The sequence below is a fragment of the Sylvia atricapilla genome, chromosome 15 (genome assembly GCF_009819655.1).
Source record: "Sylvia atricapilla isolate bSylAtr1 chromosome 15, bSylAtr1.pri, whole genome shotgun sequence".
In the NCBI taxonomy this organism is placed as follows: domain Eukaryota; kingdom Metazoa; phylum Chordata; class Aves; order Passeriformes; family Sylviidae; genus Sylvia; species Sylvia atricapilla.
Window position 1 is genome coordinate 15,508,995 of NC_089154.1, and position 543,780 is coordinate 16,052,774.

At 44.7% G+C, this 543,780-nt stretch overlaps 19 protein-coding genes and 1 long non-coding RNA gene across 58 annotated transcripts; 9 read left to right on the forward strand and 11 right to left on the reverse strand.

Annotated features, from left to right (window-relative positions):
* Positions 1-58,861: 58,861 nt before the first annotated feature.
* RPS15A (ribosomal protein S15a) lies at positions 58,862-63,420 on the reverse strand. Of its 2 annotated transcripts, XM_066330334.1 has the most exons (5): positions 63,328-63,413; positions 62,132-62,269; positions 61,588-61,667; positions 60,097-60,182; positions 59,035-59,170 (listed from the first exon to the last, which is right to left on the reverse strand). In XM_066330334.1, exons 2-5 carry the CDS (start codon positions 62,262-62,264, stop codon positions 59,077-59,079), a joined length of 393 nt encoding a protein of 130 aa, XP_066186431.1. In that variant the 5' UTR covers positions 62,265-62,269; positions 63,328-63,413; the 3' UTR covers positions 59,035-59,076. The 2 variants fall into 2 exon arrangements, with proteins under 2 accessions (XP_066186430.1, XP_066186431.1); XM_066330333.1 differs by lacking the exon at positions 60,097-60,182 and having other exon boundaries at positions 58,862-59,170; positions 63,328-63,420.
* A 559-nt stretch (positions 63,421-63,979) lies between these two features.
* ARL6IP1 (ADP ribosylation factor like GTPase 6 interacting protein 1) lies at positions 63,980-70,079 on the reverse strand. 3 transcript variants are annotated; one of them, XM_066330331.1, is made up of 6 exons: positions 69,998-70,079; positions 68,291-68,424; positions 66,985-67,101; positions 65,994-66,111; positions 65,261-65,345; positions 63,980-65,038 (listed from the first exon to the last, which is right to left on the reverse strand). In XM_066330331.1, exons 1-6 carry the CDS (start codon positions 70,031-70,033, stop codon positions 64,920-64,922), a joined length of 609 nt encoding a protein of 202 aa, XP_066186428.1. In that variant the 5' UTR covers positions 70,034-70,079; the 3' UTR covers positions 63,980-64,919. The 3 variants fall into 3 exon arrangements, with proteins under 3 accessions (XP_066186428.1, XP_066186427.1, XP_066186429.1); XM_066330330.1 differs by having other exon boundaries at positions 66,982-67,101; XM_066330332.1 differs by lacking the exon at positions 66,985-67,101.
* A 4,198-nt stretch (positions 70,080-74,277) lies between these two features.
* Positions 74,278-133,425, reverse strand: SMG1 (SMG1 nonsense mediated mRNA decay associated PI3K related kinase). Its single transcript, XM_066330335.1, has 63 exons — positions 133,325-133,425; positions 124,446-124,609; positions 121,360-121,515; positions 118,383-118,519; positions 117,276-117,334; positions 116,361-116,574; positions 115,473-115,598; positions 115,306-115,378; positions 114,520-114,617; positions 112,915-113,088; positions 111,758-111,982; positions 111,547-111,648; positions 110,859-111,128; positions 110,192-110,322; positions 109,346-109,507; positions 108,771-108,889; positions 108,270-108,357; positions 108,087-108,188; positions 107,430-107,570; positions 106,941-107,140; positions 106,497-106,693; positions 105,675-105,842; positions 104,734-104,888; positions 104,119-104,264; positions 103,258-103,459; positions 102,201-102,310; positions 101,650-101,797; positions 101,131-101,290; positions 100,441-100,561; positions 99,560-99,808; positions 99,010-99,294; positions 97,954-98,098; positions 97,524-97,662; positions 97,019-97,249; positions 96,750-96,927; positions 95,963-96,124; positions 95,466-95,683; positions 95,135-95,289; positions 94,014-94,236; positions 92,833-93,079; positions 92,029-92,258; positions 91,229-91,477; positions 90,710-90,848; positions 90,513-90,622; positions 89,731-89,949; positions 89,111-89,301; positions 88,334-88,506; positions 87,681-87,960; positions 86,730-87,002; positions 85,725-85,959; positions 84,052-84,278; positions 83,256-83,406; positions 82,974-83,163; positions 82,276-82,745; positions 81,119-81,256; positions 80,114-80,266; positions 79,604-79,783; positions 79,173-79,400; positions 78,562-78,773; positions 78,252-78,358; positions 77,744-77,923; positions 77,493-77,599; positions 74,278-76,835 (listed from the first exon to the last, which is right to left on the reverse strand). The coding sequence occupies exons 1-63, from the start codon at positions 133,411-133,413 to the stop codon at positions 76,758-76,760; spliced, it is 10,989 nt and encodes a 3,662-aa protein (XP_066186432.1). The 5' UTR covers positions 133,414-133,425; the 3' UTR covers positions 74,278-76,757.
* Positions 133,426-163,784: 30,359 nt separating this feature from the next.
* CLEC19A (C-type lectin domain containing 19A) lies at positions 163,785-172,248 on the reverse strand. The gene is made up of 5 exons (XM_066329606.1): positions 172,158-172,248; positions 166,538-166,703; positions 165,984-166,077; positions 165,044-165,176; positions 163,785-164,308 (listed from the first exon to the last, which is right to left on the reverse strand). Exons 1-5 carry the CDS (start codon positions 172,246-172,248, stop codon positions 164,229-164,231), a joined length of 564 nt encoding a protein of 187 aa, XP_066185703.1. The 3' UTR covers positions 163,785-164,228.
* A 7,755-nt stretch (positions 172,249-180,003) lies between these two features.
* GNPTG (N-acetylglucosamine-1-phosphate transferase subunit gamma) lies at positions 180,004-188,213 on the reverse strand. Its single transcript, XM_066330338.1, is given in 12 exon segments — positions 180,004-180,554; positions 181,684-181,765; positions 183,162-183,290; positions 183,550-183,632; positions 184,161-184,275; positions 185,073-185,166; positions 186,200-186,283; positions 186,422-186,476; positions 187,184-187,251; positions 187,488-187,542; positions 187,621-187,853; positions 187,855-188,213. Coding segments are annotated over 12 exon segments (1,467 nt in total). The 5' UTR covers positions 188,199-188,213; the 3' UTR covers positions 180,004-180,429.
* A 2,947-nt stretch (positions 188,214-191,160) lies between these two features.
* Positions 191,161-191,693, forward strand: LOC136368228 (uncharacterized). The gene is made up of 2 exons (XR_010744808.1): positions 191,161-191,458; positions 191,537-191,693. It is a non-coding gene; the product is annotated as an uncharacterized lncRNA (long non-coding RNA).
* Positions 191,694-193,505: 1,812 nt separating this feature from the next.
* On the reverse strand, positions 193,506-202,786 carry UBE2I (ubiquitin conjugating enzyme E2 I). 2 transcript variants are annotated; one of them, XM_066330345.1, is made up of 7 exons: positions 202,691-202,786; positions 198,724-198,802; positions 198,404-198,487; positions 196,701-196,773; positions 194,962-195,071; positions 194,701-194,780; positions 193,506-194,165 (listed from the first exon to the last, which is right to left on the reverse strand). In XM_066330345.1, the coding sequence occupies exons 2-7, from the start codon at positions 198,787-198,789 to the stop codon at positions 194,102-194,104; spliced, it is 477 nt and encodes a 158-aa protein (XP_066186442.1). In that variant the 5' UTR covers positions 198,790-198,802; positions 202,691-202,786; the 3' UTR covers positions 193,506-194,101. The 2 variants fall into 2 exon arrangements, with proteins under 2 accessions (XP_066186442.1, XP_066186441.1); XM_066330344.1 differs by lacking the exon at positions 202,691-202,786 and adding an exon at positions 202,359-202,675.
* A 1,986-nt stretch (positions 202,787-204,772) lies between these two features.
* KCTD5 (potassium channel tetramerization domain containing 5) lies at positions 204,773-232,930 on the reverse strand. Of its 5 annotated transcripts, none has more exons than XM_066330339.1 (8): positions 232,652-232,930; positions 226,756-226,864; positions 225,563-225,654; positions 224,893-224,988; positions 221,750-221,866; positions 217,884-218,009; positions 215,307-215,365; positions 204,773-210,802 (listed from the first exon to the last, which is right to left on the reverse strand). In XM_066330339.1, the coding sequence occupies exons 1-7, from the start codon at positions 232,883-232,885 to the stop codon at positions 215,321-215,323; spliced, it is 819 nt and encodes a 272-aa protein (XP_066186436.1). In that variant the 5' UTR covers positions 232,886-232,930; the 3' UTR covers positions 204,773-210,802; positions 215,307-215,320. The 5 variants fall into 5 exon arrangements, with proteins under 5 accessions (XP_066186436.1, XP_066186437.1, XP_066186439.1 ...); XM_066330340.1 differs by having other exon boundaries at positions 204,773-210,824; XM_066330342.1 differs by lacking the exon at positions 221,750-221,866.
* Positions 232,931-233,556: 626 nt separating this feature from the next.
* PDPK1 (3-phosphoinositide dependent protein kinase 1) lies at positions 233,557-262,634 on the reverse strand. Of its 3 annotated transcripts, none has more exons than XM_066330349.1 (14): positions 262,446-262,634; positions 253,028-253,297; positions 250,520-250,562; positions 250,194-250,331; positions 248,860-249,004; positions 246,476-246,573; positions 245,622-245,697; positions 244,063-244,131; positions 243,469-243,565; positions 241,985-242,158; positions 241,364-241,581; positions 240,494-240,551; positions 239,425-239,577; positions 233,557-238,822 (listed from the first exon to the last, which is right to left on the reverse strand). In XM_066330349.1, exons 2-14 carry the CDS (start codon positions 253,280-253,282, stop codon positions 238,715-238,717), a joined length of 1,632 nt encoding a protein of 543 aa, XP_066186446.1. In that variant the 5' UTR covers positions 253,283-253,297; positions 262,446-262,634; the 3' UTR covers positions 233,557-238,714. The 3 variants fall into 3 exon arrangements, with proteins under 3 accessions (XP_066186446.1, XP_066186443.1, XP_066186444.1); XM_066330346.1 differs by lacking the exon at positions 262,446-262,634 and adding an exon at positions 262,183-262,396; XM_066330347.1 differs by lacking the exon at positions 262,446-262,634 and adding an exon at positions 262,249-262,394.
* A 2,379-nt stretch (positions 262,635-265,013) lies between these two features.
* Positions 265,014-270,340, reverse strand: LOC136368231 (uncharacterized). Of its 3 annotated transcripts, none has more exons than XM_066330350.1 (4): positions 270,099-270,340; positions 267,312-268,306; positions 267,019-267,191; positions 265,014-265,667 (listed from the first exon to the last, which is right to left on the reverse strand). In XM_066330350.1, the coding sequence occupies exons 2-4, from the start codon at positions 267,694-267,696 to the stop codon at positions 265,290-265,292; spliced, it is 936 nt and encodes a 311-aa protein (XP_066186447.1). In that variant the 5' UTR covers positions 267,697-268,306; positions 270,099-270,340; the 3' UTR covers positions 265,014-265,289. The 3 variants fall into 3 exon arrangements, with proteins under 3 accessions (XP_066186447.1, XP_066186448.1, XP_066186449.1); XM_066330351.1 differs by lacking the exon at positions 270,099-270,340 and adding an exon at positions 269,292-269,463; XM_066330352.1 differs by lacking the exon at positions 270,099-270,340 and having other exon boundaries at positions 267,312-268,928.
* Positions 270,341-270,358: 18 nt separating this feature from the next.
* On the forward strand, positions 270,359-279,418 carry RNPS1 (RNA binding protein with serine rich domain 1). Its single transcript, XM_066330353.1, has 7 exons — positions 270,359-270,450; positions 273,549-273,704; positions 274,445-274,636; positions 275,753-275,855; positions 276,388-276,541; positions 277,000-277,141; positions 278,342-279,418. The coding sequence occupies exons 1-7, from the start codon at positions 270,359-270,361 to the stop codon at positions 278,445-278,447; spliced, it is 945 nt and encodes a 314-aa protein (XP_066186450.1). The 3' UTR covers positions 278,448-279,418.
* A 425-nt stretch (positions 279,419-279,843) lies between these two features.
* Positions 279,844-298,406, forward strand: TELO2 (telomere maintenance 2). The gene is given in 22 exon segments (XM_066330359.1): positions 279,844-280,148; positions 280,518-280,795; positions 281,344-281,412; positions 281,654-281,801; positions 282,170-282,201; positions 282,204-282,271; positions 283,004-283,038; positions 283,040-283,070; positions 283,898-284,039; positions 285,035-285,171; positions 285,893-285,981; positions 287,063-287,173; positions 287,779-287,864; positions 288,059-288,156; positions 289,081-289,197; positions 290,139-290,210; positions 290,725-290,895; positions 291,623-291,714; positions 292,530-292,629; positions 293,122-293,186; positions 293,837-293,952; positions 296,905-298,406. Coding segments are annotated over 22 exon segments (2,466 nt in total). The 3' UTR covers positions 297,009-298,406.
* A 186-nt stretch (positions 298,407-298,592) lies between these two features.
* Positions 298,593-352,974, reverse strand: IFT140 (intraflagellar transport 140). Its single transcript, XM_066330358.1, is given in 42 exon segments — positions 298,593-298,651; positions 298,654-298,708; positions 298,710-298,760; positions 298,762-298,815; positions 299,373-299,402; positions 299,404-299,513; position 299,569; positions 300,150-300,182; positions 300,184-300,303; positions 300,306-300,320; positions 300,400-300,453; positions 300,455-300,613; positions 300,774-300,785; positions 300,787-300,981; positions 301,562-301,744; positions 301,967-302,095; positions 302,269-302,412; positions 302,501-302,633; positions 303,693-303,788; positions 304,279-304,469; positions 306,668-306,845; positions 331,241-331,437; positions 333,621-333,752; positions 335,451-335,548; positions 335,551-335,597; positions 336,477-336,565; positions 336,567-336,605; positions 337,032-337,149; positions 338,056-338,183; positions 338,574-338,624; positions 338,626-338,666; positions 339,779-339,851; positions 340,228-340,431; positions 343,355-343,408; positions 343,410-343,504; positions 344,621-344,727; positions 345,863-345,954; positions 347,053-347,228; positions 349,538-349,680; positions 350,366-350,487; positions 351,473-351,694; positions 352,804-352,974. Coding segments are annotated over 42 exon segments (4,350 nt in total). The 5' UTR covers positions 352,951-352,974; the 3' UTR covers positions 298,593-298,619.
* On the forward strand, positions 313,340-331,095 carry TMEM204 (transmembrane protein 204). The gene is made up of 3 exons (XM_066330357.1): positions 313,340-314,422; positions 320,316-320,471; positions 328,855-331,095. The coding sequence occupies exons 1-3, from the start codon at positions 314,143-314,145 to the stop codon at positions 329,097-329,099; spliced, it is 681 nt and encodes a 226-aa protein (XP_066186454.1). The 5' UTR covers positions 313,340-314,142; the 3' UTR covers positions 329,100-331,095.
* Positions 352,975-360,095: 7,121 nt separating the features above from the next.
* CRAMP1 (cramped chromatin regulator homolog 1) lies at positions 360,096-401,272 on the forward strand. The gene is made up of 21 exons (XM_066330361.1): positions 360,096-360,390; positions 362,695-363,044; positions 371,025-371,218; positions 372,657-372,810; positions 374,686-374,769; positions 377,197-377,245; positions 381,673-381,758; positions 382,446-382,569; positions 383,629-383,710; positions 384,756-386,015; positions 388,183-388,357; positions 390,097-390,275; positions 390,962-391,036; positions 392,238-392,319; positions 393,023-393,127; positions 393,776-393,954; positions 394,476-394,544; positions 395,840-396,074; positions 396,397-396,561; positions 397,201-397,346; positions 399,646-401,272. The coding sequence occupies exons 2-21, from the start codon at positions 362,696-362,698 to the stop codon at positions 399,808-399,810; spliced, it is 3,957 nt and encodes a 1,318-aa protein (XP_066186458.1). The 5' UTR covers positions 360,096-360,390; position 362,695; the 3' UTR covers positions 399,811-401,272.
* Positions 401,273-407,000: 5,728 nt separating this feature from the next.
* JPT2 (Jupiter microtubule associated homolog 2) lies at positions 407,001-417,904 on the forward strand. Its single transcript, XM_066330362.1, has 5 exons — positions 407,001-407,100; positions 412,233-412,381; positions 412,838-412,980; positions 414,761-414,806; positions 415,544-417,904. The coding sequence occupies exons 1-5, from the start codon at positions 407,057-407,059 to the stop codon at positions 415,726-415,728; spliced, it is 567 nt and encodes a 188-aa protein (XP_066186459.1). The 5' UTR covers positions 407,001-407,056; the 3' UTR covers positions 415,729-417,904.
* A 7,102-nt stretch (positions 417,905-425,006) lies between these two features.
* Positions 425,007-487,263, forward strand: MAPK8IP3 (mitogen-activated protein kinase 8 interacting protein 3). 21 transcript variants are annotated; one of them, XM_066330365.1, is made up of 33 exons: positions 425,007-425,418; positions 438,247-438,367; positions 439,128-439,198; positions 439,931-440,022; positions 441,776-441,799; positions 445,739-445,883; positions 451,095-451,344; positions 454,110-454,212; positions 454,967-455,085; positions 459,380-459,391; positions 461,019-461,036; positions 463,320-463,377; positions 464,335-464,487; positions 465,816-465,897; positions 467,647-467,798; positions 468,400-468,456; positions 468,907-469,077; positions 471,016-471,142; positions 471,960-472,055; positions 473,182-473,343; positions 474,276-474,441; positions 474,884-475,069; positions 475,666-475,849; positions 476,646-476,765; positions 477,031-477,111; positions 477,781-477,848; positions 478,932-479,080; positions 479,942-480,113; positions 480,214-480,327; positions 481,558-481,596; positions 483,139-483,318; positions 483,576-483,719; positions 484,673-487,263. In XM_066330365.1, the coding sequence occupies exons 1-33, from the start codon at positions 425,101-425,103 to the stop codon at positions 484,792-484,794; spliced, it is 4,056 nt and encodes a 1,351-aa protein (XP_066186462.1). In that variant the 5' UTR covers positions 425,007-425,100; the 3' UTR covers positions 484,795-487,263. The 21 variants fall into 21 exon arrangements, with proteins under 21 accessions (XP_066186462.1, XP_066186463.1, XP_066186473.1 ...); XM_066330366.1 differs by having other exon boundaries at positions 467,668-467,798; XM_066330376.1 differs by having other exon boundaries at positions 445,739-445,790; positions 467,668-467,798.
* A 1,281-nt stretch (positions 487,264-488,544) lies between these two features.
* Positions 488,545-491,427, reverse strand: MRPS34 (mitochondrial ribosomal protein S34). Its single transcript, XM_066330391.1, has 3 exons — positions 490,205-491,427; positions 490,061-490,103; positions 488,545-489,214 (listed from the first exon to the last, which is right to left on the reverse strand). The coding sequence occupies exons 1-3, from the start codon at positions 490,829-490,831 to the stop codon at positions 488,937-488,939; spliced, it is 948 nt and encodes a 315-aa protein (XP_066186488.1). The 5' UTR covers positions 490,832-491,427; the 3' UTR covers positions 488,545-488,936.
* A 730-nt stretch (positions 491,428-492,157) lies between these two features.
* GLYR1 (glyoxylate reductase 1 homolog) lies at positions 492,158-517,446 on the forward strand. 4 transcript variants are annotated; one of them, XM_066330388.1, is made up of 16 exons: positions 492,181-492,343; positions 494,391-494,427; positions 495,363-495,442; positions 502,651-502,789; positions 503,352-503,594; positions 506,619-506,705; positions 507,582-507,638; positions 508,659-508,709; positions 508,850-508,923; positions 510,676-510,775; positions 511,975-512,085; positions 512,379-512,480; positions 513,559-513,721; positions 514,142-514,321; positions 514,790-514,914; positions 515,249-517,446. In XM_066330388.1, exons 1-16 carry the CDS (start codon positions 492,306-492,308, stop codon positions 515,321-515,323), a joined length of 1,662 nt encoding a protein of 553 aa, XP_066186485.1. In that variant the 5' UTR covers positions 492,181-492,305; the 3' UTR covers positions 515,324-517,446. The 4 variants fall into 4 exon arrangements, with proteins under 4 accessions (XP_066186487.1, XP_066186485.1, XP_066186486.1 ...); XM_066330387.1 differs by lacking the exon at positions 492,181-492,343 and adding an exon at positions 492,604-492,802; XM_066330390.1 differs by lacking the exon at positions 503,352-503,594 and having other exon boundaries at positions 492,158-492,343.
* Positions 517,447-519,671: 2,225 nt separating this feature from the next.
* Positions 519,672-536,946, forward strand: ROGDI (rogdi atypical leucine zipper). 4 transcript variants are annotated; one of them, XR_010744810.1, is made up of 12 exons: positions 519,672-519,728; positions 522,794-522,865; positions 524,527-524,609; positions 525,905-525,959; positions 526,429-526,509; positions 528,792-528,887; positions 530,200-530,298; positions 530,784-530,897; positions 531,639-531,688; positions 532,196-532,322; positions 532,812-533,565; positions 536,816-536,946. XR_010744810.1 is itself a non-coding variant. In XM_066330392.1 (11 exons), the coding sequence occupies exons 1-11, from the start codon at positions 519,687-519,689 to the stop codon at positions 532,872-532,874; spliced, it is 882 nt and encodes a 293-aa protein (XP_066186489.1). In that variant the 5' UTR covers positions 519,672-519,686; the 3' UTR covers positions 532,875-533,670. The 4 variants fall into 4 exon arrangements, 2 of the variants coding, with proteins under 2 accessions (XP_066186489.1, XP_066186490.1); XR_010744809.1 differs by lacking the exon at positions 536,816-536,946 and adding an exon at positions 534,657-536,808; XM_066330392.1 differs by lacking the exon at positions 536,816-536,946 and having other exon boundaries at positions 532,812-533,670.
* Positions 536,947-543,780: the final 6,834 nt, after the last annotated feature.

Sequence of the window (543,780 nt, forward strand, 5' to 3'; positions counted from 1 at the left end):
GGACAGGCAGGTGAAACCACATCCCTTCCCCTCCCTGCTGGGGCAGGGCTTCTCTGCCACCGAGGGTCTGCACCAAAATCGGTGTGGTGGCGCTGGCCACGGGACAGGGACACGTCCTTGGAGAGAGGCTGGGGAAAAACAGGGGCACTGCTGGCCTGGGGATGGCAGGGGAATGCAGGGGCCATGGCCAGGGACACTGCAGGACACTGCCCTCCAGCCCAGGGACACTGCAGGACACTGCAGGGACACTGCAGGGACACTGCAGGGACACTGCCCTCCTGCCCTCCAGCCCAGGGACACTGCAGGACACTGCAGGGACACTGCAGGGACACTGCCCTCCAGCCCAGGGACACTGCAGGGACACTGCAGGACACTGCAGGGACACTGCCCTCCAGGCCAGGGACACTGCAGGACACTGCAGGGACACTGCCCTCCAGGCCAGGGACACTGCAGGGACACTGCAGGACACTGCCCTCCAGCCCAGGGACACTGCAGGACACTGCAGGGACACTGCAGGACACTGCCCTCCAGCCCAGGGACACTGCAGGGACACTGCAGGACACTGCAGGGACACTGCCCTCCAGGCCAGGGACACTGCAGGACACTGCAGGGACACTGCCCTCCAGGCCAGGGACACTGCAGGGACACTGCAGGACACTGCCCTCCAGCCCAGGGACATTGCAGGGACACTGCAGGGACACTGCCCTCCTGCCCTGGGGACTGCAGGGACACTGCAGGGACACTGCAGGGACACTGCCCTCCTGCCCTCCAGGCCAGGGACACTGCAGGGACACTGCAGGGACACTGCAGGGACACTGCCCTCCAGGCCAGGGACACTGCAGGGACACTGCAGGGGCACTGCCCTCCAGGCCAGGGACACTGCAGGGACACTGCAGGGACACTGCCCTCCTGCCCTCCAGGCCAGGGACACTGCAGGGACACTGCAGGACACTGCAGGGACACTGCCCTCCTGCCTTCCCACGGGGAAGCATCAGTCCAGTTCAAACCACAGGACATCAGCTGAGTGGCCGAGCCAAGAACCTGAGATATTGATCCAGGAGCCCCTGGAGTGGGCTGGGGTCAGAACCAAGGGACTTCGGTGCAGTAACATCCTGAAGTGAGGGAAGGGAACAGGAAGAAGCACACCAGTGAAGCAGGAGGTGCCTCAGACTCTATCTGCTGTGACAGCCCAAGCTGTGAGGGAGCCCTGGGGTTGTCTGGGGCACACACACAGCCCCAGGGGAAGCCTTTTCCTTCCCCCAGGAGCCACCCAGCCCTCTGGAGGGGGAGGCAGGTGTTACCTGGAGCTGCCCATGGGGTCTCCATGCTCCCCAAAGCCAGGGACAGGGCTGGGGCTGTCCAGAGGCACAGCAGCCAAGTGCTCCAGTGCTGCAGGGAGAGCGGAGTGCAGCCCGTGTGTCTGCAAAGCAAAGCAAAACATGACTGATTGCTGATGGGGGATTAATGGTGCCCTGCCTCTTAAACCCCACAGCACGGCACGGCTGCACCCCGACACTGCTCTGCTGCAGCTGCCAGGGCACAACAGCACCTCTGGGGAGGAACTCTGGGCATCTCCTTGTGGCCTCGAGTGTCCTGGTTTAGGGCAGTAACACCCAGCACAAACAGGGCAGACAGCTGGGGGTACAAGCACCATAAAGTCACCCCAGGACTTGGCGCTGCTCCTCGGCTCCTCTGCCCTCGGGGTGATCTTCCAGAGGAGTTTCAGCATCCCCTGGCCCTGGGACAGGATTTGCCATGTCCCGCTGCACGCCCAGCCCCAGAAGGACCAGGAGCCGTGGGTCACTCACCCTGGCTGCAGCTGGCTGCTTCGGGCTCCTCTGAGCTGCCTCCAGGGGACCTGCAGCTGCAGTGATGCTCAGACCCCGTCTGAGGCAGCTCAGACTTCCCCTGGGGGAGATTTAGGTGCTGCAAATCCCCAAGGATTCAAGGCTCTGTTTTGAAGCAGCCCTGCCTGGTTTAGGTAATACTCTGGACAGCTTTTGCTGTCCCAGAATTTGGGGGCAGCCACCCCTTTGGTGGCAGCAGCTGGATTCACACAGGCACAGCACTTGAGCAGCTGAGGCTGATGGTTTGGCAGCTCAGCTGGGGCTAACTTATTCTTCTCTAATGATGTTTCTTGGAGTGCAAGGGGCTTTCACACCAGTAATTCAAACAATTATTAACTATGTACTACTTTGGTAAAAAGGGTTTCAAAGGGTCAGGTTTTTTTCCTTCCTGAGTCTGTTCTTCACTCTTACTGCAGGGTTTCACCTCAAAGACCTCTTGCAGAGCTGTTAAACGTTCATCCACATCAAAATTCAACCCTGAGCGCAGAGGATCTGGAAAGGTATCTCTAGGCCAAATCCCCCCTGGGACTGTCTTCTGATCAGCCTTTTTTTTAGGAGTTTAATGAGTCAAAATCTACCTGGAAATAGCACGGAGTGGTGCCTGGAAGGGGAGAGCAGCACGGCTGAGCCCCAGAGCAGAGCCACACCGTGCAGCTCTGACTGCTGGGGCTGAGGCTGCTGGGCACAGGACCAGCAATGACAGCTGGAAAGGTGTGACACAGCACAGGCAGCTCCCTGGAACACTGGTGAGGAGCACTGAAACATTCCCAAGCTGGCCAAATCAAGAAATTATCACAAGGAGCTTCTGGCCTCACATGGCACTACTGAGACTGGGTTAGGAAAAAAGCACAAGAGCCAGAGTCAATTCAAATATTAAGGTAAGAGCCTTTGAGAATAATAGAGAAAAAATGATACAGAAAGGGAACAAAACTAAATGCAGTCTGGAGTTGAGAGGACAAAGACACAAGGGGAAGAACACCAATTACCTGATGAGAAGGCAAACACGGATGGAGCCCCTGCTCTGTGCCAGGCTGCAGGTCTGTGTCACCACGTGTCACTGCACAAATGCTCCAAGTGCCTTCATACACACTCACCACTGCATGAGGACAGAGACTGGAGCAGCAGCAAAACCACTCACCATTCATTAGTGTTAATTCTCTACTTCGAAACACACAGATAACCCACAAAATAACCAGAAAAGGAATAAATATAGTAAAGGCTTTATGCACTCAGTCACATGGGATGAACACTAAATAAGCAGAGAAGAGTCTTGGCAGATTCACCAAATATTAAAGAAATTAAGGCAAATTATGGCCAAGAGAAATCTTACAGAGCCAGCCATTAGTGGGTTGGCCTGCAGAGAATGGCACAGGAGAGGGCACAGTCACTGGGACGAGCTGTTTGCAATGAACTCTGCCACCTGTGACAGTGAAGTGCCTCTCAGACTCTCAGCACTGTGTTTACTGTGAGGCATCACAGCAAGAACCTTTTGTACCAGTCTGGACTGGCAGCTTTTTCCTGTTCCCTTCATGTGTAACACAAGTTTCCTTTCAAGGGAAAGAGAAAGGACTTCTGGAAACTGAATATCCCAGCAAAGGGAACAAAAAACCCAAAAATCTTCAAACTGTAGGGGAAACAACCGGGGGAGATGAAAATAATTTCCAGAACAAACAGAAGTTTGTTATGGGAAGAAGGAAAAGGGCCTGAAGGTGGTGTGATGTGGGTCCCCAGGACTCCAGCCACGCTGACCCTGTGTTACACACACAAATAAAGAGAGCAGCCCAGGGCAGATTGCTGCACGCAGGGTTCACAGAGGGGACACACTGCTATTTACTACCCAGCACATTGGAATGGCAGTGACACACACCCCTCAGAGGTGATCATTGTTACTGGCTGCTTAAGGGATGATTTGAGAAATGATCTGTAAATTTAATTTTTAATTAAGCCAGAAGCCCTAAGGGCCTTCTGAGTTCGAGCATTAAGGGGGGAAAAGGGAGAAATCAATCCTTGGTGATGGAGAGGTCTAGTAGAATCTAATAGGCCTGGGTAATATATCAAGAAGCTTTTAAGATCAGTCACAGAGCTCAACAGAGGAAAGCCTAAAACCCAATTTCAGATAAAAAACTGTGCTGTAAAGTGGAATGGATGGTCACCATTGTTCAAACCTCTGAAAAGCTACTGTCTTGAGCCCTGACACACGTATTACTCAGGAAACAGATAACTGATTCACAGCAGATGCAGAACTTCTCAGGGAAGCCCTCAAGCTTCTCCCCAGTACCTTGGAAGAGCAGCCACGGCCAGATGACCTTGGAATGGCTCTAAAGCTCCAGCACGGGCTAGAGCAACCATTAATGATCAGCCACAGAACACCCTGCTCAGGAGGTCAGTGTGTGCAGAGGCAAGCCTAGCTCCCCTGGCCAGCCCAGGTCCTGGCAGGTGCATGGCAGCAGCTGTGGCCGGAGGGGACACGGCTCTCAGTGCCCTGAGCTCCACAGAGCAGCTGTGGAATCCCAAAGGGAACATTTCCCAGCCCAGCTCTCGACCCCAGGCTCACAGCACAATTGTGAAATCCCAAAGGGGAGATTTCCCAGCCCAGCTCCTGACTCCAGGCTCGCAGCACCAGCTGAGGTGCACCCCAGGGTGCTGTAGGCAAGGAGCAGTGTTGTGAGAAGGCCACTCCTGTCATCTTTGGGATATTGTCATGACTGGGATGTCCCCAGTGACTGGAGAAAAACAAATGTCACACCTGTTTGCAAAAAAGGCCAAAGAAGTGGTCTGGGGAGCAGTCAGCTTGGTCTTGGTTGGTGAGAAGGCTACAGGCTCCTCTTGGAACTCTGAGAGGCTTGGATCAGTCAGAATGGACTGAACAATGGTACATTATTATGGTAAATTATGGTAAATTAACAATGGTAATGGTAAATGGCAAATTAATGGTAAATTGTGCCTCATCAGACCCGACTGCCTGCTCTGGGAGAACATCTGGGGCTGCAGAAAAAGGGGGAGCTGTGATCATTTCCCCCTGACCATCACTCACCCTGACTTGACAGAGCTTCCATCATTCACCCTGCCTCCCACAGTACTTTGGACACCACTCCCACAGTCATGACACCATTTCTTGTGTCTCAGTCTGCAGAGGTGGAGGAGACAACTGGCTGGGGAAGGAGATGGAGGGTTGGGTTGTAGAGGGTAGGAGTTTAGAACCTGGGCTCTGCAGGGCTCTGCACCTCGATCTGTCCTCTTTGGGATCCTCTCAGAGACCTGCAGGAGCTGAGACCCTCCTGGCAGCTTTAAAATATGGGGTGAGGAGCTGACCCAGGGCAGGGCTGGGCTCAGAGGGAGTCCTGGGCTGTGGGAAACACCACAATCTTCCCTTCAGCTCCCATCCAAGCCCAGAGGCAGATTTTCAAGAGGGAAGCTGGGCAGAGGAAACGAGCAAGAAATGAGATGAATGGTCTTGTTTTCACAAAGCTTCTCTTCTGAGAAACAAGTCATTCATCAAAGGGCTGTAATCCTACCAACTGTCATAACACTTGGTCTAATTACATCTGGAGAACAATGAGCTGATGTTCAGGAAGAAATTGTCTGCAGCAAGGTTGGTAGAAAAGCTCTGCCACGCATGATCTTAGATCACAGGTCCAAATGGGAGAACAAGCACCTCCAAGAAAGGGTTGGTGATAGTTGTATAATGCAAACTCCTAGTATTTGACAGTCAAAAAAATTGGTTGGTTAATTTTCTGTATTTTCATAAAATCCCATTCCTGGTGCATTAATCTACATCTCTGAAGTGGGTTTTCAGATTACATTTTTTTGGGGGGGAGTTGGAAAATCCATCTTTTGGAAGACCACAAAGCACATTCAAGAACTGTTAAACATGCTAAAAATTGAAATTGCTGAAAGTGGCTGGGCTGAGAGTCCCCACTGCAGCTTCCTGCAGAGGTGCTGACGTCAGGGTGGCTCCCAGCAGTGCAAACACTGCTCAGTCCTGCCTTGGGGAAATGCCCTCCAAGCCCCACAGCCCAGAGCCCACTGGAGATGACCCATCCCTTCTGTGGTGGCCTCAGCAGGCCCTTTGGGAGCAGCAGGAACAGCAGCCATCCCCACAGATGGGTTTATCCAGGGAGGAGCTCACTCTGCTGCTGGAGCTCCTGGTTTTACAGCAGGGTTCCAGCACCGAGGTGCACACTGATTTCATTAACAGAGCAGAAGGTGGAGGCAGGAGAGGGAGATCATCTCAGCAGCAGCACAGCCAGGGAAACAGCCATCACCTGGAGCCTTGGCACAGGGCCTGGGGACCCTCTGCAGAGCAAGAGAACGCTGGCATCCTGCACAGAGGTGCAGAGTGAGGAGTAAGTAGACTAAATCAAAATACACAGTAACACAAAGCAATACATACACTAAATATGAGCACTGGGACCAAAGAAGATGGATTTTCATAGACAGCATCTAAAAGGTGATTGAATACACAGAGTTCTCCCCATGGTTGGGAGCATTACTTGATATCATATTGAAGGAAATCTAATTTTCCATCAGTGTCCTGAATATATACATTACATACTATCTTTTTGCTGCAGGCAGAGTAGCAAGGAAGGGATCAAATGGGAATAAGCATAAAGAGAAGTCTATTAATCACTCATGAGGAAGGATTTCCAGAGCACCAGTGCATCCCTTGCCTTCTGAATTTTACCCACAGAGGAACTTGGGCCTGGGGCTGTAGAAGCCACGATTGCTGTGGGTCTTTCATTGGACATTGAGGCAGGTGGAATGGCCACATCAGGGTGTCAAGGCACCCCAGGTCACTGCCATGGAGCTGCAGGCTGAGGCTGTGGGGTGGCCCCTTGTGACACAGGAGGACACAAAGGCACAGAGACCTCCCAGGCTGGCACTGAGCCCTGCCCTGCAGTGAGACTTTTCTACTTTTAATCATCAGGAAGAAAAGCAGCATGTCCAACCTGCTGTTCAGTTACCTTTCTATTTCAAAACAATTTCCATTCTTTTACCACTGCCTCTCCCAGTCTGCACCTTGCACATCATCCTGTCATCTCTACTGTGCCTTTGGGGTCTTTTTTGTTTTCACCCTGAATTTTGAGCTGGCAGTCTGGGGGGCATGTTCCTAGAAGGTGTGAGACATCAGGGCTGCATTTTACTCTAAAGCACCAAGGTGGGGTTTTTTTTGTTATTTTGTTTGTTTGTGGGGTTTTTGTTTTGTCTTTTTGCCCTCCAACTTTTCTATGCAGCGGCACTTGATACGTGACAGTGCACAGGCTGCTGAGGAGACTCTGACCTGGGACAAATCTCCAGGCTGTATTTTGGGTTTGGAGCCATAAACACAGCAGCTCAGCACTGCTCTGTGCCCCAAACAAACCCCTGTGTTCTCAGTGGCAGTGCAATCTGATCCAGCCACTGCCCTTGGTATTAATACACAGCTGAGGTGCACTTTGTCAATGGAAACGAGTCACTGTCCTCTTTAGGAAAATCCAAAACTGTTTTAACCACTGCCCAAAGAAATTTGCAGTTCATTTATTCACAAAGAATCAAAACTCCTTTTCCCTTGTTCTTAGAAGGTTTTTTAAACTGCCAAAATCTGTTTGGGAGCAGGGCAGAAGTATCTCACAACAACAACAACAACAACAACAACAACAAAAGCAGGACACAAAAATCTCAATAAAATTCATTTGGACCTATTTGCAAGACAGGATCTAACTGTCAGATATTTTTTGAGAACCCACTTAGGAAAGCAGTAAATACATAACCCAAGTTTAACAAAAATAAAATAGAGTGGTAGTGTTCCCCACACATCACCCTACTCAAGAGTGCTTTAAGTTTAGTTGTGAAATTCCCTAAATGAACTGAGTAACAGTGAGTTAATGCCCAGTGTATGGGCTGGAGGAGAGGCAGCAGAGTGCCCCTGGAAAGTGTTGGCAACAATTGCTCCTGCAGGTCTGAGCTGACCGGTGCTCAGCTCCAGGTGATGTCTGCTTTTCCATTGCCCTGAGCAGCTTTGCCTGTGCCAGTTTTGGGGTGAGATGTCTCTTTTCCATTGCCCTGAGCAGTTTTGCCTGTGCCAGTTTTGGGGTGAGATGTCTCTTTTCCATTGCCCTGAGCAGCTTTGCCTGTGCCAGTTTTGGGGTGAGATGTCTCTTTTCCATTGCCCTGAGCAGCTTTGCCTGTGCCAGTTTTGGGGTGAGATGTCTCTTTTCCATTGCCCTGAGCAGCTTTGCCTGTGCCAGTTTTGGGGTGAGATGTCTCTTTTCCATTGCCCTGAGCAGTTTTGCCTGTGCCAGTTTCTCCCATGGCTCTGCCCAGGACAGAGCTGAGCCTGGAGCAGTTCTGGATTCAGGTGCCTGCAGATCTCAGGTGTCCCCAAAGCAGGTAAAGTCAGCCCCTGGCTGTAAGGAAGGAAGGGCTCACCCAAACTGTGTGTGAGGAATGTCCTTCCCAAGGGCACTTTGGGACAAGCCCCAGAGGAGTTTTGTCCCAGGCCAGCAGGGCTGCCTCCAGAAGAGGGCAAACTGCAGGGACAGGTGGCCAAAGTGGCCTGAGCCACCTCCTCTGAGCTCAGTGCCCAAAGCCAGGCCAGGGGGGAGCAGGAGGCTGCACCTCCCCTGCCAAGTGCCCTGCCTGCAGCTGGGACCCCCAGAGCTGTGCCACCCTCTGCCCTGTGCTGCCTCCATCGTCCTCTGCCACCTCCTGCTTTAATCAGCAGACAGCAGCTAATTGGGAGCAATCAGCAGGAAAACCCTTCCGTGGGTTTTGGGCAGTGCTTCCCATTGTCTCACGCTGTCCTGCTCCAGAAATTGTGTTAAACTGCTTCTTCCAGCTGCTACAAAACGGGGTGGACACTGTGCCTATGAACTGCAACTGCCTCAGAAACATGTCCATGGAAGACATCAATATCTTTTAAAATAAATACTTTTTTTTACTATTGACATTTTTTTAATGTTTTTAATCTCTAGGACTAGCTAACTCCCTTCCTCCCTCCTTCAACACATATTAGCTTTTCCCTGCCAGACCTTCAGCTGGAATAAATCTGGCCTGGTCCACTGAATGGTGTGAACACGTGTGCTCAGCTGAACAGGCCACTCACATGCTTAATGCCTGGAGATGAATTTTGGCTTGAAAGCTTTGGCTCCTGTAGGCCTCCAGTTGCCACTCAAATGAGGACATGGCCAAGTCCAGCCTGTGCAGCAGCACATTCCCCAGAGAAGCAGGAAATATCCATTTGAAGCAGGAAATATCCATTTTCCCAGGCACTTGTTTAATTGCCTGATATCGTGGAACACAAATATCCCTGAATAACACCATTCCTTCTAACACACAACAGTGATGTTTGAGTAACTGGAGCATAAATATAGTTCACCTCAGGCAAGAGATAAATTACATTAATAAAGTGTGGTAGTGTTCTTTAATTAGTTTGATTAGGCATGACAGAAGATGGTATTGTTCAGAAAAGCTTCGTTTCCTGCAGTAAGGAATTGTCACTGTAGATCCCAATCTCTGGGGTTTAGGTGTTTTTTGTGCCTTTTTTTCCCCCAGAGCAAACATTAGCAGAGGTTGATGCTGCTGCAGCTGTCATTTGGTGTCCATAACCCATTTCCCTCATACCTGGAGTCAGTTGTGCCCCTCTCCAAATGGATCCAGCAGATTTTCACACTCTGGGGGGTTCCACAGCTGCACCCTTCATCCCCTCAGCCTCTTCCAGACTCCTGGGGGGACAGACAGACTGTAACTGGCCTCTTTTACAAGTCCATTTGTACACAAAGAGAGAGAGAAATTGAAAAAATAGTTTTGCTGTTCATCAAGGTAACTGAGAACCTCCCAAAGCCCCTGCCAAGGCATGACACCCATTCTCGGTGAGACACAAAGTTCAGACCTGGCTTCCACCAGCTCTGCTGGATGTTGGTTATTTATTTACCCAGTTTGCTGTGCCATTTGGTTGAATAGGACCTGCTCTGATGCTCGTGTTTTACAAATGCTGGAAACTGAAGTGTCAGGTCTGGAGGCTCTCTTTAACAGTGGCTTTACGGTGCCAGACCTGGCTGCAGAAGGTTTGCTCAGGCTCTGAGCCCTTTTCTCTTTGCTCATGCTGTACCATGCCCTCCACTGTAACCTGAGCCTCAGAAAACTATGTGCAGGTTCCTAATTCACTCATTCACATGAGTCAGTTCCAAACCATGTCTTTATGTACCCGAATATTGCTGTGCGATCTGCCCAATCAGAAATCACTGCAAATTCTTCCTTTGATTTTTCTGTAAGAAAAACCATACTCTTTCTAAAGACAGCAGCTGATTTTCTATTGACATCCAGGAAGGCAAGACTGTGACTGAAAGTTAACCATGATTAGTGACACAGACCAGCCTGTGTCCCCAGACAGGAGAGTGTGTCCTGCAGAACAGGGCACCTCGCTGTCACCAGAGCCCAGAGCTGCACGTCAGCACTGCCAGGGTGGATAAAGTGCTCTTTCTTGCCCATTGATCACACAAATCCAACCTGTAGCCTTGTTTTCTCTGCATGACAGTTACAGGAGACAGAGCTGATTGAATATTTCTGTAGAGATCAAGGAGCTCTCAGAGCAATGCTGTGACTGCTCACCAAATCCCTCCCCAGGGCTCAGCTGCCCGCTCAGAGCCCAGCTGTGCCTGCTGCAGATGTGCTTTGACAGCAGGGCACACCGGGGCTGTGGGTTTAGGGCAGAGATGTGGTCACAGACTCCTGTCGCTGAGACCAGCGAGGGCTGTTTGCCATGAAGGACACTCGGGATTCTCACACCTTTGCTGAGGCACACACAGAGGAGTGTTCAGCCCTCTGCCCGCTGCCTCCCAGTACAGTGCTGCCCAAGGCTCCACTGACGCCCATGGTGTCAGGGCTCCGTGTGCTGTCTGCTCATCACACAGCACCCAAACTCTGCCAAACAACTCTGGTGGTGCTGAACTGGAGTTACATTTCCAGTGCAGCCTGTTCCCTACAGGAATGGCTCATTGCAGGTCCTTTCATGGCAGGACAAGGGGCAGAAAGGTTTATTGGAGGCTCTTGGTTGTGTTTGGGCTTGCTCTGCTCAGAGATTACAGCCTTGATGCTGCTCTCAGCTGAACAGTTGGGGATTAACTCGTGTGAAACCATTCCATCTGAGATCAGAGCAGGCACCAGCAGAGCCGAGCAGTTAGAGCCCAGTACAGGATGGAAACCTCCTCCTCTCTGCTGCTCTCCCAGAGGCTGTGCTGTAGATCCTTTGGGAGAAGCACAACTCAACACCCTGTTCCCACTGATGCCAGCTCTGCCCCTGCTCTGCTCCAGAGGCTGCAGCTCCAAGGGCCCCAGAGCACAGCCCGAGCTCAAAGGCTTCCCAGGGTGGTCACAGCTTCTGCAGAGTGCTCTGGTCTCTGCCCTCAGCCTCTCCAGGCGCTCAGCCCACCACAAACCTGCAGTCTGCAGCTCCAGTGCAACACCCTGACCTCCTCTCACCTCACTGGGGAACCTCTCAAGTGCTCCCTGACACGGGCTATTAGATGCATTTGAAAGAAAACTCCCCTGAGAAAATCCACCTTTGAAAAAGTTCTTCTTTTGGAAAATTGGGGAGCTCCCAATGGAAACAGGAGCAGCAGGAGGAAAGCAGATTTCATTTTGCTAGGAGTGTTAAATGAGCTTTGGATTCCAAGCTAAGTTATACATTTTCATAAGTCAAAACACGATCTAAATTATTTCTTTTTATGCTAAAAAGATTATTGTTTTCCTGCCAAAATATCGCTTTTTGATTATTTTTTTCTAAGATGACACTTTTAGGTACAGACAGAACTAACAGCCCTCTAAACTCTATTTTCAAAAAATCCTTTCATTGGATTTCTTTTAAGTCATCAATACTTATTCCTTGCATTGAAAGAATAAGCAATAAAGGCACTTTGTGTCTCTCCCTTGCTACCCTTTAATACAATCTGTCCACCAATCCAATTGTTCCATCTTGAAGTGTTTCCATCCCCAAAACAAAATTGCATTTTACCACTGGGATATTCTCTACCCAAATCCAGAACAGCTTGTCACTAAGTATTAATCCATAAAAACCTGAAAAAAGGTCTTATTAATTCACAAAAATCAATATTTCAGTGCACTTTTTGGTGCCAGTTCATTACATTTGAGCCTAGATTTATCTGCTGCTCGATGGAAAACTGTCCAAAACGTATCTGTTTACCCATAATGAGATGATCTTATTGCTAAACCTCATTCCACCAAAAAAAAACAAGCTTTGTCACAGAACCCTGGTTCAGGGAAAAAGAAAAAGTGGTTTTAGTGTGGATGCAATCCTGATGCAGAGGCTCTTTTCTCTAGCAGAGGATAACACAGGTGTCCTCTGGTTTTCCTGCTCTTCTGCCCCTTGGCCAGGACATTTTTTATAAAAGACCCAGCTCTGTTCTTGTCCCAGTGACAGCTGACCATGAAGGCTGTCTGTCAGTTCAAAAACCCAAAAAGAGGTGTGCCATCAGAACATGATGCCTAATTCCAGCAGTCCCATCACATCCCTTTGGATGCTGAATCCTCTACAGGCTGCTTCTCCTAAATTAGTCTGACTTCTTCAGAAACACAAGGGAAAAAAGAACAACAACCAAAAAAACCCAAAAAACCAACAAACAACAAATCCCACCTTCTAAATCCTATAGCTCCTCAGGTGGTGTTTATACCAGAGATCCAAATGCAACAGCTATTGAATACTGATAAGAATTTTCCCCTGGTTTCAGCATATAAACAAGCTGAGATCCTAAAAGCAAATGAAGCTTGAAATTCCCAGAAATAGAACTCCACTATTACCAAAAAAAAGTGCACATAGATGTGTGTATATGCATATATATGTGTGTATGCATGATAAATTATTGTATTTCATTTGCCAATAATGGGGAAATCTATATATTTTAGTTTATGTATATAAGATTTTTCATTGCTGACTACTGAAGCCTGATCATTTTTCACGTGGTGACATCAGGCTCTCAGATGTTCCTTCCCTTTCTCTTTAGTTCCCAGAAAGAAAGTGGCTCATGAATCCTGAAGGTTAAATACAAATAACTCGCATCTCCCCTCCCAACAGACATGTGGTTAATTGCTGTCTGTTTTCTGTTAATTGCTGAACACCAGTGCCCTGGCACACCTACCACAGCCTCCCGAGGATAAACACACCCAGCACATCCCTAATTGTTTGTGTGCTCTTCACAGCACTTTTTCTCCCAAAAGCACGAGGGTAAAATGCACAGATCCTGTCCCCTGATGTCTCCTCTTTGCTCAGCCCATGGGTTGTTCTGCCTGGTCACTCCTTGTTCCACCCAGGCAGAGAAGAGCCAGGAAAGGTTTCCAACAGCCCCAGTAAATTAATCCATCAGCCCTCCAAAACAAGATTCCTCCTCGACCCTTTCCCATACACAAGCTTCTGGATCAGCTGGGGAAATCTGCTCCCAGTGAAAATGCTGAGCTGACACACCCTCCACCCCCAGAGTATGACAGAATTATACCAGACACATCCAGCTCTGGAAAACCCACGGGATGGAGGAGGAAAAAATCACTCACCACAGAGTGGTGTGGGGAGATGGATTCCACCATTGATCAAACAATTCTTTCCAGTTTAAGTGCCTTGGAAAGAGGGAATTTTCTGGCGAGAAAAGGGCTCCTTCTCCTCCACTCTGCTGGTGCCTGCAGCTCTTGCAGGACACCTGGGCCCTTCCCAGCCCGGGCCTGGGTTACCTGAGAGGTCTCTCACTGTTGCCAAGGAAATAAAAAATGGATTATCTTTTCACTTATCCAGGTACAAACAGGTATGGCTTACCCACACTTCTATATCCACACTTACCCATTCACAGATGGATTATCCAGGCTCCCAGAGGACTCTAGTGAGTCTCTGTGAGACTGGGGCTGGCCAGGGGAGAAGGCAGATGTGTGCTCTGGAGCCAGAAGCTGGGTGTGCAGGTTTTCCCTGTGCCTGCAGCACCCAGCCCCAGCCCTGGCAGTGAATGGGACCAGGAGGTGAGATGCACTGTCAAAGCAGCTCTGGGAAAGAGAGGCACAGATGAGAGACAGCACATTTCTCCCATCAGATGGGTGGATTCAGACAGGAAATTACCCAATATTTGCTGGGGTGATACACCACCTGCCTGGCGTTTCTCCTGAGCTCCCATACTGGGTTCTCATTCCCTTCCTCACTGTTAATCCTCCCAGGCACCTTTTTTCCTCCCTTTCTCAGGACAGGAACTGGGATCTGCTAGAGAGCAAGTGCTTCTTTACACTGAATTTCATTTCCTCTCTGTAAAACAGACCAGCAAGAACCAGATTTTCCAGTCTATTCTTGGCCATAACTTGTTCCTGACAACCAGGCTAAAAAACCTGGGAGGCAGCAAAAAACCTGGAATGCAGGTTCTAGCCAAAGGGTTGTGTGTATTGATATATTGGGTTTTAATAGAGAATTTTGATTAGAATATGTCCCTGTCCCCTGGGAAAGAACAAGGAGGTCTCTGTTTCTTTTGAGATAGAGGCAAATTCAGAGATGGAAGAGAATCCCTGTTTTGTACTAGAAAAGCATTCTTAAAATGATACCCCAAACATGTGGAAACCCATAAACACTTTGGGAAACTGTTCTAGGGGTGGGACTGCACAGAATCTGTAAAATTCTGGGCAGTTGCAGGTTTGTGACATGGAAAGCCACCAGACCTTTTCCTGTGGCACATTCTCCATAACCCCGGAGAGGCTCCTCTCCCAAAATGATGCAGGATCGTGTTTAAATGGTGGTGACTGACTGAAAATCACAGTTTTCTCTCTGTGCTGAGTGGGAAAGTGAACAGTTTGGGGTAGGGGGAAGGTGTTTGAATGTCTCGTTTTTTCTTCTCTCTCTTTCCTTAGTGTATATTAATAAAATCTATCTGTTTTTACTTTTAAGTTGTGCTTGTTTCTCCTTTTTCTCCCAAAATCCTGTCTCCCAGTTGGTAAAGAGCATTTGGAGAATGTGAAACCACCACATAAATGGTGCATTGGCTGGGAAATCCAAACCAAAACCACAACAGCTACTTTAGCAGAAAAGACTGAAAAAATTAATCTGTATAACCAGGCTGGATGATAATTAAATTAAATCAGCACCTTTACAGAATATTGAAGCATTAAAGGCAACTCTCCAAAGACATGTAAATGAAGAGGATTTAGGCCCCTGAATGGTTCTCAGAAGTCAGGTGAACGTGCCAGATTAATTTTTTTTCTCCTCAGGCTTTCAAAGAGAATTTTATTTCAATTTCATGTCACTGAAATCATCAGAGTCACTGGAACCTTAAATAGCTCCCTACTTGTTATAGGGAAAGCAACAAAATTACAGCTGGAGAAATTAGAGAACCTTTAGAGTGATCCATGGAAATGTTACCAAATAATGGGGTAAAAATGAAAGGAAAATGTCAGAGCATAAGGTGCAAATCTTGTATTTGCAGAACAGTGACACACTGAAAATTGGAGTGGCCAAAAGATGAGGGAGGAGAGCGTTGTCCCAGCAAGTGAAGAAACTTTTACACCCAAATGAAATTCTGTGTTCATTAACTGCTCTCTCACCCAGCAGCCAATTCTTGAGAGAAATGAGAGAGGAGGAAGGAAATGGGAGAGGAGGAAGGGGAGGAAAGAATGTAAGGAACCTCAGAGAGTCAATAGTCAAGAGCACATTTAACAGGTATGGAAAGGCTGGAGCCTTCCTCCTCCATGGAAGCTCTCTGCAGACCTGACCTCCTCCCAAATCTCCAGAGTCCCAAATCTCCAGAGTCCCAAATCTCCAGAGTCCCAAATCTCCAGAGTCCCAAATCTCCAGAGTCCTGCCGTGAGCCTCCTCCTCTCCTGACTGCCCCTTTCCATTCCTGGCACCCATCACTCCTGACACATCTTTAAAATCCAAACAAAACACAGCAAATAGTTATTATTAATTTCCCAAAGAATACAGGGCTATTTTTTCCCATTGATTCCTGGCAGATTCTTTCCTGAAATTTGCCAGATTTGTAGGAAAACAAATACATATAAATTAGCAATATACAACATGACATGAATGAGAACATTCACTCTCTCTAATCATTCCCACAAGCATTTTGTCATTTTTTCTGTCAGTTCTGTTGATAGGAAAGGAAACTGCTTTGCAATTTTAATCTCTTTTCCCTGAGCACTTTTTGTTCTTAAAGTTCACTGATATAAAGTGATCGAATTGGAAACGGGGGAGCTGCTGAGAAATGTGGAAGAGGGTTTTTTTGTTTCTGCCTGTTCCAGAGTGAACAAACATCCACTGGCACTTTTCAGGCACCTCACAACTGCCCCCATCTCCTCACCTCCTTAAAACACGCAGACATATTCTCTTTGAACCTCTCCAAGAAGGAAAAGGGTGGGTTCTTCCTCTTGGTTAGTCCAAAAATTTGAAGAAAGCCACTGGCTGACCTTGGTGTCAGGCCCAGAACTGCACAACTGTATTTCCACATTTTCTAAACCAGACCAGACCAAAGGCATCTGCACATTGCCAGCACCTTCCTTTTCTGGCTCCAGTCAAGTGGGAGCAGGGGCAGAGGAGGAACAAATGTTGAGCTCAAGAGCTGGTGGAGAGCCATGGCCACACCATCCTCCTGCCAGCCCTGAGGGGCTGCTGCCCACACCTGGATTTCTGTATATCTCGAGATAATCTAGATTACAGATATGCACAGCGTATCTAGAGACACTAAAATTGTGGTGAGTTTATGACCCAGCTGATGTTTATGATATGCTGCAATAACAGGACTATTGCATTGCACAGAAGGGAACAAGAATGGCTGGGAAAACACCAAATTATAAATGATGCCACTGTTTGTTTGACATGAACTGAGTAAGGTGTCACAGAAAGGAAGGGGTGGGGAACTGCACCTTGTGCCCCAGAAGTCAGAACAGCTCCAAGCAGCTGCAGCAGATGTTGAATGGGGCAGCAAATGAACAGTGAAGCACTGACAGCTTTTGGTTAACTGGGCCCCAAATCCTGGAGTGGTCTTTCAGAGGGAGGTGTAGGACCACGAGTCTGGGTCTGTGAGATACAGAATTACCTGTTCAGAAGGGGATATTCCCACCTAACACACCCAAAACACACTTTATAAACCAGAAAGACAACGAGCTCTTGTGAAAGTAGGTGTTCAGCCATTCCTCCAGCAGAGGCATCTAATAAAAATCTGCTCTCCTATCAGTTTAGATCACATTTCTTGGCTAGGACCCATTTTCTATGAATATAAATTATGGGTTTGTGCCTATTGCTTTATCTTTTTCATGCCTCTCAGACCCAGCTATTATCCATCTTGCCAATAGTTATTTATTACTTTGTGATTATGGGCAAAGTAAGTAATGACCTATTAAATCACAAACCCACACTTATTATCACCAAACCCAAACTCCAATTGCTAGAAAAGGATTGCTTAATTTCATATGCACTTAAGAGTTTACTTTCTTTGCAGCCAAGAAAATAGATGGCCCTTGCAAACCTTTTTCCCAGGAAAGTGGCAGTTGCAGTAAGTACTCCATAGCTCATGTTTAAACTATAAAACAGAGGGATTGCTCTTGATACATATTCCAGGAGCAGACCTATACCCAGGGCAGCAGAAAACAATAGCAAAGATATTTCAGGGTTTATATTACAGTGTGCTCTGACAAAGTGCTGGCACTTGTCAGCGTTTTCTCCCTTGGAGCAGCTGCACTTGGATTGTGCAGACAGACCCGAGGCAGGGGGCTCACACCCTTCCTCCAAAATCCCAAATTCTCCTCCCACAGCAGGGAGGGACCCCAGAATGGAAACCAGACCCAGCCCAGGGGCACGTTCTGCCCCTTGGAACAGGAGAAACAGTGACACAAAAAAAGCACCAACCTCAGCATCACCTTTCCAAGGAGATGCTCCTTTCACCCAGAGCCAAGTGTCAGCCTGCACCATCGCTTGTGCACTGATGTTCTTGTGATCCTTGGTGAATTATTAGTGCTGGCTCTGAAAAGGACACGAAATTATATCGTGGCAGATACAAGCCCAACCAAAACAAACAAACAAACAAACAAACAAACCCACAAAAAAAAAACAAAAAACCAAAAAAACAAAAACCCAAAAAACCAACCCAACCCAACCAATAAAAATAATTTAAAAAAACCCACAAAAAACCCCAAACAACCAAACAAAACCACACCAAAAAACAGCAAGAAAGAAAAATAACAGATATTCACATCAAGTGTCAACCAACTGTATGTGTTCTACATCAGAAACTATATTTAAGTAGTAATCAAATAATTACCCAGAAGAATTAGTTAGCCAGAGGTTAAAAAAATCGTAATTGGAAAGAGTTCAAAATCAAGGCCAAATTTAAAAAAAAAAAGGGTCATTAAATTTGTCGTGCTTACACGAAAACTTTTGTGATAAGTAACTGTGAATCCCTTGCCAAGACCTGACTGGCTGCCAAAGGCTGTGTTTGGAAAGGTTACAAACAAACCTTTGGCTCAGGTCTCTATCCAGAAACCTGTGAATTGTGAAAAACTCTTTGCAATGTTCAGAGACTTTCTTTCCCCACTCCCAAACAGCAACCCATGATGAAAATAAGTATTTATTAAGCAAAAAAGGGAAAGCCCAGTGCAGTAGGTAAACCCATCATATAATATCCACATGTAATATCTGGTGCCTGAGGTGTGATTCAAACTCTCCCACAGTTTCTCCTCCAGACTTTTCCATCCTCAAACCTTTGCATCCTAACAGCACAAGCCATTGCCTGGCTGCATTTAGGGAGATACAAAGCACACTTGGGCATAATAAATCACACCCTGGTGCACTGGAGAACCTTTCATTATTTTATGGCCCCTTTCTAACAGAAATTTCTCCCTCAGAAAAAAGAAAAACATTAATATTTCAGAGCCTTTGGGCCCTTACATTTATCTTCCCTTCCCTCCACCAGAGTGGTTTGTCTGTTTTGGGTTTCTCTTGCCTCTGAAAATCCAGCTCTAGGGAGAAATCAGTGGGAGGTTTCTTTTGTTTGAGACCCCAGCCTCCAGACCTGTGCAGCCTGAGACAAAAAGCAGCAGAATATTATTCCTGGACATTTTTGATCTGCTTCTGCAGCTGCAGCAGCATGAGATTGAAAGCAATTTCTTACGCTCACCATAAAGGCTGACTCCTGAGCTGATGTGAGCAGACAGAGCTGTGCTTTGACTCTGGACCAGGTGTCAGATGGGAATGTGGAAGCCAGGTCCCTGTGTGCAGCACTGCAGACAGAGGGGTGCACAATAGATCACTTATTTCTCTTCTCAGAACAGCCCCCGGAGACTGTCAGTGTAATGGCTTTTTCAGAAGTGGTCAGCTGTACAATGGAACACGGAGATCCAGAAAGTCTCCAAGGTGTCAGCAGAAAACAATGACGAGGCTCCTCAGCCCAGGAAAGCACATTAAACATGTTAACTGCAGCATGTGCAAAGTCCTGCTGGCTTCTTGCTGAAGAGCCCAAAGGGTCTGAGATTCCAGGAAACTACTCGCTGTTCTTACTGATGTGAAATTGGGGTGCTTTGGGCTCTGTCTGTCTGAGATCTAATGGAAAGATTAAGTGTCCTTTTTTTTTATCAAAGCCAAATGCTTGTTTTCCTTCTCACTGTTCTGGGCACTTTCAGAAGGGAAGAGCAGGAAGAAATGTGTTCTGAGGGTTCCCAAAACCCTGCAGCTGAGAGAAAAGTGCAAGGGAATTGTTACTGGGTTTATTTATTTGTTTGTCTTGAGCTGCTGCCCAGAATGTCACATGCCACAACAGGATGCAGGATCTCTGCAGAGAATAACTCACAGTCCAAATAAAGCCCAGCCAAATGCCTCACTGGATGCTCCCACTTTGCCAGTGTGACAACTTTGATAACTTCTGAGATGTTATCAGCCCCTGTGCCACAGCCAAGGCAGGAAAAACTGATCCTTCTCCCTCTCCAGAGTTTCACATTTCCAGATTTTCCCCTTTGATATTTATAGGTTCAACAATTCCAAAGTGAAAAGGAAAGGAAGTGTTGGTTTAAATGAATGGGGCCCAGTAACAAGAGAGGTGATGTTTCATTCACCTTTTATCGTCCTCTGAGATTTAAGCTTTTTGGGAAAGGACAAAATGGGGAAAGATTTGGAAAAATCAGCACTAATGAGGGGCTTCACTTTGTTTGATCTACAAAAAAAGAAAGCCAATGGGACAACGTGTTAGTCTTCCTATACATTAAACATCACTGTTAAAGGATGATGAATTCTGGGTTGTATTCTGCCCTAGTGGCTGAGGAATCAGTAAGAAAGGGTAAGAAATAAAAAGGGCTTTATTAGCAGCTAAGGTTCTTTTTGGGTAGTAAGAAAAATATTTCCTTAATGTAGTAGGGGATGGAGATTTGCTGCCTTTGGATGTGTCAAACTCCCCTCCCTGCAGCTGTGGAGAGCAGTTACATTGTGCTGTGCCATGGGAGCTGAGTGGGCTGACTTGATCCTTCCTCGGGGCAGCACCTCGAGCCAGAAAGTCTCTGGAGGCTCCTTCCAGCCTTTCCCTCATCTTCCTCTGCGATACCCTGGTGCAGCATCCAGAGGGAACATTAATTCTGCCTTCCTGTGGCCACGCTTACAGTGCTAAATATCTGACCAGGGAATTGAGAGGGAAATATCTTCGTGCCAAATGAGAGGGTGGATGACAAAGACAGCCCTTGGGCCTGGAAAGGAGGGAACAATCCCACAAATGCTCCCAGCAAATCCAGCTGTAACAGCCCACCGTGTGAGCAGAGGCAGCCCAGGGGGACAGGATTTCAGGGGGAATTAGTACTGCCACGGAGAAAGGCACAGCATCTGCTCTGTGAAACGAAATCATCTCCAATGGGGTCACGGTTTCCACAGCCAGACCTCGCTGGTTGCACAGATTCCTGTTTCCAGCGCTGGGGAAACGCCGGCTGAGAGGCAGACTGGGTGTTTCTAGCGCTGGGTCTCCCTGTGCTGTCAGTAAAACCAAAGCCTTCCAAGGGAGGAGAGCCAGCCCAGGCAGCAGAGCAGCTCTGCAGCAAACAGAGGGGTTTGCCTCTCCTCAGGCAGCAGGACTTTCACTCCCCTGTCCCTGCAGGGTGTCACACCTGGTGTCCCGTGTGTCCCTCACAGCACCCCGCTCACCCAAGGGGCTGCTGACACTCAGAAAAGGAGAGTGCCTGTCCCTGCTCCTCTGCTTGGTGGCTGAGGGGCTGTCACTGCTCCCTCTTGTCCCTGAGCTCTCCTCCTGCCCAGCCCCTGTGGGCTGTCCTGGCTCTGACAAAACACAGGCAGGGAGCAATCCCTCCCTCGTGTCCCTCCATCCCTCCCTCATCCCACGCAGAACACTCAGGGCCCTCCCAAACTAATTGCATCTTCTCTCAAAGCTTTGGGATGAAAGAAACACCAATTAGCCATCTTAGCCTGAGTGCAGGGAGAGCTGGATGGAGCCTGTGCCTCCAACGTGACTGGTGTGCTCGGATGTTCCCAGGCTTGGGGACACCAACAGCTCCATTTCCAGACAGCCATGGGGCCGTGTACCTCGGGGATAAACACCTGAGGATGTGTCTGAACGTCAGAGGCCACCTCAAAACTCAGCACTCAGGTGCAGAATCATGGCCAAGCCTCAGCAATCCAAGCACCAAGCTGGATGTGGAGGGGTTTGAGCTGGAGGGAGCTGCTGACAGGGCACAGGGCATGATCTGTGTGGAGAGGTGCTAACCACGGCAGAGATTCAGCTTTGAAACACTAACCAAACAGTTCAACACCTCAATGGAGCAGCAGAATGCAATTCCCCCCGAAGGTGCTCTATTCCCATCCAGAACGATGCCTGGGCCGTGTTTACAGGGAAGCTGCATTTGTCCTGAAAGCACACGCTTCAAGATGCTGAGAAAACGTCAATTGTGTGTCAGATGCCAAGTCCCAGGGTGGGTGATTTGGGCCCAAGCCATCACCAGGCATAGGATCCATCAGAGCCACAGGGGAGCTCCCATGGCAGGGGGAAGGACCATCCCTGCTCCTTTTCCCTCATCCCTGCTCCTTCTCCCTCATCCCGGCTCCTTTTCCCTCATCCCGGCTCCTTTTCCCTCATCCCGGCTCCTTCTCCCTCATCCCGGCTCCTTCTCCCTCATCCCGGCTCCTTCTCCCTCATCCCGGCTCCTTCTCCCTCATCCCGCCTCCTTCTCCCTCATCCCGGCTCCTTCTCCCTCATCCCGGCTCCTTCTCCCTCATCCCGGCTCCAGCCCAGCCCCTCAGAGCTGAGCCTCCTTTGGCTGTCACACACAGAACCCTTCTGCACCACGGATTTGTGCCCAGTATCCCCAGCTGGGGAGTCCCACAAACACATGACAATGCAGTGGCAGTAGGATGCCCAGGAGTGCTTCAGCCAGGATTACACAAACCACAGCAAAAGAGAAACACGTCCCCTTGCCAGGAAACCACAGAGCATCAACAAAGCAGGTTAGTTCCAGCCAGTGCGGGGAAAAAGGTGTCTCAGTTTGGCCCCATGGGCAGTGACCTGGTTATTGACCACATCACTCTTCATTCCCGGAGATCCCATGTACAAACACATCGTCTCAACCCCTTCAGGGCTCTGCTCACCTCTCACTTCCCAGGCCACTCCTCCAGGTTTCAGACTGACCACACACCTCCTCACTGCAGGGACAGTGCTGCTGTCACAGGTCCACCCAGCCTCACCTTCACTCCTGTTCACACCGATGGGGCCACTCTGGAGAGCCACTTTGGCCACAAAGAGAAAGGAGCTGCATGCAAATTGTTCCTGCAATTCCTTTTCTTCTAATCCCAGTCTGACTGCTCTGGCCCCCTTTGGACCGTTCCCAGGTCCCTAAGTCTGCTCAGACTGTACTCTGGTTTTATACCCTGGTTTTATACCCTCCACCTCCACAATCTCTCCCCCAGCTCCCCTCTCCTCCTCTGCTGCAGCTCAAACAGCACAAGTGACACGCAGCCCACCCAAGGGCTTTGCTGCTTTGGGAACCCTCCCCACCAGAGCTGCAGAGGCAAGGTGGGCACACACAGTGAGGGAAAGTGCAGGAAAATGACAGGAATGTTCAATGTGTGTGAAAAGGAAAACACCCAGACTGAGCACTTGTGCCTTGAGGAGGTGGTGGCTGTGTCTGAGGGTGGGTCACTTGTTCCAGAGGGGTCTCTGTAAGATACCACATGGCAATCCTCACAGCCGAATTTCCAGCAGTGCCCATCACCTGCCACTGATTTAGCAGCTTCAGGAAGAGTCAGTCACAGCCAGTGAACACCTGACTTGCAGAGAGGCTTTCCATCAGTTGTTCTGCAGACTGTGATTTGGATGCACAGCCTTTTGAAGGCTCAGAGAGCTGAAATCTGCACTGTCAGACAGGTGCCATTAGCCCCATCTGTTCCTGCAACTCATTTACTGCTTTGTGTCATTTCTAGTGCAAAACTGAGCTTGAGGGGAATAAAGAAAAGGTTGTTTCAGAAACTCGTTGTTAGGAAATAGGATTTGCTCTTCCCATAGTCCTGAGGGATGGGACAGGGAAATGGAAGATCCCAGTGCATCAGAGCTCGGGCAGTGAGCAGCTTGGACAGTCCTTTCCTCACTGCCAGGACTGTGTCAGACATGAACTGCACAGAGCACAGAGCTGTCCCCAAACCCTGACACACACAGTGCTGCCACTGCCCAGGGACAGCCTCTGCAGGGGCCAGCTCACTGCACTCTGTCCCCACAGCAGCAGCCTCAGCCCCTCCTGGCCTCTGTCTCTGGCAGCAGCACTGAGCCACCACCTGTAATTCAGTGCTGGAAGCCGGGCCAAAAACACTGAATTAACAGCAAACTCATGCTTTGTGAATTTGGGTTGAGTTCAGCAAGCACTTCATCAAAGGAGGAGAAGCACTGAAAGCCTGCTGGCCTTACTTTATGTTTTCAAGATTCATTACTGTTATTGCATTGCACAGAGATTTTGTTCTTTTCTTTTTTTGCAGCGAAAAAGTAAAAGGCTTAGATAATTTGAAAATAAAATTACTTATTCATTTTTAAGCTGAATAAAACATCTGGGTTGGAATTGGGTTTTCTTTTACCTGCATTTCCCCCAGAATGAATATTTAAATGTTGTGCTTGTAAGAGGCCAGAGCATGGTTATAGCACCACTGTCTCTCAAAGAACCTCGGGCTGATGTTCAGGGTTTGAAGCCAGGAACCAAAATCTTGCTTTACATTTACAACTGGATGAACAAAAGGCTGTTTGTGTGTGACAGAAAATGACCTGCTACTGTGAGGAGCAAAAGGGGAAATACAGATCCATGTACCGCTTCAATCCACAAATATCTCCATTTTTTTGAGACAAAAAACCAAAAACAAACTCCCATTTTTGGGGGAATCAAATAATCCCAACAGATCCTTTCATCAACCTGCAAGGAATGGATCCTACCACATCATCTTACTGGTGTTAGAAAAAATGGGCTGTATTTCCATTATGACCAAATCCATTCCCAGTGAGTGTTACAGCTGCCACAGGGAGGTTTTTATTCTCCTGCACCAAAGCACTAGGAGTTTGATTTGAATTGTTTTGATTTAGCCTGACTTGGATACAGGTGCCCACACCATTTTGAGATGGTGGAATGATGCAATGTTATCAAGATGAACGGGATGACATTAGTCATCTCTATGATACACAGTATTTTTGGAGGAATAGTGTGTAAAAAGACAAGAAATTCCTTCCCTGCAGGTGCCTGAGGACACAGAGGGGTGGGGATGGGGCAGAGTGCAGGACAGGGTGGGTGTGAGTGTGGGAGTGCAAAGCACAGAGACACCTCACAGCGTCACTGTGACACCACACAGGTAATTCTGGGTGGCCCAGGGCTGAGAGAGGATCCCACACCTTCCCAGCAGTGATCCACAGCAATGGGAGTGTTACAAGGGACTGGAATTATCACTGATTTCTCCACCTCGCAGGATTTCCCCTGTAAATCCTCCACCACACACCATCTCAACAAAAATGACCTTATTTTCAGAAAAAGCCCCCAGCTGTAAGGACTACACGTGACAATCCAGCACAGCCCAGTGTAGATTTTCAGACCATTAACTCCCCAGGTAACAAAACTGCACCCACATTTCTGATCCATCTGTCCCCTCCTCGCTGGGTCTCTGTGAGCAGGAGGGGCCCCACACACACTGCTCCTGTTCTGAGCAGGCAAACACAGACCCCAGCAGGACCCAGGGGGCTGCACTCAGCTTTCCCCTGGCGGGGCACAAAGCCCCAGCTCTGTGCTCACAGAAACGCTGCACTCAGGGCACTGTCCCTGCCCCTGGCAGGACGGAGGGCACAGCTCAGAGCAGCCCACTGCTGAGCAGGAAAGCTCAGCACTTGGCCAGCAGCAGTGATTTACAGCAGCACAAAAGCTCTGCAGAGCAACTTGAAGCAAGGCTCCATCAGTTACCAGACAGCAGATAGGAGTAATCAATTTTGTTTAGTCTGGACTGAAGTTCTGGAGCTTTCCCGGGGTTCAAAAGGATCACAAAGGTGTTTGAGCATCATATCGAAGAGAAGATGGTCAAAAAACCACCACAGGAAAAGAATCCCTCAGCTTGCCCTTCTGCTTGGCTCTTCAGCATGTATAAACAAAATTTAAACAAATAGTGGTTGAGATAAATGAGGATTGAGTTAAGAGTTTTGTGTTTCTCCTGGAGCTGCTTTCTGCCGTGCTTCCTGCCACTAACTGCTCCTGAAACAGCTCATGGGAACAGCAAGATTATTCAGGGAAAAATCTCTTTATACAGGAGCCTGTGTCAGACTGTAGGAAAAGTCAGGATTTGAATAAGAGGGGGCTTTGGGCAACTGGACTTCAGATGTGCTGAGCCATGTCCTTGCTTTGGCTCTGCTCGGTGTGTCAGGTGCATATTGCCTCATTTTATCTCCAGCAGGTGAGCCAGAAACCACGGGAAGAATAAAAGAAACAATGAAAAGGAGACTGAAGAAAACAATGAGTGATGATGAGGGCTTTGAACAGGAAGAGGTTTGTTGTGCTTTTTGGAATAAAATACTTCCACAGAAAGGTTTAACAAAACTCACCTGTGCTGTAATACCCTGCTAGATTAAAGGCTTAAGCACATTTGCAAAGTGAAAATGAATCCTGTGTTTAATCATTCTGTTATAAAATTCATTAATATTGCAACAGCTTTGAATTACACAATTACACAAATATTTTGCATTCTATGATTTGATTCAGTAATCTCATTCATTTTAGATTTTATTAGCTATTTGCTTCAATTTGTTTAGTGAGATGCTCATTTGGTTTGCCTCAGAATGGGAAAAGGCTGATTTCTTCAGCCTGATGGGAAGCTCAGAACCAGCCCTCATATCTCAGGGCTGCTCTGGAGACTAAGCCTCTTCTCCCTGGGGCATTGTTCCTCCCAGACAGGGAGGTAAATTCATCTCCTACCTTTTCCTAATTTCCTTAAAGTAGAGAAAACGTACTGAATAAACTGAGAAAAATGTACTGAATAAACCACTGGGTTTTTTGCTTGTGGAGCCCCTCCCAGCTCCTGAAGGTCATTGCTGCTCCTTTCCCCACTGCTGTCACACAGGTGACAATTCCTGCCCTCTCCTTGGGCATTTTCCCTCCTTTAACGATTCCTCCTCCCCTCCCGAGCCCGGCACCGATGAGGAGAGGGGACTGACAGGGATTTGCTGTGAGGGAACACAAAACAGCACAGGACTGACCTAATCTTGGGCTGTTCTGCTGCTCTGTGCAGGGTGAAGGAGGAGGATGCCCCAGAGCCAGAGATTTCTTCCAAGCCTCAGGGGGCTTTTGATTAACTGTGCAAATTTAAAGACCATTTAAGTCTCCCCCAATGCACAGGGATTAAACAATTTAGCTGGTGGTTTTAGGTTAACAGAAAAAGTGAACACAAAATGCCAAAATGAAGTCCCCGTAGGCAGCCCTCCACAAACACAAGTACTCCTCCTGAGAACCTGGTCTGGACATTTAACAATGAATTATGTGGAAAATACCCCGTTTTAAGCGTATTTGCCAAAGCAGTGGTTCAATTCCCCTGTCTACTGCCGAGGCACCTCCAGTTTAGTGATGACTTAAACATTTGGAGCCGAAGATCACTGGGTATAATCCCTCTTGGCCTTACTGAATCTGTGAACAGATAAGGCAAAGCCTGGGAAGTGATCCCTGCAGCAGGTCAGCCTACACAGACATGCACACACCCTCTCTTCCTCTGTCCTAAAGGTTCAGAGTATTTGCTTAGCTGGAGGTAGGATTAAAGAAGGATTTAAGTCCCCCAAAGCCTTTCCCTAAATGTGAACTTGCGATAAGAGTTTGAGTTGAATCATCAAAAGCAGTGAAAGTTGGGGCTGAGAACAACGCCAAAATCAGTGCTGCAGATTCACATGAGTAGTGATTCACATGATGAGCACTTTCTAGGGGTTAAAAAATGGACACAGCAGGATTATTGCAGCCAGCCTTGGGCTTTGAAGGCCCACACAGACACATTGCCAAGGCAGAGGGTTTCGTTCCAGCTTGAAAGGCAGAGGGAGGAAAATAAGAAAATAACAGGTGTGATGTTCCAGTGCATTGAGAAATGAAAATCTGCTTTCCATATTCATCACAGAAGAATAAACCTGGAGTCACAACATGATATACCCACACACAATTAATAAGATCTGCAATATATACAAGAGTTTAAACCAAACTTTCAAGCCCCTGTAGGGATTTTTAAGTCATACCACTGGTGCATTTCCTAAAACAGTTGGGGTACATACCTCACACACCCCCACAGGGGCACAGGTGTCCATCAGAGTGTGAACTCCCCGTGAACTGCTCCGAGCTGTGCTGGGAGGGCTGCCCCTGCTCTGTGTGCTGCCAGCACCCCCAGCCCCGGGCTGAGCTGCAGAGAGCCTGCAGCTCCCCTCAGCCCTGCTGGGAGCTCCTGCAGCACCTGTGTCACCTGCAGCACCTGCAGCACCTGTGTCACCTGTATCATCTGTATCACCTGTATTACTTGTATCACCTTCCACACCTGCATCACCTGCAGCACCTGTGTCACCTGCAGCACCTGTGTCACCTGTATCACCTGCATCACCTGCAGCACCTGTATTACTTGTATCACCTTCCACACCTGCATCACCTGCAGCACCTGCAGCACCTGTGTCACCTGTATCACCTGTATCACCTGCATCACCTGCATCACCTGCATCACCTGCAGCACATGTATCACCTGCAGCACATGTATCACCTGCATCACCTGTATCAACTGTATCAACTGTATCAACTGTATCAACTGTATTACCTGTATCACCTTCCACACCTGCATCACCTGTATCACCTGTGTCACCTGTGTCACCTGCAGCACCTGTGTCACCTGCATCACCTGTATCACCTGCATCACCTGTGTCACCTGTGTCACCTGCAGCACCTGTATCACCTTCCACACCTGCATCACCTGTATCACCTGGTGCAGACCAACTCCAGGGTGGCACAGGCCACCCCAGGGAGCTGCCCCATTGTCTGTCCCCCAGGGCACCCTGCAGCACCACCGCCAGCAAAGGGGCCCAGGAGATCCCCTCCAGAGGGGAGCTCAGCTCTCACAGGAGGCTTGGGAAGGCAGCAGCTCTCCAGGATGTCTCAGTGGTTAGCAGGGGAAGGTTAAAGCACCGTGGAACTTTTCACCTCTCTTTTTCCTCATCAAGGTGATGTCCAAACCTGCTCCCAGCACAGGTTTATGGTGCTCCAAAGATGTGGTTCAGACACCAGCAAAGGGCTCAACAGTTTCCTCATCCCTGAGAAGGCCTGAGCTACCTTTGGGGGCAGTTTTGTCTGTCCCCAGGAAGGTGGCTTACCTGAGCAGCTTGGCAGTCCACAAGAGCTTCTCTCAGGTTCAGAGTGAGGCATTGATGGGAATAAAAAGCCACCAGCTCCAGATTTTCCCTGCTGCTGCCAGTCTGTGCTGGTGGCCTCCAAACTCAGACCAGCACAGCCAGGATGGGGACACCTCTGTTATTTAAATCCCCCCTGACCTCGGGAGGAAGCTCACTTCTCCTTGGCTCTCAGAACTGCAAGGTGGATCAGGTGTGCTGCTTCCAGAGTCACCCCTGGGAGCAAGCCCTGGCCCCTCAAAGAACAGTAATTTATAAGGATGTAAATGTGCAGCATTTATCTGGAGCACTGGCCAACACAAACAATTGCTCCAAGGTCACTCAGACAAGAATTCATAACACTTCACCTCTTCTCACTGGGTGTCAATAAAGAATGGCTACCACTGCCTCTGCTGGCCAGTTTTAAATGGTTCAGTTCTACAGTGTTTGTACATAGAGAATTTCACTTATAAATTACACTGAGGTCAGTAAATGTCTATTTCTTGTAGTTAAATTCCATTGTTTCACTTGCAAACACAAAGTCAATTCAGGGCAGGGAACATCTCCATATTGTGTATATTGTATGGTGTGTATTGGAACCCAAATCCCTGCTTCAAGGGAGGGGAAAAGACCCCAAAGCATCCATGGCTCAGGAGCAGCATCTCTGCCAGTGATGCAGGGCCTTAGGACGGGTTCTGCACAGGAATGGTGCCTGTGGCTGAACGAGGACCAGGCCTTTCCTTTTAGTCACTGAAACAAAGCTGCAAAGTGGATGATGGATTAAAGCCTGCAAGTTTGGTGTCACTGCCTCCCAGCACACACCCACAGGGCGTTTCCTCTGTCCAACCCCTCTCCTGTCCTGCTGCCACAGCCTGGGGAGCTCCCAAAGCATGACCATGCGAGTGAGGAGTGCCATTCCTGCACCTTCACCTGGGAGAAGGGTGTGGGGACACTCAATGGCTGTCCACAGCCCTGCAGGACACCTTTGAGCTGCAGAGAGCTCACAGAGAGCCAATCCCTCCCTCACCTCAGCCAGTCTGAGATGGCATCATCCAGCATTCTCAGTCTGGTAAAGACAGAGCCAGGCGTGCACAGCCAGGACAGGAGTGTGCAACAGAGGCAGGGGGCTGACACTGACAGGCATTTCAACTGCAAAACCAAGACTGAATTAAAATTAAAGCTCTGTTTCTAAATTTTTAATTGTTGTGTGATGCCGGGCAATCATTTTTTAACCACCGGCACTTTCGGCTTTATGTGGCCAAAGTAGAGGCAAATCTGGGGTGGATCCAAACCTTTCCTGGGCTTTATGATGTGCAATCCCTTTTTGGGAATTCAAGCATTTAACCTTGAAGAACAGTGTTGTTTTGCTGCTGTGTTTTCTGATTGTTAGTCTCAAGGCGTCTCGGTGGCATCTTTATAAATCTGCTGTAGCTGGTAAATATTTCTTGTGGTCCAGAGCTGAAGACTGAAAAACCCAGATCCCTTTGAGCTGTCAGGCAATTAATGTAATCCAAAGGAAATGAAAGGTTTGTACGTGCAACTGGGGCTGCTTCTAAAAACACAGGGCTCCTGACTCATGCTTTTAAGGGGAACAAGGAAAAACATCCATAAAATAAAGCATAGACAGGGTGCTGGAAAGGATCTCGAGACTCTGAGTGCCATTTCAGTGCAGATTATGTGACAAGTATTATTGTGAGAGAAAACACTATAAATGTGTTTCCTGAGATCGTTTCAAACAACAGCCATATTATAGTTACACAGGGCTGCATCAGCCCACGTCATCAGTTTGCAGCTTTTCCTCCTCTGGGTCTCCCTGGCTCCTTAAGTACAGCCCTGGAAAGGGGGATTTGTGTTCAGAGATGCAGTGCCAGTGCTGATGGCTGTCGGCAGCCAAAAGACAAGGAGACAGGGAGTTCAGCTGCTGAGACACAAAGGTGCTGAGGCACAGGACCAACACACCTGGTCTGTGAGCCAGGGTGTGGAACAGGCTCCCGTGGGCACAGAGAGGCTCCTGCAATCTGGGGACACGGATTCCAGCCCTCACACGAGTGGGGATGCACTCAACAACCCCCCAGCAGCTCCCAAGGCCTTCACCCCAGAGCCCAGAGCCTGGACAAGGTTCCTTGGCACAGTCCTGCCCCAAGCACTGGATGAGCAGACCTCGGGGCATCTCTGCAAGCCCAGAGCCTCAGCATCCCCATTTCCATCTCCTGGGTAGCTCAGCTTGTCTCTAACCCTTCTTCCTTCCTCTGGAGTCAGAGAGTGTACTGCCTGGATTAATACGGCAGGATCAGGCCGTTTATGGTACTGCAAATATGGAATAATTAAAGCAAACTAAATGAATAATTCCAGCAGATGGAAATTAACTCAGCCACAGAGGCAGATAAAAGCATCTGCTGTTATTTGAAGTGTCCGTGGAGCTGCACCTTTAAACACTATGGCAACCAATGCCATTACTGAGTTCTTTTTTAGATCTCATTTAAAATGTAGGAAAATTGATGCTTTGTCCACTCTGAGTTATCTTTTTTGGTTTTTTAATATAAAAAAAAATAATTTGGGTGTGGTCCTGTTTTTAGGAGCTAAACCCCTTTTTCTTTTAGCAGCTCTCCTCCTCCTCCTGCATACAGCTTTACCTTCTCTAGCTCCCTGCAGGTTGAGCATTTAACCAGCCCCAAACATTCCTCCTCAAGAGCCCCTTATGGGTCTGTTTTCTACCCTCCACCACGCCCCAGTCCCAGAGGCTGCCCCTCCACTCGGGGCTAGAAGCAGCCAGAACACTTCCATCCTGGCTGAGACCCTCCCAGCAGCTGTTTGCAGCTGGCTGCAGTGCCCTGGTGCCAGCAGCAGGTCAGCTCATTCCCTGCCCGTGGCCCCATCCTCTTTCTTTATTTCCCTTCCCATCCTTCCCTCTGCTCGCTGCTGCAGCATCCCACAACAGCCCTGGGGAAAGGATCTCCCCCCAAAGGGACTTGGTGCCCTGACTGCTCACTGCAAAGCTCCTCATCAGCCCCACCCCATCGTGCCACTTCACATCCCTAAACAATAGGGATAAATCAAGGAAATGAAAATATGCATCCTGAAGGCCTAATGCAAGCCATTTCATCCATTTCAAGAATCACCAGCTGTGATTTACCTTAGAGCCTTGCTTCTGCCTTGAGGGGGCCTCTGAAGTACCCTGTGACTAATGCCCCTATTTTTAGGTTTGTAGCAGAAGCCAAGGAGAAATTAAAGAAATAAAATGGAAAAAATAATGAGAGCTCATTTCAGCTTATAATGGTATTTTCTCAGGTGACTAAACATTCATTTGACTTTTGGTGGTGTTGAATTTGTTCTCCATTAGGGCAAATATGATTTGGAGGCTAGCTTGACCTCTGAAGTGTAGAACTTTCCTTTATCTTTATTGCCAGCTCCAGTTATTTATCAGGTCAGTGTGTGTGCCCAGATTCCAGGAAAACAGCAGAGAAATGAAATTAGCACTGAGGACAAACACAGTCAGGGAAGCTGGCTGTTGACTCAGATGAGCAATTTCTTTCAGACTGTCACTAGCCTCAAAACAAGATGAGATGCCTGTCAGAGTCCAGGATCTGTCATCTGAAGATTCATTTCACTGAATGATGGGAATAAGAAAAAGCTTTTTTTTTTTTGCCTTTTTTTTTTTTTTTTTTTTTTTAAAGGAAGTAGTCTAATCTGGAAGAATTTACAATAAGTTTTCATATATAATCGCTCCCTTTTGCAGGATCCTACAGCATTCAACTTCCATAAGTCTTCAGAAAAATGTAACAAACCCTAGGATACGTATTTTTAGGATTGCTGTGAAAAACACATTTATTAATAAATTTCCTGTAGAAGAAACAAACGTTCTTCTGGAAAGGCAAAGTCAAGTCATATTCTGAGGGTGGACACCTTATTCTGTCTGTCTGTGAAAGAGAGAGAAGGAGGGACCTGTTTGAGATTCTCTGTGATAAATGACAGACTTTTCTGATTCACATCCAAATGTTTCTTGATCTCCCACTTTGGGTGTTGGCTGCAGCAAGGTTTAAATGTGCCAGAGGTGTTCCCTGAGCCCTGCTGCAGTCCAGCACAAGCCTGAGCCCATCCACAGGGGACAGGAGATTTTCTAAACTAGAACATTGCTAACTTCTTCAGCAAAAAGTCCTCCAGGACAGAGACCTGCCTGAGTCTGTTTTGTGAGAGTTTGTGTTGGGAAGGGAGAGACTAAAGTGGGCTGGGGAGCTGTCACTAATCCTGCCCCTGTCCCCTGAGAGGCACTAAGCCAGATCCACAGGGCTGAGAAGCTCTGTGACACAAGTGAAAATGGTTTCCAGTTGCAAGGAGAAGAAAAAAAAAGAGCAGAGCCCAATCCTGGCTCTGCCAATGGGAAGTGCTCCATTTAGCAAATTCAATTCTTAGAAATGCAAAATGCCAACTATAATGCTCCCTGTTGAATAAACTGGCTACGTTTACCCAGCCTACAGCAAAGTGACTGTTTTTTCCCCAGGAATACCTCTTATAAAATTGAGGATTTGGGGTGGTTATTTTTTCACAGCTCACAACAGGAATTTCTGCACTAGTGAAAGGTGCCAAAAGCAGCTGCAGACAGTCAAATCCAATTTATTCCTCAGCATGAGCAGAGGAGCAGCAATGCAAGCCTCTGCAAACATGCTTTGAAAATGTCCTTGGAAGAGCATCTCCAGAGGGGACCAGGGAGTCACAGGTCCCAGCTCCATAAAGATCTGCCTCTCGCAGGGTTTTGCCCACTGCAGTGCCAAATGCAGCCTTTGCAGGGCACAGAGGTGCTCACCAGAGAGCAGGGGGAGGTTACAGCAGAATTCACCAAAAGGGGGATAAAGAGATAAATATAGTGTTTTTCAGGCTCTGCCCAAATCTGCGTGGGGAGTTCTCCTCAAGTCAGGCACTGCTTGGATCCGAGGTGACACCTGGGCAGGGGACAAGTTCTTCCTCCCTCCCTGCCACCCTCACCTCAGGACAGGGAGGGAAATGAGAGGGACTTGGAGTGGGAAAGGTAAAAAGCCAATCACCTTCATTAACTGAAAATAACCTGTGCAAGGGCTGATTTCTGGAATGATGTTCTTCTCTCAGTGCACGTTACTCACCTGCTCTCAGGGCTCAGGGCTTCACTAGATGTGGTGTTTCCCCCAATGGCTTTTTGAGAAGATACTTTCCTATCAAATTTCCAGCCCCTCTCCATTCTCTGTGAGGCCCAGGTGAGTCTGTTCCGGCACCAGGAGCAGTGAAGGCAGGATGGCACTGGTGACACTGGTGTGTCCCTGAGCAGCAGACACACCCCGATGTGCTGTGTGACAGGTGACACACAGGCCTCTTGGGCAAAGGGCTGCTCCCAGGAGCATTTGGAATTAATTTGGAATTAATGCTGACAGAATGAGGGGAATCACCCTGACTGCTGCACCAATATGTGACACCTCTCTGTTTGAGTTTCCCGGTTAGATAAATGAGAAATTAATTTCCTCGAAAACACCCTCTTTGGGATGACAAGAATGACCACAAGGGCTGGTTCAGCCTCTTGCAGAGAGCAGGAAAGGAGAAGCAAAGGGTAAGACACCTGCTCCAAGGGCAGACTCCAAAAGATCAAGACCTCAGCAAATCCTGCAACTGCAGTATTCACTTTTTTAATCCCTTTCACAGAACTGAGGATTCCTCCCATCAGGAATTACTTTCCATGAAAACAGTAATTTCTTGGGTTTTTTAAAAAAGTGAGTCCGTGAAGGCAGCTGTCCTGCTTTGGGTAGGATTTCAGCTCTTGAGAGCTGCTCCTTCCACTTATTTAACAATGCAGATTACAGTCACAGTGCCATGTCTTCATTCCACCAGTCAAAGGATTTTGCCTCCCACAATGAATTAGAAAACGCACATTAGGAAAAAGCTGGCAGACAGATTATTGTGATTATCTTAACAGCAGGTATTTAAAGCTCATTGTCACTAAAGCTTCTTGCCAAAGCCCGAATTCTTTGCCACGGTGGTAAGGTCTGTGCTGTTGCCTTGACAGACACCATCTCCACTGCTGATGCCTGTGGTTTGGAGCCAGGGAGCACAGCCCAGCGTGGGCTGGGGCAGGGCACGGTGACAGGGCTGTGCACGGCAAGGAGACGTGACCTGCCATCTGCTCTCCTCCACTTTATGGCCTTTAAATTGCACTGTAATAATTTCCTGGCTGTCATCCTGGAAGGAGACACAGTTCAGTCAGCCAGCAAGGCGGAGCTGAGCAGAGCTTTCAGGCATTAAAGAGGAGAGTCATTCAAGCATCAGGTGCTGGAAAGATTCTTTCATCTTCTACGTGGCTAAAACGAGAGGAAAGGAATCATTTTCTGGCCTCCAGCTTTCTCCTCAACATCTGTTCCCCTTGTGCCATGTGAGGTGTTTCTGAAGAGGACACTCGGTGGACAGGGACTGGCCTGGACCCAGCTCGGGAAAAGCACAATGACAGAGGGAAATTAAAGAGAAAACAGTGGCCAAAGACTGAACACAGACAGACCTGATTATGATTTCTGCCTTTCTTATTATTTTTCCTTATTGGACAGATTAACAGCAATTATGAACACTCAAATGGTAAAGGTCAAAGTTTTAAAAAGAGGCAAGAATAACAAATTAGCCAACCTCCAGGGAAACACAGGATTATTAACAGTACAGACAAAGCAAACACTGGGGTAGAGCTTTAGGAAACAGAGGATGCTGGCACGAGAGTCAAATCATTCGGTGTTCCTTTAATTTTTTATTTCCCCCTCCTCTCTTTGAGGGCAAACTGTCAGGTGTCAGGGGGAGAGAGTACTTCGGGTTGCTTACCAGAGGGAAGAAAGGCTCCACAACGTCCAGCAGTGGCCAGCACAGCTCCCTGCAGGGCCATCAGCTGCTCCCACGTGTGTCTGTCCCTCAGGAGCCTTGTCCTGGAGCAGTCCAGCACAACACAGCACAGCACAGCACAGCACAGCACAGCACAGCACAGCACAGCAGTGACAGTTTTTGTGTCCTGGAGCAGCACAGCACAGCACAGCACAGCACAGCACAGCACAGCAGTGACAGTTTTTGTGTCCTGGAGCAGTCCAGCACAGCACAGCACAGCACAGCACAGCACAGCACAGCACAGCACAGCACAGCAGTGACAGTTTTTGTGTCCTGGAGCAGTCCAGCACAGCACAGCACAGCACAGCACAGCACAGCACAGCAGTGACAGTTTTTGTGTCCTGGTGCAGTCCAGCACAGCACAGCACAGCACAGCACAGCACAGCACAGCACAGCAGTGACAGTCTTTGTGTCCTGGTGCAGTCCAGCACAGCACAGCACAGCACAGCACAGCACAGCAGTGACAGTCTTTGTGTCCTGGTGCAGTCCAGCACAGCACAGCACAGCACAGCACAGCACAGCACAGCACAGCACAGCACAGCACAGCACAGCACAGCAGTGTGTCCTCAGCCTCACCCCCGGGGGCTGCAGCACCTCACAGCAGCTCTGGGCTGTGCTGGGGCAGCCAGGAGACACCAGAGTTAGGTTTTAGAGGGAGCAAAGGCAGGTTTTAGAGGGAGCTGTGGGGCTGCTGCTGTGCAGTGAGGAGCTGGGGCTGCACAGCTGCCATCCCCCAGAGCATCCCTCTGCTGCAGGTCCCCGGCCAGGCAGCCCCGTGGCAGATGTTGGCAGCTGGTTCTCTCTGCTGACTGAGGCTTTCCTTCCAGGCAAATGAGGAGGAATGCACAGGGAGAGCTCCCAGGTTATTGCAGCTGGGATAACTCTTTACCTTTCCTTGCCAGAAATGTCAACACAAACAGGGTGAGCTGTGAACTCAGGAGAGCTGCTGGTATTTGCCAGCTGGCTCCATCAAACTTCACGGGAGATGTGACAGCAGACATGCCACACTGCCTCCCATCAGCCACTCCTGCCAGCATCAGCACAAGCAAAAATTAATGTCTGCAAAAATTCATGTATTTACCTATTTGTTCTTCCTTTTTGGGAATCTGCCCAAAGAAACTAAGAGAAAATCTCCCTTTTCCCAAGCTCCAGATTAAAGGAGATCAGAAGCACTAAGGAATCCAATACGAGAGGGGTTCAGACACTCCAACACAGGAATCCCTTGTCTTGTGTCTGACACACATTAAAAATGAGGTGAAGGGGAGTATCCTGTGAGAGATGCAAGTTAATCTTTTCTGTAAGGTGCAGGGGTGGTTGAGAGAGGGTGGTCTACAGCAGAGAAACCACGGCAGCCCTTTCTGCAGTGTCCCCAGAACTCTGGCAAGCTCAAGGGCATCAGGCCATGCCCCAGGGGATGTGCTGCTTTGTTCCATCATCTGAGGTCCTTGGCAGGACAGCCCAGTGTGCTCCCATTTAATGACCATCTTGGGATAGAACCTATTGTTTGAGATAATCCATTATTCCTGCATTCATTAATTTAGACACTTGAGCAGTAAAGGAAATTGGCAGCAGGATGTAGGAAGATATGTTTGTGCTTGTATTTACAGAACATGTTCTGGTGCATTTTTCTCTCCCCAATAAATCACACAAACTGCTGCTGTGTCTCATGTACTCCAATATATTAAATGCAATAGTCTCTTTTATATTCCTCAGCACAGAGGAGGATCTCACATTGGCTATGGAGATTGCTCCTAATGTCATTGACAGTCAGCAGCCCAAAATCCCCGAAGTGCTGAATGTCACTGGCAATACCATGGAACACGGGCAGATGAACATGATGTCAAGTCTGTGGCTGCTGCAGAAGCTGGAAGAAAAGCCCTGAGTGGAGAACAGAAGCGTGTGCAGGATGGTGACTGTGCTGCAGAGGGATTCCTGGAGCTGCTCCCATGATAACTGTTAAAGCACAGGTCCCCATTTCCCAGTGATGCTAGAACCATGATCCACAGAGCTGTGTGAGAGGGCAGGTGACAGCAGCTGTCAGTCAGAGCCGCCAAAAACAGCCTTTACACCTCCAGCAAACTCCCACAAAGTGAGGCCTTACAAATAGAGCTGCAGCTGAGTCCCTTTCCAGGGAGCCTGGGTGACACAGGTCCAGTGACAGCTGGGCTCCCTGCTCCTGAACACAGGGTTCTCAGCACCGTGTGAGCCCTGCCTCTGGCAGTGACACAGACCAGTGACACAGACCTGACCCAGTGCCTTTTGGTTCCTAGATTTGAGCTCGGATGTGTCTGTTTGGCTTCCCTGAGGGAAGAGGTTTGTTTTCCCCCGTGTCACCAAGGTCTCCTCACCTTCTAATGTGAGAGTGCCAGGGTGGTGCTGAGCATCTTCCCACGAGAGGTGACAACAGGACACACAGGGAACACAGCCAGAGGGGCTTTCACCCTGTGAAGTGATGCTACCAGACAGCTCAACTGCGAGCCTGAATAACACCCAAAACTTGGATCAGTGTCCTCTGCTTACACCAATCAACTTTTTTTGAGACCTCTAGTGTCAGAATAAAATAGAGCTGGCATGGTAATGTACTTATCTAAAATGTGTCCTTCTATTTAACTTAACTTCCCAAAACACTCAACTAGAATACTCTGTCAAAGGAAAAGCAAAGTTAGGATTTCCAAAGAGGCTTTTCAGTTGTTTTAATCATCTACTCAAGTTCTAAGTTCCTATTGTATAAATAACATGTATTTTAATCGTGTCACATAAATTAACTCCACATACAAATGTGAAATCAAATACTTCAATTAAGGTTTGTGTGGTAGAAACATCCTCATCTAAATGAGCTCAGAGGAAAGCACTCTCAAGGCTTGAAAATCATTTCCATTCTTTATCTGAGCACAGAAAGAGCAGATTGGAGCTGAGGGAGGTTGGAGATGTGCTGCTCCAGCAGTTCAGGGTGTCCCCAGTGCAGGAGCCCTGAGCCTCCTGGTTCCCCTCAGCTCCTCTCCCTGTGCTCCTGCCCATGGCTGAGGCCAGCCTTCCCCAGAGCCCCGTCTCCTGTTTGCTGGAATTGTCTATCAGGCTGTCCCTCCCACCACTGAGGGAGCCCAAAGCCCAGCAGAGGACAGAACCCCTCTGAGAGACCCTAAATTTCATTAATCCCTTTGGGGGTTTGCCCAAAGCCCTGCAGAAGACAGAACCCCTCTGAGAGACTCTAAATTTCATTAATCCCTTTGGGGGTTTGCCCAAAGCCCAGCAGAGGACAGAACCCCTCTGAGAGACCCTTAATTTCATTAATCCCTTTGGGGTCTGCCCAAAGCCCTGCAGAAGACAGAACCCCTCTGAGAGACGCTGAATTTTAATAATCACTTTGGGGTCTGCCCAGAGCCCTGCAGAAGACAAAAACTCCTCTGAGAGACCCTTAATTTCAGTAATCCCTTTGGGGTCTGCCCAGAGCCCTGCAGAGGACAAGAACCCCTCTGACAGACCCTTAATTTCATTAATCATTTTGGGGGTTTGCCCAAAGCCCTGCAGAGGACAAGAACCCCTCTGAGAGACCCAAAATTTCAATAATCCCTTTGGGGTCTGCCCTGCTCCCTGAGGTGTGTGCTGTCTCCCCTGGGACACCCTGCACCTTTCCCCACAGGTGCTGCCCCATCCACAGCCAGCTCCCCTCCCTGCCCTGCCACACGTGTCAGAACACATCACCACTCACCACTTGGGCATTAATAACACACCGTTTAGCCCTTGTCCCAGCAAAAACCCCACACTGGCTTCAGCCCTGAAGGCACATTGCAAAAGCTTTATCACAATCGCCTCAATATTCCCAGCCCAGTGAGAAACCCAGTGTTCTTCCAAAAAGCCAGCACAGGATTTTCTTGGAAGAAAAAGCATGGATGACATCAGTAGCCCAAGAACTTCCACAGATTTAAAACAAACAAAAAAACCCCACCTCAGATTTCAGAACAGTTCTGACTCTCAAAACATTTGCCTTAGAATGGAGATTTTGGTAACTACTTACAAGCAGAACAAACTTCAATTGTCACACAATCAGCACAGCCAATTGAATTAGAGAAGCATATTTATGCACCTAACAAGTTTGAATCTGCAGGAAAACCTGCTGGGAGCCATTTGAAAAGACTAATGAGACTTCTCGCATCACCAGGCGGGTGTACTCTCCTCTAAAGGTTTATGAGCATGTCATTTAGCTTCACTACAGCTTTTGCAAAATCATTAATGAACTTGTGAAAACAATTAGAGAGATAAAAGGCCAAGAAATTTATGTGTTAGCTTGAAACATGTGATAATTCAGAGTAGGCGAGGCAGAGGAGAATGCACTGCTTTGAAGGCATCAGACACAAGATCCTGCGCTTTATGCCTTTTGAAATTATCATTCCTGGTTTTGCTCCTGATAATCTTTGAGTGGAAAAATATCTATTTGGAACTTGATCTTGGAGACTCTGTTGCTTATTAAAACAAGAGGGACAGCAGAACAATCTCGTTAGGGCGAACAGAAAGACATGAATGTCAGGCCGTATAAAACACACCTCATTAATATCTGCATGGAGAGAATGGCAGGGGCATGAATGCTCTAAAGACTGCAGCTGCCTTTGATCTTTTGGAGCTACCTTTGAATAAGTCCCAGCCAGCTACAGACTGCAGAAGAAAAGCAAATGTTCAAAGGGAGAAAGGACCCAGAATCACAGACCCAGTGCCACAGCAGTCTTTCCTTACTCTGGGCAGGCGTGGATTATTCTGGCAAATGAGCCCACCAAACACCGTGACCAGTGAACACACAGAGCACTTTCCCCTGTAAAGGCTTTTTCTCTGCGGTGCCAAGTCACAGGAACAGGGACAGACACGGAGAGAACCGCGTTCTGCCTTTGAGTACCACATTCTCCCTTTGAGCAGCTCCAGCTCCACAAACATCCTTCAGGGATGTCTGTGCATGTCAGAGCTCTGGGCACCAGCACCTCCAGGGCTCCCACTCCTGAGCCAGGGCTGGGGATGGACAGCCCAGGGTTCTGTCACCAGGGCAGCCCAAGGTTCTGTCACCAGGGCAGCCCAGGGTTCTGTCCCCAGCACAGCCCAAACTGCTGTCACCAGCTCAGCCCAGGGTTCTGTCCCCAGCACACCCCAGGGTTCTGTCACCAGCCCAGCCCAGGGTTCTGTCCCCAGGGCAGCCCAGGGTTCTGTCACCAACACAGCCCAGGGTTCTGTCCCCAGAGCAGCCCAAACTACTGTCACCAGCCCAGCCCAGGGTCCTGTCACCAGCCCAGCCCAGGGTCCTGTCACCACTGAGCCCAAGGTTCTGTCACCAGAGCAGCCCAAACTATTGTCACCAGGGCAGCACAGGGTTCTGTCACCAGGGCAGCACAGGGTTCTATCCCCAGGGCAGCACAGGGTTCTATCCCCAGGGCAGCACAGGGTTCTATCCCCAGGGCAGCACAGGGTTCTGTCCCCAGGGCAGCACAGGGTTCTGTCCCCAGGGCAGCACAGGGTTCTGTCACCAGCAAGCCCAAGGTGCTGTCACCAGCTCAGCCCAGGGTTCTGTCCCCAGGGCAGCCCAGGGTTCTGTCACCAGAGCAGCACAGGACTGAGCTGCAGAGGGGTGTCCAACCTCCCTGCAGTTGTCAAATTGCTCCCCGGAGGTTTCCAGCTCTTGGCAGCCCTGGGACAGGACCTGCTCTTCAGCTCAGTGCCCGTGCTCAGCCTGAGAGCATAAACCTCTCATCTGTATCCATTACTCAGGAATAGCCAATTAATTTTAGAGAGATGCTCTGGCAACAAACAAAAAAGTAATGAGCAGCTTCCTGAAGTGACAAGCAAGATGTAACTTTTCTCCTCTGTATAAAGACTGTTGTATTCTCAGCCCTGTGCAGCTGAGCCTGTGCCTTGGCATTCACCATCACTCCTGCAAGTGGTTTCTCCTCTTCACTAGCTCCTCTCAGACATACAACTGCTAATTCAGAAAATAGAGACTGCAAGCTCCACTTCTTCCCCTTTCTCTTGGGAACACCACAAGTTTGGCCAGCAATGTGGCAAAAATATACCTAAATACAGGTCAAAACCCAACGTCGATTCTGGATGATTTAGAGGTTAAGTTTGAACATAAACTCCAGTAGAAACTTGCTGTCTCTGGGAAAGTCTGGAAATTGAATCCCTTTTCCTCTGCCCATTAATGACCTGGAAGCAGCAGCAAATGGGATCAGAGCAGTCTGTCCCATCACAGCCTCAGGGCTTAGGTAATGTCTGAAAAGCGTTTGGAGCACAGGAAGGGAACATTTCCAGTGTGGTTTCATTGCTTAGGTGACTATGTCACTTGCAGAAATAGAGCTTGGCTGCCTCTCTTATGCCATCATTCCTGAGGGGCTGAACCTACGTGCTGGGCTCTCTTTTCCAGTAGCTATGGACAATTCCAGTTTGGGTCCAGAGTCCCAAAGCTCCAGACAAGGACACTGAATCCTGGCTGGGAGACAAGTCACCTTGGAGCAAAACACAAGTACAAATGGCTCACAGTCAACACAGAGTGATAGGAAAAAAGTAGGACATTTCAGCACCCCTACACTCACACAAACTGGACTGCACTGTGCATTGGTCCACGGCCCAGAAAAACTATTGGAAATCCTGGCAATGACTCCAGTGATTTTAAATCATTTTGGTGGTGAGTGAGAAATCCCAGCTAGAGCCTTCAGCCTCCAGCATCCACCTCTAGGAAGAGCTGCATTATGTCTCCTGCTGCCACAATCAGCCCCTTGCACAGACCATCCTGTGCACACCAGCTGCACTGCAGTCCCTGCTGCCACTCCGGGAATCTGCCTGCTCCAAAGCTTGCCCCAGTGTCTCAGAATGTGGCCCTGCCTCTGTGTCTGGCAGGGAAATTTGCATTGAAAGGTTCTCCACACGAGTCATTTCTTCCTCCCTCCACATGCTCCAGTCTTCTAATTGCCTTGTTTGGATTCTCCTCTCATCCCTCAAATCTTCCTATGGGAATAAAATACACAGGAGATGACGACTTTCAACTCATTTTGGTGTCGTGTCTGATAGCTGAGGTAGGAAGGTTATTGATACTGTTATTAATTCTTTCGTTTCAATTTTCCCTGTACGTTTCTGCCCCCAGCAAACCCTCGGTATAAAATGATTTCCTGAACTGTTTCCAGGCTGCTCCTGATGGTGCTCCCAGAGTGATCTGGAGACAGATAATACAGCTGTCATTTCTCAAGGCTCCACTGCCATGCTCTGATCAAACCCAAATCGTGGTTTTGATGGTGCCAGACTTTACAGGCCTATTAAGCTGTCTCTGCCAAGAGATGGTTTTCCCTTTACAAGTTCTGGGCTGACACAGGGTTTCCAGACTCTCCACAACATTTAACATCCCATCTCCACTCAGTTGTCTGCCATTTTTAATTTTTTTTTTAATCTGACTGCCGTTATAGCAGCAGACTCTCAAATGAGAAAATCAGCACAGCCACAAGGAGCAATCACTTCATTTGTCCTCAAGCAGGGTGTCAAGGACAAATATTTGCATTTAAACAGGAAAATACACGATGTGGTGAAAGAAAAAATACCCTGCATTCTGGTTTGGATTTCTGTACCTTTTTTTTGCCTGCTGAAGGATCTCACATTCCCTCCTAAAGCTCACAAGTCCCTCCTAAATCTGAGAAATCAGAAGCGATGCATATGGCAAGAGCTGCACTGAAATCTCAGCAGCTTTGGTGAGACTCAGACACTGCAGAGAGCAGAGATGTGGAACAGGTGGGAAGAACAAGACCTACATTTCATTCCAGCTCTGTTTGATGACTTCAGACATGCACTATTCTGATCTGCAGACTGGGTCCTGCAGGAGGCACCCAGCCTTCTTCAGCGCCCCTGGGTTTGTTCATGTGGGTTACACTGCACAGACACATTAATTTAACCTTTACATCAACATCTGGGCATAGAACCCATCTTTGGGAGTTTCCAAGAGGCTCACCAGTTCTTGCTGTAAGATGCCAAATAAAAGAGGGTTTACAGCAAAGGAAAACTATTCATCAAAACCCCTGGAGCACAGCTCAGCCTGCCCACAGCAGATGTTTGCTTTGAACCACATTTTGTAGCTCTCCTCTGGAAGTGCCTAGAAACCCTCACACCCCCAAACCAGACCTTCCCTGGTGGGTGTCAGACACAACTCCCCCTCCACACCTTTCCCTTCACAGGCAGCAAAACCCCAGCCAAAGGAGGGAGAGCAGCCCCTGTCTGCTCACCTTGCTGGAACCTCCCCAAGCCTGAGAACATTTTCTAGCTGAGAATTTCCTGATGTTGACAAACACCAGTTCAGGTGAAGAGCTGAAGAGCTGCAAGATCAGAGCTGCCTTCAGTGGGACTTACAACCAAGAGACTGCTCCAGCTAGATAACCAACTGAGCCACAGTCACACCTGCTCCTAAACCACTGACCTCCCAGGAACTGCTTTAGGGTGGCAAGAACATCGAGTCAAGAAGCAGTAATTTCCCAGCATGAAGAGTTGAGGTCATATCTGCCTATTCTTCTTTAGATTTTCCAGTGCAGGAGTGAGCTGTGTCTTTTTATGCATTGCCTGTGCCTTTCCAGCACACTGTAAGTTGTTTTCCAACGAGCTGGAACATCTTGCTTGATGCCATCTCTGTTCAAATTGTTATTTCCCTCCAGCCGGGTCAGGGCTTTCTGGCTCTGACACAATCAGAAAAACACACCCATTTGCCATGATTTATATATTGCAAAGGCTCAGATGCAGAGCTCTGGCATCCACCCTTCTTCCAACCAGTTGCTTCCCGTTCCTCCCCAGCTCTGTCCACAAGGGACATTCCCTTTCCTCTCTCAGCTTCAGGAGAGCAGAGCCAGCCATGGTCCCTGGACGTGGTGACAAGTGTCCTTTTCCCTCCGGCCCACGGGACAATGTGGCAGAGGCAGCCCAGGTCCTGCACCGAGGAGCAGCAACACGTGCCCCAGGTACCCTGCACAAATGTCACACAGCAGCGTGTGACACAGCCACCAGCGTGTGACACAGCCACCAGTGTGTGACACAGCCACCAGTGTGTGACACAGGCACCAGCGTGTGACACAGGCACCAGCGTGTGACACAGCCACCAGCGTGTGACACAGCCACCAGTGTGTGACACAGCCAGCAGTGTGTGACACAGACACCAGAGTGTGACACAGACACCAGCGTGTGACACAGCCAGCAGCGTATGACACAGGCACCAGCGTGTGACACAGCCACCAGCGTGTGACACAGACACCAGCGTGTGACACAGCCAGCAGCGTGTGACACAGACACCAGTGTGTGACACAGACACCAGTGTGTGACACAGACACCAGCGTGTGACACAGCCAGCAGTGTGTGACACAGCCACCAGCGTGTGACACAGCCAGCACCGTGTGACACAGCCAGCAGTGTGTGACACAGCCGGGGCTGCTGCCAGATGTTCTCACCTCTCACGACCAGCTCTTGGCCAATTTGCAGCTCTTTGCTTTAAGGGTGTCTCTGGCTCGATAACAGTTGTCCCCATCCTGCAGCGTTTCCCGAACAGCCGTGCCGGGCTTTTACCTCCGAAGGCAATTCCCAGGGTGGCCACAGTTTCCACTCCGTTACTCCTCCTCCAGGTGTCCACCTGCCCGGCAGGCACAGAGCAGATGTGCGGCAGCTCACTGCACCATTTGTTAGATCAAGGTCAGAGAAAGCAGTGATCAGCCTGTCAGGGATGAACAGAGCGGTGTAATTACGGGTGTGCTCTCACAGGAAGCATTTGCCATTCCAGCCCTTCGTGGCACTCTCCCAAAAATAGATGAGGACCCCGAGAGCATCACCAAACATATCCTCACATCACCAAACATATCCTCACATCACCTCTGCTGGGTGAAGCCAAACCCATTTTCAGAGAGGAGCATGAGTGGGGTGTGTCACCAGAAATCCCCGGCACACAGAGTCTGCCAGCCCCTCTGATGTCACAGAGCCCTGGCTGGAAGGTGAGGCTCCCACCACAGCCAGGCAACTCAGTTCTGTGTGCACATTCTACCTGAAATGTCACAGGGCTTTTTTAGGTTTTGTGTTGGTGTGCCTGATTTATCAGCAGAAAAGCAGAGCAGAGGAGATTCCTGCCTTATTCCCCCTGCTGGCCTGCCTTCAGGTGACTCAGTGACTGCAGAATGCAAAAGCCATCCCGTGTTCCCCAGCCATTCTCCTGACAGAGACTGGTTCTTGCTTTACACTGCTTGCATCAAAGGTGGCAAAAATATCAACTGCATACGGAAAAGATGTTTCTATCGCTCAAGTTGCACCAAGGGAGCTTTGGTTGGACATTAGGAAAAATCTCTTCACTGAAAGAATTGTCAAGCTCTGGAAGAGGACGGCCACAAAAATGCTGGAGTCACCATCCCTGGAGTTATTAAAAGATGTGTGGGAGATATGATTTAGTGGTGTCTTGACAGTGACTGTTCATGGTTGGGCTCAATTCTCTTAAAGATTCTGTCCAGCCTAAAAGATTCTATTACTCTAAAATTCTGTCCCAGAAAACTGCAGGAAAACTTCTCTGCCCTTCAGCTGCAGAGACCTGTGAGGAGACAGTGGAGCCACCACCCCTCCAGTGATGTAGCCTTCATCTGCTCTGCAATTCCCACTGTCCAGCCCAGGCACAGGAGAGCAAAACGTCAGCCAGAAATGGAAAGTCTTGGGAAAAGGATAGCAGCACAACTACATCCAACACCCCAAATAATCCTGCAGGGATTGTGCAGCCCGGACAGGGGTCAGCCCCCAGGAGCAGCAAGGCTCTGAAGGGTCCACACAGAAGAGCAAGGCACAGGTTATCCACAATTTGGTCTCCTCTCCCCCTGGCTTGGCTGAGGTGCTCAAAAACCGTGGGAATGGAGAAATTGGGATTCGGGTCTTGAAAGTCAAAGGACAGCTATAAGGCAGAGAAGTGCTTCAGCCAGTATTCAGGAGCTGGATTGTGTTCCCACCCTTAAACCACAGAGCAAAGAGCTCCACAAACGCGCTGCCTGGACATCCTGCTGCTGGCCAGACATTACTTGGTGGCCACTGCCACCTGGTGGCATTGTCACCTTCACAGGGCCCCGAGGGCTCCTCACCCTGTCACTCAGCCGTGCACAGCACAGCCTAAAACACAGCAGCTCCCTGGGCTGAGGTGGCACAGAAGCCAGAAGAGACCAGACTCTGCGGTTTTCCTCAGCTGCAACGCCCTTGCAAAAAACCTGTGCCTAATCCCAGGCCACTTTATCCCGGCCAGGACCTCGGTGCCTGGCCCGAGATTTCTGCCAGTACAACAGGTCAGAGCAGGTTCTGCTGCATTCAAAGCACACCTGTAACTAAGATTTTTTACACGTGGTCCAGCTGCCCGTTAAAAAAGGGAAATCTAACATTTACAAGAAGAATAAGGCCAGGAGAGACATGAAGATTTCAGTCCATGGCTGAGAAAATGCAACACCTGTAGTGCCAAGGAAGTTTTTGAGGGTGTATTGGGGGGTCTCTCCTGCAGATGAGGTGGGGTTGGCATTGTCCCAGCTGTCCTGCTGCCTCAGAAGCTGTTCCCACAGGATCACTGGACACGTGTTTGGTGGGAGCTGATGCAGAGCTCTGTTCTCATGGTCTGCACACAGCCCTTTGGGCAGGAGTCACCACGGGTTAACCCAGGCAGCACAACAGCAGGAGACATTTCCTCCAGGGGAACACAGAACCTTTTCCAATCTTCCCCTGCACAACCCAATACACAGCAAAGGTTTGGTAAAAACGTGGGTGAGACGTGCAAGTCGTGTCCTTGCAGATGTAACACCCACTGCCAGATGCCCAGCAGAAGACAGTGTGCCCATGTCCTGTGTCTCCCCGGTTCTGTGGGGCACACAGAGAGCAGACAGCCCTGTGCTTACAGCTTCCATCTGCCCAAGGCCAGCCCCTGAGGACATGGAAGCAGAAACCTCCCTCTGGGTGCTGTGTGACCACTGTCCCCAGTGTCCCCAGTGACTTTACTGCTGTGCCCCGAAGTCTGCTCCCTCTGGAACGTGTGTCAGTGGCAGCCCTGCCAGGGAGAGGAATGTCAGCGCCCAGAACCCAGACTGCCATTAACACACCGCCGCACTCGGAGCACAGACTGATGTCCTAAGCAGCCGCAGCCAATCTGAAGAACAATGGGCAATTTCCCTCCGTCTCCTGCTCTCTTATGGCTCACACTACCTGTCAGAAGTAGCCGCTCAGGAGCCCACAGCACGGCACAGGGGAGGGGAAACCCAAAATACACCACAAAACATCCCCTCAAATTCTGCCCATCAAAGGGGATTTAATCTCCAGCTGCCTAACATTTAAGAAATATCAAGTACAATGGCCAGAATAGGCTGCGGAATGCTGGGGTTTGCCATTACGCTCGCTACTGAGGGAAACATTTTTGATGGGGTGACCTTTGCATGGAGCTGTGTTCAGACTGAAATGCATTCTGCAGACCAGGGAGAAAAGCTGCTCCTTCTGACAGCTGAACTCAATACATAAGAACTATTTAAGAGAAGCTGCTTTACAAACGGTGGGTGGCAGATGACAATTAGGTATTTTTTCTTCTATTATGGTACTGGGAGGGTATGGGAAATTATCACCATTAGTCACAGTGTGTTTGATACAACAACAAAGAAGGACCAGGCTCTCTCTGTCTCCTCTCCCATGTTCTATTTTCCCTGTGTATCTGCACATGGCCTTTATTCCTCCCTGCATGCACACACACATTCCTCAGTCTGTTCCCAATTTTGTCTCCCTTCGCTTTAATTCAACCCTAAGTGTGTTAAATATTTAAATATGCTAAATGCAAATCTTACCAGCTTCCTGAGCTGTTGGGAGCATTCTGGTTGGTCCTTGAAGATCAGAATACAAAAGTTGAATCCAAGCAAGACGGGGATTAAAGGAGGAGGAGGGGGAAAAGAGTGGTGCAGGAAAGAGAAGGGGCACAGCACAGATCCTCCAGCAGGAGCTGGGACGGGGGAATGGGGGAACTAGGACAGGAGGAATGGGGGAGCTGGGACAGAATGGGGGAACTGGGATAAAGGGAATGGGGGAACTGGGAATGAGGGAATGGGAGAACTGGGAATGAAGAAATGGGGGAGTTGGGACAGGGGGAATGGGGGAACTGGGAATGAAGGAATGGGGGAAGTGGGAATGAAGGAATAGGGGAGTTGGGAATGAGGGAATGGGAGAGCTGGGAATGAGGGAATGGGGGAGTTGGGAATGAAGGAATGGGGGAACTGGGACAGGGGGAATGGGGGAGTTGGGAATGAGGGAATGGGGGAGCTGGGACAGGGGGAATACAGGAGTTCCAGCTGGGCAGGGCTGGGGGGTCCTGCTGCAGCCCCCTAAACCTCAGGAGGGCCAGGAGCTGTGCTGGGCCATCAGCCCAGCCTCCTCAGGAGCAGTGAGGTCCTCCAGACTTTCCTGGCCCATCTGAGGCTGGAGAGGGCACCAGGAGAGCAGCCTGGAAAGGGCAAAGATCCCAAATCCCTGGGAGAGGGGCCCAGTGAGCCCTCAGCCACAGGCAGACATGGCCTGGGAGGGAACAGCAAACCCAGGGGCTTCTTGGCCACAGGAAGGCCATTTCCAAGGTTTTGGGAGGACCATCCCATGTGGGGATGCCCAAAGCATCACCTCCCTCTGCAGAGAGCTGCTCACAGCTCTCCTCTGCCCCAGCAGCTGAGCCTGGAAGCACCAGTAAAGCCCAGCTGATTTCAGAACACCAGTAAAGCCCAGCTGGGTTCAGAACACCAGTAAAGCCCAGCTGGGTTCAGAATACCAGTAAAGGCCATCTGGGTTCAGAATACCAATAAAGCCCAGCTGGGTTCAAAACACCAGTAAAGGCCAGCTGGGTTCAGAGCACCAGTAAAGCCCAGCTGGGTTCAAAACACCAGTAAAGCCCAGCTGGGTTCAAAACACCAGTAAAGCCCAGCTGGGTTCAGAGCACCAGTAAAGCCCAGCTGGGTTCAGAGCACCAGTAAAGCCCAGCTGGGTTCAGAACACCAGTAAAGCCCAGCTGGGTTCAAAACACCAGTAAAGCCCAGCTGGGTTCAGAGCACCAGTAAAGCCCAGCTGGGTTCAGAGCACCAGTAAAGCCCAGCTGGGTTCAGAACACCAGTAAAGCCCAGCTGAGCCTGGAAGCACCAGTAAAGCCCAGCTGAGCCTGGAAGCACCAGTAAAGCCCAGCTGAGCCTGGAAGCACCAGTAAAGCCCAGCTGAGTCTTCCCATCCCTTCCCAATGACCCCACAGCAAGGGCCCTGCTCTGAGCTGCAGTCCTCCCCAGGAAAAGCTGCAGCACTCCCTTGGTGTGCTCCCTGTTTGTACCAGGACTCCATGACTTCACTGTGTGCTGGGCTGAATGAACAGTTCCTGAGCCCCAGACAATGTCCTGGGCTGAGAATGTGGCACCTTTTTGCTAAGAAAAGGACTAATTTCACCAGGCTATCTGCAATAAAGGGATTTTTTCCCCCAACTTGGCACAGAGCACATCACTGATGGGACAGGGGCCACGAGGGCTGCAGCCCCGTGTTCAGCATGGGCTGGAGGGTGCCGTGGGAGACACACACAGAGATATTTATTGAGCACATTCCCATCAGGCAAGAGAGTACACAAAAGGGCAAGAAAAACTAATAAAAAAATCCTATCAAGAAGTTATTTGGCCATAAATGAACATCAGGGTGGCAACATCAGATAGAATGGTTCTCAAATACTTTCCTTTCCCCTGAAGGTCAGGCAGCCCTTTAATAAAATTGGAGGATGGCAGCTGTAAAGTTGACTCCTGCCTCTGTTCTTTGCCTGCAGAGAGAATATATATGCATGAGTCTGTTCTTCAGATAGCTGAGGCTACAGATAGCTCAAAAGATTTTCAAAAAAGGATAAAAAACCTCCTTTGTCATACAGCAGCTCCCAAACCATGGTTTTGGTTGGGAATAGGCACAGTCGTATGAAAAGCTACACAGAGCACACAAAAGGCAACAAACAAAAGTGTGTGAATTCAGGACACGGCTGAATCATTTTAATATCAGCTGAAGCTTTGAAAATGTGATTAGCATATAGTTAGGAGACACTTCTCCTTTGCATCTAAAAATACCACGGCAGCTCTGGAAGCGAGCAGCCACCAGCAGAGCAGGAGTTGCATAAGCCTCCCTCAGCCATTGTCTGCAGGGAGCAAAAGGGCCCCAGGTGCTTCCTTGGTGTTGTGGAAATAGCAGCTAGTTAATCCAGCAGTTTGATTTTTATGACACTTAGCATAACAAACACATCAAGGTCAGCCTGAAATAGTCCAAAGGCATGCATATTCACACCAGACACTGACATCCTTGGATAAAAGGCTGTGCATTTCCTGCAGCACTTCAAAAAGTGATACCTATTTTTAAACGAAGGAGGAAAACAGCATAAAGAGCCCCGTTTTGTGGCTCTGATTTGCATAAGTCCGTGCTCCCACATTGCAGGGACAATGGGCAGCCATGGGCTGCTCCTAAATCAGTGCAGCTGGCAGCACTGCCTCCCGGAGCCAGCACAGCCTGCTGGGGCTGCAGCTGGGCCACCAGAGCCTTCCCTTACGCTGCTGGGCTGGAGAACCCTTTCCTTCCCCTGCTGGGCCACCAGAGCCTTCCCTTCCCCTGCTGGGCTGGGGAATCCTTCCCTTCCATGGCTGGGCTGGGAACCCTTCCCTTCTCCTGCTGGGGCTGAGGAGCCCTTCCCTTCCACTGCTGGGCTGGGGAATCCTTCCACTGCTGGGGCTGGGAACCCTCCCCTTCCACTGCTGGGGCTGGAGCTGGGCCAGCAGAACCCTTCCCTTCCCCTTCTGGGGCTGGGGAACCCTTCCCTTCCATGGCTGGGCTGGGGAACTCTTCCCTTCTCCTGCTGGAAGTGGGGAATCCTTCCCCTGCTGGGGCTGGGAACCCTTCCCTTCCCCTGCTGGGCTGGAGCTGGGCCAGCAGAGCCCTTCCCTCCCATGGCCAGGTCGGGGCTGGCACAGCCCTGGAGCACAGCACAGGGTCCTGGCACAGCCCTGGAGCACAGGGGATCTGCTGGGGACGGCCAGCCAGGCTGGGGCTGACAGTCACCATCAGCCCTCGTCCTTCCCACAGGCCATGAGCTGCTTTATCCCTCACGCTGGGTCTAAAGGCAAGGAGCTGAGTGTGCCAGACTGCAGGGAAGCTGGAATGTCCATCTGTCCCCAGGCTGGGCAGGGGCCCTGTGCTCTCCCCAGCTGAGCTCTGGCAGTGCCCCAGCCCTCTCCTCACAGCCCTGTGCTTCCCAGATACTCCTGGGTGTTGGTCTGGGCACACTGCTGCTTTTACTTAAGGCACTTCTACGCTTTTCATTGTGGTTTTAATTTTCCTTCCATCGACATTCACTCCCACGACCATGTTCTCTGCCTCCTTCCAGTTTCTGTCCTTTATTTTTACTGCTGGAGTCAGAGATGATTATCTCTAAGAAAGAGATTTCAGCTGTTACATTGATAGTAAGTGCTGTTTTTCCTGCTCTGTCTGATTTTCCATGCAAAATGCCTTTCGTGTAGCTTTAACTGTTGTGAATTGTTTGCCACGTCTCCAGGTTTCCCTTTCCCTGCTGTGGAAGGTGCCAGCACTCCTGAAAGGAGGGGACTGCAGCCCCCAGGGGGGAGGACCACAGAAACCCCCCGGATGCTGCTCTGGGGGGCTGTGGCCTCCCCAGGTGGTTTCCTGGTGTCCCCAACACCTCTGGTTGTGTGTCCCAGGCAGGGGACCTTCCTGTGCCAGGGCACAGCTCCTGGCAGCCAGCAAGGGGACCGCAGGCTCCCGGGGTGCTGGTGTCCCAACTGTGACACCTGCATCCTGGACAGCACCTTCTCCAGCCTGAGATGGAGCTCCTCCAGCCCCTGGGAAACGCCCAGGCTGCAGGGAAGCACTGCTGAGGCCCAGGACTAAAGGCACTGGGGCCACCCAAAGTCACTCTGAGCTGGACCTGGCCAAGAGCGTCCTCCTAGAACATCACTTTCTCCAGCCCAGGAGGTTTATGGAGGGGCCACAGGAATCTCTGACTAAGCACCTTCAGGCAGAGCTGCCCTCCCCAGCCCTGCAGCAGCCTGTGTTGGCCTTGCCCACACTTTCCCAGCACCACTGCTGGGTGCTCATGCCCCAGGGCACCGTCCTCAGCCCCTTTGGGAGGTCAGAGCAGCCTCACTGCTGCGACACACCGGCACACAGCTGCTCACACCTTCTCCTGCACTGGCACACACAGCTGGGAGCAGGCAGCCCTGCAGGACAGCAGTGTCCCCACATTGTCCCCAGCAGCCACAAAGGTTTCTCCCCTGCTCACACTGCCCGTGTCTGACCTCGGCCAGGCCAGCGCTGCAATCCCAGCACGGGATCCTTTCCTCCCTGCCATTGTCAGCCCCCTGTGCTCACTCTGCCTGCTCCTCTCTCACTCTGCCTCCCACACACCAAAAGCCACCAGGGCTGTGCCATTCCAGACCCTCACCACATCCCTCGAGCTTGGGAAATGATCTGTGTCAGGGCAAAGCAACGGAGTTAGCACTGCTGAAATTTGCTGCTGCCTCAGCGTTTTTATTGTCAATCAAAGCAGCATTTTTTATTTTTTGTAATAGTTTTTCCCCCCTTTGGCATTTTCATTAAAAGACCAACAGGAAAAAAAATCCTCAACAGTCCCAGAGTGGAAGTTATAAGCAGCCTGACACCTGGTAATGAGATATTTCAAGCTCTGGTCTGGCACTTTTATGGTATTTGTGAACCAAGCACTCAATCAAGTGGCTTAGAACAGAAAGTTTGTTACTCCCAGGTTTTTCATCTTACCTCTCAGCAGTGGAGGGATACAGTACAATAAGGCAGGCAAATACCTAGCAAGTAAACACTTTAACCACAGTATAATTATTCCCCTCAACAAAAAGTCTTGTGAGACGGGTCTTGAGCATTCACGGCCCACCTGAGAACACCTTGGCTTCTTACTTGAAATGCCTTTTTTTAAGGAAGAGGATTCTAGCAGTCCCTTTGTCCTCCCTTCCGCAGGCAGCTGTGCACTCCACCCCACACCTTCGCTCGGAGCTGAAGCAGGACAGCAGAGGTCCAACACTGGAATGTGTACATATGGAATGTGTCCCTATCCACACGTTCTTACATTAAAATGTGTGCAGAAGAGATGAGGAATTGCCGTTTCAAAGCATCGACGCCAAGATGATGCCCACTGATCCACCCAGGTGCCAGATTTGTCCAGAAGCTCCCGCAGGGGCCCTTCTCCCAGCGCAGGGTGGCAGGGTGTGCCCAGCACAGACCGGGCAGAGCCTCCCTCAATCCCTGCTCCGGGATCCTGGGGAGGGCAGCCGCAGCCGGAGATGGACTGAGCCGGGCTCTGCTCTTGGCACGGCTGCAGCCCCCGGGGCACTGCCAAAGCCAGCGAGGAGCAGGGGCACGGCTGGGGCCAGGGACAGGCAGCACGGCCCAGTACAAACCAGTACAAACCAGTATAAACCAGTACAGCCCAGTACAAACCAGTACAGCCCAGCACAGCCCAGTACAAACCAGTATAAACCAGTACAGCCCAGTACAGCACAGCCCAGTACAAACCAGTACAGCACAGCCCAGCACAGCCCAATACAACCCAGCACAGCCCAGTACAGCCCAGCACAGCCCAGTGCAAACCAGTATAAACCAGTACAGCCCAGTACAGCCCAGCACAGCCCAGCACAGCCCAGTACAAACCAGTATAAACCAGTACAGCCCAGTACAGCCCAGCACAGCCCAGTACAAACCAGTATAAACCAGTACAGCCCAGTACAAACCAGCCCAGCACAGCCCAGTACAGCCCAGTACAAACCAGTACAGCCCAGTACAAACCAGTACAGCACAGCCCAGCACAGCCCAGTACAGCCCAGTACAAACCAGTACAGCCCAGTACAACCCAGCCCAGCACTGCCCAGTACAGCCCAGTACAAACCAGTACAGCCCAGTACAACCCAGCCCAGCACAGCCCAGTACAGCACAGTACAGCACAGTACAGCCCAGCACAAGCCAGCACAGCCCAGTACAACCCAGCACAGCCCAGCCCAGCACACCCCAGGCACAGCTGCAGCTAAGGCTCCTGGCTGTGGTCACCTGGCAGCAGGTCACCAGCAGCCCTGGGGAGGCTGCCCAGGAGCTGTGCCCTTGCAGGGAGCTCTGTGCCCTGGCAGGGAGCTCTGTGCCCTTGCAGGGAGCTCTGTGCCCTGGCAGGGAGCTCTGTGCCCTTGCAGGGAGCTCTGTGCCCTGGCAGGGAGCTCTGTGCCCTGGCAGGGAGCTCTGTGCCCTGGCAGGGAGCTCTGTGCCCTTGCAGGGAGCTCTGCAGCGCCCAGAGCAGAGCAGAGGCAGCCCGGGCAGGGCCCTGGGGTGGGAGAAGAGCGGGCTGGGGGCTCAGGCTGCTGGCTGTGTCCCGTGTGACACGAGGCAGGGCAGGTTTGCCCAGGGCACAGCCGTGCTGGCCCCTCGCTCCCGGCAGTGACAGCCCCAGCCCCGATGGCAGAGACAGCCCCAGAGACAGCCCCAGAGACAGCCCCAGAGACAGCCCCAGAGACAGCCCCAGCAGCTGCATCCTGCCCACAACAGCCCTGGGGATTTCTGTGTATGCACACACACACACACACACACACAAGGAACCCTTCTCATTTCAAGCTGCGCTATTATGCTAACTACAGAGAAATAAATATGCCACACTGTAGCTAATAAGTGTCATTCACATCAGTATTTATTCCAAACATGTTTCCCCCATCACGTCTGCTCTGCGTGGAACTGCTCATCACTAAAGAGGAGACCTTTATTTCTAGTGATTTAAGCAGACAGGAGAGAGTTAGCAATTAAAGCACACTTTTGTAAAGTTTAATTCTCTTTATTCCAGCTACCAGGGAGCGTTATGTGCTATCTCTCTATTTCTGCAGCCACCAGCTACCAGCAGTTTATAGTTCAGCAGTTTGCAGGATGTGTTCTCTGGCCTGGGAAAGAGGCTGACTCTGATGGGCTCAGGCCCATCCTGCTCCACAGGACAGGGTCTGTCCCAGGATTTGGGCTCAGAATCATTTCTGATCACCTCAGACACCTTCCTGCCCTGAGCCCTCAGCCCCAGCCAGTGGCTGTGTGGTGGTGGCTGCAGGTGGCTGCTGTCCCAGGAGCTGTCCCAGCACTGCCACAGCAGGAGCTGCCAGCAGCCCAGGGCAGAGCCAGGCACCTGCAGCTCCTCCCTTCAGGGACTATTCCTCTGCTCATCAAAGGCTGGCCAGGACTGAATGTCATTCAGGAAAAGTATTTCAGAGCTAAAAACAGTCTCCTTATTTCTGCTTCCCTCCCAGAGCAAGCACCTGCCTGCAGATGGGTCTGGTGGTCCTGTGACACACATCTCCTCTTTCACCTGATGTGACACACACTGCACAGGGCTTCACATAAAACCCCAACTCCCGCTGCCTGGGACATGAAACTGGAAACAGAGTCAGGAATCAGCACCAGTGATGGAAAACAGGCGAGGCTTTGCCTTCTGCCCGAGAGGGGCAGGTCCATGAGCCCATCCTGGACAGAACACAGGTCCAGCACAAACAGCAAGGTGTGCAGTCAGCTCCAGCACCCACAGCCTGCCTCAGGCGGGGAAAAAGGGTCTCACTGAGGATAGCAGATGCTTAACTGAGGGGGTAATGCTGCTGCCCTAAGGAAGGGACCCCAAGGACTAAACGAGGGCCAGAACTAATCACCAGCCCACACAGACGTGGATCCTCACGTGTGGAGGATCCTGTTCTGGACATGTTACTGCAATGAGGAGACAAGCATCCATGGAAATGGCTGAGGTGTAGACAGAAAAGGAAAAAATAACCCTTAATTTCCCCCCCTTTTTTCATTCTTTTGGTTAAAGTCCTGATTTGTAAAGACACTGAAGACCTAAAGTTGTCACTGATGTTCCTGGACTTTGCTTTTTACACTGGCATGAGCAGAGCAGTGGACCAAACACAAACTGAGCTCCATCCATGGAGCCAGTGAGACTAAAACACTGCCCAAAGGTGGGCTTCAGCAGCAGCTTTTCTTTAACCTCATCCATCACCTACTTTTCCCCTTCTCCCAGATATCCTTGCCTCTTCCTGCTTACAGCCTGGTGCAGCTGAAGGCAGAGTTAACTTGCACCAGTGGAAGACAAGAAGAATGGCTGTGCCATGTTTCTTCCCCACAAATGTCAGGGCCAATCCCACTCCGATCTGCCTGGGGAGGTGAACAGGGAGGAGAGTTGCACATACACATTTCTATCCAGGATCACATACCAAGTGTTTCTGTGCTTTTGCCTTTTCATATTTTCTTATATAAAGGCAAGAGAGACATCTAGAGATGGGATTGCAAGGTCCTGGAAAAAAGTTTTCTGGAGAATGTGTTCACAGAGTGGGAACAATAACTCAAGTTGATTAAATACAAAAAAAATCAACCCCTAGTTGTAAATTATAAAGAGGAAATAGCAGTGGATTACAGAGTAGCAGGAATGCTTTCCATTTCCATGGCACTCACACAGAATTACCCCTAATCTGTTAAAAAAAGCAGCCTGAAAGTTGGGGGTGGGTCACACACCCCACTGGAGCACCTTGTCCAAAAGCAGACAATGTCACAGAAATGCATACACAATAATTAAGTGCAGCACCAGCAGATAAAAGCCTAAATAAAATGTAACTGAATAGACTAGGAACTTGAATCCTGCCCCAACACAAATGCACCAACAGCACCACTGCTCCATCTCTGCTCCCAGCTCCATCACTGCTCCCAGCTCCATCACTGCTCCCATCTCTGCCCCCAGCTCCATCTCTGCCCCCATCACTGCCTGCTCACATGGGCTGTGCTGAGGATCAGAATTACAGCCCAGTGCTGCATCGATACAAGAGCAGCACCTGTGCAGATAAAACATCAGAGGCATGAACAAGAACAGAGGCCACCAGCCTCTGGAACCCATCGAGTTCACTAGAACAGTTCTCCAGACTAAACTGTGGCTAAATCCATCGAGGTATTTACTGAGAGACCAATACTGACATTAATTGGCAGTAAGACACAGCCTTGTCTTGAGCCTAAATTAGCTAAACAGCATTAGACAAGCAGATGAGGAGGAAAAGGTGCATTTCCAGTGAAGCCACAGTCACCCACCAGACTCCTTAGCCTGCTGCAGTATTTTGCAGATCCACACTTATTTTCCCCTCCAGCATTACCTTAACTAGGCTCGAAGCATCACAGACAGAAGCAGCTCTCACGGTGGAGCAGGGCACAGGAAGGACGCTCCTCTCCTCGCACGGCTCTCGCTCCATCTCCAGCGATCGCAGGAGGGATGCTGCCCTCTCTTGACACCTCTCAGGCCCCAGTAAAGATGTGTCTGGGCCCGCAGCCGGCGGTGTTTGAACATCCTTCATCCTCTCCTCAGGCAGCGGCACAGGGAGCAATGGCTCACCCAAAACAGCGATCTGAGCCCAGAGGTGGGACTGGGCTGTGCCTCGCAGGGGAGTCACCAACCCTCTGCCAGCTACTCAGTTTCCTCACTGCCACCACTGACTGAAGTTCTGCCCCACTCTACCCCCGGGGCTGGATGCCGATGGCGAGAGCCGCCCGTGAGCACTGAGCAGCAGGAAGGGGCCGCAGGGCACAGCCCCAGCACGGCTCTGGGACATCCACAGGGCTGCTGTGCAGGCACACGGGTGCCAGCACTTCCACTTCTGTCCGGGACCAGGACACCCAGGACAGCACCAGGGCAGAACCCAGGGGCTCCCTCAGGGTACGCCCACCCTGCCAGTTTAACCCCCAAAAGGTCTGCCCCACAGGGGACTCCTCCATCACGGATGTTCTCTCTGCCCCACAACCTTATTCCCTCACTCTGAAACCCTGAAGAAATCCCAGAACAGTTGTTTCTTTGTGCCAAAACACAAAGCAGCTGCACGGCAACTACTCTGCCCAAAATTCTGGTGGTTTGAAAGATTTTCAAAGCAGAAATTTGAAGGAAAAGAATTATTATTCACCTCCCAACCTCAGTTACTCCTTCCACTGTATGATGTGGAACAAGTTTGTGATGTGAAGTCAAACTCTGACCATCTTAATTATTCCAGAACCCCACATCCCACAGCTTTTTTAAGCATAAACAGTGAACACCCTCTGGCAAGGCATCCTCTGTTACTGAGCCCAAAGGTGTAACTCTCAAATGGCACACAGTAACTGTGGAGACACAAGCACCTGTGAGGGGAGCCCACGCAGGACAGCTGGGATTAGCAGTAATTCAGCATCAGAGCTCCTCTGCTGAGCACCTCCTGCACAGTGACCCCAAATGTCACTTTTACAAGTACATTACATTATTAACAGGAACAGAATTGTGACCAGGGATGGTGTGGAACCCAAACATCATTTGAAGTGAAGCTGGAACTTGAGCACCATTGAAGAGCTGTTACAAGCACTATCACAGGCTCTGTTCGAAGTCATTAAAATACCAACTGGAAACACCAGAGTCCATTTGAACAATTTATTAGTATCCTCTTTTTTTACAAGTTTTAGAAAAAGAATCCCAGGATTTTGCCTCCTGTGTGTTTTCGTCTCGCCTCCTCGTGGTCCATGATGCCAGCTGAGGTTGTCAGTACAATGTACCTGCCAAGAGAGAGCAAATGGTCACCTCATCTCCCTGCTCCAGGCTGCTGCAGAGCTGACAGCACCACCTCAGCCGTGTTACAACAGTAACTGTTCCTGTGAGAATGCCCCAGTGCAATGAGACCTCACAAAGGCAGCTCCTCTCAGGAGCACAGCTCTGCAGCTCACAGGACACTGACAGACTGCTCTCAATTACCTGCCTCTGCCTTTGCACATTCCCACTGGGAAATCCCTGTCCAGCTGCTAGCATCCTCTGATGTTAGAAATCCTCTAGACCTGATGCTAGAGATCCTCTGCCAGCAGCACCCTGTAAACACTCCTAAAGCTCCCAGTGGGACACAGAGCAGTGAACAGGCAGGAGTTACTGCTGGAGAACAGAAACAGCACAGAACTGTAAATCCTGCCTGTCACAGGACAGACTGGCCAAGGCCATGGAGACTCTTCCAGCTCTGCCATCCTGCACTGGGATTTACAGCTTTTGATTCCAAATGCTTTGTGAAGAAAAGATACACTGGACAACAGTAAGATTTCCTGTGTTGTGGAGATTTGTTCAACAGAGGCCAGAAGTCTCTCATCACTTCATATCTGATTAATGTCCTTATTAATCTGGACAAGTACAGTCTACTTCCATTGACCTGTTAACTTACCTAACTCCTTCTCCATTTAAAACTGGCCATTCATAAAAACTGAACAGGTATGAGACAAGTCCTGTTTTCCATTAATTTTACCAAAGCCAAGCAGGAACAGATCCTTGCTTAGCACTGCACCTTTTAAAATTGGTTTAAAAGGGAATTTATATGGAGGATGGCTTTTTAGACTGGAATTCAACTCCAGGCTGATCAGAGGAAAGGTGCCAGGTGAGTCAAACTCAGGCAGTGTGTAACATTTTTACACACAACACACATTTGATCCTTCCTCATACTCACCCAAACTGACGGGAAGGCAGCAGGTTGTTCTGCCACTTTTCCAAATCCTTCAGCTGCACATCAAATCTGGGGCTGATTACACCACACTGCAAAAGAGGATTCCATTACAAACTGAAGAACTTTATGGATTTATGTGTGATCCCAGCTCCCAGCCCAAAGGACTTCACCAAGTGCTGTCACACACACTCAGTCACCTGCAGCACGAGTGGTGCTTCCCCCACCCAGCAACTCCACACCTTCCTCAGCCTTTCCTCCTCCTCCTCCTCACCTCAGCACCCTGAACTGCTTCTGGAGCTACACCCCCCAAGTAACACCCACTCCTGGGGGAGCACAAAAGCATGCTGTAACATCAGCAGAATTCCTGGGATTGCTCAGGGATATTCTGCCTCTAACCACCATACACAGTCAGCAAAAAAAATGTAGATTTTAACCAGGAAGAAATTACCATGCTCAGAAGTTACTGGAATTTTCAAGGGAATTGTGTTAGTGACCAACCAGCACACCACCAGTGACCTCACTGGCTCCAATTATTAACAACCATCCAACACCAAACCAGAAGCACACCTTCCTGCACTGTGCACACTTCTCTGAACTCAGCAACTGTTCCCTCACTGCAATGACTGAGAGAAACATTATATCCATTAGCCTGGAAGAGCCATGACAAAAACATCCTGGAAGAGTTCAAGGAACACTACCCTCAAAGCTGACCTACATCACTGTTATTACAGACACATAACACTGTAATTACTGCAGTAATTTGGGGGAGTCAGGACTATCTGCCTTACACACTCGTGCAATTTTCAGATGGCATATTTATTCATCAGGATGACAGCCCCCAACATATTCTGACCGAGTAGTTTTTCTGTTTCTTTACTGAAGAGCTGAACTGTAAACAGTGACACACAGCAAGTCACCACAGAATTGCACAGCTCAGCAGTCTGAGACATAAGCATTTAAAAATTTCCAAAACACACACCAATGCCTCGTATGCCCCAGGAACTTGACCAGTGCCAATTAATGTAACATTCAACTTTCCCTCACTGCAAGTGAAGCCCACCTGGCAGAGAAAGGAGAAAGGTTTGGCTTCTCCACATCTGCAGGTATCAAACATCAACTAGAAACCAACTCAGCTCCTACCTCTTAGGACAAGTTTGCCAAATAGCTTAAATATCAAAGAAACTGAGAAAGCACCAGGCAGCCAGAAAGCCTTTGAAGATAAATACACAGCACTTGCAAGCAGACTTCCCTGAAAGAGCATCTTACATACTGAGTTCAAAAGAAATGTAATTAGTGACCCATATCACTTTGAATCCAGACAAATTAACCACCCTTTCAACTGATAACATCCGTGCTACTCTTATGTACACAGATTCAAATCCCACCTTCTTTACAAGCAGTTCTTTTAGAAATGGAGCTGACTAACACAAAATTAAGAAAAATTCTGATTTAGAGACCTCTTTAGAGAACTGCAATTAGGAGGACAAATCCTACCTTGTTGAGTCTGCCTGTGAGGTTGACAACAATCTTTCCAGCTCTGTGGTCATCAATTATCTCGAATTCACCGATGTAACCTGCAGGAGCCCAGCAGAGACACTGAGACAGAGACAGTGACACGTGTAACACTCAGCTACAACAACAAAACGGATTAACTATGGGGCACCAAACTACTTCCAGCACCTTGATTCACTTCTTTTACCAGTTGTTTCTTTGTGCCAACACACAAAGCAGCTGCACGGCAACTACTCTGCCCAAAATTCTGGTGTTTTGAAACACTTTCAACGTAGAAATTTGAAGGAAAAGAATTATTATTCACCTCCCAACCTCAGCTACTCCTTCCACTGTATGATGTGGAACAAGTTTGTGATGTGAAGTCAAACTCTGACCATCTTAATTATTCCAGAACCCCACATCCCACAGCTTTTTTAAGCATAAACAGGAACCCCCTCTGGCAAGGCATCCTCTATTACTGAGCCCAAAGGTGAGACTGCAGGGGCAGCACCCTCAGCCCCCCGTGGGGAGCAGGGCCGGGACTCACCGTGCTTCATCATGACGGTGAGGAAGCGGACGATCACCTTGGAGCACGGCCGGATGAGCACCTGGCGCTTCCCACGCTTCTCTGCGTTGTTGATGCTTTTGAGAGCATCGGCCAGAACGTTCATCCGCACCATGGTGCCTGCGGGGGGACAGCGTTACTGCGGGGCTCCTCGGCACACCAACGCCGCAGCGCTTCTTTCAGGGCTACGTTTAGATCCAAGAGACCCAACCCTGACAGGAGGCCGCGTTAAGCCTTAAAAAGCGCTCTCGAGCTAAATAAGCGAACCCAGCCGCACGCTCAGCTGTGATCAAGAGGAGTCACCGCGACCATAACACGTCAGGGAATCTGACACAGTCAAATTTGGCTTTTTCAAAGCACACACACGGTTTCAAAACCACCATCCAGACACCATGTCAGCCATATGACACTTTTCTCAGGTAAATCAGTTAAAACCCATTTAAAACCCAAGTGCACAGTACCAATCCTGTGCACTGATTAGATCTTACGTGGTATTATGTTAACAGATGCCCAGACACAACAGTTCGGGAAGAAAACTCGGCAGCAGCTGTCCGATGTTCGCGAAAGGACGTGGGAGCAGCCCGAGCACGGCAGGGATGACTGGGCACTGCCCCCGCTCTGACACAGCCCGGACGCTGCCAGCACGGTCCCCAAAGGTGTCCCTGCCCCGGGCACTGGGACACATCCCGGGGCACACGAGGACTTTGGCCACTGAGACACCAACACGGCGCGAGCCAACTCCCGCCCCCGGTGAGAGCGGCCAGTCCCCGCGCCGGGGCCGCCTCCTCTCCGGGCCGCGCCCGCGCCCGCTCCCCGCGCTCCGCTACCTCCTCCCGGCCTCGCCGCACGATCAGCACGCCCTACAGTGCACCAGCTCCGCGGCCGCCCCGCGACCTGCCCGGCCCAGCTCCCCACAGCTCCGGCCGGGGCCCGGCCGCCGCCCCGGCTTCCCGCCGCGCATCGCTGCGGAGCGCGGGGCCACGGGCGGGAGGAGCCGCCCCCCAGCCCGCATTCCGGGGGCTCCGGACGGCGCCAGGGCAGGTGCCGGCGGCTCAAACCGGGCCAGGCGGGTAGGGCGGTGCCCGCTGCCCCTGGCGGCGCGGGCGGGGCGGGTGCGGGGCGCGGATGGCGCCGGGACGGGACGGATACGGCGCGACCGCGGTTCCGGCCTCACTCACCGAGAGCGCGATGGCGGAAAAGGAAGAAGCCGGGGCGCGCGGGGTGATGGGAGGGCCGTCGGCCGGGGGAGATATCGCGAGACTTCGCGTCTCAAGCCTGGCCCTCCTCATTGGCCGAGGCCGCGCGCCGCACTTCCGGAGCGACGCCGCCGCCCGGCTGCCATAGGAACGGGGACGCTTCGCGTGCGTAGGGCGGGGCGCGAGGGTCAAAAAGCTGCGCTCCGCCGGGCAGAGCGCGCCGCTGCTCGGCTGAGCCCGGGCCAGGACCGCGGAGCCGCGGGACGGGGACACGGAGCTGAGGCATGGGGACACGGAGCCGCGGCACGGGGACACGGAGCGGCGCTGGGCACAGCTGTGCCTGTATGGGCTGTGTCTGTACTCAGTTCGAACGCCAAAGGGGCACAGGGCAGTCGGTGCTGTGACCGCAGACGTGCAGCACCTAACCCGGGGTCAGTGCATTCCCCTACTCCCAGAACACAGCTTGGGGACACTGCGCAGTGTCACCGCTGGGATTCACACACCCACGATCTCCCCCACCGACCGGCTGTGCCACTTCAGCACGGCTCTTCCTCAAGCCTTCCCAGATCCCCTGCTTAACTGAAGAATGCATTTACACCCTCTTCGGTACACTGACAAGGAACAAGTCTTCAAGTAGTTTCTCTTTAGTCTGTATTTACCTATTCAACAGTTACAACAGACACTGAAGAGAGTTCATTTTAAAACAGTAAACTTTTAAAACATAAACACAGGTTTTAGCTTTTAAAAGAAAAAAAGTTCAGTTTTAAAAAAGGAGGGAGAGGTCATAGAAAAGCACAAACAATTCAGGCTTATTTACAGAATCAAACTCGGCATATTCAGAGTGATTTTGTATACAGACAAACATCCATAAAACCAAACGTGCTACAAGGCTCCATGACAAGAGCAGTTTCCAGAACAATCAGCTGTTAAGGTTACACACACCTTCACTCATTTTCTACAGTCTCAGTGCAATGAGTTTACACTACAGCTAAGTAACTCAGCTACAAATTTATATATTCCAGACCCCTACTCAACACATTCTCAGGTACACGCAGTCAGAAGCAAACAAATTCAGTGAGACAATGGAACCACCTTGTGCCCCATTTTAGATGTGCACCCTCGGCCATTCTCACTCAGCTAATTGTCCTCCTGCCACAAGGATCAGTAGTAACAAGCCTCCAAGAAGCATCAGCCTTCAGAACTGCCTCTCACACTTGCTGCAGCCACAATTAATGATTAGCAAAACTAACAGAGTTACAGAAGCACTATCAGGCATTTCAGCTCTGCTCTGGGGGGAGTTCTGCAGGGTCTCTTAGTCAGATGAAGACACTTAACAAGCCCCACACATCAAAGGAGAGGACCCCTCAGACAGGATCAGCTGCAGAACCCTACTCAGCACAGCAAGAGACAAACCCACAGCAGTTGCTGGAGTGACTTTTTCACTTCATCAGGGAGCCAATTAAAAAAAAAAAAAAAGTCAGTGAGCAGTACAACTTCTATTGTCTTAATTACACATTAATTCTCAAAACTGTTCCCAGGAAAACCTTTTACTAGAGTGAATAGCAGTTAATTCTTCATTCATTTTTCTTTTCCTTGTGCTTGAGAAGTTTGTTGATCTCCCTTTTCGCCATTCCAATGTACTTTGTGATGATCCCATGCTGGTTTAGTCCAGGAAACAGTAACAAGAAGCTTACTAGACAGGAGAAGGAGGAAAAAAAGAATTAATACTCTCTTAACAAGCTTCTGTCACTCTGCAATTCTTTGCTTCCCTTAAGCCCCACTGCTTGAAAAGAGAAAAGCAATAACCCTGCAATAAAAACACCCCACCACACTTAATCAAAAATTACTTCTACTGGTCTCAATCCATTTCAGACAGCTAACAAGAGATCTTTGTGTTTTGCATGCCCACACTTACCAATAAGATAGGTCAGAAAGAGATTGTGAACTTGCTGTCCAATCCAGGCAACCACAGCAAGAGTGAAGAGCATGGTCATGAAGTACTAGAAGAGAAAAGGGAAGAGCTAGCACAGACCTGTTGGGGATTCTCCCTTCCCTTCAGTATTTGGCAATACTTCGACATTTAAAATTGATGTGAAGTTTTCTGGCTCTTCCAAGAGTACTACTTATGCCCAGGCTGTGAAAATTGAGATTACAGGATGTGCAATTGTTTATTCTTGCTTATTTTCACACCATCAGCTGGACAGGGTGCATGTTCTTTTCTGCCAGCTATCCCTCAGTGCCAGGCTGTGCCATCCTCAGCGCTGCTCCCAGAGCAGGTTTTGGGACAGTGCCTCAGTAGCTCAAGCACCAGCTGACACACTCCTAAAGATCCAGTTCTTTGGGCAGTTTGTGCACACTGGAAACAGTCTGTTTACAAAAATTTAACTATCCAGAGAAAGCCAGTCTCCCTTTATCTTATCATCAAGGGCGTGCTCCTAAACTGCACAGAACTGCAAGTTTTTAAGTCTTGGATCTTACCACTCTGGGTCTGAATAAATGTGTGACCAGTAACAAGTCACAGCCAGAAGTGCCTGTTGTTTGTCTGGAATACCAGCTCACTCAGGCATGTGACTTGCTAAAATACTTCAGACAAAGCTAAATCAGACAAAATCTTAAAACAACAGAGATTAATTCCTAGAGCTCAATACCATTTTAGGCTTTTCCTCCTTCAGAGTGAAGAGGCGCTTCCACCAGCCAACAACACGGCGACGAGACTTCACCAGATTTCTGCAAATCTCATGGAACCTTTGCTGCTGTTCCGTGGTCCTTTCATTAAAGGGAGGGGGAAAAGCCAGAAACAAGAATTCAAGATTTAATTTAAAATTTAAAAAAATCTCCCATGGCATTTTCCCAGCAGTACAAATGCACCCACAGCACTTATCCTGGCCTTTGCTTTGCTTAGTTCGATACTTGATTGAGCACTGCAGTGGAAGTGGTATATAATTTTCCTGCATGCTGACTCTGTAATGTTCCTGTAAATTGACTCCTAAAGAGCAACCACATTCAAGCCAAAGACTACTGCCCCTCACCTGATACCACTGTGATACACACAAATAATGCAGAACTACATAACAACATTTATACATTAGTCATCCTAAAGCAGATACATTAAAATTCACCTTTAATTGAAAATTCTGTTCAAATTAGGTTCCTCTTCAAGTTACTGCTTTTATACAAGCCTTGCCTTTTTTCAAATTTGTTTCAATCACAATCAAATTCATACCCTCTGCATTAGTCTCTCTTTTATCACATTTACTACTGCCTCTTTCCAAACACACAATCAATACTCTTCCACATAATTTTACTTCTTAATATCTATTATCCATTAATTACTAAAAGCTAGTCTAGCAGAACTATCATGCTTAATGGAGAGTAAAGAATGTGCCTACTTCTTAAAAAAAAAATCTGTTTTTTTCAGAGGAAAAGGAACAATAAAGGTACATTGTAGTAGTTATCGTCCAGAAAAAGAAAAAATAACATGCTGCTACTGTCCTCACTTCATGTATTACAGAGATTGCTGGTTTCTCACTACAATGGCTCTACAAAGTAACCATTTGATATCTGCAAATCAGATACCCATTTTGATAAAGATGATAACTGCACTCAAGAAACAGTTTCAATTGAAGCTTTCCTCACCACTTATTAGAGCCAAAGATTCGAGGAGCAAGAGCAGGAACCAGGTAATCAGCCAAACAGAGGAACATAACAAAACAGGAGACACCTGAGAGAACTGATGGGTCCAAATAGTAGATCATCCTGCAGAAAGAGGAGAAATGATTTCTGAGTGCTCAGACTGTTAAATACTGGACATGTTTGGTCACTTCTTCAGACTGGCTCAGCGCTTCCAACAGTAAACCTAATCTCTTGCCTAACCTAAAAAAAAATTAAAAAAATGCCTTTTTCTCTTAATATACCAGACAAGAATATGCTACAAGCAAATAAGGTACAAAGTTCAGTAGAAGTAAAAATTCATCATTGTTACTCTCTCAGAAATTGACACACAGTGAACTTAACACTGAAGGATGAAAATGAGTGAGTGAACATATGAAATAACCAGCTCTAATTTTGTTGCTCAAGTGAGGGAACTCAGATCCACTAGAGGCTGTCATTTGCTCTGTCTCTCCTGGGAGAGCCAGCCAAACCTGTTCTGGACAAGAGGCCACCAATCTCCACTCAAAGCAGTGCTGCATTTTCCCTGTTCAGTCTGCCATCACTCAAACACAGCAGAAGGGCAACTGATAAGAACCAGCTGATCTCCTAAGTGTCTGACACAACTGGCAGACTGCACAGCTGGCACCAACAGCTGTCTGTGCAAGGCAGTCAGGTCATCTTTACTACCATGTCACATACAGGCACATCCCAGTGCCTCCAGCACCTCTAATCAACAGGCAACACCCTCCCACCTTGCTGACTGGAAGTTACCTGCAGTCTTCCCTTTTCCCCTTTCTCAAAAGACATGACAGAGAATATAAAAAAAACCCAGTTTTGCAAAAAACCTGAAATTATCCTAAACACCACAGCAAAGAGGCAGAAGAGGATATTTTGCCCTATGGAAGCAAGCTTTCCATAAGGATCCTGCTGGTGGTGTGGAGGGGAGGGAAGCCAAAGGAGATCAGGAGGTCTGACTAAGAAGCAGGGTACAAAGAATGAGGGCAGAACATGAATGCAGCACTGAAGAACATTCAGCTGAGCACAGTAAAAACACCACCAATTGCTGCTGGCAAGCAGCTTTTGCAAAAACCACACCAAGCAGGATGTGACTCGTGTCACTTCCTATTTTCACTGCTTTTGGTTTTAATTTCCAAACAAGTTCACACGTTTTAAGAAACAACCTGGAGTTAAAGCCTTTCTATTAGACTTCTCCAGACGTCCTACTGGTTTTCTTAATAGGCTTGGTAGCATGAAGATGCAGTGATGCTGCAGGCTCCCCCCAGAAGGTACTCACAGGAAAGAAAAGGAAACAACACTCATCAGTGCCAGAGGAAACCAGGCTCGCTCCCAGCGAAGAACTTTATCTGTCATCAAAATCACTTCTCCCCATCCTTGCAACTGCTCTTCCAAGCTTGAGGTTTCAGCAGCCTACACAAAAAGAGAGGAAAACTCCTTTACTAACCAGAGTATCAAAATAATTCCCATACTGAAGCAGCTAAAAAAAACCCCAGTATGATAATTAAAGATCCCAGGCACAAATCTTTATGAGTAATTAAATTAGTAATAATAATGTCAGTTCTGTACTAAGACATTGTAGTAGTGATGGGATGATGATGATTAAACAGTCAAGATCCCAGCAGCACGTATAGGCCAAACAACACCTCCTCCCAGATTCTGCCAAGATGTTTGCCCCTAATCTCCCATTTACCACACCCCATCCCCCCAGATTAGCAGACAGGTTTTAAAGCCTAGCCAAAGCCTCTCAAGTTTTCAGTGTCAAAGACTAGAAAACTGTAATATGAGAACTATTTAAAAATACATGTATTTTCCAGGACAACTGTACCACATTAAACTGAAGTTTTCTAGCTGCTGTCCAAGGCCAGTTTATGAGGAAGATGGATAAAGACTCAGAATCCACAGTAAGGTTATCCAACTGGTCACACTTGGAACAGTTTTCCCACAAGTTTTCCCACAAGCTGCCCAAGACAGCCTTTTAAACTGAACTTCCTATGTGATTCCTACATTCCTCCCTACACCCCTCCTGCAAGGAGGACCTGTGCTGCCATCAGCTTGTTAAAGCTGTTAAACCCGAGGTGTGTCACATTTCACAGAGCTTAACAGCCTCCTCTCAGTGAGAGAGGGTATCTCAGAGATAACTAAACTCAGGTAGCCGTGAACAGAGCCGACTGCAGCCCGAGCAGTAAGCGGTGAAAGCCATGAAGACACGCACGTCTGCAGTGCAGAGGTAACAGAACAGGTTTCACTCTCAGCTAGGTGCTACACTCAGTTCCAGTGAGAACTCCGACGCCAACTAGAATAACAAGGGCACAGCTCCCTGGACTTTCTACAAACTCTGGAGCCTCCCCCCAAGCTCCGAGCCCCTGGAGCTGTTCCCTGTGCCCCGCCTGGGTGTGCGGCACCGCAGCGCCCAAACGCTGCCAGCCTCTGCCCCCTCACAGCGTTTTACAGCAACTGTTCCCATGGCCCACGGCAGCCGCTTACCAATTCAGGCATAATTCCATATGTACCCTGGCGTTTGTTTAACCATTAGCCTATCTTGGCCCGTTCAGTTAAGATGATCACCCAACGCCTGCCGCTCTCCCGTATCGCGGCGGGACTCGGTCCCGCAGCGGGAGGCTGCCCACGCACAGTCAGACACACGGACACTCCGACACGGACAGACAAACAGACACAGCCGGGGTAACCCCCGCAGGTGAGGCAACGCCAGGGGCTAGTGCGGGCTGCGGCCCGCGAGCAGCAGCGCAGCCGCCGCACCGGGCCCGGGCCTGCAGCCGCAGCGGCCGCCCCACGCGCGGCCCCGCGCCCGGCCCACAGCGAACCCCGCAGCCACACCGCGTCACCGCGCGGGGCCGAGCGGCCGCCGCCAGCCGCACCACGCTGCGGGCAGGGCGGAGCAGAGCGGAGCGGAGCAGAGCGGAGCACAGCGGGCCCCGCTCCGCTCCGCCCGCAGCAGGCCCCAGCGGCCCCCGGCCGCCCTCACCAGCTGGTAGACGCTGTTGTTGTCACCCTCCGCCATCTTGCGCCGCTCCCGCACCGCCGGCCACGCCCTCCCGCACCATGCCGCGCCGCCCCGTTTTATAGCCTCCGCGGGCCGCCTGGAGGCTGTGATTGGGCAGCCCCGGCGCCCCGCCGGCCGCCAATTGGCTGCTGGGATTCGAACCGCGAGGGGCGTGGCCGCGCCGCCCGCCCGCGCCGCAGTGCGGCTGAGGCGGCGCCGGGAGCGGCGGCCGCTGTGGGGAAGGGGCGGGAGCCCACAAACACCTCACCGGGGAGCTGCCTTGGAGGAGATATCTGAGTGTAACCTGTGACCGAACAGCGCTCCGTCAGCTGCGCCATGGCACTGGGTGACACTCATCGAATCCTTCCCTGAAACACCTCCGGGGACGGTGACTCCACCACCTCCCTATGCCGCCCCTTCCAATATCCAATCACACTGAGAGGAAATTCTTCCTCATGTCCGACCTAAACCTGCCGAGGCTCAGCCTCAATCTCTGTCCCCTTGTCGTGTCACTTCTTTCCCGGGAGCAGCCCAGGGGCTCCAGCCTGCTCCTGCCCAGCTCGCTGAGGTGACCCCGAGCCGCTTTTCTCCGGATAAACACCGTCAGCCCCTCAGGTGCTGCTCCTCACACCCGTGCCCTGATCCAGCCCTGCTCCTCACACCCGTGCCCCAGCTCCAGCCCTCAGGGTGCTGCTCCTCACACCCCTGCCCTGCCCCAGTGCCCTGCCCCGGCCTCCAGCCCGTTCTGAACCGAGGGGCCCTGAACAGGACACAACACCCTCAGCCCTCAGGTACTGCTCTTCCTCACACCCGTGCCCCAGCTCCAGCCCTGCTCCGGGCCGCTTCAGCCCATTCTGAACCGAGGGGCTCTGCACAGGACACACCCCAGCCCTCAGGTACTGCTCCTCACACCCGTGCCCTGCCCCAGCTCCAGCCCTGCTCCGGGCCTCCAGCCCGTTCTGAACCGAGGGGCCCTGAACAGGACACAACACCCCTGCCCTCAGGTGCTGCTCCTCACACCCGTGCCCTGATCCAGCCCTGCTCCGGGCCTCTTCAGCCCCTTCTGAACCGCAGGGCCCTGAAAAGGACACAACACCCTCAGCCCTCAGGTGCTGCTCCTCACACCCCTGCCCCAGCTCCAGCCCTGCCCCGGGCCTCCAGCCCGTTCTGAACCGAGGGGCTCTGCACAGGACACAACACCGTCAGCCCTCAGGTGCTGCTCCTCACACCCGTGCCCCAGCTCCAGCCCGTTCTGAACCTAGGGGCCCTGCCCGGGACACGGCCCCCGCCCTGCGGCCTCACCGTGCCCGGCACCGGGCAAATTCTGCAAATGGTGACATTAAAGCCCAGCAAGGCGCTTTATTTCCTTCAGAACTTGTGGCAGCAGGGGAATAAACACAGGAGAAAGGCACCGGGATATAAATATTGTTTCTGACTCAGCTTTCTAAACGCTTCAGGCACGTGTGTTAATGAGCATCATCACTGTGCCCAGGATGCAACACAAGGCTGTAATGAGAGCAAAAACAACATCTCGGGCACCAAAACTGCTCTGGCACCAGCCTCATGGAGACAAAAAAGAGGACTAAGGAAGACACTGTAAAGGCAAGTCTACGTCCATCCTGAATGCTTTGGTCTTTCACAGGGTGCTTCTCACTCACCTTAGAACGTATGTAAAGAACAGATTCTATACTGAATAACTTTGAAATTCACACTCCTCTAAAAGCTAACAGTATTTTTGTGTGACATTTTGTAAATGGTGGAGTTCACTCTCAAAATCTGTAATTTTACCACAGCAAAGCTCACACAAAAGGTGACTTCATAAGGAAGTGATGATGCCAGCAATTATTTTATCAGTGTTTTAAAAGAGTAGAGCCATACAGAAGCATGACCTCATAGCAACCTTCCAGTGTCTGAAGGGAGCCTGCAAGGAGAGGGATTCTTCATCAGGAACTGGAGTGACAGGAAAAGGAGTAATGGGAACTAATTGAAAGAGGGGAAATTTGGGTTTGATATTAGGAGGGAATTCTTTACCGGGAGTGGTGAGAACAGGTTTGCCCACGGAGATTCAGCCCTGGGAGATGTCCCTGCCCACGGCAGGGCCTTGGGACTAGAAGGTGTGTAAGGTCCATTCCAACCCCTCACTGTGTGATGCATTTCAGTTCCTACGGCTGTTTGCAGTGCCCTGCACCAACAGCTCTGGCTACGAGATACCATCAGCCAGTTCCTGCTTTCACCCATTTATGTGACTCACCACAAAAACCCCAACACTTACCAATGGAAAATGGGGCACTGCCATCACCTCCAGCCCATCGCAGTCACATATTCCAGCCAGTCCTTCAAACACCGGGTCCCCAGTCAGGTGCCCCTCTCTCCACCCCAGAGGCCTGCAGAGGTGCCTTTCCCTCCTGTTAAGTGCTGCTCTGTAACTCAGAGGGACAGGACAGTGTGGCCTCAGGGGCAGAAGTGGCCCATGGGCACTGCAGAACACAGCACAGCACAGTGCCCTGCCACCTGCCCTCCCTGGGCAGCCAGGCCTGGAGAGGCACCACATCCAGCTGGAAAATGGGTGCCTACACTCACCCAGTCTCTATAAATTCCCTGATAAAACCTCAGCCGTGCTGTAGAAAGCAGAGGATCAGCAGTAGCTCAGCACCTCCTGTTCCTTACCTGAGCTACACCCAAGTGTTCTGTTTGCCTGGACGCTGCAATGGGATCAATCCCTCCTGCACCAAGGTTCTCTCTTAGCAGATGCACAGAAAATTAAATCCTCAAGCGGCTTCAAAGCACCTTTAAAAGGGGCAGTGTGATTGCCCTGTGCACTTAGAACAGGCACACAAAGTTTACATGCCAAGCCTCCACCCTTCCAGCAAACCTCACACACATTTATTATGCTATTAATAAAAACCCAGCCTGATGAATGGCACAATTGCTCTGATCAGCTATGCATTTATGTACACAGCAGTAGCTGTAGCTAATATCCATAACTTCTGTGAAATTCTTTACCTAAGATGTTAACAGCATACTCCCAATTTCTCCACTACAGAAAAAAACACGTTTTATAATCTGGGACCACATTAACAAACATACAGGTGGCATCTCAAACTTTCTTCCTAGTCAAATTCTTTAATGCATAAATTGTGTCTGCTAATTTTAAAAAAGCTTGACAAAGAAAAAAAAAAAAAAGGAAAAAAGAAAGCAAAGAAAGCTTTGAAGTACTTGGGTGTACTAAAACAGAATGGCTAATGTACCAGGCACAGAAGATATTGATGAATAATTGAAGTAAATTAACCTTAAAGACTACAGCACTTAGAAAAAGAGCTTCAACTCGAGTCTTTTAAGACATTTGAAAAATTAAGACACAATATTACTATTTAAAGAGAATAATCCTTAAGGGCAAAACTAATTTTTGCAAAGCAAAACCAGAGCATGAAGACCCTACAAAATACACAACTAATTTCTGTTAACTGTATAGATCTGCTGCATTTTGTTTGTTGTATTGACAGTGCCATTATCCTACCAAAATAATCTAGAACACTATTAATGACTCCAGTTTAACACATCCCAGCAAACCATTTGGCAGAGCCCCATTCATATCCTGGCTTTACAAAAGGGGAGAAGGAAGAGAGGCAAACAAACTTGATTTTCAAAGAGCATCTCAACCATGAGCCTATAGAATTGTGAGGGGGTAACAAAACTGCTGAATAAATGTGGAATTTGGCTTTGAGAAATTACTTTATAGCATGGTCCCTTGGTGAACATTTACTGCAGGTAAGCAGCAGACAAAAAATTACCATCACTGAACTGTTTGACTTCAGCCAGTTTGTATTTAGAGAGGTGATTCCAGACTTGCATTATTCTGGGTGTGCCCCACTGCAGAGAAAATAAACAGCAGTTTTACCAAAAATAAAGGAAGTACCCTTTTGTTTTTGTAAGAAGCACCTTTTAGAAAATGTAACTAAGTCTTATTTACTATGCAGGATGTGTGAGCAGAATCTGAATTTTAGATTTCCTCAAGACTGTACCAACCTCCCATACTGTCACCATTTCCAAAAAAATGCATCAGCACCCAAGTCAGCAGTGACAGTCCCAACTCCTGCACATCTGAGCTGGCTGCTTTGCATTCGTTATGCAAATTTAAATCTCTGGAGAATCCTGCTCTAATTTGGGGTTTGGGTTGTATGTGTTTGTCTGTCAGGCACCTTATTCTACCCTGTAATCTTCACAACCACACCGTGTTTGCATAGAAGGAAACTGAAAACCCATTCTTTTTTTATTTTTTAAAACTTTATTAAATTATGCAGTAAGAACCCATCTCCACACAAGTGTTTCATTTCTGGATGGCAGAGGTATAATACATGAGCCACAGGTGAGTGCATTACCCCCTCCCTTCCCCCAGCTTCCAAGGAACAAAACAGCAGGTACAACACACTCCTGTCACTTCTCCAACACATTGTTCATAAGCTTTAACTGGAGAAAAATGAAAAGGACCAACAGTGTCAAGTGTCCTGTTCTGCACACGGATGCTCTTCACTGCAACATTCCAGCAGCTTTTCCCGCGATGTGGTGCCAGAGGGTCAGGAGCAGTGGCAGTGGAATGCGTTTGCACGGGGACTGTTAGATGCAAAGCCTGTGACTTCCCTAGAGGTAATCAGGCAATCAGAGTGCAAGGAAGGCCATACGACTGTTCAAAACTCTTACACTTCAAAGTGCATGTCCACAAAAAATTGGCAACAGAGGAGAAAGTGAATTCTAAGCCCTAGTGCGGAGGCAGAGCAGTCAGCATAGTGCAAATACTGAAAGGAACAGAGGTTTGCCAGCGGTATCCAAAAATCACCAGCCAAGCTTCCTACTCAGATGGATTGCTGCAAACCCTTTCAATTAAATTAATTTTACGCCAGTAGCGGGCTTGGCTCGATCTTTTAATTCTTGGAGTTTGACAGAAAAATGCTGTATTGGAAGTGTGGTTTTACTCTGAAAAGTGACTAAAATGGCATTAAGGATCTTCCTGTATTTTTCAGCAACTGTGCATCATGAATTCACCAAGTTTACATAAGAGAAACCTTTTATACAGAGCTACCATGAATTTATCAGGGCTCCGAATGCCAGGGTGCATTTCTGCTTTAGCTGTCAGCACCTTTACAATCCTGCAGTTGTAGCTGAATTCTGTGGGGTTTGTTTCCCCACAAAGAAAAGGAAGTTGCCTTTTCCTAAAGCTGTCCTACTTAAAAAATGAAGCAAGAAGTCTTTTAGACAACCAGCAGAAAAGCAGGACCTTGATCTAAGGAAGATGATGCCATTTTTAGAGAGACTTTTCTGACCATAATCACACTTTGAGAACTGATTTAAAAAAACCTTGGTGGAAGATTCCCTATGGATGCATTACTGAACAACCATCTATAGAAGAAATATGGCAAAGGAAAACTACTTTGCAGAAATCTTTACAGATCTAGTTGAACAAAAAATTTGAGAGTCCTTCATTTCTTGGATTATATGTATACCTCTGTGAAGTGAAGCACTAGAATTTACAAGTGTGAAATAAAAGGATTAGGAAAATGAAGTAAAAAGCATATCACTCTACCTCCACCAGAACATCACTTTATTGTTTACCTGTCATCAACAATGTAAAACTCTACTAGATACTCTATCCTGGTTTTTAAAAAGGTAAAGATTACATTGGATTAGCTACGTAGTAGTACGAAAGAAACTACAGCAATCACAGTAGAATGAGATTGGAGGGACAATTTGAATTACAAAAAAGTGTACACTGCAAGCAGAGGGAAGTGCACATTAAATCAAATGCCTGTAGGAATCATTACTTTTAAATGCACAGTGACAATTTTGAGAAACTGTACATAATAGAATCACAAAAATGACTTTAAAATAACCAAAATTACATTTTGTGTTTGACCATCCAACTCATAAGTAATCATTGATGTTCTATATTTTCAGTGCTTTTGGAAAAATTGTTTACCAAACAGAATTTAAGTTGTTAATTTGACTAAACTGTGAAGTAGGATCGAAATAAAAAGAGTATTGGAAGTACGCCTAACCTACAAGAATAAGCCAAGAGGGGTGTATGCAAGGAGAGGCTGGGAGGGAGGAGTGAAAGGAAAGAGGAAAGGGAGAAGAGAACAAAGGCTTCTTCTTCTATCTCAGAAGTTCTTCCAATGCAGCGTGTATCTGATGTACAGCTCTTTGTTTTCAGTCCATTTCTGAATTGTGTAGCCTTTTCCCATACTAACTGGTCAACTCAACCAGCACTGCTGCCACGTAACAAGAGGAACAAGGATCTGAATGCATCAAATCTGCCCTTGCTGTGATTTCTTCACGGCCCCATTTTTCTGTTTTTCTTTGAACAGGGTTCGGTGTTTCCTGAATTGTTCACAGGGTCAGGTGGAATTGAGTTCCAAATCACTCTGCGGTTTGTAGCATCCTGATTTCTCTCTGCAGCTGACCCCCAGCCACGTTTGCAGTTCTTGCGGAGCAGAAAGACAAACCGTGTTGCTCAAGCGGTGGCTCTCACCCTTGGCCGTGGGGGTTGCAGACCATTGTGTGTAGCGTATCCCTGAGTGCAGCTATCCTGCAGGATCACTCCCCAGTGCACCGAGATTTCCCAGGTTTCCTCAGAGTAAGCCCCAGTTTGCATCACCACGGGCTGTGGTGCGGCTGCGGATGCCTGAGGCCGAGTTGATTCTGGTGGATGTCTGACCTCGCTGAACCAGACCCAGCTGCTTCTCCCTACTCATACCCAGGCAGTCCAACCTTCATACAGCTGAGCCAAGTTATCTAGATTAGTTGCTTCCTTAATCACAAAGTCAACCTATTAAAAAGGTCAAAGAAGGAATTAAAAATAAGCTGGAATTTTAAAAATGTCTAAGTGATCTTAGAATTTACTGTTGAATGTCACCTGCAAGTATCTCACTGAAAAAAACCTAAAGTAACTGTAGACTTACTTTGTGCAGTCCACAAAAGCAGCAGGAAGCTGTACTGCCAAAAAAAGATCACATCTCATTCACAGCCCCTATCTTGAAAGTAGCCACACCATTCTCAAATAGATGTGGACAACTGTGTCCCCTGACTCGTTGCCCGGAGACAGAAGTGGTTGTGTTATGTCAGTGAACAGACAAGTTCTGTCCCTTGGGCAGCTGTACAGACCTCGTGTTCTCTCTGGCTATCAGCAGCTGGGGAAGAAATGTTAGCTTACTGACAGACAAAAGGCAGTTTTATCTAATTCATGGTTTTACATCAACTTGCCATACGAAAAACAAAAGTATATGACAAAGAAACAAATAAACAAGAAGAATGCAGCAATACAAGGCAGCAGCAACCTTCATTTGCACTACAATAGCTCCCACCCCAGAGGAACCCCCAATTCCCAACAGGATTTCAGCCCTGAAGGCACACTTCAGCATACACACCTGCTAATTAGCATGTACTGAGAGCAAGGAGCAGTGCTGGAACCTTATTTTCAACTCACCTGTTCAGCCACAGACATTCTCCTGTTGGGATCCACATCTCGGCCCTCTAACTTGGCTTTGACCCGCTTCCACACGCTAACTGCGTAGGAATTCCTCTCCTGCACAGCTACAGGAACAAAAGAAAGCAATGCAACTTGGAGTTCCTGCACAGAAACCCACTGAGGGTTTGAGGTTTTTTGCTGTCAGTGGTAATTGCTGTGGTAACAGTGGGAACCAACTAATTGTTGGTTTTCTTAAGGTTTGTATTTACCTTTTCCTGTTTTAGGGTCCCTGGCTGTCTTTTTGGGACTACAAGCAACACTTTTGCCAGTTCCTGGGACTGTGTTCGGAGGAGTATCTGCTGATGTTGCAAGATTTTTCTGAATTAGCTTTCTTGCATTCTGTGACATAACCTCTGGCTGAGTTTTCTGCCCTGTATTGCTCCGTACAGCTGTAGGGAAAGTTTAAAAGTGCTTAAAGTCTTCAAAATAATAGCATATCATAGAGGCAAGAAAAAAGCACAATTAAATGCACATCAAATAGATCAGTTTTCCAGAACAAATGCATTTTAAATTTGCATTTTAAATTCTGCACCAGTTTTTAATTTTTCCATTTTCTAAATGGAAAGTAGTTTTGTGTAAACAAGTAGTTTTATTCCACTGCCAAGAATTTATTTATATGAAGCAAACTGTCTGCATTTCAAAGTTCAGTAAGAGCTATGATGCTCTTTCTAATTTCAATTCCTGGTTGTTCCATGTTTGTACTTTAGTAAGTATTACCTGCAGCAAAGGTTGGCTGATATGTAGCAGCTGAAGTTGGGCTGGAGCATTCATTTGCTGTATCCGTGACTAAGGGTGATGCAAACCCCACCAGATTATTGTAGACACTGGGAAAAATAATGGAGTTGATAAATACTCGTGCAACTACTTGACTTACTGAAAACCCCAAAATTAAATTAATTCAAATTCTGCAAGAAGATTTCTGAGTTCTAAGAAAATCATCAAGTATGTGCCCCATGATGCGTTCCTGCTACATGAAAGCAGACATGCAAAATGCCTTTTCTCACCTGAGACAAGGTAACTCTCTTACCTTTGGCTCTGTGTTTTAAGCTCTTTCAAGGTGGGAGTTATTTCCTGCAGCATTTCAACATGTTCCTGACTGCGGACTTGACCCATAACCTGAACTAATGTAAACAGAACTGTCTGAATATTATCTTGCCACGATTTATATTCACCCAGGAACTGCCTAACACTGTTCTCATAGGGAACATCTTCACCATCTGCCAAAGCTGCTTCTTCATCCTGTAACCAAGACGTGCAAAAAGGTTAACTGCTATATTTTGGCTAAGAGAATAAAGTGGAGCCATTTCCTAGCCATTTCAGCCCTTCTGTTTGTCATTTCATTACAAATAACTGTAATTGTCACTAGTTATATGCAAAGAAATAAATTTTTAAAATTATAATTTTTTTTACAGATTAAGAACCAAAAGTATTTATAAACACAGTGTTTCAACTGCCAAGAGAGAGAAAAGGTTCAGTTCAACCAAAGCCTGCTAGGGCTAATGCTAGAAAGTTTTGTGAATTCTTGAACATGCACTTTATGTCTTGAACTCCATATGCACAAAAAGCTACAACAGTCATTTTTCTTAAACTGCACTGACATGGGTTGGAGGAATAAGTTTAACAATATTTCAGGCATACCTTTGCCATAGCTTTCAGTAGATGTTTGACATCTCCAAGCTGTCTGTTATGTCCCGTGAGCACAGTTTTAATACTATCCACCAGATTCTGAATTGTTTCACAAACTGTTTCTATTTGTTGTTCTCTTTCTGTTTGTACTGTTCTCTGTGTAGATATCTCCTGGCTCAACTGCTTGTGAGCTGAGTGAAGCCATTCAGAGCTGCCAATGGGATGTTCGAGACCAGTGCCCTAAAAATAACAGAAACATTTCTTTATCTGTACCCAGAGATAAAATTCCCATGAGTGTAGATGGCAGTGCCAAGTATTCATTCAGCTGACATCCTAAACTCTGCAGCCACACTCCACCTGAGGGTACACACAACACAGAATGGAAGACAACACTGAGAAGTCCTGATTGTGAAACGTTTGATGTTGCTTTGCTCTGTGCTTACCACTCTCTGCAGCAGGCGAAGCTCCAGGTCAGACACTGAGCTGTTGAACTGGGATGCAAAGGAGCACATCTGCTGACAGCGTTTGAGCAGCTCAAACAATGCAGCATCAAGGTTCAGGGCCTCTGCTGTCCTTGTACGTAAACTTTCAAAATGGATGATATTACTGCAAAGGAAAGTGACCTGAAAATCAAAGCAAAAGTAAGAAAAATTATTCCACTTCAACTGCCTAATTAGACAAACAGTGCTTTTTTCATGTGCTTTGAAGTGAGGATTTTAAATGCACAGATACTGCTCTGGTACAGTAGCAGTGTCATCTCAGGGTCATCCAACCCTGCAGCAATTCTCACAAACATTACTTCTACTGCTTTCAAGGGGGATTCCCACAAGTATTTGGTTTTCCATGTTTGCTCTTTAGATGCAGAGCAGAGAAGTATCTTCTACACAAACTGAGTAGGAAATGAGGAGTGAACACGCTCATGGAGTCAAAAGCACTGTACTTATCTGTAGTACCTGACTTGCTCTTTGACTTTCTTTCAGTACAAGGTTTCTTCTTTCAGCAATAGTGGCATCAAAATCCTGCAAGACTGGGGCCAGGGCAGGATTAGCACCTCCTGCCCACTTTAAACGCTGCTCAATACTTGCTTCAAGTGCTGCTAGTTTCTCCTGCAAGGGGAAGAAAAAACCCATCTAAATAATTCACAGTGATATACACCACTCTATGCCTGACTTTAAATTATTTAGCCATATATAACATACAGTCACTTTCTTATGTCCATATGTGTAAAATACTGAGGCATTCATGACTGACAGATGTTAATTTATGCTGCTTAAAGTTTATTTCCAGTACACACCACAACTGGATTTGATTGTTATAGAAAGTCTACCTGCCTAGATTTTAACTCACAAAAAAAAAAGGCAAAAGTAATCAGATTTCTAGACTAAGAATTATATAATATCATAGGAGTCCCTCCATTATTTTGCAAATAATTCACTAAATTTTTATAAACAGTACCTTCACAACTAAAAAAGGAAATTAAAATTCAGGAAGCTAAGTAATATTTAATAAACAATTAAACATTCTATATCACTGGCACCAAAGAAATCTAAAATACTGAGCAAAGCCACAGCCCACAAACCTTAACACACAGAAGAATTAATTTGCCCATTTCTACAAAGGGAACTTCTGATATTTAGCTACCAAAAACAATAGTAAAGATGATCTAAGGCAGGCAAAGAAAGAGCATTACTAGCCTTCAGAAAGAAAGGTACTGTCACAGATTTGTATTTTTCTTCAAAGATTACTGCTATTGCAAAGAACATTTTGGAAGAGACAGCAACATCAAACAATGTAGCAGTACCCATCAGACAGACTGCAAGAGATCAGTGACAATATCCCCACCTCTGTGTAAGAAAGCAAAAGCCAGATGAGGGAATTTGGAGGTGGCAGAAGGTTTTACAGCCTGTGCCAGTCACATTTTGATGTGCTGCTCAACAGCCCTCCCACAACTGTCATACCTGGACCGTGGCAATGGAAGCTTCAATCTGACTGAGTGTGTGAAGTTTCTTCTTCATGCTGGCTAAAATTGCTGATCGAGGTGGAGGAGTGACAGAAATTGCCTGGGGGCGACTGATGAGGAGGTCTTCATGCTGCCACTTTAAGAAAGTAACAACAACACTTCATTATCAGTATTGCTCAGCACAAAATGCTTTGCATCACAAACAGCAATTCCAGGGCTCTGGTAGCCTTTATTAGTAAGGGCACTTCAAAGGGCTGTGTGTCAGACAGCACCAGCACAGCTCAAGGTTCTACATCATCCAAGAGCATTGTTAAATTATACAAGTAGTTGCAAATTATGTTTTGCTGGCTGGGATGTTTATACCATTAATCAGTCCACTAACTTATTAGAAGCAATTTACACACCTTTTTTTTTTTTTTTTTTTGACCTAAGGGAAAAGCCATCAATATTTAGAAACAATTCACTTGTGATACATTAAAACCAAGACAATTTTGCTTTCCAGTCTATGAAATGATTTATTAACTGACCTGGAGAAAGCCTTGCTCCTTAACCTACAAACCACTATAAAATAAAGATCACTGACACAACTGGATACCTGTGTAAAGGTACACAATGGCATTTACCTAAAGCCTCACAAGAGCATTTGTGAGGACTGATACTGCTGCTATTTCTATTTTTAATGAAGCTAAGAGTAGGGCAAAGAGACAGACAATACATAAAAAATTTGAAGGAAAGGTCCCAAATGACATTCAGCAGCTCATACCCTCTGTTCTAAGCCTTCCCCTTAGAAGAAGGCTTAGAAAGTACCTTAAAGTCATAATCTGCTTGAGAAAAAGGGGGAGAATGGGACAGCATTGCTGGTAAGAAAGCCAGTAAATGACCTATCTTCTAAAAAACAACTTCATGGCTATTGAAAAAATTAAATTTATTGATTTAAAAAATTTACACACTGCAGAATTTGCTTCTTGTAAAGCAGCTAGCCTTCAAAAAAAGCTAGCAATAACACTGTTCCTTATATATTTGCAGCATAATTAAAACCAAAAGACCTTATGAAGTCCATTAAAATCCCTCAGACCTTATTCAACAAAGCATGATGTTTGCTGTGCTCAGACACTAAGTCAGGCCCAGTTTTCCCAGCCCAGGCTGGGCTCTCACCTGGAACATGGCAATGTGCAGCTGCACTCTCTGCAGGCTGGTCTTGCACGAGGAGATGCTGGTCTCCAGCCTGCGCACCAGGTCGTGCTTCTTCCAGGCTGTGTCGTAGGAACTGGCCAGGACTGTGGCCCTGTTCATCACCAGCTGAGAGAACTTGCCCACCTGGATGTTGTGCTCCACGGCCTTCTTGCACAGGTCATCCACAGAAACTTTGCTTTCTGCCCCGAAGTCTTTAGCCTCTACCTGAGCGATGATATCGACACCCAGAGCGCTGATGAAGCTGCACAAGGTCAGGCCCAAAGCTTGATTGGGAAGGCCAATCAAAAGCTGCCTCACAAAGTCTGCTGTAAAGGCCTTAATTGGCTTGGCCATTTGATCTTCACTAAAACAAGAGTTCCTGTAAAGGGCTTTCACATTGACAATTTGAACAGGTCCATTTACTGCATTCTGGTCTTCAAGTGAACTGATTCCTTTTAAAGGGAGAGAAATAGCATTTTTGTTATAAACAAAACATTTGATGCATCCAGATGAATAATACTCAACTTACAAACACAGCAAAAGCACAGGAATTCATTTTTAGTTTCTGCTTCCTTACCACATATCAAGGCTAAGTTACAGCAAAGGGACCATTTTACGTTCTTCTGAACAGGATGAGAAGTGGAAAAAGGCATACTGAACATTTGAAAACATTTATTTACCTGAGAGTGTCTTAGAAAAGGTACCACAGAGCCTGAAAAATTCTTTAATTGTTTGCAATCTCTTCAAAAAGAAAATTTCCTCCAGAACTTGCCGATTATTGTCATCATCAAAGAAGTTAACTTGGGTGCTGCGGGCTTCCCGAATTATGTCAATCTTACGCCAAGCAAGAGGGATCTCCATCTTGTTTAGCTGAGCAAAGTAAAGGAAATTAATTAGTTTGGGTTTTTTTAAGGTTTCCTAGTTCTGACTCAAACAGTACTCCAAAAAGAACAAATCCATACCTTTTCAATCAATAAACCAAATGCAGTTTCCACTTGAGCAAACATTCCATCAAAAGCTACCAAAAGCATCTGACCAGCTGACATTTTGGGAGTTTCATCAACTGAACCATTTCTTGGTTGAATCAGTTCACCATACTGAGCATGAAGTACTCTTAAAAGGAAAAAAAGAAAGAAAATTTACACGGTTTCACTTAGTCCACAATAAACAGGATTTTCTTAAACTGATTCCACAGATTCACTGTACCACTGATGGAGCCTCCCCAACTGCACCTTTGAATTGTTTTGTTGTGCAGAAGTACCTACCCAGAAATGTACTGCCCCACGTTACAAATCTTTCTGTTTGCTCAGTGTTTTGTCTCATTTTGCTTTTTAATCTAGTCACTGACTCATTAAGCAAAAGCTGCTCATCAAACCTCCTGATGAGGAGTGCCATGGTTACAAGCTCTCCCTTTCACAGGTTCCTCCCACAAACTAATGAACTCGTTGCTATTTTTAGCATCCTTTACCTTCAAATACAAAATCACAAGGATGTGTTTTGGAAGAAGTTGACTACCAGAAGTCAGCCTCAAGCAGATGTAAATGGAAATTGCCACAGCTCCATATTTCTGTGTATGCATGTGGATAAACACACAAACATGCAGAGAGGAAACTTCAGCACACACTTTAGACCCTGCACTCTGTTTAAGGCTTTCTTGGGCAAGAAAACCCTGTATATCAAATAAAAATAATTTTAGAAAGCTAATGTTCTTCAGTCTTCACTCTCTCACACCTAAAGTAAAAAAAAAAGGTGATTTACCTTGCAACATCAATGTAATGAGTGTGTGTCTCCTCCTCTATTCCCATAGCAGCATTTCGTAAGTAGGCTTGAAGGGATTCAACCAACGTCTGCAAGGGGACTCCATCAGTTGTCTGCTCTATCAGATTATCCAATTCATGGAGCATACTTTCTAAGGTATACTCTCCCTTCATTAAGCACCTAAGTGCTTCAGGGAAAATGATCTGTCGGAAGTTGGAGTTCAATTCCTGTTGGGAAGTAAGATGAAAAAGTAAGACATTTTCCCTCTCAAAAAATACACATCCAACATCTTTTGTCATTTTAATACTACACCACCATGCAGCAGACATTATCTAAAATAGAACATGATGGTGGACAGCCAAGAGTCAAAAGTCTGCTCTTTGATTAACTCTGGAGAAATCAGGAATACATTAAACCCTGTACAAAGCCAAAGGTTGGAATCTGCAGCAATGCAGCAACATCATCTCCACAGCAGCAATACCTGACAGCCATCCTCAGCAGAGGCTGGGGGGCAAAGCTCATAATTTGTGAAGTGGTTTCAGCAGTGTCAGCTTTTCTTTTCCATTACATAACTATAGGGAAATTAAATTATTTACTGAATTTATGATTTGCTGAGCTGATTGGACTACACAAAGTAGCCAAAACTTGCCAGGCAGTGATAGTTTTGCCACAGAAATCAATGTAGGGAAGGAAAACAGTACCTTAAGTAGCACAGAGCAGAATGCAGCAGAGGGCTAAAGGCAGCTACAGAAAGAACCAGTGTGCTCTGTCTCCAAAAGGAGATGGAACATGGAAAAACTGGTTATCTGGACTGCCCAGTGAGAAGGGAGCTCAGTGAGTACATCTTATCTGAGAGCTCACAGGAAGGACAACAATGTGTGGGTGAAAGATCTCCACTGCACTGCAGTCAAACTGCTGCCATGCACATTTCTGAAACAATTCTGCAACGTTACTATTTCAAAGAGGAAAAAAATGAAGTGAAGAATATCCAAATGCACTTATGCAGGTTGATAGGAAATACCTCTCAAACAAAATACAATTGAACCAAACACCTCAAAAATCTGTTTATCCTGCCAAAGTCTATAAAGCACATCAGTCTTCAGCAGATATTTCACTCTGACTGCCCTTCATGGGTTTTTTGTTTATTAATGTGGAAACGTTTCTGAACCACAAAATTATAAATGCATTTTTCTCCTTCCAGTATTGGAGACAGGGGCCTGTACAACATGTTCTCTGAGTTTATTTGAAACTATTTGATTCAGATGAAAATAGGTAAAGTTTAGCAGGAGCAGAAAACAGAAAGATCACAGTCTGAACAGTTTGGAAGTTGTTCTGCACTGCCAGCAACAGAACAGAAAAATGAAAAGGAGTCATGAAGCTGGTGTGTCTGTAAAGCTGATACCAACCTCCTCCTCATGGTTACTTACTTGGCAGCAGCTTTTACAATTTGTCATGTATAGATCAAAATGGTTTCTTTCCATTTCTTTCCATTCAACCAATAAAAATATAAATATAAAATGACAACAGCAAATGCCTGTTCAGCTCAATTAGATACAGCAATCAGGAGAAAGACTTATGAAAATCTCAGCAGCATCATAAACATTTAATATGTTATTAAGAGTGACTTTGCTGAAGCCTTCAAGGATGGGGGCCAAGTAACACAGAAGAGTCACCTGAAGTGAGATATACACTCCATTGGCTAAGTGAACAGCCTCTGATGCTTCCATGGGGTTGGGAATGTCCAGGTCCTGGGGTACAAGGTGACACTGCTTCAGCAGCTGCACCAGGCACGTGACGTTCCCACTCATGCTGCAGAGCTCCTCCAGGAACCAGGCTCCATCTCTGGAGGTCAAATCAACCAGCTGCTCTCCAGCACTGGACGCTGCCCCCTCCATCATCAGGTTCCGCCTGCAGGGTTGAGAGGCTCAGACACGGCGCCGGCGGCGCTATGGACACCCACGGCCCCAGATCCCCTCAGCCCACAGCGCCCCACGGCCCCTCAGCCCCAGAGCCCCACAGCGCCCCACGGCCCCAGAGCTCCCACAGCTCCAGAGCCCTCACGGCCCCAGAGCCCCAGTGCCCCTCAGCCCCACAGTGCCCCACGGCCCCTCAGCCCCAGAGGCCCATGGCCCCTCAGCCCCAGAGGCCCACGTCCCCTCAGCCCCATGTCCCCTCAGCCCCCACAGCTCCAGAGCCCCCACGGCCCCAGAGCCCCTCAGCCCCACAGCGCCCCACGGTCCCTCAGCCCCAGAGGCCCATGGCCCCAGCCTCACAGACCCACGGCCCCAGAGCTCCTCAGCCCCCACAGCCCCTCAGCAGCCCCACGGCCCCTTGGCCCCTCAGCCCCATGGACACCCAGAGCCCCTCAGCCCCCTCGACACCCAGAGCCACCCGGCCCCCCGGACACCCAGAGCCCCCCGGCCCCATGGACACCCAGAGCCCCCCGGCCCCATGGACACCCAGAGCCCCTCAGCCCCCCGGACACCCAGAGCCCCACAGCCCCATGGACACCCAGAGCCCCCCGGCCCCACGGCCCCTCAAGCCCCAGAGCCCCATGGACACCCAGAGCCCCCCGGCCCCATGGCCCCCTCAGCCCCACGGCCCCCTCAGCCCCACGGCCCCCTCAGCCCCACGGCCCCCTCAGCCCCATGGCCCCCAGCCCCAGCAGAGGGCCTGACCTGGTGAGCGTGCAGAGCGCGGAGATGATGACGCTGGCCAGGCTCAGCGAGCCCTCCTCGCCGTTCTCGTGCAGGAAGACCTTGATGCAGCGCTCGATCTCCTTGAGCTGCTCCTCGCACACGGGCACGCTGCCGGCCTCCTGCTTGAGGCGCTCCACCTGCCGGATCAGGCGGCTGTTGATGTCGGCGGCGTAGCGCTGCAGCGTCATCTCCGTGGCCGTGACAAACTGGCAGGTGCTGGGCGCCGGCTGCGGGGCGTACTGCACCTCGTACCTGCGGGGACAGGTGTGACTCAGCCTCCCCCGCTGCTGACACACGGCACTCTGCTGGGGAAAACCGCTCCTGTGTCACTGACCCCTTCGCTCTACCACCACAGGTTGATGACTACTCAGAAAATGCTTTTACAAGGTCCTAAATGCACCATGTTCTACACCTAGGAAGGTGGGAGGACACAAGACACCAAGGACAACTGTGCTCGAAGCAAAGAATGAATAGAAGATAAAAAGGGAGATTTCAGAGGAAATGATCAAGTATAATCTACATCTTTTAGGACAAGTCATAATAATGTTGAAATAGCCTGATCTTAGAAGAAAAAAAGAACCAGAAACTGCTTGAAAATCTACTAGATTAAAAAAAACCCCAATCTTTCCTTCTTGATTTTTAAATACTATTACCAAAATATCACTATGAGGCCACAAAGGTGAATCCTCCATTTGCTCATTACAGGACAATGTTACCTGATTTTCATGTTAAAGTACACAGATTTAACTCTGGAATGGTATTTTTAAAGCAATTTTTAATATTTACTCCTAATTCCTGGAATAATAACTCAATCTTGGTTTACTTTACAACTAAGACAGGTCCTTGAAAAAGTATTTATTTTAATGATAAAATTAGGGTAGTAGATTGAAAATTATGTTCTATGAACACGTACTTATTCTGTCAACTTACTTCCTAAAGATATCCTGACAACGCTCTACTGTCATGTTACAGATGAGTTCTTCCATCCAGGTCTTCCACTGCTCTATCCGGTGCTTCTGGAACACAGCTTTGGGATACTGCAGAGCTACTGTTGCATAGTTGTGCAATTGTTCCAGGCAGCCACGTAACACAGACCTTCTCTGCTGCAGAAGGGCCCCAACCTCTCCCTCCAGCTGCTCACACTGACTGATGAGATGTGCCTGGCCTGCATTCTGCAGAAAGGCTGTTGCTGGGACATAACTTGGAGGACCTTTTAAGAAAGAAGATTAAAAATAAAGATGTGTCTTATACTGCACAAATACTGAGCATTAACACCTTTTCAAATTTTTTTTTTTTTTACTTGTGATAAAGGAAGCATAGAGAACTCATACTGAGAATTTTGACAGGTTAAGAGAATCTCATGCCCAGGTAGGATAAGATGGGCAAATTCCTTCAGACAGCTTAGCACTGAAACCTCCAAGTGCTCTAAATAACTCTTTGAAGAAACCCCTTTTTTTTAATTTATTACATACAGATTAATGCCTTTAAGTTAGAGGATACTCATAATGCCTCCTGATAATAAACTCAAGTTATTTTCAAACCATTAAAACCATCAAACCACCCCCAGAAATACTGTTTTGTACCTAGGTCCATTTGTGTGCTAATTTCTTGGAGCAGACTTGCAAGTTGTGTTGCCTCTAAATTACTGAAGGCAGTTTGGTAATGGGTTATCCACTGCTCAAACTCATTCAGCTTCACCTGGATGGCCTCCTGGACAGCTCTTTGTTGGGACTGCAACTGTGTGTGCTCAGAATACCTGAATCATTGAAGCCACAGAATCAAGTAAGTACTACAAGAAAGAAAATGCTTCACACTACAGAATACAGAACAGTATTGAACAATACAACTGTTAACCAGGAAATGAATGTGTTCTCACCAAGTACATACAACTATGTTGCATTATTAATTAATTCTGTTTGCCTACAGAATAATTAATGCCTGTGCCTACTCAGGCAATTCTGAAATACTTGATTAATTTCAAATAGCATTCAAAAATAACTTAAAGAATTAGAAACTTATAAGAAAAGATTTTTGCACTATTTATATGCACTATCAATAGCTCCCTTATGTGGGTTATTATGATGGGACACCACATTCAGAACATTCCCTCTCTTGCCTCGAGGGTCAAGTGGGGAACTTGGACTAGCACAGGTTATATTGATGGAGCATGAGGTGTAGGACATAAATAAGATTATTTAGTAGGAAAAGGTTTCAGTAGTTCTTCTGTACAAGGAGTGACCTGCTTACTGCAAGAACAGCTTTTACTCAGCTATTCACTCACAGATTTCTAACATTTAACCCATAAGTACATTGCTAAAACACCTTCTGTGTTTCTGACACAATTCCTGGCTCCTCTGTACCTGTGCTGAAGTGTGTGGGAGGGATGATCCACTCCTTCTGCACCTTCCAGAAATTCTATCTCTTCTAGCAGTTTTCCTTGCAACTTTTCTACATCTGTTAATTGCTCCTGCAGGTTCAGGTACTCTTCTAAACTACTGTCCAGTTTTGGCAGCACAGCAAGCATTTCATCTCTGTTCTTAAACCAGTTAACCTGCAATCAAGACACAGATGTTACTGAACTGCAATAAATCAAACTGGCAAGATAAATAAGATACAGCAGAATGCAATTCTTCAACAATGCCATTCATCTAGCACTGCTTCCAGTGCTACAACTGCCCAATCTTAGCATTCTTTATTTAAACTGCTCTCTAAACCTCTGCTTTTATTCTCCTAGCCCAGATACAGGCAAAGCACTAAAACATTTTAGTGTTTTAGAATTAAACATGCAGAAATTGAAAATTAAATACTTGCAAGTTCAATATTAGCACTTCCCTTCATACAAACTTAATTTATCACAATAAAACTCATGAACTGTTGCTGATATATGATCATATCTTTCCCCCACTCCCAAAATGCAAATAAAAGGAAAGCACAGAGCTTGCTTTGGTTTAAAAACAGAAAATTGCTGTAGTAAACTCACCTTTATCTCAGCCACTCTGGAGGAGAAGAGGCTCCGTGTAATGTCCCTCTCCATCTCCCTTTTGCTCTGCTTGTTTTCAGCCTGCTGGCCACCACCTCCATAGACAGCCCCAGCAAACCCTGCCTCTCCTCCAGCTGTCCAGTCCACCAGGGGATCGTACACAAAAGCTTCCAGCAGAGTAAGCAAAGTTTCTCTCCCACGCCTCATAATGTGAAGGACCTGTGTGGTATTTCAAACAGACTCTTTCTGATTCTGTGTTATCCTTGCAGAACAGTGGAAACTTAAATGCAAAAGACTGTACTTGAGTAGGCACAGAAATTCATAACCTACCCCTAACTACTACAGAGACAGGAAGAACACCACAGTGGGTACAAATGCAGCTAAGCCTGTAGGAAGATCCAGCCTTCCACACAAACTCTATGCACAAGCTACAGACACTTGAGGAGGAAAAATCTCCCTTCTTCAAGGCATTTTTCTTTTTAAAAACATATCTGTCATGTTTACACAGGATAAGTCCCAAAGGAAGAGGGCAAGCAAAACATCTCAAAAAAATTCAGGAAAAATAAAACATTTTAATCTACAATTAGAAGTCCCCCTTTCACCCTAAACTTTAGTTGTACCACTACTTGCATGTGCATTTATCAGACAATCTCATGTTTCTTAAATACTTTAGCTATATCCTGTGGTAGGTAAGTCCCATTAAAATCACAGCAGGAAGGTGAAGGCTGTATAAACCAGTATTTGGCCAGTGATGCCCCCAGTTTTCCAATCTCCTACCATACCTGTTCACAGGAAAGCCTGAACACCCCTTCCACTCCTGTCACTCCCAGTGCTGTTTCAATGTTGTGTGTCATCCGGAACGGAACCTTCTCTGGAACCCTAAGGCTCTTCCCTTCAAGATAAAAAATTAAGTTGGTTCTTTTAATTACCAAGAAAGAAAACCTTTCATTTGAATAACATAGAGCATTTTTTAAATTACCTTTTTCAAAGCAAACATTATAATCTATGTGGACAACTTCTCCTGTAGTCATATCTATAAGAACATTATCCAGATGTCTGTCTCCAAGACCAATGATGTAGCCAACCATGGACATAACTGCAGTGGATCTTGCATAAGACTTAAAAGAGAGTTTCAGGAGAAAAATTATTTGTGGGATTCCTCTGCCAACACATTGGACTGACTACCATCTTAAAACATTATTTTAAGTGTACGTGTAAAACAAATCAAGCCCAACTTATTCCAAGCAGTTTTCTATTTGTTGTTTGATGGTATCTTATAAGAGTTTTCATTCTTTAGACTGGTAATTCTAGTATAACATAGACTTATCTGGTCTACGCCCACATTTTCATTCCAGATGGCACAACTGCCAACATTTCCTCAAACTCACAGCAGTACTAGCTCTCTGAACTCACAAACACCACACCTCAGGCATTTGCTGCCCCTCATCCCATTACCACCACAGCCTTTTCTGTGTAAAATACAGTCATTGTAACTCACCTGTGTAACCCTCCACCACTCATCTGGTGTGGTACACGATGACCAGAGCTCCTTAGCCAGGAGATTCGGGGGAGTTGCTTCCATCAGCTCCTCCAGGACAGCCCTCATGACATTCAAGGGCCAGTCACGACGGGACACGTCGAGACTGAGCCCAACTGCCTTTAAAGCAGGTCCAATCTTACTGTAGTAAAGTTCACTGGGCCTAGGAACTATTCCAGGGTTCTGAGGGGTCTGGTAGGAGTCCTGAGCCTAGCAGAGAGAAAAATGGTAGCTGATGTGTTAACACAGAATATCCCAGATTTAGTTTTGGTGAGAACGAAATATGAAATCAATGCCTCGACTGGGCATGACTTCTACAGCTCAGACTGCTTTCAAAACTCAGTAGTTAAGGTCTAAATAAACTGAAAACACATTGTTTTGGCCTAATTCTACTCTCAAAGTAGATCTCAGAAATATAACTGCAAAAACTGTATTCAGCATGAAATGAGAATGAGTAAACAAGATATGGAACTAAAATAATTTCAATCACGGTTAATTCTATTTGTAAAAAAACCAGCTCTCAAATTATCATGCCAGAACAGCATTTTTATGTTACATACTGCAATTACATGTAAATTACAGAGATACAATTTTATTGACTTCTGGTGAAGTCTCAAGACACATGAACACACAGAACCTTCCTGCACTATTATGAACACAACACAATCCTTATAGGACTACGTGACTTAGAATTACAGAGCAAATAAAATAAACATTTTCCCTTCTGCCTGGCTCTACTCCGCACAGAACAGAGCCGTTACCTTTTGTGCCTGCAAAGCAGCTTCCCTCTGCTGCCAGCGCTTGTAAAGGCCAAACAGAGGGGTGGCCCCATCCACCCACTGGATGAGGCCTGACCTTGTCCCCAGCGGTGTCACCGAGTAGTGCCGCGCGTGGAACCGCGGCGTCTCCTGCCGGTTGATGGTGGCAAACATGGTGTTCACAATGGATAAGAACTGCATGATTCTCTCGTCTAGGTGCAAGTCTTCCAAACCTGCAATAGGTTTGTTTAAAAATTCAGCTTCTAGATGAAAAAGATTGTCCTGAAGCCTGAAATCTAGTGTTTTTTTAAACTTACCACATTTTAGACTATGAATATCTTCGAAATATGTAGATAAAGGATGAGTTGTTTGGCCAAAACCAAGTGTCTATGTGGTATTTACCTACCATTTATGCCAGCTTCCTGTCTGAGCAGTACACACAAGAGTTACAACATAACAAACAGGCCTTTCCCTTGCAGGGAAAACAAGGAGTCTCTAAAATTCTCTTTTAGAGGCTACATAAAGCTTCTGGAAAATTGCATCCAGCTAATCCTATCAATGCACAGGCAGAGCATTGCTTCTGATGAAAGCCTTGTAAAGAATGGATTTGACCTGTACTTTCACAAGGCAAAATTCTTTAAAGGTGAAGTGGGAGGTAGGGAAGAGAGTGCAAATGCTTCATACTCCTTTCTCTGTATCATTCAGGCAAATAAAACTAGAGTTGCACCATTCAATCTTCCCAACTTTAATACAGTCTAATTTACAACCAGAGACAGTACCTCGTATGAGAAAAATTCCATTACTTGCCTTTGAACAGGTAGGGATAGTTCTTCCCATCTGAACCCAGGAAAAGCAGCTTTTTAGGTTTGGTTTTGGTTGGCAGGATGGTGATGGTGCTGCCCACACTGTGGATGGTGACTGTGTCCCTGGTGGACACCTCTCCAGGAAGGGCGATCTCAGTGCTCATCATGGCAGCCAGCCAAGGGCTGATTTCTTCAAGCCGTAAGAGGTAACTGGCCCGTTTCTGTGCCCTCTGCTGCAAACTCAGCATTACCTGTCCCAAAGACATTGCTTGCTTTTAGGCTGATGTTCACCTTAACAGTTAGCAGTAACAACAAAAACACCATCACACAGGACTTAATGGTGGCCGTCTTCCAGAAAACAAAGATTTTTCCTGAACTCCCTCGCACCCCTGCCATGCTGCTAACCCAGATACAGTTTGGGATGAAGATTACAAAAACTAAACAGTGTCCTCTATGCAGCAAATATACCCTGTGCAGTGGTAAGAACCAAAGTCACAACAAATCATGCTCCTCAAGAGGTTTGCTCCTGTATTTATAAACATCTGGGCTGTGGTTAAAGGCAGCAGCACTCGGCAGCCTGTTTATAGATCTGAATGCCTGTTTGCTCTGCAAAGCAGAGGACAAAGTACAAGGAAAAAAGACCTATTTGCATGTAAAACCTAGCTCTGTCTAGAGCAAGGTTTTTAAAACACCAAGCTGGCTCTGGATAGACAAGTGAATATTTTGCTTCTCTTCAACCCAGAAATAAGATGACAATTGACAAAGGACCTCTGGGAAGGGTTGATCATTTGAAGGCTGCTGCACAGCCCAAGGACTACACTTAGATAAACAGAATAAACTTGTTAAAATTTAAATCAACTAAACTCAAATACCAAAGTTTCAGAAAGACCATATTTAAAAGAAATAAAGCCCTCTGCTCCCAAAGCTGACAGCACCCCAGACAGAAGAGGAAAGATTTGAAAAAAGTAATTTCAATGGGCAGAAATGCAGTAACAGACAATCAATAGAACTGGCTAGAGGCAAAAGGGATGGTGCTTTAGTGCTCAGTTTGCCCGTGCTGACTGCTGAGGAGACAGCTTCAGGCTGCAATTCTGATACAGTCAGAGAACAGCAAGAGAAAGAGAGGGTCAAGCACATGGTGCAGCAAGTGACTCTACACTGTACCCTTCCTCTTGCATGTAATACCTCTTTAAATGGGAGCCAGCTGCTTCCAGGTTTAGCAGGATTCAAAGGATTCTTAAGTTTCTCTAGTGCATTTTCAATTGCATCTCCATAGTTATCCTGAAACCACTTCTCATGAGGAGTTTCTGCAGGAGCTGCAGTGATGCTCCTCACGTGCTCCAAAGCAAACACAATGGGCTTCATCAGAGCTGTGTGCTTTTCACGCATGATTGCTATTTTCTCCTCTCTGTGATAAAAAACACAAACTTCCTCTTAATGCCACAAACCCAAATTATCTCATAATGACAGCATTAAACAACAATAGAGATTTTCAATCAATCGATTGAAACAAAGAACTTACAAAAATTATTACTTCTCTAAAATGAAGTCTTCAGATAAGATCATACCAAAATGAAGAGTGTGTCATTCCACATTGAATAAGTGTTCCAGTGAACCACATTTAAAAAAAAAAATCTGAAATGCATTGTTCATGACCAGAAATCCTGATTAGAAGCTCTGAGCAGAAATCATTTTAAGCAACTGGTTTCCTTTAATAAAGGATCTTTTTACCACTACTTGTTGAGGATGCACCACACTATAAAGAGGAGATTCAGATCATTCTATTCTCCCAATCTATGTCAGTCCTGACTACAGAATAAAAGAGGCATTGTCAAGTTTAGCCAGTTGCCCAGTGAATGGATCTGCTCTTCCAATACTATGCTCACAGGAGAGCCCAGGTGAGGGAGAAAGACAGACTTGCTCAACACTGAAAACTACAAGATGAAGACATTCTGTTTGCTCCAAATATCTGCATTGATAATGATCTCTAAATAGATTACACCCTTCATCATGCTTATACTCATTTCATCTGACTTGAAAATCAAAAACTACAGGATCTCATCATCCACAATACAATATACATTTGGTTCTAACACGTTATTACTAAAGAAATCCCAACATGGATCACAGGCAGACTGGAGCAGCAGCTGTAGCATAAAATGCTCTGAAATAAGGTCCCAGGCTTACACAGCAGCAGCTGGGACAGTATGCATTCAGGACCAACAACACTGTTGATCCATTTGTCTGTACACTTCCCCAGGAACAGTTGGTTATGATTGTCCCCTGTACTGTAGGAACAGACTTACTTCCGTAAAGTGTTGTTGTTTTGGACCCTCTTGACCTCATCCTCCAGCTGCTGGATCCGTCTGAGGACGTACATGTGCTGCTGCAGCAGAACCCCCAGCCAGAGCTCATCCCAGAGAACTGTAACTCTGCGCAGCTCAGCCACAAGCATCTGAACCTGGAGAAAGCAGGATTCACTTTGTAAAAGAACTAAAATTCACTTTTGTTTCAGTACATGAACAAGTTGGAAAAAAGACAGAGACACAGCAAACTTACAGCAGGCCAACACCCAAGACATACAAATTACATATGTGTGGTTCAAGTACCCAAGCAACATACATTTGGATTATTTACCTGCAATACCATTGTTGGATTTGCAGCAGAGAGTTTCTCCACAATTTTGCTGTAGCAGTCTTGCATCATTGCTTGATCTTCATTTAATCCAGCTTTTGTATCATCTTTACTACTTTCTTGGGAAGCTGGAGTGCTCCCTTCATCACATTCACCACCCAAAAGCTCCTCTCCTTGAATATTACCCAGCAAAGTAGGGATGGCAGAAGGCAGCTTGTTTCCTAAATTACAAACAGGTGATAAAATATTAGCTACAATAAGATATATCACTCCATCGTTTATTTAGCATCAGGTTCCTATTAAGTACAGATGAAGTATAAGAAAAATATGCAAAATCTGGTAAATCAGATTAAGGATATCAATGAGATCCCATAGTAAAAATATTCTGAAGATCAAAACTGAGAAAACAAAAAAAACCCACACCTCAGTATCATTCTATCCAGTATACAAAAATTGTAATAGCTTAAGTTTATTTGAACACTTTTTCCTTTTCTCCATACCTGAAGTCTGGGATTCACTGCTAAGTGAAATGGTTCCCACTATTGCAGGGTAGAGGATGAGATGAGGAGAGTCCTGAGCAACTCGACAGAGGAGGTTGCAGATGCTCTGACGAACGTACACTTCTGGGTGGTTCAGGCGGGAGAAAAGCTGGGGAATAATACCTGCAGAAAGAGGAAAAGGAAATCTGCTGCTTCACCTCATTCCTCTTCAAAGGAGATAGAATTTTGTTTTTAAAAGCATGTCTTTTTTTTTTTTTTTTTTTTTTTGGCACAGGGAGGACATAAATCAAAGTAGTACTAATTCACTAACTTACAAAAAAGTACAAAAGTGCAATTTTACAGCAGGTGGCCTCTTCCTTGCTGCCCACACTAACTCCATAACCTTTGAGGGAAAGGCCCTGAACAACCAGAACCTGCAGTGTAGTGACAAACAACTGCTTCTGAAACGTGTGGCTTTTGTCACACATCTTTCTCAACCACAGGGTGAAAAAATCCACCTCGTTTGTTTTTCAGAGAGGTCATACGATGTCACACTTCACAAACCACATCTCCTTTTTCCTTCCTATGTCTTCAGGTGGGGGAAGGAGAGGATCAAAATCTGTGCCACTTATCTACTTTACAATCAGAGTGTATGGCAGACTTCAACATTGTCAATGACATCACATAGTAGAAGACACTCTTTTCCTCACACTTAAATAAAAACTTAATCAAAGTACAATAAACAGCTTTCTGCATTTAGAGAAAATGCCTCAAAATCAATTTTAACAGCTAGATAACATATACTCACCTCTCCAAGGAGCAGTAGGTGTAGTTTCCAGCCCATGCTCTAGATACTGTCGAAGTTCTCCAGCATGTTTCACAAGCAATCGTAACAGTCTCAGGGTTGCCATCACAATTACATCATCAGTGCTTTGCTCAGAGGTGTTTCTTAAGTGCAGTCTGGGATCTTCTTCATCAAGTGGAACCTTGAAACAAAGAAATACTCCTGTAAGCTTAGTTCATATTATCATTTAGAGACGTTTGTAGCTTGGTTTCCACATCAATGTGAACACTAACCTGACCAGCATTGAGTTTGAGGAAAGTAAAGTATGCACTGCAGGACAGTTTATAGAGACTGAAGATTCTGTCTACAACTTTCCTCCAGACTTTAATTAATCCTTCTGTTGCATTTTCATCAAGATCTGAAAGCCAGGGACAACTTGTTAATAACTGACGCCATATCACATCCACCATATCATCTTCCTCATTGTCCTCATTTTCAGTGATTTGTAGAGTCATATCTTCATCCTAAATGCAAATAAAGGGAAAGCAGATTCGATTAAGTCCTTCAACAATTTCTACAAGCAATCTTAGTTCCTAAGTCAGTTTTTGTCTACCAACTCATGCAAGTGCATTACTTGATCCCATTACCACAGTTCATCCAAGAGGTGTGTGACCACTTAGCTAACAGATGGTTCTTGTACTGTTAACCCTGACAAGAGTTAACATCAACTGCAAGAAGAGGAAAACAAGGTTCATGCTGAAGCTGAACGTTTCTTTAAGCAAACAAATCCACACTTACTTGAATCCCAGCCGGCCGACACACTGCCTGCCCAAGAATGCCATAGATTTTCTCTTTATCCTCCTCTGCAATGTTGTCTGGAAGCAAGCTCTGAACCTCAGATTTCTCCCGGGGGAGCAGCCGAACACCTTCTCCCTGACTGCAACATTTAATGAATTATTGATCCCCGTTACATCAGGATTTGTTGTGCTACTGCAAGTCCATATATACAACTTTTTGAAGGAAGAAATCGTCTTTATCTCAGAATTAAATCAGCTTTGTTTTACAGAGAGCAAGTAACCAAGAGAACATTCATTTCTCTGCTCAGGTGAAATTTCAGACCACATCCAAGAGTAATCATAAACACACAGATCAGGTTTATCTCAAGAAAACCAACTGTGCTGTTGGTTTTCAATCCAACACTCAAACTGCACCACTAGGCTGTATTTACCTGGCATTATCAACCACTTTGCGGCCCCATCTGTAAGCCCAGCTAGCCAGGGCTGCCCAAGACTTGGCTACTTCAGGTGCCTGCACTGAAGACAAGTGATACAGCTGGCCCAAGATGAAGTCTGGTTCTCCAACTCCAATGTTTACTGTGATGGGAGAAATAGAGTAATGTGTGTTACAGTGTAAAACCTGCTTCTGCCTTCCTTGGCACAGAAAATAACACCAGAAATAACGGGTACACAGTATGTTTTTAATAAAATTAATACACAACAGTGTGAAATTTTCCAAACTGCGATTAGTTCCAGTCCTGACACTGCTTCAAAATAAAGCCCTGTTTCCATTTGCCAACAACCACTGCTGTTACTTTACAGTTCCTTCCTCTTTCACAGAGAGGTGGAGCTGAGGCAAGGAACTCACGACCTCCAAAGGAGCACAATGCTTCAGAGAGCAGACTCCTATGAAGTACCCAGGGTACTGTGGTTGTGTTTATTTCTATATATATTTATTTTCTTCTCCATCAAGTCACAAAGCATCTACTGTTTAACGCTCACTAACAGCCCAGCTCTACAATAATTCTCACCCCTCATGAGAGGGGCTAAGTTATTTATGAAAACCATGTTTAAACAACCACAGAATTTATCTTAAAATTTGGTGAAAAGACTGCTGGAAATAAATGAGAATTCTGCAGCACCAGAAGTGTTCAGATTATGTACAGATTAAAGATCATGAAAAAACTAAAGTAGACTTATGAGAGCCTTCACACCATAAATCCTGTCCACGCTTAAACCTGGAAGATCTGACTCAATCTTTGGCAAATACACAAGCTGAAAGCAAGCACACAGGACACTAACTGATACCCTCAATACAAAATAAACATTTCCCAGTTTCTTCCTCAGGCCATCACTACTTGAATGAGAAAAATGTGACAGAAATATGAAATGTCAATATTAACAGGTTTTTTACTGTGCATTTAGTCTTTATCAACATAACTGGTGTTATCCCTCAGTATTAATTTGCAGTAACTAATTTTAAAAAAGAACAATGAGAACAAATGTACCTGTAGATTCACTTTCAATCCTGGGATACTCATCTTCTAGTGTATTAACAGCTGGCAGATCAATCAAATTATATATGTTTTTAGACAAGGTAGACAGGCCACTGTGATTCTGCTGCTGTCGAGCTCTATATACTTGTTTCAACTGTCCTGAGATCTCTTTCCACTCTGCTTGAATCCATTTAGCAAGTGTGAGAATAGATTTAGCAACTGCATATTCGGCTTTGGCAGATTTGCAGAAAGATATGGCACAAGAACTCAGCATTTCCATGGCATGTGTTGACTGACCTGCAGATCACAAAAAGCAGATCTTCAGCACGCTCCCATTATTTTAAACAATTCTGAAATTCAGCACCATCAGATACAGCTTGTAGCAACTGTTTTCACACAGAAAATTCTCTTTTGAAGAATGACAAGCATGAAAAAACTTGTGAAAACACTTTCTGACAGATAACTGATGGGATGAAATCTGTCCTATTGTGACTTCAAGGTAAAGAGAATCAGCCTTGTTATAAGGAAAAAAAAGCTCAAGTCACTACAACCTGACACTCACCTGCTGTGTATAACAACTTTGTTTTCTCAATATCAAGCTCAGGACCCCACTTTTCGTCAATCTGACCGGGTGCAGACAGTTTTTTGAAGTGCTGGACCAGGTCCTGAGCAGTGGTGGTTCTCCCCAGCTGCACGTGGCTGCACTGGGCGAGCAGCCGCGTCGCCAGCGCGATGTTCCCGCGCTTCCGGGCAAACTTGGCTGCAGTCAGGCCCAGCTCCATCAGATGGCTTTTGATGGGGACTGCTGGCTCTAAAGAAGGGAGCAAGACGTTGTAAACGTGAGTATTAAACCAGTGTCTGACACACAGAATTCCTGCCTAACGCGCTGCATACACGGCCATCAGTAAAAACTCCAGGAATTTAGATGACTTCATTTCTGCCCACAGTATTTATATAGCCCATCTCAAACAAAAATTGCCTCCATAGATTATCTGCTGGGCAAAAGATTTTTTTCCACTATAATCATTCTTCTTAGCTAATAAACCTACTTGTCACCGACAGAACTTTTTTCTCCAATTACTTCTTATCATACTGGACATTTAAATGGCTTTCATGTCCGTTTGTGAAGACCCATTTTTCATAATGTTGAAGCGTTCAAATGTCAAAGCAGTTAAAGTACAAAGTGATGAGTAAGTGGTTATTAGGAGAGGAGTATACAACTACTAAACACTTCAGAATGTAATTTTTCCTTTAGACACTGTCTCCATCACAGCACTAATCAAGACAATGAGTACTAAAGCAAGACCGCTGAAGGAAAAAACTTAGCTTTTCAAAAGTACTCCATCTAAATCACAGAAAAAGACAGCTGCTGCTTTCCAGCACACAGCTGAAGTTCAGATTCTGGATTTGCTTCTTCTAACACCGTAATGAGAGCTCACACACCTTTCAGCTTTTCCATCAGCTGGTTCTGGTACACTGTGTACCTCAGGGCATGCATCCACGGCCTCACATCGTGCTGCTTGCAGGACCTCAGGGCTTCATTGAACAGAGGGATAAGACAGTCCTGCAAGAGGCACAGAGTTCCAGAGTTGTCATGAGAGACAACTTTACTACAATGCCTTCTCATTAATTAAAACCAAAGACCATTTATAGAGCAAACATTCCTATTTAAATAGCCACACCCTATCACTGACTAGGAGAAATATGTTTTATGGTTGATTTTGAGAGGACAACACCGAGAACTGCTCAAAATCAACCAGAATTGTCTTCTGTACAATGTTATTAGAAATTACATCTAGAACATTCATAGTGGCTGAAGTCTGGCATTCACTTTTTAATTGTTCTGAATGTATTCAGAGAAGAAATACCAACACTATAAAAGGCAATTATTGATTATACTTCAAAAATACTGTAAGTGCAATTGAAAGAGGTATATTTGTAAGTAAAAAGGGAAGTCCAATTGAGATGTAAAATTATAAAAAACTTGGGTCAAGGCATATTAGAGAACTCAACGAGGTCTTTTTACAGTATGATTAACAGTCAAAACAATTAATGCATCTTTTATATTCAATCCTCCAAACATGACATGGCCGAAGACATTATCCCAACTTAGGTTCAAACACCCAGAATTACCTCTGATGTCAGCCTGTTGCACACAGTGTTTTCCAAAGCAGAAGAACAGTACAGCTGAAGAGTGCTCAGCACTGGCAAAGACTGAGACACGGTGAGTGTGGAGAGTCTCAGAGGCCCAATAGCAATGCGGGAGGTTTGCTTCAAGTACTTAATAAGATTTCTGAAATTAAAGGAGCAGGACAGTCACTTATCCTAGCTAGACTTTAAGAGTAAATAATGATATCAAAATTACTGAAAATAACCCCAGTATCTTTAAAAAGATGATGAGAAAGTTTTGCAATATCATACAAGTTACGATACTTTATTATTAAGCTGACACACAGAAGTACTTTATCAACTCAGATACTTCACGAACTATATGAACTCCAAGTGAAACATCATCTTATTTTTCCTCAGTAAGCTTATAACTCAGAACAGCTAGAACTGCCATGGAGGCTGAAGCTTCACACAAAGTTAGGTTTAACAAACTAGCAAAGGTTTTCAGTGTATTACATTAATTCACAGCACATTTCAACTTACTCAGATATTGACTGCCACTTTTGCTCCTGTTCTATGTGGTTTACAGCTGTTGCCAGACATACTGAACTTCTCAAAAGCTGTACTTCAACTGCCTTTTGAAGTTCTCTTGGATCAGGACTCAGCATATTAGGAAGGAGCTTCTTCATGTCTACATGGAGATTAAACAATTGAAACCAACTAGAACTGCCAAATTTTATCATGTTTCCCCATCTGAGAATGACTTTTGACAGTAAGGAAGTTAGGAAAAAACACCCCTCTTAAATATATATAGATACACTTTATATGTGTATGTATTCAAAACAAATTCATCACAGATTATATACAAACAGTCATAGTAACTCCAGAAAACACATTTCCATCAACATTTAGGATGACCACTGCCAATGATTTTGAAGCTTGTTTTATAAAGGTTATGGTCAGTCCACTGAACACAGCAAACTGTATTCAGAAGTTTCAGTTTCATTTACAGAGACTGTAAACGAGACTGAATAGATACATGAATAAATATTTACTTGTGCATTTGGAGTAAATGTTAATTTATGCATTTATACCTATTTTTTCTTTGGATCCCCCTGCAAGCAGGTTGATATTTTCTCCTGGTAATAATTCTAGTTGTTCAGTGCATTCAGTAAGTTGTCCAGACTCAAAGCTGCTCAAAGATCTGCAATTCAACATTTATAGTTTTATTTTCATATTTCTTACTTCACTCCAGTGCTAAGTATATTACACAGCAAAAAGAAAAGACTCAAGACTAACTCCAAATCCCACAGAGCCCTTAGGATTAATTCCAGCCAAAACCCTCAATTATCACACACAGCAATGAGAGGCACTAGTTCTGCACCACATTAATGAATCCAGCACCAAAGGGAAGAAGAGCCCCTTTCTCTGACAGAAGCAGTCACCTTTTCAGACCTGCAAGATTTCATTTCACTGCTTCCTTCTGTGCTTTTATTTTCAAGTCAAGACATTTCAGCCAAAAGGATTTTACTATGATTACCACAATCATGCAGGAATGGAAAGCAATCAAGTTGTCAAATAAAAAGTAACTACAGTCTATAATGTCTTTGAAGGTCTATTCAATGTCACAAGTTTTTTGTCATGAACCAGAAAAATACCAAAGGTCAGGAAATAAATGCACAAGCTACAGTGCATTTATTTTACAGGTCTAAATTGCATTTAAAAAATAAACAAAACTAAAAAATAAAAAAAATCAGCAGCCAAGATCACTTCATTCCTATACTTTTTCCATTAAATTAGTAAATTATGATACTTTTAAGAACCACTGTTGACAAAAGGGCTCATGTTTTGCTGAGAAAAGCAGAATAAATTTGGTACGTTTTTCTTCAATGAAACTTTTTTTTTTTTCTTGCAGGCATTTAAGCAGCCTCAGCAGCCAGAAAGCTACAGCAGCTATTTAGAATCATGTCACCTCTTGACTCATCTGTAAATGCCATGGCCAAGTGCTCACCCTCCCAAGAATACACCTTTCTTTGCATGCTTCTACTTACAAACTCACACCCCATTGTTAAAACCTATTAAAACATTAAAATTTCAGCTGTAAAACAATGAACTCTAAGGTACTGTTGAATAAATTAATTAGACCCTTACTTGATGTAGTTAAAATCTGCTTTCAGATTGATTGAGGTATTACTATTGCTTTTCTTCATTTCATGGACCATGTTCTGCCACTCCTGAACAGCAGACCAGTCAGCAATGGAGATGTAACATTCACAAGCCTTGTTCCCCAGGTAGTTTATCACTTCAGGTGAAGAGTCACTAGGCTTAGTCAGAACAGTTTTTCTGCTTTCCCCTGTGAAATGAAAAAATTTTATACAAACACACACATAATACATATTTTCAAACAGCAGTTCTATTACTCAAACTTATTGCTTTGTCTGTTGCCAGGAAAAACTCTTAATTCAAAAAAATCAAATAGTTACACGACTTCTACAGTATTCTTCCACTGACTTTTTCTAAGGGAAGAAAGAACCTTTTCAAAGGAGGTTTTGAAAAAATTTAGTTTGTATCTGCAAAGGAGCATCAAAACAGAACAACAGAACAACTAAATTAGGAACAAAGGAGGCTCATTTTCGAAGATGAAACAGAATACTGCAACCAAGCCCTAGTAGTTAAAAACCTCTAAGCAACTAGTGCACTTATGATACAATTATGTCATAAACACTAAGGCTGAAGTTATAATGATCTAAAATAAACTAGATTTAAATTAGTAAGTTACAAAATATTTCACCTATTACCTTTAGTTTCACTCAGCTAGACCTCAGTACTGCAAACCCTCCTATCTACACATAATATTAGTTTCAAGGGCATTAAGTGGCTCAGTTTAACTGCAGACAGAAACAGGTTTTCAGATTTCAGAGTCAGACATTACCATGGCTGTATCATTGAATGTTCCCATTTTGCACACACATATTTACACAGTTGTACTCCTCTTAAAAAGAAAACACTGACCATTCAAGGAATGTTTTGGGCTGGCATTATTCACACTGTTTGAATTGGCCAACTTGAGCACAGTCTTGTCAAAGCCTGTTATACAGCAATCCACTCCAGTCATGGAGCAGAGGTGCTCCTGGTACTCCGCAGTTGCTTTTTCAAACCTAAAACAGTTCAACATTTCAGTCAGCATCTTCAAGAACTAGGCTGAGATTTTTTTTGTAAATAGACTGGATTTTGAGCATTATTTTACCCCAACACTCAAAAAGTTCATATCACCTTCAGCAAAAGAAAGAGATTAAGATAGGATATGAGTTTACTGGTTGAATTTCCAGGTTATAGCACTTGATAAAAGCTTGTCCATAAAAGTTTTAATGTCAACTTCAAATCAAGTAGAGACAGAAGGAAATGAATGAGTTTTATATTTGACTGTCACAATTTTAATCTGAATGAGCAGAGCTGAATAGTGATTAAATACATACTGTATCTCTGAAGAGATTCACAAACTAATTGATACAGAAATTCAGCAGCAGCCTTAACTCACACCACGGTTTAAAAAGACTCAGAAGCAGAACTTTCCATAGAAGGAAAAAAGTCCAAGTTTGTAGCACCCAATTAGTAGTCCAAACTTACCGTCCCTCTGCTTGCTGAGCTACAGAATTGATCCAGGAGAGGCTCTTCCCAACTACAGCAGAAGACCAGACAGCAATACCCTGAATAGCTTCAGGACAGTGAAGCTCACATAATGCTTCCACCAGCATCATAATTGTCACTTCAAATTCATTTCCCTAAATCCAAACCAAAAGCGTTAATTAATAAAACTCATCTAATGGAAGAGGCACGTATCTGTGGGGAAATACTCAGAAATGGTGAAGTAGTATTTCATTATACACATCTGCAAGTGCTCCTCATATCCATCCATTGCATTGCTTTTAGAAAAGCAGGGGAGCCAAGGGAAGAGCTTGTGCTGTGAATCCAGAGCCTAAACATCAATGGTTAGCAATCCCTGAGCGCTGGGTTTGTACCAGTATGAGAATTCACAAGGGAACACAAAGTAACAAATATCTACCAAACCACCTTGGGTAAAATATTTAAGCAAATCAAGTCATGTACTGAAGATACTATTCAACCTTTTCAAGAAGGCTTCAACTACTTTATCCACCCATCCCAGCCCTGAACTTAGCTGCTAGCTAGAGAAAGGATACAACCCTACTTCTCCTCATACCCACAGGTAAGCAAAGACATCACACCACCACAAACTTGGGATGGCCTCACACTAATGCAGCACCAGCTCCACAAGGTTTTCACTAAATTAGAAACTGCTCAATTGAAAGAGTAAATTAACTATAGAATTCAGTCCTGTGTAGTATTTGACCACGTCCTCAGTGCATCCTAACCTCCAATCCACAGTATTGCAATCCCAACAAAAACGCACAAATTAAAAATGTGGCTTTAAATAACTCATGTTTTACATACCCCTTGGTTTAGTAACTACTGACTCCCTTAGCTTAATTCTTTTAGAAAATCACGGTGAATATTTCTACAAGAGTCTACGGAGTTTGAAAAGAGAGTACCTGAGAGAGAGTATTGTTAGTTTTCATTTCCGTGAGTAGGTCAAAGCCGTGCCGGACAGTGACAGCAGGCTGGCCAGCCAGCAGCCCCACTCTCATGATGGACAGCCTGATCCGTGTCAGCCAGTCCTGGCACGTCTGGCGGTTGGTGTAAAAGAACGTCCTGATCACCTGCGGGACAGGAAAGAGGTGTCACAACAGCATCCTTCACACAAACCAAAACAGCTGAGTATTTAAAATTGACATCAAAGGCAGGAAGGTTTCTTTTCTCCAGTGTTCAATAATCTTTATTTTTATTCATGCAAATGGTCTGAAATCACATGCAGCATGCAACTGGCCAGGCACACTGGCAAGCCAGAAATCTTACTATGAACTGACTATAAATTACATATTACTGTCACATCAAAGTTTGGTAATTAAACAGATTATTGCAACACTGAAGAATGTTTTACACTTAGAACTACACAACAGGGGATGTTGCTTGTAATAATTACTACATTCCCCAAAAAGCAATTGAAGCTTTAAATAACCATGTTATTTTATAATAGGACTGCTGACAATCTACAAATGAGTGACTGCTACAAATCAGAGGTACCACAGGTTTGCTGGATTTGTACCACTATACAGGCTGGTACATCAGAAACAAAGCCTGGTTTAACATGCTCTGTAGGAATACACCAAAGTCAAAGCCAGAGTTTTTTAGAGTCTCAAACTTTGTTGGAGAAGTTTTTCTGGAATACCATGGCTAAGAACTGAACAATCCTGAAAACACTGTTCATTCAACAGACTGTTCCAAGCCACATCAGCACTGCAAGACAGACAAACCTTGGGTGGAGAGGTAAGGGCATTGGCACATCCTTCATACGCATTGTACATCAATTTTTCCAAGTTCTCCAAATACTGCAGAAGGAGAACGAGCCTGAGCTGGTTGCTGCTGTGTCCTTCATCATTGTCTGCAGTAGTCCACTGGCTGACATCCTGATCAGGGTTTAACGTGTGGGCTGCAAGGCTCCTAATAATACCTGCACATTTTACCAAAACATGGGGGGGGGGGAATAAAAGTTACCAGATGGCATTGTATTTAAATGTGCAAAGGGACAGAAATGCTATCTCTCAAAATCTATCACAGGTTAACAGTAATTATAAAGCATCTTTAAAATCTATAAGCACTAAAAAATAAAGCCATTGTGCCTGTTGCCTTCGACACGTACGCCTTGGCTTCACAACCTCGCCAAAAATCTCATTCCAATAGTGTATTTTTTCCTTTACCTTCAATTGTTTGAAATGTATCTTGGGCTCTCCCCAGAGGAGTGCGGAGCTTTGAGAGCACAGTGAACTGAGCTGCCTCCCAGACAGCCCACTGCCACAGCACAGCATCAGTCTTCAGCAGGTTCCGAGGGATGGTTGGCTGATCTCTCTTGTCTAGTCTTTGACAGCTGTAGAATAACCTTTCTAACCAATTATCCTTCCTGGAAGAAAACACCAGCATTAACAAGTTCACACTGTACACACTTCATCTCCCTATTGCTCACAAACAGATCTCTCACAAAGTTAACTCCCAAGCAGCAATGTATACAGGAAAATATGCCCAAAAGTGTGTATGTAAGACTTTTATAAATACTAAAAAGTATAAAAAAAGTTTGAAAGTAAAGCAATGTAGCTTGTCATGATAACTACAAATTTTAAACGAAATATAACTGGGACTTGTTTACTATACATTCAACGTTCATAGATTTCAGTTCTACAAGGAGTTCTTACCCAGTTCGGTGGAGGTTTCCATACAAAATAAAACTAATGACATCAGAGAAATCCTGTGGGTGGAATGTGTTACTTGGAGCTTTGCTCATGTGACTTCTTATAGCCAAAGAGATTTCTTGTATTTCAGTGTGGGTACGGTTACTGCAGGAAGAGAGGGAAAACAACTCATGCTATAATGTACTTGGATAAACCAAAAAAAGTTGTGTAAGAGAATGACACACACACTATATATATATACACCTAATGACTAGAACTAATTATACACTGCGGTATTAATACCAAGAGTTCAGATCTTCAAGACAAATTACAGGACATAATATTTCTGAAGCTCTGGATACCATGGACCTTACAGGTACTCAGTGTCTGCTTCAAGAAGTGATGCACAGCTTATCAAATTTATTAATTACTTTGTGTACTACATACTGTTCTTAGACCTGTAAAAGCATAGGAGAGACAGCAAGACACTTAGAATCACAGAGGGTTGGATGGGACCTTTAAGACCATTAAGTCCAACCATCAACCCAGAACTACCATTGTAAGCTCATTTTTGATTTTGAACTAAGGCAGTATGAAGTCCACTGGCAGGATTTTTCAGGTTAAGTGTCTCTGAAGAAACTAAAATCATTATTTACACTGAAGTTGCTCTGAGCAACTCACCTCAACACAACATCTAAAGGAATTGACTTCAGAAGTTTCCCAAAAGCTTGTCTCACACGAGCACCACTGTGGACTAGCTGAACACGACACACATCAACACACCTGCAACACCAAAAAGGGAAGAGTGTTCATATCTCCATTACCAGCATAATTCAAATAACACACAGAACTCTGTGCAAGTACCTCTGTAAAAGGTCATCTGGAAGGGAGGAAGACAGGGCATGGAGGCTACTGCATGCTTGAAGACAAATGTTCACATCTTCCAGAAGTGCTGAATTAAGGAGTTGAAAGGAGGAAAAAAAGTTATTCTTGCTGGAATTAGGTAACTTCTGCACTACTCTCCATTTGTTCCCATATTATTTACAGATTTTGAAATTGAATACACCACAGAACTGTTCCAGTGCTTCTGATACATAATAATTTGTGACTGGGAAATTGATCTACCAAAACTGTCAGTAATGTGTCCAGTCTCTTAAGACCGCAATTTATTTTAAGAAAACTGTTTAAGTAACAGGCAGGGATCCACTTAAAAAATCATAAAAAGAATTAAAGCCCACTACAACCTTGAAGCATCTTGAAAGTAAATGAAACAAATACAGTTGCTGCTATCAATGGGACAAGGCTATTTATGTACATAATTTTGAAATGTAAAAGACAGTTAAGTAAAAATATACAATATCTTACTGTTTGCTAAAAGTCCTTTGCAAAACTTATGAAAAGATGGGAGAGAAAACAACGGTGTATATGTTTCTGATTTCTTCATCAGAAGAGCCACTTCCAAAGCCCACGTTGTAAGTAGTTTCCTTCAAAAACCAAGAGTTCAGTCACTACACAGTTACAGAGAGGTACCTTCTGACAGAACTTGAACTACTTCATGTAGTAGCTCACACTTTTTAAACAAGGTATTTCTTAACTTTAAAGATGTCCCCAGCTTTCACAGCATTTTGGTAATACAGGATGGCAACTATTGCAAAAGGGTATTTTCAGTGACCAAACCCTTTCTTTCAGTAAAGTTTGATAATTCTGCTTCTACTGGATAGATCTTACAATGGTTTAAACTTCTTTACTTTTCATGTATAAAAACAAGAAGCTTCTTTTTATCCACAATTTCACTAATAATGTTGAAAAAAAACCCAAATACTTGACAGGTAAAATTTACCAAGTTTTACAAATTCAAATTACCCTGGTTGCTGAATTAATGCATTCTACTGGACCAAAAAAAAAAAAAAAATCCCAATTTCTAAGAAAATTTTCCTTACCTGGTATCTTGAGTAAGGTTATCCTTCTTAAGCAGTAGCCCCAAAAGGTTCAGTATGATTGAGAAATGTTTTTTTGTTGCTGTAGTTACAGTACTTATAACTGCTCCATCAAACAGAGAGGGAGAGGAAGAACTGAGGCTACTGGATATGAAATGGTCATGCCTGAAAAGGCAAGGAAAAAACAAACTGTAAAACCAACCCAAGATTAGAGATACTTCCCTGAAGTTTCCGGGAGGAGAGAACACATCAACAGCAGCAAAAGTTCAATCAACACATACACACACAAACCACACTATGTCCAAATCCTAGTATTTTGATCTCTAGTCTCAAAGAACAAAGCTACAAACTGCCATCAGTCCACTGAGGCCAGTTCTCAACCTGTTCTCAACTGTGTCTGGTATCCAGAGCTTACTGAAAAATCACCACAGCTAAGGATGCAAAGAGTAACAGTTAAACTGGAATATTCCCTTCAACAACAGTTTGTATTAATAAGGCCTAAAACACACTTACATCTGTTGTTTACATCTCATTACCTCTCCTACATCTCTCAGTAAGCTAAACAGTAAATAATCTTTCCTCATTTACTTTCAGTAGAGTTCTGCCTCAGTTATCTCTATTCAAACACAAGACTTCTAATCTGTCCTTGAATAAAAGGCCAGCTTTAAGCCAGGACATGCTTTCCTGGCTGAGATACAGCTTCCTTGTAATTAACAAAAGTGAAAACTAATTAAGGAAGTTTGGGCAAAAGCTTGATTGTAACCATCTATTTAATTTCATCCCTCTAATAATATTGCAGTTAGTCCATCCTAGGGCCCTGAAATCCTGCTGAATTAGGGACCCTCCTACCTGGAGCAGTGTGAGTACAGAGTGTAGAGCACTGCATACTGGACAGCAGGGAAGTGAACTGCTATGTCACCATGAACAATCATCAGGTTTTTACTCAGCAGTGCAAACACAGTTGGTGAAAGGGCCCACATCTATAAAACAATTGCAACACAAGCACAGAGACATAAAAAATAGGATCTACTTTTAACTCTAATTTTCATACCATTAATTAATGTCTTTTCCACCACAGAAAATAATTTAACTATTATTTTCTGACTATAACTATTTTCTTTCCCATTTTTTAGAAGTCTGATAAAAGTAGTTCATGTTTTCATAGGGAAAGATCTGGCAAGTGTTTTCATATGGTTGATGTAACATCAAAAAACACACTACAGCTGCTTTTATCTGATTTGAGTTTCAAAAGCAATTACTATGATGATCTCAGCATTAAACTCTTAATAACCCTGATAAGATGCTCTTCCCCAGCAACTGCTTTTCATTATGCACCAACTAGAGATTCAACCCACCCACTGTTCCCCCTAAGTTTCAATACTGGAATTTTTTCTAAAACTTAGGAAGTTCAAATATGATCATTTTAGTTACACATATGTGCCCTACTGGTATAATACATTGATTTTAAGAAATCACGTTTTTTACACTTATTGCATGAACTATCTGTTTTACTCACCCCAATTAATGAGTTTTTAGCATTTCCAATAGTACTTAGAGCACTGAGGTCAAATATAACAACAAACTTGGCATTATCCACATTGGATATAAGTTTCTTGAAAGAGTCATGCTGGATTTCAGAACAGGCTTCAGGAAGATGTAAACTATGGAGAAGACTATTTAAAGCACAGGTCATCTCTCCCAGAATCAACCTGTAAGCAGTCTCCAGAACAGGAATGTTCTTCAGGCTCAATACAGCTTGGTATACAGCAAGGGCTGCTGCAACAACCTTGAGAACATAATTACAGCAATAACTGATTAGAACAGATCATAAAATATATTAATCAGCAACAAAGAATTTAAAATCATTCTTCTTTATCAATAGCTTAGTCTGATACACACCTCCCTTCAGTATTCTGTATCCCTTACTTACAGAATCTACTAATTATTTTCTTGATCACCCACCTAACACACTGAGTATCAAAGCCAATGAACTAAAGACTTCTGTACCAGGAATGATGGCAAACTTACCCATTTCTTATCAAATCTAAATGCTAAAACCAAGAAGTAACTGTATCTGCCTTTTCAGAAGTTTCAGATATTCAGTTAGACTAAAATCCATATTTAAGATGAGCTCAGTTTTACAGCTTAATATATTCCAGGAAGTGCACGAAGGCTGCTGGAATACACCTGCAGAAGTTACTTACCTCTTTCTCCTTATGATAACGAAGAACAAGTAGTTTAGACTCTGGTATAAATAATTTCTCTACAAATGATGATGGTAGTTTTGTATTTATTTGTTCAACAATCTGGGGATAAAAACCAAAATAAGTAACTTCACTAATTTCTACTAATTATTAAAGATAAATCAAAATACTGTTTTTCTAGTCCCCCACAACAATAAAAACATGTACAAACCAGTGTCAACAGATTGAGGACCGAAATGACATAGTCAGTGCCACAGGTCTGACAATTTTCCATTTGATCTAATCCATAGGTGATGACCATGTCACAGTGTATGGTCATGCTGGGATCCAGGCTGCCAAGTAAAACCCCAACACACTCATTGGCAGCAGTAAGCACAGCTTCAGAAAAAAACACTTGGTTTGCTGCAGTCACACATCTCATTACCCTGTAAAGAACCTGCAAAATTAAAACCACAACTGAGTTAAACTCCATTAAAAAGAGATGCTATGTAATTGTATTCACACCCATTTGATATCTGTCCCATCACCTACTCTGCAGCTTGGTCAATTCTATTCTGAATAATGTCATCTTGGCATTACACTCCAGAAGTGTAAAAAAAAAAACAAACTTTCAGCTGCTTGGTTTCCAATTCAGTCAGAGACCTACGAAACCTAAGTTCAATATTCACAGTTCTGTTCAGCTCCAACTAATGTCAAAAGAACTTCCCTTGCAAAAGACAAAGGAGTTTTCTTGAGCTTTTCTCATAAGAATCCTCTGCAGATTAAGGCAGAAGTTATGTAACTGTCTTGTCTTCAACTGGGAAATCCATACACTTACATACCCAGGAAGTTGTGTCCCTCAGAAAATTCTGCAAAGGCATAAATTCCAGTTGTGCAGGTCATCCAGCAGCCACGAGACTTTGACTGCAGGTATTATCTTCTCTCCTCACCCACGACAGAACTATAGCAGCTACTTAGCACACTATTTAGTATTTATTCTGAGTTTACACCATCCTATACTACAGAGCTAGAGAAGTTTGCTATCAGATTTACTAGATACAATTTCAACAGGAATAAAAATCATCACATTTTATAAAATCAAACTCATAACCAGAATTCAAGTTTCTATAGTGGCATAGTTATCTGAATGAACAGTAACACGGTTTCAAAGATAACATGCAAACCCAACCACGTGAAGTCACACTGCCTAAAAAAGTTAGTTTCTGATACAACTCCACTATCATGAGCTATACTTTAATAAAATTAATGTAGCATATTTCTTGGAAAAAACAGATTTACTCAAAGCTGAGAATCTACATATTTGTGTAACATTCATAAAACCTAAATAAACTCGGTGACAAAGCAAACCACAGCAAGCTGAGCTCTTACATCAGTGACATAAGCCTCTGTGATGGGGGGTCCTCTGATGGGGCTGAAGCGCTCCCCAATGCTCCTCACCACGGTGCTGAACACCCTGAGCAGAGCAGCCAGCTTGGGCAGTGACACCGAGGGGGGAGGAATGTCCTCATCCACTGACTCCCCAGAGGCCACGTGGCTCAGGTCCTGCAGCACAAAGGGTCACGGATCAGCACACATCCTTCACTTACAGCGGGTAAAGCATCAAAATATGAGACTGAAAACACTGCATCTCTTTTCCTGACAATGAGCTGTACAATCCAATTACAGATGTATTTATCCAGTACCCTTTAACTACACACACATACAAAGGTGGGATATAGGCACACAATGACAATGACAAGTCACAAAATACTCAGACTGTATCTTGTAAGCCTGAGGCTTATGAGGTTCCTGGCCTGTGGAACATGACCATCTGTATTGCTCCACTGTTACAACAGCTGTCTGCACGCTTTTACCACTCTTCCAAAAATTTCCATCCCCAAACTGGAGTCAAGATGTTTGACTGGCCATTCCCATCACACATGCAAGCTGTGCTGATCTGGAGACCCAGAGTTCACTAACAGAGTGCTCCATGCCAGCTGGCACCAGTGCCTGGGAACGTTCCCAGAAGTGCTGATCTCATTAGCCTTGGTCTACCCCACTGTGAGATAAGGACACCGGCTGGAGGCACCTCCTCCATGTTAGCACACGTTATCTTAAAACTCTTCCGTGACTAAGAATACACACATTGAGCAGAGCAGCAGCCAGCCTGATAAGCAGTGATTTACTGCTCTGCCCTGTGAATCCCAAAGGTGCCCCAGCAAAGGCCCTGGTGTACAGAGAGGATACTGGCCAAATTCCTGGTTCTGCTTTGAGTGAAACAAATCATGCTCCAGGTACAATTTAACCTACAGGACTCACATATTAACATACACCATACAGTATAATCTACCTCTAAGTTAAGTATTCATATGAGCACATACACCTTAAAGGACAGCACTCCCCAATCCCAAAGCTCTTCCTTTAATGATAGCATCAGACAAACTATGCCCTGTTAACTAAGCAAAGGTTACAAAATGAAGTATATTAGATTAATATAATCTAGTTTTCCATCACTTCCCTCTGCATTATTTCCTGCACAATATAATCTGCTGCTTTATTTTAAAAAACAGATTTATCAGTTTTTCGAAGCATTAAGATTTCCTCTCTCCACCAACTGTTACTAGTTCCAGAATGCTCTGAAGTTGGACAATTAAAGAAAACACCAAGGAAAGACCATGAACTGTCTTCACATCAGCTCTTTAAAAATAAAGGCATTCCTGTTTGGTCAATTGTTTATAGTTATTATATCATTATATTCTCAATCAACAATGGCTGAACACCTGGCTGTGATACTCATTAAAATTTCGTGAGTATTTGTGCAGTTGGTCACTGCACATGACTGAGGTATACTCCACAATTTGATCCTCTTTTCCCAAGGAAAGCCATGTAATTTTATTTTCTACAAAAGTAATACAGGCATAAAAATTACAGCTGTAGATTCATTAAGAAAATTATAACAGTTAACTCTGGTGTATACCATGAAGTCTTGTTTACCTCAGCATAAGCTTCCATATCTTCCAAAAACTGACCCAAGAGTGTGGTAGAAAAAGTTAGATCAGCCACCCAAAAGGGCTCCAAACTCTGCAACCATCCTGTATAAAAATACCAAGCCAATTAATAGAGAGTGATATACAATCATTAAATTTTAGTTGCATACTGCAACTAAAAGAGAGAGAAAAGTTGCTGCGGTAAGAGGTCATCTACATGAAAATACTAACAACTATATGTTTTTAAAATAAAATGTATCTCCCTCTTCTGTCCTTTAGCAAAAATCATTTTAAGGCTCAGTTCTGCCCCACAGCAGTTAAGCACCAAGGACACAATCTAGGACTATGACACAAGAAATAGAATAAACCTTCTGTGAATAACTCCCAAGAAAACTGATAAAGCTATTGGAAGAACTTTCCCCATTTTTAAATGCCAGTACAGTATCTTTACCAAAAAGATATTCTAAAAGTACTTAGGAAAAAACATATCCTTTCACAGAGGATATACTAAGACCTATACATTTATTAAAGATGGTTACAAAATTGCACCAAACAATTGGTGTTTAAATGTACCTTGAATAAAGCATCCCATTTTTACAGAATTAGCATAAAATAGCAAATACAAATTTACTAAAAAGTTAGGAACAAAGTATCTTGCTATATAGCCAGAAACTCAATTCGGTTTTATGTCAACTTCCACAGCAGTAGAACCAAACTCATGTAAGTAAACCCCCAACATCTGCAAGCCAGAGCAGGCTCTGAGCTCTCCATGAGCTCCTCTGGCCAAACTTACCAGAGACTTGCTGTGTCAAAGAAGGTTTCTGAGTGTGATCTATGTGCCATCCAACCAGTATGTCCACAGTGTCCTGGAAAGCAATTGTGGAAACAGAGCCATTACCCAATTTGCTGCACCAACATTTCTACTCTAGAAGCAAAATACAAAACAGAAAGAAAGCTTACCCTGAAATTGGTGCTGAAAATGTGTGGGTAGCATCGAGACACCAAAAGGATGCACTTGACACACTTGCACAGTAATTCTGGTGTATCAACATTTTCCAGGATGGACTGCAGGCTGGTCATGACAAGCTGAAAAGTAAAGCAAAGCCACCACACATTTCACTTCATTAGAACTTGAAAGAGAACACATTGTAACAAACTACTTTGATTCAGTCAACAGAACTCCACTCTTTCTGCAGGAACAAAATATAAAAAGCATCACATACACTGCATGAAAACAATCACTTCAAGGGGCACTTGCTTGAAATAGAGGAGAGCCAGGGAACTCTCTTCTTTAGTTCTTTAGCCACAGAACACCTGAGTTGGTTTAAGTCCTATTTCTCCTGCTGAAGCTTTTTGGCTCTGTAAAGTAACTATTAAACTGGGGCACAGACCTGGCCATAGCTGTTCTACACCCAAAATAAGAAACCCTAAATTGACCAAGGGGATGCATCTTGTCTGCACACATCCTACTCCTTTCTCAGATCTATCCACAGTTCCAGTTACAAACTGGAAATAGGAGATAGCACAAAACAATCAAAAGGTAGGGTTTTGTGTACCATTCCCCTTAAGTTCCTTTTCTGGTCTCAACAAGATTCTTCTTCTTGGATCTGCTATAAATACTAGAAAGTTGCAACAAAACATTTATCATCCTACAAAGACTTGTCATTCTTTTCTAACATAACCAGAACTGAAGAATCTCATTCAGTCAGAAAGCTCCCTCACAGCCATAGTAATATTTACTCATTATGTCAATATAGCATTACTTACTGTTCATTCCAGCTTAAAAAGTTTATTCAAGCCCTGCACTGAGAAAATTATTAAAAATCATGTTTTAACTTGTAGTCTTACCTGCATTAAAGATGAAAATGCTTTCTTTTCTCCTACAGTCTCTAGTGCTTTGTAGGTTGCACACAAATAAAGAAGTTTAACTTCATCTTTTGTGGATGAACTGAATTTGCTAAAAATCCATTTAAAGATCTTCTCAGCCTCGTAGCTCAGAGAAGCACAAAGAAGGCCAAGACAGCAAGCTCCTTCCTGTCTCAATTCCTGAAGCAATTTGCTACTGTATTTTTGGAGAGAAAAAAAAGAAACTCAGGATCTCCAACCATAGCAGAACAGAAGCATGAAAAAAATAAAGCATTTTCTAAAGCAAAAGAAAATATATACAGAAATTAAGCTGCTTCTCTCCTAATTAATGGCAGCAGTGGCAAAGCTAAAATAAAATTCTAAGAAATATTATTTCTATGGAGTAAGTCAACTTGAATAAAAGTATGCAAATGTGCTGTTCTACTTGCAACACACTACCCAATAGAAATAGTTCTTAATATGTAGCTGACTCTGGGAAATAACACTGCCCTAAGCACCTAAAAGTCCCCACAAACCTCAGTATCCTCTACATACCCTCTTAATTGGAAGTCAATGAGTCAGCTTGTAAAAAACCTTATTTCATTTTGGGAGCTGTACCACCACAGCAGCACACAGCTCCACCAGGTGACTGGACACACCTGAGACAGGCTCCACACAACCTACAGCACCCAAGCCACACCTGTGCCTTCACATCCTCTCCAAGGCAGGTGTACTCTACACAGCCCAACAGCATCATTGATGTGCCAAAGAGTCTTTGCTCCCCCCTAATTTCATTCTGTTCCTGCAACGGGACACTGATGCAAAACTAGCACAATAATTTCTCTCAACCTTTCCCCTCTCTATTTCAAACCTAATGCTCTCATTCTTTTTCCCCTTTGGAGCATTTTTCCAACTGACCTTTCATTGAGCACATCATGAATGGCAGTCAGGATATTATCCAGTTGTTTAACGAGTACCTGCAACATAAGATCAATCAAAGGCATAAGCACAGTAATTGCCCAATACTGCCTCCACAACAGGCCCTGTTTACACCCACACTAAAGACAACACTGCCAATTCTCCTTGCCAAGAGAATGCCATTCTGCTTTCCATGGCCACTGCAGACTAGCATGAACTATATTAAGCAACACTGCAATACTATCCTGGATGTTATATTTGATATTTATTTACAGTAGCCATGAAAATACTGGCAGCTTGCTATCAAGGTCTGTTCCAAGTTTAGTTCTTGCTGATAACATTACATCACCATGGAAGACTCAACACACAGCTCATGAGCAGCATCCACTAAAGACCAAATCTCTCATACTAATAAATCAATTGTATCACCGAAAAATTTTATGGAACATATAATATAATCAGAAGTATTAATGTTTCTACTTAGGCAACCCTGTATTTCAGTGAAATGGAAAACAATTTTGGTATTGTATTGAATATGAATGAAGCATTATTGATCAACCAGTGCTTCTCAGTAAACATAACCAGAAAGACTTGTTTTCCTAATATGCACTAACTCCCTGCCACATTAGTGATCTGATTAAAAAAAATCACATTAGCTACAACGGCATAACATGAACAGGAAGTTTTCTTGACAATTATTAAATAATTAATGAAAAGGCTTATTCTCTTTTCTTCAGAAAGACATTCCTCTTTAACACACTGAATGGTACCCAGTTTTTGTTGTAAGTTTCGAGCAACATCATGCTTTTGAGGGTGGAGGGACAGAGATCCACATGCTTGACCCCTCAGAACTCATAAAGCCACACACACCCCATGTTAATTCCTACAGCTCAGCCATTCAGCAGTTTGGTTTAAGGCAACACATGCTAATAAAACATCTCCTGAATTATGGAAACAGACAATCCAGGAATACACTCTCCTCTCTTGGGGAATGAAACTCTGCATACAAGACAATCCTTGCAGACATGCCCCAATACTGAGACTTGAAAAGGACAGTTTTATAAAACAAGAAACACCCAATGCCATGGGAAGTGGAAGACTACTGACCAGTTTGTTTTCTGGTTGCTGAATGAACTCTTTCAGTTGCTTTACAGTAGCCAGTCTTCGGTCTCTGTCGTCTTCCCGAGTAATCCTCCGAAGAAGATTTGACAGTCGAGACTCGTCAGAATAAGACAACGGTCGCTCTGCAAAAAGCAATGATTTCTTTTCTCCTACAGCATTTCTCAACCATACCTGTACTGTCCAACACGAGTGTGTGTGAAATCAGTAAGTCATAACAGTCATTGGAGAAAACTATTAAAAAGAAATCCTGATTGGTTTTAAACTTCCATAAAAAGAAAGTTAAATGTAAAATCTAATTTAGCTCCCAAAATACTTCATTTCTTCATGTGGACAGCCCAGTACTTGTGTTCAACTCATTCAGAACTACGTAGAATGGCCTTACTTCTACACAAAAACCTAGACTTAGTTCCCATCTACCTAAGTGGAAATTTTTAAAAAATGGTGTGGGCTAAGATTAAATCAGACTTCTGACTGAATAAACAAAAATAATTCAACAAACAGTATTTTGAGAAAACTTTGTGGAAAAAGCAGGCATCTTCGTTAAGCAAAGAACCAGATTTAAGTTCAAGCAGCTACAAAGAAACAGTGTTTTCTCTCTGATAGTAGCAGGGTTCTGCCCAGAAAAGGAGAATAGATCTGCTCTTCCTTTACTGAGAACAGAAGGTCCAGGGTGAAGAGGGACCTGGCTGCTCACTTGGGCAGATCACCACGGGGGAGAATGAACCTTCCTAAGAAAACACTTCATTAAACGTGGCCAGCAGCACTCCATACCTCAGAGGGTCACAACACAGTCTACCCGCTTTAGGGACAAATGACCTAGGAATTCACACAAATAATTAATTGCCCTCATTCGCAAAAAGGAAACAACATTTTTTTCAACAAATTTATCATTAGATGTTTCATGGTGGTTCAAATCAAAGGATTCATGGAACATGAGGTTCTCTTAGTTGACACGACTTTAATGAGAAAATCCAAGGCAACTACAGACAGCGTTTTGCTCTGCTCTGCTCGACATCAGTCATCTGATGTGACTAAAGCAGCTTTGTCTTTATTCAGTTAATAGCTAATCTACACTGGCATTACTCCCCAAGTGTGTCAGCTAATTATCAAGTCACAATCACAACTTTAAGGAAAAAAACAGAACCAAAAAACACTAACCAAGAACACGACTGATGCTACGCTAATCAAAGCACTGGTTAAATACCTGTGACATCCACTTTGTGCAAATTCAGCAAGGTCTCAGTCACATCCTAACTCACAGAAGACTATACTTCAAATTGTTTCATGAATATACTAACAAGAAAACATCAAAGAACTTAAAACTCAAAATCTTGTTACAACATAATCCCATTGTATCTTAAAGAAGATAGGAAAAACCAAAATGACTTGCTGAAACCTACAAAGACAGGCAAGTTGCAAAGCAGAAACTCCTGAAATCTGACATCTCAAGAAGAGAAAACATACAAGTCATAAGCAGCAACTTCAGTCTTCCAAAATTATGTATCCTAACATTTAAGGATTAAGAAGATGCTCACATACCCAGGAGAATAGTCTTAATTAACTATTATTTAGTACTGGCAGAACGTTTTTTTATTTGAAGAGTTTTCTATTTCCTCTACATAGATACCAAAAGACACTAGAAGGACTAAATAATTTTCTATCAAGACACCAGAATGGGATTAAAAAGTCTGAGTTTAACCGATTTCTAAAATCACATTTTTGAAACAGTCATGTCACCACTTACACCTCAGTTCTTCCACCTGCAAAACACACTGAACATTCTTTTTTCTCCTCTGCAATATTAATCCTTGATAAGAAACAGCTTGTCCTCATGTTTATAATGTGCCTGGCATAAAGCAGGCAGTTAACTACTGCTTATACTAAGTGATGCAATAAGTGACAGTGCTTAGTCATGAAGTTTCTATTTTCATTCAAAAATGCTTGGAATAACTTCTTTTTGTTGTTTGTTTTTTTTTTTTAACTATGACTCAAACCTCAAATAGTGGGTAGAGGGAAGCCTTCTTCCTCAAAAACACAAGCCCAGCATTCCTGCCCCCTCTTGAAACTCCAAATCTGTTCCTGCTGCATCTCCCAAGGACCTTGCCCACATTCTTAGGATGCTTCCAGCTCCTCCCTGGCCTCTGTTGCTCAGCTGAGCAGAAGGGAGCACAAGCAGGGGCAGGCTCAGGAGGACACACACGGTGACTGATCACTGCCTGTCCTGCAGCCCAGGGAGAACAGGGAATGGCTGAGCTGCTCCCCACCGCTGCTGCTCTTCCCACACTGCGGCTCAGTCACTACCAACTTTTTACTCAGGCATCACTTTGAACAAATCCAAAGCAAGTTCTCCTCCTTAGAGAGGCCTCTGCCAAATCTGGCCAACCTAAATGAGGGTCCAAAAGCCACCTAAAGGAAACAAGGGCCGAGAGCCCAAGGGAAACAAGGGCTGAGAGCCCAAGGGAAACAAGGGCTGAGAGCCCAAGGGAAACAAGGGCCGAGAGCCCAAGGGAAACAAGGGCCGAGAGCCCAAGGGAAACAAGGGCCGAGAGCCCAAGGGAAACAAGGGCTGAGAGCCCAAGGGAAACAAGGGCTGAGAGCCCAAGGGAAACAAGGGCTGAGAGCCCAAGGGAAACAAGGGCCGAGAGCCCAAGGGAAACAAGGGCCGAGAGCCCAAGGGAAACAAGGGCCGAGAGCCCAAGGGAAACAAGGGCCGAGAGCCCAAGGGAAACAAGGGCTGAGAGCCCAAGCCAGGCAGCTGAGAGATCTGCCCAGCCCGTGGAGGAAGCCTGAGCACAAGGAACAGTAAAACAAGACGACAAAACAAGTTTTCATCAACACCATCATACATCACAAAAAACAAAATCCATACAGACTGCCTCACCACAGTGAACTTCCTTTCAGATTCTGAACACAAGAAACGCTGCCAGAAGAGGTGCCCTCTGAAAACCAGCCGTGGCCTTACCCTGTGATTTCCTCATGTCTTTTGTGGCTAAAGCACGATTCCCATGCGGAACACTGGTAAAATCAGGATTGGTCACATTGTTAACTCTCAGCTCTTGCCCCAACGACTTCCGACCATAAGTATTTTCCCCAGATCCTCCATTGACACTGTAGCCACCTGTGGACAAACCAAGGGGACATTAAAACAGGCTCTCAGAACACGTATTCAGCAGGGTGAGCAGGGTGGGGAGTTGTGAATTATTTTATTCATACGCAAATTAGCAGCTCTACTCTCTACCACCTCCTTTAGCTCCCTTTTTCACTTCCACATCCTTCAATATTTTGTTACATCTTGTAAGTCTCCAGGTCACAGATTTACAATCTCATCTGTCTTTTTTTTAAAGTACATGAAAAAACTACTATTGCCATGAAGTTTAACATCAATTTTGTCTTATGTAATGTTTTCTTATTATTACTTTGACATAAAAGGCTTGGTAAAATACAAGGTCAAACTGCTAGTACCCATGGATAGATACTTCCAATTACTTGCACATGAAATCTCCATTCTGTTTGTTATGAACCCACCACACAGGCTAAGTAAAATGGCCAAAAAAGATAATATTTGTCTTTTCAAAACCTGTTTGCACAGATTGAACAACTCTCCTTAAACATAAAAAGGTCAACATTTTCACTAATACTAGCATCATCCTTAATTAAACCCAATCCCACATTCTCCCATTTAAGATACATTTTTGGTAACAATATAAAATGACAATAAAAGCATCATTTTGAGTAATTCGATTGCTCTTGCTCCTAGATCCACAAAAATAAAATTACTCAAATGTTGAGACTGGAAGTTTTCCAGCCTGCCACATCACTCTGAGGGGCAAGTTCATCCCCTCAATACTGTACAGAAGTGAAACTGTCCCTGAGCCTGCTCAATCATTCACTCAACGGATTAGAACTCACTTCCAAGGAAGATTTCTAAAGTGCCTTCCTTGTCCAAGACACGGGAGAACCAACTAATAAAATTAAACCCAGCATGACAAAAAATATGCAAGATTTCTTTCAGAAAAGATATCTACAAGTCCACCTGCTTCAATGCATAAAAGGAGAGGTGGCTCCCCAAAAGGGGCTGCCTTACTGAGACTAAAGGATTGACAAACAGTAAGTTCAAACACCGAGGTGAACCTGGACTGTACTAGATGTAAAGAATGTTGCTTTAAGGCAAAGTTTTTGATAAAAAGCAGATATTAACTACCAATATACATTTGTGCATTCCTATACACACGGAGCTACCCTACCATTACAAAAAACCCTGTGCAAAGTCTCACTTGTAATTAGTTTACTACAATCACAATAAAGACAGTTTGTGTCTATTTAGATTAACAACATTATTTATTACAGCTCTAAACTAGCAAGCATGCCACCTTGCCATTACTTTGTCAGAATGAGCCAACACTGTCCTGTGAATGAAGTAACTCCTGACAGCAATTTAATGCATTTGAACCTAAACGTAAGTCACATCCTTGGAAGTTTTCAAACCTGAAAAACTCCCAGAAATTATCCATTTGTAAGTAATTTTTATTATGGACACCAGAAACTGCAGGAAGGCAGGTAGGGGGTGTAAAGAAGCCAGGTCAGAAAATCTCAAATGAAAATTCCATGCTGGCAGACACCCAACAGATGAACTGAAAAATCTTAGCAAACAAAAAAACTACTCTGCATCTGTAAGCCTATAAATTTCTCCAATACTAAAATGAACTAGAGATACATGGAACTTGGTTTTATAGTTAAAATATCTTTCCAAGTCACACCTGAACAATAACACAGTGTTGAGCTAGCAGAGACATGCCCTGCAAGATCCAGAGAGCCAGGTACATTTTTCTTCTTAAATGGCACTTCCCCAGCAACTTCACACAGTACCTTTCTGAATTTGTCCAAAACCTACTATTTCACTGTGCTGCCATCCTTTAAATACTAGCACCCTTCAAATTGTAAGAACCTCTCATGCCAGTGTGTTGAACACAGTACAACATTCCATGTTAGCAGACAAATACACTCACTTCCTAAGCAGTTTCTCTACCGAAGTAAAACAAATCTTGAGGTTCTCAAACTATGCAGATTAACATGCTTCACGCTCCTGCCACCTTCTAAAACTACCTGCTACTTATTAACAAATTAATTTGCAGACAACTGTAACTTCCCCTAAGATACAGAAATTATTTACAGTCAATTACAGGCCAGAGAAGTGGGGGGAGTTCAAATGCTTTTTAGGTTCCTGAACAAAAACTCCCACACTACTATTCCTGTGACTAATTTTTCTTTTTTTTTTTTTTTCTTTTTTTTTTTTTCTTTTTGAGTCTGGCCTGCCTGAGGATTTACACAGCCAAAAAGTGACTCTGCAAATAAGAAATCCTCCAATTTGATATCTGTATTTGGCAATTAAAGAAGGAAAAAAATCAGAATATAGATTTCTCATAAATACAGAAAAGACATGATTCTAAACTGTTTGGCTATTTTCTAGAGATAGTATTTCCATCCTAAAAATGAAAAAAAAAAACCTAAAACCAGCAAAAATGTATGAATCACACATCATATGATTTATATGAAGTCAGACTGAGGTACATGAGAGTAGAAACTGCCATTAGTGATAAAAATACGGATCTGATTACTACACAAAGATTCCAGTTTGGTGCAGTAAAACTACAAAGGAAACAGATAAGTCTGGTAGCCTGTTTAATCCAATACCACAAGTACTAGAGACTATTCAGGAAGAAACTGCAGCCTGAAGACCAGCTAAGTCCAGAATATTATTCTTCAGAAAAAAGCACTCATGCTGTTAATGCATCAAGTCTTCTCTCACATTCTTTTCCTAATGCAACTGCATATTTTTCTCAGTATTCACATCAACCACAACATTTCTTTGACCCCTGACAAATCTCCCAAAACAGAATTACTGTGGCAATCAGACAAATCAGTTTGCTGCCTTTTTGGCAGGGAGGGAGAAAAAAACCCCAAAACAAAATAAAAATTTCTCCACCATTTCAGTTTACTGCCTTTCCCTGCACATCCCCTCACAATCACACATGGAACAGCAGTCTGTACCTTTTTCTTCATTCTGTATGTCAGTGTGGACTCTGATATCATCGTGCCTTTGCCGAGACACCACAGCTGAATTTGAAGGTTGTAATCCATAGGAGGCAGAACTGCCCCGATCTCTGGATGAAGAATATTTTAAATTGTCCTGGTCAGCTGATGCACTGTCAGTTCTACAAAGAGGAAAAAAAAAAAAATTTAACGTAGGGATAAAACAGGAGTGGGATTCATATACACTTACACATACAGCATCTTTAAGTGACAATCCCAAATGTATTTCCCTGTGTTAAAAAAGTTGTTTGTTTAACCTTAAAAGGTGACCTTAAATTCACATTGGGATGGGAATTGACTAATTATCACAGCAACATGCGAAGGAAATGCATTCCAGTGTGCCAATGCCTCTCCTTAAGACCGTCCCAAGTCTCTTTTCAATTGGATGTCTATCCAAGGAAAAAATCACTCCCCAGAGGTGACAATAACATACAACCAGGTCCAGGTGTGTGCCACAGCTGGATGACACAGCACCTACCATTTGTGAAAGTCATCACTAACCCACAGATGAACGTTTACATAATGTGCCATGGGCCTTACTGAGCAACAAAACCCCTCTTGTTAGGCAGAAACACGTTACTGATGATCAGCACAAAAAACACATATTAAGTTTTTACAAAAGAAAAACTGCAAGGCAAGGAAGCAGGCTTCACTGTGAAAAAACTGAATGGTAAATTAAGAGCTGTGATCCTTAAGCATAAATGTCTGCAAATAAAAGGCAAGTTTAAAAAAGTTTGCACTAGGTTTAAACCACTCTCGTATCAGAAAACTGATATAGCCCAGACTAAACTTTTAAGGAAAAAATTGAAATTATGAAATAAAGTCTTTTCCCTGGACATACTAAGTGGTTTGATTTTTAAAAATACAGGGCTTTATTAAACTTGTGTTCAAGAGACTTCAGAATGTAAACTCCACCAATCGCTTTAAATGCACTCTTACAAGCAATGATAGGGGGCTGACATTAAGACAAATAAAGCAATACCCCTCCACAGGGAGACTCAGCAGAATTTCACTCAACTCAAGTGTATTTGGAACCAGACTATTCAGATTATTTACAGCAAGCTTTCCCTACACAAGCTCTAAAGAGCTGCTATTTTTACTTAAAGCTTTGGATAACTCATTCGATCATTTAACAAAAAAAAAGCAGGACAGATCATTCTTGTAAATTGACTACAATTTGTGTAAGGACAAACACCACATGTTCTTAAAGAAAAAGTCTTTCATTTTCCATTTTCAAGAGAACACTGTGATTAGAACTGGTAGACAAATTCAGAGGAAAGGGAGTCAAATACATCTCAAGGCCAAAAGGGAAAAGCCACAGGTAAACTTTGCCTGGGCAGAACTAAAGGCCTGCCACTGTCCAATGCAGCCTCATACAGCTGGAGGAGGAACACCGTGAGCACTGACATTTGCAAACCAACTGGAATTAAAGACACACATTTTATTCTCCTGAGAATGTTAAAAGACATTATATTATCAATTTGCAACAATAAGAAAATCGTGCTTTTTTCCCCCTGTTCTCACAGTGCAAGTTGGAATTAGATTTGTTTGGCAGGTATTATTCCCTTTTGCACTGTAAGCAAGTCCATTTTTAGCCATACACCTTTCCTCATTCCGTATTCACTGTGCCATCACATCTATTGCTTTGTTGGACACTTGCTTGGACTATTTAACAAATGGGTTACACTACTCAAGAGGCAAAGCCATCCTAAAAGTCTTTACTCATGACAGTTAACCAGGACTGTAAAAATCTTTATGCACTTGTGCCATCATCACTCACTGAGCGATGCTGAACAGAGTTCTGCCCTGGACCTTCACGTGGTATGAACTTCAAACGTGCCCAAATCATGTGCAAATTTCCAGAGAGACACAGAGACCCCAGATCTTCTCCCTGCCCTAAAACCTCCCAGTTCTCTTGGAGCAATTATGTTAACCTGTCAATGAACCAGGCTGACAAACGTCCAGCTGGCAAATTGAAGTACTGATGGCTTCTTACATTTACCTTCCCAAAGGGCATCGCTTTTTTTAAGGCAATGTGCTGTAAACTGAATCATCTCCAATTGTCAACCACTAAGGCTGAAATTCCTACATCTGAAGAAAAGCTGATTAAATGTACAATTTTTAGCACTGCTCTGTGCATCCCTATCAACTGAAGGGCTACACGTGTTCTCAGCTGGCCCCACTTCCCACAGGACAGCCTCTGAACACTTTGTAAAATTTTCCATTGTGGTAAAATACATGAGTCTATTGTTTCCCTGGGAAAACCCACACACTCACTTCATTCTGGCTTCTGGAACAGCTAAATGCAAGCTAACCTGCTCACACTTTATCACCAGCTAAAAGGTGGGTCCAATTTTAGTAAAAAATATGTCATTTTTCTCCTTTATATCAATTTAAGAGACAAAAATGCCCACCGACAACATTGTTCCCACTACAATAAATGTGTAGCTTAGATAGGATAGGAACTCCTGGCTATCTTTATGAGGCAGAGACAAAATCCATCCCAGAAAGATGCTGAGATCTGTGACTCAGCTGACTGCTGTGGTCCATAGTGCTTGCAAAGAGGACTGTGAATGGGAAGGAGCTTGCATGGAGATGCACAGCAGAAGCAGACCAAGGACCTGATGGACCTGTGCATCTCCAGCAGCCCAGTGACACAGGCCACTTCTCAGGTGGGAAGGGAGCTCCAGAGCTGTACTGCAGCTTCCTGCAACACCCCTCTGGGAAGCTGTGCCAAGGGCTCCTCAAGAGCTGGGGCTGTGAGCCCAGCCCCTGTCCCCTGCCCCAGGAACCAGACACCCAACTCCCAAATCCATTGCTGAAAGATACCATTCCTCGTGTCAGGAATGTGGTTATGATTGTGAAAGACAGCCTCTCAGAGCTCAAAGCCAGGCACTGTGTTCAGAAACCTGCCAAAGTCGTACAAATAATCACTTTTTCCGCCTCCCTCCAGCCATTGCACCGGGCAAGGGGCAGAAGTGTACTGCTGGCTCCCTCAGCTCATCCCACACTTCAGAAGGGCACTGTCCCTGCTCACATGGCAATATTCCCACTTTAATTGATTGCACCAAGCAGATGGGAGGGTACAGGACAGACCTAATGCTCAGCATTATCCTATGTAACAACAAGTTTAAGTTACATACACGGACACTGCCACACACCTAACGAACATCACACATTAATAGAGTCTTAATGTACAATGTTAACAACAAATGAGCAAGAGTAAAAACACAAATGCTGTCTTAGACAAAGTCAAAATGGGAAATTGCAAGGATGAACATGACTGTGATTACCTTATACTGTAGCTTCCAAAGTTTATTTGGCTCTTTATGAGAGACTACACTGTATTACTTCCACCTGAAAAGCTCACTGATAGAAACTAAGCAAAGTACTTCAAGAGCTCACATCAGAATTTTCATTCTGTGTCTGGTTCTGGTGGAAGATTTCCCATGACTGCCAGCTGGCTGCAGACATTGTTTTAGCAATACCATTTAAACAAAAGAGACTGCATTCAGTTTTCTGCAGGGTGATTTTAAACTTGCCTTTGTCCATCAAAAAAATAGTTCACCCACCTAAATAAACAGAAATGGCCCCTAGTGTGTCCTCCCTCTCCAAAAAGACTTAGTTTTTTTCCATTGGCATACAGAAGGAAACAGACTTTTCAGGAATAAGTATCTCGTTCCATCAAATGTATCAGTATTATTTGACTTGCCAATTTGTCTGACTGAAAAGAGCACGGCTGAGAGCAACTAGTTTAAAAAAGAAAATCTTTATCTAGAAAAAAAATAGATCAATCAAAAATATATTGTTACTTTAGTTATATGGCAGCCTTAACAATTTTGTCCAAGAAACTTGCTACAATCTGGTGTATACTGCTCATTATGTGTAGCTTTTTCAGAAAACCCTGCCATATGGACATTATTTTGAGACAGAAATCACTTAATTATTCTATTTGATTTTATTTCCAAGTACAGGACCTACATGAAAGATTTACTCCAAGACAGCCCTACTATGTGAGCTCTACTATTGTTCAAGTCAGTTGATTTTACTCACTTAATTGCTCTATTTGCCAAGTTTATTTGCTGTAATGCAGATAAATTCTTCATTACTGAAATTCCTAATCAGTAAAGCATTTAAAAGTTAAGAGTCACTGTATTCATCCAAATTAACAGCTTCCCACCAAGTTTCTGACTGTTCTGCCCCTGACATGCAGAGCTTCCTTCTGCCATGATCTTCTCATCACTTCATCCACCCTGCGAAGCCAGAGCCTGGCTAAACACACCAAATCCTACTTTTGCTTCTTCTCCTGTGTCAAGAAAATAAAATGGTCATGTTTTCTACTCATGAAATAACTAATTTAACTATCTTCCTACTGCAATCCTGCAATCTCCATTGCTGGACACCTACCTGCCATCACAGCAGCATTTTAAATCACCTCTTGATTCTGTGTCACTCTGTTCTTAGACAGCAGCTCACTAATTTCATCCTGTTCCACAATGGACATTACTAGATGGGAATGTCAGGGACAGGTATCACATATACACATCCTCTTCTTTTTCCATAAATATCTTCCAACAGACATTTTGGGGTACAGGATGTTAAGCTAGCTAACCCCTTGGTCTGATTTAGTTTGGCTGCTGTTGTATGGAAAACGATCTGCACTCCAAGTCTCTTCTGCTTTCCACTGACACTTTCATCCTCTTTCATCTTTCTCACATCTCATTCTCCTCTGTCTTCACATTAAAAACAAAGGTTTCTACATTACAAACTTCAGCTCGTCCATTTTACCAAAACCCAAAAAAATCTCTTTGATCTCACACCTTCCCAAGTTATTAGCATATTTAACACAAATGTGAAAGGAGATCAAGAATTATAGCTGCAGCTCCAGAACAGAACCCATTCCTGTTCAGCATCTCCCACATGCAGTCAACTGAATCTCTTCCCAAGGTTTCCACTGCTGTTTTCACAATGGCACCTTACAACTGATCCTGCATCTCATTCTTTAAGCTGCCTTCAGCATCACTGACTACTTTTCTCTCTCTCTCCCTATCTCAGTCTCTGCTCTCCTCTCTCTCAGCTATCTCTGAAGAGACAGAGAAGTGTTACCCACTCTCACCCTACATGATTCTACATCCATTCTTAGGTAATCACAGCAACATCCTCAAACACCTCTACGTGTCCAACTTCCAGGTGTGCAAACTAAGGCTTCAGCCTACTCCTAACAAATCTTTTACAGGTATTTTGTTGTACGTGCAAGCACAGAAGAAACAGCCTCTGTTTCAACTTTGCTTTTACACAGCAGCTGCTACTATCACCTGTTTGTCATTCACTGCCTGGATCCAGCATTATGATCAGACAACTTCCACAGTGAGTGCTTGCTTTTTGTCAAAGACATGCCCCTGCCCTTCAGAGCCATGTGAAAAACACTGCTCTGAACAGCACCTTCCCGGGCCATTGGGTCTAATGGGTTTCTTTGCTCCCTGCCAGTATCTCCCAACCCATCTGTAATTAAAGACAGGGTACCTAACTGTCCTCAGTCACAAACTTCCAGCCAATATGCTCTCCTGCTTAGGCCACAAGCTTCCTGGAAGGAGACCATATTTTACTGTCTTGTCTCATCAAGCCCAGACCCATGAGGACCAGGCAGGAACATGGTTTGGCAAGAACCACACTAACATAAATTAGTAACTCCTAACACTGACTTATGCTGTAGGAGGATGACACACACCATTTTCACCATTTCAGGACCAAAACCTAATAAGACACTTCTGGAAATTTGCTCAGATGTGAACCATGTTGTTTTACACTTTCACATCCTCCCCTGCTAACCTACATTTACAACAGGAGAGACAGAGGTCCTGTTAATTAAAGTCTTACCTTTCCACACTTTCACCTAAGGATGCCACGGTGCACCCTGCACTCACACTCCTGCATTTCCTCCCAAAGGGCAGTAATGCTTGTTTCAGCACATAATTAGCCCTCAGCATTTTAACAAATTAACTCTGTTCACACACAAGGCCTGCACACTGAAATGATTTTATTTTTTGCCCCAAGAATTGTAACAGGGAAAGTGCAGTGAGATCTGTCAAACAATGAAAAAAGAAAGAAAGAAGCAAAGGTCTGGAGAGCTGCACAGATTAGGAGAAGGGGAACAAGATCTTATCAAGCCTTCTCAAAAAACCTTTCACTGTTCTCTGTCCTATCCATCCAACATCTGTCTACAAAGTTTTTGTGTTGCTATTCATTGAGTCTGGTATACAGCAGTGAACAAACTACAACAGGACACACAGACAGCTCTGTCTGTACACTCTGCTGGAAAACCAGTCCATGTGCATCTGATGTATGACTGCGTCCACACACACAAAAATCTCATTTCAATTAAAGATACTTTTCCTTAAAAAAAGCTCTGTGCTCCAAGTTTCAGTTTCACACTGTTTTCACCACAAGCCCCAGTGCTGATTAGCTTAAGTAAAAACTGAGAGGAATCTGCTAGTGAGAATCAATCTAGTCACTTTTACACACACATAAAAGTGCATTTGAAAGCAATCCATCCGATGATACACTCATGTATCAGCAGTTCCTTTTTACGCCTTTAGGAACTTGAAACAACTACAATTACTACAGCTTTCACTACTCGGGTCACTTCCTTCACCTCTTCCACACCCTGCAAGAAAGCATTTACCAGCAGTGTCACCCCAAGTAAATGAAACAAAGGGGAAGGAAAGAATATGTGGGTATATTCCTGTTGTGGGGTTTGTCCAAGGGCGTACTGCAAATTATGAAAGAAACACAGACTGTCAGTTTTATATAACACATCTCCTTTCAACCATGCACGTGAATCATTTTTAAAAATTATTTAACACCAAATTGACAAAGACTGATTTAATCTCTGAATTGTCCTTAAATTCATAGAGTACACTCAGGTTTCCCATCTCCAATCTTTCTGAAATGTAAAAAAATGGAGCACCGCATCTAGATGAAAACGTGCTGTTTGTGACTGTGATTTTTTTTTTAAGGTAATATTTTAAAGGAAGGGAAAAACTTAATTCTGAAAAGTGTCAGGACCAGTGCAGAGTTGGTTGTTTCTTAGCAGAAGCTCTTGGTCACACAGTGTGATGGAAACAGAATGAGGCCCTACCCATGCCAGGGCTCCCTCAGGCTGCCACACTTTCTCTGGTGCTCTCAGAGCTTTGGTTCTGCTTTGGCAGAAGTGATGAAATACTGAAGACAGGACTGGGAGTCCAAATAAAATTGATTCAAAAATAGTAATGTATAAGATAATAAGATTATTTCAGCAGCGCAGGTCACACAGCTGTACTTGAGAGCCAAGGAGGCACCAGACTCCAGGGACCACACCAGAGCCACAATGGAGGTAACTTCTTAAACCAGCCTCATCACCAGGCGAAGCATTTCTGCAGCTACCCCTTTTCCTTTCACCCCTAATACTACTGAACCCACCGTAGGCAATACCACATTGGATAAAATCAGCTTCCTAGCCCTCCTGAGATGTATTTTTTAGATGAAGAGATAGAACCTATGACAAATTCATATATCCAACCAAAATGCATTTATAGAAGTCATCCACTGCAAAGAAACATCCAATTCCTTCCAGGTCGAAAGGTCACAAGTTAAGGCCCAGAAAGCTGAAGTGAAGAAGTAAGTAAGGAGTTAAAGACCAGTCTTCTTAATCCTCTCCTCCCAAAAAATCTAGATGCTCTAAGAAAATGTCACCAGTGAGGTTTTTAAGTAAGGAAAAAATAGTAAGTTAGGTGACCAAGTATTTCACCACAGAAGGAATCAGAATTTAAATAACCATGCCTCACACACCATTAAAAACTGAACGGCCTCTAGCACTGGCCCTAGAGGCTGTGCTGCTAGCTGCTCAAGCAAAAGGAAAGCTTCTTTCACAGTAACTGCTGAAGTGACCTTCACGTCCACCAAATTTTTCTAGTCCAAACTGCATGAGACTGGGATCATCACCTGTTAATATATTTCCCAAGCACGTGCCAGTCTGTTCTCCACTAGAAAGTTTGTAGAGTCCCATGTTGTGCTAAACTTTCAAAAACACTAAAAAAAGCCTCAAATTCGCACGTTAAAAAAAAACCCTAAGAAACACCAAATTTATTTAAGAGTTCTACATGACAATTTTGATGCTGAAAACAGCAATACTGAGCACTAGAGCAAATACATTGGCATGAGACTCATTAGAAATAATTAAGGCCTGAAATACACTTTCTACATCTAACGACAGTGAACAGACTTTGAATTTTACTAAAAAAGTGCCAGATGTAATTACACCTAAGGCCTTACAACACATTTTAAGATTTTAAGTAGGCTGGGGTGAGAGTTTATATAGATCAACTATTCTCCCCAGATTAAAAAAAAAAAAAAAAAAATCACGAAAATAAACCTATGTAGTATGTTGTTAACCCTAAAAAAAAAACCCCAACACCAAGTAGGAGTAGCCCTGCAGCCTCAGCTCCTGGCTGGCTGTGCTCCAGCTGAACCGGCTGCAGTACGGGACCCGAGCCCACCCCCGGCCGCCGGGAGGGACGCGCCGCCGCGGGCACAGCGCGGTCGCGGTCCCCGGCCGCACACGGCGCAGGCCGCGGGGCTCCGGGGCAGCGGGGCGCGCTCGCAGCCCGCCGAGCGCTGCCGGCTCCGGCCCGTCCCGCCGCGGGCCCGTCCCGCCGCCTGGGCCCGCCCGCCCTCCCGCGCTAGGCCCGGCCGCCAGGAAGTGGCTCCGCCGCCGCCCCGCTCCCCCGGGCCCGGCCGTGGGGCCCGGCCGAGCCGCCCGCCCCGCTCTCGCGGCCCCGACCCCCGCGCCCCCGGCCCACCTGGGTTGCCAGTCATTCCAGCCCCGCGGGTGGTAGTGCTGCCTGCTGCCGGTGCCGCTCAGCCGAGACCCCGGGGCTCTGCGGCTCATTACCTTGCCCGAGACGGCATGGCCGGCCGGGCAGCGGCGCGGGTAGGGCGGAGGAGCGGCAGGACGCGGGGGGAGAGGCGCGGGCGGCGGCTCCTCACTCGCGCTCCGCAGGCGGTGCTGCTGTCTCACAGCGCGGGGAGGGGACGCGGCCGCCGCGGCTGCTCCGGCTGCTGCCCGGGCGCGCAGCACGCCGGGATGGCGGACATGAGCCGCCCGCCCCTCCGCGGGGCACGCCGGGAGGGCGGGCGCGGGGCGCGGGGGCGGCGGCTCCGCCTCCGGCGGCCGCGGGCCGGGATCCCCGGCGGGGGTCCCCGCTGCCCGCCGCCCACGCCTCCCCCGGGAGCGGCCGGCCGCACGGCCCCGGGCGGTGAGAGGGGGGACAGCCTACGGCCCTGCCGGGAGTCCGTGACGGCCCCTCAGCTGCCGGGGCAGCCCGTGCGGGAGGGCGGCCGGGGCATCCCAACGCGGAGTCCCCGGGGCTGGAAAACACCTCTGAGATCATCGAGTCCAACCTCTGTGCAGTATCACCACGTCAACTGTACCATGACACCGAGTGCCACGTCCAGTCTTTCCCTAGACACCTCCGAGGACGGTGACTCTGCTACCTCCCTGTGCAGCCCGTTTTAGTTTCTAATCCTTCCCGTGAGCTTCTTCCCCTAATATCCAACCCAAACCTTCCCTGGGCACCGTTTACGACGATGTCCTCCCATCCTGTGGATAAGGGTATCCTCGGCCCTGAGGGGAGCCCGACGCCCTGAGGAGCCCCGGGGTGCCCGGGACATGGCGGGAGGCGGCGGCTCCCAGTCTCCAGCTGTGAGGGGGCCCAGGGGATCCGAGTCCTGAGGGGACCCAGGGGACCCCAGACCCCGAGTCCTGAGGGGACCCAGGGGACTCCAAACCCCGAGCCCTGAGGGGATCCAGGGGACCCCAGACCCCGAGCCCTCAGGGGACCCCAGACCCCGAGCCCTCAGGGGAGCCTGGGGATCCCAGACCCCGAGCCCTGAGGGGATCCAGGGGACCCCAGACCCCGAGTCCTGAGGGAATCCGAGACCCCGAGCCCTCAGGGAACCCCAGACCCCGAGTCCTGAGGGGACCCAGGGGACCCCAGACCCCGAGTTCTCAGGGGATCCGAGACCCCGAGTCCTGAGGGGATCCAGGAGACCCCAGACCCCGAGCCCTCAGGGGATCCAGGGGACCCCAGACCCCGAGCCCTCAGGGGACCCCAGACCCCGAGCCCTCAGGGGATGCCCGACCCCGAGCCCTGAGGAAAGCCGGGGCTGCCGGGCTGCCGGGACCGGAGCAGGGCCGGAGGGCAGACTGTGCCCTGTTGCCATCTCCCCCCTTCCCTGTGCACGGCTCTGTCCCTCTGCCCCACGCCTCGCCGGGTCTGCGGGGAGCTGGGTCCCTCCGAGTGGGGCAGATCCGCATGCCCACGCTTCTCCCCGTTAGGACGCGGCGCCCGGGCATGAGCGACAGGGAGTCTGATGTTCAGCAGCCATCAGCAGAAAGCTGACCAGGCCCACATTAAAAACTAACTGAACCCCTAAGGTTTCCCTATCTTCCTCACAGCACTCTTCTAAAATGCGTTTCAAAAGCAAAAGAGTGTCTTTCTAAGCCCGGATCCGTTTCCGTGTATCACCATGGTTATCCGTGCTATCCTCCAGAGCTATCTTCGCAGTTGCTGGAAGGGCATTTGGTGCCCACTGTTGGCAAAGCCTGTCTGTCACCAGGAAGGCAGAGGATTCTAAGGAAAGAAAAAGGGTGGCCTCCATTTGGTAGATGTCCCAAGGACATTTCTCAAAAAAAAGGTGTGCACACTGCCTCTGGCATATTTTTATTTCTCCTGCAAGGCCTGGAAATTTACACTAGCTGATTTGTTAAATCCAATTCCTCACAGCAGAATTTTCCTTAGTTATGAAAAATCATAATAATTTGGTCAGATATTCAGCAGAGACATGAGTAGATCAAAATCTTTTTATAATTGCAATATCTGAGGCTTGAGACTACTGCAAGACCTGAGGAGATTTCTGAAATTCTCCTGTGCCTATTTCCATATTAGAAATCCTAATTTGCCACAGTTCTGCTGGAGTCTTCATTCAGACAGATGGCATCCTGCCGTCTCCCCTGGACTCTGCTGGGCAGCCCTTATCCTGCTGATACAGTCCTATTGCCTTGCAGTCAGTTAGCAATGCCTGCGAGACACAGAGATTTCAAAATCAATTTCAGGACAAAAGGGAAAAAAAATTGTATCACGAGGCTTCATCACAGTAACATGCCACTTTCATGCAATGCCCCCTACCCATCAGTCTGAGTTTCAGCTGATGTGTATTTGTGTATCTTAAGTGAATTTGTTTTGCAAAACAAATCAATTCCGTGAGCCATGACAGATTTTTTCCCTGTCCTTTATAATTGAGATGGACATCCAGGATTACACAATATGCCACAAAATTATTTTCTGTAAGTACAGCAACAATACCTGCTGCAAATTTGCTGACTATTCCCAATTAAGTCAAGCAGATCCTCTGCCCCAGTGATACAGCAGCTGATTCTTTTAATTTCATTACTGAGTAGCATCTCAGTGGTAACAATATGAATCACTTGAGGGACAAGATAATACTAGCAATGTATTTTTAACTACACTTCAAAAGAATTTAGCAAGGGGAGGCAAGAAAGCAACCTGGATACTATGACCAATAACTGCCTGCATCCACCAAGAGTTTAAGAACCACTGATTTAGCGTCCAGTAGAGTAAATTTTGTATCAGAAATCCTGTATTCTAGTGGTGAATTTGCTGTAGTCTATGTGGTGTAATGCAGATCCCTCTTCAGAGTGCAGTTGTCTCCATTTATAAAATGGATCAGTGATGTTCATCTTTCTAAACTGCTTTTGTGCACAGCCTTAATGCTGTAAAATATCATATAGCTACCAAAATAAAATATATTCTAGATTAGTTTCTACAAAGATGATTATATTGTGAAATTTGAATGCTATTAAAGATATTAGTTAAAAAGCTCATCAAGATTTGTGAGATAGAATAATAATTATTCCTACAGCATTTTCTCAGTAGCAGATTTCAATCAGCCAAAGCTGGATAAGGCCATTCAGATATCAGACTAGGAATTAAGAAACCCAGGGAAGCTGAGGCCAGGATTTTCAAAACTGCCTTCTAAATTTCAGTCCTCAGCTTTGGAATTGGATGCTGAGTAGCCAGCCCAGACACCAGTTGGAGCTGTACATTCTGAAGTCTTGATAAAAAATAAAGTGTTTCAATATGGACCTTCTCAAAATAGAAATATATATACTTAAAAGACCTGCCTTAAATTTCAGAGAGAGTCAATGACCCTTGTGGAGATACGTGCCCTGTCTCACTCCTGGGTATATGCTCAGTCCACTCCATCAAACTGCCTACAGCCATCCTAATGCACAACTCTGGAGTGGCAGACACTGTGAACCACACTTTTCCTGCTTTATAATTCATGCTAATGATTTCTCGATTCAATATATCAAAGAAAGCTGCATTAATATGAGCGTTATTTTTAGTTGGAATGAAGTGCAGACTGTATATATTTAATGTGCTGAAATAGGGTGGTAAGCACCATATTGCGTCTTTTACCCCGCGCTAATTTATTTCCTAACTCAACTGTGTGTCTGGAGAAACCAGCATGTGCTGAGGATTGCAAGTCACTGCTGGCCCTTGGCTCCCTCTGATCCATAATAAAGCTACAGATTGAGAGAAAAACAATCACCAGTGATGAAAAGGAAAGAGATGCTATTTCCTCTTGTGGAAATAGGACAGAAGCCAAGGAGCAGAACAGTATTTAACTAGAACAGAGAAGTACCAGTAGCCAAGATCCTGTAGTCTGTGTATTTCAGATGGATGCTTCTTAAAAATTAGAAATGATTCTTAGAGAAGTTATTCCCTGTACCTGCCAGTTCTACTGTTTTGATGGCAGAATCCAGTTTCTATTCAATAACCAACCAAAATTTCTGTTGAATGGCCCCACAGACTGATTTCTAGGCATAGCAGCCTCAGAGCACATGTGATGTGTGGCCAGTCTGTGCAGGGACTAAGAGCAGAGGGAGTCCAGAACACAGTGTACTCACTCAGGCACAGCCCCCACGGGAGCTCCCACTGTGTTCTTCATTAAAAACGTGGGCAGGTGACAGGGACACTGTCCATTGGCAACACATGCTGCAGCCCCTATTGAGGCCCACCTTGTCTCATCCCAAATGGAATTTTTTCCTTATCCTATGAGGTGAATTGATGCAGAAATCCAACGTACAAATAATTCTAATAACAATGTATATTGAACCATTAGTTCACTGCCAGTTTTGTGCTGAAAATCATTTTAGTGTAAAAAAGTCAATCTTTTGTTTTGGAGTTCCAGTTTGAATATCAACAAAAATCATCTTTTACCTTGTTTTACCTTATTTTTTTGTTTGTCTAAAAGAGTAAGGAAACATTGTTATATTTTTTCTGAGTATTTATAAAGCCACTTTGTATTTAAGTGGGATAGCACATGCAACCATCTGCTCCATTTCCTCAAGGTCTTTTAGAGGATATCTTTTCCTACAGTATTTCTCTACAACAGAGCAACAAATATAAGACATTAAATTTCTTAGAACTTGCTTTCCTGCATTTCCTTATGAATATTACATCTTCAAGGCATTTTACATCTCCTAGGTGAGGTGTACATCTCCTAGCATTATGTACAGTATGTGAGTAAATATCTGAGTTCCTGTCACAGATATCATCCTATCATAGATGTATTACATCATGGGATACATTAGTCCTCATTTGTGTGTATAAGCTGTTTCTTCATATTGTGTTTATTGACAGTATGTTTTTCTGTTTATTAAGTGTATACTTCCTTAAATGTCTTAGATAGTATTTACATATTACCAGCAACAGTCATAGATAACACATAAACTGAGCACTTCCATTTAAGTGACAGATTTCTAAACAAGTAGTTTTTGCAGTAATTTTGACCTGACAAATACATAAACAAGTTTCAGATCTTTAAATATTTAGGTCCTGACAGTCCAAGGAAAAACAGCTGGAGAGTAATTTTTTTTTCTTTTCTTTTTCTTTTTTTCTTTTTTTGTCGATACAAGCAGTCATATTAATATCTGTTAAATTTCAGCCAGGGTAAAAATGGTGAGATAAACCAAAGCAGTAGTGTGCATGCTGCTTTTAGGAGAGTGGGAACTGCAGCAATCTTTTTCTGAGCTTTGGAATGCACACAGAGCTCCTTAGAGGAAAGTCACAGTCTGCCTGCAGTGTGTTACGTAGTTAAACTGACAGCGTTGTAACAACTCAGTTACAAAAATCTTTCACCGTCTCTGAAAAGCAGACTTCGTGGAACAGCTGAATGTCTGCTGTGTAGACAGCGCTGGCTGAGGATCAAATGTGCTTTTACTCACACCAGCTGCAAGGTGCTCCAGGAGCAGCAGCTCCCTCTCCTCTGCTCAGTGAGGCAGCGCCGTCCTGCCCGAGATGTTGTTACCTGCACGCCAAGTGTGGCTGCCCATCAGTTCACGGTGCTGCAAGAGCTGGCTGCTCAGGCAGCCCTGGGGAGATTGGTGCTGCCTGCATCAGTCCTGAGAGCCCGCGCAGAAGCTGAGGAGCACTTCATCCTGCAAGAGGGAAAAGCTGAATCGGGGCTCAGGAGCAATTGCACGTTGTGAAATGCTGCACAGTGGTGGAGCAGAGCTGGCGTGCACTGCACTGCACTGCAGAGAAAGGCAGAGTTGCAGCAAGAAGCAGTTATCTCTCACCGTGGATGCCAATAGTAGAAGACTATTATACTGTGAAGCCCTTTTGAAAAAATTAATGGTGTACTTGATGCTTCACCTTTCTGGTGAATCTGAGCATTTCCACCTGTTAAAAGAACTGCTCTTACACATAAATTTTCATGGTCTGCAGACCCAAGTTTATGTCATGTTTGTTGAAAGGGTAATTTGAAAGAGGCTGCCAGGAAAGTATCAAGCCTTTAGGCATAATAAGCCCAGGGAAATTTGTTTGAATGGTGTAATGAATCAAAATTGTTAATTTAGCTCAGTTTAGTGCTTATGGTGGTAGTGGAGTGCTATGAAAATGAAAAGAAAAATTGGTCTAAAAGGTGCAGTACAAATAGAAGTGAAACACGCAGTAAAGTCCTCCAAGGTATTTATCCTTTAATCTTCTCTAATTTTAATTGCTTTTTCTAGGCTTATTTTCCTACCTGTTTTTTTAATGTGTTCCAGATCTCAACATTGCCACATCCTTATCTCTCCATCTTTCCTTGAAGCCTCTGGAAAAGACTTTGATGAGATCAGTAGAGATGTCACTTGAGTCATACTTCATGAGACAGCTTGATAGCCAGCCTTTATGAGAAAAAAACAGTATCAGAGCATGAAAGAGAGGAGCCATGAGTCCAGAAAGAGAGATTTAAGCAGCAGGTCCTTATCTCTCAGAGTTCAGTGCTCTGACCCAGGCAGTGTTCTGTGGGACTAATTTTATGTGTGATGTACAGCCAGATTATCTGTCAGTTTTGCACACATTTCTCAAGCACCACTCAGGTTTTCTCACAGCCCTTCTGAAAGGCATTTTTGTGGAAACTCACAAGTTGAGGCGTCCAACTGTAAAGCTGGCAGTGGGACCAAAAGTAATTCCTAGAGGAGCCATGACTCATCTGCTGGCCAAGGGACCCTGTAAGCTCTGCTTTCATAGGAAACAAGCTAAAAAGACAAAACCTTGCACATCTCTGGATGTTTGCATGATAACAGGCTAGCAGGAGGAGAAAACACTCATCAGCAGAAAACAAATTGAGTCGGATAGACTTGTGGCATGTGGATAAAATCGGGGTAAACACAGGGAGCAACAGCAGTTTCTCTGGTTCTTCTGCAAGCAGGGTGCTGCAGGGGATGGGCATCCCTGTGACAGTGGTCACTGGCACTATCTAGAGCAAACCCAGGAGGGTTCAAAGTCTCCACACGGGGAACTGAGGCCCCAGGCACTGCTTGGTTGAAATCTCACCTGCATAGTTGTTATTGCATGTTATTTTTGTGAGAAAGGCTGTGTCTGCGTCTGAATAATGACACAATTCAATCTGAATCGAAGGAGGATAAATTGCCTTTTACTGCCAGATACATGCAGTGCAAGGACTCAGTATTCCTTTGAGCCTACAAAAAGCTTGGTGTGGGAGACCTGTCAAGAATTATGTAAAAGAGAATCTGATTGCCCAAATAACATACATGGATTGTAACCACCAAATCATCTTTCCGTAGTGCCCTGTATAAATCACTACAATTTGCAGCTTCTCTAACAACAGCCTTACAAACCACAGCTTCCTTCAAAAGCAGCTTTGACTCATCTCCAGGCCAGGGTGAAAAAATAGCATATGGCTTTGTGCATGAAAAGGACACATTATTCCCAGTCAACCTGATTTCTGACTTTTTCTCTGATTTTCAAGTTTTGCTTTTTTCAATCTTTATAAAGTTATTTTAATTCAATTTTTGCTTGTTTACAGAGAAAACACCAAGGATTTACTCAGAAATAAGCAAAAGTCAGACAGCAGATCTCATCAAGCCCTATTGACACATTCTTTCAAATTTTTATTTTGTCATACTCCTTAGTCACCAGTGCTCAAGATTTCTCACATAAAAACATGGTATTCTATAAACTGCTGTATATCTTAAAGCTTTCTAGGCATAAATTACATTTTTTCTTATGTTTAGAATAGTCAGACCTTGATCAGGTTGGCATCTTGAAGCATAACATAATATTGTCTAATAATTCTGGTATAGAAGAGAGCTTCATCATCTGAAGCAGAATGAGGCCTTAAAGAGAGCACATCTCTCTCCTCGTTCTCACTGTTTTCCCAGACCACGTTTATGCTACACTTTTTCCCAGCTCCCTGCAGCACCACCATCCTCCTTACCCACAGCTCATCAGCCAATGCACACAGGACATTACAGCCCTGTTAACAAACATCATCAACCTTTCATTCATCTAGAAATGTTACATAAGCTTACTGTTTTCTTTCACATAAGTTTCTTTAAATCCTTATTTCAGCTATTAATTAGGTTGTTTTCAACATATGGTTTGCAATTATTTGGTTCTTTCAGTTTCTTGAACTTACTGTTCCACAGCCTTACAGATATGGCAATCCTTCAGAAAGAATAAAATTAACCTTGCAATAATCACTAATGCACAAAGATAGTGCTTCATCGTGGTGCTCTTTCTTGTTATTTCTGTTGACTGAATATAAAAACAGTCGACATTTTGTTCTCTCAGCTCATTCATTCTGATGTTTTTGTAAAAGACAGACACTAGAAGCTGCCCTGCATTTATTCCATGTCTGATGTGCCATTAGTTAAACACCTACTCTCCAGATAAATGGAATTTAGCTCCAAGCGTGCAGACCCAGTCCACCAACCCCTTAATGACATGTTTTCAAATCTATAAATCCTGGCTGTAAGCTCTCACCAACACACAGCTGAAGAACAAGCCAAGCCTTTAAACACCCAGAAGAAAACCCATGATGAAACAAAAAAAGTACCCCTGAGAAATGTAGCCATGTGAGGCAGAGGTGCATGTGGAATTGCTGTTCAGGCACAGCTACCCTTATGAAATGCAATCCCATGTGTGGTGTGTACATACATTTCCATGGATACTGACTGGATCGACAGAATTGACTTCCTTCAAATCTGCGATCCAAGCTGAAAACAAATCTAAGTTTGAGTGAAATATATCCTTTACCTTTTGAACTTCACAAGATTAAAAATGGCACCGAAGCAAATGACAAAGCAGCCCATCACTGCTGAGACATACTGAAATGAACTGCTCAGGGCAGATTTCTAATGCATTTCCCTCCTCTTTTCCTTCTCCACTGCCTGCGAGTGTGTTGGCTGCAGTGTGCTGGCTCTGTAATGCAGAGTGGGGTTTAGGGGTGCACATCCTACACTAGCCCAGCTCTGGGTTGTGCTGAGCCAGCCACAGTGCAGCACATGGAAACAGCCCAACACACAGAGATGCACATCAGCATTTTAAAGCAATTTCATGTGCAGCCAAGTGATGTTATAAATCAGTGAACAAAGAGTGATTTGAATAAGTGACAGGGAACGTGTGAATCCTTTGGGTTTCCCAAACCCAACTTCATTAGAAATCACGTGCCTTAGTAAAATATGTAAATTTTGTTAAGTGACTGAATTTATTAATTACTTCATTTTATTTATTTATTTATATCCTATTAGCTGGGTTCAGTGTTCCTAGTACTTGTTGAACATTTATGGCCCTGTGTAGCACTTAAGTGGAGATTTGGAGACTGGCTTCTCACAGATTTCTGGGTATAGATGGCCTCTGACTTACACAGGGAGGGTAACGGAGTCCCCGTGTCAGAGCCCTGTTACAGCCTTCCAGTAGCCAAATGACAGACTGTGCTCCTGAGGCACTGCAGGGCATAGACTGACACATTAATGCAAACTAGAATTGAGCACTATGCTAATATGTCAGATTGTGCATTGGAGTGGGGAAACAGGGCAGGGAGCTGGGAACCACAGCCTCAGCTGCCATCTCAGCATGACCCACAGAGCTCCAATTCCCACCCTGAACTTGAGACTTGATTATTTTATAGGCTGCCCTGTTTATTTTTGCCTGCTTACCTGCATCCACTTTGCAAGGGATCTTTCCATGGTATTAAGTCTGTGTTGGACCATTATGCCAAGTCCTTCTCCCTTGTGTCTCAGAAGGAAGATGCTCTGTTGTGCTCAAACCCGCTGCTGCAGGCCCTTCAGCCAGCAGTGACTGCTTTGCTGTGCAGCAGCTGCTGCAAATCCCAAGGGGTAACTTCTCTCATGTCTTGATTTTCTCAGTAAAGCCCACACTTCTGTGCTGGCCAAAATGTTTAAGTGCATACACTTGGGCTCCTCCAGGCTGCTGGTGCCACTTGCACTGCTGGGCTGCTGCTGTCTCCATGCACAGCTCTCTAGGACCCAAAGTGCCACTGCTTGAGTGCCACTGCCCTGAGAGGGTACAGCCCACCTGCAGCCTTGGGAGGCTGACAGCCCATGGAGCTGATCAAACCCAGCCTCAGATCCTCCCTGACACTGCTTCCCTGCTGGCCCTGCTGCACTGTTCCCTCTCTCTGCCCTGCAACAGAGGCCAGCAGAGTGCTTCTGTTTCCCTCTCCTTGGCACTATTAGAGTCAGGCATTTTCCGGGGTTTCACCTGTGTTCAGAACTCAGCAGAATGCCAGCTGGACACCTGGAGAATGAGAGGGGTTTGGACTTGGAGAGCCATGCCAAGTTGCCAGGGCAAGCATTCAGCTACTTCCCACACACAAGGCTTGTCTCAGCTTCCAAACTGTCCCCACTTAAGACACCTCTGTGTAGCCCTGCCCTTAGAGCTGTGCTGTGTCAGCTCATGAGGGCTCAGCACACACAGTCCCTGGCATACCCAGGCTGGACATGCAGGTGAGCAGCCAAAAATTAAGCAGCACTCCTTGTTCTGAGGAGTGAGTTATGAAATACACATTCCTCGTGGGGCATCGGGAGTTGCTAAATGAGTTTGTGATAGTCTCCATAGCAATGGAAAAGCGTGCTAAGAGGAGAAACCACAGAGAAGATGTATGCCAGAGATATGTCTCCTTGACAACAACGCAGGCATGGGACTGAGAGAGCTGCCTGGAGGAGCTAAAGCTGGATCCTCATGTCCTTCTCTCTGAAGTGACTCAGGACATCAGAAGGAGCTGCTCTTAATAAAAGCAACAAGCACCAAGACAAGAATAAATTAAACCACTAACACTGATTTACATGAGTTAGAAATACATGTCTGGGTATATCCATTCCTTTACATACCTGTATGAATCATGTAAGAATTTTATATATTTGTATGCTGTGAAGTCAAGTATTCAAAAATTATCAGTCTTACTCTAGGCCATGCAGCTGCCTCCAGTTCTCCTGTCTCTTTGCCTTTCAAGATATTCTTCAATAACATGATCAAGGAGATTTTTTCTTGTAGGACCCATGCCTTGTTCAGCACAGTGGGCAGATGATGCTCACTGAATTGTTGAGTCAATATTTTGTCTTTTCCTTGTTCTTCAATAGCTTGCCTCAGGCCTTCTTTATTTCATGCAGTGCAAACATACTCACAAAGACAGAATAAATTCCCTCATGACAATTTCTGCAGCAGTTATTATAGCAACAAAGTTAAAAGCTACCGAACTGGAATAATGCTAAAAATATCAGCAAAAAACTCAAACCCCAAAACACCTGCAAGTACAAAGGCAAAAAACCAGAAGACAGCAAGCCAAAACTTTTCCAGCTGTGCCACTCACCATTTGTTGGCCTGCAGCCAACAAATCCAGCTGTGACTTTTGCTCTATTGTCTCTTTCTATTTGCCCAAATTTTGATCTGTTACTCCAGCCTGGAACTACTGGAAGACTCCCCTCACATCTTGCTGAGTGCTCAGCCCCTTTAGGGGAAGACTGTGATGGCTGTGTGCTCTCTAGAGGAACTACAATACTCGTGGGGATCTAAAACATATTCTTAATAAGTAATACCCAAACAAGCAGGTCATCATTCAGTTTAGTGCTGGGTTCTCCCAGTGACCTTGGGCACTCATAACAGATATTGCTGTACAGACTTGGGAATGTCATTTTAAAAGAAAGTGTAGGGCCCTGTTTTATTTCTCAGTCAGGTGCTGAATATTAAGCAAAGTCCATACCACGGTTTATTGACTGAATGGTGAAGGTAAAGCATGGTATTTTTAATCAGAGTATTGCAATGCAGGAAGTTCTGTCACTTTAAATTAAATTAAAATCATAGCTAAGTTGGTAGAGGTATTATTGAAATTAAATCCTATTGTTTTCCTCATCTTGCTTATAATTAAATGAAGTAATCGCTCTTTGATTGTTTAGATGATTTAAAATTAATTCTATTGTTATCCTACTGCATTTATTACCTGACAGATGCAAATCTCCCAGGACCATTGAATAGCTCTGGCCGTGTTCCTCCTCTCTCCCTCCTTGCTGACTCTTCCCTGCCTTGGAGTTTGCAATATTCCCTGGAAACCAGGAAAAGCCCGTGAATTTTCCTGCAGCAATGTCAGCAGAGAGGACTTTACAGTTTGCTGCCAGGAGTCAGCTTTAAAAAAAGTAAAGGAAGGAAAAGAAGGAAAAGGGAAACTCCAGTGAGTCCCTGGGGCTCAGCAGACTGCAGCCCTGAAGTGAGAGGCTCCCCAGACACGAGGGCTGCTGAGGAGCCTTCCCTTCCTTTAGGTCAGCTGCTGCTCAATCCTGGCAGCTCCTTCCCCACCAGTTTCCCCTGTGAGAGGGGAAGGGCCACCAAGGCACAAGGATGAATTTGCTGAGAGCTGGGCTCATCCTGCACATGTAATTGCTGGCACAGAGTAGAGTACAACCACATTGACTTTGGGCTCACCCAGCACATTTTCTGCCAGCAGTCAGTGTTATTACTCCCTGTGATCTTTCTGACTGTATTTTCTCATTTTCTACACAGAACAGTGGATTTTATTGAACTTAGCCCAAAGCTGCACACACTGCCCTACTCCCGGAGGCAATTTTTCTTGCAGAGACCATGATGTCATCAGTGACTTGGACCTGGCTGCTCTGGACACTGTGTGCAGACACTTGTGTGCCAAGTGAAAAAGAACAATGCAAAATATCTCCAAGGCTGCCAACAAGACAGACCATGGTGTGAGGTGCCTGCCTGGGAAGCCAATTCAATCCACAGAGCTTGAAGAGTGCTGGGACACAAACACTTGGTGTGAGAGCACAGCCCCATACATAGGTCAAGCCCAGAAAACACAACACGTCTAAAAAAACAGGAGAGGTTTCTTTAATGCCTTTATGTGGGCAAAGCTGACAGTCTTCAGATGTCCAGATGTAGATCTTGCTCACATTGTGTGATTAATACCACAAAGATATACCACTTGTGTCTTGTGGCAAGAAATGACTCTGTGTCTGCTTTGGTCCAGTTCTGCAGCTCACCATCCTGGTCTATCTTTTGGTGTTGCTGCAACACCAAAAGCTGGTTCTGGAGCAGCAAATAACAGCCCAAAATACACCTCAGCAATTTCTCAAGGCACACACAGAGTGCACCTCTACCACCCCGGGCTCTGGGAGGTGAAATATTCTCCTTGAAGTTAGGGGATTCCATACATAAAGAAGAATATGGCCCAGGCTGACACAGTGGCAGGGCCCCTATGTCTCAGCTGACTGCAGTAAGCAGGGCAAGAGGGAACCATCAGGTACACTAATCTGAAACTGCCTTTTCTCCTGCCTTTGCTTCTCAGAGGTTTGTGGTTTTTTTTCTTTAACAGAAACAGATTTGAAAGAGGAACCCTAAATATATTAACACCAAACAGCATAAAAGAAAGTGTTCATGAATATTCCAGTCTCCAGCTTTATAAAGGATCGATATTCATTCTGTACCAGATGTGGCAAGAGTAACAGTAGCATTATGTGCTGCTCAGGATATTACTAAACTATCAAATAAGAGAGAAAATTGGAATATGGATGTTATTGTAGGCCACAGAGAGATCTCAGCTCTGTGTGGAAAGTTTTTCACACTTACAGTTAAGGACTGTGGTAAGAGTGAGCACAAAGCTTTTCACTTAGTAGGGTGAAGGAATTGCACAGGAGTTTTGGTCAAAGGAAGGTATTCCCCTCTAGGGGTAACAAGGAATTTGTCCCCATACCTCTAACACAAATACCTTGCTCTCCTATAGGACATCTCCACCAATTCCTGAAGGTTTATTTTTCACTCTAAACTGAAACATAGTGCTGCAACGAAACAGTGACAACACTGTGCTCAACCTCTGTAAATCTGGGCTGCATTTGTTTGAAACAACAGCTGAATCTGGATTTTGCAAATTGTTTAGGTCTTTATAAAAAGCCAAGCTGTAAGCCTCGTGGCAGACATCTCTTGTCCTAAATGTATCCAAAATGTCAAGTGTGAGGATGTGCCCTGTCACAAAGACAGCACAAACTTCAATGGTTTCTGGTGAGACATTGAGAAACGTGAAATGAAAAACTGAGTTGGAAAGCAAATGAGCAGAAGTGAATCAATACATTGCCTGTCACACATAGAAGTGATTTTCAGTGATGACAGCTGAAAGTAAAAAAAAATGCATGTTTTTTATAAATGCAGAGTCCTCACCTGACACAAATCCATTGTGGCAGTAGAATGACCCCAGAGCTGAATGAGGGGAGTTCAGGTGATCACTTCTGACAGGTGAGAATTTCCCCTTCTCCCCTAAGAAGACCAGAGCAGCAGAAGCACACCCTGAGGAGTGCTCTGCATGCTGGAGGCTCTCAGCGCTGGCCAGCCTGGGGACTCCCCTGCTTTTGAACTCCACTGACTCAGCACCCCTGCAATGCATTTGTCACCTCCTACCCGATTCTGGCTCTAACTGTGGGACACGTCCTCCCAGCTCACAACCCACATTGGAGCTCAGGATTGATACAGGTGGATACAAATCAGCGATTCAGCAGCCTCTGGTGAGGATGGGTTTACAGGGCAGAGCTCTGGCTGTGCTGAGAAAATTCAGGGTTAATTGAGCAGAAGGAGATGTAACAAACATGTTTAGGAAAGACGAAAAGCAAATGGCTGTGCTATTTTTTTATCTCTCTTCTAGAAACCTTCCCTGACTCACTATGTTTGTGTGGGTTTAAAAGCCACATCCTCTATTTTCACCACCTAAAACACCACCTCAGCACCTGCTGTGGGGCGCCAGGGATGAGCTTCTTAGAGCTCCCTCTGATGGGAGGAGGATCAGACACTGGGATATTGTCAGACTCACCTGAATGCCTTCCTTTGGGCACGCTGCAAAATCACACGCCCTTACAGAACTGTTTTTGTAAAGCACAATGCCAACTTTCCCACCTTCTTTTAATTTAGACATTTCCCACACTGTGGGTTTTTCATCTCCCCTTCTTTCTCCTCACGCCTCTCCTTTTTCTCTCTCGCCCAGGTATTGTACCCTGGCTTTGTTCCTGGGTGTGCTCCATGACCTTGTAGGTCACAGACCTCAGGGAAATGCATTCCTACAGACACCTCCAGCCACTGAAGGACACAAACTTTGCCAACACCTAGGAGAGCTTGGTGAGATCCAAGCTGGATTTTGGTTTCTTTAGCTGCCAGGATGCCCAGAGGAGGCTCTCAGCCCCCTGCCGCCATGGGGAGCAGATCCCAGCACCTCTCAGGGTGTTGGGGTGCCCCGGGTCTCCTCTCCTGGCTGCAGCCTCTGCAGGAGCCGGTGTGAAGGGGCTCCCTCCTGCCATGCCCGTGCAATTCTTGCTGTCAGCAGCAGATGGCCAAATATTACCACACATGCATAACATTTACATCCAAAAGGGCACATAATTGGGTAGAAATCGCCTTTCCTTGCCAGCATTTATTTATAAAATGGCATATGTACACTTGGCATTTACCTTTCTATATGCAACATTACTAAATGTGTGACAAATGGTGACACTCATTTCCTTTCCCACTCCCGACACGCTTGCCAAAGTGAAGAGCCTTAAGCAAACAAGTAGTAGGATAAAGCATTGTCCTAAACCACGAAAACCTTATTTCTTATTTCAAATTTACTTTACAGTACAGAAAAAGCCCCCAAGGCCCAGACCCAGCTGCAGCAAAGCCCAGGTCAGCAGCAGCAGAGTGACAGGAATTTGAATGCAGAAACTGTTTTATCAAACACGTCAAAAGACTCACCGAGGGTGGGTTGGCAAATGCACAGGTTCGTGGTTTTAGCTGTTTTGAGGAGAGCACACAAAGCTGTTCTCTCAGTGTCTCACAAGGGCATAGGGAGGGGCTTGACCTGCACACTTTAACATTGCACAATGTCTGAAAACAATCGATATGGGCACAAGCGTTCATGTGACAAACAGGAGAAAAAGGCAAGGAATTACCTTTGCTGCACCACCTCGGGGCACACCTGTGCAGACAGCCGAGCACAACATGCTGGGTTGATTCATCCAGGACACATGCCAGACACTGGAAACAAGGCTGGAAGTGCAAAGGTTTGGGAGCACAGACACCTCAGCACTGGATTCTCCATCGTCTCTTGGGCACAATGGCAGAAACACACACCTGCTGCTTTGGATGGGACTCCCCACTCTTTGGTGCTGCTCTCTGCCAGAGAGATACATCTTTCCTAGGGTTGTTTGGAAAACCAGTTTAGTGACTGGCTCCACATCTTTTACTGTGCATCAGTTAAAGAGGACAAAGTGAGAGGGAAAAGTTCCATCACTTGAGCATGCTTTAAGGGAACAATTTTTCTGAAATGCTGAGTTTCCAGTAGCTCAGAAATTGCCATTTAATCTGAAAGTGATTAAATATGGCTCCAGAGTGCCAACCATAACCAAACCAAAACACCTCTTTGTGTACTACCTGTGTAGCACTGGATTTTACTTCTCCTCAGGCTGTTTGATCTCTCTGCTGGCTTGCCAGCAAGCTGGGTAGTAGCACGAGCTACTGGAAAGGTCCTTGATGTCACCATCAACTGCAGCAAATGCATGACTGCCCCATTCTCACATCCTACTTAATTTTTGGCTGACATTTACCAACAGTGGCAGCCTATAACTCTCACTTACAGAAATAATGTAGGAAGGCTTTCTAAAAATGCATGATTTTGGGCCTAAGCAGGCAAATAAGGCTGAATTGATATTTGATTTCTGCCTTTTATGCTAAATCGATCAGACTACAGGTATGCACAGAGGGTTTTCATGCTGAATGATGGCCCTCACACCTCTTATCCCTACCCACAGCCCAGGAGGGGTGTGAAGATGCTCCAAATGGGATCCTGGGTGTAACACACAGCAGCATAACCTACTCCAGACTAAACAGGGTGTGATATTTCTTGAGCAGAAATCCAGTCTCTGGTTTGGATGCTGCTGGACTCCTCCTGGCAGCTTCTGACACACAGCAGAAACCCTCTCCTGCCATCAGCATCCTAGCCCCAGTGCCTGACAGAGACCTTCTGTCTCACAAGCAGCATCCTCCTGAAATAGCCCCTGTCCTTGCAACAACACACCCCTCCCTGATAAGCAGGCAGTGGGTTATCAAGGAGCTCCTAGACCTCCAGTGCCTCCCTCAGCTGTCCAGATCAAAGTTTCCCACTCCAGCAGCCCTCCCTTACTGCCTTCCTCTTCCCAGAGCCCCCTTTGCCTGTGCTCAAAGCCCTGTGGCTCTGATCACCACTCTCCAGCTGGGACACACTCCCTCTCGTGTCTGCTCACACATGATGACGGGATGCAAGTGCAGGAACAGGAGCTGCAGCATGTCACGGAGGGTCCTGGGGGCACAGGAATAGGATGTGCCCCAAAATGCACAGACAGCCTCAGCCTAATTTTTCAGGTTTATCAGATTACGGGATATGCTTACAACTGTGCATCAGCTTGGGCTCCTGCCTTTTTGGAAACCAGTCCCTAAAAGTCCTGTGTGTGTATTGTATTTGTACGTGCAGTAACTCATTTCAGGATTCTCCGGCTTTAAAAGGAGTCTGTCAGGGCATGGAGACTTGAAAGAAATCTTACAGACTTATCTGTGGCTCAACAATCTGATTCGATCAATTTGAGCAGATATAGTTTAAGTACTACAGTTTTGAATTCGAGAAAATAACTGCTTTTGTCTTCCGAGAGCCCTAATTCTAACTGAGAGTATCACTGACATTACAACAAACATATTTCCCCTCTCAGACACCGGCAATCCTGGTAGGCAGCTTTAGACACATGCAATTCGACACGATGTCAGAGAAAACACATCATCTGAAAGTAAAATGGCTCACCAAAGAGTAAACAAAGCATCCTGCCGAGGCTGACTGCACGGCGTTTCCTCGGCTTTGCGTTCGGGACTTCCACAGGGGCGTGTTTGAACCCCAGCCCCTTTCTGATCTCTGTGCCCAGCAGAGCGAGCCCAGAGGGAAGGGTCCGCTCAGAGGGGTGAGCGCAGGGCAGGGCACCCAGAGCCCCGGGCTGTCCCCGGGCTGTCCCCGGGCTGTCCCCGCTGTCCCCGCTGTCCCCGCTGTCCCCGCTGCTGGCAGGGGACATCAGCGCCCGGGCGGCTCCCGCCGGGGCTGCGAGCGACCTCCGCGGGAGGAACCCGCGCCGAAACCTCCGCCCCTGGGCACGGCTCCGGGCCCTGCCCGGCCTCAGCACCCCGCTAGGGAACCGAGCCGCCGAGGACACGCTTCGGGGTGACGCTAAACACAGCCCCCGGCCGGCGCCACGGCCGAGCGGGCAGCCGGGGCCCTGAGCCTCTCCTCGGCCTCCCGCGCTGCCCAGGGCCGGCCGTGAGGGCTGAGAGCTCCGGGAGCTGCCCTGAGACTCTCCTCGGCCCCTGAGGCACTGCCCAGGGCCGGCCGTGAGGGCTGAGAGCTCCGGGAGCTGCCCTGAGACTCTCCTCGGCCCCTGAGGCGCTGCCCAGGGCCGGCCCAGAGCTCCGGGAGCTGCCCTGAGGCTCTCCTTGTCCCCTGAGGCACTGCCCAGGGCCGGCCCAGAGCTGCGGGAGCTGCCCTGAGGCTCTCCTTGTGCCCTGAGGCACTGCCCAGGGCCGGCCCAGGGCTCCCCTGAGGCTCTCCTCGGCCTCCCGCGCTGCCCAGGGCCGGCCCAGAGCTCCGAGAGCTGCCCTGAGGCTCTCCTTGTCCCCCGAGGCGCTGCCCAGGGCCGGCCGTGAGGGCTGAGAGCTCCGGGAGCTGCTCTGATGGTCTCCTTGTGCCCTGAGGTGCTGCCCAGGGCCGGCCGTGAGGGCTGAGAGCTCCGGGAGCTGCCCTGAGGCTCTCCTTGCCCTCAGAGGCGCTGCCCAGGGCCGGCCATGAGGGCCCAGAGCTGCCCTGAGCTTGCCTCTCTCCTCATGCAGGGATGGTAGAGAACATAAACCAAAACACATGAGAAGGTGTCCATATACTTTACACAGGATTGTTTGGAGTTCTAGGTCTGGAAGAGGAGAAAGGGCAGGAAGCAGACCTGATTTTACTTGTGTTTACCCGTGTTTGGTAAAAGCACATTGCCCTCATCACAAGAGGAGAACCTTCTCTCCACCAGCTCACTCCTGCCCAAAGTGGACCACTGCACCTTTTTGCAGGAGGCACAGGGAAAAACCACTCCAGTGAACTGATCCGGTGCAAGAATCACCCCAGTTTGTCCACTCCTCCTTTCTTTTGGCAGCAAGGTATTTCTTGAGCACACCCTTCCTCCACGACTGCAGCCCTTCTCCGGCCCCCTTAAGCACATCAGGGAAACGATCGGGGTGAAAAGAACCCCCAGCTGCCTTTCCCCAGGGGCACTTTGGCAGGTCTGCTCACTCCGAGCACCACGCTGGGCACCCCGAGCCCCAGCAGGGCTGGCGTGGGGCAGAGGGAGTGTGCTCCTGCCCAGAGCCGTGGGCAGGAAGGGCTGGTTAGTCACAAGCGTTGAGCAACAGCCTCTTTCACCTCCTTGCAACACCAGCTGCAGGAACAGGAAAGTCCAGGCAGGTGCTGCCCCACATTTAATAATAATGTGTATAATAATGTGAATAATGCATGCAAGAGAAGTGTTTAACTCCTAGAAATACCACTTTCTTTTAAAGCCACGGCCCAAGATCCTGGGGAAGTTACATCCAAAGTTGCTTGAGTACAAAATCATCAGCAAGAGCTCCCTGCTTCAAACCAGCAAAGGAGCACACCAGCAGTAAGCAGGGCCCAGTGCCACCCACACAGGGATGCCCCTGTAAACTGGGACATGCTTAACTCAGTCTTCTTGGTAATGAAGCCAAGTACCTTTACAACAAATTCTCCTGCCTTGTGTCTTTTTCTAAAAAAGCAGTACAGATCCCTAGGCACCAGCCTTGCCAACTGATCCCACACCACTTCCCTTGGAGGTACCTGGGAAGGTGTTCCTTCTTCTCCCCTTAAGTTGCTGTTCTGACTCCAGGGTGCAGCTCTTAGGACAGGTGATGTTTCCACCTGCAGCCAGCACACTGACATGGATCAGCTCCTTTGGTCCCCAAAAAGAAGCCCCAGGAGAAGGCAGCAAGGTCTGGTGAGCAGCAGGTGGCTCCCAGCTGGAGCTGAATTGTTTGTTCTTTCCAGGACCTTCCTCCCTGCACAAAATATCACACCCAAATGGAGAAAGGGCAGATCTAGAAACCAAATTTTGATGTTCATTGCAGAGAAAATGGCCTCTCTGCAGCTGGGCCATAAATTTCCCTGTAAGGGGGACGTGGGTGCACATTTCTTCCAAATATCAATGTCATTTTCAGTGGGAGTAAAACCTAATTGATCTTTAACATGCAGCACTTAAATTCAATGCCTTTTGTACATCAGCACTACTAGTGAAACAAACACGAGATTTTACTAAAATGAGTGCGTGTCTGCATATTGGTGATCCACACATTCAGTTGCAGACCCTGAATTATCCAGAAGCTTTCTGCTTTAGCACTTTTCACCGAGTAATGAGGTAAATATCCCAGCTGGAAATCGTGGTGCATCCCCAGTCTTTCTTGTTCTTGCCCTGAAGCTGAGGTTTCAGCATGTTTGGGAAAAGATTTCTGTGTGGGAAATACCACACGTGTCTGCCACATATACGCAGCATCGGAAACCTGATGGCAGCAGCTGCCATCAAACATTTCTACAAACCCAAATAGAGAGGCTTTAGCCAAAATAGGAGGTCTGTAAACATTTTTGAGCAGACTTGCTGGGACCTTTCTTGACCATCCCTGCACTCAAGCACACTGAGCACTTCCCAGGAAAATGGATCTGCCTGGGACCCTCAGATGCCCAGCCTGTGGCTGCAGACTGCCACAGCCTCACTTACATTTCCTGCTGCTCTTTACAGCTTACTTTGAATGAACCATCACAAAAAAGCTGAAGGTTTGATACCTCACAGCTGTGAAGTATAAAGAAAGACCTTTAGAGATATCTTCACCATAAATGTATTTGTCTGTGCTGGTCTATATCTAGGTGATAAATGAAGACACTTGAAAGAGCTTCCCAATCTTTGAAAAGCAAACCAAAGCAATAATCCTTTCTAGTTTTATTATATCATCCATGCAATTTCCTTTGCTCTGCTTCCAAAAGCATTGGTGGCAGATGGGCAGTCTACAGCTTCCAGCCTGGCTGGGTTTGCTGGTGGGGCTCATTACAGGGCAAAGGCACTGGTGGTGCCCAGAGACAGGACAAGGAGCAGTGGCCATAAACTAAAACACAAGAAGTTTCACCTCAACACGAGGAAGACCTTCTTTACATTGAGGAAGGCAGAGCACCAGAAAGGGCTGCCCAGGGAGGTTGTGGAGTCCCTGTCTATGGAGACTTTCAACACCCATGTGGCTGCACTGCTGTGTGACCTGCTCCAGGTGACCCTGCCTTGACAGGGACATTGGACTGGATGATCTCCAGAGATCCCTTCCAACCCTAACTATTCCATCATTCTACTAGATACAGCTCTACAAGCCACCCCTCATCTGCTGGGAAATCTTCTTGCAGAGCTCTGGTGATTCTCACAAGTCCCAGGCATCCATACCAGTCTACAGCCACCCACAGCTCTCTGAGGACCCAAACACAGCCAACAAAGACCTACCACCATCACAACCCCACAGTGAGGTGGGAGGATGTTACAGAATCAAGAGCTTGTCGCTGTGCTTTATTTTCTCTCTGGGCTCCACCATGAAGCCTCTTCAGCAATGGCTTTATGGCTCCATCAATCTTATTTAAACTTCAGTACAAATAAATTGCAGCACATTCAGAGTCCCATCACAGTGCTCTGACTCACCCAGTCCCAGCAGACATCGGATATTAAATTAGTTTTGGAAGGTATTCAAAAGCAACTGTTTCAGCTTCCTCAGCTGAGAACTCCCCATGCTGTATGTTAGGGGAAAGCAGAGCAGGATGTCAACCCCAGTCCCTTTGGGCTGGATTATGGGGTTTGACATGGCACTGAATTCCTGCCCTTGTTCCCAGCCTGGCTGCAGCAAGAGGTTCCTGCTGTAGTCCTGTATGGCACAATTTCCACTGTGGGTCCCCTTGGGCTGCAGGGACACGACCTGTCTCACCATGCACCACAGCACGTGGAGGAACCTCTGCTATGGAGCACCTCGTCCTGCTTCTTCATGGGGAGAACTTCACACTCTCCTTGCTCCAGCACATAGTCCCTCCCACAGGAGATAGTTCTCCATGAACCTCCCCAGTGTCAGTCCCCCACAGGCTGCAGTCGTTCAGGAGCTGCCTGCTCCACTGTGGGCTCCCTGCAAGGTCACAAGTCCTGCCAGTAAACCTGCTCCAGCCTGGGCTCCTCTCTCCCAGGTCTGTCAGGAGCCTGCTCCAGCCTGGGCTTCCCATGGGGTCACAGCCTCCTCTGGGCACCCCCTGCCAGACCTAAAGAGACACTGGGAGCTGTGGTCTTAATCTATCAGTGTTACCTTCAGAAAACCAAAGATATATCCTTAAAATAATTCAGTATTATCCAAAACATGTGATCCTTTATGACTGAAAGCAGTTAAAGACTGAATTCCCTTGATATATGGGAACAAAATATATGAACAAAACTTACTTCCCTTTACACATCAATATGAAATATTTAAAATGAAGATTAATATGCTGTCTCTTAATACACGTTTAATATCCCTTCTAATGGGCCCCATCCTTGAGATGTAATTCAGGGGCCTGTTGGATGCAAAGAAAAATAGCAAAAAAAAAACCCACAAAAAACCCACGACAACAACAAAAAACCCAAACAAACAAAAAAACCCCCAAACCCAACACTCTTCTCCCAAGAAAACGCCTCCCAAACCACAAAATCCCAACCAACCTAAAAACCACAAAGCCTGGTATTTTCTCCTCCGTTGCTTTCCTGCAGCAGCAAGGAGCAAGGCTGCGTCAGTGTCACCCCAGGGCTGGAGGTGGTTGTGTCCCTGTGTCCTACAGAGCCCGGGGGATCCAGGACTGCGACATGGGAACATCACAACAGCACACGGACATGCAGAAGTGCCAAGTATGCTTGTAAATGTAGGGGGGAAAAAATGTGTTTAAACTGAATTACATTTTCACTCACTGGCTGGCAAGATAATGATCAGCTAATTGGCAAATTCCTGGGGCTGTCGTAACCCTCTACCAGAAGCATACCTAACTCCCTGTTCATTCAGGTGCTTAGTCTCCTTTGCCTCCTCTTACTGTGTACCTTATCTCCTCTGAGAAACGAACGGGAAACACCTCCCTGTTTAACTGCCCGTGCTCGGGAGTGGTTTCTAGTCAGTGGACATCAGCGTCAGCTTCAGATGCCGAAATCCAATTAATCTGATCTGCCTGCCGGGTCATTGACACTGAGAATCTGGTGTCGGAGGGAGAGCGCCTCCGGAGCGCGGCAGGCGGTCACTCAGGCTGATGTGCTGATGGCGATGATGATGATGATGGTGATGGTGATGGTGATGATGCAGCCTCACGCTCTCCCCACCCCACGGCTCTGTGTGTCCCAGCGGCCCCGGCTGGGCGGGGACAGCAGCTTTCAGTTCTATTCCTTTAACTGCAGCCGCATTCCATTCCAAAGCCAGAGTCAGAGGATCTGTGTTGATCAGGACTTCCAAGCCAAAAAGGCATCTCTTCTGCCCTTGAAAACCGTGAAAAGCTACTGAAATATTTATCTCTGTGGCAAACTGAACTCAGCCTGCCCAGGTCCTGCCAGCATGTCTCATCCTTTTCTGGTTTTGCTGGGGCTAGGGGCCGTACTAAGCTGTTCTGATCAAGTCTGGAAAATGCCACATTCTGAGGCTTTTCTGCTTCCTTTCTAAATCATATTAAGCTGCTCAGGAAAAGCTGCTCTGTGACATCTATGCCTTGCAGCTTTCCTGGATAAATGCAGGTATTCCCCAGTAGCTGGCCATGTGTGTGTTCAGATGTGGAAGAGAGGGCTCATACAGTGCCTGCAGCCCTGGCACTGCTGCTCCAGGATGCCCGCTCCATCCTGCCAAGCCCTGTGTTGGTCCTCCTGCCTGCAGGTGTTGGGGTGGGCAGTGGTGGAACCTCCTACCTGCAGGGCCACGGTGAGCCTTGGGCACTCATCATGGAATCCTAGAATTATTTAGGTTAGAAAAGGTTAAAAAAGACATTTAAGACTATTTAACCCAACTGTTAACCCAGCACTGCCAAGTCCGCCACTGAGCCCTGTCCCTAAGTGCCACATCTCCCTGTCTTTATCTCCATGGATGGGGATTCCACCTTGAGAGGACAGAGGGTGACCCCACCAGCCTTGACCAGCTCTGTGCAAGTGGGAGCATGCAGAGTATTCCAGCCATGGATCTGGAGACACGTCAGGAGGAATCTTGAATTTGCATGGGCTAGGACACCACGGTGCCAGACTCCCCTCTCCTCACCTGATTTCCCGGACTCTGTGAGGCAGGCACCCAGCTGCACGGGCCCAGAGGGTGCTGGCATGGCTCAGCTGGGCCTGAGCCTGCTCCACTTGCAGCTTCACTGAGCTGGGGCAGAGGTGAGATGCTGGCCTTGCACCCACGGGGAGGCTCTGGCACAGCTGTGCTGGCACGGGCGTGGCCAGGGTGCAGGTGGTGCAGACCTTTGCTTTGCTTCCTCTTGCAGGTTTTGGTAACAGCAACTTCCACAGCCCTCAGACCCTCAGGTACTGCCTTGTGGGACTGGCCAGGCAGGAGCACTGGGACACCCATCTCGTGGCTCCTCTTCCACAGATCCACCCGGACAGACCCTTCTGCAGCCTCCCAGCCCAGCACAGGAGCAGGGCACTGCTTCCTTTGCTACTGAAAACGAAACGCAGGGTGTCTGCCTTCTGAAACCACGTTCCCATGGAGTGATCATTGTTTTAGTGCTGAGGGTGGCTGGGATCAGCCCCACTCCTGTCAGCAGCAGAGGAGAGCAGCAGGTTTTGGCAGCCTGCACGCTGAGGCGCTGTGAGCACCGTGGCAGCTGATGCCGTCTGCCGTGATGACTCACTGCTGTTGATTTGGGCAGAGGCAAGGAAAACAGCCTGAATTGCACCACTTTAACATTCTTATTCTCAGCGATGGGCCATTACCTCAGAGCAGGTCCCCATCCCATGCTCCCATTTCTCCTTTCAGTGCAGCATCCTTGACATTTATTTTTGAATACCAGAAAACTGAATTATTGAGAGCCTTATATTTGGGAAACCAACTTACATCACTATCAGAGACATCACATACAAATGGATCACATCTGCATCAAAAAATACCTGGCACACTTTCACTTGATAATCTCCCCAGGATTTTTTTTTTTTTTTTTTTTTTTTTTTTTTTTTTTTTTTAATGTCTGTTCAAACGTTGGCTTTACACCATGTGCCCGCTGTGCCCGCTGTCCCCGCTGTGCCGCTGGGAGCGCTCCCTGCCTGCAGGACACTCCCGGAGGGACCTTCTCTTGTCCCCGGGCGGCTGCCGCGGGGCTGCAGCTTCACAGCAAGGGGAAGCCACACTTTGGGTGACCTTTTGGAGGCAGGACCTCCGCAAATACTAGAGGAAAGATAGCTCATAAATAAAGATATAATTTTTTTAAAGGTCATATTGGCTCCACCTGAGGTGGGGTTCAGACAGCCCTAATGGTTCATTTGGCCTCCTCCTACAATCACTTGACACTGTTCTCTGCTTGTTGGACTCAGCATTTCCCGTCACAAGGGGGGCCTCTGCCACAAGGGTTCCTTTTGCCAACACTTCAGTGAGGTCTGTGCAAGAAGCAAAGGGCAGGGCTTTGGGATACCCCGAAGATGCAGGTGGGATGCAGATCCCTGAGCTCCAGCCCCACTCTGTGACCATTCTGCACATCTAAAAATACCTCCCTTCTCCTCTTCTGCTCTCTTTTGTGAGAAGCACCATCTGGGAAGGGATCCCCTTCTCCTGCTTATGAGAAGAATTTCAACACATTTCTAATATGGAAAAAGTGTTAAGCATGAAAGCAATATCCTTTAAAAGTACATAGACACTAAACCTTTTGCATGAAGCCATTTGGCATATGCCATTCATTGTGAGGGTTCCTTGGTGAGCACAGACAAGGCTCCTGCCACTGTTGGAAAATTCAGATATATCCCTCAAATAGCATATTAATAATGAGAGCTTTCAAAGTAGGATCCATGACTCATCCAAGAAGAAAAATGGGTCATTCACTACACTGAACTCTTCAAACAAAACAGCAGCTTTTTGGGGGTTGCCCAGTTTAAACCAGAAAAATAGAGAAAGTAATGGGAGAGAAAATGTGGTGGCCACAGCTGCCAGACAACATGAGCAGTGAGATCCTGCACTTGCATTTTAGGGTTAAAAATCCCACCCTGACAGACCTTTTGTGTCTTGTATGGCTGTTTCCTAAAACCAGGAAGATACTGCAAGAACTGCAGTATCCTTCATCATCACCTCACTCCACTCACCCAAAGCCACAAACTCTCCAGTCCTGCCCCAAAAATTCACCAGAAGAGGATATTTTATTTGAATCCTTTCCATGCAAGAAGACAGCTTCCTGTCAAGCCTTCTCCCATCCCATCCCGAGTGTGGTATCCCATGACAAGTCACTGGGATTTTATGTTAACCCCAACAACAGCACAAGTACTAATGGATGTCAGGGGATGAGCAGAGCAAGCCTCTCCCTAGGCCAGGGGTGTGTTCCTGGGTGTCTGAGGGAGGGATGCTGTCACAAGGCACCCACACTCCAGCAGAGTTCCCATTCAGAAATCTGCTCACCAGCAGCACCACACGCTCCCTCCCAGCCCTTGACAAACAGGGATCTGTTGGTGTCCTGACAAAGAGCTTCACAAACGAGGCAATCAGCAGCCCAGTATAATTTTCAAGAAATACAAATGAGCAAATATCTAGTTGCCATGGTAACCCTGAGAGCTGGACTAGACGTTTTTGGTAGATTCCCAAATACAGCCACATTTTGCCAGCACAGCAGGAGTGTGGTGCCCAGGGCCTCACTTCGGGATAGCAGCCAGGATTGCTGAGCAGCAGCAGCTCTTTCAGCATCAGCCCAGAGCAGCCCTGTCCTCTCTGACCAGCTCCAGGCAGTGCAATGCACAGTGCCAGCTGTGGAACCTCTGTCATGTCACCTGTGCTTCGGCTCTGTGTCCTTCAGGGCTGGCCAGCTCTCTGAGCAGGGACTGCAGTGGGAATTGTGTTCCCTTCTTCAGATCTGGGCTTTACCTCTGATCAGTGGTAGCTCTGGCAATTTGCACCCAGCAATGAAAGTTTCCAGCTGAGTTACTGAGCCCCAGCAAAGCAAAAGTGGTCAATGAAAAACATACCCACCCTTTTTAGGTGGCCGTGCTGCAGAGCCTGTGGCAAACAGGGACAGGGGTGCTGACCCTCAGCCAGCTCTCCCCACCAAAAGGAGGAGACTTTTGGGGTACCAAAAGGGAACGGTCAAAAGCACAGTGGGCCCTGGCATGAGAGAGCTCCTGTGCTGAGCCAGCCCCACCCCAGGGCCCCCAGCCTGGAGGAGCCCCTGGCAGTCCCTCCGAGGGGAACTGGTGCTGCTGGAATTTTCACTGAGCTTTTGCAATTGGTTCAGGTGCCATTACATCCCAGCAGCTCCCAGGGTGTATAAATCCAGCCTGATTCATGCCTCTTTCAGGAGGCATAGCTGCTGCAGCTGAGCCCTTGGGCTGCCCAGGAGGAGATCCATTTCCCAGCAGGTTTGTGGAACCCACCGGTTCCCACTGTCCCACTCATCCCCTGGCAGCAGCAGGGAGCAGGTGGCATGAGCTGGGATGGGAAAGCCCTCCTGCAGAACAGCAGGAGCATCTCAGTTAAGCCAAGATCCACTGGGACCCACACAGCATGGGGCTGAATCCTACTCACCTTCCCTGTGCCCCACTGCTCCATCTCTCCTTGCTGCAGACACTTGGGATGCACTAAAGCTGTGGGATTTAACACTAACCCCATTGCACAGATAGGTAACACCATTTATCATAGGGGTTGGTGGCCTGGGCTTTTTTTGGTGATGGGGCTCACTGTTGCAGCCAGTCCCTGATGTGCTCTCTGAGCTGCTCAAAGCATGGTTTTTGGTTCCAAGGTATTCTTGTTCTCTGTCAAAGGGGACCACTCTGCAGCATCCTGCCCTCAGGGCAGGAGCTGAGCCACTGCTCAGCGGCAATTAAATCCAAGGGAAATGCACAAGAAAAAGCTCACCATTCAGCCGTGCAGCCCTTATTCTCCCAGTCTTTTATGGGAGAAAAAAATCTTAACTGAATTAATAGAGGAAAGGACAGCCCAGCTGGGCACTGGAGCAATCAAGATAACCACTGGGGAGGAAAATCCTCACTGGGCTATGCCAGGGCAGCACCAGAGTTCCTGTAAGCTGTGACATCCATCTCCCATCCCACAGCATCCCACAGCACATCTCAGGAAACATTCAAAGTAGGAATAAAAGGAATCAACAGGTCAGAGGTGCAGGCAGGCCCATCTCTCCCCACTGCCATGCCAGATATAGTGCCAATAGTGCCTTTACAGCTCAGAAATAGGATACAGGAGGGTAAAGACTATTCTGGTTCACTCTCAAGCTACATCACACACTGTTCACACTTACTGCAGCTTTCCTGCATTGCACAAGAAGGTGTTCAACCCCCAAGAAAATCAGTGTCATAAAAAGACCCTTGGGAATCAGTCACTTGTGCAGAAGTGGTGTCAGAGAGTCCTGCTGCTGCCAAGTTTCCCATTGCCTGCACCACAGAGTGAGCCAGAAGGGAGAAAATCGAGATAACAAGGGAGTGAGGGGCTCTGGGACAAGAACAGGAAAATAAAGCAGTACAGCCTGGAATCTGGAGCTGCTCCAGGCCGTGCAGTCTGGAACTGTCCATGCTGAGAGAAAGGGCATAGCCCATCTTTCATCAAGCCAGATCCACTAGAAGTTCATTTAGGAGGTGAAAACTCCTGTTGTTTTCTGAATTTGATTTGATTACTGTGAAACAGAAGACACTGGCAAGGACAGAGGGTTGATTTTTAAGTAAGGACCCTGGAGCCAAAGGAAGAAGACTGGGGGGTTGGGAAACAAAGCCCCTATTAACTTTGGTCCTGACTTTCAGGTCATGCATGTTCAGTTCTTTTTACCTGGAAATGAAGATGTTAATTGAAGGTGACAGCTTTCATTGGGCTCCCCATTAGCAATATTTTTAACCACAGTAGGGCCCAGGTCTTCAAACGCTTTCCCAAGGGAAAAGGTTTTAACCTTTCTTTTGAAACATCTCATACCTCTTGCAGGGAAAAAAGACAGTTGTTTGGCTCGAGGCATACCAGTCCCCAGCCGGGATGGACTGCCAGCTCCTCTGAACAGCAGACACGGAGGAGCAGAGGGAAGACCCTGGGAGGGGAAGGCTGGAGCCGAGCTTGGCACCGTGCAGCATCCCCCAGAGGGGTGGCTCCAAACCATCCAGCCCCAACGTGCCAGTGGGACCGGCTGGGGCACGGCCAGCCCGAGGGGACACTGCGCTGGGCTGTCCCCTCTCCTGGGCTGTGCCTGAGCCCCACCACAGGGACAGGGACACAGAACTAGTGCCCAGAATCAGGAGCTCATCAGACACATCCTGCACCACACCTGGCTCTTCAAACCTTTTCTGCCACAGACCACATCGACTTTATCCAGCTTGCTGCATCCAAGAGCTTGCTTTTCAAATAGCTGGTTTCTTTACGGACTGTTCTCACCCGTACATAATTTATTGTTTTTAGGTGAAACAAAAGCCTCAAGAAAACACATCCAGAGAAGCCTGCTTTTCCCTCCAGAGTGCTGCCTTTCCCTTGGGTCCTTGCACCAGCACAGCCCCCCCTTACACCCAAACCCTGCAAATCCACCCTCGTCCAGGAGGAGTGTCCCATCTCCACACTGAGCAGTTCAAACAGGACAACGACAGCTGCCACAAGCACACAAACCTCCCCAAAAGATTACTTACCTGCGAGACAGAAGTATTTCTGTGGTGCCAGTGCAGCAGAGGACATCAGCAAAGACTTAGGGAGAAAACATCATGCCACTAGGAAGCAGCAAGCAAACACTGCAAGCTCCCTGCAGCCAGGACTGTGCTGTGAGGATGGGCTGAGCCCCAGCTGGTGTGTGTCAGCCCCTCACCTGCCCTCCAGCTGCTCCAGTCCTGGGAGGCCAGGGCCAGCCCTGCCTGCTCAGGGATGCTGCTGAGCTCCTCACAGCTCCTCTGTGTTTGCTGGGGGCCAGCTGAAGGGCAGGCTGAGCACACAGGCTGTCCCACCACCCCAAAAACAGTCAGGGTCAATAAAATAAGGCTTTGCTAGGCAGCTGCTTCCCCACAACACACCTCTGTAATACAGAGTGGGCTGGGGAAAAAACAACTTCTTTCCCATGAAACCCCAAGTCCCCAGGGAATCACTGCTACTCCAGTGCAAGAAAGACAGTGGAGCCTCCACCTGCTGTTTGCAGTTTATTTCAGCAGAGAGAAAAATAACCTGGACAGGAGGCATTTTGCATAAGTTAACAGAAAATAACACTTTTCCTCCACTCTTTGCAGATCAACAGGCAAAAGCATTTCCTACACACGGCTATTTTTGGGTGCTAACAGTTTGGTGTATTGGTAAAATCATGGGTTTCCTCTAACATACTGTGAGAGTTGACCTGAAATCCAAAGGCAGACTCTGGCCTGGGGGCTCCTTTGCTGTTGGATGGAGCCTCTGTCACTGCTGGGTGCCAGGTTCATCCCCACAATACTCCCAGGAGGGATTCTGCAGCCAGGGACTGGCTGGGGGTCCAAGCAGCTCCACGGCTCTGCCAACCCCTGCCACGTCCTGACTGCTCTTCCCTGGCACAGCTGGAGAGGTGACCCAGACTGAAGGGGTGTGGGCAGCCCCAGCAGCCTCAGTCCAGGGCCAGAGAGGGGATCTTGCAGACGAAGGGGAAGGCTCTGCCGCAGGCGTTGTCGTTCCAGGAGCGCAGTGCTACAAAAAACACAAGGCATTAGCTGAAAAAAGGCAAAAGCAGGGAACATGCACTGCCCTTGGGAGCAGGAGGTGCTGCCACTGTGAGAGGCTTTGCCTGGATGTCCCCCACTTGTGCCATTCACAGTCGTGCTTCCTCCCAGCACCCTGGTCAGGGGATGTGAGAGGGAGGCCAGGTCCCAGCTTGGACTTGGTAGTGGAGGGGCAGCTGCAAACACAGTCCTGCTCCCCCAAAGTTATCCATGGGCTGCCCATGGGCAAACAGGACATTTAGGTACATCCGGGGGGCCTGGACACACCTGGCTGGTGTCACCAGCAGTGAGGGTGTGAAATGGGGTTTTTGCACAGGCAGAGTCTTGTTCCACTTCAGCAAGATGTCCTAGCCCAAGCATGGGAGAGAAAAGATGGCAAACCAGTGAGTGTTTCCACAGGTTTCCCATATGGGAGGGGAAATGGGAAAATTTGACTAAATTTGGTACTTCTTCAAGGCAGCTGATGCTCCTGTCCTGCTGCTACCATGGGAGAGGGAGACGGGCTGGGAGCAGAGGGAAGATGAGGTATGAATGCATACCCATGGGAAAACACCTTTTCACTGTAAAGAAAGGAAAGGAAATAATACTAAAAAATTAAAATGCAGGTCCTCTGCCTGCCAGCAACCTCTTCAGAAAAGCAGGAGCCACGGTGGATTGAATTTACTGACACACAAATAACACTGAAGGTGCCCCGGGCACTCACCACTGCTCTGTCTGTACCAGATCTGCACACAGTCCTCCTCCTCCGGGATGGAGTGGATCCCATCATCAGGCTGGCTGCCATCCCAGTAGTGGTAGTCATAGGAGGAGCCATCTGTCCACTCAAAGTGACCCTCCTGAGACAAGGCAAGAGGAGAAAGGCTGTCACCACAGAGCTGTGACTGCAGAGGGTGGAGGCCCAGTTCCATGTAGTCCCCACCCCCAGTGAAACACAGCCCAGGGACATGGGGAGAGACTGTCACCCCTCAACAGATCCCAGTCCCATCCCCAGTGCCACACAGCCCAGGGACACAAACACAACTCAGCAAAGTCCAAACAGCACATTTGGGTTTTACAACTGGAATGCCAAGAACAGCCCCAGGTTTCGCAGTGTTTCCCTAGGGGAAGCCCAGAAAGTAAATGTATATATTTTTTTAACATCCCCACCCAGTTCTGCATTCCTTTTCCTTTTCATTTTCCATTCCTTTTCCAGTATCTACATAAGATACGCTGATATGAGACTGTTCTCCTGATGGTCTCTATTTTTTTCTCTAACATATTAGACAATATATTTCCAACATGTCAGCTTTCAAAAGTCACAGAGTATCACAGCAGAGCAATGGAACTTGGTGATTTTTGACACTGAATACCTTTTCAGTTTATTTGCTCTCCTTGGACCAGCAGTACAATACCCTTTCTATTAATCCAGCAATAAAATGTGGTATGAGTGATTATTGATTAATTCTAGTAACACTTATCTTTTATAAGCAGACTGGAATGGGTGAAATAACAAGTTTCTCTACGTGCTGCACCACGGGCCCTATGGCACCTCCTGATTGGATTGAAGGGGATGTAAGGGGCAAAGAAGAAAAGCAAGTGGCTTTCCAGGAGGAAAGCACAGGGAGGTGAGTTTTCCAAAGGCATTTCCCCCAGGGAGGTCCCACCTGCCGTAGGTCGTTGAGCCCAGTCCAGATGTCAGTGGGGATGCCGGGCACACGGCTGTTCACCAGGTCGTACACAAAGACGTTTTCTTCCCAGCTGGCAAAACAGAGCAATTCAGGGCAATCAAGGGGATGTGTCAGCAAATGGACAGGCTGTCCCTGAGCATTCACCCCACCACAGCAGCCTCTTCCTGCTGTTGGTTACTTCTCTGGGTCTGTGCAAGAGGAGTGTAGTGTTGTGAGAGCTGCGGGGAAAGCCTCTGTAATCATCTTGTACTTCTATCCCTTTTTCAAGAGTAAAAAACACAGTCTGGGGAAATTTAGGGATTACTATGCCAGCTTTCCTGCCAGTCCAGGAAAAGGCATTTATTTTCTCTGTTGCTTTGGTGTGACCTGTGCATCAGCCTTGACTGGAACACTGCTGCAGAGGGGCGTGTGGCTGGGACATGAGCCTGCAGCTGACACAGAGGCTGTGATGTGGGAATGGGACTTTGTCCCCAGTTTCCTTCCTCCCCGGGCTGTGTCAGCAGGGGATGACAGGTTTCTGCAGCCCTCACCTGTGGATGGAGGCCAGCTTGGCTGATCTGATGCCAATGGAGAACTCGGCGCAGTAGAGGTCGGCCTCAGCCCAGGTTTTGTTGATGGGGAAGTACCGGTAGCAGTGGCCCTCGTACTCTGTCCAGAAGAGTGGGCAGGAGTAGGCGTGGACGGGCTCAGGCATGGCTGGGGGCAGAGCAGAGGACATCCAGCAGCTGATGGTGACACAGCTCGGCCAGGAAGCCAAGCAAGTGGTGGAGGCAGCAGTGCCCAGCCCTGCTCTCCCACCTCACCCAGACAAATAACCTCCAAACAAGCACAGGGAAAACCCAACTGCTGCAGGAGCTGTGCAAAAGTTTGCAAAGGGTAAATCACGTTTTAAAGTTGCAGGTTTCTCAGTTTCAGCATGTGTCTAAATCAGAGGGACATTCCAAGCTAGCTTGACATCATTAAGTAGAGGATGCTTAAAATAAAGGCACTGACATTTGCTACTGGGAAAACCGAGATAAGGGTTTATCCTCTCAGCTCTATCAGCACCACTGGAGCCACTGTGCTGGGATGGAGCTGACAGCCAGGGCTGCGGGGTTATGGCCGTGTTGTCCCCTCCTGCAAGGACAGCCTGCACCTCGTCCCTCCAGGAAAGGCCCATCCCCTGTCCCCGTCCCTGGATGCAGCCATGCACGTAGGCTTTGGATGCCAGCCCCAGGAATAGCCGCCGGGAGCGGTGCCAGCCTATCTGCCTCCCACCAAGAGATAACACACAGCTGCTCCTCTGCCCCTGGCCCTTCTCAGCACAGTGGGGAAGTTGCCCCAAAAGAGGCCACTGTGGGGGCAGGATGTCCTTTGGAGCCTTTGTAGTTGCCGCTGCGTAAACACAGCGGTGGCATTAACAGTGCTCCAGCCTCCTCTGCTCTGCTCCTGCATGTGGGGGAAGGACACAGCACTCGGGACCCTCAAGTCTTGGGGCACACAGACTTAACTCTGTCAGCTGCTAGTTTGTGAACAGGGGGAGCTGCCATCTCCCCTTGAGCCAGTTCCACATCCCCAGGGAGTTGTGGTCTGGGGTCAGTGCTGCTGTTGAAGCGAGTGGGGCAGTGGGCAGGGTGGGCGTGCAGGGGGTGAGGGCAGATGTCAGATGCCATCAGACTATCCAAGCAGGTAACAGGCTCAAGCCCAGAGAGGTCAGGGTGGTGCCTCCAGTACTGAGGGGCCAGGGGAATGGCTTTTCCCGAGGGTGGGGAGAGCAAAACCCTGGCAGCAGCAGCGAGGGATGTGGCAGAGGCAAAGGAAGCAACAGTGTGAAGAAAAGGAGAGGCCAGGTGAATCCAAAGCAGCTGTGTGAGCATTCATAGAGCCAAATCCTTCCCTGTGCCAGTGCTGGCAGCTCTGGGTGATAATTTCATCTTTCATCAGCTCTTTCCACATGGAGAATCTCTGAGTGTTCTGCGAACAGCCACCAGCCAGCCCACGGGGTCCCTGCTGCCACAGCCCCCTCCCAGATGACAAACCACAAATGCAAAGAGTCTTTTTTTGCCTCCTTAGCAAGATCAAATCAACTGCTAAGCTCTGTATGGCTGTCACCCCATCAGCCTGCCTTGGGAACCCCAGCCATCCCTCCAGAGGAGCTGAGACTGGCTCTGCACCCTTCAGCAACAAACCCTTGAGGGGCTCAAGGGGCTCTGCCGTCCTCATCAGCTCTAATTATGGGCTATGGAGGAAAAAAGATAAGGCCTGCCGGGCTGAAGAGCAAAATAGCTTTTGGGGAGAGTGGGCAAGATAAAGACAGCTCAGAGGTGATGCAGAGTTCAGTTCTCTGATTCACATCCAGCCATAATTGCACTGGGAAGACCTAAGAACAGCCCTAGGAGATGCAGGTTCCTTCACTGTAGCAATAGAGCAGGAACTCCAAAAGCTGATGTGATTCCTGGGAGTCAAGCCCTGCTCCCCTCATGCTGGCCAGGGCTCCCTGTCTCCACCAAACCGAAGCAGAACAAAGGTCAAACCTTCAGTATGAGGCTTCAGCTTTACCACCAGGTCACAGGTGAGGCATTTACCTCTGTTAAGGACAGGGCTGGGATCTGGTCCTGGCTTGCAGAGACTCGAGGTTGCTGTTCCTTCCTGCCAAGGACAGTCCAGAGGTCTGTGCCAGACAAGGCACCACCAGCTGCCCAACAACTGGGATTTTATTATAGTGCCTTGACAAAATCCTCACCTCTGGCAGCGTGGTGGCAAAATTCACAGGGCTTAACCCAGCAGCATCCCCAGCAAACGGAGCCTTCACTCCCAAGTGCTAATTGCAGTGGGCGTCCCACTGTCCTGGCTCATGGGCACCCCAATTGCCAGGGAAAATCTGCCTCATGTTTGTTCAGAGCAGCTGAAACCAAGTCAGAAATGGAGACAGTCCTTCTTTGTTATTCCATACTGCTTCCCATTAGGTAGCATTAATTTGACGAGCTTCAGTGAACCAGAGGTGCCTGGAGGAATTTAAGGTTAAATATACCAAAAAGAAAAATATGGGAGGTCAGCTTTTAATTAGCATCTTTTCTGTTAGGTCAGGATCAGAGGCTTTGGCTGTCTCTTCAGAGGAGAACTACTGGTCCCAGTTTTTCAGGCAGGAACAATTAGAGGAGCCGCTTTATTGGAAATATTTGTAGCAGAAAGACCGTAAGAAATCTGATGTCATGTTGTGAGTGTAGGGGCCTACTCACAGCTCTACAGGACAACCTCACAGCCCAAGCCAGCAGCTGTGTGTGGTATTTTGATCTAGAAGGTGACAGCGGAAGCATTTGGGATCTTTTTAGACCAAATCCTCACTTTTAAGCACCCCAGCAAAACATCAGCTCCTCCACACAGGGCAGGATCAGCACAGCTAGTGCCTGTAGCATGGTGGTTCCTGCCAGCCCCAAGTCAATTCATCCATCTGTCCCCAAATTCCTTGTGAAAAATGATGGCAAGAATCCTTTCTCCCTTTTTTAATTTTTTTTTTTAATTACAATGCAGCAGTTTTAAGGGCAGCACCATGTTTTAAAGCAGCACCAGCAAAATAGATGTTCAGACTTGGCTGAGGATAAGATTCAGATCAAGCAGCTGTTACTAACTCAGAAAAGCTGGAAAACAAATATTTGGGATCAGAAATAAAGTTTTGTGCTCTTTGCATTTGTGTCAGTGCCAAAATGGAGCCTTTTTATATATTTACTAGCTGAGCCCCACTGTAGAAGTACCAGGAAAATCACTTACCAAAATCTTACAGAAGCTGGCACTGCTCTGCCAAAAACGTTTCACTTCCCCAGCTGGCCTGTTTTCAGCTAGAAATAATTAATTGAGAAAATCCTAGCCAGCTTCACAAGGGTTTTTCTTCATTTCAGGATGCTCCTGGAAAAAACCCTACCACCAGCTGCACCGTTCCCCTGGCCTCAGCTGGTGAAAAGCAGGTTTGCTCCCGAAAACTTCATCCCAAGGATCAATGCTGTCTCACTTCCAGGGATCTGCATGTTTGAGATATGGAATCTGAGGCTAGGACAAGGTTGGCAAGAGTTGCCCAGGCAAGGAAGACTCCTGAGGGGCTGCAGCTCCACCAAAGGGTTTTGGGCAGCCCACCAGCTCAGGTCAGTGCTGGCAGCAGATGCTCTTCTTGTTGCAGAGAATCAAAGAACTCCATTTCATCAACAGATGACAGCTTTCCTCAAAACTTAGAGGTGCTAGGAGACGCCCCCCTTGGCACTTCCATAAACTAATGCTGCCATCTGAAAAGGCAAGTGAACCTCTTCAGCTCTTGGCAAGCAGCTGGGTTTGGAGAGTGTCCGTCAACGCCCAAGAGCTCGTCTGAAATTAATGTCAACAGAGAAGAGCTGAGGAGATCCCTGTGCTGTGCAAGCCTGGGTCCTTCCCAGGGGAGAACCCCTCCAGCAGGATCTGAGGGCTGTGGTGGTGGGAGTGAGGGCTGGGCAGAGGTCCCAGCTGGCAGAGCTGGGGCTCAGGACCAACACCAAGTCACCTCTCCCCAGCTCAGGCCATGGGGAGGACCAGCAGCAGGGCTTTACCCAGGCTAGGAACTGCTGGAGCTGTGGGGAGTTAGAGGGGATGGGTGAGACAACAGGGCTGGGACAGGGGACCCCCAGAACCCACCCCCAGGATGACTTCAGCAGGACCTGCCTGTGGCTGAGCTGGAGGTGCCAGCTGAGCCAGGGGTCCACCCCACCACATCCTCTTTGTTGAGCAAACCCACAGAATCAGCATTTAAACAGGGGGTTGGAGGGCAGGAGCATGTGGCAAGGACCAAGACAGGGCTGTTGTGTGATGCCTCAACTCCCCCACGGCTTTAGAAGCAAGTCCTTAAGCCCTGACATTGTAGTCACCATGGGCAAACAATGCCACCTTCATGTTACTTGCAGTATTTGTTTTTCATTAACAGATGAAAGAGCGTCACACTGAGCATCCACCTTCAAAGGAAGGGATCAGGGGAGGGACCTTGGTCTCAGTGTGTCTGAGGGTTGTATGGAGCTGCAGGGGATGGCATGTTCACTGGTGGACATGATTCTTGTAACTGGGCAATACTTTACACACCCTGAAGTGCTTTAAAGGCACATGTCACAAGCGTTCAAGTAAAATAATAAACATCAGTTGAAGTCCATCGGGAGGGACATCCTCTAACACTGAGGGCTTTGCTTTTAGAAATCCTTTAATGAAACCAAGCTGGTTTTACAGCTTCAGCTGAAAATCCTCTGCCAGGTATGTTTGTAGTCGTGAGGCTACAGCCGGCAGCAACGCTCTTACAGCTGGCACTGACAGGTAGAACTTATCTCACAGAGGTTTTTTACTCCTTAATTAGTTTTGGCAAAGCTCCCACGGATTAGGCGTCTGGCAGGAAAGCCAGGCTTGTATCGATCTCTTTTCTCACGATCTCACCAAACAGCACTTAAGGAGCCCCTTTCCACTCACAGCCCCAATAAACCTAACAGAGTTCAAACAAACTTGGTGCAGCCACTCTCACTCGCACCGACACTGGAAAAACTTGGGAGAAACCCAAGTGACATCCAGCAGCCAGCAGCAGCTCGGAGCAAAGAAGGGGAATAAGGGAGAACCCCGTATTTGTTTCACAGGCAGTAAGTGTGAATAAAGGAGGAGCCCTGACGGCCCTCAGCCTGTCCTGCCGCCCTGCACGGGCACAACCCTGCACCCTCCATGTGCTGCCTCCTGCAGCGATTCCTGCACCGCACCCGGGCACGGCCAGGGCTGCCAAAGGCTAAAGAGCCGACCTGCCACACGGAAACAGAGCCACTCCACACTGCCACAGGGAACCAGAGCCACTCCACACCTAACACACGGAAACAGAGCCACTCCACACCTAACACACAGAAACAGAGCCACTCCACACCTAACACACGGAACCAGAGCCACTCCACACCTAACACACGGAACCAGAGCCACTCCACACCTAACACACGGAAACAGAGCCACTCCACAGAGCTCTGGCATCCCGAGGAGACGGACCGGGGTTGCCCTTGGCGCGTCCCCGTGGCGAAGAAGAAAGCTGATTTCAAAGGAAGTCAGGGATTTCTGGAGCAGGGGGAAGCCAGCTGCCAGCCCTGCGGGAGACACACCCGTCCGTCCCTGTCGCACCATCGCCGGGCCGGGACTCACCTTGGCTGATCTTGATGTTGGTCTGGGGGAAGGCGTGTGCGGCCAGCAGGGCGGCGGCCAGCAGCGCGCACAGCGCCCGCCCGCTGCCCATGGCCGGGCTCCCTGGGCTCGGGGCTCCCTGGGCTCGGGGCTCCTCCGCCTGCGGGTCCCGGGCAGGTCCCGGCGGCTGCGGGTCCCGGGGGCTCCCTCCGGCTGCGGGTCCCGGGCGGGTACCGGAGGCTGCGGGTCCCGGGGGCTCCCTCCGGCTGCGGGTCCCGGGCAGGTCCCGGCGGCTGCGGGGGTCGCGCTCGGGCCGGGCCCCGCGGGCTGTGGGGCGGCGGCCGGGCGGGGCGGATACAGGGGCCGCGCTGCCCCCTCCCCCGAGCGGCAGCTCCTCCGCCCCCGGGCCCGCTCAGCGCATCCCACCGGGGACGGTGTGCGGGGTCCGAATCCCTGGGCGGTGTTCATTGTCCCCATCCCGGGGCACTGTTCAGTGTCCCCATCCCGGGGCCGTATTCAGTGTCCCCATCCCGGGGCCGTATTCAGTGTCCCCATCCCGGGGCAGTGTGCGGTGTCCCCATCCCGAGGCAGTGTTCATTGTCCCCATCCCGGGGCACTGTTCAGTGTCCCCATCCCGGGGCGGTGTCCCCATCCCGGGGCAGTGTTCATTGTCCCCATCCCGGAGCAGTGTTCAGTGTCCCCATCACACCGGGAGCGGGCACCCGGGGAGGGAGGCAGGGAAAGGCTCCCAGGGCTGCAGGGCAGTGGGGTTTAACACGGCAGTGCCCCATTGTGTGGTGCTTTTTTTTTTTTTTTTTTTTTTTTTTTTGTTCAGTTTGGGGGGTGTAAGGGCATCTTTCCCAACACGGGGGGTGGAGTTTGTTTTTTCCCTGTGTTTGGTTTGGGATTTTTTCCCAGAGCAAGGCAATGTGCTGACACACCTGAACAGCCTGGGAGAAGGAACCCCCAGCTGTGCCCGGGGCTCCGAGGCTATTTCAGGAATTCACTCTGTGCCCATCTGCCAGGTCCGTGCTGGGTCCATGCCATCATGTAACAGCAGAAAACCTGATATGATACAGCAGTCTGTACCAATATAATCCAGCATGTCTGCTTCCCGTGGTCAACATTTTGTTACACATAAACTTCAGATATTTAAAAACCCTGTATAAAATCCTTTTCTAACTGTTGCACTCGTAAGGGAAATAGTACAGGCACAAATACTACACAATTTTGTAGGCTGTTCAGTTTCCAATTTATGCCTTAAATCAGCACTGAAGGAACTGCTTAGGAACACTCTCAATGCTGTTCCCTTTTTATTCTTAGCTACAGATTAACATTTTCAGCATTTTTGACCCATTTTTAGAGATTCAAGTATGAACAATTTGGGGTGACACCAAGCTTTCAGTACAGTAAAGCATCCAGACTTACTCCAGAGACAGTAACTCATTCAATCAAGTTTTCTATATTAAGTTTTCTTCTTATTAAATAAAGGCTTTTAAGAATACCTCCCCCCTTCCATACATTGATCTGAAATTATCTGGCTGAAGGAAAAGCCTACTGCTACAGCAGAACACTAAAAATGAAGGAATTGTGATTATCAGAAGTCAAGGCATGCCTCTTCCCTTCTTTCCTGTGTGCTATCCTCAGATACAGCCAGTGTAACAAACAACTTCTAGCAAACTATGGAACAAAAAATCCTTGAGCACATTAATCTACTCCCAAAGCACAAATTCATGTTTAAAGGGGGAGCCGAGATCCTGAATCATTTTTATCCTGGTTTCTAACAGCACAGCTGGGAGCAGGGAGCCCCTGTGCTGCCCCTGAGCCTCAGCCCTGAGCCTGGCACAGCAGCTGGGCACCGGCTTTGCTCCAGCACTGGGACAGCAGCAGCACGTCGTGCACGCAGTGCCAGCTGGAGCTGCAGCTGCACTCTGGGTTACCTTCCAGCTTCCCCAAATTGAGATGTGCTTCACCTGCTGGCTGCAGAGCCAGGAGCACAGCCACAATTCATGCCTCCTGCTCCCCTCCCTGCCACGCTGTTCTGTTTGCTCTGCAGGCCAGGAGCTCCCCAGTATGCTTCTGTTCTGCTCCTACTGACCTTCCCTCGGGGTACCCTCACCAATTGTTGGCATCCTGGGTACAGGACTGCTCCTCCCTGTGGGACAGACACCTCGTGGCTTCAAGGACAGACTCCGGTAAGATTACCTTCTGTCCACATTTCACTCCCAGTGCTGAGCAAAGCATGTGTCTGCTCTTATGGACATCCTGAGCTCGTTCTGCTGTCCACAGGCCCCACATGGAAGAATAATTATGTCAACCACAGGAACTGCTGGAACCATGGCCCCTTGCCTGAGCCTTCATGAGTTACAGGATCAGCCTCCTACAGCACAAGCTCAGATTCATAAAATGATAAAGGTTGAAAGGGATGTCAAAGATCACTCTGTTCCAACCCCCTGCCATGGACAGGGACACCTTTCACTGGAGCAGGCTGCTCAAAGTCCTGTCCAGCCTGGCCTTGAAGGAGAGTTACTTCATGTACAGAAGAGCCAAAAGCTGTGCCTGGGCATCATGAAATGACAAAAGCAGCCCAGCAGCCTGAGCCCAGGGAAATGCAGAAGCAGCATCCCAAACTGCTCTCCTCCAAACGGGCATCACACAAAACATTCCAGGGCTAATGGACAGCCTTCCCTGCTCGGAGACAGGAATTACACAGGTCTTGGCTGTCAGCAGGACATTTACACAGTTACAATTTGCCATAATTATCACTGCAGCGACTTGTTAAACGTCCAGGAAAGCAACTGAGGGATAGACATCAACCAACACCCCGTCCTTTGGATTAGCCCAGTCTGCTGGAACAGAAGATCTCAGACAGCAGCAAACCCTAATGATGGGCCTGATCCTGGGAAAGGCTGAACACTCCCACCAGACAGGAGCAAAAGCATCGGGTGTGTTGCAAACCGAAGTCCTGCCTCAACTCATTAGAAAGTTGAAACAAAGTCTTTGCAAGCTGAAGCCAGGATATCCACAGGCACTGCCTGGAATATTAACGATTTAAAAATCTCTTCAGGAAAGAGAGGGATTTATAAGGACAAATGTCCACAGGAGGTCCAAACCCAGCTGGGCTGGTGCAGCCAGAGCATGTTCAGCCTGGCGTGGAGCCCCTGCCAGCAACACCAGCTCTCCAGGGCTGCTGGGAACCAGCACTGGCAGCAAAACAACATCAGGGAAGGCCCATGGCATCACCCTGGTGTGTGCACACCCTCACGGGCAGGCAGGACACTGAGCACAACACGCTCAGGCTCACTTTGAACCACACACCTTTGTCAAGGCTGTGCGTTTCCTGTTATAATACACCCTGATCAGCATTACTTTAACCTGCCCCTCTGCCATGTCCACACTCTGCACGGGCTGGTTCCTCACCTCTGTACCAGTCTAGGGGCTTGTTCTGGGAGACTCAGGCACCACCTGCCAGCGCAGTCCTGAGGTCAAGTAGTGCCAGGTGACATCTCACTTTATCCCTTCCAACAGCTCTGACACACACGGTTTATGAGCAGAGATGCTTCTGTTCACCAAATCACCTGTGGATATTTTAGGTGACAGCAAACCTTCAAACACTCAAGTAATTTGTTCAAATAATTGCTCTAAAAAAAATCTACCCTGCAACTCAGAGCCCTGTAAGTCTGTCTTCAAACGACATTCAGAAATGATCTGGGGTTCACCACCCCAGCAGGAAGGCTGCTTCTCTTCTGCCTGTCACCATCAGTTATCTAGGGCTGATGCCATCAGGATGTGTTGCCAGGCAAGTGCCCCTGTCAAGGGGCTAGGCTGGTGTTTTTTGGAAAGGCCACCTTCTGAGGACACAGTCAGGAATTCAAAGTCATCCATCTCCAACTAATACACAGCTTGTCAGGGTTATTAACAAGTTCTCCTACAAGGCAATGGCTCACAGGTGTAGCTAGCAGGACTACAGTAAACCTTTTTCTATGATTTATTAGCCCACAGAAATCAAATATAGCGATAAAACCACATAAAAATATCCCCAAACCAAAATTTTCAATAGGATGTTTGGGGTTTTTTGGTTTTGGAGTTTTTTTGTGGGGGTTTTGTTTGGTTGGGTTTTTGTTTGTTTTATTTTGTTTGGTAAAATGAAGGAAGATGCAGCCTAATTCTCGGAGACAGTACCAAGTAATTTAAACCCAGAAGCCTTACAGGCCATCAATTAATCACAGAATAAATTAACAGTGGAGGAGTACCCCAGGCATACCAGTTCTCCAAAAAAACTCCATGCCAGGACTGTGGAACAAGCAGGTGTGCTAACTAAGGGCACCTGTTATTCTGCTATTGATGCAAGTATTTTGAATTCTTGTAATGCAACCTGCTAATCTCATTGTGTCAGGTAATTAGCTGAGTCCTTTGGGGTATTAATGGGCTAATTATACAAGTATTGTTGTTTTTATCATGAACTACTGCAGATAGCACAGAGACTGTGCCTGGGCTCTGATTGCTCACTGCTGTCCTCTCATTCTCCCCAGCTTTGACTTTATGCCCACTTTGGGTGTCACTGAGAGGGGCAATTATTGCTCCTCCTCTTCCTCTGCACAGAAGCATTTCAAATGAGACCAGTTAAGCACAGACCCGACTCTCAGCCAGATCCAGCTGCCGGGGGCAATGCTGGGGACAGCTTCTGCAGAAGACAGAGTGCTAATTAAGCTCCCCAGGAGCCCCCAGCGATGGGCACCCCTTGTAGGGTGGGACAAACAGTCTCCTGCACATCCACAGCTGCTGCTTTGTTCACCTCAGAGCCAAGCACGACCCTGCAGAGCTGATGGCACCACCACAATGCCCTGTGAACACCAGGCTGGCATTCTCCAGCTCCTCCTCTGGAACCTTGAACATGAAGGACTCATCGTAGAAGGGATCTATCATGCCCCGCGTGCAGGAAGACTTCTTGGGTTTTGTTAATTTTAATCCGTGAACAAGCTGAATTTTCACAAAGGGATCTGCGGAAAACGGAGCCCAGCTGGGGCCGTGGCGGGGGCGGCGCTCAGGCAGCGGGCTGGACACACCCGGGTCCGGCATTTCCCCGCCTATTCGCTGCGATCTTTGGGAGGTCGGGCGGTTCTCCGCCCCCGAGCTCACAGCCCGGGCTGCCGGGCGCCTCGGGGACGGGCACGGGGGGCTGCTGCAGTACCGCTCTGTGTCCACATGGCGGCAGCACTGCCTTGAGCGCGGCCCGGGGCTGTCACGGGCTCCAGCTGCAGTACCGCTCTGTGTCCACACGGCGGCAGCACTGGGGCACAGCGCGGCCCGGAGCAGTCACGGGCTCAAGCTGCAGTACTGCTCTGTGTCCACAGGGCGGCAGCACTGCCGCACAGCTCGGCCGTGGGTCCCATGGGCCAGAGCTGCAGTACCGCTCTGTGTCCACACGGCGGCAGCACTGCCTTGATGGCAGCCCGGAGCTGTCACGGGCTCAAGCTGCAGTACCGCTCTGTGTCCACACGGCGGCAGCACTTCCTTGAGCGCAGCCCGGGGGTCCCATGGGCTTGAGCTGTAATACCACTTTGTGTCCACACGACGGCACCACTGCCTTGAGCGCAGCCCGGGGTGACCACAGCCTCCAGCTGCAGTACCGCTCTGTGTCCACAGGGCGGCAGCACTGCCTTGATGGCAGCCCGGGGCTGTCACGGGCTCCAGCTGCAGTTCCGCTTTTTGTCCACACGGCGGCAGCACTGGGGCACAGCGCGGCCCGGAGCTGTCACGGGCTTAAGCTGCAGTACCGCTCTGTGTCCACACGACGGCAGCACTGCCTTGAGCGCGGCCCGGGGCTGTCACGGGCTCCAACTGCAGTTCCGCTTTTTGTCCACACGGCGGCAGCACTGCCTTGAGCGCAGCCCGGGGGTCCCATGGGCCAGAGCTGCAGTACCGCTCTGTGTCCACACGGCGGCAGCACTGCCTTGAGCCCGGCCCGGGGCTGTCGCAGGCTCGAGCTGTAATACCACTTTGTGCCCACACGGCGGCAGCACTGCCTTGAGCGCGGCCCGGGTTATCACGGGCTAGAGCTGTAGTACCGGTTTCTGCCCACACGGTGGCAGCACTGCCTTGAGTGCGGAACGGGTTATCACGAGCTTGAGCTGCACTACCGCTCTCTGCCCACACGGCGGCAGCACTGCCTTGAGCGCAGCCCGGGGTGACCACAGCCTGGAGCTGCAGTACCGCTTTGTGTCCACACGGCGGCAGCACTTCCTTGAGCGCAGCCCGGGGGTCCCATGGGCTCGAGCTGTAATACCACTTTGTGTCCACACGGCGGCAGCACTGGCACACAGCGCGGCCCGGGGCTGTCACGGGATAGAGCTGCAGTACCGCTTTGTGCCCACACGGCGGCAGCACTGCCTTGAACCCGGCCCGGGGGTCCCATGGGCTCGAGCTGTAATACCACTCTGTGTCCACACGGAGGCAGCACTGGCACACAGCGCGGCCCGGGGCTGTCACGGGATAGAGCTGCAGTACCGCTCTGTGCCCACACGGCGGCAGCACTGCCTTGAGCGCAGCCCGGGGCTGTCACGGGCCAGAGCTGTAATACCGCTCTGTGTCCACACGGCGGCAGCACCACCGCACAGCCCGGCCCGGGGCTACCACGGCCTAAACCTGCAGTACCGCTCTGTGCCCACACGGCGGCAGCACCGCCGCACAGCCCGGCCCAGGAGTCCCACGGGCTCCAGCTGCAGTACCGGTTTGTGTCCACACGGCGGCAGCACTGCCTTGAGCGCAGCCCGGGGTTAACACAGGCTCCAGCTGCAGTACTGGTTTGTGTCCACAGGGCGGCAGCACTGGCGCGCAGCCCGGCCCGGGGTTACCACGGCATAAACCTGCAGTACCGCTCTGTGTCCACACGGCGGCAGCACTGGCACACAGCGCGGCCCGGGGTTAACACGAACTGGAGCTGTAATACCGCTTTGTGTCCACAGGGCGGCAGCACTGCCTTGAGCGCAGCCCGGGGTTAACACAGGCTCCAGCTGCAGTACCGCTCTCTGCCCACACGGTGGCAGCACTGCCTTGAGCGCAGCCCGGGGCTGTCACGGGCCAGAGCTGTAATACCGCTTTGTGTCCACACGGCGGCAGCACTGCCGCACAGCCCGGCCCGGGTGCAGTACCGCTCTCCGGACAATACTGACCCGCTAAATCAACCACCCCTGGAAAGTTCTAGTCCAGAACGCATTACCCTTGAAGGTAATGTCTACATTAATGAGCAGAATTACACACACAAAGAAAAAAGTGCAAAACACAATTGTATAGTAATGAATCATTCATTTACAGTTGTCTTCAATATGAACTGAACACAATCTGTAACTACAAAAATGTCAAAGTCACCTTATGCAGCAATTTCAAAGACAGTCACATTCGGTATTTTTTATTAGAACAGTCCACTGAGAAAAATCATCCATGGAAAAACGATCAGTTCCATAAAACTTATCTTAAATTCAAGCTGATTTACAAAACAATCCAGAAACTACAGATTTTCCTACCAGAGTAAATTACTCTGGCAAGACCAGCACAGAAGGCAGCATGAAGAAATCAAGCTTGCAAGACGAGGCTGCACAGAAACTAGACATACAGGTCTTTTCCATTACAGTGTCAGTCTGGATTTTAACCAGCTGAACGCCAGCAGACTTTGGTCAGCTCCCTGCACAGCCCTGCTCCTGCCCTCAGTTCTCTCTGCAGCTGAGAGGAGCTTTGCTCCCTTGGGCTGTACCTGAGCCCAGGACCTGCCTGGAGAACTGCTGCCAGTCACTCATGGACCTCTGCATTTTCCCTGAACACAACCATAGCAACACGCCCGTGCCCAGTGTGAAAAACGAGTCCCACTCTCTTTTTAAAAATTTATAAGTTTAATAAAAAACCTAAGAAAATAGACAAATTAGGAGACAGAATGAGCGAAGCCTCTCAGCCAAGGGGGCTTCACAAGGTCTGTACCTCCCCTCACCCTTTTAGGACTTCTGTCTTTAAGGGGTGCTGTGTTGAATATTCAGTTGATGTTGATCAAACATTCTTCTTTTTATCAGTTTTAAGTATTCCCGATCATCTTATCGAATAGATTTATTCTGTGGGTGGCTCCACTCAGTCAGTTACATGGGTGTGAATTTTCTTCTGAGGTGTTCTGGATCTTTTCATTTGATCACTCTGTTTGCTTCAGGGCAGAAATTCAAGGAGTCAATAATACCCACAAGAAGGGAAATCATCTTTTTGGCATAAGACACGCTCAGTTTAATTTAAGTTCTGTACCACCCAAGTGTCTTCATACAGTGTAATTCCAAATTCCTGTGTCGCCGTGCAGATGCTCATCATCCTTTGACCCATTGAGAACTGATGCCACTGCAGTTGCTGGCTGGTGACTTACATACTCAGCACTGGTATTTCCAGCTGTAAAATGTAATTTTTTAATGAGACATCAGTTATTTTGGCATTTAAACACCAAAACGTTTTTGTCACAGAATTCACTAAATAATTTTGAAATAGGTAATCTACAGTAAACTGAATTCTGCTTTTGATTATACAGTGCTAATCTGCAATAATTTAAAGAACTACTGCAATAATGAAAGAACTAACAAACGGCAAATTTGAAAATACTGTGCAAATTACACTGTTAATAGTTTAAATGTGCAGATAACATGTTCTACAAGATTTTTATGAGTTTTTTCCTAGAAAAGTTTCTCAAAGCAAAAAGAAAAAAATTAAGTGTGTCACTAATTTTAAGCTAATTTAAGTAGCTCAAGGGTTCTTTGTTTTGTTGAAATGCCAATTCAGAACAGACAATCTGTAAAAGAAAAGATATATGTATTTATGTATATACATGTATGCCTGGACATTAAATTCTCCTTTAACAAGTAGTTCATGTAATAAAGGGCATGATGCTCTGGAAGGAATGAGGGAAAACAAACAAACAAACAGAAAACCAAACTACAAATCCCTCCAAAAAAAAAAAATTTAAAAACAACTTGTCTGCAATTAATCCAGATAAGCTGTGCCCCTTCACAGCCAGCACCAGACTTTCCTTATAAAAACTTCATGTGATATGGTACTTACCTAACAGAAATCAAAGAGAGGGGAGGAAGAAACAGGCAGCTTCAAAAAAGGAAGAAAACAATCCAAAAAGACACAGAGAAAACTTCAAGGGTTATTAAACAAAGCAGGCCTTGTGGTTAAAATACAGAAAGTGGAGTTTCTTACAAGACACATTTGTGCTATTAATGGTATAATATAATTTTCCTTTAAAATTGGCATCTTAAGGACTGGAGACAAACTTCAGTAACAACAGCAGTCAAATTTTTTCTTTAAAGCTAGAATTTGAAATCATCAACAGGTTTTTGAGGACAAGTTAAGTCCTTGTGGACAGGAATCAAAACCTAAGTACTTATTTAAAGCTTTGTCTACTGAATTTTACCTCTGTATATTCCAGATTATTTAACTGTTGCTGTAACTGAACACAACACTGGGGTATTCACAGTCTGAGCAGGCAACAACGGAAAAAAATGTTACCAAAAAAACTCACCAGAACTTCCTTTGTATGCAATACCATGCTGATCTAATAAAACTCTGAGGTTTTTTATTTCTTCAGAAAGTCGTTGGTATTCCTAGGCAAGAAAATACATTAAAAATAGTTATCCCACTTTTCAAATACATACCTAAATTGAGAGCTTTTAAGAAAAAAAATGCCTCTGTGCACAGCTGTCACACCTTTTGGCTTTATAGATCTTAAAATGCTTGTTCCATGAGCACAGTAAATTTTAGAAAAAGATAAATGTCTGTGTTGCCAAAAGAGGAGCCAGCTTTTTTCAAGCCCAAGAGTAAAAATCAGGAATGCTTTCTGAAACTATTTCAAATCCGTCCTGTAACTAGCATTTTATCATAGAACAAAATCTAGGGTTTGCTTCAGGACTACCCTTATTTTATAATGATCATAATTCTGCAATCAGCTCCACAACTCTTGACCTAGTAACTTCATGTTCTTGCTCTCAGCAGTTTCTGTTTGACTGACAGACAGGGGTAGTTCTTAGTTCTTTTGAGACTCAAAGCCCATACCTGAAATCTCAGTGAAGCCCCTATTTTCTGTTGTGTTTTGGTGTTTACATGAATAAAGAGTGAGCAAGAGAATAAGTATTTAAGAATCTCTGGTTACCAAACCAGCCAATTTATGCCAATTAATCTACGATGAAGCCAGAAGAAAAAAAAATAGAAATTATTAAATACTGTATTGTTAATGAATGGAAAAAAAATCATGTGACTGTTCCAGCTCCCATGAGATCAAAATGGTGATCTTTACATTCAAGTATATTCAGCTTAACCATGGTTTTATTTGGTTATATTCATTAATTACTACATGGTATTTTGTCTTTGCTACATTTTGCAAATAAAGACAACAGCAACTGCTTCTCTGAATTATAATGAATGAATTCCCTTCCACGCTCTTTTTCTGATGGTCAGGCTGTACTCTTTTAGGCTGAGCACACCTTCTACCTCTATTTTCTCCATTCCAATTCAGTGGCAGAAGAACTGTTCACATACACAGGAGTCATTCAGAAATGATACAGCCATTCTGCCTTTTGCTTGTGCAACAGCCAATGCATTCTTACACCAGTCTGGGTAATTATCCACAGAGAGAAGTGCCAACACTCTCAAGGCTGGTCACGCATTATCCTGCTGTAATTCCTTCCTGTCTCCAGACTGATATTCCCCAGGAGTACCTACAAGGTGTTCATAACCCAAGTGCATACACTAATTCCTTCATACCCCCATCTCCTTACTGGGCATTCATTTTTGCTGGTTTGTTTTTGACTTAGAGTCTAAAATAAAGATACCAAATCACACTATATGTGGGCTGTTACATACTGACACCAGAAAAGATAACCCCATGAAGTGACTCAGCTGAATACCAAAGGCTTACATCAGAGATTACACAATGCTCTCCCACTGATACTGTCACACAGTAAAAAGGTGGCAATTCCACACAGTAAATATTATGCTCTATACCTTACTGCACTTCTCCACTGTTTCAAATTCCAGAGTTATTTTCTTACTCTGTTTTTCAACTTCGTTCTCTTCTGTTGCTTTTAGAAGTCCTGCTTCCTCAAAAATCTCCTTTAGAATTTTTTTGTAACCCTAAAAAAGAAAGTTTGCAAAAGGTGACAGATCAATCAATTCTAATTCAATTCTTATCTCTGCCCGTAATTTGCACTGGCCATTCCAAGTCCTCAAGCTTCATTACCAGTTCATACAGTAGCTACAAAACACAAAAATTACTATTTGCCAACTGCAGAATAAATGCATCTACACTGAAAGGAGAAAGTACAGAAGCCAGGTTTGGCTATTTGACAGTAATTGTTTTTTTACCAAATAGAGCTGGAAAATATTAATAAACCTGGTCAGTTATTAGTTCGTCGTACAGAAGCTGCTCTGCTTCATCCCACTTCCTTTGCAGTGCCTCAGTCAGAGTTGGATAAACTGAAAAATGGAAGTTAAACTGTGTAAAAACCAAGAGCACTGTCCTGCATTAGTTAATTCCTCCTCTAGTACCATGCAAGAACATTTGTTTTAAGAACTCAATGTTTCTATACAGCACAGTCTTTACTGCTTTTAAGAGCTGGGCTTACATTTAAATTGCACTTCACACATTTAAAGTTTCTCAAGAATCGCCAGAAATTTTTCTTATTTCCAGTTACAAGGCCTCTTATTCCTTTGCTCCACATAATTCTACCTGAGCTTTTTTGTAATGTAAGTAAATGAGCAGATACTACAGGGTTTATTCCGACAGTGCAAAAAAAGGGGAAAAAATCATTCACTGGGTCTACACTAGCAATGACTATTTGAGAAATACCCACGTGTTATAATGACTGGGATTTAAAAACCACTTCATATTATAAGGTAACATTTAATCCTAATTTACATTAAGGTACTAACACAACCTAAAAATGGACACTCTAAGGACAGTGTAACATGCCAACTGTTCCACAAAGTATTTTTAAATCTTACCTAGAAGTGAGTGGGGGTGGCACACAAGAGGAGTCTCAAACGTCAGAGAGTAAACACAAGTACTTGGCTCAGACACATAAGCCAATTTATTGCTCTTTCCACAAACAAGATGAACCTAAACAGAAGCAAAAACAAAGCTGAGCAAAAGTCTACATGAAACAATACCATCACTGATGATCAATCTGCTGCATTCCAGTGTCAGTAGATACATTTCTGTACATAATGTCATGTCAAAGCTTCTAGTGCCTCTTTATTTTTTCTGACAGAAACGGCACCAGAGCAAGCACATTGTCCATTTATTTTATCAAATGTGAAAGTTGTTTTCTCTAATGGGAAATGACTCTCCCCACCAACCATTGTTCCTTGGACTACTGAGCACCATATTTCCAGCAAGAATGAGAGTAAAAAGGACAGTGAACAGGACACCCTTTAGAATCTCATCTAACATAAGCACAGTTTTCTTAAATTTTATTTCTGACCAATGTGCTAATTTAAGAACAGAAGACGCATCCAGACTGCAGAGAATTGTTATCATCTTTAGATCTGTTCCCTCCTTTTGCCTGGATGTTTTTAATAGGCTGGCATCTTTGAATTCAATGAAGAGCTCTTTTTCTTTATTTTGCCTGACACAAAACACAAAGCACTGTACTGTATTTCTACAGTAGTAATTATACCTATCAAGGAAAAGGAGTTGTAAGTAACCAGTGAGAAAACATACGTAAATATCTTCAAAATTTTATCCCAATTCTAGCTTTCCTCCTCCAGTCATTCACATAGTTCCTGCAGGAATTCATCTTTATGCTTTCTATCACAGCTTAAATGATGACTCCTTCAGGGTAGCAGTGTTTCTGTAGTCAAACAAGTGTATGCAGAGTCATGCTGTCTGAATTAGCACAGTCTGAGTTATTGTACCTTTGTCTGTCTGCTCTTAGTTTCGCAGGAGTCTCCTTCCCTCATCCACATTCCAACAAATGTGTTGTTCTCAATTTCCCACTCATGCCAGATTCTGAAAAAAGAGGACACTGTTTTGTTTAAAGTTACTGGACAGAAAAAGATGAACCCTCAGGAAGAAAAGCAACAATACCCTTATACCATGTTCGATTTAAGTGTATATATTTCGGTTTTGTTGTCTTAGTATTTCCCTCTCCTGCAGCTGGCACCTTGAAAGCAGCACAGTTTGTTATCCAGGCTGCTGTATAAGACACTTTAATAACACTTTTTGAGAGCAAAGTTTTGGATCAAATTTCAGTCAGCAAACCATTTGCACTTAGAAATCTGGTGTTTAAGTCCAGTAAAATGCAGTTTATACATCAATCCCACAACAAATTCCATGAGGCTAAGTACCCTGTGCAACTCAAGTTTGTTTGCAGGATTTTTACTGCTGGTGAGAGCACCTACAAAACCTAGTCTACTTCTGCTAATCCTAAATTATACCCTCAGCATGATGATGAACCAGTTTCCTCACATACTGCCTAACCATTCTGCACATAGCAAAAAAAGAAGACAGCTGTATACAAAATATCTAGAAAAGCAATGGTCTGGTTTATACTTAGATTTATTTTAGGTGTTATGATTTGGTGATATTATGATCCAGGGTCTTTAAATACTTTGGGACACTTTTTTGGGGATCTATATTGAGGGTTTTATAACTTTTTATAATGTTTAACAACCATTAGGCATAAAGCACTCTTTTCAGTTTGTAATTTTTGTATTTAACTCAAACTCCAAATAGTTAATGGATATGAAATCTGTACAAGCTGTAGTCAGACATTGTTGAATTTCTCACATGAATACATCACACTTGCAGCTGGCATTGGTTATTAATCAGTCTTGAGCTAAAATAGGAGGTTAGTATTTATCAACAACAACAAAATCTGAATTTTTCAGGACAGGGTATTTTTATGTATAACACCTTGGGAACTACCATGACCTAAGCTGATCAATGGTAGAATCTTAATTTAAAATCTGCCTCCTTTTGGCAATCTATGAAGTGGCCTGCTGACAACAGAGCTAAAACATAAAAGGTCTAAATGCCTCACCCTAAAATCCCACTATAGGCATTCCATCGAAAAGTCTGCTCATGCTGAGTGACATTATGGAAGGGACAAAACTCATACTTGTACCTTAAGAGGAGAGAAAAGAAACAGAAAATAAGAAATGTTTCAGACTGGAAAAAACTAGTTAAATTAAAATTAATTAATTTTAACTAGTTAAAAAACTAGTTAATTCCTAGTAAGTATATAAACAAATCCATTACTCACGTGGATTCCACAAAACTGAAACACTTGCCAGCAAGCCTAAAGAGATGTGCAGGGCCTAAAAATATCACAACATGACATAAAAGAAAAGTAATGTTTCGGTTAAATTTAAGCAGTGACAAAAGTGTGAGGAGTATGTGACAAACTTAGTTTTCTGCTGTACATAAGGAAATTTTTATCTTCCAATAAGCATTACTGTAAGTTCTCACCAGCACTATACTGGTTTGCATCATGTTCTTTAATGTTTTTTATTCCCACTACCCAGTGAAATAGATAAGCCTCTTTTGACAACAAAAATGAGAAACCTGTGTAAAAATAAACATCTGGAGGCCAGATCCATGAAAGGAATCATCAGTGCAGATCCTGCCAAAGTCTAACATTGAAATCTCTGAAACTCTCGATTGGCAGTTGTCTGTCTCCAAATTCATCCAAACTCTGCAAGTTTATACTAGTAAAGCCCATTTGTTCAAAATGTTGACAGTGCTGCATATTTCAGTTTCACTGAGATTCTCAATCTGTATATTCTTTTTCACTGTTTGCCTTCATGGTCTGATCCAGGTAGTACTCAACAAGAGAAACCTTTTGCTGTCAGACACGTCAGAGTTGCAATTCTATTCTTGTAGTACTGACTACAATTCGGTTTTGTGTGCATAAAGTCGAAATAGACTATTTGCACTGCAAACAGCTGTTGCTGAATGATGTAAACTGTACCAAAAAAAGAAAAAGAAAAAAAAAAGAGAAAAAAAGAGGAACGGTTGCATCTACCTGATACTGCAGATGGGGACATCTTTGGCTGCAGCCTATTTGTCTGAGGCAAGAATGGGTTATTCAACCTTTCAAAAGAAGGAAGGTTACACGTTTAAGGCACAGTTACACATCTGGCCGCACACACGCTCCTCCGTGCATCCCAGCGCCGAGGGCCGGGGCCAGCAGCGGGGCTGCGGCAGCGGCCGGGCCCTGAGGTCCATCCCCGGGGGAAGAAAGGGTCTGGGGCGGGCCCGAACACACAGACCCGAGCCCGCCGAGCGCCCGGACCGCGGCACCACACGGCGAGCGGGCGGCCACGTACCCGAACGTGTTCGGCTCCTCCACGATCTTCATCTTCCCCGCCGAGGCGCAGAGACCTGCCAGGAGAGAGCAGTTGGCGCGGCGGAGGCACGGAGCGGCCGGCTCGCCCGCCCCCGCCGCGGCCCCTCACGCACCCAGCGCCGCGCCCAGCGCCGCCAGCAGCAGCCGCGCCGCCATCGCCCGCCGGAAGCGGAAGTGCGTCACCGCGGGGCGGAGCCTCGGCCCGGCGCCGCCATGGAGCGCGGCCGGCGCCGCGGCCGCCGCGGAACCCGCAGCCTGGAGACGTTCGCGGCGGAGGCCGAGGCCGCGCTGAGAGGTGCGTGAGGCGCCGCGGGCACGCGTCCTGCCGGGCCGTGCCGCCGCGGCCGGGCACTGACGTGCGCCCGCTGTTTGCAGCTTGTCTGGAGGGCGAGAGCGCCGCTGATGATGGGGGCGCTCGGGAGGCCAAGTTCCCCTGCCCCCTCGCCATGTGGGAGCTCGGACACTGCGATCCCAAGAAGTGCACCGGGAGGAAACTGGCCCGGAAAGGGTTGCTGCGAACCCTGCGCCTCCGTCAGAGATTCCCGGGCGTCGTCCTCAGTCCGCTGGCTACGGAGTATGTCTCTGCCGCTGACAGGTGGGCGCCCGTCGGCTGAACCGGGGCGTGGGAGCCGCAGGCTGAGGGGGAGTGTTTGGTACAAATACCGTCCTCATGCTGTGTGAGGGAGAGCATTTTAACCCTGATTCGTGGCCGAAATTCATACGGAATAACATTGACCTTCTTACTACATTACACTGGTACATGAACGTGAGAAACAGAGCTGTTTTATCAAACCAGCTTAACATTTTTACACAGCTGGTATCAGATGAGAAAAAAAGCTGTAGATCCCAATGAAAAAGCAAGGTGCATATCTTTTAGGTTAATCTCCTCAGAGCATGGCCCTGTAGCTACTGTGTCTTTTATCATGCCATATTTAAGTTTTTCGGTTAGACAATACAGTGCGTTACAACCAGAAAACTTTTTGCGGAAAATGAGAATTTTCTTCAAGTGTGCCTGCAGAATTTTTATAAAGATACACTTACTCAGAGAAAAGATTTGTCTCTAGAAGCAGAGAGCCTAAATCAGCACTTTGGTGTAGTTTCATGTGTGAACATTACTATTAACCACACTGCCCTGCCACATTTTTCAACCTAGAATTAGTCACATTTCATTTTGAAACATACAGATAAACCTTTTTTTTTTTTGCCATTTGCATGTTTGGAGGAAGACCTTGCTACTGTTCTTTCTCATTCCATCTCTGTTGAAGGTTATTTAAAGCATAAGGGTTTCAATTGACAAAAGTAGGGGCTGTATGCAAGTTTGTTGCCAGTATAAATCTGCAATTGGAATTCTCACTTTATCAGTATAATGGTGACAATTTTCCAAATACAGTGACATTTCCTTTTTTCCAGGCACGTCATTGCTCAGAGTGGGATTGCAGTCATAGATTGCTCATGGGCCAAACTAGAAGAAACTCCCTTTACAAAAATGAAGGGCAGTCGCCTGCGGCTGCTGCCGTACTTGGTGGCTGCAAACCCTGTCAACTACGGCCGGCCCTGCAAGCTGTCCTGCGTGGAGGCTTTTGCTGCAGCCTTTTGCATTGTTGGTAGGCTCCCTTTGTCTGATGTGAATTGGGTGGCTAGCAGTTCCTACATCCTTCATAAATCAGAAGGGATGATCTGCAACAAGATGAACTGCAGTGCTGTCAAATGGGTCATGGCTTTCTTGACTCTGCCATCAGATTGTCTAACATTCTTCCAGGTGCATGTTATCAGTGGCACTGAGGTAGCTGTGGAATATTCATTTCAGCTAATAAACAGAACACAAACTGATAATCCTCGTTTTGTCTGGATGGTGCGTAACATTAGAAAAACTGTTAAAAAAGAGAGAGAAGGCAGAACACAAATCCTTAGGCCCCTTTGCTTTAATGAGAGGTAGCAGCTGGCTGTTAATAGGGCAAGGTCTGTGCAAGAACAAAGGAAATTGCCCCCTCTTGTGATATTTTCCAGACTCATCACAACTTTGACAAGGGAAATGCTCTACCATACTGCAGACAAATCTTATCTTCTGGAAATACTGTGTGTACAGCTGGTCATGTACTGAGGGGCCGTGGGACCTAGAGCTTGAATCATTCATTACCTGTACAAAGTATTATTATCTAACACTTACTAAAAGGCTATCAACTACTCTTGGATTCAGTTCCATGTTTCAAGTTTAAATATTTGTAGTCTTTCCAAAAGTTTTAATCCCTGAACACTGAAAGCAACACTGGCAAACACCTTTCTATTGTATTGACATGTATGCATGTACTGAACTGGAAACACATAAGCCAAATGAAATCTCACACTAAAGAAAACTGCTAATTTATTTTCTGTTTTAGGATTCCCAGATCTGGCCACCATTCTTCTAAGGAAATTTAAATGGGGTAAGGCATTTATTGACCTGAACAAAAATCTCTTGGAAAAATATGCAGCTTGTCATTGCCAGGACGATGTGCTGCGCATCGAGAATGAGTTTTTGGCCTGTGCCCAAGACAACAAAGATGAAGAAGTAGGTAAGAGAAAAACACAGGAACACTACACATGCCCTTTTTGTAACTAATTTCTTCAGAGTCTTTTCCTTGAATCTCATAAAAATATTAGCAAGGGGGAAGATAAGTGCTTTGCTGATATATGTGGTGTTCTTATACTGTGCTAAGTGTGCCTCCTTGCCCATTTTTTTCAACTAAAATAGCTGAAAATGACTAAAGCAATTTAATGCTTGAAGGTGTGTATTCACAGCTGAACTGTGAAGCAGTTACCCTTACTCGACTAACCAAATTGGAAAACTTAAGAGAAAAAATAAAATATGATGCTTCCTTGTTTTAGATACAGATGTTCAAAGCAGAGTACAAGTAAAAAGACTGGTAATTGAGAAGGAACTGAGAGAAATAGAGGCATACAGTCAGACAGCAAATTAGTTATGCATAAACCTAAGGACCTTCAATAGACATATTTATATAGTCCTCAATCAAGATGCTTAAAATCAGACCTTTAAAGATAATTAAAATAATTTATAAGTACAAGTAGCTTATTCCCAAACTCTTCTGGTAATTTATTGACATCCCAGTATTTCAGGCTGTATTCACAGTGAGTGTTTGGTCTCGTGCAAGACAGCACAAAGGCAGGCAAATAATCAAGAACATATGAAAAAATATTATCCTAATTAACATTTTCCTTCCACAGTGGTTAAGTCCTGTAAAATAGGCCAGGGGCTCATACTCTAAGATGGTCAGCAGCCTTTAGTTTCTCTAGACTTTGATCTCTTTGCCATGATACTGAATTAAACCATCCTCTTGGTGGAAGCCTAACTAGTTAAACTGAAGACAGCTCTGCAGGGGTGACCCAGCAACGCCAGTTAAAGCACACTTCCACCTACAGCCCTATGTATTTTCTGGTTGAACTGCAAAACCAAGGCTGTCATGCCTTGTTTAACTTTTCTGAGGCAACAGTTCTTCCCAGCTACTTCAGCCAAAGCAAGCCCAGCCCTCAGCAAGAGCTAAACCTCAAGAGCTGCAATTCACTTGTCTGTGGACATCAGCTAACTGATATTGCTTTTAGAACTTAAGCCATGTTTCTTACCCAAAGCCTCAGAAGCCCACTTACACAATCTGACAACCTCTATTGTGGGGGATGTGGGAAAAGAGGGACAAGCCTAAACTGAGCAGGCAGGACTTGGGTTATTTTCTCAGCTCCCCTGGTTTCTCTTAAAACAACTACTTAAACTTATAAGAAATATGAACTAGACTTTCTGTGCCTGCCCCTCCTTCCCATTATGTATGAAAATGAAGGCAGACAATTAAAAAAATGTTTTTCTTTTAATCTTCTGCAGTTTTTCCTTCTTTTTCCAGACCCATTTGATGTTGATTTAGAAAAAGAATTTTCTAATCCCAACAGGCCAGTCACTTCCTCAGGGTAATGAAATTTAATTTAAATACTAGTTTTACTTACTTCAAGTTATTTTGCTTTTATAATCTTGAAAAATGTTTCCAGTCCAGCACAAAGCAAGGAAGACTCTGAGGAGGACAGCGTGAGCGATCCAGATAATGCCACTGAAAGCAGTGAAAGCACTGATGAGAGCAGTCCAGAAGAAATAAAGATCCCCAATAACCCCAAAGAGTTGTAACATCTTGTATAAAGAATTTTTTTTGTGAATATTTGAGTGTGTCTTTTTCACCTGTAACCTGGTGCTTAGCAAAGCTGTCTCTATGCAGGTTTGTAGATCTTTTTATGCACAAGGGCCCAATGTTATTTAATTTTTAGGTAAGTATGGAATGTTAAAATATTTTGTAAGGAGCTTGAAGCTTAGTTACAAGTTAAAAAATAAACAACCCTGTGTTCTAATCAACGTGTCTACAAAGTTTATAGGGGATTATTTTTAACTAATAGTATAGTAGGTAAACTTTAAATTCTGGTCTATATTTCAACATGAAAACATGACTAAGCTCTTATCCTGTTCACAGTACCTACCCATAGGGACTCCCTGACCTGCTGCAGGCTGACCTGCCACATGTATTTCATCTACTTCATCTATTAAGAATAAATTCAGCTAAGCCTGAAAGGAAGAAATGCTTCTTGGAATTGCTTTAATGTATCAGTATGTCTTTCCATGAACTTTAATTGCTCAAAGTGGTACTGTACCAAGTCAGAAATACTGATTGTGTGGCCCTCAAAGCTTTGTGGCACTCACACCAGCACTGGTATCTTAGGTCACTTTTCCCTATGCCTGCCAGTTTGTGTAGTGAAAATGAGCTGTTAGCAGTTGTTTTGTAGATATTTAAATAGAATACTCTTTGGAGTTTCAAGCACCCAACTGAAACCTAAACTTTAGCAATCCTACAGTGGAATTGGACATACTAAGGAAAAATTTATAGACTCACCTTCACAAATCAAAGTTCTTCACGTCACAGGACCGTCTCCTCTTGTCCCTCTGCTACTAGAGGGGTTAAATACTGGCACTGCTCGAGCTAGAGCTGGGAGTAACAGCAGCAGTTTGCTTGGTACAAATACTCAATTTCCCTTTTAAAAACCAGAAGCACAAGTATATTAATTCTATAAGGAGACTTTTCCTTTGATTCAGTTTTTTCAATAACTTCCCCACACATATGAAATCCTTCCTAAATGTTCTGTTTTAGCAAGGATTTCTTAGATAGTGACAAGAAAGCAATTCAGTGTCATTTATAAAGGACTGAGAATAATGTGACCATGACAGCTATTCTGATATGGGGGAATGCTTTTATATTATAAAGCAATAATGCAATGTAATAATGTAATCAAATGCAGAAAAACAAAACAGATCTGGGAACAGAGCTGTGTAATTTAGATTAAGTGTTGAGCAGTAGCAGTTTTTTAATAAAAGTACTGAAGAAGCTAAGCTCAGATGAAAGAAAGCTTTTCACATTTTTTTGTTTTGCAGAATAATTTTAACTTAAAAAAAAGCAGTGAAAGTTTAATAGAAGGCATATCAGCTTGACATATATGAAAGTAACTTACATAATTTAACAGATTTCCTTTGCAGAAGGAAGCTGTAATTGCATAGAGCACGTCCTTTCTCTAGAAGCTATATGTATTAACATATGGAAAAGCACAAAATCATTTCTGATAAACAAGCACCATTAAAAATCCTCAGCATTCCTTGGACAACTTCTGTTATTGTTCATATCAGTCTAAAGCTCCTGTTGTTTTATATTAACATGGTCACAGCAGTGTGCTGATCCCATAATGCAGTAAACAGTTGGTCTTTGCTTGAGAACTGATGGAATTGACTTGCTGCAGTTCCCACACACAGCCCAAGGAAAGGCCAATACAGGCTCTAGGTCAGGCACGAGCAAAACAAATGAAGGTGACATCTCAACAAAAGGCAAATGCAGCCTTAAACACAGAACTTGCACTGAATTGTGTTCAGAGCCATTTAAATCACAGTCTTTTAATAATTTTAATGAAGATAAATGAAACAAAGCCCTTTATATAAACAGTTTATTTACTCTAAACAGCAACACAGACAGAATGCCATATAAACACAAAGAAAGTGATGCAGAATAAGGATGCTGGCTAACTTTGGATCTCAGAGGCTCTTAAGCAATAACAACCTAATTTCTGAAAGATAGAAAAAACAAATTCAGGGAGGGAAGGGGGTGGAGGGCATGATTCTTTTTTTCATACAGCCAGCTAGAGGCTAAATATAGTTCTAACATTTTAAAGCATGCCTGCATCAGATAGCAAAGGAACTAGAGATACTAGTGAATTTATAGAAGTATAAAAGTTTATAATTTTACAGCAGTTGAAATACTGACATCAATATTAAAATAAAAGCAAGTTTTACATAACAATCAAAAATACAAAAGACTGAAGGAAGAGACCCTGTATGAAAAAACTGGGGGCAATTCAGCAAATTTAGAACTGTATACAACTGGCGAATATGGAAAATGGCACACATACAACCCCCTCCCCTTATGTGGATATTAATTGTACATAGCAACATTAGATTTTGCAAAAGTTTTGTAAACAAGTTCTTGCCAAACCAATCCCTTCCTTTTAAAGATGCTGCATGACAAATGCTTATGATGGTGCAAACTTCTTGGCTTGTGCTCGAACCCTCTTTTCATATTCCACTCTGTTTTGGCTGGAAGGAGAAAGGGTAATTACAGTTGGAGAAATCAGAGGCTGTATTACAGATTTAGTTTCATACTGAAGAGAAATGGAAGTCCTTGCTGAAGGCAAACCCTTTTGATAGCAATTCACGGAACACGACACTAAATTAAAGACATTTCTGAACAAGTATGGTACTGTTCAACTAGTTACTTCCCAAATACCACCTGTTGTCAAATGACTGCACTGACTTCATACTGTCCCAGTCTCTTTGAAACGGTTTGCACTTCATCTCAAGACCAGCTCAAACATTCCCTCGTTCATCTGAAGTTTTCTACTCTCCACTCACACTAAGACCTAAGGCCATTAACAACAAACTCCAGTACCCTGACAGTACAAAGTGAGAAGAGCAGTTCAATACAGTCTAGGCATTTCCACAGAATACAGTCACAAAGGAAGGTAGGAAAATTCCCCATGTCACTAGTAAAAACATCTGCATGTTATACTACAGGTAACAAACAACCACAGGCAATATGACAGCTTTCCAGCTGATAGGCAAAGACACTTACCAGTAAATTGTGTAAGCCTCTGCTTGAGCTGGGTCTTGAATATTTGGTTCATTTAGAAGTTCTTGTATTCCTAACAAGATCTATGGAAAAAGGAATAAAAGTAACAGGCATATAGTATGGATATTACTAATAGAGATTCAGTGAAAACCCCTTAGAAACCAATTTAGGAACACACACTGAACATCTTATATTCTTATACCTTATATCAGATAAGCAAGCAAAGCAAAAGTGTTAAGAATATGTCTAAGTACAATTAATGACCTGTTTAATTGTGATTGCTGGCCGCCAGTCCTTATCCTCCTCTAAGATGGAGAGACACACGGTGCCTGAAGGATACACGTTTGGGTGGAATAACGGTGGTTCAAATTTACCTGAGAAAGAAGAGGAAATTACTTGCATAGAGTGCTAAGAGGAAGTTCAGAGAGCTGGGTTAGATCAGTTGAGGAAAATAAAACCCCAAAAATGCCCAAACCAACACTGCAAAAGACCCCCAACCCCCAAATAAAACCCCACAGATTTTGGAACTATTAATAATAGTTTTTTTCTTGCCTCAGCCTGCACCTAAAAGAAAAACTCCACCATGTCTGTGATCTGTGGTATCAATCCAGACACTCTAACATTGTCTTTCTGACTGGCAATCTTTTGGTTTAGGAATGGAAAGTGGCAAAGTAACATGTAGTAGCTTTGTGATACAGACCCTTCAAAAACAATTCTGTTTTTTCAGCCTCACATACTCCTATGTAAAGGCAAGATACTACCCTTCATTGATCTTTTCTCTCCTCACTTTAGAATAATGAAAATCACATACAAGGATGACTTAAATTCCAAACATTTTTTTCAGTTTCATATTTTCGTATGTATAATCAAGATGCACCAAACAAGAAGAATCATGTTTAAATTACAAGATTAAATGAAGGCTTGTGCAGCTTTCCTTCTGCCATCTATCTATATTCTGGCATTGCATTTAATCTTTGCAGGATTTAAATGCATCAGCCAGCATCTTGAGTGAAGCAATGAACACTCCTTTTGCAATACATGAAATACCTACCAATTAGCACAGTTTTCTATTCCATCTGACACTGCAAATATTCACAAGACATAACAGTCCTGCTGCCCTATGAAGTTCAGTGGCAGGGAGTCTTATCAGTCACACCTATATTTTATTTTAAGGCGTGACAATTTCTTTAACACTGTCAGGATGTGAAAGCTGGTATTTTTCAAGAAAATAATGGGAAATGTTTTCAGTTAAAAAAAAAAAAAAAAAAAAAAGAGATGTTTCTCCCTGTGTTACATGTATTTAGGTGGCATCAAACAAAAGGAGTAGCCAGAAATAGAGTTGAAATGTACTAATGTGATGAGAGATAAATCGTCATCAAAAGAGCTGTTTGTAATCACTGTCATTGGTTTGAGATGGTAACCAACTCAAGAACCAAGAAATGGTGCAAGGCAAGAGATGCTTTCAGGTTTCTATAATAGGTAAGTTTGAGATGGTATAAAGAAAATCCAGTCCAAAAACTTAATAAGGAAACTAGGTATCTGAAGATCTGTTATACATAGTAGCAGAAAAGTAAGATTCATGTTTTAGAGCAAGTTGATTAAAAGGTTCAAGTTATAGAACCCCTTTTTCGAAGATCCTGTCTTGAGTTCTTAGCTTAGAATACCAAGTTAACAGACAGAACCCTGGGATTCAGTCAAAGCATGCCTACAGATTAGTTTCCAAGGAGAGCTGAGGATGTAGTGAGCATTTCAGGAGATGCTTTTGTCACACTCTGAGGGAATCTACACACCAATCTCCCTCTCCTTCCCAGTTCTGATGTATCAAGCACTTAACTGATTTAATCACAACTTTCTGAATGCAAAGTGGGCAGGGAAAAAAGAAAAAGCAATGTGTCTTTAAAAAAAACCAAAACAAAACTGTAAGAAAGTAATAATCATTTATAAGAACCTCATGGATTATGTCAACACTTAATAAACTTGTGGTTTTCAGTAAATTTACTTACATTTTGGGGGTGAAGAAGGGTAGTCATCTTTAAAAAGCATCCGTAGTTTAAATAATCCTCCTTCCCATGGTGTCTGTAAAAAGTTAATGAAGAGTTAATTATGAATTATCTGATTTTTAGCTGAATGAAAACCAAAACAAAACACCCAAAAACGCATGTGAAAAGAGAAAATCACTCTGTTGCCACTGTTATTCATTATGCAAAGTATCAAGCTGGAAAAGGAAAAAAAATATGCTAAGAATTAATAAGATAACACATTTCCAAAAGTGAAGGAGTTCGAATCCACTTGCTACTGTGTATTTAAAGAACTAGTTCTAAATTGCTGTAGTCAGTTGTCAACAACTAGAAGTCTATTCTCCATACCTTCTCAGAGGAGTTCCTTTTATGAAAATATTAGCTTTTTGATAGAATAAACAACCTATTTTGTTTGCTTTCAGTCAGAGGAAGACTAATAGCTTTTAATAGTGTCCACAGAAGAACAGAAGAGTTGAAGTTTTTGTGCTTCTGACAGAGCAATGTACCTTGTGTGTGACAGGCAGCAGACACTCAGAAGCCTTACTAAGGCTGACAGTATGACAGCAGTATCAGCAAGACCATTGCAGTACTGGCTGCAGAAGCTTTTTCAGTCAAATTTTAAGTAGCTAACAAGTGATTTAATGTCAAATGAGTGAAAGGAGTGTCCAACCCCGGACTAACACCACTTCAATATTTCATCTGGCTGACAAGAAAGTGTTTTGGTGGTTTCAACTACTCATCTAAGGGGAAGCAGCTGCAGCACAGGAAGCCTCCAAACACAAAGGCAATAGAGAGCAACTGCTTGGTCTGGTAGAGATGAATAAGTCAGGCTGTTTCTTATTAAATATATTTTTTTTTTTTAATTAGCAGGCATCACATCAGCATAACTGACCTTTTCCAGGTGTGACACATTTTCTAGTATACATGAAGCTGACTTTAAGGCCTTGTTTGCACCATCTATGGTTTACAAAACTTCAAAGCAATACCATGAAGATTTTGTATTGCATAAAAATTTTACCTAAGTATTTAAAGGTGACATCTCAATAAGGTACACTAACTGTTATGAGGGATAATCTTGTTTTGGCACAACACAAGGGGATGAGTTTTTCCTTACACTGTGTTAGATTATTTGTCAGTGCATCTTTAAGAACTGACTAATGCTGTGCACAGACAACCACCAAAACTAATAACTGTAACAGCAATGCTGTGTTCAGCATTCAACTAAGGCAGCATCACAGATCCTGCAGGTTTTCCTACACAGAGTCTTCTCAGAATCTAAGAAACAAGATCATAAGGGTATTTAAGCAAATTGGCAAAAGGCAGTAGAAAAGGTAAGGCACACCAAAGAGCAGAAAGAAAGAATTAAAAACCCCAAGTAATTACTAGTAGTGTTTCAGAAGAAGCAGAAGACAACCTCCACTTTGTTCAGTACAAGACTCTTGAACACTCTCCTGAAAACTTGTATTCTGAAGGTGCTAAGTGGCAACAGTTGAACACTCTTATGTTATACTTTATCCAATACTCCTAGTCCACAGCACTTTCAATTCTGAAGTGGCAGCAGGATACAAACTTCTTTATTAAACTACATGTAAGTTAAATTCTCAAGTGTCAGTGTAACACATGACAACTTCTCACCATACACATGCTTACTTTTTGCCATAAATAAGAAGTCAGGAAAACAGTCTTACCCCTTTCTTTCCTGGAATAGCACACTCCCAGTTCATTAGATTCATAGTGCCATCTGGATTTTTTGTAGGTACTGCTACAAATCCCTGAGTTAAGGCAAAAACACATAGGATGAGGACAAGATGTACTTAAAATACTTCATGATGTATTTTATCATTACACCAAGTTAACTCCTTTTGCACTACACAGTTTTAAACAGCTTTTTTTTTTAAACTTAAAAATATTAATTTTAATTTAAAAAAACCCTATCAGGATAATGAAAAGATCATCACCAGAACACTGAAACAACTGCAGTCAGAAATTTGGTGGTTTCCATACTTACAAATGGATGATCTTTTCTCCAGGCTTTCCTCTCCTGTGCAAGTCTGCTAAGAGCTATGCCAGACATATTCAGATTCCCTCTGAAACAAAAGTAATTGCTGTTAGTATATACTTTTACTTGTAGCATAAACAATGCACTATGTGTTTATAAGCCCTGCTCACTCAAGAATTATTTTGACCTCTCATTTTTCACTTCAGTAACCTAGATGCACGTTTCTGAGCAGCCTGCAGAATTCTTCATCTGTAATAACATCAAGTTTCCCCATGCCATCAAACTCTTAGTTACTGGATTTGACCTACAAAATTACATCCTTACCCTATTGCTTTATATTTGAACTCCATCTCAGAAGCAGCTTTGGCAATAGCTTGACAACAGAAACATTATTAGTAATGGGAGAAGTGCTCAGACTTCCCACTTGTGCAACTGACACACTCTTTATCTCCCTGCTACACCACATCAGGCATGGCAAATTCCTTCTGCAGGCAAACACCTGCATTAACCCCATTTCTGGCAAATGGGAATGAGAAATATTACTTTTGGGGTAAATTCCTATTGAAAGCCAGTATTCCACACAAAAGCAACATGGGCATAGAATTTAACAAAGTCATCTTAGTTTTGCAGTCATGCCACCATGAAACTTGCAGACAACAGCAGGAACAGGAAGCAACACAGAACTGAGCTAAGGACACAGCTCATTCCACAAGACACATTTTCAATTCCAGTATAAAATGAGGAATATTTCTGCACCTTCACTGCCTTAGCAACAGCCAGGCATGGTGACCACGACTACATAAAAAATACGCAGAGCACAGGTCATTCACTACTGACACAGAACAACAGCTCCAGACAGGATGACTGCACGAGTGATGCTTTCAAATCCCAGGGAGGATTCTCCATTCACCCAGGACAGTAGTCAGTGAGAGTTGAATTTTCATTGTCAAATTGTATATAAACTCAGGGTTTCACTGGCCACATGGTCAAGTTCCAGTGAAGGTTTTAATCCTCATAACTGCACTTCTACACATTTTAAATAAGAGCTGATAATTGGCAGTGGGAGAAGTCAGGCCAGTCTCTTCTCAACTGCACATGTACCTAAGAAGCCTTTTTGACAGCAGAATAGCGGAATGCTTCCACTTCACAAGCTCACAGAATGAATGAAAGCAGTGTCACCCCTCTATTAAAACGAACACTTACACACTGGTTATAATTATGCAAAATTTCACCACCTCTCAAAATGCTGATTACTTATAAGAAGTGCTGCAGTCTACTACTATTATAAGCATATGAACTGTAGATCTTTAAACCACCAGATTAAGCAATTTATGCAGTTCCTAGGACAACCTGTATTTTAAATCCGTTCTTCAACCTTTTAAGCCAGTTTTGCCTGGATGACCATATTCCTTAATTCACCTTCAAAGCAGCAACTAAAATAATGTCAGATAAAGCTTTTTGAAAGGGACAATTCACACTCAGTGAACATGCACACACACAAAAATATTCCTATATTCAGTCCAATTTTCCTCTATTATGCCCACAAACACACCTATACTTTAATTATTGCAGAAGACACGTAGGACTTAGTGAATGTGTACACATGACTTCAAATTTTAGTCTGCTCACAAGCAGGAGATGCAGAGCCATTAAAAGAAATACCAGTGGAAGTGAAAGAAAAAATACTCCACCAGAAAACCCAAAACAACAAAAAAACCTCTCCCTTAATCAAAGTATACAAGGAGCAAGTTTTAACATGTTGTGAGCCCATGCCCTCGCAAGAGATGTAAACGAACTGAGCATACAGCACGATTTTCAGCTGTGCTTTTGGTACCTGGTACCACCAGTACCATTAGTACCACTGTACTAACACAAACCTTCCATCACAGGTTGAGAAAACTGTATGTGCTTATAAACCATCCAAATATTCTTCCCTAGTTCACTAAACTCAGTTACCTTTTCTGCCAAAAGATGCATTACAGGATGCTTTCAAATACATTTATTCAATTTCCTGTGGCCAACAGCCAATTCATTACAACATGCACAAGGGAAATGCCAGTTTCTCATTGGGTAAATAAACAGTGTAAATAAACATCTACTGCAGATCACTAATCCAGTAACTTTACAAGTAATTGGAAAAATCCTGAATTTTCAGGCCATGCATCCTACTTGCTTTTACTGTGCCTTAGTACAACAAAGATTTTTCTAATGCTGTGCAAACAGCTTCCCAAATCCTGAGGCATTTGACTTAGTTAAGCACTGAAAAAATTCAGTGTATATGAGAGGACAGGCTTCATATGCATGGCTTCCACAGACTTCAGTTATATGGACAAGAACAGACAAACATCTAAAACCTCATCAGACTACTAGAAAATAAAGATTAGACAAAGAAGCCTGAAAGGCGATCTCAAAAACAAAGATCCCATTAGTTAAGCATCCCCTCAAAAACAGTCTGCTAAGCGTCAACAAATACTCTCTATATCCCAATCTATTGATGTACCACGTTACCAGAAAGAATTTTGCACAGAGAAGTCTATTCAGTCCTATTTTGCAATCACCATAAAGGTGGGAGAGACCAGTCTTCACGTTTTGAGTTTAATCCCCCAAACTTATCCCTGCCATTAGGAGGTAGTAATGCCCCTTTTACTGCCACCAACTCAGAAAGTTAACAGAAACTTCCACATTTACTCAGTAGCTTGCCTTTGCTCGCTTTGCTGTTACTGCCTACTTTAAAAAAAGAATAAAACAAAACCATCAAGCTCATCACAGATGCAGATTTTTGTGCCCCATTACAGAATACCTTACCCATTTACACCCTCCGAGGGGGTGGAACAACCTACTTGCACACACAAAATGCACATCTCGCAAAGAATCGTTCCCGTGCCACAGGAAACTCTCTAAAGACATCAACAAAATGCTCTTTGAGGTTCAAGAACTTTCAGTACGACTTATTGATTCGAAACAGCAAGAAAACAAAACCCCAAACGTTAAGATTGCTAGCCTCACATTTGTACTTTGCAAGCTAAATACTAGCACAGGAAGAAATTATTATCGAAGCAGTCTGGCCTGAACTATACAAACTTTATTTTTCAGCAGGGTGGAGAAAGCCGCGGTCTTTGCTTTAATCAAAGCACGCTAACTCTGGACTGGGATAGAAAGTCTCCTGTGCTCGCGGCAAGAGAAAGGCAGAAGGGGCCGAGCGGAGTTAATCAGGAGGAGATGCGATGGGCCGGTGCCGGGTGCCGAGAACAGCCCAGGGCCGGGCACGGCCCCAGGCCGAGGGCCGCGGGTCCCGGCGGCGCCGCGAGGGCCCGGGGCAGCGCCCAAGGCCTGCACGGGGCAGCCCGGGCCCGCCGCCGCTCCCGGAGCAGCCCCCGGTGGGGCGGGCCCGGCAGCGCAGGCCCGGCCGCCCCCCGCCCTGCTCGGCGACCTCCGCCCGCCGCCACCGAGACCCGCGGGCGCCCGGAGCCGCGGGCGGCCAGCGCCGCGCCGGCCGGCCCAGCCGCAAGGCAGGAGCCGCCGGGCCCGCGCGCCCGTGGCCGCCGCTCCCCTCCCGTCCCGCAGCAGGCAAGGGCCGCCGGCCCGGCCCGGCCCCGCTCCCCAGCCCCGGGGCCGCCCCAGCCCCGCTCCCGGCCGGGCCTCACCGAGAGCCGCCGCCGCCGCGCGTGTCCCGGATCGAGGCCGCGCCAGTGACCCGGATGTTCCCGCTCCCGCCGCTTTGTCTCCACTCCGGAGTTTCCCTCCCTCTCGCCTCGGCGCGGAACGCGAAAGGGCTATTCTGTCCCTCGGCCCGATCCGTCCGTGAGCCTATCGTCACGCCTTACGCATCCTCGCGCCCAGGACCCGGAGGTGACCCTAACAATGCCTGAGTACGAAGCGCCGGAAAAAAAATCCGCGCACGGCTACTCCAAAGCCGGTCACTTCCTCGTGCCTCTCGCTCCCACCAGCTCCGGCAGAAAGCTGAATCAGTTTTTACCTCTGGCGCTGTGGGAGCCGCCCGCGACTTAAGAAGGCCTGGTCCAACGGCGGGCGCGCGCAGGTCTGGCGGGCCGCGCTCGAGCCGGGTGGAGCCCCGCCCCCTGCGGCCGGCCGCGGCTGATTGGAGGAGCGGCCGCGGCTCTGAGGGGCTTCCGCGGCGGGAGGGCCTATCAGAGCTGGCAGGCGGCGCGGGGGCGGGGCTCAGGTGCCTCGGCCTGCGCTGACCTTTGCGGCGCTGGGCCTGCGTTGGGTTTGCCAGCGCTGGGGCGGTGCGGTTCGGTTCGGGGCGGTTCGGTTGGCTTAGCTTAGCTTAGCTTGGCTTGGCATGGCACGGCGTGGTTTCCTTTCATGGGAGCGGAGTAGGGATGTTTGGGCTTCTAAGAACGAATTTTTAGTGGCAAGTAGAGTATAAATCAAATTCTATTCTCATCTTGAACTTCTTTTGATGAAACAGAAGAATTTTTTTAGTCCTGAAACCTCTGCCTAGCTATGCCTTTCGCTAGTCTGTGTCCCTATTACTTGAAAGATGTTCTGTGTAGTATTAAAGTTCAAAATGGTTTCTTCAGAGCTCTAGAATTGACTATTTCAATAAATAATCACCGGGATACATGCTGAAGATCACTCTACCTAAGAAACCCTTCACCAGTAGCAAATGCACAGCCAATGCCAGGATAAACACATACTCCCCGGTGTAACTCCACACCACTCCAGTGGAAACTGTTAACACTTGGCTTACAGGATCTCCGATAAAACTGTACACATTATAGTCTCTGACAATGCCACATACATATGGACCATGTGCATATTACCACCAGGCAAGACTTCAGCACAGCTCTCTAAAACGTGAATTTGCAGGATCATTTTAATCTGAAGTGAAACTTCCCACTGAAAGGAAAACGAGTGCCAGGTGAACCCTAAATGTTATAAAAGATCCAAACAGGTTGCTAATGACTTAGTCGTTTATGTCCCTTTATAACCTGGTTTCTAGTTCAGGGCACACCTGTCCCTTTTGTGCTTCACTTTCCCTAACTGGTGAAAACACTCAAAGCAGCAGATGTGCAGAGGAGGAGCTTGGGCTGAAGTCATGCTGCCTGACTCCAACGTGCCAGTACTTTTAGTAGGACAGTCTGATGAAAATATAGATGCACACATTGATTACTTAATTACTGTAATTGCTGTACTTGATTACTACAGCAACGTTTGTTCTTAGCGCTTATTTTAGCAAAATTCAAATGCAATTATACACGGCAAATTAGTTTAGTAAAATAACACAATTTTACTGATGTTGCTGGATATACAAGGAAAAAATAGAATGTGCTTTGCACTTAAAACTGATTAAACTATTAAGATGAAATTCACCTCATATGTAACTATAGAGCCTTTAAGAATTTAAAAATCATGGGTCTTAGCTTCTCAAAATCTTACTAGCAGTTTGGAGAATAAGAGCTGTCCAGTGGTCTTCTCAATACTAACACTCAATTATGAACTTTTCCATAGTTATGGAGGACACAGCTGTCAGACTTCCTGGACAATTTCACCAACCTGTACTTTGTACTTGAATAATTTACTTCCTTCAGCCATTTCTATCCTTGAAACTTATTATATGTTTGCCTAATTACAAAGCATCAATTTCCATTAGCTTAGTTTTTCAAACAAAGGAAGCACTTCTATTAAAAAGCAAAGTAGTGGATTCTAGAATCTTTGATGTTAGGCAGGGTGGTTTTTGAGTTCTGCAAAAGAAAAGATATGCAAAGTATAAAACTTTGCATGTGATTATATTTCCATTCAAGGGACAACTATCTCCTCCAATAATGATCAACAAGTCATAACAACTGCAAAGGAAAATAATTTCCCAACTGATAAATATCTGAATAGACCTAGCTTATTTTTATGACTAAGTCTTTGGGGTAGCAGTAAAGGACACATCTCTTACAAAGGAGAAAGTGTTAATGCTTTGAATCACTGCCCAAATATGCAACTACATTTTACATCTGAAGTGCTAAACTAAGAATTACCACAGGGTATGATACTATTAATATCAGTTAGTGCATTTAGAAAAGACAGATGAAAGACATCACACTTTAAAAGGGAAAAACCAGGTTTATTCCATGCAGTTTACAATACACTAGTGTTATGAAAAGGAAGTTAAAAAAATACCCACACATATTTTATTTGTTTGTTTTGAAATTGATGGTTAACTGTAACCACCTTCAAATCATCTGGGAAGCCCTACCAGGTTTTTTTCCAGGGAAATTTCCCTGAATTCGGTTTCTTGTCTGTGCTATGAGTTTTGGTTAATGCAAATGCATTAAGACCAAATCAAAACTCAAATTTTGCTGCAGTAAGAACACTTCAGAGATAATGAATTGGCACAAAAGAAAAGTGTTATTGCTAATCCACTATCCAGGAAATAACATGTTGCAAGTATGGCCACTTGGGTGTAAGCACAAACAGCTGATGCACAACTAATTCTGAGACCAGTGATTTGGAGAAAAAGGTAAAAAAAGAGAACATTTGTTGAATTGGGTAGGTGGTCCTAAAGAGTGCATAGGAAGTAGATTTTTCATAGCTAGGTTGAGGTAAGGATAAGGACAGAAGCAGGTGGAAAAAGCTGCCATTTGATACTTCTTCCGTTTGGTGATCTTGTTTCAGTTCCAGGTAGAGGTTGGCAACATTACTTTTAAGAGTGCCCTGGCACTTGCTTCATTCTAGCAAGTACACATGAGCCAAGTTAATGTGAGTCAAGTTGTGCATAAGCTTTTGGAAAATCTTCAAAGGTAGCAAGAACCATGTACATAATAAATACATTTCCCTTTACTCAATTCAGACGACGAGGCCTCAAAATCACAACAGGTCTCAGGTCAAAATTTAGGCTCAGCTTCCTAAGGCAAGGAAGAGCACTGTCACAGAACCTCTTCCCCTTCCACTCACCCCCAAAGCAGCAAAATACCTTTTAAAGAAGTTTCTCTCATTACAGTAGCTATTTAGACACAACCATCCTGAAGAGAACCCTCTGATGCATCCAGAAAGCTGTATTTGCAGCTGTATCTATTCACTGAACTTCTGAGGAGTTTATGCCTTGGTAGATGTTGCTGAAGTGAAGGTCAATCAAAGAAAGGTCAATCAAATTCATTACAAAGAAATATTCTGTGACAATTTCCTGGGGCAGAAATCTTCCTCAAAGCTTCTCTATTGCCAGTGCTGTTGGTAAAAGCTGTTAGATTTCAGCAAAGGTAATAAAGTGGATGGTAAATGTACTGCCTTTTCTAGTGTGCTCTTATCCAATCTGGATACTGAAAATCCCAGCCATATAGGAACACTTACATCTGCAACTGGTCCAGCCATTTGGAAAAATTATTTTAAGAGTCTGTGAGTTGAAAGGAAAACAGACTAGTTGTTTTTTTAAACATTGTATGTCTCTGGAACTTCGAATTAGCCCTGGAAAGCATTTTAGCCCTTAGCATTTCTACTCTGAAAATGGAAAGAGTTTAGGCAAATTGGACAATTAGATCTATTTAGCCCTTTAAAGCCTCTGTTCATTAAGAAACCTTTAAAGACAGCTCCTGATTTTTGTGAAACAAATGAAAACTTACATGACACTGAGTTCAGAGAGCCTTCCACTCTTTTTTTTTAACTGAATATTCATACTATTTAAAGAATCAATAATTCTACACAAAACCCCACGTAAGATCCCAAGATTGTCCTTAAAACTGGAGATAACTGGTCTAAACTACAATGCAGTAACAGGCAGCATCCTCAGGCTAAAGCATTTCAAAACTTTTGTGTTAGAAAAGACTTCTCCAATGATCACTCAGGTTTTAACCCTACTGTCTCAGACAAAAGACACTGTTAAAGGCATAACAAAACTTCATCTTTCAAAAGCCCCGCAGTTCAAGGGCTGATTGAAAAAGTTAATTTGAAAAACTCGAAACTTCTGATGTGGTGAGAGCCAGAATAAAATCAGGAGAATGGCCCTTTTGGATTCTATCACACCTCAGGTGAACAAAACCACAGACTTGAGGCTTTCATTTGACTTCCATCTTCCTCAAAAAGCCCAGGACAACTTCACTCTCCTCCCAGTACTTCCCACAGAACACATTCCAGTATACCTGGGTAGTTATAATCGACATTCTATTTAATTCCACTGAACCAGATACTATTGCAAGTTCATTTTTGTAACATAAATAAAATCTGTACCTAATGTGTGTTAATTTGCTGGTGGTAGCTCTCTACAGCTTAAACAGAGACTGACAACTCTCAACAACCTCAACAGACATTCACAGAATAGTGTTCTGTTCCAAGAAGCACTTCTCTGATAACACTATCACCCTACTGAGCAGAGTTGTTCCCTTGGTTGGCATGCCTGCAACCAAATTATCTTTTGTTTAATCTGCCAGTTTTCATTTTTCTCCTGAAAAAAAAAACACCAAAAAACCCACCTCTCTCAGAAAAAGAGGAGATTGGTTCAGTTTTGGAATGTGCAGGAAATAGTCCTGTTTCTAATGAATCACAACTGCACAGCTATTGTCTAAAGAAAATCTGAAAGCAAAATGGCAAATTGATTCACGGAGCTTCATTTTTAAGAAACATCTTCTAATGCTACAATGCAAGATGAAAGGAAATTTATCATTACAAGAAATCTGAGTTTGAAAAAAACACAGTACATTTTCCAACTTTTATGAGTATACAATTCTGACAATGGGAACTTTTGTAAAGAAACAAAAAAATCTTCAAAATTCAATTAAGTCTTTGATACGCAATTAAATTACTGTGGGACAAAACCCTGCAATTAACTGTAATCTATGGAAATCCCACAGTAAGCAGGACAAAATTCCAGGTAACCTTTGGGCTGGGAGCTGCTGAGTCAGAGTATGTGTTCCAAGAGTTATTATGGACCATGTGACATTCATGTCTTTGAGGCCTCAGAGTTACTTGTTTATTGCAGACAAATTCTGTTTCACTTGCTGCTTTGAAGAAGTCAGAAGTGTCTTATATAAAAATGTCACCTCAAATAAAAGAAAATAGCCTCTGAGAAAACTTAAGCTGTCTCCTAAGTCAGCTTTGAAATTTGAACTTCTGTTCTTAAAGAAGTTTTGCAAGAAGTTTGTCATGTAAGTGCCTCTAAGGAATTTAATCTCCCTTTCTGCTTTATTCCTTCTGCTATGATCTCTTCAAGCTCAGGATCTGAAATTCTAAGCTGGAATACTGCTGTGATTTAAGAACACAGGAGCTGTGGCTGTCCAGAGGTAAGGCCAAGGGGTTTGCAGCACACCTTTGCAGCCCCAGCCACCCTCAGCTCTGCACAATCACAGGCAATTCTCAGGGAGGTACTGTCCAAATGGCAAAAAAGGAACAAAGGACTCTAGTTTAAACTGTACAGGTATATTACTTCATCCTGCAAGATTTAACAGATGAAGCAATGTTTGCAAAGCCTGGTGATGCAGATTGGACTCTAATGCAATTACCTTGTTACTGTCACTAACTTTATTTGAAACTGCAACAGTCAAACAAAAAGAAACAAAACTTCTTTAGGGATAATTTGTTAATGCCTTAAAAAAAGCTGAAGAGAGCACTTCCATCTATCTGAAAGCCTCACGTGATCACAAAATTAAAGCAACAACAAGAGCAAGAACAGGAAAGTAGTTAGTTCAGGGGGTCTCAAACAACAGCCTATTTAAAACAACTTACAAGGTACCTGCCTACTAAAGTTCTCTCTTTCTTTCCTTCTTAAAATCTTTGTGAGGTATTGGAAACAAAGTGCAAAAAAGTTATTAAACACTCATTTCCCTAAAATTAGCCATGGCAGGGATACAATGTAAACTAAACTGCAGGTAATCTCACCTTAAAAGCAGGTTTTAAAACTGAAAATATTCCAGTGGAAAACCCCCCCCCATACTTAGAAAAAACCCACTCCTTTACACACTCTAAATTTGTTCAGTTTGCTCAGTTTGTTACTCATGCTTTGCTGATGCCATTCAGGAAAATTTCACTTTATTAAATAGTCTGTCCTTTTTGGGTTTAGTAAGGGAGGCAACAGAAATGCTGATTCAGAAGGATCACTGTAAAACTGGTATTTTAGGCATTAAAATACACTTAAATCAATGCTGACTTACTCTGTAGAGCACATCAAGAAAACAAATAACATGGCTGGCAGCAATTCCATGAGCCAGGGAGCTCAGAGAATTTGGTGGAGTCATACTGCTTGAAAACACAGTGATTACTGCAGCAGAGGAAATGTTTTAATGTGCAGTTAACACAGACAATTGCTTATGCTTATTTTCAGATACACAAGATAATCTGTCACTATTTAGGGGACATCTGTGTGCTCAATTTAAACTGATAAAATATGGGTACCTAAAAAAGTATAAAAGTATAAACATTTCCCCCTACACAATTACAGTTTTAGTAAATAAAATTCAGTTTTAACTTCTTAAAAAAAGACAAAAATTGTGTGTGTTGTGGAGGGGCCAGCAGCTTCCCGTGCAGACCACATCCAAGTCTCAAAATGCATTACAAATTCTTTCAAGCATTAGGCACATGGACAAGACGTTTAGCCCACTGCTTAATCTGTTTAGTAGAAATGTTTCTTACAAATTGTTTTGCCAAACTTTTATCAATGTGTAAGTTCTTTAAAAAAACATTAAAAAAAAAAAAGTACATCCTGGGTGTTTGAAAAAAATCAGGCTTTTGTGTACAGGATTACCTACAGCATATGCATAAATTCTGAAATTACTAAGAATGAAAACTGTAATGTCTTTAAAATTTAAAACCATCTTGTAGCTTTCTGTAACTCCCTTCCACTGGTTCCATGAGTCAATGAAGTCAAGTTTTATACTGTCCATTTCATTAAGTGTTTTAAAGATGTGCTGAAGATTTTGCTCAAAACATAGTGTATGTCTTGTGTATTAGCCTTCATCAAGGACAAACCAACAAAGCTGCACCACATTCTGTTCAAACACTGTTCTTAACTGCATAGTTGAAACTGTATAGAAAGAGAAAGATTGATTACAGGTATCCTGAATATCCAAAGTAATCAGGTTTTTCAACTGGATGAGTTTATGTTCACACTAAAGTTGATTTTATTCTGGGTCATAGAGACAGGGACCTAGGACTAGCCAGCTGTATTTCTGTAAAACCTTCAGCTCTAGAAAAATCTCTACCCTAATCCACACAGTTCAATGCTTATAGGCATTTTATAAAAGCACAAACACACATATGAGTACAAACACCTCCAAAGAAACAGAATGTTCAGTTGGTCATTTTAAGTGAATTTTGATTCCACTTTCAAGCATGTGACCAGGACTGGAGCATAACTTTTGCAGAAGACTGTTTTAGCAGAGGGAACATCAAGAATAACTCAGAGGAAGGCCATTTTCTCTGAGTTTAGTCTTCCCTTTGGGTATTAAAATAAGCTATACATCCAGTCAATATTTACACCCTTCAGAGAAACCTTTTCTCTGCTGTGTAACTTTTACATGTGCTAGTTTCAGTTGATCTCCTAGGCTGTTATTACATCATAGATTATGTCACAGAGCCATAAGGAATGTGCAGTCTAATACAGTCAACTGGGGCTGACACTGATTCTGAAACAATGTACACCCAAAGAGCTGAGGCTTTGGGCTGTAACGTGTGTGTGTGTGTGTGTGTGTGTGTGTGTGTGTGTGTGTGTAGCACCAATTACATTGTCCTTTTAAGGTTTACAATGATTAGTAAGAAAATGTCTCCAAACTGATCAACATTGGGTCATCCAGCACCAGACATCAAGTGCTACATGTCTCTGAGGAAAATATGAGTGCATGGTCATTTCTTTTCAAATGACCAGTGTCAATCAGCCAACGAGAGAGTACAACCATGCACTACAAGCAAAACTGAACACACACTCCCACACCATCTATTCCCATTAGGTAATCTTGCAATGCTTCCAGAAGTTGACACCAGCTTATAGGCAGATATGGTTGAACCCAGATCAACAGAAAATTGTCTAAATCAGATTTTTTCTTTTGCAGCCAAGCCTCTTCAGTGTGACAATTCACTGCATCTTCGAATAAAAGAAAAAAATTGTCACCGTTCAATACTGTCTTCACATCCTGGAACCTCGTTCTTGCAAAATCTGAAATAGACCAATAAAAACTCTATAAATGAAAATTAGCTCACTGTCATTCCTAAAGCATGGAGATCAAAGAGCAACATAATGACTACTTTTAACAACTGGTATAGTGTCAGGGACCTGGTTCAATGACATTCCTGGGGTTTGTGCTTTAAAGCTGAAAACAGACAGATTGATACGTACAATGTCTCCTATCAAATACCATTAAAACTGCTAGGAATTGAGTATTATTAATATAAATAATTAATACATTAATAAGACTTAAGAGTTGGCACTTGTAAAATGTAAGCCACTGTACCTCAACCTGGTTCAGTAGATCCTGAGGTCCTATGTGGTAAATTAACCTGGGTACTTTACTAGAAACAGAATTTAATCTTCGTTTTTCCTGTTCCAGTAAAATATCCTTAACTTCCTGAAGTTTCAGATGCAAATTGTGTTCCATAAATTAGTATCGAAAACATGAACTAGCAAATAAAAATATGCAGAAATGGCACAATGGGTGCGATGATGCAGGACGTTTTTGAAGCCCAAGTACAACCAGGCAAGATTTAAATCATCAACACCCATTTTACTTCCAGTTTGACTATTTTTTCTTCTTCTCTGTTTCCGATTTTTTTGGCTTCTCCAGCGAGGAAAGGATCCAAGTCTTAGGACTGACTGTTCAGGCAACATTATTTTAATGTTGCTGCTCTAAACTGAATCACGACCAGCAATACTGAGGTAAACTGTCAGGCTGCAAAATACTCTAGAACTGTGTCAGCAGGCTGTAAAACCAATCATGACAAAAGGCAAACACAGTATTAAGCAAAGCTTCAAATGTACTGAGCACAAGTACTTAAGAGTGTTAATCTCTAAGTAAAAGTCTTTTGATACTTCATTTTCTTTTGCTTCTTGATAGTTTCCTTAGTATTGGGAAGAGCTCTTTATTTCAAAAGCTGATAGAAAGCACAATCCCTGGGCAATGGCAGAGCTGCCCCAGATGGAATTTCCTGCTATTATGACCTTGGTGTAGCCTGATGTTAGAAGGAACACTCAGCAGCAGCCTCCAGCCCACACAGACACACCAGTCTCTGTGCTCGCAGGGGAGGGCTGGCAATCGCTGCACACAACAAATCCAAGTATGGTTTTACATTTTAAAAGTTGCCGTACTTGGTTTCCTGTTAATATTGTTAAACTGGTAATGATGTCATTCACAGTGACTGAAGTCAAGCAAGGTCTCAACTGCTTTGCCCAACTCTACGGGATTTTTTAAGCACTGGTGCTCATAAAGCACCCGTTTCCATTTGTGTAGCTCAGGAACAGTTCAGAGGCAGTGTGGCATTAGATCAAATCATTAAAAATCCACTTTATCACTTGCTCACTGTACTCCCGTCTACACCTGGATCTAGCTCTATGTATACAAAGTTCTTTTTCATTTCAAATTCAGCATTATTGTTTTGAAGTTATGAAGCCAGATGTCAGTGCAACTACTTTGAAAAATTTCCGAAATACAGAAAGACATTTTCCCCCAGCCATGTCATGCTTTAAGGTACATTTTAGAAGCAAACACCTCTTCTTTCATGAAGATAATTCATGAATGTTACACATGACTATGTGTACTAAGCAAAAAGCATTTCATATGAAACTGTAGAAAAGATGTAAGTGAATTCTGTGGGGAAAAAACAGGCTCTGTAAATTACTCAGCAACTGCTTGTCTAATACATGCAAAAGCGACTAGATAAACGTACAGACAACAGTGCCACTGATACCAACTCATGGTACTACTACAGTGTCATTGTAGCTTCCATACAACGACCTGGATGAAGGCTTGAAGCCAAAATTCCCAGACTGAGTTTTACTGCAAGGTGGGGAAATATCTCAGGAGCAGATATCATCAATGTTTCATACTTAAACTCCTTCCCCAAGGATTTGCTGTTGGTCAGAGCAGAGAACAAAATGCTGGAGTAGATGCCCACAATAGAGGATAACAGTCTGACACAGCAAATGGAGTCAGTAAGTGAAACCATATCCAACAGAGACAAAACCGTGTCTGAAACAAACACCTGTGTAACTAGAAAGTAATACTGGATCTATTAATTTTGTTAGTATTTCCAATTCAGTATTAAGTTCATTGATTCCTAGAAGAGCACTTGCAAGATGAATAGAACTATTTTCTGTAGCATCAGGAACACATGCAATAAGATACAGCTGAGCCAGATCTGGACACCGAATGCTGCACACTTCACTGAGCCAGAAATCCCAACACCAAGCTGAAATTCCATTCTATCAGGCAATATTTTAACACACTTTTCTTGGTATTTCTTCTGTAAACTTTTCCTCTACTGAAAGGAAATCATAGAATCACAAGAGTGGGTTTGGTTGGAAGGGATCTTAAAGACCATCTCATTCAAACCCCTTCCATGGACAGGGACACCTTCCACTGTCCCAGGCTGCTCCAAGCCCAGTCCAACCTGGCCTTGGACACTTCCAGGGATCCAGGGACAGCCACAGCTTCTCTGGGCACCTGTGCCAGGTGTTTCACCACCTTAATGGTAAAGAATATTCTCATTATTATATTCAAATCTAAAGCTAGCCTCTTTTAGTTTAAAAACCTTGCCCCTTGTCCTGTCACCACAAGTCCTGGTAAAAAAGTCTTTTTTCATCATTCTCACGAGGCTTTTAAAGTATTGGAAATGCATTAACATTGGCCCTGGGGCTCTCTTCTCCTGGCCCAACAATCCCAACTGTCTCAGGCAGTCTTCACAGCAGAGCTGTTCCAGCCTGCAGGCCATTTTCATGTCTCTCCTCTGGACCCAATCTCACAGGTCTTTCTTGTACTGGGAATCCCAGAGCTGGATGCAGCATTCCAGGTGGGATTTTACAAGAATAGAGCTGAGGCAGAGAATCACTTCCCTCAACCTGCTGGCCATGCATCTTTTGTTGCAGTCCTGGACAACACTTTCTAGTCTGCAAGTATTGCTAGCTCAAATTCAGGTTTTTCACCCAACAGGATCCCCAAGTGCTCTGCAATGCTGCATTAAATCCATCTATCACCCAGTCTGTACCGATACTGGGGACAGTCACAACTCCAGTACAGACCTGCTGTACTGAGGATTCTCCTTATTTTCACATTCCTCTTCTATTTTCCCCATAGGTGCACCAGATTCAAACCGGGCTTAAAAATTCTAAACAATGCTGAATGAACTCTCATATCCTAGGGGCCTGAGAGTGATTACTTCTTAGGGAAGCAGAACATGAAAACTATTTCTTTCCACTCAAAATAAAGGTGCTGCTGATAAAGCAGTGTTTTAAGGACTGTTTGCCTCTCAGGCAGTTTAAGAATATTACATTCAACTCCAGCAAAGTGCCAGTTTCCTTTGTTTCAATAAAGCTCCAGGTTTGATCCGTTTCTTTCAGCCATTCCTGAAGACCTGGCAGAAGGCTTTACATACCCCAGCAGTGGCTTCTCTTAGCATCATTTCAGAAAATAACCTAAGTTCTTTTTCAGCCATGTGCAGCGACTTCATGGGATCACAGCATATCCTGAGCTGGAAGGGACCCACAAGGATCTGTCAGTGATGATCCTGGCCCTGCACAAGACAACCTCTAGATCCACACCATGTGCCTGACAGCACTGCCCAAACTTCAGAGGTAAGTGTAAGGCTGCTTTTTTTTTTTACAGCTAAAAAGAGATCAGGTGTATAGGTGAGAAGCTGAAGTTTAATCTCATGCAGTGGTAAGCATCTTCAATTTATACAGGCTGAAGTGACCACCCACACCATACCACTGAACATTCAATGCAATGTTATCATCCAGACACTACAAATAAATATGAATAGTACTCAAAGACACATTAGGAAAAGTGCCTAAGTTGTTTTTTCAGATACAGCTTTTTTTGTGCTCTTCCCCTTGTGACTTTTAATGTAACTTCATGTTCAATCAGATGTCAAACTAAGTGGAAAGGATTCCTCCTCAGAGTTGTTTCCTGTGATAAATACAACTGTAACAGTAAGATTACACTATTTACTTATATTTGCCACATCTTTACTAAAAAAATCCTTAGTTTCAAAATTATCAGTTAAGACCACCTTCGGACTACCCTTGCACTCAATCAAGTTTGTTAAATTATTGCCAAATCAGACATTTACTGAAAACGTATACGGTAAGTTTGTATCAGATGCCTCTTCATGTGAAAAATCTTTCTGACAGAAAAGCTGGTGCACATAAAATAAGAAAGAAACGAATGAATGAAAAGCAATTCTGGCCCTAGAATCTACATGAAGAACTTCCCTTCTCAGCAAAGCTTTAAAGATACTACTCACAATGCAGTTTGTAAAAGCAACACTAATTATTCTGTCAAAGAAGCAACACCCAGAACAGGAATTCTACCTTTGCAACCATGCCACAACTATAATCACAAACACACACACACACACCACCAGGACTAGCCAGGACAGAACTAGTGGGGGTGGGAATCGGATGGGACAGAAAAGCAGCTGGTTAACATCCCAGGGCAGCTAGTGCTCACCATGACATTTACACTTAATCTGAGTCATTCATATCGTAATCCGTTTCTTCATCCTCACTCTGAGTGGCATGCAGCATGCAGCACGTATGAAAGAAGGAAGGGAAAAGAAGAGATTGCAAGTGAGTCAGAGCTGCAACAAAGTACAATCCACTTACACCTGAACCATCTGGCAATGACACTTACTCACTTTTACCTGGAACCTCCACTCTGTGTATAAAAAAGTATGACAGCTGACCATTTCAAGAAGGAATGTAACAGATTTCAGGACATTTTCCTCTTCCAAATATCCTGAAGTCAGCAGACAGAAGCCAACAGTCAGGTCAATAAAGTGGTATGAAAGAGAAGACTGCTTGTGGGAATATAGTAGGTTATCTTTTGGTTGTGCCACGGCTACTAGTAAAACTCAGTGGAACTTTTCAAGATGAATTTCCTTTGCTTAGATGTTGGAAGCAAAGGAAAGGAAAGGTTACACAGAAGGCATCTACTAACTTATTATGCTGTTAAGTTAAAAAAAAAAAAAAACAAACAAAACCCCAAACGAAAAAAGTCCCTGAGTAGGAAGGAAGGCAAAGCTTCATTAGATGGCTATCAGAAGATACTTTCTCCTATGCTGAAAATCCAGGACTATTAACTAAAACTGAAGTGCTTGTCAATAAAAATAATATACTGGCAGGTTTTTTTCTCTAACTGAGTCTGCTGTAAAAGTAATAGGAGACTTTCTTGTAAGTCAGTCCCAGTCCATCAATATATTATTCTGTATATAAAAGTGGACACCAGAATTTCAATCATTTGATCTTCATGAAGACCAACTCAGACACTGCTGGGACTAGAGGACAATGCCTGCTAAGAGGGAACTATGGAGACAACATCTCCCAAAGTTAAGATTCCTGAACACAGCTGTCAGAAACCTCTCAAGAAAATAATAAATTATTTTTCCTTTATTTTCCCAATCACAACATATACCTATACACAAAATTATGATCTTTTAGAGACATAATATGAAAAAAGAATTATTCTTCAAGTATTGCTTATTAATTGCTTGCAGTAGCTTAACTCTTCCAAGACCAAAGGAGGGAATGTTATATCTCTAACAAAATTAACAGTAATTCCTATTCATCACAGTGGTAAAACGATGCTCTGCTCTCTTCTCTGCAATGATGACCCAGGAGCACATTAATGGAGAGGTCTAAGACAGCCTGTCTCAGCACTGCTCCAGCTACACACTCAGAATGCAGTCTCAAGTAGCTTTTGGCTTTTAACACTTGCATTTGATCCATACTTTCTTTTACATGAAGGAAGGATGCAACGTAACTCTGGCAACTTCTGAAATCACCTGAAAATGCACTACCATTCCTTATGAAGATGTTTATTAGGCTCTAGAATTCCACACTTTATTTCAGGTAGATACCTCAGCCCTAAATTATTACCACACATCTCTAACATGTCAGCTTCCAAAGTCTTCCTCAGGCATCCTGGCAAAAGCAGACATTAACTAGGGTTTTGGAAGACTAAGACATGGCTCACTCAGTTCCACTGTTTTACCCAACTGCATTAATCCTTTACAACTCTTCGAAGTTTTATCTTAACAGTGATGAACAGAAATTACTCATTTCACTAGGAATCCAACATACAGCTTAGAGCACTTTTATAGTGCAAATTATAAGAATTATTCCATATGTGTAGCTGCAAAAGTGTGTTACAAAGCACAAAAAGTAATGAAGTTTCATCTATTTGAGGCCTCAGTGCCAAGACTCAGATCCATTCTTAGTGTTATTTCAAAATCAATTTCTTTGAAGGTGATTCTTGAAAAAGAAAGTTTTGATGATTTACCAATTGTTTCTCACTTATATAAGGGAAACCAAAAAGATTTTAAGCCTACTACAGGTGTATCCAGTTTGTCTGTAGTCATCTGATACAAAACACCAATACAACAATAAAAGCTGTTCACTATTCATGACAATGAATACACTTACATTACAGAATTGCTCTGCCTTATGGCTAGTCAGCTGTGGTTTTATGTTTTCCTTTTTTTTTGCACGAATTCCAAAATACAACTGAGTAAAATGCTACGGTACTGTGCCCATTAAATCTTTTTGTAAAGTTGGTTACAGAAAGTAAACTTGGTAGAACCCTGAAAACATTTAGTACCCTCATTTTATAGCATATTACAGACTGTTTTACAGAGACAGCATCTTTCAAGTCCCATTCTTGACAGTAAGATTCTTCAGCTGAAGCCAAGCAAGAAAAACAGTTTTTAACTGAACCAGTGCCATTCAAATGTATAAGAAACAAAACCTAGTTTCCCAGCTCTAAAGAGAAACTATCTGCTGACACCTGAAAAATCCAGGCACTGAAAAAGTACACAGTATTGCATTTAAATAATTCAGGCACACATAACAAATGCATGCTGACTGTACCATTTACAGTCCCTCATACAATGGACAAGGAACCATTTTAGTCCTGAACAAGGGAAAAAACGATAACTAAATAATGGTCCAGAACAGAGGTAGATCTACCATGACTCGTGGAGCCCATCCAACTCAACACCTTTCTTTAGTCCAGTGTCTAGTGACTCACCTTTGCTTTTTCACTGGGTTCACTGGTTGTGCCATAAGGAGTGTTATGCAATTCCTTTGAGACAACACACAGAAATTCAGCCTGGTCTTCATTGCCATAGTTATAGGAAGAACCAATACTGACCAGCTGAAAGATGAAAAAAAAAGTCAATTGCATTTCCACATAAAACAAATTTCATGAAGTCTCATGATTAGTACAAACACACCTGACTCTTCAGACTGTAGGTTGTGCCTGAAGCATGATTCTCCACTTCAATGCAAATACGTTTTGATGTTGACAAATACAATGACATACACACTCTGATGATAAGATACACACGGGCCTTTTTAAACAGTTACAGAAATAATGTAATTATCCTGTGAAAGAAAAGACTGTGGAGGCAGGTCAGTGGAGAAGTAGCTCTGTTTCTGTTATTTACTGGAAACCTTCCTATCCTCCAAAGTTAATTTTGTATGTGGTATCTTAACGTGGCATGATTTCACATGTAAATGGTGCATGCAGGAACCTCTTCAGCCTGAAGGGATACCCATCACTACTTATAGACTAATGGTATTTCTATCAAAACATATTTTGAATGAACAAACACAATATTTGCATCTGGCTGGAAAACAACAAGACACAGTATGGTGGGACATCAAGATCAACATCTGAAATTCATACATACTGCTACAAGGAAGCTAATTAAGGAAGTGCTACAAGCAGAAGCCATGTATAATGAAATGTGACCTATTTACAAGTTTCTACAGTCTCTATATTCAATGATAAATGACAATTTACTGAGAAAGAAGAACATACTCAAATCAGTACTACTTATGCAGCAGGTTTATCAAACGGCAGAAATTGTCTTACCTTACACACAATACACTTACCTAATGCTAGAAGCTTTATATAGTCTGCCTTTCCAAGCCAGATTCAATTCAGATGTAGCTGGTGCATTTATTTTAAAGTTTTATTTCAAAAGCACAAGATAATGTGTGATCTACAAGGTAATGTCAGATCTACTGACACAGAGCAAAGTCCAAAACATAAAACTGTTGCACAGACACTGTGTCATTTTGTCATTACCCAAGCTATATTTAATCTATCTAGCAAACCACCACACATATACAGTAAGACTGCCCTGTTCTCCAGCCTCTACTATACGATTTAAGTGCTCTAGAAATGGCCACATGGAAAAGACCTAACTTATTTTTTTAGGGTAACAGCACTTAAAACACTGTAGATATCTCTGTAAAGACAAATAGCGTACTACCATTAGTCTAGCAGAACACCAAAGAGAGTAAAAGATTTGTTAAAGCATGAAAGATGAAGTGAAGATGAAATCCTGATCCAGAGTTTGTACTTAAGGGATAAAATTATTCCCCCAACAAAAACTGAAGTTAGATCAAGGTTAAAAGCAGCTTCCATGTAGCGCTGTCAGAAGAAAACAAAGAGTCATTGTACTTTCTAAGGAGAGGACAGAGATGTTCAGATGTTCCTGCACTGCAGTAAGACAGCAAACCAAGCACTTCCACAGATGGACAGAGCCAAGGTCTACAAAAAGCAGCAGGCAGTGTGTCTACATAATGCATCAACTTGATGCCAAGCCTACGCACTGTCAGAAGTTTTGGAGCCTGATGATATCACAGCATACAGGGCTCAGCCTTCCATGAGCAGTACTGGCCATCAAAACCCATCACTCTCAAATTATGTACTTTAACTACACTGAATGTGACCACCAGAAACCCTGCCTCCTCCCCTTCTAACATCACTCTAGTTCTGCAAAATATATACATAATCAGTAATGAACACAGGCTGACGCAAAATTAACGTGTTAAAGACGTTTTTCCAACCAAAACTCTGTAATGAAGCTACAAACATCCAGGTTTCTTTAGAAGCACCAATGCATATAAAGACATCATTTACCTTGAGATGTTAAATCAGCTTATCTTTCATAATGAATACTCTGCAATCTGCACCATTACATATTTGTATAACATAGAATCACAAAACCCACAGTGTAACTAGTTTCTTGGTTGCACAAGATGGACTGAGAAAGTCTACTAAAAAGCTGGAAATCAACCCAAATTTACTTCATATATTGATAGGATTTGTTCATTATCTTCCCTACCAACAAAAATATCATGCACAAATTTTCAGAAAAAAACAGTAGTTAAGTTGCCTTAAACCCAACAAAGTGGTATAAAGTTTACACAATACATTGTATAGCAATGACAAACCATTTAGTACAAAAACAGTAACTGCTTCAATTGTTAAGGTAAAAGGTAGGACATTAAACAACATTTTTAACCCACTTAAAGGCAAGAAAATATTCAGAATGTTTGCATATCTATTTAAATAAAGCCCCTCAAAGTGCACCTTCTCTGATGAGAAGTCTGAAGAATAAAATCCAAGTATACAACTGAATTAGTATACAGTTGACTCTTCTTGGAAAACGGCAACAACTCATTATCAGGTAAGGTATGGTAACTACCAGAAGGAAAAATACTTCTTTACTAATTGACACTCTAAAGAAACAAATGAGCTCTCTGAAGGTAGATACCATACAAGATGCAAACATCAGCCAAATCATCAATCCTGTTTCAACCAGGTTAACAGGTCTTCAGTTGTTAGCTACTAACAAATGCTTCATAATCTAACCATGTATATTAACCTTTTGCACATTAGTCCTTTTAAGAGACATGGTAGATTGAATACTTTTATCCAGTTGTTAAGGACTATAGATTTCACTGACTGCAAAACATCTAATGACTTTTTGCAACTACTGATCAGTTGATAAAGTCACTTTTGCAGAATTAGACCCAAGTTGCTCAAAACTCCAACTCACAGTACTCTCATAAGAAGTTTCATATATGTGCAGGTAAAAATGTGTAATTTGCATAGTAGCAACTGCATGCTAAAAATGTTATTGTAGCTTTCTGAAACGATCAACAACAACAAGGCTGATGGCAGAAAAAGCAACAATAGAAAATGACTGCAGGTTAGAACTGAACTGCTCTGTCAGGAACTGAGATCAGAAACACGTATTTGCACTCCTATTCCAAAAGTCACTCCATTGTTCCCAGTATTGGTGACAACACTTTAGGAAGGATGCTGATAAACTGGAAGATGACCCCTGCCATGTCTGTCTGTCCCCACACTACCACTCCCATCCCACCCCCCAAAAGAAGCCATAACACATCAGAGTTATCTGAGGTATGAAAAACAGGTCAAAGGATTTCAGATTATACAGACTATTGTTTCTCAAACTTTCTGAAAACACAAACTGTTTTGAAGCCACATTTGCTTCATATGGCTTAAATTACCAAGAACTTAAGGGAAGATAAAAGAACCTGTTGAAACTGTAAATTTCATAGATTTGTATGCTTTTATATATATACATATGTACATACACATGCATATATCTGTTTTTCTGTACTGGTTTATTCCTTCCATGACTTGTTCCATTACACTCCTTACTGATGCAGTGTGATCCTTTTTAAGCATCCCTGTGATCTCCAACAGTGGCAGAACTATGGTTTGAATTGTGCCTCTTAGTTAACAAGTATGAATCAAAGACTGTTAATTTTGGAGAAAGGTTTAAGGAAAAGAAATTATCTATTGAGGAGGTAAGAACTCCCCCTAAGAAAAACCTTGAACTAAATAACCCAAGGTATTTTTGTTTGTTTGTTCTTCCATTATTTTTACAATGTGGACATTCACCATGTGTAATGAAATATCGCGAATATAAATAAAAGCCAGTCACAAATACACACAAACTGCTATGTGCTGTACATCCAGAAAAAAAGTGGAATGGTCTGAAAGCAGCAGAAACGCAAGGAGGCCAAGCATATCAGTGTGAGGGCAAAAAGAATGGTGTGACACACCTCACTGCAGCATTTCTGGCAGCATCTCTCTTCCCCTTTCACCTCCCGTGACACTATCAGCAGAAACTCTGACTGCTGAGCCCGGCCACAGCTGTACTGGGAACCTATACTGACAAGCTGAAATAACCAATCAAAGCAAAACACAAAAAGAAACCTTTGTAAAGCTGAAGCACATACCGTTATCCAAATTGTACAAGTAACAGATGAGCTCAAACGTTCAGGTAACACTTGCCACTAGAACAGGTTGCTATCAAGCTGAAACTTTCATTTCAATGTAACATTCACCGAGGCAGTTGCAAAGCCCTTTTTAATTTAAATGGAACTTAAGAGTTACTGATAAGAAGATAGAAAACTCCCCATATAACAGTGCTGTAGCCAACTACTCTGAAAAACAAAGTTTGGTGCATTCTTTTCCTGTTATACATTGACAAGTGGAGAAGGTAACACAGATATAAGACTGGAAGGTGTTATGTAAAGCAATATATAAAGCCTGGGTATTAAAGACCTGCCTATTTTTCTAAATACTGACAAAATACAGCTAAGGAAACATAAGAAATCAACAAGAGGAAAAAACATCGAATGGTCTAAATTAGTTTTAGAAGGAGTAATTTACAGAAGATTCAAGAAAATAACTGGAGTGTAAAAATTGTCTTGTTCCCACAAAAATCACTACCAAGAACACTGGCCAAACATCCAACAAATAAGATTTAATAATTTAAAGTTCAACTTCAGCTAAATTTCTCAACCTCCTATTACAATTAATAACACATGGCAATTCCTAGCCCATTTAAATTAAAGCACAGTTTATCAGTGCACTTCAGAGAGATCAGATCTTTAAACTAAGTGTGAAGAGTTAAAAAACAATTGCCTATTCTGAGTAAACTGGAGATTTTGACAGATGAGAAGGCCTATGAATACTACCTATATATATCCTGCTATTGTACAGGAATAATTTTGGAGACAGCATTTAAATACCATCTCCTCGTACAGTAAACATACTTGCAACTGCATTATGGTGTCAGAGTCAGGTTACAATAATCATTAAAATTTAGATGACCAAGACTGCTGCTGTCTAAAGCCTTTCTATTCAGCCACTTTGTATAGTCTACAGTTTTTTATTCTGTTGTACTGCCAAAATACTGGTTTTTTTCTGATTGCATGAAGAGGCAACAATTGAAGCTAAAAATCCTCTACAAAATAACCCACAAAAATGGAGCATCATAACTTTTGGTAATAGATTTTGGACTGGGACTAATACATAATTGTACTGTTCTAGCAGGGTCACTGCATCTGCATAAGTGCACCAACAGCTCAGCACCTTACACTCCTATTTAATAACCATATACAATCAGAATTAACAATAAAATTTTGAAATGCTAAGCATAAAAACCCTTTTTTTTTTTTTTTTAAACCAATCACTTGTACACATTATATGTGGCTCAGAGCACAAGAACTCTCAGCCTGTAAGAATTTCACTCCTCTGAAAAAGCTGATGATTCCATCTTTTTTCACACACACACATGGTGGGTGCCACCCTGCAGCCTGCTTCTGAAAGAAAGCATGCTGCTGAGCAACATGGGCTTAGAAAAAATCACAGAAATGCTACAGTGTTTGAAGGTACTAACAATAAAACTGTTTAGGCACAATATTCTAGCCCTGTTTCAAGGGAATGAGGTCTGATCCAAGCAGGTCTGCAGTCCAAAGAGAATGGCCTAGTGTGAGGTAATGAGATGTTAGGTATTATGAGATCATACAGCTGTTGTGTTTATCTGCTTCAAACTACGTGTTGAAAAACGTGCAACATGGGAGAGGGAGGAAGTAGGGAGACAGCTGGATGAAACAAAGATGCAATGTCCAAGGAAACCACTGGATTCTTCCAGCTCTAGAAGAGATTATAATAGGTCTTTCAGCAGTTGCACTGTCAAAGCAGTATTACTCTCAAATACAATATCCCCAAAGGGTTTAGGATAGGTAAAAGATATGGTGTCATTTAATCTGCTCAAAAGTAAAGGAGCTCTATTTATAATAAAAGCTAGTTTCTCCTTACAAAGAAGAATGTTGAAAAACCTTTTTCCATGCACTGGCCAAAAAACAGTCATGTACTAAGTGAGAGTTTTTTTCAGGGCCATAAACAACATTTAGCTTGTGGCATGGCAAACAGACCTGGTAATACCTGAAGCAGAGTACTGAAGCACAAAAAGCTTGCTCTGTGCCTGTTTTGTCCACTGGCTCATGCCTGTCTCTGTGTCACTAGCACCTTACACATTTTATCAAATATAAACAACATGTTCCCTTTTACCTTTGTGTCATGAACATTTTTTAAATGTTGCTTTGTCACGTTATTAGACTGAGACTGCACAGGATAATGGGCTTGTGCTTATTTCAATTTCTCCTATTGTAAGTATCAGACACTGAAAAAGGTGCTAGAAGATGTACATTTGTGTTTCAGAGTTAAAAGATTTGTTGCTCCAATGCAGTTTAAATACTCTGCTGGATTAGGAATGTGAAGGATGAAGCAGCTGTACAGTTAATTTCTTACTTACAGAGACTATCAAAGATAACAGATAGATCTTGTGATTTTACAGTGTGTTCTTGAATGTACACACAAAGCTATTTTTATGCACTGCAAAGAACAAAAACATTCACATAGCTCACAGCTACCAAACTTCACATCCACACAGGTTAAAGTTCACCCTTCCTTTGTGTATCAGGTTTTTTATCAGAAGAACCACTTTTTGGGCCTGGCAAACATTTATCTCCCAAACTCATCTCTTTTACCCAGAGCTCTTCATATCTAACCTACCACTGATATAAGCTTGTATTAGTTAATTCTGGTTCATTCACCCTTCCCCTGCTCATGTGTAGACACTGAAAAATTACATTTCAGACATGCTGCAGATGTTTTCATAGAAAGTCAGCAAAATTTACCTCCTGGAAAGCTACATTATTTTGTTTTATGATGAATGCAAACACAAATATCACATTTTAACTTAGCTGTGTATGTTTATCCAAATTCTGAAAATGAATGAGTCAAAAAAGATGCGTGGAATTTAATTTACATTCCTCTTTCAAAAAAGATACTTCATACATTTTTATTTTTTTTTAGAAGACTGTGTTAACTATATCCCATATAGATTTTTTACCTGTTCAAATTTCCAGCCATCGGACATTGTGGAAACCATTTGAGTGAGTTCCTCTTCCTGACACTGCAGCACTCTGTATACATGTTTGACTGGCACCTTCAAGAAGAAAGAGAAGATGCTCAACAGGACATGGAATTCATTATGTTTGTGACTCGTCTGAAGTTGGCAGCTTTTACACCACTTTGAACCCACCCAGAGCAATGAACAATTAGGACCATTTTAGCTGAGACCTATAGTAAATGCTATCAGAGCAACCCTGCAATTTGGCAACTTGGCTTCAAGAGAAATGTGTCAATAACAACAGAAGTTTGGAATACCTCCATAAAGACCCAGTTACTAGGGAAGCCTGAGCAGCAGAGTTAAAGAACAAACTTTATCATGTTCACTTTCACAGCAGTGTGAGCTGCTATAAGAAGAGGACATTTTGGAACAATTACTTAGAATGTTTTCAGTTTTTGAACGAGATCTGTGAACTTTGTAAGTGGACTGTCAGGAGCCAGCAATTAAGAATATTAATCTTTGTGTACTAGTGGTTCCAGATCATGCAGTGATGGAGGTCAGCCATTCAATATCTTACTGGGGAAATCAGGAGTTACATAAAAACAGACGGAACCCACTCACTACTTGTCATAGGACAAATAATCAAAAGCACACGAGAAAACAGCCTCACCTGTGAGATTTTGCTGTCTCTTTCTCTTATTTTGTCCTTTACCAGTTTTATTAGAGATGTGATATTGTAGAATTCAGCCTCTTCCAGTACACCTAGTGTGAAAACATTTTTTGGGAAGACAGAGTAACTAAAGATTCCAGGCCAAAATCACCGACCAGTTCATAAGACTATCCTCTCAACAGCTACAGGAAATTAGTTATTTTTTTCCCTATGATAAGATAGTTCAGGCTTCTTTCAGGTACATGTAATTCAATGTTTGGCTCATTCTAAAAAATAGTCCTAAAAATGCCCCAAAGAAAACTGATGCCATTTCACATACAGAATGAGGCAAGAAACAAAAAAATGCAGACAGATACCGTTCCATAGCAGACTGCTAAGACCACCATACCTCAGGCCCTGCCTCGGGCTGGAATGCAAAAGAGATATTTAAATATCCCTACTGAAAATCTCTGGAGCTGCTAGCAAGCAGAAAATTTTTCTACCTGTCATTTGAGATCTTAGAGTCTGAAACAAAAACTTAAAGATACATACTGCTTCTAGTCACACATTCAAGGCCTACCTGCTCTCCACACAGAGTATGCTTAACAATGTACATGGAAATTATATTTCACACAATTTCTTCCTAGTGTTGTTAAATTGTATTTCCCTTGATAAATTTCTTCAATACGCTATCAATACAGTTTTATCACTATGTGTTTTAAAAGAGTCATCCTCCATTAGTGTAAAATGGATACAAACTGGGAACAAGGAGAGAGAGGCTGGGGCAGAATTCAGTCTTTAAAAGTGTATTCCACACATATGAACATGCCAGAGCTTCATTCTGAGTTTGCTTTACATCTTGTAAAGCTTGTTTCCTAGGCGGCATTCCTTTGCTGAAAGAGGACTAAACCCAAATATTTCACAGTCACACAGGAAAGGTACAAGGTTATACACTAAAAGGCATCTGTGCCCTTGTTTGAACACTGATGTTCCAACTGAGAATGGGAGTTGTGAAATCAGGAATCCTACTCAAAATGCTCAAATATAAACCCCATATACTGTAACTGCATGATACCTGTCAGTTTTGCTGAAACAGATAGAAATGCTGCACTGGTTAAGGTTTGCCACCTTGCTCTAAGTTAGTTTTGGTGACTCAAAAGAAGTGAAAATAATAAGTAAGTGGCAAGCAAACAAGGTATTTAGACACGTCTTACCTTCCTCTGCTAGGTCCTTGTTAATCACCAGTTTCCCGTGCCTGAGATAGTTCAACACTGGCCCAAAGTAGGTGGGGTCTCTGTCTATTAAATAGGCACCTGTTTCATCCTAGATTGGAAAAACAAACAAACACAAACCAACCAAACAACCCAAAACAGTAACAAGAACGCCAAAGCCCCAACCAAAGAAACCCAAAACCCCACAATGATTTGAACACCCACATGTGAACTGCAAGCTAATATTCATCTTGCAGTGAGCCACATCCCTGAAAGCTGGATTTATTAAAGACAATAAAAGGAATTAAACAATAAAATTGTCATGGTATCAGACTGATCGATCAAATCATTCAATACACAACTTCTCTTATCTGATCAATCCTCCCAACCCCTTAAGAGTTTTAATATTTCATCTATAAATATATTTACATTACCAAAACAATTCGAGAATGTACAACATACAGAAACAACCCAAAGAAATTAAAATAGCTGGCAACTGTACAAATTTTAAGCTGAAAAGTATTATTTAGTAAAGGAAAAGAAACCAGTGGAGTTGGAAAGGAAGATCCAACACAGATAAAAGGAAATGCTGTTTTAAAGAAAAAAGCCCTGTACTTGGTCATCATCTCAACTTCCAAAACTGGAAGTCTTCCAAGTTAAGAAAAACAAATCTTTATCTATAATCTTCTTCATTAGTAATTTTTTACAGTGCAATGTTTTCTCACATCACCTTCTGAAGCAATATTGGTCATCAGCTCTACACCACTACAGAGACAGAGAGGTGGGTCACAGAAGCAAAGTGATTAAAAGCTCTAAATGAAATCTTAATTACAATGGCTAATTCGCTCCTTACACAAAAGGCCTGAACTTTTTTTTCCAAGGCCTACATTATCTGAAATTGTTTCTTTCTGAGCTGACTTCTATATATTAAACAAGCCTCCAGCAAAGCCACAAAGGGAAGAAGCTACGTCAAGCCTTCTCCTTCAACTTCCACCTTATGAGAGGTCATACATGAAAAAAATACCATCTCAGTAGTGCCATAATTTACTGTGAGAAGTCTTTCAGCTTGTCTTGAAAAAGAAAAAAAAAAAAAAGGCCCACAAAAGTGCTATATTTTTTGCTGTAATGAATTTTTTTGTTTGCTTTTACGTTAGTAAATAAATACCAACAGTTAAAGAACTCTGGCTAAATTCTAACAGCATGCAACCCAAATTCTGTCAACAGGATTCACTTGAGCATCTAAACGCCTTGCAAAAGTCACTCGCCCAGATTACAGACATAGGAAATATGCATTAACTAACATTAAGAGGAGGCTGTGTGTCTTGAACACTGACCTGACAGCTCAGATAGGTTACACATTGGCACCAGGATGTCAAGAGTGAAAAGATAAACCAATCAGTAAATATTGCAACCATATGCAAATAATGCACAGGCAAGTGAGGCAAAAACTTTACTTCCTCAGCATATTCCTACAGAAAATGCCTCATTGCTCCTCCTTTTGAGTGAGCTGCCTGAATATCCCCCAGTGTATGCTAAGCACTTCATGCTGAAATCACTAAGAAAAGCCGATTACACCAGATCTTTAAGGACATTTATGTAAACAGAAATCCAATACAAGCTGACACAGAAGTGTAGTCATCTGCTCTACCTGGAACTCTAAAAAATACAGGCTGTAAGTCTTTCAGAATATTATCAGGACTGTTTTTATCCACATGTACATGAAACATACTGTATTATAACATGTAATTAGCATTTTGACACTTTTAATATAAACAGTTTTATAGTAAGATAAAATAATTAATTGCAAATGTCATCCAATTTGATCTGGACAATTTAAAGAGTTTGCATGTACATTACTAGCTTTAGGCTTGCTAGCTTAAGTATTAATGGACTTTGATGTCCCAGCTATGCAATTTCCTCTGCTAACTAGTAAATTGTTTTTCTACAAGCTTCAAGCAAGTTTGAATCCTCACTGACACTACTAAAGCAGGTACTTTGAAGGCATTTCCCAAACTTCAGATGAATACCACAAATGTTAGACAAACCTAACCCCTAGTAAGGTTTCAAAGGTCTCTCTCTTTTAGATGTATTTTATACAAACAGGTGTTAATGTTTATCAGCACAGCAGCAGAAATTCAAGTTTCCTCTCCACTCAGTACAGTCACATCACCCCACACTTAGAGGTGTCTCCTGCAAACGCTGACATTCTTCACAAGAACACTCCAAACAAATGCACGTTGTCTTTGTGCATCCAACCCTACACTGCTAGTTCATCACATGACTGATCTCCACCCAGTTCTACTTTGGCATTACATTCTTCTCAAGAGCTTTTTCTTTCTTGTCTCTAAGTCCCAGGCCTTTTCCATGCCTGCTCATGAGGACACCACTCAGAAGACAGCACTGCCCACATCCAGTGAAGACTGTGTTGTTTATTACCACTCCCACAGCAGTGTTCAGTTCAAGTTACAAATTCCATGGAATTTTAGAGGAAACCTAGTCACTTGCTCTTCAATTTTCAATCACCTGGTTCAGCATACCGATGAAAAGTCAGCTCAATTACAATTACATTCCTTTGAAAAATACTGACCAAAGCAATAAAATGATCATGTATTCCAGTTGCAAATGTCTTCACTTCAATCTTTATAGAGACTGAGGCTCAAAGGAATCATAATGAACACTTACCCTGACCTTAGTTTAAAACACACAAAGAACTCAATTTATTTATAGTGAAATTTAATCTTTAGAAAGTAGCAGTGAAATGTAACCCTCCCAATAAATGATTACTGTCACTGCTAATATTATGTACTTTCTAGCAAGGACATCTACAGTTTGACACTTTGCTAGCTGGATTTCACAACACCTTTGCTACACTGAATAGGCTTCACTATTAGATTTCTTGTCTCCACGTATGTACTTCTGGACAGAAAAGTCACTTCGTAAACTTCTTGCCAAAAAAAATTTTGTTCTTTAGAACTTTTCATCAGATCTTATTTCACCTTGTGACTAGCCACTGCCCTGCTGTGACCTTGAAGTGGGGATGCTAGAACCCAGTACAGGATTCCAGTAGGACTCAAAAGGTGGATCAAATACACACACCTCCCTGATCCCATTTAACAATCTTCCCAGGAACTGCATTAAAACACTAGCTGAAATGTCATAAAATCATTTCCAATTAATTATCTTCATTGGGATCAATACTGGATCTGGATACACTCATGTCATACCACCAAGCTCTTGGCCCAAAGCTGTATGCTCTAATGTGAATGTTTTTTAAAATGACACAATTTACATATTCTGAGCTCTGATAAAGGCAGCAATATGCAGAGAAATACATCAATATTTGGTACTAAATCTGGATTTATAAACAATTGCTTCCCCATCATCTGTACTTTTTAAATATTGAACTAGTGAATTTTTCACAAACTGTGTGGCCTAAAAACGTTGAGTATCTGCAGACTAGAGTACTTACCAAAACTACATCAGCAGTAGCACAACCCACCTGACAAGTCAGAAATCTCATGGACAAATGAAGTGCATCTGTTACTACTTAGAATAATGACTACAGCGTAGCTATTTCTTACTGCTGACTGGCAAGGCTGCACTACCAGGAAGACTTGGATTTCTGTAAAGCACTCAGTGCTTTTGTGCTTCCTTCTTTGACAGATTCTACGCCAACTTTAGAAAGGCATTAAAAATCCAGCATGAATACTACTACCAAACCTTATTAAGAAAGTTTGAAAATCTCCTTCCTAGGGGAAAGTTGTAAGAATGCTAGAGCAGTTTGAAAAGAAAAACTGGTATACAGCTCAAGTAGGAAGATGCTGAAGCAGGGAAATATATGTGAATTAATAATTATTAATTATTACTTCATTATTAAGTAACACAGTAAAAGCATTAAATTAGTTTAAAAATTATGAAAAGGCAAACAAGGCTCTGCTTGTCTATTTTTATGTATTCATCTCTAAACCAAGATTTAAATGGAAAACAAATCCTATTCTGAACAGTAAATATGACCACTACTGCTCATTCATTTGCTGAAATTGTTCTCAAACAGTTTTAAATACAAACTTTGGAGTGACACTGTGAAACATCCTAAATTCAGAGGGTCAATGTCACTATCTTATTCCATTCAACACTAGTTTGGCCACAGAGTGTGCCAAAGGTTAATCTTTCTTCCATTATGAGTGGAAACATAGCTGACAGCAAGAGACAGGCTGCCCTGCCCTACTCAACACTAGTATCCAAAGGCAGTTTAAAGGCAATATGCTACCTTCCTCCAAGCCTCTCAGTTCTTTACAGCAGCAAGCATTAAGGCAATCAGAGAATCACAGAATATCCTGAGCTGGAAAAGACCCACGAGGACCGAGTCGTGCTCCTGGCCCTGCACAGCACAGCCCCAACAACCCCACCACGTACTGAGCTTTGTCAAGCCCATGGCTGGGGCCATGACCATTCCCTGGGAATCCTGTCCCAGTGTTAAACCCACCCCTGTGGAAAGAACCTTCTCCTGATACCCAACACAAACCTCCCCTGACACAGCTCCACGCCGTTCCCCTGGACCCTGTCCCTGGCCCCAGAGGACAGAGATGGACACTGCCCCTCATGAGGAGGATGCAGACAGCGATGTGCCTTCCCCTGGCCTCCTCCAGCTGTTTCTCATATGGCTCCCCTTCAGAAACTCTGCTCCTCCTTCAGATGCTCCCTAAGAGCCCGAGATCCTCCTGATATTGTGGTACCCAAAGGTGGCTGCAGGACTCCAAGTGAGCAGTGAGGACCCAAACCAGAGCAGAAGGGGACAATGCCTTCCCTTGCCCACTGCCAGTGTGGGCCTGATGCACCCCAGGACACGGCCGGCCCCCCATCTGCCAGAGCACAAGGCACTGCTTTATCTTTTCATACAGAAACCTTAGAGGAATGCTTTTCCTACTCTCTCCCAAAGACAGCTGGCCTATCAGCAAACCACCTACATTTTTAAATTTATTTTGATAGGTTAGTTTATGCTCTCCATAAAAATCCCAATAAAAACCAAAGACAACAACCAAATTCCCATACCAGCACACTTCAACTTTTTTTTTTCTTTTAACTCAGGAACATTACGTTCTGTTCCCTATCTTAAGTGTTCAAATATCCTTTCTGGAAGTAATGCCTGAAAAAATTATGAAATCTACTAATCTCACTGAAAAAAAGTTTCAAAATTTATATATACTAGGCAACTCCTTATTTTAAACCTGTTGGTTATAGGGTTATAAGCTGTTCCTTTCTTCTCCCTAACTGCACTGAAAAACGTCTTTTTGTCTGTGATGCTCCAAAATCTCTTTCAGAGTCAGCACTACATAACTTATAACCATTACTACATACCACACCACAAATAAAATCTTAATAACTTTTTTCCTCTACGAAAAATGAGTCAGAGTGAATATCAAAATATTCACCCAGAACTTGCAATCTATGCAGAACATGAAACATTCTTCTCCAAGAATTGCTGAAAAGACAGAATGCTACGTCTAAGCGAGATTACTATCAAAAGTACTTTACTCTGCTTCTAGTAATTGAACAAGAGAATAATGACAGTGCAGAAATAACACAACGTTAGTGCACACAGATACTCCATTAAAACTATACCCAGTCAGACAACATTAAAAAATTACACACGCGTACAAACGATACTGTGCTCTCTGCTGTATTTACGAGCAGTTTTGCTATTCACGAACCCAAGCGCTTCGCACATCACTCACAAGCACCGCTCCTCGGAAAGACTGTCCGCGGCACAGGAGCCGCCGTGCCGCCCCTCACCGCGGCGCCGGGCCCCGCGCTCCCCTCACGCCGGCGGGATCCGGGCCCCGGGCGCAGCGCAGCCCCGGCGCGGCAGGCGGGGAGCGGGGAGCGGGCCCGCGCTCACCTTGTCCGAGTCCAGGTCGGGGTCGGCCTGGCACAGGCGGAAGAGGAAGGACTTAGGGTCCCTGCAGAGCGTCTGTCGAGTGGTCAGGAAGCAGGTGCCCCCCACGTTCAGCCGAACCCACTTGCCGGGCCCCGCGCCGGGCAGCGGCGCCGAGCTACACCGACGGCAGGGCCCGCCCGCGCCCGGGCCGCCAGCCGGGGACACCGGGAACTCACAGTGGTTCTCCGCCGCCATCCTCGCCGCCGCCGGAAGGGGCCGCCCCGGCTGCCGGGCCCCCGGCGCCCCGCCCACCGGAAGCGCCGGAGAACAGCCCCGCCCCTTCTCGCCCGGCGGCCCCTCACGGCGGCTGGCTGTCCCCCTCACGGCCGGCTGTCCCCCTCACGGCTGGCTGTCCCCTTCACACGGCCGGCTGTCCCCCTCACGGCCCGGCGGGACCCTCACACGGCCGGCGGCCCCTCACGGCGGCTGGCTGCCCTCACGGCCGGCGGGACCCCTCACGGCCGGCGGCCCTCTCACGGCCGGCTGTCCCCCTCACGGCCGGCGGGACCCCTCACGGCCGGCGGCCCTCTCACGGCCGGCTGTCCCCCTCACGGCCGGCGGGACCCTCACACGGCCGGCGGCCCCTCACGGCGGCTGGCTGCCCTCACGGCCGGCGGCCCCCTCACGGCCGGCTGTCCCCCTCACACGGCCGGCGGCACCCCTCACACGGCCGGCGGCACCCCTCACACGGCCGGCGGCCCCTCACGGCGGCTGGCGGCCCTCACGGCCGGCGGGACCCCTCACGGCCCGGCGGCCCCCCTCACGGCGGGCGGGACCTTCTCACGGCCGGCGGGACCCTCACACGGCCGCGGGCCCGCCCCGTGTACCCCGTGCCCCCGGCGGAAGGAAGAGGCGGAGGCCGCGCAGAACCCTACATGCCTTTATTACAGACTACCAAGCATAAGTGAAATCCGTCATCCAGTCACTAACTACACATCTACAGCACAGAGATCTGTCGAGAGGAGAATAAACAGTCATTAAATTATGAGATATGATTAAATCATCGACCAATAGAAAATTTATATAATAAAGCCAGAAAAAAAGGTGTAAAATATAGTTTACAATAATTATTCACATTCAAGGCTGTACATCAATACATACAACACCATGGCCCCGAACATGAATTCAATCCAAATAATTCATATATTAGAATTTAAATAACACAGACTGAACTAGAGGCCAACAAGAGCCAGCAAATAACCTTATAAGAATAAAAATACAAAAGTGTGTATCTTTTATCATTGCATTATTTGCTTCTGTTTTCACGAGTTCTTGGAGGAGGGGAGATTGTTTTGTGGTTTGCTGAAGGGGGTCAGGGGTTTTGTTTGTTTGGGGTGGGTTTTTTATTTTTTTTCTTTGTCTGTACATCACAGTTACAGCTACAAACCAGGTAGAGCATACTACACGCGTAACTTACTGCCACCAACCTGAAAAGAGCATACAACTATCAAAACTGATGATGGGTCCTGGTTCCTATGTTTTCTCTTTTGCCAGATATAGTAATTGTCAGTTCTGCACCCTTTCGAACATTCAGCACACGGCCATGGGACACTGGCAGATGGCAATCACCCACATTCGTGGCCCAGCGGACAGACAGGTGACTCCTGCCCAGGGACGGAGTGGAGGAATGGCATGAAGCTGACTCACAGGAGGTTTGTGCTAGTGTCGGGGAAAGGTTTTTCACCCAGGGGGTGGCTGAACACTGGGACAGGCTCCCCAGGAAGCTCCCCAGGAAGCAGTCACACTACCAAGCCTGCCTGAGTCCAAGGTGGTATCTGGCACATGGTGGGGTCTGGGGAGTCCTGTGCAAGGCCACAGTTGGACTTGATGACCTTGATGGGTATATTCACTTTATTCTAAAACCAGGCTATTGGGTGCTTAAGTACCTCTCCAATTGTTTGTTGCATAACAGTAATTTCTTCCATGAAAGAGGAAACATTCTGAAATTATCAGTCATAAATGAAAACATGCCATTTTGGGTCACAGAACTACTTGTCTATAAGCTCACTTGATCAACTGATGGACAATCTGCATCATGAGGCTTTGCAGGAGCACTTCCATTTGATTCATAAAGTATTTCCATGAAGTATTATAGGCATCCAGCAAAATTTCAGATATAAATATCACACCTATTTGTGCAATTTACTAGTAGAAAGAATGATCAAAATCCATACAGAGGCCACATCTTTAGGCACCTATTAATACACATATTCTCTCCTCAGCAAGGTGTTGAAATTAAATGTTTTTTCCATAGGCCAACTGAAGTAATTGTCTTGACTTTACTAAATAATTCAAAAGAAAATTTACATGTGGGAAATTCTCATAATTCTTCAAAGTTCCCAGCACAAAATATAATTGTATCAAGCACATTAAATTAAGCATCTTGAACTTTGAAAGCTGATTAGAATCATCACATCTTTGTTTCAATCCACAATTCTTTTCAGACATATATAGCAGATACTTTACAATTAAATGATGTCAGAAGGAGAAAAGTAGAGCACAGTATACTAATGGTTTGATCTCTTCAGCACCTAAGTGCTTAGAAATTGGAATTGTAATAGGCAGTATCAGTTTGCTAACAATGCCTCAACATCACATCTGAAGTAACTCTTTCTTAACACAAAACCTTTACAAAATTGGACTTTAGGGCAAAGGGTAACAAACTAATTTCTTAGTTTATTAAACCAGTCTTCAACTTCTTGTGACTGGGCAATAGTACTTCAGCCTTTCTTAAGCTACACACCACAGAAAAAGATGGAATAGGTACCTTTCTGAAGTTCAAATACCAAGCAAAGCAAAATTACATTACTGACCACATTCTTCACAAATGACTGGCAATTTTTAAATTGCAAGAGATGGAATGAATCAACAGATCAGGTTTTCAGTAGGTCTGCAGTAAGGAGCAATCTTAAGAAAAGTCTTCAAGTACCTAATTTTTTTTTTCTGCTTTGAAAACCTTAAAAGCAGAAAAATCACCTGGCTATGTGCAGCTCTGAAGAACTTTCCTTGCACATTTCATTCCATAAATTCCCATGAACCACAGGAGTGATCTTCAGGACTAAGAGATGAATCTACCCCACATCAGGTATAACCATTTAAAATGGGTACCTGCCCTTCAAAATATGCAGCACCTGTGAACACATTTAATTGGACAAACTGGTGAAACATACTTGAATCCACAACTGCTTTGTGATGCCTCACTCGATGCTCGTGCCAGCTTTCAAACCCACAAATCCTACATATAGTCCAAGAAATAGAAATACCTCTCCCAGGAAAGGTCTAGCTTCTTCCCAAAAAAGCAGTAGCTAAGCGAGACTGGATTGGGAATTCTGAAGTTCTAAGTGCAGTGATGCCTGTAAGAGATGCTCACAGTTTTCCAATAACAGCTTCCTCAATTAAAAACAAAGGACATCTAGAATGCAGACATCAACCTTCCAGATACCTTGGCACCTTACTGCTACCAACATCTGGCTGGCTGAAAGCTTTTGGTAGGCAGGATGAAAGCCTACTGAGAGATTTTCAAGGTGTGAAAAAACCATAATTAATTAGCTGTGGTAAAATGACTAAAAATCTAAATATTAGAGAAAACATGTTTAAGCACACCTAGATTTTCACCTAGTTAACGTGCCAATAGAGGTAATTTTGCCAGACCTTTTATGTGAGACCAAGTTTTGTCACACTGAACAGCAGTGGCACTGTGAATCTCCATCACTGCTCAACGATCCTGTATGAAGTTGGGAATGTCTGTCTGGATCTCTACACCAGAGACTAAACCCAAAAGTGGTAGGGTTGCTCCCAGCACACACAACACACGGCCAGAATTTGACAGCTGGAGAACAAATGGATAGCAACAACTTCTCATCTTGGTTAGAATGGCACATTTAGACACAGATCAAAGGTGCACTGTGCTATTCAAATTTGAGTGACAAGGAGTGTACTTTGTATGTGATGAAATTTCTCAGGATGCAGAGGAACACTTTTCTGTCTTCCTCAGCCATTTACAGGATCCCTTCTCTCCCTTAACACCAGATACACTAAGCCAGGGATTTGCTTCTCTCAGTTTTTTGTACATGGAGGGATACAAGACTACAGGAGTGCAGTAGCTCCAAAAGAAAAGGCAACTGCACTGTCTCTTTTAAAGACTGGAAAAGCTGAACTGCCATCAAGTTCAACTACATAACACAGTTTTTAAGAGGTCAATAATACATCTCCTTTGCCCTGTACAAGAAAATATTTGACGGTCATGTATTTTCTGCAAAATCTGATAAGCCATCCTATCTAAAATACTGTTTCTAGAAAACAGTAGCCTATGAGGTTTTCCAACATTGTACAGAAACCTTTCTTTGGTGGAAGGAAAAGCACATTGTACTATGACAACTCAAAATGCAATGGTACGTGTAGTGAGTGAATAAATAGGTGTGATGTTTATACTGCTTTTACAACAAGGAAGGAATGTCTTTGTCCAGACCTAGGTCATTCCCCTCTGCAAGGTTTAGGAACACAGGCATGTTGAAAATACCAGTGTGGAAGTTTTTTTTAGCACACAGGAAGTTGTGTCTTTGTAACACGACAAGAAATGTTTGACCACAAAAAATAGCCATAATTTGAAGAGACTAAAGGAGATAGATATGAAAAATATTTTTGTTCTACAGATATGCTTTAAGTACCATATATTTTCCCCTTTGTATCAATATTTGCCTTTGATTTTCTCACCAGATTACTTTATTATCTATATTTCAATTCCTTACATTTTTTCCAGAGGTCCTGAATGTTTGGCCAAGGACCAAAAATAGAACTGACATCTCATTACACAATGAGACAAAAAGTCAAGTAATCAATTGTACAAAGTTTTCACACTTCCTTCTCTACCCAAGTAAATAGGCTGGCCCCACTAAAATGCACAACACATGCACACCCTGGAAAGAAAGCTTCTAGCCCTCATCTGCTGAAAAGGTGAAAAACTATTTACTATTTCAATAGTAGCCTTTTCTCTCCCATACTAACTAGTTTCTCTTTTAGTTAGCATTAGTTAAAAGCATGCTGGTAAGTTTATTGTCCCTTGATTAAACACACATATGACTTATATTAAAATTTAAACTTAATGTTTAAAATGCTTCAGAAGCCAACATTTCAATTTTAGAAATTTCAGTGCTATGTTCAGCATCTTACTCTCTCAAAAGCTTTATCATTGGAGCCTGTCTGCCAGAGAAATACATCTGATTCATTCACATAATTACTAAAGTACCACACAAATCCTGCAACCAGAACTATGTTAGGAATTACACAAGGGTGCAATTGATTCGGCTACAAATGCCATATACCAATAAGCTGGGGGACTGTGAGGAAAGGAAGGAAAAACAAAGAGGTGGTACTTAGGAGAGGCATATAAAAGCTCCCTGATGAAACACAGTTTAATGATAATCTGAGAGTCACAGAAAAGTCCAGCCCCATAAAATGCAAGGCTGGGACATGATTCGGCGTGTGTGCGTGTGGATTGGTTTGAATTCATCTTAAGTGAAGCTGGTAATGCAAGATCTATCCACTAGTCTGCAGCAGAAATGGAACTGAAGTGCACAAAAGCAAGATCTTCACTGCAATGATATGCATGTGGAAGCCTCAACAGAAGCACAAAGAGCGAGCAAAGCAACCCTGAATTCCATTAGATTTTTGCTTTTCTTCCTTTTTTGTCCTTCTCAAAATAAAAACAACAAAAACAAAAATAAGAAACAAACCAAACAAAAAAAAAAACCCCACACAAACAAAACAAAAAACCAAGGGACAAAAAAAAAAAAAAAACAAAACAAAAAAAAAAAAACCACAAAAAAACCCCACCAAAAACAAAAAACAAAAATCAAAACCAAAAACAAAAACCCAAAACCAAAACAAAAAAAACCCCCAAGGAACATTTCAGACGTATGCTTTCCCTTGAGATGGCAATAGGTGGGTTGAAAAGATTCCTCTGATCGGCTGCACACGGAGTTCTAGCAGCAAGTAGGGAAACTGGGAAATTTTGGATGAGCTTTACTATTTTGCAGCATTCTGGTGGTATCTGTGCCGCCAAACTTCATGTATCTTTTTGCACCATTTATGAGCATTCCCACTTGGGTCCATCAGGTAATATGTCCTGTTTGGCTATAAGTGAACAACATTTGAATGATTACTCCAAACACAGTTTAACCAAAAAGCAGTAGTAATTCTGCACCAATAAGATAATTATTTGGAATTAGTTCATTAACTTTCTGAAAGTACAATTCAGTTACAGCTATATAACATTATTTATTACTGATTAACCATAGGCCTGGCACCTGAATATTTTTAAGCAGTGAACTGATAATAAATTATACACTTTTCATGATTCACTACATACAAAGAGGGCTAAATTTTAGAAGTCTTTAAGAATGTCCTTCAAAGCCCAAAATCCACTTATGGTTTGTTTAAACACTTATAATAAAAATACAGTTGCATTTTTGTGATAAACGTGTATGTCAGAATGAGGCTTTTTTTCGATTTTTGGTTTTTTATTATTATTTGATTCTGGTTGAGGGGTGTGGATTTTGTGCCTTTTCTGTTGGTTGACTTTTTTCAGGTTTTTGTTCAGTTTCATTTTAAGTTAGGACTATGAAATTTTCTATCTAAGCAATTATATTTTCTCCAGAAAAATATTTTTGATAACTTACAGAAAATGCCTAAGGACCTTAGAGCAATTTACAAAGAAATTCAGAAAAGTAACTTACCGTGTGAACAAAAAATGTCTTAAAATTCTTGGCTTCTGGACGCAACTCTAAAGACCATGGAATTTCTCCTTTGAGGACTTTGTTGACAGGATCCACATAATACAGGTGGGGCCCTTCTGTAAGCAGCAGCTGGCGCCGACGGGCAAACAAGCCCTAACAAGAAAAGTAGAAGCAGCAATGCAAAAACCAACCAAACAAACAAAAACAAAACACATGAGAGAATTAAAAATGTAAATTTACACATCTCCGAATGGAATAACAGGCACAGGATAAAACCAGCTCATGCTAGGATGTATATTTGGGTTTGGGCTTTAATTTTACTTTACCTATTTGACCTCACTCCTTTTTTATGGTGTTGCAGTGCGTTTCTACTACATGGCTAAACACAAGCACTATTTTAGGAAAGTATCTTCAAGCTCTAGCAAAACATAGAACACCTAGCAGTACAGAGTGAAGCAGAATCTGTTTCTCAAAGCAATCAATAGCCATGATTTTGTAGAAAAGACTACAAAGAAGCAGGCAGTAACTCAGACAAAAGAGAACCTTCTTTCCTCTAAAGCTGATGCAGACTATCCTTGCTCATCTGCAGACTGCTGAAGTTAACACTTAAAGCTGCTCTAATGCCACCTCTGTCTCTTTCAGGATAAAGGCACAAAGTCAGATATAGGGGAAAAAACACAGCTGAGAACAAGATGGGCTTGTATTTAATTTTTTGGTGTTTTTGGTTCAAACCACGTTCAGACATGCATCAAGAAAGAGCATTTATTTGAATATATCCTATTGGAAGGAGGAGGATGAGCAAAGACTCATTTGCTACAATCTCCAAATGAAAGCATCAACAGCAGATTTACTTAGGCTTTTCCAAAAAATCAAGAGCACATCACTAAATCAAAGAAAAAAAAACAATCTAGTCACAAGAAAACACTGAATCTTTAAAAATAACTAGTTTATAGGTGACAAATTGTTTAAACAAACAGGGAAGTTTAAAATAGGCTGCTTATCTATGCTGCAACTATGCAAAAATTTAACAGCTCAATCTTGCTACAGAAAATTAAGAAAAACCCCTTACCTTTCTTTTGTCCACTGGACCCATTTTTAGGATTAAGTTATTCTCTACAAACTGATGCCTTAGAAAAAGAAAAATAACTATTACTCCAGAAGTAATTCTTTCACAGAAACAGCTTTAATGATCAAGCAGTTTTTCATGTCACTCCCTAGCACAGTTTTCCATGAGAGTCCTGAACAAATTTAGTTCATGAGTTTTGGACTCTCTTAGCCCAAACCAGAGTTTTTTCTAAAATTTGACAGGGGGTAAAAAAAAAAAAAAAAACAACGCAACAAAACCAAACAAAAAAACCCCAAACAACAAAAAAAACAACATCCCCCTCAAAAAAATTTAACAAAACCAAACAAAACAGCAACAAAAAATAAAGAAAACCCCAAATCAACCAACCAACCAACCAAAAAAAAAACAAAAACCCTAATCCCCCCCCCACCAAGAAACAGCAACAAAAATTCACATGAGCGACTTCTCTAAAGAGTGAAAAGAAATGCTGTTACATAGTCTGGAGGTATTTTGGTTAGAGATCCACAGAATATTATCATGCAGAAAATTCCAACAACTTATGGCATCTGTAAAAAAGGAAGAACCTTTTCTAGCTCTGGGAGTGTAGAGCAAAGACTCCACAGCACAGGATAATGTCACTCTGCCTATCTTACAAACACACTCCACATCATCTTCTACACCTTGTACATTTTACAAATATAATATTAGGGGTTTGCTGCTATTGCTTTAAAAATAGAAGCCAAGAAAAATCTAGTTGCTAATTGTTTACTTAAAAATACGAAGATTGACAAATATTAATTTGAATCAAAATCACTTATTTTTCAGGATTCTTTATTGCTGTGCAAGTTATTTAGCTCCATTCAAAGATCCTACCAAGGATTTCCACCAGCCTGTTTTGCCAGAAGTAACCTCTTTTCATCTTCAGAAAACTGTAAATCCAGCTCAAAGGAATTGTTGTCCAGATCATGAATATACTGTTCAATATTTCCTCCTGATGTCTGTGGTGTACTTGTCTCTGCAGCAGACAGTGAATGGGAAGAGGCAGAACTAGAAACTTGCATGCAACCGAACTGACTCAGGAGATTGTCATACTAAAGGAGGAAACAAAACGAAGCAATTAAATGTCTTTTAATAAAAGCTTATTTTGCACTAAACTGTGGCTTTTAATTTAAGCATGCTTTAGTTTATTTTGCTTTTGGGCAAAACCCTAGCCTCCTCTCTCTGGATCAGCAGGCATTTATGCAAAAAAGTATGACTGATCAAAAGGAAGCCAGCCTTGATTTTTAAAAATACTCACTTTATCAGATCAAATGCTGATCTAGCACAAATTTAACCAGCAACTTTTATTAGATTCTTAATAATTAAAATATCCGTTAAAATATAACTAATCAGCAGTTTCATTAAAATATATTATTTATCTTAATATTCAATAATTATGCTATAATGGAAGTCTGAGGCAGCACCAGAGCCCAATACAGTAGTAGACAAGCATACATTTCCATAACAGTCCTCATCATCCTCTGACATGGCAGGTAAATAGGCTGTAAGTTTAGGGGGTGTCTGAAGATGGAGGTTCTCCCACACAATGGACTCGAAGAAGGGGTGAGCCTTAAGAGGTCCATATCCTCCCATTTCTTCACAACCCAATCGGTTGGTGGCATCTAGAACCTAAGCAAATTAAAATGAGGTGAAGCTGCATAAAATAATGACAAAGGGCAAGCATTATTCACATCTGCAAAGCACCATGTGGAAATGTAAAACCAGTTTGTTCCCCTGCCCTAAGCATACATATCTATAATGAAGAGGTTGTTTATAATTAGAGATGTTATTTGTCAGAATGTCTTGTCAACAACATTTTCTGTTACATCAGCTCGCAGATGTAAGGACAGGAGCACTTCTTTAGGTCCACACAATTTTTTGGCTTTGCTTCTTTGTAAAGACTGAAACAACCATACAGAGAAGGCTTGGTGATGCACACCTCATTTAAGTTTAGTCCACCCTCACATTCTAGTGATCCAAGAAGCTGTGGAAACTATAGTTGGTGTCAAACATCAACCTCTCAGGCACCTTAAAATCACACAATTCTCAGGACACAACCAGGTTAATACAACCTGGACTGCACCACTCAGGAGACACTGGCTTGGCCACAGAACTGGTCTTAGACACAGGAACACACTGATAGGTCTTTCAGGTTCATTTATCATCATCCACAAAGGTGTTTCCTCCTCATCACCTGCTAATATGATAGACTATTGAACTTAAAGCTTGTAACACCTAAAATGTTCTCTGCAGATCCCCTTGACTGTCATGACTATAATCTCACTGATGCAACAGTGAGATTTTCTTCTGCCTTTTCTTCCTACTTGTCAAACCTTCACAAGCACAGCAATTCTTAGGCTGAGACTATTGAGACATGTTAAGTGCAAGGTAACTGCATGCTAAAATGCAAGGCAACTGGATTTATATTGTAATGAATATTGCAATTATAATTCAAATTTTATCTGCCTGTGATGTACAGAATGCTGTTTTTGACTAAATGATCCCTTATACAACTCAAAAACAATCTGAGAACTATGTAAGCCTAAGTATTTGAATCTTAATTTCTGTTTGTAATGCACAGTATCTAGAATTGTTTGCCTCCATTTCATAGAAAGACACTCCTTGTCCATATTTTAAAATTCAGATTTAAAAAAACCAAAGTGCTGTTTAATAAGAGATGTTGATTTTCAAGACAGTCCCTTACACAGTCAATAATGTCCACAGAAGTTCATATTATAAGATTTGCAAGAGTGCATAGAAACTTTCAGAAAAGAGAACTACAGAAGCTGAATGTTTCCAATGTCATCAAACCATTTAATGACAAAGCAGTTTCAGTGATACCTTTTCTTTCAAGAAGTTAGGCACTTAGGTACTTGGTCAGTTATAAAACTGACCAAGACAAGCATACCACATTCAAGAAGAAAAGCATAAATATTTACCAATAGCTTTTCCACAAGATCTTTTGCCTTGGGAAAAAATTTTTCTGGGAAGTCATATTCCAACTTTATTATCTTCTGGAATATAAGATATTCATTTCTGCAGAAGAGAAAAATATTAACTCTTGTTATTAGTTCCCCATGGTTCTTTCACCTTAACCTGAATAACCCAGACAAACATTAAACAAGAAATCTAAAAGTTAAGTTACATTCTCATAAATCTTCCCAGGGTGAAGCAATACTAAGATCCTGTAAGCACCAATTACTCGAGCAGTAACAGGAAAAGCTCCAATGACTCAACAGAATGTTGAGGATATGCCTTATCAACCTCCTGACATACGGTTACATAGCTACCATCATGGCACAAATTACATGTGAAATTCTGAGATAGCTTAAGGAATCTCTCTCTCAGGAACTCTAGTTACAGCTGTCTGAGCAACCTCATGACACCAAAAAGGACAAATTAAAGCAGGCATGACATTAATACCAGCTCTGCATCATGGAAGTACTTCACAAGGGACCTTCAGTAAGGTAAAAACCCAATCTGAGACAATGTATTCATGATGCACATGTAAATAATTAGCTCAAATCTCTTACCCAGCTCTAAATGGAGGCAATCCAGCTACGAGTTGATATATTATGCATCCCAGAGCCCAGAGGTCAGAGCTTCAAAACAAAAAGGAAAAAAACATAGCATCTCTCTGTAAAAGTAATCTTTAAAATGTAATTTAAAAAGAAAAATTCTTAACCTTCTGCTACTTAGAACATAGCAAGGACCCAGTAGGCAAACCTTTGTATAATTTCCACACTATTTTCACTTCAGCCCTTGGCAGAAGAGTAGGTTAGCAACACAACTTTCAAGAAACAAACTTTAGAGTAACAGTCCCACAAAAACCGACTCCGAGCACAAGTGGAAGACTGCTGAATTCTCAGTCAAAATAAAGGGTAAGTAATGACTCTGAAAGGAATACTGAATATCCACGTGATGATTCAAAGATGCATCTAACTTAATTCAATATATGCCCCTTCAGGGTTAAATACTTCCCTCTAAATATTTGGCTTTAAAAAAAGAGATAATATATTACAATACAGTTTTTTACCTTTTTCGCTTAAAGCTTTTCTTAAGACACAAAGAGAGAGACAGGCTATAATGGTATATGTGGGAAAGCTACATTTTAGTGTGGTGGGTAAAGGAAAGTTAAGTTTTAGTGTGTTGGCCTGACGAACACTTTTAACTTATTCTACCTCGAGGTAAGCTATCCAAAGATTTGATTAAAGCTTCAAAATCCTCATGGAAGATTAAAATACTAACAAAGACTTCCAACTACTCAAATGATGAGTTTTCTGTACAGGTGAAGCATTATGCAACTTCTAAAAGGAGATGATATTCTAATTAAGTCTTTCCATTAGCCCAAAGAGTTAAAAGCTCTTCACTCAAATAAAATGTGGTAAGTCTAATGGTATCTCTATCACTTCAAGAAATGCTGGCACAAATTACTACACCATTCATAGAAATGATCCATTTTACCTGTGATTTGTCAGCAACTAGCTTACTCTTCCATCATTGCAATAAAATAGACAAACATTCAGTAGGTTACCATCAACAAGTGATTTTAATGAGTTAAGAAACTTCTTAAGGGCACCACTCATACCAGGCAGAGAGATGATTATTTTTAAAATGTTGCAAATCCTAAATACAGTTTAGGAAACATAGCTTTAAATTGTTCCAAATACAAGTCAAAGAAAGCTGCAGCCTTCTCCTTAACTGAACAGCACGTGACATTCTGTTGTTACTGCAGCAGGAAATACCATATTTGAGCAATCTTACATAAAATGGAATTAAATTATATTACTTGGAAAACAGAAGAAAGTTTTTCTGATCTATTCATGGGTAAGAAATCCAACTTCACCTTACACACCTCCTTTTCCAACACCACCTAATTCTGTTAGTAGAACTCTAAAAGTAGATTAACTGAGGAAACCAGCCCTCAGACAAGTAGCAATACTTGATAAGAAAAAAAATTTCAAGCCCTCTTGAAAGACTCAAGCATCTTGTTTCATTAAAACACTAAGCTTGCTTGCTTGATTTATCAACTCTTCCCCATTTGACAGTTTCCTGACAGAGTCAGTCAGGTTCTGGAATATGGACCCCTCACCTTTTACAGGCAGATTTCTCTGTCAGCAGTTCTGGAGAAACATACTGTGCTGTCCCTACAAATGAGTTTGCCCGTGCTGTTAAGGAAGTAGAAAGAAATAAGCAGATAGACACTTATACATAAGCCAATATTCCCCTTCTGCCCCTGTCCCCATCCAGTTAAAAAAACAAAACAAACACAAAAAAATACCCCAACCACAAACCCAAAAGGTAATCCACTGCAAGTTACATAATGCTGCAAAGAAGCCATGAGAATTTAACTTCTCTACCTATTCACAAAACCTGCCTGGACAAAACAAATCAATCTCAGTGATACTTAATTGGTCCAAGAAGCTAGGCATTTAGGTACTTAATCATAAAATCTACCAACCCAAGTTTGCTACAGTCAAGAAAAAAAGTCAATTGAATTCAGTTCAGCCTAGTGCTTTTTTCAGGCATTGTTTGCAGCATCTATTCACAGGCTATTAGTAACAACTGCAGACATACTAATTCTATAACCTTCACATTTGTGCAATTCTGACAGCCACTGGAGTTAAACATGTAAGCAGAGTTAAAACTGACTGTATCACATGAGCCATGGTACCTATTTGTTTGTATTCTTGTCTTGCAAATGAAAACTAAGTAATCTGTAGTAGTTCAACTTCCCAGTATATCTGGTAATCTTGCTGGTATTCCACTACACCAAATATTACCTCCTCTGACATAATCTAAGTAGTGAGAGTCAAAACCGTTCAAGATCTTCTAGTGATTTAGGTGAGTAATAATATTTGAAGGTCACAATCTGGTAAATACATGTACATTTTCAAAGGATCACTTGCTGTAATTATCAGTGTCACATAATGAATAATAGCAAACCTTGTCTGCTATCTGCAGATAACACTTTTGCTGTTCCAAAGTCTGTTATTTGAATGTGCATATCTTCATTTAATAAGATGTTCTCTGGCTTAAGGTCTCTGGAAAAGACAGATTTTTATATTCAAACAGTATACAAAATGAAGTTGAAGAACTGTCTACTGACTTAGGTACATAATGCTATAATAAGTGATGTAGGCATTCTATAAACATTGTCACAACACCTTCTATAACTTGTAGCCAATCTGCAGACAAACATTTTGGTCAATCCATTCATTAACTGTTTTTGTAAAATATCAAGCAAATAATCATCTCAAAACTAAGCTACTGGGCATGTCATGTGTTCAAAAATTTTAAAAAAATGAGACAAAGAAAAAACCCAAACAAATCCCAACAAAACCCTCACCTCACAAAAACCACAGAAAACTCCAAGCCCCTTCACTCCAAAGCCTTAATTTAAATAACATCTGACAGATATGGCATTAAGATTTTCTACATCTGTTTCCTCAGTGTAAAATTCCAGTTAGTCAAACACTGGCAAACCCAGCCCCAGCCAAATGTCCTGACCAGGTAAGAACCATAGATCATCTCCATGCAATAATCTGCATCTCAAATGCCTGCCCTTTGCACAGACACCCCCTCTTATTGTGAATAAAACCAGGCTTCACAGCACCACAAACACAACAGATAGCAGTAGAGAGATGTCAAAAGGTGCATTAGAAATCAGCTGCACTGATATGATATGCCTTTGCAACAGGTTTCCTCAGCTGATCCAAAAAACCCTCCATACTTCCCTCCTGAGCAGAATCTTTGAATGCCCATAAAGAAATCTAGGAGCATGGAAGTTGTTTTGTTTGACTGGTAAGCAAAAAGCAGTAAAAACTGAACGCCGTTTCCATCAATCACCATGCAGTGTTATTTTCTTCAGATTAAAGCCCCCTACTGCAGGAAAGTATGAGCTGTACAGTTTAAAGTCTGGAAACTAGCACAGAGAGCAACAAGTCATAAAAATCCTGTTGATTTTCCTGTCCTAAGAGAGAAGTAGAAAGTGCATGAATGGAATGGACCCTTTTAACAGTTCTGCTCAGGGCTTTTCAAGATACTTATGTATGTAGATATGTTGTACTCTGTACACACTTACATACTGATTATATAATATATTGTATCCCTACAGTAACACTGGAATATGAATCTACAGCTACATACAAGAATAGATACATAGATTTAATAAATAAATTTTCCAGGGTAGCTTGACATCTTAAAGTGGTTCTATCTCATGTCCTATTTCTTCAGGCAGCAAAAAATCCCAAGAGTTTTCAGGCACTGCTAGAGCTGTGTCCTCATAAACATCATCCTAAGCTCTCTAATTGCACAATTCCACTGTTTTCTTTTAAGCTTCTCATAGGGTCCTTCATATAAAAACAAGTATAAAGCAACTCTTTTCCAGTATAAGCTTAGTAACACTGGAAATCATGCTGCAGTCATTTCATAAGCATTCTCTCAGCCTAAACATATGAACTGTAAAATCAAAGTGGAGCTGGGAGTTCTCGAACTTCTCCCCACCCCTGTAAAATTCTTATGCTTTCAGTACCCTCCACATTCATCCCCCTTAGATTCTAATTCAAATTATTTCACAAAAACTTGTATTTAAAAGAAAAACCTGTCTTTGTAATAACTATAGAAAGAAATAATGCTATCAGAATTATAATCAGTCAGCTTTTTGCCAAATAGCATCTAGTGTCCCACAAAAACTGCTTGGTAACCTAGACATGTTAGATTTCTAACCAAACAGAAGTTCTGCAGCTCATATATCTAGCAGTTAAAGCTTTATTTAATAAACATGAATGACAAAAAAGATTATCCAAACAATATGTTACATCAAGAACAACTTCTAAAGTACTACTCAAACCTTTGCTAATTTCACTACTTACCAAATTATTGTGCAGCTGCAGCTTTGTGGAAATTGTTCACTCAGTGAAAACTGATATAGATTAATTTTACCTGATCATATCTTACACATTAAGCCCCACACAAAAAGAATTCTATTACTTTTGCTACATAACAGCACAGAAAAATAAGTAGTTAAACAAAAAGTCAAGTTTCTGGTATTCAGCCCAACCCCTGAAGCTTGAAAGACAAGCTTTTGGTAACATTAATTCAAGGCCAGAAGGTTTTCTTACTTTTTCCTGCTCCAACAGTTGGTCTAACAGCGACTGGCTCTCCTCCTCAAGTTTGCTATGTTTAGCTACTGACACTGAACAAATGCAATTTGTGCTCTTTAGCTTTCCACAAAATCCACCTTTGCTTTTAACTTCACAAAGAACATCTTTAGAAAAAAACCCACCTCTTACATGATCAACTGCATGTCTGTCTCAATTTTGTATTACCTGTGAATTATTCCTTTGCCATGCAAATACTCCAGAGCTGATACAATCTCAGCAGTGTAAAACCTAGTACAGGTCTCATCAAATGAGCCAATTTTGCGTATATACTTTAGCAGCTCTCCGTTTTTGGCATAGCTAAGTCCAAAATCTGAATGCAACTTAGTTAAGGTTGATCTCTAAGCCACTCTAAAACAAAAATCCCCACATCTTATTCCAAAGACAAGAATATTACTAAAAATACATGAACAACAGGGAAGAAGTTGGTTAATTTGAAATTTTACAAGTAGCAATCCCAAATAATTTCTTGAATATATTAACAACCTAGGACACGAGTCCAAATTTCTTGGCATAGCAAAAACTACATAAAGGGTTAACTGTAGTTTTCCCAGAGACTGACCTAATTAATTTAAATGACACACATAATTGCCCTCAAAGGGAGTTATTTACAGTAATAACTGATAGAAGTTAAAAATTGTCCCATCACCTGGAAAGTACCAGAGCAAGTGCTGGCACTACAGAAGAGGCTCTGTGAGCTCACACTGGATGATATATGGGGCACTATCAGCAGTGCCTCTGGGAAAACCAGAAAACTACTTACTACTGACCCTAGACTGATCTATGTCTTTAGGCTTGGCACAGCCAATTCCAAGCAGGGGCTTTAAGAGGAAATTCACATAATTAACATGGTCTTTGCAAGATTAAAAAAAAAACACAAAACAAAACAGATGCGAAGCAATGAGCGCCCAGGATGTAACTACACTTTGCAATTACTGCTAGAGAGAGCTGAGGAAACAGTAGCACAGTAGCCCAAACAGAGGAATCAGATTATTCTATAAGCACCTTCATCTTTACATTAAAAAAAAAAAAAAAAGCTCTAACTGTAGAAATTAAACTAGCAGGAAATAGAGCTGGCTACCCCTACTTTAAACGCAGAAATTACTACATTCTACTACAGATAGATAGATACACACACACATACATCAGGAATAAAACACTTCTAAAACACTTCTCATGCATCTCCTTGATGTAGAATTTTTAAATTATTTTAAACTTGGATTGTTACAAGTCACCCTTCACCATTTACCACATGGACAATTTGTTTAATTGCTCCCCTGTCCCACAAGACACCTACTCTTCTCTTTGGGGGACCCACTCATTCGATCTGCTAAATTTCTGTTAAAAGCATGACTACAAAAACTGCATCACATACATCAGGATACTTTAAACATCTCAAGTAATTTCTATCTTTTCTGTTAGACCATTTTTCAAGGAACCAAACCTGGGCATTGTTACTCTTAACAGAAGTGTTACAGCAAGTTTTAATATGCAAAGGATACACAGCTTTTCGTCGTCCTGGAAGGTGAAGTAGAGTTTGACAAAGAAAGGGTGATCCAGGCGGGACATCACATCTCTCTCCCGTGTCACATATGGTACCTTGTTTTCTTTTATGATATGGCGCTTCTCTAGAATTTTAACTTAATGAGAAAAGAGAGAGTAAAAATGCAACAGGTACAAGTAAATGAAGCCCATCTTGTTTCGGAGTTTTTTGTTACATATAATTAACATGAAACCATTAATTCTGTTCCTTCAACAGGTGTTTTGTAACTGGACTACATAGATACTAGATTTTCAAAAAGTTAACGTTAAAGAAGTCAATACTTACTGGCATATTCTCTAGAACTTGCCAATTCTCGAGCCAAGACAACCTGTTGCCAGAGGAAAGGAAATATATTGTAACTGGTTAATAAAAACATACATAACACTGAACTTCCAGTAGGTATTTGGAACGCAGTAAAACATTCAATGTGTTCATATTATTCTGGCTTCAGCAAGACTTGGGCAGAAACTCAGCTCAGCAGACCAATGTTTGCTTTGCCAAAAGACTTACACGTGTAAGAGGGTGAATACCAAATTATTTTTTTCCAGAAGAAATCTGAAGATTGTAATGTAAATCAAATGAAACTGCGGAATTTTCTTAAAGGGGGAAACGAAAAGCAACAAGTACAGTGAGGAATACTCATAAAAATAATTGTCACAATACTTTTGTTAACACTGATGGCAAAGATTGAAAGAGAAATTTTATCTGAGCAAGCAAAAGTAAGAAGTGAGACAGAACTTTCAACTACTTTCAATTTGTTAAGAAAAAGATTTAAATAAAAGAAACAGAAGATTTCCAATCAGTAGAAGCGAGGGATGAAATTTCAGGCAAGCAGGTTTACATTTTTAAAGAGAAAAGCTTTGTAGGAACACAAGGCTTTTCAAGAAAGAACTTAATAAAAGGCAATTTCAGAGACAATCTGAAAAGTCCTCTTGGCATGAATGCAAGCAATAACCTTGTAACAATAGACAAATACAGTTCTCTCTTTTTCTTGTTAGTTTATATCCATTTCAACACCTTGCTAAAATCTCAAATTTAGGCTATTTTTCTTTTTTTAATCACTGCACCCAGCTTGCTTCTAATCCCTTGCAAGATCAGTTATAACAGAGTACTCCAAAATATTACTACACACATCTGATGCTAAATGTCAGGTATTTAGGAATCTAAACGAGGCATTTTCTCAGATGAAAGTGCATGCAGTTACACTCCTTAGTACTAGAAAATTGACCTCAGTTCAGTAGTAATAAGCACCTTTATTTTTCTTTTAAATTTCATACCCAAAAAACACATTGAAGTTTACAGTAGTTGATCAATGAAAATTTCTATTACAAATGTTAGAAACAAGAAGGCTGTTAACATCTGCATCTCTGCAGAAGGAATTGTTGAGATCATTCTGTGTACACACGTAACACTAGATAAGATGTGCAGTCAAATGAGAATGTTACTAAATTTTCTAAATTTTGTAGGTTTCATCAACCATATCTACCATGAAAGCTTCTGAAGGCAGGTCTGTTTAAAAGGCAGTTATTAAATACAAGTCCACACACACAGAGACCAGACTCAGATGGCAGAAGGGATCAGCGGACACAGATGAAAATATTTCTTGGCAAATTAAGCTAAAGACTGACTCTCCTCCAGTCTTGCACTGTATCCACTTTCTTTTACCATTGTATTTCACACGAAATATCCACATAGAGTGCTATTAAACAGCTGTGCTCTAACCACACTGAGCACTTACCTGATGGCAGGAGTACTTTGGTACCCTCAACAACAAAAAGGGACATGCCCCACAGACCAAAAGCTCTGAAGCTGATACACCAGAGGGTTGTGCTGCTGTGCAGGGAGACAGGCAGCAGAGTGCTGTACCTGGAGTCTGGGCTGAGCCCTATGAATTGCTCTACCTACATGGAACATGGCCTTAACTTTCAGAAATGAAAAGTGTACTGCTGCAGCAAAGTGCCCTGGAATACCCAAACCTGGTATATACAACAACTCTCTTGGATTCTCTAGGGAAACCTGCAAGTTCTGCAAACTGTGTTTGAGCACAAATTACTCCATTCACAAGTACTAGAGGCCTGCATCCTAAATGCTACAGTGCCCTGTACTGGAACCCCAACATTTAGACACCTACAACCAAAAACTGTGTACAACACATACATGAGAAGGATACAGAAATATTATTATCGTACAACTGGGAAACTACCAAACCATCAAACAAAACTATTACTGCTTCATGGATTCATTCAGGTAACATTTAAGTAATTAATTTTTGTGCAATGCTGTGAATGTGAGAAACAAACCATTTAAGGCTACTGAACACAAGCATATTGACTGTGACTCACTAAGAGTCCTCCAGGACCATGGGCTGAGAAAGAATATTGGAGAAGTATCAGTGCTCTTTCTTTCCAAAGCATCTGGCAGTGCCTCCTGCCACAGGCAGGACATCCTGCCATGGACAGGACAGGCTCCTAGACCACTTTCAAGTCTTTATATCAAACTTTTTACATAACCTGTTATAGCTATCACACTTACATTAGAAGGCAATGTTGACTGAACATCCAAACATCAAGTCATTAGGATACAACAGGACTTATGATCAATTTAAAAGCAGATTAAAAAAAATCACCACCCATATTTAGGGTGACACTTAATTTTAACAGTTAAGCTCAAATCCTCTATCTCCTGTTCATATACTCTTCAAACTGTTTTGTCCACATTTCCATCTCATCAGTCTTATACAACAAATCTGCAAGTTTATCTAAGATATTTGTCACTTATTAAAAATAAAGTTACCGTTGAAAAAGATCCTTCACCCAGGATTTTCCCAAATTTGAAGTCATCAGGTCGTTTCTTTCGAGGCTGTGCAGGCTGCTGTCCCGTGTGCTGCTGCAAGGAGCTGGAATTTGATCTTGATTCAGGTGCTGTGCCCTCCATGGTAGATCCCTGTCTGCTGCCACAAGTGGAAATGACAGATGGAGTGCTGGAATCTGCTTGGCTCCTCACCATTGAAGGGGATGAACAGGAGCATAACACCACACTTGATTGCATTGGAACAGCATCATACTAAAAAGAGAAATTTAATTATTATTCCCGTACCTGACATAATTGTCATGCACAACTGCACTTTATTTCCATACAAGGATCATAAAATTTCTTCTTTGAAAGGGTTAGCATTAAAAATCTCTTTAGGAGGGAATATAACTATTTATTTTAGAAATGGCAGCTTCATTTTGATAAATAACTCTATTTAGGTCATACTGTCATATAGCCATAGGTGAAACATCTGAACACCTCAATTCAAGAACGCTTTTTTCAAACTCAAAGAAATGCTCCTAACATCAAGTTATCAAATTTCATGGTATCTTCTCCTATGAATAACATGACTTAAATTTCTAGTCATACAATGAACACCTGTATTTACCAGAAACATCAGTCAGAGAGCCAAGTTACAATGAACTCTAAATGAATACATGAAAACTTTAATGGAGACAAAGGAGACTTTCTTGATTTTTTACTTGGAGTTTCACTTTAGTACACATTCAGTATTTCTCTTTAGTACACACTGGGGAAGGACAAGAAAAAAAGAGATAACATAAAAAAAGCAGATCAGCTGGGGGGTTTAATAATCAGCAACACCTAAAACGTTTTCTGAAGAATGCTTTGGTTCATGGCCTTTTAAAACGAGATTGTACTACTTAAACTGTACATATGGCCGCAGAAAGACAACCCAATGGCAAAACAAAAAGAACAGATATAGCCAGAAACCAGCAAATACAAGAGGACACACTCCTAAAAATGATCAATGGAATATACAAAGCAAATTGTCATTTGGTACCCTTCTATCAACCTTCCCTAAGACCAGGGAACCTTGCCAAGCTGCTTTCCACCCCTTTTGGTAACACACCTCAATTCGTCTGTCAGGGACTGCTTCTGGTGTTTTACTTGAAACTGGCCAGAAAGTACAAACAAATAGGAGAGCTCCGCTAAACTACAGCTGACAAAAAATCTGTATGCAAAGAGAGGAAATATTTAAGAAAGTTACACCATGGTTGAACAGTTTTTTAAAATCTCAACTAAAGTGATGCCAGTATAAAAACCATCCCAATAAATGAAATACAGTAAATAAAACACACATACACACAGACTAAATATCGGGATCTAAATGATGAACTGGCTCCAGTCACAAATGAGCAAATGAGGTTTTACAGGTAAATAAAGCAGTAGCATTGCAGGAGGGTCTAATTGGATTCCACAGCTAGCGGGATCACCTTGAAAAAGCAAACAAGCAAGAAAAAAATCCACCACAAAAGCATCAGTGAGCACTGTGAGAAAGGGGGAAAAGATGCTGGCTGCAATGTGTTTCTTTTCACAGCAGCTGAAACTAAGTCACAATGAATATCAAGTATAGAAAACTCCTGAGGGAAGAGACAGGAGGAAAGGACTTCGTAGGAAGAAAAGGTTATTTTCGGCCAGGGTATAACATCAATTAGTCCCCTGACTTTCTCAAAGGAAAGTCAAGATTAGGAATAAGGAGGACAGAGGAACATGCAAGAAATTTAACAGGATCAGTTACCTAACAAATGACAGAACTATGCAACTAGGTCTGTTATGCTGTAACTCAAGGTTTATAGAAAAAGATAATTCCTACATTTGCCCACCCAGATTCCGTATACTCCTCTTTACTATTTTGTCCTGTATTATTTACCTTCTCAGTTTTATTTTGAAAGGCTCCAAAAACCACGTCTGCAGAAACTGTATATGTCTGTACTTACAGATTGTCACATATGCCAGAGATAGACTATGGGGCAGCTTATCTGATCTAACCCTGTACCATCACTCTTGTAAAAATCAGACTTAGGATCCTTCTTCTGCCAGATGCAGTCATTTTTTTTAGTGAGATACAAAGTCAGTAACAGAAATTTTAAATGTTCTAAACTGCATCTCCAATTCTCATTAGCGTGAGGATGTTCTCCCAGCAATTATCAACATTTCTCAGCTGGCAAGCACAGATCCTCACACAGTAACAACAGACTTACCTACTGCATGTCATGTATCACCATGGACCACACTAGTAATTCTATCTCTTTAAAAAATAGTGTCTAATACTACTTTCCCAAACCCTTAAGCATTCTCCTTTTCATTTACTTTCATATAGAAGTAGTTTCATTCTTAGTGCAACATACTTGAGTTTGGAAACCTTTCAAGGAAGAAAATAACAAATCTGCTGAATGTATGTGGCATTATAGATCAACATTCATTTCAAAATCTTTATCAAGCAGTTTTCACTAAATGACTAGAAACAGGACTCCTTTTATTTGAAACACATGGAATAAGTACTAATACTGTTCTTTTCACCAGTTGTCTGCAAACAGTGGAAATAAACTTTACGTAAACCGGAATCAATGCAAAAACCCCACTAGATAGCATCACATTTTTCCTTTCCTCCCAGCCACCTAAAAGGACTCACACCTTTTCCCTCTGTAATTCAGCATTTTGAAAACTGCACTATCACTACAACTGCTAATGCATTTATATGCATCAAACACACACCACACTTCTCTAAAGCAACTACAACCACAACAACAACAAGTGCATCTCCACTGGCTTTTTCCCACCACAAAATCTGCTTTTTCCCACCACTACTTTGCTAAGACCGTTCTATCAACACTGACAGCAGCAAAAAATACTTTTAGAGACAAAGTTCTACAACTTCCAGTATCCTTTACTTCCGTACTAACTGACAGGATGTTGAACACTGAAGATAACTGAGAGTATCTTTGCTTTTGCTGAAATTCTACTGGAAGGACAATTACGAAGAACATGTCTATGAACAGATTCTGTATGAACAGATCAGTAGGGTTGGATTTTCCTGACCTCTCAGCTGTCTGAGAACACTGAGGCTGACTATTACAGAATCTCAAGCTGCATTAAGACGTAGGGCAGACATGATCACAAAACCTCTTCCATCTAACTACTTATAAGGCTAATTTTTTGGAAGCAGACCTTGGTAAGAGAAAGTATTTTTTTACACAAAGCAACATGACCTTTAAACCTCAACGGATACATTTGTTTTGATTATAAACAATGCTAATGAGACTATAAGCTAGAAGATTGGCACAACCCAAGATTTTAAGTTAAGTTTAAGTTAGACAGGTTTGGCCTGAGCTCCTTTGACCTTGTTACGTAAGCACAAAGTTCTGAAACTGAAATTTATTTTGTACTGCTTACAATTTAAACATTGACAATCTAGACCTTTAAAGTGAACAAATTAAAAACTAAACAGTTATATTTAACATGTTCTTTTCATGGCACACTGTTTCAGAGGGTTAACAAAGATGCACCAATTTCATGTGACACACATGTCACATCTGAAAAAGAGCATCTGAGGGGATAAAGAGATAATTAACAGATATTACAGCTTTTCCAGCGGCCTCCTCCCACCTCAGATGTCACAATGAAAAGGTTCCCTATGCTCCCCAATACCTAGTCCTGACTGTGTCCAGTTTAAAGGTTACCCTGTAACACACCCTGGGAGTTCCAGCCTATTCCAAAAGAAAAAAGCAACTGGTCAGGTCAGACACTTGGCTGGGCCTGAACACATGTCCTCAAACTACACCTCAGAGTACCTAAAATGAGAATGCAGGCAAAAGCAGCTTAGTTCAGGTACAAGAAACTGAATATACAAATCCCCTGACTCAGAGTAACAAAATCCAACAAAAGGCCTCACATTTCAGGGCAGAGAGCACAGCACAGTTTGCATCAATAAATACCATTCCCAGAGAGGAGCTGTTTGCAGGAAGTGTCATGATTATTGTGTGATCTCTATCTCCTTTCATAAATTCTGTCAGTTGCTGCACCAGAATGAAGCACCCTGAATGAAGACAACCCAGAGCAATAACAGATAATGTGCTTTCATAAGCTGCAGTAAACATCAATTCTCAGACCTTATATGTGCTCATGTCTGTTGATGCTCTGGATGTCTGTCTGAAAATGGATTGTCAGACTTTCTGCTAAGTGACCAGCAGCATCCTCTTTCTATTAACCAATTGCACATGTATCTATAGAGAGAAACAATGTACTGATTAATCAAACTCCACAGCACACCAGTTTCTCTTTATATACACTTTGAATATGCTTAGAAGCTTGTCAGATAATACCAAAAATTTATCAATACATCAAAACAACTATGCCCACCTTCATGCCCAGTGCCATTCCAAAACTCTCTAATGCTCAAAGGGAAGTACTCATTGAAGCACTGCACGAAATCATTTCCCCCCAAAAAATCTATTAACAAAATATCTTGACAGAAATAATAATCATTTAAAAGACAACAAAAGAGCTTTAAAAATCATGTCTTGGTAATATATTTCAGGATTAAAAACTGTGCAAATTAATGCAAGGAGAAAGCTTGAAAGCTTCAAGCTTTCCCTGACTCAAACATCTTATTTCACCTAAATGGCCTGGTACCTCTACAGTAGTGGGAAACAGAAGTTTTGTTTGTCTACTGACATTTCTTGCTTTGTGCAAGAAATCCATAGCAGTTCATCTACAAGTGAGTAATGAGGATACCAGCAAAAATACAGCCAAGAGGCCCAATGCTTTGGAAGTGCAAAGAACACCTCTACATTCTTAGATTGTTTTGACCTTTAGGGAATAAAGGTATTTTATCCACAAGACCGTTTTTGTTTCTAGAGAAATTAATTTTTTACATACCAGGCAATGTTGATCCAAAAGTTTAGTTTATGCAAATGCCTTTTTCTAAACCTGACCACTTTACATACAATGGTGTTTCCTGCCACTGATTTCCAGAATTCTAGTTCCAAAATCAGGTAGGGATTAAAGCTAATGAAAGGATTTATAAGAACCTGCATATCAGCCAGTTACCTGCTAACCTCCTCTACTGCTAAGAAAAGCATTTAAGTTCCAATCATCTTCAGAGGCAGACTATTTAAGGCCTCCTTCCACTGCCTAGCACTTCAAAACAAACCAGAAACAGGAAACCACTCAAATCTCAAAGAACTTAAAGCCAGCCTATGGCCCAAATAGCTCTAATGTAAACAAGGCACTGAGAATTCATTTAACATAAACAGAGTCAGCTCACAAGAAAACAAAAGCCATGTGGGACTGCAGTAGTGAGGACCCCAGGCTGCCCCAGCAGCTCCCTCCCAAGGCACACTGGCACTCAGGTGTCTCAGCACAGGTGGGGGCTCAGTCCAGAGCTCAGGAGGGTCTCCTGTGGCAGGCAGAGAGAACAGCTTGGGCTGGGGAACAGAGGAGCAGGCACACCGAGGGGGCAGCACACAGATGGACTGGATGTACAAAGGATTCATGGCACAGTCAAGAACTGTAAATTCCTGCAGGATTACTAAAGAACCAAACACTGAATTTAGTATTTTCTCAGAAGAATGCGCTAAGCAAGTTAATCCCTGCAATTTTTCACCAAAAAGAATTGTAAAATATTTGCAAGTGAAGTATTTACAGCTCGTCTTTTAAAACAGAAATCAATTCTCAAGTTCAATATTTACTCCCACAACAAACCATTTATTTCCCCACAGCAATTCTGAGTAGAATTCGTATGGTATGAAAAATAAGGTTTTAGGCCAAATAGCTAGCTAGCTTTATGCATTTTGTCTCCAGTCCTTTCAGGCACTTTAGACTGCAGCAGGCTTCCACCAGCTTACCTGCAAATAAGACGTCAGAAGGGGATGTGGGGAGGGAGGAAAATCTACTTCTTCCCCTTTTTTTAGTTCTTTACTATATATACATAATCTAAGTTGGCCACTTGCAAAGAAAGTTTTTTTCCATTTGAAATACCAGAAACAATAATTCCTTGGAATCATACATATTCTTTGGAAAGCTCCAATATGAGGAACTTGGAAAAGCATTTTATATTTCAAACACAGTGTTTTCTAAATTAAGGTCACTCTCATATTTTCTGAATGCCATAAAGGTGCTACAGCATAAAAGTTCTACAGCAATCTGTATAGCTTTTCTAGACAAATACATATATCAATAATACAAGTTTGTTGTTAAAAAACAGATATTACTAAAATATTTCACATATTCATAGACCAAATTTATTCTTATTTCTTTGGCAGTTTACTAGATTTTTCAGTCCAACAAAGTGATTGTGCCCCTGGTTTCATGCCTTCTGTACAAAAATTCCTGCAGTACTTCAGCAGTCAGCATCCCTTTCGAAGTTTTTCTGGCAATGCTGCCTTCCAGCTGATGTGCTTTAGGAAAGTGCAAAGAGCCTGAGCCTGCAGGGTATCTCACAATATCCATCTACAGGAATCTACTTGGAGAGTTTCAAGAGCTAAATGAAACAGACTTTCCTTCTGGCACTGTAATAGATCAATAACCCAAAGAAAAAATTGTTTAAAAAAACAGTCTGTGCACACAGTAGAATCACTGTTTAGTAGAACATTACTATTATACTCATTGTTCTGTGTATCATGTAAGTTCCACTAGCTCTAAGAACTTTTAATGTTAGAAATATGAATGCATATAAAACGGCTCCCCTTAAAACTTCTTCTGATTTTTCCACCTTTGTGCACCTTTTCAACATCTGTGTCTTCTACTATTTTCTATTCCTTCAGCCTGCTTTGGTAAGGGATTTACTGAAAACTTATCCCAGTTCAAAGCCCACACATGAGTGATAAAGACTACTCATGACTTTATGCTGAAAACCAAGGAGAAGGGAACATTAAACAGATAGGGTTGAAGGGTTTTCCCTACATACACATCTGGAAGTTTTACCCCGACAAAAAACTAAAAACAAAACTCTTAACACACTGTAATCTAATTCTTAACACAGATGCAAAACTTACTCCAGGTAAGCTCTGAGAGCCCAGTCCCCCGAAAAGAGAGAGAAGAGATGTGTAGTTCATATTAGTTCCACTGGGGGAATAAAAAGAAGCTAGCAATTTTGTCCAGCCAGACTAATGTCTACACTATAAGCTTTATCAGGTCAGGAACACTGGTAGAATCCAGTAATAGCTAGTGCAGCAAAACGTTCCAGTGAAGACCTTGCTGCAAATGAAGATGTTAATTACCATACTTCCAGACTCCTCATTTTGAAAGGAAGGGCACCTCTTGGTTTGAGACCCAATATACTCACAATAGCATTAACAGCAAATAACTAAGACCACACTGGGACCTGCAACTAAAGCTGCACTAAAATAGTTTCCTTCTTAGAAGTACAACTCCCTCCTTATGTCACATCTTCAGAAAATAATGGAACATTTTAGGAATTGTCCCTGCACACAAGAACACAGGAATTAACTGTTTTGGCAGAGAATTTGCTAGAAGGTTCCTTTAAAAGTTGTGCTCTATTTGTACCTCCTCTCTCTAACCCCATCTTATGCATTTACAATTCAATAATCACAGAACTCATTATGGCATTAACTCCATCACATAAACATTAACAGTAACTTGCTCAGTCTCAGAAATACTGGATTTCCCATATTTGATATCATCTGAATTATGAAAAGATTAGTTGAACCGTGCCACCTCTATCTGGTACTGACTGTCAGTACACTCACCTGACCAGGAAAATATTAAATTGAATGGAAGAGGAGGAATTAAAAAGAATTATCCAACAAAACAGCCTAATTTTTACCAAAATGGTCATCAGTTGCATCCTTAACTTTTCCCCTCTCTGTGTATTTTTCTTATGGGCAAGGACCTAAATTGTATATAAAAAAGGAACAGAAATGCAAGTATTTTTGAGAAAAAAAAAAAAAACTGAAAAAAAATGGGCAATAAGCAAGAGCAGAAACACAAAGGGAAGCATATTCTCTGTTTAAGAGTCCAAGCAAACAGAAGTCAGCTCTGATGCTAATAAGCAGCTTTATAGACCTATATTAACTAGCAAGAAAGCAAAACTAATTTCTTTAATAAAAAAATCCCTGGTTTATCTCATAGTCCTTGATGTAGCATTTTACATACACTGCAGGGCTATTCACACAGTATTTCTCCTCTTCAGTAAATAAATATGACTCTGTGTAACACCTTGATGAAAAAAAAAATCACCGAGCATGAAGAGGAGAGCACAGTCAAACAGGACGTCAAGAATCAACACAGCTGTGCCATTCTCCACAGAAAACGCTCCTTAGCCAGTTCCCACTGATTAAAAGGTTTTAAGTGCTGCAGAGTGAATTCTGGCAACTTGCAGCTGACAGAACACACGACCCAACAGCCCAGCAGCACGCACACGAGGATAAGGAACACATCACTGCCAGCTAGTTTTGCCAACAGGAGTGAAAGCTGGTGATTATTTTTCTTTACGTGAGGAAATGTCTACACTAACTGAACCGTATAGCTTACAACAGAAAAGAAGATTTACCATTACCACGACTGTATACCAACTACAACTCCATCTTCTAGATATGTCAGTGCACACAAAACGAGTTTACGCCGTTAGACTAACGTAAACAACCGGCTTTGAAACGGCGTCCTACTGTGACCCTCACGATCCTCCTGACACGTTTGTCCGTACTACAAGAGAAAGGGATGACGGAGTGACAGGTCGCTCCCGCAGGACAAGAACGCCTGTCCCCCAGCGGAGCCGGCCCTGCTCGGCCACGCCAACGCCCCGTACCCGGAACTGAGCGCTGAGGTCCGCGGCAGGCCGCGCCGGGCCCCTCCACCCGCGGCCTGGCCTCGTCCCGCCAGCGGGCTGCGCTCGGGGGGAACGGGCCCTCCCGGAGCGGCGGCCGGAGGAAAGACGGCGAGCCGCGGAGACAAGCCTGGCCCGCGGACCACAGCGACCGCTCACCCGCCCCGCTCGGGCGGCCGCAGGAGGCGGGGCCGTCGGCCAAAGCCCACCGCGACCCCGCCGCCGCCAGAGCGCCGGGCACGGGCGGCCACCCCTCACGGGCCGGCCCCGGCGCCCCGGCCTACTTCTCACCCCAGCACCCGAGGGCCGCGGCCCCGGGCGGACTCACCAGGGGGCTGCCGGTGCCGGCCGCGGCCCGCCCGGCCCGCGGGCCGCCCCCCGCGCCAGGACTCACCAGGGGGCTGCCGGTGCTGGCCATGGCCCGCCCGGCCCGGGGCCGCTCCCCACCCGCTCCGCGCCAGGCGCTCGGCCCAGCCCGAGCCAATGGGACACCCGCGTCCCCCGCCCCTGACGTCACCACAACAATCCCCCGCCGTGGGCGGGCCTTCCGCGCGCTGCGCTCGCTCGTTGGCGGCACCGACTGCTACTCACGCTCGGGCCAGGCCGCAGCGCCCCCGTCAGCCTCAGCGCCCGCGCCCGCCAGAGGATGCGCACTTGTGCGATGACGCCCCCAGGAAGCTGCCAATGCTGAGGGCGGAAAAGGGCGGGGCCTCGGATCAGCACCGCCCCGGACACGCCCAGCCGGGTCCGTGCCACGCCGGCGGCGCGCCGTGGCGGCGGCGGGAGGTGGAGTCAGCGCGGTGGGCGGGGCTGGGGATGGCGGGAGGTGGAGTCAGCGCGGTGGGCGGGGCTGCCGGAGCGCGGGGGTGGAGTCAGCGCGGTGGGCGGGCCTGGGGAGCGCGGGGGTGGAGTCAGAGCAGTGGGCGGGCCTGGGGAGCGCGGGAGGTGGAGTCAGCTCGGTAGGCGGGGCTGGGGAGCGCGGGGGTGGAGTCAGCGCGGTGGGCGGGGCTTCGGGAGCGCGGGGGTGGCGTCAGCTCGGTAGGCGGGGCTGGGGATCGCGGGAGGTGGAGTCAGCGCGGTGGGCGGGGCTCCGGGAGCGCGGGGGTGGAGTCAGCGCGGTGGGCGGGGCTGAGGATCGCGGGAGGTGGAGTCAGCGCGGTGGGCGGGGCTGTGGAGCGCGGGGGTGGAGTCAGCGCGGTGGGCGGGGCTGCGCTCCGGACTCGGGCGCGTCACCGGTACAGCTCTGGAGCGTGTGCCCGTCCCTGAGAACCGCCCGGGAGCCGCGCTCCCTCGCCGCTCCTGACCGGCTGCTTCCCTGCCGCCCGTGCGGGACCGCGGTGCCCGGTAACGGCTCTCTGTCAGCCCCTGTGCGAGCCCGCCGGCCACAGACACACAGCGCTGCATGATACTGCAGCGAACAAATTGACTTTGTCAAGGAATTCGTAGATTTGTGAGGGATTACTCAAAAGGATGAGGCAGGAAAAGACCGTCTTGTTTACTGAACATCTGAATCTACAACCTACAGACACTTAGCTTTAATTGAGAGTGGCGTGGAGGGCCAAGGCAACCGCATCATGGCACTACCTGTTCATCCTTTCCCAGCTGGGGTTAGGAAGGTCATAGCATCTGTGTCGTATCTGCCATGTCAAATCTGGGAATCATTTCAGTGTGCCTGTCTCTGACTCTGGTTGTTAAACAGGACTTTGTAGTGTGCTTTAGAGACCTCCAAAAGGCTAGTCAGGTTAAGAGCAGCAGGAGAAAATGACCATAAACAAGCAATTGACTCCCTACTAGAAGCAAAATCAGCCTGGTTTCATCCCCACACTGGTCATGCCCACCAGTGTGCCCTGCTAGTTCTCCTGTCCACAGTTTGTCCTCCAAGCTCTGCTCCACACTGACAGCATCCCAGCCCTTGGCAAACAGGGATCTGTTTAACTGGGAGGAATGTTTGATCACTGTGTTCTCTATACTCTGCTCCAAGTATTATGAGATCTGGAGCTGTATCCCTGCCGACTTCTTATTGTGAGCAGAAGTGGCCTCAAGCATATTCACACTACTAGCTGCAGACATTTAATACAGGTGCCCTGAAAGAGAGGTGTGGTTTGAGGCAATGAAGGTAGGAGCAAAATTAAATGCCTATGATGATCTCCATTAATTAACCATACACCAACTCCCTTCCATTAGCTGGCCCCTAGTCTGCAACACTCCAACAAGCCATGGCATTGCCAGCTGAAGAGCTGTGAGCGCAGATGTGAGAGCAGTGATGCAGTATTGCAGCATGATTTCAGAGCAGCAAGGAGAGAAAGGTGAAGAGCATGGGAGCAGGAGGCACAAAGTCATGGGAGCAGTGTGATCCCTGACACCAGAGGGTTTCTGACCACTGAGAATGTCCTGTTTTCTTGGCAGAGCCTAACCTGACATGTGTGGGCTCAGTGGTGAAGGTCTGGGGCCAGGAGTATACTCAGCAGCTAGAGCAGGAGCAGTCCCATCAAAACCTGTCTCCAGGGACTCCTGGCCAGCCCCCATCCCTTCTCTGTGGATGGGAGAGTTCTGAAAACCAACCCTGAGTGTGTCACCCCTGAAAATACACCGCACACATCACACAGTGGTAGTAAGTAGGAGGGACTCTACTTCCGACACACTGAGCAGGGCTGGACCAGGGTCAGGCCATGTCTCCACAGGAGAGGGCACTTGTGGGCAAGCCACTGGGCTTCAGTGGGGAGCCCCTTGCTTTTGGACCTGTTGCTCACACAGCCAGGAAGCCCCAAGGCCAAATTGCTGGGAGCAGCTACCAGCACCCAGGCTGGGACTGTCCAGAGCTGGGATGTCACAGGGGGTGAAGCAGGGGAAAAGGGACTCAAGGAGACCTCAGAAAGAGGCTGCAGACTTCCCACAGGCACAGGCTGTGCTAAGCATGGTGCACACAGACAGAAGCCTGCCTCCTCTTGGGATTCACTGCTGGGTGCTGAGCCAAGGCCACCCCCATCAGACCTTTTTTCCTGGCAGGCAAGGCCAGTCTCTGGTCCTTCTGGACTCCACTGAGAGCCCATCAGACTTCCTTGTGCAGTACCATCCATGATGACAGTGACCCAGACAGATCCGGCCTGCTTACTGGCCAGATGAGGGGTAGGGAAAATGCAGACACTGATCCCACACAGGTTCTGAACTATGGCGTAGACAGATTTTTATTGAACAGGGTTCTGTGGAGGGGAGGGCAAGATTGATCATCATAACATTGACCCTCATGAGAAGGAAACCCCCTGTATCCTCCCTGTGTCCATCTGTGTCCATCTTAGCTGCATCTTCTCCTTGCAGGCAACTGCCTTCTGCAGAGGTCCATGGGCCCCAGCCAGGATGAGCAGCACAGAAGGAGCAAGACCTCGGCCTTCCACTGTCCAGCACGGCGTTGCTGGCACACACAGGCCTCGTGGGGGCTCAGATCAGCTCCATCTTGAACTGGCTGAAGTTTGGCACGGAGGGCGAGGGCTCAGCCATGCTGCTGAAGGGGCCACAGGGCTGGGTGGCTGGCACAGCACTGTGGCTGACGGTGGAGCTGAGCTGCTGCAGGGTCATCAGCACCTCCTGCTGCAGCCGCTGCTGGTGCTCCTGCTGGCGTTCCAGGCGGCACTGCCGCTCCAGCACGGCATGCAGGGCCTGGCTCAGCTTCTGCACCTCCACCTGGACAGCGTCCAGCTTCTCAGCTATGGCCAGGCAGCTGGGAGCAGCGGGGGGCACTGCCCCACCCCAAGCAAGGCTGTGATTTCCTGGACCCACAGGGTTTGGCGAGGCAGTCTGCGTGCTGGCATCTTTGACCTGGAAGAGTGGGAGGCAGGAGAGAAGGGTATGTGAAATATTGTCAGCTGCCCATTCCACGTCATTTAACAAGAGATTTATTCTGCACTTAGCTAAAAGGCTCAGAGAAGAGCTCTCAGAGGAAGCCATCACCTTGTTGCAGACCTCTAGACCTCACCATGAAAGGCACTTCAGCTCCACCCAGCCCCCAAGCTGCTGCTCCATCAGAGCCCCGGTGCACCACGTTGTTGGCACATGCTCATCCACCCTGGGTGAGTGCTGTTGAACAGCAGTGGGGCTGCCCATGCTGATGCCAGGCTCGGGAAAAGCCCTTTTTCCTTCTGGCCTGGGGAGCAGGTAAGAGGCAGCCCTGCTGCTCTGCCGTGTTGGTGGGGCCGGGCCTGGCTGGGGAAGGGGACAGCACAGCTACTAACAACTAGGCATCTGTAAGGCCTGGGCTGCAGGAGGTGTCCACCAGGCTCCCAGGAGCAGCTCCCATACCCCTGAGGGGTGGGGGAAGCAACCATCAGCCAGCCTGAGCTCTCCAGCTGCTCCCATCTCTCGGCATGAGGCCACTGAGGCCCCCCTCCATCAGCACAAATTCAACACAGTGAGCCACGGCCCAAATGGGAGACACACAGGTAAGGTATTAACTTTTTCACTGTACAAATGAAACCATTAACCCTCTTCCTCAGTGAGAGGAAAAAGATAGAGCAAGACATGGAAAGACACAGCATGAGGCTGAAGTCAGTGGAGAGAAAGAGTGTAAAAGTCCTAGGTGGAAGGAAGATTGAGAAGTTGCCTAGTTTAAGCTGGACTTCTCTTGTGAGGCAATAGAGAATGGACTAAAATATACCTGTAACTTGTAAAATGCCTTTTGGGGGGATGAAAAGTTCTAGTCATAACTGTGAACTGATGTAGCTGTGATCTAATGGTGAATTTTGAACAGAGGAAAATAGAGATATGAAGCCCTCTACCCCCAGGGAAAAAGAAGACTTCTGTTTCTTGAGATGACGGTAACTTTAGAGATAGTTCTGTTAAAAAACCCATCTTTATACCTTTTAAGTTTTGAGCCTGCTTTGCTTTTCTCCTAATCCTACCTCGCAGCAGAAAAAGAGCGAGTAATTCTAGTAAGCACTTAAACTACTACACTAACTTTGAGAAACAGAAATTGGCGAACATGAAACTACTACACAGGGTTAGCATTGCTGAGGAGGAACGCTAGCAGAGGCTGGGGACACTTTGGGAGCCTTTCACCCCCAGAAGCCTGCCCCACCACATGGTATAGATGCAGCAGGGTGCCGTGCAGGGCTGGCCAGATGGCAGCAGCTCCTGGCCAGAGCACATGGACTCTCCCATCCTGCCATCCTACCCTTTTCTGCAGGAAGACAGCCCTGTCCACAGTCTTCTTTTTCACCACCAGGGCTGAGTTCTGGGTGGCAGGTGTGACCAGCTGCCCTCGGCTGGGCAGTGGCTGGGACGGGGGAGCCAAGCCCCCCAGAGCAGTCCTTTGGGCCAGGGCTGTGCCTGTGGAGCTGTCATCACCTGCAACAACAGAGAGAGGAATACCTCAAAAGGAGGCCCTTGGGGGTTTCCAGTGGGGAACGGGGCCCTTTCATGAGCCCAGGAAGTGGCCATGGTGAACCCCATGGGGCCAGGCCTTACCATTCCCAGGGGCCAGCCCCATGGATAGAGTGTCCCCAAGCTGCCCATGGTCCTTGCAGAGCGAGGCCACACCGACAGTGTGGATGGCCTCCTTGGTGTCCTGGCTGCCAGCAGAGCAGGGCGCCCGGCTGCCCGTGGGATCCCCAGTGGGCAGTGCAGGGCTCTGGGTGCCCAGCGGCTTGGGGTGCTCAGCCTCACGCCCCTGCAGCGGGGGCCAGGGCTGGGACCCCGGCTCCACGCTCTTCCTCTTGAGGAAGAGGTACACGGCCTGTGGCGTCACCCGGATGTCATCCAGCTCCAGCACCTTCTTGATCTTGCGGAAGCTGAGCCCGGCCCTGCGCAGCTCCACGATCCTCCTCTTGGCGTGCTCATCCAGCCGGCCCATGGCTGCCGGGACCCCTCCTGTGCCCAGCACCTACATCCCTGGAGCGTGGCCGTGCTGGGGATGCTGGCACGCCCCGGGCAGCTCTGTGCCCTGTGACGGTGCTCAGCCTCAGCTAGTGCCCTGCTGCCAGGCTGCCAGCCCTTGCCCTGCACCCGTGTGGTCCTGTCCCCAGCAGTGACATGGTTCCAGGTGGAAAGGGTGAACGAGGTGGCTCTTCCCACCTGAATGAATATGGACAGTCCCAAGCCAGTCCCTTGCTCACCTGGAGCCCCTTTAGAGTGAGGGGTCTAGCTTGGTTGCCCAGTCTGCCAAGGGCACAGAGGGTGGTGAGGGGCTTGGTTCTGCTCAGCGTCCTAAACTGGACATCAACCCCACCCTGCCAGCAGCACAGTGAGGAATAAGAAGTGGTCAGAGTCCAAGTAGAAACTCAGTGTCCTGGGAAGGCTGGTGAGAGTCCTGGCAAGTGACAGTTCATCACATGAGGCTGGCAGGACCCCACTGTGTCTCCTTGGTGGCCCAGGTCATGGCAAGCAGAGCTGTAGAAACTCCATGTGGATCTGCCGGTGCTGCAGAGCCTGCCCTTGGGTCCGGAGACGACACTGTCCTGTACCTTTGGGAGAAGAAAATGCACCCACTGATACACCCACTGTAAAGAAGGCACAACTGTAAGTATAATGGCTGCACCTCCTGTGCTTGCCCTCTCACACCAGGCACGAGGCTGTACCACACAGGGATATACCTATATATGTCCATATGTGCACACGTATGTGTCTGCACAACTTTCTACCAAATTCCTTAATGTGAAGGCGTTTCTTGGCCCTCAGTGCTGCAGCTGCTCCCTAAAGGACATACTTTTGGGTTTCACTTCACTAAAACATCGTCCAAGAATTCCCAGAAGGCAGCAAAACACTTTTCCAATTAGAGACTATGTCAAGTGACTGCTGCCAAGCAGACGTGATATAGGAACGCTTTCCAAACCACGCTTCCCAAGGCACATGTGAATCTTAAAAAAGACAAAATTGTGTTATGCTCACCAAGGAGGCACAGAGACTATTGGGCATCAGCCTCAGGGAGAAATGGAGTCAATTTGACAGAGGAGTTTTGTCCCTCTGCATCTTATTTGTTCCATGGCAAAAGAAAGTCACATTAGCTCCAGAGATGTAAGCTGTACTTTGATCCAACTGTTTCTGTCTAAAGGCCACCCCATGCCCTGCTGTGTGCATTAGGGACCTTGTAAGAGCTAGGGCAGTGGATACTGGAAAACAGACATCCTTGGATGCAGACACTACAGTTGCAGAGCAAGAGCAAAAGGTCAGAAATTCTAAACCTTCCCCATGTCAAGGAAGATGCTCCAAGGAGACCACCACAACCCAAAGCCAGTGAATAGAAAGGACAAATGAAGCACCAGGTGCAAGTCGGTGTGACACCCGGGACAAGCACCCTCAGCCCCGGGCAGCGTTTAGAGACAATTAGCCCCAAACCTCACTGGCACCGGAGCAGAGCAGTTCACCTGCGGAGGTGGCTGTAAACAGCCTGGGAGTGCAGGAGGGAAGGGACAGAAAAGCACTGAAGTAAGAGCCAAAAGGAGCACTCACACAGCTCTGTTAGTTCACCTCCTGCTCGTCCACCACAGACGGGCAGTTATCTAAAGGAATCTGCATTTGGCTGGAAAATCGCTGGGCAGGTTTCTGAGTTGAAGAAGCGGCCGGAGGACAGTCCTTCAGACGGGGCACGCCGCTCGCAGCTCCGCCAGCGAGCCTCAGCATTGCTCCGTCCCCGCACGGCCCTGCGCTGCTGCACCCTGCCCGGACCCGCAGCACTGCACAGAGCTCCCCCGTCCCTCCCCGCGCCGCTCCCGGCGCCCAGAGCAGCTCAGCGCACAGAAGCGAAGGGCAGAGCGCCCACGCACAGGGTCTGGCCACGGCAGCAAGTCGCCCCGCGCTCTCCGGTGGCCGGGCCGGGCCGGGCGGCAGCACAGCCCGGCGGCTGTTTGAACAGCGGCCGCCGCCTTTGTTTGGCGGGGGAAAAGCCACAAGGGCTGCCGGGAAGGTCACCCGGGAGGACACCGAGGTGCCGGAGGGCGGAGCCCCTCTCGTAACCCTTTCGGGGCGGCGGCGCTCCGGGGCCGGCAGGAGCCGCGTCCCTTCGGGCGCAGGGCCGTCTGTCCCGGAGCACAGCCCGGGGTGGCCGGTCACACCCGTGCCGGAGGACGGAGAAGCCTCACAGGAGGCAGCGCTGCTGTCCCTAGAGGTCCCCTCCAGCCCCGGGAGCACCAGCGGCATCCCTGAGGGAGGAGGGTGGCTGCGCTGTGCCAGCCGGGCATTTCATCTCAAGTTCTTCATTCTCATCTCCCCAGTATTCCTGCAGTTGAGAGGGCAGAGTAGTGCCGTCCCTACACCTACCTCCACCTCAAACACAGGCTGTGTGCTGTGGGTCTACGACCTGCAGCTGAGACAGGCCCAGAATTCACGTGTGGAGGCTGCAACCTATTGGGTTCTCAAGCTCTTAAAACCCAGAGCTGAAGGCCCAGCTGCTATTGTCGTCACTATTATTGTGCAGGACAGAATCTGCAGGAACTTTTACTCCACCAGTTGGTGCAGCTGCGCCCGTCCGCAGCCCGTTCCCGTTCGCTCGAAGCCTTTCGGCCCGTGCCGCCCCCGCTATGACGCCATCACGGCGCGCCAGCGCTGCCCCTTCCCGCCCGCTGGCGTCACCTTGGCGCGACGGGCGGCGAGCGGCGGCGGTGCTGAGGATGTGAGTGCGGGGCGGGGGTGCGCCATCCGCGTCCATCCGGCCCGGCCGCGGCCCGGCCGAGCCCTCCGCCGCGCGGGGCGCCGGGGGCGGCGCGCTGCGGCCGCCGAGAGGCGATGGCGGCGCGAGGGCCGGGGATGGGGCCCTGGGGCCGCGGGCGCCCGCCGCGGGAGGCGGGGAGGGCAGGGAGGGAGGGAGGGCCGGGGCGGGGCCGGCCGCCGAGCGGGGCCCGGCCGGTGCCGCGGCCCGGCGGGCGGGAAGAGCGCCGTGCGGGCCCGAGGGGCGGGTTGCTGGGCCCATCTCGCGGCCCCCTGCCCCACGGCCCTTGTACCGGACCCGCGGCCTGCGGACCTGGCTGCCTCGCGCCTCGCCGGCCCAAAGCTGGCCCAGCGGCCCAGTTGGCAGAGAAGTGCCGGGCGCCGAACCTTTCTCACGCAGAATTCTGCCGGATTGCAGCTGAAGACCAGAATCAAACTGTCATTAAAGGACTCGCCTGTAGGCGTACGGGAAGCATGGGGGCCAGCGAGTTTGCTTCCTTTGCCATAGAACTGCTGCTTTGAGTGTACAGATTCTGTCTCTAAAGCACAAGTGTGTGTGAAATTGGACGTTTGGTTTGTGTAGACTGCTGTTAGACTCTCTCGTTTGGGGTGCATGCCCCTAAACCAGCTGTTTGTTGGAGGGAGAGGTTTTTGATTGTAAGGTGGGAGCATAGAAATGCCATGTTGTACAGCCTTGTGTGAGGACTGATTTATTCTTTCCACATTTTCCAGTGAATGCTTGAACTTGTGCAGATGAAAATGCCCACAGGGTAGGGTGAGGTTTCCAACCAAAGTGAGCTTGGCCAGTGGCATTCCTGAGAAAGAAGTAAAACCACGGCTTAGTCTGGAGATTGCTTAAATGCAGCATCGTTTGGTGAATATTCCAAAGCCATGTGTCTGATCTGCCTTGTAAGTGCTTGTACCGAGGAGCAGTGAAAGATCATAGCCACGTGGGGGTCAGGCTCTTCTCCTAGGCATGGTAAGAGGACAAGAAGACACAGTCTTAAGATGCACTGGAGAGGTTTAGATTGGATTTGAGGAAAAATGTCTTCAGCAAAAGGACGATTGGACTTTGGAAGGGGATGCTCAGGGAGATTGTGGAGTCACTGGCCCTCGAGGTGTTTATGGATGTGGCACTGAGTGCTCTGGTCTAGTTGACATGGTGGTGTTGGGTCAGAGGTTGGACTCGATGGTCTCAGAGGTCTGTTCCAATGTAATTGGTTCTGAGTTTCTATTTCCTGCCTCAGCAGCAGGCTGGTAACAGCAAACATGCTGGTCTTTATCCATGTTTCCTCTTCCCATATCCTGGAAGGGGTAAAACCAGGTGTGACTCTTGGGCACTGACAGTTTTGTATGCTGATATCATCATGACTTTGATAGTCCACAGGTGCAGGAGGAGCTGTGATGTGTAGGCAGAGATAACCCAAACCTGGCTATGGGATGTTTAGAAGAAGAAAAATGGGCTCTGGGGTGACCTAATTGTAGCCTTCCAGTGCCTGAAATGAACCTATAACAAAGATGGAGAGAGATGTTTTACAAGGGCCTAGAGTGCCAGGACAAGGAGGAATGGCTTCCCACTGACAGAGGGTGGGTTTACATTAGAGATTAGGAAGAAATTCTTCCCTGTGAGGGTGGTGAGGTGCTGCCCGGGTTGCCCAGAGAAGCCACATCCCTTGAAGGCCAGGATGGAGCAACCTGGTGTAGTAGGAGGTGTCTCTGCCTGTGGCTGGGGATTGGCAAATGGTGAGCTTTAAGGTTCACACCATCCCAAACCAGTCAGTGATGCTGTGATTTTGTGAAAGGAAAATCTTAAGTTTTCTGGTTTTGTGAAACCAGGAACCTGTCTGTTCTGTCCCGCCCAGCTGGGCTCATTGCAGTGGCTTTCCGAGCTGCAGCCCCCTCACGCCTTGCACTGGAGAGGCAAGAGCTGGATAATGGAATGTCAGAAATGTCCTGAAGCTGAGTGACATACGCAGGTTTGCTCGTCTTGACTCCCTTTGCAACACCCATGGGACAAGTCCATAGACTGCTTTCTTGCTGCCTCTGGTGCCTGAGGACACATTTCCTTTCTCAGCAAGCTTTGCCAGTGGCACATCTGTAGTGTGAGTTTCCTGCCTTCCATGCAGAAAGGCCATGGGTATTTCTTGGTTTCTGCAGGGAGCTGGGTTTGTGAATATTCATTTGTGTTGCTTCTTGCAGTTGGTGTATTAGGGAAGACTGTGAAGCTGAAAATCAGGAAACCAAGTTTGGCTGTTCAGAAGTAATCTCTTCCCAACCATACATTTAATTGCAATTCAGAGAATAAAATAATTGCTTTCAGAAAGCACAGAAGCAACAAGATTGTTGGATGCTGTGAGCTGGAGAAGTTTTTTTCCTTGTTCACCGAGTTTGCCTGTGATGCAGATGAGGATGGAAATGTTTCCAACATCTTGCGTTACTGTGTGCATTCAGTGCCTCTGCAGATAGGGCTGGCAGCTCCAACACACTTCTGCTCATTCCCTGAATGTTTCATTCCTTGGTAGTTGAGGGTGTCACACTCCTTTAGAGGTTATTAAAATGTTGGAGGCAGGTTGGTAATGCAGGTTTTAAACAATCCCCGTGGAATAATCAAAATACAACATGTTTATGGATGTTGCAGATTTTGTGATGGATGCAGCCCTCATATGGCAAACATCTGGAAGTCAAATAATGCCCAGCATTTCAGTGCTAAATAGAGAGGTGTTAAATCTGTCTCCTTTTGGATCTTGAGCAAACAGGGAACTGGTTCTCTGAATCGAGGAGTTAGAAGTGAGATTTGAGACGTGGGGCCTGCTCAGTGCTGCTTTGGATATCTCTGAAGGGGAAAAGGAGTTACCAGGTTTGAAAAAGAAGAGATTGCTAGAACCTTTTCTAAAGTGTCAGGAATTGCCTAATGCTTTAACTCTGCCGTTTCAGCAGAGTTACATGAGTTACATTCAAAGTTCAGTGTTTTGTGTTGCTGTCCAGTCCTTTATTTGGGTTTGGGCCTTTTGTTGTCGACGTTATTTTGAATTAAGCGATGCCTTCTGCCATTTGCTGTTGAAGGGCTCCCTCACCAACCAAGCGCAAGGACAGGTCTGAGGAGAAATCCAAGGACCGCTCCAAGGATAAAGCAGCCGCGAAGGAGTCGGGTGAAAAGGATCGTGGGCGGGACAAGACGCGCAAAAGACGCAGTGCCTCCAGCGGGAGCAGCAGTACCAGGTGAGTGCTTTATAGGTGTAACAAACGACAGCATTTCAGAAATCGGTAGCTTTATTTGCAGTAGTCTTAGGCCTGCTGAAAGCTTGTGTTGGGTTAAGTGTGATTTTGTCTGACTTAAGAGGGTTTATATTTTAAGTATGAATTTCTTTGGCTGTTTGGTGAGTTGTGAAGCGTCAGTCACAGTTACTCTCTCTGTAGTTGTCAGAAGTTTTCTCAGCTGTTGTTTTTTTGGGTATTTCATGTTGGACAATCCCTTTTTCTGACTTAGAGATGGGGCTCTTGAGAGGCATTTTAAGGATTTTTATTCTATTTTTAGTCTCATGAGTAGGGTGAGATGGTATAGATGTTACAATTTACACCATCACAATCAGAAACCAAACTTTCTTAATTACAATACATTATAAATGTTTTTTGGCATATCAGCATTTGCCACGCAATGATGCTAATGCTTTTAAGCCAGATATCTAAAAATACCTCATGTGAGTCTTGCTACAATACATCTTTCATAGTTCTGTTTCTCTAAAATATCTAGTCTGTTTGCAAGGTCATCATTTGAAACTTGTTTCTAGTTTAATGTCTCTCTCAACAATGTCTGTCCTATTCCATGGCCTTTCTAAGTTGGCACATTTTATCTCAGAGTTTGCATACAAATACAAACTATGTGAGCCTTCTGTCAGGCTTTGGGAATTCTCTACAAATCCATTCCCCACAATTCCACTAACCTTTCCTCCTTTAAACAGATCCCGTTCCAGCTCAACTTCTAGCTCAGGGTCCAGCTCCAGCACTGGTTCTAGCAGTGGCTCAAGTTCCTCGTCTGCCTCCAGCCGCTCGGGGAGCTCCAGCACCTCCCGCAGCTCCAGTTCCAGCAGCTCCTCTGGATCTCCCAGTCCCTCTCGCCGGAGACACGACAACAGGAGACGCTCCCGCTCCAAGTCAGTTTTGTTTGTCTTCTAGGGATTGCCAGATGTCAGGGTAATTCTGTGTAGAATACAAGATTGTGATTAGAGCAGATGGTTCTCTGAAGACTATTTGCTTTCTCCGTAACTTAGAGATGTGAATTTTATTAGAATGGGTATGCTCCATTTCCTTAGAATCCATACATATGCCCTGTAGGAACAGAGCATAAATCCCTGTAGGAACAGAGATTAAAAACTTAATTTTTAAGAGTTTAAAGATTTTAAATATATTTTTAGAAGCGGTTTTAACCAGTGTTTCCTTAGTAGTATGGGCCTAGATCAGAGTAAAGCTGTTCAATTCCTGTAAACTACAGCCACAACTAACAAAAGTCAGGGCTAAAACCAGATATATGTGTATATATGTATATTTATATGCTTACTTTTAAAACAGTTAAATAGGAAGGAGGGCAGAGAAAGCCCCTGTAAGGGTGACATGGGAATCAAACTATCTTAGTGTTTGTACAGTTTTTCCTTTGTGTAAAGTGATAAAAATCTGCTTAAGGCAGTGTGGGGTTTTTAGTGTATCACTCAATTTATGGACTTTAGGGTTAGGAAGGAGCATAAATATAAATTTTCTACATACAGATTTTTTTACATATTAAAGCTTCATTCCAGATTTTTTTTTTAACTGCAAAGGAATTGTATATGGCTCCAGGTAATATCATCCAGCTATTTTTACATATTTTTTTAACATTTTTTGACCTCTGTAGCGAACAAAAGGTACAGAAACACAAATCATTTGCCTGTTCATTTGCCTGGTTGTGATATGCTGTGACATTTATGGCCGTATTTTGCCTCTTCAGTTATTGAGGCAAAGGATGGTTTTGTGTTAGTTACCCTGGTTGTAGTGAAATTTAAAACTTGCAAAAATCTCAAATTTCAAAAGGTTCTAAAGCAAAAGCAGACAAGACAAATGCAAGTCCTAAGGTGTTTCTGAGCAGAACACCCTCACCACCACCCCAGCATTGTTAACTTCAGGACAAAGATGCCCTTCAATAAAAATGGTATTTTTAATTGTGTGATAGTGGCTGGCTTTGGTTTTGTCCTGCATGTTCCCTGAAAAGTGTAGATGTTTTCTGTTGTCCAAATCAGATCCAAACCACCCAAGAGAGATGAGAAGGAGCGGAAGAGGCGGAGCCCATCACCCAGACCCACGAAAGTGCATGTTGGAAGGCTCACTAGAAACGTGACCAAGGTAATAATGGCATGTTCCCCTGTAGTCAGGCATTCATATCCTTCTGTGAGAATATGTGAGTTGCTCTTTCAAAGCTCTCAGGACTTTTCGGTTACTACAGAGTTGCCAAGGTGTTGCTGTTGGATATTGTTCCTTTGTGTCCCGGTTGATCAGTGAGGAAAATTTTGGTAGGATTTTACTGAGTCAAGTACCATGAAGACTTCTGAAACACTGTAGTGCTTAAGAAGTCTGCCTGTTTTATCAGTATTCCAGACTTTATGTACTTCTTTACTAGGAAGAAAACTGTGGAATTTGGAACAACAGCTGAAATTACCTTGGAAGTGTGAAGGAAATTGGGCAGTTTTGGTAAAGGATCTGCAGAGAGTTGGGCTGGCTTGAGGGGTTTTTTTGCTAGAATGTAATTTAAAGGTCTTCAGGGGTAAAAGGTTTAGGCTGCTGAAAAAATGCTGTGCTGTGGATTTACTGCTCTGTGCCAGCCAGACCTGGCTGGTGAATGTGCTCTGTGTTAATAAGGCATGCTCTCTCTCTGCAGGATCACATCATGGAAATTTTTTCCACTTACGGAAAGATTAAAATGATTGACATGCCAGTTGACAGGCTAAACCCACACCTCTCCAAAGGTTATGCGTATGTGGAGTTTGAGAACCCAGATGATGCTGAGAAAGCCCTGAAACACATGGATGGAGGTAGGTACTGATGTGCAAGGAGCCTGGGGGCTTTTAAAAATCTTCAGAGGAGTCGAATTTCATCAGAAAATGAGTTAGAGGTGATTGGGATGTCTTTGATGAACTGATATGAAGTACTGTCAGTTTTCAGCCCGAATGGCTTTTGTGGGCTTCAGGGCAGATCCAAGAAACACAGAACTATTGAAGCTAATTTTTTTTTTCAAAACAGTGAAAACATTATTTTAAGCTTACATGAAAACTTTTCCAGGTTTACATCTGAACTGCAGTTTGGTAGGATTAGATAAAGTCTAGTAGGTGTGTGGATTTTGTCAGAATAGTCTCTGAGCAGGGTGTGGAGCACCGTGGGGCTGACCCCACTTCAGTTGCTTGTGACAAAGCTGTGAGTTGCAGTGATATGATGTGTATATGTTAGTGTTGAAAAATACTTACTTCTCCGTGTTTCTGTGATTCCCGAAAAGGCCAGATCGATGGTCAGGAGATCACAGCCACAGCTGTGCTGGCGCCACGGCCTCGACCACCTCCCAGACGCTTCAGCCCGCCCAGGAGGATGCTGCCGCCGCCGCCCATGTGGCGCCGCTCGCCGCCCCGCATGAGGAGGAGGTGAGGGCTGGGACAGGCCTCTGCTTCCTCAGCAGCAGCCTGTTAGAGGTGACAGACTTGGCCTGGGCCTGCCTTTCCCCTGCCAAGTGACAGTAACACATCTGGGGCATCGGTTGAACCTAGGTTGCGGTTCCTAACTCCTTAGCTTCAGGGTGCCTGCTCTGGTCTGTGCCCTGAGCACAGTCTCTGCTGGGTAAGGTCTCGTCCAGCCCAGCCTGTTCCCTGGAGCCCCTTCTGCGTAGAGGTTTCAAGGTGAAGTGGGAACAGACTGGCTGACAGAACCCTTGTGGCAGGCTGTGCCAGCTTCTTGTTTTTTCAGAAGCCATTGTACCTCCCTTCCTTATTTCTGAATGGGCACAGGACCAAAAAGCAGTCCTGTGTCAGGTGACTGGAGAACACTGGCCCCAAGGTATGGTCTGACAGTTGTGCTTCCTCAGCTGCCTGACTGAGCTCAGATAAGTTGTTCTAAGTCTTTGGTGTTTACATGTCTTCAGAATGTCTTACTTGTCAGTATTAACTTGATTGCTGAACAGCTTTGAGCCACAGGTTTAAAAATGAGCAGTAGGTACTGTGGCACAAGATCCAGGAGGCTTCTTGGTGCTCCTTTAAACACACCTTTTGCTGACATCTCACAGATGCAGGTTTGCCATTCCCTCCTCCTTTGTTATCTTTCCCTCTCCAACTTTTACTGTCCTGTTAAAGCTCTGTTAATATTCTGTGCCTGAAACCTCTGTGTCATAGCAGTAGCTATGCTGCTATGGCTCTTGGTTGTAATACTGAGAAGCTTAAAGCTAAACTACTTCTTGAGTAAGCTTCCTCTAAGGAGCTTCCTTGTAATTTGAAAGGATTTGGATAAATCCTTCCCCTGAATATCACTCTTTCAGGAGTCAAAGATGACTTCAGGTGAAAGAGGATCTGATGTAAGATCTGAGCTCATTTTCCATGAGGAGAAAGATAAGTTTCTTGTCTATTGTTCAGGTATTAATAATTTTTCCAGTTCCTTAGGCAGAGGGATGATAGCCAGAATCTTCCTGCTGTGTCCTGTCTGGAGCTGTCTGTGTTTAGCTCAAGCTCTTTTCCCATGATGTGTGAGGGATTTTGGTGGGAGGCAGAGAGGTGTTTTTAAGAGGTGGTATCTGAGCTGACCAGTTCCTGAAGCCTGCTGTTTGTGTCCTAACGGGAGCTGTCTCGTCCCTGCAGGTCGCGGTCTCCTCGGCGCAGGTCGCCCGTCCGCCGGCGGTCCCGGTCCCGGTCCCCGGGGCGCAGGCGCCACCGCAGCCGCTCCAGCTCAAACTCCTCAAGATAGAGCAAAAGGACTGGACAGCTTTTTACTTTTTAACTTAAATCCCATCAGATGGAATATTGTACCTTTTTTTTTATAATGAGTCTGGGTGAGGAGGAGTGAGAGATAATCCTGGCAGTGAAGGCAACATAAGAGGAGAGACCATCAGTTCCTGGCCAGTAACTTTTACTGTGAGGCTTCTGGATTCCTGGCATTGAATTAAAATTATTTAAAAATAGCTTTGATTTTAAAGGCTGTAAAAACATCTTTTCCAGATGGAGGGAAAGATGTTTCAGCCTCTCTTTCTCCAGTTAGCACCTGCTGCTTGGTGATTATAAATGCTTAGCACGCTGTACAGAGCAGCATGTAAATCTTGAGCTAGTTCAGAACCCCAGTGAGTAAGACAGTGAGCTGCATACTTTGATCTCCAGGTGCCAGCACAGGATTTTTCAGGGCAGCTGGAGCCCAGACCTGTCTGAGACTTAATTCAATACAGAATTGTTGCTTTATTCCAGTTCCCCTGGATGGTTAATTTCTGCATAGTAAGCTCTTCTGTAATGCTTACACCAGGCAATCACCACAGAAACAATGGTCCAGCCCAGTGAACATGATACTGTAGAGAAGGAGCTGGAAATCTCAAGAAATGTTCTGTAGCTGCCCCCTTAAGTGATTTCTTTCACCTTTTTGTTGAGAGTGTTGATAGAAACTTCCTACTCAACCCACAGTGAAACAGTGTGAATGCTTTTACAAATCCCAAATAAACGACTGAGCACCAACCTCTTGGAAACTGCAAAGCAGAGAGGGAGTCTTGAAGCCACGATGCTGGCTGGATTAACTAGGGTTCACACAGGGAAAGGCAAAGAATTTACCACCTGTTGTACAGTCAATATTATACAGATTTTTTTGTTTTGTATAACTTTGTATCCTTTTGGGCCATGTTGTGTTTGTACTTGTGTAGGACAAGCAGTTCCTGAATAAAGCAGTAGGGTTGAGAAGGGCTGTGCTGCCTCGCTGCGTCACGGTGCGCGGGCTGTGCTGTGGGGAGGGCGCGCGGGCGGGGCGGGGCCGCGGCCTCCCTAAGGGGCGGTGCTTGCCCGCCATCCGCGGGCCGCCGCTCCCTCATTGGCCGCCGCTCGCTCACTGGCCCCCGCTCATTGGCCGCCGCTCGCTCACTGGCCCCCGCTCATTGGCCACCGCTCGCTCACTGGCCGCTGCTCATTGGCCGCCGCTCGCTCACTGGCCGCCGCTCATTGGCCACCGCTCGCTCACTGGCCGCCGCTCATAGGCCACCGCTCGCTCACTGGCCGCCGCTCGCTCACTGGCCGCTGCTCATTGGCCGCCGCTCGCTCACTGGCCGCCGCTCATTGGCCGCCGCGCAGCGTGGGCGGGAGCGGGGCCGCTGCGTGATTCCCTCCGCGCGATGGCGGCGGCGCGGCCGGGGCCGGGGCTGGAGCCCGTCCTGCGGGAGGCCGTGGCGGCTCTGGGCCGGGCCGGCGCCGGGGAGGGGCTGGCGGCGGCGCTGGGCGCGGTGCGCACCTCTCTGGCGGCCGTGGGCGGCCCGTCCGCCCTCGGGGAGCGGGAGCGGGCGCTGTTCGGCGCCTTCCTGCGCAGCCTGGCCCGGGCGCCCGGCGCGGCGCTGCCCGAGGGCGTGTGGCAGCGCTGCTTCCTGGAGGGCCCGCCCGGCCTCGTGCTCTGCGTGTTGCTGGAGGCCCTTGGCTCCGCGGGGTCAGTACTGCTCCCCGGGGCGGGCGGGGATCCGCAGGGCTGCAGAGGTCTCTGGGCTGCCTTTCCGCCGGGGGCACGGAGATGCTGCTGAGCGCGGCAGCCCCCGTCCCGCCCCGAGTGCCACACGATGCCGCGTCCCGACAGTCACAGAGCTGTTCCAGTTGTGGTTGTTGAAAGTCATGAATGTTTGGAGCCGAGGAAGCTGTAGATAAAAAAGATATTAAAACCGCTCTAATTTGATAATTTTTTTTAATCCAGTGTAACAGAGCAGAGGCGTTTCAGTGGTGATACCACAGCAGAAAAGCAGTAGCATGCCAATCTTATTTTCCCATTTAAAAGAGGCAGGAACTAACCGTTGTTGTGTTGCAGCTCTGGCCTTGCCCCGAGGGAGGTAGCCGCGGTCCTGGAGCAGTTCCTGCGGGAGGGCCGGCTGTCGGCACTGCTGTGGGAGCTGTGTCAGCAGCAGGCACAGCCCGGCTGCCCCGAGCTGCAGGACGCCCTGCTCAGCAAGATCGTGTGTTTGCCTGAGCACGTCAGCAACAAACTCCAGGGGAACAACCCAGCCGTGTTCTTCCCACAGAACTATTTCCCTCTCCTGGGTGATGCAGTTCTCCAGGTGCTAGAGAAGATCTCTGACTCTCTGCGGGGTAAGGCTGCAAGGATGACTGTACTGTAGGGTTGTGTTTTCTGAAAAAGTGTTTTGTGCATGGGACCCCACGACTGCTGCTTGAAATACAGATGATTAGTCTTGCAGAGCCTCACGTTTCTCCTTCAGGCTATCCTAAAAGCATAAAGTCCCAGGAATGAGGAAGATAGCTGAGGCCTTTTAGAATCCACTGAAAGCAGCAATCCTCCAAGCAATTAAATGGCATTGTCTGTTGCTAAAGCTTAGTTATAGTCACTTGATGTGTGCTGAACGAATTGTTTGGGAGATGAGTGATACTGAATCAAACAGTAGCATTGCTACCAGAGAGTGAGACCGAGATGCTTCAGCCTTCTGCTTATCACTGTAAAAAATACTGAATGCTGGTTTGTGCCTGAAGGCAGGTGGTGGAGGGAGAGATGATGCTTGAAGAGAAAAAGTTAATGTGTTTTCAGAGTTCAGCACTCGTGGAAATCTCTGCACCTCCTCCTGAAGGTTGGTTGGAGGATGCTGGTGCCATCTTTGTTTAAGCTTATGTCTGTTTTATCCCAGGTGGCTTGGACTGCTCCATCTCTTTTGTTTCTCATGTCCTGGGGAAGGTGTGCATTCATGGAAGGCAAAGTGAGTGTTTTACTATGTTGTTTAAATGATTCCGTGGTTCTGGTAGTATTTCTACTGCAGGAGCAATTTAGAACTGCAAACTGTACCATATATTTTTTTCATGTTGTGAAGATCTTGAAATTCTCAGGTCAGGGTCAAGTGCCACTGTACCAGTCCTGCCATCTGTGGTATTTACAGATACAGATTTATGATACAGATTTATTTACATATACAGATTTATGTGTTTTCTCCTGTGCTTCAGAGGAAATCCTGGGAGTTCTGGTGCCCCGGCTGACAGACCTGACTAAGTCAGACTGCATCTGGCAGAGGATATGCTGGCGGCTGCTGGAATGTGTGCCAGAGCGCTGGATGGAAGCAGTGGTCCTTGGTTTTGTGCAGAGGGCACCCGGGTAAGAACTCTGCTTTTTCCCTGATCCACAGCAAAGGCAGAAGTTGTCACAAATACTTGCAGAATCAGTCTCTGAAAGTGCTATGTTTGTGTAGGTGGTTTTTTACACTGCCATTTCCTAAAAGACTCAAGGGATAAAGTAGTTGATTGTTGCCTCTTAGGGAGAACTTACACCATTTCTTAAGTATCTGTATCATGACATGCAGTGGAAAGACAAGCAAAAGCATTCTTTGCCATTCCTGGCTCACTTTCTGAGTTTAGAAGTATTCTAGAGACTTGGTTGCAAATAGCTGCTCTCGGATTTTCCTATGATTAGGAGCAGCACGACGCAATAACACGGATTCCTGATGTTTTGTGTTGTCTTGTTAGGGCAGATGTCTTGTCCAGATTGCTGGGGAACCTAGTGTGAAGAACAAGAAGGCTCAGTTTGTGGTGACACAGAAGATACTGCTCTTGCAGTCTGGCCCACCGGTGAGGACTCTGTGGTTTTCCCTGGTCACCTGTGTGGTTTTAGCTGAGCTCTTACTCTTCCTGAGTAAGGTTTAACTCTTCATTCAAAAATGAGCCCTCAGTCTCCCCACATTTGTGCAGCTGTTCACTGACAGCAGAGTGTAACAGACTGTGGTGAACAGTAGCTTTAAATCATGGGATTCATGTGCTCCCTCAGGGTTAATGGTTGATTAGTGGAAATACTATACTCCTCTGGAACCAAGTGATTATTTGCACGGAGTATCAGAATTCTGGGGAGCTGAAGGCATTTAGTTATTTTAGAATCTGAAAGAGGAGATTGAAACAGCAGGATCCACCCTCGGGGGTAAGAATTAGATGAAAGACATGAGATGAGGACCACTGGGTTTTTTCCTGTGCACCTAAGTTTGTCACAGGGTGTTAGGAACTGTACTGTGGCTTGTGATACTGTTGTGAGAGATGTTGTTTAGACTTCATAAGTGCTGTGTTTGCCTGTGACTGGTTTTGTTGGTGAAATACTGTACTGTAGTTCTGCCGTGGTTTTCCATGTATTCACCAACAACTACATATGTGTGCTTTCTGCTTTTTTAAATTTTGTTTACTTTTCTGCCTCTGAATGTTGTCAACCCAGTCCTCAGAATGAAGTTTAATGCAGTAAAGTAAAGCCAGGACACTCTGTCCTTGCGGATGACAGCTCATGCCCAGCTGAAGCAGTTGCTGTGGTTTTCCTTGCAGACGGCAGTGCTGCCGAACCTCCTTGGTACCTGTCCCTGGACGGCTCCGGCGCACCTTGCTGCTCAGGGTGAGGTCACTGAGCCTATGAGGAGCTGTTCACATGGGAACATTCTGCTCTGCGGTGTGTCTGGGGTGCACAGTTTTGGTGCTCCTCTCAGACTCTTCTGGTTGCTGTTCAGAGAGTGAAGGAAGCCCAGCATATCACAAGTGAACTGTGATAAATGAACTTAAAGCTTTCTGCACTGCTGGCATTAATTTTTCATTGGTAAATGAATTTTTTAACTGGTAAATTGTAGCAAAACTAGTGATGCTTGGGTTCTGACAAATATCCCATGTGCTCTGTCCTCAGCTTCCTTAGTCACCTTGTTTATGAGGCTGGGCACATGGCAACAAGGAGTCAAGTTGGTGGACAGTTGTCTGTTTACCAAATGGTTGATGTTTCAGAACCTTTCTCATGCACATTTTCCTCAGTGGGGATGGCAGATATTTTGCCTCCTAACTCGGCAGTGGGATGAAACTTCTATGAAATCTGTGTATCTGGAAATCCTTACCATTTATCAAATGTTCTAAATGATCTGGAAGTACTGACAGTTATCTAAAATACTACTAAACACAGATAAAACCTTATATCAAACTGGGTTTTGATAATAATAATATTGCTTTGCAGATTATTAAGGAGAAATAAACATCACTTTTAAATTTAGAAACCCATTATATTTACAATATCTTAAATAGAAGTGCAGTTCTTGGGTTCTCAAACACAGTGCATTTTGGGCCATGAAATACAAAATTTGTCTTTTTTTACTTGCTTTGTAGGGAGAGTAAAAATGTGATTCAAAAATACCTCTGTATAGAAAAGACCCATTTCAGGACAGCCTGAGTTCTCTGATTTAGGTGCTGCAGGAGCTGTTGGAGACCTGGAGCAGCAGCAGTGCTGTGAAGCACTCCCCAGCTGAGCAGCAGCTGTACATTAGCAAGGCCATCCTCATCTGCCTCTCCCACCTGAAGGAGCCTGAAATTGAGAGCTGCAGACAAGGTGAGACTATGTGAGAAGCAGGGCTTAGATTTGTTCAGCAGAGAGTCTTACTATGAGTAGAAAAATACCTTGTTTTGATCTGTGGATAAGCAGAATTGTCCCATTTTCGCCTTGCCAAGTGGGGTAACCTGCTGAAATCCTCTTTAGCACCAATATGATAGAATTCCAAGTGCATAACTTTAGGGTAAGGAATTGAAGGCAGCCTATCTTTGCCTTAAGGTTCTTATCTGAGCAGTGGTTTAAAAACCCTGAAGTTTTGCCACAGGAAACTCTGTTTCTGTTGCAATTTAAAAAAAAAAAAATCTATAATGTCCAGAATTACTTCTGTGTGTGACTTATGGGGGATGTGAAGGTTCACTTCAAGACTTGCTCATCTGTTTATTTTAGAATTAATTGTTCTTTAAGTGAGTAAATGACCTCATACGTATTACCAGTTCTGTAGTTTTATAGTCAGTTTTTTGCCTGACAGCTGTGGAAAATAGAAGCTTTCTGAAATGAAGGAGGTCAGTCAAACAGCAGTAAGCCTGCCTGATGAATGCCCTGAGGGCTGAGAAATACTTGTGTTATCTGCCTGTTGTACTTATCCAAAGTTAGGCAAATATCTGTCTCTGTGATTGTTGTACTGGTCAGAACTTGTAATGTCTGCAAAACATGACATTTATTTAAGTGACTCTGAAGTGCTCTAAAACCAAATTAAAGATTGACTTGACTTACTGACCTTTTCTCTTTTTAAGTGAAAGCCAAAATATTGCAAATTCAGAATATATTGTAATGTTTTGTTGCCTTTCTACCCCCTGGAAGGGTTTGCTGTGCTGATGCTGAAGAGCAGCACTGACACTGCAGGGAGGGAAGCTGCAGTTCATGGACCCTTTCTGTCCATTACTCGGTGGTGAGGGGCTAAAGCTGCCCTCAGGGAAGCACAAAAAGATGGGTGTTTGTTTCTGTCACTGTTTCAGAATTTCAAACGTGTGCTGTTTGCTGGTTGTTTGTTTCAGAGCTTCTGATGAGCATGATGGAGGGCATGAAATGCCACTTGGACAGCAGTCTGCCACAAATACAGCGTCTGGGCATGGTGGTGGCAGAGAGCATCAGCCTGAAAATAAACACTGAGGGGCCTGTCCTGAAGTTTGAGGTGAAGGTTTCAGTGAAATTTATGACTGCTGTGCTGGGCTTAGAGGAAGTAAAAGCTTTAAACCAGATAATCCAGGTCATTATAGCACTTTTTTTATCTGGAAATGAGGAGAGGCAGTCACACCTTCAAAAAGAGAGAATCTCTTTACAACAAAAACAGTTGTAATGGTCAGGTGGCTGAGAGTTACTTCAGGAGTGCAATCTGCTGGCAGAGGTTGGGATAAACTTTGTAATTAAAGTTTATCATATTGCATGAGGGAATCAGAATCTGATTCGTGGGAGTTGAGAGGGAGCTTCAAATCTGAAGTGGTGGTGAGCATTCAGTCCCCCTGACATGGTGGGAAGACCTGTTATGAGCTGGGATTTTCAAGACTGACATGGAGATAATTGCTCTGCTCTTGACAGTAGAATTTCTGTGGCTTACCTGATTAAATCACATTAATTCTTTAAAAGCCTGCCACATTCCTCCTGTCACATTGCCACTTATTAAATATTTGAAAAATGGAAATAACATTCAGACAAGGTGTCATCAGGTACTACTCTTAAATATGAGGAGAAAGATTATAGCTGCCTACTGCTGTCAGCACAGGAGTTGGAACAGGATTGGTGAGGGTTCATCTGCTCATAATTTAGTCCGTGGGCAGTACAAGGGTGAAATGTTGAATGCTGGGCATATTTGAAGTAAGTAACAGACTGCAGCAACAGTTATTCTGAATGTCTAGTACGAAGAGGATGATGAAACAAGAGAATTGAAGTCCCTACTGGTGCAGACTCCATCATTCTCTGTTGTCCCCAGCCTTCCAGATGATGAGTAAGTTATTGCTATTCATGCTGTCTTTTTGCCCTTCTCTATGCCTTATTCCCATTACACACAAGAACTATATGTAGTATTCAAGATGTTTTATGTATTCTTAAACATCATAATGCACCACTTTCTCACAGTGTGATTTAATTACATTCATGATTCAATTGGTAGTGTGTATCAAAATGTCCTGTTGATAGCTGCATGTGGTGGAACTGTGGTGTAGGGGTCTTGTGTGCACTGGGGTAGAATCAAATGGGCATTTCTTTTTGCTTCTTGGAAATCTGGTATTTCTGCTGTATGCCCCTAGCCCACTGACCCCTGACAAAAATCTGCTGTGTCTGTCACTCTGAAGACTGGCTCTTCAGTGCTCTTCACTTCCAGAGCATCTGCTGAGGCTCTTGGAAGCACTGTTTGGTCAGCAGAGGAGTGAAGCACTTTGTTATTAGCAGATGAAGCTGTGCAGCACTCCAGGGAAGTACAAAAGATTTACTGCTGCCATTGTAGGGACATGATCAGCATAGACAGCTGTTAGAGAAATGAGAATCACCGAGATGAAAGGACAATGCCAAAGTCCACAGAAATAGGTAGAGACAGAAGAATATTCTCAGCTGTTGTATTCATCCTGTGCAAGATCTAGCAATGGTTAAAAATGGCCTTGAACTTGCAGGGATGGGGCACCCACAACTTCTCTGGGCAGCCTGTGCCAGGGCCTCACCACCCTCACAGGGAACAATTTCTTCCTAATACCCAATCTAAACCTGCTCTCAATTCAGTTTCATTCACAGTTTCAGATCTGGTTATTGAGTCTTTCCTTAGCAGTCTCAGGTATTGTGCAGGGGAGCAGAAAGTTAGCCAGTTCAAATTTTTTATCCATTGCTCTTCTGTTAGAAGATTCTGCTTCTTTTCTCCCCTCATTCCATTCTTCTTCCCAGTACTTTGTTCTTTGTGTTAGCCAAGTTGGGTGTGAAACTGCAGCAGGAATAATTATCTGCTGTTCTATTTAGGCAGCAGGGGTTGGTAGGGTGAGTAGTTTCTTCCATGTAAGAACTATTACTGTATCCATTTTAAAACTTATTTTTCCTCTCAGCAGGAGTGAGAAAGCAAGTGCTGCACTGCCATTGGTACCAGAGAGTGATGAGAAAACCCATACAGCAGCCCCTGTGATGCCAGATGAGGAGTCAGATGCTGAGCTTGACAGGTATGGGGCAATAAATAGGGAGGAAATGGAAAATAAATGTCAGTACCTGCATTTCTTGGCAGTTGTGATTTCTGACTTTGTTCAGCAGCGTGGTTTGCAGCAGAGCAGGGCTTTGTGTAGGAAATGGCATTAGTCAATAAATTAGGCAAGATGTGCATTGTGTGCAACCACTGTATTTGTTCCATTTGACTTAGATATATATTTCCTGGAAATTGTGAATGTATTTACCCATTTTAATAGTGGACCTGTTTTATTCTGTCACTGTATAAAGAAATATATGAATGTATATACGTTAATATGTATGTATGTATCATGTATGTGTGTAAATGTATAAATCTATAATGAAATCTCAAGAGTCAGTTTCTAGTGTCTTGGTCAGCTAACTCCTCCTGGTACTTGGCCAGGAGATCCAGTTCTAGATCTGGTCCCAGAAGTGCTCTTTCCTTAGAACTGCCCAGGATCCCTCTCAGGCCAGGCGTCAGCAGTGACACAGGAGTGACATGGTTATGACAGTTATATGCTGGTTCTTTCTCTTTGTGTGGCTGTCTGGGGAAAGCAAGAACATCTGCACCCCATAAACTAACCCCTGCCTTTATTTCTTGTAGTGATGATGACCTCATCCCTTACGACATATCTGAGGATAAAGAGCTAAAAATGAAGGCTCCTCTGTATATCCGAGACTGTATTGAAGGTATGAGATTTTTGACTGAGCCTTTCTCTGTTTCTTACTGAGCTTGGGAGAGTGAACGCTGTAGGTTTGGTTTTTCTGATCTAATTTGAAGAATCTTTGAGTAATTTCAGTTTAGTTTCTAAGCTGGTCATGCTGAGTGTCTGTGCCAAGAGAAATGATTGGCAGAAGGAATTTTGTTTGTCCTTTGATTTCAGTTCTGACTGGATCAAGATCTGAAGATGTGGACAAGTGGGAAGCTACAGTCAAGGCCCTTGAGAGCTTGGTTCGGAAGAATCCAGCAGCCACAAGAGAAGTGAAGTATTATGATCTAGTTACAAGAGAGCTGTAGTGTTAGAGGGCCTATCACTTTTAGTCATGAGGAGACTAAACATGCCAGTGGAACAGGCCAGGCTAATGTGTAGCTGGGTTCAAGGTACACGTTCACAAGCTTTCAGCTTGGAAGTAGAAGGAAATAGTTGCCTTGAAGGTGAGGCTGTAGAGCACAGTGGAACAGAGAAGCAGCAAAAGTGCTGGCAGCACCCTGCCTTCTTACAGCTCCAGTGCCCAAAACAAAACATCCTACAGGTACTGCTTGCCAGTGTGAGGAAGCTCCATGCTGTGTACTGTGCTGGAGGAACACTAGAAATGCAGATTACAGAGCAGCCATTTTGGATTTTGAACTGAAATTCAATTTAATTGTTATTCCCCAATGAAAACGGGGGCAAAATCAAATGAACTTCCCCTATTTGCTTGTACAAGCATAATGTCTTGTGGAAAGAGTAGTTGGATTGTACTGGTCAAGATGAAAAGCTCAGGGGAGAGGAACCTGGGATGAGGTCACTGCAAAGAGTGCTCGCCACTACCTCTTAGTGATCACTTGAAAGTGTAGAGACACCAGCTGAGAAAGAGAAGGGCTATGCTACTGTACCCTTTAACCCATCCATTACAGTGACAGTTCATTCTGTGTCATCATGCTACCACTTCTCCAGAAAGCCCAAGTGAAATGTGGATAGAGAATTGTCAGATGGAGGATCTGTTCAGGGTTTTGAGAAATAAGTCTGATGGCATTTGGCATTTGTGTTTTCTCTTCCTCCTAAGGAATGGACATATTGCCTCCTTATCCTAACAAAATACCTCCTTGTCTTTGTTTAAACATTAGAAGTGGTCCATAATTCCTATGAGGAAAAAACCCAAACACTGTCAAGGTTTTGATTTCTTTTTTTCATATTTCAATCAGGTTAGTGTGGAGCTGGCAAAAATATTATTGCATCTGGAGGAGAAGACCTGCATTGAAGGCTTTGTGGAACTCCGTCAGAGAGCTCAAGTAGCTGTTTTAACCACAGACCCCATACCTGTGAGTTCCTCCTACTATTTTCCTCCCTCCAGTTGAGGCACAGGCAAAAATTGAAGCAGCTGAAGTCTCTTTCTCATTTGATAGAGGGAGCTGTCAGTGTGGTAGAACAGGTAGTTCAGGTCTAACCACATTGATGCTCCTGAAAAATCTACAAGGAGTGACTGAACCAATCGGAAAAAGAAAGCCCTGTCAGACTGGAGGAGCTGTTTGGAGGCTTCTGGTTTGAGTGTACTTGACAAGGCAGATCACATAAGGACTTGTACCAAAGGGTTTCACGTAGAGGGAAGCTGAGGCACAAAGGGCTTTCACAGACCTGACTGGTGACTGTAATCAGGGAATCACAGGCTGCTTTGGGTGGGAAATGATCTTTAAAGCCCATTTCATTCCTACCCCCTGCCATAGGCAAGAACACCTTCCACTACCCCAGGGTGCTCCAAGCCCTGTCCATCCTGGCCTTGGACACTTCCAGGGATCCAGGGGCAGCCACAGCCTCTCTGGGCACCCTGTGCCAGGGCCTCTCCATCCTCACAGGAACAATTTCTTCCTAATACCCAATCTAGATGTATCCTCTGGCAGTTTATGACCCTTAACATTCGTGCTAGCCAGGCCCCAGCAGAAGGCCTCCCTCCATCTTTCCTATGATGCTCTTTAAGTTCTGAAAGGCCACAGTGAGGTCTCCTAGCTGCTGTGGTAGTTATTTGGGTACCTCTGCCTAGGAAGGAGAGAAGAATGATGCAGTCTCATCTGTCATTTAATTCTTTTGGGAGAATCTAAAAGTGGAAGTGTCCGAATTTCCTATTTACAGTGTGTGTTTCCTTCCTTCTCTTGGAGGCTTGCTGTTACCTAACAGGAAGCAAAACCTATGAAATTAAATGCTTTTAGAGTTAATGGGAAGGCTGTTTCTAGTTTGGGTCTGTGTTCATTGTACCCTGATTTTTCAGGTTGCAAAGTACTTGACCTCCCAGTTCTACTCTCTGAACTACAGTCTCCGTCAGCGCATGGACATCCTGGATGTGAGTGCTCTCACTTTGCCCTTTCCTTCTGTCTCTTGCACCAATGCTGAGGTGTAACAGGATTACCTTTTATTCCTCATGGGAGAAGGCAGAGACATGGGAATCTCTTACATCAATATTTGTGTCTGGCATTCCTCTTGTTCCTAACCCTGCTACACTCCACCCAACAGGGCTCCCTCCACACAGAATGCAGAGCATGTGTTGGGCATTTGCCTGGGAGAAGCCACTGGTTACTTTCACATTATCTTCCCTTTGTGAAGGACAGTAATCTGTCTGTGACTCCTTCCATACCCGTGTCTGAAGAAGGAGCCCCTGCTCTGTTTTAGGGCTAAGTGACCAAGAGCTTGGTCATTACCTCAGCCACTGGCTGTTGGAGGTCAATTTCCTGCTGTTCTTCACTCTAAAACTGTTGTGCCTTTCTGCCTTGTTGCTTCTGTCAGTTTGGATGCAGGTGATGCTGTTGTTGTTCCCTAGGGATTACCCATTTTTAACTGAACCTCTCTGTTTTATCTAGGTATTGGTTTTGGCAGCTCAGGAACTGTCCTGTCCCAAATTCCATGGGAAGACCAAGCATTCTAATGCCCAAAAGCCTTGTATCCAGCTCCCTCTGGGAAGTGACAGCTCTAAGGACTGGAGAACAATTGTTGATGAGAGGATCAAAAGCAAGACTCGGAGATTTAATACGGTGAGACCAGAAGCAAACTAATGTTAAATCCACCAAAAATAGGGACACTTGGAGTTGCTGTAAATTCTGTCTGGAAAGAGTAAAATACCTGTGGAAGTGGACCCAATCCAAAGGAAAGTCAGATAAATACATATTTGAAGTTACAATGAAGTTACAATATGTATTTGGAGTCTGAGTTTTTTGGTGCAGACTACCAACTCTCCCAGCACGGAGAGGAAGATAAACCTGAAATCCCTTACCCGACTTTGAAGGATAATTGTTGTTCTGTGCTTGTTCTGAGCCTGTGTGGCCACTGCAGGGAGCTGTGACTGCACCTCACAGATCCCAGGGCCTCCATCAGACTAGCTGCCTCTGGACTCCACTGTCTCAGCCTTCCTGTTTTCCAGGGAGATGAACTGATGCCAGTTTCCTAGTTTCCCGAATTCCCCTGTGGTTCAGCGTGGAGAGGTTGCCTTCCAAAACTGCTTTATCTCTTGGTGTTCTTTTTCCTTATATCTAACTGAGCACTACTATTATATGCAATAGGTATATTGTATTGAAATGTTTAGATGTGGAGAAGATCCGAAGTGGGAAGTGAGAATCCAGTCAGGAAGCTGGTAGCTGTGGTGTACAAGCAGTGGTTGACAATGGGCTGGCTGCAAGAAATCTGTAGTCTTGACAATGTCCAGTGAAGTGGAAGAGCTGGGTGCTGTATCTTGTGCCTACACTTCATTTTTCTCTTGTGCAGGGTCAGTCTCAGGTGGAACTGGCTTCCCACCCAAACAAGTTCAATTCTGTTGCTGGGTATTTCTTTTTCCCATTGATCCAGCACTTTGACAGGTGAGTGTGAACACCTTAGGATTCAATAGGATGTGGGATGTGGGCATGGCAACTGCCAGAGTGAACCTTTCTGCTTGTCCTGCTTGCCTTAGAGCAGCAGGCTTCACAGCCTAGGAGCTGTGCAGGAGCCCAGTGACACCACACTGACCCTTGGGTCCTTCACAAAGCTTGGGAAGGAGAGGGTTGTGGTCTCTTGGATTTACCCTTTGAAGTCTTGTGTGGCAGGAATATGTAGGACCCTGAAGAAGTGAGGATCCATCAGCAGGTACACAGACAAGTAATTCTGGCAGTACCACACCAGTTGTCTTGGCTGAGCCTCTGCTGTGGGAGGTTCACGCAAACCACAGAGCTCAGACTGCAATCCTAAACCAAAGTTAACTGTCTCAAGTTGGGCTTATCACCTGTACTGATCTTTGAGGCCACAGTATAGGACATAGGACACAGTTTATTGTGTTCCTTTAAGTCTTTGTGAACCTAAGGAAGGCTGAGTAATCAGTTCCATGATAACAAAGATTATTGTAATACCAGTTGTAATGGTATGGCAGTGGGGGCAGCTTTTGCCTCTAGGTCTTTCCAAGTAAAGACTGTTGGTAGAATGTGTGATACCTGCTGTATGAGTAGAGAATAGTGCCCTGGGAGAAGAGAGGAGAGCAAACAGCTCTTATCTCTATTAACCTGGTAGTGCCTGTATAATGACTGCTGTTATAGGGATTCAGGCTTTTGGGGACAATTTCCCCTGCAAAACCTCCTGACTGTTCCAAAGAGGTACTGATCAGTCTTCTCATGCTACACAACTCTGTGTCTTGCACTTGCAGGCCTTTAACAACATTTGATCTTCTGGGGGAAGATCACTTAGTCCTTGGAAGACTGGTTCACACTTTAGCAGTCCTGATGTACTTGGCTGTCAACACTGTGGTAAGGAAGGGCAGAGAGCAGGGGTGACTTCCAGCCTGGGAACTTGAGGTGCCTTCTGGAACAGCTTCAGGGCTTGCTGCACTGAGACTGGCAGCAGTTGGAGTGGGCTGAGAAGTTGTGAAATGGGCTGGGAAGAACTGGTCAGAAAAGAGACGTGGGATTCAAGCCACCCTTGCACTATCTTTTGCTTGTCAACTTTTTTGGGGGGTTGAGCACATTATTTCAACTTCACTGCCAAAGTTTCCCCATCTGTAAAATAAATTCAATTGTAGCACTGATCTTGACCTTTGTTAAAGTATTTGGACAACACTCCCAGGCACATGGTGGGATTGTTGGGGTGCCCTGTGGAGGGCAAGAGTTGGATTTGTGACCCTTGTGGGTCCCTTCCAGCTCAGGACGTAGTGTGATTCAATGAGCAGTACGTCTCAAGGCCCAGTTCCACATGGCAGTGTGGATGGTGTTCAGTGGTGCTGTCACAACCCTCTTTTGCAGGCAGTGGCAGCAATGGGAAAGGCACTGCTGGAGTTTGTTTGGGCGCTGCGCTTCCACACAGACTCGTGAGTTACTCTAGTTGCATGCTCTCATTTTTAAAGATCAGCTGTGAGCCACTCTGCAGTCATGGTTTGTCCTTGTCCAAGACAAGCACCTGGCTCAGAGTGTCAGTGACTTAATGCACAATTTGCACAAAATGCACAGTGTGCACAATTGCGTGCACCGTGCACACAATTTACTTTGTGCTCTCCTCCAGCTGTGTGTTCTTATGACTGAGTTTAATACCAGCCCAACATATGAACTTGGCTGGTGTCTTCTAGTGTGGCAGTACAGCTGTTAGCTGTAGAGAGGCTGACAAATTTCCTGACTGCCTGTCCATATGATGGTTTCATCTGTGTTTACTCAGGGAGCTCAGAAAACTGTAGATTAAATTCCATCATTCAGTCTTGGAAAGGAATTAAGACATGTAGCCAAAAGTCTGTAAACATCCAATTTCTGTCTTGCTCTCAGATATGTCCAGGACTCTGAATTGTGCTAGACTCTGTGCACAGCTTGGCAGCAGCTCTGTATGTGGAGCATACTGCAAGATTACACCCCTAAGCAGCAGGAATATGGCAAAAGTCATGCCATTTGAAAGTGGGGAGCCCCTGAGGTGAGGAAATCAATGCAGAGCACAAAGCTGCAGGCTCTTAACCAGTGCAGTCCTTCCCCACAGGTACGTGCGCCAGGGCCTCTTGTCCTGTATCTCCTCCCTGCTTCTCAGTGTCCCAGCGGAACAGATCCTGGCAGACATGACAGAGGAGCTGTTGGAGACTCAGTCCTGGCTGGGAGGTAAGGCATGGTGGGCTGCATCAGTGCTTTTCTGGTTGGTGGTGCAGTCTTTGTGCAGCATCTTTTTAATTGTGGTGGCAGCAGTGATGTCCTGGCATCGTGCACCAGAGATCTGCATGATCAGCAAGCAGAGCTCCACGTGTGCTGTAGGCATGCAGCACTAAGGTACCTGAGGCATAAGCCAAGAGGTGGGTATGGCATTACAAACTGACTGTCCTCGCAGGCCACCCAGAAAAATCCCCAAAGATAGTCTGTGCCTTCTTTCTCTGTCTGAGCAGCCAACCACCCACGTCATGAAGCTGCAGGAAGTGTTGTCATGTTGCCTGTCACACCCAGGCAGTGACTTTGGCCAGCAGGAACACACAAAGCTTGTACAGCCTGTTTACACCATGCTCTCATGAGGGGGCTGTTGTCAGAGCTAAAAACAGGAGGAAGAGGAGCATGGCCTAGTGTCTAGTTTCCTATTGTCGATAGAAAAAGCTACGAAAAACAGCAAATCACTTTGAATGCTGTATCCAGCACACATTACGCCAACACAAGCTGTGCCTGTGGGTTCTGGCAGGCTGGAGCTGCACAGATCAGTGCTCAGCTACTGCAGTGAGCTGGAGGGAAAAGAGCTAATGCTGAAGCCTTCACTGTGTTCTGAGGGTGATTCTTGTGATTCTCTGGTTTCCATCACCATTCTCACTCTTGGTGAGTTGCTTCCCACAGGGAGCAGGCAGGAAGCAACGCTGACCCAGCTGGCCTCTGATCCTGCTGGGTTGGGGTGCTCTGTGCCCTTTGAAAGGAAGGGAGCTGCCATGTGGGGCCAAAGACTTCACTTTTCCCATGACATGATGTGCTCTCAGGAATCTGCTTGTCTCTGCATTTAACACTGCTGTTACCAAGTGAAGCCTTTAAGGAATGTATTTCCAGCATGAGGGTTTGCATAATCTGTTTTCAGTGAGTTATTTTGCGGAGGAGGATGACCAAGATAGTAGCATCTTCCCATGCTTGTAGGTAGTGTAAAAGCCTGTCTTTTCATCTACTGCTTTTGCATGAAAGCTGCATGGTTATTCCTGGTGGGAATGAGAACTGGGTAAGATAACTCCTGTGGGTATACCAGAGAAAGGAGAACTGCTGTAGGAGTCATTCAGAAGCCTTAAAGAATTCAGCTTCACATATGGTCAGGTGCAATTTAAGTGCAATTTAAAGGGTTTCTAGAGCAGCTTCATGAAACACACCAGCCTCTTGGGCTGTGACTTAGCTATTTATTGTATGGGGAAACAGTTGCACACAGATACTGGGCCATCCCTGCTGCTTGGACAGGTCAAGTCTGGCACTAGACATGTGCTTCTGTGACTGAATCACAGGTCTGAGCTCATGGATTTGGCTGTTGCTTCATGACTTCCAGACAAGATTTGCAAGAGGTGTCATGTATTAGCTCTGCTGTAGCTGGGAATGACGAGCTGTCCTGCATGGGAGCCTTGACTACTATGTCTTTGAGCCACTCTGGGTTTCAGCTTAAAGCATCTGTGTTTTTCTTGCCGTGGCCAAAGCATAGTGATGAACAGTGAGATAGGAAATGTTATACTTGAAGTGCTTAGTAGAAATCCACAGACCTCTTTCAGTTTGTTGTTACATCACCTCTGCAAACTGCCGTAGGGTGTCCTATGACTGACTGTTGGCCCTTCAACCTGTTGGCTGCAGCCCTGGCACTGTCTGCTTACTGGATGCTTTGGGACATATCAGCTACAGAGAGAGGCGAGAATCTGCTTTGGACTTGTCCATCGTTGCCCTTAGTTGTCATGCTGCACTTGCTGTTCAGCAGCCTGATCCTTCCCAGGGGAGAGAGGGAATACACTTCTAAACACTTCTAGGAAATGATCCTTTTGATTCCTCAGCAGTCGCCTTGGAGGGAATTCCCCACCCCTTGCAAATGCTGTGCAGCTGTGCCATGTGTAAGTGTGGTGTGTGTCAGGACCAGCAGGACACTCTGGTGCCTTGTGCCTCCCTGCAGTGCCAGCAGTGCTTGCTCCGTGCTCATGGAACAGAAACAGCACCAACAGCACTCTGAGCTTTTGGACGTGTTCCAGTCGGCCTTGTGACCTCCCTTTTTGCCTTCTGCAGAGGGAGTGTGGAAGCACCAGGGTGCAGCTCCCCCGGAATTATAAATAGCCCTGCTCCAGTGACATGAGTCATGTGTTTGGGCTGACAGTGCCAGGCTCCCAGCACTCTGCTTGTGCGTACAGGATATCCTCACACAGGCTCCCTGCTCTTCCAGGCTCCCCTGCTCAGACATCCTGCATGCATCCTGGTTGCTACTTTGCAGGCCCATTAAGGGCCCCTGGAATAACAGCTGCTGGGAGCAGCCTCCTCATGCTGCCCTTACATGCTGTGGAACTCGTTTATCAGAAGATTGGTCTCTCAGAGTGGAGAACATGCTGAACATTGGGGCCTGTCTCCTTTCCCCATTGAAATGGCACCATGACCCCAAATTCAGGAAGAAGTGCTGACCATTTTGGATTGCAAGAGTGGCAGAGTGGAGACTTCAGACTTTGGAGAAAGTACATGGCTAACTGCAGACTTCATTCACACTTGTAGCTCAGCTGTACAAAGCTTTTGTGTAGCTCAAGGTGACAAGTACAAATTCTGGCACAGAGATTATTCCATGGGATCCAAGGTCAGACAGTTTCTATAGTGTTTCAGACCAACTGATTATTTGTTTCTCCTACAAAACTGGAGCAGTACCCTTTGTGGTAATCAGGGCTTGGCTGAATTCATGCTGCTTTACATGATGAAGTTTGTGCATGTCTGCCTTCTAGCCTAATGGAGTTCCTGCAAGTGCTGATGTCCAGCCCAGCTGTAGGTGTAAACGCTATTGTTTAGTTCTGTGATTGTCAATAAAACAGTGAGAAGTGTTAAGGGCACTTTTTCCCATTCTCCAGTTAACAGTGGCTGCTTCTTTTGCAGATGTGATGGAGAAAGACCCTGATGGGGACTGCAGAAGGCTGGCCCTGCAGAACTTGCTGCTGATGGAGAACCTGAAAAAGAAACTTGAAGCTGTTCCTTCCTAGCTGAAGGGTAACAGAAATGACCTTTACCTTGTAGTCTGGCCAGCTGGATGTCTTCGGGCACTGCTGGGGCCTCTTCAGCAGTCACCTGGCTGGAGGAGAGGAAGAAGGGGGAAGGGTGCTGAGCTGCAAGGCAGCGAGCCTGACTTGACATCTGGACTTTGTAGTGGAGGCCAAGTGAGTGAGCTCTGGGTATCCGGTACAGCGTGTACAGATGCAGGAAGGTGGGCGAGCTGCCATCCTCCAGCCCCCACCCCAGCTATTTATAGCCTTGGCAGCTCTGAGCACTTGGCTAAAAATACAGGGAAGACCTCGCAGAGCTTTCTCATCAGAAAAACAGGAGGGCTGTGGAGGGCCCCTTGCTGCTGTGACTGCCCCTTACGAAGGCTCCCATGCCCCTGAGCAGCAGGAGCCTGGGGGACCAGCTGTTGGTCTGCTGCTGGAAGGGGTGGCATGGTGGAAAAAATGGCACTGCTGATGGGATGCAAGCACTGGATAGCTGTGCTGAAGTGCTGAAAGTGTGCTGGACTTGAAAGGCCTGAGCCAGAGCTGGGCTGCGGTTAGAATAAGACAGGGAATTCTTTTTGTTTAATCTTAGTGCAGAAGTAAGTTTCTACTTAAGAATAAATAATGTTCAGATTTTGACCTTAAAATCTCCCCAACCCTTCTTCTTTGAAAGCAACTTAGAAACTTCATGTTCATCCCAAGTTTTGAAGCAAGTCAAAACACAAAAAAGAGAAATCATTTGAAGTGTAGGGGCTGAAACGTGAGTGACCTGAGAACTAGCCCTGGGCAGGGTGACAGGCAGAGGTGAGCAGAACCTTGGTTGTTACGTTGAGCTTCACTTCTCTTAGTCCTGTTTGTGCCAGGGAAGAATTGGTCTCCAAGACCTGACTACTACAGAGTGGGTTGAATGTAACTGGTCTTTGGAGAAGGAGCTTCACAGTAACAAAGAAGTTTCAGGTGCTCAGAGTGACCCAACTTGAGCAGAGGTTAGACTAAGGGTCATCCAGGATCCCTTCCAACCCAGGCATTCTGTGACTCTGAGGTTTACCCCAGATGTCTGTAAGATGTTGCTCTAACCCTACATGACTCTCTGATGTATTTAAACGCAGAAGCTTTTGTTGGGAAAACTACTGCCTTCAGACTGCCAGAGTGTGTAGTCTGACTTTTAAACCAAGCTCCTACCCAAATGGGATGGGTATTGTTTTCAGAAGTCTCACTTGTAGAGAATCACAGATCTGCACCTTAGCAGATCAGAGTTGTACTTGAAAGGCAGCTCACAGTTTCCACCTCAGTTATTCAGCTCTTTGTACTGAGAAAAAAGTGTAGTTACAATATGCAGTTCTTACTGGTTTTTTCTGCCTCAAATTTATTAAAATACTAAAACCAGCTTTCTAACATGATGTACATGTGAATTGCTGTATGCTGTGCTTGAGAGAACATATTAACTCTAATATTGTTGCTTGTACAGTCAAGCAGGAAAAATAAATTTCTTGGTAATAACCAAAAAGCTGTGTGGCAACAGCACCTGACTGATCTGGGCCCCCTAATGATGATGGAATAAATGAGCTGACAATTAAGTCAGCTTTGCATTTGCTAAGTGTCTCATTGTCAGGGGTCCTCCACTTCATCAGCCACTTCTCCTCCTCCCTGTTGTCCGTGCTGCCAGCGTGTGCTGAGGCCAGGGCTCGGCCCATGGGAAACGCCAGCGTCTCGGTGCACAGCCTCCACGGTCTGTGGGGACACGTAGTTAGCTCAGCGTCGAGGCTGGAATTCTGTTCTGCATCTCTTCCAGGTAGCGATAAGCCTAAAGGAAGGCAGAGATCACTGGCAGAGGGTGCACCCCCTGCCTACAGGAGCCCAGTAAATTATTTCTTCTGCTTGGCACATGGGAGGTGAAGTCATCAGCTGGAGGAACTGTGCACTTGGCACCCTCATGTTTCATCAGAGCAGCAGGCACTGGCCCCTGCCTCAAGTAGCGTGTGGCACATCTGCCCTGAAGGAGTGAATCAAATTTCCTCGAATAACTGCCACTTTACCATTTCTTCTCTGGCCAGGTCGGCAAAAAGTGTGGGTGGCATTATTGCAGCACACACCCAGACAGACCCTCTGTTCTCTTTTAATCACTGAGAATGCTTAAGAATCTACCACTATTTATGCTCTGTGTCCTGAGCTTATCCGTCTCATTCTCCTCCCATAGAATAAAAAATATGCACAAAGCTCCTGAGCTGTGCCTCACCCTGCTGTGCATTTTAGGCTCCTAGCATGGAACATCTTCCTGCGTGAGATGCCGCACTTCACCAAGCTGTTCACAGGTGGACAGTATGGTTCTGTAGGTTAAGAAGAATTAAGACTTCCCCTTACTGTATGGAATTCTTCCACTTGTGCATAGTGCCTGAACCAGAAATCCCAGGACATCGCCATGCCGGATGGCATCGTCCAAGTCCTGTTCAGCCAGGAGCAGTTCACACTGTCTGACTGCTTCTTCAGTGTCCTCAGGGTAAACTCTAGGAAAAGCAAAAGGGAAGGGTCACAAGCCCAGGGAGAGCATTCAGCTTACCCTGGAGAGGAACTGGGGACAAGGGCCCTGAGGAGCAGGACAAGGGCCAATGCCTTCTCCCTGCCAGAGGGCAGGGTTAGATGGGATACTGGGAAGGAATTGTTCCGTTTGAGAGTGGGGACACCCCTGGCAGAGGTTACCCAGAGATTCTGTGTCAGCCCTTGAATCCCTGCAGTGTCCAAGGCCAGGTTGGATGGGGCTTGGAACAACATGGGATAACGGAAGGTGTCCCTGCCTGTGGCAAGCTTTGAAACAAGGTGGTCTTTAAGGTCCCTTCCCAGCAAATCAGTCTGTGGTTCTGTGATTTTATGATATCACCTTTCTGGCTACACCTTCCTTGGTCTATATTCTCTCTTCAGGTTACCTTTCCACCTTTAATGCAATGTTTTAATGCACTTTAAAAAAATCACATTATGGTTTGCCTGACCTAGAAAAATGTATCAACAGCTTTTTTTTTTTTTTTTTTTTTTTTTTTTTTTTCCAGCAAGCTGCAAATTACTTATTAAACTTCAGGAGCTGTTACAACTTCTGATGTGATATTTCTGTCACTTAGTTTCTGTACTCTCCATGCTGCAGCTCACCTTTTGAGCATGGATGAAGCGCTTCATCAGACCTCATCCTGCTCTGCAGGTGGCCAAGTTTGCTTTCCTGTTCCACAGGGCTTCTGCCTTTGCTTTGGACAGGCACTTGTATTGCTTCTGTCAGTGCTCTGCTGCGCTTTTTCATAGTTCTGACTACTCATCGATTTCTACCTGCAAGAGGAGATAGGAGACATGGTCTTGCTCCACGAGTCAATAACCAAACACCTCAGCAGTCATAGAAGGGCAGTACCTGAGCACATGCATCATAGAAACCTGCCAGGAGGTCAAGGGCCCCTCCTTTGGTTGTAGAAGCTGATAATATTGGCAATAATCTTTGCGTCTTTACGCCAATCCAGTGACTGCAGGTAGTTGGCTGCCATGATGTAAATCTCCCTCTGTCTGGAAACTCCCGCAAAGAAGATAATTTTCTCAGTATCTCCAGATTTCAGCAATGCCCTCATAGCCTGGCAAGGGAAAGAGTGGCACAGAGGGAGAGAGGGAAAATACTGTGAATGCAAAAACACCATGAAGATGGCTCAGAAGTTCATCTGGGTTGTTACTGAAGGAAGTCTGCTTCAAGGTTTACTTCTCAAAACACCTTCGTTTGAGGCTATCTGGACTGACCTTTAATTTGTTTTCCTGCTTGTGTGTATTTCTTGGTGGCCACATGGTAGTTGCCTTGTCTCATGCAGCAGTCAGCAATTTGCTCCAGCAGCTCCCTCCGGGACTCCTCAGAGAGATCCTGGGACTCCTTGGAGACTGTCATCTTCTCCGCCAGCTCCTCGGTGATGGTCAGGTTCTGCTCCAGGCAAAGCTGCAGAGCCTCGTGGTACTGATGGAGCAAGAGAACAATGAGGTGTTGCAAACAGTGATATCTCACATTTGTTTGTGGTGTAACCCAGAGAAATCAGCTACAAACACAAGCAGCTGAGCTCTGTCTGGAAGACAGGGCTGTATTTACCTGTGTCAACATCAGGCCCTGTTCAGGCACACACTGTCCTATTTTGTTTGCTAAGAACATGTTTATTCTTCCATGACAGCATTGCTCTCACACAAGTATGCCACTAGAGATTCAGCCATTTTGTCTGAACATGAGATTTTCAGATATATAAATCAGGTTTGTTAGGAATGATCAGTAATAACTTTTCAGCAAATAGAAATAAACTGAAAGATTTTGTTGAATATTTTGGTACTTCCCATATAGGAACAAATTCTGAGTAGGCTACACAAAAGCTTGTAGTCCAGAAAAGGGCTACAGCACCCTTGCAAAATGTGGAAGAAAGCCAGCCATAGGAGCTCGTTAAAGAGCAGTGAGCACAGGCGTGGTCTGGTACCCAGCATTTTGGCAAGGCTGATGAATGGCTGTGTGCAGGTACACACCTGTGCACAGGGCACCAGAGGGCTCAGCTCACCTTCTTGGCCGTGAGCAGCAGCTCCAGTGCCTTCTCATACTGGGCGTGTTCAATGAAGAAGCCAGAGCAGCGGGCGAGCAGGGCCGGGTCAGACTTCTCATCCAGGTCCTCAGCAATGAGCTGGAGGGCCCCAAACTGCTGCGTGGAAAAGGCCAGCTCTAGGGCTTTGGAGAAGTGTCCTGCCTGCAAAATTAGGAATGAGGCTTCAAAGACTAGAATGAGCACTCCAGAGCCAGTTCACAGGATGCCCCGGAGTGGCTTAATAAAGCATTACTCACCATGAAAAAATGACTAATAAACAGGATATAGTAAGCACCACAGCTGACTTAATATTCCTCTGCTGTAGGAACTGCTTCAGTGTAAAGTTTGGGAGCTTTTACTAAAAACAAAAACAAAAACATTTACCTTGTGGTATAACATAACAGCTCTGTCCATTTGATCCCCCTTTTCCTCGTAATAGCTGGCTGCCTCTATCATGTCTTCTGGCGAGCTCAGGAGAGCCAGGTTCATCAGCTGATCATCTAAATTATTCGCCTGTTCCAAAGAAAAGGTTTGGCTCTGGGTGTGCACACATGAATTTCAGAATTCAACTTGTGGCACGCCTGTCCAAGAGCAGGCAGTGTGTTATGGGAGAGAGGGGCACAAACACCTTGCAGCAGCAGCAGGAGAGCCCCGTGCAGGTGTGGGCACACGGCAGCTCTCTGTACCTTGCACAGGCGGATGGCGTTGTTGAAGGCCTGGGCCCGGCTGTAGAAGTGCACGGCCTGCTGGATGTCCTCCTGGCTCTCATACTGCCGTGCCAGGTGGTAGGAGGCTGCCCCATTCCCCGTTTCATTTGCTATTTCAGCAGCCTGCAGAGGGAATTGTGCAGCTTAACTTCATGTCCATGTCCTCCCAGCAATGACAGTTCTGGAAAGATGTGGAAGCAGGCTGCTTTACCTTCTGAATGTTGCCTTGAAAGCAGTGGACACGGACTAGGGAAAAATAATCCTGAGCTAGTGCATAGTACTTTAATGCAGATTCCATGTCTGACTGGCTCTCCAAGTACTGTGCCCACCACTTCCACAGGCTCCTGGAAGAGCAACAGGATTAACTGCAGCAAGAACTGCCAGAGGCTGGTTTACATAGAGGGCTTGAACTAACAACTGAACACACTTTTTAGAACACATGCCTCACCCCAACTGTTGGGGGTTAGGTTTGTTCCTTTTTTACTCTAAAATTTTTTTCCCCGTAAGTTACTAGGAGACTAAGTAAGGGTGCTTGACCAAAACAAAGAGGGGGCCAAGAGTCAGGAGGGGGAGATGAGGACAGGGCTGGGGGCAGCTTCACTCTCTCTCGCTCCCAGCATTGCATCAGAGAGGACACGGTCAGGCTGCTGTGGTAGGAGTTTGCTGTCCCAACAGGGTCTGGTCCTGAGAAAATCTACCACCATCTGCTCGTGGGCCCTGGAACGCCGAGTCCTCCTCCTCCTGCCCTGCTGGGCCAGCCCTGTCCTGCCACTGCCCTTTCTTCGGCACTGCCTTGAGGGTCTTTGCCACTCTGTAGCCCCACACTGCCTTGTTGGGACATCCCTGATGTTCCAGCTACCACCTGCAGAGCTTCTGATCATCCACCAGCCCGGGATTTTTCCACTGTTCCAGCCTGGTTGCTCTCAGATCCCAAGAGATTGAACTGCCCTGGGTTTTGGGAAACAAAGCCCCTCAAAGTTCCTGGTTTTATTATTATTATTATTGCTGTAGTTGTTGTTAGTTTGCCTTTGTTATACATACTAGTAAAGAACAGTTATTTCTATTCCCATTCCTCTGCCTGAAACTCTCTTTAATTTTCTAAATTACAATAATTTGAAGGGAGGCCCTGCCCCTCCTTAGCAATACCTGTCTTTCAAACCAAGACACCAACCCAAGTGTGACACTCCCAAGATCTGCACTGTACAGGAAGTCAGTCTGGATAACCAATGTGTCAGTTCTTGAGCAAGTGCAGCATAAACCTGAACAGCTGTTGGGGGGTCATAGTGGATAAGGCAGGGGTTGGATGAGACTGAGAGGATTCACACTCTGGCATCCTCACTCTCACCACAAACTGTATGTAAGACCTGACAGCCCCGTGTAGAAGGAGCAAGCATAGCACTGACTTGTCTTGCATCTTGTTGATGTAGTTCTCCAGGGCTTGTAAGTCTTCAGAGAGCATTCGAGGTATTTCAAACCGGTGTGTGTCTGACTTTTCATAGCTGTAGAGAAGAAGAATGTATTAGATGTGAAATGACAGCCTCCTTATTAGCTCTCTGTGTGTAAAACATCCATTTAATCTTGTTTGCCAGCCATCTACTGACAACACTGGCAACAACTGCTTTAGCTGTGTAAGTAAGTTTACTGTAAGACCAGTTGCAGTCCACCAGAACCATCAAAAATTAAAAGTTCAGTGCTACTGCCAAGCACTTGGAATGAGTGCAGGTGGCAGTGGTCTTCCAGAGACAAACACAGGACTGGATATGAGTGGGGTTTAGCGACTGGCTCTGAGACTCCTGACCTTTTAAGACACTAGACATTATTTGCATGGGAGGGTGCTGGGAGGTTTCACTGGGAATACTTTCACTCTGTGAGATAGAAGTCACCAGAACAGAAAAAGACTTCAATTAATTTTTACTGGTCATCATGGAACATCGTCCTTCACCCATCTCCACAGGAGAAGGGGCTCCCAGTCCCCCAGCTGGTACTCACTGGGTGAGGGCCAGGACGTGCTGCCCGGTGGCCTCCAGGTGCTTGGCGTAGTTGTAGTGGGTGGTGCGCAGGTGAACCCGGTCGTGAGCCTCGGCCGTTGCAATGGCCTTCTGCCACTGGTTGGAGGCCTGGTAGAACTTGTTCAAGAGGTCATACCGTTGGCAAGCCTTGTACAGCCTCTCTGCATCCTCCTGGAACAGCCAAAATCTCTGTCAGCCCCAGCCACGCAGCGTCAGTCACACCAGGCACTGCACCTGGGAGCAGTTCATTAGTGCAGGGCATTGCAATGCATTAAAGCAACAATCATTCAGGCAGGGGGTTTAACCAACTAAATATATGTGGCCTGGGATAGCGTGTTATTGAGGAACAGGATGGCATGTAAAAATAAAGCAAGCACTCAGATCCTGACATCAATTGTCCAGGATTGACTAGGAGGGAGGGAAATGACACCAGCAATGATCAAATCCTGTCCTCAGGAGTGTGAATTTCCCAAAATGGAGACATGCTTAGGTGAGGGTACAGCTACCAAACATGCTGCCCATCCAGGGGTGAGCCTTAGGAGAAGATCCTAGCACTCAGGCTTTAAGAATTAAGGTGCTGCAAGCCAGGGAGCCCCTGTGACCTCCCAGCAGGTCTCAGAGGCAGCAATACTGTTCATGGATAACTGAGCTCTATTCCTGGGAATAAATGTTAATAATTTGTTATGGAATTAGAACAGGAGGGTTTTGCCGATGCTGACGCAAGGGTGAGCAAATTTGGAACTATTATTTTTATTCTCTGAGAGGTACTAACTCCCGTGGAAGGAACATTTTCCTGCTCCACCCAACTGCTGTCCAGCTGAACACTATATTTAGTAAATTGATATTATCGGTCTAAGACAGAAAAATGCTTTCTGTCTCTATGTTTCAAATTTTAAAAAGCACAGAAAGTGGAAAAGGAAGATGCCTGCCCTAGGATTCTGTATGAGATGAAGAAAGTAGTAGAGCTGCATTTGTTTTGCTGTAGTTCCCTTCCACCTCTCCAAACAGATCTAAATATCCAAGAGAAGAAGCACTGACACTTTTCAGCCTTATAGCTTTCTCTGCCAGGAAGGCTTTACAAACATTTAGTTTGAATTTTCCTTTTTTCCTTAACTTTAACCCAGAATAGTTACTCTCCGTCTCTCTCTCATACTCATCAAATAACTATAGATTGCTAAATACCTTTTCAAGTCAAATTCTAATTATTTGGCCATCTTCAAGACTTCCTTTTCTGTGAAATTTTTCCAAGAACAGAGAAATTTGCACTGATTTTCTCTGAACCTTTTCCAGTTCATCAACTTTTTTTTCTATAATGTGATATTTAAAGGCTGGAAGTCATCACTGCAGCTGTAGCTGCCTTGAATATACAGATAGGAGTTACTAAATCCAGGTCCAGAATGTGGTGTCTCCTCAAACATAGCCCCAGATTGATTTTTGCTGTCCTAACACCTTGCTATTTTTTATCTAATTCAGTATTTCATATATATTCAGTATACAGACTGTGGGTTATTTCATAAATTCTTTCCCAGTTCTCCCTCTGACAGATCATACACCTGGATCTCTTACAGTCCGCAAACTAAAAATTGCTGGGTTTCTTATGGATCATTGCTGAAGATATTAAATTAGTGGAATACTAATTCCACTAATTCCATCAATTTTCAATCCATATGACAATGCTAGACCCAAACCCAGCTTAGATCTCAGTGCTATTGGCAGTCAAGGGGAGTGAAGTCAGGCACAAGGTCCACTCTGGGGTGTATTTGCTGCCAGGTTGGGTCTCCTGCCAAATGGAGGAATGAGAGACAATTGTTCCTTACATTCTGGGAAACAGCTAGATCTTGTCCTCTGGCTGAGCTGGCTCCAGTCAAATTCCTGCTCACACAGTGGGAGAAGACAGGATAGGTATCCATGTGAGTAGGCATCCCTGGGCCAGCACAGGCCCTGAATGTGACTGACCAGAGCTCTCCAGCCCCCCTCTCCAAAACAGGAAAAATCTGTTTTGCCTAAACTCCTTCCACAACTTCAGGTCAGCCCTCACTCTGTGACAGCACACAGGCTCTAGCCTTTCACTCTAGAAACAAATAATTTCAAAATGGAACTTGTGTTCCATATCAGAGCTTAAATATCAGAGCTCCATATCACAGCTTAAAACATTTTTGCTGAAACATTTTAACTTCAATAAAATATAGCCTTTTTTAAATCCAGTGAAACCTAGAATGATTAAGCTTGGAAGAGGCTTATGCCCCAGGAAGGCAGGCTTTTGTTAAATGTTTCACGCATAAAACAATCTTTAAAAGCAGCAGTTGCTTTCACGGAGTTATTTTATGGAGTCTGATACAAACTCTTCCCAACCTGTCCGTGGGATTTACCAGCATTCCCAGCTGTACGGCCAGCACAGCCACCCTGGCCTCCTGCTCTGGTTCCTGCTCAGCCTCCCGCAGTGCCTTGGCTCCTCTTGCATGACCCATGTGCCCCAGGCAAATTCTGGCAACATCCAGCCTCTGAGTCTTCACGCACATGCGAGCCATGTTCTCCCACACAGCCTCACTGCAGGAAACAGGAATGAAAAGGAGAGCTGTTACTGGGACATCTGGAAAGCAGCTGAGGTGTGAGGAGAGAGAGGGTGGAAACCATCAGTACATTGGGAATGGGGTGAGTGTCACAGAGACTCCAGCAGAGTGTGGAGACCAAAAAGGAACAGAAGCAGGCTCACACACAAGGTCAGTTCTTGAGCTAAATGACCCAAACCTTAAGGAAATACTGTGGGATTTGATTTACACCAATGTCTAAACAAGAGCAGTTACACCTCTATTCTGGAGACAGGCTGAGAGATCTGGGGATGTTCTACCTGGAGAAGAGAAAGCTCTGAGGAAGCACTTAAGAGCACTTTGCAGTGCCTAAAGGAGCTCCGGGAGAGCTGGAGAGGGAGTTGGGACAAGTGATGGAGGGACAGGACAAGGAGGAATGGCTGTAAATTGAAAAACCGAAGATTCAAATTAGAAGAAATTGTTCCCTGTGAGGTTGGTGAGGCCCTGGCACAGGCTGCCCAGAGAAGCTCTGGCTGCCCCATCCCTGGCAGTGTTCAAGGCCAGGGTGGAGAGGGCTTGGAGCTACCTGGGAATAGTGGAAGGTGTTCCTGCTCAAAGCAGGGGTGGGTAGAGCTACATGGTCATTCAAGGCCCCTTCCAGCCCAACCAGTCCGTGATTCTATGTCTGCATGTATATAAGCATTTGTCCTGTGCCCATCCTGCTGTAGCTGCAACCTACAGACAGTCACAACTCCCACACTGATGTTCAGAAAACAGAATTAAAATGATGAGAAAAGTCTGAACCTCACACTGGAAATCTCCTGCTGCAGTCTGGAGTAGTGTAAATACTGACAACTATTGGGAGCCCAATTGTTGTACTCAGTATTAGGGAATAATGTGTAGAAAAATTACCAAACAACCATGTTCTAATTTAAAACTTGCATAAAACAGGCAAAAAGAAAGGCTTTGTGATGCTCAGAACCAGAACTCAGGGCTATGAATCCACAGTTCACACTGCAGTCCAGGCAAGGCAGGACGGGCTGAGGCCCATGCTCACGGCTGGAATGACTGCCAGAACTGCCCAGCAGGACCACGACAGAACTGACCATCACAGGGTGACACAAGCAAAGATTTTAACAGAGTCTATTCACATTTGAAGGCTCTCAGAATTTCATGAAATATCTTTGACTAATAAAAACCATGAGCATTCAAAATCAGGTTTTTTTAAATGTCACCCTCCAGCAGAGGTTTTCAGGCACCAGCACAGCACAAAGTACAGATCTAAATTTTAAAAGCAGGGAAAAAAGAAGAAAATAATAGAATAGAATGATACTTTATGACCTGCACCCAAATTCCCTTCCAGTTTTCCTATGATTAAAATGTTTTTCTGTTTCCAGTGGCTGTGGGAAAGCCCTGCACAAACAGGAGAAAGTGCTAACTGGGAAGCAGTGGAACAGGTGAACCACAATGTGCTTTTCAACACATACACCAAGAAAAGGCACAGGAAAGATTCTTTGCATAATTTACTTTAGAATTAGAGCATCTTTTACTTGCAATGCAACTCATATAAAGGTTTCAGGTAGTAATTAACAGAAGTGATACAGACTTCACTGAGAACAAACAGTACAGAGGAAAATAAAGGAACAGAAGTGATAAATCGGAGACAAATTTCAGAAAGATCAGAAGTGGTTTTATTTTAGAAAAGCAAAAATGCATGTCTGAGTGCTACCTTTCTAACAACTGAATGGTATTCAAATATAGCCTCCTCCTGCTTTTTACCTACAGGTCCAAGCTCCCCAGCTGAGGAGCCAAAAGGAACACTGAAATAAAGCATGAAATAAAGGTAATTTCAGACCTGGACGGGCCTGACAGAAACCAATGCCAGATCCTTCTGTGCACCACCCCTCAATACAGAAATGCTGCCTTGTGTCAGCAGATGTGACCTTCCTAATTTCTGAAAAGTTGGAACGGTTTTCTCTTTTATTCCAGACACTACCTATATCTGGAATTGGGAAGGGTAGGAAAATATCTTTAAACAACACTGACAATTATCAACATGTTAGTTATGCTCACCTGGCTTTGACCAACACAGCCATTGAGCCTGTCCTTAGGAAAAGCTGCTCAAGCTGTGCCTGGGCACAGTTGTGCTTCACAGCACTTGAGGAGAAGTACATTGCCAAGCTCTGCTTTGTGCCAGAAGAAGCTGCCAACAGCCACTTGGCTCTGGGTGAAGGGAATCACGTCTGTACTGGGCTTTGTCAAGCTGACTATCGTGAGTTTCTGAAAGGAAATCAAAATCTTTATTTTCAGAGCTCTGACAGCTCTCAACTCCCTCCATGCAGGAAGATGAGAGTTCATGGGCTCAACCAGGCGAGCGGATGAGATTCTTATTTAGACTACAGGGAGTGGAAACTTTTGAGAGGAAACAGACTACACCGTGTATTTTAAAGTACAAAGTTAAAGATAAGAGCGTGCAGAGAGTCACAGCAGGATTTAGGAGAGTTGCTCATCATCTCTCAGCTATGTTATGCTTTCCTGGATGGCAACAACTCCTGCCAATGTCAAAATTCAGCAGCAGCTGCTGCCCCCAGGACTCCTCTTTGGGAGCCCCAGTCCCCCACTGACCTATCTGTGGGCATGTGGGCACCCAAGCTTCCTCTGCCCTGAGGAGCTGGAGCCCTGCCATCCCACCTCTTTCTCCTCCACTCCAAAACATTGCAAAATGAAGCTGAGAGGCTTGAGCCATGGGTACATTGGGGGCAGCAACAAACACAGAGAGAGAAACATCTGCAGTCCATGTGCTCTGCAGTTGGTTATAGTCTGGTAGGCACTGCCTTCTGACACCCTGTCTGGGCAGGGGGTGAGCATACCAGGTTCAAACTGCACCAAAGACACTGAATTGGGAGTGCTCATGGCAGAGCACAACTTGAATGGACTCTGCCAGCCACAGAGACCAGAGCAAGAGGAAGAGAGACACCAAGAAAGATGTCCCAACTCATGGCAGAGTTGGTGCTAGAACGGTTCTCAAGGGGAAATTGTGGGCAGATGGATGTGGGTCTGGTGAAGGACAGAAACAGGAGGTGCAGATCAGGTTCACTTATAATCCCAGGGAAAAACCAGAGTTACTCTGCCAACAGCTGCCAGTGTAGTAAGAAAGCTGAATGTGTCCATGCACCCCTAAAAGGCAGCAACGCTCCTTTCCAGGCCTGGCCCTGCTGTCCATGTCAAATGCCAAGTAATATTTTTCCCTCTCTCAACTCTAACTCTGGGAATTTCCTGTTCTTCCCTCCTCCTCCGTCCATCCCCCTGGAAAGCCTCTCACATCTGTAGTTCATCAGCCGAAGCTGGAAATCACTGCAGCCCAGGGCAGCAGCAGCGGGAGCAGAGTCCATGGGGAGGCATCCCAAGCAGCCCGGTGAGCCCCGAGCCAGGCACAGGGACACACCAGACTGCTGTACCCTGTACTCCCGGCCTCCAGGCCACATCCACAGCGCCAGGGAGTTGGGGAAGCAAAGCCTCAGAAGAGTGGACACAGATTTTACCACATATTTGATGAAAGTTTTCTTGCTTTGTAGCTGACGTTTCATATCTGTTTTTCTGTGGGACTGTGTTTACAGCATCCACAGTCTGATCTCACAAACTCTTCTGTTCCCATATATTTTTCATTGCCTATTTAGCACAAAAGTTTAAAGAAAAAAAAAAAGGAATATTATTTAGAAGTGCTGGAGATTTATATGTCTGAAGCATCTCACAGAAAAACCTTTTCTCCTCCCTGTATTAATTGGCTATATTTGGAAAATGAACATTGATCAGGATCAGGTAAAAAAAAAATTCTCTCTATTCAATTTGGGCCCCACTTGTTGAACTGGACCCTATATATACACATTATATATAACAAAATTAATATTGCATCCTATAATGTTATAGATATATATAGATATTACACAACCACACGTTAGTTTGGGTAGGAAAGGACATTAAAAACCATCTTGTTCCAAACCCCTGCCAAGGGCAGGGACACCCTTCCACTAGACTGGAAAACTTCAAGGACTTGAGAAATGGAGTTTTATCTGATGTAGCTAAATTAGGTTTGACACTTTTAAAATTCATTGATGGGATTCTGTTTATATCTTTCTGTAGGACTAAAAGACAACAAGGAACTAAGTAATAGATGAGAAGTTGTAACAGCTCAATGGAGACTCTTGACAGTGTTAATGATATTTAGAGCTATTCTAATGAAAGGTTGGGCTTTTTTTCATGTATGATTCAAACACTGAGAAGCTGATGAGGCTACTCCCTAAAAACTCTTCCCTGGCAGAAACACACCATTTGATAAAGCAGCTTCACAGACCTATATCAAACTAGCCCATTGAATACAGCTTTGTTCCAAACTTTCCCCTCGTAACAAGCAATACCAAGAGATTGCAGCACTCACTGCATTCTGTGGAGCACAGGGGTTTGTGTCATACAATCCCATGGAGAAAATGCACATCCTGCTACCTTTTGTCAGCAAAGGTGCATTCACTAGGGTAGATTTTTAAGGATCAGGATTCACATACTGTTTAAACTGGGTATTAGAGAAGATTTCTTCATGGAAAGGGTGGTCAGGCACTGGCACAGCTGCCCAGGGCAGTTGTGGAGTCACCAAACCTGGAAGGATTTTAAAAGCTATGTGAATATAGCACTTGGGGACATGGGTCTGTGGCTGGGGCAATGGTTGGACTTGATCTTTTCCAACCTTTATAATTCTATGACTATACTGATGTGTTCAGTCTTTGTAAAATAGAATTACTATTGTTTTTAATGATACATGAGAAGGCAGCTTGGGCCCTGATGAAAATACTCAGACTTCATCAAATTACAAAACTCAGCTGTGGGGAGGCAGAAGCAGGTGTGTGACATTTCCCTAAAGGTAAATCTCTCCTGGTGTTATCTACACATAAACGTCATCTGCCTTGCTGCTGAATCCCTGGATTATAATAAACACAGAATCATAATAACAAATAATCCAAGGGGATTAAAATATGCAAAGATGGTCACTGCCAGGAGGAAACTTCTTTGAAGAATGGCAGACACTGGTGTTTTTATAGTGGTAGTTATAAAACCAGCAATGTCCAGAAACATGACCAACCACAGGGAAAAGAAGAAACCGAAGATCCTATAGTGCTCTCAAGGGATGAAGATACTCAAAGTACTTAAAGCTTAATTTGTTTAAAGATTAAAAATTATCAGAGCACATGGAGGAGAGTTGAGTTCATAGCCAGGTTTGTACATTCAACTTCACTGGCTGAAAACTAATTATAGGTGTATATCAGCTTTCTTGGATTTCCCCCTCTTCTCTCACCAACAAGTCTTGAAAACAAAATGTTGCCTTGCAAAAAAATTCAGACCAGTTTCTTTCCGTGTATTGGGTCAGGGCAGGTCAGGAGGTTAGAGCAGGTAAGACAAAGCGGCTATAAAATTAAATCAGTTTATAATCTAGTATATTGATTACAGGGATGTGAACTCCTGTGCCAGCCCCTGAGGTGTGGCGGTGCCTGGCAAGGCAGGTGTGTGCCAGGTCTCCTCAGTGCTGACCAGACGCTGTGCCTTCGGTTCAGTGTGTGCTGGACAATGCTGCCCGTGCCCTTTGTGCAGCCTGAAGACCTGTGCCAGGCTCACCTCAGGAGGGGCACGATCCCAGGGCCGGGCAGCCCCCACCAGAACCCCCGTCCTCGTTCACCTGCTGCCGAGGCAGCCGATGGGAGCAGCGAAGAGCTCTCTGGAGTGCCAGTCTGGGCAGGACCGCTCTGGAAACAGCCAGGCTTAGGGACAGCTTGGAATGCCCTCGGCTCTCTTTAACCGATTCATCAGGACAGCAGCAGCCTTGCCCAGTGGCGGTGTGTCCGCGCTCGCTGTCAGCGCACGGCAGCAGTCTCCCCGCCGGGCAAGGAGCAGCAGGCTCCCCGGGACTGGCCTTGCCCTGTGGCGGTGTGTCCGCGCTCGCTGTCGGCAGGGACATGCCCTCAAGCCCACGGCAGCAGTCTCCCCGCCGGGCACCGAGCGCCTCCCCGGGCGTGCAGCTCCCCGGGACCGGGCTGTGCCAGCCCCGCACCGGCGCCGTGCCGTGCCCTCAGCCTTACCCCGACACCTGCCCCTGCCCCTGCCGACACCCCCAAACCGGGCTGACACCGGGCTGAGAATCTCTCTATTTTATACTTCCTATTTATCTCCCACGGCCCCTCCCGTGGAACAGAGAGGACGCGGACATCGGGGCACGCCCGCAGCGCTTTAACGAACCCCAATATCGTTTTCCCTCTAGGAAAAAGTATTTCAAAATCTCCCTCCTCGATCCGCTTCCACAGAGCTGACGGCCCGAGGGCTGGGATTTCCCTCTCCCCTTTGGCCGAGGAGTCGGCTGCGCTCCCGGGCTCTCGGAGCCGTGCCGCGGGCAGCGCCGAGCGGAGGCGTGCGGCGGGGACGGGGCTCTCACAGGGGAGGAGGGACAACTTTAGAAGTCTCCATAGTCTTTTCCTTTCAGGAAACACATCCTGTTAATGTTTGACCGCCGTGGCAGTGACTTTTTTTGCAGTCGACTACGCCCGAGGCTCACCAAAACGAGCCACAAAAGCAGCCATTTCCTCTCGGTGGAGAGGTGGGGGGGCCTTTTCCTCACTGAAGTGGCTGTTCTCGTCCCGGCACTCACAGCTCGGCTCTTCGGAGAGGGACAGGACAGAGCAACCGCCTCAAGATACTCCAGACTCGCAGATCACATTTGGGATGACCGCATTCCCCTCTGGCTCGGCTTTGAGAGGATGACATCTATCACCGTTTGCAGGATATTCTGAAGTTTGCACCCAAACCCAGGCTTTTGGAGCAGCACTGTTGGCTTGGAGGACCCGGCGCTCGGCAGGCTGCAGTGAGCATCCCACCCCACCTCTGCCCCACCTCGGCTCAGGCTCTCCCGTCCCAAGACTGGATTCTGTCTGGATTCACCCCGTCCAACACGGAATGGACCTCCCCGTCATCCAGTTCACCACGGGACTGGCATTACTTATCAAAGTGCAAGAAGGTGGATAAGTCAACGCTGGGAAGGACCTAACAAAGCTTCTTTGTGTTCCTATTTTATGGAATTCTCCTATCTACCTCACAAAATTCTCATTTCCTCGGTCAGAAATCCCTCTGGAGTTGATTTCAAGAATGAACGGTGATGTCCTCTAGCACCCCGTAACATCCCAGCACAGCGGCCTGATCCCAGCCCAACTTCAATGTGCTGCAGCTGACTGGGACCTCGTGTCGTCTGCAGTTAGAGACTGGCAGCAAGGTGACAGTCAGATATGACTGTCCAGAAACTGGTAGCCACAGCTGTGTTGGTAGCCCTGGTGTCACTCATCCTGAACAACGCGGCTGCCTTCACCCCCAACTGGGTGTACCAGACGCTGGAGGACGGCCGCAAGCGCAGCGTGGGGCTCTGGAAGATGTGCTGGCTGGCAGAGAGGAGCAGAGGCACTGCAAGCACCAGCGCCAGGCACGGGCAAGGGGAGGAGCAGGACTGTGAAGCCCTGCGCTGGGGTTCGGAGTCGGCCGGGTTCCAGGAGTCACGCAGCACTGTCAAACGTAAGTGCAGCCTTTATCATCTCTGTAGATATGATTAATAGGGTGCACCTGGTCCCCAGGGGTTTAATGGCTAACCCTGAAATCATGTTATCTGTCTTAGTCTAAACATCTCTTCACATTCATTCCCAAATAAATTAATTTCAGAAAATAAGAAGCATGATGTCCACGAGTGATGAACTAAACTCCTCCCCCATCAAAGCCAGTAATCTGCATGGTGCTGCCTGGTTTATACAGCCCAGGAATTGATCTGCTTTGAAAAAATTAGTTAAGAAGTGTAAGCCTGAAGTTCAGAGACATCTTGGGCTCACTTCTCCCTCCTGGGCTCCTGCCGTAAGATATCCCTTCCTCCTCAGTACAACAGCAACCACAGTTGCTCTGAATACCCTAAAACTAAAAAACCCAAAAAACCAAACAACCCTATTGCATTGGTATTGCAATGAATGACATGTTGAGTTATTTCTCACTTTTGTTTGCTTTTGTTGGAAATGCCAGGAGCAAAAAAGACAGAAATAGTTGTGGTAAAAACATGTAAAATTGAGAAAGGTCTTAAAATGTGTAACTACTCTTCTTGGTGAAAAAATGCAATTAACATACAACTTGATGACTACAAAAATCATTACCCATAGTGTATTTTTCATTTTGCACTTTCACAAATTGTGGGATCTGAAGCATGCAAATAACTTACACAGAGCTAGGGAAAATTATATACAACTTGATCTGTACAGGAGTAAACCATCCATTCTCTATTTAATCTGGAAGCAAATAGTAGGCAAAGGCCAATTCTGAATCTTGATAAAGCATTTTAAGAAAAATTCTCTCTCTGCAGTTGTGTCATGACAAACTCAGTAGGAAACACAACTGTGGCGAGTTTTTTTGAGACAATTTTGTTTCCATGGAGGTACACATGGTCAGTATGAGCCTGATTTTGCATCCATGGATTTGTCATGCTAAAGAACTTCTCCAATAGGAAATCACACATTTATTTTAGTAATACCTATGGCAATCCGCATCTGTCAGTTGTAGATAAATCACAGACATGCAGGGGTGTGTGTATACATATGCATACATACATCTAAAAATAACTTTATGAAGGAAAAATACGCCTTCCTCAATAGTGATTTACCACAAAGGATTTTGGATGCCATTTGTAGAATGATATAGAAAAGCTGTTCTGCCAATAGCAATGCAGAAGAGGCCACAATCTGGCTCATAAAAAACAATGTATTTATACACATACAGACATACGTATTTTAGAGGCAAGGCTATTTATCTTACAGTTCAACAGAAAAACTGTAAACTCTTTGGGAATTTGCTTGTCCATATACTAAAGACTTCTGTACATGCAGTATGTCACAGCCAACCATAGGTGCTACTACAAGCTGGCTTCCTCCTTGGCAGAGAAGAACGTTCTTAGAACCTGCTTTTCACTGACCTTCTCTGCCTGCTGTTCCTTCCATTGAAACCACAGAATCCTGGAATGGTTTGGGTTGGAAAGAACCTTCAAGCCCATTGCATCCCAACCCCTGCCATGGGAAGGGACACTTTCCACTATCCCAGGTTGCTCCAAGCTCTGTCCACCCTGGCCTTGGACACTTCAGGCATGGGGCTTCTCTGGGCAACCTGTGCCAGGGTCTCACCAACCTCACACAGAAAGACTTCTTCCTAAAAATGTCATAAAAACCAAAAAGAAATCCAGGGACAGGAGTAAATTATATTAAAAATACAGGGAAATTATGTGTTGCAATGTGAACTACTTCTGCAAGGCACAGCATCAGAAGCATGGGCAACTGATTCCATGGGAAAGCACTTCAACTCTATCCTTCAAACCTCACTGCTCCTGGAAGCAAAGATCCCATGCCCTTTCACGTGTCTTTATCTACCTTTCCCTTTCTCACCCTCTTGCTGCGCACCTCATTCAACCCCCTGTGATGCTGAAAAGCTTCTGTGATGGTTCAGATGACTAACAGCAAAAGAATCCCCAGGTTAGGGTGGAAGTTTTGGACATGGGGTGGGATGGGTCTTTGGTGGATAGTTTTCCATTGGATTAAGCAGTGGTATCAAGAGTCCAACAAATGCTGCTGCTAACACTAAGAGATAAAGGTGCAAAGGAGGAGTGAGATGGCTCCTTTTTTAGTGGTAACAAACTCTCAGATCTGAAACCTTCACTTATGCTGAGAATCAGCCCAGCTGATGGACGACATCCATCTAAACTTTTATAACTTGAACAAACCATGGAATGATACAAACTTAAATGCTTCACTGAGAACTCAGATTGTATAGCCCCTCTTCAAACACTTTAGGGAAACCTGGCCAGGTAGTCTAAATCTCCTCAATGCAGGCAAAGACATTTGACAAATATTATGGAGCTGCAGTTTCAGAGTTGCTGAAAAATTTTGGAAGATTATTCTCTTGCCTGCATCTCTGAAATGCTTCAGAAAAAGCCCAAAGGTAGTAGCCTCACAGCCTCAGTAAGAGCTGGGGTAAGACAGCACATCATGAGTAGTCAGCACTGAGCTTTGTGCCCATGTCACATGTGAGCAAGGGCAGCACACCCAGCGCTGTGGCCCCACACAGGGACACCTGAGCTACCCTGAGTGGTGAGAACACTACACCACCAGTGGTGCCTCTCAGGGCCAACCCTTCCCAAAGCCACCTAGGTCCTGACCCAGCACCGTGCCAGGAATACTGCACCAACACACCAGATTAACAAATATGCCCTTAAGTTCTGCCGTGCTCTGAGGCTATCTCTGGATGGGCACAGGGAGATGATTTATTCATCAGCCAAGGTGAAAGTTTGTCCCTCTTTGTCTAAAGAACATTAGAAACAATGTGGAAAGGCAGGAATAGGGAGGAGTTTAAAAGATACAGAACCTCACTGGGTTCTTCAGGGCTGCAGGAGACATAAGGAAAACTGCAACAGCAGGATGCATGTTTCAACTTCTGATGCTCAGGGCTGGATTGCTTGTAGGAATTGCAGTTCTAACAAGGAGTGCAATTTATGCCAGTGAGAGGCACAGCATCAGGAGCAGCTACATGACTGCCACAGGGACCCCAGGTAAACACCTGTCCAGCCTGCATGGATGATTGTTGCACACACATGGACACAGGGACATTTGGTGGCTGAGGCAGGATGCTGCTCATGGTGGGAAAGAGGAGCTGAGGTTTGCTAGCCATTCACCTTTATGCCCATGTCCACTGCATTTACACTAAGTTCCAATGTCTCCAAAATTTCCAATTTCTCTAAAATTTGGCTGGCTGGAAGCCAGGCTCAGTCAAGCAGCTGAGTGTGCTGTAGATGTGTTACTTGTCTACATATATATATTTCCATATGTGGAGACCCAGAAAGTGCATCTGGAGAACACAGGAACTACCATCAGATTTTAAAAAGCCCAAACCTTATTATACACATATTGCCTGACAGACTGCTCAGGCTGTTCCAAAGAGATAAGGCAGCACGGGCAGCTGGCAGCTCAAGGTTTGTGATTTCCCATCCAAATATCTGAAATATGAGCAACATTTAAATAAGTGACACTGCTAATTTAATGATGGAGGCCAGTAGAGATGAATTCTGAGAGACATGGCTTTTCAACCTAGAGTGAATGCTCATTTTAATGTTGGGGTGCAATTCCATGTACTCATTTCAGAAAAGTGCAAACCTCCTTGCGATTCAGGACAGGAAAATGAGCCTAATACATGTTTCAATGCAGCACATACACAAGCGTTGCACAGAAATACTGTCAGAGCAATCAGAGTTTGGTTACTCTTGCCATCAAAACTTCGAAATCAATTAAAGCCACCAATACAGCTTAAAACTTGACCAAACTCAAAGCCTGTTAAAACACTTCTAAAAAACCTGCTCCAGAGTCTGCCTTTCTCTAGTATATGCCAACTTACACGTGGTGTTAGTTCTATTTCAGAATAGCAGTGACATATTAACAAGTGTTGTGAAACAGTATTTGTAACTCCCACCTTTTTCTAGAGAAGAAGGAAAAGGATAAAAACAGGACATCCATCAGGTTAACAGGAAAAGCAGGAAAAATGTCTGACTAAAAGTACCCAACTTTGCAGTTAATATACGCCATTCAGTAGCCAGCTGGGAGACACATTTTAACCAGGTTTCTAGCCAAGATTGCAGATGACTATGTCTGTAATCATTGCTGCATTTGCTCTTTAATAGAGAATCATACATTATCTCAGGTTGGAAGGGACCTACAAGAATCATTGTGTTCAGCTTCCTGTTCCTTGCAGGACTACCTTAAACTAAAACATATCACTAAGAGCATCCTAAACAGAACACAACTCTGGCAGCCTTAGTGCAATGACCACTGCCCTGGGGAGCTTATTCCAGTGCCCAACCACCCTCTAGGGGTAGTGCCTTTTCCTAATAATGAACATAACCCTCCCCTGACACAGCTCCAGCCATTCCCTCATGTCCTGGCACCAGACAGCAGAGATCAGCACCTCCCCACTGTGAGCAAGGTGCAGAATATGACAGGTCACCTCTCAGCCTTCTCTTCTCCTGGCTGAACTGGCCAAGTGATCTCAGCCACTCCTTGTGTGTCTTACCCTTGAGGCCTTTCACCATCCTGGTCACCCTGCCATGGGCATACTGCCATCACTCAGTGTTGGTTTTATTTTGAGTTTGTCATCCTCCCTGTCATGGTGTTCCAGTACAGATTCTAGCCTGTACACTTTCCTTTTCAGTTCAAGAAGATCCCTGCTCAGCCAGGCCCTCCTCTTTCCCTGCTTGCATGATTCCCCATGCTTTAGAATTGCCAGCTCCTGCACTTTTAAGAGGTCACTACTTTGCCCACAAGTCTCTCTTTACAAATTGCACATCTCAGAGGGCACCTTTTCTAGTTGGCCCTCCAGTCTCTGCACCAGAAATTACTTTCAACATGCTTCAGAAATTTCCTGGATCTGTTTGAGTCTGTTGTACAACATTCCTAGTTGATGTCTGGAAACTTAAAATCATCCTTAAGATCCAGGGGAGCTAATCTAGAGACATCCCTTAATTCCTTGTACTATAATTCATCAGTATCATTGTCTTGGCCAGGTGGTCAACAGTAGATCCCCACAACATACTCCAACAATTTCACTGTTTGATATATATGAACTTACATATTATATACACACACATTCACACACACACACTATTTTTTAAAAGGTGGCTAGGTAGCTTTTTACCTGTGCATGCAGATTATGCCCTAACATCTCATTCAGAACTGCCAAGCCTTGACATCTTCGTTACAACCATTTCTTTCATTACACAGATGGAAAAATGGCAGTCTTTGCAGTGTATCTCAAAGACTAATAAATGGTAAAATAAGAAAAAATTAAGAATTCTTTATACAAAGACTATTGGTTCTGCAAGCCAGTAAGACCTGAGCATTAACATCCATAGGATGTTTTTAGGACAACAGAGATGGACTAGGGGAAAAAGAAATTCAGGGTGTTATTGGTTTGTCTTAGCAATGATTATTATTGTAGGGCCTTGAAAAACCATTTATGGCTCCATTTCACTCTGTGCCACACAAATAGAAAGCAAACATCAATCCTGCCCCAAAACATTCTAGCTATGGATTACAGGTAGAATCTTCAGTGAAGGAATTCCTGCATCTCCAGTGGGAGATTAGCTGCTTGTTTCATGGACTGAAGCAATACTTACAGGATGCTATGCAACTAAAGGAAAGAATCAATATATATCCTGAAGAAAATCCTTTCTTAATCAGACTGCAGGAAAGGCAGTTAGAGCAAGAGACTGCTGGGAGAAGGGACTGCTGTCTGAGAACTGTTTTCTGTGGACTGACAAACTTTATATTCCTGCTCAGTCAGGATTTTCTTTTTCACAGTTTTGTATTATTGTAACTTTATGCTGCCTCTGTTTCCCTAGTGCAGTTTGACATGATGCGCGCCTGCAACCTCATCGCCACGGTGGCTCTGACTGTGGGCCAGCTCCTCTTTGTCCTGGGGCTGATGGAGCTCCCCATCATCTCTCAGGATACCCAGTGGTGGGAGGAGGCCATAGCTGCTGTCTTCCAACTTGCCAGTAAGTCCACTTCTTTCTGCTGATGGGAAAGTGCTCAATCTATCAAATCCAGGTGGAAAAGTGTTCCTTACTTTACAAATCTTTCAAGTGACAAAGAATAGCAAAAAGGCTGGTATCTAAAAGCAAGTTCATTATCTCCAAAAAGCTCTCTCCATGAGATTCTGCAGTACGTGAATAGAAGCTTTTATCTGGAATATGTCATAACGAGGCTTCTGCCAACCAAAAAAAAAAAAAAACAACACCCAAGCCATTATTATTTCCTATGAAACCAGGAAGGCAAACACAAGAGAAACAAACTGGATACATCGTAATCCCACAATTTAGCAGGGCAAAACACACTAAAGGAACTGCAAAAAAGCATAGCAGAAAGGCTGAGCAAATTTTTGAAGCCTTGTTGAAACACGATTATTTTATTTTAGCTAACTGGTATTTACTCAATGACCACCAGCTGGATTTTGACAAACAGATACATCTGCAATCCAGCAAAGAAAGCTGAAGTCAATTCAGACCACTGACTGCTATAAATAAAATTCCCACAGCAGTTCTCATGGACTGTACAGAGAGCTGCATGAGGAAAAGAGGAAATGGGTTTATCACAATTCCATTTGGACAGCAGTGGCAACAAAGTGTAAACATTCTGCAATAATACCTTTAATTATTACATAAAGTAAGTAACTTCAGTATTCATTACAGTAGGAGTCCAATCCTATATGATACCCATTAATGACAGGAAACTGTCATTAATGGAGTAACATTCAAGCTGCTTACAAGATCAGATTAAAAAGACAACTTTTTAATATATACACACATATACACACATATACATTGTTAATGTAAAGAACAGGTTATAATAAAGCAAGAGTGTTTTATTTGAAGTTTTAATTTCAACTTAACAACTCAGAATATTAAGAGCGGCACAAAACAACTGAGACCCCAGGTTTTCACCAATGCAAGATCAGAATCTGACCTAGGTCATTTAAGTATGGTCTCACAGTCTCACAGCAATAAAATGGCTAGGTTTTTTTAGGTCCACTAAGGATGAGGAACTTGAAATCCAGATAAGAGGAGTCTGCAGAGGTTCTGTAACCCTCAAAGCACCTGATCCATCTTCTAGGTGCAGCAAGAGCCTCAAGCACCAGGCAGTGCTTCCAAAAGACAGATCTACAGCCTGGCACAAAAGCCCTCCCTTCGTGTCAGTGTAACTGTGGATACCTTCTGGATAATTCTCCCTGACTGTCAGCGTGATGCCTGCTGTCCTCTCCCATCCTCTCCAAACTCGACGTGTTTTTCCAGAGCGGAAATGCATTCTGGCCCTGTTGGGATGTGTTGTTTCATTGACAAACAGCACAGGGGACAGCCATGGGCTTTTCTTCTACCATGTCTGCTAATTTTAGACTGAGCTTTTTTTTTTCTTTTTTTTTCCTGTGCTGGAGTCTGTTTTAAACACAGTCAGAGAGAGACTGAAAGGCGCCAGGATATCCCGATGCAGGAGGAGGAAATGCCTGCTATTACCTGTTATGCAAGCTGAACCTTGAAATCCCCAGTGCTGGGAGAGGACATGGCAGAAAAGCCACAGTCAGAATGCTTAACAAAACACTAATGAGAATGGCTGCAGAAGCTTTTGGATCAAGAAGCCTATGTCCATCTGCCTGCCTACATTCAAAAGGTGTGACGGGGTGGATCTGGCAGCCTGTGACGATATGAAGACAGACATTGTGCTGTGTGAATCTGCACTGAAACACAGTGACTACCCCTGCCCCATTCCTCAGCCCCCTTTGCAGTTATGCTACACTCTGCTTTACCATCATCAGACAGTTTTCTGCCCAGAAGTCATGATATTCACTTTACATTTCATTATCTTAATGCAACTTTATGTTTAAACAGGTTCCTTCCTGATATCCAGGTCACCTGAAGTCTTCTAGAATGTAAATTTTTGAAAAAAGTGTGAGGAACTCATTATATCTGCATTAACCCAATATAAAATAAGACTTCCTGGAGACCTCTTTAGTTTTCCAGAAAAGTGGTACATCAAGTGCTGATTCCTTGGGACATCAGGGGTCTCTGATGCACTCACTAAACTCCCTGGACTGGGCTCAGGCAATAGCATTTTAGACATCACAGAAGTGTTTTGATATCAGACAAAACCCATGTGCAGTAAGAAAGCTGAGCATTGCCACTGCTCTGATGAGGGGCTGCTGCTGCATCTGGAGACTGAGAGTTCTGTATTGGAGGGGAAGACAGTACCACATCATGTCCTCTGAGCCACAGGTGATACTCAGACTCTGAGTCTCCACTCTGAGACAGTATCCTCAGTCAATCTCAAAGAACCTCTCAATCAACCTCAAAGAAAAGGAGCAATATGGAGTAAAACCTCAGAACAGTGAATATGACACTTGTATTTAAAAGCATTTGTCCCATGCAAACAACTCGAGAGAAACCCCTGCAAGGCTCTCTCCTGCTTAATTTCAACAATTAAAGCCAAGGTACTTTAGGTCAGACAGATCATTTGTGTGAGAAGGGCAGGTAATGTTTGCAAATGAAGCTTAGATCTTATTAAACATTTCTGAAGCACTGGCTAGGTAATTTCTGTTTATTACACTTTCAAATGAAAGAACACCAGCAACACCCTTCTGTTTTTCCCTTTTCAAAATCCAAATGATCTGAAGAATTGTCCTGCGATTCCTCATCCTTTCAGTAATTTCAGAAGTTATCTTGAATCATATTCCCTCTAAATCAAACTTCTTCTTGACCTCTACCTTTCATCCTGGAATATGCCAACAAGTGCTGAAGCACAGTGGTCACTGGTAGACTGAAATCTTGTCTGAGGGAAGGCTCAACCTATAATTGTCTTATTTTTACTCAACTGAAACTGTGTGGATTTCATTATATTTTCCCATGGCCTGAACGAAAGTCCTTTTTTGGACTAAAAAAAATAAGTGTGCTAAGTGTCATCTCCAAAGTCTATCACAAGCTCAAATCAATGATCTTAAATCCACTGGAGCTTGCAGTGGCTCCAGACTCCAACACTTCCTCACTCCTGCCACCTGCACAAGCATTTGACAGCCATTCAAAAGGATGGACCTCTGACAGAAAATCAAGCCCCAGGAAGCAAAGAGGAAGCAAAGAAGAGAGGAAACAGCAATGTTATTTGAGACAGCAATGGGATTCACACAGCTCCAAAGCTTCCCAGCCTCACATCTCCCCATTAACAGGAAAGCAAGCTGTTTGCTTTGGAAAAGGCTCCTAGTGAAAATGGAACCAGTGTTGTACATGGAATTTTGTGTCGATGCTCAGAAATTTCCCTCTAGAGGGTTTTGGCGTTTCTGTTTTTTTCCAAGGACCTGTTACAAACTCTATGTGCTGAATATAAGATGGATAACAGCTGACAGAAGAGATGTTGGAAAGGGAAATCAGCACAGGGAAGAAGGAGCACTTCAGAGGATACTGAACTACTACAAACATTAACCTGCCAGATCGGACCTTGAGGGGCTCCACCTGAGTCTTGATCTTGTCCAGTGATCATTATCATAAACTTTGGAGAGAAGTATTAGAAACTTAATTGGGAAAATCTGGGATAAAAAATCCTTTACATTAGATCTCATCCTGGTTTCTGAATGTCTAATATTGCAACACACCTGAATCATGGTTAATATTTTGCCAGTCCGCTTTCAGCATTAAATAACTCTCATACATAATACCTAGAAAATTACAAAGTTTCCTGTTCCTACTGAGCCTGTCATTTACAGCCAAATAAGTTAGTCTCACTTTTCTTAAATTTCAAGCATTGCATTCCAGCTTTGCCCAACATGTTTTTCTGATGAGAATCTTTCACTCCAGACCCCTAATGTATCACAAGAAAGATGAGCTCATGCATACTCTAATTTCTGTGCTCTTAAAACTAAATCAGACAATTTTTGAATCATCCTCTCCAGCCACTTTAGATCAGTTGATATCCAGAAAATCTCAATGTATAAAAGAACATCACAGCAGCCATCAGAAAACATGGCTGAAGATATTCCTGATAGCAATGTGATCCTGAGTTCCGTACTACTTCCTTCCACGTTTTTGCTTCATAACTCCCTCAAGCCAGATCTGTTCTTAGATGAAGTTTATGAACTGTAAACCTAAAACTTCCTGAAAAGGAAGCAAGTAAATAAGATGCTCTAAATAACCTAAAAATCGTAGCACAAATAGAGAAAGTGACTGCTTGGTTTGTGCTAAATGTTTTCATTATTTGTCAATTTTATTTCACACACAGTGCCGAACCTCCCCGATCTTTATGAGGACCACAAATACCACAGTAAAGTAATTTTGTTTTCACACATTTCCAAAAGGAACCACATTTGCAAAGATCCTAAAATCTGCATGTCTCATTAATTTTGTTGGGAATGGTTCCTAAGAGCAGGTGAACCAGCAAACTGGGAAGGACAGTAGCTCACAAGAAATGTGGTGAACTCCTCATCTGGCACAGCTGCAGCAGGAAGATGATCTGCCTGTATTCTTTAAAGCTAAACTCTGATAAGAGCAGCAGGCAGGCTGTTGCAGCATCTCAATGTCAAGGGGATATATTCTTATCAGAAATACAGTAAAAAAATCTGTTAACAGATAAATATAATTCAGATATGCAAGCATAAGGAGCATGTAATGCAGAGAAAATTGTGTGAGATGGAAAGCATCTCAAATATTCATTTTATTGCTTATGAACATGTGCATTATATATACATGGAAGTGTCTCCTAAAACTGTAGGATCCCTGGAAGTGTCCAAGGCCAGGTTGAATGGAGGCTTGGAGCTACCTGTGACAGTGGAAGGTGCCTCTGCCCATGGCAAGATGGTTGGACAGAGATGGTTTTAAAAGATTCCTTTCCACCCAAAACATTCCATAGTTCTGATTCCAGACAGGAGCTCATTGCTCTGCCTGATATGAGGCCTACTAGGATTAAAGCACAGCTTTAATTGGCTCCAGCTGCCTCAGAATTCAGGAGGCCAAGCAATGCTAATAGTCAACATCAAGTGCGAATATCTGCACATTTCTCCTTATTTAGATAGTTGCCCAAGAGGAATTCTGCCCAGTTCACTGGGAATGCTTTTCAACATTCCATTCAAAGACTGGCTTAATTTCTAAGGAAACCTCCAAAAGGTAACAAACAAAAGCAATTTATTGTCAATAGAACTAAACTGGTTAAAGATTTCCAAGATAAGATAAGATTTACTGCCTTACACTAACTAAATCTCCCATCAAGTTAAAGTCAAGGACTGACTAACTCAAAGAACACAAGTGGAAAGCCCTTGTAATTCAGAAAAGTGAGCAAACAAAAGCATCTTATCACCCCTGAGAAACATGCTACTCACATGTTTAATTCTAAGATGTTACATGCTACCAAAATCCTTGGAAGAAAATTTTAAATTAGGACTACACAAAACAAACAAACAAACAAAACCAAAAAAACTCAACCCTAAACAAATTATTGTACTTAACTATGTACAACTGAAACCTCAAAGGTCACTTGCCTCTAATGGTCACGTTCTAATTCCCTGTGGCATTAGAAACCAAAGCATCATGCAGCCTGGTGCTACAGTGAAGAGCCCGTGACTGTTACAGGGGCACCACATCTGCCTTCAACCATAACACCTTCTTTTGTGCCAAGCTGATACAAGAAAAGGTATTTATTAATAAATAATTTGAATCTATCTCATGCTGATAAATACAGCTGAGCTCCTACAGCCCATTCAGGTGTGTGATTCATCACAGCTAAATCATTCCCTGTGACCTCGGTGGGGTACACAGAAGAGGAGTGAAATATTTCCCTTTGCTGTTTGCAGTTCTGCACAAGCATGGGTGGTGTATTCACCACACTCTGGCTGCTCTATTTTCCTTCTTCTCCCTTTTCCTGACAGCAAAAGTCATCCTCCAGGACAAGCTGTAAAGAGGAGGATTTTAAGTCCCAATATAGACTTTCTGGTAAACTAGAAAAAACAACGTGGATTTCTTCAAATGCACTATCAGTACACTAAAAAAAAGGAAGAATGAGAATCCAGGGGTGTCTGAAAAAGGACAACAAACTATCACAAAAAATTTAAAAAGTGACCAATAGAGTTCTTTTAAAAAGCTAAAAACTCTGTAGTTGGCTTGCAGCCAGCCGCAGTCAAACAGGAAATCCAGCATATAGGTCTGAAATGTAAGTTCAGAAAGTAACATTCTCCCAAGCCACCCCCACTACCACAGTCAATACTGCTCCAACCAGAAGTCTTCCAAGTGACTTGGTTATCTGTTTCCTTCCCCAGCGGAAAAGCCACCCCCCTCCCGGCTTGTTTTGCTGCAGATGGGAAACAACTGCAGATAAACAGCAGTTCTATGGGAAAAAAAAAACCACTTCAACTAATCTTATCAGGATTTTTAGTGAAGCTGTGGCCTCTGTGCAGCCTTGAGATAATATACAATAAAATTATCTGAAATTAATTTATGTACTTCATTAAATTAATTCAGAGAATTAATTTGAGCCATGCGTCTCAAAGTCTTGTCATCACTACAAAACAGAAAAGAAACTTGATCAGATAAAAATGTTCAATATTTTCATAAATAAAGAAATATGTCCCTTCTACAGCCATCGTCAACCTGTGTTGTACACCATGAGCTCAAGAATCCTGATATCAAAGAGAGCAATTTTCTGGTTATTTTAGTAAAGTTGTTTATGGGAAATAGTCTAGGAAGCCAACTGTCTTCCTCTAGGTATTTTGCTGGAAAATTGAAACTGAATTGAGACATTTTTAAAAATATCTATCTAAAAAGAGAAAAGTCACCACAGTCAGCTCTGGAGACCATTCTTACAACCAAGTTAATTTTTATAGAGATACTTCTAACTATTATATAGCACAAATATGTGCTATATAATTTGTATATTTATTTATTCCAGTCTTCCTTTATGAAGGAGTCATTTCAGCAATGACATTCCTTTGTTATCGTGGTGAAGGAAGTGTGTAGGGTAATAAGGACAAACCCTTTTTTTGGTTAATGAGGCATATTTACCTTTTTGTGATTGAAACAATCTAATTACATCCATCAATTTCTTTTAAAAAGCTGAAAAGTAGTTTTGTTTGACAATAGGTACAGGAAGAGACTAGGCTGGAGCCCCTCTGCTCTGGAGCCAGGCTGGGAGGGCTGGGGGTGCTCACCTGGAGAGGAGAAGGGCCTGAAGGGGCTCCAGGAGAGCTGCAGAGGGACTGGGGACAAGGGCTGGAGGGACAGGAGAAGGGGGAATGGCTCCCAGTGCCAGAGGGCAGGGCTGGATGGGATCTGGGGCAGGAATTGTTCCCTGTGAGGGTGGGAGGCCCTGGCACAGGTGCCAAGAGCAGCTGTGGCTGCCCCTGGATCCCTGGAGGTGTTCAGGGCCAGGTTGGATGTGGCCTGGAGTAACCTGGTCTCATGGGAAGTGTCCCAGCCTGGGGCAGGGGGTAGAATGCAATGACGTTTAAGGCTCCTTCCAACCCAAACCACCTGGCGTTGTATACAATAATACAGTATACAGAGGGCAGAAAAGTAATCAAGTGTTATCAATGCACTCTTCAGGGAATGGGCAGGGGTCAGTAACATAAAAAAGGAGGGTAAAGGGATACAGATTGCCCCTTGACCTAACAGGGATCTCCTGCAAGACTGGAACAGTCACCCTACCTCACTGCTGAAATAATATTACTATTATTCATCAGTAACGTAACCACCAAAGAGAATGAGAATTTTTCTGTTTTTTCAGGTTTTTTGCAAAGCACGTGTTGACACCTGAATGGAAATGCTAGATGAGTGCACTATTATTAGTCTAATATTCCCTACCTTTTAGGGAACTCAGTACTGTGCTTAAGGTTACAAGGACAATAGAAACTTTGCCTTCAGTAGCTTCTGGAGGCATGACATTACTTCTGCCTAATAACACTTTTTTCCAGCAAGAAAAAAACACTTTAAAATTTCAGCATAAGAGTACATACTGTGAATAAAATAATTTTAAAAATTATTATTATTACCATCATCATTAATACAGCTGTTTTCCTCTTTGGCAATGTGAGTAAGAAAAGACATCTATGTAACTGATTGAAATACATGGGGGAAAAAAAAGTCCAACGTGAAATACAGCTCAGTGGGTGTATTTAAATTTAAATCAGAGTGAACAGATTTAAACAGAAGCTCAGTATTAAGTTTAAGGCACTCTCTTTGCACGTATCATAAGGCCCAAATACGCCTTCAAAAACACATCCAGCATATCAGAGTAGGGATGGAAAGGCTGTACAGATGTACGAACAGTAAGCCTGTAAACACTGAGATGCCTACGGCATTTTGCCACTACAGAATTTCCAGAGAAGAATTCATTAAAATCCCTCTGCCCTTCTGTCTGCAGGCTTTGTTCTGGTTATCGGACTGGTGACATTCTACCGCATCGGCCCCTACACCAACCTCTCGTGGTCCTGCTACCTGAACATCGGCGCCTGTCTCCTGGCCACGCTGGCAGCTGCCATCCTCATCTGGAACATCCTGCACAGGCGTGAGGACTGCATGGCACCGCGGGTCATCGTCATCAGCCGCACCCTGACCGCGCGCTTCCGCCGCGGCCCGGACAACGACTACGTGGAGTCACCGTGCTGAAAGGGGAAAGCTCTCCAGGAGACCTGCACTGCAGTTACTGGCTATAAAGATACGCTATAATTTAAGGGTTGAAAGACATCACGGTGTTCACTTGTGTGGGCAGAGGCCCTCAGTTATTATTCGGATGGGCTCCATCTATATACATATGTATAAACCACAATTTTATATATATATATATATAAATAATTATATTGCCCTCTCCTTCTGCTGTACAGCACAGAATTCCTGTGTTGGCTGTGTGGCAGCAGAGTCAGCTGGAGAAGATACCAACTGTGTGCAATGAGAATACAAGAAGGAGGGAAACAAACACATTTTCTCTTTCTGCATCAAGTTCTCCTGCTCCCTAAAAATGAAACAAAAAGTTATAGGAGACCAGTGACAATAGCTTGGGAGTTCACAGGTAATCTGAGAAAGCAGAAAACTCACCATAGATTAAGTGATGGGTTTAAAAGTGGAAATTTCATTACTTTCTAGTGCTTCTACTTACCTCTCTACAAGGAGTGGATTCTCATTAGCTGCAACACCTGTTCTCAGCCCCAGGACAGAGCAGAGAGTAAAAACCAAAAGCAACTCTAACTATTCTGATGTAAAGGAAGAGATTGCAGGAGAATTAAGGTGCATTTTTTTCAGACTTTCTTTTTGTATCCTGAGACATAGGCTGGCAAATGTCTATGGGTAACCAGACACTAAAAATGAGAAGGGTACACAGCTAGAAACAGGCCACACATGCTGCTGAAAAAATGTTTCAGTGTTATATACCTGCAGCTACCTGAACTCCCCAATAATCAGATGTATGATTAAATTACATTGTTGGAAACTATTATAAGAAATATTCCGGCCCAAATTGGTTTATTTTCTCTCCAGCTAGTTATAGCATTTGCTGTGACTTTAGAATGCTATGGCAGGACACCAGATCTACTCAGAGCCACAAAACACAGGGAATATTGGAGAATAGAGCTGCCACTCAAGCACCCAGACTGGAGAATAAGACAAATATACAGGACTGCAGGATTCTGAGAGTTAAAAACAACCTGCCTGATAACTTAATATGATAATGAAGTGAAAAATATTGCCTTTAGAAATAAGTACAATGTTTATAAGCCTTACCCTGAGAAGCACGTGGCTTTACAAAAGTCACATGCATATACGTTTCAGAAAGAAAAACAGCACATCAAAACCTATTATGCAGGAACACACAGGATACAGGAACCTGAGGCAAGGACAGGTGTGTAAGCACACTCAGAATGCTACTCTGAGCACAGTTAGTGACAGGTTTGAGGGACCATGAGCTGTGAATGTTACAGATACCTTAGGACTGTTGTCCAGCTGAGTACACTGCTTTGCTCCTTTATCCTTATTTCCACCCTTTGTTAAAATGTAATCATCAAGCTGGCCCTTGAGTTCTGTTCTGCACTCAGTTCAGATGTGACAAGAAACTCAACCCCAACTGCTGCTTTGCACCACATTCCAAATGAGCAACACTCCAGAGAGACTGATGCTCTACAACAACTGCACTGCTCTAGACTGTCAGGGGAAATACCATAAAGCTGACAAAGAGTTTCTTTTAGCGGTAGGTTTGTAAAAACCAACTAAGATTAGTATTCATCTGCCTGCATTAATTTTCTGGGAAAGAAATTCCAGAAACAATTTGTTATGATTAAATGAAGCAGTTTTTAAAATAAAATATTAGAGTATTTAAGAGACATTATATTATTTCCTCTAATATTGCAATATCCATATTATAATAATGTACATGTGAATTTAAAAATCAGCTATGTGATCCGTAAATCTGTAACACTCGGAATTGCTGTGATTATTTTAGATGTGTAAGTAAAATTGTGAATGGTTATTTTCTGCTAGTGATGATATTTTTGCCATTAAGACACAGGATAAGGTTGCAGGTTATCAGTAATTCATTCTCTTTTAGTGAAAAAGAATCCACAACGCATTCTAAACAAAGAATGAGCAGAGAATGCATTAAAATGTCTGTGAGAAAGATGTTTCATCTGGTTAAAAATGAAGGGAGAATGGAATCAGAGAGGGAAAAAGTAAGGAGAGTCTAGGAAGATCTACACTTCATACAAACTTTCAACAAAAATAAACTGCACCCATGAAGAAATACATACAAATAGTTCTCATACCTTTTTATCAGCTTGATGGATTTGAAGGCCTCATCCATATCTCCAGCAGTCAGATAGTAGCTGAAGTTGAGCATGGCATCCTGGGTGGTCTTATCACAGTCTCCCAATCCAATGAAATCTCTCATGGGTCTTCTTGCAACCATCTGAGAGACTACTCCTGAGCCAGACTCTGATGCTCCCTTCTCAGCTTCTCCCAGCTAAAAGGAGAAGGTTGACATAGAGATGATCAAGCAGGTTGAAACTTACCCCTTTGTACATGTAATTAATTACATTATTCTCGCCACAGTCCAAGTTTTTTATATCTGCAGGACCATGATCAATAGCAACAATAGAGGCAAAGTTTCAGAACTTCCTAGAAAATGCCAGAAAATATGGAATGTCATAGAAGATATTAGCATATTGCAGTGAACAATCACAGCATGTCAGTGATCGCTGGAGATTGATAATACACCACAGAAATGTAACCTCCTTTTATTACAGTCATTTTATTTATATATATATATATGTATTATAGTAGTACTACTATTACAATAGCAACTATTAAGCTCCCAGATTTCTGAAGATTTCACATAAACATCTCTCCAAGTTTAGTCTCTTCTCAAATATTAGTCTGCTGTTCTGAAAGTTAACTATACAGACCAAATTCTTCTATCCTTGCCTTCATGTTAATCATGAATACTGAAACTCAGGTTCAAACCCTTCCCCTTACAACTGGCAGTTCTAAAGCTTCAGGGACGCTTCTACCACTTACTGAAAGGCAACTCAAAGCAATTCAATCATTATGCAGAAAAACAATAAAGTCTCAATCCTCAGTATCAAATGATCTGTCTAGAGTATAACAAAGCAATTTTCCCAAGGCAGGCACAGAGGAAATCACCTGAGTCACAAAGCATGCCAACCGTTTAGTTACATAAGATTACTAAATTTGATGGTATACAGAAGCCAATAGAAATTGTATTATATTATAATAAAATGGAAATCCTGGGTACAGTAAGACAGAAATCCAAAGCACAAATCTGTTTGACTAGAACTTGAGGAATTTCTGGAACCAGGACAGTAAAGACATAGTGAATAAGGAGACACCCTGGAATGAAACTTGGTCAACAAGGCCTGTTGCATCAACTAGATTTACTGTATTTAAAACAGACTGTGTTCTTATACTAAATTAGGTTTCCCAAATGAATACAAGTGACATAAAAAGTGACTTTGTCATAAAGAGACAACCACCTTCCAAGAAAAGGGAAATGAGAGAGGAGCAGAGTATGAAGAGGACCAAAGCAATGCAGATACTTACAGGTTTATAAACACATCCCCTCCGAAAACGCAACTAATGGCAGCAATAATCCATACAGAGTTAAAAAAAAAGAAAGAAACAATATCAAAGTAAAATAGCATGAGATGATGGAGAAGTGTTAAAAAGAAAGTATCATATTTGACCTTTCAGTTTAAGGGAAAAAGAAAAGTAAACACAGCAAACTCCAAAAGCTCAGTCTGCACAGGAAGACTGACAACAGGCAGTGCTTTGAAGGGGATGAAGTGCAAAGTGCTGGTCTGAATCTGAACATAAGCAGATACAATCTCTCTGTCTAACAGTGCTGCCATACTACATGAGGATTAGAAGCCTCATTAATAATAATTTCCTGCAGGTTTTACAAAACCAAATACATGACTATAGTTAATGGGCTCTGTTACACTCTCCCTACAAGACAGGAACAGAGCAAATCATCATCCTAAGAAGCACCAGGAAACTCAGGTCAGAACTTCACCAGAAACCAATCTAGGTGAAAGGCTGCAGCTCCCCCAGTATGCATGGAATTATGTAGGGTACTATTTACCTGAGATGCAAACAGTTTTGGATTGAAATTCAAGTTTTAGAAGTTAGAGCCTGCATTCTTGGCATTAACAGCACACAGGCACTTGCTGATGGTACAAGATGACTATTCTTGCTCTCTCAGGTACTCCTGGAGATGAAACTTCATTCCAGTAAGGAAGTGGGATGCTTCTGCCAAAGCCAGTATGAAATGTCCTGTCTTACAGCCTACATAAATCTCACACACACAGACACCCCTCTTGTACTTGTAATAGGCAGTGACCAGATAAAGCAGAGTTTTTTCACATCCCTTTTTCAACTGCATTACACTATTTCTCCTACACTTGTACATCATATTCAGTTTACAATGCCCATAAAAAGCCATTTCATTACAAATTCCACAATTCTGCTGAATTCATCTGCATCAGAATTATCTTCATGTCATTTCTACATGCAATGCGTCTCCTGCCATTGGAGTTGCTCTACCTACCCCAAACTCAATTTGGTTAAATTTGATCCCTATACAGTGGAAAGTCTGGGAAGGGAAGGAATTCCTAGAGATTACCTCACCTTTTTTGCAAAGTAATAATGTGGCACCTCTATGCCCAGAAGAACCTGATAGGATGAGGGCAATGGAAAGCTGTCCTGCAGCAAAAGGCCATGCTCTTCAGTGCAGAAGAAAGATATAATCCAAACATCCATCTAGAAAAGGAAGAACAACAGTGTTTTGTTTTTATGCTGCAATATCCTTGTTTCTTTTTATTTTCCATATTCACTTGGCAGAAGCTTCTCTTGGCAATAGTATGAGCTATACACTCAGACACAGCTGCTGGGAGGGCAGAGCCACACACCTCCTCCCTGCAGTGAGCAGACAGCACCTCACTCTGCATTCCAGACTGGTCCTCCTGCACAAGGGACCACCACCTCTGCCTCAGCAACCAGCTTCACCCACCATAAAGAGGGAAGCCCCTGGCCACAGATGGCTGCTTCAGGCATCTCTCTGGGAGATCTGGCTCAGGGCAAAGAAACAGAATCAGAATGGTTTGGGTTGGAAGAGGCTTGAAAAACTATCCAGTTCCAAACCCCTGCCAGGGCAGGGACACCTTCCACTAGAGCAGGTTGCTCCAAGCCCTGTCCAACCTCGCTTTGAACACTTCCAGAGATGGGGCAGCCACAGCTATTTTCAACTTTTTTGAAAAACATGATATTATTCCCATTGTAAGTTCATCAGCTCAATGACTGCTTTGAGTTCCCAGGAAATATATCATCTAAAACATATCATTCAAAAATAGTTCCTCTAGCAGTTTAAGTATTGACCTGACTCAAGTTCAAATTTTTATTTCCAGCAGAAAATTAATCAGACTTCTCCTTTACTAAAGCATAAACAGAGAGTAAAAAGTTCTGTTAGATAAGGGGCCAAGAGTAAGTTGCATTCCTTTTATATCTTTTTTTCAACTTTATTTAGAAACCAAGCGTTTTTAAGTTTTTTACTTGAGGAATATTAGGTTGAACTGTCCTTCTCTTTGCTAGAGGACCCTACCCAGGCCTTTCAAGACATCCCTATCCCATTCCTCCTTTTCACTTTCATCTTCACATGGTTCTTCTAAGCTCATTTTAACCAACAGAAGACACACAGAGCTTTCTGCCTCTAATTTATGAGGTTAGTTTTAAATAAGGCACAACTACAAAAACTTGAGATTATAATGGCATTTCAAATCAACAGAATGTTTATGCAGGATAGGCAGCTCTGTACAGACAGTGGTAAGGAGCAGTACAAACACAGTAACAGGGGAAGAGGGGAAGAATTGTTTGTGTGAGGAAAGAAATCGTTGATTAGATAATTTCTGATTAAAAAAAAAATGGAATCTTCTTTCTAATGTAAAAAAGACCATAACAGATAATTTGTGAAGTCCCATAAAAATGTACAGCATCTCTCCAGAAAAGCAGAAGATGTAAGGGACTGCATGGAAGAGCATATTTCTCTGTTCACCTTAAAGCAGTGTCTCTCTTATTCTATCAAGTTAATTCTTGCTGCTAAAAGTGGACTCAGGATATAAACCCAGCAACTTTTAAAGTTACAAACTCTATATTATCAATCTAGATTATCCTGAAATTCTGTAGTCCAGATACAAACGTGCATTATGGTCATTCCCAAAATTCTATCACAGGTAAAGAAATCCCCTCTTTTCCTACTTCACTGTATGCAAGCCTGGCCCAAACCAGAGAGCTGCCATAGAAGCACTGCCTGAAGCACAGACACCAAACACAGGGGTCATGACTCATTTTTGCACGTCAAAGTGTACTACCCACTCCTACATCCTTAATGAAGCACAAAGGATTTATTACTTGGACAGGAAGAACTCCATGTAAAACAAGATAAAACAATAAAAAAGACCATACTGTGCCCTCAGTCTGGTTTTTCTTTTGGTCTGGAAGTTGGAGGTTGGTTTCAGGAATTGCTTCACATACAAAAAGTCTTGGTTCACTCTGGTCCCAAAATGGCAAGCAGGGATGTGACTGTGCAACTCTGGATACTCCACTACAGACCTACCAAGAGATAAGAAAAAATGTAGAAAGGGAGACAAGTAATTCCAATCCATTCAGTGCACGAGTGTAAATAAAGCTTTAGCCAAGGGATCATTCAGAGTTATTTTTACTCTGTATTAGAACATTACCAGACACATTTTCCTGACTCTTAACATTTTACACATGACAATGACACTTCTAGTTTGCTCTACACTGGCACTGGTGACAAACCATAAAGCATTTTGATAGAAAAAAAGTGGTACTGCCTATAGAAACAGATATAGAACCAAACAGATACAGCAGCAGTGGTGGCTTCTCCCTCCCGGTGCCCCACATGAAGAGATCTTGAGTGACAAACTGACCAAAATTCCCATGCCCTATCTCCCTGCACTGCAGTGGGAAGGAGGGAAGAGCTGTTGGGAAAAGAGGTGTTTTAAGGGCTTATTTTACTTCTCATTATTCCTCCTCTGATTCTGTTAATAATAAATATACTTCATAACTTTAAACCCATCTTGCCCTTACAATGTTTTTCTCCCAGTCCTTATCTCAACTCATGAATCCTTTGTTAATTCTGGTTTTTTTCTTCCCTCCTCTCTGCCCAACTGCAAAGATGAGGGTAAGTGAACAACTCTTGTGGCTGCCTAGCATTTGGCCAGTGTCAAACAACAACACTGGGACCTTCATTTGGCACTCGCTAGCTCTTTTATTGAATAGACAGGGATGCAGCTTGATGGATGTACAATTCACCAGGGTTAATTAGTTCTTAGAAATAAATAATTGAATTCATACAAGCTCCTTCCCAAGACAGAGGAATGTCAGAATCAAGTTGTACTTGTCTTCACAGGGCAGATTTCCATCTTAAATCCACCATTAACACTTCCTGAAGTAAAAGCTCCTTACTTGCCCATGTCTTGTCCAGCAGAAAGGTTCTTTCTACCACCTCCCTGTTCAGCCTTGAAATCAAATAGCGTAACTTGGTCCATTTCAACAATCATAGAAACAGATCTTGGAATCGATGTTCCCATCTGCCTACAAGAGAGGAAAAAAAGATGAATGCAGTCAAAAAGAATAGGTATGTTTATCCCATCTGCTCCATGCTCTCCAGCTTCCTTCTCCACTGGTCATCACAAAAGGTCATTCTTACTAAGAAATACGAGAAAATTCCTGGCTGTTTTTCTATTCCAACAAGGTCAGCCTTGGATTTCTTTGAAATGCTACAAAGCAGCTTTGGTAACTAAAATATTCCTTTTCTGGATTGCTCCCACAACAGTACAGAGCCTTAAGACGACCTTAATAATGCTGGGACAAAAACATTCATTACACGACTGATACACTGCCTGGACCCGGGCAGGTTTATTTCTGGGAAGTGATTCTTGTGTGCTCAGTAATCTTGACCCCACCAGTCCATGGACCAATGGACAAGCCCCAGACTGTGAGTGAAGAGCTGTGCCTCACCCTGTTGACAAGGATGCTGACTTTGCTGCCATTAGCATTGCACTTCACAGACATAATGTCTCCGCAGCCAGGGAGTAGCTTGGATAAACTCTTGCTGTTTGCAGTGCACTTTGCCTCTCTGTGGGAAGGAATAAAACTTCAATTATATGGTGGCAAGCAACTGGCAATATGCATCAGCCAAAACATTTAGCAATTATGGTAAGACTTTAAAAGCAAACTATTTTGACTGTATGACAGCACTGCCCCAGATTCCCTGCTTCCTCTCCAGAGATTGCTGCCACTTGCATTTCTTTCAGGAGTAAATAGCAGACACTCCTCAATGAAACAGCAAGAATAAATATCAGTGCTTCTACAGGATCCCAAACGTGGCTATAGAGCAAGAACATCTGACCATAATTCTGAATTCAGAGGCCTGCTTTTCCTACAGAAGTAAGCTGAACAGTACCTTGATGTTGAGTAGAGCCATCACATGAAAGTTCTGTGTATGGAAAGCATACTGTGGAGCAGGAGTAAAAAAATGCCACTGGGGGCCATATTTATATAATTTATTGTCTCAAATAATCTTATTGCTGGTAATAGATACAAACCCAGTAATGAGTTCTAGGTTAACTTTCTCCACAGATTCATTGAAACAAGTTGCTGACTTATGATAGGATACAAGACCTGGTTTTATTTCAGCTCTTTTAAGATTCAAGTCTTGTTCAAGTTATCAAAAGAAACATAGGACACCCTTAACTTGATCTTTGATAAATTCTCCACACACTTTCAAAGGCACTTTTAAAGGCACAAATACCCCTCACAGCATCCTCTTATTATAATAACAATAATAATCATCATCAATCCATGACTTGCCCAATTATTCCAGGGTTCCTCCCTTGCTTGGAAATATGCCATCAGTTCACAGAGCTGCATGTATTGTCTCAAGATTCAAGGGACTGTTGCTTCTCATCAAATCGAAGGCAACTAAGATTCCTCACAAAATACACGCTTAACTACAAACAGATTATTTTAAAAGCCCTCATACCTGCGTGAGAGATCAAAGATTTTGAAGTGAGCCAGGTCAGTTCCCACAGCCAGGAAATTCCCACAGACATCCAGGAGGCAAGGATTCCCCTCTGCTTCAGAGACACCCAGCAGCTGTTTAACTGTGCCCTGGGAAGAAATGTGTAACATCAGGTTTGCGTGGCCACTGCCTCATTAGAAGGGACTTATTTTGCCACCAAATTGAGTCAGGAATTGCTGAACTTCTGTATTAGTTGAATCATTCCAAGCAAATTGGAGAAACAAACACCACAAACGCAATCTGGGTTTCAGGTGTGTATATACCTCAAAAAAGTCTAAATTTAAAGGCATCCTTCTGCAATAATTTCCTCTTTAGTAACACAACCTTTACCATGTGAAGACACACAACTACCAAGTCCCAGAAGGTCCTTAAATACACAGCTGGAGTTAATAGATTTAGAACGACCATGCAGTTTACTTTTACCCCATCTTTGAAAACAACAAGGCCCATTTGTCCCTTCATGGTTCTCCAGCCCTCACCTGCCAGGTGCGGACCTGGATCCGATACGGCTCCACTGTGTACAGATTTTCCTCCATGAACACACAGAACTGGAGAGTCACAAAGGAAAGAGCCTGGAACAACCACAACAAAGCCATCATTACAATAAATATGTTCTGCAAAAAGAAAAAAACAGTAACTTGCAGCAAAAATTTACACTATCTTGCACCAAATCCCTTTTTCAATCTGTCAGTCACTCTGGAATTTCCATCTCTTGGTGTTTTAGCCTTCTTCCATACTGCCACTACATTTAAAAGCTGGAGCTCCTCCCCTTGTAAACTGGTGTTGGTACACTGTTCCACAGAAACAAGTGAGGGGAAGGGCAAAGAGTTGATATGGGGAGTGAAAGAAAGGAAAAAAAAGGTGCAGTGTGAGATTCCAGTAAGAGAAAATCACTTTTCCCTTCAGTGAACTGCTACCAAAGAGGAATAACAGAATCTCTGTCAGAACCATGGTTCTGCAACAACTTCAGAAGCGGTGTAGATCATTAGGACCTTGGTGGTAATAAAGTAACAATTCAGCATGGAAAGTTAAAAACATATATCAGTAAATATAGACAACCAGAAAACATCTAATGATTCTTAAAACACAAATCCCAACATTTAGGATGGAATTCTACATCACTTATTCTCAAGGCAGAAATATTTAGGGAAAATTAATAATTTAAAAAGCTAATTTACTCTACTTGACACTATATACAGCAATTTATGGGACAACTTCTCCTGAGAGCTGGGACAAAAAGCCTCCTTCCCAGTTCCTATGTGAGTGCTATGTAACCTTGATTACACTTTCTCAAAGCATTCAACAGCCATTACCATGTCTTATCTGTAAGGGCAAAAAGGAGTCATGGCTACAAAAGCAGGAAAAAATTGCTCTTCTTGATCAACATCAACGGTGTACTTAAAAAATATAAAAGAAATAGTTCTAGCTTCACACAGTGTTTTGTGCAAGGCCCGGTATAATGTAATTTAGCTACATCAGCTTCTCAAGCCCTGAGGGTTTTTTCCAGTATAAGAAGGTGTCTCTGCCTGTGGCAGAGGGGTTGGAATAAGATGTGCTTTAAAGTCCTGTCCAACCCAAACTGTTCCGTGATTCTATCATTACAGTGCATCAGCTACCTGAATAAAAATATAACTTTGGAAGAAAAGAAGCATTCCCACTCTCACACAACGTTTTTAAGTCATACCTGCACTTCTAAAGGTATCTCCTGAGCACTCAAAGACAGCCACTTGCTTCCCATTCCAGAACACTACAGCGTCCTAAAACAAACAAACAAACAAACAAACAAAAAAAACATATATATTTAGTTCCTTTTGGAAACATGCAGGAATTCATGCAATAACATAGCAAGGACTTGCCCCTAATAGCCACCAGTTACTAGTTCCTCTAGACATTGGGTTTGAAGGCTTTTAGGAGCCCAGAAGTTCTCTTGGTTCTGGTGAGCACCCCTAGAGAATTCCTGAGTCCCTGTTCTATCTTAAAAAAAAAGCAGCTCCACCACAGCACCACTGCTACTGTCACAACAATACCTTCACAACATACTACATTGAATATTAAAAAATAGTTTGGTCTCTATAAACCTAACTAGGCACTGATTAGGCAAATAATTGGAAAATAAACCCCCAACAGATTCACCTTAGTGGCAAAGACTCCATTAGCATTCATATCAACACGAAGGCTGCAGGTGGTTCCTGTGCTGAAGATCGTCACATTGAAGAGGTTGGGAGACACCTGTACCACAGCCAGCTGCTGATGAAAATGTGCCAACATGGCCTGCTCACTGAGAATCACCACAGAGCTGATGTTGTTCACTGCCAGCAGGTTTCTTCGGGACCCCCACTGTACATAATGTGAAAAGAAAAAACACTTATTTGATCTCTGGTCTTGAACTGTCAACAGCAATGTCCCAAGAGAAATAACATGGGTAAGACAGAACCAAATATTTTTATACATACATGAAGTCCTACTATCTAAATACAAATTGTGGTACACAGGGGTTCAGGCTGGAAGGGCCAGCTTGCTTAGTGGAACCCATGTATTAACTAACTCTGTAGTCTTTGCTAATGCAGATCCCACTGCTTGAAGGTCCTGCCTCCTGTTTGCCTTCAATGTTGCTTTTAACAGTCCATTAAAAACAGGGTCCACTGCTTAAAAACAGTCCACTGCTCAACCTCCCCAGCAGCTGGTGCATGGTAACAAATGTGGTATGCCCACTAAATACCATGTTCTCTCACCCAGGTGTTTGTAAGGCTAGTCTTGAAAGGAGTCCCATTGTCAGACTCAGTTCTCAGGGGTGCCATCACTCCAGAGGACCTGCTTCTCAAGACCCAGGACAGTGTTCCAGGCAGCAACACGAGGCACAGGGTAGATCTCCAACTATCCCATGGTGGGCTTCTATGCACACGTGGCCCTTGTCTTGGCAGGTTTTGAGGCAGTGTGATGTAATTGATCTGCCAGGCCTCCCCATACTTATAATGGGCCACCATACCATAGGGGCTTCACTGCTGAGGTGGCAATTGGTACTTGCTGTTCTCCTACCTTCAAAGTCCTAACCACAGAAGGATTTTCTGAGAATCTAGGCAAGGTATTTAGCTGCCTAATTCTGTCTCCACAGCATCAATTCCAAAAGCCTATCAATGTCCTACTGGGTTTTTGAAGTGTCTGTTCTTAAGATACTCAATGCCCAGAATATATGGAGCATCTGGGCCAGTAACAATGGGGTGCTTCTGCCACTTCTTCCCAGTCAAGCTCACTTCAGCTTCCAACACCCTCAGCTCTTGAGAACACCCTGTCACCCCAGAAATGGTGACCCCACAAACATCCTGGTGGCATTAACATACATTGAGCATCAGTGTCAACTAAAGCCTTGTGTTCTTGTGGGTTTGACATGCCAGGCCATCAGATCCACACAGTGCAGTAGACATGGTTGTGACCCAGTGCCTCTACCTCGTGAGATGCAGGACCCTCTAATACTAGTTCTTGTGAATACATATGGGAGGTACCTTCCAGTGGGTTAGATCCTTGCCCATGGGAAACTAGCACTGCACTCATTCTCACTGAATTCCTTTCTCCTTCAGCTCTTGTATTCAGGCTTGCCAGGACACAAGTAGGTTTCCTGTCCCACTGTCTCATGTCTTCTCCGTGGTTGAGTAGGAAATATCACAAGTCAGTTTGTGGGGCATAACCACCCTCCCTGTCTGGGGGGCATCTGGCTCTGACTTCAAGGGTTCTGGCTGGCACTGGTGCCATATCTGCTAAACATCCCTCCCTGAGTGTATTTCCACTCAACACCCTTGGGCCTAACACTGGTCACCAATGAATGTCTTGGTTTAAAGACATGTGCCTGCCACGGAAAGCAGGAACCTTTCTGGAAGAGAAAGATGCCCACCCCCCTCCAGTTATTATAATTTCAAAAATGAAGAGCTTCCAGGAAAAACAATGGGAACAGGAATAACAGTATTTACTAGAAAATAAATGTACAAACAGAACAAACAAAGAAGAACAAAACCCCAATGGCCATTTTCCCTTGGGTGTAGTTACGGCCGCAGGCGGCAGGGGGCACTGTTGGCAGGGCGGAGGGGCCGTTTCTGGGCGGGGCCCCGTCACCTGAAACGGGCTCGAAAGGGAAACACACCTGGGTCTGCTGGCAGATGTGACACACTTATACACAATCACACTTATACTTCCTATAGCCTGGGCCCTTCGTTATTGAAGCTGGTTAATAAAACGCTTGGATTCTCCATTTCCACAGCACTTCAGTTCTGTGCAGGTAGTGTAGTGTTACAGACCCTCACTCTATACCAACACAGAGCAAGCAAATGCCACTGCTTTCTAAATACTTTCCACTCTTATAAGAAAAGAGAGTAACAGCAAATATAAAATTACTTTCTCTTGAAAGTCACCAGATGTATTTTTCTTTCCTTATTAAAAAAATGGGGATTGTTCTCACATATGAAGCAGAGCAACAGAATGATACAGAGTAAACACAAACACACAAAATTTGAAAAAAACTTATAATGTGGTATAAAACCTAACAACCAAAGAGCTGGAGAACCTAAAGCACAAGCTTTGCCTTTTAGCAGAAAGCTGGTGGCAAAAAAGTAGTTCATTATTATAAAACTTCTAAAACTTAAATTTATGATTGTTTACACTCACCATTTCTCTTCTGTGTATAACAAAATGGTATTAGGCATAGAATAACAGTGTTTAATGTCATTGTGACAAATGAAAATATTCCAAATAAACAAAAATGCTGCATCCTAACACTTAACAGACAATATGTTAAATATATTGCATTCCTTTCTAGATGGCACATCTCACCAAAGAATATTTGGTTGTAAACATATCTTTTATTTTTACAACTACCAGTGAGATGAAACTATACATTAAGAAAGTGACAAATAGAAAAAAAAATTAATAAAATCATGCAGTCAGATTTTCTAGCTTTTTAAATAAATTTATGTAAAATTCACACTCCTGATAATATTTTTTTTCAGAAAATAATTTCAGGAGCTGAACCCAAAGGTTTTGCCAGAGAGCTATATGATGGAGAGACTAGCTACAAACAGGGAGTATTTCTGTCCATTTCGATTTTAAAAGATACTTGATTCTAAGGAGTTTTCCTCCTACTTCTGAAGGTGGACCAGCCTCTGCTGGAACACATATTTGTATGATAGAGATCATGTTCATCTGTTTCACAAAGATGGTCTATTCATCTAAGGTTTGTGAAATCCCACTAACATTCAAGGAGCCTCTTTCTTACCTTTATCTGAGTGACATTTCCTTCAAGTTCTGTAGATGCCTGGAATTTCCACTTTCTCCTTGCCCTCCGAAGCCCATGTACTCTGATCAGATCCTGCTGCTTTCTTCCACATTGCTACTCTCCCCTTGCTAGTTCCAGCTGCCAAGATACCTGCCATTCACAAACACTTCAGGCATTTCATCTTGGACTTCAGAAAAACAAACCCACATCACACAATGCAGCAGGCAGCAAACTCTGGTTCTTGGCTACTGAGAAGCCACTTTCCAGCAGCATTTCTCTCCTCACTGCAAACCAACATCCTAGTCCTATACAGGGTAACTTTTCTGGAGAAACAATGGGAGAAGTTCCACATGGCAAGGTCCATCTTCTAAGCTAACAGATGAAGTGATTTTTAAATGTATCAGACAATTACTCAATTTTAAACTTTTCTTAGAATACAGAACTATTGACTATCCTAAGCTGGAAGAGATCCCAAGGGTCATCCAGTCCAGCTCCCAGCCCTGCACAGGACAGTCCCAGGAATCCCAACATGTGCGTGAGAGTGTTGTCCAAACACTTGTATACCTCTGGCAGCCTTGGGGTCATCCCCACTTCCCTGGGGAGCCTGCTCAGTGCCTGATCACCCTCTGGGGAAAGAAACATTTCCTGATAGCCATCTAACCCTCCTCTGGCTGGACCCAGCTATGGCTTTTCCCTTGGGTCCTGTCACAAACACCAGAGGTCAGATCTGCCCTTGTGCTAAGGCTGCCCTACGGATGCTCCCCTCAGTCTCTTCTCCAGGATGAACAAACCAAGTGACCTCAGCCATTCTCCTATGGCTTGTGTTTTTTTTTAAATAGCTAGTTCTGTAGTCCCTTTGCTCAATCAACTACTGAAAACCACTGCAGCAGGCACCAGCTGTGCCTACACTAGCAAACAAGGTGGAGCCCAGGAGCAGCTCTGCAGAAAGGATCTGTTGTAAGGACCTGGCACATGTACAATACTTGCCACCAAGCTCTATTTTGCATTAGTTGTAGTGCAGGCTCGTAGACAGAATGCCCAAAACATGTTGGAGTGCATTAGGTGTACTTCTAGTCACTTCTCTGACACCTTCTGTGTCAAAGGGAACCCAGCTCATGCGCCATGAGACAACTTGTTGGGGGTTAGGTTTGTTCTTTTTTTTTTTTTACTGAAAGAATTACATACTGAAAGTATTACAGGGCCCAGAAGGCCTGAGGTTTGACAAGGTTTAGGACCAGAGATTGCAGCTGCTCTGTTATTTCTCACCTTTAGCACTGCAGTAAGACACACAGTTAATACATTCTTCCCCCTCAAAGCCAAATTGCACATCTAGGGAGAGCACATAGTTTTCATCTCGATCCAAATCCCAGAACCTAAGGCACACAAAACAAGAATGTTAATGCTTGTGTTCTTGCCAAACAATCAATAGGATGCTGTACATGACATTAATTTACTATTTCCACAATACCTAGATAACTTAGTTTTTAAAATTAAATTTTCAGCAGCTGCCTCTAGAGTGTGAATTTCTTAAACTCCTTCCTTTGGCTTTGACTTTTTAATCTGCAGCATGTTTAGGGATATTAGCCTATGAAGAAGGAAATCAGAAGCAAGTGCAGCTTTAAAAAAAAAGAAAAAGAAGTGAGGGCTAGTTTCAATTTTCTCCTCTCTAATTATGCTTCCTCCTCTATTTTAAGAATATTCCTGGGTTAGCCCGTAGTCCTTCAGATTCCAAATTTATTTTCTAGAACTAAATATTGCCATGAAACCATTCCTTCTTGATACTTCGTGTTTATTGCATTCTCACAAAATTAACAAAATATTCTGTCTGACAGTAGCAGACAGAGGCTCAATAAAGAAGAATACTGATATTAATGGAACACTTCCACCCTGCTATGGTTCACTTTGGACCACCGTGACCAAAAGGTTAGAGGAAGAAGTAGAGCAAGTCATAGTAAAGACAAAGAAGAAAAGATTGCAAAACAGGTAAAACTACAGACCACAGTAACATAACAGCATGGCAAAGTAACATACTTTAAAGGATTATGGACAGAAGTTATTTAAATACTTGTCTTATACTACAGCAAAAGAAACGTCCTGAAAGTAAGCACTTTTTTCTGGTTGCTGATACTATGAGTATCCTAAGGATCAGACAGTAACATTGGCAAGAACAGCAAAGCAGCTGTATTTTCATGCCAACCGCCCAGCAGGATTTATTTTCAGAAGAAATCAGTAATAGCACTCAAGGAAGGAACAGAGTAGGTAGCACTGCCTGACAAAATAAAATACGTAGAAAGAAAGCAAACCATACCAAATTAGTTTCTGTTCTTGAGAATTTTTTTTTTTTTAATTTCTCTACTTGTTTTGGCAAACAAAATTAGGAAATGTTGGGAATTTTTCATTATAGGTAAAAAAACCTCAACCAACATTTCAGCAAAATATTCAGTTCATTACAGTCTGTAAGTTTTAGCTGGCCCTTCTCGGGGCAGCCAGAACAGCTTTCATTCTTACCTGATGACTGTCTCACCTAGTGCTGTAACAATCAGACTATGGTCTATTAAAATCATGTCTGCTGAATGACCAGTCTTCCCACTCAACTTCACCTGTTAACCATAAGCAAATAAATACATTTACAGAAGGTGTGAGGAGCACACTGAAGGACACTAAGCATCTGAACTGCACAACTCGGCTAAAAAGTAAAAACATGAAAATAACTAGACCAACTGTCAATTGACACACATATTCAGACAATTCAGACAATGATCACCATAAAATGCATCAAGGCTGCACACAAAAATTTCATAAAACAAACCTTGTAGTGGGTTAATTAAGTAGATAAGGAGCAGTATTTTACTCTGGCACCAATGGCAAACAGATCCCCTGAAAGCTGGGCCATTGAAGACATGGCACTGCAGCCCCACTGGGCTCAGCTCCACACAAGTGCCTTCACCGTTGCTTCTACCACTCCACCATACTGGGGTTTGATCCTGGAGGTCATTGCCACTTCCCTGCAATTCTGCTGCACTCCTTTGGCCTTGGCTTGGCTGGACAGGGCACGGCTGGACTGGGGGCCTCCCCTGTCCCCTGCCTGCAGCCTCCCTGCTGGTGCTGCCATTCAGCACACTGCAGCTCTGTATTCTGCTGCTTTCCTCCCAGCACCATGCTCCACAGCTGTGTCCCAGAGAGAACAGGAGAGTGTGGATGCCAAGGGCAGAAGGTACAGTCTGCAGGGCTGATGTCAACAACCTTCCCATGAGAGAGAGCACGGCAGAATGGTGCCCATTTCTGGGGTGTGCATTTTCTCCCCAAAACCAGGGATAATATAGGGGATATAGAATAACTTAGCTGCACCTACATGGTGCCAAGCACTGCCCACCTCTGCAACCAGGACAACTGCAATTTCCAATTTTTCTCTAATTCACTAAGAAACTGAAATTAAGTGTGAAAGAATTATGATACGGTCAAAATGAAAATAAATATGAAAATCAGGAAGACAAGATGAAAACCATCTTTCCAAGTTCAGTAACACATCACTATTCCACTTCTAGATGAGCTATTTTTGTTCCTTCATCAACATATTTTCTGAGAAACAAATATGAGAGTTGATTAATTTGAAAGCAAAATAGTGACAATCCGAAAAACAACAACAACAAAAAAAACCTTATAAAGATTGCAACTTTACCCTGTAGTATGACTCTCACCTTCATGAGCTCTTCTGCCTCTCCCTCAGGAGAAACTGCGTGTAAGGACAACTGCAGATTCTCTGTTATTACAAGTAAAACATCTCTTTCCTCTAGCAACAGGAGCTTTCGGACCAGACTGTCTGCGGACAAGACCTGCCTTGTCTTCCCTTTCTCATTCACACAGTGCACAGAACCTGTAGCAAAAATAAACAAGGTGCAGACTTTAGTCGACAGCTTTTAGCTACAAAAGCCAAAGTTGATGCTTTCTAACTTAATAAAACATTCCCCATGTGCTGAGAAGGTAAAATAACAAAAATTCTTTCATTTTCTAGTTTGCCTCAGGGTAGAGACCACCACAGCTGACCAGAGCAATAAACCAGAGCATATTTTTCCCCCTTTAGAAAATCCAAAAGGAAATACTTTAAATAATTTTAAACTGCATGTAAACAGACTCTTTTATATAGTGTTTGGTCATTTAAAGCAACACCTCTCCACGTTTCTTACAAGTAAACAACAAGTTAGAAAAAGATCAGCTGCTAACGGTTTTCTACCTTAACAAGTTTTCACCTTTCAAGGATTGTTTTGATTCCTCCTTATGATTTCCCAGGCCAGTGTGAGAGAATTCTGTACCTGGCTTTCCCACAGGCCCAAGCTACTGCCTGAAGCCTAGAAACCTATGTTCTGACCACTGTCAGTTCCCACACAAACCAACCCAAGCAATGAGGCTGCATCCAAGGAACAGTCAGCATCATCTGATCGAAATTGGAGAACTATGACAAGGAGGCTGTCTTAGGGTGACTTTATGATTATTTATCTCCTCCTATCGTCTGCTTTATGCCCAGATACTGGTCCTGTAACTTTAAGCTAGGTCTGGGAGATGGGGGGAAGCCAGGGGAATTCTTTCAGCGGTTTGTGTTCAAACACATATACTCCCCTCAGTCTTTCTCAGGAGAGAGAAAGAGAGTTAAATTCTTTTGCTTTTAGCTAGCTTCTTTTTGTCAGCTGAGGCAAGTTTTTCCCAAGACTGTGGCTTCTTTTTCTAGAACTGTTCAGCTTTGCTCCAGTCTGAAAAAGCAGACCATCACTGGGAGCCCCACACTGTGGCCAAGCAGGGCGAGGCTGCAGGGATGTCACATCCTGGCTCTGGACCTCTAGAGAAGCCAAGTAGGACTCTAAAATCCAATGGCTTTCCCTGCAAGGAGAAGGTTTTAATATCTAACATTATTCATTCTTGTTCCCATGCCTGCGTGCATTCTCTGTGTTAAATAAACAGTTTTTCTCACTTTCCTCCGAGAAATTCCTTTTGTTTGATGGGGAGAGGGCGTGCCACAAACCTGCCTTTTTTTCAAAGGCGATGCCCCTTTCAGAACATTTCCTCCTGACTTGTCTCAAACCAATACAGAGGCCTAAGCCCAGGACACAAGAGCCTGCCCCTAGATGAGGCTCTGCACCACCACAGCAGTGGTTTTGAATGTGAGGACAGAATGGGCACAGCTTCTCAAAGCTTTTCGCCTTGTACCTTTATGGAGCACCTTGTGTCCGTTTTCTATTGAAATGGTACCTTTCTAGTAAAGAGGCTTGTTTTCACACATTAAAAGAACGTACAGTCTCCTGCTCTGTAAACCAACCATGCAGCTGGCCCATGCCACTTCTGCAAGCTCTACTGGTGGTGTACTGGTGTAAACAAGGCATGTAAGTTTTGGCAGAACACTGATTCAAATTGCAATGGAACTGCAGAAACAACATAACTGAAATGTTTTCTGAGCAGCTAACACTTGAATCAAGAGGATTACTTCAATCACTTAGCAGAAACATCTATTATGCAACTTCTCACACACATTCTGGCTCCAGTTCAGAGAGAGCAAGTTACACCACAAAAAGAACTGGGGCAGGAAGAAGATTAGCTTAGAGCGAACTAATACCCAGAAGACTAAAACAGATAGGAAAAGTAAGGGAAGAGTAAAAGCAAGGAAGAGGAAAATGCAGAGAAGAAACAATATTAGGGAGAAAACTAACAAAACAGATTCTCAGAATTTTTTTGTTCTGTAAGACTGAAGCACCATTTCAAAGCATGAGAAAAAAATGAAAAGCAAATTCATAATTTAAGAGGTATGTTTTAGCAGAATTTGCCTGTTTATAGAGATAAAAACCTACAATACATGCATTATTTTGAAGCTTTGCACAAAAGCTAATTTTATCTACACTTGTGTGTTAGAGATTGTTTTCCTCATACTCACTTCTTCAGGAACCTGACTAACCCAGTACCTCTGATGTCCTTGTAAACAAGACCACCCTGATAAAATTTCAGTAATTTTATTCATTTCTTACCAAACATTCTACAGCTCCTATGAATACTCTACCCCACTGAATATATGAATATGAGGGATATATAAATATACCCCACATGTCAGATGTATGGAAAAAAGACTATCCTGCACTGAGCTATTTCGAAGCACTAAGGAAACAACATCCCAGCCAAATGGAGAAGTGGCTTTGCTCTTACCATCTGTCAAAGTGATAAAGAAGGAGAGTCCTTCCTGGACTGCCATTTTCAGAGGTGGTCCTATTCCAGCTTTCTTCCAGTTAAACATATCCAAGGCTTTTTCATCACCATTCACAGCTGCTTTTGCCAGCTGCACAAAGTCCCTGCAAAGAGAGATACTTCATTCCCAATTCTTCTCATAACAGAGTAATTTCAGTCTCAAAGAATGGAGTAGTTAATAAAGCATCAATATTTATTTATAAAAAGAATAAAGATGTTTCATACACTGATTGAAAAAAGATAAACTCAAAAATATACAAAACAAAATTTCAATATTAGTTTTCATTTGCATTGTTTCACCTTTTTTTTTCAAAATGCATCACTATTTTTTAAACACATGATTTATTTTTGTTTCACAGAGATGTGGAACAGAAAAGCCCAGACAAGGAAAACTCTTCTTTTTTACTACAGCTGCTTCTTATTTCTTGCTTGGACAGGAAAGAGATAATGTTTAAGAACTGACTTTGAATTTAATTATTTTGACAATAATACAATGATAACTGTGTTTCCAGTGTGTTTATGGCTTTCCACAATCAGCAATATTGCTAATTAGAAGAACTAAGACAGAAGAGCCAACAGCACCAGACAGAAGATGCAGAGAAGAGAAAGAAGATCAGCTGCTGCACACAGGACACAGAGCCAGCTACCAGAGTGGGAGAAGGGCTTGGAAATACAGGGCTCTTGGGAGAAGAACATTTTTTAATAGACTTAAAAATGGTACACTTGTGGGTAGGACTTTCTGTGGAACGAGATAAAGACCTGCAGAGCCCTGACAAGGCCAATACTCACTCGGCAGGAGCGGGCGGCCGAAACACACAGTGACACAAGCACTTCCCATAGTCCTGCTTGACGAGGGCAGGACCCTGGACTCTGCCTCGATGGTCCACTCTCCAAAGAAACAAGACCCCGTGCTACAAAAAGACAAGTTAATTCATTACCCTTTGCACACAGATGAGAATCCAGACTCAATGAAGTAATCTCAGTTTGCATAAATGTATTGTCTCATCATGGCTAAGGTCTCAGCTCAGATGGAGATGTGTCCATCTTTTGCCTGGGCAGAGCTTTCTCCTTTCTAATAAAAAAGATGATAAATTTTCTTTTTACTCAGTTTTGAATTTCTGCATTTCTGTCAAATGCAGCAGCAGAACTTTACAAACAATTAATTAAATTAAGTTTTTCTCTGAATAAGAATTCTGACACATAGGTAAGAGCAGAACTGAAATTCTTCAGCAAGCTCAAGTTTGTATCAGGGAAAACACAGGAAAAAAACCCCTTTTTTTCTTCATTGGCTGACTTGGGAACTGGCAAAATCAGAATACTTAATCCTGAATATTCAATAGTTACTTTCTCACCTAACTTTATAAAAGGGCAACCAGCTCATCAAGAAATAGTGTCACATTTCCCAGCACAATCAATTTGACACAATTTTAAGGCATTAATAAATGCAGAAAAAGATACATGGGTTTCCTGTGAGCAGTGCCCTGCACTCACTATGGATGAATATGTTGTAGCTGGAATTTCTTTTTCAACATCTAGCCTTTATTCCTGAGTCTGCCATAAAATTTGTGCATGGACAGGAGCAAAGGAATTCAGGTTGTCTATACCTCAATTAGTCCATGTCTGAAATAGCCTTAAACCTTCATCAGCGCTCAGCATTCACTGAGATCCAACGCACTTTTGCTTGAAGAAAAATTATACAACAGCAATTCTCTAATTGTAGAAAAAGTTATAACAATAGCATTTGATTTTATTCCCGAATTTTTACCTAAGGAAAGGAAATTTCTCTCCCACACAACTCTCCCTTCCCCATGGATCTCCATTCCATGCTCTTTTCCCATTACAGACGTTCCAAGACTGTGTTCCACATCAAACCCATGTGTCATTTCAGCTACTCACCCCGTCCCCAGATGCAAGGCAGGTACCACTTGTACTCCAGCTGAGGACTGTGATTTTGGCGCTGTGACTTGGAGGTACAGTGTGCTGCTCCTTGTCTTGTTTGTTCAGTATCAGAACTTCTCCTGTTTCCCATCCTGATGCCAGAATGGGCCTGGAAGGGTGCCAGGCAAGTAACGTGACCTGAAAGCTTCTCTCAACATGGGACTCAGGCACATGTTCTCCCTGCAAACAGAAATCAGTGTCAGTCCAGTCTAATGGAAACTCAGCAATTAAACCTTCAGTTTCACAGTCCAGTCAATATCAAGCTTCCTCTCCCATACAAAGGATATAAGAAGGCTTTGAGCACATTTCAAGGTAAAAAAAATTCCAGCTATAGAAAAATAATAAAGTATATCACTAAGGGCATAGAATAATCTAATGCTTCAACAGCCCTTGAAGGCAGATCCTCCTTTGGACACAGTTTGCAATAGTATTTCATGCAAATAATTTAAACTCTCTAAATATTTATTTTTCCATTTGTTAAACTTGGATGACAATTTTTCAGAACACACTTTGAAAAGTACACATTTTTAGGCTATTGCATTAACAGACTTACATGTTTCAGTAAGTCTGCTGCTAGATACATTTAGTACTACTTCCCTAAAAATTATGCGACCCAAAGTCTTACACCAAGCTTTCAAGTAAATGTTAGAGTGTGCAAAAGAAATATCTGCCTACAGGCAGAAAACCAGTTCAGTCTTGAGGTGGCAGAATGATTTGTTCAATTTCCATTTCTTAATATGTTCTATTCACTCAAGAGTTAAAAAGCAGCAGCAGCATGTGTTCATTTACTTATAAGCCTGAAATTCTCAACTATGAGAAGCAAAACACAAATCAGTAACCATCACAAAAAAAATACTTATAGGCTATAAACATCAAATTTCAAATGAAAGATCAATTTCATTTATAAAGATCTTTTTTAAAAACATATAGTGAGTGGCTGATGAATCTATTGTGTTCAAGACAGCACAGGACATAGACAGTAACTAAAACTCAGAGAGATTTTAGGAGGATAAGTAAGCCTGCAAAAATAGAGATTAAAAATGTGATGTTTTAAATTAGGACAATAAAGGTTGCTGAGAGAAGCTGTGACTTCCCACACATGACTCACTTCTCTGGAAGTGTTTAAGGCCAGGTTGGATGGGGCTTGGAGCAGCCTAGTCTATGGAAGGTGCCCCTCCTCATGGAAGGTGGTTAGGACAAGATGGTCTTAAAGTTCACTTCCAATCTGCACCATCCTGCGATTCTGTGACTCTACATCGAGACCAAAAGCAAAGCTGTTGATTTTTCACCTGTTCCAGGTAGATGTCCACACAGCCCCCAGCTGCTGTGCTGATGGAAGCAACTGCCAGGAGTGGATGAAGTGGGTGCCAGGCTATATGGGAAGGGGAGGCAACGGAGTCAGGAGCATCTGTTCGATGATCCACGTACACAGCCATAACAACAGGAGCTGTCAAAGACTGCACACCTGTACCAGGAAAACAAACATCTCTATCAGGTATGCTTATGGAGATAATACATAGACACTACATATATGCTATATTAATTTATGTACCATATATAATGACATGCAGGGTTAAGACATAGGGGGAAAATAAAACTACAGCATCATCTTGTTGCACACACTACACTAATATGAGAGAAGTCATACTGGCATTTTAAAAAAATGGCAGAACACTGAGCCTCATACTCTAGATTCACAGCATACATAGGCCAGTACCAGTCCCTCACCAGTGGCAAGTGCTGGCCTAGTTTAAAGGACTCTGAAATAACTCAGAATTAACCAGAAAGTTATTTCCAGTACTTCACATCCAAAGATGTTAATTAATGTACACACTGCACTCTTTTATAAGGTCTTATGTCTGGGCTTTCAAATTAAGTTTCAACAGTTGTCACCACTTTGGAGCTTGTACTGTTGAAATTGCACTATCTGCCATGTACATTGGAACTGTCACCAATATTTGAATGAAAAAATAAGTACTGGATTCCTAAAATACTAGAAGGCCACAGTGATGTGTTCACAAAGCCTTGTCTTCTCCAGGCTAAATACCCACAGCTCTTGAGCCTATCTCCAGAGCAGAGGGGCTGCAAACCTTGGAGCATCTCTGTGGCCTCCCCTGGACTCTCTCCACCAGCTCCATCTCTTTCCTGTGCTGGAGCCCCAGAGCTGGACATACACCTGAAGGTCTCACCTGAGCAAGGCAGAGGGACAGAATTCCCCCTTCTCTGCTGCCCACGGTGTGAGGATAGGGACAGGGAGATATCTGGGCTGCCATTGTGCCTTGCCAGGTCATTTCCAGTCTTTCATCCACCAATACCCCAAGTCTTCTCAGGGCTGCTCTCAATCTGTTAATCCTTCAAACTGTACTGGTAATGGAGATTGCCTCAACCTGGTGCAGAACTTTGCACATGGCCTTGTTGAACTTCATGAGGTTCACAGAGGTGAACACTACAGATATTAATGACTGCAAATGACAGCAGGGAGCCATAACATATGTACATATTTCACAGAACAGTCATCAACGTTTAGGGAAAAAATGCTCTTCTGTCTTCCGGGACGATACTTAAACTGTTTTTACGCTCTGTCACAGTGTTACCAACACATTTAAGCGAGGTTGATAGCAACTTGGTCTGCTGTAGCTGTGGACTCACCAGCCCCCAGCCACCACACACATTGTGAAAGCAGTCTGTCAGAGCGGCCTTAACAGGACTCTCTGACAAGACTCAACAGTTACCAAAGCAAAAGCAGAGGTTTTTCCTTTAATCTCTGCCTATAAGAAATGGTGGTTTTTAAAATAGCCAGCCCCAGGAAACAAATAATAATACAAAACTCCTGTATGCTACAAAAAGATGGTAACTAGCAAACCAGATGGAAGTAAAAACGCGGTAGAATCCTGCACCCCCACAGAGGCAGAAGGGGTGGGGAGCCTGTGGCAGGCAGAGCCCAGGCTGCTGCTGCCGTGGGCAGCTCCTGAAGTGACCCGAGCCCCGCGCGGGTCCCTCGTCCGGGCCGCGAACGCCACTCGCCGGCAGAGAAGGGGCTCCGTGAACTCCCCGGCTCCGTGAGGGCAAACATGCGGGCCACGCCGCCTCGTTCTCCCCTGGGCGGATTCGGCCGCCCCCGCCAGCAGCTCCCGCCGCCCGCGGGCAGCAGCTCAAGCGCTCCTCACGTCCGGCTGAGCGCGACAGACCCCGCTGCCACGGGCCGGGCCCAGACAGAACCACCGAGAGCCGGCCGCCACGCCGCGGGCAGAGCCGGCCGCCGCGGGCAGAGCCGTCACGGGCAGAGCCCGCCGCCGCGGGCAGAGCCGTCACGGGCAGAGCCCGCCGCCGCGGGCAGAGCCGTCACGGGCAGAGCCCGCCGCCGCGGGCAGAGCCGTCACGGGCAGAGCCGGCCGCCGCGGGCAGAGCCGTCACGGGCAGAGCCCGCCGCCGCGGGCAGAGCCGTCACGGGCAGAGCCCGCCGCCGCGGGCAGAGCCGTCACGGGCAGAGCCCGCCGCCGCGGGCAGAGCCGTCACGGGCAGAGCCCGCCGCCGCGGGCAGAGCCCGCCGCCCGCCGTCCCGCCCCGCGCTCACCGCAGGCCGCGCTCGCTCCGTGATGCTTTGCGTTACCCCGACAACGCGGCGGGCCCCAGCGGAAACTGCCGAGCGCAGCCGAGGAGAGGCGGGAACGGCCGAAGGCGCCCGGCGACACACGGAGAGTGACGGAAAGTGCCGAGCGCAGCAGGCCCGCCTGGCGCTTGGTTTGTTCTGCCGTCGGTGTGAGCCCCGGTGACGGGCCGGTGTCCCCTGTGGAATACTGACCTTACCTGCCCTCGGTGTGAGCCCCGGTGACTGGCCGGTGTCCCCTGTGGAATACTGACCTTACCTGCCCTCGGTGTGAGGCCCGGCGACGGCCCGGTGTCCCCTGTGGAATACTGACCTTACCTGCCCTCGGTGTGAGGCCCGGCGACGGCCCGGTGTCCCCTACGGAATACTGACCTTACCTGCCTTGGCTCTGCCCCACACCTCAGGGCCATCGGCTGCTGAACCCCAAACTTAAGTGAGGACAAGCGGATGTCTCATCCTCTTGACTCTGGGTCTCCCTTCGGCTCCTGGAAATAAACCTGCTGGAACAGACCTGGTGCCAAGGCCCTCTGCCTCTCCTGGCTGAGCTAACCACGGGGCGTGTGTGGATGTCTGAGCTTCACTGCTTCACCTGAGTTTCCTCTAGCGGCCTTTTCACCAGAGAGGCTTATTGGGATCTAGGCTCCAGCTCCACTCCTAAATTCCACAACCCACAACCCATATCTGGTACAGCCCAGCTCCATTCCCTGCTCTTTTCCCCACTGGGCCTGCAGCCAGCCCTAACACCTTCAAAAGGGTTGAAAAAATTTGAGACAAAATCCTCACAGCACTGTCCTATCCACAGTCATTTGTAATTCTTCTGAAGTCACAACACTTCTACATAAGCCGATGAAAAGCAGCCAAACCTGGTACAGCTATGACAAGCAGCTCCTGCATATTTGGAGGTTCACTGGACATACGTAACATGTAATTTATGTGGTGTTCATCAGTTTCCTTTCCCAAATACATAGGGACTCTTTTGGGAAAACAACCAAGACCACCACCAACAAAACAAAACTCTGTTTTGGTAGCAAGTAGGAAAAACTACCCAGTGAGAGGCACACTGCATTGAAACACACTATGTCTTCTAGAATTATGGGCAGGCTTCAGGTAGAGAGGCAAAACCTTGGCTTTAGACCTTCTTGTTACAAGTCAGTGACCCCCATAGACCAGAGCAGCAGAACTGACAGAGTTCTATTTCCCAGAGCTTTTTATCTTCTCCGTTACAAGGCATCAGCTCTAACAGTCATTTGTGGCATCTCTTCGTGGTGGATCACTGGACATGCAATAGTCCTGTTAGCTCACTCAGGTGTCACTCCCAAAGCACAGTCAGCAATTAATCTCTTGGCTCTGCCCCGCCAATTGTTCTTACTGTAGCCTTGAGCTTATCAGAGTACAAGCTGAGGGTTTGAGCAGGCCATATGCAGATGCCTTGTTTTCTCAGACAACCAGGCTGTCGTGGAAACTACTGCAACTACACGATAAAATCGAGTCAGAAACACACAGCCAGCTGGAGCCTCAAAAAATCATCTAGTCTATCATCCCTTTCTGGGCTGGAATAAAAATAGTCTAAACAGTCCACTGACTGTTTCTACTCAAATGACCACTTTACAGCTCTCAGAATTGGCTGCTTCAATGTTACACAATTTTTTCCCCCCAATAACTAAACTACATATCCATACTTGTGCAGGCTTAGCTGGAAATGAAGTTTTCCTGCCCGTCAATATTCAACAAAGACGCCCTGCTTCTATGATAAATAGATAAGTGAATGGGGAATCCTAGGATCCTAACATCTTCCCTTCTACTCATAAAATCATATAACCACGGGATGGTTTGAGTTGAAAGGGGCCTTAAAAATCATCTAGTTCCAAGTCCCTGGTATCATAAAAGATGCCTAACAGCTCCAAGTCCCTGAAGTCCCAGGACTGGCTGCAGTAGTGCAGTTACCCACAGCCCATTTCCTCCTTCCCTTAAGAGTTTAACTTCACATATCTAGAGAAAAAGTTGCATGACTAAGTGCTTCATATTCTGTGAGCAATAAAGGATTAACAACACCAGTCCATCCTTCCATTTAAATTCTCTTACCTGCACAGGAAAGAACTGCTTGAGCAACATAAAGATCACCCATTATTGTTTGTCAGAATAAACAACTTCAGAGCCTTTTAAGAAGAAATAAATTATGAATGAAATGTGCTAGCTTCTAAATAATCAAAAAGAAAAAAACAGAACATTCACTATATTGAATGAATAGAACATTCACTATATGGATGGCCTTTACATCTAGGATCTTTTGAAAAGTATGTCTGTGTTATAATTTGCAATGATCATGCACATTAGATGCAAAATTAAAAACAAAATAAATCTAAAGCATTAACTTTGTCCTTCTGCTGAACAGTTCTGCATTGCTTTCTCTATTTTCTAGTAAAAAATGCAATTTGTTATTCATACCTTAAAATACACAGGATGTGGGACAATTCCAAGTTAATGCTCTTGCCTGGCCTAGAAAACCATGGCAACAAACACTGGAAGATTATTTGCATTTTGTAGCTGTGCAGGTCTGTAAAAATAGAATAGCAGGGAAGGGCCATGATCAAAACTGAACAAATGGAAGTTCAAGTGTCTTTTGACATCTCACCCTACCCCCTGCCTCTCAGCTCTTGTCCAACTCCTTTTCAGTCAGCTTTTCTCTCACAAACATTTAGACACATGAGCAGTTTCACACCTTAACAGTCCACTGGAGGCAGTGAGGCTATTCAAGCATGGAAAGTTATTTACATACAGAAAGAATGGAAAACTTCGGCTGGAGAGCTGAACATAACTTCACATCTCTCGGCAAAGCACTATGGAAATACGTGGTGGTGGAGATGAAGAACCCATCATTTCCTAATTGCTGAATTAGGTTGTGGCCAAACCAAGGAGCAAAAATAAGCCATATGATCTTGTGCTAGATTATAGCAAAACTGAAAAACATTCTCTTAAAAAAAACTCCAAACAATTAAGAGGTAGATTTAAATGCAAAGCTCAGCACTGGAGACAAACCTTTTTTAAACAAATTCCATTTAAAGCAGTCCACTTGGTTACTCACAAATACACTTTATAGCATAGTTACAGGTGATGATAGTGCTCAAGACATGTTCCAGGTATACCATCATAGATAATTATTTGCAACATGCTCCACGGGAGCCAAATTTTCCAGACTTTAGACACCATGATGAGGTTTAACTGTTATGACTTTATTTTTAAGCTTACAAAGATTTTCCTCGGAAGAGGACTACGACATCTTTTCCTGCTATGAGAGTTATAAAGAGTCAAAAAAAGAGGATGATCTCATGTTCTTTCCACAAACACGTTATTAAGGGAAAAGCATCTCACGCAGTATCAGTTGTAAAATTTGTTTAAATTATCTTGCTTAGCAGTTAATGTGAAGCCACCACACAGGGGCATCAGTCCACCCCAAGGAGCCCTGGCAGTGAAAAGAAGGATGCCCGGCAGCAGAACCTGGTCCCGCGAAGGGTCTCACTGAGGGCGCCGGTTCCTCGGTGCAGCCCGGAGTGTCCCAGTTGTTCCCGGGAGAGGTGCCGGCAGAGGGAGCCAGAGCCCGCGGGACTGCCGGCCCGGCAGGGTGTCTGTGACCCGGCGGGGTGTGTGTGTGTCCCGGCGGGGTGTGTGTGTGTCCCGGCGGGGTGTGTGTGTCCCGGCGGGGTGTGTGTGTCCCGGCGGGGTGTGTGTGTGTCCCGGCGGGGTGTGTGTGTCCCGGCGGGGTGTGTGTGTCGCCCGGCGGGGTGTGTGTGTCGCCCGGCGGGGTGTGTGTGTCGCCCGGCGGGGTGTCTGTGACCCGGCAGGGTGTGTGTGTCGCCCGGCAGGGTGTGTGTGTCCCGGCGGGGTGTGTGTGTCCCGGCGGGGTGTGTGTGTCGCCCGGCGGGGTGTGTGTGTCCCGGCGGGGTGTGTGTGTCGCCCGGCGGGGTGTGTGTGTCGCCCGGCGGGGTATATGTGTCCCGGCGGGGTGTGTGTCGCCCGGCGGCGAGCCGCAGTTCGGCGGGCCCGCTCCAGGCGGGCGGGCTGGGGTTGGCTGGGATGCGATGGGCTGCGATGGGCTGGGCTGGGCTGGGCTCGGATGAGATGGACTGGACTGGGATGGGATGGGATGGGATGGGATGGGATGGGATGGGATGGGATGGGATGGGATGGGCTGGGCTGGGCTGGGCTGGGCTGGGCTCGGATGAGATGGACTGGGATGGGATGGGATGGGATGGGCTGGGCTGGGCTGGGCTGGGCTCGGATGAGATGGACTGGGATGGGATGCGATGGGCTGGGCTGGGCTGGGCTGGGCTCGGATGAGATGGACTGGGCTGGGCTGGGCTGGGCTGGGCTGGGCTCGGATGGGCTGGGCTGGGCTGGGCTCGGATGAGATGGACTGGGCTGGGCTGGGCTGGGCTCGGATGAGATGGACTGGGCTGGGCTGGGCTGGGCTGGGCTGGGCTGGGCTGGGCTGGGCTGGGCTGGGCTGGGCTGGGCTGGGCTGGGCTGGGCTGGGCTCCGGCGCACCCCGGCGGACCAGCGCGGGGCCACAGCGCCCCCGCCCGGCAGCCGTAAGTACTGCGCCGCATGCAAATCACCCGCCCCCTGACCAATGGGATCCGAGACCCCGGTCCGATGGGCTGGGCTCGAGGGCTCGCCTTCGCTCTTTTCTTTTAGCCAATCAACAGCCAGATGTCGGATTCACCCCGCCCTTGGCGGACACGCGCTGCCGCCTCTTCCTCCGCGCAGAGCTTTCGTCACGCGCCCCGCGCCGCGCTTTGTTTGGCTCGCGCTGGGGCCGAGGCACCGCCCCCGCCTCGCTCCCGCTCGCCGCCGACCAATGGGGCGCGTTGTTTGGGGGGCGGGGAGCGCCGGCGCTCTCAGCTGGGCCCGCGCGCCGCGGCCACGCCCCCGGCCGGGCGAGGAGGAAGCGGAATCGGCGCGGCTCGAACCCGGCCCGAACCCGGCCCGAGCCCAGCGCGGCCCCGAGCCCGGCCCGGCCCGGCCCAGCCTGACGGCGCCGGGACTGCGGCTGGCTTCCGGAGCGGCCCGGGACACAGGTCGGCCCCACGGCCGGGAGCGGCGCTGCCGCCTCCAGCAAAACTGGGAGGGCCGCTGGGCTCCACGCCGGCCGCCTCCAGAGCTGGCGGGTCTGGGCGCAGCCCGGGGGTGCCTGGGGCTGCGAGTGCCGGAGCAGCTGGGGCAGGCGGCGGAGCCGGAGCGTGGAGGCAGCGAGACGGCGTTGATGCGGCAGGTGAGGCAGGGGCTGGGGAATGGAGCCCGCGGGGCGAGGCGCACCTGGCCCCGCGGAGGCCCCGCTCTCCTGCCCGGGCCGGCCGCGCTCGGGGAACGCGGCTCTGCGGCTCTTACGGGAGGCTGCCGAGGGACGGCCACCGGGGTGTAGGCGACCAAAGCTGCGAGTCTGAAGAAATTTTCACTTTGGGAGAAAAAAAACAAAGGAGGACAAGGTGGAAACGAAAGGAAAAAGCAGCTCTTAACGGGGAAACTGCCCGTAGGGCTTAGGCAGAGTGCTGGAAGGTGCCAGCAGCTGAGAAGTGGAGCAGATCCTGGGGTATGCTGCTCGGGTCCTGTAAGGAGCTGTCTCTAAGGAGCGTGTCTTTGTTTCCCCCCTGCTAATTGTGGGAGGAGGCCTGTGGGTGCATCGTTTAAGTTGCAGTAATAAAACGGAGCTTGAACTTATTTAAGCCTTGCTTACACTAAGTTGTTGAGCACGTACTGTCAGAATTGGAACATTTCTGTCCTCGAAATAACTAGAAACTGTAGGTTTTGGTGTGTGAAGAACCAGTCTGTAACTAGGGACGTGTCAGGTGAATAACTAAATTTCAGTGTGAGTTTAGATCCACAGTTCAGGTCAGTTTATTGAGTATTTTCAAGGAGTGAAACATTGCCCAACACAATTCTGGATGGATTCAATGGTTTAGCTGGAAATTAGAGGGAAATATATAATTTTAATAGTAGGAATACAACTCATAAGCAGTAACCTCATGAGTTTGTATGCTATATCACGTTGATGCTTCTTCTTTATTTTGAACCTCATTATCCTGGTGTCAACCTAATCCATAGTGATGCCAATGTTTGTGATATTCAGAATTTTCTCTTGTTGCTTATCTTTTCCCTAGATGGAAGTTGGATGGTGGCTCCTGCCATGATGTCAAGGCAGCTGCATCCCAAGTGCTGCTCCTTGCTGGGCGCTCTAACTGGTTCTTTCTTAGAAGTCGACTTCTTTTAGATATGCTGTCACTAATATCTTTACACTCCTTAAGAAAAACTAAAACAGTGGTTGGGTTTTAACAGATGTGATTTAATGTCTTAAGCTTGTGTCTGTTATCTGACATTTTGTTCCAAGTATTTGAAAAAAGCCTCCAGAATTGAGAGGATTTGTGAAGTCCACTTTCTGAAGCTCCGAAAGTGATCCTCCCATCAATAGGTCCCAGTGTCAGGTCCGAAAATTGACAGAGCCTTCAGAAGCCCAGGGATGCTTCCTTGGCACCCAGGAGTTCAGGGCTTCCCTGCTTGGCCAGGCTCTCTGCATGGCCAGGAGCAACGAAGCAAAGGTGCACAACCACTGTAGGCGCCTCCGAAGTTTATTGCCCTCCAAATTAAAAAGAAAAAGATTAAAAAAAATAAAATGGGGTGGCATGAATTGTCTCCCAGCAGAGGCGGTAGGCAGGGGTGCTGGCTGGGGAGCCGGTCCCTGCCCGCTCCCGGTGACAGAACGGACCGGGCCCGCGGTGCTGCTGGGGGCTGCCCGGGGGGCTCGGGGTGCCCCGGCGAGCTGGGGGCTGCCCGGCAGGGTCGAGGCTGCCCGGAGGGCTGGGGGCTGCTCGAGGCTGCCGGCAGGGTCGGGGTTCCCCGGCGGGCTCGGGGCTCCCGGCAGGCTGGGGGCTGCCCGGAGGGCTCGGGGCTCCCGGCGGGCTCGGGGCTCCCGGCGGGAAGGAGCGCGGGGAGGTGCGGGCTGGGGGCGGAGGGGAGCGGGAACCTCGGGAGCCTCGGCCAGTCCCGGCCGCAGACACACACACACACGCAGAGGAGGAGAAGCCGCCGCCGCACCAGGAGCATGGATGCCCCCGCCGGCGCGGGCCGGGCCGCGGCCCCGCGGTGAGGATGAGGGCCCCGGAGCCGAGGACGGGAGGGATGGGGCAGCAGCGCTGCCCCGCTCCGTTCTGCTCCGCCGGCCGCCGCTCCTCCGGCGCTGCCGAGCGCTGCCACACGCCCGAGTTTGGCCGGGCGATTTCTCGGCCGAAGGCGGCCCGGAGCCCTTCGGGACGAGGACGGGGGGCTGCCGGGGGGCCCCGGCCGCCGTTTGGGCCGGGTTGGGGCGGGTCGTGGTGCCGCTGTCCCGCTCCCGCCCTCGGCACAGGTTGTTGGGTCGGGACAGCAAACGAAAGGGGATTTAGTAACAAACAACGGCGGCCATGTTGAGAGGAATTTGTGTAGCTAAACTTCTCCCCTCTGAGCCCAGGGGTTTCTCTGCCGCCCCGGGGGGCTCCCTGGCCTGACCGTGTGCGCCCCTCTTTTCTCGCTCTGTCCCCCGCAGGATGACGGTGAAGCTGGGAGAGAGCAGCGGGGAGGAAGGGGTGAAAAAGCTGGGCAAGAGAGCAGGAGGAGATGAGGAGTCCCTGGAAGAAGAAGGGGCAGGAGGAGGAGGAGAGGCAGCTCCAGGCAGCAGCAGCACAAAGAAAGAAGAGAAGATCATTAACAGCAACACTACCAGCAGCCCCCCACCGAACCCCAACTTGTCACCGGCCCCGGCCTCTCTTCAGCCCTCCCAGAGCCAGGACCAGCATCATTTTCTCAGGTCCAGCGTCAGACCTCAGAGCAAGAGACTGAAGAAGGATTCGCAGGCATCCTCCTCGGTTGGCAGCAGCACTGCCGGGAAAGGCAAAGGTACTGTGTTTTGACACCCTAAAAACACGCAGGCGAGGGGGATGGCAAAGAGGGGAGGCACCTATGGGGCTGTGGGTTGTCGTTCTATTTCTGTAGATGCCATCTTTTGTTTGGTTTGAGAAGGTGTTTTGGGGCTTGTTTCTCATGGCTGAAGTCTTCTTTGTGTCCCAAGGCTTCAGCTTCTGCTGCCCACTGTCCGCGCTGCACTTCCAGAAATGGGGAGGTCTGGATGTTTATGTGGAGGAGGAAATATTCTACATTATTGAAGCAAATACTTAATGTCTTTATTTCATCTCTCCCGAGTTTTGGGAAATTCCTGTATTTTGATTAGGAAATTAGACTCTAGCTAGCTCTGTAATCAGGTGGCTCCACTCTGAATTCTGTTCTTGGATAGTAACAAAATATTCACTGAGTGCTGGTTAGCATCGGAAAAAAACCACCCACAAGACATTGGTGATTTCCCCCAATTATCTTTATTATCCAAATAACTATTTTGGAAACAGCAATGAAATACACATATTGACATGTTTCTTTCTGAGGTGTTGGGAGTCCTGTTTCAGAACAGTTGGGGCATCTATGTGATTTGAGATTTTATTAAGACAGGTTTGTACACATCTGAAAGTCTGTAGGTACAGATGTATGCACACCTGCTTTTTCACTTAGCAGTGGAGACAAGAATTTGTTGGGGGGTTTTTGTGGTGTTTTTTTGTTTGTTTGTTTGTGGGGTTTTTTTGGTGTTGTTTTTTTGTTTGTTTTGTTTTTGTTTTGTTTGTTTTGTTTTTTTGTTTTTTTTTTTTTGGAGCTGTTTCTAACTTCAATAGCTGAAAGGCAGCAGGGATATTTGAATATTTTGGTGTTGTTGTGTGTGCTCAGCAGTGACTAGATGACATCTTAGAACTGCAGTTGAGCTGTACTTGAGCCTAATTTTGGATATCATGTGCTAAAGTACTCAAGTGTTATTTTCTGTTAATTTTTGAGAAAAACAGCACTCAAAGATTGCATCAACATTTAAAATAATTAAGTTTACTCTTGTCTGCTAAACTGAAGTATAATTCCATGAAGGATAAACGTGTCTTGGGGGTTACCTCACTCTTGTCCATCTCAGAGGTGTGCACATGCTGGGCGTTAACTAAATGTTACAGTTACCATAGTTTTGTGTCGCAGTAATAAGGCAGTGCAAATTGGGTATTTTTGTTATTGTTCTATCAGAAAAATGTTCTTGAACTGAGTTGCTTGACGGTATAATTGACTAAAGTCTTTCTGTGTACCTTAGTAAGTCCTCTTGAATCTCTTGAATGTTAAATGAAAGCTCTGTGTGGTGGTAGAGGACAGAACAGGAAGGCCTATGTAATTTTTCTTCCAGTTGCATAAAGCCAAATAAACAAACAAATGGAATATCCAGGAGTGTCTAGCTATGTATCATTAATTCCAGGATTGTAAATAGCATTAGATATGAGGAGGTGTTTCTTTGAAATATGTCTATGATTCACAAGTTGAATGTGTCCATTTGAAATTATTCCATTGATTGTTAATTGCATACACGTGTGAACAAATACATGTGTTTGTGCAAGTGTATGATCATGTTTGTACATAAACATTTATTTCCAGTTCTAGAGCAGCAGAATGATTTTTAACTAGGAATATCAACACAATAGGAAAATAAATTTCATTCACTTTTGTAATTCAGATTCCAAAGCAAACATAAGAAAATGACATACAGAACAGAAAATATTATCTCAGTAACCAGTCATGGATAGTGCTTGCAATCACTGTACCATGTTGTCAGGTTTGTGAGAACTCCTTAAATTCATCGGGAGTGACAGTGGTAGAATTATATCTGTGCTTTCAGTTTTTCAATTTTGAGACCAGCCACAGCTCTGCCTGGCCAGATTTGGTGTGAATGTGTCTGACTGAATTCTCTGATATGGTTGAGATTATAATTGTCAGATTTTGGAGAACAGAGCCATGGAGCAGGAGTCTTTCTAATTTGAGTTCTTTATGTTCAGAGATGCATAATGAGAGGTTTTCTAGGCTTGTCTAAATTCCTAGTGGAATGCCTTGTGATCAGAATTCATAGTGCTCTTCTGTTCCAAGCAAAGTGTCTCACAGAGCCAGCTTCTGATAGGAAATGAATGGAAGGGTGGAGATGACTAATAAAGATTGGACTTAAATCCTTTCATTAGCTGTCCCATTAACTTTCTTCTCCCTCTGTAAGTATAAAAGTAATGAAAAGCTGGAGTGCATCAGCTCTGAACCTGAAGCTTTTGCATTGTTTATGTCAAAGTCAGGGTGATGGCAGCACAAGGAACTGTGACAGTGGCCAGCTGGAGTGACCAGACATGCCTATGCTTGGTCCAGTGAAACCAGAAACTTGGTTTTGGTATAGGCATTCAATAATGCTGTGTAACCCTTAACAGTTTATTGAAGTGCTTCTACTTCTAAAACCTCTGTATTCTGAAGGGAAAACTCTCACTTGCCAATTTTTAAGGTGTGTGATCAATGCACTTACTTTGTTTCAAATTGTAGTTGCTCAGCAAGCATTGGTTTGTCTTCAGAAAAGTTTTGAAAATAGTATTTCTTCTTCTGTGTGTTGCAAATTCTTTTTTACTTTCGGCATTCATGCTTTTAGGATCCTTAATTGTAGCAGACAAATTATTGATAAACTTGTCTGTAAACTGAAAAAGAGTGTGCCCACTCAGCGTCTGCTAACTTTTCAACTTTATCTTGCTGTGGTTCAGGGAAGGTTGCCTCGTGGAGTGTATAAACATGCTGCTAATAGTTGGATTGCTCTGATGTACTCTTTAATTGCACGTTTGAATCCCACCTCTTACCTTTTGTGTATCGAGATGCACTTTTGAGTTTAAGGCAAAAATTACACAGGAAGTAGTACAGTAAAATAAAGTTTGGAAACTGTTTCACTTAAGTAGCCAATCCATTTGGAATTGTGGGAAGGTTTATCAAATTTCCTGCACAGATACCTAAATCTCTGCATTTTTTGAGAATTTTTATCATACTCTTTTCAACTGTCCATCACCTTTTAATTGTATTTTCAAGGTCGTAGTCTACACCTCAACTAATGCATGGCTTTTGAACTGTGAAGGCTTGAAAGGAAGTCTTCAAATAACTTGCATGAAACCATAGCAGGCACTGGAAGGACTAACAGTATCGAGACAGTTTATTGTGAGAGTTCCAATGCAGGGAGGTTTGTTGAGGGAGGAGATGCAGACCAAGTTAAGGTTGCTGAAAAAGGGATTTCTGAGAGTTCGCTTCTCAAACACCAGTGTGCCACGTGGTTGCTGAGCACAGGTGTTACAGTGTGGACCACAGGCTTTGGTCCATGGAGCCAGAGTGGATGGAAAATGTATGTGTGTATATGTTGTGACCACTCTGGTAAAAGGCAGTGCTAATGGTATACATTGCCATCATGTGCTGTAGATGTAGGTTGAGTTGGAGTAGAGTATTACCATTTCTGTGTTTTCATCCATTTTCTGAATGCAGAATGAAGTCAGGAGGACTAGCCTAATTGGGATAAGCTGAAGCTTGAAGATGTCTTTCATGCTGTTGTTGTGGATTTATTCCTAAAATGTGCAGAATGGCTCAAACTAGTATTTGGATTTGTCTTGTGGTAATAAGCAGGGGTTTTTTTGAAAAAGGAGTTATTCAGCAGAAAGCTTAGTTGAATGGAAGTGTTCCATCTTTTGGCATGGTACAGAACTTACAGAAAAGCAGTCTAATTTGTTTCAGCATGCCAAAGTTTCATGTTCGGTAGCATGTGGGTTCTATCAACTACTGTCTTCTGTAGAGAGGATGTAGATACCAAAATACCTAATGTATGGACTTACAGTGAGTTTTATTGTATCTTCCTGAGTTCATATGTTGCAGAATATATTGTAACCATCATTTGAAATGTTACTCCTCCAGCATTATTTCTCTAGGACATGAACCACTGTTTAAAAACTAGTGATGCAGTCTCTTGTTCTGACGTTCTCCTTAATTCTGTCCATTTCACTTGCACTTGGTACTTCTCCTTCCATCCTACCCTGACATGATTTCATTCATCCTTTGCCGTCTTGTTTACCCAGTGCTCCCTCCCCTTGGAAGTGGCTCAGGACCAGAACTCCACAGTCTCTCACCCCACACTGCGAGAGGAGGATTTCCTCCTCCTGTGCAGTGGGCACTAAGCTCTGACGGGTACCTGCCTGCAAGGCTGCAGGGCTCAGTGGAACTGCATACTGAGCTGTAGGGGTGTTTTCTTCTGATGGGAGGAGCAAGAGGATGGTGATTCACAGGAGATGGGGGAGTGAGCAAAGGGGTTTGCTCTGTCACTCCTTTCTCACTACTGTGTGTGGTAATATTTATCGTTGGGTGATCCCAATCCAACCTAGAGTAAGTATACTGAACCTTGAATGTCATAGAGTGTTCTTGTGAATTAACATCCAAAGCTTGAAACATAGACCCACAGAATATTCTGAGCTGGAAGGGACCCACAAGGATTATGGAGTCCAGCTCTTAAATGAATGGCCCATACAGGAGCTGAACCTGTGTCTCAGTGTACTTGGCATTTTTAGTATCATGCTCCGAACCAACTCTGCTCATCTCATGCTCAGCTGGTAGCTGTCCTACACAGACAGTGGTAGTCGATCTTCTCCTAACTGTTACTAGTTAGAAAATCAGAGGTAGTTGAATATGTTTAAAGCATACACAGTGTCAGTTATCAATCTGAGCCTTGTAACAAACCTACACTTAATGCTTGCTTCTCTCTGCACAGGATATGTTTAGTATACAGTGTATTAAACACAGAACTGTCTGAGCTGACCAGGAAGAGCTATTAAAAACCCCATGATTTATTATACATTGGGGCACTCCCCCATCTCCTGTGAATCACCATCCTGTTGCTCCTCCCATCAGAAGAAAACACCCCTACAGCTCAGTATGCAGTTCCACTGAGCCCTGCAGCCTTGCAGGCAGGTACCCGTCAGAGCTTAGTGCCCACTGCACAGGAGGAGGAAATCCTCCTCTCGCAGTGTGGGGTGAGAGACTGTGGAGTTCTGGTCCTGAGCCACTTCCAAGGGGAGGGAGCACTGGGTAAACAAGACGGCAAAGGATGAATGAAATCATGTCAGGGTAGGATGGAAGGAGAAGTACCAAGTGCAAGTGAGATGGACAGAATTAAGGAGAACGTCAGAACAAGAGACTGCACCACTAGATTTTTAACAGTGGCTCATGGAAAATTGAATGGCACATAAGAGCTCTGTCAAGATGACAGGATATTCAGGTTTTTAGATCTTCATATACAATACTCTGAACAATTGTCTGGATGGTAATTTGTAAAAGAGTTTAAAGCAAAAAAGATTCCAATAAAATTCTCAGGGCTACAGTTTGTCTTGTGGAATAGTAAGTGTGCATAAAGGAACAAAAGATCAATTACGAGTTACATGTCCAGTATAGAAGTTGAATCCATGGAGTCCTCAGCATGTCTAATGGAGCTCTCTAGTCCTTCTTTCACCCACAACTAAAGTGTAAATGAAAATTAACTGAAATGAAAATTCTTATAAGACTATAAAACCTTCACTGACACATTAGCTTCTTATGCTTTTTGATAATGAAAGCTTTATGTGTACCAAGTGTACTGAACAATCTTCAGAAAATCTTTGGTAAGATCTGTTCTTTGGGCAGCTGACTTTTTTTTTTTTTTAACTTGAGTAAGTATTAAAAAAAAACCAAAAAACCCAGAAACCCCAAACAAACTCTCTCATCCTGCATTCATTGTTCCTCTGAAGGTTATCTCAGAAGTTGGGGATCTGTGATCAAAATAGTGACTCTGGACTGAAATCCTGTACCTGTCTTCTGATAAAGGATGTCTTTTGTTTTGGGAACTGGTAGCAACAGGAGACTGGAGATTGAATGTGGGGACTGATGTGTTTGACTTTCTCCTTCTTGACCAAAGATCTGTATTTCATTACTGTGCAAATTGTGATGTTCCAATCTCACATTTGCAGAATGAAGAAGTGTCAGTTCTGGGTCTGTGTTGAGTTTCTTCTCAGCCATCTGTTAAAGTGCTCAGGTTTTTTTCTTGTGGTTTCTTTTTTATTAAAGGATTTACCTCCACAGTGCCAGAATTAAATGGCTTAAGTTTCAATTATTTTATCAGTGTCTTGATAAAAACCGAAGGAAGTAAAGAAGCTGTTTATTTGAGAAATTATTTATAAGTGCATTTTCTTTTAGATTGTCTAATGTTTTTTCATGTCTTGCCTTACATGCTTCTCTCTAGTGGCAGTAATTTTCTTCATGAATCAAATAGTCATCCCTAGAAATAAAAGAAATGTTAACTCAAAAATGGTCACTATATCATATTTTTTATCAAGTAAATATTTATTGTACGCAGGAAAAAAAATGTACTTCCATAGATCTTGCTCTCTTCCAGGTTTGATTTCAAATATTTTCCATTACTTGAATAAACCACCTTCTTTAGGATTTGGAGAAATACGACATTGTCACCCAAAGGAATTCCTTTCAAATTGACTTGTTAAGATTTACATACAAGTCTTTAAATCTCTAAAGCATAGTGGGCCTGTAACAGCTGATTCTTCTGATAGTTTTTTTAAAAAATACTGTTAGAATTATCGAAGTGGGATCTCTGTGTTCTTGAATGAGATACATAGGTATGTATATATATAAAACACTGGCTTCGTCAGGTAAAAACACCTCCTCCATGAGGTTGGTTTGAAAAGATAACTGAACTTTTAAAGCGTAAAGAGGAAAGAGAATTGTGCTGATAGATCTAAAAGTTAGGGAAACCAGTTGTGACTGCTGTATTGTACAAGCTGGGTGTATGAGCAAATAAACTAAGGCAAGCTGAGGTGAAGCACAAAACATAAAGGCCAGTCACTGGAGAAGAGGAAAGGGTAATGAGCATTCTTTATAATGAGCAATGAACGTTTAGTATTAGAAGACTTCTGTTTGATTAAGTACATGTCCGCATTGATAAGTCAAATCCTAATTAATTTTTAAAAATAAAATTGAAGGTAATTAATTTTAGAAATATAAATTACTGGGAATGATTATGTTTTTACAGAAAAAAAAAAAAAAAAAAAAAAAAAAAAGAGTGCATTTTGGGGGGGCTGACCTTGGTTTCTGCATTAACACTCTGATATTCAGTGTCAAACCACTGATGTTTCATTTGCAGACTTTCCATCCCATTTTGTCTTCAGTTCCCTACTTGAGTAAACAGCAAGTTCTTTAAGTTTTATCCAGCATTATTCTCATTTTAGTATTTCCAGTCTTCATATCTTTTTTCCATGTTCTTAGGATGCTGATAACTGACAAAGGGACAATCAAGGATACACTTCTGTACCTTTTTCTAAAAGCCACAGCAGGATTTGGGAAAGGAGAATGGGTTGAGACTTGCTGTCCTTTGGATAGCTGGAGTTTTCCTAGATGGGCCATGTCAGAGGTGGTGCTCTGAGGATCATACACTGTGGATCAGATGGTGGAAATGATGATCCCTTGCCATGTAATCAACTAAAGTGGACTTCTCTCAATCTTTCCCTTTCTGTGGTTATTCTGAAGGCAGTAGGATCAGGACCAAAGACAAGGATGTGATGTTCCACCTGTTTTCCTCACGGATGTCACTTTGCTCCATTGGTCAGTCCCTGTTCAGTAGTGCTGAGGAGTTCTCCCTGGCTGCAGGGCAGTGACTGCAGAGCTTACCAGCATATGAGCATCAGAGAGGGTTATCTGGTAGAGGCTGCTGTGGCACATTCCTGCTTATCTGTGTTACTTCTGGAAATACAAAATTAAGCCATGGAAACCTTCCCCTTGTTTTTTGCATTTTGAGATTTTATGCCTATGAAACAAACCTCGTTATTTGTCCCATTGTATTTCAAGTGAAAAAAAGAGAAAATTCTGAATTATTCCCTTACCTCCATTCATGAACCTTCCTGTAGGTTTACTGTTCACTCTGGTTATGGTTTCTTACAGCAGCAGACAATGGAGGGACTGCACCTGGTGGCACATCAGGAATTCCTCCCAGCAATCCTGCTGGGAATTCCAAGACAGCAGCGAGGAACCTGGGCTCCTCAGCAGGAGAGAAGGAAGAAGGGAAGAAGGTCCGGCGGCAGTGGGAGTCATGGAGCACGGAGGACAAGAATACTTTCTTTGAGGGACTGTATGAGGTACATGTAGAAGAAAATAACAGACTTAGATGGCTTTGGTTAGAGTCTAGATATTCATAAAGAAGGCTGATCACAGTGAGATTGGCAGGAGCAGAAGGCACTTAGAGATGAGCGTTTGTGGGGCTGTAAAACAGCTGTCAGTCAAAGCCATGTGTCAGAAGAGTCAGGTTTCTTGGGTTTTTTTCTTTAAATACACAGGAAGGATTTCTGAGTTTTATTAATGAATGTTAATAATAATTTCAGTTGTTATTGAATTATGGTTCTGTTTCAAACAAAAAAGAATTAAATGATGTCCCCATCTGAACTTTCAAAAGCAGCACACTTGCTCTGTAATAACAGGAAAAAGGAAAAGCTGCTCTATTCTAAAGAGAGGTGTGTTTAGTCTTTGACCATGAAGAGAGGATAGAGCCAGTTCAGTCCTAGGGCTGAGAGACAAGAATAAGTTACATCATCTTATCTTCTGTCTTTTATGATATATATGATGGATTCCTGCTTTTGCTGTTCCTGTGATTATATCAACAGCATATCTGTTTTGAAAATGTGTTCCAAAGGTAAAAACAAAAGCAGTAATGGGGAGCTTTCTTTGCACATACGCATCTTTTTGAATTCTTTTTTTTTTTTTTTTTATCCTAGGCATGGTATCACAGACATATATTTTGTGGACAAAATGAACACTTAAATAGTGTTTTCTTTTTTTAACTCCTCTGAATTGCAGTAATATTCCTGGGAATCAAGTGATTTTTAAGCCACTTCACTGACTTTTTTAAATATTGAGGAAAAAATTTAGAAGATTTGTTTTAAGGTGAATCTGAGACTCCGTTTGTTCAGTCTCCTACCATTCATTTTGTGGCACTGATTTCCAGAAGTGGTTTTCATGCTTTCTTAAATCAGTTTCAGACTTTTCTGAATACAAAATTTCTGTGATAGCAGGAGTTAATGTGTATAGTATCAAATCTTTGGAAACTCAATTTTTTTTACTCCTAGTAACAGTAACATGAAATGTACTGTAAATAAAAGTGCAGCTGGTAAATATAGTACGTTTTTCATTTACTCTAGTCAGAATTGGTGGGGGGAATGCAGAGGAAAGTAAAGAATGCTCAGGGAAAAAAATCAGTGTTTTCAGTCCTGCTACTTAACACATTTGTAAGTGAACTTGGGTGATTTTTTTTTAATTTGCTAGCAACTCACTGGTTTTCTTTTGAAACAGTTAAAGAAATTGCGAAGTAATAATTTGGCATCTATAATGCATTTTATATAAAACAAAGGAAGCTGATGTCATTCTTTCACTGTTGAGTTCTGATCCCCAAAAGTTTTGTTCATGGCCACTGAAATCCAATTTCCACCAAAGAACCCCGAAGTCCCTCACATTGTTTGGCTTGGCTTACAACAGATCCAAGTTCGGGTTTGAGTATTTCAATTTGGTTTATTCTTTCTTCAGCATGGGAAAGACTTTGAAGCTATCCAGAACAACATTGCCCTGAAATACAAGAAGAAAGGCAAGCCAGCAAGCATGGTGAAGAACAAAGAGCAGGTCCGGCACTTCTACTACCGCACCTGGCACAAGATCTCCAAGTACATTGACTTTGACAATGGTTAGTATGCACCAAAATGGGCTTGCTGCAATGGTTGGAGTCCTGCCTTTTAGAGGTGAGGAAATAAATACTGAACATAGAGTTGTAGAAGCACGGGATGGTTTGAGTTACAAGGGACCTCAAAGACCATCCCATTCCACCCCCGTGCCATGGGCAAGGACGCTTTGCACTGGACCAGGTTGCTCAATGTCCCATCCAACCTAGCCGTGGTGACCTTCAGGAACAGGGAATCCACAGTGTTTCAGTTTTTGTTTTTGTTAGCATCAGCCTATCAAGGTTGGTGTTTTGTGAAAAATACTTTCCAAAACCTAGTGTTTCTATCACTACTTCTGTGAATTCACCACACCATAGTAAATGCAGATCCTGCTGTTAGTACTGGGGAAAAACCAGGTTCAAGGAAATGTTTTTGTAGTCTAAGGAGTGCACCTTCAGGGAGAACTGCCTAAACATTAATCAGGCATCAAGCAAACTGACCCAGCACCACTTTGCAATTCTTGGGGGAAGGTAGAAACAAATAACAGTCTGGTACAAGTGTAAATGGTCACATATTTGTTCCCGTTTTAAAGAAGTTTGAAATTGTACCATGGATTCAGTAACTTAGGATTCGCAGTGCCATATTCCCCTTCCCATTCTTTTCCCTCCTTCTGCAACTGGCTTAATGAAAACTAAATTGGGAAGTCAGCTAAACTGCTGGTGGTGTTTTAAAACATTAATAGTAACATGATAATTGAGAATGGATTTTTATCAAATCCATGCTATTCAGGAATGGGCAGAGAGGATTTGAGTTAGTCTGTGGGTGGCCTAATCTGTATAACAGGCTAAAGAAAGGTATTTCAGAGTGAGTAGATTTTATTAAGATTCAGTTCTTCTGGCTTTAGGGTGTCAAAAAGGTCTGTTCTCTCATTAGCTTGTTGATTAAGTAATAGTCTTCAGAGTTTTCTGGTCCTTCTGATGGTGTATTCTAAGATGCATAGATCACGGCACTTTAAGGAAGGTGTAGGCAGGTGGGGATCAATCTCTTAGGCAACCAGTCACAGAATGAGAGGACACAGGCTTAAGCTGCGTCAGGGGAGGTCTTGGATGGACATTAAGAAGAAGCTCTTCACAGAAAGAGTGATTGAGCATTGGAATGGGCTGGTGAAGTTTTTGGTCTTTGAACAACTCGTAAATATCCACAAAAGTTTGGATAGTAATTTCATCTGCAGTTTGTGGGTAGACTCTCTCAAGTTAAAAATAGGTCATCAGGGAGAAATGGATGTGGAAGGAAGTTAAAGGAATGCAAAGCTAGTGTACAACACAATCTCTTTATCACAGAATCAGCTGGGATGGAAAAGACTTTTGAGGTCATCGAGTCCAACCTATGACCACCTTGTCAAGTGGACCATGGCACCGAGTGCCACATCCAGTCTTTTCTTAAATACCTCCAGAGACAGTGACTCCAGCACCTCCCTGGGCAGCCTGTTCCAAAGCTCAATCACTCTGTCTGTGAAGACCTTCCTCTTAATGCGTTCCAAACCCTTCACCAGCCTTGTTACTCTTCTCTGGGCACATTTGAGCATCTCAAGATCCTTCCTAAATTTAAATTGAGGGGCCCCAGAACTGGTCACAGCACTCAAGGTGTTGCCAACCAGTGTCAAATACAAGAGAAAAATCACTGCCCTGGTCCTGCTGGCCACAGCATTCCTGATCCAGACCGGGTGCCATTGGCCTTCTTGGCCACCTGGGCTCACTGCTGGCTCATGTTCAGTCAGCTGTCTGATTTGTCTCGTCATTGAAAATACAAATCCTCTCCTTTGTAGTGTTGAAATGAATATCTGCAATGTAGCTGTGTGTATCTGCAACCTGCATCTCACTGACACCTTTTCTGCTTTCTAGTTTTTTCTCAAGGGCTGAAAAAATCTTCCTTGGAGCTGTATGGCCTAATCTGCTATGGGGAACTGAGGAAAAAGATCGGGGGATGTGAGTATGAGTGACTTCAGGTTATTTTTACATGATAGAATCAGAAATTACTACCCTTGAGGTTGGACGTGTCTAGTTCAGTTCCACTTTTGAGTTCTTGACTGTTGCTGTAACCTGTGGTGTTATTTCTTCATTAAATGTATTTTTATTTTTACAGACCTTCTTCATCTGTTGCATTAGTCCACTTCAACAGATTTCTTTAGTTTAATCTGTCTGCAGAATGCAGTGCATGTATTCCCCACAGGTGATAGGAAAACACAGACAAAGCTTAGATTATCTGTTCCGTTACAGTTGAAACCTGAGCAGTTAAGTGTGTAAATTAGACCATTTACACCCAGAATTATTTGCGTCTGTGCAGTCAAAATCTGGGCTGGTGTCTTTTTCTAAGTTTTTCTCCAAATGTTTGCTCACTGTACCCTGAAGATGAAAAGGCACAAATCATAATTGGATATAACTTTACTGGCTAAGTAAGATGGGTTCTGACTTGGTCAGTCCCAGAGTCTAGTTTAGTCCATGTTGATGAGTGGAGATGGAAGAGTATGTGCCATAACAATGCTCCAGTGTTTGCTGGCAGTTGAGTAATTGTATTAGCAACATACCTGGGCTTAGGCTCACAGAACTACAAAATGGTTTGGATTGGAAGGGACCTGAAAGCCCATCTTGTCCCAGCCCCCTGCCATGGGCAGGGGTACTTTCCACCAGACCAGGTTGCTCCTACCCCCATCCAACCAGGGATGGGGCAGTCTCAGCTTCTCTGGGGAATCTGTGCCAGAGCCTCCCCACATTGTAATAAAAATGTTTTCATTATATGTAGTTTAAATCTCCCCTTCTGTAGTTTAAAACCATCAACCCTTGTCCTGTCCCTCCAGGCCCTGCTGAAAAGTCTGTCCTTGTCTTTCCTTTAAGCCTTCTTTAAGTACTTCATATGCTGGGACCCCCAGAGCTGCAGGTGGAATCTCACCTGTGTGGAATAGAGGACCCCAACCTTACCCTACTGTCCACACTGAGGTGACCCCCCAGGACATGATACCTATGGTTTTCATGGCTGCCAGACCAGAGAGAGCTCTGACATGACTGGCTTGAAGAGTGGGCAGGGGAACATGTGCATACACCTTTTCATCCACGTACTCATTAATTTGTCCCCAGGCTTTTTGTACACTCAATGTTACATCATAGTGCATCTTCGACCTACTAAGTTTAATTTGTGAGACATGGAAAACCATTGAAATATCTTCACTTCTTTGGGAAGTCATACTAGTTGTAAAGTGAAATGGACATGAAAGAGTTCATGAGTGAACATGTACAATTCCTAAAAGGATTTAGGATTTTGGGAAGGGTTTTTTGCTGTGTTATTCCCTTACCTGGGACTCCTATAATAAAAGGTAACAAACGAGATTGTTGTGAATGTTCATACTGCCTTTATTCTGTTTGTTTAAAGATCTGCAGTGTGTTAATTGGAGAAGCAATTTTGAACTGTTTGATGACAAAGCAGGTGCACAAGCAAGGCACACTGCATTGTCAGCAGAAATGAGTGTTTATGTTTCTTTCCTGTACCCACATCTTGTTTTACAAGCAGACCCTTCTTGCTGTGACTGGGAGTAAGATTTCACACAGTCACCATAGCAATGCCTGCTGCTTCTGTGCTTCTGTCTTTTTAGATCTTTGGGACTTGGTTACATACTTTACCCACTGTCACCTGGAAAATTCTAATTTCTGAGACCAAATGTACTCAAGCTGCAAGACTCTACACCCATTTATGACAGGCCTACTCTGTAGCTGTGGAAAGCAGTTTCTTTCTTCCTTCCCCCTGGTGCCCCCTTTTTTTTTTCTCTTGTGGTATTCACAGTTGCAGAAATGTAGGAGACTTACTGAGAGCTATTGAGATACAAGAGTACTCCAGAAATACTTCTGGTATTGCCAGAGGGAGGTTAATTGTTCAGTAAATAGATCTGGGCCTAACTGTCATATAAATCAAGTAAGCAAAATGTCAGTTTAAAAACATGTTCCTCAATGCATACAAAAAAGTGAGGGTTGCATGTGCATTTTATTATTTTTATTTACTTTTTTTGTTGTGTCAAGCATTAGGATGCTGTTTCTGCCTTGCTGCCTTAACAACAGAGATTGAGCAGGAAGAGGCTTTGCTTTTTAATACCCCAGTGTCAGATTAAAACCCAGTGTTCAATGATGACTGTAGTGCCTAAATTTAATTCATGTGTAAAAAGTAATTTTTGTGTCAAGGATCAGGTAAAGCTTGCACGTTATGAAAATACAAACTTTCCAGAAGAGCTATGTTACAGCACCTTTATGCATGTTAATCCTATGTAAGAATAAAATGTAATAGCTTTGAAAACCCAGCAGGACACAGAGAAGGCCATGGGTTTAACACTGTAAATGCTAATTCACTGTGTTGTCTTATTTATTGAAAAGGTATGGATGACAAAAATGCAGCTAAACTCAATGAGCTCATTCAAGCTGGGTAAGTAAAATCTTACTTCTAAAACTCATTAAACTGTGTTGTTTGGCAACTTGAGTGTTGTATTGATCAGCCCAAGTTTGAGGCATTTCTTAATTTTCAAGAGCTGAAGTTTGATGTTTTCCATTCTTAGTTTGTTCTTTATTAAGGTATTCCCTTTTCCATGAAGCCATTAAATGGTAATAATAAGAAATGACGGATTAAGTTTAATAAAATAGTTAAATGGGAATTCTTTACAGAAGCTACAGCACTTAAACATGTGGATTCATTCAGGGAAATCATACAGTTACCAGAGTTGAAATCCAAGATCATCAAGTCCAGCCATTACCTCAGCCCTGCCACCACTAATTCCTGTCCCTAAGTGCTGCATCCACAGGTCTTTTAAATCTCTTCAGGGATGGTCACTCCACCACCGCCCTGGGCAGCCTGTTCCACTGCCTGAGCACACTTCCAGTGCAGAAATGTTCCCAATATCCCATCTAAGCCTCCCCTGGCACAACTTCAGACTGTTTCCTCTTGTCCTGTCTCTTGTTCCCTGGAAGCAGAGCCTGACTCCCACCAGATGTCCCCTCCTGTCAGGGAGTTGTGCAGAGCCAGAAGATCCCCCCTGCGCCTCCTCTTCTCCAGGCTGAGCCCCCTAAGCTCCCTCAGCCACTCCTCATCAGACTTGTGCTCCAGACCCTTCCCCAGCTCTGTTCCCATCCCTGTACACACTCCAGCCCCTTACTGCTCTTCTTGCAGTGAGGGTTCATCTCCAAACTATTCTGCCTCAGCAGGGCTCACGAGTGCTGACAAAGGCCTGAAATGACCCTTTGGCACACTGGAGACCTCAGCCCTCCAGTGACTTTTGCATCTCTTTGACATTAAGAACGAATGTTTTCTTTTACTTCTAGAGAGTACTGTGAGATTTGGGGGTGTAGTTTATGAGTCGATCTACTCCTAGAATGCAGAGGGGGTAGAAGTTGCAAATGTTAGAGATGAGGGCATACCTGATGTATTTGTGCATAAATTTTCCCAAAGTAGTTCAGCTTTCCGGATTTGTGTTTTAAAGTGAAATCTCTTTAAAAGGATAAGGCATGTGATTACTTAGGAGGCATTGATGTGTCCTTAATCCCATCTTTAAAAGTGATTTGAAAAATCATTACTTTGTCTGTTACAGGTCTGCTTCTACCTTTTGCATTCTTGCTCTTGGGGTGGTCACTGTAGCAGTCAAGTTATTGATGAAGTAAACTTGACTGTAAACAGGAACAGGAGTTTGCCCCCTCAGCAGCTGCAGTCCGTTGACTTTACCTTACATTATATGGATACTTGGTGTTGTACATTTACATGTGCTCTGGGTTTCTTCTTTTACTGAATGGTCTGCTTTGCTTGCTGACTTCTGCACTGTGCCATTTCCCTTTATGCTCAGGGGAGGCAGTAGTTCCTGCTTCCCCATGGAGATATCAGCAGGTTTGCAGTTGTTCAGTTTCCTCCAGTGTGGTGTTCCTCCTAGTGTCATTGTTTTGTTTGGTCTTTTGGGTGGGTTTTTTTCCAAATAATACATATTTTATATAATATACTTAATTTTTCACACTTCTTTTCTGGCTTTTATCTTGGGTCTTGGTTAGGTTGGTTGTTTTTTTCTCATCTCTCTGCCCTTTGAAGCACAGATAGGAGTTCGTGATGCTGATCCCTGTTCATTTATAAGCTGCTCTATGGTAACAGATGGTGGATACCTGCAGCCCAAGGTTCACCTGCACAGGTGGCAGACAAATTGAGCATGAGCAACTACCAGGAAGCCTGACTCAACAATAAATGCTTTATGACCAACTAGCTGGACTCTTGAACAGAAATACGAAATACAAAAAATGAACAACAGCACTTTTCTTCTTTCTTCTTTTTCCTAGATCAATTAGCTCAGCTGTTTTAGGCAGATCAATCTTTCTGGGCCTTTTGAGTAGCCAAGCTCTTGTTTCAGTCACCGTCCACTCATGTGATGGAACAATTTCCAAAAAACTTGATTGGTTTATATAGTCACGTCAGTTAATATAAAACATGTTTCTCTCCCCAAATCCTTTCTTACTTGTACTGTTATACTGTATTATGATGATAATAATAATAATAATAATAATGCTATTTCTGGCTCTTCACTCGCATGCTTCAAGGGCACATTTGATAGTAAAGAATTGCATTAGCAAAAACCATGCTTGCACAAGTAATCAAAAGAGTATTACAACAGATTACAAATAGGGAAGAGGATCATTGTACAAAATGCTGATTTTCTGATAAAATCATATCTACACTTTATGGATAAATACAAGAGGATATGAAGTCTCATGCTAAGGCCGAGGTGCCCAGGAGGAGGTTTTACCTTTCATCCTTACCTAACCTTACTGATCAGATATATTCACAAGGGTTTCTGTGTCCCTCTCTAAGAGTCTTTACACTGGAAGACGCTGACAGAGACTTTGCACTGTTTGACTTGGTGGAGACCAACTGTCTTCAAACAATTCTTGTTTCCAAAAACTAAGCTGAAAGGAAACCTGCCCTTCCAGCCCAGGTATATTCCAAATCTCTAGAAGTTCACAGTTCAGTAACTGAAACTTTTGAGTTGCTCACCCCGTCAGCTCCATCTTCTCAGGTCTGGCTTCACTTCTGCTGCCCTTTTGCAAGTTTTCCTCTTAGCACTGTAGACAACTGCTCTTCCTGCATGATGGTGTTTTATTTACAGCGTAGGAATATTCTCTATAATTTATTTCATTTTACTGCAAGGACTTGTTTTCAATCCCACTGCTTCTGTGCCAGCTGATCTTTAATGCTTCAAGTATTCAGTAGTAATACTGCCATTGGTAATTTGATTTGGCTCGATGCCTGCCTTTTAAGTCCCTACAAAGAAAACAGGACTCATGGAGTGAAGAAATCAAGTAGTTTCACAGTGTGAAAACAAAAATGACCTCTAACTCTTAAGGATCTTTGAAACTGCTAAGGTGATACTAAAGCTAAACCAGTGAAATCGTACTGTAAAAAGTTACTTTATTCAGGTTTCTGCACAAGCTCTTAGACCTCATGTCTGCACCAGATACACTGATCGTATTTCCAAATGTAAGACACTGCAAAAACTGCAGATTCTTTCTTCCTATAATTAACAGTCATGAGTATAAAGAGGGAGGCTAACTCAAAACCACTTGTCTTTCATGAAGCAGCTGTCTGTGAGGGTACTCTTGAACCAAAGTAATATAATCCTGGTCCACTTATAGAACAGAAGTCTCTCCCTGAGTGGACAACCAAGTATTTCATCAAAGTCTAGAAGAGGAGAGTCACAAGAGTAGCACTTCCACAGTGAAAAGTAAGGTGATAGTAAAGACTGAATGCTCCATGAACTTGCACTGCAGACCCTTACATTCTGTATTCATTCCTGTAGCCATGATGGTCTCTTGCTTTGAGTCCCTGATCACAGAATCACAAAATAAGCTGAGTTGGATGGGATAAGGGTCATCAAGTCCAACTCCCAGCCCTGCACAGCACAATCTGCAAGAGTCACACCGTGCCTGAGAGCATTGTCCTAATGCTTCTTGATCTCTGTCAGGCTTGGTGCTGGGCCCACTGCTCTGGGGAGCCTGTTCAGTGTCCAAGCACTCTGGGGGAAGAAGCTTTTTCAATACCCAACCTAAACCTGCCCTGACACAACTTTGGGCCGTTTCCTTGGGTCCTGTCACTGGTCACCAGCACAGAGAAATGAGTGTCTGCCCCTTCTCTCCTCCTCATGAAGAAGTTCTGACTGCAGGGAGGTCTCCCCTCAATCTCTGTTTCTCCAGGCCGAACAAACCAAGTAGCCCCAGCCAGTCCCAATTTGGCTTCTCCCTTCACCATTTTTGTTGCCCTCCTTTGGGCACTCTCTAACAGTTTAAAAATCTTTATTGTACTGTGGTGACCAAAACTGCACACATTACTGTGAGGCCACTCTGGTGCAAAGCAGAGAGGGACAAGTGGGACAATCCCCTCCCTGGCCCAGCTGGCGATGCTGGACCTGGTGCCCCCAGAACAGGGATTTCCGTCCTGGCTCCAGGGCACTGGTAACGCGTCCAACCGGCCCTTGACCAGGACTCCCAGGTCCTATCTGCAGCAGTCTCCAGCATCTCATTCCCCAGTCTGTCCATACATCCAAGGTTTCTCCATCCCACATACAGAATCCAGAACTTTGCCTTGTTGAACTTCACATGGTTGGTGATTGCCCAGTCCTCTCATTTGTTGAGTGTTCGCTACAGTCTCCCTGCCTTCAAGGGAGTCCACAGCTTCTTCCAATTTTGTATCATCTGCAGACTTGCTTAGTATCCCTTCCAGTCCTGTGTCCGAGTCATATGTGAAGATGGTGAAGAGCACAGGGCCTAATAGGTCTGTATTCACGCACCTGTTGCTGGTTCCTCTAAGTACTTCTCTTTCCATATATCCAGGGCTACAACTGTTCGCTACAAAGGCAGAAACCTGCGTATCAAAGCTCCCATGTGCAGGGCTTTGAAGAAACTCTGTGATCCAGATGGTGAGTAGAAGATGCTGGAACGTGAGGGTGTTCTAGAAGATGGCTGGAAACACAGAAGAAGAGCAGGCTTGTTCTGGTGTGTCCATCCCTGGCAGGGAAATTTGAGCTGTTGCAAGTTTGTCCTGGGCACAGTATTCTGCCTTGGCTTGTTTTCTTGTATAACCCCAGTAACTTCAAGACTCACCCAGTTTTCTAACCAGCTAAGATGAAAAGGAAATAACCACATCAGACCAGTTCACTGCTGCTTTATACAATTGTGCTTTCACTGTATGTGAAGGTGCCAGTGAATCAGCAGCAGTATAGTGTTTAGCATTGAACATTTTCAAAATTTTTACCTTCTCCTATTTAGCTATGTGTGATTTCATTTTGGATTTTTTTTTTGTCCTCATTCTCAAGTAAGTAGAATCAGGCTGTTCAAAGGTCTGAAATACTGTACTTGCTCCAAGTTTCTAGACATCTGATTTTTGACACTGCTTGCTCAGCTGGAATCCCCAGTATCACTGCAGTGTCCAAGGATAAGGACGTATTGGAACAAAAGGTAATTAAGGAAGCAGACTTCACTGGTGAAGCTGAGCTGCCCGAGTTGTCTGTAGGTGATGGTGGTGTCTGATGCATTGTGTAACCAAGCATGCAGTGTTGTGGCTGAGTTGTCCTTGCTTTGACCCTTTGTGCTTTGTCTCCATTCAGGTGTGAGTGATGAAGAGGATCAGAAGCCAGTACGACTTCCTCTCAAGGTCCCTGTGGAGCTGCAGCCACGGAATAACCACGCGTGGGCTCGAGTCCAGAGCCTTGCCCAGAACCCACGGCTTAGGTAATGGGGATCTGATGGTGGTGCTATTTCTAGGGAAATAGATGAGCAGCATCCTTCAGGGTTCTCTTTGCCAGTTGGGCAGTTCATCTTTGAGTGTGCTTACTCTGAAGCCTTTGTCCAACCAGAGTGCATGGTTTGTAAACATGAGTTATCACGTGGGAAAATTAGATTACCATTGTGATTTGTATCTTTTAATTTGAGTAATGAAGGAGCTACTAGCTTTGGAGATAAGTATAGTTTGTGCCACTTAATATCAGAGGAGAGGACAAGTAAAATGGAGATGGTAGCCTTGGTTCTACTGAAGTTTGCATTGAACATACAATAGACAGAGAGAAGGGAACATATACAATGGTCAGAGGTGCCTGCACCAAGGCTCTCAACATTTCACTTGGACCCAGTGATTACAGCATCATGGAAGGTGTTTGTAGCTTCTCCCTTGCAAAACGTGGTTGGTGCAGCTGTTCAGTGTCATCAGTGTCTGTTCCTCCTGACACTTCTAGTCCAGAACGTGGGGCACCAAACATGAGGCCTCTATGATGTTGAGTGTTGTTTCAAATTCAGTACTTCAGTGTAATGACCAAAGGTCATAATAAAAATATCCATTCTCTTCTCTGCATTGGGTTTATTTAGTAAAATGCTTTCAAAAAGTAAATGTTTAAGAGTCTTTTGTGCTCCATTTTCTCTTTATTTTTACACTTTATGTGGTAGCTTCGTGCCTTGCCTGGGCTGTTGCAGTTCAGCAAGTCCTGCCATGTTTTCCTATCTTCTTCCATCTGGAAAAAATAGTTACTTGAATCATGGCAGTCAGGTTTATCTGACAGGCTTTTAGAATGTGTGAATTGTGACATTTGTGAGTTAATGTGGATTTTAAAGTTGTGGGGTAACATATGTTTTTGGCTTTGTTGTGAGTTTTTTTCTTAGTGCTTGAGAGTGATTTTTGTGCTGGCATTATAAAATGCCAGTTTATTCCTTAACTCCCCTTCTAGCATCAAGGTTAGGACTTGGAGCTGCTGCTGACAGTTGTTCTCTGTTCCCTTGCTTTGCTTCTCTTGCATGCAGGATGATTGTGGAGTTACACCGGAAGGTCTCCAGCCTCCTTGAATTCCTGAAGCAGAAGTGGGCTCTCCATGAAGTGCGGGTTGTATCCTTTTGGTACTCACTCTGTTCCATCTGCTGTGTCCTGGGAGCAATTCCCTTCCTATTCCAAGTTCAGGTTTGCATTGGAAAAGTTAATTACTTCATAAATGTATCAGTCCCTGTTTAGTAAAGATAGAGGCCAAGTCTCAGCGTCATTAATGGAAGCTTTTGTGGGAGATCCCATAGTGTTCTACTTTTACCTCAACTCTTCTCTATTATGATCCTGTGAAAGCTAATTAAGAAAAAATTACATTCCTCCTTTAATTTCATTTTCTTAAACAGTGTTCTTAGTCTGGTTCATTATCAGTGGGTGACCCCCATACAGCCTGGATAATAACTGAAAATTCTGTTTCCAGTTTCAGCAGAGATTAAGGACAGATCTTTGCACTTTGTGTAGTTTCACCAATGAAGGCTTAAGCTTCTTGTCAAGGTAGCTGCTGCTGCCTTGCAATGTATCTCTGCACTGTTGGAGCCCTGCAGCGTTCAGGGTGTCCCTGCCTCTGAACTTTGATCCATGCAATAGAAGGATTTGTGAGTTAACAGCTGTTCTAACCTAGTCCTTCTGACTTGTAGGTTTTCTCTTCTTCTTGGGCCTTTCGTTCAGGCTTTTCTGTTTAATTTGTGAGCCTGCAAGAAGCAGCAGCCTAGCACTTGAATCTCTGAAGGATGTCAGGGCATGTAAGGTGGAGTTTGCTACCACTCATGAGAGGCTGCTTTGCTGTGCAGTTTGGAGGTTTTGCTTGGTTTTCTTGAGGTTTGTTAATTAGGATTTTTTTTTTACAATTACAGTGGTGTGTGAAACAGAGAGAAGTAATTTTGTTTGGATTGGGTATTTATTTTGGCCTTGTAGCAGGTCTTCACTGCAGTCTTTATCACCACAGAAGGCCTAATTTCTGATTATAGTTTCTTCTCTATTATCTGTGCTGAATAGAGAACATGTCTTCAACCAGCTAAGTTTTATTTTACTTTTTTAAATTGCAAAATGGGCTCCCAGGTGCCTTTTTGGAAGGGGCAGATGACTGTTATATTCTTTGACACATCTTTTTTAGCGTAAAACACTTGAAGAACAGCAACTTCAAGACTCCAGAGACTCGGAAACAAGAGGCAGCTTGTCAGAGGAGAAAGTGATGCTCCATCTCTTTCCAGGGGAGAACTGTACCCTCACTCCACTGCCTGGGGTAGCCAGAGTGGTCCACTCTAAGGCCTTCTGTACCGTGCATTGGCAGGAAACAGGCAAATGCAAACAGAGCACAAAAGACTCTCATTTACTGCCCCCTGCCCAAATCCTCGGCATACAGAGCGGTCAGGGGACAGCAAGGGGACAGCTGAAATACCTGCGGGGAATGGAAGGTAAGGCTGTGGGAAGGGCAGAGAGCACTACAGAGCCCAGCAGAACCTTACAGCCTACAGCTGAAGTTTCTGCAAGCACTGAGGATGGTGCCCCAGAGCCTGTCCTGGTGGACGGAGCGGGCTCAAATCTTGGCATCACTAATTCCCTCCAGAAAGCACCTTCTGGACTTCAGGATCCAGGAGGACACCAGGAAAAGCTGAGCTCAGTGGCCCCCTGCATGGAGGGCAGGGAGTCCCTGGCTAGTGACCAGGCAGCTGTGCTACCCTCGTGCAGCACAGCATGCACTTGCAGCAAGATCCCTGATGTAGAGGAGCTCTCTCTGCTCGATCCATTCCCACGGTACATGAAGTCCTGCCAGGACCTGATTGTTCCAGAGAAATGTTCTTGCACAGACAAACTGCATGGGAAAGACTCTGTATCAGCAGCTGGTAATGCTTCTCCAGTGGCTTTTCCAAGCAGGAGGAGTGCAGAGACCTCTGACTCCTATTCCCAGCTACTGAGAGGTGGTGTGGCTTCCCCTGGCAGCAGCAGATGTGAAACTCAGGCCAGCCACAGCCAGGGCCAGCAGCTTGATGCTTGTACCAAGGATATCACGGATGCTGTAATGGAGGATTCTCAAGAGAAGCTGGGCTCCTTGTTTCCACCTCCACCTCAGGGACAATCCAGTACCAAGTCTCTCAAGGATGACCCAAGTCGGCTCTCTCAGCAAGTTAGAGAGGAAGGATGGAGTCTGCGAACCTCTGAGAGCCTTACTCTGGCTGAAGTCTACCTCATGATGGGCAAACCGAACAAGCTGCAGCTGGAATATGACTGGTTGGCTGTCCTGGATCCAGAAACCCAGGATGCCAGAGAGCCAACGTCTGAGACAAGTGCTGTCCCTGCATGTCCTACCTTTCACAAGCAGAGACTCTTGAACTGCCTTCTGAAACTCATCTCTACTGAAGTCAATCCCAAACCAGTAAGTAGCTCTTGTTCATGCTCCAGATACTAAACTCTAGTTTCATTTGGGGAACAATTGCCCAGTTGTGCATTCACAATAGATCAGTAACTAGTCATGTCAAGAGCTTTGGAGATTCCTGTGTTTAAGTTATACAAAAAACACAAGACAAGACATCTGGCTACAGAGTGGGCTTTGCTTCAATGTCTTTTTACACTGCCTTTTAGCTTCTGGTTTGCTGTGAATCTCGTTGGTGTTCCAGTTAACATTTAAAATGTAACTACTCAAAGGGTCCGTTGTGAGGTGAGGCGCCTTCTGTTCTCTCTCAGATTCATGAAACCTTAGAACAGCCCAGGTTGGAAAGGGCCTTGGAAGATTCTCTAGTCCAGTCTTTTGTGGGAAATAGAGCCTGGATGAGATTAATATTCTACATGAAAACTGCATTGATTTTCAATGGTTATGTAGTTCAGATTACACTGTGTGAGAGTGAAAAGAATGTATTTCTTCAGAATAGCAGAATCAATAGAACTGCACCTGCCACAGTTTATTTGTGTAGAAGTTCCCGGACTCCAGGATAGCTGTTTAACAGTCCCAGAAAAATACTTTCCTCATTAGGCAGACATTAGGGCATGAACTTGCTTTCCTTCTTGTGTTTTGTTACCAGTGGTACCTGGGCAGCCAATTGAAACTTAGTAAAACATCTTTTTAAAAGACACATAGTTCAGCAAATCTGCTCAAATGATAAAATGAACTAAAGATTCTGTTCCACCCAGGATGCAAATGTATCTCTGTTCCCAAACATGGACTTCTTTGATCATTGTTTGTTGGTGATTTAGCCTCCCTCAAAGTTCCTTTACATTCTGATTCTACAGACATGGAATGAAGGATTTTATAAATTTAAACCCATCTTTGTTCAGGTGGAGCTCCAGATATAGACTTTGTTTAAACTGCAAAGGCTTTTAGTCTGACATCTCACAGATACGGGATGCTGTCTCACTTGGATCTACTTTTACTTCTGGTGACACAGGTGACAGCTAGGCATGACATGAGGAAACAGTCACAGACTATAAAGAAGGACATTCCTGAGACTTCTGAGGGAGAGGAATTGAAGAGAGGGAGAAGCCAGCAGTTAGGATTTGCATATGTTTTCCTGTCACTTCCACACTCTTGCTCTCTTAATCAAAGTAGCACAGTACTACTGAACCATAAAGGAGCTCTTTAAGGATATGTACCATATTGTACATTCCAGCAAAAAGAACCTTTCATTTGTCAAATACCACTTTATTCTCACTGTTTTTCAGAAAAACATACTCTCCTTGCAGCATGAACATTGTGGCACTATATTGCAAAGGCCAGGAAGTTATTTCCTGCTTCACTGAAAGCACTGTAGATGTCTTGAAAGTTGAATTTCATCAAATAATGACAGGAACCATGATATTTTTTCCACAAGGTATTTTAAGAGGAAAGAATGATTGTGTGCATGCCTGTTGTTTTCTCCAGATAATCTGTAACAGCCAAAGCAGCCAGCTGTGCTGTGGTTCATTCCTTAAATGAAAATCATCTGCATAAAACAAACTCTGAAGCAGTATTACAGTTGAGCAGGGAGTGTAATTTTAAGCCTGTGATTGCACACAGATTCCTTAAAAAGGCAAGATTTTCTAGAAAACGGTTTAAACAACTTAATGAAACAACTGGATAGGCCTGGGAAATTATTGAAGCCCATGTGTCTCTTGTTAATTCTGTGAAAGAGAAGGGAAGGGGAAAAAAAATCAAAACTACTTGATTAGAATTAACAGAGAATTAAAATGTGTTTGTCCAAATGTATTTCTCACCAGAGCAGCCTTATGGATGGAGTTTATGAAAAAGAGTTTTGCACTGAATTAAAACAAACACCTTTTTTTTATTCTTTTCTTTCAATCCTGTGGTAATCCAGCATATCGAATGAAGCTTGTTGAGTGTTAATCCAATTGTAACGTAGATTAATATATTGAATTGGTGACATCCAACACTGCTAAATGAGCAAGAGGGTAATTTCATCTGCCCCTCACCCCCACTAGGAGGTATTGCTTAGGGTACTTTAAGGTATTGTAGTATGTCAGATTTTAATTTTAAGGCTTCCTAAGTGCAGTGAGTTTCACAATATATTCGTTATACCAGCACACAGTGTTCATTTAATGTGCATTTCCAGATGCCTGAGATGAGCTCCATTGCCACATCACCTATAAAGCCTGCCCAGGAGGAGCAGTCCCTGACTCCCCCAGGAAAGGTGATTGCCATCAACACCAGGAGTCCAGGCTGCACACGCAATCAGTCTGCCCTTCGCAACAAGAGTTTTTCTCCTAGTGCTGCTTCCAGCTCCTCAGGTGAGTATTCCTAAAAATCCGCTTGATGAAATCAACTTCGTAATACCTCACACCATGACGAGAACTTCCCACTGATGGAACACTGGAAGGAAAAGTGTTCTTACTCCTAGGAAACTTCACTGTCTGAGAACATTGGTGTCTGTTAATTTGCTTTAGCATTTTCCCAAGTCCAATGCTGCTTTGAATCTTGAATAACAATACACATCAATAATGCAGTTCACAATCCAGAAGAACTCTCCTTAGTCTCTCTTAGAGAAGATGCTTGGGGTTTTTGTGTCATGATTTAACCCCAGCCAGCAACTCAGCCCCATGAAACCCCTCAGTCACTCCCCTCTGGTGGGATGGGGGAGAACTGGAAGACTAAAAGTGAGAGAACTCATGGTTTGAAATAAAAACAGTTTATTAGGGAAAGCAAATTCAATGCATGCAGAGCAAAACAAGGAATTCATTCCCTGCTTCGCTTGGGCAGGCAGGTGTTCAACCATCCACAAGACAGCAGGGCTCCATCATAGGTAGCAGTAACTTGGGAAGGCAAACGTCCTCACTCTGAATGCCCACCCCTTCCTTCTTCCCCAGCTCCACAGGCTACGTGTTAATCCCATGGTGTGGGATTATCTCTGTGGTCAGCTGGGATCAGCTCTCCTGGCTGTGTCCCCTCCCAGGTCCTCCTCACTGGCACTGTGGGGCAGGGAGCAGCAAAGGCCTTGGCCAGTGTAAGTCCTGCTCAGGAGTGACTGAACATCCCTGAGTTATGAACAGTGTTTGCAGCACAAATCCAAAACTGCCACTGAAGATTAACCCCTTCCCAGCCTGAACCAGCACATGCTGAGTGGCACAGGGTGAAAGATCTCAAAAGAGTATCAGCTTACAGAACAGGAAAGTAGATGCCTGTTGATTAATAATCAATCTGTTGATAAATAATCTGTTGATGAATAATTACTGAAAATGTCCTGTGCCATCCTGCCGCTATAGGTTTAAATTAGATATTAAGAAGCCCTGGCACAGGTTACCCAGAGAGGTTGTGTCTGCCCCTGGATCCCTGGCAGTGTTCAAGGCCAGGTAGGCTTTCTCCAAGCTGGCTGCCTGCAGAAGGAAAGCCTACCATATTTTTTTAAACTTAAATGTAAATGGGGAAGTTTTACTCAGACAAGCTACCATTATTTCATTGTGCCAAATGTATTTTGCAGATGGTTCATCTTTGGGAGGGTCTGTTGGTAAATTAGTCTCCTCTCCATCACCAGATTGATTTTATTAGGGTTGCACTTTGAATTACTATAGGGAAAGCAGGGGTGTGGAGTGTAAATAAATCATAAACACTGTAAAATGGCTCTGTGTTTGTATTATCTTCCCCTACATAAGAAATGGTGCATATAGTGTGTTTACTGGGATAGGCCCTCAGGTATACCTATAGGCGGTACAGATAAACTGATTATCATGGTCTGTGTGAGGCTGAAAACAGGACTTCAATTTTAGTTTCTTAAGTAGTGTGAAATTACACTTAATCCCCTACTTCCAAGAATTTCAAAGCAGGTATATATTAGTGGTATCCATAGCAGGTAAATACTGTCAGTTTGCAGGTGGGACAGCTGAAACATGGAGATAGTCATGATTTCGGAAACAGCTGGTGACAGAGCCAGAATCCTTATGTACCAGCTCTCTATGATCCTGCAGTTTACTAAAGAGTTATTTCCTTTTTGTTTGCACTTGGTTTCATTTAAATTGCTGTTCAAATCTTGCAGGTTTGAGAAACCTGCCTAGGCCTCTCTTGGTGGCCAGTCCGAGTTGTGGGGGCGCCGAGGCTGACAGCGGGCTGTTTGCAGTCCCCACGACGCTGCCCCCCAACAGCCGCCACGGGAAGCTGTTCCTGCCCAGCAAGGAGGCAGAGCTGACCTTCCGGCAGCACCTGGACACCATCAGTGTGAGTGGGGGGACTGGGCAGGGAACGCAGCACGCTGGGCTGGGCCAGCTCCCAGGGGGTGTCGCAGGGGTTCTGAGTGTGTCACAAAGTATGGACTGCCTTCTGAGCAGTGCTGCTTTTCATGCACAAGGTTAATGTTGTATTAACTGAGATGAGTCAGATTTTGACTATATAACTGTGCTTTGAATTGACATTACCTGTTCAGGTAATTGAGGTAATTCAAATCTGAATGCCATCATACAGCCTGATGACACTGATTTGCTGTCCAATTAAATTTCTCCAGCAAATCTGTGTGCCAGACATAGCAAACACTGATCCCCTTCTGATGTGTAGCTAATTTTAACAAGGCCTCATTGCTGTATTTAAGTCAAATTCTAATTTTTCTGTACACAATCAGTACAGTTTATGTACAATCTCAGTAAGAATTTTGTAGGAAGCTGAAGTAGTTGGTGAGAAAATGGCTTTATGGAACAAAGCTTTATCTCCATAAAAAAAGAAGAAGAAATACATTATTGGTGGAAAATATTCTGACTCTAGCAGAAAGGATATTGTGCCATCTGAAACAAAACACAGTATTTTAGCCAACTCTTAATTCATCTTTATTGAAAATAAGAATTTGGGGGCTATAATTTATTCTGTGTCTGGATGCTTAAAATGCTTGTGATGCGTTTCCTGTTGTTGTCCAGATGCAGTCGGATTTCTTCCTGCCGAAGCCCAGGAAGTTACGGAACAGGCACTTGCGGAAACCTCTGGTAGTACAGGTCAGAGAAACGTGTAAATGCCTGCTTTGCTCACTGAGGATCAGTAAGGCTGTAGTGGTTTGCACACATCAAATAGAAACTGAAGTTCCTTCTTGCATCCTCTGGCAATGTGAAGCTGAAATTGTGAAGGGAAAACCACTTCAGTCTCTAGTGTAACTAGCTATGTTACATTCCCTGCGTGAAGAGTATCAACAACAGCGGAAATCCAGTGCCTAAGGTGGTTTGGAAGAATAAAAAAGCCTCTGGAAGAGGCTTCTGGAACCTGGAAGCAGGTTCTGGGCCTTCTGGCACTGAGGCATAGGCAGTGTGTGTCCTGTGCTGGCAGTGCTGGACCTGACAGCCCTAACAACAAAATCTTCCTTTACATCCTTTTCCTGCTTCCTGCTCAATAGTGGATGTTAAACTGTGATGGATATAAGCCCCTGTAGTGAAATAAGCCATAACACACTTTGAAAGAACAATGATTCCTGGGAAAAAATAGGGCTTGGAAAGAGATGTATGGAAGAAGTGGCCTGTTGTTGTGGTGCTTTGGTGACAGACAGACATTACCCTCCTTCAGACTGCTCTGATAATAGGCACATATCACTGGGCCACCAGAGACAGGTGAGAAAAAAGAAATCTGAAACGTAAATAACAGTAACCTAACGGGGAAAACAAAGTTCCCAAGTGTCGCTATACTTTTTTCTTTCTTCTATTTTGTATAAGAGTAAAGGATGCAGAAATTACCCCTGGACTATTTTTTGATTCTACAGTCTTCATGTCTGGGCAATTCCATGTGTTTTAAGACCTCCCAAGTACACACAGCTATCTCACTCATCCACACTTGCTGAATTTTAAGGGCAGATCAGTTTGTACACAGACTAGGTCCAGTGTTTAAGACCACTGCTGTAGTTTTGAGAGAGATTTGAAAATCACTGCAAGTATAGTCAGATATAATTATAGCTCTAATCAGCATTTCTCTGAGAATTTTCCATGTGGAAATAACTTTGTTTTAGTAGTTTAGAGAGAAAACACATCATTCCTTTCTGTAGCTTTTTTCTAAGAGCACACTGATCCCATTGGTGTGTCTGGTGCATGACAGTAATGCCATGGAAATATTCTGCTTATTCTGGAAGGTCTCGTGAACTCCTGCAGCTTACACAGGAGTGTTACCCTCTGTCTGTGTTTAAATCTGTTCTGGTTTACTGTTTCTCTCACATAGAGAACACTGCTCCCCAGGCCGTCTGGAAATCCGTCCCAGCATGTCTGTTCCTTTTCTATCTTATCCAACTCATCCATTACAGGTGAGTCTAGCACTTCTAAAAACTGAAAAGTGTCCATTAAAACTGCATAACAAAGTAATTTCTAAAAAGAAAATACTCTTTCAAAATGACGGTGTCACCAGCCTGCAGGATGATGTGATTGCTCTCCTGCATCATTGTCAAGCAAGCTGTGCTTTTGATGAAAATTTTTTCTTCAGTTTCCCAAGATTGATATCACATAAGAGCAAGGAGTTCTCAAAAGGGAGATGAAATTCAGAATAAAATACCTAGATAGGAATTTTTGTTCTGTAGGATATAATAATTTTTCTGGATTGTGTAGTGGACTTTCCCTAGGACCTGGGATACTGTCTAAATTTTATACAGCATTACCAGCTTGTCCACTGCCCATATGTCCTTTTCTGCTGGTACACTCTTAAGTGCAGTGGTAGTAGAGGTGCTCCCCATGAAAGCCAGCATGACACCTGAAGGGTTGTCTTCACTGACAGTGTGAGAGCAGCTCCAGTAGCACAGCAGCACTTGCTGTTGTGTCCATGGCAAGACACTGCTTAGCTCATATCACTGTTTTAGCTCCAATTCCATCTCAATTTATTCCGTCATCTCCGCTACTTGGATTCCTGCAGCTTGCTGCTGTTTGGAATTTATTTGCTTCCATTGAACTGTGTTGTGTTCTGTTTTAAAGGTGTTAGATTTCATTTCCCTGAAAGGTATTAATGCTTCCCCCCAGGGAGAGGTTCATTTCGGCCTATCCAGTCCTCACTGACTAAAGCTGCTGTTTCTCGTCCAATTGTGCCCAAAATTCTTCCAACACAGGCCACCAACCATCTGTCTAGTAAGTCATTCTGAGTTCTGCAATAAAAGCCATGCTGGTGTCCTCCAGGCAGACAGTGTCTCACAGCAGAGAGTGGGTTCCATAATTAGAACAATTAATGAGGTGAAAACAGTGACTGCATCTATGTTTTACCTAGAGGATTCTTTTGAGATGAGAAGACATTCAGATGTTTGAAGTGGATTTTAAAAGATCTGGGTGAGGTTGATCCTTACAACAACTTACATTTTTTACATTGAATCTACATGGCTGCCAGAGGCAAGATAATAAAATAAGGCTCTATTATTTCTAGAGTTCCTCTAGTAACCCATAGGAAATTTCTGGAAATTGCATAATAAAATACTTACCAATTTGAAGGACAAAAAAGGAAAAAAATAGAAGAAAAGGATGGGAGGGTAACTGGGATGTTTCTCAGCTATTTTGATGTACCTAGTAACAGGTTGGAACAGGGTAGAAAAGTTAAACATTTTAGCTAAAAGCAATGTTACCCTTGGTGTGGAGAAGCAGCTGACCCAGATGATCAGATCATTACTATTGCTTCTTTTATACATGGGTTGAGTTTTGACTCTGGGTAAGTTAAAAAAAGTCATATTTTAGAGAATCATAACAAAGTGAAGAAGAAACTTGTAATGTCTTTTTGTTTCACCCAAGGTGCTATTGACTTGGCAGCTAAAAGTGCTGGCATTATCCCTGGTAGTCCCATGCCTGTCCTGGAAGCAGATGGTTTGCCAAGTGTGTCTCCATTATCACCAGATGCAGTGCCCACGGTGGTGACAGGGCAAGAGCCAGCAGTAGCACATCAGAACGGAGGCTCCATCACCACTGTGGAGGTCAGAGCCTCTTAAATGAGCTTTTTTCAAGTGCTTAACTATCTTGCTCTTTCATTGTATTAAAAAAATCTGTATCATTATGACTCCTCAGTGAGCTTTCTCCTGGGGCTTGCTGTTAGACACTGCTGTGGTGGCAGACCCAGTCCGTGTTGTGTAGTGTCTGTTTGGGATCGAGGGATCAGGTCATCATCTCACTGAATTAATTTCCATCCTGTACAATGATTTGATAGCTGGTAGAGCATTGAACTTGGCCATCCAGAAATCTGGTTTGAAAAGAAATTATGGCATTTCAAAAATTCAGGAGGGTATCTGTGGCAAAACATGGACTTTCTGGGATGGTATTTGGAAAAGAAACTGTAATTTCTCCTTGCTGTTTCTCCCACTAAGAACTCAGATATGTGTTAGTCCACATCAGTCCATGTTATGCTCTCAGGGAGCTGATGGACAGTTTTGAAGGACATGAGGTGTGTGAAGAGCACAGATAAGTGACTGGTGACTCCGTGGTTTGTGTTGTCCTGCAGGGCTCAGGCGCGGGGTGCCGCGTGCCGTACATCAGCCTGCCCACCCGGCCCGAGCAGGATGGCTTCCAGGTACAGTGTGTGCTGAGGGAACTGAGCTCTGGCGGGGGTCATGTGCTGTGAAAATACCACTGCTAGTGCTAGTTAAAACAATTACCTACTCCCAGGTAATTGTGCACCACTGCTACTGTCTGGTGGAAATGAAATCCCTAGCGTCTGAGGAAATGTAGGAAAACTGCCTAAATATGTGTGTTTGCCATTGCCTAAAATCAAAGTGAAGCTGACCTGTGAAGGATAAACAAGCTTTACGTATCTCCTAATAGAGTGGAGGAGTGTATAATCACTCTGCTGTATCTATGTGTGTATTTTAGACATCACAAGGAGACATTTCAGCAGTTCACAGTGCTGCTTGCCTCCATGTCACTCAAGGAGGAGTATTAGGACTAAAACTGTGATTGTAATGTCAGCATCCTTCCCAGAGATTGACTGTTCGTTGTGCTGGATCCAGTAAGATGTAGATACTTAAGAGTAACTGTGATGACACTTAAATTGTAGGAGTGTTGTCATCTTGTCCCCAGACTTTGTCTGGTGGGATCCAGGACCTGGTGCTGGATTTTTAAGCCTCAGAATACAGGCTCTTTTCTCCAGTGGAAGCACTTAACCATGCTCGCTGTGATGCCTGCATGTGAAAAAGGACAAATTAGTTTGATTGGAGAGCATAAAGGAGATTAAAATTTTTTATAGGACAGATGTTAGGATATGAACCTGTGAGGCATTTATTATGGTAACTGGGGCCTTGGGTCCTGGTTGTTGCTCTCATGACAGCTGTGTATACACTACATCAGAAAATAATGTTACAGTTCTATGATGGGGTACTGGTAATAAGACTCCATAAAGATCAGTTGAAATCTGGGAAGTATGGCTGTAAAAAGTGAATAAATGTGAGTTACCAGTTTAAAATATCTGTATACTCTTCCATCAGTTAAAGGGGTTTTGCCTATACCAAGGCTAATTAATACACATCTATTTGGAACTATCTTGTAGATTTATCAAAACTGTAGTTAATTTTAAGATTACACTTATTCTGTTATGCAGGCTGTTTTAAATATTCTTTGGAATGTTACAGGCTCATATTTTTTCAGATGATTTGGCAGGATATGGGCTGAAGCATATTTGTTTGTGCTCACAGGTACTTTTCATTAAAATGGTACAGATCTATTATATAAATAGTATATTCCTCTCATTTAGGCATGTTATCTACTAGATTTTCCCCTTAAAATTCTGGTTTTAATCTGATACTCAAGAGCTTTTTAGTTTTCTGAGTTCTTAATAAATTTATGAACAATTAATCCTGTTTCTTTCAATAGGGTACGTCAGTCCTTTCTCTGCCAGAACTGGCCAAGACTTCTCTCCAGAATGGTCTGTCCTCCCCTCCACTTCCCTCATCAGAAGCTTCTAGTACTCGGCTCTCTCCTCCCAATGTTTCTGCTCTCTTGGATATTTCCCTGCCTGGGCCACCTGAAGATGTGCTTTCCCAAGGGGAACCTGCCACTCAGATCAGTGATTCCATCATTGAAATAGCCATCAGCTCTGGCCAATACAGTAAGTCTAAGATTAGCTAAAGTATGCCTATCCACTTAAAAAAATAAAAAAAAATCCCTGACATCTTACATAGCGGCAGAAACTTTTCCAGGAAGCAGTTCTTGGGTTATGAGGGTTTTGTGGGTTTGTTTTTGGTTTTTTGTTTCCAAATATCTGTTGGAATTAAAATTCTGTGCCTGGCCTTTATTTTGTAGCAAATACGGGGCAGGGGGGTTATTGTTGTTGGGGGTTTTTTTCATTTCTAAACAAAACTTGGTGCAGTGTCCTGTAACATGACTCTACCATATTGACTGAATTCGTGATCCCTGACATTGGCTTACAGGTGAAGGTGTTTCTCTCTCTCCTGCCAAACTAAATGGCAGTGACAGCTCTAAAAGTCTTCCGTCCCCATCCAGCAGTCCTCAGCAGAACTGGATTGCATCTCCCAGCCACGATCCCCAGTGGTACCCCAATGACTCCACAGACTCCTCCCTCAGCAGCTTGTTCTGTAAGTGTCCAGATGCAAAGACGTGCAACCAAAAAGTGCTTTCCTCTTAAATAAAGAAACATTGTTTATCAGTAGTGAATCCTTTGAAAAATTATAAACCCAGTAGGACATTAGTAGAATTATTCCAAATTCTTCTTGCTTTCATTTCCAGTGTTACCTTGGATACATTTTCTCTCTCTTTACGAGAGAGATCCTGTTGCTAGATTGGGGCCTGTAGCTTGAGACAAGTAATTCCTTGGCAGTTCCTTGTAGTCTTTTTGGAGCCTGACTCATCAGTTAGGGTGAGACATTTGCACTGCTGTGCCAAAATGAACAGATGTCTTTGGTTCTGCTGGTGGAAAAATAGACTTTGTTGTGTGCTTGATAAGTACTGTCTCAAAGACAATGATGTCACTCACTTGGTTTGGTTGAGGTTAAGTTGTTGAGAGTTTTTCTTAATTAATAATTCATGGAGCCAGTGTAATGAGTCTCCTTACTCTTAGCAGTGTGGTGATGGTATCAATGGTGGTAACACATAATTTTTAAAAGATGGAAGAAATTAATATCTGTCCTCTATCTGGAATTTCCTTGTCCTTCTCTTGATCCTCCCAGTTAAAAACACTCAGTGCAGTGACTTACTGATGTGCCTTTTCTTTGTAGCAAGTTTCATCTCCCCAGAGAAGGGACGAAAAATGTTACCAACTCCAGCTGGGAACACCAGTGGCACCTCCTTACTGGGCCCCAGCCTGCTGGATGGAAACTCACGGGACTCCTTTGTGTCGCGGTCCCTGGCAGACGTGGCAGAGGTATGTCAGCAAATTGCACTCCGAGGCTGCTTCCTTTTGCAGTGCTGGAAGTTACAGTTACTGGGTGCTGTCCCTCACACCCTCCTGAGATGCTTTGGAGGCAGAGTTCTGACACCTGTACTTCAGCACAGTAGAAGATTACAGTCATAACATAAAGATGTAAAATTATCTGAGGGTAATTACCCAACAGCAGAGCTGGTGTGAGAAGCTGCTGTGAGTGCCTTCAGCGCAGGTTCTTTTTGCTGAGGGAGGTCATATTCATGTTGGATATATCTTTGTTTTGACAGAGAAAGATTCAGTCATTTTGTTGTATGTGTCCTGCTTTGTAGAGCAAGAACTGGAAGTGCTAAACATAAGGGAAAGATTAATAGTGATGCAGCTACAATACAGTTGGAAGCCTGGTAGGGAAAAACAAATCGGTCCAGAAGGAAGAAGTAGGACATGGCTAATACCAAGTCACCTGAGAGGATGGCAGAAGGTTCTGTGCTGCTGAATTAATATCTCTGTTGGCAGAGCTATCTATCCCTTTGTTTTGAACTCTTTTGAAGGAGTAGAATGAAGACCAGCAGTTTTTAAGGCTGTGACACACTTAAGGACAGAGCTCCTTTTCAGAGACACAGACAGGAAGAATGAGCTGCAGGAACATGATGCAGTTTAGCAAGGAAAAGGCCAAGTCCTGCCTTAGGAAGGGATTAAGGAATAACCCTACAGCTGGGGACAGGCTGTGTGGGAAGGAGCTCTGCTGTACCTGGATATGCCAATAGACATGAGCTGAGTGTGATCCAGGGTGAAGCCAAAGGTGAACAACAATGTCATGAGCTGTTTTTAACAGCAGCATGGCCAAGATATTGAACAGAATTATGATTAACATGCTCTGCTCTGTAGAGTAGTAAAGTGCACCTGCTGTGAGACCATGTCTAGAATATTGTCACCAGTTTTGAGCACCTAGTATATAGGAGAGAGAGATTAACTGGAGCAAGGTACCAGGAGGATCAGGCAGTGAAGAAAGGGTGATGTCTAGGTTTCTTCAGCCTGGGAAAGGCTTCAGGGTGGGAGGGACCCTGCTAACTGCCAATGCCTGCAGTAGGGTCATTGAGAAGATGTAGCCAAGCGCATTACAGAATGATGATGGGAGGTGGGAGGAACAAGCAAAAGATGAACTGAGAAAGGTTCTGCTACATCTATAGAAAAACTTCACATTGAGGATAGGCAGGCAAGGAAACAGGTTGCCCAGAGACTGGGCAGAGACATGCCAAGAGATGTTATGCAGTAACTGTCTTCAGAGCTTTCCAGGGCTCCCATCAATAAAGCTCCAAGTGAGCTGGTCTGTCCTTATTTGGTGAACCTGCTTTGAGCAGGAAGTTGAATTAGAGACCTCTTCAGACCCCTTCCACTCTGTTACCCCACAGTTTAGTTATTAACTCAGTACAGCATCACATAACTTGTAATTTCTTGGGGACTTGCCTTAAGGAGGGAATGTGTCATTTCTCTATTGCTCTTTGGATTTGGATAAGGAGGTTCTGTACAGACCATGTAACCAGGAGCTGCAGCAAGCTCATGCTGATTTAATGTGATGTTGGCAGCTTCAGACCTGAAACACAGATCCACTTCTGGCATAAATAAAAAGATTCTGTTTGCTTGGTACTGAGAAGCTGTCAAGGTATGTTCTAATTAAAGAAATATATGATAATTTATTTGCATGGATTGAAGTGACATTGCAGCCCTCAACGTTACCAACTCCCTTTAGAAGAAAATGGGGTAAGCCTCCATGTTATTCACAGGAGAGCAGCTCTTGTGGCAGAGGTAATACCTTTAGATAATCTACCTGTGCACCTTAATGCTAAATTGGAGCAGGTAAAGCCCATTGAGACTATAGGTGGTTAGGTTTTTTAGAAGGTTCCATTTAGTTATGGATGAGAAGAGCTGTTCTCTAACTCGAGTTGAGTAAGATAAAGTGTCTCTTTCATACGAGGAGAGGCTGGGAATGAAGCTGAGGGAGCCAGACTCTTTTCAGGACAAGAGGCTGCAAGCAAAATTTGAAACACATTAAATTCTACCTGAAGACAAGAGCTCTATTTTGAGGTAATCAGGCATGGAAACAGGGTATCCAGAGAGTTTTGGAATGTCTGTGCACGGTGAAATTTCAGCACCTGCCCAAGAAGGTCCAGGGCAGCCTGTTGTGGCTGACCCTGCTCAAGTGAGATGGTTGTATAAAATGCTCTCAAGATGTCCCTTCCAACCTCAGTTATTCCGTGAAATTGCCACTGCCATGTAGCTCTTCTCTTCTTGTCTCTTCCAGGTGGTGGATTCCCAGCTGGCTTGCATGATGAACGAGAACAGCATAGATTACATATCTCGGTTTAATGACCTTGCCCAGGAGCTGTCCATACCCGAGCCCACTCGCAGGGAGATCCTGTTCGATGGAGGAGGTGGTGGGCCCCCCATAGGGGATCTGTCGCAGTAGGGGAATGATGGCAGCAGGCTGCTGCAGATGGTTCGGCTCAGTTGGAGCTTGCAGAGCTGGGACTTGACAAGGGCAGCAGCTGAGGCTGAGCTATCCCTGTCCTGTGTGGTTCTTTCTAACAGAGAAGCATTGGTTTTAAAGGCCTCAAGAAGTACTTACAAGTCCTGGAATGTGCAATATGCTGACAACAACAGAACACGGAGTAACATTACAGGAGATAGTGTGTCCCTGCATCAGTGATGAAAGATTGAAGGTTTGTGAGACAGTCCTGGACTTGTACTTCAGAATGGCCTAAGCAAGAGGCTCAAGTAGGGATGGGATTGCCACAAGCTCCTGTATACGAATTATTGTTTGCATAGTGATCAGAATGCCATGCTTTTGGATCCACGTGAAGGTTGTGGAGGGTGAAGGGTAGGGGTGGGTAGGGGAACCATTGTGTATCTTGACACCTAGCTGGCAGTCCTGGTTGGCAGTCTTATTGCCATTCAGTCAAACTGAAGTTCTTGCACTCTGTCCGGGGCACTGCCACTCCTCAGTGCTGTGTTTTTGCAGACCACTCTGTTCCTTTGGCTCTTTAACCATCCCAGCGGGACTCACATCTGCTTGCTTGTTTGGTAGGGGAGTTCTAATCTGCCCTCCTCCCATGCTGCTTGGATCCCCTACTTTTAAACCACATCACAATCATCATCATCATCACCCTGACTGCACTCATGTTCCTAACCTTTGAAATTCTTCAGCACATTGCACAGTTGACCCTGTGAGTGGGAGAGTGCTTTATTGCTCTTCCTGAAGAACAGTTCCTTTTTAGGTCTGGAAACATGGCAAAAGAGTTTACACTAGGAAAGCTCTGTCATAATTAGTCTTGGCTTTGCTGGAAACTTGTAAATATAGTCATCTTCATAAAAATTGAGGATTTACCTGGGAGAGGAAATAGGAAAGAATATTGTAATGTGTAGGAACAAATACTAGGTTAACGCTAAAGCAGTTGAGATCAGTTTTGTGTCATGAAGAGAAGTGTCCTAGCTTAATCCCTTAGTCCTTCCCTACTTCCTCTTTGTTCTGTGAACTCTGGGTGCTCTGTAGTACCTCAGCATCATCCTTCATTACAGTCACTTCCAGGCATGAGTGGGTCTGGCACTCCCTCTCTGAAATCCCTGTGCAGTTAATGTTTTGTTTTACTGTAGGAAAAACACGATCCTGATTCCAGTGGGTTCAACAGGATAGCAAGTTTATTTCTGGGGAGCTGGTTGTCTGTCAATTCTAGCTTTATAACTCAGGAGACTTTTCTTACTCCCTTCCCTTTCCATCCCGTCCAAGAATACCCATGTTGTGCCCCTTTTGTAAACACTTGTCTGCTTCTCCAGTTAAGAGGATGTTCCTTGCATAGCTCTGAACTTTTCCAAGGGGCTGCTCCTATATAAACCTCAACTTTGTATTAATAATAAATAAACAAACCTCCACCCCTTAGGCTGTTATCAGGGGTTCATTTCCCAACTTGCACTATACTTGGTGGATGTGGTTCTTCCTGCCTTTAGCTACTTGTACAAGGCATTTCTTTGACTGGGAGTCTCGTGTAACTTGCACACAATGCACTGACTGCTGTTTGCCCAGTCCCTTCACCCTGCTTTAGGCACATGATTTTTAGCTTCTATGGAGTTGGCCTTGTGTTTTCTGTCATTAGGAGAAATTTGAAGAAGTTTTCTGATGCACACAGAGCCTTGTTTGGGAATTCTGACAGAATTGTCAGGAAATCACATAAACCTGGAATGGGAAAAGTTGAAGGCTGACACAGAAATAAATGCTAGGGTCTGTTTTGTTCTGAGCATTCTCCCTTGGTATGGAGAGGACACTTGTTAATCTCAAGAGTCATGCCCACTAAAACTTTTCAGTTTTACTTAGAATTTAGCTGTGTTTTGGTTTGGACTTTCCCAGATTGTTCCCTCTTGGTTTTGGGTTCCTCCATTACTAACATTAATTAACATTAATAACATATTAACATTAATAACATTAGCAGGTTATTCTATATGCTATGTTTCCAGAAATCCTTCAGATTTTCAGGACAAAAGTAGAAGGCACCTACTATGGCTGTGGATTACAGAACATGCAGAAGGAAATGTGTTACATTCTAATCAAGTACTGTCTAAAAAGAAATCTTAACTCTCATTCTTAAACTTCTAAATATTGCAGGAGTAATGTGAGTGTCTCCAATGTATTTGTAACTTGACAAACTTTTCATCTGCCCTACTGATGCTGGTAATGCAGTGGATATGACACTGGGATTGGCTCTGAAGTTGCCTAGAGTAAAGGCCAGTGTTGCTGCACCTGCCACAGGAGTGGAGAGCAGAGCACTTCATCCTGATCCATGGAGGCTTTTTGCCTGCGATACGAGGAGCTCTCAGCTGCCCTGCCTCAGCTCACCCAGGGGAAAGGACATGACTACAGAATTAAGGCAGCACAAGTGGCTATTTTTGATGATGCCATGACATCAGAAAACTTCTAATATCCTGAACTTTTGCAAGTGGGCTTGAACCACTCAATAATAACAGAGTATAAATTACAGAAATCAGTTCAGCAGGCAGAATGTTGGGGTTAGGACTGTGTTTGGCATCAGCTGCTTTAAAGTTGGCATTACGAAGCAGAATTTGATTTCAGAAATGTAATGCATTGCAAACTGCTTTTTAAGAATAAAGCCCTTTGAGGACAAGGAAAGAACTTCAGAATAATTAAGATCATTGTAGTAATTCTGAATTGATGCAGTATTTGATACTCTTAGTATGTAAAAGGCCATTTAAACACATCTCTGATGGGACCAGCTCTAGATTTTAGGTCAATGTGCTTTACAATAATAATCGTCATCAGTTTGTGCTGAGGCTGCTAAGCAGGTGATGCATACACGCTCATGCACACACAGACGTGTGCATGTGCAGATTTTGGGGGGTGGGGGGCCATAATACTCCAAACTTCTTCAATTTTAATTATTTCAGCTTCCCCAACAGCAGTAACAAGATCTGTATGAGCAACAATGTCAGGCTGAGCATACATCCAGGCAAGTGACACTGAAATGCACACAGTATCATTTCTGAGGTAGAAGTGACTTCATTAGGTTAGTGCCTTCCTGGGGCACTGTGAGGTGTTGGGGAGGACTAAGGGACACTAACAGCCTCCAGGTGAAGGAGTAACTGCTCTGGGCTTTTCCCTCTCGGTGACCATAAGGCAGTTCTGAGTAGTTGACAAGGTAAATGGCAGAAGGTTCAGTGTCTCATCACTGTGGGCTGGGTTTACTACACCAGAGCAGTACCACAGCCCACGTGTGTGCACACACTGACAGGGATCTGTGCGAGGTGTTGCATCCTGATCACTCACACAATCCATTTTATCCTGTATCACTAAATCTACTAAGCATAGGAATAGTAATTGTTGTACAGCATCGTTAAGCCTTTTATTGACACCCTCTATATTTCTAAATTGAATTACATTACTTGATTCAAATCTAACCAATAAAGGACATCTTATTTACTGACAGCAGATCCCAGAGTGGAAATTCAGTTGCATTTTGTTTTCTACACTCAGACTTCAGATGCATTTATAAGGAAAGTGCTGCACTTTTTCTTAACCTTTTCAGATCTTTGAATCTGTTAATTTCACAGCAATTTGTAAATGTTAACTGAGTGAAACCTTGGCAAGCACTACGGCAATAAGTTATCATTAATTATTGAAACATGATAACTGCTTTAGAGCTTATGGTTCTGGCAGCAAAATTTAATGCTGTTTCTTTTAATAATAGTTAAGCCATATCATCTAAGTTTCTGGCTTGTTTGAGATGTGAATTTGTTTTATAGATTATAAATATACCTATATAGTGTATGTATAAAGCAAAATGCCTGTCTTTACTGATTATTTTTTGTACCATACTGTAAATTATATTATTTATTCTTTACCAATTTTGGAAAAAGGTGTTTTGGTTATTTAATATAATATACAAAAGCTGTTAAACTTCTGTTTAAATTTCCAATTCAACTTGTAAAGCTGTTTTTATTCTTGTGCATAAATACATACTAATACTTGGTCTAACTTGGATCCAGTGTGTTCTTTGCTGTTCATGTCCTCTCAGATTTTTTTCATTTAAGCTTTATTTACGTGATCGTGGCCTTGTGGGGATGGGGGTTAAAATTTGTCCATAAGGCCAAGCCTTTCAAGGTGATTTGGTTGCAGTGAAATCAGTTGCCTAACTCCCATTGGCATCTCCGATCGCAGAATTTTGATGAGTCTCACCCTGATCAGAGAAAATTTTGGTAGGGCTGTTTTTGCTTTATACCTTCCATTCTCAGCAGTGTCTGCTCGTGGTGAGTTTCAGAAATGTGGCAAACCAGAGGGCTGGGTATTGTGAATGGCCTGTCTGGGGCCATAGGCACCTGGCGGAGAAAGAATAACAAGAAAACTACCAAAAAGAATCCAACCACCACCACCAAGAAGGTACAATAAAAATGGTAGTATATATCTTGAGGGTTTGGGTTTTTTTTTTTTTTCCATTTATAGCTTCAGATAAGCAAAAATCTGGCTGTGGAGGTTGTATTCAGGCCATCATGTTTTATTCAGCCACTACCAGAAACACCTTTTCACCCCAGGACACTCAAGGACAGGAAGCCTTGATATGGTTGTATAGTCTGTCTTCAGAGCTTTCCAAGATAAAACTTAACTAAATCTCACAGAAAGGTGGGCTGACCCAGCACACCCTGCTTTTGGGCAGGCTGGACTCAAGGCCTGAAGCTCCTGTGATCTAGGTCAGTAACTAAATCCTTTTTGCACACTTCTAAGATTTTGGTCTCTATGACATACAAAAAGGCAGCTTTAATGTTGTACTGAGAAAGTGCAAGTGCGTAATTAGTTAGAGATTAAGAATGTTCTAGAAAGCTCTAACATAAGTTTTATTAGTAATATTTTGATACTTCCTTCCCATCCAAAAAGTGTGTGCTTATCTCTCCCATCTGTTTACTGAAAAAACTGGGCTATGACTAAGTTTGAGCTCTTCATGTGCAGCTTCTCCCCTCCACTGGCTGTGAGCCTTTGTCAGCACAAGACCTTTAAATCTTTTTCCACCTTCTGCCAAAGCTCCTTCCAAATCTTTTCTCACAAATCAGCTAATTCTGCCCTTAATGAGCAAAATTAAAGACTATAAAAATGGAACGAGTCCTAAATATGATTAGCAAAACAAGATACTGCAGTGATAGTACATATTTTTCATGGGGTTTTGTTGGCTTTATTTGATTTGGTTTTTTTAGTCCTTCAAAACAAAAGCAGCAATATGCCACTAAATTTATGCCTCCAAGTTTACTTCTTGACATATGGAAAGCTGTAGACCTGTGAAATAAAACCTTCAGCTGAAAATGTTAGCTTGTGATGCTACAGTCGATGAAAAATGGTTAGAAAGGCCATGCAAATGCTGGCTCTGCAGGTGCAGCTACACCATTCCCTCCCAGTGCAGATTCTCCAGGCAGCTGACAGCTTTCATGTGGCAGTCACCCTGTGCTTCACCACAGGGCTGTGAGCAAACCATGGACATGTGCTAGGGAGCAGGGTGGATCACAGCAGCCAGACTCTGCTCAACACTCTGCTGCCAAACCAGAGACCTGTTCACCGGGACACCCAGGCCTACTCTGCAGCACTGCTGTCCAGCAGGTCAGCTCCCAGCCTATACTGGTGACCAGGGCTGCTCCTCCACAGCTGCAGGATCTGAATTTCCCCTTGCTGAATTTCAGAAGGTTCTTCTCTACCCATCTCCCAAAGCTGTTGAGGTCTTTCCGAAGGGCTGCACAGCCCTCTGAGGTATCAGCCAGCCCTCCAAGTTTTGCATCAGCAGTGAACCTGCTGAAGAGGCGTATGCTGCTTCATCATCATTGATGAACATGTTATACAACCCTGTACACTGAGAACCCTGGGAGACACCACTAATGACAGGTCTCTAACCTTACTCTGTTCTACTGATCACAAGCCTCTAGGATCTGCTACTCAAGCAGTTATCAATCTATCCCACCATCCACTCATCCAACCCACTCTTCTTGAGTTGGCTGTGAGGATATTGTGAGGCTAAAAGGGAGGTGGGCAAAGAAGAATTTTGCTTGCTTCCCCGAGTACGGACTGCCTTCCACTTGCTTCTAACTTCACAACTGGTACCTGGTCTTTGCCGGGGGATGGATAGAGGATCTGCTTTCTGTTGGCTGCTCCTGTCTTAGGGTCTGCTTGGGAGGGCAGAGCATGGCCACCAGTCTATGTCCCTCTCTGATTTTCTAATACTTATCTGCCTTTTTAGTTTTTCTTGTAGCTCTGCTACCAGGCTGGGCAGGTCATCCACCTGGTCGTATCTGCTGCAGCTGTCCGTCACTGGTACAATCCACTGACAGGCTCAGGCATTAGCTACACCCCAAAACCTGGGTGGTTACATGGGGTTTTTACATGTTTTACATGGGCTTTTTTGGGACTTCAGTCTGAGCCACTGCATCTTTGGTGAGTTTAGGGGACTCAGTTCCCTGCTGAGTGGGCACCGTATATTTGAGTTCTCCCAGCAACTGTAATGACCAGACACTGAGCAAACTGCCTGCGCTGCAGCGCCCTTCCCGCTCCTTTTCGCTCGCCCGAGTTGCCCGCGCTCCCTGGAGCTACTTAAATGTCCCAAAGTGCCCCAGGCAAGGCTCCGCCGGCGCCGGAGCGGCGGGGCTGCTGCGCCGGTGTCCTCGAACTCGGAAAGTGTGGAGGGCAGCAGGTTACGAACTCTGCCCTGAGGTTATTCCGTACGATGATCTTCCTCCTGTTTTCTGCTTTGCATCGCCATTTCGAGGTGAGACCTTCACATAAGGCTGTGAAGGCCTGTAAGGCTCAGGTCCGGTCCGGGAGACGCGCGGCGCGGCCCCGACACGAGATTCCGTATCCCTGCCCCACCCCGTCGCTTTAAATGCCCATCAGCTGCTCGCCCCGCCCTTCCTCGAGCCAATGGCTGTGCAGTCTCCTCTGACGGACGGGCAGTGCAACCAATGGAAGGCGTCCAGGGTGACCACCTACGCGAGTGGTTTTAAGCTTCCCTCCCTCTGCGAGGCTGGCCGACCAGGCGGGACTTCGAGCGGGTGAGCGGCGTGCGATAGGCTGCTCCTCATGATGGGCAGCTAAATGGGACAATGGCCGGGCAAGGCGGGGCGCGCCTCTCCCTGCGGCGCGGTTGGAGTGGGGCTGTGGAGTGCAGCTTCTGAGTGCCACCATGTTCCAGGGCGCTGAGGCCGGGCCGGCCAAGCCCAGCTCTAGGTGCGGTGGCGTGGGACGCTCGGCGGGGAGAGGATAGAGCTCGGGAGAGTCGTGCGGCGGCGCGGAGTTCTCGACGGGGCTTTGTTCGGGGCGGGAGGTGCGGGCTCCGGCTGAGGCCGGGATGGTGAGAGCGGGGCGGTCTGGGGTTGTAGACTCTGGCCGAGGAGAGCGGGTCTCCCCTCAGGGGACCTCTTCGCCGTGGCGGGCGGAAGCGCAGCCCCGTCCTGCCCGATAGAAGCCAGCATACGGCTGGTGCCTTCGCTGTGCCCCAGTTTCCTTGCCCCACGCCCCGGGGGCTGGGTGCGGGATGACCGCACCGCGCTCCGGTCGGTGCTGCCCTGGGCTGAGGCCTCGCTTGGGGCACACGCGGAGAGCCCCAGGGCCGGGCGGGGAACCCGCGGGTGCCGCTCCCGGCCCGGCCCCGGAGCTCTGCGGGGACTGGGGCGCGGGGAGAAGGGCCTAGGGCCGGGAGCACTTCTCCCGCCGTGCGTCTGCTCACGGGGAGCCGGGGTGAGCTGCTGTCTGTGGAGCTGTGAGGGGGAGGGTTCGGCACAAACGCCTGCAGAAGCAGACGTCGGCTTGTTTTCGCCATACGAAGTTAAAATATATTGCTTTGTTTGGAGGAGGGCAGATACCCTGAATACCGCAGGGTGTGAGTGCAGTGATTAATCCATCTGCGAGGCTGTCGCGCACGAGGAGGAAGGATTTCGAAATTGTCTAAGAATGCTTTAAGTTTTCCCGCATTGCAGTCGCTCCAAGCTAAGACCTGGTTTTTGAGGATGCTCTGTCCTTAGTGTACTCTCTGAGAAGTGTCTGTTCTCACAGTAATTTTGAATCCACGTCTAACGCATCAGTTGTGTTTGCGGGCAGACCATTGCAGCGCGTTAGTTAACAGCGAGGAAAAAGGGCCTACAGCTTGCTCCGTGTAGGGCTGTGTTTGCGGTGCCGTAGAGCAGGCTGCAGCCACCCACAGCTCTGTCCCACAGCCCGTGGCAGCACCGCAGGAACTGCCTTTAGCGGGTTTACAGCGTGGGCTCTGGGGCGTTTACTATACTGACTCATGGCCTGGGCCATCAAGGGCAAAAGTACCCGCTTTAAAGGCACAGCTTATTCTGTTCATTCCCTGAACAAAACTTTGTTTAGTGAGAATGCAAGTTTTTGCGGTTCTTGGTGTGTAGAAGTTGCTCTAAATAAAAATGAGCCTAATTCCAAATCCCTGCAAGCAGCCACCACTAGCTGTGGAAGTGGGGGAAAAAGTCTTCCTAGTGTGAAAATCTTGCCACAAAAATTACGAACAAGTGTTTGTATTTTGAGAACTTCATAATACGGGGGTATTACTGTTAGAAATAAATGGTGCTATGAAGGTTTTAAGTGAAAGCTTTCACTTAATTGTCCAGTGAAATGTGTTTCTAGTGATCCTGTCAATGTGTACAGTGATAGAGCAAGCAACTAGTTTGGTGAATCGCATTAACTGCCTAGTTTTATTTTATTAAACTTTAACAATGACACTTTGTATTTTTAAGGAAGTTTTGCTTTTTCAAAATAAAACACGAAACCGCATGTCTAAGAGCTTTTAAAAGCAAAGCAGGACAGAGTTGTGTCATTCTGCTGTTGTGTGCTATAAAGATGCATTGTATTAACATACTCTTGATTCGTCCTGTGTAGGAGGAGTTTCATTCATAAAGGGTAAATTTAACCATCTTGGAAATGTAATACTCATATTCCTCTACTTCCGTCGGGGCCAACTGCAGAGTATGGTGGAGCTTTCAGATCGAGAGCATGGCTGTGTAACACAGCTTGCTGTTTGAATGTGAGTGAGCTGTTTAATGAGCTGTGAGCCCACAGCAGGAGCACCCCAGGACCTCTGGTCTTGTTTTAGAGCCCGCGGTTCCAAATCTCAGCGCCTGCTTTCTGCTAGTCTCTTATGTATAATGCAGCTCTTATCTACTGTATTAGAAGAGTCTGAAAACTGGTAAAACTTCAGTGTTTAACTTTCAGGCAGGATTTAAAAAAAATTATGTAGAGGGTGTCTTGAAGTAATGGATAAGCCTTCCATAGGTGGGCTGAAAGGCTTAATGAGGAAAGAGCATTCAAATTCAACTGTGTTAGAATGTAGGGGATTAAAAAAAAGATCAGAAGAACAAATTAAAATTCTTCAAATCTGCCAGAAGAGAACAAAGCAATTAGTAGGGGCTTTTAAACTTGCAGAATAGGACTCTTGATTTAGCTGTTTTAGAGGAGTTCACAAACTTCTGGTCTGCTGGAGGGGAGGGGAAGTAAGTCAGATTTAGATTTTGTAGATGACAAAGGGGTTGTTTTTTCACAGTTTGAAAGAATTGAACAACACCTTCCCAGAGGAACAAAGACCCAACCGACCTAGCTACAAGAAACAAAAATGTCTCTGTATAAACTGGTGTAATACTGATGTAAACTATAAAGTATAAACTAAAGTTATTATACAGTATATGTTAAATTTCTGTGTACTCTGTTAAAGCAACTCATCTTGTCTGGCTGAGTGTAGCATGCTGTTTTCCTTTGTTAGGATTTACAGGTGAAATCTGATTTTCTTACTTGGTGAGGGGGACCTGCATGTCTTACTGCTCTAGAACTGAGTATGTGGTAGTACAGGGTAGCATGTGGTAGTATGTGGTAGCAGTGCTGTAGAGGCTACACTGCAAGAAAATAGCTTTGTAGTCTCCCACATCTTTGGTTGGAGGGAACGAGTGCAAAGCCTGTCCTCTTTGTTGGCATCAGCTGACAAATTTTGTTGCTGTATTTCAAGGATATTTTTGGTAATTCCTGTGAATGACTTAGTTATCTGACTTTGTGTTAGTTTGAATTTTATTAACCTGGTGTCGCTGCCATTTGAAAGTTTATGTAATGCTTGGAAGGTTCCCAGCACTTCAAAGTGCTTGAAATTGAGGTGGTAAATCCACTTTGTGAGTCACGACATTATTTTGTGTGATGCTGGCAAAAAAAGTACTTTTGCTGATTTCCGCCTTGTAAGCACCACCAGTGATGCCTCTAGTTAATTCATTCAGCAGTAGGGTTTTCTTAGTGTGGATACTGAGCTGAAAATAAGAGGACAGTAGAAGATTAATCAGTGTTGGATTTATTTTGATGAGGCTTCTTTACTGAATTATCAAGACTTTTAATCTTAAAATGGATTGCCTCTAGAATTTCTTTCTATGATAGCTCTTAAAACCCACTGCAGGAATGAAAAGTAGTTTGAGTCTTATGACTGGCTATTAAACCAAAAAAAAAAAAAAATACTGAATGTAGTTGTTCTATTATTCCCTTCTATGCTTGTAGGCATGTGTTAGGCAAACAGCATGGTAAATTGAATGATTCTGGAGTGTAAGAGACTCCAGCTGTATAAACAGCTTTTTACTTCCTTTCAGTCTCTTTGCTGGTATACTTACTGTAGTTGGAATGCAAGAAAGACTAAATGCAGTTTAAAAATAGCTGAAAAGAACAGGTAAAGTCAAAGATCATTTAAATTATTTGAGAGGAGTCCATTTTAACAGAGACCTCAAACTACTTTTTTGTAGAGTTCCCTTTTCATTTAGTCTCCCCACTTCAAATACTTCAACTTGCCTCATGGTTTCTGGACCTTTTTAATGATTGAAATTCATAATTTACCTCTACAATGTCGTCTTTAATAGTGTGTTTAAGTCTTCTAAAATATGTGGAGAGCACAGAGGCTAGTTGGATCTGTCTGTTGGACATTAAATTGTAAATAAACAAACTTTGTGTGATCTAACCTGTGCTTCGGACAAGGAGTTGCCCTGTCTGCTGTTACTACTTAAGCTAAAGGCATTTATAAAATCCACAGTCATAGTAAAGATTAAAATATTGAAATTGGCTGGCAAAGACAGTCCCTCTGAGGCTAATACTGTCTACATAAACTATTCCCAGACTATCGGGATTGTCAAGAGAGAGACAGGGATACTGAGAGGCGTATTAAAGCATGATTTATTGCTCTTATCTTTTACAGTCTAATGGAAGGGTCAGAGCACCTTCACGGCATAAGCCAGTAGTCACAAGATCTCTAGTTACGATGCCTTTAAAAGACTCATTAGCCAATGAACTACTGCCACAAAGAATGTTTATGTCTTTAACCCAATAGTTAATTGTTTTGTTTTACACGTTTTTGCCGCAGTGTGGACTTTCTTAACCAATCATGTAATGACACACAAACTTACAGAACTGCACCTTAAAACCTCTTATTACCTTTGTAACTACTTCTATATCTTAAACTTTAAACTCTAAAACTTTCCAGTACCAAGCTGGACATGTTTTTGCTTAAACTACAAATCCACGTTCTTGCTTCTTGTCTCTAAATCTGGAAGCCTTTTCCAAGGTCTACTCCCAGATAGTAGTTGATTCCTTTTGGGGGCAGGACCTGTAGTCTGTTGAACAAGAAATAGGCATTAACTGTGGAAATACTACTGAAGGACAAGCATGACTTTTGATTAGTTTTCAAGAAGTCAGATGATTTCTGTTGTAAGCTCCAATTTTTCTGCAGATCCATTTGAAATTCTCTGTTGGAAAGCTTTAGTTTTAATAGATTTGCAGCTTGACCACTAAAGAATTGGCTTTTTGGTATTCTGTCTCTCCATTCTAAACTACAGCAGCTATTATGATAACTGATGGTTGAGACTAGGAATTTTTTTAGTAGTTATGAAATGTCTGCCTTTATTTAAAAGTTAGTGGGTTTGAATTGTATCACAGATTCAAAGTTGCTATGTGTAGTTTAGCAGAAAGTCTGATTCTGTAATGGTTATTTTTAAAATCCTAACCATCATATGGCTTCTCTTAATCTCTGTTGTTTCCGGAACACTGCAGGTAGCATAGTCATTTGTGGTGAGAGTGTTAGGATCATTCCATGCAATCATAGATACCCTAAAGATCAAGTTGACTGACCAGGAGGTTGGCAATATTTGTGCTGAACTTAAGAATATTAAAACAGCTCTTGAAAAGCAGATACTTCATGGATATAGCAGAGTTACCTAAAGTAAATTAAAATGAGGATAGTTACATACAAGGAGAGAATGGGAAGAGGGTATCAAATATGTTGAATGCTATAAATTTTAAATGAACTTTTGTGTCTTGTTTTTCATTCAATATAGGGTATTGAAGCCCCCAGGGGGAGATTCTAGTAATGTCTTTGGGAGTACAGAAGAAGTGTCTTCTTCAAGCAGGCCACACCGAATGGCATCCAATATCTTTGGAGAATCAGAACAACCTCAGAGCATTCCAAAAAGAACAAACCCTCCAGGTAAAAGATGCCCCCTGTTTCTGTGTTGACTGGGCTCTGAATTGCTGCATAGAATGGTTTTGTGTTCCTAAGCTGGAGCACTGAGATCCATCTTTTTATGTTGCCTTTTTATATACTGAGTAGGTTTGAACAACAAATCTCTTCAGACTTCTGAATATATGAATATTTCAGTGATCTGCACATTCACAGACCTTTTAATTATGTCTTAATTCTTTCCAAATTGAGGTTCTAAAAAACGATGAAAGGAAACCGCTTCTATTGTAGAGCTGTATCAGCACTTAGCTCAATTTGAGATCCGCAGGTGAACTGTAACAAAAGATTTCAACTAGGCAAATATGACAAAGTCCCTAGGCAGCAGGATTGTAGAAGTCCTTGAATTTTGTATATATATATTTTTTTTAATATCGTCTGATAAAATTAATCTAGAAAAAAAAAATCTTAACAACTGCCTTGCAGGAGGAAAAGAAAGTGGCATTTTTGAGGACTCTAGTTCTGCTCAGCCTCGTCCACGCATGAATCCACCTGGTGGGAAGACCAGTGATATTTTTGGGTCTCCTGTTTCTCCCAGCATTGTGCGAGCACACCCAAACAAACCCAAGGTATATGTACTTCTGTTTCTGTCATATCAAGAAGCCAGCAGCTCCAGGGTCCTGTCGTGCTCTCTCATGTCCCTTTGCTCTCCCTAAGAATAATAGAACTGAATATGCATGCAGTGACTTTGAGTTAGACAGTTATACCCAAAGTCTCTTTGATAGCTTGTTATTTTGGGTGTATCAGATCTCTGCAGTTTATTGTAAAAGTATTAATTAGACTGTGGATATGTGTTAAAAAAAAAAAAAAAAAAGAGAAAAAAGCCTTTGATCTTTCTCATAAGTGAGGTGAAGCTCTTGACAGAGCCAAGAGGCATTTAAACTAGATAGGGAGGAGATATTTCTTCTTATTCTGTACTTTGGCAGATGTGATTTTGATGCAGACTTGGGAAGTTGGTGAGCTACAGTCATAAACTCCAGTTTAGTGTCCCCACTGAAAGCACTCAAAAACATGCACCACTCATGCTCCCCTTCCCCCTGTGGTTGGGGAGGGAAACTAGAGGTAAAAGGTAAAAATCACAGGTGGAGATAAAAACATTTTACTGGAAATAGCAGTGAGATAAGAAAATAGCAGGAACAGGAACAAAATTAATAATGGACGGTACAAGAAGGATGAACAGTTCTTACACTACCCCAATTGCTCAGCCACCACTGCCCTCCCACACACCCTGCACGTGATGTGGTATAGAGTAAGCTCCAGGCCCCAGCCATGCCCTCCCTGGCTACTGCAAAAATTAATCCCATACTGGCTGAAACCAGGACAGTAATTGTCATTTTGCTGAAAAACATCTGTTTTTTCCTAGAAGTTTAGGAAGAAAGGATCAGTCCAATTTAACTTTCTTGCCTTTGTTTTTTTCCCTTAAATTTAAGGTGTTGGTAGAGTGCTTTCTTTTTATACATGTTCTGAATAGTATCTGGGGCCATATGAAAGGATGAGGAGGAAAAATAAGATTGGGAGTTAGATTTTGGCAGGAGTAGCACTGTTGGTGTAGGAGGCTTGGTTTTGTTTCTTTGTCCCCTTTGTTGGGATGATTGCTCTTTCTTTTTAGCTACATTTTAGAAATGTAACTTTAATTCCTATGAATCCCTGACTAAATGGAGGACACCATTGTGGAACTTATGTCATTAATTAGAGGTTTGGAATTGCGGGAGATACTGAGATGGAAAGAAAACAGCATATTTACAAAAACTACTGCACATTGAGTTTCAGAGGTGGGAAAACACACTTCTCTGAAGTGTGGCTGTGTATTTCCAACAGTCTAATTCAGATTGTTGGGGAAATCATCTTAAAATGTTTTGATTATTACCTGACTGTTGGGATACTTGCTGAAGACAGGAATTGCAATTGCTGCATACAAATAGTGTCTTCAAGGGCTGCTTGTATTATAGTTGTGTGTACCAACTTCTCCTGCTTAATGCAGGTGCTTGACAGGAATGGTAATTCCTGACCTTAAAATCAATTAATCCTTAAGGTTGGAGAAGGCCTCTAAAATTGAGTCTGGTAGTTAGCCCACCACTGCTGTGCTTACCATTTCGATGATCTAGTGTAGCCTCTTCATCCATGTTTCAATGAATTGTCTTAGATGTGCACCTTGCCGTAAAATAATAGATTTGTGACCCTGTTTTTTGGGTTCTTTAGAAGTGGAGAGGATGAAGGGCTGCACACAGCTTGCTTTTATTTGATAAGTGATCTATAAACTTAGAAATGAAGCAAAACTTCCAGAAGGATTTTGTGACTGATTTGCTGTTTGAGAATAATACACTAAGATAATTTTTGATTTCTTTTCAGGATCACATTGTCTTGAAAGAAGAGGAAATACCAAAGAAGCTAGAAGGTTAGCAAGAGAAATTATTTTCTTTGTTCTCTTTGGTAATATAAGCTATGAGGAAGTTTTTTGTGCTTCTGCTTAAACACTAGCCTTAGTCTCATGTTTTTAGGATAATATGACTGAAAAGTTTAGTCAGAAATCTGATCATGTGTCTCAGGGAAATGATTCTCTTCCTCTTATTGAGGAGAACACGGGCATGAGTCATGACACTCTGTGTCTGTGTTCAGATTTTGCTTGGTACCATGTGTGTATATATGGATATGTGTGGAATCTGTATCTGGCAAAACATCAGGTTACTTCTTCCTCTCATGCCATCTCCTTCAAATGGCTAATTTTGGCCTTCTGTAGTTGTAAATAATAAACAGCTAACTGGCAAAATGTATTATTGTTCAGCTAATTGTTAAAGAATGATGAGAACCCTGCTTTCAAGCTCAGTATAAAAGGATTGATTGGTATGCTGTATCTCTCAATTGCCTGCAACTGCCAAAAAGAATTCTGAAGGTGTACTGCTCAGTCTTCATATCCTTGTTCAAAAGATTGCTGAAGGAAGAGAGGAATTGTTGTGAAAAGTGAAATTCTTTGCTTAGCACGTTTCCTTCAGGAAGAATGAGCAGATAATGAGAAACCTTGGTGTGCTATGGACGGGAGATGTGGTAAATAATGCAGCTGACAGAAGATGAGGCACTTTGTGCACTACAGAATAGGGAGCGATCTGATGACCTAATCTGTTTTCTTTAATGCAGCTACAGAAAATATCAAACCACACCTGGAAGATGGAGGCGAGAACAAAACACTGGGTAAAGAGGAGCGATGCAAGGAGCCAGAACCCAAGATAGACAATCACGAACCTCGACTAGGGCCAAGGCCACGCTCACACAACAAAGTCCTCAACCCTCCAGGGGGGAAATCCAGCATTGCGTTCTATTAGGGTCATCGTGTCACTAATGGAGAAACTCTTGTCTGTGCTGGTGAGGTCAGTTTATACGCTATTGCTTGTGAATAGGTTCTTAGGCAGATGGACGGAGGGTTATTTTAGACTGCGTAGGAAGAATAACCTGGTGATTTGGGGAGGAAGGGCTGGGGAGGGAGTGGGTGCCTTGTGGAAGATGTGAGTATTGGCCTGCCTGCGTGGGTGGCAGAGCCGGACATTAGTGTAACTTTGTGAAAAATTAGTGCTACTTAGTGATGAGTTCCTCAGACTGTTAGGTTCTTAGCTAGCTTGTGGCTCAGGATGCTCTTGTTGACTGTATGGGTAAGCCTGATTCCACATGTCAAACATTGTGAATGGGAGGGGTCCTGGATGTCTCACCTGAAGATTCTGAAGTACAGCAGGTTGGCTGGGCTTTACCCTAGGCAATGGGATGCAGCTTCACAGCATGAGCTGACTTGCAGTCATGTGAATATAAATATGTTCCACTGGAACATATTTATGTAGTGCTGCCATGGTTAAGAGTGTCTTCAGTCATTGCTTCTTTTTCTCCTTGCTTGCAGCACATAATCGCTGATACAAGGACAAATTATGCTGGAAGTGTCTTTTATATTCATAAACAGTCATATGTTTGCGAGTTTGGGGTGGTCTTCCCCTTCCCAGGTGTTCAGGTCTTGGATACCTGTAGTAATTAGCTGATTACTGTGACTAGCTCTTCACATGGCAGTCCAACATGCTGTTTCATGTAAGTGTTTCTAGTTGAGTGCTTGTATGTTTTCTGGTAAAAATCTGGGTGCAAACAATATGGTTTTATGGTACTCTATGAAGAGAGACAACTCAGAAGTTTACAGTTACTGTGGAGAATATGTCAGCCAGGTCATTCTGACCCAGCCTGTGTAGACAGGGCTTAGCTTCAATACAGGTTTTCACTTGGCTCCCTGTGGAAACCAGGACTGTTCTTCTGTCTCCACCACAGTGCACTTCCTGTTAGTTTTGCTTTGTGCTGAGTCTGTTAGTGAATTTGCCTGTCTTTATCAGCCTTACCTCTGCCTTTGACTGTCTCAGATTTTTGTTGGTAAGGTTGGGAGAACTATGTGAGTTCTCCCCAACCTAGAGCTGCAGTTGATTTTGCTGTAGATTACCTTAGTTGGAAAAACAAAGCCAGCACAATCAGAAGGTTTGTGTTACTAAAATCTGTCATAAATCATGTTTGGAAGATGTGCATGTTTTGAACAGATGTTTTCGGGGAAATTTGTTCTCTGAATGGATTTTATGGTCATATCCAGAGCTTTGATATATGAATGTTCACTCTGGGTGCTTACTGTTAAATATATTGAATGCTGACTGTTTAAATCTGACATACCGAACAGGAGTTGTTCAGGTACACCAAAGAACAAGTGGCCTTACTGTGTATATCCACTGCTGTTCCAGCCCACGTTCCCTGGGAACTGCTGCCATTGAGACAGGACGCTGGGCCAGGTGCTAAACCTCTCTGTGGCCGTAAATGCTTCCTAGGCCAAGCAGTTCCCTTGTGTCAGCAGCCGTGGGTGATTGCTTTAAGACTTAGTTGCCTTTTCAAATACAGAAACATATGGGACAGTGCTAGAATAGAAACAGCCATTGAAAGTAGGGATTTAAATGCCTTTGTACCTTTCAGATTGGTTTATAGCTGCCTGTTAATTTTCCCCCCAGGAAAACAAGGCAGTAGTTCAAACTGTAACCCTGGAATGAACTTATATTACTTCCAAACATGTATTTCTTAGCAGCTCTTCCTGAGTCTGTGCTTTCCAGCTTCTGGGTGAGTCTCAGATACATTAGCCATTTCAGTTCCTTGTTCAATACTTGACAGGAAGCTGTCATGTAGAAAAGTCAATCAGAGGCTGCTTCCTACATTGCAGGCTGTAGTGTAGCTGCTGCTATCTGCAATACTAAGCATTTGGCATCTTGTAGTACCTAATGTGCATTGGCTTCAGTGCCTGTCTTTTAAAGAGCAACTTCTAGGCCTTAAATTAGTTAAACTATATTAATTTTCTTGCATTTCTTTCTTTGCAATCTAAACAAAGTTTTCAACTCTTCAAGTAAGATTGATCTGAGTATTTCTCTGGGACAGGAGCGGATTGGAAATCAAATGACAGAACATTTAGTTACCAATAAACCTCTGTATTTTGTTACTTCATTGTGTGCTGAAGATGCCTGCTTTTATAAATTGGTCAATACTCTGTTTCACCACAGATACACTGGTGAATTTTATGGTCTGAAAAACTGCACATACATTTTTAGGCCTTCTGTACATGAGACTATGCTCAGGAATTGTGACATCCTGCCCAAGGTTGCCCATGAGACAGACACTTCTTATCCCCTGGGGAGGGGTAGGAGAGTAGCAAGAGCTCAGCTTAATGCCTTTTTGTGGGCAACATTCCATAATGTTCTGTACCACACTGTGATTCTGTTATGTTCTTCAGCAATATTGTAAATACTCAAATATTTTAAATATTTAAGGCTATTTGTGGGAGAACACAGTAATTCTCCTTGAGCACAGTAATTCTTTATGTGTAAAAGTCATACTCTCACTTGTGTGTTTCTAGTGAGTGCATAAAACATGTGCCAGACTGCCTTGGCTGACAGAGGAGGGAACTGCAGCTACTGATATTGCAGTTCTGGGTAAGCTGGACACAGTGGCCTCTCAGCCAGGATGCTGTGTGTCTGCAGCATTCATCCCTGAACTTGTAGGCTGTGATGCTCTCAGAGCCTCTCAGCCAGCCCTCACTCCCACAGTGACTTCTGTGTTTGGCCATTTACAGTTTGGAATGCTTCTCTGGAGCTTGTACAGTTTGAGTGGGATCTGCACAGTGTGGGAATGTGGCAATGTCCTTGATAGATAGCATATTAGCAATGAAGGACTGTCTTTCCTTTGAGCTGCAGCCAACGGTAGACTGCAGTATAGCTCCACTTTGCAACTGCATGTGTTACCTCATTGCTTTCCCCAAAACTGCCAGTTTGGAGCAAAACACTTGGGATAGAATGTTACCTGAGTTGCTGTTTCAGTTTGGGAAGGAAAATGATGGTGTCCACACTTGAGCTTAGCTGTTGGATTCCAGGGCATCCCTCTGGACGCCCTGGAAGGTCACAGACCTCAGCAGAGGGGTCTGGGACCCGAGCAAGAAGGTTTGTGACCTGGACAGAGGGGTGTAGACCCAGTCCAGGGGGATTGCAGACCCTGGAACAGAGCCCAGGAGGACACTGGCTTTGACCTCAGTCTGTGGAAAAGACTTCCAACACTGAGAGAAGAATTACAAAGCACAAAGGTGTGAAGACAGTAATGTAGTGTAGCACAGAGTGGAAAATTGTGTAGTTTTGAGTTTTTAGAATGTAGGTGCAGGGGGGACAAGATGGAGGGATTAGGGCGGTGCCCTGGGTTGTTCTTCTTCCTTGGCCTCCATCTTGTGATGTGACGGTGGCACAAAGTAGTTCAAGGACATTGGGTCAGAGTAGAGATGACCCCTTTAGTATAGGTGATAGGTATTGGCATGTAATTGTAAATAATATACATGTAATTATCTGTATAAGAGGACAGTGTTACCTCTTTTCTGTGGGTGATGGCCCATGCTGCCTAGTTGTATAAATAACACTTTTTTCTATAATCACTGCTTCTGTGTACACAAAGAAGATCCTGAAGCAAGTCTCCCTAACATCACCATTCCAGCAGAGTATTCATGTGCCGTTTAACCCTTTCCTTCTACTTGACACAGATCTTGTCTCACTGCATCAAAAGGAGGAAAAAAGCTCAAGTCTTCTAAATATACAAGCCCTAGAACAGACTCACACTAAGAAATGTGCAACTGAGGTTCTGCTTCTCACAGTAATTTAAACATGTGGTTTCAATCAGCCATGTGCAAGGCATCTTCTGCTGGGACCTGCTGCAACAGGTTCTGCTGGCCAAAGTACAGAATAACAAACACATTTCATTCCTGTCTCTTTCACTCTGAAGGAGTGAAAAGAGTACTGTATTCCACGGGAGTACTCCTATATTAAGTACTGACTATCTGTGACTGCAGATAGGTCATTTTATGATGTTAAAATAGGTCAAGAAAACTGTCAGGCTGACACTAGAGAGTTAGAGTGAGTTTTCTGGCATTAGTGCAGAAAACACCATCCAGTGCACACAGAAAGCAACAGGAAAAACTGGAAAATCATGTGCCACTTCCTGCTTACCTCACTACCGCTTTCAGGTTCTTTTAATCATTGGACAAAACAGGGTGCCCCGAGTCTAGAAAACGTTGCCCAGTGTCTCCAGTGCATTCCAAACTTTGTCTCAAACTGCTGGGTGAAGGAGAAAATGAGGGCATTCCCAAGACAGGAGAAAGACAGAGTCAATCCAAATGCCAGTGCCAGCTTCTTCCCCTTGAACCAGAAGGCTGTGGTAATGATTCTGCACAACTTACAGAAGTGAAAAATCCTCTCTTGAACAGACAGGCTTGACCAAGAGCATGGCACAGAAGCAACAGCTCTCTCAAGCTGGAGAGCTCAGGCTTGGAAGATGCTCTACACCTGCCAAGAGGAGGCAGATGCCAGGGAGGTATGTGCTAGCCTCACAGTCTATTTAAAATGTACTAAATTGTGCAGGGGCATGGGAGGTGAACTTATCCTTCCTATAATGCAAGCAGAAATAACTTCAAAGGCAGAGAAATCACATGTCAGTCCCCACCCTTGAGAGAAGGACAAACTTGTTTAGAGGGGAAGACTTAAACATTTCAGCATGCATTAAATGATGGAGCAGTGGTCTGCCAATGACACAAGTCCCCGGAGAAGAGCAGGTGAAGCTGACCGGTAGGACAAGAGTCTAGAAATGTTTCATGACTCTTTGGTGAGACATAAATCTGAAAATACTAAAATACATAAATGTGAACTCCTTACTAGTAAATTACCCATTCCTGAAACCAGAGAGCAGTCTTCCTGTTAACATCATTAGGAGGAGGTATGGTGAGCCCTTGAAGTGTAAGCCTAAAGCAAAGACAGATCATCCCAACACAGTGAGAAAAAAACAAAAACACCAAGTAGGAAGAAACAGAAAAAAAATGCACAAACCTCAAAAGACATGCTGAAATCAGGACAAAGGCATTTTGTGTCAAAAAGCTAAATATACCAATACACCTAATCAGTTTACTCTCCATTTTCAATTTTGTAAAGTCTGGTTTCTTTATAAAATGACTTGGCCATCATCAAAATAATGATGAAATTATCATGATAGGGGGTTAGAGAGGCAGAGTAAGTGGCAGGGAACTCTCTAGAGGACATGGTCTCCTCTGTGCCTCTCTCTCCTAAGACATTTTCCTCTGTGATACAGAGTGAGAGGGACTAATCTGATTTTTTTTTTTATTCCTCAACATATGTTACACGTGAAGCGGAAGATTGGTCTACGGGCTGTACACGTGCTGGTAGCCCTGTCCCCGGGCAGGCTTCGCCTGGCAGCCTGTCAGGCCAGAGAAAGCCTGCACCATCGGGCTGTGAGCACATTGGCCGGTGGGACAAATGCCCGGATGCCTGGGAAGAATGCCCAGGAAATCGGGTTATGGGAGGAGCTTTAGCAGATAAAAGCAGTTCATCGACAGGAGAACCACTGTTCTTTGGGTCTTTGGAGGAAGCGGATGTTTGCCTGTAGGGTCGGCTTGGCCTCCTTCCCGCTCGCCTTTTCATGCCGGTGGTCCTGCTTCCCTGTCCACACCTGCTTTGCCTTGCTTCACCTGGTCCGTGAACCAGCTCTTCACCACGACGGCCTGTGCTCCCCCGGCTCCCCAACGGCGCGGGCAGCGCCGCAGCCATCAGAGCAGAGAAAAATCTAATGAAGGCTTCGTGAGCTGAGATAAGTGCCGGGGAAAAAAACACTCCAAAGGCAAAACAGGCTCAACTTAGAGGTACAAATTGAATTTATTACTAACAAAATCAGATGGGAATAATGAGAAGTAAAATAAGCCCTTAAACACACCTTTCCCCCCCAACCCCTCCCTCCTTCCCATTGGCAATGCAGGGAGATAGAGGCTGGGGGGTTTGGTCAGTTCATCACCCGAGGTTTTCTTCCACTGCGCAGGGGGAGGAGTCCATCCTCTGTGAGACTGTGGGGTTCCTCCCACAGGAGACAGTTCTCCATGAACTCCAGTGTAGTTCTAAGCAGCCAGCTCCCTGGGAATAAACCCTTCCCACAGATAAACAGTCCTCAAAAAACTGCTGCAGCATGGGTCACTCTTCCACGAGGTGCAGTCCTCCAAGGGCAGGTTGCTCCAGCCTGGAAGCAGGGCCCCCTCTCTCCATTTGGTCTCCCACGGGCCCACAGCCTCCTCTAGGCACCCACCCACTCTGGCATGGGCACCTCCCTCATGGCTGCAGGTGGATCTCTGCACCCCTCGTGGATACTCACAGACTGCAGGGGCACAGCTGCTTCACCATGGTCATCACCACAGCCTGCAGAGGAATCTGTGCCCCAGCACCTGGAGCACCTCCTGCCCCTCCTTCTCCACTGATCTTGGTGTTCCCATGTTGTTTCCCTCACATGTTTCTCACCTCCTCCTTTCCTCTGGCTAGAAAAAAAACTGTGCCCTACTTTGTTTTGATTTTCTTCTTAAATATGTTGTCAGAGGCATTACTGTCATCTCTCATTGGCCCAGCCTTGGCCAGCAGCATGTCCATCTTCAGAGCCATCAGGGACTGGCTCAGCCTGACATGGTGGAAGCTTCTAGCAGATTCCCACAGAAGCCACCTCTGTGGCCCGCCCCCCCCACTACCAAAAAAGCGTTCCATGCAAAACCAACACAGCTACTGAAAAGCAACATCTCAACACCATATCATCAGGAAACACCTCCTGCCTTAGGATGTTCCAGCTACTGAAAATGCATCTGCATTTGAAGATGGCTCCTGGATCTTCACACCATCAGGCACAAGCTAAACATCTAAAATAAGCACAAGAGAAATACTATTTTAATCAGGTGATGTTTAATATGGTCATTGTATTCACAACCCCTCAGATCTGCTGCAGCAGAAATATCTGAGGATGCAGGGAAGTGGCTTTCTAGAATGAAGTGTTTCACTGCAAGTCCTCATCTCAACTGCTCCAACTACTGTGGCACTGGTGTGAGACAGGGAGAGGCTAAATTCACTAAAGTAAAAATATGTCAAAAGCTTCAACAGTTAAAAATTCTGTTTGCATAGTACAAGTAACAGAAAAATATGGCTTAGTTTTACTACACTACGAACTTACCTAGGTTACAAAACATGACATAATACTTACCTGTTTTTTTTTTTTTTGGGGGGGGGGGGGGAATTCCTGTTTGCAATAACAAACTGCACCAAATTTAGCCTGCAGTTCACTGTCTGAATGTCAGGGATTGACTGCATTTAAATAAAAAACAACAACACCAACAACTTGCAAGCTCTCGTTATTCTTCCCCGGCTGCTGAGACACACAGAAAACAGGACGGCGACTCTCCACCTGCAGACACTGAGCTGCCAGCAGATGGCACACGTGAGGCAAAGCCTCTCGAGAAACATGGAACTAAATGCAGACATGACCGGAACATGAGTCCGGTAAGAATTTGTCAGATGTTCAGAAATTAGGCTTTGGCACTCTGGCATCTCTGCAGAAATCCCAGCTGTCTGCTGGGATGTGAGTCCAAACCTTGAATAATAGCATTTTCCATCATCTGAGACTGTGACTAGTTTTTACAAGACAGTCATCCTCTGACCCCTGTGCACAGTTCTTTGGGCCACCAAAGAAGCATTTTGTGTGGAGGCATTTGAAAATCTGGCTGTTACATTCAGGTGCCTCATGATCTAGTGGTGATCCGTCCTATAACTAATTACACCTCAGCCTCAATTATTGTAGGGCCCTTCCAAGTGAACTACACCTATTTGTAGGCCTGGTTCTGCCTGAGATGTTTTGGTTTCTGAAATTCCTTTCTCAGGGAACTGTAAACAAGAGACATGTTTTTGTAACTCCAAAGCTGTTTACATTTTTCCCCTGTGAGGGACTTCTTCTTGATGTCCCTCTTGTCTGATAATGTGATTGGTTTGTCTTTGCTTCACCAATCAAATTGGTCTGTGTAGAATAGTATAAAAAGGGAGACACATCCCAACAATAAAGGAGACATTTTTCAGCCTTCTGAAGTTGGAGTGTTGTTGTGGCGTACAACAGCGTCACTTATTTAATTCAGTACTATTCCATTCCATTCCTTCCCTTTCAGTTCTCCTTTTTTTGATAGGTTTTTAAATAGGTTTTTGCTATAAAAGCAACTGTCTGGAAGCTGCTATGCTCTGAATCTATAGTCTATCAGCATGTAGTCAGCTATAATGATTTAGCATAGAACAAAACAGTCATAAAACTTACAATTCTTAATTACCAGTGAGATGTGATATTCCCATTGCAATCAGGCTTTCTGTGTAGGGTTAAAGTTCTTTCCCTTTGTGCAATAACGAAGCTTTTAGGGTCATTACTAGCCACGACTTTGGAATTACACTCTTCTTCAGAGCTCTAAGCCAAATGAAGGTGTGGGGAGCCTTGTCAATCAATCCCTTATTTCTCTCTCCTGCCAGTCTGGTCTCTGTACAGAGAAGAATAATTCCTACTGTCTTCCCCCAACTCTACAGCCCAAACTCAGCTGTGGCAGACTGACACATTCTGTGACACCTGCTGTGAGGGTGCTGGAGCTGCTGCCCGTAATTAGGTGGGCGCTGCTGTTGCTTTGGGAAATCTACTGATGGAATTCGGTGGTTGTGCTGGATTTTCTTTTAGGACTTGAGATGGCCAATTTGGCCCTCCGGCTTTCAGTTCATCCCTGGCTGAACACGTCCTTGTCTGCTTTCTCTGTAGTAACTAGGGCTGCCTGATGTTGGAAATGCAGCTGCCGCGGCTGTGACGGGTCGCTAGCGCGCCTCCCAGAGCCCGCGCGTGTCCGAGGTGCGGCGCGGCGCGGGCATGCGCCTGTTCCTGCCCGCTGTCCCTGCGCGTAGCGCCCACCGCGCCTTGCGCGGGCCCCGGAGCGCGGCGCTTTGTCTGCCCCGGGGCTCGGGGGACAGGAAGGGCCGCGGCGGGCTCGCTCCCGGCGCGCTGTGCCGCGCGGGCGACTCGCCGTCACCGCTGCGGCCCGCACCTCCGGCGCAAGCCGCCCTGCGGCGCCGGGCCCGCTCCCCGAGCGCGCCCCCGAGCCAGGGCCCTGGGCGGGGCCGCCGCGCTCCGCCCCCAGCGGCGCTCGCGGATCGTGACGCGGCGCGCGGGGCGGGGCGGGGCAGCGCAGCGCAGCGTCCGGCGGCGTCCGCGGGGCGTGGAGCGGAGCGCGGAGCGGAGCGCGGCCGAGCGGAGCGGGGCCGAGCCCGTCGTCTGGCAGGATGCTGGAGATCCAGTTGGACGATGGTGGCGTGGGGGGGTACCCAGGCGATGATTACTGCTCGGGGTCGGTTATGTCGGAGCGGGTCTCGGGCCTCGCCAACAGCATCTACCGCGAGTTCGAGCGGCTGATCCACTGCTACGACGAGGAGGTGGTGAAGGAGCTGATGCCGCTGGTGGTCACGGTGTTGGAGAACCTGGACTCTGTGCTCACCGACAACCAGGAACACGAGGTGGAGCTGGAGCTGCTGCGGGAGGACAACGAGCAGCTGCTCACGCAGTACGAGCGGGAGAAGGCGCTGCGCAAGCAGGCCGAGGAGGTGAGTGCCGCCGCCCCGCGACCATTTTGGCCGCGGCCGGGCGGGGACCCCAGTGCGGGGGAGCGGGAGGGCCGAGGGGGCGGCTGCGGCGACTGAGGGCTGCGGCTGAGCCGCCCCTCACGGGCCTTCGCTCCGTCGCCCCGATGGCTGCCGCTGGCGGGCCCCTGCTGCTCCCGCCCCCGCCGTGGGTCCGGTTCGAGGCGGGGATCGCGGCGGGAGCCTTGGGGCAGCGGCCCCGGTACCTTCTAGAAGCGGAGTGCGGGGGCGGGCCCGGCGAGCCACGTTTTGCGGAGTGGGGGGCGCGGGGATCCTGCCCCCGGGACTCCTCCGGCCGCGGCAGGCCCAGCTCGGCCCGGCTCGGCCCGGCTCCTCCGCTGCCGCACCGCGGGGCCGGGGCCGCTGCGGCTGAGCTGCCCCGTGACAGCGGGAGGGAAAAAAAAACGAACCAAAATAGCTGCACTTCTGTGGAATTCCTGAGGAATTAGGAATTCACTTTGCAATGCCAACAGCATCCGGAGGAGTCAGCATAATTTGTAGTGTAAAAAATAGTTTTTAAAATGGGTAATTTGTGCAGCCGTCCAGCATTCTCAATGTCAGCTGTAGGCTGTTTCGTTGGGACAAGGGATTGCCTTTAGAGTATCATCTCATATTTTTGAAACTCGTTTTTATCGAAACTATGCCTTGAGTTTTAATAAAATCGTTCCCAAGTCAGCACCTGCCGTTTCCCGGAGCGTGGGTATGCTCCCAGGAGAGCCGGGGCAGGATTGACCAGCTGGTGGGGTTCTTTGGAAGTGGCTTATGAGAAATCCAACCCCTCTCTGATGGAGAGGAAGGAGCCTCCTCGGGTTACAGGGACTCGGGTGTAGACGGCAGAGGGATGGTGATCTGCACTCTGTCATCTTGCTGCATCTGCGCCAGTCCCTGTTGAAATACAGAGCATCCTTTCAGCCTTAAAGGCTGGGAACCATTGGGATTGCTGGTCAGCCTCTTAGAGTGACAGTCTGTGAGCTGGTATAGACCTTTGGTGCTAAAAAAGTCCGTCGTCACCACATCATCCCCACCACATCATATCATTTAATCTTCTTAAAAAGTGAGGTGTTTCTGTCTTTTAGGCTAAGGAAGAGTAGAAAATTTAAGATTCAGTTGCTTTCCTAGGAGTCAAATTCTGTTTTGATATGGAGTAATTAATAAAACAAAAGAAATGGTAATTAATGAAATAGTTGTTGAATTGGAGAATGGTGTAAAGCACATGCAAGATTTTCATAGATACGTTCTTGTAGCTTAATAATCATGTGTGAGAAGCTTGGTAACTCAGTAGGAAGGACGCTTATGGTCTATTATTGATACCGAAAGCAAGAGCCAGTCAGTTAAAAGTTTTTGCCCCAAGTTCTAATTATGTATTAATGGACTAATAAATGATCTTAAAATTCTTTGGAATGCTTGAAGGGGTTGAAAAATTATTCTGAGTACATGAGGCATATTTATTGTGTTGCGTAAAGACAGCATTTTGCAGCTTCTGAGAAATAATTTTTAAAGTGCAGTATTTATTGGAAAAAAATGAAACTGCAAATGCGGGTTGGAATAATGCAGTTGGAATCATCCTGCATCTTTGGACTGGGGTGGATTTCTATTTTGGATTATTACTGTTCTTATTACTGTTACTAGATACAGGATGTGTTTTCTGGAAGCAAATGTACTGATAGGAGTTACATTCCCTGCAAGGAAACTTGGAAACGGTGGCAGAATACCACTTGGGTGGAGAGCTGCCTCTGCCAGCAGCAGGAGTGTTGCCTGCCATCCTCGATCAGGTGCTGCCTCCCCCCTTCCTGCCCACAGGACACGTGGGCAGGAACTGCTCTCTTCCCTTTCCTGGTATGATGGCAGTGTTGTGGAAGTCTGCCCTTTTCTCTTTGTCTCATCCTTTGAGCATGGCTCTGCAGAAGGGCAGTGCAGCATTGTTGGCTGTGGAGTGGGGTGACAGTGCGGGTGGAACCCGGGCTGGCAGCAGTGATGAGTTCTGAAGGATGTAGAATGTGCTGTGCTGTTCTGGGGCCCTCAGCTCTTGTGGGATCAAGTAGTGCTGGCTTTGAGCTGTGGAGAGAGGTGTGTTGTGCTGCTGGTTTCTCCCCAGCTGGTCTGATGGAGGATACCCCATGCAGACTGAGAGATGAAGTACAAATGCTTTGGGGTTGTGCTCTGAGAGATGCAGAAACACGTTGTCCTTCCCTTGTCTTTTTTGATCTTCTCATAATCAAAAGTTTGTGTGCAGAATAATACTTTTTTGTGAAAACTATACACGTTTCTAGCTTATTAGAGATGATGTTGTAGGACATCAGCTCTTGGAAAGCCACTTGCTATAAACACATGATTAGTTATTACAATTTTTTCTAACAAATTATATTAATTCTACACTGATGGAATGAGATACATTTAGAGGCTCTTCTCTTTACAAGTTCTGTTAATTTAAAGGAACGTAACAGAGACAGTTTGTGATTCTGTTTCCAATAGAGACTGGCCATATGATGCGTATTTCTAAATCACTTCTCTGTGAGGAATCAGGCTTTCCACATGTAAAGCAAATCAGTCCTTGCCATCTAGTAATCTTTATTCTCACTAATCTTGGAGTGAAAAAATCTGTATCCGAACACAGATCCTTAATACAAACACTCACTCAAGCTCATGGCGATTATTAGTATTCATAAATATCAGCGTGTTACTAAAAATTACCTTGAAAGTAAAATAACGAGTAATCACAATGAGCTGTGATTTATTAAAAAGCAGTTCAGGACAATCTGAATATCAGTTGATAATGATGATTAGAGGCAATGGCCAGATTTCCCCCCAGCAGGGTTACCTGCATAAGTCACATTGCTCCCCAAGTGTGCTTTGATGAGAAACGTTTTTTCCTCTGGTGCAATGAAGTAGCAACTGCCTGGTCCCTTTCTGTTCATGGCTCTGCAGGTTGATTTGTCAGTAGTACTTTTGGGATGTCCCCAGGTATATGTAGGCAGAAGTTACTACTGGAGTGTCAGGAAGCAGAGTTGTGAGGGAAAAGTCAAGAAGTCTCGGAGGATTTGGCTTTACTACCATTTCAGATGGGTTTAAATCATAGAATCACAAACTGGTTTGTGTTGGAATGGGCCTTCAAGCTCATCGCATTCCACTTTCTGCCATGGGCAGGGACACCTCCCACTAGACCAGGCTGATCCAAGCCCTGGCCTTTGACACTTCAAGGGACGGGACAGCCACAGCTTCTCTGGGCAACCTGTGCCAGGGCCTCCTCACCCTCACAGTAAATAATTTCTTTGTAATATCTAAACTCCTTCAGTTTAAAGCTATCCTCCCTTATCCAATCAAGTCTGGAGAGGGATTGTAATGACTGAAGCTTGAAGAAAAAATCCCTAGTCAGTCTTCATTTTTGTGAAAATGATGCAATCTTCCATCTAGCAAAGGCAGCTTGGCCACCTTCATTCTTTCTCTGGTCCACTGAGGAGGATGAAGATGGCTCACAGCCCCATCATCACTGGTTGTCTCGGTGCTTCTGACAAGCTGTAGCAGGCTGGATCCTTTAATCCCAAGAATGAAGCAAGGGGTGTCCCAGGTGAGAGAAGCTGTATCTTGTCTGGCAGGACAGGTGGCTTTAGTTCAGGATTCAGTGGGAAATGGGATTGTGGTGTCGCCTCCTCTGGTCATGAGCACTTGGTGGTGTCTGTCTTCTGTCCCACTGCCCTGGACCTGCCCTGTTCCCTTGGAAAAGAAGGCAGGTTTGCTGGCCTGTGCCATGTGTCACCTGGGCAGCCTAGTCTTGTTTTACAGATTCCCTCCTTTTTCCTTGAGTGACCCTTAGCCACATCTGGTGGTTGGGCTGATCCTCTCTGAGAGGCAGGAAGAATAACATGATTTTCCAGGGAAAACTTACCCGTGCCTTATAGAATGTGAATGCTCTCTGTCCGTGTCCCAGTGTCCCAGGGCCTTTTTCAAAGTGCTAGTAATGAGGTTTATGTGAGGACTTTGACCTTCATTAGTACAGTCTGGTGTGGCCTATATGACATGGAATGGCTGAGAGCGCAGCATGTCCATCTCTTCTGCTCTCCTTGGCTGCAGTTGTGCCTGGCCCAGAGCATGTCACTGTGAGGCTGATTAGCCGACGGTCCGCATCATCTCCTTCCTCTTCACTCTTCACCTCACAGCACAGCTGGTGGTTCTCATTTGCATGCCCATGCCCTCAGGTGCTGTCCAGCCCTGCGTTGCTCTGGTCTCCAGCATCATCCAGTTTTTCCCTGTGGTAGTTTGTTCTCTTCACTGCTGATGACACCTCCAGGTTTAGTGTCCTCTGCAGGACTTCACAGTTACACTTTCCTTCTTGTTGGGCATCCTGGTGGAAATAAAGTCGAGGCTGTTCCCAAGGCAAACTGCTCTGCCAAAAGCCCATCCCTTCTTTGTGCACCCCTTTCTTTTCCTGCATCTTCTTTCCCAGTTAACCTTGTCATTAGTCCCACTGGGAGATGAGAGCAGCTGGATTGGCGAACACTGAGGCAGAGCCTGGAGCAGGGTCCGAGATGTGGGAGGGTCCCTCTATCTTCTGGCTGTGCTCGAAGACCAAGCCTACTTCACGGAGAGCATCATAAAGGAAAAATAATTCTCCTTTGGAAAAAGGCTCAGGTCCTTTGGAACAGAAATGTAGGAGATGGTAATCTTTGCATGCATCAACAAAAAAGACAGATATTTCACAGAAGGCACTCAAAGTTCCATCTATGTTTATTGAATATCTAGTAGATAAAAGATGTCATTTTGACTTTTCAAAGTTAGCAGCAGGAGCAGAAATCTTTTATCTCCAGGCTCTGCAGATGTAAAGGAAATGTTATTTCACTATGCTTCCATGGAGATTGGAATGTTCTTTCAGGAGTGCATTTGTCTTTGAGGATAGCAAAGATTCCAGCACGGGGCATAGCTCAGAGCATCTTTCCACTGATGCCGAAAATTGATTTTTGCCTTTTTTGCTTTTGTATATTCTTGATGTTCTTTACACATAAATTTGTAGCTCTGTAGCCTATTATTGAAGCTATGTACTGTGTGTCCTTCTGGGCTAATAAATTCTAAAAACTAGGTTAAAAATACAGTTTAAATGACATCATATTCTGTTTTATGATGTTTTGGCCATTTTGCCAATAATTGACCATGTTTACTCGGCTTTCTTTGCAGGCAGAGACCTAACCTGAGGAAGGCTGGTAATTATCTTTCCATATAAAATGCTTATATGTGTGTCTTCATGTGATTCAGGGTTATATACATCTTAATTACTCAATGGAAAAGGTTTACTGTAATAATGCATTTCTAATATAAATTTCCTCCAGGGCTGATATGTAATGTATGGTATACTGGAAATATGGTTTGAACTTCAGGCCAAGCTCTGCAATGAAAACGTAAGAGTTTTCAATTGCCACAGCTGTGATGGCCCAAATACCATCAAAATGAGGAAAACACAGTAAGCAGAACAAGGGCCACTGGAGAGCACACAGAGCAGGGCAAGGGACATCAGAGAGCATATCTGAAATTTGCTGAGTTTTGTGACAAGTACAAGGTAAGATTTTGAACAAGTATGAAATTTGAATTGTTAAATCTTAAAACTTGTGAGTTTTAACAAGCGTGCTCTAGTTGCAGGTTTAAATTGTTGGTTCTTCGTGCCAGAACTGCAGCTCTGTTCAGCTTGTGGCCTCTTTGTCAGTGTGGGAGGGTGAGAGCTTGGCCTTTTGAGCTGTGTCCTGTAACATTACAGTGGAGACAGTGTCTTCTGTTTGCTGTAACTGAGATCCTTCAGAGATGGAGAAGATACAGTCTGTTACCAGACTTTCCTCTTAGTGATGGTGTGTTTTCTCATGGCACCAGGATCAGGAGCTCACTCTACAGGTACTGTGACTCTGACCACTTGGACCAGAGTCTGCTGAAGGAAAGTGCTTTCCAGGAGAAAGGGTGGCATTGCTTGGAGCACCCCCAGACCCATGGGTCTGTCACCTTGAGGCACTGAGGAGCAAGATGAGTGATAATCAGGTGAAATGCAGGGAGCTCTTTTTTACCTTAAATGATACAGCTCTCAGGGAGCCAAAAGGTTTCTAAAATTCATGTTAGGTACAGCATGATGGAAATGCAGTTATGTTTTTGTCACTGGAGGGGACTAATGACCATGTTTTTCTATTTTTGGAGGGTCCATTTCAGCTCTTGGGACCAGCAAGGAAGAGCAGGCTTAAATATTTTTAAACTCTTTGTTTTCCCAAGGGAAATACTAAGTTTGTCTGTACTGCCTTTTTGCTGGGAATATTTTCATGCAATCAAGTCAAGGTAACACTGGTGTCGAGTAGACAACTCCATTTCTTAGTCTTCTACTTCATCTTTGCTAAATAAATGCCTATAGGGATAAAAAGTTGAATATAGAATCACAAAATGGTTTGGATTGGAAGGATCTTAAAGCTCATCTTGTCACCTGTCCGCTTCTAGGTTGCTCTGAGCCCCACCCAGCCTGGCCTTGGACACTTCCAGGGATGAGGCAGCCACAGCTTCTCTGGGCAACCTGTGCCAGGGCCTCACCTCTCTCACAGGGAATAATTTCTTCCTAATATGCTTTCTGGCAGTGGGAAGCCATCTGAGCATGTCTGTGGCCTCCTATGCACTCACTCCAGCACCTCTGCATCCTTATGGTGAGGACCCCTGAACTGGAAGCAGCACTACAGGTGGGGTCTCATCTGAGCAAGATCTGGGGAAGAGTATCCTCCCTTGCTCTGCTTCCCATGCTAAAAGGAAACCACAGCTACCTCAAGTGAGGCACTTCTTCTCCCAACACAGCTCTCACCCGCAGCCCTGCACCCCCACTCGGGTCTGGACTGAACCCCATTACTCCCTTCACTGGGCCCCACTGCACACACTGCCAGCCACCACAAATCAAGGCCACATAATGAGATTTCTGCATCTCTGTGCATCTCTGTCTCTGATTTCTCACTGATGTGATGGTTTCTGATATATGTTACTATTTTTAGTCGTGTTCTTCCTTTGCAGGAGACAGGAAAGCAGGAAGCCAAGCAATCCGCAATGTACCGCTGCTCTTCGGAGGCGTAGTCAGTCTTTGGCCTTGGGATGATTTTGTGCTAGTTATTTTCCCTCTAAAGAGTAATGTGTGAGCCATTGTTGTTTGCCATAATCCTGGATTAGTACAGATCAGTGATCCTACTTGATATCTGGGGATAGAGCCTAGCAGAAAAAAATCCATGTGACGTTTATATATGTAGCAGTTTCATATTCCAGTTCTCTTCCATGACTGAGGTGCTTAACTATTTAATTGTTTATGTTCAGAAATTATTCTTCAAAATTACACTAGGTGTAGAGGCTCTGGAAAAAAAAGACAAAAAATAATAAAATATTAATGCTTTGGTCAGCCTTGCTGTTGGGAACTCCTGGGGCTGGAGGCTGTTTCTGCTTCCTAGTGCACCCACTGTTTTGTTATGGTGGGAGACTGAAATACCTGTACTTTTTCTTTACCATCAGTGAAATTCTCATGTCCTTTTTATTTCTCTTTTCTAAATGTCTTTATTGCATCTCCATTAAGCTGGAGTTGGAAGCTGTGAATTCTTGAGGTGAGGGTATGAGCTGAGCTCTGTGCAGTGAAACCATCAGGGAAAACCAGTGACAGCACCTGGCCCTGGGAATGAGAAACCTCTGTAATCAAAGGCAGCTGCAGTAGCAGGCTCAACCTGGTATGCTTCACCACCACCACCACACTTGCCTCTTGGCAGCACTAAAATGAAAGAATGCAGTCAACAAATTTGCAGTGCAGTGTTAAAACTCAGTAGCCTGGGCATTGGGGTTGTGGCATACTGCTTTGTAAAGAGTGTTATTTCAAGATGTATTTAAAGATGTTATTTTAAGATGTATTAAAAAAATTCCATGAGGTTATGCTGTTTGGTTGTTTCTTTGGTTTTTTTGGTCTCCTGCTTGGCTTCAAACTGACAGAGAGCAGGGTTAAATTTGATATTGCGAAGAAATTGTTCCCTGTGAGGGTGGGGAGACCCTAGCACAGGTTGCCCACAGAAGCTGTGGCTGCCCCATCTCTGGAGGTGTTCAAGGATAGGTTTGGATGGGGCTTGGAGCAATGTGGAAGGTGTCCCTGCCCATGGCAGGGGCTAGAACAAGATGGTCTTTAAGATCCCTTCCAACCCAAACCAGTTGTATGAGTTTATGCTCTTGTTAAATGTTTATAAATGAAAGAGCAATATTTGTAGTGTCTGCTTTCAGAAGTCATTGGAATTGTACTGTTCTGATGCCAGAATTGTGGCTTTGATCCCTGTGGATATTCTCTGCCCTTAGGAAGGCTTGCTGGTTAGCAAGTGTGAGTTAGCACCCACAGAAATTTGGAATGTCATTTTTGGGCCTCAAATGTCTGTGCAGCATTTAGGGAGGATTGGCTGTGCACAGACTGAGATAAAAAAAACATGAAAAGCAGGAGAGTAAATCATAAGGGTTCTTTTTCTGTTTTTAACTGGGTATGATGCATTTTGTAAATATTACAGCCAGAAAATGTTCTGGTGGGAAGGAGAATTATGAATTAGTGTTCCCTCTGCCTGGTTATTTTTAGGTTTAAAGGGTTGGGGTTATATATTGGTTCCTCTTCAAGTTACTGGGAAATTACCACAGCTTCAACAGGGCCAGGATTGTATAGTCCCTCTGAAAGAAATGGAAGATTGTGAAATGCCAATGGATATTTGTTTACTGAATTGTATTAACTCAATAACATGTACTTGCAGTATGACTGCCTCTGGGAGCCTGGTTAATCAAAAAAAGTTTAAAAAAAAATTTAACACCTTTTGCAGTTTGTGTTCTTTGTTTCTCCTGCCCTGTTGCAAATTTTCAGCACCATGGGAAGGCAGAGTTTGGTGTAGAGAGTGCTGTGTGACTGGGGATTTCCTGTGTGTTGGGAATACACTTGGTAGATGGATTTTGGGCAGAAGAGATGCTGGAGCCAGTCTGACTGCTCATCTGGGCCACCTGCAGCTACATGCCTTGGGCCATGAGCCACAACTTGAGGCCTGTGGTCCAGCATCATGCTGGAGATGAAGTGCTGTCTCTGCTCTCTGTCTCTGGAGGCTCTCGTTCACAAGAGTAGCTCATATGAATATCAAGTGCCTGTTTCCTACAAACTTCTGGTGGAGCTTTGTTGTATTTGTGGGTGTGCTCACATCCCTGACTAAAGTTAGTTAAATCTCTGCTGCTTCTAGTGGCTATTGAGTGTTTCCCTGGATGCTGTATGGAATGTCTGTTGTGGCTTACTGGGAAAGAATAAAGCCTGCCTGGATACCCTTGTGAAAGCTCGCTGAGCCGTGAGGGGTGAGCAGCAGTGACATCTGGACGTTAGGAACATCTTCCTTGGGCAAAACCCTGGCAGGAGTCCTCTCCTTATTCTGCTGTGTTGGCTGCTCACTTCACTCTGGGTTTGTGACTTTCCCCTGCTGTCAGAGCTTGTGATGAGCATGGAGAAGCTCAGGTGAAATGAGTTCTGGTGTCAGAGCAGGTACAAGGTGCTGCAGAACCAGGAACTGGGTCAAATGCCATCGTTTGATCTCCTCAGCACCAGAATGGGCCATCCTGCAGTGCTTTTATCCAAAATGCTGTTCTGCCCTACAAACACATAGGGCAATATTAATTTTTAATATCATTGTCTCTGTGTCTCTTTCTTTTCCAGGTGCTTAATTGATTTCTAGTTTAATGTTTCTTTGATTACTTTTGGGTTGCAAAAGAGACAGATACGAGGAAAAAGGCTGATATTTGTAGAAGAGTTAATCTTTCAATCAGTTTCCTCTGAATTAAACCACAACAGCAGTAGCAAATGTAGGAATCCAGTTAAAGGTGACCTATGTTACCGGAATCAAATTTGGCTTCTTTTCCTTTTTAATTTACTGTTGAGAAACCTGTAAATTTTTTCCTTAACATGCTTTCATTTTTATTGCTTCTAAATATCTCATTCCTGCTGGGGGGGTTGGTGGCTGCATGTTTCTGGGTGGAGAAATGGGAGCAGGAAAGTGGTGAGAGCTGAGCCACTGCGATGTGATAGGGATTTAGCCCTTGGCTGTAATTAAAAAGGTTCATCAATAAAGCTTTAGCACAGAGTGCTTCCAGTAAAATCCTATGAGGAGATGGAGATTATACCAGGAAAAGACTGTTGGAATAATTTCCATCAGCCTCCAGATGGAGCAAGTGAAACTGCTGCTTCTCAGCTCTGTTGCTCATTGTCAGTGTCTGTTAGGACTTCTTTTCCTTTTTTACTCATTCTGAAATTATATTGTTGTTCTGAAAAAGGTTTCAAAATAAATCCACACATTTACAAAGCAGGTTGTTTTCTAAAGTTCTCAGAATCCATAAAACAGGTTGATGGTTGAGTGACTAAGGGATTTCAATGTTTAATTGACATCTCAAGAAGAAACATACTTAAAAATCTAAACCCTTGAACAATCTTAAAATATAATTAATAAGTAAATGTTTAGCCTCTGAGATGAATTCTTTATAGTGTAAGAAGGGTGTTGGCATTGCTGCTATTTCTAGAAAATTCCGTGCAAAACAACCATAAGTGGGAAAAAACCCAAACCCTTATTACAGTAAATTTGGACAGGAAGAGGAATAAAGTTAAAAGCCCAGTTAGAGGTTAAAGGCACTGCAGAGCACTGAGTGCAGGGAAGCAAGAAGTGGCTAAAGCCTGTTTGATTTTTTTCTATAAATACAGGTATGTAGGAATGCAAACTGAGTCACTGCTCCCAGGAGTTCACTGAACAGTTTTAAAAGTTTACAAGAATCATAAATAATGTGGCTTTCAGTCATCTGCAGAGAGGATCCAATTTATAATGATGACTCCAGTGTCCCTGCTAATAATTCCAGTAAAAGCAGTACGGAATGTGGATGGGGTTTATCTTAAAAGTTCAGCAGTGCAGATTGGTTCACGTGCAGAATTTAACAATTTTATTGAGCATTTAAATGTGTTAGGTTCCCTGGGAGTCTTTGCCAGAAAAGATTCTTACCAGGGTCTGTCCCTTTTGGAGTAAAACAAAGCTTTAATTTGTTAAATTGAAATTCTCATGCCCCTGAACAGTGATGTTTGTGGAGAGAGCACTTCCCCCTTGCAGAGGTCAGAGAGAGAAGGATTTTCCTTCCCGTTATCCCTGCTTTTAGACAGAGGAGGTGTCTCCAGCCAGTGTGCATGTGCTGGTGAATCTGATGGGCCTGGACCTAATGAGGATTTGGCAAACGGACAGAGAGAGAGGAGCAGGGTTAGGAGCAGAGCCTTGTGAGCTCTTCACAGACCCCTGTTACTTCCTATGGGCTCCTCTGGGCCCATAAACATTTTTAAGGGTGGATTAACGCCTGCTTGGCTTAATTTGCTTCTCAGTCTCATCCTCAGCAGCTCCAGATCCAGGGCTACTCCCAACCCTAGCCGTGCTCATGCAGCTCAGCTGTTGGATGGGGTTCTGGTTACTGGACTGGTTGGTGCAAATAATGTTGTTCTTCTGGCTTCCTTGCATGGAACTATTCCGGAGTAATGTAACAAGACTTGAATTTTTGGGTTTGTAAGCTAGGCCAGGATGTGTACTGCAGCTGGTGGGATGGCTTTGCAGTACTGTGCCCTTGTGAGCCTGGTGGTAACATTCAGGCTTGGTTTGCTGGGGAAAGGCATGTGTTCTCTGAGCCTTAGGGACTTTCCCACCAGATTGCGTGAGGGGCGGTACAAGAAGCAGCTGTTTCTGAATTTAGACGTGTGGGTTATGGGTCAGTCATTGCATTAGTGTATTGTGCAGAAAACCTCTGATGACCGTGTATCACCAGGCTGGCCCAGCTGTATGCAGAGATGTGGAGCTGTCTTCACTTCCGAGGGATCCTGCTTAGTTTAAATATTTCATGATACTTTATTATATGATATGATTTAATGGTATTATATGATGCTATATGATATTTCATTATACGGAGCTTCTCTGGCTCTAGTTCCTACCATGAGTTGTGTAATATCTGGCAGTGAAGCTGAACAGAATGTTCCACGTGTTTTACTCTGCTCTTGAGTGCTGGTGTGCGTGGCAGTGAGTGACTAAAACTCTCAGGCAAGAAGTGACAGTTTACAGAAAAAACACCCTGAAATCAGGTATATTCCCTATTGTGTTTTTATTGTGAAATGAGTGTATCTGTAAAACCTTTCCTTTGGTCCTGTATCCTGTGCAGGAGTCACGCTGCTGCTTGCAGCTGCCTCTGTGTTGGTGATAATGGGAATGAGCAGCACCAGAGATGGAGCTTAGTTTTCCAAAAGACTTGCACATTTCTGCAAGACTTGTCCCCCCCACAGGAATTTTGGGTGGAGCTCTCTACATCTGCATCATTAGAAGAGTTAGTCTGAAGGTTTCTGACATAGGTATTTTTAAATACATGATCATGGAAATAAAATTTTCCTTCAGTGACATCAAATTAACAGGAATCAAAAATCAGCCTGGCACAAAGAAGACCAGCATTGCTGAAGATGATAGAGTTGTGCTGGTTTGCAAAACTCATGTTGGACCATAGTTTGTATGTTTATTGTGGATTAAAGATAACAATACATTTCTCATATAAAAGACTCTTCAGTTTGATTAAAATGCTGTTGTGCTACTTAGAGTACTTCAAAAATCTTATTTCTGATTTTTTAAATTATATTCCCTCAGATTTTATTCTTTCAGATTTCTGTTTTTTTTGAGGAGAGGAAAGGCCATGGTAGGGCAAACCCACTTCGCATGTAATCTTCATCTGTGCCTCCTTCTCCACTTCTTCCCTCTGCAGAAGTTCATAGAGTTTGAAGATGCACTGGAGCAGGAGAAGAAAGAACTACAAATCCAAGTGGAACACCTTGAATTTCAGACTCGACAGCTGGAGCTGAAGACCAAAAACTACGCTGACCAGAGTAAGCAAAACCATGCACTAGACACTATTATATGCATACCTTCCACACACATGCAGTGCTACTTTAAAAATAATCTTCGTACTCTTTTTTTTTTTTTTTTTTTTTTTAATAGTCATTTGTGCAAAGCCCAAAATGCCTGGTTGTCCTTTACTTTGATGTAAAATTCTGAGCTTCCCAAGAGGTGGGATGTACCCACACTAATTCAGTAGAGGCTACATTTCTTCTCTTTTGTGGTCAGTGTCTCCAGATGCAAGATGAAAGGTTTGGGCCTTTCGAACCTGGTTTCCAGTTTCTCCTTGTAGAATCTTCCATTCTGATAAAAATCATCACAGTTAGTTAGTTAGTTACTTAGTATCCTTTTTTTTTTTTTTACAAATACGTCCTTAACGTGTCCAGCTGTTGAAGTTCCCCTCAGAATTTGTTAATGTTTTGTCCAGTACTCCTGCTCCTCTATTAGCCAGAAGAGCCAGTACCAGAGGACAGCTTAAATTGTTGCCAAACTAAGATGCTTACAGGGCAACAGGCTACTGCTGAAAAACTGTGGGTTTATTCCATTTGTGGTGCAAAATTGCTAGTATTAGGAACATGCAGGTACCCATGAGCTAAGTTTGTAACAAAGACCAAATCCCACAATTCTGTTTCTGTTTGTTTTATTCAGTAGGTGTAAATTAATTTCTTAAAAAACAGACTTTGTTTCTCAAATAATTTATTTTGAGAGCCAGGTCTATGTTAGCTGATAGCTAGGATCTTCTCTTGGCAGTTTCTCGACTGGAAGAACGTGAATCGGAAATGAAGAAGGAGTATAATGCTCTGCATCAGCGTCACACAGAGGTAGGATATCATCTTTCTAAATAAATAAACTCTTTGTCTGTATCTACATGACTATATCTTGTCAAAGAACTTGGCTTTACAATCCTAGTGATCACTAGAGCTTCTGAACTTGGGGAACATCAGAAATACATGAGTGGAGGTTGTAAAGAGGATGGAGACAGACTGTGTTCAGTGGTGCCCGGTGGAAACAGCTGGGACAAACTAGGACACAGAAAGCTCACTCCGAGCAAGGTAGTAAAAACTACTTTACTGCAAGGACATTGAGCCCTGGGACAGGTTGTTCAGAGGTGTGTTGGAGTCTCCTTCCTTGGAAATATTCGTAAGCCACCTGGATGTGGTCCTGTTGCAGCCTGCTCTGTGTGGCCCTATTTCAGCAGGGAGTGGACTGATGTACCTTAGGGCGTTCCTTCCAATCTCAGCTGTTCTATGATGCTGTGCACAGTGTCCTGCTACCTCATCTCCCATTGCCAGAGAGCCTCCAGGCTTGCATTGTTTTGGGATATGCTCTTTCAAGGCTCCTTGGTTATGACATTCAGCACTATTTGCTGACAAATTTTCTATCAGGTTAGCCCATTCACTTATATTATCTGCTTAGAAGGCAACGGTAAAGACAAGGAAGTCTGCAGAAAACCCCAGGGGATTGGAAATGGATGCCAGAGAAGATTAAACTAAAGCAGAAAGTGAGACTTCCCTTCTCATCTGTTTGCCTCATGGATTTTTCTCTCCTCACAGATGATCCAGACGTACGTGGAACACATTGAGCGATCTAAGATACAGCAAGTTGTGGGAAATAACCAAACTGAGGGCAGTGTACCTGGGAGAAGGTAGGGCCACGACCTCTCCATGTAACACGTGTCACCTGGGAACTTGCACACTGAATGTGTGTTTTTGAGAGAGAAAACAGAGCAGGACCTTTCCCTGGGGACACGGATTGTAGCTGAAGCTCTCTTTTAATGGGTTCTGGGTGAGTTGTGGGTACTTGATGGTGAGGAGCTTTGTATGTTGTTTTGCAAAGGTGAGGCTTTATTGTGCTGCTGTTGATGAGACCTCTGGAAAACATGTTTGTATTCTTAGGCAGAGTGTAAAAATTTATCTGTAGAATGGATGGAGGTGTCAATTAAAGTGTTTATGTGTCTTTGTATGTGGGATAGGCAGCAAAACTGTAGCAATTGAATGCAATAGCTGTTATAGGGGTTTTTTTCACCAGTTCTTTCAGAGGAAGCTTTCTGTCAGTCACCATTCTACTTGGATTTTTCTCCCTTCTGCAGTGTTTGGGTTCTGACAAGATAGATTGTCTAAAATATAGGAATCAATTGAGTAAAACAAAAAAAAAAACTAGATGTCAGCTTTCCTAGGCAGAAGAGACAGGCATGAGGGGTGTAGAAAGCTGGAGAGGACATGGTGTAAGAAGAATCAGTAGTTTGTAGGTGCTCATCTGTTCATAAAATCTCCCTTATCAGATTATTTTTCTTCTTTTTCTTCTGTCCCTCAGTCTGGAAATCCAGAGTGGGCTCCCAGAACATGATCTGATCCTAGTGTTAAAGGTGGAATGGGATAAGTGTGTTAGGCTTGTTTCTCTCCAAACTTACACTTCTGAAAGTAAGAATATATCTGTGGAAGTGCTTACACATTAAAATCTAAAAGTACCGTAGGCAAAAGCAAACTTAGGGCACCCCTCTTTTGAAGGGTGAGTCTTGTGTGCACCTGCCAACTTGGAGTCATAGAATTATAGAATATCCTGAGTTGAAAGGGAGCTACAAGGATCATAGAAGCCCAACTCCTGAGTTGGACTGCGTAATAGAAATGGTTTTTAATTTCTTCCTTTCTTAAGAGCTTTTCCTTCGCTGACTCTCAAATAAGCTTATATTAATTGTGGCTTTACATTAACATTCTTTAAAAGAGCTGCCCAGTGAAAAGTGTTGCTAGTTATATCTACAAGTCTGCCAGTCTCAGTGGTGAAGGGCAGAATTTTCATCAAGAATTGCCTTTTCATGTCAGAGAAGTTAGTCTTTTACCCTCTAAGTGTGGCATATTGCTAATGGAGAGAAACACTGTATGTATTTGAAAAGCCCATAAGGAGGCTGTGATCCAAGTCTGTAAGAGCTACCACTGGGAAATGGGAGTTTTTCCTTAATTTTCGGCTTTGCGCTGTTTGCGTGTGTGTGCGTGTGTAGCTCTCTGTTGTGCACAAGCACCTGGGACAGGTGTGTTTTGATGTCATTGCACAGCTGGAGGGAGAAGCCACCAGTGTTTGTGGATTTTAGTGCACTGGGTGGGGGGACAGGCATAATTTCTCATGACCTGTGAAACAAAATGGGGTGCATTTATTAAAAAAAAAAAAATGGGACTAGGGAGAAGTTTGTGCAGCAACTTTTGTGGGGATAGTGTGTATCAATGGCCATCCAAGAGGTGTAATAGGTTTGTACTCACTTCCACATGGCGTGGGTGGCAGTGCATGTGTACCTTGTGTCTGTGGTAGGTTGCATGTTTGCATGACATTTGCTCTCTAATGGTTGTTCTTTTTGTCTCGCTTTTTGTGGGATTGCTGCTGTTTGGCTGTTATGTTTGTCACTGCAGTCATCGCCAGTCCTGGAGGAAAAGGTAAATCTTGTTGCTGCATCTGAACTTCATTAATCCGAGTGCTGGAGGTTGCTGTGGAGTGGTGACGGTGTGATGCTAGGAATGTATTGTACTGGCATATTTGTTCTCTCTGTCTACTGGCACCTGTGCTGAACTTGCTGTTTCATGGGCACAGAGGGAGCTGTGGAGCTGGAATAAAAACAACAGGGGGAAGCTTGTGCATGCAAATGCAAAAGACACACAAGTTTCGTGCCAAAACAGGATCAGATGTCTAGGATAGCATGTTTACACTGCACATCCCCTGATGTTTTAAAAAGTCCTGGAATCACAGACCCGTAGAATAATAGAATATCCTGAGTTGGAAGGAGTCCATAAGGATTATCAAATCCAGCTCCTGTCCCTGCACAGACACCTGAACAATCCCATCCTGTGCCTGAGAGTGTTGTCCAAACACTCATGGAACTCTGGTAGCCTTGGGGCTGTGGCCATTCATTCAGGAGCCTGGGCAGTGCCCACCACTCTCTGGGGGAAGAACCTTTTCCTGAAATCCAGCCTAAAACTCCCCTGACACAGCTTCATGCAATTCCCTCTGGTTCCAAAAAATTTCTTCTCTCTTATTTTACTCTAGAGAACAAGCCATGCCCGATTTCTGAGTGGAGCAGAACAGGTGTCAGTAGGTTTCCAAAGGCAGTTTTGGCTGATGGTTGGGCAGGGAGTGCTGTGCCCAGAACCTTCAAAGAGTCTAGTTCTCCTCTTGAAATGCTGGCAAACAAACTGTAGTTTCGTTATGTTTTGTAAACTTTAGGATGTTGCTTGTAGAACATCCTGATCCCAGGTTTTGGCTGCTGCAAACTTTCATTGGAGAGCGTGCTGTTCGCCTTGTAACTCAAGGTGCAGCTAACAAGTGTTAATACTCACCCTGGCCGAGCCCTGGAAAGATGTGGGAATATGATGGCAAGTGCAGCACTCAAAATTTAGACCAGCCCTGAGAATTCTTTAAATTTATTTGTATTTCAGTTTGGTCACCAACTCCAGGACTGCAAAACTGGAGTTAGCTCTTCTAGGGTGTTTGCTTTTTTCCCTTTCCTGGGAGGTTTTAGAGAGGCTTGAAGGTGTTTCCAAAGAAACGCAGCAAGGAAATTTCCTAACAGTCTGTGCTAAAATTCTTTCCTGAAGATTCTACAGCTTCTGAGGCTACAGAAACCCTGTACCTCTGTCTTTTTGACAGGGACTGTGAAATTCACTCATTTCCTCTCCATTCAGTGGCTCCTGTATTTCCTTGTGTGTTAGGTGTGTATGTGTTTGCATATCAACAAAAAAGGGAAAGTATAATTTAATGTCTCTCAGCATACTTTTGGGGCAGCTTTTATGTCTTGTGTTGTCAGTGAGTTACGTCACATCATTCCAGCATAGTCACTAAGATACTCTGGCTGCACCACTGATTTGACAAGGACTGTTCTGCAATTATAGAAAACTTTCTCCTGCTCCATACATCTGTGAAAGCAAGATTCTCTTAAAACTGTCATTCGGTCCTGAAAAACTGACAATTAAAGCATCTCAAAAAATAGCCTAATTTTGTTTTCTCCATAAATAGAGGTTTTTTTTTTGAAGTAGACTGTTAGGGACCCATGGATTATTTCTTTAACTGTAAAACTAAGAATTTTCTGATTTTGTGGGAAAAAGTGGCTCTGATTTCTAGTTTTGAATCCCTGCATAATCTCTTACACATAATTAACTCTACTTTCTGTGGTGCTTGTATCAGGGCCAGGGTGAAGATTTCCTAGGAGGGGAAACATTTGCATAGTATGTTATTTAGAAACTTTGTAGGAACTTGAAACCCAGCTGTTAGAAACTTTCAGGGTCTTTGAATGAAAGCAGTGGGATAAAGAGAGGTATCTTCAGTAAATAGGTGGAGGTAACTGTCCTTTGGCATCATGACCTAGTAGGAGCAGGTGTAAGTGGCAGGTTACAGTCATAAATTGTGATTTAGATAAGCAGCAGTGGAATGTTTTCACTAAACCTTCAGCAATTATTTAAGTCACAAGCAACAAGATGCCTTTGGTAGTGGAACGGAAAAGCTACAAGGAAACTGACAATTCCTGTCACATAGGAGTCTGGGTTTGAATCTGTGGAGAATGATAGAATCATTAAGGTTGTAAAAGACCTCCAAGATCATCAAGTTTCACCTTCAACTGGATACACTCAGGCCTATTAAATCATACCGTGAAGTGCCAGATCCACACACCTTTTGAATGCTTCCAAGGACTGTGATTCCACCATTGCTGTGGGCAGTATGTTTCCATGCTTAACCACTCTTTCACTGAAGAAATTTTCTGCAGTATCCAACCTGAACCTACCCTGGTGTAGCTTGAGGACATTTCCTCTTGTCCTGTTGCTTGTCACCTGTGAGAAAGTCATTGATGTTTTATCAGTGATCTGTGTTCCTCCAAAATCCAGTTACATGTGTCCTTTCTAAGAGGGTTTGTGTATGAAGCTTCTATGTACAAATCTAGTATCTTCAGGAGAGGATGTTAATGCAAATTCCTAGGAAAAGTGCATCCCAAGCAGGCTACACTGGAAACTCCTTTCTGCCTCATCTTGCCTATCCAAGACAGGCCACAGAAGTCCTTTTTGCCTGTTCGAGGTAGGCACTGATGCAGCAATGCAGCATGCTGTGGCAGCTGGGCAGTGCTGGCAGTAAGAAGGTTGGGCATTGTGGTTTTTCTCAGGAAACATTGTCTGCTCTGCTGGACTCTCCACCTCCGTCCTTCCTGAAAGAGCTGGCTGGTGTACTATCCCCTGTGTTAGTGTGTTTGCTCTGTCCCAGGGGCCCTGTAGCAGTTGTTTCCCATGGTTACAAGGTGAGACGGCTGCACTTGTTTCCCAGCCTGGGCGTGGCACCCAGTGCTGGTGATCATTACAGAAACGCACATGGAGGTCCGCTGTTACTAACAGCGTGCTGCAAAGGGCAGATTTCATCACACTCCCACAATTAAGCAGAAACCCAGTGCAGGACTAGGAGAAGTATGATTGAGTCTTGAGTGTGGGTGCACATCACACAGAGAATCAATTTAGTTCAGCTCTGCAGGGACTGGAGTCTAATAGAAATACCGTGAACCATTTGCTGGGTTCAGCAGGCTGCTACTGCAGCCTTTCCACCTTCACTGCTTGCTCTAGACTTCCTCCCACTGAAACTTGTTCTCAAAATCTGTGCCAGCTTTTATGTTCAGAATCAAACCTGCAGTTAGCGAGTCACCTGCAGTTGCCAGAAAGGAGAGGATGAAGAGAACACACTTAAGAGACACCTAGCAATATACACAGTGCATTCATTTGTAACTTTGTTTAGTTTCTGAAGGGCAAGTGCGTTGTAATAGGGGGAGGGAGGGAGATCAAAAAATACAAATACTCTCTTTCTTGCTTAAAATTGGATCCACCCCTCTGGTTCCTGTTGTTGAAGCTCACCAGATTTGGGGTGGAATGTCGTAAAGTTTCATGTAGATGGCACTTAAAAACCTCATTCATCACCCTGGGATGACATCTCTAGAAGCTATTATATTTTTTTGCTGTGAGAGTTGTTTGCCGTGGCTTATTTTCCTCCAGTACCTTTGTTTTTCAGAGGAAGCAATGACTTAAATTGTCTCGTGGTTCCCTGCACTTTCTTGTTTCTCCAAATTTCTCATACTGATTGAGCAGTCAGTTGTACCTATTATGGCCACTGACCCCATTCCTCTTAGAGTTTCTCCAGGAGGAGGTATTACTCTAGCAGTAACACCATGGGACTAAGCAGCCAGCACCAAGGAAGCGTGGGAGCTGGGAGTTCAGGCAGCTGCCACATGAGGCTAACAGTTGCAGTCCAGTTTATAGTAACTAGTGTTTCACATACACTAGCATGCTGTTTGTTTTCTGTGAGAACTTTGTACATGGTTAACACACTTTCCTCTCTCTCCTTTGTCTCTTTAGCAGGAAGGAACGTCCCAACTCACTGAATGTCTTCCCCCTCGCTGATGGCATGGTACGTGGGCAGATAGGGGCCAAGATCATCCCAACACTGGACCACTGGCACCTGAGTGACCTCGGCCAGCTGCAGTCCAACTCCAGCTACAAGGTTTTCTAGACCATCACAGAGCAAGGGTTTCCCACTCTCTCGCTGTCGATAACATCTCACATTTTCATTGAGCTAGAGACAATCTGTGTCCCTAACCCTTTGCAGCCTCTCCCTATGTGTTTGCTCCCATAGTAGTTGTGCTGGAGATGGGAGAATATTCTTCTGCAGATCTGGCATATGGTGCAAGAAGGGTTTCACACAGCTCCTCATGGTGCTTGTCTCAGGGATAATCTTCTTTACTTGGCTGACCCCAAGTTGAGCGGGATGTGTGTGAAGGCAGTTAGGGATTGAGTAAAGAGAAATCCTTCACTTCTTAATAGCTCATTTGAGAGAGGACATGGTGGATCCTGTCCCCTCCCCACTTTGAAAAGAGCAATGGTTCTGCAATGCAAGTGGGGCCAGGCGTTGTGTTGCACTTGCCCTTAAGTGTTTGTCATTTTTGGCTGATCTCTTGGCCTTCCTGTTTTCACTAAAAAAGGGCTCCTTATCCTGTCTGGATGCCCAAGTCTTGCACTGTGCTTGAAGGTCTTACATTCCTCCTATGCCTAGTCACTGTTCTAGACTTGCACTGTCTACTTTCAGTATATCTGTCACTGTCACTGCTCTGCCTTTTGCACCAGGTCTTTCAAAATCCTCACAGCATTGCAGCTTCACTGGAGCAGCTCATGTTGCTGGCTGATGCATCTTGTGCTCTGCTCTGCCATTCAGGGGTCTCCACTATTCGGAGATTGGTCTGAACCCCAAGGCCCAAGTGGTGTGCTATGAGCTGATAGCTCACGGTAGCTGTTTACAGATTAGGCTATGCATGATGACCTGCATTTCCCATTAGCTGTACACGTAGGCTTTGCAAAGTCTTTGTGCTCAGGATCCCACCGAATTCTTCTCTTTAGAATGATTTTCCACAAATGCCTGATGACAGGTATGAGAGCCCCTGGTTTCTCTGCTGAGCACAGCTCAGTGTGTCCACTGGTATCTCACAGAGTTTCTGCTCTACTTCAGAAGTATCGGATTAAATTTACCTTCACTCTGCTTGGAATTTGTAGAACATCAGCTGTTTTATGTGTCACATGTAAGGACTGGTCTCCTTTTGAAAAATTGTGAATCACTGATCCTGTAAACTACATTGAGGCAGTAACGGCAAAGAGGAGATTAAAACAAAGAGAAATCCCCAGCTTGTTGTACCCACTCTACATGTCTCTAGATCCTGTGAATGGGCTTTCATATGAGGGAGTCTGCAGCAGTGGCCTTCTTGATGGATAACAAATTCACAGTTTACTCAGAAAAAAAAGCAGAAAGTTATTTTTTTAACACTACGTCTGTAAAGCAGCCAGGCCTAGCACAGCACAAATGTCAGCAGTTTGTCAGCTCTCTGCCATTGTGGAATTTGGAAATCAAAAAAACCTTTGCCTAGGACGGAGAATTGGAATCCAGTCCTTATTGTAGTGTTAGGGGCACAGAATTTTGGGAAATGTAGCGACTTGCAAAATGCCATTCAGATACTACAGTCATTTCTGGAAAGCTCCGGGATTACGGAATAGCAGTGCCACAGTACAATAATGTAATAGTGGATGGTGGAAATGAGAATAGAGCATGAATATGTTTCTTCATACTAGTGCTGTGCCAGCACAACTGAAATATATGGACCCCAAGCCCCGTTATTCCTCAGGCTCTCCAGGCAGTGCTGCGCACCTTGGTGAACAGACCTTCCAGGGATCAGGCTGGGCAGTAGGAGTTAATTTTTAGAGAAGAGATGGGTAGGCATTGTGGTTAGATCCATCTTCCACAGCCTTGCTAAGGTGTAATTCTTTAGTTCGTCCTACTGAGAACTTGCAAAAGAAGTAACCCAACATCTGCATTGCAGGGGAATGCAGCAGCAACCCAGATAAATGGGAAGCTTTGGTGTCCAAGTTCAGGTAATAGACTGCTTTGGGCAGGGAAGACACCCTGTGCAAGGGTTGGAACTAGGTAATGCTTAAGGTCCTTTCCAACCCGAACCATTCTGTGATTACTGACTGGATCTCTTAGTTATTTGGTGGTGGTATCAGGACAAAAAAAATCTGCTTCCAAGAAAGCTTTGTGCAGAGCTAGCAGTGTGCTGCTCCAAATGTAGTGTGCTGGGATTCGTGTTGGTGCTCGTTAGGGAGACTCAGAATAGAATGCTGGGATTAAGGAGGCTTAGATGATACAGTGGACCTGAGGACCTTGTGCTGTGGAAGACTTGGATGAATAGTCTGTTATGGAGAATTTCCTGAGTATGGAGCAAATTAATGAATAATTAAAGGATGTGGTTGACTTACTTGCTGGTTTGGAATGGAGATTTTCCTCCCAGAAGCTTCTTGCACACTCTGTGACTGAAATGCTGTCTCTTCCTCTGCATGACTGACTTCTCGGAGGCATGGCTCATGCCTCCCTTGCCTCTTCTTCAGAGCTCTGATATTTTGCTGACATCACTCACACACGACTCGCCTTCCCAGTATGTACCTGACTATTCTCACTAGTTTTCCTTCTTCATGGGGCCATGCTGGACTTACATTTTAAGTGTCCCTGTTTACTTTTTGTTACTATTTTCTATTTTAGTTGCTATCATTATTTTATTTTTGCATTCAGTTGTGCATTTGTTTTATACAGTGTTTTGGAGATGAAGGTCCTTAACATTTTTGTTTTTATGTACTATGCTTTCAGTGTTATAACCATACAATTGTGGCTTCTCATGGTGACATATGACTGCTATGAATGTTGGGCCTTTACAATGCATTTTGGAGGTCACTACTACACAGTTGATGTTTAGGAGGTTGACAGGTATGGCCGTAGGTAAGTGGTGGCTGTGGAGATTACTCTTTGGGTGAGCTGTGGGGTTTGGAGAATGCCTCCTGTGCTGGCGAGAAGAGCTCTACTTTTAGTGCAATATTTAGCATTAACAGAGCGCTCAGACAGTAGAAGGAAGATACGAGCTTTTGGGCTGTGAAGAGGAGCACATTGGTAGAATATACATTTGGGAGGAATTTCTCTAATGCAGGCTGGAAAGTTGATAAAGTATGTTTTCTAGGTAAATACAAGACTCACATCTATAACCAAGGAGTAGGGAAAGACTGGGGTAATTACTTATTCATGTGTTCAGAGTAAGAGGCAGGTTATGTCAATAAACAAGAAGTTACAGGATATTGCTGATACAAATATCACTCTATAGACACATATGATCACGGGCTTTTGGATGACATCTGGTTCATAAGAACAAGAAATGACAAGTGGAGTGGATGCACTTGCGTGTCTCTTACACGGCTAAGATGCTCCTGAACTTTGGTTATTCTCATAGACTTAGAGTGGGTCCAAGAACATCCCTGAATTCTTTCATCCAACAGCAGTTTTGTTTGAGGAAAGAGGTTTTATGGTTGCACTTCACACTTCATAGTCTGTGTCCCTTTGTACATCTGAATGCACAGAAGACAAACTGCAGTTGAGGTAGTCCAAAGCTTGCTGGAGTCTGTTTGTTATCAAAAAAGCCCACTTGATTCTTTTTTTCCTTTACATATTAGTAAAGTAGCTCCTAAACCAGGAATATGAAGTAGAGGTGGGAAGTGTGGTTTTCACATGCAGCAGCCAAAGTGCAAAGTTCTCATCTCAGTCTTGATGCTAAAACCAGCATATGTGCAGGGAGATGGTTTGGATATTCATGTGGGTGCTGTTTGGACTGACAATGTGGAAAATATACAAAATGTGGATTGCATTTAATGGTAGTGCCATTTAAAAAAAACAATCAGTTTCCAGTATAAATGCGCAGATGCAGTATAAACCCTTTGACTTCCACAGTGCAATGTGCAGCAGGGCATTCTAAGATAAGCATACAGAGGCCAGTCAAATTAAAGGAAGACCTTAATAAAATTCCAGATTAACAAAAATAAGGCTGCAAAGGGTTAAGTCACCATTTTTTTTTCAGTCTTCTCACTCATCCCATATTGGATTTTTTTGTCATGTTGTGAAGCTGTTATTAGAACAAGACTTCCAAATGAGTGAAATGAAACTGTGTCACACCTTCAGGGGGGTTCAGAGCAGCCTCTGAGCAGAATCAAGATTTCTCTAGTATTTTCACAGGAGGTCAGAGGCCAGTGGTGAAGATGAAAGCTGGATCTGGATGTGCAGATGCTGAACGCCACTGCACCCAATTGTAGCTTATTGTCGCATATAACTTCAGCATTAATTATGTCACCTCCCTGCAGGCAGTAATTAGAATGGGCTGCCCTTAAGACTGGGGGGATTTCATTTGGATCTGAGAGAGGTAACAGTGCTGGTCAGGGCATTCCTTGTCTGACTGAAGCAGTGCTGCTTTAATTGACAAACACAGGTCACAGTATAAAACCCTACTTTATACTGTGACAAAGCCTTGAAGCCTCCCTGTTCCTCATGAAGTGATGGTACAAGAAGTCGGGCTGTAATGTCTGTTAGAACTAAGAGCTGTTTTGCGCGCTTCATACTGAGAATCCATCTCCTATGTTCATTTCTCACCTTTCTGAATTCTTGGTTATTGTCATCCTGCCATTTGGAAATGAGATACCACACCTGTTTCTGCTGTGTTCTCAAGCTGGACCCATGCCTGCCTAGCTCTGCCTGAGGTGGTGTGGGGACATAGGTCTGCTGTGTCAGACACGCCAGAGCATCCCAGATCAGTGTCCACTCTGCTTCTGCAGTTCAGTAGCAAAAGCAGTTTGCTGTTTTCTCATCCAGGTGTCTTGATGGCTTACGCTAATGACATCAGCCAAGACTTCTAAGAGGCCACTTCAGATCCTTCTCAAGCGATATCCATGTTGCCTTTCAGCCTTGGGAAACACTGGCCTAGTTTGCTGCAAGTGCCAAAGCCATTCAGCTTACACTGTAGTCAGTGTGGGCTACAGGTGCTTTCCACCTGTGGCAAGGCCACCTGTCTTGAGATCACATACCAATGTGATTTGTGAAGACCAGTGTTCAGTAGTGAAGGAGGAAGGTCACCAGCCCTTTCCACAGGTGGGATTTGCTTGTTGAGTTCGGCACGAGAGCTCACTGCTTCACTGTGGTGGTAGTGCCTGGTGTGACCAGCAAACAATGGGACATGTAACTGAGCAAGAGAGCAAGAACCATGGTCATAATGCTTTAAGGTAGCCATACACCAGCAAATGGGACCTACTGAAATGTATAATTGTGCTTTTCCCTTTCTGTTTTGCTGCCCTGGAATTGCCACAGTGCCCCCAAGACGAAATGTCTGAATCTGGGCAGTCCTCAGCAGCTGCCACACCAAGCACCACGGGAACCAAGTCCAACACTCCCACATCATCCGTGCCCTCTGCTGCTGTCACCCCTCTGAACGAGAGCATCCAGCCCATCAGCGAGTACACCAATGGCACCACAAAGAGCAATAAGAGGGCACGAGAAAAGCGGAACAGCCGGAACATGGAAGTCCAGGTCACACAGGAGATGAGGAATGTCAGCATAGGTATGGCAGCTGGAACTCAGGTACTTGGTCACTAATATAATCGACTTCACAGTGCTTGTGTCTTTTTGTTACAGGGAAAGGCTGGGAGACTGCACTGTAAGTATAGAATTTGAGGAAGCCTGACATGGAAAGGTACATGAATGAGGCAGGGCTAATTGGATGTTAGCAGTTTTCTGCATAGTAAATTTTTGAGAACATCAGTTATATGAGTGATTTCACAAATTCACAGGGTAGGAACAGGTTTCTGAGTTCAGTTACCTGCAGTGACATGTATTCATGTCATGGAACCTCTTTCCTGAGCACTCAAGTCACGTTTTAGGCTGAGCTTTTGGGAAGCTGTTTCTGGACCTCGTTAGTATGGCAGTTAAAAGCTTTTATTTAGTTTTTTCTCTGGATTTATTTGTATTTTATATCCAGTTCTTCAAATGCCAAATTTGTCAGTGCCATTAAATAATTATTTTCTCTCTGTGCTCTTATCCCACTTTGTTTAGAACAATTGTATACAGCAGTTTTTCTCAGCTAAATGAGCTGATTTCTTTTAGCCTTTTTCTCGTATAAGAATAACTCCCAAATCTGTGGAAGTTACAGTTGTCTTCTCTCTGTTTTCATTAAATTCATTAATTTGAATTAATGATTTCTTGTCAGGAAAGCCATCATCTAAGCTTTAACACCAGGCTGTTAAATAAATAAATGATGTAATAACATGATAACAGGCCCTTTAGCTGTGCCTATGTAGTGTCTGAGCAGATCCACTCTGGATTGTGAGAATTGCAGTGGCCATCAGAAATGAGAAATTATCTGTTTTACAGGTCATGAACCTAAAATACAGAAGGACTGTAAGATTTATTAAAGATCATTAGGATAACATGCAGGAGCACAGGGGTAAACAGGTCTCTGAGGTTGGCATCTGAACCAGCTGATCGTATTTTTACCCAAGTTATTCCTTGGGAAGCAGAAGTTATAACTAAGGTATTACTGAAGCAGAAATTCCTCTGCTAACATTCCCAAGCTGGTTCCTAACAAAGTAAGACCATAAACCAACATAGAACATCTTCTGCTGTAGCACTGAATGAGAACTGCCATGACTGAGTCCCAGTCTCTGTTTTCCTGAGGGGGTCCTCAGGGCCACAGATGTCCATTTGTCAGAGATAATGATAGTTGTCCATGGAAGCATACGGGTTCTGCCCAGCCTGCTGTTCGATCGTGGTCTGGCTGTGATCTTGGCCAAGGCAAGACCATGAAACACTTGTGTCAGGAAAGCTAAGCTTGGATGCCAGTAGTTTGAATGCCCTATAAATACCCTGATTTTTTACACTTCGAGCTTTTCTTGGGTCAAAGTCATCTCTTTTTGGTGTGTGTGCAGTTGTGAAGTGGAAGGGTTTTTTGGTGGGGTTTTTTTTGTTGTTGTTGTTGTTTGTTTTTTGTTTTTGTTTTTTTTTTTTTTTTTTTTTTTTTGTGTTTTTTTTTTGTTTTTTTTGATTGGTTTTTTGGGGGGGTTTTTGGGTGTTCCCCCCCCCCCCCTCACTTTCTTGGTGCAATTGCAATATTGTGGAATTTGATCAAAGCAGATAGTTATGGCTTCTTTACGTGCTCTGCATGTTTAGCCTTTCAGGTGTTTCTCACCCCCAACGCAAAATCAATTCTCTATGCTTAGAAGTAATGAACATACTTGAATTTTAATAATGTATTTTATGCATCTGTAAATAAAGTGTCTGTCAGTGATGCATATGCCTTACAGCTAAACTATCAATAATGGTCTTCAGAGGGATTTGCAGAAAAGCTTCCCAGCTTGCTAAAGTAAAGCTGAGAAAGGCTGCGTTTGTGTTAGACTCAATGGGTATGGATACCTGCTTTGGCAACAGATCCACATCACACTTTGTCTTCCAGCCTGGGTTTGCTGCCAGGTGGTGTACAATGCCAGCCTGAAAGAAGTTAACACTTTGGTTGCCATGGGCTTTGTATATTTGGCTACTGAGATCGTCTGCAAAGGTCAAAAATGTCACATCGAAGTTCATTGAGGGACTAATGTAATTCACAAATTAGGTTGTTAATCCTTCAGGAACTCCTTGTGTGAACAGACACGATGTTCATTTTGCTTGTTCACAATAGGTGCAAGTCTGACCTTGTGAGGATTTTGGTATCCAATAAACAGGACTTGACAAGAGAAAGAAGTTCCTTGTTCTTTAAATAATAGCTTTAGGCTGTAGATTACGCACAAAACAGATTTCATTTATTGGTTTTGAAGTCAAGTTTCACTGTAATGGATATCTAAACCAGCACTGTAATGGATATCTAAACCAGTGTAGACTTGAGAATTTGTATTGAAAATCTGTTTCTATTAAAACTAAGTAGTGCCAGTTTCTAACAGTGGTAATTTCTGTGAAGCTCTGCAGAAAAATTACTGTGCTGCCTTTAATCTCAGCTAATGCTATATGGGGATGGAGGAGTTTTTTACTGGCAGATAAAAAAGGAGTTTTGGAATTTACTTCTATGGATATAACATTTCTACTTATCCTGCTTTAGTGAATATTCAGGGCAATGACTTTAGTGATGCTCTGGAATGGGAGTGGGAAGGGGAATGCTTACAGTGTTCATCCTCTGGAATTGAGAGACCATGTTCAGCCACTTTCTGTTCTGATTTGAGACTTTGAATGTGGCACTATGAAATTTTCAAACCTCAGTATTCAAAACTGTAAAAGTCCCTTCAAGAAATACCATTCTCTGAGAGTCCTGATCCTGTATTTGGTATATACTGTCTTATCTAGGGATGGGCAGCAGCGATGAGTGGTCCGATGTCCAGGACATCATTGATTCTACTCCAGAGCTGGATATGTGTCAGGACCCCCGCCTGGAACGCACGGGTAGCAGGTACTGAGTTGTGACTTTTCTCTGTGTGCTGTGTCACTTGGCTTCACGAGGAGTGAGGAATGGATGCTCTGGCTTACTGGTCAGGAGAGATCATGGAGAGGATGGAGCAGCAGCAGGTTAAGACAAGCAAAGAGAACATAGGCTTAAGCTGTAAGGAAGAGGGAGAAGGTGCATTTGTCTAATAAGAGCTCAGTTCTGAATGCCATTTTAAAACCTCAAGTATTTTTCAGTTCTATGTTTTTCAAATATTTGAGGAGTAGAGGCAGGGCTGTCCCCCAAGGGAGGACAAACAGAGGTAACTTTACCAATCCCAATCCCACAGGCTCTGAGCAGGGAGGCTCAGATCACTGGTACTGAGAGCACCAGACAAGGCTTTGGCTGCCCCACCTCTGGCATTGTCCAAGACCAGGTTGGATGGGGCTTGGAGCAACCTGATCTAGTGGGAGGTGTCCAGGGTTGAAACAGGTGGTCTTTAAGGTCCCTTCCAACCCAAGTCATTCCATGATTCTATGATATGGGGAATAACACGTGCTATTTTCTTTACTCACTTTGTTCCCTGATTCAGCCAATGGTGAACAGGTGGAGTGTGCTCTCCAGGTTTTGACTGCAACTGTCTGAGATGCTCAGTATTTCAAAGATAAATTTTTGAGCTTAAATGTTGTCAAGTAACAAGATTCCTTCTGTGTTTTTGTTTGTTTGTTTGTTGTTGTTGGTTTTGGTTTTTGTTTTGTTTTTGTTTTTCTTCCAACAACAGTCCAACACAGGGGATTGTGAACAAAGCATTTGGCATCAACACAGACTCCCTGTACCATGAACTTTCCACAGCAGGGTCTGAGGTCATTGGAGATGTTGATGAAGGAGCAGATCTGCTAGGTAAAACCTTGTTAGAACCATTTTCTCTGGTACAATGACACAATATTAAGCTTCTAGAAACATTTAAATTCTCTTTGTCTTTCAGAACTTGAATGTTTAGCTTTTTAAAGAATGCATGGAAATTGAGATACATGTGATAGAAGCATGTACCTGCAGTACAGTAATGATCTCAGCTGTTAGGTAACTTTTATTTGGGTTGTGTTCAGTGCATAAGTTATTTTTCTACAGGATTTTCCCATACAAATAATTTGAAGACAAAATTTGCTCCTCTGGCTGAAACTTCCGCCCGCCACCCCCCCAGTAATTTTATACTGAAAATAAAAAGTTTCTTTGAAATTTGTAAGAAAGTAACTCATTTGTTTAACCTTTTGATATTTAGATGATGTGGAAATACTATGCTCTGTAATGCAGTATTTACTGTTTTGCAGTCAGCCTAAGAGGTGTAATGATTCACTTTTTAAGCTGGTTTTGAAGGTATTTGTAATACCTGTAGCCAGGCTGTTTTCTGTGTTTTTGACTGGGATTCTGCAGCCATCAGGGAAGCAGCTTATCCTCAGGGGGCACTCTGAGTCTTCTCCATACTCATTCAATTGAATTCCTGAGTATCTAGAGCTTGTTTTTTGACAGAATTTAAGCATGTTCTTAATTCCTGCTGTTTTCCTGCATCAGGAGAGTACAGGTGCTCTTTGAATACTCAGGTGACATGGGCAGCTGATAGAATTTATAACAGTGTACCTCATTTTCCATGTTACTGCTTGCTTTAAGGAGCCTTATGACACAGGAGGACTTCAGAAACAATGTGTTACATGTACTTAGTGGCAAGAGATCTGATCTGAAAGTGCACATTTCCTTTCTAGTGATTTCTGATACAGATCTGATTATGGATAATCTTGTAAGTTTGGTTCTGTGTATGTGTCCAGAACAGAATGAGCTGAAGTGTGTCACACAGACTTGCTGGCAGCAGCTCACCTTTGCCCAAATTAGGAAGGTACTTTTATCAGCTTTGATACTTCTTGTATCAGGACCCTTAAAAAGCATGTTTCTGCAGGGGGGATAGATTTTGCCCTATTAAACAAAAACTTAACCTTGAATATGTGGACTGAAATTTCGAAAGGATACAGTAGTTCTTGTTTGATGAATGACAAATACCTGTGAAATTGTACTCTTATAAGCCAATAGTGTGACTGGAATTAAGAACATGAACCAGACCATCATGAGAATGCTTGCAGTAGTTTTTTGATATGGGTAGGTTTGTGTTGTTTTTTTTTTAAATCATGCTAGCCCTGCAGCATTTATGAGAGCCCTTGTGCCATTGCCTGAAGTGTAAAATCATTTATTGTTTCACCTTCAACTCAAGATTGCCAGAAGAAAAAAAATCTGCAGAAAACTCAGGATGAACACACAGGCTTTCTCTGCCTGCAGTGGGAGCCAATCTGTGCAAGTATTTACAAAAGAAAGAATTCTGAAGGAAAAGCAAGATTTCCAGGTTTGAGAATCACCTGGATGCTGGTAGCCATTTGCAGAAGGGCTGGGGCTCCTGCTTAAAAGGGAAGCCTGACATTAGGAACTACATGTGGTGGTTAAAGCTGTGGAATGAATTTTGGTTAACCAGCTCCATACTTGATCAAGGAGCTCTCTTCCTAGCAGAATTAAAACACTAAAACCATGGATAATCTTGCCATTGGCTATCTGTTTTATCTTGGTCCTCATGTTCACTCCTTCTTATCGTGGAGTGTTGGGTTGATTCTGCAGCTCTGTCTGCTAATCACTGTGCAACTGCTGCTTTCCTTCTCCCCCCAGTATGGCTGGGGTATCGGGTATTATTGGCTTGGAAGAGTTACTGTTCTGGAAAATTACTTGCTTGGTGTATGAATGGCTTTGAACAACATGCTTCCCACTTTGGAAGCCTGCCTTCTGCAAATCCGCTTCTTCTTGGGATTACCCTGTAGTCTGACACAGTAGTAGCAAGAAATGCAGACTGTTGTTTTCAAAGGGCCAAAGCTTTTTGTTGCCCAAATCTTGCATGGTTATTCACTACAGTCTCAGATGAAGTCAAAGGTGCTTCACCTCGTCCTGCTACAAGGCTACCCAAAGACTTCAGTGTGTTGAGATGTCTGTTGTTTGGGAGTTACCACTTGAAATAGAAGTGTACAAAGACTTTGTTGAACAGTGCCCATGTAAGTGTGGGCCCTGAAGATCACAATGTAGTTTCTGAAGACTGCAGCGTGGCTTACGAGGAGGACATTTCTGTGCTGGGACCATTTTCTAACCTGAGCAGAGCAGCCTTTCAGGTGATCCCATGGCGGTACAGCAAAATAGGAAGGCTGGTTCCTTTGCAAACCTGGGAAATGGACTCTTACAAAATCAGGTAGTTCTGTGCCTTTTTTTTTTTTTTGGTGATAAACATTGATCTAATTAATCCTTTTGCTGAGTTCTGGCCACTGACTCTGGCACGTAAGAGTATTTTTACAGTGAACACACACATTGCTGGTTCCTCCCCACAAAGGGAAGAAGCAGAGAAAGATCTCAGGGGTCATGTCTCTAAACGAGAAGTGAGACTGGTACTTCTTTTGGCTTTGCACAGTAGAAAGCACAAAAGAAAGTCTGGTAAAGATAGAAGCAAAGGGCTAGATCTTAGGGCTGACAAAAATCTGTCAACATAATCCAAATTTTTGCCTTTTTTGTTAGTTAGAATGCTCTCTCTTTGTGCTGTACCTTTGAGTTTGAAGAGACACAGAGGAAATGGAGCTTTATGAACATGATGTAAGAAGCAAGATCCACAAGCTGAAGGAGTTCTCTCTAGGTCGTATTTGGGGCTTGCTTCTTTCTTTAAATCAAATTAATGAATGACTCTAAGCTGACTATAGTGAAGACTTACTACTTCCTCCAGTCTCTCAATGCTTGGAAGTCAATCTGTAAAGAATATTATTTTTTGTTTTTTTTGGTCTCAGTTCCTTAAAGAAAGAGAAATCTCATTAAAGAGGACCTTAAAAACAGGACTTGTAGAAATTACCCTTGAGCAGTGTCTGGCAGGCAAGTCTGATTCTGGAATGGAAAATCCCATTCATTCCTGGTACATAATTGGCATTCTTTATGTTTTATTATTTTGAATAAAACCCACAAAACATGTGGGTTTCCTCCCACCTCTAATACTGCTTTACATACATGGATTTGTATAGGAAGTATTCTGGAGAAAACTGTGGAATGAGAACAATTATTTACTAATGGGCATTGAGGATGAAATTCCCTTATTTCTCCTAGAGACTTAGGAGCACTAGTTGGCTGTTTTCCTGCATATCCACATGCTAATCACAAGTGATCCATGGTAGGCTGCTGTTCTCCCATCTCTTCTCAGCTCCCTCTTCTACCAGATCCCACGTCCTGCTCTTCCCTATCTCAAGTGTTTCCAGACACAAAGGATCACAGTAGTTAGGGTGTGCTCAGTGGACAGGTCTTTTCACTGAGAGTAGTGAGAGTGGTGAGCTGATAGCCCAGAGAAGCTCTGGCTGCCCCATCCCTGGGAGAGTCCAAGGCCAGGTTAGAGGGGGCTTGGAGCAACCTGGGATAGTGGAAGATGTCCATGCCCATGGCAGGGGGTGGAACTGGATGATCATTCCAACCCAGACCATTCTGTGATTCAGGTTTAGGATAACCAACTCTATTTGCTTTGGAAATTAAAGAACTGGGGGTCTGTGCTAAAGGCAGAAATGCAGCCTTATTAGCGGTAAGTTTATATACAGTGTTGTGTACAGAAGTCAAAATGAGATTATCAAACTAAGTCCCAGAGCTACACTGTACAAAAAAAAAAAAAGGTTTTAAATGCAAACAATTGTCTTTTGTAAGCTGTGGTGTTACTGGAGAGCAGAGTTATTGTCAGAGGATCTAGCTGTTAAAATCACAAGGGGAGAGGTAGTGGGAATGAGCTGTTCTGCATGTAGTGATTGATGATTAAATAAAGACACAATAAAGGTTTACCCAGCCCAGGAAGATCTGATTGCCTCAGATCCATGTCTGGAAATCTGGGGATAGCTGAGGTGTGTGGTTGCAGTTATGAGTGGTACCACGGGTTACCTTTCCTTGGGTTTTTTTTCCTGTACTATATGTAGAGTCATGCCATCAACAGCTATGGCACGTCCTGTCCTTACTATTTCATGGCTTTTGATATTGAAATGGCTGAATCATTGCTAATTTTTTTTGAACAAAATTTTGATTTTGTTGGTTTCAGTCACTGATGGATCCTTTTTCACTTCCTTTTTCCCTTGTCTCTCTGTGCTTCGCTGGACATGGCGCATAGGGGAGTTCTCAGGTGTGTATCTCCTGCTCAGTTCTCCTTGTTTCTTCTTTTCTGGTTGAGGTTGGATGATGTGGTATACACGTGTGATACTCCCCTGCTCTTGTCCAAACACGGTTGGCTTTGCAGAATTCTTCACCTCACCTTGCTTGGTTGCCTCACACTGGTGGGTCCCTGCAGTGGGAGGTCCCAGCTCTGCTTGTGTTCCTGCTGCCTTTCAACCTACTTTCTCTTGTGTGGCTGTGGGCAGGCTCCACAGTGCACACTAGCCTGTCAGTCAAGGTCTTGGGGCTCACAGGGCTTTTTGTCTGCCAGGAAGGGTACTTGTAGCAGAGCTTGGGTGGGCACAGGCTGAGTGAGGGTCCCATTGTCCTCTCCATGGCCTTTGCTGTGAGGAGTCCTTCCATTGCCAGTGGCTGTGGGGGGTTACCTGGTGCAAACTAACCCCTTTCGGGTATGGTGATAATGGTACTAAATACACTTTTGTGATTGGTTAGAGTGGCAAAGCCTCTGTCTTTGGTGGAAACTTTGCCTTTCTGTCTCAGGAGTTGTGTGATAGCTCTGTCCTTGTTGGGGGAGGCTGCTTGCTGCTCTAGGGCCATGCTCTGCCATTAGGTTTGCACCTGCTTGTAAAACACACTTGGGCCCTGATGCAATTTCAGTTGAAGTCAAGGGAATCTCTCTTGATTACAGTGCAAACTGGGTAAAACTTGCCCTATAGTAAAGATGGTGACCTGGCAGCTGTGATAGTATCATGCACCAACAAGCTCTGCCACGTCCCTGTGTCTGGTAGTGCTCAGTGCGGGCTTTGTAATGATACCAAGAAAGGGATGGCATCATCCCTTCTTTTCATTCAGACTGGTTTTACTGTAAGCCACATTTTTTGTGAACGTTTCTCAGAAAATCTCCCATCAGAAAATCTGATGTTGGGTTGGAGTTTGTTGCAGTGTGGAGGTGCATTTGGGCCTTTTTAGGCCAGATGAAATCTTTGATACTCAGCCCTACTTTTGGTTTTTTCTCCCTGCTACTGTCCTTCCTTCACCCTGTTCATAATGTTTATTGGCCTGCCTTTGTTGTGGGAAACTCAAGGATGTATCATCCAGGGAAGATTATGAAGGTGAAGAAAGCAGGTCTCAAGCTTGTCCTGACATCCGTTGTGATAGGACAAGGGGCGATGGTTTTAAACAGAAGAGGGGAAATTTAGATTAAATATAACAAAAATGTTTTTTTGCAATTAAGGTGGTAAGGCTCTGGCACAGGTTGCCTGGAAAAGCTGTGGCTGCTTCATCCCTGGGTGAGTTCAAGGCCAGGCTTGATGAGGCTTAGACAAACATGGTCTAGTGGGAGGTGTCCCTGCCCATGGCAGGGGACTGGAAATGGATGAGTTTTAAAGGTCTCTTTCAACCCAAACCATTCTGTGACACTCTAAGGTAAAGTCCCTGTTAAGTCAGGCTGAAGCAGAACAAGATCACTTTCTACCAAGCATTACATCTGCTGGCACCACACACTGTACATGTGCTGATGAGCTGCTCTGTTTGCTGTTTACAGACTGGTACTTAATGGCTGCTGTTTTTCTCTTCCTTTCTTCCCCTTCGTCCCCATTTCTTTCTGTTCCCTTTCTCGTATGGGATGGCTCTCATAGTACGGGATGATTTCTTTGGTAAGGCGAAGGCCTTTTTACTTTTTTTTTTCTTTTCTTTTCTGTTTTAATGTGCATTTTTTTCTGCATTCTTTTCATCCACTCTTCATCTGTCCATGTCTTGCATCATCTTGGTTTGGTTTTTTGTGGTGATGGCAGCACCTCCCCAAGAAGCAGGATGCAGCTGCACTGTAGAGGTGGTTTGGGGATTCTTGTTAATTATCTGCTTTGATGCTTCACACTGTTTGGCTGGCTGTGGGAGGAAGATGGTGTAGGTTCTCTGCTGGACAGGGCTCTGCCCAGACCTCACCTCTCGTTGCTCCACACTCCAGAGAGTTGAAGAGATCTCTTTTATAGTCTCTCCACACTGAAAGTTTTCTTCCCATGAGCAGAGGAGTCCCATTATGGCCTGTACAAGGTGATCTCATAGTGGCATTTCATGGCTCTGGGAGGCTTCTTCCTGTTCTTTATTGTCAGAGGAGCCTCTCCGACCTCCAGGTGGTTAAGGCATTGGTCTGTCACTGCATCACACACAAGTAGAAACTGTGGTGAAGGATACTGATGGAATGTGTGTGGCCTTTAGCTCTGGCATGATAGCCCACCCTCTTCCCCAGAATTTCTTTCTCTCCCAAAAGCAGCTGCAGAGAGGGATGTATGACTCCAGAATATGAAGAAAAAAGATTTAATCCAAAAAAGATTGGGGTGAGCTTTTTCCTAGATGTTCTTCAGCATATTTAATGTTCTTTTGCTAATTTAATGCCTTACAGGCTAAATATTTAATTGATCATTTGTAAAATCACTAAAAATGAGCAAGAAAATAATTTAATAAATAGAAGACTTCTGGTTTTTCTGACCTACATGTGGCACGTCACAAAAAAAAAAAAAAGGAGTATAGATCCTTTACCCTACCTACCCAAAATACCCATAGTTTGCATTGCAATTGGCATTGCCCATTTCTATGATGTTGGAATATTCTCTGACACACATTGTCTGAAACATCAAAGTGATTAATTATTCGTCACTAACTTTTCAAAAGTTCTTTGAAAATGCTGCTTCTTACTCATTCTTGCTGGAATTTGTTTTTGTCATCATAAAGTCATCCCATTTAACTGTGGGAAGAGGATCTTTGTGTTGGAGTGTTGTAGTGTGTCCTCACTTCTCATGTGTTGCCATGTTCCTCTAACTTCCATTTAATTTAAGTTTGTGTTGATTTTATTTTCTGCAAATATTAATCAGCAAAATGACATGTCACAAAGACTGTTGATGCCTTTGCTGTGAAGGAAGAGAGAGTTTAGAGGGCAGGACAAATACTGATTGTGGGGAGACTTCATGCTCTGAGACCTGTGGTGAGATACGGGCTGCACCCCTCAGCACTGTCCTCCAACAGGGAGAAGCCTCTGTGCCGTCAGCTCTCAGGTGGCCTCTGTTCCTCACTAAAACAGAGGCTGAGCCTGGAACTCAGCAAGTCCTTGGTAGCGGGAAACAATCCAGATGTGCTTTTGGTCCCTAAATTTCATTGGTTTTATGAAATACTGAATTTGACCTTCACTTGCAGCCCCAGATGCATCAGTGTGCTTGTAAACCAGTCTGCAGATTGCAGCTGTACGTGGATACCCATGTGCAAGTGCAGAGTGTCTGCTGAAGGTGCTGATTGTGAGTCTGAAGTAGTGAAACCAAGACTTCACATTTTAAACATCTGTGAGAATGCTATTAGAGCTAGATGTAGCAAGGGACAATCTGCAGTCCTATTAAAATTGCTCTGGCAGAAGGTCAATAACGGGGAAGCCTTTTGTCTTCATGAAACTCGTCACAGCTATGATCCTAAATAATGCAAACAGAAAATTTGGCTTATACTAAGAAAGGAAGAAAATCACTAGTGTGCAGATCAGGACAGCAATTCAGACAGTTCTGCTTTCCTCTGTGAAAAACCCATAAACTCTACCTTGATTCCATGGGAGGAATGATAAAAAATTTGCAATAGCTCATGGCTGAACCAGGAGTTACTGCCTTGACTTCCCCTGATTGTTATTAGTGAAGCTCTCCCCTCTGTCCCTCTCAAAGAGGTCTGTGAAGGTTGGGGTCAGTAGCTAGGTCTGAATTTGGGTTCTCTACAGGACACATGGGTATCTTTGCTGGCGCTGTTTGGTCATTCAGCTAGAGAGACTCCACTCTCCACACAGGACACAGGAATCTAGGGAAACCTAACAAAAGTGATTTATTTTCCTCAGGCATAAGTTAGGCAGTGCCACAAAAGCTGCATGTTTCTAGGAGAGCAGGTGAAAACTGCCTGGCCTTTCTTTTCAGGAATGGGCAAAGAAGTGGGCAATCTGCTGTTGGAGAACTCTCAGCTGCTGGAGACCAAGTAAGGAATTGTTGCATGCAATGACCTACCTGCCTGGTTATGAGAGGTCACCTTGGAGTTTGTCTTGGCCAAAACTTGTGCCTCATTTATCTAACTGGTTGCTCTGAATACTTGTTCCTTCACTTGTAGAAGAAGAATTGCTCTCCTGAGCTGTTTCCTAACTGTCTCCTTTCTGCAGGCACTTGGATAAAGCTTCTAGGCATGTGCTGGTAGGGCCTGATGTCATCTGAGATCAGTTGCAACCTTTAAATTAACTTCAGTGGGAATCCATGAGTTGGTCTGAGCCTCTGTGAGGATATTGTTGTTAATAAGGTTTTATTTGCAAGGTTTGTTAATTAGGAAAAAAAAAAGATTGTCACTGTTGAGTTCTCAAACAATTTCGTAGTTGAGGGAGGAGAAGCAGACAATTTAATGGAGCTGGTTTTTGAGAAAAGCTGGCAAACGAGCTATTAAAGCTGAGGAGCTGGGAAGAGGAAGGCAGAGTACTTCCAGGGAAGAGCTGGAAAACCTACTGTGATGGGAAGCTACTGATTTTCTAAATTTCAAATGTTTTGGAGCTGATTGGAAATGCGTATTTCTATTGCCATCATCTGCAATTATCCTCAATTGCAAGTGACAGCAGTTCTGAAAGGTGTATTTCAGACTTTCATTCTGTCAAAAATAGATAGGTTACTCTACACGTGTCTTCTGCAGTGTTCTTCCATCTTCTGAAGGAGAGGTTTGTTTGTTAGTCAGGATACAGGAATGAACAAACCTCATATTGAACAATTATGGTGATTTCTCTGTTCTTCTGCAGCTCCATCTTCCAAAAGTTTAATTTCCCTTGAGTCATTGCTGAATTGTTAAACACACTTGTTTCAACTCTCCTTGTAGCGTCTGTGGCTTTAGTTAAAGGTCTTTTATGGACAGCTGCTAGTTTTGGGCATTTTTGCTTATTGTCCGTTTCACACCTTCAAGAAATGCTTTGAACGTTGTGAAGAATGATTTGATTGCCAAGGTGGACCAGCTGTCTGGGGAGCAGGAGGTGCTGAAGGGAGAACTGGAAGCAACAAAGCAGGCCAAAGCCAAAATAGAAGCCAGAGTCAAGGAGCTGGAGGAGGAGCTAAAGAGGTGAGTGATTACCCCCCTGGCGCGAGGAGCTGGGAGTGCAGAGTGGCAAACCTACCTCCTCTGTTTTACTCTGTTTGGCTCATGGGATTAGCATTGGCATTCAGAGGTACTTTAGAGAGCACAACAAGGCAGGGTTAGGATTCTGAAGCAGCAACTCCAAACCCAGTCTCCCTGGAGTGAAGCATTAAGGGTTTAAATTTGCAATTAAAAGCCAACCAACAGCAACAACCAAAACCACCGGAAGAAAGGGAATTTCAAAACTAGTAGTTTTGAAGGAAACTGCCAAGAGCTTGATCCTCCTAGCAGCCAGGATAGCTCTGAGAGAAGTGAATGCCCATTCATTTAGTGAAAGAGCTCATACAGAGTTCCACAAGAAATATTTAAATCCCTACATCAGTAATTGTTTCATTGCTCTTGTTAAGAGTGAGAAGAAGCAGAAGAGATTCTAAAGTCAGATAGAGGAAGATGCCACTTTCTATCTTCCTGTCAAATTAGAGAAGCTAAAGCCCAACTGCCCAGCAAAGCCTGGAATGGTTTCACATCCATACACACAAAGCTGCCTCCTGGAGCTCAGAGCAGAACAGTTCAATTGTGGCTGGCGGTGCATGACTTCAGGTGCTCAGAGCAAAAGACAGGGTTTGTTCTCCAACTGGAATCTAGGTTCTGTAGTCTGAGCTCAAAATCACCAAGAGTAACACAGACTTGTCTCTTTGCTGTTCAGAATGTCTGAAATTAAAGTAGTCTTGCAAGCAGGGAGATTTTTTAAATGCCTTTTATAACGCCTCATAAAGTAGGACTTCAAAGATATTGAAAGTACACACTTAAATACTTCCAGGTTTTTTTCAGGGTTTGGCGTTCTTTACCATTTTCGCAAACTGTTCTTCACGTTAAGGGCTTTTTTCACTGTACTGAATCACAGATAATCAGAGAATCTACTGCAACCAGAAGCAGTCCAGCAGAAGCATTTAAGCCAGTATTTTCCCTGTTGAAAATGGCTCAGTTCTCATCAAATATTTGAATTTCAAGTACTTGAATGTAGATGCTGATTCAGAAATACAAAGTGGCTGAATTCTTCTAGTGGTGCTGGAAGAATACTCACAATAATTGTTTGAAAAAAATGGGGTGAGATCGGTGAAGCTTTCAGAGTAATGTGCTGAAAGAGGGAGGGAAAATGCCAGAGAAGCATTTCAGAATTTGTACACTTGGTACACATGGTTTGAGATTGCTCCCTTGTGATGGATGCAGCCAGACTTCCCATAGCTGGTTCTCTTCCCAAAGCCAGCCGTGGTGTCACTTGGTGTTTTGATCCCTTTTTTCCTGTTTCCTAGAGTGAAATCTGAAGCAATTGTTGCCCGACGAGAGCCCAAAGAGGAGGTGGAGGATGTAAGCAGCTATCTCTGTACAGAATTGGTATATGACATTACTAAAATGCCTGCGGGGAAAGGGGGTTGATTTACTTACCTATATTGCTTCATGTATATGACTCTTGAGATGCAAATTGATGTGCCTTTGTAAGCACTGAGGGCAAGGGCACTGAATGGGTTGTGGCTGATGTGCATGAAATCCCTTCGCACAACTTTCAAACCAGAATCTGGCACAGAGCAGCAGCTGACCCAGTGGCAGTACCACTGTGCAGGATGTAGTTTCTGCACCCGGGTGCTAGAGCACTGCCCTGGTCAGTACCATCCTAATTTAGAATTAAAATCTTGTGTGCAGTGAGGATTCTCTCAGGGTGTTATGACTGTCAGGCTTCTCCAGAAGAGCCTGTCCCCATGTTGGCAGTGAAGATGTAGCTGTGATGACATTATGCAGTGAAATCCAGCTTACACAACCTGCTTTGCAATAGTGACTACCACCACCTCTTAGTGCTGTGTTTTTCTTGTTAATTCTTATCCATAAGCCAGTACTGCTTGTTACAGGGTACAGGCAGAGAAGGCTCGTGGGCTGTTCTTTTAGGAGAGCTCCTGAAACCATTTTGGCTGAGACAGAGGCTTTTCAACAAAGACAAACTGTAGCTGAAAAAAAAAAAAAAAAAAAAAGGCAAATCAAGCAGTAACAATATTTTCCTTGTAAATATCTCTACTAGGACAGGGAATTCAATACATTGCTTATCAGTGTTACTGTTTTTCTTTCTTACACAAGGTATCAGAGCAAGTTCAATTTTAGCCTAAATCACTTGACTTAATTGGAGTGAACTTGGTCTGTTGAGAATTTAAGTGGATGGGAATATTTTCAAGTTGTGCTCATGAGCTGCTGAAGAGAGTTGGATTTGTTTTCAGCTGAACGGACAGGAAGTCTGGTTCTCTTTTTAATTTAAAAAACAATTGATAAATTCCTTTTTGTTTACACAATTCTTGTTTTGACTAGTCATACAGATTTGATTCAAAGTCCAAGGAGGCTAGAGAGTGACTGTTAATTTATGCTGTTCCAGCTCTCAGCAGCACTTACCTGCCAGGCTGAGGTTGGGATTGCCACAGTCTAGCACAATCCTGTGCCACCTCCTAGTAATGAGTTTCCAAACCCTTGCAAGTCTTTCATTTGGGCTGATACTTTCTGTGACTTAGTCATATTGTTCTCATTTTCCACTCTTCAAAAGAGACGAACAGACTTTCAGTCCTGTTGTTCCCAACCCAAACCTGCCTGTGCCTTTGTTGGAATGTCCAGTTGTGTCACCAAAGAGGAAAAGGCATTACCTAAATTTCCTGTATCCTATCTTTATCTATCTGTACTAACAGAATACTTCCTTCCAGTCCTCCTGAGGGGGCAGATGGTATTATGTGGTGCTCTCTGCTGCTTGTGACTGGCTTTGCTACTGAATTAAAACTTTGTTTTCCAAATTTCTGGACCAACAGACCACTGTCAATTCTTATCATTCCTTGCAGACTATCAAAGCTCCTTTCTGGCAATAGTCCCATAATGGGGTGTATGTGAGGGCTATGTGTTCAAGTTGGTGGTGATTCTCATTCTAACTTCCACGGTTTTGCCGAACACCCAGAGGTCCAATGGCCATAGTTTGGAGCTCACTGTCTGAATTAGCTCCTCCTGTGTGGAAATGGGGGTGAAATCAAGCAGGACAGGAGAAGAACTAACTAATATGTGTCTGTCCCCTGACTTGCCCGGTACTAACCTCAATCCCATTCCATCTTTTGTTGGCTGAAGCAGTGCTCCTCCCCTCTGCAGGACAACATTCCCATTGCCCAGCGCCGGCGTTTCACCCGCGTGGAGATGGCCCGCGTCCTGATGGAGCGCAACCAGTATAAGGAGAGGCTGATGGAGCTCCAGGAGGCTGTCAGGTGGACAGAGATGATCAGGTGAAGTGGGGTGTTGGGCAACATCCCTGTTTAGGACAGAAGCTATTTATGTTTTACCTTGTGGTCAGTGCAGCCCCTACCAACATAGGACTGAGAAGTAGTGGGAGTTTTTCAGACTGTAGATGCTTCTCTCCTAATACCAATTCTTCCTCTCTTGTTTCTGAACCTGGGCTGCAAATCTCATGTTGCCACTGTTATTTGGAGACACTGGACATTTGTTTGTCTTGCTTGTTTCTTGTGTGCCTAAGTTGGGAGAAACTCTAGGGAGCAGTATTTCTTCTGATTTATGAGTTCTAAATGCTACGGTTTGAAGTGACTCTGATGCTGGGGGCTGTAGTTCCCACACTGTCTGTGGCAGACAGTGTTACAGAGAGTTGATAAAACTTCTTGTTAAACACACTTACTTGCCTTTCACGTCAGTGTTGATACTTAAAGTAGCTGGGTGTGCTTGCACTGAAGACCAGTGCATGTCCCTTTCCCTGGTGTCCTTTGAAACACGTTAGAATGAATTCTGACTTTTGACACAGCTTCTTTGATGGAAATTACCAGATGCTTGGCAGAGATGCAGAAATTAACTTGGTTCTGCTGTGTTTGTCCATAGAGCTTCCCGTGAGCACCCATCTGTCCAGGAGAAGAAGAAATCCACCATTTGGCAGTTGTAAGTTCTTTGGTGGTTCCTGCAAGATGAAGAAAAGGGGGAGTGTTGCCATTTCTACTTCAGACAGCAACTTAGTAGACTCCTGACATTAATGTCAGATAGAAGTGTTATTGGCTTAACCCTTTTGCCTTCAAGGGCTTCCTTTGTCCTTAGTGAAATTAAATGTGTGTGTGCATTAATTTTGTTGCACAAGTTGTAAAAGTTCGTGAGTATCCTGGAATGAAAACTTTCATACACGCTCAGTCAGTTGTAATAGGTACCTATTTCTGGAAGCTAAAAACACCTTATGCCAATCAAACCAAGGATGTAGGTCTGGGTTTGAAGTAGAGCACTTTTTGTGGCACGCTTACAGCCTTTGATCCCAACCTCTTGCTTCCCATTTTGTGTGTCTATGATGCCTGTCTCCCCAGGCAGCTTTTCTCTTACTTGTTGGCCTTTTTCTGTCCCTAGCTTCAGCCGTCTGTTCAGCTCTTCCTCCAGCCCTCCCCCAGCAAAGAGGACCTACCCCTCTGTGAATATCCACTACAAGTCTCCCACCACGGCGGGGTTCAGCCAGCGGCGCAGCCACACCATGTGCCAGATCTCCTCCGGTAGCCGCACCCTCGAGTTCTTCCCTGACGAGTGAGTTGCAGGGCTGTGTGCCAAGCCAGGCTCCCCTGCAGCTCTCCCGAAGTGCAGGGAAATAAGCTGTTTTCCACTTTGGAAACAGTCTGTGTGATGTTAGTATGTCTCTATGTTCTCTGTGGTTTATCTCCCTGAGCTTTCACTCATCAGTTACTACTGGATGGGTTTGGCAAACCTTGTTTTCCCAAACATACAGTACCAGTGGCTTTCCAGGCCATGATGGATCATCTCAGCAAGGACCACTGGAGCTCAAGTTGGCCCCACTCTAGTTCTGCACCTGTGTTTTCAGACTGAGATGGAATGAAGGAGGGTTTTTGTGATGGAGTGTGATGGCAGCAACAGGACAAAGGGAAGGAATGTCTGCACAACACTTTTGACAAGGCATTGAAGTGAAGATAAAAGTTCTCTCCACAGAATATTTAAGTCGCAGTATGTGGTTTTAATCTTAACCATGGTAAAAGTGAGCCTCTGGGTATCACTACTGCAGTCTTACCCAAATTCTTTGTGTTGCTGACATGAAGGGAGAAAACTCTTCAGTGCTTTACATCACTTCAGAACATGTTCTGCCATTGCAAAGGTTGTGTAGTTTCACATGCGTTTTTATGGAAGGACATTGGAGAATGTGGTGGTGAAGTAGGATAACTTCTACAGTAAAAATGATTTGTTGAAAAGACACTGGATCTTGTAGAAGCGTAAATTTAAACTTTTTACATACTCGCTGCCCTTATTCTATCTTTTTTTCTGATAACATCTCACAGTCCTGCTGTGGTATCTGAGTACTTCTCAGCAGTGCATTACATAATGGGGCTGCCCACAGGATATAATTTTTCTGCTGATGTTGTTAGTATGTCAGAAGGATACTTTAAAAATCTTTCGAGGACTGGAACTGACAAACAGCATTTGTTTCTATTAAAACATGTCTAAAAGCTCACGGATCAATTTTTAGTTTAATCTTTGAGAGGACAAAGCTGGAGTTGTCCTCCAGCCACATGTTGAGTATTGTGTCCAGTTCTGGGCCCCACAGTTTAGGAAGGACATTGAGATGCTTGAACACATCCAGAGGAGGGCAACAAGGCTGGTGAAGGACTTGGAAAACAAGCCATATAAAGAACGACTGAGGGAGCTGGGGTTGTTTAGCCTGGAGAAAAGGAGACTCAGAGGTGACCTTATCACTCTCTATAACTTCCTGAAGGGTGGCTGTAGACAGCTGGGGGTTGGTCTCTTTGTCCAGGCAGCATCTGACAGAACGAGAGGACACAGTCTCAGGCTGCATCAAGGGAAGTGTAGGTTGGATATTAGGAAAAAGTTTTTCACTGAAAGACAGATAAAAAGTACTGGAATAGTCTGCCCGGGGAGGTGGTGGAGTCACCATCCCTGGACGTGTTTAAAAAAAGACTGGATGTTGCCCTCAATGCCATGGTTTAGTTGAGGTGTTAGGGCATGGGTCAGACTCAATGATCTAGAATGTCTCTTCCAACCTACACACATTGTGTGATTCTGTGATTCTGCTGGAACCAGCAGTTAGTGCACATTTTTTTTGTCAACAGAGAAGCTTAAAAATGGACAGAAAAATCCATAGTTGACTATAATGAGGAGGTAAAGAACTGAAAATGCCTTCCCAGTGGAGACGTTGGATTAGTAAATTGCAACAGCTCAGTGAAAATTGGTGTGGTCTCCTAGACAGGTTTTAGAGAAGGATTATTCGGTTTCGGAAGGGCTCTTGAAACATCATAAGAGGTGGCGATAATGACTTGGCTTGCAACATCGCTCAGGTGACAGATCATCAACAGAGTGTTTCTGTCTGATTCCCTACATCTGTTGTCACAGCTGGATTTGGTTTGCTGTGTTTGCCCTCCCCCATGCTGGCCACGCTCCCTTCACCCTGAGCTCCTCTCTTTAACCATCAGCTGGGTGATGCTGTGCTTCTCTCCCCAGCGAGTGCACGTCCTCGGCGCGCCGTGAGCAGAAGCGGGAGCAGTACCGGCAGGTCCGGGAGCACGTGCGGAATGACGACGGGCGGCTGCAGGCCTGTGGCTGGAGCCTCCCGGCCAAGTACAAGCAGGTAGGGACCATACTCTGGACAGGCTGAATGGGAGGTGACTTTAGTCATTAACTAAGGACCTTAGTCTTAAATATTTAAGAGGTACTATGTGCATGTTTTGTTTGTATGATAATTGCAGGCACAGATCAAATTAATCCTCTGTATATCTCCACCAGAGTCAATGGAGGGACATTCCTCTGCAAAAAAGTACTGAAACTGAAAAGTACCCTAAACCGAAAGTGCCCCAAACTGGAGTCCACTTATTTTTAAAAAAAAAATTCCTTTGTTATAATGGGGCTGGAACATGAGTTAGTTCATTTATACTCCAAAAACTTAAACAGTCATTTTGTATGAAAAACAAGTGCAGTTCATGCTAAATTCTTCCCATCAGTAACATAAAATCAAACAACATCAGCCTCATTTGTTGGCTTATGACACATTTAACTGGTCAGAGACCCCCTGAAAGGTAGGAGGCTGGCAGCATGGCTTGGAGGTTTCAGGCCATAGGATCATTAATTCTGGAAAAGACCTTTTAAGATCATCAGGTCCAACCCTCATGATGGAAGGGAATGCTAATGTTCTCACTCTTCGCAGAGAGCATCCTTTCTCTATCAGCAGAGCAATGTGTAGCCTCTTTTGGCTGTCACTGGGGCAGTGATGATTGTGAGATGGTCTCTTGGGTCTGCTGCTCCTCCTCCCTTAAGGACTCTGTTTCACACAAGAAGGAAGCCTCAGCAGCAGCCACCTCTGGTTGGTTCTGCCACACTGATTCCATCTCTCTTGCCATATCCCAGTGTTTGCAGCTTTATACTGTCTTTTTTGTCTTTTCTCCCCCTAGCTGAGTCCCAATGGTGGTCAGGAAGACACTCGCATGAAAAATGTCCCTGTGCCTGTGTATTGTCGCCCACTAGTAGAGAAGGACCCAACTATGAAGGTATGTTGTTTCTGCTTACCATGCAGTCCAGAAAGGGGACGTGAAATAAGCAAAGAATTTGGGTCACTAAACCTGCAGTTTTTACAACAATCTGTATTCTTTTGATGTTATGTATTCCTAATTCTATGTTCTCCTTTATTTTTTTTAATGATGGCCAAAATTCTCAGCTGGTTCTGATTGCTAGGTCCCTTGCTGCTCTCTGACATCCTTTGCTTTTTTGAGATAATACATCAACAACAGCAACACTTTATGCTTATAATGCTTTTGCTAAGACTCCTCAGGGTGTAATGGAAACTGATACAAAAATTCATGAAAATGACCAAGTGAAAGTGAAAACACATTTCATCACTCCTCAGATTCTACTGTTGACCAGAATTCATTGGTAACAGGCCAGTATGATCTGGAGGTGACCTGTGCAGGTGGCAGACTTACCTGCTGTAACTGCTTGTTTTGAAATAGCCAGTTTGTCATTATTTTATTCAGAGATGATTTTTAGAAGTCATCCTGATAGTTAAATAGTAAGAAAATTTTTATGTTGTTTCTGGAAGGTTCTAGGTGTGATCTTTAGATAATGTTCTGTGCAGCATCTTTCCCTTAAGGTTTTGGATAAATCTAGTACTTATTTCTGTAGTCCTGTTCCAAGAATTCTCTTAAAAAGCTCCCTGGAAATAATTCATAGGAGGTTAGCTAGCTGCATTTGATTTCAGAAAACTGCTTATGTGGGAGCTAAACCAGCAGACTGTTTTTCCACACTTTCAGAGATGGGGCAGCTACAGGCTAACCTGTGCAAGGGCCTCACCAGCCTGACACCCTCACAGGGAAGAATCTCTTTCTAATACCTCATTTAACCTGCCTTCTGTCTGTTTGAACACATTAAACATCTGCCATGTCATGGCTTGCTTTGCTGCAGTGACTAAAGAGCAAAGTGATATTGCTGGGTACAGCGATCCTCTGTCTTACCTCCATCAAAGTGGATCTCTTCTAGTAGAAATCATCAAGATCTGGTGTTGCCAACTAAATGTTTTAGATGTTTGACATTTGACAGTTCTCCACAAAGGTACCTAAATTCAAAGAGACCAAGGAGCCTGCAGAATTCTTAGTTCAGATTCCTGCTTCTGTTTCTTAGCTGTGGTGTGCAGCTGGAGTCAATCTCTCAGGATGGAGACCTTTGGAACAGGAGCCTGGGAATGGGCAGAAACTAGATCCTGGGCATGATCCCCTCACCTGTGATAGGGAAGTGGAAGGCGAAAACAACAAAAGTAACCATACATCTCCTGAGAAAAAAAAGGTCAGAAAAAAAAAAAAGGAATTTTTTTCCCTCCTATGTTTTTTCTAATTTCATCCCTACCATTCCCTCTTTCTCAGTGCCTTTGTACATAAAGTGCCATAAAATGCTCTTGTACTTGTGAGGCAGTGCTATGGTGTGCTGGCTCTTCTATAACTTTTGGTGTGATTTGGGACAAATCATCCAGTATTAAGTTTTCCAGCTATTGCTTTTGAAGTGTGTGTGATTTTGAATAAAATCCTAATTAATAATGCCAAGTAAATGCTTGATGAGGTTGCTAGGAAGATTACCTAGCCTTCATCATTTTAAATTAAAAAAATAACGAATACATTCAGGCAAAGCTTTGCTAAAAGAATAGAGTCCATGAGTCCATTTGGGCCTTTTGAGATTTATTCCAGTTCTGGTTTTTGGTAGTCTGAACTGATTTTTTGTTTTCTTCCTATTTAAAAGACCAAGGTGTAATTTGCAGATAATAGTACGATATTTTATGCTGTCGGGTTTGTAGGGTTTTTCTCCACACCTGTCTTACACTGCTGCCTTATACTCTCCTGAGACCAGTTTGCTTAAGCTGATCAATTGGATGCATCCCAGACTCACGGCATTCTGGATTACTGAATATTCAGTGATACATTTGTCAGACATCTCAACAGAAAAATTAGTGGCCAAATTGCTCTTGCCCTAAGGAGTCAGACAGGGTCTTTGGCCAGTACTCTGGATACTAGTGCTGCAACATGAATGGAATTAAATGAATAAAAATTAAAATATAACTGATGAGACAACTACATAAAAGAGAAAAAAATATTCTATAGTTCTACTGTAGATTAGAATATATAATTTAAAATAAATTGCACCATGTGTAAATGTTGCCAAGCACTGTTAGGCTCAGGTTGATCCAAGAGGAGTGCTGATCGTGTCCATGTGTGTCTCTCCTGAAGGCAAAGGAGCTCCATGAGATGGATGCCACATCCAGCCGTGTCTGGATCCTCACTAGCACGCTGTCAACCAGTAAAGTCGTGATCATTGATGCCAACCAGCCTGGCACGGTGGTGGACCAGTTCACTGTCTGCAACGCTCATGTGCTCTGCATCTCCAGCATCCCCGGTGAGTGTGGCCCAGGCTGGGGTCTGCACAGGGTCACTTGCCCCACTGAGGAGTAACAGACATCCTCACTTGGGAACTGACCCCTGGGCTTTGTTGTGTTCTGTAATTGTTCCCCAAAATCATAACCCAGGTCTTGCCTTCCTGTAGGACCTTTCTGTGGAGATCCTTCCATGTTCAATGTTCAGTAAGTCATTCCTTTGGTACACAAAGGGTGTTTTTTGGAAGCAGGAGTGAGCCTTGTCTGGCATGGACGGGCTCCGTACCTGCCTTGGATACTGATGCTAGGGATGAGGAGTTCTGCTGTGGACCAGGTTGCTGATGGATGCTGTGGTGAACCCTAAGGATCAGAATCTCCCATCATTAGAGTGACCTCAGGAGTACAGCTACATTAAATTTGCAGTGACTGCTTGATTTACATGAGAACCTGTTCTTTGCCCTTCAGCGGCCAGTGAGAGTGACTATCCTCCAGGCGAGATCTTCCTGGAGGGGGATGTGAATCCCGAAGAGTCAGCTGGAGCAGATGGTGTCTTGGCAGGGATCACGCTGGTGGGCTGTGCAACCCGCTGCAATGTGCCACGAAGCAACTGTTCCTCGCGTGGGGACACGCCTGTGCTGGATAAGGGACAAAGTAAGTTTTGGGATGTAAAACTTACTGACATTTCAATTACACCTAGTCCTGTATGAGCACAGCCACATCCGCCGGTCCCCAAGTTAAGCACTTCAGAGGCATCCAGAATTTTGTTACTATGATATAGGAGTACCAAATGCCCTTTTGGTACATTTCTTCTAGAGCCCTCCTTTTTTCTGATTCACATGCTGCAGCCTGGTTGCGGGAGTCACACAGCAGAGTATTTTGGGCATGTGAGATGTTTGCCCTGCTACAGGTGCTGCTGTTCTGATTGCTTTGTTCCCTGAGCCTAGGGAAGCCAGTTAAGCTCACACGCAAATCATACTGCTGCCCTTGCTGACTCCATACTGTAGTTACACAGCCTTGGAGCCCTTCCTGTACTGTGCTGTGCTAGTCACAGATTAGGCCTCACTTCAAAGTATTGTCTGTTTCCCATCCAGGCAGAAGATACTGAATGAGCTGCTGTGTCTGTGGCACAGGGTCAGGGCTTGATTGAGTTTGGCAAGGAAAGATAAATTAAAGAACAGCCTGATGTCTGTATAGTTAACTCACCAACTCATTCTTCAGGATGTCTCACACTGTTCATTGTCCTCCAGGTGAGGTGGCTCCTGTCTGCAATGGGAAGATCAACCAGTCTCAGTCTACTGAGGAGGCAACAGAGGCTACAGAGGTACCAGAGAGCAGTGCCAGTGAGGCAGAGCCAATGCAGGCCCGGCCCGGGCCCCTCACTGAGCACGTGTTCACAGACCCTGTCTCAGGCCAGGCACCCAGGCAGAACGGGTAGGTGGGCTGGGGTCAGAGTAATATTCCTGTTCTATTACTGATCAGTTCTGTTTTCATAAGCTTTGTGATAAGAGGAGCAGCCAGATGTTCTGATAAGGTGTCAGACTTCTATCAGTTTCGTGCCCAAGCAGTATTATAGATGGATTAACAGGGAAGGAAAAAAATGGCATGAAAACAGACATGGCTCAGCCTGCAGCTGACTGGGTCATCTGTTAAAATGCAAATATTTGACCGCTCACTATGAATTTAGACCAGTGGTTAAGGCAGATCTCCTAAAGTACATGTACACTTCATATTTATAAGAAGGAGCTTACTGGTATGTGTGTAGAAATTATGATTGATTTGATTGATTTATTCTAGTAGTACCTCTGATATACTGTAAAAGTAACCAAGAAAGCATATCCACCACTCATAAGTTTTTAAGACAAACAAAGATGATGTGATGACATAAAGAACAAGGTGGAAGTCTTGGTTACAGATTGTTCCTGAATGCCCATGTTGTTCTAAGTTGTTTCTGTTGAAGCTGGAAGTGAACAGAGAAAATGATGTTTGTTTAATAGTCTTGCTTGACACTCAGGGTCTGTAGATTTGAAGTAAGTTTGTTTTTTGTAAGGGGAGGAGAGAGGAAATACTGTAAATTGCAGATTTGCAGTTGAAAACTACCAAAGAGAAGGAAGTGGTTTGTGTCTTCAAGGGCCTATGCCTGTCTGTGCGTGCCAGGCTGTGGGCCTAGGTGGGCATTGTGTGCACTGCTGCTGCTAAATCTCTTAACACGTTTCTTTTGCCTCTTTAGGGAGAATGGGCAGCTGAAGATGGAGCCCAGCACAACACTGCCAGATCAGGAGTCAACCAGGGATGCTGGAACCTGCACCAGTGCTGCCCCCACCATGTGGCTGGGAGCTCAGAATGGCTGGTGTGTTCCCCTTGGGCTGGCAGATCTCTGTGTCACCTTCCTGCTCTGGGCTCTATTTTTCATGTTCCCACACCTTTTATTCACTGCTTGTTTCTGGAGAAGGTTTTCATTCTTCATTTCATTGCTCAGCTCACCATAGTCTCAGAGGTTTAACACATCACTTTGTTACCTCCACCTTTCCTACCAGCAGGGAAGACTGAAACCTGGGCAGGCTGAATGTGTGGGGCCCTGCTGCTAACCCTCCCCAATTTGTCCTCTCTCACAGGCTTTACGTGCACTCGGCTGTGTCCAACTGGAAGAAGTGTCTGCACTCAATAAAGCTGAAGGACTCTGTGCTGAGCCTGGTGTAAGTGTGTGTTCCAAGGGATCTGGAGGAGAAGGTTCAGGACCTCAGTGATGTTTTAGAGGGGGTTAGCAGCTTTGTCATAGACTTAGAGAATCACAGAATGGTTTGGCTTGGAACAGACCTTAAAGATCCTCTTGTTTCAACTCCCTGCCATGGGCAAGGATGTCTTCCAAGCCCCATCCACATTCCCAGCCTTGAACACTTCCAAGGATGTTGTAGCCAAAATTTTTTTCTCTGCTTTCCTAAGTGCATTGTTTTGTGAGAGAAGTTTCCCAAAGTTTTTGTAATGGGAAAGCCTCATACCCAACCCATTTTTCTGCTCAGTTGCTGTCCTCATCCGATTCAGTGAATACATGACTAGCAATATCAGGAGGAAGTAAGTGGGGAGGAGAAAGGCAAAATTTCACTGAGGGCTAAGTCAGGGGGAATTTGATGAAAGTGATGGTGTTTGTGTTGTGAAGGAGAAGAATTTCCTCAACAGAAAATTTACAGATGTGATGATCTTACTGCAGTGAAGGTAAGAGGTGTGATGTCTTGCAGGATGTTCTTGCAATGCTAAACTGACTGGGAATTCTGGAAACTATGTAAAGATGTGTATGGATGGCAGGGAAGTTTTTGAATACCTCACTTCTATGGCATTTTTGTGTATTTACTATTCTATTATTTCAGGCATGTGAAAGGGAGGGTCCTGGTTGCTCTGGCAGATGGAACACTAGCCATATTCCACCGGGGAGAAGGTAAGAATCAATGTAATAGATAAAACAAAATTTGGCTGCAAGCGTAGCAGTAGATTAAGCGCTCTTCTGAGGTGAGAAGGTTGCTGGCTGCTGGGGTACAAACAACCAATTTAAAACACATATCTGTTTTACACATAATTGCTATCCTAAGCCATCCCGGGTGTACTCTAACACCACTTTCTGAGCTTTTCTGAACAAAAATGTGTGTGTGTGCTGTGTAGCACATGTGGAGTAAATGTGACACTTTAAGGAATATACAGGCTGTGCAGTTGTTTGAGGTACACTTAATAAATTCAATTTCTGGTCCTCTTCACTGCTGTGGGTTTTGTTTCCCTGTGTCTTGAGCAGTTTCTTAGCTGTGTTCACATCTGACAGCACACGGGAATTTGCTAAGTGTGACTAAGGCTGGCATATAAAGAACTTAGTTATTCATTGAGCAGCAGTTCATTTAACAAGCAGAAATACAGAGATTTCTGGGTTTGTGCAGTTCAAATTTTGATTCAACCTTTGAAGCTTTATCTTACTTCTGATGGAACAGTTTTGATGTGTCAATAGTCAGGCTTGAGCTCATGACAAAGAGGCTTCCTGTCCTGTGAAGGACACAATATCTGCCTGGTTAATTAAAAATAAGAGTGAGAGAAGGGAAATCTGATTCCTTCTCCTGGATTTGATATTTTGGGGGAATTATGTTGTAGGTCTTTGATGTGAGGTAGCCTCACCACAAAGACTGCATGTCCCATTTCCTTTTAGGTTTCTGCATAGTCTTGTTCAGCTGTCTTTCCTCTTCTCCCACTGGTTTTGTTGTACTTGTTAGAGAAACTTGTTCACTTCATTGCAGTAAAGGGTCTTTAAATTGGCCTGATTCGAGAGCTGTCACACCAAACTAAACTTTATTGTTTCATGTTCTGTAAGTGTAAGGCTGTGCCCCAAGCAGGAGTTATGGGACGGTCACAGACATAAGCAAACTGAGCATTTGAGTATCAGCTAAGTATACCCAAATATATGTGGAAAGGTAGAGGATTCTGTTGTATGCTCTCATGTCATGAAGGAGATGCATCTTTCCACACTTGTTTTTCACCTCAGATGGTCAGTGGGATCTCAGTAATTACCACCTGATGGATCTTGGCCACACTCACCACTCCATCCGTTGCATGGCTGTGGTCTATGATAGAGTCTGGTGTGGCTACAAGAACAAAATCCATGTTATACAGCCGAAGACAATGCAGATTGAGGTAAGAGAGCACATATGTGTCTATGCATGCAGACACTTGTGATGTGTTTATTCTTACAGGTATTCTCTGCTGCATTGTGTGAAACTCAGAATGTTTGGGTTGTCATTGCTCACTGAAAGACCAAAACTGACAGTCTGGGTCATGTTATGATCTAATCTGCCAGGGGATATTTGTTCCTTCATCCCTTTGCAGAGCATAATTCTATCAGTAAGTCTAAACTGACAATTTTCTTTGCCTTTACTAGAGAGTCTATGAGGCCATGTACTGTCCAAATGTAGGTGTTTGTTTTACAGCAACTCTTCATGTATAATCTGATGCTTCTCTCTCTGTAGGCAATATAGCACAAAGGAACAGTACATTTAGTAAACCCCACTAAAGAATCCACTAAGTGGATCTAAAGATACACTAAGGGATCCCACTAAAGAAAAGACAATGTTTAGAGCCTTTTGGGTGAAAATCAGAACAGTGGTGTTGGTACAAATCTGAGAATGCTTGAAATAATTTAAATCAAGGAGAGAAGAAGTGATGGATCTGAAGTTCACATTAGTGAGCCAAAGCAGTTTGATCTTTGGAATTTATTCCTTTTCTATCAAGTACATTGAAAGTTCTTGGCATCTAAATGTTCTTGCTCCTGAAGTGGTCTGAAAAAACCATCAACTCTGCAAAGCTGCCATACAGCTGCTCAAGCAAAAGATTTTTTGTGTACAGGAGTGAACTGCTAGGATCAGCTGGCATTAACACAGCTTCTCAAGATCTCTGGAGCCCAAACAAGTGATCTCAGTTGAAAATTGAGTACATGTATGTCTGGAGTATAGATAATGGTAAAAGTTCTGTGAACTCACATTGGTTCACCTGTTTCAGAAATCCTTTGATGCCCATCCTCGTCGGGAGAGCCAGGTGCGACAGCTGGCATGGATTGGAGATGGAGTGTGGGTTTCCATCCGCCTGGACTCCACGCTGAGGCTCTACCATGCCCACAGCCATCAACATCTGCAGGACGTCGACATCGAGCCTTACGTCAGCAAGATGCTGGGTGAGGGTCTGTTGCTTATTGAGCTCAAGACAGAATTTTCCCGAAGCAGACCTTGTGCAAAGTCATCACCGACTCACCAACTCTCATTCATGCTTCCTAGGCACTGGAAAGCTGGGCTTCTCCTTCGTGCGGATCACAGCCCTGCTCATTGCTGGCAACCGCCTTTGGGTGGGCACCGGCAATGGTGTTGTCATCTCCATTCCCCTGACTGAGAGTAAGTGACATTTATTGAAAGTACTTCTGCATCCTCCAAAATAAAAGAAGCCTCTAGGTGTTATTTGTGCAGCGTGACAGGCAGTTCAGGCAGGCTAATGCTTTCCTGACATTTGACCTTTAATCATAGCCATGTTCAGGGAGAAGAGCCCAGTGTGTGAGCAGCCCTGGACCTTCACAGAGCAGAGTGATGTGAACTGATTCTGTAGCTACTGTGAAACAGAAGAGACAAAGCTTTGGGAATTGTAGTAAGTCTCCAAAAGGAGGCCATGGGGTGAGAAGTCACCAGGAAGATTTCCCTGGAAATCCTATTTTGGCCTAGTCATCTAAATGTCTCCATAACAGTATTTTCCAGAAAGTAAGCTTAGAAAAGCTCCATTTACTCAGATTAAGGCTCAGCTTTATCAGTCAAGTAGAAGTAGGCATCCTACACCAAGTCCAGCCTGTGAGGAGACCTAGCAATAAGAGTAAATAGGTGAATCTCTGGAGCTGGAAGTTTAGTTGGAGCTCTTACTAGTCCTGTTCTGTACCTGCCTGTCAGCATCTTATTTTGAAGGTCTTATCCAGATCACCATGGGGAAATAGGATTTGAGGCTGATTGCAATTGCTTTCAACAGAAAGCAACCAAATATATGCTTTCTCACCAATGCTCACAGGAAAGCTGAGAAACAAATACCTCTTGTGTAAAAAGAGCAAACCTCTTGTAATCCTCCTGGAAATCAGGTTTGAGATTGTCTCCTCTGTGGGCAGTGAAGCTGGATGTGCCTGGGGTTAACACCAGGAGGGCAGTGACACAGTCCTGCTCATGCATTGCAACTTCGGTCTTTTTTCTGAGTTCCTTTCTGAAGCCCATTCTCTCTTAAGGTTGCTGTCCTTGTTCTGAGTTAAAACTAAACTTTTTCCCTGCTGTAAACCAATTGTGTTATCTTTATGTGTTCCTGTAATAAATGTGGTAAGCGAGAAAATCTCACTAAAAACGTAGCAGTGGATCCTTGTGACATGGTCCCTCTCCCACCTCAGATACCACATCTGTCCCCGTATGGAAAGAGCAAAGTGAGCATGAACAGTGCTAGTATGAACTCATAGGAACTTCTCTGGTGGTTTCTCTAGGTTTTATACTATTTTTCTTGCCCCCAAATTATCTCCCAGTAATCAACTTTTTCTTCTCTCCCATCCTGCCCGTCACTTCTTCCTGTGCCCCTCTGTGTTCCCACTCCCTGCCTGTGCCTAGCTGTAGTCCTCCACCGTGGCCAACTCCTTGGGCTCCGGGGTAAGTCCACTGCCTCCCCTCCACAGCTGTAATTCCTTTTGCACACATCTCCTTATGTAGTCATTCTCCCACTTTTCCATTCTGTCATTCAACTTGTCTCCATCCTTTTTTCCTCATCACTCTTTTAACTTGCATTAGAGAAAAGCAACCAGAGACAGTCCTGTAAATATCCTCATTTCCCACGGCTATAAGCATTTTTTTTCCATCTCATTGTTGATCTCTCCGGATTTTTGTGTTAAGAATAATTATTCTTCAGCAGTGGTTCCCTTACTGTGGTAGACCAGTTCAAGATGGGGACTGGAAAGGTTCATTCAGTCAGACACAGGAAGCAGGAGTAGAGTGTTCTTCCAGGGTCTCCCTTGGTCATCCTTTGTTTTCCAAGGATGTTTCTTTCATCAGTTGCAGGCCAATGGCTGTGCTGTGGCACCTGCCAGCTGTAAGTCGTCAAACAAGATGTTGAACCCAAGAGAACTTGATAAGTATGAAGAATTGTTTAGGTTTGTGCCAGTTAAGGCAGGATCTGAATTCAAATTCATGCCTTTCCAGGGTCAGAAATTAGAGGGGCTTATTTCTCATTCAAAGACATTCATGGGGCTGTCCAGATGAATTATCAACATGTGTCTCCTCCTTTTAAAGCATCTGATATTAGTTGCAGTAAAAAGCCAGGTGTGGTACACACACTAACTCTCATTCTTCCATCTAAGTATTTGTATTTGTCCTATTGTCCTGCTTTGAGCCTGATAGGGAAAAGTCTCTTTTGTCCAAGTCATGTAACTGAAATTACAACACAGAACTACACATAATTAATGAAGCAATCAACCTCTCTCACAGAAAACTGAAAGCTGCCTGGTTTAATATTGTTCCGGTTGCACTGATGTGGGTGCATGCAGAAGGCAAGCATCTCCCACCCTGAGCTCAGAGCACTGGTCTCTGTTGCTTAGTGAGTGGAAACACATTCTTGGAGCCTGGTCATGAAGGATACAGGCCCCTTGGAAGCTCTGGATGGCGAGCATCTGAAAGTAGCTGGAGTAGCTGACAATCTAATGTCATGGCTGAATCAAGAAATGAGAAGGGATCTCACTCCACTTCTGTGATGGCTCTGAGTGGGCTGAGAAACTTCACCAGACCCAGAGACTGCTTTCAGTAGCATATGTACTCATGAGTGAACATGAGCAAAGGACTTGGAAGTCGAACAATGTCAGTAATGCAGAGCAGTAACTGTCCTCCAGGTGCCTTCTGGGGACACTTTGGGTACCTGGCCAGCTACAAAAGACCAAGGCTGATCCTAGGACGACAGTTTATTTCTGGAGGCTGGACAGGATCATTCCTGGTGACACCAGTCTAGTGTTCCCCAGCCTAAAAGAGAGGGACTGTGTTCTCTGGTACGGTCTTGTCCATCACATCATTCATAAAAGACCTTTAAAGAGATCTGCATCTTTAAAGGTTTTCTTTCACAGCTTACGAGTTTTCTCTTTGATTGAGTCCCTTCTGTAAAGGGGACTCAAAGCTATCACTGATGGTGTTCCTGCTCCCTGTCTTCAGCCAACAAAACTTCACCAACCTCTGGAGAGGGCGGCCGTTCCGGTGGGGTCATCCATGTGTATGGTGATGACAGCAGTGACAAATCGGCCAGCAGCTTCATTCCCTACTGCTCCATGGCTCAGGCACAGCTCTGCTTCCATGGTCACCGTGATGCTGTCAAGTTCTTCGTCTCTGTGCCTGGTAAGGACGTGCACAGCCCTCCCTCAGTAGGGGCTTCTCCCTCCATCCCTTTTGTAACAGGGGCTGGAGCTGGTCTGCAGCAGACTAGGGTCCAGGCCATGGCTGGCACTTCCTGTGGTTCACACATCTGTGTTTAAACTGGAGTGACTGCCAGATTTGACTAGCAGAAAAAAATTGGTCTGCACAATGCGTTTGTGTGCGTGTGAACTGTGTGGGAGCTGAGCAGAAGCACTGACAGGACCTCTGTCCTCTCCTAGGCAATGTCCTTGCGACCCTGAATGGGAGTGTGTTGGACAGCCCTTCAGAGAACCCCAGCACAGCAGCCACTGAGACTGAGGGTCAGAAGCTAAAGAACGTCCTGGTGCTGAGTGGAGGAGAAGGGTACATCGATTTCCGGATTGGTAAGTGCCCTTGGTGGGAGGCATCTGGAAAGGTAGTGGGTGCGTAGCTGTAGTAATGGAGCAAGGCTTCACTGCTGTGGGAAGCCAAAGGAGAAAAGCCCTCAACTGTTTCTCCTGCATCTGGCTGTGAGAGCAAATAAGGATTTTCTTTGCACAGCACAAGGCTGTCAACCTGTGTCTTGTGGCTGCAGTGATGCCTACAAAATCGAGAACAAAACAACACACTTTTGAGATTATATTAATATAGGAAGTAATATAAAAGATGGTCTTTAACTGGAGGCCTCCAGGTGCAATATACACAGGGACTTGTACACTTTCGTAAGTTAAATTAGCGCATTAAACAAATACTGTCCAATTAGAAGAGTTGGTTCAAGAGCTTTGCCCCACATTAATTATGTCTATGATATATGTTAAAAAGTAGTATGTCCTTACTTGACTAAAGAGGCAAGACTAAATATTATTTCAGGAATGTGTTAGAAGGTTAGCTTACTGTTGTAAAATGTAGTGGGAAAGGGTAGGAAAAGTACTGGGAGCTACAGCCACGCATTAGCAATCTACAAAGCTACAAATATATGAAAACTATCATAAGATACATCAGTATGAATGGCTCTGGGAAGAACAAACTCATCTGTGCCACTAGCTCCAAACATTGCTGCCCCACTATCATCACCCATGTTGCTGAGGGTGCTCTGTGTGTAAAATTCTGCTTCCCTGAACAGAAGAGTGGTTTTTGCTGCTGCTTCAGCTAGTTTGTCCCGTCCATGCAGTCTGGTTTCAGAAAAGAATGAGGTTCTTGTAAATGTTCTCCAGGCACAGAGAAAAATCTCAGCTCACAGTGTTTGTTATCAGACTGCTGGGACTCTGAAAAGGGTATTGGCCTCTTTGGAGTATTCCAGAGCAGTGCACTATGGCATTTTCTTTCCTGACATTTTTACTCTGTGTTCTCTCTTCAGGGGATGGGGAAGATGATGAGACAGAAGAGAATGCAGGAGATGCCACCCAGGTGAAGCCAGTACTTTCCAAGGCTGAACGGAGCCACATTATTGTGTGGCAAGTATCATACATCCCTGAGTGAGAATTCCTCTTTTCCCACATTGTAAGTGTCCCTCCTCCCGCCTGAATGCCACGATGTACATACAGAATGCCTGCATTATAACTCCTGCTGGAAACTGACCCTGGACAACTGCAACAGTTCCTGCCTTGGACTGTGACCCCCTTGAACCTCTGAACTCGCAGCTTTCATCTTGGGCCCGTATGCTTTTGGCGTGGTTAGGTTCTTGTTCTGTCCTGGAGCTGGCATCTAAAATGAGAGAAATGACAGTACACCATGAAGTAAGCTTGAAGGCACTGTGGGAAACTTTTGCCCAGTGTCAGGAGGGGCAGCTAGAGCGGGGGGGTGGCTCAGGTTCTTGGGCAGATTGCCTCACTCCCACCTGCATGAGAAAGAAGTGTGTTCCCAGGCATTCCCTGCCAAAGCAATGATGGTGAATCACTTCCACAGCATCCTAGCAGAAATCCTTCTAGTTCACCAGTGGACTCTTCATCTTAGCCCTATTCACCCTTAAGCACAGAATAACATCCTCTGGATTTAGAGCAACCAAGGGTCCAAGGAAACCTCCAAAGAGCATCATGGTTTAAGCAGCACTTCAGCTGTGGGGGTGGAGAAGGCAGTAGCACCCTTACTGTGGGGGACTTTTAAAAGACAGGCAAGAGCAGATGGTGTTGCTGCTGTGAGTTCTGCATTAACACATTGAGACTGCCTCATCTCAAGGCTGTGTCTCCTTTTTAGGATCAGCTGAAATGAGATCTCTTTTCACAAAGAGATGGAAAACAGACTTGGCAGTTGGTTAGGAAAGACTGGACAAGTGCAGCAAGGTTGTGGCTCACCTGATGTCACACAGAAAAAGGAATTGAGGCTAGATTCCTGACATCTTTTACCTAACATCACAAGCACTGACTATACTAGTAAGTAGTTTGAAATGCTGCAAATTCCTGACTCCTGGAAAAAATTGACAGCCCCCAAGAAAAGTGGTAATAGCCCTTTCTGTCTAAGCAATGCTGAGTGATCTCAAATGTACATCCTGCTTACAAAAGAAGCAGCAAAAAATGGGGCCAGGGAGAGTGGTTTTGAGCTTTAGATGCAGAATACGGAAGTTCCAAGTGCTGAGGCAATGGTGTGTTCTCCCTTTCTGACACTGTCCCACAAGGACAAATTCTGTGTCCCTTGAATATTCTTCTCTGGGTGTGCAGGACTAGGGCAAGTTGCATTTGCTAGTGATGAATTCGGAAGCTCCTAGTGGTCATTTTGTTTCTTCCCTGATCTTTACAGCACTCCAGGGTTCACAGAGATGTCCTTGTGACAGTATGGGGACAGTTGGGCAAGCCTCCATCTCCTGAAAAGCTCCCCACTGTGTCCTGTGCTTGCTGCCATGGACCAGGCTTGTAGGTCCTGGTGTGCTGCAGGGATGCCATAATCCCAGGGGAGGCTCTAACATGTGGCGTCTCTCCTGACAGAGCAGAAGATACAAACAGCTTTTGTATCTACACTTCAGGAAGGATTGAGGCATACATTTTCCCTGCAAGAAGGCAAGAGACATCTCTGGTGAACAGAGGCCTTAGTCATCCACAGTGGTGCCCATGGTACATGTGAACAGTGTTGGGGACATGCACCCACCACACCACTCCGCCCCAAGGCAGGAATCCAGACAGAGGGCATCTTCCAGGCATCCTCTGTGACTGGCAAAAGGTTAAGGGATACTTGGAGCCACCACCTGGAGGCTGGGGGACCTTTCACCAGGGACATTTTGCTGGGGCACTGCTGACTGTGCCAGGCTTCTCATTCATTTTCACCATACACTTTCTGCTAGGAAGACTGCTTTGGATCCCAACACAGAGTGCATTGAAGTTAACAATGTAACAGTTAGAGCACAGACTCCACTGTCATGTAATAGTTCATCTGTTAGGGCCAGACAGATTTCAGAATTTGGGCTAGTTGAAGGGAAAAAACAGCCCTGGTAGGGTTCAGTTCCATAGCTCTGTCAACACTTTTGTAAGAAAGTCAGAATTGCAACATTTGTACCACTGACTGTTCTGTATCTGGTTTGAGCAGTTGAAGGGACAGCACTTGGTCTTCTGTCACCCACTGGGCCCTAACTACACGAGGAAATCTCCCAGCAGGTTCTTTTCCAGCTCAATGCCATGTTTTCCTCCAAGAGAAGCACATGGCCCAGAGGGGCAGCTGCAGAAGGAAGACCCAGCCTCTGCTGATAGCTCCTGTGGCCTGAGGTGGCTGCTGGGCATCAAGGTGAGAACTGACTGGCTTCAGTACGCTTCTCTGTCATATTTCCACTGTGATGTATGTAAAGTATCTTGTATGTTACAAAAGGATTTTTAAAAGTGTCTTAAGGCCTGTAAACTCCGCTGTTTGGTCTGAAGATGGCATTCTGTAAAGAGCCTGCTGTATGAATACATTCCCGTGCTTTGTCCCCTATGCTATCAACAACAAACCGTATCTGTTCTGTATGTAATAAACACGTTAACATCAGCTTGGGCAGTTTGTTGTGTTCCTTTGAAGGCACTGGGATTGCTGCTCAGTCTTTAACAGGACACTTGCAAGGGTGGGAATGCAGTTCCAAGTATTCCCTGTTGAGCAGTTCAGTGGCAAAAAATGCAATGTGGATGGCTCACAGGGTTGGAGCAGAAGGGGCTGGTCCAGCAAGCAATAATGCAATCTGCAGCTTGTACCAGTGGCAGAAATAAAAGGAAATATAAGGTGGCACAACTTCAGAAATAGAAGCTGGAGCAGAAAAGCATTCACCTCTGACTTGCTGCAACTTTAGTCAGGGTGGCCCTTTCAGGTGAACTGCCAGGCATAATACGTCAGTCAGTTTTTAACACTGTACAGGGTGGCACTTCACAGTCCCATAGGCATTGGTGATACCTTTAACACTACTGATTCTCCCACAGAACTAGATCTGGCACATGATCTGCTCCTTGTCACAGGACCAGCTTTTAACTCACAAGAAAAGCCTTCATATCGCATAGCATCTTAATCCTTCAGGAGCCTCTGGTGAGGAACCCTATGGACATACAGGTAGCTCATACCAATCTTTGTGCTCCTTGCTTGATGATAGCCATTTCCTGCTGGCTGGGGCCACACGTTCCTAGCCTTATCCATGCCACATACACTGAGTCGAGCAGAGTCCAGTTTGTGCTCTCCCTCACTAAATCCCTTCAGGCTATTTGCGATTTCAGGATGCTGCAGTAAATGGACCACCTCCTGAGTACTTGCAGACACAGGAACTAAACAGTTACTTCTGCAGGGAATTGATCTATAGAGCTGAACAGCTCTGATGCTCCCTCCACTGACACCCAGACCAGACCCTCCAACAGCCTTTGACACAGCAGCAGCATCTGCAGCCACTGCAAGAGAACATGAAACACCAGGAACTGTGCTCAGGAGCTGCATGTTTTAACGTTCACAACATGTTGCCCTGGAACACGGGTCATTTACAATTGGCTTCAAGCAGTTAGAGCCAATCCCACCTCCTTTGAATCACGAGTACTAATTTCTCCTATCTTTTGACAGCCATCTTTGGGAATAAGAGATAGATATCTTTGGATTATCTTAGTATTGGAGTCATATTCCTCACTTCTTGTTCACTGCCTTCACATGCAAGTAATCCAGAACATTCTGCAGTGTTCAGAGAATGAGATGCTGTGCCTGAGCTAATGGCTCTGCATTTGGCCATCATGATGATCTCCAGGAATTGAAAAAAAGAAAAAAAAAAAAAAAAAAAAAAAAAAAGTTTTCTTAGAACTGTGCTGCAGAATTAAGAAAACATTTATTTCCATTTGCAGATATATTTTTTTCAGAGCTCTGTGAAATACTGTGATATTCACAGTAATTTTTCTGTGATTCATGCAAGACCCAAGTTACGTAAAAATTTTATGCTCCAAAGAACTGCAGCTGGCTGACTGGAGCTGTGTATTTAGAGACTATCCCGAGAACCAAGACTCCTCTGCTGACTGAAACCTAAACAGAGTCTGAATATATCTGCATCTTCCTTTTCAGATGAGGTGACTGTATCGGGCTAAGAAGAAAGCTGGAAACATCCTACCACAATGGGCACAGAGGGGCTCTGTAAGACCCCCAGTGCACTGGGCTTCTAACAGGCAGTGAGAGCATGTGGGATGCTCAGGACACAGAACAAGTTTTTATACCAGTGTCCCTGCAGCTTTTTTCTTTGCCTGCTCTTGGGGAGAGGCTAGCACGTTCTCCAGATCAATAATTGGCTCTTCCATGATTGGTTTTCCCTCCTTCTGCCACTGTGCAAGGATCATGGCTCGGAGCAGTGGTGGGTATGGCAGGAACCGAACAGTCTCCTCAGGTACAGGGGTGAATTTCTTGAAGGCCTCCTCCTCGTGTTTGGGCACCATACGCCAGTCATGGTACATGACTTTGTCAATCTCCCTCACTTCCTCTTCGGTTTTGCCTGGGAAAAGATGATGGAGACCAGTGTTTTACACCATCACAGTAAACTGCCTCCACACACATCACATATTGACTCTCTGGAACCCAAAATGCTACAACAGGCAAGAGTAAACAGAGTTTTGAAACGGCTGGACAAATTATTCCCTGCTATACTACTGGATCTCACTTTTGTCCTGGAGAATTGAAATAGAAATAGACTAGAAGGACTATAGGCAAGATGTTCCAGCTGTGTGGGTGACTCCCTCTCTTGAAGTTTTCCTTTGTCTCTCTCAAGTTCCATTTCCATGGCTACGGAATAAGAGTAAGTTCTCCCCACACTGAGAAGCTTCCTGGAAAACTAAGAGTTAGAAGTGCTCAACAACTTAAAAACTTTCAAATGAGTACTACTGCAGTAATTCCAGAAAGGGAAAATTGTGTACTTAATATAAAGCAGCTCTAAAAAGGAAAATTGATTTACGCCACTCCAATCATTAATTTAAAATTCCAGTAACACAACTTATTTCCCATTGCAGTTTTGCATTTTTAGTGACAATTTTAATTGGAATATCCTCATGCTCATACTGTCTTGCTTTGAAAGTCTCAGAATAATCCGTCAGCTCATCTAATACACTTTTAGTGCTGCTGCTCCCCAAGGTCATCCTGCACTGGCTCTCCCACTGCATTCCTTGGAAAAACATTCCTTAGGGGCTAGATCCCAGCTTTTGAAAAGCGGGGAACTTCTCTTCCCATTGGAAGATCTGAGAAAAACAAATTTCGCAGGCAGGGAGCCCGCTGTTTCCCTGCCAACCTCATGCACCCCGTGCTCTCTAGCCCTGCCCCCATGTGTGGGAAAACGAGCCCGTTTTACCTCTGAAGGTCAGGTAGCCCCAGGCTCTTCCATGGTCCATGTTCTGCAAAGAAAAGAGGAACCTATTGAGGGTGGGTCGCGGCGGGACGGTGGGCGGGAGCTCCGCAGGGCGCGGCGGGGCGGCGAGCGTGAGGGGGCAGGTACCTCGGCCATGTAGTCCGCCTTCACCTTGGTGATGACCCAGTAGCAGGGCTCGTCGTGCGTCCACAGCCAGGACTTGCGGGTGACGGTGCGGCCCACGCCGAAGCGCGGCAGGCGGCAGAGCAGCTCGAACAGCCGGTTCTCGTTCCGCACGTCCTCCCAGGCCCGCACGGGCAGCCGTTTCTGCGTCAGCGGCCGGCGCATGGTCTCGCAGTCCACAGCGAAGCGCTGAGAATCCCGCGTCCGATCCTTCAGCGCCCGATACTCGCGGATCTTCTTGGCCATGGCGGCGATGGGCCGGTGCAGTTTCTTGCGGGCCATGGCAGCGGCCGAGAGCGCGCAGCCCAGCAGAAGCGAGCGCCGCACCGGCACACACCGCTCCCGCTTCTCCCGGAAGCCGTGCCGGGCCCCGCGGAAGTCGCCCCGCCCGTCGTCACGGGCAGCCGCCGCGTTCCGCGTGGCGCAGCCGCCCGCGGTAGGTGCTCTCGGGTTGCTGCCCGCAGAGCGAATGGCGTGCCGCGACCCCTCATTGTGGTGCGGACCCGCCGGTGCCAGCAGGCCGCGCGCGGCTTGACGGTTCTGTGTGCTGGGCGGCTCTCGGGGGAGCCGGGCTTGGTTGTTAAGATGCATCTGAACAGTGTCTGGTTTTGAAAAATCTGAGTAGATTCAGCTGTGCCAGGGAACGTTCAAAGCCTGAGTAAACCAGATTTTAGGAAGACTAAAGCAAAAGGTATGGCTCAGGTCTTCATTCAGGCTGGGCCACGAGCAGCAGCCGGGTCATGGAACTCCGTACCGGGATGTGACAAATTGCTCTGAGCTGCTCCAGCCGTGGAATGCCAGCACAGTGAGAATACACTTTTAACGAGTAGGCTTTAAGCAGAAACTGTATAGGTCAGCCCCTGGATTTCGGCTATAGACTGGTAAATTATATCTGACAGAAGAGCTTTATGTTTTTTTCTTTGAAATCCATATCTTAAAGGAAGTGCAGCAATTCCAGCATTGCTGCAAAGTCCTATATTGAAGGCAGTCAGGATCGTGAGTGGGTTTTTCCAGCAGCCAAGATCAGTGTGTGAGGAGAAAGGGGTGTGTTCTGTTCATGTGTGCTACACACAAAAAAGTAAACCACACATTAAAAAGGTTGACAATGGCCTTAAGATAAATATGGTGCATCTCTTGAAAAAAGACGGGTATAGGAGTAAGCAGGAGGCACCTCTCTGAGTTAAGAAACACTAGTTTAGAATAGAATACTTAATCTCAATCCACCCAATTTTGGCGGAAATAGGAGAGCAGTTAAACCACTTATTACAGGGTACAGAGTTGGGAGCTTATACCCAGGATCACAAGGATCACGCTCGTGTACGTTCAAGGCACCTAGACATCAGTTTCTGTGAGTCCACAGAGCAGAAGAGGTGACAAGAATGCTTGAAAAAATGTGAAATTGGCTTTGTTAGAAATGAAAGGTATCACCACATGCTGCAAGTCACCAGGGAAAACGATGGAGCTGCACAACAGCCGATCACATACGGCGTGTCCTCCTGCCCGGGAGAACGAGCGCAAATCCAAAGCCACCCCTTCCTGGTGTGGCCCGCGGGGCTAGCGGGGAATACGTATGCAGTTCTAGGGCAGCGAGCAACAGCAGCAGAGGAGCTCTTCAGTTACTGTTTCTTAAGGGGAATTGATCAACGGAACCGCTGTTAATTCGGGGGTGCTGCAGTGCTATTCGCTGCCCCGGCACAAACACCGGCCCCGCCAGAGGCGGCAGCCACCACCAGAGTGGCTCAGCAGAGTAACACCGCACCACGGGTGGCCACCGGCACGTCCCACGATGCGCTCCACACCGAGCTCCAGCGCAACACCCCCTTCGAGCCCACGTCGGGCGGGTAGGCCCGGGAGTCCGACAGAGGGGCCCGATGAGCCCGGCCCCGGCCCGCGCGCCAATGGGAGCCGCCGCCGTCACGACGAGAGAGAAAGAGGGGGCGGCCGCTGACAGCCCTCCCACCCACGTGACGGCCCGCCTGCCCACGTGACACGGCCACCGCCCCCCCTTCTCCCTGCTCCCGCTCCCGGCAAGCCCCGCGCGGCACGGCCGGTCTGTGTCGGTAAGATGGCGGCCGTGAGTCTGAGGCTCGGAGACCTGGTGTGGTGAGTGGTGGTGCAGGCTGGGCGGCGGCTGCGGAGCATGGCGGGCCGGGCGCCTTTAGCGGAATCAGGCTGCGGCTGCGGAGACGCAGGCGGGGCTGTACCCGGCCCTGGGAGCGACGCAGCAGGAGCTGAGTCGGGCTGGGCCGCGTTGGGCGCTGTCAGCCCGCGGTCGACTCCGGAGGGCGGCTGCGGGCTGGGTGGGGCTTGGCAGGGCAGGGCAGGGCGGGGCAGTGGTGGGACGGCTGCCGGGTTGCAGGTATCGCCGTCGCCGTCCCTCGGGTGGTGTGGGAGGAGCGGCGGTAGGCAGCCCGGAGCCAGAGCACCGGGCCGGCGGGAGGCAGGCTGGGCTGTGAGCCGGGCCGGCGCTGGAGGCTGGCGAGGGCGGTGCATGACGGAAGCTGTGTCAGATGGAGTGGTGAGGGAAGCGGGACGGAAGGACGAGCCCTGCGGGGGTCCCTTGTAAGCACGGGCTCACCTCCTCAGGGATGCGAGAAGTGTTAGAGATAGAAGGTGTTTAGGGGGAGCCACGGCACCATTTCTTGGTAATGCTTTAATGGGGCAACACAGCGTTTCGTTGCAGGTTGGGGTGTTCCTGTGGAAGCCCCCAGAAGCCATTTGCCCTTGTCACTGCAGTCTTACCCTCAGATAGTCAGTGCTGTGAGTTTGTGTTTCCTGGTAGGGAGAAGTGAGAGCATTCCACCACGCCCTGTAAGCACTGATTAAATGCATAGGTTCTGCTGTGCTGGATGGGCTAGGCTGTCCTGCCAGGACTCGAAGTAGCTAATTCCCCATACATAAATGCATGCATTTATACTGATAACCCAGATGAAAAGAAGCATGTGCTTCAGGCTGTGACAACTGCACCTCTCATCTGAAAACTTTATAGTGCTGGGAAATTGTCTAATTTATATAGCAAAATAAGTAAAGATTAGTTGCTTTTAGCATATTTCTTTCAGATGAGAATTTGGGGAGTGTTCTGCTCTCACAGTTGGAATGCAGATTATCCTGCTTTAGTTTTCTACGTGACAGGCAGGTGCTGTCCTTAAAGCTGTCCCCGGGAACTTTAACAATTAGACAGCAACAGTAGAAAGTGTCTGCTGATTTTTTTTTTCTCAGTACAGGAATGGGAGCGTTGAATATGAGACATGGTCATAGTCACAGCTCTTGGCAGTGTTCCTGCCTGCCCTTGGCTTTTGAATCCTCTGTGCGGCATTGCCATCCCAGGGGGCTGCAGTACCACTTGCTGAGAAGTTCTGTATCAGGAGCTGTTGGGCCCCACAGGTTCTTTGCCCATCTCTTCCAAGACAGTTACTAATGGGGTTTTGTGAATACTTGCAGCGCAAGTCAGTGACAAGGGTAAACTAAGGATAAAGCTTACCAGGAAAGCTGGTGAGCTAAGAGCTAAGACTAATGTCTCTTCCTCCTCTGTGATTATTTCTAGTATTGCCTAGTTTTCATAATGGAAACATTTGCAAGTGTAGAAAGTAAACTTTTCTGCCTTTCTTTTATGGCTCTTCATATCTTAGTTAGTGTGGTGGTGAGTACCTGAAGAAAGTGATAGTGGAAGACCTGTTGAGGGGATCCTGCCATTAATGCTTTCCTGTGAGAATCAGAACCTCAGCTTTCTTAGCTGGGAGTTGGTGGCTGCTCTGCTCGCCAACTGCTCTAGACAGGTGGATAGAAGTTCTCAACCTGAACTTTGATCTGATTGCCTGCATCAGTGCTTTTTTCAGTTCCATGTGAAGAAATCTCCACACTTGCACTGCTACTTATACTCTTTACAGTACCTATTACTCTTGTATCTTGCAGGCAGTGTAGCTGCTGCTCTTCCCTTCAGTTCTGAAAGTCCAGCAAGGTCAAAGAGACTGTCCAGAGACCTGAGTTAGGTGCAGATGTCAGACATGTGTCCTGCCTTGCACACAGAAGGTTTTGACTGCAAGTTGTAACTCTCTTAATAGGAAAAATGTGACATAACGTGAAAAAGCAGTCACTGGGATAGTTGGTTTTTTCTCTGATTCTGGTGCTTAATGCTTTCTTTTTTCTCTAGGGGGAAGCTGGGCCGTTACCCTCCATGGCCAGGGAAGGTGAGGTTTGTTTGTATTTATTGTTGTTTTCTTCTTCTATTGTTTTTCATGGTTTTGTTGTTTGAGTGCGGGTGTTTTTTGAGTTTTCCTTCTGTGTAGGTAAAGCTTTTCCTGGAAGCATTTCAGTTGTAGATTAATATTGTTTGTTCATTTGTTTATTTTTTTAAACACATATACCCTACAAATCTAAAGTGTGAACTAGTTTAGGGCTTCATTTGATCTGTTATCTCAGTCTGTCAGTAACAGCTGGTAGTTCATGTGGAATGAAGAGCAGAGACCCAGCTCTGGATCTGATTGTGTTTCCCAAATTTAGTTGTTTAATTGCTGTTGCTTTCTGCAAAATTTGTTTCTTTTCTTCCATAGTAAGTTGGTTAATAGTACTGTGTTAAATAATAGAATTAAGGAGTCTGGCTTCTCAAGATACTGTTTTAGAGCCATGTTTTTTGAGAATTATCTGGGATAGTTTGATCCTGCTTCTGGTTTGGTAGGGTTTTTTCTGATGTAAGATTTAGAAAAATGTATTTTATATGCCATTTCTATTATTTCTACTCTGAAAGACCTTTCTTTTATGTCGAATGAGGCTAAGCTTGCTGAGGTGACAGCATGAGTCAGGGAAAAGAATTGTCAATGTGGTTGACAACTATAAACATTTGGTTATTGGATCAAGTTAACACCAGGCTCCTCTACAGGTCTCACCTGTGTAACTGAATGATAGCTTTTCTTCTTACTAACTTTTTAAACTTGATAAGCATTCTATTCTGGGAGTAAAGACAAAGTTTAAATTTCAAGGGTTACCTAAGTGGAACAAATTTTTAGTAATGCCAGTTATTTTCCTAATCAGAGTTTAAAAAAAATCGACAATAGCTGAACGCTGGATGGTAAAATCAAAATTTGTCACTATGTGATTTTTAATTTTGATTTCTAATCACCTTCAGATTGTTAACCCACCTAAAGACCTGAAGAAGCCTCGAGGAAAAAAGTGCTTCTTTGTGAAGTTTTTTGGAACAGAAGATCAGTACGTAATTACTTGTTTTCATCTGGGGAAAATACTGTACCACATAACGTGGGTCTTTTGTGGAAGAAATATTTACTATTTTTTTTTTTTTTTTTTTTTTATGGAAGAAGTATTTACTAATATTACAGTGCAATGTCGCGTTGTAAAGGATTCCCTTTGAACCACACAATAAAAGAAATTCAACTATTATTGCATGCTGTAGCTGCACACTCGGGTGTATGAAGACTGTAAAAACTTAGCTTACACTTTTAGTGTGTAACCATGAATGAGAAAGGTACTTAGAGTACCTTTAAGAGTGCTCACAGTATTCTTTTTTTTGTTGCCAGAGGAATAAAATGAACTATATCATTGCTGTTTCTGAAAGAATATGTGTGCTACCTGCTGACTGAAAACATTCTTGCTGTGCTTTTGGAAGACTTCACAGAATAAGAGAGCCAAAAGTGGTTTAGACTTCATTATTGCAAGGCAGAGTTTAATGATTTAAAATATGAACGAAATCATAGTTGTCTTAGATTTAAATGATTACAAACTAGGGGGAAAAACCCAACAAAAAAGCCCCTGAGAACTGGGATATTTTGTGAAACTGAAAATGATTTTGATAATTTTTTTGGTTTTCCTCTTTATTTTCTGCTATTTCCTATTAATTCATGGAATAAAGAAGAAAATGGCAAATATCTGTGGAAGTCTAAAAAAGCCTTTACTTTCTGGAAAAAAGGTGACAAGAACTGAGTCCATTTGATGAATGTCTCTTAAGGAAATTATTTTTCTCTGCTAAATTATTTTGGCTTAATACTTAAAAATATTTTTCCATTAAGAAATGAGCTCTGAACTTGATGGAGTAGTAGTGAATGCAGCATACTAATGGGAGTGTTTGGATCTCTAGTAACTTGAGGCAGGTGAAGGGTTGATTTGAGGGCAGAGAACATTTTTTGATGGTATTACTAAATATGGTTATTTGAGCTAATAAATTCTGAGTCAACGTGGATTATTTCTGTCCTGATTATTTGTTTTCAATTCTTGCGTTTCACATTATTGATTCTAATACAGATTTTTTTGGTGTTAAGACAAGCAGTCAAATATCTTGGACACTGTAGCCAAGATTAATAACATGATTGCAAATTAAGAATTCAGTGCTGCAAAATAATTCGGATTTATTACAAGATTCTAGAGCTCTGGCCGGGACAAATTCAGTTATTTGTCACAGAAAGGTAGTGTGGTTTTTGTAGTGTAGCCCCCTCCCTGATCCAGCTTGTGAAATTTAATTATATCATGCTAGATAATAGATGAATTAGAAATTTCCTTGCTTTGAGTGTCATAACTCTACCTGAAAATTGAATAGAAATAAATATTATCACCTTTCTTTCAAATAATGTTGATAGAGAGAAGAGAGGGAAGTTTGTGTGCCTTTTCCATCCTGACCTGGAACTTCAAAAGACTTTGCTGGTTAGAACTGTGCTGTTCTAAGCAGTGCGTTGCTTGATAAAGTTCTCGTGTTTGAGCATAATCAGTGAGGCAAATCAGGAAAAATATAAATGATTTCACTTAAAATGTGAAGAGAAAATACCTTTACTTATTTTTTACGAGTAACTTGTACATTTGCTAATACATTTTTCAGGTGTGTGTATAACTAAGAGAGTGTCACCACCTTACAAACAGCCTGAGGAATAGCAGCGTGCAGAGCTGTCACTGTTCGAGGGGTGATGAGGAGCACACTTACACTGGTGGTGTAGTGCACGTAGCTTCTTGTTTGAACACCTCACTTTTTCTGCCGTGTTTATGCTGTAGGATGGCATTTCTGTACCATGGCTCCATTGCTGCAGTTCTTGTATTACTGCCTTAACCTTTGAGGTTGAATGGGAGAGGATCATTGGCTGTTCACCTCCTGTCCATTGTGTGTAAGGCAAAGATGATACTGGTTGCTGAGTACAATCCCTCCCATGAACTGCTGAGGGTTGTTGCCAGACAGTTTGTGGAGAGGTAGGCAGTCTTGGGCCCTATTTTAGTCTTACTTCCTTCTGAGGATTCCTAGGTGCCTTCTGTGGCCAGAAATGCCCCTGTTCAGGCTGGGTGCAAGTTGTTCCCTCCTGACTCACATCAGGCTTTGGTTTGTCATACTAAAGGTTAAGGAGAAAGGTGTTTAGAGGTAAAAATAGATATGCATCAGCAGAGGGGTAAGGTAAAAACATACTGATGAGTTAGGCAGTGGTTTTGGTATAGTGTGTAAATTCTGGTTATTTGTGAAATTCTGGCTGTCTTAGGGTATAGCACAGAGGAGATGCATTTTACTTTTCCTGCAAATTGATTACCATGTACTGTGCCTGTGCAATGCTGCATTGACTAAGGGAATAGATTAAGTGGAAAACTTTGAGTAGTTTTAGTCCAAGACACACAGGTGAGAACATGAGTGCTTTCAGACTGTTATCTACGTCCTGGCTTTTGATAAATTTTCTACTGAGCTCTGTACTCTGTACGTTAATTATGTTGGTGATGTTAGTTTCTCCTCTTACTTCTGAAGGAATGGGTTTTCTGGGAGATAAGGATTCTCTACTCATGAAAGCAAATTTTGCCTGTGTTTAAACTGTCAAGTACATATCTGCTTTACCAGAGTGAAAGCACCTTGATGTTCATAGTAGTGATGTAATATCCATGTCCTATTCTGAGTGATTGTGTGCATCACAATTAAGACAATCACATAATGTCTCTTTATTACCTTGTTCTCCAGATTGATAAGGAAGTTTTTCTAGTCTGCCTAGTAGTTGTTTTTCTGAGTGTCTCTTCTTAGAGTAAGTCACATTAAAAGGATTCTTTGTCTAAAATCAAGAACAGTTGTTCTTTCCTGCCGATAGACCTGACAAGCATGTAACAACATCCATTACAGGAATCTAAACAACAATTTTAATTTCATTTAGAAGTGGAACTTAGACCTCTTATCTGTGTTTCTAACTGTGCTTCTCAGATAGCATTTAAAATCCCCTTTAATTATTATTTCCATGCTACAGTCTTGTTGTAGAAAATCTGCTGTATGTTTATTGCTTTTAGTAGTTAAAACCTACAGACTGGCTGGCCTGCCAGTGTGCGTCATACGGTTCAAAATACTTTTACATTTTTCAGCCTGCTTGCGAATTCATTATGACATTTGTCAGAACTAAAAATATCATTGCTTTGAAGGTATCTTTCTGCTGTGATTCTGTAGAAATACTAGTGAGAGTCCTGCAGCTATCAGAGGTGTGTGTATAAACATAGTCATTCACCTTCCTTCCCTCGTTGTTCTTCTGTAGCAGCCAAATGGACTTGCAAGTTGTGTATATCAGAGTCTTAACAGGAAACTGGGACAGCCTATTCTTACTTACAACCTTTTGAAGCATTAGTGTGAAACTAAATTGGGTGGGGTCCAGGGACGCTTCCTGACATATTAAGGAAAAAATGGAGGAAGTTTGCAATCTAAGTGTACTAATGCAGCCTGTTTCCATCAGGCACAGTGATTTTAACACAACCCTCATTACCTTTGCATCCTCCATGTTCTATTGGGGTGAAAGCACCTGCCCTTTTGTTCTGCCACTGTTTTCCCTGGTTTTCAAGAAGAGAGTAAATTCAGGGTGTAGTCTTTCTGTAATGTTCTTTAGGTCTTGACATCAGAAAACGCTTTGAATTTGCCGACTGGGAAATACACCTTTGTAGTCTGAGAGGCTGGAGGGATAGGCTGAGCTTATGGTGGGGGTGAGCTTGTGTTCCTGGTACTTCTCGGGAGCAGATTATCCCATGCGGAGCTCCATGTTGCTGTAGCAGAGCCAGCTGGAATGTTGTTCGACATTTTTGCAGGCACAATACCATAGCTGAAAATCACTACAGACAAAACTCTTCTGTCCTGCATTGAGGAGATATTTTTATTGCACAAATTTGAAAAAAACTAATACCTAATTTCCTTCACTCTTGCCCTATTGCTGGGTTTCTTCTAAATATCCCTTCCTTTATTCCAGAATGATGTGGTCATTTTTGTATTTGTTTTTTTCTAGGAGCCTATGTACTAAGTTGCAGAGTTTAGTTATTTGAGCTACTTAATTGATGAGGGTTGAGATGTTCCCTTTTAACAGAAGGAAATCCATCTTGATTTTTGTCATGTGCTCACACACACTGGCCCTGTAAATAGCTAAGCAATTTTATTTTGACATTAAGAAATTAATGTTGGTTGTGTTAGCATTTAGTATGGGCATCTAAAGTGCTACAGTCTAAAGCAATAAAATTTTTCCAAGACTGTGGTAAATAGCAATTTGGAGATACAAACAGTGCCACTGTTTTCCATCCCTAGTGATATGGTTCACAAAAGGCGACGATTGGTGGATATTCTTTCATCTCATTTCTGCAGTTTTGTCGTTAGGAGTTGGTATCTGTAGACAGGAAGACAGTGGCTGGAATGGTGTGGGTTTGAAGATCTCCTTGCCTGTGCCATGCTTGTACCAGAGTTTTGAATCTAGTGTTTCTACATCTCTCTGTGCCACTGTTTCCTTGTGGCTGCAGGTTGTTTTCATACTTGCCTCTACTGATTCTAAGTTTTGCTTATTGTTCATGTTTTTTAATGTGAATTTGACATGAGCAGTGATTTTTTTAAGAGTATTATTTTGGAGATAATAAGGAACAGTGTAGAGAAATGAAAAGAGGAAGCTAAGGTATTTTTATTACATCTTTCCATATTACCCCGTTCTTTACAGATGCCTGATAACTGTGCAGCAGGATGAACACAATTTCATCTTAAATATGACACCTTCAGTGTCATTGCTAATGTTTTTCTCATGCATTGATTCATTGCTGAATCAAGAGAGAAACAGTAGTTCCTTTTATATGTTGTATCCTTGAGCCTGATCCAAATACTGGGCTTCACTGGCCTTGAAGGCATTGCGATCTTGGGTATAAACATGAATGATTTTGTTTGGTGAAAAGTTCTTTTGTTTTCAAGTGCTTGAAACAGTGCATGCAATTGTTTTGTGGACATTGGTGTCAAAAGATGCTCATCTCTTACCGGAGCTTGTCCAGGTAGATAATGCATAAACAAACTGGAAAGGAAAAGACCAATTTTATTTTTTTTCCGTTTTTTTTTTTTTAAAGTTTATTTTTGACTGAAACATTTAGGGTTGTTTATCACTTAATAGTTTGTCTCTGAGATCTCTAGTTCTTTGTCCTGGTGGATCACAAGTACCAAGATTCACCTTTGAAGCCAGGAACCAAAAGATTCTGCTTTGTGCCTCAGGCTTTCTCCATACCAAAGGAAAAGGAATGAGAAAGGAAGGTAATGAATATGTGCAGTGAGGAGGGATAAATAGGATGTGCAGAAACCTAAGAGAATGCTTTGAGAAAAAATACATTATTTTTATTTAGAAATTGTCCTGCAACAACATTTAGCATGCTTTTTTATATTGTGGTCAAAAATTTTGTTTCATTTGTACACGTAGTGAAAGGTTTCTCATGAGCTGATGCTCTGTGGTATCCAGGATTGTTTGTCGCTGTTTGTCATACAGGCAAGCTTTACAGTGTAAGATAATTTTAAGGTGTGTTTGACAGTAGCGTCTGGGAAGCTGGGAGAGATTCCCCGAGTAGCTGCTGGACTCAGACTCTAGTTTGAGTGCCGTGATTTGACTTGTTATATTAAGTCAGTTCTTACAGAAATAATGTAAACTAAGTGAAAGGATTCAGCTTTGCATGCAGGAGCACTGGGTTCTTTTGAAAGGATGCTGGCATTTTCCACAGCCAGTTCTAGAAGGAGGTCTTGTCTCTGCAAATGAGACCCAAAACGTTTCCGTTTACTTTCTTGAAGTTGATTCCTGATAACAAGCAATTTACAAACAATTGCTATTGCCAGTAAGGAGAAAGGTCTAGAAGTTATAGAGCTTATTTTGTGAAGAGGGAACAATCAGATTCAGCAAATTATTACTATTATTTTGTGATGTTTTTAATCTTCTTGTTCAGTTTAAGTATATGACATGGTGCATACAGTGTCTGAAAATGCAGCTATTAAATCACTTTATCTGCTTGCAGGACCTAGACTGCACTGGGGAATATTTAAAACCTGTAATCGTGGATAATCTATGTAACATAGAGCTATCTGGGTACAAGAGAAAGTGTGATTGTCCCATTTTTGCTGTGTACTAAGAAGTGCCATTTGCTATACTAACTGAGGGAAGGGTTTTCACAGCTTACGCAGTTCTGTTTTCAGTAGGGTGGAAGTGGCTTTGTAACAGTGTGGTTGATGAGCCTGAGCTTGAATTTGGGGAGGGAGAAAGGTGGTTTAATCTCTGAGAGCCACAAGGAATTCAGGCATCTAGGGAAGCAAAGGCATTCCTAAAGGCATTAAAGGCATTAAACCTCACTGAAGTGGTAGAAGAGCTTGTTTACATAAAGGAAAGTGAAGTTGTCACCCATACTTGATGACTTTACCATTTGGTAAACATCAAAAAGTCTTACTTAGTCGAAGTGGAAACAGGGAAGTCATTTGATTTTCCTTCAAGGACTGCAGTCTTAATAGGACTGCAGGTTAATGCTCTGCTACTGTACAAGTCAGGTTATCTTGAAATAGCAACAGTGAAGGAAATGGTTATTCTTCCTCAAAAACAAAATTGTTGTTTTCATGCAGAATACCTGGGTACATCAGAAATAAGTGCAGCAATGAGCTGTGGCTTTTGTATTCATTCTGTGTGGCGATCTCTATAGTGAGATACATAATTTCGAGGGGATTTTCCTACAGTTTTTTTAGACACATATGTGCTCCGTATATTTGAACCATGGATTGGTAGCTGAGAATTATTAGGTGAGCTTTTCTTTCTCTTGAGTGGATTTGTGGTATTGACTATCTGGAAGCATGGGACTGTGGGTCTTCCTCATGATTGACACAAGTGCGGTCATTCGGCTGCCATTGTTTTAAATGTGTCCTGTGATCACATCCAAAAGCTTTTTTGCTGATAGAGAATAATGCTTAGAAAAGGACAGTGCTAGAATGAGAGGAGATAAAACTTACAGAAATAACAAAGTAAAAGTGCCAGAAGAAAATTCTCAGTGAATGCCTGTAAGGGTAGCCCTTCAGTTTCTAGATAGGAAGTGAGTTTAAACTTGTTGTCATCAGTAGATCTGGCGGAGAATGGGTAGCTGTGTGTTTCTCGAAGTGGGATGATTGAGAAAGCTGCAGTTTGGAGACTATAACTAGCTTCTTTTTTTGTTTCAAGTGCTTGGATCAAAGTGGAGCAGCTGAAGCCTTATCACCCTCACAAAGAGGAAATGATCAAGATTAACAAGGGTAAGCGCTTCCAGCAAGCTGTGGATGCTGTAGAGGAGTTTCTTAGAAAAAACAAAGGCAAGGACCAGGTGAGTGGGTTCTTTTTCACTGTGTGCATCAAAACAGGCCTTGGCATGAATGATGATTAGATGCCTTGTTATGTGAAAGGAGTTTGTTCCTCTAGCAAGTTGAGGAGGATTTTGTTTTCCTTCCTTTGGTTTTTGGGGTTTATTTCCTGTCCTCTCTTCTTCCCCATTTAATCTTGTTTGGTGGGGAAAAGTGATTATTGGATGATTAAATGATGAGGAAACTGAAGAGGCTAATTGATCTGCTTGTGATGATTTTATAAATCAGTCTTAACAATTTGGTATCTAGTAATCTTGTCTTTAGTACATTGGAAGTGCTGGCAAGTCTTCAGGTGGCCTGTTCTGTTATGTGCTCGCTTGAACTGGTGTGTTTTTGCAGGAGAACTAACCAGGAACTTCACTCACCAACTCCAAAGGGCTAACAGATTCATAGTTTTCAAGTTACTGTGCTGTTGTTTTCCTTGATAGTTATCAGCACAGAGTCCTTCACATCCTTGGTTTTGCATGAAAATCATTCCATCTCTTCTCTTCTTTCCTTACCGTCTTCTATTCTATAATCTCTCAGGCGTCTTCCCATAACTCCACTGAAGAGAAGAATCGGCGTAATTCCAGTGAGGAAAGAGGCAAGCAATCTGCTGGTGAAGAGAAACGCAAAGCCAGTTTGTCTGAAGGAAAGGTGAAGAAGGGCACAGGGGAAGGAAAAAAGAGGGTCTCTTCTGTCTCGTCAGAGAGAGGATCAAAGTCACCCTTGAAAAGAGCCCAGGATCTGAGCCCCCGAAAACGGGGGCGTCCACCCAAGGATGAGAAGGTTTGTGTTGTGCATGTCCGCCAGTGCCCGTGGACTTGGCAGCTGGACTTGAGGGCTGACTGGCACCTTGACTAACAGGCCAACTGGAAGAATCAGTTCAGTATCCCTTTTTTAAGCTTTTCCATGTTGCTGCTTCTAGACCATTTGGCTGCCTGATACCCTTGGCAAGAGTATTGTTGATTCTTCCTGTGAGTTTTACCAGTTAATTACTGTGAGTGGCTCTCTTTATATCTTTGAGAGGGCTTTGGAAGATGTATCAGGGGACTCCATTCTTTTGTCTTGCCATCCCTCGAGTTCAGTTTGTGTGGGAAGGATTAGGAAAGAGATACGTGTCTTCATCTGGCTCCTGACTTCTCGCATCTCATGATTATTTGATCAGGTGATCAGTAGTCGCTCAACTTCAACCTCAGTATTCACAAAGAGTGAGATTTTCTTAAGGGCTAGGGCTTAATGAAGAAATTCATAGCTTGGGGAATCCACTAGAAGAGCTGTCTTCATTTCAGCTTCTGTGCTTTAGGATATTTTCCCATCCTCCGTTATAAAGGAGCCTTAATATTTTATTCTCATTACTTTCCTGATATTTCCCAATGTTGTGGCAGCACTTTGTCTACGTTCATTTAGAGTTCCACCCTTTTTGCTATGGAACTCATGTTGTGGGTCTAGATCTTCCTATTCCAAATGGATATTTATTTTGGTGGATTATTACAAGGCACAGCCTCCATCAGAGACTACACCTGAAGACGACTGGGAGACCTATACTGAAACACCATACGGCAACATGCTTGCACACCGGTGCTTCAAGGGGATCATGTTGTGCTTCGCAGTCTTTTCTTTCTGTCAGGATGCAAGTCAAGATGGTGGTCTTTGCTCTCCAGAACTGTGAATGGATTTGCCTTCGCTGGTTGAACAGCAGACTCTTGATGTAGTAAAATGAAGCTGATCAACTCAGATATTAGCTGTGAAGGCATCATAGAGTAGAGTCATAGAATATCCTGATTTGGAAGGGACCCACAAAGATCATCAAGTCCAACTCCTAAGGGGTTAAAGGAAATACTGTCTCTGTTTTAGCAGCAATGTCTGTGAAATTAGGCTGCAGAACAGATCCCATCAGTTTCTTCTTTCAAGGGAAGTTGGCAGAGGGGAGGAATGGATGCATATTTATGGTTTATAACTAATAAAATTACAGGACGAGTCTTGACTGATGCAGGAAAATGCTTGATTGGCAACATAATTTTCACTTCTCTAAGTGTCTTCATATAAGCATGTTGTGTCTCCACATATTTTTGTTAAAATAAGCCACAAGACATTTTTTTTTACTTGCAAAATGATTCTGTGTCTTTAAGCTAGATTCGTTCCAAAATTGATGAAAACTAATGGCTGAGAGAGTTCTGATTGTGCTGACACATTGCACACATAGGTTTTACTGTGTTAACTACCTCAGTACATCACAGTGCTTTGAATGAGCTAATTGTGGTAGTACATATTATTTCACTGGCACATGACAAGCAGACTGGTTTTAAAGTTGCCACAGCGTGGTGGCCAGCTGTGTGATAACTGCCTGGCCACAAACCAGGAAATTAAGCAGGGTAAGGTAGGAAAGTAAGCCTTATAGTTTCTGGAAAGTGACAAATAAAATAATTGCCATAAAAATATAACAGTACTGCCTTAATACTGTTTTTCAGCTTATGAAATAATTTTAAAATCCTGTCTTCTTGCCTTGTTCTCGTAAGTTCCTCAAATTCTTAGCCCTAGAGTAGAAAACATTTATGTTGTTCTCCTGAATTAATATGATGCTAGGATTTGGGGTTTTTTTCTCCATCTTAGTCCAATCTGGCTTCCAAGTAAAAAGGATGCATAAAAATCGAGAATCCGGTTTTTGCTGAGGTGTGCTCTGTCTAGAAAGGCTCTGTGGCTTTACATGATCTTTCACATACTCTTATTTTTAAGCTTATATGAATATTTTTGAAGGAGCAATGTAACTTCATAGGTATTAAAACAGGTTTTATCCACTCTTTACCAGCTGAAGTACGCAAGACTCTCCCTAGATGCTACAAGGTTGGAGGGTGATGTCTGCATTGTCCTGCTAACACTTGGACAGTTGTATCATTCTGAGTTAGCTCTAGGAGTCTTGCTCTGGCCGTTTTTGCGAATAGTGTTATTCTCTTGTGCTCCTGTGTGGATATTAAGGTATATTGTGCATTTTCAGGAAGTAATTTTGGAGGGGAGATAATGTGACTCCATTTCTGAACCCTCATTTCAGAGGAAGACAGCACATATTATGCAGAAGTCCTGTACATTCTCTTCATGTAGCATAAAAACCTAGATGTCTGTAGCATATGTCTATGACCTACAGCATAAAGACCTATTTTAACCTATATGTCTTGGGGAAATAAAAGATAAAGTTTAATCTGCTCAACAGTAAAAGCCCCAGTATGTTAAGTACTATCATGATATTACGAACCAAGGCCTGTGGAGCAGATGGGGCAGCCCACATACCAGTTTGTCTCATGGATTCTGCGAACTTGAGCACATGCGGTTGTCAACCTCATGCTTTGAAGGTTCTCCTGATAACAGGTAGGCTATTCTGTTATGACAGGGTAGGATTAAAAGAGTTCAGACCTCTGCTTGTAATGATGTTCTTCACTCATTTGTTAAGCTTTTTGCATCTACTCGAGGAAAATACGGGATCAAGCATGTTTGTTTTCTGCTCATTGCATAAGTGCACAAGTGGAGTGATTCCTCATAGGTATGAAGAATGGACTCTCCAGAAGCCATAAATCTGGTTGAATTCCTTTGCTGGCAGTTGATGTTTTCCTCACCTCAGCTGTGTTGTTAATACTGTATTTAAATATGAATGCTCATGGAAAGTACTCTGGAATAGAAGGGCTCCTGGAAAGGCCTGTGGAATGGAAGGCGTTTGTAGTGCTTTCAGAGCTCTCAATGTGTGCTCAAAATTATCGTTGTACTGTGACCTGCCCCTGAGCCGGTTTTAAGCTCTTTCTGATCCTCTTTCTGTCTCCTCAGGACCTCACAATTCCAGAGTCAAGTACAGTGAAGAGAGTGATGACTGGAACAGTGGCTGGATTTAAATGGCCACCGAGTGTGAGCGAGGTGAGAAGCTTTACAACATCTAGGATCTGCGTTTGTGTCAGCAAGTCTAGAACCTTTTGTCTGGCTGTGAAACAGTGAGATCTTATCTTCTTGTGTCAGAACATACTGCAGCATAACCAAGCTGGACAGTATCCTAGACAGTTCAGAAATATGCTGGGAAATGCGATTTCTGTCTCTGTGGAACTGTTTGCAGATTCACACTTAACTTGCTGTACTCATGTTTACACTTCTTGTTTCAAAAGTGTTTCTGGGATGACTTGCCTAAAATGGAGGTGATGAAGATAGTCTTTCCCCGTGTGAATACTGTCACATGGGGTGCTTTTATTTGATTTCCTTCCCAAGCAGCTTTTGAAAACCTTTTGATTTTGTTGAATAAATGAGTGATCAGTAAAGCAGAGTAAGAGCAGTGTGATTCCGGGTTAGTATGTAGGATGCTCACTGGGAAGATGAGGTATCTGGGCCTGCAGTCCATGTTGCTGTTCCGATGGGTTTGCTTGGCAATCTCCAGTCAATTGCCAGAATGCTGTTTTATGGAATTCCTTGGAAGCTGAAAAAGAAGTGTTTTCATTTGCTTGGGAGATGAGGAAGCAGAATATGCATTTTCTTTCTCTCATGTTAATCTTGCTTGTATACTTCTTTGGTTTTCCTACACATGTACAAAAATGAGGAATTTGGTTTGAAATGGCTTTGGTTTTGAGAATAAAACAGAATGTAAAGTACTTAAGTGAAACAGTCTCCTTGTGACAGCAGATACATTTTATATTTTCCCCCTTATGCTATTGTTCTCATGCAGCTTAGGAGAGCAAAGGAATTGTGCTGTGGTCACTCAGTGACTCTCTGGATTTATTTCTGAGGCTATACTTTCTCTCTTTGTAGCCTGTGAAGGACAGTGATCCACACTTTCATCACTTCCTGCTGAGCCAGACAGAGAAGGTAAGGATTTGGCAGGCATGATCATGCTGCTGGGTAGCTTGGAATCCTGCCATTTACTGGAACTGAACACAAGGAGTATGCATAAAGAACTCCAGAGTTCTGTTCTTTATGGGCTGGTAATTAGATTACTTGAAGTACTTCCAAGCCTTAAGATTTAGAGGGATTTAGCATTAAGTACAGTGAATAGTTCTATATGCTTGCTTAAACTGCAATGGTGTAGAATGAATGGGATGGTCAGAAAAGCTTTTTTTGTGTTCAAAAATCCTGTTGTTCAATTGTTTTTGATGATTGTCCTATCAGTTTCTTCATCTGGATAGGCTTGTCAATTCAGTGAATGTTGCAGGAAAACTTCCAGGACCAGAAAAACTCCGTGTAAAATACAGCCAGTTTATCTCCCAAGTGTCAGAAGCCTTGCAGGATTTTCTATTCAGCAGTGAACATCAGGAGGAAAAGGAGAGATCAAATTAAGCATAAAAGGATTTATATCTCGCTGAGGATCTGGGCAGAGCCAGAAGGACTAAGAGCTGCTAACAGTTTTATCTAGACAAGCTCACAGTAAGCAGCATGGGGAGGAACAGCCTTTACCTTAGCATTTGTAGAAAGCCACATGCCGTCTCATTTTAACCAGAAGGTTTTGGTTCCACAGCTGCAGAGACATAGTGAGCATAGATATGAGGTTTCATGGCAGGCTTCAGGGAGCTAAATGTAGGAGTAGGAGTGGCCTGGATTCTAGTACCTCCAGGGGAGCCTTTTGTTGGAGCTACTTCTAGAAGGGAGTTTGCAGTGCCTCTGTTAGAAGACAGGCTGAACTGCTGGGGCAGGGTGGGAAAGAACGATCTTAATGCCTTGCAGTATATTATAGGTTTTATTTTCTCCCCTTGAGGGAAGCCCCAGAGTTGTCCTGCTTTGAAGCAGGTGGGTGGGTGAGCTGCCTCTTTCTGTGGGACAAGGATATGGTCTGTTTGCTTGGCAGAGTAAATTAGCACTGTACTTTCCCCTGAATGATTTGTCTTCATACAGCCAGCTGTCTGCTATCAAGCCATCACAAAGAAGCTGAAGGTTTGTGAAGAGGTAAAGCAAATCTTCATTCTGATAGATTTTTATTGTTATGAGGCCTTGCAGTTTTTCCAGGGCTGTGTATTATATTGTTTCTATTATTATTTTTCCCCTCTCTCTTCTCCACCCTCGCCCCCCCTGCCCTGCTCCCTCAGGAGACAGGATCCACCTCCATCCAGGCAGCAGACAGCACAGCAGTCAATGGCAGCATCACACCTACAGACAAAAAGTAAGATCTCCAATGCTTCAGCCATTTCTTTCCCAGCGCACACATGCCACTCTCCAGCTTGTCACTGAGAAGGAATAAACCTAACGTTTCCCTTTAACTGCACATTCCCTCTGCCCTTGTGTGAAACTGTTTTGGGATGCAAGGTGGGGAGGGAGGCATCTAAAAACAAAGGGAGCTGTACAATACAAAATTCACAGTAAGTTCTGTCCTGGATACATCTGCAATTCAGAGTATTTCTGCAGTTACCCTTTTCAGTAGGTCCCACTTCAGGATGTTAGCAGCAGTATTCCTGGGTGTCCTGTGAGGTAGGAAGATAAAAGGGGATTTGTCTCCAGTAGTGCCTGGCAGTTGACTGGGTTGTTTAATTGCTCTCCTGAGCATGCAGAAGACAAGAGGAAGAGGGAGGCGTGTTCCCCCATCACAGGAGCTTTGCTGTGTAGCACATGAGCTTCCTGGTTTCTCCTAACACCCCCATTCTCCTTTTTAGATTGAGAGAAGCCTAACTTGAGCTTCCTATTTTGCTCTGTAACTTCTGCTCTGTTCAAATCGAGTTCAGGCCACTCTTGCGGTTTGCTGTTGGGGCAGTTCACATGGGATGTCAGGTCTCACCTCTACTGCAGGGGAACAAAAATAATAGTGAAGCTGTTCAGGTAAAGCAGTCTCTCAGGAAAGTCATGTCAGAGGTGGGTTGGGAGGGAAGGAATATCTCTGCTGGTTTAGAGACTTGAAAATAGGTAGACCTTATTTGGGCCATGTAAGGAGCCTGTAGTGATTTGCTCTGCCCTGTCCAAATTAGTTTACTTGGCGAAAAGGCAGTATGGTTAGCTGGGAGAGGACAGGTGGCTTGTGAAAGCCACAGTGCAGCAGTAATGTGGCTTAATTCTGCAGAATTAGCTGCGGATTTGCCAGGTAGATTTTGTTGTGAAGTTACTTTGGATATAACAAAATGCTTCAGAATCTCTCTCTAAACTACGGGGTTTGTGTGGGAAAGCTGCATGATGGATAAAAGGGTTCTTGCAGCAATATCTGCAGAGGAATTCCTGTTGCCAGTGATTGTAGGGACTTGGTGATCTACTGTCTATTTTTTTGAATGGAGGGAGCAAAACTCTTTCCAGTTGTAGGAGGAAGGGAAGACTGTTTTCTGCGACTGATGGGGACCTGTACTGGCCTAATACTTTTTCTTCCTGTGTCTGAAATGGCAGCTGTAGAGCAGGGACTAGGACTTTGGTCTTGGCATGATGCTTAGCCCAGTAGTCTTTGCTAGACTTTATTAAAACTAAGATACTAATGTATCGTTCCATTATACAAGCAAGCATTGTATGTGGGACTTATTTTTAAAGTCAGAAGATTATTTAGAGAAACACCCGCTCTTTTCTAAGTGTTCCCTTTAACTTCAGTAAGGCAATGACTGTCAACAGAAAGCACACAAACAACAATTTTAGTAAACAAAAACCCACACACAAACAAACCACCCCAAACAAACGAAAAGAACCCAGACCATCCAAATCTTTAATATTTAGCCGATCTTCTGGAATAAGCTAAAGACTTTCTTCAGGAAATTGTTTGGGGTGCTTGGTAAGCAAAATAAATTCCAGATTGCTTGTAAGGCTCCCTATTTGCCCATTGTGACCATGGCTGCAGTGGAACATGTTTGTTTGGGTATTTTTTTGTGCTGGTGTCCAGTTTGCTCTTCATCATTTCCAGCACCATGAGAAACTGACACTGATTGTTTTCTTTTGCATTAATCCTCAGGATAGGATTTCTGGGCCTTGGTCTGATGGGAAGTGGCATTGTCTCCAACTTGCTGAAGATGGGTCACACTGTCACCGTCTGGAACCGGACTGCTGAGAAGGTAGGATGTGCTTAAACTTCTCCTAAACATTCAGTTACCCCCTGTATCTCGTGGAATCATCTGTCGGTGATGCCTGGGAGAGGATGCCAAAGAAACACAAGGATACGCTTGTCACTTTGTTCTGTTGTGTTTCCTAGGTGCTTGTTGAAGGGCACATGTGGCTAGGTGCAGTTATGGTCCATTGTAGTGTGGTCACTCTTACGTCAGCGGTCCTGCCCCACTGCCTTTTTGTGTGAGAGAAGAGAGTTGTTAGAAAAATTACACCCTTGTGTGTATATATATATATATACATGTGTGTGTGTGTGTGTGTTGAAGAATGGGGTGTAACATGCCTCTTAAAATACTGCTGATGTGAATAGCCATAGTCAGTGTATTGTGCCAAGAAGGCTAGGTGCAGGGAGTTATCCCTAGTGACTGAGGTATGGTAAGATGCACTGCCTAGCCACAGGTTGGTCTACATCTATTGTGCTAGTCATGTGATAACAAGTGTTCTGTCAAAGACCTGCTGTATCATGAGACCAGGTTGGAGAAGGGCTTTATAGGAGCATTCAAAATTAAAATGGAGCTTATATTGCATTGCACTTACATGTTAGACACTGTTACTCTTCGTAGTGGATAAGGAAAAGTAGGTAGCTGGGGGTCATGTGGTACTTGTAAGATGCTGTGAAATATCAAAGCAGGAAGAGCACTGTGGTTACTTTATTAAAAGGGGATTAAAATATTCATTTGTTCAAGAGCAAAACATGGCTGATATGAGGGGATAGGGTAAAAAGGAGCTAAGAGTTTGAAGCAGCAGCCCTCTGAACCACATCAGTCTCAGCTGTGCATATTCCTGTTACTATCCATTAACACATTTTGCTATGTCTTTTTACCAATCCCTAGATCTCCTTTTTTCCTCTGATAATTTCTTGTCAACATTCTGATCATTTCACCCAAGAATTCTGTTTCTTTTTGTCTTTCTTTCAAAGTTCTTCACCTGTTTTTCAGAAAAGCTGCAAAACAGCCCCGTGCGTGTGTGTGTGTGTGTGTGTGTCTGTGTGTGTGTAGACAAAGCAACAGAAGAAGACAAAGCTGCTGTGTAATTAACATGCCTAACTCCTTTGGAGTTGTGTCCAGCAGTGGAGTTTTTTACAGCAAAATGCAAAGAATCCATTTGCTCTATTTAACTTGCCTTACGTTTGGACTTGTGCCTTTTGCAGTGTGATTTGTTCATCCAGGAGGGTGCACGGCTGGGAAGAACCCCTGCTGAAGTAGTCTCCACCTGTGACATCACGTTTGCCTGTGTATCAGATCCAAAAGCTGCAAAGGATGTAAGGATTAACTCTTATTTTTCCTCCGCTGGTTAGACTGCAAGATGACAGTCACTGAATGCCAGTTCTGATTCCTGCTAACCACAGTAGCCTGAGTCATTGTATGTCCTGAGTAGTGCAGCTGTGTAAAAATGAATGTCCCAACAAAAATTAAGCATTTTAAGTCTTTGAGAGTAGGTTCTGATAACCCTCTGGGGGTCTGCTACTGCAATGCCAGGCTCTGCTGGACTCCTGCAGAACTGGAGTTTCTCTGCAGACACCCTATTGCTTTACCGCTCTTCTGTTCTTCACAGCTGGTGCTTGGTCCAAGTGGAGTGTTGCAGGGGATTCGCCCAGGGAAGTGTTATGTAGACATGTCCACCGTGGATGCAGATACAGTCACAGAGCTGGCGCAGGTAATCACTGAACTGAGCCTCTTAACAACAGCAGCTGTTCATTCAACAGCAGTTCTGCAGTTTGTGTTGCGTCAGGCACTTCATTACCTGTTGGTAATTAAACTTCTAGAGGTCTTCTGGCTTCTTTTGGGAGAGTCTCAAGTTCCAGGCAAACAAGACAAAGTAACATGTCAAATCTTGACCAGCAAAGAGTGTTGGATGAGATGTTCCCTAGTGATACCAGCAAAGCCTGTAAGATTTGGCAGAGCTGTTACCTGGTACCAGGGGAAAACAGATAGCCAAATTTTGATCCCCTGAGAAATATTTGTAGACAGGTTAGTATTCTGTAGCAAACTGGAGGATAAAACCCTGTCTGGATTAATGACTGATAAAATGCATAATCTGCCTAGTTTAAATGATCTGTTTGGGGAAAATGAATGTCTTCACATTTCATTCTATAGAAATACTATTACAGGATTTCTGTAGAAGTGTTCTGATTACTTGTGCTATGGTATCTCTGATTTCTTTTTGGCATCTTGATTGTTCCCCACTGCCCTAAGGCAGTATGTGTGGTTTTACAAGAAAGCGAGGGCTGGTTTTGTTGAAGTTTTAAGTAGACATGTTGGTGATGCACTAGTGTGTAATATCAATTTGGAGAATGCAAATCACCCATATTAGTAAACATCTGGCTGAAGAGATCTGTCAAAGGCCTTTCCTCTCTGAGAAACAGGGGGAAATGTAATGATCAATCTTCTGGAATTCTTATGCCACATATACACCTTCAGCATTGATCACTTGGCCAGTGTAGGGTGCCGTGACTAAAGCGTGTCAGTTCAGCTGCTTAAAACATGCACAGTAGTGATGGGTGCAGGAGAGTCTTGCCTGGAGTGAGGTCAACGTTTGGTCTTAAGCACACTTTGCAGGATACAGTGTGATACATCACATTAGTGCTTTCCTCTTCTGTTGGAGCTCTTTGTTCTGCTGAACATGTTGGAACTATTTTTTTTGCTTTAAAATTCTGTCCTTATGGGCGGGATTTCCCTAAATGATGTTTCTGCTGCAGTTCATGCACAGCTAACCAGAGATGCCCTTCTTCCAGGTGATAGTGTCTCGAGGTGGTCGCTTTCTGGAAGCACCAGTCTCAGGAAACCAGCAGCTCTCTAATGATGGAATGCTTGTGATCCTGGCAGCTGGCGACAGGGGTTTGTATGAGGATTGCAGCAGCTGTTTCCAAGCCATGGGGAAGACCTCTTTTTTCCTAGGTAATTGAAACATGGACAGCCTGATAGCAGCTTCTTAGTGCAAGGACTGGGAATTTCAGCAAGGAGTCTGAGATGCATGTGTCATCTTTTCCTTTTCTCTTTGGGCAGTGTGGGAAATTGGCCTGCTCCTCTGGAACTTGGCTAGTTTCAGAGCCTGCAGGCTAAGGGTTTGTTTTTTTTTAATACTGGCTCATTTTGGAGGAACTGTGATGCTTTTGGTTTTAAATCCTACTTTCTTATGATTTCTCCATTCCTTCGAGTGCTTGGAAAATGGGAATATTTTCTGAAGCCTTTCAGGGCAACGGAGAGTTGCCAAATGCTTGATGCCAGGAGTCTAGCACTGTTACTACTGTGTGGGCTGGGGAAGCAGTACTGCTGTTTCTCTTCTGGAGGAATCCCAATGGTGTGTCTCACTTCCAGGTGAAGTAGGCAATGCTGCCAAGATGATGCTGATTGTGAACATGGTCCAAGGCAGCTTCATGGCAACAATAGCAGAAGGACTGACTTTGGCTCAAGTGACTGGCCAGTCCCAGCAGACCCTTCTGGATATCCTCAATCAGGGACAACTTGCCAGCATCTTCCTGGACCAGAAGTGCCAAAGTAAAGTTCTCTTACACTGTTTTCTTACAGGTCATTTTTTACAATCTGTTCACTTTTGAGATAGTGGCAAAAGGTAGGAAATAACAGTCCCATCTTCATCAGCCTAGAATTGTGGGTTTTCTAAGCATTCTTGAAATGGAAGACCTGAGTTCCCATTCCTTTCCCTTCATAGCTAGGACTTCTGAGACTCTGAGTTAGGACTGCTTAGGGCTTAAGTTAGGATTTCATTGGGGCAGGATAGTAAGTGGAATGGAAGGCAAGCTGCTTAGAAATCTGAGCTTACTTTGTCAGTGGGCAGTAGTGACATCATCTGCTGTGGCCGTATGAAGATAGAGAGTAGAGAAACAGGAGAGCTAAAAGTAGTGATCAGCAATGGAAAGGGAGATTGGTTTTGAATTGCAGCCCCCTGCAGCATGGGCTTGGCTTACTTTTGTCATGCTTACTTTTTGCATGGGTTCCTCTCCACAGATATTTTGCAAGGAAACTTTAAACCTGATTTCTACCTGAAATACATACAGAAGGATCTTAGATTAGCTATTGCACTGGGCGATTCTGTCAACCACCCAACTCCCATGGCAGCTGCTGCCAACGAGGTAAGAGTTGTTCAGTGTTCAGATGTGTTCTTTAGCATTTATTCAACAGAGCTGTTTGTCAACCAGAGACACAGATCTAAGAATATCATCTCTGTGACAAGGGAACAGTGATTGAAATGCATTTTAACTAGAGTGGTATTGGATTTGTTTTGATTGTAGAGACCCTTAGAATGTTACATCAGGAAACAGAAAGACCTGGCATTTTCTCATCTGCACTTAGATTATTTGACATATTGTGCAGTTCTCTGGTTGCAGTGGTCAGCAAAGGAGTTTTTCTGCTGGGAATAGGCTTCACACAAAAGCAGGCTCTGATCCTTTTCTGATTTCTCTTTAGGTCTATAAACGAGCAAAAGCATTGGACCAATCTGACAACGACATGTCTGCAGTGTACAGGGCCTACATCCATTAGGCTGCACCCTTCTTACTGTTCATATGATGATTATTGATTAATATTATTACGATACTGGGTTTTAACTCTGGACCAGTCCATCTCTGTCTTTCCATTTCCTTTTATACACAAACTTTGAGACCTGCTGCAGTGAGCCTTCCACTGTGGCAGGAGGGGGGAGGAGGGGGCTCGGATTGTGCAGTCTAATTAGAAAAATCCATGCCATGCACTGACAGTCATAAGACGGAACAGCGGCAATTGTTGAGAAGCTCTGAGGCAACTGCCAGAAATCTGCTGCTTGGCTGCTTTAATTTTCCTCTTTGTTTGCTAGTCCAGGATGCTGTTTCTAACAATCCCTTTTCTCCTTTACTGTGAAATAATGCAAGTGTTGGACTGTCTGCATCAAGGGGACAGGGTGACATACATCCCATCTACCTGTGAATATCACTCAAGTCCTTGGTCCCAAGTAAGGTGAGGAGCATTCCTGCTAATTAGCCACTGCTAGAGAACAAAGCACCTCCCATGGAGGAGAAGGGCAGTTCGAGGGTGAGGGGAGTTGAGTGCGACACTGTCTTGATTCAGTTCCTTTTTAGACTTCCACTTCCCCAGCACCTTGATGGAGGAATTCCTGTACTGTTAAAGACAACACATTGCATCCATGTCTTCCCCTGTACAGACAACTACAGCTTAGGGAACACAAACTGTACTGAAAATGGGAGAATGCCAATTTCAGTGAGGCTCCTGAAAGGCTTATCATAGCCCATCCAAAACATCATTGGAAAGGAACATGTTTGCATCAAAAACTGCAAGAGAAACAGAGCCTACGAAACTGGGCTAGAGATCTTACTTGTTCCTGGCTTTAGCTTATGTTATGTTACTACTTGTTCGGTTTTTTTAACCCTTCTAGTCAGTAATTACAAAAGTGTCTTGGATTAGAGCAGTGTCACAAGCAGAGTGGTGAGTCTGAAAGGGGAGAGAAGAATGATCCAAGAGATTGAGATTCCTGAGCCTCCCTTCCATGCTCTCTGGCCCTTTGCATGGTTGTCACATCTCTCAGCCTGTTTGCCCATCTATGAAGGTGGGTGATGGTTACCTACCTCACAGGGATGGATACTTTTGTGTACTTCATACATGTCAGATTTTCCATACATACTCCTGGTTTTACTATTTTGGGTAAAAGATAGCACAGCATAAGCCTTCTCCCTGTATCTGTGAACTCTGCTTGTGGCCAGACACCAACTTCTAGAAAGACCAGTAACTGAAACTGGGGAGGCTAAGACCACTGCTGAGCTTTAGTCTAGAAATGGGTGACATGAACTGCATATGCTGAAGCTTGAGATCAGCGGTGTTCTCAGTGCAGGTAGCAGAGTAACCCAGAGTCCGAAGAATTCCTGTCACTAAAAATGCACAGAGTGTGGCTTGGTTTTTTTGCTCGTTTGGGATTTTTTTCCAAATTCTCAGGATTAGCCTTTTGGGAGTGTTCCTGCATTTTAAATTTGAGTGTTAGAAAAATGCCAGTGAGAAACTTTGGCCAAAGTCACTTCTTAGTGGTACAGTCTCCTTCCTCCCTTGGGCTGGGATTCTGAAAGGAAAAAAGACCGATTCAAATTAGGCTGTGTTCCTGACATCTGCCCCTGCCACCTTATTTTTTTTCTAGGAACTTAATGCCTGTGTAAGGCAATTTCCTCTGGGTTAGGATTTCATATCAGTCCTGCTTTGTGCAGCATGTGCGTATGGTTCAAGGGCGCCTTGTTAAGAAAGACAGTGTCACATAATAATTTTGAATCACAATGTCTAATGCCTCATGCTGTAAATGTTACTTTGAGTATTTCACCTGTGATGACTGTTCCTTGTGGGCTAATGCTGTATTCTGCATTACTTATGTAAAGTGATGAACACCTGGCAACTGAACTGTCAGACCTCACTGCCTGTTGGCCACTGTGTGTGGGTGATGGTAGTTCTACACCCATGTTCCTTTGGCAATGCCACTGCCATTCTGCATATAGGTACTCACATTAAATGTACAAAAAATTGCCAGGATAGCTAGCCATAGACCTGCTTTGACACACTGTTCTTCTCCACCCAGAACTCCACAGTTAGCATCTGAAGTCCTTTGTTAAATATGCCACAATAAAAAAATAAAATATCTCATGAATTATGCATTGAAGGCATCTGAGGGAAGTTGTGGGTTTAGGGGCAGGAGATGAGACTAAAGGAAAAAATCTTTTGGGAGGAAGAAGGAGGTACCCCGTCCCATGTGCAGTTGGCTCAGCACAGTTCAGTGGCATCCCCCACCTGTCCCTGCCCTCTTGGGGCCAGAGTGACAGTGAATGGGTGCGAGTAAAGGTAATGGAGGATCTTCATTAGTTTGCGGTGCCTCTGGGTCCAGAGAGAATGCCGAAGGAGATCTCGAGTCCAGTGACAGGTATTTCATAATGAATTCAAAAGACCATTCCCTAGGCAGCTCATTGCTGCAGGGTTTGTTTGTAGAAATACAGTAGTTCCCGGACTGGAGATGGTTATTTCTGTGGGAGTTGCAGATGTGGACTAGTTCAACACTGTAATTTATCCTGGGAGGGTCTGACTGCAGCTTTCAGCCATTGTCTAGAGTGGGTGTAGAGTGCCTGCAGTGCTGCCTGGACAGCTGTACAGTCACAGGTGTGCCCAGGAGCTCAGATGTGGCTGTGCAGAGGAGGGATGGAAATGGGGGAATCCAGACTGTTCCAGATGCCGGTTGAGATTGCTGTCAGTCTCACTCAGATCCTTGTATTTATGTCTGTAGCCTCTGAACATGGACTTGAGTCTGTTCCTAGGCCTGAGATTTGGGGGAGGGAAGTGGGGGTAAGCAGTGGATTGAGAGATGCTCTAATAAAACTGGCTAGTTAATGTTGTCCTAATATTGTTGACAATTCTGTAAAGTTTCTTTTTATGAAGATTTGTTTTAGCAGTTTGCTTTTTTTTTGACTCCCTCCTTTTTAAAGAGAAAATGTGACACTTGTGAAAAGCTTGTAAGAAAAGCAGTTTCCTTTTTCCTCAATGATAGATCCCATAGTTCATTAAGGTTGTGAATTTTTATTTTCCTGCCTTGTTTTTAATTAACATTTGTCATTCAAAATAGGATGTGTGAAAATGTTTAAATGGCAAAGGTTTTTTTTTTGTTTTGTTTTGTTTTTGGTTTTTTTTTTTGTTTTTTTGTTTTTTGTTTTTTGTGCAATTAACGAAGCTACTGGCAAAAAGAATAAAACCTTTCTTGGTAACAGAATGTTCCTGTGGCATTTTCTAAAGCCTGTGAGAGCTGTCTTGGGGCATTAAGGAAGTATGTGTTCCTCAGAACATTAGAAACTCAGAGCTGCTGAAAATCAAATAATCCTAAAACCAAGTAATCCTTAGAGCACTTCAGTCATTGCCGAAGCCTGGAACTGTTCGGTGGGGCATTACAGAGGATGAGTTTGGATAAATTCCATGCTCTGTGCACAGAGGGCTGCTTGCATCTGGTATGAGAAGAGAATGCTTGGTTTTAATGTCCTGATGTTGATGACAACTTGTGTTTACGATTTGGGCTGGGATATCCATCCTTCTGGCATACGCGTTTTGTTGAGTCCAGTGGAAGATTCTTTTCCATTGCAGGAGGGTGGAAAGAAATGAGCATTAAGGATCCTCTCAACCCCAGCCCTCCCATGAGTCTGTGAACACTAACTCAGCAGTCACTTGGGTATTCTAAGGACATGATCCTTAACTGACACGTTAGCAAGCTCTGAATACTGCTTGTGGATAGACAGTTGAACAGCAGCAGTAGCTGTTGCACTGAGGCGCGAGGATGAAATGAAGTGCAGATGAGAGTGAGTTTCAGGTGCCCGAGGAAGCACTCCTTTTGAGCACTGTTATTAGAAGCAATAGATAGGAAGTCGAGAGCTGTGCTTGCAGCAGGAACTGGGGCTGTTGGAAGCTTTCCCTACCCTGGGCATGAAGGATCATTCCTGTTTCCCACCCTCCGGGGGTTGGTGTGGTGAAGGTGCTATGCCCTCACGTCTCGCTCTCAGTACAGCCGTCGTGAAAGCGAACTCACCGACTTCTCTGCAAAGACCTTACTGCCAGGATAAATGTATTTCTTTTAAGAAGTCACGCGACCTGCACTCGTTTCTGAGTACTCTTACACGCAGCTCGGTTTGATCCTCGCCGATGTGCGCTGGGCTGGAGGCAAGCAGCTCGGACTCACCTTGCCGCAGCGGCAGCCTCCTGCGGTGTGCGGGACGATGGCCCCGCCCTGCCTGACGTCACGCGCGGGGCCCCGCCCTTGCGGCCGGCGGAGGGAGGCGGCGCTGCCCACTCACGCTCTGCTGGGCCGTGCGCGCGGGGTGCCGGGGGCGGGGCTGGCGGTATCGGGATGGCGGCGGCAATGGCGAGCCAAGGAGAGCGGGCGGTGCTGGTGAGTCGGGTCGGCGCTCGGCGGGGCCAGAGCGAGCGGCAGCGGCGTGTCCCTGCGTATGACAGCCCTGCTGGGCCCCTGCAGACTCGTTTTTGCTTGGTCAGGCTCGGGCGGGGAGCCCCGGAATGGCGGCAAGGCCGTCCCCTGCGCCTGGGTCCGGGCCGAGCCCTAGAGCAGCTGCTCTGACTGCAGGCGTTGCCCAAGTTCCTGCCGTGCTGTCGGGTCAGGCTTTCGGGCACCCTTGTCGCCGCGTGGCTCTGAGGCCGCGGCCTCCTCCCGCCTCACCCACCAGCGGCGCCTGGGTCTCTGCCACCGGCGCCGCTCCTCCAGACCGGGCGGGGTGGCAAGGCCGGGGCCGCCCTGCTCCCGTCACAGCGTGAATGTGGCCTTTAGCCTTGGTGTCCCTCTGAACCGCCCCGCACAGGGCGAGTGCCCGAGCCGCCCTAGTGACCTGGTAGCAGCGGGGACCGCGCAAAGCAGTCGTCACTGTGGCCTCCTCGGGACAGGAGCTTCGAGGAATGAAATCTCCGGTCTGGAGAAGGGGTACAGAGATCCGTCGGTCTGGGTGGAAAGCCACATAGGAAAACGAGTTTTTCTAATGCCATTGTTAAAAATGGGCCAGGAGACCTGCTCCTTTGAAAGGCCTTTATTAGTCAGCTCTTTCAAGGGGGAACTCGAGGGGTCGCCTGCGCCGTCGCCGCTCCTATCGCCGTTCTCCTCGCCGTTCTCGTCCGGGCCGCCCCTGAGGATGAGGTGTCAGACGAATCTGCTGTTCTCGCTGCAGTGTCGGGAGTTCCGGCCTCGTGGGAATCTTCAGGAACTCAACTGGGCTCGTGTGGTCTAGGGGTGTCACTGTTTTTCAGTCTCTTTGTGGTCATGGCGAGGCGGCAGAAGCAGAATTCAGTCCTTAGGTAGCTGAGGGTCTTCTTGTTGTTGTAGTGTCTCTATTTTATCTGGATTTTGTGCTGGGTCACGGCTTTTGGGTCCGTTTGTCGGCAACTGCACTTCGGTTTGGAGCGGTGTACCATGGAAGTCCTTGGATTTTCCTATTAGGCGGGGCCGGCAGTTTGAGGAGCCGGGGAACGGCGACAGCCTAGCCCGACGGAAGGGGAAGGGACTCCGGGGTTTTAGAGGGGGTATACAACTTGGAATAAGGTTTTGAGGGTACCAGTTTTGGTACAAACAGCATAACTTTCTTAACAGTCAGGGTACAACTGGCATAACTTTCTTAACCAATGACAGACTGTGTCAAAAATGGGAACCTCTTACATTTTATTCATTTCACCATGGTTTAGAAGAGTATGACCAGCATTCTCCAAAAATACAACTGAGCAGTGCACAGATGTGCGCGAACTTGACCTAGTCCATAATTAATGGGCAGGGGAAAGGAGATTTCTTGCTGTGACTAAAGGGAAGAAAAACACCAATATGTTTGAGTAAAAACACCTGCATGGTGCTGCTGGGTGTTTGAGGTACTAAAGGCATCTGCTGCACCCATGGGATCACCCATGAGTTCCTTTGGGAACCTGGAGAGAGGGCAGACATTCCAGAGTGAAAGAGCTGTAGATCCGTCTTCTGTCTGGTGATCAGTGACAGGATATGAGAGAACAGCATGGAGCTCTGTCAGGGGAGGTTTAGGCTGGATATTTGGAAAAGTTTCTTCACCCAGAGGGTCATCAGGCACTGGAATAGGCTCCCCAGGGCAGTGGTCACAGCACCCTGCCTGACAGATTTTGGGGACGGTTTTGACAACACTCTCAAGCACATGGTAGAATTCTTGTGGCTGTCCTATGCAGACCTCACACTTGATCCTTGGTTCTTGATCCTTGTGGGTGCCTTCCAGTGAAGAACATTCTATGATCAGTACAATTCCTAGAAAGCCAAAACAGGAATAAAGGGTTAAAGTCATTGGTCCTGCACCGAAACTGCTTTAAAGGGTAACAAGGAATCCTGCCTGGCTTTGTAGTGTGTGGCTGCCTTGGATAAATGTTTGCTGAAACAAACCTGACTTTGTCCTATTGGTTGTTGGGATAACTCTTGCGTAAGGTGATGACACATCAGTGGGTTGTTGTGTTCCTCATGATGAACAGGAACCATCTAGCAGAGAAACTGCAAGTTTAAAGTTCTGAGTTGACCATAGCTTGCCTGTTTTTCTGTGGCCAACCTGCTCAGAACTTTCCCCATGGAAAATTTTTCTTACAGGATGGCAAGTGGCTGTCTTTTCTTTGTCCCATGCTTGCTTCTGTTCCCCACTTCTTTGATGACCTGGATGGGGACTCACAGTTTAACAGGAATATTCGATGTGCTTTGAGGGTCTGCTTTATACAGGCTTCTCTGTGGCAGCATCTGATAGAGGCTCAGGGGCCAGAGTCATCATATCTGAACTTGTTCCTTGCTGAATTTGCCCCAGTGATGGGAGTGCCCAGCCTGTGTCCCCCTCCACCACCTCCTTTTCAGTTTAACTTGTTTTGGTTTTAGACTGCTATTGCTTGGGGAAATGCTGGAGATGGGACAGGGGATGATCATTTTAGTTTTTATTTTTGTTTCTCACCACCTAATTAGCAACAAATTATCTGCAAGTTGATTCAGTTTTGCCTGTGCCAGGAGTTGGTAATGGATCTCCCTAGCTTTATCTTGGCCCGTGATCTTATTTACTCCCCTGACCCATTGAGGAAGGGGCAGTGAGGGAGGCTGAGTGTGGGTCTGGCAGCCAAGTGAGTCCATCCCAACAGCTTAAAAGAGTACCCCAGTTTTTGAAGCAGTAGTATCTTTGCTTTACTCTGAAAGTTGCATTCAGTTCTAGGTTTTTTTGTGCAGTAATTTGTGTGAACGTTGCTTTCTTAAACAAAGTCAGGGCAAGAATGAGGACAGTTCATTGGACTGGAGTGGAGATGTGCAGACTGAGATATTTCAACAAATCAGGAAGAAATATTTTGTTCTCCTTTATTTAAACAGCATGGAAACAGCAGTACACTGAGAGCTTAAATAATTTTTGCATGTGTCTGAGAGATTTGCGTCCAGTGTTTGATGTCTAATAATTCCACTGCTTTCTTCCTGTGACATAGGAAGAAGAATTTAAATGGCTTTTACAAGAAGAGGTTCATGCTGTTTTGAGACAGCTGCAGGATATTTTGAAGGTGAGGTTTATTTTGTCTGAGTTTTGTGTTGTGGCTTTGTTTGAACTCTGTGTAAGGAATGATGATTGGTTTCCCCTGCAGAAAAGAATTTTTGATAGAGACCACACAGAAAGGTCATCCATGTCTGTCCAGTTCTGTCCCCAGTGCTTGCTTGCCCTCTGCTCTTGAGCATTCCCAGTAGAACAGATTTCCCCAAGATTGCTCTGTTCTTGACCCTCTGCTGAGAGCTGCTTTGAAAAGGCACATGGAGGCAGCCAGACCTATCTGCCAGGCATTTGCCTGAGATATGAATGTTCTCTGGAACAGAGAACCTGGATCTGCCTGTAACTCTGATATGTGCTGGTGGAAGCAGGCAACATGGCCTTTAGCTGACAGCTGCTGCTCGTGCAGTAGTTACTGGCATGCACTCTCCTTGTTCAAAATCATCCTTTCCTCAATATACTCACTCCTGTGCTGGTATCTGCCCATTTCAGAGGCCTGATGTTATCGTTAGTATTCAGGAGGGCTCATGTAACAACAAGTAGAACTCCAGTTCTTCAGAGGACTTATGGAAAAGTTTATTGAAAGTCTTATACAGTATACTTTTTATACAGTGTTTCAGTACAATGAGTAGGATCGGTCATTTCGGGCACCACCTTTCTGTAAACATCTCTTCCAGTAAATAAGTTGGAAAAACACCAGGTGCTAGGAGGAGGATATCTACAAGATTGTTTTGGGTTCCTCCTTACGATTTCCCAGGCCAGACTGAGAGAGTTCTGTACTTGACTTTCCCACAGGCTTCAAGCTTCTGCCTGGAGCGTAAAAGTCCCTGTTCTGACCACTGTCAGTTCCCACATGATGTGTTCAGCTGAACCAGATGGGCAGCACTTTTCTCACCTTCTCCAGTCTGAGCATGTGCTGCCAGGCTGACTGTTTCCAGGCAGCCAGTGAGGAACTGGCCAAAGGGACTTGTGTCAGAATACACTGTGTGTCTGTGTCTGCTGGGTCAGTGTTCAACAGGCCCAACCTCTTCACACTCTCTGGTATTGGGAGGTTATGGAATGATGGAAGAGGAGGGCCAAAAATGTGGAGGTGAGGGGCAAGTACCAGAGCAGATACGAGTGCCATAGTGCTGACTCAGAGCCCCAGGACTGGAGTCAGTAGCAGATGACAATAGACTGCAATACCTGTATATATAGTACCTGTTTTGAAGAATTTATTATAGTTTTGAGGGTGAAGTGTGTAAAGGGCAGTCGCCAACCAGTATAACTAGGCGATGGGCTGGAGAGGGCTGGTTTTCACTCTAGACTTTCTTCATGTGTAAAGACCAGCTGTGATAAGGGGCAGCACCATGGTGCCTGAGGGTGTGCAGAGCCGAGCTGTCGGGTGCTGCTCCTTCTGTGGGCAGCTTGGAGATCCTGCTGGCACTGCCCAGCTCCAGGGTGTGGGATTTCCAGATGCCTTTCACTATGGGTGGCGTGCGCTGAGCCTTCTCGTGGGCTTCACCAGTCGTGCAGTAGGATGAAATCCAAGTGCTCTGCTTGGTGGGCTTCAGGAGGCTGGCAGATGTGACTGCTTCGTATTCAGCCCCTTACTGGTGTCCACATTATCTTTGTTTCTGCCTCATGGTGTGCTGGGCCCAGTCAAAAGCTCCAGCACTTACTGTGTCCTCTCTTGGGCAGGAGGCCTCCTACCGCTTTGCCTTGCCCACCAGTGGCTCTGGAGGAGCTTTTAAGCAGGAGAACTTTGTTCTAAGCACATCAAGGTAAGTGGTGATGGTCAGTGGGTCACTTCCCTCTGCAGCAAAGAGTGCAGATCCTGAAAGATCTGTGGTGAAGGGGTTTGCAGAAGCCCTGATGTAATGGGTTTTTTTAGTAGGAGATTTTGCCTTAAGGAAAACAAACTAACTCTCACAGCAGGTAAAGGTAACAGTCTGTAGCTGTGCTCCAGGGCTGCCTGAGCCAGCCTTGTGCCATTTCCTGATGACACCTGTCATGTAGTCACTGATTCCTGACCGCATGCTTGTGTGTTGCCTCAGCGCGGCAGGCAGTTTGCCGAAGAGCATTTTTCTGATTGTGACAGAGGGAGTTACAGTTACAAGACCTGAATTCTGCTCTTGGCTCAGTTTCTGACCCTGACTTTGGAGAAATCATAACCTTTGTCCTAATCTCCCTAAAATAGCAATAGTAAATCTCCTTCACACAAAGCAAACTGAGGTTTGTGCAAAAGATGCTATAGGTATGCAGTTCTTCTGAAATTGATGTCCGTTTTTTGATCCTCAGTGTGACCCTTAGTCTCAGTAGATGCTCTGGCAGAGTTCACAAGCTTGTCACAAAGCAGTTAACCTTAGTCATTAGGAATGTCACAGCACTGAAAGGAATCATGCAGTAATTCTGTACTAAGTTTGAAGGTTGTCTTCTTCAGATCTTTGTTAACGTAATTTAGTTTTCATTTGTTGTTGTAAGGTGGATCTTGCAGTGTTGATCTAAAGAGTCTCTAATATAGTAAAACGTAAGGTATTGCCCAACCAGGTGCTTCAGTCTTCTCCTCACACTGCTCATTGTAGATGTAAGTCATCCTGCAGGACCTTTCAAAGGGTTTGGGGTGTGGGGTTTTTATTTATTTAAGGTTGTCAGGTTTTACTTATTTAGGATCGTTTTTCTTGGAATGGGGTGTGGTTTATAGTTTTCAACTCCTGTAGGAATCATCTAACACTTCAATGTCAGTAATTAATTTATTGTCTTGTGCTTGTGCCTACTAGAGCTGTTTGTAATAGCAACCAAGTCGTTGATAGGTGATAAATGAAATAAGAATGGGATCAGAAATGAAGGTAATATTTTAGGCAGAGCAGTTAGGCTGAGGTGGCCCATAAAGAATATGGCCAAGAACTGGCGACTTGAAAGTGTGTGTGATGTTCAGCTACCAGGCAGAAGTAGTATTCAGATCCTGGGCACAAGGAGCCCGTGTTGGCTACACAGGACGAGGAGGGGAGGTGTTAGACCGGCAGTTTATAGGTGCCTTATATGACGTGTGTTGCTCAGATGTTTCTTCTCTTTCCAGCACAGACCAGCTGAAAGGTGTGATGACGCTGCAGGGAGATGCGCTGTGTCAAGCTGTGAGTACTTACTACACTTCTTGCTTTGTTCTACAGGGAGGGAGGTCACCCTGGTTACATATTACCAGTGATCAGTGTTCTTTGTCAGTTCTGCCTAATTGGCCTAGATGTTTCAGCAACCGTTGGAATTTGCCAAGATCCAGCATCTGACATGCCCTTCTACCACCACCATGTGGTGGTGAAGTCAACTTCCATGGGGATTCCTTGCCTTTACCACCTTTGTTGTGTTATAGCAATTTCCTTGAGGACTTTCTGGGCTGAGGTTATGTGTCATGCCTGGATCCTGATTCACTCAATGCCTTTCAACCTATTCTTGGTATTAACATCATCCTGTGGAAGCACTGAGGTTCTGGCTTGTGCTAGGACTGCAGTTCGCCAGGATGATCTGGAGGAAGGGGATGCAACTGCCAGCCCCTATCTTCTGCATACAGGCATTTCTTGCTCTCATGTGTTTGTTTCTTTTTTCAAGGATGTTAATCTGAAAATGCCCAGAAACAATCAGCTCCTGCATTTTGCATTCCGGGAAGACAAGCAGTGGAAATTGCAGCAGGTACCTGTTGGCACCCATCCATAGCCTCAGTGCTCTCTGAGCAGTAACTTTAGTCTTTCGAGAGAGACTGTTATGTCCGTTCCACATGAGCTACAGTGGTAAAAGCTAAGAGAGGAAGCAGATGCAATTAAATCAGCTAAATTCAGTTGGGGTGCCTGGGTGGGCTCTTTCCAGACACACCAGTTGATCTGAAGGCTGTCTGCATAGCAGTCATGATCCTTTAAAGGTGCCCATGCAGATCTGTCCCATGTCACCCCAGGCTAGTAGGGCAAAGGGCAGCCTCAGGGGCTGTGAATAGCTTGCTCTCATTCTCTTACAGATGTATATGTTTATACTGAGAACAAATTATTGTGTTCCAGTAGTATGTCTGCGTTCCCTCAGGTTAGGAGTTAAAAGAATGCAGCTATCCAGAGCCAGAATCTTTTTCCCGTAATTTTGCTGGGACATACCTGATTTCAGGACCTGACCTAGTGTCTGAAGGCACGGTTGTCCTCAATTAGCTTGTCACAGCTGAGTAGGTTGGAGGAAAATGGATTCAGTGTATTTCCTTGTGCCACAGCTCAGGTTTTCTAGGTGATGAGTGCATTTGGCATTGACTGCAGTTCCCAAAGTCTGCTGTAGTAGTGAAAGCTCTACCTAATAACTTTGTAGAAATCTAGAAAATTGTGTACTTGGGATGTTAATACGATTGAGTTTGCTTATGCCTTGCAACAAAGCAAGGAAGTTTTGTGAGAGCACTCAGCAGTGCCTCCTCTTTTGTGGCTGTTTTGTACTGCCGTCTGGTTGATAGACTTCTACCAGCTTTTATGGAAAACAGCTTCCTTTATTTACTGGCATTATGTGTTCTAAGGTTGTCAGATATGAAGTGTGAGTGCCTAAAGGATTGACCACAAAAGCGTTTAAAGTTGTTATATGGTGATCTTTGGCATGTCTGAATTAAAAATTAGCATCTCAAGGGAGTGTCTTATCTTAATGAATGATGTCAGTTGGAGTTTTGTTTCTCTGTACAAAGTGAAGTCATGGATAAGAAGTTGTAGTGTAGGCACGAGGAACACAAGTGCAGGTACATAAATTTTGAAGAACTTGATTAGCAAACAAAGTAAAGTCAAGGGGGAGCATGAGTGAAGCAAACCACAGCAGCAGGGTTGGCATCGCTTGGTTGGGTAGTTGTGCCAGGAGGAGTTTGGCTTGCTCAGAAGCCTCTGTGAGATTTAAAGGCTGGACGTGGTGATACTTGGAGATGCCCAAATACCTGTAGTCTCTCTGCAGTCTGACAGTGGACTTAGCATGGTCGCTCTTTTCTCTTTGGCCTCTAATGCAAGGGCTTTCTATGAGCAGGGGTGTTCTCTGTTCCCTGAGCTCTGCATTAGAAGGAACCAGAGCCAGGTCTATCCCAGGGACACTTCTACAAGGATATAGAGCTGGGAGCTGTGACTTCTGGAGGGTATTGTAAATACATGAAACTACAAATACCCCAAGCTGTGTTGCCCATCTCCCAGCAGAAACTTCTCGTACAGGCTTCTCCGCTTCTTGCACCCTCTAATTTACATCCTTGCGCTTGTTTTTCAATTTTCATGTTGCTGCCTGAAACTGAACACAAGTCAGCGTCTCCCAGGGCCGTTGTCTTCCTCTAGTTTGTCCTTGCTCCCATGAAAGCAAGGATACATCTATCAACCTTGCTTTTTATAAGTGTGTTCCTCTTGCTGGAGAGGAACTCCAGCCAGCTGTGTCCTGAGTCTGGTCTAGTCCCACACAATGGCACAGCTTCTTGGTGCTGGAGATAACTCTCCATCCCACAGTTTTACTTTAGAAGGCCTCTGGGATACTGACAGAGACACTTTTTCTAATACAGAAATCAGTGCTCGCTGCTCATTGACGTAGTTTGTTTTAGCTGTGATAGCATGAAATCATTGTTCATGATGCTAGAGCTGACTGCTCTGTATGCCACTAGCAGTGAGAATTCCTACCAAGCGGTTGTGGCCGGAGTGCTCCCAGGATAAGAGTGCCTGACGTCACTTCAGGACAGGAGCAGTATCTGTACTGACAGTCCAGGTTGTAGCTGTCAAACTGTTCTGTATCTCCAGTCCATGAGTGGAGAACCCAGTAATGCTTCTGGGCGGCAGTGGTAGATTTGTGTTAAATAGTGTCTGATATTTCGACATGGCATTACATTTGAGAAGACACCATTCTTAAGGTCAGTGAGATAATGGGGGCAACTTTACTTCCCAGCACATGTTACTACGGACTGTTTCTTTCATAGGGCTGCATTTGTACCTTTGCAGATCCAGGATGCTAGAAACCATGTGAACCAAGCCATTTACCTGCTTATGAACAGAGATGTGAACTACCAGTTCAAAACAGGCTTGGAGGTGCTCAAGGTGAGGAGAAAGCCCCTGCTGCTTGGGTAGGAAAATGCATTTTTCTTCCCTTAATTTGTTGTTTTAAACACAGTTAATGCACATTACTGTGCATTACTGAGTCTCTTAGTGGAAACAGACCTCACAGTTGTATCCATATCAAGAAGTGTCCGTGTGACCTCTTATTTTATATGAATCTGTACTAGTTTCGCATTAGTAACAAAGCTGTACATCCTGGTGAACAGTAATCTGAGCAGTTAGTGCTGTGTTACACACCAGTGATAATCTGGGAGGATATTCCTTGATCTTCTGTGTATGATGTTGTTACATAACTTACTCTCTTCGTTGATCAGTGCTGCTGGCAAGAGCAGCAGCGAGGCAGCTGTCAGTAAACAGAAGGTGACAGTACTCATTGATTTACTGACAGTCTGAAAATGACTTCTCTCTTGCCGGTAGTATTTTCTGGGGTCTAATACAGAGCAGCTGCTGCAAGGCAGCGAAGCCTAACCTTCTGCTTGGAAACGCTCTCTGAAGGCACCAGAATTTCAGCTTGCTCATTAGAATCCATCACAACATCAGTCATGAGTAAACTAAACCTTTTTAGCTTCCATATGGGCAAGGGCTGCTCATAGGAAGAAACTACGTAATAAAACTATTTCCTTTTACTTTCAAGTTGGAAGTAAGGGGAGATGTTAATCATGATACAAAGTGCCTTCATCTTAGCAGTCATGAGCTCTTACAACAGACGTGTTGCTTCTCCCTTTTTTTCTGGAAGATGAAGTCTGCCTGAATAGAGCCTTTGAACTGTGGATTCTGGCAGGATGGCCTCAGAGTGAGCTAGTTCTTTTTTTCTACTGCCTCGCTCATAGCTGGTTATGAACAGAGGGAGCCCATTGTGCTCCCTCATGTGCTGTGCTGCATGTGTACATGCAGCAGTTGTACCTGTGATGTGGGGATAGGGAGACGGAGAATGTAGCTTGTTTCTTCTTTAATGCCTGTTCTTCTGAAGAGCTGATGATGAGTTTGTTGATGCCTGTGTGGCATCAGTAATTGATCTTACGTTGGATTGGTATTCTTGTCATGATTAGCTGTTCTCATCTGTGCTGGTATTGAACATTCCTGACCTGTCTCATAAGTCTCTGATGGTGGTAACAGTGGAACTGCATTTATGTGGGAGCCATCCTTTCCCAATAATTTCCTGAATTCCTGGAAGGATGAGGGATAGTGGCAGTTGTTGTTTTACCACTTGAAGGAGGTTTTGGGATTCTGCAGCACACTGTCCAGAGCTGTCAAGGAATCACACTCACCAGTGGTTCTGTACATTGTCTTGTAGCTTATGGATGCTGTGATGTTACAGCTCTCCAGAGCCCGAAATCGACTAACCACTCCTGCCACTCTGACCCTACCAGAAATTGCCTCCAGTGGTCTCACAGTAAGTATGTGGTGATCTAGATCTTAATACAGATCTGGCAGCATTACAACAGTTTGCATACTGGGTTGCATCCTGGTGTAAGTGGGTTTCTGAACTGTCTCCCGAGGCAGAACTGCAAGTGCAAATCTTGAGTGGTTTTGACTGCTCTTGTATCTTCCTCTGGGAATGCAGATGACTTGGGCATGAGAACTCTGGTTCTCTGAGAGTAAGTTCTGTTCTCTGCCAAGGAGTCTTGTCCAGGGATTATATGCCCTTGTGAACAATGCTCCATCCTCTCTTGTCAGTGTCATGCACATACCATTTGATCAAGGGCAGCGAGAGCAGCAATCGTTGCCTGCAGCTGCTCGGTCTTTGTTCCTCTCCTAATTTTTGGGGGTTTTTTTTTGCCATGGGGTAATTGTAGTGTGGTTTGGGAAAACGGAATGATTTCCCAGCATTAGAAATTATGATCCTTTCACTGACAAAGAAACTAATTTTCTTGACAGAAAATGTTCACCCCTGCACTGCCTCCAGACATCCTTGTGAATTTCTATATTAACCTGAACAAGCTGTGCCTCACTGTGTACCAGCTCCATGTGCTGCAACCCAGCACAACCAAGGTGATGCCTGCTATCTCCTGAGCCTTGTTTAGTTTCCTCTCCTTAAGTCCCACTGTGAGGAGATCATACTGCTTGCTACCTGTGCAGTGTTATGTTAAGAAGATAATGCAGAAATAAATTCACCTGGTGCTATGTGTCTGTGTTTAGATCTGCTGCACACAGAACACTGGCTCTAAATCTGGTTTGGGGCTTGGCTGCTTAGCCTAGAAGAGCATAGCAGTGCTCTGGAGTAAGCCATTTTTTACCAAATACTTTATATGTAGTTTGATAATTTAGTGTAATTTTGAAAGGACATAGTTACATTGATCCAGTTTACATCAGAGTAGCATCTTGGTTTTCCTAATAGAGTTTTGATGGATACTTTTCTGCTTCAAAGGTTGCATGGGTCAACTTGATGTCCTGTAGAAACAGCATCAAACTCTTAAGCTTTATGACATGCAGTCCTTCCATAAGGAAAATTTTCCTAAAACTCTATTTTTTGTTTTTCTTCTGGATTTTCTCATCTTATTTCTGTAGTGATAAAATTTGTAGCTACATTGAACTCAGCCAATGTGTAGAATTTCTTTCATGAAGGAGCAGGAAGGGTTCTAACAAAAGGGATTCCATATTGATGGAGTGTCCAGGCAAATAGAGCGTGGGTGTTTCTTGATGTCAGGCTACTGAAAGTGTAAACCTTAAATGTCTTTCTTTTAAGTGGTTTGTTGACCACATCAAAATCCTAATTACCTTTTCCTTCTCTAGAACTTCAAGCCTGCTGGAGGGTCTGTTTTGCACAACCCTGGGGCCGCATTGTAAGTACAGGCACTACAAGGGTACTGTACCTGGATAGCAGGTGTTGTATGTCTTGAGGGTGAAATCCAAACAGCTGTGTGCAATTTCACTTGTAGCATCTCCAAAGTGGAGAAGCTGGACTGAGTCACTTGCTGTGCCTGTGAATGCTTTGTTGTGTCTCTTTAATGACTTGGTCCTAAAGGCCAGAATATGTGAGTTTCCAGGATTCAGCCCGTCTAGACAGTGCCATGAGTATATCTAAAGATGAGTTTACAACAAAAATGAATGTTATTGGCTTTGCCATCTGCATTCCCTGCCTCTGTGCCTATCTGGAATGAATTCCTACCGTCACCCTTTAGCTTAACTATAAATCTGGTCAGAGGTGGACTTCAGTGTTTGCATTCTGTAACTTTGCCAGGTGCTGATTTAAATGTGATAGAAATCATCATAATCTCTCTATGGAAATGTAGGATGGTTGAGTTTTATGCTGTTATGTGTGAAGCTGTGTTCTTTTCCCCCACCTCCAGTGAGTTTGGCAGCCAGCGATATGAAGTCAGCCATGTCCATAAAGTGGAATGTGTTGTCCCATGGTTAAATGATGCCCTTGTCTTCTTCACAGTTTCACTGCAGCTTTGCCAGCAACTGAAAGACAAGGTAATGGCCTTGAAAAAGGGGCTTTGTTTTTAACTCTGGATTTTGAGAGGACCACAGATCTGATGTGATGTTATTCTGTTCAGCTTGCTGAAAATAAGGGATGAGTCAGTGTTCTGGAGCCAGGGAGCTGGCTGGCACTGCCCAGCAAACAGCCATAGGACAAGTATAGTGGTGTGGCAGATGTCTGCTGAGCTGATGACTAGATGGAAAGGAGCAAGTGGACGCTTCTGCATTCTCAGTCATGAGGTGGATGAGAGGAAACAAGCAACCTAGATTCCAATAGATTGATGCTCAGTTCCAGCTCTGCAACTGCCACCTTGAGGAAGTAACTTTGTGCTCCTTGAGGCACAGCAGCAGCAAACCTGCCTTTCAGTAGTGCGATGCTGAAGTGTGTAGTGCTGTGAAGCTAAGTCCTCCCTCACGCATTATGTTCTCTTTTTGTGGTCCCAGGGGTATAGGAACTTACCTGCTTCTGTTCTTGCTTTCCAGATCTCCGTTTTTCTCCAGTTACTGGAACTACAGGCCATATTAATTCTCTGTGGAATGATCTAATCCATTACAGTACTTCCAGTGTGTCTCTCTGTTCTCTCATGCCAGTTGAGTCCAGGTCAGCCTGAGGAGTGCTGGTGTTCGCTGCTAGATGCCCTGCACAGGGCAGGGTCAGTGTACCCAGAGACACGGCTTAAGTAGCCTTGTCTGGGATTGCTGCATAAGGAGGGCCCCAAGTAACGCTGGGTGGTTGGCAGGAATTTCCAGTGGTCTTTCTTGTGCGTTGTGTGGCTCACACTTCCCAAGCTCCTGATGAGTTACACAGGTCTCTTAAAAGGGATAGATGCTCTGGACCACCCTCACTAACTAGAACTGTGCGTTGTGCTGTAACTAACTCCTTGACTGTGAAGTAGCTAGGAAGGGGGTAAAACAACTAACTTAACACACCTCTTAAAAAGTATGGCATGTTGCTCCATGGAGTGAAATACATTTCTGTCATCTGGTCCAGCTGTGCTTATAACTAACCCTGAGTGACTCCCTCCGCTGCCTGTTACTGATTCCCCTCTTACTTGCTCTTACTTGCTGCTGTTTGAATTCTTTCCCCCATCATCCAGCATCAGTGTGATTATTTTTTCCTAAGCCCTAGTTGGGCCAATTGGTCTTTTCCAGGTTTAGTATCTTGTTTTCACTGCCAGCCTTTGAAGTTGCCTTGGTGTACCTTCTGCAGTCTTTCATCTTGTTAATTAAATGCAAAGTGAGTACCACATTGCTACTATGATTCCCTGCCTGTGGATGCTACAATGTGTAACTCATCTCTTTAGCCTCTGCTAACTGTGAAATAAAGACCCTCATACCTGCAGTGCTCATGTGGGCTGTGAAAAAATGAATATCTGAGATTCTGTGCTCTCTCACAAGTGAGTGGCTGTTCTTGGTTATGCATGCTGGATTGTCTTTTGCGTTACTGGAGAGGAGAGTAGTGGAGGCACTACTAGCTGGGCAGCTCTTCAAAGGCTGAGCCTATTTGCATAGCCTCAGCCCAATGCTGTCTAATACTTGAATATTATCTTGTCTTGGTTTAAAAGACAGGTTCAGGGCCTCCCTTCTGAATGGAGAATTCAAATCCCCTCCCTCCAAATGACTATAATTTAGAAAATTAAAGGAGCTTTCTGACAGAGGTATGAGTGTAGGAATAACAGTTGTTTCCTAGTATGTATAACAAAGCAAACAAAAACAACTACAGCATTAATAACAAAACAGTACCAAGAACGTTGAGGGCTCTGCTTCACAAAACCCAGGGGCGTTTGGTCTTGGTGCAGGACTCTGAGATCACCAGGCTGGAACAGTGGAAAGGCAGGCCAGGGGCGGGTGTCCCGGCAGGGCAGGGCGTTGCAGGGTCACACTGCCGCAAAAAGAGCAGTGCTGAAGAAGCCATGACGACGGGGCAGGGCTGGCCCAGCTCTAGCAGGGCAGGCAAAGGCGCTCAGAATTCCAGGGCACACGAGCAGATGATGGTAGATTTCCCAGGACTGGACTTCCTGGTGACAGTGAACTTCTACCGCAGCAACAAGCCTGACCGTCCTGTCTCCGATGCCAAGAGCAAGAGAGTGAAGCTGCCTCCAGCTCTGTCCTTTACCAGCCCCAAAAACTCGCTTTATCTCCCCCTCTGAGAGAACTCCTCTGAGAGTGCTACAGCTCCTCTCCTTTGTACCCTTGTTCTGCCCGAGTACCTATAAGCACCCAGTAGTTAGTTCCCTAGCAACTTTATGGGGAAAATTCTGTAAGTGGAAAAAAAAGAAATCTAACCCCCAACATACCTGAAGTAGTTTTCCAAACATGCCTTGACAGTCACATTTGGAAGAGGAACTCAGAATGCGGTGGATTGGCTCATAGAGTCATTCAGAACATCTCTGGCAGAGTGGGAAGTACCCAGGTCTCTGTTCAGGATCTTCTCAGGAAGATCCACATGGCTTGCCCACATGGCTGTGTTGCCCTTGGACATCTTTTGCAACCGTCTCATACATCTTTCTGTGAACAGGTGTGTAAATCCTCCTGAGTTTCACTTGGTTCTGAATAGCCTTGAGAACGGTGAAAGGGACAGCTGCTCCGACAGAAGGATGATGGGAGGGCATGGGCAGTTGGTTCCTCTCCCACATCTCCTACTCTAGAGCTAGTAGGGGCAGAGGCAATGTGATGGAAGAAGTGGAAATTCACAGGGGTGAGATCCCAATCAGTGGCAAAGTTTGGGCTCAAGAGACCTGGTTTCGCTAATAAGAGTTCTGTAAGGGATTGGCCAAGAGGGACATAGCTGGTGAGGTTAACCAAAAGCCCCACACAGAGACCTACTAGTGGCAGGCAGCATATCATGCTGCAGCCCAGTACAGCCAAGCTAAGGAAGGTCAAGAAAGGTGGTGGATAGACAGCAGTGCTGGGTGGGGTCAACAGAGGCCGTGTGAATCTGACTGGAGAGGAGCAGTGAGAAGAGGCGGGGGACAGGGAGCAGGCAGTCTGCACTCCCTGCTGCTCCCAGGGCTGGTTCTAGGGCAGACGTGACTGAGGATCCCTCTGCTTCATCCGGTAAAGATATCTCATTTGCTGTGCTAGAACACAGGTCTGGTAGCTATATCCTGCCAGGCAGACCAGTGTTGTCTTCAGCCTGAGCAGATCAAACACTGCTTAGTCTTGCAGCAGGCACAGATGTTGGGGTGTTGGGTGTTCCTGCCTTCCTCACTTCCTACTATCCTGCCTTCCCCGAGGCTCCTCCCACACTGACCAGGCTCCCCAGGGAATGCTTAAGGCCCCAAAGCTGCCACAGCTCCAGGAGCCTTTGCACACCGCTCCCAGGGATACACAGGCTGGGGTGTTCTGGAGGATATATCTGCAGGGCCAGGGCCTGGATTCGATGATTCCGCTATGTCTTCTTCCCATCTCAGCCCCTTCTGCAATTCTCACCCTTCGGCTTGGCTTTTGTGCCCCAGAAGACACTGGCAGAAGCTGGTGAGGGCAGGGCAGCCCAGTGCAGCAGCTCCAGCGTTTCCTTGTCTGTGACACCACCGTGGTGGGAGCCCCAATGTTTCGCTCTCTCTGTGACAGCACAGTGGTGGCAGCCACAGCATTCCCCTCTCTGTGATTCCAGAGTGGTGGCAACCCCAGTGTTCCCTCCCTGCAGCCACTCCAAGGGAAGCATCCAGAGCCACGTCCAGTCAACCAAATTGGCTGGCCACTGAGCACCTCCAGTCTGAGCTGATGTGATTTCCTCTGCAGACAGCTTGGGGAAGGTCCCCCTGTCCACCTCCACAGTGCCACAGACAAGTGTCGAGTTACAGAGCTCTGCCCAGAGCTAACAAGGGGCCTTTGACTAATAGAAAACAAAAAAAAATCCCAAGAGCAGGAGAACTCCCCCACAGTAGACCTGTTCCATCCTTCAGTCATTACACCATCATGCACACAGTACCTGAGACTGCAAAAACTGAGGATTCATTGAGCTCCTTTGCAGGAAAAGCAGGTTTAGGACAGACCCTCAGTAGGCCAGTTCTCAGCTGAGCAGAAACGGCACTTTTGGCTTCTGCAGGGCCCTTGGAAAGTGCAAGGGCCAGAGTCTCAGGCCACAGGAGAGAAAAAGGCTCTGAATTGCCTGCCCCTGGCACATAAACCCTATTCCCGGGTTGCTTACCACACAGGATTCCTCTGGAGGACTCCAGAAAGCTGACAGTCAGCTCTGGTCCAGTTGTGTTTCCTGGCCTAAAGCTGCCTGGGAGAAGAAATATAGGGTAATCTCCTGTGCACAATCCCTTCTGGCCCAGGGCACCGTGCCGGGGAGGTCTTTGCGTGCCGAGGCTTGGCTGCAACCACGGAACCCCTAGCTCAGGACCGGCTTTCCTGCTTAGCCAGACCCACTGTGTATTTTTAAATATGTATTTATTTCTTATTTTGTTTTATTTTATTTTTTCATGTTTTCTTTATTCCTTTTTTTCTCCTTTCTCTTTCTTACCCCGACTATGTGGAAGTTTGGCTGTTGTCAAGAAAGAAGAAAAATGGCCTCCGTGCCTGCTGGACGTCTGGATATAACTGAGAGTGCAGTTAGCAAAACCTCTCTGTTTTCTGCTGAAATAAAAACCTGAACGGAGAAAGCTGTGAACACCCTGGTGCCATTTTTTTCCTTCCAGCCCCCGAACAGGTCGTGTTCTACCCATGCACAGTGTTACCAGCAGTGACTGGATGTCGAGGTGTATTTCAGATGTCGCAATAAAACAAAGTCGACATTTTATTTTGTAACTCTCTGAACCTCATTGTTGATTAGCCAAGAAATCCTAAGCGAAGCAAACAAAAACCCCAAAACCAAAACAAAACCCCTCACAAACACCTCCCCTCCCAAGAAAAAAACAAAGAAAGAGATAGGTCAATATTATTTAAATAAAAATTAAATCTTTACCCCTTAGAAAACCAGGCTCCTTAATTCTAATTAATTGTGGTTCTAATGCTTTAGGTTAATGAATTCATATAGTTTAAAATATAAACAAATAAACACGATTAAAAAATAAATACAAACATACAAAAATAAAAGTAACAAGTAATACTCCCGCTCTCACACTCGGGGTGGCAGCAGCTGCAGGTGCGAGTTGTCGCAGGACGGTGAGGGGACAGGGCGGCCCCAGGTGAGAGCTGTAAATGGGGATGAGCGGGAGGTTCCTGCCGGGGCCGGTTTAAGTGGGAGTAGTCCATTCAGGCAGTGAGCTGCGGGAGGTGCCTGCTGCCCTCCTGGCTGTGGTTTATGGAACGCCGGTGGCAGCCTCTCCGGAGCCTGCAGGAGCACGTGGATGTGGAGCGTTCCTTCCCGAGGTGCTGCGGAATAAACCTCTGTGCCCCGCAGCACCAGGTAAGCCCATGTGGCTTTTTGCGGGGCGGGGGCTTTTTTCCCTTTGCAGCTTCGTCTTGCCGAGTCCTTCTTGGTGCTCCCGGAAAAAAAAAAAAAAAAAAAAAAAAAAAAGAGTTAAGAGGATGAAAGGAGCTCAAATTGAGTGAAGAAACGTCTCTTCCGTTTTTGTCTGTGTTAAAACGGGGGGGGGGAGGCGGAATCTGTCTTCACCTGGGATTTTAGTACATAGTGGTGCTTACCTGTGGTTTTTATTCAATGTTGCATTCTTTGGTGGTTTATAGCGTTTTATTTGGGGTTTTTTGGTATTATTTGTTATGCACAGTTTGGTTTTGAATGGAGTTAACTTTTTGGGTGGATTTCTATTGAGGCAGAACTAATTAAAGGAGCTTTCTTTGATGGATGTCTGACATGTGTTATTCTTTGTTTATTGTATGTATAGATCCAGGTTGAGTACATTCAGTCTAGCTGGTTGAAGTTTGGGTGTTATGTTAGATGTAGCTTTTTATTTTTAAGGCTTTCTGTGTTTAGTGGTTTGTTAATATTTATTGTGTAGCTTTGTTTTGCTAGTAGATGATGTATGATGAAGGATGTGGTGTATTTATTTCACGTTAGGTTTCTTAGTTTATATATTGAGCAGAGTGTTTTTGAACTGAGTTTGTTGTTGAATTGTTTCTTGGTGAGGCCTTATATTTTTCAAGGATATGTTATCTAAAGTTTGCAATGATGTAACCGGCTGTAGTGTGAGGTATATAGTAGGTTTTTATTTTTTTGGTGGCTTTTATCATGGTGAATATGTAGTGTTTGTTTTGGTGTGTTTGAGGTAATGTGACATAGTTAATTTCTTAGGGTTTCCTAATGTTTATAATTGCATTATTGTTTATTGTCTTATTGGCATTTATTTATTTAGCTTGTTTGGCTACAGTGTATGTTCTGTAGTTATGGATAATTTGGGAGCTATTGTTTATAGTCGAATGGATCTTTTGGCTTTTTATGTATTTATCGGTAGTGTTTTGTTTTGATGGTTTTGAGGCATTGTCGGTTTATTAAGTTAGGACTTGATTGTTTTTGGTGTTGTTGATTTCAGTGTATTTGTGCTATTTTTATTTTTGTAGTTTGATTTGTTTGTTGTTGTTGGGGTTTAGGGTAAATATGGGAGGAACCTTTTGAATTGAGCTTTTTTGGAAAGTAAACCCAAAGGATATCTCTCTTTTAAATCGGTTTGAGAAAGAACTTCTTTGGAGAAAAGTGGAAAAAGCGATTTATTAACAAGCCAAGGGCTCACAAGCCTAAAGAATGAATAGCATGAAATAATAAAACTTCTTGTTATTTTAATTGAAATTAGAAAGTCCTTGCTGTGGTTGTAGCTCAGTTCCTTTGGTCTCTTATCAGCTGTTCTGGTGTTGATAAAATGCTGAGGTCCAGGCCCCGTGGGCTGCAGGTCCCAGCTCTCGGTGCTTCTCTGGGTTTTTAGTCTGCAGCAGGTTTAATTCACTCCTAAGGAAAAGGAAAAAAAAACAGTCCAGGGGACTTCTCTGCCCTAGCCAGCTGAAACAAACTAAGACCCAAGGAGCTCTCTGTGCTGCAGTCTGTCTGTGCTTGAGCTGAGTATACTGGAGAGGGAATGCACAGGAGTGACCACTGTTTTCTTAAAACAAGCTGTGCACTTTTTCTTTTTTTTCTTTGCTTTGCCCTCAGAATTAGTCTTAAAGGTTCTGAACAAAACATACAACACAAACAGAAACAGACAAGCGTCATAAAGTCGCTCTAGGACAGTAATTTTAGTGGGTTTTATTAGTTTTATTTTGGGAACATGGCTATTGATATGGTGGATTTTTAGGTAGGTTTTTTGGAGGTAGTGATGTTTATTTTTTGGTAATTTAGATTTTTTAATGTCATTAATTAGTTTGGTTTTTAGCTAATTTTGTAGGGTATTGGTTATTATTTTTGAGTTAGTATAGAGAGAGTTTGGTGGGGTTTTTTTGGTCATGCTTAGGGTTAGTTGTACAGTTTTGAGTTGAGTAAATTGGCTTTTAGTAAGTTTAGGTTTTGTGTTTTGTTGTGTGGGATTCTAAATGAGTGGGTTTTTTTATTTTGTTCCATTTTTATGATGTGGTAAGAATTGCTAGTGCAAGAGCGTAGTGTGGTTTGTTGCCTGGTAGTTGATTTATATGGTGGAATTTTTTAGTTTGTGTTTGGTTTTGCTTATTTTGTTACTGAGATTCAGTTTTTATTTGGTTTATTTGTAATTATTTTAAAGATTAAAGGGAGATTTAGATTTGATAGCGTGCAGTGTATGAAGGAAGTAATTTATTTGCTTATGTGATATTGGTGCATGGTGGGTAGAGGGCATTTTTCAAGTAGTTATTTTAAATGTTTGAGGTTTTTTTGGCACTTGAAATATTTATTTTGGAGGAAGTTTGCTTGGAATGTTTGGGGTTAGTTATAATGGGATTATCTTGTTTTAATTAGGTGTTTTTAGGTTTTATTGCAGTTAAAAGTTCTGAATTTTTGTTATGTTAGTAATAGAAAATAGGTTTTGATTTTGTATGTAGTGATGGGGTTAGGGTATATGGCGTACTAGTGTTGAGTATGAATTTAAAAATTTGTGGTTTGCTTTGTTAGGATAACAAATTTATGTACTTCAAAAGACATGAGTTCTCTGCTTCTTATTTGGTTAGAGACAGGGCTTTAACTTGGGGTTCTGGGTATATATTTTGGAGATTTTTTTGGGAGGATTTGACATGAGGGTTATTTTTATTATATTTGATAGTTGGACTGTGGGTAATAAGAGTTGGCTTCTTTTTGTGGACATTTTTTTTGAGTTTTCTTTCTGAAATTCCTATATTTGTGTGGTTGGGGTAGTGGTGTTTCTGGTGCAACTCTAAGCATCTACTATTTTTTGTGTATTTTAGGTGGTCTGCTCCTAGTACACAGGGACTCCTCAGTGACCAGCCCAACAGATCTGCTGAGATCATGCATTGGTGTTTGGTTTTCTTTATGGTACCTGACTAAGAGACAGCAGGAAGTTCCCTGAGGGCGAGGAGGCCTTCTTTGGCACCCAACGTGGAATCTCATCCCCTGACATCTGAGAGATAAGTGGAGGGCTACAGCTCACAGAGGGGATCAAAGTGGGGTGCTGGGTCAGGGAGTCACCAGGAAGGATTTTTGGGTCAGGTTTGGAGGTGGGGATGCCCAAGCTGTGACCCCTTAGGCTACAGGAAGGGAAAATCTCATTTTTGATCCCTGTGCTGAGGTGTGCAGGGCAGAGCAGTCCTGGCACGTGTCATGTCACTTGTCTGTTGTGCACTCTGTGTGTTTGGGCGTTTTGTCTTTCATGTCTTATCCCTTTGCCCTTCGAGGGGCTTATCAAAACCCTGGCATCGCTCTCAGCATCTCAGATCTCTGCATTCCTCGGCCAGGTGCCTTTGACACGAGTGCTCAGACATGCACCAGAATCCTTCTCTCTTCACAAGCATCCAGTGTGGTGCCTTTTCAGGTCTTGTTCTGAGCTGTGTCCGCAGCTGTGCACTGCCACGATCCATTCTTGAGGATTAGGTCTTGTAGGAATGCAAAGATAGGTAGAGGATTCTGACCGTAGGACTCTCGGGTATCCATCTTTTTGGTTCTTGGGATAATCATCCCACTGGCATTATCTCCTGCAGGGTTCTCTGAGCCTGGTCAGCTCACCCTCAGTCTTACCTCGGTCATCTTATCCTGAGTCCTCTTGGTCGTTCTTGTTGCCAAGAGATTTCTGTCCCTGTTGTGTCCCCTTGTTTGTCCTGTCCTGCGTCACGGGTGTCTGTGTGTGTTTGGCCCGGAGCTGCTCTGCCTTGCTGCTTAGTCTGGGGATAGGGGTAATAGGTAAGGCCTGGGGCCTTGAAATTTGTGATGTAGGGTGTTGCTGGCCTGTGGAGGGTATTCCCAGATTGCCACAAGGTGTCTGGAGCTGTCAAGTTACCCTGCACCACTTTGACCTGTGTCCTCACTTTCTTTCATACAGTAAGATAAAATCCCTGGCAGAGCACCCCCTCCTGGGTGCAGGGGCTCTGCCGAGAAGGTCAGTCACCGTTTGTGTTTGCAGGGGAGGTGTAAATGGTGGTTATGTTACAGCACTGTTCTTTGTCTTTCTTTTTTAGGAGGTGAAGCCGGATCTCAGCACTCAAGAGGCAGTGGGCACGGTGAGCAGTGATGGGTGGACAGAAGCAGTTGCTGTTGCTCCTGCTTCACTCGCTGGTGGAACTCTAAGCCTCCGTTATTGTGTGTTTTAGGCTGTGCAGTCACCTGATTACAGACCCGGTTCACCTGGCTCGTGAGCCCTCCGGGAGCATTTCAGGACTCTGTGAGGAAGCCTTGATCTTCTCCATTTGAAGGCACCATCCAGCCAGCTTGTATAATGGCTGAGCAGTGGGGGTTAGGATTCGGGGAGGTTGGGGACAAGGAACAAGGGTCCCCTGGAGTTTCAGCAATGCCACGTCACCCTGTCTGCTCTTAACCCAGGCACAGCCCGTGACATCGGCGTTGGCCTCTGGACGCAGTCTTAAGCACGGGGCCCGAGGACCTGGGCATTGTTAGGAGATGGTGAGTAGCAGAATTGCTGCTTTTTGGCCAATGTGCTGCTAAGATCATGCATTCATGTAGGGGTCATCTTTGTTGTAGCTGACTGAGACAGCAGCCGGTTGACACCAGGAATTTCTCTGAGGGTGAGGCGGCCTTCTTTGGCACCCGTCGTGGATTTGCTCCCCAGACATCCGAGAGATAAGTGGAGGGCTACAGCTCACAGAGGGGATGGATATCAGGGTGCCAGGGCAGGGGTCACCGGGAAGGGTTTTTTGGGTCAGGTTGGAGGTGGGGATGTCCAAGCTGTGACCCATTAGGCTAAAGGAAGGGAAAATCTCATTTTTGATCCCTGTGCTGAGGTGAGCAGGGCAGAGCAGTCCTGGCGTGTGTCGTGTCACTTGTCTGTTGTGCACTCTGTGTGTTTTGGCGTTTTGTCTTTCATGTCTTATCCCTCTTGCCCTTCGAGGGGCTTATCAAAACCCTGGCATTGCTCTCAGCATCTCAGATCTCTGCATTCCTCGGCCAGGTGCCTTTGACACGAGTGCTCAGACATGCACCAGAATCCTTCTCTCTTCACAAGCATCCAGTGTGGTGCCTTTTCAGGTCTTGTTTTGAGCTGTGTCCGCAGCTGTGCACTGCCACGATCCATTCTTGAGGATTAGGTCTTGTAGGAATGCAAAGATAGGTAGAGGATTCTGACCGTAGGACTCTCGGGCATCCATCTTTTTGGTTCTTGGGATAATCATCCCACTGGCATTATCTTCCTGCAGGGTTCTCTGAGCCTGGTCAGCTCACCCTCAGTCTTACCTCGGTCATCTTATCCTGAGTCCTCTTGGTCGTTCTTGTTGCCAAGAGATTTCTGTCCCTGTTGTGTCCCCTTGTTTGTCCTGTCCTGCGTCACGGGTGTCTGTGTGTGTTTGGCCCGGAGCTGCTCTGCCTTGCTGCTTAGTCTGGGGATAGGGGTAATAGGTAAGGCCTGGGGCCTTGAAATTTGTGATGTAGGGTGTTGCTGGCCTGTGGAGGGTATTCCCAGATTGCCACAAGGTGTCTGGAGCTGTCAAGTTACCCTGCACCACTTTGACCTGTGTCCTCACTTTCTTTCATATACAGTAAGATAAAATCCCTGGCAGAGCACCCCCTCCTGGGTGCAGGGGCTCTGCCGAGAAGGTCAGTCACCGTTTGTGTTTGCAGGGGAGGTGTAAATGGTGGTTATGTTACAGCACTGTTCTTTGTCTTTCTTTTTAGGAGGTGAAGCCGGATCTCAGCACTCAAGAGGCAGTGGGCACGGTGAGCGGTGATGGGTGGACAGAAGCAGTTGCTGTTGCTCCTGCTTCACTCGCTGGTGGAACTCTAAGCCTCCGTTATTGTGTGTTTTAGGCTGTGCAGTCACCTGATTACAGACCCGGTTCACCTGGCTCGTGAGCCCTCCGGGAGCATTTCAGGACTCTGTGAGGAAGCCTTGATCTTCTCCATTTGAAGGCACCATCCAGCCAGGCTTGTATAATGGCTGAGCAGTGGGGGTTAGGATTCGGGGAGGTT

Coding starts and splice junctions, on each gene's coding strand:
- RPS15A (XM_066330333.1), bottom strand. CDS start 62,264: ATGGTGCGGATGAACGTTCTGGCCGATGCTCTCAAAAGCATCAACAAC. Junction 61,668..62,131: donor CACCGTCATGATGAAGCACG/GTGAGTCCCGGC, acceptor GGGCTCCTGCAG/GTTACATCGGTGAATTCGAG. Junction 59,171..61,587: donor TCACAGGCAGACTCAACAAG/GTAGGATTTGTC, acceptor CTCTCTTGGCAG/GTACATTGTACTGACAACCT.
- ARL6IP1 (XM_066330330.1), bottom strand. CDS start 70,033: ATGGCGGAGGGTGACAACAACAGCGTCTACCAGCTG. Junction 66,112..66,981: donor ATCTTTGGCTCTAATAAGTG/GTGAGGAAAGCT, acceptor CTTTAATGAAAG/GACCACGGAACAGCAGCAAA. Junction 65,346..65,993: donor AGGAGGAAAAGCCTAAAATG/GTATTGAGCTCT, acceptor TTTCTCTTCTAG/TACTTCATGACCATGCTCTT.
- SMG1 (XM_066330335.1), bottom strand. CDS start 133,413: ATGAGCCGCAGAGCCCCGGGGTCTCGGCTGAGCGGCACCGGCAGCAGG. Junction 100,562..101,130: donor GCAACAGGCTGACATCAGAG/GTAATTCTGGGT, acceptor TGCCTCTTGCAG/GACTGTCTTATCCCTCTGTT. Junction 94,237..95,134: donor AACAACAACACTTTACGGAA/GTAAGTCTGTTC, acceptor TTTTTATCACAG/AGAGGAGAAAATAGCAATCA.
- CLEC19A (XM_066329606.1), bottom strand. CDS start 172,248: ATGGGCAGCGGGCGGGCGCTGTGCGCGCTGCTGGCCGCCGCCCTGCTG. Junction 166,704..172,157: donor CAACATCAAGATCAGCCAAG/GTGAGTCCCGGC, acceptor CTCTGCCCCCAG/CCATGCCTGAGCCCGTCCAC. Junction 164,309..165,043: donor CTGGTACAGACAGAGCAGTG/GTGAGTGCCCGG, acceptor TGTTTTTTGTAG/CACTGCGCTCCTGGAACGAC.
- UBE2I (XM_066330345.1), bottom strand. CDS start 198,789: ATGTCTGGCATAGCTCTTAGCAGACTTGCACAGGAGAGGAAAGCCTGG. Junction 194,781..194,961: donor CAGCAATCACAATTAAACAG/GTCATTAATTGT, acceptor CTTTTTCCATAG/ATCTTGTTAGGAATACAAGA. Junction 194,166..194,700: donor GAGGCTTACACAATTTACTG/GTAAGTGTCTTT, acceptor TTCTCCTTCCAG/CCAAAACAGAGTGGAATATG.
- KCTD5 (XM_066330339.1), bottom strand. CDS start 232,885: ATGGCGGCGGAGAACCACTGTGAGTTCCCGGTGTCCCCGGCTGGCGGC. Junction 226,865..232,651: donor CCGACCTGGACTCGGACAAG/GTGAGCGCGGGC, acceptor TTTCCAATCTAG/GATGAAACAGGTGCCTATTT. Junction 221,867..224,892: donor ATGGCTGGAAATTTGAACAG/GTAAAAAATCTA, acceptor TGGTTATTTCAG/CTTGTCAGTATAGGTTCCCA.
- PDPK1 (XM_066330346.1), bottom strand. CDS start 262,272: ATGGCCAGCACCGGCAGCCCCCTGGTGAGTCCTGGCGCGGGGGGCGGC. Junction 249,005..250,193: donor CCAGGACGACGAAAAGCTGT/GTATCCTTTGCA, acceptor AGTTGCATTCAG/ATTTTGGACTTAGCTATGCC. Junction 241,582..241,984: donor ATGAGGACTGTTATGGAAAT/GTATGCTTGTCT, acceptor TTCCTCCTTTAG/TATGACAATCTCCTGAGTCA.
- LOC136368231 (XM_066330350.1), bottom strand. CDS start 267,696: ATGGGCCGGCTGGATGAGCACGCCAAGAGGAGGATCGTGGAGCTGCGC. Junction 267,192..267,311: donor GGGGCTGGCCCCTGGGAATG/GTAAGGCCTGGC, acceptor CTGTTGTTGCAG/GTGATGACAGCTCCACAGGC. Junction 265,668..267,018: donor CTGTCTTCCTGCAGAAAAGG/GTAGGATGGCAG, acceptor CCACTCTTCCAG/GTCAAAGATGCCAGCACGCA.
- RNPS1 (XM_066330353.1), top strand. CDS start 270,359: ATGACGCCATCACGGCGCGCCAGCGCTGCCCCTTCCCGCCCGCTGGCG. Junction 270,451..273,548: donor GCGGCGGCGGTGCTGAGGAT/GTGAGTGCGGGG, acceptor TTGCTGTTGAAG/GGCTCCCTCACCAACCAAGC. Junction 275,856..276,387: donor TCACTAGAAACGTGACCAAG/GTAATAATGGCA, acceptor CTCTCTCTGCAG/GATCACATCATGGAAATTTT.
- TMEM204 (XM_066330357.1), top strand. CDS start 314,143: ATGACTGTCCAGAAACTGGTAGCCACAGCTGTGTTGGTAGCCCTGGTG. Junction 314,423..320,315: donor GTCACGCAGCACTGTCAAAC/GTAAGTGCAGCC, acceptor CTGTTTCCCTAG/TGCAGTTTGACATGATGCGC. Junction 320,472..328,854: donor TGCTGTCTTCCAACTTGCCA/GTAAGTCCACTT, acceptor TTCTGTCTGCAG/GCTTTGTTCTGGTTATCGGA.
- CRAMP1 (XM_066330361.1), top strand. CDS start 362,696: ATGACGGTGAAGCTGGGAGAGAGCAGCGGGGAGGAAGGGGTGAAAAAG. Junction 386,016..388,182: donor CTGAAGTCAATCCCAAACCA/GTAAGTAGCTCT, acceptor GTGCATTTCCAG/ATGCCTGAGATGAGCTCCAT. Junction 390,276..390,961: donor AGCACCTGGACACCATCAGT/GTGAGTGGGGGG, acceptor GTTGTTGTCCAG/ATGCAGTCGGATTTCTTCCT.
- JPT2 (XM_066330362.1), top strand. CDS start 407,057: ATGTTCCAGGGCGCTGAGGCCGGGCCGGCCAAGCCCAGCTCTAG. Junction 407,101..412,232: donor CCGGCCAAGCCCAGCTCTAG/GTGCGGTGGCGT, acceptor CATTCAATATAG/GGTATTGAAGCCCCCAGGGG. Junction 412,382..412,837: donor AAAAAGAACAAACCCTCCAG/GTAAAAGATGCC, acceptor ACTGCCTTGCAG/GAGGAAAAGAAAGTGGCATT.
- MAPK8IP3 (XM_066330365.1), top strand. CDS start 425,101: ATGCTGGAGATCCAGTTGGACGATGGTGGCGTGGGGGGGTACCCAGGC. Junction 441,800..445,738: donor CGCCAGTCCTGGAGGAAAAG/GTAAATCTTGTT, acceptor TTGTCTCTTTAG/CAGGAAGGAACGTCCCAACT. Junction 483,720..484,672: donor GTACATCGATTTCCGGATTG/GTAAGTGCCCTT, acceptor TTCTCTCTTCAG/GGGATGGGGAAGATGATGAG.
- MRPS34 (XM_066330391.1), bottom strand. CDS start 490,831: ATGCATCTTAACAACCAAGCCCGGCTCCCCCGAGAGCCGCCCAGCACA. Junction 490,104..490,204: donor AGGCGGACTACATGGCCGAG/GTACCTGCCCCC, acceptor TTTTCTTTGCAG/AACATGGACCATGGAAGAGC. Junction 489,215..490,060: donor GGGCTACCTGACCTTCAGAG/GTAAAACGGGCT, acceptor ATCTTTTCCCAG/GCAAAACCGAAGAGGAAGTG.
- GLYR1 (XM_066330387.1), top strand. CDS start 492,732: ATGACGGAAGCTGTGTCAGATGGAGTGGTGAGGGAAGCGGGACGGAAG. Junction 507,639..508,658: donor TGCTGAGCCAGACAGAGAAG/GTAAGGATTTGG, acceptor GTCTTCATACAG/CCAGCTGTCTGCTATCAAGC. Junction 512,086..512,378: donor ATCCAAAAGCTGCAAAGGAT/GTAAGGATTAAC, acceptor TGTTCTTCACAG/CTGGTGCTTGGTCCAAGTGG.
- ROGDI (XM_066330392.1), top strand. CDS start 519,687: ATGGCGGCGGCAATGGCGAGCCAAGGAGAGCGGGCGGTGCTG. Junction 525,960..526,428: donor GAGATGCGCTGTGTCAAGCT/GTGAGTACTTAC, acceptor TCTTTTTTCAAG/GATGTTAATCTGAAAATGCC. Junction 528,888..530,199: donor CAGGCTTGGAGGTGCTCAAG/GTGAGGAGAAAG, acceptor ATTGTCTTGTAG/CTTATGGATGCTGTGATGTT.